The 576,716-nt window shown below is 44.3% G+C and overlaps 1 protein-coding gene and 1 long non-coding RNA gene across 5 annotated transcripts; one reads left to right on the forward strand and one right to left on the reverse strand.

The window, feature by feature from the left end:
- Nucleotides 1–459: 459 nt before the first annotated feature.
- ZFHX3 (zinc finger homeobox 3) lies at nt 460–245,629 on the reverse strand. Of its 4 annotated transcripts, none has more exons than XM_088800271.1 (10): nt 245,490–245,629; nt 159,326–162,084; nt 153,604–154,100; nt 100,396–100,627; nt 46,104–46,208; nt 28,135–28,268; nt 27,778–27,978; nt 17,712–17,814; nt 10,796–16,246; nt 460–6,487 (listed from the first exon to the last, which is right to left on the reverse strand). In XM_088800271.1, exons 2-10 carry the CDS (start codon nt 162,036–162,038, stop codon nt 4,773–4,775), a joined length of 11,151 nt encoding a protein of 3,716 aa, XP_088656397.1. In that variant the 5' UTR covers nt 162,039–162,084; nt 245,490–245,629; the 3' UTR covers nt 460–4,772. The 4 variants fall into 4 exon arrangements, with proteins under 4 accessions (XP_088656397.1, XP_074170750.2, XP_074170749.2 ...); XM_074314649.2 differs by having other exon boundaries at nt 46,104–46,211; XM_074314648.2 differs by lacking the exon at nt 245,490–245,629 and adding an exon at nt 234,786–235,803 and having other exon boundaries at nt 46,104–46,211.
- Nucleotides 245,630–383,113: 137,484 nt separating this feature from the next.
- LOC148757593 (uncharacterized) lies at nt 383,114–384,893 on the forward strand. Its single transcript, XR_016022050.1, has 2 exons — nt 383,114–384,013; nt 384,193–384,893. It is a non-coding gene; the product is annotated as an uncharacterized LOC148757593 (long non-coding RNA).
- Nucleotides 384,894–576,716: the final 191,823 nt, after the last annotated feature.

Raw genomic sequence — 576,716 nt, forward strand, 5'->3', positions numbered from 1 at the left:
CCATTGCTAGGAAAGGTAAATGTAATCAACAATCCACTTAATTCAACTTACCTTTCATATTCTGTCATAAACACTGGATCCCATTCCCATTTCAGAAAAGTTGAGCTTACCTCTCTCCTGGCCATCAGCAAAACTTTTGCTCGTGATTGTGCCAAGTGTCTAACATTCTTATGTAAACATTTCAATTAAAAAGTAAGGCTATTAGGATTCTCTGGGGTCAAATATTATTTAAGCTGTCAGGTTTACTCTTCTCAATGAAATAAGCTAGTCAGCATCATGGCCAAACTTCTGGCACTTTTATGAGTGACAAGGATGGGAAGTACAATGATACTTAGAAATACCAAAGAGTTTGTGTTGAAATAAGTATCCCTCAAGATACTGTTCAAATTTACACTTCGTCAGTCATCAATGTCTTTCTTTCACACATGCACACACACAAAATCTGTTGACAGAGAAAAGAACTTTTGCTCATATTTTTTTAATGTATCACAATGAGCAGGAAACATACTTGATGAAATATTTTCAAAGGAGTATATTCAATTACCATCTACAATCAACTTAACTATGACAACAAAGTTTTTGTGACAAATTTTTTTTCAGTTTGAAAGTTCCATGTGGTTCTGTTTGTTAGTCTCCATGTATTTTGGTACAGTTCGAGATCAGCATTGTTACAGTAACAAAAAAAGCTAACAAGACTACATTATAGAAAAACACCAAGAACATCATTTTTGGTTTCACTTGCTCTATTTTTTTTTGTTTTGTTTTTTTTTTTGTTTTTTGTTTTTTTGTACATTGCAAAGGCTGTTCATATACCTTTTCACCTCAGGGTCACGTTCATTTATGCTTTCTTTCCTACCCAAACTTGCCCCCCTCCCCCCTGAAAAGTAAACAACAACAAAAAAAACTAGTCAAAGCTTTGTTTCACAGTGGGCAGTATCTCAGCGCCAACAAACAACCAACTCAATTTATGCTTCTATTTAAAATGTTTTAATTTAATTTATTATTTAAAAAAAATATATGTCCATGAACATCAAGTGCACTGGCTTGGGTCACTGCCTCTCTCTCTCCTGCAACTTCCTGCCATGCCTGATAAACTCAGGTTTAAACACATGCCGTCTGTTTTACTTTATTTTCAGTCGTGTAAAACTTTGGCCACATTCATCTCTTTAAATAGCTTTTAATTAAAAAGCAAAAAAAAACTTCCTAGATTTATTAAACCTTTCCGTGTGTGTGTTTCTTTCTTAAGATTCTTTTGGAAGGATGGATGAAAATAACTCCCATCCCATGGGTCAGTTGTGCTATGACTGAATGATGTCTAGCACCCACCCACACTGTGGAGTATTTGGGGGGGGGGGACAAAAACAAAATATGAAGTGTCAATGGAAGTGAAGAACTAATTTAAAAAGTGAGTTGACATGTCCTATTCAGTTACCTACTATACAGCAGACAGGAATAAATTCTCTGAGTGAGACCAATCCAAACAGTTGAGCGTTGTAGTGAATTCATTCTTTGTCAACGATACTTGTCACAGCCAAGGTGGATGTCAGTCCACAAACATCTTACTAGCTCATGTCTGACCTCTAATTTTCACCATCACTGACTGCTTTGCTACTTCTGGGTTAATGCTGAGGAATTGTTTTTTCTTTTTTGAATGAACATATATGTGGGCAGTAGAGTTGTAGAGGAAAGCATTAAGTGTGCAACCCACACCAGGTTGAAACAATCACATAACCCCTCTGAGGACCACGGGTGGGTGGAAGCATGCTTAGCCAATCTACCCAACCAATCACCTTGCTGTTGCCAAAATACACCCACAGGTCAAGGCATGGCATAACAAAACACAGTCACTCTGCCTCACAGAGGGAGGATGGCATAGTAGCTCAAAAGAGAGAGGTGGGGGGGAGAGAGGGAGGGAGAGAGAGAGAACCATTGGGGGAGGGGTGGCAAAATTACAAGGAAATGAACTTAAAGTTGAGGGGGGCAGGAAAGGGATAGAAATTGCACTATTACCAAGCAATATCATTTTTAAAAACAAAGTTTACAGAAAAGACCTAGCAGAATTTGACAGATAAAGCTAGTGTTAAATTGTTAATTGGTATCACAGAGAACCAAAAACAAACAATTTTTTTCTATATGATACAGACACAGAGTAACATACAACAATTAAATGGCAAAAAATATATATATATTTCATAGAGTTACAAACGATAAAATAATGGAAAACAAAAAACTGTACAACTTTAAAATTTAAAAATGTTCATCTCAAACACAGGGAGAAATACAAGAATTCTTGTTAAAAGAAAATAGCTTGTTAAAACAGCAAATGTTTTGCGTACTTGTTTTTGACACCTTATGCTACAACTGGATACTGGTATGAATAGTTAGATGGTATTCTTTAGTATTTCTACTTAAAAAAATTAAAAAAGAAATTTGCACTGTGCATCAGCCTAGTTAGAAATATGTACAACAGTTCAGGATCTACTCTTTCATTAAACTAAAAACAAATTCATAAAAATAAAATAGTCCCGGCTAAAAAAGGACAAAAAAGAAAAAAAGAAATCCATTTTCAGATCTTGGAATGCTCCAGTCTTTTGCAAAGTCGATGAGTGGCTTCAGCACTGGGGAAAGAAGCCCGAAAGGTGACCAATGGAACCTGCATTCACAGTCTTCAAAGTTCCCTTTTGAAACATAAGGAAGAGAATGAAGGGGAGAAGGATTTCACACTTTCTGGGCAAGGGGAGATTGTTTCTGTTGATGTTTGGCTATGAAAGTGAAACAGCAAAGCATCTATTTGTCTCCAAAATCTATGTTATAGCAGCACAAAGTTTTCCTTTTAAAGTTCAGACCACTTTTGTTTTGTTTTGTTTTGTTTAAGATCAGAACGGGTGTATGGTGCGTTGTGTTGTGTGTTACAGGAATACGGATATTAACATAAACACAAGTGCCTCAAATACGGTTCCTTTTTTGCTCTCGGTACATTGCTATCTGCTTCTTTGTTGGCTGCGCTCTGGATCACTCGCCGCTCAGACTGCCTAACACAAGGACAAAACTTTGAAGTAAAAAATGTGTCTTTTGGTATATGGAATTGTCATTAACAGTTGCCTCTCTGCTTGCAGAAGAAGCACATAACAACCTGGGAATCTTTTGTTTTATTCTTTCTTTTATTAAACTAAATCTTGTTTGTTTAAATCAGAAACAAATTCTCAAGTAACAAGAACCCTTTCCCTTTTTTCTGCATCAGCAGTGAAAGGGTATGTCTTTGGATTTTATTTAAAGCATGAAATTTCTTTTTCTGAGAGAGGAAAGAAAACAAAACAAACCAAACCCCTAACCAAAACCTTTTTTTAGAAAAGAAAAGCACACAGTCTAATTACACAAATCGAAACAAATGCTTTAGCTTAGGAAAAGACTATTTGAAGCATCTACCAAACAAGGAGGAAAAGAAGGGGTGAAAAGAAAAGCCAAAGGAAGGATAAATTAAAAAATAAAAATAAAAAATAAATGCACAAGGCTAACAGATACAGGTAACTAGAATTATTTGCCTTTAAAATGTTTCAACTCTCCAAACAAAAATAATCTGTGAGGATCCTAATGACCCCTAGAACCCTTTGAAATTCTTTCTTTAGTTTTATAAAATAATTCTGCAGCTACCCTCTAAGAAATGAAGGCAGCTACCTTAAATGGGAGATTATAGGATGGGAGGTGGGAGGAGGAAAGAGAAAAGTCGAATTAAGGGACAAAGGGGAGAAAAGCTTAGGCGAATCAACGGATTGCAATCTATCTGCTAGGAATGAACAAGACAACATCAAATGAGGAGCTGTCAGCTGGACCATACAAAAAGCTAAATGTACACAAAAGGTTTTTTTTCCTTTTAAATCTACCATACTGCTTCAGTTCATTTCCAATGCAACAATCTACTCAACACCAAAAATGGTCATATCTATCATAAATACAGAAAGTCAGTTTTTAAAACTTATTTTTTTAAGCTACGAGTCCTCAACACTCTTTGTGTGTGTGGGTTTTTTTTCTTTTTTCTGAAAGTGGGAGTGCTTAACTTTTCATCTTGAAATTGGCTTCAGCAGAAAAGCTACCCTTAAAATCCCCAGAAAGCTAAAGCAGTTCACATTGTTTTTCTCGAATACTTTCTGCCCTTTTTTAAATTAAGAAAACAAAAAATCTTTTCTGGAACGAAAAAAAAAACAAAAAAAAAACCCCCCAAAATAATATATAAAATAATGATTCTGAAAACAGAACAAAGTGTGAGCGATTGACCTGAGAATAAAAAGACATTACATTTCTTTTTTTCTTTTAGCAAGCCATTGGTATCTGAATGCTAAGATAGCAAGAAATTTAAAACTGGAACAAGGTGGACTGCTTTCCCATACAGTGCATGCCGGGCTCCTCTGTGCTATCAACGTGGGGCGTTTATTGAAAAGGGGCAAATATACAAGGGGTTTAAGCTCCAAAGACGTTAGGGAGGCCCTGCGGACTTGTGTTTCCCAGACCAATAGTACCTTCAAAAGGACACAATGTAACAGGGTTAAGGGGTGTTTTCTTTATATATTAAAAGAAAAAAGAAAAGACAAGAATGTAAAATCACCGGCATAGATAGGTATATGGGAAAACAACCCACGCTTTTTCTTTTTTTTCTTTTTTTCTTTTTTTTTCTTTTTTTTGGTTAGAAGCTTTGGAATTGCAGTTAGTCTATTTTTGAAATTGGTTTATTAATTTTTTATTTAAATTCATTTGTTTGTATTGTTCATCTTCAAAGCTTACAATCTGAAGGTGTCCGTTCCTACACTGGTCAGACCACTGTCCTTGGGGCAGCTGGGGTCTTTGGGACCCTCCACCGGGCTCGCCGGTCCGTCGGACTTTTGGCTGAGATCCGTGTCAGACTCCTCCGAATAGTCGTCTGTTGGCATCGAGGGCTGAACCCCTGAGGTGCTGCATGAACTTGAGGTAACCGTTGAAGATGAGGAGAGAGGAGGAAAAGAAGGGGGCTTCGCGGCCGAAGCCCGGGAGACCACTTGCGGCCAAGACTTCCTGGAGGCGTGGGGGGAAGCGGAGGACGAGGAGGGGGCGGCGGCCGACGGGGGAGGGGGGCTGTCGTTTGAGTGAGCGGCAGACTGCGAGGTAGATGCGGTGCTAGGATCGGGGAAGCAGGCAGAGTGAGGTAATAAACTAGGGTGCTCTTTGGCGTTTCTTGCTGCTCTCGTGATTGTTCTGTGTTTGTGCAAGGCCGACTCGAGATGTTGACTCAGAGCTTCCTCCCCACAGAGCGCGCTCTCGCACGCCAGGCAGTGGTACGAGCCGCCGCCGCCGCCGCCGCCGCTGCTGCCGCCGCCGCCGCCGCCGCCGCCGCTGCCGCCGCCGCCGCCGCCCGTGGGGACGCGAAGCACCATCTCTTGCAGGTTCACCACAGACTGGCCGAAGAAGCAGAGGGACTTCAGGTGGCTCCTCGCCGCCTCCTCGTCACCGAAGCCCGCCTGGCACTTGCGGCAGACCAACTTGTACTGCACCTTTGGAACAATGAAGGGGTCGTAGAGGGAGTCCGCACTTTTGCTTTCTGCTTCTGGCTCTTCGGGGGGTTTCGGCAGGAGGGGGGACACCTCGCGGGGTGCGTTTTTCTGCTCGTCTGGTTTGGGGGATTCTTTGGCAGGGTCTTTGTCTGGGGAAGCAGCCCCCGGGGGGACTGGGGTCTGGCTTGCTTTGGGCTGCTGCACTTTCTGCTGTTGTTGTTGCTGCTGCTGCTGCTGCTGCTGCTGCTGCTGCTGCTGCTGCTGCAGTTGCCGCTGCTGCTGCTGCTGGATGGCCTCCTGCAGACTCTGCTGGTATTGCTGGTACTGCTGCAGAAGGGAGCCCGGGGACAGCCCCATCAGGGCCTGCGACAGCGCGGGGCTGTAGGGGAACAGGCCTTCCATGCCATACATAGGCTGCAGGTACCCGCTCTGCAGGGCGCCGGGGATCTGGGGGGCGTAATATGGAGAGAAGCCTGGTACGAAGTAAGGAAGGAACTGGCTCGTGAGCAACGCTGTGGGGTCCGAGGTCAAGGCCGCCTGCAGGGCCTGCAGCTGCGCAGGGTCCACCGCATACTCCATGGTGGGCAGCGGGGCTGAGATGGTGGCTGTGGCGGCCGTCGGGGGCTCTCCTTTCTCCTTCTTGGGGACAGGCAGGGGTTCCCCTTTCCCTTTGTGTGCCTTTTCCTTCTCCTTCACCTTTTCACTGTCTTTGTCCTTGCGCTGCTGTTGCTGTGGCGGGAGCTGTGGCGCAGGTGGCGGCTGGGCTGCTGGAGGTGGCTGCACCTGCGGTGGCGGCTGCTGGGGTTGGGGGGGTTGCTGAGGGGCCATCGCCATGGTGGCTTGTGCTGGGGTCGGGGAGCTCAGCGATGCTGAGGACGGTTTATTTGGTAATCCAGATGTGGGGAGGCCAGGGGAAGGAACTGTTGTGCTGGGAAGACCCATCAAGTTCGGTTTTGGAGACGTTAAAGCTGAAAAGGATGGAGACAGAGAAATCACGTGTCAGTCTGGGTGATGAGGAGGCAGCTCAAGATGTTTGACCTGTGTCTCTGGCACCAAGTCTGACATCTCAATGTTTAAACTTGAGGAATCCTCTCAAAACCGACGTTTTCAACAGAGGTGTCCTGCTCGGCTCAGGGTTGGATAGCCTTGTATTCTAATCAGGACCCAGTCCTGGGTCGGCTCCCGTATTTTCCCTTTTGGCTAAACACCTCCCAACACCTTCCTGCCCCACGTGTGGCACCCAGCCCACTCATTCATATTAACTTTGCCTTGCTCCCAGCTACCATTCATTCAGCCCGAGGCAGTTAATCTGGAGGGCCCCAAACTAGCTTCCAGCTGGGACCGAAGGCCTTCATCAAAGCTTCACAGAAATACTACAGCCCAGAGGTCCTACCAGAAGTTGTCGGAGGAGAGAGGCAACAGAAGAGAGCGAAGGCAAGCAAGAAACCTGGCCAGGCCCCAAGACCATGTGAACAGACAACAGGCTGTCCACGTGCACCTCTGTGACTTCCATTGCTGTAGCTGAATGGACACGTTCGGAGGCCAGAGAGAGGACAAGGAATGGGGAGAAATAAAAACAATCCATTCAAAGAAAACTGTTCCCTGCCTTGCCTCAGCTGACCTGCTTTAACAAATCTGTTGAAAAATGTAAATATCTAGGAACAGGATTCTGGAGTCCACCGGAGAAATGAACATTTTCTCCTCTTGCTCCTGTTTGAATGACATATAGGAGGAGTAGGGCTGTAGATGGTTAAAAAAAACAGCGACAGGAAGAAGGGAAAACTATGTCAGAAATGGAACAGCCCAAAGACATCACAACCTACCTCAGGCACCACTGCTTATGGTTGGCAAAGGCTTCCAACCATGTCACTGTTCCCACATGGGGTACAGCCCCATCCTCAATCACATGCAGGCCTAACCTACCACTATGAGAAGGCCTCCCCTCAGCCCAGAGCCTGCCATCCTCCCTAACCCATACCTATCTTCTGGTTTGAGTCTTTTGTTCCAGGGTGATGGAAGACGATGTTGCTGCTGCTGGTACAAGCATCCCCGTTTTTCAAAGTTCGTTTATGCCACTTTGCTTTTATGAAAAGACAGACCTACATTAATACCTGTTTTCACTAACTGAAAGAAATCCAAAGAGGATTTTCGCACTTTTACAAGAAAAGGCAAAAAGTGAATAGTGTTCAGCGTTTGTTTTGCAGTGAGCAGTTACAGAGGCAGCGTGCACCCTGAGCGAGGAGAAGGCTACTGCCAAGCTCCGTCCCCAGGAGCTACACTCAGTATCTCAGCGTCACTACACTCAGGAACTACACTCAGTATTTTGTGTATCCGTTAGCAAGATGTGTCCTGAGACAACAGCTTCTTGGCGCCATTTTGGCTTACAAAAGGTTTCCTAGGAACGTTCTATTTTCGGATGGCAGGGAAAACGGTACATCAAGCTGTAGGTGTGTCAAGACTAGCAAGGTGGTGGTGAAGGACAGCACTGTGGCACGGGGCGCAGGGTATGCTGCGTGACGAGATGCTGAGAAAAGACGGGAGTGGAGAAGAATTCACAGGCAGCAGCCTTCGGGTCACCTTTATATTCACCACACCCAAGAAACCAGACAATATACACCCCGTCACTTCAGACAGCACCAAAATGCAAACTCAAAAATCCTACAGCCCCTCACCGTTTCAGCTGGACTACCTTCTGCCAGAAAGCTGCAGTCGGGGGTTCTGTAAATGACACTCTTTGTGAGGAAAACAACACTCTGAAGCCCAGGCCTGGGTGAAGACAATGTTGACTTCCGGTTACAGTGGTGTAGTGTTTACTGGTCTATCACACTGCATTTGAAAACCCTCAAATTTCAGACGAAAAGAACAAGGTTGTCTCAAGTTGCCAATCCCAGAAAAACATCCGTTCACATTTGAATAGTCAAGTACATCATTAATGTACTCTTCCGGAACAGCAGAAAGGGACCACGAAGATTAAATCATCCAGCTTCCTCAGTGCACACACGGCACGGACTGAAACCAGAAATGCGTCTGACTCAGAAAAACTTAGTAAAGTCTTGTTGGTTAAATTGGCACAAACGAGGTGAACACAGAATGTATTATGAATTCTAAACTTGGGACATGGCTCTTTCTGTCTTCCTTTCGGCAATGGGCCTGTTCCAAGTTTTAGCTTCGAACCAGAGTCAAAAGGAAGGGTGACGAAGGACTGTCTAGAGATTTCCCCATTTCTGTGACATCAGGTTTTCAGGAGAAAGATCCAGGTCAGAAGGTTTTAAACTGACTTTCTTCCTGTATCCTGAACTGATAGTCTACATGTGGGATTCGAAATTTTAAGGAACATTTACTGAACCCCTGCTATTTAAACCAAGCTCTGCACTAGCCATGTTCAATACAGTAGCTCAATATGTTCCCACAATAATTCCGTGGCCTCACTTTTCTCATCTGTGAGATGAGAACCAAGCAAGGAACTTCATCCCCGAGACCTAACCATGCACCTCTAGAGCCAGACTGATACGGTATGGGTTCTGACTGACACACATCTGCCATGTGATCCGGAGCCCGTCAGCTGACTGCTTGGAACCGCAGCTTTCCATAGTAAATGGTTGTAGGGATTTACACGAAAGGTCATATGGAAAGAGCTTACCACTGGGCCTGACATATTAAACCCAAGTTTCTTCCCTCCCATTACAGATCCAGTGCTCCAATGAGCTGCAGTACAATCAGGAGGTGGTAACTGGGGCATCCCTGGCTGCTTTGAATAATTAAGAGCATCTCTTTCTATTGTGAGTGCGCTCCAAGTGGTCAGAACCTGAGTAGCACCGAACTTCCACCTGTTGACTGCCTGGCTCCTAGTGAGCGTTGTGGGAGGAGCACTGAGAGCTGGGAGGCCCGAGGAGCTCTGGCTCCTCCCCTCACTTGCTGAATGGTCTTGACCTCCCTGAGCCTCAGTTTTCTCATCTGTAAAACCAGGGGAATAGATCAGACATTCGGATTCTAATTTTTTCACATTATTATTAACTGTTGGGCCTTCTCAAGCCCCGGTGCCAGGGTCCTGGGCTGACGGGAAATTCCATGTCTGACCACTTTCCATAGCTTGTTTCTTGGCTTATGTCTAGCTGGCTTGAACATCATTTTGTGACATTACTTGCCAACATATGAGCAACAACTTCTCATCTTAATGCTTTCTTTTCTTGCTCTTCTCTTTGGGACCAGGAATTGAGGTAGCCTCACGTTCTGTAAAACACTGCCAAAATTGTAAAAGTTGGATCTCATTAAAGCAGAAACCAGGACTGCTCTGGGAAGCAGCAGTACCGCTTCAACCCCTGGAAACAGGGACACCTTTTGAAGGCAAGGAGGCACTTTGAGGGGCCCCACTTTGGTGACGTGCACTGGTCAGTGCAGGCTGTGGGGGGACCTTGCTGACTTGTGCGTGAGTCTCACAGGATCGTGGAGGCGAAGGTCCAATTTAGGAAAGACAGGTGCGTCCAGAGGGGTGAGGACAGAGGAATGAGAGGTACACAAGAACAACTGTGGAACTCCCTAGTAAGCGGACAAACAAGAGTACTGAGTATATGACTCAGAATTAGGGGGTTGGGGAAGGGAAGAAAGGAAGCTGGGCAAATGAAATGAAGGGGTGGTTGGATACCCATAAAAATGACCATTAACGTTCTTTGTCTGTCTGGAAGACTAACACAAACATGTTGAAATTCGAAACCACGTTGCCCAATACAAGATTCCTGGTAAGTGCATTCAGGTACGAAGGCAATCTCATTAGAAACTAAAAGGGGGGCAGGGACCACAGGTGAGGGCAAAGACTTGGTTTCAATTCTCTTCAATGAGTTTCCATAGGGCACAATCCAGAATTAGCTAGGATACTCAAATGTTTTATATTTTCAGCAAATACTAGATGGGATCAGGATTTCCATAATGAATGAACGGAAACATTTATGATGGAAACTTCTTTCTTGAAAATATCCCAGGATCTAACATGCTAGGACTCTCAAAAGTTCTTCCCTGCCGCATACACCCTGGCTTTGCTATTGAACACAGGGCATGAGAATGGTTTCAGAGGCCAGTCCACCCAGGAGGTGCCATCCCCAAACTGGGAAGTGAAGAACCACGTACACTCCAGGAAAGCGACCCGAATTTTTGTTCCTGATAGAGAACTAGAAAGGGAAACGTCCTACAGTATCTGCCCAACACTCAGAGGGCCCGGGTGGTAGCCACAGAACAAAAGTCAGCTATTTAATGCTGACGGAATCACCCAGCACAGAACCCACCTGTGTTAGATGGAGTAAAGCCCGGCAAGGAGGGGCTGTTGAGGCCGGGGAGCAACACGGGAGGAATGCCCTGGAGCGCCGGATATGCCGTCGGAAGATTGAGAGCCTGAAGAGGGGCATTGTCGAACATCCCTGGCTGCTGAGCTGCCAGTCCGAGGACCTCATTGGCCTTTTTAATCCGGTCCAATTCTTGCTGAGCCATCAACTGACGTACAGTGGCTGGGTCAAAGTATTCTTTCTCCTTGTCCAACTGGCTTCCAATGGTGTCTTTAACTTTGGAGATATGCTGTTGGGAAAAGATATGGTCACGTACAGACAGCCGAGCGCTGTACTTGATGCCACACAAAGTGCACTCTGTTTTGGGTCCCTCGTAACTTGTTTGGTTTATACCAAAATGCTTGGCCATGCTTAACTTGGACTTCTTTTCTTTTGCCCGGGCATTCTGGAACCACACCTGAACAACTCTCTTTGGCAGTCCAATGTCATTGCCCAGGACCTCACACTCTAGCATGGTGGGTGTCCTGTAGTCATTAAAGCATGACTTGAGGACCTTCAGCTGCAGATTGGTCATTTGAGTGCGAAAACGTTTCTGCCCGGGCCGATCCCCACTGTCTCCAGATTTGCCTGCTGACCCACTTGCACCAGGACTTGGGGAGCAGGGGTCTGCAAGGCTTGAGGTTTCACTGTAGTCCACTGTACCTTCGTTGTCATATTCCTTGCTGTAAAAGCTCGGGGCTGGGCTGACCAGACCGGATGACAACCGATCTTCATACTCAGACATCGCCATCATGGCCGCTTTGGTCAGCCCTTCATTGGGCGCAGAAGAGGATTTGGTTTCTGTTGCTATTCCTGTCGCACTGTCGTTATCTGCATTGCCCTCGTCTCCAGTAGTGGTATCTGTGATGGCTGTGTTGACAGAGGAACAATCGTCGTTGTCCAGCTTAGTTTGGTCAAAGTTTAGATTAACTGAGGACATGGAGGGGCTTTCAAAATCTTCAATCCCTTCCACCTTGATGGAAGAAGGGCTAAGCAGAGTTCTGGGAGACAACTCCATGGTTTTACTCACAGGTGAGAGGGGAACACCTTGGCCATCACTACTGCTTGGGGGTAGGTGGGAAAAGCTCGTTCCATCAAAAATATCTCCTTTCATCTGGAGTCCCCCATCGCAGTCTAAGAGCATTGCGGACAGAGTTAGGTTGTAGCCAGCTCTCTTGGCTTCATGCCAATGACGGGACCGGATATGAGCCTCCAGGGCAGTCTTGGCTTTGAAGAGGGCTCTGCAAAAAGGGCATCTCCTGTGGGCCTGGGCTGGGCCCACAGCCCGGAACTGTCCTTTCCTTTCCCGGGCGCGGGTGTTCTGAAACCAGACTTGTACCACACGTTTCTTCAAGCCCACCTCATGCGCAATGTGATCCAACATCTTTCGCGTCGGATTGGAGTCCAATAGATACTTTTGGTAGAGAATTTCTAGTTGTTCTGGTGTAATAGTTGTCCTCAAACGCTTGTCTCTCTGAGGTTCTTCTCCTCCTGTCCCGCTGTCATTTTCGCCAGGGCTCGCACTGGCCTTTTCCTCCAGCTTCCTCTTCAGAGTGTTCATTGTGGAGGCTGGAGTGGAAGGAGAAGTGGCCGAGCTTGCAGGAATCTGAGGTATGGCCCCAGAGAGCAGCTGGCTCGCCAGGAGAGGGTTACTAGGGTCAAACAGCATGAAAGGCATATCCAGTGACCTGTCTAAAAACTGAGGGTGGATGAACTGGTTCTGTGCACTCAGGAAGTGAAGCTGCTGATGCTCCTGCCAGTGCTCAAACGATGGAAACGCCAGCTTACACTGGTCACACTGGTAGGGGATGAGCTGAGGAGGTAGGTTGGCCAACTGTTGAGGAGTTGACGTGTGGAGGGGCTTGAGGGGCAGGTGGGAGAGCTGAGAAGGACTGGGGCTCGACTGGGGTAAGGGGCACTGAGGAGGTGCTTGTTGAGGAGGCTGTGGTAACGAAGTGGGGGAAGTCAGCTGTGGGAGCTTTTGCTGGGCCAAGTTTGTCTTCTGCTCGGGCTGGTCTTGCTGCTGCAGCTCTGCCTTTGGTTGTCCTTGCTTTTCTTGGGTTTGGTTTGGCTGTGCACTGGGAGGTTCAGCCTGCTTTGGTTTCTCATCACTCACCTCTGTTTTTGAACTGAAGGTGGCCAGTTCATCAGCCTCTGCTGTAAGCTGCAAGAAAGCGGAGGAAGCTGTATTGGCTGAGGGAGCCGGGGCACTGTAAGCCTGCGAGGGCATTGGGGTGCTGCAGGAGGAGCTGGTGGGCGTCAGGAGCTCCATGGCGTCCATGGAGTCCTCATTTTGGCTGTCATCCTGCCCCTCCTCATCCTCATCTTTGTAACACAGTTTCTTCTGGTGCTTGATGAGATCAAAGATGCGCTGAAACACCAGGCTGCATTTTTTGCACTGGTAGTTCAAGTTGCTCGTGCGAATATACCGATCATTTGTCAGCTCACGCCGCTCTCCATCTTTGCCCTCTCCCTGATTCTCATAATTTTTCCTGGCCTTCTGTCGGGCATTTTGAAACCATACCACTATGACTCGGGTTGGAAGGTTCAGTAAATTAGACAGTTGCTCAAATTCATCGTCCTTTGGGTAGGCATTGGCGTCAAAGAAGTCCTGTAGGACCCTCAGCTGGTAGTCAGTAAACCGTGTTCTTGAAGACCTCTTGCTTCCCCAGTACTCCTGCTTCTGAGGCTCTGGTGAAGGGGGCCGGGAGTCGATCTTGAGCTCCTCCAGGCTGGTGATGGGAGGGTTGCTGAAGTTGTACGGGGAGTCCTTGTTACGCTGCCGCTCTTTGAAGAGAGTGTTTCTGAACCAGTGCTTGATCACTTTCTGGGGCAACCCGGACTTGTCAGCCATCTCTTTGATCTGCTCTTCACTGGGGGAGTTGTTAATGTCAAAATACTGGCGCAGGACTCGGAGCTGGTCATCTGTTATTCTGGTGCGAGGCCTCTTGTTCTGCTGCTGGAGCAGGCTCGGGTTGAGCTGATGCTGGTAGAGCTGGGCCAGGTCCGCAGGCAGAGGCTCCACAGGGCCGAGCTGAGGGGGCAGCTGCGCCGGCAAGGTCTGCAGGGGCATGGTCTGCATCATCAGTGGTGAGAAGATAGGCAGCTCCATGGGCATGGAGAGCTGGGTGAGCGGAACGGAGGGCTGGGCCGGTGCAATCGTAGGCGAAGTGATGGGGGGCGCGGATGCAGGGATGGCTGGCGTGGAAGCAGGCTGAGGCGGTGCCGCTGGAAGCGGGGGTGGAGGGGGCGGAGGGGGAGGCGGCGGCGCCTCTGGGGTCTGGGGTCTCAGCGGGTACAGTTTATCGTAGTGCTCTCTGTACTGCTTGGCAAACCTCTCCAGTTGTTTAAAGGGAAAGTAATTTTGATGAACGTGCTCTTGATGACTCTTTAAAATCAAGATGTTGGAAAACAACTTGCCGCAGGAGTCACACTCGAGCTTTTCCAGGTTCTCTCCTTGCTCGGTCTTCCCATTCTTCTTCTGCACCTTCTGCTTGTTCTCGTTGTACTGAATGACCAGCTCAAAGCCAAAGTTCTCCAGCAAGGCCTTGGTGGCGTTCCCTCTGGCATCTGAGGCGATGCGCGGAGGAAGCATGGGAGGCTCCGAACTGCCCCCTGGTGCCAAGTCTTTCTTCTCCTTGGCCTTCAAGGCCTCGGGCAGAGGCTCCTTTGGTCCGGTGCTGCCCTCTCCCCCTTCGGCACTATCCCTCTCTCTCTGGCTTTCTTTTTCTTTTTCTTTGATGACCAGTTTGTTTTTCTTTTCAGGATGCTGGCTTGGCTGTAGGAGGGCAGAGTGACTCTGGGACAGAGAAAGCTGGCTTTGCTGCTGCTGCTGCTGCTGCTGTTGCAGGATCTGCTGGTGGCTCTGCTGCGGGATCTGAACCTGGGCCTTCAGATCTTCCAGGAGGCCCGGGCCCGCCCCGGTCAGTGTCAGTGCCCCACTGGTCACCGGCAAGCTCACCTCGGGGTTGAGCTGGAACTCCGCGCTGGGGATGTAGAAGGGGAAGAGGAGATGCTGCTGCTGCTGCAGCTGGAGCAGGGTCTCAGTGGTCATGGGGAAGTGAGGAAGGAGGGTGGGGTTAAACAGCTGAGACTGGATCAGGGCAGCCTGCTGCTGCAGCTCCTGCTGCAAGTGAGCTTGAACCTGAGCTTGGGCCTGGGCCAGTGTCTGTGCTTGTTGTTGCTGCTGCTGCTGCTGTTGCTGCTGCTGTTGTTGCCTCGATGCAATCATATCTGCCAGCTTCTTCCGATTGGCCTCCTTGGGCTCTGGAGGGGAAGTAATGTTGGCACCGATGGGATTCCCCAGGGGTGGCATCCCTACACTTTCAGTGGGTACTTGGCTCAGTAAGCTGGAACTCGGAGCGAGGCCAGCACTGCTTGGGTTGGTGGTGGTAAAGGTGTTACTGCCACTGGTGCTCACGGGGCTTGGGGTGGAGGAGCTCAGGGAGACGCTGCTGCTGTTCCCCGTCCCATTGCTACTGCCACTTGCAGCCTCCAGCTTGGCTGCCCGGGCCTTGGTTTGATGCAACACAGACCTCATGTGGATCTCCAAGGTAGAACTCTGGCTGTAGGCCACGTTACAAGTGTTACACTTAAAGGGCTTGTTGTCTGGGCTGCTGGTGGGTTCTGGCTGACCAGTTGCTGATTCTTGAAGGGCTCTCTTTAACTTATGCAGGTGGGAGACAGAATTATAGTGCACAAGCAGGATATTCTTTTGAGTGAAAGATTCCTTGCAGACAGTACACTTGTAAGGGCGAGAAGGGTCTAGAAATTTCTCCATGGTGAAGTTGGGGCCTTTTCTGAAAGGCAGAGCTCTTTTCGGTTCTGAGCCCGAGTCTTCTTGTACAGACCCAGAGTCACTGCCTGTTGGGCTCTGTTTCTCTTCCAGGTCACTCTCTTCCTCCTTGTCTTCCTCAACGATTATGGTGTGGTCCTCGGCCAGGGTGGGGTCTCCCATTGCCAGGAGGTCCCCGTTGGCCAGAAGGCCACCATAAAGCTGCTGGATGTCGGCCTCGCTCAATTCCAGGTGGCTCGTCTCGAGGTGTTTCTTCAGAGCCTGGAAAGTTCGGAAGCTGCGCTGACAAAGACAGCACATAGTGGCAGCTCGGATCACATGGTACTGAGAATGGAGCTGCAGCTTCTCAATGGTCTTGAAAGCCAGGCTGCACTGATTACAGCGGTACTTGTACACGTGGCGATCCGACACGGGCAGCTGAGGCCTCTTGGCGTGAACCTCGTTGAAGTGCGTCTGAAGAGCAGCAGAAGTTTTAAAAACCTGGTTGCATCCCTTCTTCCAGCACAGGAAGCCCGAGTCTTCTCTCACAGAGCTTGGGTCAGCAGGAGAGGGTTTCAGATCTCCACTGTGCTCTGTGCTCACGGAGGGCAGGATGTTCTTTCCAAGATCCTCTGAGGTTTCTGTAAAAAAAAAAATAAAAAAAATCAAGCCCAATGATAAAGAGGGCTTTGTTTCAAGGGTAGCACCCAGAACTGTCTACCTAGCGAGGCTTCCTGAACACAGAAACTGATGATGAGGGAGACACCCAACCTGAACAGAGAATCTCTCTACACAGCCTCCCACTTTCTCCCCCGCCACCCACCCCCACCCCAGTTAGTAGAGTGCATGTTATAAGCAGGTACACATGAACAGAGAGGAATAAAATACAAAAAGTGTTGACTCATAATAGGCCTGGATCATATCGCAATCTGTCTTTTTAACGATATTTAATTGCTTGACTCAGAATCCTCAATTTCTCAAGGACTGGTTTGAAGGTTACTGATTTTTGACTGAATTCACCTTTTACATGGACCGGAATTGCAGAATATGTGAATTAATGTTGTCCTAAGTTATGAAGAATTTATGAGAACTGCTGTCCATTGTAATTTAAGAAATGTTGGAATATATATATTTTTAGGCATGTATCTTTTTGTTATAATGTGATCTCTGACTGTCATCTCTATTCAATAAGCAATGAACATTCAAGTGGCCAGCTATTAAAATACAGTAATTTTTTTTTTTTTTTTTACAGTGAGATTCATCACACCCGTAAATATCCTGACCCTTTTTCAGGTCAGCTGTCCACTGCCTCATATGGAAAAATCACAAGGGATCTCAACTTAATTCTTGCTGACAAGAGGTGAAAATGTACCATGTTTCCCCAAAAATAAGACCTAGCCGGACCATCAGCTCTAATGCGTCTTTGGGAGCAAAAATTAATATAAGACCCGGTCTTATTTTACTCCAAAAGACGCATTTTTTTTGCTCCAAAGGCTGCATTAGACCTGATGGTCTGGCTAGGTCTTATTTTCGGGGAAACACGGTAGGAGAGCCTCATAAATGGAGGTCTAATGATCTGTCTTGCTAGGAACCCCCATGGGGCACCACCACCAGCAGCACCCATGTTTGCAACAACGTTCTCTCCACACGCACCCTACGCTGCACCCGAAGGCAATCCCAAAAGACTCAAAGAAGAACTTTGTGCAGAGGCAGCTACTAGAGACAACTACCCCGGGGCCCTGAAATCACCCACGTGCTCCACAAATCCCAATAATTAAGTCCTCAGAGATGGCGTGTTTAACAGCTTAGGATGGTGAGTTACGGGTCTACTGACTGACTCTCTGGTCATTCATTCCCTAAGGGGACATGCGACCACCGAAATCCCTCTGGTTCTCACCTGAATTTTTCTTTCACTTTAAACCATATGAAGAGTATACAAATACATGCCAAGAACCAAAGGAGAAAGTAGCTACGACAGTGCCCCTCATCTCTTGATCGGTTGCACTCAGCTTAGGAAAGGATTCTTGGCACCTTCGGTCTGTGAACATTCTGGCCCAACGTTTTGTTTTGTTTCCCTTCACAGGGGTCAAGAATACTGCCACTAACCAGGGTGCTTTCCCGTCTCCTCCACATTGGAGCTCCCGTCTCGATCTGGAACCGCTGCTGGGAGGAACATGCTGCTGGGCATCACCATCTCAGGGGTGGTCACCTGCGGAGCAAGAGGCAGAGAAACAAGGAGAGTCAAATGGAGAGGAAAGAGACACAAAACAGGGAAATGTGTAAAAATTATTTAATAAGCAAAATGAGCCTTCACCAGTGCAAAGCTGGAGGTGTCACTTTTCATAGCTCACTGAAGATTCATGTTTATTAGACAAAGCTCACATCAGTCAAAAGTGTTTCTACGGTTACATTCTGGACATAATTAGCAGTGCACACTTGAAGAATAATCTCATTATTAATATTTTTCCTTTATGCAGAATTTTGACTTTGATCACTGACAATGTTTTGTCATGGGCTGTGAAACTTCTTGTGCAACCAATTAGGTAGATAAGTTGAAAGGCCCACCTTAAGCTGCTGAAAACATAATAAGGGCCCTAATTAAATCATACCTAGTAAAGTACACTGTAATCTTGAAGCAGGGAGCATTGTAGTACTGTTTTCAAAATGTATTCAGGCAAGAAGAGGAGGGGAATAAGAGCAAAGGAAAGGGTAAGAAGAAGAGAAGAGAACAAAGGAAGGCTAAGGACATGCAGACACATTGGCAGATTTTCCAGGAAACATTTTGTAACCCTTTACAAGCTGAGATCAAGTGCAAACGAGCATTTCTTTTGACTCACGTAAGCTAGGATTTCTTCTGGGGTCTTTGCCCAAGGTACAGAGCATCAGACGGAACCTCTGGCTGCTGTCCCAGCCACAGAGGCTGCCCTGCACAGCATTCTGCAACAGGGTAGCCCCACTCTGACCATGGCCATTGTTTCCTAATAGAGCAATTCCAGAATTAGCCCAGATCAAAAGAGCTATCATTTTAGGTCAGATCCTCAGACATTTCTCTAGGCTTCCCTGCCATCTGGCCAGAAGCTTGTCCAAAACCACTTATCATTTGCCCGACATTAATGTGATAAGCAGCCCTCAATATTCAATGTCGGGATAAAAGTGTCTTTGTTTAAAAAGAAGCAGTATCCCTTTGCCTGCTGTAGGGTGGGAAGGCAGTTGGTGAGAATATTCTCAAATGCATCAGAAATCATCTCCTGTTTGATGACAGCCTGAGAAATGAACTGACCTAGAGGTTACAGGAACAGAAACTAGTCACCGTGAACCGTTCTACACGGTGCCCAGCCCCACTTGGAGGCCTTATTTTCCCATCAACAACATGAATAGCATGATAATATCTGCACTTGTAACAACTGGAACCCCTAGATTACTGTTCAAAATTAAATATTTTAAATAAATTATTAAATTTGAATGGTTGGAAGATCCTGGCCTTGCTCAAAATAGCTGCTGACATGTTACTAGACTCATCAGTGATAGGCTTGACTGGTAGAGGAAACCCAGACAACTGTCCCCATAAAAACCAAAAAGGAAACTCCCCCACATATAAACGGGGATTAGCATAATTTCGGCAACCCAGATGCCAATAGGTGCGAAAATTAAGCAACAGGCACACGGAGAGGGCTTCCGAGAAACCCTGGGTTTACCAAGAACAGGTGCATGGCAGGTGAACATGTGTGACAGAATTCCTGCTCTCACAGACACCTGCACACTCACACAAAGCTCGTCGGCAGCTGGTTACGGCTAGCTGTTGATGGATCATTAGGAACGGAGCGGAGATTGCCAAACTCATTCCATCTATTTTCTTTCTAACAGAAAGCATTTCTGACCGGTGTGGTTGGGGAGTCCAGCGGGAATCCAAGAAGTGAAAGGTCACCGATTAATTTATAGTCCTCAGCCAAGGGGGAGCACGGGTTGGGGGCAAGAGGGGGAGAAAGGGAAAGGAAAAAAGACTCCCCCCCACCTCCTTTCTCGGTTGTAGCTGCAAGATCAGTCCTTTCTTGGGATCTTTCGGAATTATGAAAAATGAATCATGAGAAATAAAAAAAAAAGCCCTACAGAGTAAAAAAGAATAAAATTATCTAACACCTCAGCTGCACATCATTATAGAAAACTGTGGGCTTTTTATACACATTACAGTAAGGCAGACATCCTCTCTAACAGACTCAGTACGACGGATCAGTAATTGTTTTCATACACTTTAATTAGAAAAACTCAGATGGCTATGAATAATAATGGAAAAGAGAGACTTTTGCACTTGAAAGGTTGAAGTCAATCAAGTGTGAATGACGGCAAAAAAGGGAAAAAAAAGACACCAATTCATCAGCCCTCTGTTGTCTCGCCGCGACTTTAATCATAATTCCTGATTGGGATTCAAGAAGGCAGTACGCAGCGGTGCTTTGTCTGCCTTCACCTTCCATCAATTAACTCTCCCCGAAATATAATCATCAACCTCACGTGCTCCTCTGCATCTTAATCTGGGCCTCCAAACCTGGACGTCTTGCCCCATATGTGTTTAAGTAATTACTTTTATCTACCTGCATCTTTACATCTTTAGCGTACCCAATCTCTCCCTGAGAAGGAGAAAAAACGCTTGGTATATCAAATTTTGAAGGGCAACAAATTCCCAGGAGGCAAAAAGGAACATCCCTAAAGGGGATCCTAAGGATCTAGAATTCTGGTGGGGTCTGTCTGCGCACGTGTCTGAACAGAGAGGTTGAGAATGGAAGGCCCCGTGTCAGCTCTCAAACACTAATGTTCCCGTGCCTGTGTCCATTCCCCTCTCTCCTACCAGCTCCCAAAGCTTTTCACTCAAAGTCTGCATGCTTTTCACAAATCTAGTCCTGCCAACAGCTCACTGAGGCGTTCTACTCACTGAGGAAAAACAGAGTTGGCCAAAGACGAGTTCCTTCAACATTTGCCTTGGCACCCCCCTTGTTTTTCAGTCATATCTGGCTACCCAAACTGTGTGGGAGGTTCAGACTATCCCAGCCACAGTCTTTGATGGGCAGCTCAAAGTCAGTGAGAAAGGCAGTCATTCAGCTGTGTTCAGCACTGTTCTGTAGACCTTCCCTTTCGCAAGGAGCACTGGAGCATGTCGGTTTTTCAGAGGACAAAACCTGGCTACAGCATGACCAGAGCCACCCTGAATATGCACTCAGAGTCCCTCAAATAACTGGGCCCCACCACCAGCTCCCCTGCACAGACAACACGTGTGTACACATACGATCTCCCCCTTCCCTGTCTCCTTCTGCCTACTCCTCTACCCCATCCATAGACTCAAAGCCAAACGCAAAGCTTTAGGTTTGACTGCATTAACAGCACACAGTCAGTCCAAACATCCACACTTTCTACATTGACTATATCATCCATGTCGATGAATTCTTCTAATAATCTATATGCCAATAAACATTGACTATGTTAAATTATGTGCCCCATATTCTACCCTTTAATGTAGAGAGGGAACATAAGACTATTAAAACAGACTTTTAACCAAAAGTAAAACAAAGGTTTTCTCTCATTCAATGGGTGAGAGCCATTACTTCCTCAGAATTTGGGTCCCTCAAGACTAGCCTCGACCATGCAAAGGGCAGTTCCATGGTAATCTTCTCGATACCACATGTGTTCCTCTCACCCTATGAGCCAGGTCAACTACATTCCTTCCAGCCTGTGCAGAGCTGATGGGAATGTAGGAAGAAACCATCATCTGAGCTGAGGTGCTGAAAGTTTGAAAAACAAACAGTGGCTCTAATCTTCCTAAGAAGTAAACAGTTCTCATGTATGATAAGGGAAGCGTGGAGTTCTGCTCTGACGCTGAAACTCTTCAAGTCTAAGCAATTCTCATATATAACAACAGAAACAGAAGAGTTCCACAGCGATACTAAAAATCCTCAAGCTTGGCGATGCCAGAACTTAGCTGTTGAGAAGAAAGGGCCTCAGGTGACACTGCTCTTCCAGTCACTGACCGTCACTCAGTAAACACTGTTCAGATCCTTGTGCTGCCTGCTTGTGAGAGGACGTCCTGGCCCCTGTGCCCAAGAAGCTCACAATCCAGAGCAACTGACCTTTAGGAAGTCAGACACTCTGTAGAACATCCGATCAAAGCCGTAGACTCCTAGGTAAAGACTCTCACACACAGACGACTGCAGATAATTTTGGGAAGTCACAGGCTCCCTAGAGGGAAATCCATGGACTCAAGTTGATTGCTCTTGACTACTCAGAGAGGTGACATGGTTTCACAAATATCTAGTTCCTACCGTGTTTCACCAAAAATAAGACCTAGCCGGACCATCAGTTCTAATGTGTCTTTTAGAACAAAAATTAATATAAAACCCGGTCTTATAAAGACTATACTTTTATTACAGTAAAATAAGACTGGGTCTTATATTAATTTTTGCTCCAAAAGATGCATTAGAGCTGATGGTCCAGCTAGGTCTCATTTTCGGGGAAACACGGTACCTCTTGTTCAGTACACCATTACATTTATGATGATGATTTCATGCCTTTTAAATTTCTGAGGTGAGTGGACCCTAAAGCCCCAAGGACATACCTTATTCATCCCAGAGGCTTCGCTGTGGGCCTGGTACCCACTATGACATTTGGTAGAGGCCGCCAATGTTTACTCTTCCTTGGCAGAAGAAGCTGGGATTATAAGGAGCATTGCACCCTCCTTGCTTTCTCCAGGTCATGGATGTGGAATGGCCAAACACAACACCCTGACCAACCATGGCGTGTATTTTGCCAAGTTCTTACAGGCCCGTTCATGCAAATTCAGCTCTGAAGGCCACCCTGTCTGAGCTTACATCAGTGCAACCAACAAGTTCCACAGGCTGGAAAGCAAAGATATTTTCTTAGAAAAAGTACTGAACCTGGTTTCTCTGAGACCCTCATCCCTACAGCGTAGGCGTTGTTTACCTTAAGTGGGGCTTCTTTCTGAAAGGCTCACTTTTTCAAGTGAGAGTATAGACTTGCCAAAACCTAGACTCCCAAAGGAGCCTCAAATCCTTCACTTTTCAGTGAAAATCAATAGAATGAAGAACCTTAGAGACAGGGGAAAAAGAAGGAGAGGCTCGGACACGGGCCTTCCCGGCACAGACCTGGCCAGTTTCTACATCCTTGTGAGGAGGTACTGGTTCTGTTAGAAAAATTTAAGCATGAAGTAAAAACCCACCTGCTTTCAGAGTTGAGCATTCTAGCTAGTGGCGTATCTAAAGCCCATCACTCCAGTCAGAGGCCCGGTGCTCACTTCCTCTCCTGCACCTAGATGGCGGCTGGGGCCTGCCAGCTGGTCTCTGCACTAATGCAGCCAGCAGACCAGGGCACCTCTTGACAGCAGAGCTTCAGAGGTTTTTTTCCTTCCTTCACTACCTTCCCGATGTGCCAGGCTGGGCACTGGACCACAGAGTCTACAGGGCCTGGTTTCTCTTTGTCTCATTTTCTTTCTAAAATATCTTCTGTGTGGTTGTCTGTCCTTTTGTTTTGTTTTCTAAAACATAAAACCCAAGAGGAAACCTGAAGGCCTACATTAACATTCATGTGGGCCAGAAACAAATGTGACCATGAACCAGATTTTAAAACAAAGAATGAAAAAGACTGAAAAAGGAAGTGGGTGGGAGAACAGGAAATGCATGAACAGTTGAGAGAGAGAGAGAGAGACAGAGAGAGAGAGAGACAGACAGAGAGAGAGAGAGAGAGAGAGAGAGAGAGAGAGAGAGAGAGAGAGAGAGAGAAGAGGAGAGAGAACACGCTGAGGAGAATGAATTGGAGAGAAGAGCTTCATTAGACTCAGAGAGGCAAGCAGTGGCAGTATACCAAGGTCACTTCTAATTTAGACCATCTAATTGGCAAACAGGCTCCAAATGGCTATCATCTCACAGGGCTTGGAATTAATGAAGCCCGATTATTTTCATTACCTTCCTCTGAGATGGAGACAAAGTGAGAGAGCTGGTACCCAGGCGGGTGAGACAGCCCCAGGGCCAGTGGCCACCAGAGAGCCTGTGTGTGTGTGTGTGTGTGTGTGTGTGTGTGTGTGTGTGTGTGTGTGTGTCTGTGTATGTGTGTTGGGGGGGAGGGGCAGACGGCCAGCCTGTCCCAGAGGCTCATCAAGGCACAGGCACACAATGAGTCCAGAGAAACACAGATACTGCCTAAAAAAAAAAAAAAAATCACAGGAGACAAACTATTGCCTCAGAGAGAGAGAGAGAGAGAGAGAGAGAGAGAGAGAGAGAGAGAGAGAGAGAGAGAGAGAGAGAGAACTGCAGAACTGCAGGCAGTTCAGGGCCAGGAGCAGAGAAGGGAAATCTCTGCATGCACAAAAATACAGAATAATAAAAACTACCAAAGGGAGAGAAGACGAAGGGCTAGAGAAAGGTGTTCCTGGGCTGCTCAGAAGCCAATCTCCATCTCCACTGTGAGGTCACATTTTGTTCTGTGATCAAGGAACAAAGACAATTTCCCCATATTAATGCTCCAGGATCCCAGTGGTGTGTCCTGTCACTTAGAGTGATAGTGATCAATTCGAATAATTTAAGAGTATTGAAATGCATGGTAGGTGGTCTTTTCCTTCGCACTTAGGGCTAGAAAGATGTCCCCCACACCCTCGACCCTCCTTCTCGAAAAGAGTGGGAAAAAGAGGGCCCAGAGCAGCAGCTCCTCCACCCTCTGCACCGATTTGAAATCTCTAAGTTCTCTGTAAATAGGTAAGAGCGCTGTGGAACTGACATTGGGGGCGGGCTGCTCAGTCAGGTCTGGAGGGGCACTTGTCTCCTCACCCTTAAGCTTTATAGGTTGCTTTCTTTCATATGACGTGCGTAAAGACACCCTTTGGAGCTCGGTTTCCAGTAGGCCAAGCAGAATGAAGTGCTATGGGTGCAGTTTCCACAGTGGAGGGCCAGAGCTGCAATTGTTCCCAATGGAGAATATTTTTCAAGCCCCTTCATTCGTAAAAAGAAGGGGGCCCATGGAAGACACAGATATGAGATGCAGAGCATAAGCAAGCAGCTGTTACCATAGCAACAGACATATTAGACACTGCAGGTTCCTGAAAGCTGTCTGATAAGGTATTATTAAATGAAGCCTCCTCAAAACACTCTCCATTTACAACTGAACGGAAAGACATTGTGTAGAAAGTAATCTATTTCCATTTATCAGGGTGGAATTTACTTTTAGAGGGACTGAAACCCAATTCAAACCAGATCCTAAGACCTTGGACCCAGACAGCAAAAAATATTTACCAGAATTTATAGCTTTAGCTACCATAGACACACCCTATGTTTGCCAGGAATGGTCCATTGTGGATTTTTGCCAGCTTTTCCTATTTTGCAGCCCCCGGCGGCTAACTCTGTCAAACCATTGGGCAAGGAAGAAGACTCTCTCCAGTCACTCTGTTCATCCTAGCCAGTCAGGGACAACGCCGACGTAACTTTCTCCTGTTGGAGGATGTGCGTTGGCCATTCCTTAATGATACTGTTTAGAAAACGGAGCTGTGATTTGAGGGGCATTTCTCAACATGCTGTTTTCAGATTTTCCTGCCCCAGTTGGCCAGGAACAAACAGATTTATAGTCAGAAAGCCTAACCAATACTTACTTCCCCATAGTCAATTTTTTAATAAGATTACCATAAAATACCCTGGGGGCATGATTTTGACCACAAGGTTCATTATAATCACTTAGTTGTGAAACAAATGCAAATTCTGTTTTAACACCAAACTTTTCAGAGGAAGGATGTGGCATCTGTTTTGATGCATCAGGGCAGCAACCCAGATGTGTCCTCAAGCAGGATTCTGGGTTCACCTTAAGGTACGGCCACAAATTCTCCCAGAGCCCAGGCTGCTCATCTTTTCCACTGAACTTAAGGATCTAGGTGGAAATGCTCCATTTAGCTCAATGCAAACCATCCTCATAACTTGAAAACCAATTCAATTCTGACAGCCAGGCAATAACTCCATCTTCTCATGCAGAGACAGTACCAACGTCAGCCTCACACACACCTTTAAGAGTTAAAACCCTTGTGTAACAACGTTTCCTACAACTTCAACTTTATTTCTGAATCCATTAACTTTGTTTCTAGCAAATGGACTTTCTATAATCAGCACATTCCCCACAATTTACACACTTTTCAGAAACGTCTAGAAAGCATCTCCATTGCCGGCTGTGCGACAATGAGGTGCACAGGGGATTCTGTACAAGGTGCCAAGAACAGCCCCTATCGGGAGCATGTTTCTCCTACAGAATCAGGGTATCAGGGATTCTTCTAGGCAAGGTTTATCAGCCTGGTTCCATGGGTGAATTTTAGGGTATCCCTGTGCTCCCTGGCACTGCACAATTTTCCATATGCATACTACTCAATGGAGGTCTTAACGGTGGTTGTCAGACTTTACACACAATAACCTAGGAAAGCTCCTGAATCTTTTTCATCAGTCTCCATGAAGGTTGAGAGTCACCGCTTTGAGAAGGTGCTAGTGAGTGAGTAACACCCGAAATATCTCAGGGATTGGTACCCAAGCAATCAAAGCACTAACATCCGCCCTTAAAGACTGTTGGTTAATAAGAAGATTCACAATGACCACCAGACTCACTACTTGAAATGTTACCGCTGTCACTAAATATTACTGTTGTTCTAAAAATGTGACAAACAATGGATATTTGAAATATAATTTATACTCTAGTCCTTAGAGATGTATAAAAGAAACCATACAGATTACTGGAGGCCCCCATCCTAGACCAGATTTACATTAAACAGGAAAAATAATCACCTCAGCAAAAGGAAAATGTAGCTAGGTATTGAAAATGCTTCTCTCCCCACATCTCCTTCTGTACCTTTAGGCTCCCATGGATCCAGGCCATCAGTGGGAAGTGTGATGAGGCCTCAGAAAATCCCCCTTGTTATTTCCAAATAAGGCTGGTAAAAATGCCAAGGAAACCTGTAACACCTACAGAAAGCCACCCATGCAAAGAAGGTTTCCACTTACAGAGAAACTTTCAACAATGTTCACCAGTCTATTTGAAAATACCCATGGAAAGTGAATTTATACTTGAAAGAACTCTGAAATGAAACTCATGCTAGGTCACCTTTGCGTTGCCCACTGGGGGCTACAGTTCTCTTGATGCACCATCAAGGATATGTTCCTCACGACTAAATGTCACAACGTTATTTGTTAATTTTGCATAACCAAAGGGAATGGGAAATGCCTAGAGGTTATGTCTGTGACCCACACGTTGTACCATGGAATTCTGAACAGACTACCTCTCTGGGAATCTTCACACGAAAAGGCAATCAAATTAACTTCTCATCATTCCACCGTTGAAATAAGTTGGAGACGTATTTTTCTTTGGTTGTTTTTCCTCTAGTGATCAGGAAAGGGCTTTCAGCGCAGCCCCAGTACAGACAGAAAGTAGGACATTAGTGTTACTTGTGGTACTTTGTAAAGTTTTACAATTAGATTTAAATGTTTATAATGAACCTTCTGGGCCACGTTTATAGAAGCCACTTAAAGCCACACTTTCAAAACCTGCAGGTATAGCACCCTGCATGCAGTCAGGTTCTAAATGCAAAGCCCTCGTTCAAGAATCAATACGTGTTTTCCAACTGACCATTTTCCTGCTCTGAGAATAAAAGTGTCCACTCGAGAGACGCCCACGTTACAGGGCTACACTCCTAGAGGTGCAAAATGTGGGATCACTTCTCAACTCCGCCTCACAAGTGACATCAAGTCAGTTAACTTCTCTGAGCCTCTTTCCTCAGCTGTTAATGTAAATGTGTCCGATTCTTGTGAGGATGAAATGTGAGAGCAGACCATGACCTGCACAGTAAAGGTTTTGAGAATCTGAATAACAGTCTCTTCACATAAAAGGTGAGCTGCTCTAGGCCTCTGCATTCCTCAGGGAGAGGATGACGAGGGATGAGAATCGTACAGATCCAGCTCTTTGGGCCACAGTCGTGCCAAGGCTAAGGCAGGCACAGTAGGCCAGAAGTCACAGGACCAGGCCCACGTGTGACATTTCCCGCTCTGCACTGGCTCTACACTGGCCTTGTCGTCCCACACCATGGTATCCTGTCCATGTTACTGCCGCGCTGTTGACCCCGGGGAAGGAAGAGCCCCCGGGCCCTGCTGCTGGCTCTTACCGTCATAATGAGCTTGTCCACGCAGTCGGGCGCCACGCTGTGCAGGTGTGTGAGGTGCAGCTGCAGGTGGGTCTTGTTGCTGAGCATGTCCTGGCACAGCGGGCAGCGCAGGAGGGGCTGCACGGAATGCTGCGTCATGGCGTGTACCCGCAGCCGGTTCACGTCCGCGCTGCTGTACTTGCAGTAGGGACACTGGTACATCTGTGGGGGACACACCCAGCCCTCTGGCTGAATCTGCAGTTCCCACCAGCGACAGTGCCCGCCCCAAGCCCGCCCGTCTGTCTGCCCATGAGCTCAGTCCCCACCGATACCTGAAACGCTCCCCCGCCCCCAGCAGCAGGCCCCTCCCCGCCTCACCTGCTCCGCTTTGGTTTCCTCTGATGTTTTTGGTCTCTTCGAAGAGAGAGGCGACTCCGAGCTACCTGGGAAGGAGATGCGTTTGGAGGTTGCAGGAGAATCTGTCAGCTCCTTTTCTGCTTGGCTGGACGATGCTGGAGGAAAAAGCAGAAGATGCAGTACAGCAGCCAGACCAGGCCGGCTCCCACAGGGCGCGTGTTGGGTGACAGTCAACAGTCATTTATCGCACAGGATTTTCTTGAAACACCAAAATTCAAACAGGATAAGCATCCGGACCAACTTATTGAGCATGTTGGAAAAAAAGCAAGTGTTTCTTCCCCCCTCCCCCACCAGCTCCCCATGAATTTTCTGTCACTACTTTAACAACTGAACACTAAGAAAGAAAAGTAAAGAAATGGACTCTAAGGCTGAGCTGGATTGAGCTAAACTCCGTCTAGTCTGACCTCCCCACATCAAGACACAATCCACTGGCTTGTGGGAGGCATGAGAGCTGAAGGTGGGGGGCGGAAGGGAGTCTCACCAGTGGCTTCACCAACCACTAGTCAATTTGACTGCCAGACACACTCTGTTTTCATAGATGTGATAAACTGTGTGCCCCAACTTTACTGTCCAGCTCTTGGAATCACAGCACAGTACATTGCAGAAGACGTGATAAATGTGACCTGAGAAAGGTTCACACAGATACCTGCATACAAATGACTTTGAGTTTAGCAACTTGCTTTTGGGGAAGAGTTTGGGAATTGAAGAGTAGAACGAGGCAGGGCATGAATCTAACTTATAACCTTTCAAAGCTCCAGACACAAAAGTTTACTCAGAGTGAATGATATGCGGGAATGTTTCCTATCTGTTTGCCCAAACCATGCCCTTTGCATCCCACTTCACCAAAAAAACCCAAAACACTAATTAATGAGGAGTCACATGACTACAGTAGCAAACAGTGGATACGGAAGTTGGTGGAAGTTCTCTGAAGCGTGCAAAGGGAGCTGGAAGATTTGGATGAGAAAGCAGCCAGGCTCAGGGTTTAACCAGGACAGAGCAGGCCTCCTCCAGCATAAAAAACTCCCAACATGGTTGGATTCAGTCATTCCCAAACCTGCTCAGTATTTAGGATTGGCTCTCTCACTTGTTTTGGATGTGGGACTCCATTTTTTTAGAATTTCGCTAAAAGTGGTAAGAAATAAAAAAATCCTGAAGATGGTAGAGAGAAAATTTATACCCACTGCCCTCACTGAAAAATAATTTGACTTAGCATTAAGGTCACTGGTTTAGAAAGCTTAATTTTTACTCTTTGGCCAAACTGCTTTCTGTCTCATCCAGTCTAGTGACCTGGCTCACGTTTCCACTTTACACTCAGCTTTGAAATTGGTCCTGATGTGAATACTAAGATGCTGTCATTATAGATGTGTGCTTTAATAAACAAGTTTAAGAAATCAATTTTATTCATTAAAATTATAAGGCCACAAAATAATTTTGGAAAAAAAATTGCCAAACGCAGGAAATGTTCCAGGAAGTCGATGCTCTTCCCTGAATGCACATCTCGTGACCTTTAACCCCAGTATCTTGGTAACCTGGTCTACATAAGTTTGTAGGACATCTATTATTTAAAAAGTACAAGGACAAGCATATTACACACAGACCTCTCCTCCTCCCAACACATACATTCATAACAGTACTTTAATCTGTCTCGAATCGACTTCAAACCCATTTTGCTCTTAATGGGAGTTATTCATTTTCACTTGAAAGGTAATACATGACGGCTGGATATTTAATGTGATGGACTGGCTGCCGATTAACTAGGTGCTGTAACGTTCTAGACCGGTTCCCCCATGGCCCACTTCCCATCTCCTGGCCGCCCGCAGACCTGATCCTGTGGAGCCTTGTGTCCCAGGGGTTCGACCTCACGGTGTGATGGCGGCCTGCCTGAACACTCCCATGAAAGGAGTCGTTAACTAAGGTTTCAGGGACTTAAGTTTCCCCTGTCCCCCGCAGGTTCCTTATTCTCCATCAGTTTTTCATTTTTGCTAACTGGTTATCTTCTATGTGTTAGTTCTTCAAACGCATTCTAAAGATGGGGTGGGTAGCGGCATTCATTAGCTGGTACTTTGGATACTTGTTTCTCACAGCCATCCCTTCTCCTTTCCTATTTCCACCTCCAACCTGCAGGCACTGGGCCAGGCTCAGGGCTATAGCGAGGAAAGTGTGATCTTTGCTCCTCCTCCCGTGAGAGGCAAACCAAGACACAGATTCTATTCCGGACACCCACCCCTATCTTTTTGTTAGTCCGCCTGACCTGAAACAACACTTGCTTTTACAGGACCATGACACTAACCTTGTAAACCTGCCTGCGGCCCCCCTTTAGAATGATTGTCAGTCATGCACTTGCTCGACAGTGTGAATGAATGGGCACCGAGGCTGCCACCACCCAACTCATCTCACTCACTCGGAGCTGAAAAGCACACAGTGTAACCCGGCGCGGCATTAGCTTCCTCACAGGACCAAAGAGTCCATCCTCTTCCTTCAATGCTGAACACAAGATGAATTGTGATGAGGTTGCAGAGGTGAGAATTCTGGTTTCAGAATCCACTATTCTTCCCCCCGGCATGGAGAGGGGAACTTTTATTACTTTTTTTTCTTTTTTTGAAACTCAAAACTGCTCTGGAATTCTAAAGCTTCCTTTGTGAGCTCGAGCTAAGGAGTCCTTATAAAGTGTTTTTTTTAAAAAAATAAAATCACTCCCTCATTTCTCTTTCTCCCCAGTAACACAACAGCCCTGCTACATAACATGAAATACTACATCCACGGGTATAAAAAATTCTGGGGTTCATCTCCTGCCCACCCAGGACAACATGCATTTTTATTAGATTGGATCTATCTAGAAGTGGACATTAGTCACCTGCAGTTTACCAGCTCCTTCTCTTAACTAGGCTGACAGGCCCCCTCCTAGCTTGACCTCAGACATTAAGACGTCAATCCCCATCAAGCCACGATACCTAAGTCTTTCTACAGTTTCTCTAGCCAGGCACACAGTTGTGTGAGTTCTCCATTAGCATGCTGGATGCAGGTTGAATCTAGGCCTCAGTCTCAGGTTTCCTCAAGCTTCTTCTCTCTGAACAACTTCAGAAGGGCCCAAGTCTCAAAATCAATTCCTACTTGAATTCCATCACTAGCACACATTGTAGACATAAGTAAATGAGGCTGTACAAACACCAAGAGAGAAAAAGCAGTGGTTTTCTGCTTTGAAGACTTTTCTAAACTTTGACTTCAATTCTGGCAGAGAGGTCACAGTCTAGAAAACATTAAAAAAAATCAATTACTGATCACTTTAAGGACCCTACGACATCACGTTAGTGAAATGGAAATAGATGCACTCCTGAGGCAAGACATAGTTTAAACAGTACCTGGAACCTTTCGTTTATACTGACAACAAAAATGCAAACAACTTGAAGGATGACTACCCATGGTGGTTTTCACAATAACGAGAAAATGAACTAGAAACAATGTAGGTCTCGTACAACAGGGCCTGGTTAAGTAAATAATGCTACAGCCACTCTGTTGGGTATTAGACTACATTAACAATGACAGCTATGAAACTATATGGTAAAGTCCTTAAGAAGGTTAATCGGAAAAAAATAAGATAAAATGTGCATCATACCATAGAACAGCTATATATATATTTAAAAGAAAGACTAGAAGAAAATGATTGTTGTATGTAGCTGATGGCATCATAGACCATTTCCCCATTTTCTAAGTTTGTCATGTAGTTCTATTATTTTTAATATTATAATTAAATAGTTCAACATTTAAATTGAACTGTCCACGAAAAGGTTGATATTTAGATCCATACTGTGCAAAACATCAGGTGGTATTTTTTACTTTGCTGGTTGAAGCATTTCTTCCTCATTTTGGCCGCAATGTCCTATGAAAATATGTGTTAAATCCCAATGAATCTTCCACAGACAACACGCTGGGATCCTGGCACTTCAAAGAGGATAAAAATGTGGCAAGGAATCATGTTGAATGATGAACTATAGATTACATCCTCTGTAAAGCTGGGCGAATGGGATATTGTGACAACGGAATGCTGGGTCAAACCCTTACCGAAACCGGATAGGATGTGACCTGTGGATTCCTTGCCATGCAAACTTTATAAGGAGTGAAGAAACATTTACTCGCCTTGTCAGGAGTTACGGTTGTCCTGTCCAACTCACTGAAGAGGCACAGAAAGGACGGGCTTATCCCTGCTATGGAGCACAAAAAACTCAAACTTGGCTTTCTGGGCTGAAAGCCACCATATCCCCTTCAGCTGTGAGGGGCTGGCCACTGCAGCTGACAAAGACATACAGAGAAGCAGACCTGACTCATGACTCCATGGGTCTTCCAGATTCCTCTACATTCTAGGCAAAAGAATTTCATTGCAAAGGGAAACATAGTAATCAATGCATGGCTTCTTTAGGGGGGAAAATCACTTACGCATGCACACATCAAATTCCAGATATCCTTTGTTTTTAGCATATTTGGGGAGTGTTTAACCTCTAAAAATATTTATTTAAAAAGTTACCCCTCTTGACATACTCATTAGAGGGAATAGGAAAGAGAAGAGAGCCAATCTGAATTCATGCAGGTTTTATTTGCAATTTTCAAGACATGGTTTTATTATTCTCTAAGCACACAGAATAATTAAAACAAGACCAGTACAACTTCAGGTAGGAAGTGACTTACTTTAAAGAATAGTATAATTTAGGGGTCTTCTAAAGTGGCCAAGTATGGTAGAAACACAGCCCCATGTAACTTCACCGGATAAAACCACTCTTCCTAGAATGAATTCTCGCCCAATTCCAATTCTCACTAACCCATTAACATCCAAGGCACTGAAAACTTGGGAGTTGTACTGGCAATGCCATAGCATGCCAGTGGACCTAATGCCAACACAGGCCTCCTTTCTCATCTAGTGACACAGTCTGGACAATTGTGAAGCCAGGTAAGACACGGGATTGCTGCCTCAAGAAAAAAGAAACCTGAGGAAAATTTGGAAATGAAGAAGAAATGGAATCTTAAGGTACCCAGTTTTGGGCTTTCTCTAATCATTAGCCGAGACATTGGCTGTCCTCCAAAACCAAAAGTATTGGTAGAAATCCTTTCTGTTTCATGAGCGAAATTCGTCGTCTCCTCACTCAACACACACAAGGTCTCCTGTGAGGAGGTCCTGGGCATGAGCTGAGCTGTCCACGTTGCTGGGAAGTCTCCGCTGCATTTCCTCTTCATGGTAGAGTAGCACGTGGATATAGTGCTCACCAAAGTGCTGACCCTCTTCCTTTTGGGGGCCCCGGGGTGAGCCCACTGAGGGTCTGGGATGCTGCCTGACACAATTCTTGTGGGGAGGCCAAAGGCAGCCTCCACCCCCACTTCTCAACCATCAGACTCTTAGCTAAAGTACCACTGACAGCCCCTCCATCTAAACTTCCATCTCCCAAACCAGCAACATAATGGAGGAGCCAATTAAATGATTATTAATTCATGCTACTTTCCGTAAGCCTTGTGTTCCGTAAACCAGCTTGCCACCTGCCCCAGAAATTTACAGCAATCTTTTATCTATCGCCATTGACTAAGGAGAAAAAAATTCACACAACTCCATACTCAGTGTTAGAGTTGGGATAACTATACCCAGCACCCTAGACACAGAAGCTTCACTAGATCTGAAAATGGTCCTTCAGCTCCTAACAATCAAGAAACGAAAGGGGCAATGTGCTCTTTCTATGGCCCTTCTCCCTCAGCTTCTCACCCTTCCTCGTCCTCCTTCTGGACAGCAAAATGCATCGTTTTCAGAGGGTAGCCTGTGCTTCTGGACTTTGTGATCTCCATGCGGTCGTTGAAAGTGGAGCTGCCGTTGGCATTTGCTTGTTATTCCCTCCCCAGAGCAGAGGCTAGGATTTCATATGTGCGTCTCCTGTGGAGCTACTGAATTTGATAAGTGGCCAGAAATCTGGCTAAATTCTCTTTCTCCCCTAATACAGAGAACAGCAGTTCCTTTAAAGCAGGGGTGTCCAAACTGCGGCCTGTGGGCCAACTGCGGCTCGCAATCCATTGTTAATTGGCCTGCAGCAAATTCCAAAAATATATTTAGTTTACTTAAATAAACCAGGTGAGGCAATACGTACTTCACCTTGAGAGAGTGGCCCGGCTGTTTGTGTATTTTACTGCATATGGCCCTTGGTGAAAACCGTTGAAAAAAGTTTGGACACCCCTGCTTTAAAGGGTCTGCTCTGCTGCCAACTTGGTCTGTAAACAAGCAGGGTCTCCTTCTGCCTCCAACCAAGTACTTGAAGATGTTTCAAGGAGGAGTCCAGGAACTTGTGTGAAGCGGAGGTGTGCAGGGTACACCCAGCCGGGGTGGTCTTCACGCCCTGGCTAACACGAAGCCAGGGCTTCTCCCTTCCCAGCAAGGTGTGGAATCTGCCTCAAAGTCCAGACAGTCAGGTAAAGAACCTTCTATTCAAAACAGAGTCCCATTCTCAGTACCCGCAAGCTAAGCTGCTCCTGTATGTCTCCAGAAAGCATTCTAAAGAACTACAACCACCTACTCAGAAAGTAGAAGAATATGCCTAGACAGACAGAGCACAACATACAGGTCTCATCAACTTATCAGACACGTCTCTCTGTTTCCAGAAAGGATTTCAAAGAAAATGGAGTTATGCTACAGAGGACGGCCATTGGTCCTCCGGGACTGGCTGATTGTTTTTTTCCTCCAATTCAAATGTGACTCGACAGGCCAGCATTTCAAAACTTCAGAAGCTCTTGGGTGTTATTACTTGTTTTTTGCTTTTTATTTGGAAGTAATTATAGATTCGCAGGAAGTTGCAAGAGTAATGCAGAAAGGTGCCGTGTCCCCTTCGCTCAGGTGTGACTTTATCAGCAGCGTTTAGATAAAGATGTCTAGGCCTTTGATCACCCTTCATGGTGACCTTATTTCTCTCGCCAAACCTCTCTCCTGCTCCGTCCTACTATCCAGCATTACGTCTGCCAAGACTCAGGACCTGTGCATCTTCTAGGTGCTTTTCCAGTCTTGTAGGAGAGCTCTGTACCTCTTCTCACCCAGCAGGGGCTCAGGGCTTGCCATCCAGTTAAAGGAGAACTAGGTCTCCACACTTCATGCGTGTCACTGAGAGGTCACAGCCCTGAGATGACCTCACTCAAACTGGAGTGTGGTCAGAAATCCCCCGGAGGGTTTGTTAAAACAGATCATCGGACCCACTCCGGAGAATAGGTCTGATTAAGAGAATTTGCATTTCTAGTGAGTTCCCAGGTGAGGCTGATGGTCCAAGAACCACACTTTGAGAAGCACTGTCAGAGCCAAAGCTTTCTGTAACTGGTAGGAACCTTAGCACTTTGTGGTTGGGCTAGAATTAAATGAGGGGCCCAGCCAGTGCGGGTGGATCTTCCAGTCCCCTTTTGAATGATTCTTGCCAACAGGATCTACAGGATCTACACTCAGGGAGAAAAGCCCGGCGGCCTGGTCCCAAAACTACAAGTTTTTCCCCTCAGACCAAAGATTAAACATGGCTGTCCCTTAGCAGGACACAGCTGCATTTTCAAAGAAATCCAGAAGGAATAACCGCCATGTGTTCTACCAGCAGGGCAATCCAGAATAATGACAAACTGCCTTGCTTATGGAAATCCTGATCTTTCCACATGTCCTAGAGAACCTCTGCGAAAAGAGGACAAATACCACTGGGTGCTTTCCGCTTTGCAGAAGGAGAAGCATCTTTTCAGTGCTGGCTTCCCAGGCCTTGGCACCTGCAGACCACACCTGCCCAGGGCCCCCTTCGCTTCAGCCCTAGGAAGGATGCCGAGATGCACACCAGCCCCTGTGTGCACAAGGCCACAGTCTGGGAACAGGGGATCACACCACGCTGTGCGGCCTCTGCTTTCCCAGGATGCAGCCTCAAGGTGGAGTGGCGGGCCCATGCTGAGTGGTGGCTCCAGTTGCCTGCTCTGCATCTTTGAGGAGAAAACAGTGCTAAGCCCTACACCAGAGGCATCAATCGTTGCACTAATTCCTTGTTGAAATAGGCAAAAGGCTGCTTACCCACACTGATTTGAGCTACCAAAGGGTCATCCCACAATTCAATTTCAAGATACCTTGCTCCCTCTGGGTCAGGTTTGTGAATGAACCACCTATCAAAACAGCCAACAGCCACCTCCTCTTTTAGACCAACATTGGCTGACGGTCTATTCAATAAATTCTAGACATTGGGCTGCCATCATGAGCCCAGCTTGTGCCAGGAGCTGGGGACCAAAGGGACTTGATATCCCTTTGAGGTATGAAGTCAGCTGGACTGCCTTGGGTCTCATCAGTTCCCCCAAAATGTCCTGTCCTCCCCCCGCACAGAGAGCCTCCTGCACTGTGCAGACACCATCTGCAGCTGTGATCACAGTGTTCTGTGAGGATGGTGGCCATGGTCGGGGACTACACCAGGGTCTGCATTATCACTCTGTCCTCTGGCTTAATTACAGGATTAAGATGACCATGAACTTGGAGAAAACCAGAACGGGCAGGACCTTAGAGACACTTGAACTGACAGAAGAAAAAGTCTAGAGGTACAAGATGTAGGTCAACACAAGGGAACATGTGGGTCATTCTGGGACCAGGCCGAAGTTAATTAACAGAAGCTCATCTAGTACCCACGGAATCAAACATTAATTAGGGTAGTTAGGGTCTCTGAGCCCTAACACAGCACAGACTCCCAGAGATTGGAATATAACAATGCTCTTCCAGTTTTTTCTTCCTTCCAAGCCTATCTTCCCAAATTTATACAGTGAAACTGAACTTATGAAAATAAACACATACGTAAAATCTAGGTCCAGCATGGTGACAAGACACAAAGAGCCCTGGGCTTAACTTTTCAGTACCTTTAGCAAATCAACTTTCCTCACGCTCCCCCATGGACTTCTTTGTGCTTGTCCAGGTTTGACAGGGGTGTGTGAGAATCGGTATTTGGGTAAAAAAAGATCTCACTCAGGTCCCTGTAAGGCTGGAAAATGGGAGTGATTCTCCACTTTCTCCTGTACGTTTAAAGGAACCAAGACCAGAAATGTTTCCTCTTGGAATTTTGTACTGTCCAGAGACAGGGAAACCCCTCACTGAGCCACATTCATGTCCGCGTTTCTCAGTGTCCACGGAGCCCCCACACTCAGGTTGCTCAAAGCCCTCCCTGGGCCTAGGACAAATGCTCTGTGTGACAGGGTGGGACGTGCTCTCATGCACCTTTGGGGACACCTCAAGGACTGATGGTTTCACGTGTTGTTCTCCTGTGGCCACGTTCTCTGTACAAAAGCACAGTCTCCTGGCTGAGTCACAAAGCACAGTGGTTTGCAGTGCTGCCACAACCTGATCCAGATCCCGGCTGCGTGACCTCAGGCATTTTACTCGACCACACCGAGCTTTCAGTTTCCTCGTCTATCAATGGGAGAACAGTCTCTGCTCACAGGGTTTCTGTGAGGCTAGCAAAAAAGATCAGGCGTATTAAATCTACCACAGAGTCCAGCGCAGGATGAGAGCTCTAACATTTGTTGCTATGGTTTCATTTTTGGAAGTATCTCTGGGAAATAATATGGGTCAACGTGTGGCCATAGAACCACAGCGTGCAGGGAGAGGCCTGGTTTTAAAGATAAGCACAGACAACCTTGATTTGCCTTCTCCATAGATCAACATGGAACCGTCTTACTAACCCACGGGCTTGAGGTCTAAAAAGCAGAACGTAGAATAACGTGGACTCGAAAGTGTTTATTTTACCAACAGATTGTGGATGACCATTCTAACAGTATTAAGCACTTGCTAGGTGCTGGAGATTACAAAAATGGATGAATGAGGGGATGGGCAGAGATGAACAGGCAGAGCACAGAGGATTTTAGGGCAGTGAAAACACTGTACGATACTATAATGATGGATACATGTCATTACACATTTGTCCAAACCCACAGAATGTACACCACCACGAGTGAACTCTAAGGTAAACTATGGAATGTAGGTGATTATGATCTGCCAATGTAATTTCATCATTGGTTAAAAACAAACAAACAAAAACAACAACTACCATTCTGGTGAGTGATGTTGATAATGGGGGAAGCTATGCATGTGTTGTGGCCAAAGATAATGGGCAATCTCTACCTCCCTCTAAATTTTGTTGTAAACCTAAAACTGCTCCAAAAGAAAAGTCTTGTTAAAAAACAAAAATGAATGAATTAATGAATGAATGCGACATAGTCCTGACCATAAAGAGCTGAGAATTCTGTTTGACAGCTAGAGAAACAAGATTTTCAACTTTTCTCCGATCTTCTTATAATAAGAGAAAATTACCATGTTATATACTCTTTAGCTCTATAATCTGGGGAACATATCCTTGACCCAGAAGGCAAATTAGGGTTTCATCACAAATCCGACACCCAGGAGTTCCCATTGATGAGTCCTAGTTCTCTGGCCGTTACAACAGAGATAAAGTTGGACCCAGGAAGAATGTGAGTGGCTAACAAAAGTGCTCTGATATTCCATGAGAAAGGTACCATGGCATTTTTAAGAAAATCATGACCATGATTTTAATAACAGAGGTACTTCCCCGCATCAGTACAAAACCTAAAACACGAAAAAGCCAGAAAGATGAACATGACCCCTTTCCAAGAACAATATGTAAATTTACAAGGTATTTTTCTATAGTGATGAAAAATGATTTGCTCCTTAACCTATATTTTCATGGTCCTTTATCTATACACCTTGATGATAATTCTCATGACGCTGCGAGGTAGTTAGGTAATGACATACTAGGCCCCTCCTAACAAGTGCGTTCCTGACTTTTTTGCATATCCTGTATCTGCCTTAGACATATGCTCAAAAAGTGTTTGCTCAGTTGATGTGGTCCCTATCTTTCTTATGACTTACCATATAAATTCTCAAAGCCAAAGCCTCTGAATTACTGGAATTCAGGCGAGTGCAGATACGTACCACACCCTATATCTATTTTTGCTTCCCAACATAAAAATAGTTCAAATGGTTTGTTTTCAATTGTGAGACAGAATTCTGCCTGCAGTGACTTTAAGCAGCCAAGTTATACTGAAAGTGGCCTGGACAAAAGAAAAAAAAAAGGTGGGAAGTGGAGGTGGGGGAGGGGTACAAGTGGACTCTGGAAAAGCTGACATAGCTGCACAATTCCCATCTGTGTGCAAAAATGTAAAACCAAAAACAGTTTCCGTTGGCAAGAACAGGAACCACAAAGGGGCCATGCAAGCCGGGCTCCCAGCATTCCCTCACATGCACCCTACTGCAAAAGCAAATTTACTTTTGGGTGAGGTGGAAAATGGAACGAAGTGCCAGAAGGACATAGAATTCGGCCAAAATGATTTTTGCAGAGGCGTGGTGGTGGTGAATGGCCTGGCTTCCAGCCAATGACGGGGCTGGGACATGGGCAGCCACTCAAAGGCACCCACCATGAGTCTCCAAGGATTTCTCCATGGATGTCTGCATCACACTGAGCTCTGACAACAGTGTGATGGTTCCCAGTGACCCAGGACTACCATGTTTCCCCGAAAATAAGACCTAGCCGGACCATCAGCTCTAACGCGTGTTTTGGAGCAAAAATTAATATAAGACCTGGTCTTATTTTACTGTAATATAACACCGGGTCTTATACTAATTTTTGCTCCAAAAGACGCATTAGAGCTGATGGTCCGGCTAGGTCTTATTTTGGGGGAAACACAGTAGGCAAGAGAACGGGGTGCTCTGATGCCCCACCAAGAAAGGCGGGCTTGGTACTATCCTACCTTCATGGAAAGAGCCCCAGGGGCCAACTGAAACTCTGCCCAGGCTTCTGACCCACCTATCTCTACTAGCCATAACTAAGGGAAATCCTTCAGTTACCAGCATTCTGACTTTAGAAACTCATACTCTCCAAGATTCTACACTACCGTATAACTGTCCCTCCTCTAATTCTATTTTTAAGGTGTTCCGGGAACCGCAAGAAACCACTTAGACCAACCTGCCATTTTAAAGATCTGGAGACTGAGGTCCAGAGACCTAAGGTCAAGCTGCTAATCTTAATGGCAGTGAGGTCTCGAGCCCTGGTCTTCTGACACCGAGTAGCCCAATGCTTTTCCTAACACACAACACTTCCTCTCAGCACATACTGTTTTTTGTCTTTATGGACTCCATTTGTAAGAAAGGGTTTTTGTAGTCCCCTTCCATTCTCTGTCTCTGTCACAGATTGCATTTCGGGCACTAAGTTCCCCATACAATGGCATCTCTATTTATACAAAGCTGTAAACAACAGGGAGAATAGGGGGAGGGCTGGTAATAGATTTCCACCAGGATGTGCCTGACCTGCTCTTTTTCAACCTCAGTAATTAGAAAGGCAGTGGGTCTGTGGGAATTATTCATACACAGTGAGAAAGGCACACTATACATTTATGTTAAACATGTCAAATCCGATTGAAATCATGCCTGCCAGCACCGTATTCCATAAACACACTTTCCCTCACAGTCGCCCAGCCCGTGCCAGCCCATTAATACCTCCTTTAATAGCAATCTTCCGCAGATTCAAATCAGGGACGCTCCACTGCACTAATTGCTCTGTGCTAGGTGAGCATCATGGATTTAAAAAAATTATTAAAATAAAATCCCTTCAGGCCATTCCCCTAGAAAAACAACACTCAAACTATAGTTCCAACTCAAAATTTTACAAATCTATAAACATGGACATTACTGAGGGGTTTCTGAAGCATTATCATGGGGTTTGTTTAAGTTGGGCTATCCCACCCCCACCATCCACCTTCTGTTTTGTTTTGTTTTTTAAAGCACCAACACCCCCTGGTCATCTTGTCTCAAATTAGCTTAACTAGACCCCACTTAATGCTCTGTGGCTGGAAACCATGGCGGCTACAGGATTTAAATAACCATCTTGCTATGATTCTTTGCCAAGAGTTCAATTTTTTCCCCTAATTATTGGTGATAAAGCATCCCATTAATTGTATATCACTTAATTTATAGCAATTAATGATTGATTGGACAATCACAGCATTAATTATTGTTCAGTTGCTGACACTGGGGGCTCTTCAATCTAGAACACACTCGTTCGAATCCACACTGCTAAAAGAGAACAAGGGACCATTTTCACGTTTCAAAACAGAAAACCACATAGTTGGATGGTGAGAATGGCGGTGCATTAGGGACGAGGCTTTGCTTCACAGAACCTTCCTGCACCCTCCATTGGTCCATGAGAGAGCTTTCTACTTGCCCCGAGCAGATGTGACCAAGGGCTGGTACACGTGCCACCATTCGCCATCATGGGACCCAGGCTGGGGCTGGCTGGCGGGTGTCACTGGTCCACGTTTTATAGATGAGACAACCGAAGCTCCAGGAGGCTAAGTGCCCTGACCAAAGTCATTCGCTAACGGGTGGGCTGCATGACTCCAAATCGAGAGAGTTCTTGCCACTTCACCATCCTGCTTTCAGACTGAGCATAACGCTGACTTACCACAAGGCACACTCATCTTGAACATACACGTGGCTGTCATGTCACTGTTGCCACTGCACAGCTTTAGGAGGGGCTACTCCTCATACTTAGAAGGGACATGAAAACTAGATGAAATGATTAGCCTGAAAAATGCCATTCTTGGAGAGCATACTGGTAGGAGCTTGGGCTCTGCCCTAAGTTAGTGAGTGGGAGAGCCAGCAAGCAAGTCTGAGCCTACCTGCATGCCTTCTGGCAACTTGCTTTCGCCGCAGGACTCAGTCTACTTATCTGCAAAATGGCAGGGAGAGGAGGGTAGCTACGTACAGTATCTGTTTCATGGAGTGTGGGGTGAGAATCAAATGAAATAATGTATGTAACATATAAAAAGTAATGCTTCCCACCTCTTTTTCACCTTATAGCACACGCAGAAAATGATGGCAAATTGGTAAAATAGATGAAGTGGCAACTGACCCTGCTGCAGCAGTCCCTGGCCCTCCCTGGCCAACCCAAGGGCTGTGGGGATCAGCACACCCATGTACCTGTGAGCCATTCCTGGCATGGCTGCTGGCAAGGACAGGTGTGATGCACTAGAATGGTGCCTGGCAGAGTGAGAGCTTAATGTAGCCTTAATAATAACTGGAAAGTTATACTTGCACTGCATTCTCTCAGGGTTAGTTCTGAGTATCTATAGCTGCACTGTCCAGTATGGCGGCCACTAGCCATGTGCAGCTGTTTAAATTTAAATTTAAACATAAACGTGGTACTAACCACACTTCAAGCACTCAAGAGCCATATCTAGCTAGTGGTTACTGTATTGTACACCATACTCGCAGAACATTTCGATAGCACAGAAAGTTCCAAGGGACAGCACTAGGTGGTCCTCACATCACCACTAGAGTGTTCCATTCCCTGAAGGTGAGACCTGTCACCTCACTGAACCTGTGACCGGTGGAACTCTGTCCAGTGCCCTGCACACGGGGCGGGACCTGGGCACTGCACGTGAGACTGGTGCTGCCATAATTCAAATCACTATCTTGCTTGTCTTGCTGTCACTCAGGTAAAAGGCCTGCCATCTAAATAAAATAAGCCTAAACAGGGTTACCAACAGACACCAAAAAGGAAACTGGGAGTCCCATCCCAATGTGAAATAACTAAAACTTTTTAGTAAAGATTCTCCATTCCTGCACAAACTGGTTACTTTATCGAGAGCTGAGAAAATGCCAGGTATCCAGGCCCATTTGAAATATTATTCATCTGCATCATGAGCAGTCACTAATCAACAGCGCAAACTGTGAAATCCCTATTATTTCCTTGCCAGGATGGAGCACTCCCCATCACATTGCATCCGATAGGAACACTGCAATTTAGGGAGTAAATGGAACAAACGCGGGCACTTTTTATAAAATACTGAAGATCCCAAGGAAAGTTCAGAAGAGGTTGCTGGCACCGACATCGATTCCAAGATCAAATCGACCGAGTTCCTTAATAAAGCCTGTCATTATACACTCAGACAATATAGACAAAATTCTGCTTCGGGTCAAGAGAGGATCATTTACAGGAGTCGGGGAAGAATTTTCCCTTCTCTCTTTACTACAGCACAACTGGCAGGGTGCACCTCTGAGTTACTCCTTCATTCTCTGTCCTGGCTTTGTCTTTCGGAGATTAAGTATGGCCTGTTGTTTGAATGAATGAATGAGAAAGAGGAGGCTTATTAAAGACATTTGTTTTTATGGTGCTCATTCTAAGTCTCCTAGTAGGTTCCCGATCACCTAGCATGTCCATGAGCACCGAGCACCGTGGAGACACATTCCCACTGAATTATAAAAACTCTGAATGTGATTTAATTGAACCACCCTCAATAAAGCTTGCCCATAACTTGGGTACGGACTAGAGAAACACATACAAAGTGCCTGGCAAAGGGTCTGGCACATAGTAGGAGTTTTGCAGATGACAGCTACTTTTTGTTGTTTTCTTAGCGTCCTCAGCATACAGAATGCAGGAAACATTTGCACCAAATATCATTTGCCGGATCCCACTAAATCCTTATATGTTGTCCCTCCTCAGCGTCTCAAAATTACCAGAAGCCACAAGCTACCTAGCAACTTTTGCATTTATATGGGAGGACCCAAAGGGGAACAACTACTAGTTTTCCTAATCTTATTTAACTTAGCTATCAAAAACAACGACAACAACTCTTCCTATCAGAGCTTACTATATGCTGGCACTGTTCTAAGATTCATTCCCATATTCACATACTCTGCACAACTATCCCATGGAAGTAAGTACTATTTTTAATCCTCATCTCATGTAAGGAAACAGGCACAGAAAGGGGAAGGTACCCTGACCCAGGTCACACAGCTAGTAAATGGCAGAGCCAGGATCAGAAACCAGGCACCAACACTGTGGAAACAAAAGACAGACAGTCTGGAAGCTTCCTCAGTCTTCAAACTGCATTTGTGAAATCCTCTTTCCAAGTTCATATTCTCCGGGAAGATATGTTTAATTGCTATCTGTCTGCAAAGTTTGTTTAGATCTCACCTTAACAGTACAGCACACACTGGGATCTCGGTCCATGCAAAGCAACACAGGACGATCCTACGCCCACACTCGGGGCCTCTGAACACAGATGTCCATCCCCTCCTTTCTGGTCCTCCCCTACAAATCTCCCTAGGTGCTCATGCTGGGCCCTATCCCTCCGCATTATCTCGAGCACAGGCCTCTGGACGGCACAGAGCCCAGCCCCAAGGGGGTGGTAAGCAGCATGGAGACAGTACAGCCCGTCCAGTGCCGTCCATTCACACAGCTGCAGGGACGCCCCGTCGTCATCTCCCAGGACACACGGACGGCGACTCACAGCCTACACTGCGCATCCCGCCCGATATTTGGAAATGGCAATGCTGCCTCTCGATTTTCTCTTTTCCGGGCTGAACAGCCCCAATTTCTTCTGCCTCTTCTCAGAGGTAGTATTTCTCAACCTTCAGTCATTTTCATTACTCTCCTCTGGCCTCTCTCCAAGATTCTGTATCTTGTTTAAATTGTGAAGGCCAACACTGAACATGATTTAAGAACAATTGTGCCTGGAAACGTAACAAAGGCCCAACCAGTATAGATTCCAGAAGGTAAATATTTTCTCAAAAAAAAAAAAAAATCTAAGTATTACAATATTAATAATGGAAGGCAGTAAGAATTAGGTTGACCAAATACAATAATTTCTGTTGCTTGTCATATCATTTCCTCTAATTATTGTGGTGGTTTCTGGGAGACTTATCTGTCCTGGTAAGTCTTCTCAGAAATGATTTTGCTCCTCCTCAAAAAAACCTAAGCTTTTCTTCTTAGTTTTAGCTTCTCTTTCCCTCAGTACAGAAATCCAACATCATGAAAAATGGCAGTCCCTCTTCTCTGGACGCCAGCTTTTGCAGAAATAGCACTTCCTTTCCTGATTTCTTCAATTTCTGCTGCTTTTGGTAAGACATTCTCCTGCCTGGCTGCACTGCCTGCCTCCCTTTTGGGTGCATTTTAGGGTGTGGGTGCTCACCTGGGGGCCAGGTAGGACACACAGAATATGCAGAGCCTGCCCATGCCCCCAAATGCATCAGCGCTGTCTCTTTAAGAGATTCAGAGGTGACCCCAATCAAGTTCCACATGGCAAAACCCTCTGCTGGGCTTGGGAGCACGTGGGATAGGGGACTGGACCTGAAATGGAGGAAGAATCACATCCAGAGCAAAACAACACGGAAGAGCTGCTAAAGAAACGTGACCTCAAAAACACAGAAGCCCTGAGCACAGCCAGACACCTGGATGCTCAGTAAACAAGATGGCTTGGGGGCTATTTGAAAAAACTTTAAAAATTCTTTTTCTTCCCCCCTTCTTTTGCCTCCCCTCCCCACTCCGGTTCAAGGTGTTGTTTCTCAGTCTAGTTGTGTAGGACACAGCTCCCTGGCCCTGCTGGTATTAGGAGCCTTGCGCTCCCCCGGCTGAGGCAGTTGGTCGCCAGTCGTTGGTCGGCCGCTGACAGCAGCTCACGGCAGCTCTCGCCGGCTGCTTGCTGCTCACACTGGCCACCGGCCACTCACGCTGGCCACCGGCCACTCACGGCAGCACACGGTAGCCCACAGCAGCTCACACCAACCTCCGGTTGCTCACGGCAGCCCAGCTCCAGGGAGAGCTGTTATTCACAATCTTAGCTGTAGAGGGCGCAGCTCACTGGCCCATGTGAGAATCGAACCATGATCTCAGCGTTAGGGAGACGGCGCTCCAACCACCTGAGCCACCGGGCTGGCCCTAAAAATTCTTTAATACAACATAACAGGAGAACGGAAGTGACCACTCAAGGAAGCAAAACCAAAATCCTCCAACCCGCATAGAGCCACCCATTTTTCTGGGTAGATTAAGGGTGTGTCTGCTCCCTGACCCCCCCAGCCTCACTCTTTCAGGGCAGACACCTGGGGGCTGGCGGGCTGCCACACACACTACCTGTCCACTTGCTCTGGTCCTTCTCGCCTCCACTCTCTTGGTCTTTAGCAACCTCCTCTGGATCGGCAGCCGCTTCACTGGGCCCTTCAACATCTTCAACGGCTTCTTCTGAAACAGAAGAAAAACAAAATGTCAATGATTAAAAGTAGACAGAAGGTGCAGGACTGTTCGCTCCTACTCCCAAGAATTACCAACCAGAAAACACAGGCACCAACGACCGTCCCTCCTCTCTTCCCAGTGGCTCCTGAAAGGCCAACGGCACTGCGGCTATGCCAGGGTCTGGGTAAGCAGTGGGGACAACGCTTGTTGATACGAGACTGTGACTTGCTCTAGCTGTGTGGATATTTCCAGATGGATTCTGAATGCCTCATTTGAGCTTCTCTTACTGAAAAGCCAATTCTGTTGAAGAAGTAACTCTATCCAAATTCCCGAAGTTACATGCAAGCCTTTTACACTTGAAAATGCAAAATTTTACACTTTTGAAAGGGCAAAAAAGGAGTTTCTTCCCTAGCTCCAATCCCAAGGCATCCTGGCATTGAACTAGACTGGACCCATTCACTGACCCCTTGCAGGACCTGTGCACATGCCAGATTGCAGGGTTTTGTTTTGGTTTTTCAACAGTCATTTCATATCCTGAAGAGTCATAGAATATCAGTGATATGACTTTATCAATGTGAAGAGTTCTAGAAAATGTCATCTGTGGGCATGCGAGGCGTCAGTGGCGAGAAGTTAGATTTGTAGAGAAAGGGGGGAAAATGTAACAGAATCGACTTTCCTTTCGAAGTCACTCCATTCCTCACCCATCACTGGTTTAAAACTAACTAAGGAAATTGTCTCCAGCTCAACACACAGTCCTCTAGTGAAGGTAGAAGAGCGGTCATTTCCAACATTAGGTTAATCATGAAGTAAAGTGCTATTTGCCCAAGTGGGGAAGAAGAGGATACGACCCTCCAGATGCCGGGGAAAAGGAAGTGAGACATTTCTCTCCTGCTCTCCTGGCCCTTTGGCTCATTATCCAAAGCATTCATTGAGAACGGGTTAAACGAATGAATAAGGCAGACAAACCAAGGTGGGTTACTGCTGACATTATGAGGACACTTTGAAGAGCACATCTTCCTGAATGCAGAGATTTAAACACCTGCCTACCCACGTGTATCACGTGAGGCCGGCACTAGATCAGATCCATGGGGACCAGGCGTTAGGGTCCAAACTCGGACCATGGATTTGGCTCTCTGTCCAGTGTCACCCTAGGTCCCTCCAAAGGCAACTCTACTTTTCAATATTTCAAGGTATAATACCCTCCAACACTCCAGAAAATAGCTTCTAAATTTCATCCCACAAAGGAAGTAAAAAGAGTTCAAAGTACATTGACCTCAGAGGGTTTATGAAACATTTGAGGAAGAAAGTATCTGTTTAGTCAGATTTTCCTAATTCTATCCCAAAAGACAATGGAAGTCCAAGGAATGGAAAACTGAACTAGGAGTCAGGGAACATTCCTCCTTCATTATCATGAATAGGGGATTTATGAGGCAGTCATGGGGACACAGGTGAAGTAAGATACAGCTTATTTTCAACTCCACCTAAGAGGCCTCCACATATAATTTCTATGTCTCCTTTTTGCTCACTGTACGGTAAAATTAACATTGTCTCTCTACACCCACGCTGAGATCAAACCGAAAAATCAGGCAGCCATGGCTTGAAGTCAATCAGATACACAGAGCCATATTAACACTATACAGCATTTAGTAGGGGAAAATATATATAAATATATGCATATATATGTATACATACACACACACACACATATACATATACACAAGTGTTAGTAGAGCAATAACAAGCAAGTTAAACAGTACGATATATTTACCATCTTAACTATGTTCGGGCAGGATGTTCAATGCATATTTTTAGGCATTTGATAAAATTATTCAACACTATAATTATAAAATCCATCTTTGAATGGTGATACCAGCATTCAGTCAATCGATATTATTAAATTGGGTCTACCCAAAGTAGCTGGGTCTCTTAAAATATGCTCATTTGCCCCAATACATGCTGTGATGCAAAATATCTATAGTACCGATACATTTATCAAATTTGATTATGCAAAGAGATGGCTCAATGGCCTCTCTCCAGCAGGCGCACACACATTATCATCTTAGACGGAGGCAATCTGACACCTACACAACAGAACATTCTGATGTGGTGATGGACAGTGTCTAAAGGTAAGTGCTGCCTGCCCTGCAGAGGGAAGGAATTTGTCCACCGGGAGGCCGTCTCCAAGGCCAGCGCCTCTGTCTTGTGCATTTGGTGGGCTGCAGCCATCAGAGCACCGAGTAAAGACTCATGGTCACTCTGGCACTGACCCATTCTTTGGGCCTTTCTAGACATATCTATTCAGCAGAGACTGTAAAGGATCAGCACATCATTGACGCAATGAGCAAGGAACCTGCAGTGCTTTGTTAAATATTCCTGGAGCCTTCATTCATGAGCCCACTGGAGGCTTTGTTTTCTTCCCTCCGTGCCCTACTATAAGCAGAGAAGTGAAGGCAGCTGAGTTCTAATAAGAGGACAGACAAGAGAGATTAATGCAGGAACTTATTTTGCCTCTTTCTTTTTTTCTTTTTTACTTTTCCTTCTTTTCTTAATGATTTAAAAATCAAGTCATGGGTGGACGGGTGGCTCAGTTGGTTGGAGTGTGAGCTCTGGGCAGCAGGGCTGCGGGTTCAATTCCCACATGGGCCAGCGAGCTGCACCCTCTGCAACTAGAGTGAAGTCAATGAGCTGCCGCTGAGCTCCCGGGTGGCCAGATGGCTCAGTTGGTAGGAGCGCAGGCTCTCAACCACAGGTTTGCCTGTTTGACTCCTCAACTCCTGCAAGGGATGGTGGGCTCCACCCCCACAACTAAGATTGAACACGGCATCTTGAGCTGAGCTGCCGCTGAGCTCCCGGATGGCTCAGTTGGTTGCAGCGCGTCCTCTCAACCATCAAGGTTTCTGGTTCGACTCCCAAGGGATGGTGGGCTGTGCCCCTTACAACTAACAACAGCAACTGGACTTGGAGCTGAGCTGTGCCCTCCACGGCTGGGATTGAAAGGACAACAACTTGAGTTGGAAAAAGTCCCAGCAGTACACACTGTTTGTTCCCCCAAAAAGTCCTGTTCCCCTTTTCCAATAAAATCTTAAAAAAAATCAAGTCATCTTTTTGAGTTCCTACATTTGATATTATAATTTGTGACTCATTCACTAAAAGGCTGTTATATCCTTGGTGGGAGGAGAAATAATTAAGAAACCCCTGGACAAGCCAGCGGCCTTTACAAGCAGACCAGTGTCCTCACCCCTAGCTGAAAACCAGGTCCATTCAGCCCAGCTGGCACTTCCCTGCAGTTCCACCTGTGACCTACAGGTGTCGCCCTCTGCATGGAGAGGCCTGGAAGGGCAGCTAACTGTAGGAGGAAGACACTGTCTGAGCCGCCTAACCTGAGCATGTGGAAGTAATATACACGTTCAAGTGAACTGTCTGGTCCTGGGGAAATAAAACAGGACATTCATAAGCAGTTACACCATCTGTCTTTATACCATCATCATCAACAGCAAGAGGAAAAATAGCTCTTTAAAATGGATGAAAGCCCAGGCTGTCAGTAACCACAAAACTGTGAGCTCTGAATACCACTAAAGGTAGAGAAATGATTAAAAAAGAGATACAAACTATGAATTCGTCTGGACAGCACAATGCTTTGCAGGCAGGGTATGTTTTATTGGTCCCAAACACCTAAAGCAACCCCTCTCACTAAGACCCAGGTCTCAGGCACCCCCAGGAGGGGCTTGGTTTCCTTGCACGGCAAACACAGGGAAACCAGGAGCCAATGGCATCCAGCTCTGAAACCAAGAACTGCGTCCACACACTGAGCTCTTGGGGCTGGTTATCTAACCCTTGCTCCTTTTAGGAATGTGTATTTGATACCCATGTGCTGGTAGAGTACAGAGTGGAGGGGAGGTCCCCCACCCCCAACACCCATGTAGTTGGTAGCAACTGGTCAGGGTCATGACAGAAGTCGATTTTTTTTTTTCTATAATATCAGCTACTGACAGATGGTGGAAACAAGTGATGACTTGATGGACCGACAGTTTGGTTTTATATGGAAAATCCTGTCTTTCCCTCAGAAGACAAAGCTGCTTTCCTTCACCAAGACATACAATAGCCACCGTGCCATTTTTACGCCAAAATAGACAAGTCGAAACCATCTTCTCCCCACAGAGATTAATACTATTTCAGGACCCAACCTGAACACACCAGGAATGCTTCCTCCAGGGCCCAGCCAGGACCTGGGTGAGGCGGGTCATTCTCTGTTCCCTCTGCCGCACCTGTTCATGGCAGGAGGTAGCAGCCCCAGCACATCCCAGACAGAAGGTCTGTTTGTAGGAAGACTCCGGAGGAGGCCCCTGTGAACCCCTCACAGAAGGCCTCACCCTGCAACAGCCCTCACACTGGGGCACCCCTCCTGTTTGCATGTGTTTTTATGTTAAAGGACCAGGGGAACAGAAGCAAATCTTGAATAACTGTGAAGTCTTCCTGGTATCCCTTCTGCCTTCCACTTTCACGTAAAACTAGCTGAAGGCCTTAAAAAAATCTATTTCCATCAGCACCTCCTTTTTACAACTGCTTCAGCAGAAAGCATTTAGCAGTGCTCGGGCCAAACCGAGACTGCTCACGTCACTCATGTCTCCTGATTAAGGGCAGAGCCCTCAGGTGTAAAGTAAGAATTTCAGCAGATAAATACATCCTAAAAGGGAAGGGTTGCTAGGGCAGCTTCGGTTATTGGGGCGATGATAACCAGAGCTCCAGAAAATTTCCCTTTCCTCAAGGTGGTTTTGCTTACCACAAATGCAAACTGTTCTCTTAACAACCTTATACTTAACCATGTTGGTGAAGGTGGCTGCATGATTTCCCAAACCGTGATGAATTCTGCTCCCCAAGGAGGTGGGTGTGCCACCTGGCAGCCCCATGAGGGATTTGCAATTTTATGAACAACCTGGAAATTGGTTTGTGGAAGGAGCACGGGGCAGAAGCCAAAGCAGAGGGGGCATCATCAAGAAGTCAGCACTCACACCACCTCACACTCCCTCCGAATACGTTACCTGAGAAAACTTACCAGTTGCTACAAAATAATACTGTTCATCAAGTACTGGGGCTGAGGGCTGTGTCCACTGGGTGTCTTCACAAATCGCTTACAGACTTGGAAGGAAGGGGAGTCAATCAATGACTCAGACTAGTCCCTCTGTTCCTAACCCTTAACAGGATAATGTGGATTAATTCAAACCTTCCCCCAAACCTGACAAAGCCCCCTTAGAGCCTCGATGTGAAAGAAATTTGGAAATTCTCATAAGAATCCGGGTGTCTGTACCCAAGGCTCTCAGGCGATCATATTACTTAAATAATACACCAATCTGGGATCCCTGAAGAATGAAATCGCTCTTTCCTTATTCTTTGGGGGAGCAGTGTTTGAGGGTGGGGTTGAAACAAAGTGCGTTTGCCTGTCGGCGGGCTCAGGAGCGGAGAAACATTAGCTGTCATGAACCACAATCAAATCAGGTTTGAAATATTTAGCAGTGGCTTGGAAAATGCGGCTGGTGCAGCCCTGACAGGCGGGATGCACAGACACCCACTTTCCATTATAATGGAAATATCAGGCCTGTTCTGAATATGTATAACCCAGAAAAATGTATTGATTTTTCATTCGGCATTAAAAAAAATGAAATAGCCTGCAGCTGTCAAAAGCCTTTTGTTAAAAGCTCATCTTTCCTGGAATGAGGTTTACCAGAAACAAGTTTTAATTGTATAGAGGACCCCTTCTTTGAAAAACAAAATAACCAATCTGCTTCCTCTGCAGATAGGGTTAAAGCTTTTCCTTTCTCCATTTTCAACCTAATTAACCAAGGACAACCACTGAAGCAGGCGAAGCAGGCGGGAAAAGCCTGGCGTGCTCTGACCAGCAGGAGTGACACGCAGGGTGGAGGCCACTTTTTGCTAGAATCTCTGTGGTGGGTCGCGGGAGACACTCCATGACTGTGTCTTGTCCTCTTGTTCCTGTAACTCCTCTGCAGATGCTGGACTCTGTGGCTGCAGGCTCACTGTAGGACACTCCGACCAGTCAGCTGTCCTGAAATGTCTGTTGGCACAACTGGAAAACGAGGGCACAACACTCCAGCCTGCCCAATCCTCTTGGATTTCCTTTTACTATCCATAAGAAACCACTAATGGCTGTACATAGTCTACAGAACATGCATGCTTTATTTTGCTAATACAGGTCAAATCAAATCCCACAATATAAAAGGTCTAGACCACTTATTTTGAATAAGACCCAGTCCATTAAAATTCTGCTACAATAGAAACGTAGGAGAGGATATGATCTGCAATGCTGATGGACAGACGGCCCTGCTGCTCCCAGGTTCTCACCCCTAGTCTCATTTTCCCTCTCAAAGCCAGGGAGGAAGACATAAATAGTGACGACGCTGTGGCTGCACCCAGGGGGTGGGCCACTAACTATGCCATTCTCCCCCCATGACGTTTTGGTAAGTGTGTCCTCACGGAATGGTGACTACAGGTCCTACCAGGAGATGACTGTCTATGTGCCCCAGGTTACATCCCACCTGCACAGTGACACCCAGATCCAGGGTGCAAGCGTCTACTCTGCACATTTTCGCAAATGTTTACTCCATGCTTTTACTCCCTAGGGTCTTTCCAGCCCTGACAGTGTGCCTGGAAACAGCCTGAGAGGTAGCTTCGAGTGCTTAGGTTTTCAGGGTTGACGACACCCCAGCCCCAGGAGTTTTCCCTTAAATCAAAGCGAGTTTGCTTCCCACAAATGCAAACTGTTCTCGTAACACACCTTATACTTGCAATGTTGGTAAAGGTGACGGCACATTCTCACACCTGCACATGGAATAGGGAACTTACAAACCTACTTCAAAGTCTCTGTGAGTAATCATCTGAATATTATTTTCGATTGCTGACAAACTCTGTCCATCCTGTTTTGTACACCTTAATAGGCTGTAGACTGGTGGGGGATAATGCTAAATCACAAGACAAAGGGCTTGGGATCCAAATCCACACTGGTGAGTGGAACATTTTGAGATACAACTATCAATCTAGGCAGGAAACCTTAAAGGGGTGAAGGATGAGGGTAGGTGTGTGTATTGGGCCGGGGGTGGGGGGCAGGCAGGGGCTCCAAGCCTAGAACACTCATAGATTCAGCAACAGTGTACTATTTTCCCACCTTCTCAGGATAAGATGCCATTTCTTCTCCAATGGACATTAGAACTCCAGTGCATTCGCAGAGCCCAAGACATTCAGTGACAAGCATTCTCTCCAGTGGATGGCAGGCCAACTGGCCTCCTGCCCAACCACTGGCCCACGCCCTTGTCAGATCCCTCTCTTCTGCAGGACCCCTTGTGCTGGGTCTGAGGCACAGAGGACAGGAAAGGCAGAGGTATAAGTGTCCCCATCCAGGTCACCCTTATCTTTGGCATTTTCCATTTTCTCACCCATCTAAGCTCTCTGCCCAGGCAGCCATCCTGCCGAGGACCCTTCTCTACCAGCTGGAATGAACAGTCAGGGGTCCGCCTGGTGTTTCTGCAGGAAATTTTCCCATCCCAGTGGCTTAAAAAAAAAAAAAAAATGTGGCCAAACTGCTCACCAGTTGTTTTATACAAAGCTGCCATCTGGAAGATGACATTTATAAAAACAGATTTCATTCCTCCGAGCGGTACGAGGACGTGAGCAGGAGAGGAACTAGAGGACGCGTCGAGCTCAGACACACTCCCTTCCTCCAGTGACCCGTCCTTTTTCATGTGGATTATTTAAGTGATCGTTTTACCACCAAAATTCCTTTTACCACTAGGTGTTCGCTTACCAAATACACCTGGGGCAGCAGCGCCTGGAGTTTCTGGGCAGGGCTTAAAAGGCGGTGGCAGCCAGCCAGCCTTCCGCAGGGGCCGCCGGGCAGGGCTTTGCAGGACAACCCGACACTGAAGGAATCCGCCCTCCTCGCTGCCCCCACCCCAACCTTCTTTCCCGGTCCCCCACGCCTTCAACCCTGCCTTGGGCACCAGGCAAAAAGAATCCACACTCTGAAGGCAACTCCGGGTATTATTAAAATGACTAATTGGAGAATAGAGACCATTTATGCTTTTGTATATTTGAAGATCTTGCCACTGTTTATAGAAACAAGAAAAATGGGGACTGTGCGGCAAGAGAGAGCCTGGGAAGGCCGGGCCTGGGCTTCAGCCTGCGTGCTCAGCCTCTGCTGGATAAAGTAAGGCTGGTTAGACAAGGACGTACTCCTGGAGGAGCCTCTCCATTTACTTTTGACTTAATTTCACCTCTAACTTGAGCATCGACGGGAGAGAGCATTTTATGGGTCCAAAGTGGCCACAGTCTGTCTAGGGGTCCCAGAGGAAATTTCCCCTCTTTGAGTTGTCCTCCTGTGCGAACAGCACAGAACGCCAGAGCACGAAGTGAAAAATGCTGCCGTTGTGTGGCGAGGGACAGGTCCTGCCATTTTTCCTCCCCTGGGTAAGGCCACTTGGTCATTTGTACAGTTTGTTAAAACCGCACTAGAATTAAAGGGGGTGTGTGGGGGAGGGTCAAGAGAGGAGAAAAAGGGAGGAAACGCCTCGAGCCAGTATTGCAACAAGTTCCATTTATCTGTGTTTTAGCAAAAGCACCTGGGTTGTCCCTTGCAGAAATGCAGAAAGGATAAAAGCAAACATGAGGTGACAAAGCACAAGGGAACTAAATGTGTCACTGACTCGCCTGGTGGCTATTCACAGGAAGATTTTTTTTTTTTTTTAAATAACTGAAAGACGTGAGTTCCAGTTTGTAAAATACAAACCCGACCCTGAAATGGTTTTGGAATCCACGCTGAACAAGAAATCCAGTTCTGTCCCAGAACTCTGAAGTAAACTGAATTCAGCAGGGATTAGTCCCCTTGGATTTCCACAGAGCTGGGACTGTGGCTGTTACTTTCACACATGAAATGTAAAAAAAAAAAAAAAAAGGCAAATTCCCTGCATGTTTGTAGCAGAGCGTGATGTGATTGTGTTGTCATTTATGGGAAATAATCATGGGCCCCTCTCTCTCCTTTCCCCCTCCCCCATTTTCCAGTCCAAATAACCATGAAAAATTACACTTCAATGTCAGGCGACGACAAAGAGGCGTGTTCTCGGGGAGCTCAGCGGATTTGCAGGGGCTTTTCCTTTCTCTGGACAAAACTACCTTCAATTGTATTTCATTTAAAACGTGATCTAACAAATGCATTTTGACAAGTGCCTTTCTCTTTTTCTACTTTCTTTCAAACAGTATTTTGCACAGTTTAACCTCACACCGAACTGGAATGTTCTGGAAAGAAGAAGCATGCAAAACAGAAGGTCCTTGAAACCAAGAAGGGTGGGTTTTACCCCCCTCTGTTAAAAACAGAGTAGCAGAGGAAAATAATGATTGTAACTCAGTACGCCACTGAGAAAGAGAGGAGGAGGGGAGAGAGTAAGTGGTAATGCCTTCGCAGACAGAAGACTTGATAGGTAAAGGTAAAAACAGCCAGGGTTAGTAGAAGGAGGGTCTTGATGGAGGAAAGAGGGGCCTCGTATGCTTGCTCATTAGAATAAACCATTTCATGGATTTCGAAACATCATTTGAGATGTACAGTCAGAACTGAGGGTTCATGACCACGTGGGTGGTGAAGATGGGAAACCTCTCTGATGGGGTCCCACTTCCCTCCTAGTCCTCCCTCCTCTATAGGAAGGGACATTTTTCAACCAAGCAGGTCTGCCTGAAAGCTTTTTAACATTCCAGGTGTGAGGCCTGAGCCGTCCCTACAAGCATCTGTCTTTCAATAGCACCCTGCTAGAAATAAACACTGCCAGGCTTCCACGGTTGGAGGAGAAAAGACAAGACAGATAAATACACAAGAGTGATAGGAAGAGTGTAAATAAAAAATAAAAAAATTAATAGTTTCCATTAAAGAAGACCGGTATCACCTTCTGAGTCAAAACTGACGTGGCTTGTCAGAGAAGGATCTTATGCTTAATGTAAAAAAAAAAAAAAAAAAATCTGTGACGTGTTTCCTAATTTATTTATTTGTAATTGGAAAATGTTGGAAACACATGGATGAAAAAAAGGCAAGGCAGGCCTGTCAGTGGACTTAAGCATCTGTATACAAATGAAGGTGTGTGGGAAATGAACAGGATGTACCAGAAGTGATATTAAATGATGGTGATTAGAACCTAATGGGTGTAAGTGAAACCTTGTGGGATGGTTCTCGTAACAGGAATGTCAACGTTGATGGATGCCATCTATACTGGAATGATAGCCAGGGAAGGAAAAGTGGAGCATGATGGCCGAACAGACCCAAGGTGACACGATTTGACAATGTCAAAGGGAATGATGGGATATTTGGGGTGAAGAGATGCCGAAAAACAAACTGAGAGAGAAAAAGGTGAACATTTCATTTCTAGCCATTAAAACGAATAACACACGACAGAGAAAAAATAAAACCATGACTGCAGGGGTCTGAGTCCGATGACCACCAACAGAGGGACTCGAAGTCCCAGCTCGTTCATTGCCTCACTCTTATGCCCACAGTATCTGAAGGGTCTCTAGCCTATTAAGAAAACAGCGTCACCTCTGCAGAGCACAGAATGCATGCAGAAATATTAGTCTGCCCCCACCAATGGACAGCAGAGTGAGGAACTGAGTGTCAATGAGCTTCACGTTGCGTGATCATAAGCCACTTATGTGGACAGCTGGTAAAACAAGCTGATTCATAAAAACAAAGCACAAACAAAGGCTTACACTTTCCAAAACAAATGTGGGAAACAGACATCAGGCCAACTTCAGGCAACACTGCTCCCAAAAAATCACCGGCTAAACTGCTCTCCCTTGGCCAGACCCAAGCGTGCATCAAGGTCACTGCATATGTAACAGTACTACACATCCCAGAATGCAAGGCTAGAAACGCACGCCGTTCTGGGGGTGGCCCAGAACAGTCTTACATCTCCAAGCATGCCTGGGGATTTGCAGGTGCCTACTCATTCATTGGTGCAAGCGGACAAGTGCCTGCCTCTGCCAGGAGCATTTACGGTCAAACCTGAGACATTTAAAGATGTGTCTACACGTGGAAAGTAAAAAACTGGGCCATCCTCCAAAACTCTCAAGTCCCCAAACGTGTTTCAGGCTGAAACAACCAGGCAGCAGAAAGCAGCATGTTTTAGTTGATGTTTCTTCCTAGGAAATTGCAAAGAAAGTGAAGCAGGAAGCTGAGGTACAGAGAAAATCCAAAGGTTTATGTTCAAGAGCTTTCCTGCATTAACAGGAGAAAAAGCAGACGGGGTTGCTAAACTGTTTTCGTTTTTAATATGCACCTTATACAGCTCAAAGGGAGAAAGAATATGCTTGGCTCTTCTTCCTCCTTTTTAGAAACTTCCAAAGTTATGCCCGTGGTTGAATACAAAACCTCTGTATTTTTAAAAGTTGGATCCTGTACAATGAAATATTCTTTTTCAAGGTTTTTAACAAAATGCCATTGCCACCACCACCACACCAGATCCTTCACAATGATTTTAGCTACAGCCGCCCCTCCTCAAAACTCCCAGAGCTACTGACTGCACTTTGGACTCAGCTTCAGGACTCCATATGCATCTATTCAGCTTTTCCACTTCTAAGGTGTTTCTTAGACCTAATAATACGCTGGTATCCCTTGAGAAGCGACACATTCCATTACGCACCCCCAAATTTATACTGTGATCCATCTCAAGGTACAAAAATATGCAGTCATGATTATCAAGGCAAACCACTCAATGAAAGAATTTAAATTCTAAACTCATACCCCTACTCTTTAATGGTAGGAACATTGGAATAGAACTGATACGTGAAACCCAGGAGAAAGAAAATATTGCCACAAGACAGTCATCAAGGCTCTGGGAAGAAAGTGCAATTCAGTGACAAAGAATTGGTACTTGGGACAGTTAGGAATAAGGGATCTAGAGAAATCTGTAGCACACAGTTACATTAAAAATAATAATTTTGGATGTTTAAATTCTTCTGTGTGTACACTGCAACTGGAGAATGTAGTAGAAAGTCCCAACAGGGAAACCCTTAAATCAAAATCCTCCCCAAACTTCTGAAAGTGGACAACTCTTTCTAAGTGAATATAGACCTCCAGCAGAAAGAGAATAAGGACAGGAAACCTGCAACAACTAAAATATTTTGCTTCACTTTGTAAGGCCAAGATTTCTAGCAAGAAACGGAGAGTAAAACAAGCCAAAGGTGTGGTAAGAAGTAGCCAGAAAGCAAACTGAAAGATGAGATCACCAGTGAGTAGGAAGGAAAAAAAAAAAAGTGAGTAACCAATTGAGAAACTTAAAAAGAAAGAAAGAAAGAAAGAAAAAAAACCTAGGTAAGAGTGTATCTTAAATATATATTATGGCAGGAAAAAAAACTGATCAATTTCTGTCTGAAAAGGTCTGTGAATTGACTCAACTACTAAAAAAAACTTTGGTGACGGGTTAGAAAGAACAGGAAATGTTCCAAGAGAATAGAAATGACAGAAAACCTTAACGACAGAGCCTTAAAGAAAAAGAATTTGAAAAATGGAGACATAAGCAAGAAAAGATGGATGGGTCAATGGACTAAAAAGCTACCTGTGTAAAATTTAGCTAGATGCAATTACGGCGGACAAATCAGAAATATCTGTGTTTTAGAAACATAACAAGGATATACACACAAATGTATCAAATAAAAAATAGGCAGAATAGTCCAAACAAGGATAAAGCATAAAAGCATAAATGTGAGTAAAAAAGATTGAGGAAGAAGAAATGATGGCTGTTTGCAGAAACTTGGTCATCAGAGGGATCTCCCTTTGTTTTCAGGGATTTGGGGGAGCTGATCACAGCACCTCAATTTTACAGACAAGGAGACCAGGTCTCAGAGAAGGGCAGGGCTCTAAGACCACACAATGAGGTGACCCAAAGAAAGAGCTCCAAAGGAGGATGAGGGGCATTGGCCACGGAGGGAGCAAGCGGTCATGGTGACACTTACACAGTCAGACAAACAAAGAAGGAAGCGATGGGCAGTCTGAAAGGTGAAACCTGGCCCCGTTTCCCAGACGCTGGCCCCTCAGCAACCTTCCTCAAGTAGAGCTGTGATATTGAGGCAAATGGACTGGTACCATGATTGTCCAAGGGAATACCTCCTTTTTCTTTACATTTTGAGACAAAAAGGCGTAGCAGGGATAAAAAAGGGCTCACGAAAACCAAAACCAACCACAAAGCAGCCCCAGATACCCAAGCTCAAGGCAAATAATACCGTTAGGTTTCCGCCCTGTGCCAACATGGTACCCCAAAATACGATCACGTTTAAAGACAAGGACGAGCATAGCTTGCTTGCTCCCCGCCCCACCCCCATATTTATACACACACACTCCTCCCTTCATGCTATTTCTAGAAGGGGGAACCCCAAATGGCTTGGGGCAGTGCCTGTCATAGGTATTCTGGATCCAGGGTGAGGTCCAAGGGGCTGTCACAGCCCCGAATCCCTGCCACAGAGAACCAGCAAAAGCAAGTAATTGCTTTTTCCCCTTCCACTAATAAGCTTTTCAGCAGAGGAAGAATTCAGCTTCCTGTAGTCAACAGACCCTTTTTTCCCTGCCTCTCTTCGCTCCAAATAATCTAAAGTGACTGCAATTTCAGTCCTGGCTCTCCAGCATTCAGCTCCACCGGCTGAGGTCAGAGGGTGTCAAGTGAGGGCTCTCCATTTCTTTTCTCCGTTGCCTTCACGCCACCTATGCTTCTTTGTAACTGAGGCAATCTGCCTCCCCTGCCCGGCCGTTATTGTATCAGCAGCCCACAGTGCACACGGACATCAGTCAGGATGCCAGGAAATGTTTCTGAAGGCCCAGAAAACACTCGGGAAGGAAAAAAAAAATCTTTGTGCTATAAACAACTGATTAGTAACGACCAACTACAGACAGACGTGCTGATGACCTGAGCCACTAACTTCCAAGTTTTGAGAAAACCCATTGCAGTAGGACGTGTGTGCGTGTGCGTGTGCGTGTGCGTGTGTGTGTGTGTGTGTGTGTGTGTGAGGTGGTGGTGGTGGTGAAACCATGTGGCTGGTTGTGTGGTTTTCGGTTCCTAAATTCTTTCCTTAAGATCTTGCTGTGCATTCATGGCATTGGTACCTTTGAGCCCGGCTTCATGTGGAATCAGCTGCAAGTGGACTGCTCGGAAAACTGCCCCACCCCTTCTGCCTCATTTCCCAGATGAATGAAATGCGATTTCAATTAAGAAGGGCAGCACCCGAGCTTCCCCATCTCTGTCTTCACAGATCTAAGCGGAGAGCGCAGACAGAACTGAAGGTGAACAAACGGACAAAGGGAGATGGACTGACTGAAAGAACAGGTGTGTGAAGGGAAGGAGGACGTCCCCGGCAGGTTCCTGGCTCTCAGAGTGGACGAAGAGAGGGTGACGTGCAAATGTCTGCTTCTGGAAAAGCAGCTCCAAGCAGGGGAAACAGAGGCAGGGCTGGAGAGATGCTGCTCCCAAGGCCTGCAACCAATGCCTGTGAGGTTCTGGAAGGGAACGGGAGAAGGGGAGATGCACCCAGAGGAAAAGGAGAACGCCTACACACAGCCCCACCCCACTACGCATGCCGAGAGGAGGTGGACGCTTGCTCCTGGCTGCAGCCAGGCCTGTGATGGGAATTTATTTCCCTCAATTATGTGTTCTTGTCCCCAGTCTCAGTTCATCAGCACAGTGCAGCCAAGTCAATGAAAGGCTCCATAATGAAGTAATCCCATGCACGGGGACGCCCGGCACCTGCCCGCTGGGCTGCCCAGGCTGCAGCCACACCTGGCCCCGCATCCAGCTGACATGGGCTCTCCCATCTCCCCCCACCCCGTGCTCCATGTCAGCTCCGTCTGTCCTGCTCCAGGAGCCTTTGACCTGGGTGCCATTTTCTTTGACCCAATCACAAATGCCCTGATTGCAGAGAGGAGGAGGAAGGGACTAGCAAAATGGGACCAATCAGTACAAAACGCTGGCTCCTTTCCTTTTCTCCTGCCTGGGGAATCCTTCCCTGCGAAGAGCCTGCTCGTGAAAACCAATGCCAGGCACCTGGAAAGTCTCCATTTAGAGTCAGTAGTATCTAATAATGACGATAATAATGGTAGTAATACAAATGTCACTCAACTGAAGTAAATACCATTATTACTCCCATTTCACACGTGAGGACACTGAGGCTCAGAGAGGTTAAATTATTGGCAAAGGTCTCACAGGTCTGAGGTAGAAGAGCTGATGGCAGGCCCAGGCTCTTCATGGCCACCTTAGCCACCCGTCCATCCACCCACCAATCGTATGCTCATACAACACCTTTCCAAACACTGACAATATGGCTGTGGATAAAAAGAATCCCTGCTGGGGCCGGCCCGGTGGCTCAGGCAGTTGGAGCTCTGTGCTCCTAACTCCGAAGGCTGCCGATTTGATTCCCACATGGGCCAGTGGGCTCTCAACCACAAGGTTGCTGGTTCAACTCCTCGAGTCCCGCAAGGGATGGTGGGCTCCGCCCCCTGCAACTAAGATTGAACACGGCATCTTGAGCTGCCTCCCGGATGGCTCAGTTGGTTGGAGCGTGGGCTCTCAACCACAAGGTTGCCAGTTCAATTCCTCGACTCCCGCAAGGGATGGTGAGCTGTGCCCCCTGCAACTACCAACGGCAACTGGACCTGGAGCTGAGCTGTGCCCTCCACAACTAAGACTGAAAAGGACAACAACTTGACTTGGAAAAAAGTCCTGGAAGTACACACTGTTCCCCAATAAGAGGGTGGGGGAGGAAGACAGACGAAAAGGACCTACACAAGCAAACGGATTGTAAGTCAATGCTGAGGGAGGACAGAAAAGCAGGGACACGGGTCAAAAGGAATCCCAGAAGTTATTTCAGGGAGAGTGACATCTGAACCCAGACCTGGAAGAGTGAGGGTATGAGCCTCGAGAGGTCTTCCAGACAGAGGAACAGCAGGTACAAAGGTCCTGAGCGGGGAAGGGATGGCTGGAGGCACAGCCAGTGGGGAGAGAAGGTCTTAGGGGGCAAGTTCCCGTAGGCCTTACAGGCCATGTCAGGCCAGAGGCAGTGTTGACACATAAGGGACACCTGGGAAAAGGATGAGGCGCTCCTCTTCAGCACCCCTTCCTCCGAGCAGATGTGGCCTTGGACTCGCCGCCCTACTCAGTAAGTAAACTCTGGAATGGATTGGGGTCCTTATGTCCCCTCAGCAGAGAACACCTGCACAGCTTCACACGGTGGCCCAGGAAGGGCTTTCCAGTAGAATGGCTACTGTATTTCTCTAAATATGTGTATGAGTGATATGTAAATGCAGCTATAGGTAAAATCTCCTTGAGCCTTTGCCTTTCCTGGAGAGTGGGGGGGAGCTGGCCTCGAGGTGAAGAAAAGCAAAGAGGAGAAGGGGAAACTGACCATCCTTTGCCGCAGGCCATGTGGCAGCACGTGGACAATTTTGATAACCCATAAACCAAAAGTGCCCATCTGACCATCGTGGTCCAAAGCACCTCCCCGAGGGACCAGGTGAAGGACTCAGGGCTCAGAGGACTGCAGTTCCAACCTAGAAACTCATTACCAACTGCTGCGTGTCTCTTCTCCAAAATTGTACTGCCCTTCCACGTAAATGAATTTCAACGCACTATGGAAATTTAAAAACCATATAAAGCTACAAGGCCTTGGTGGGGCTGCTGTTTTAATGTCCTTCTAGATCTTTCTAGCACAAGATGAATTTGGAATGTGTGTGGGGGGCTGGGGGGCACGCTTTATTTTTCTTAAATGGGCTGTTGTGGAAAAAAGTCTGCTCTACTCATGTCTGCGTAAGAGGTGTCTCCCTCTAGTGACTGACACACACAGCTGCCTGCTACTGGCACCGCCCCCTTCAGTGACTAGTTACGTACAGGTAGACAAGCATCACAGATCTGTTCAGCTGTATTTGATCCTTGAACCAGTTATCTCAAAGGATCCTGGGAACTCCAAGACTGAAGAAGCCGTCAAGTGTTCTGGGTTTTGCTGTTAAACATTAAGGGGTGAAACCAGAGCACCTATCAGGCAGTGGTCCATACACTGTATCTATGGCCAGGAGACAAGAGGAGCTAGATCTGGGCCCAAAGGGAGACAGGGAGGAGCCCTGAGGAAAACAAAAGAAATGCAGAGGGGCAGTAAAGGGGCACCTGGAGGAACCCCTTCCAGGCCGGCTGGGAGTCTGCGGGGGCACCCAGGACTAGCCCAGAAAGGCCTAAAGCCAGAGCAGGAACAAGGTGGCACGAAGCAGGAGAGTGTAGGTGATGGGCGAGGAGGCCAAAGCCAGACATTGGAAGCTTGAGTGGAACAGGACGCAAAATGAGCCAAACCCATTGCAGCAGCATCCACAGGCCTGGGAAGCCCCGGGAGGAGCCTGGGAGAGGCAGATGCTGTCCCTCGCCCTTCCATTCCCTTCCCTTCATCAGGAGAACTGTGTTTTGGGGAAGGGGCCAGAAACAGTATTGGAGCCTTAAGTTGGCTGCTGCCTTTACAGTACAGCTCCCAGAATAAATGGCCCCAAGACTTCGTCTATCACCAAAAAAGGCAACTGTAAGAACTCATGGCCGGCCCCTTCCCTCACACCAGCACAGGCACCCTCCCCTGCACTCGTGGGCAGGCGGGGAGGCAGCTCGGGCCCTACTAATTGCTCTTGCGGATGCTGTGTGGTGTGGGGGCCGGCCCTGCGCTGAGCAGTTAGGAACTTCCCAAATCATTAACCTCTCTCGGAGTGCATTGTACTGGGAGGTGCTCCCTCTGCAGCCTATTCAGGGGCCCTATTGATCTGCCGCACACTCGGTGCCTTCAAAGTTGTTTATGATCAATATGCAAATTGCCCATGGCATTGATCTAGTATTAATTTTCAATTAGGGAATCCACAAGGGGTCTCTGAGGGTCAATACCTAACAATGCAAAGGAAACTCGGCTGAGGAGTATGGGGCTGATGCTGATAAAAGCTTCCCTAAGCCTCCTTCTCAGTAGTTCTAGGCCCTCAGGGCTGTCACCTTCCTTTTGGCTCATCCGGTTCCCTCTTAAGTCAGACCCCTTTGGCGGCTGTTCCCAGGCTGGATCTGTGGCCGTTAGCCTGTAACTTTCCCTCTACCCACCCCCACCCGGTGCCTCAGGGACACTCCCTGGCCTGCCAGTGCATTCCCCTGACACCCGCCCTCTTGATGGGTGCCCCAGGACATGCCTCCCTGTCTCCCCATGCCACACCCAGACCCAGGACCACTCTCTCCCCCGGCTCCCCAACCACACATACCTTTTTCCTCCCTCTCTCCCTCTCCCCGGTTTCTGCTTAGTCACAGAACGTCACCTTGGCACGCTGCCACGGCTGAGGCTGGCGAGCTGCACGGTCCCCAGAAATCTCAGGCAGTCAGGCAGAGCCGCCGAGCTGCCAGGTTATGCTTGGCAAACAACCCGCTGATGTCATTTCAAAAAACCAGGGGGGAAGGAAAAAGGCACAGCTTCAAATCATGTTTCTCCTTCTTTCTTCTAGTAAAATTATTCTTCCTAATGAAACCCGGGGGTGAGGGATGGGGGGATGTTAATTACTTTACCACTCATTCACGGTTCCCAGAAGAGACCAAGGCCCGCCCTCCAGAAGCAAGGGGCAGTGCGTGTGAGCCACTGATGGGGCTGTCCCTGGGGAGAGCGTGCCCAGCTGGGACTGGAGTGACCCGGGAACTCAGTCATTCCATTACAGCCCCTAACAGCCCCTGAGAGGCTCGCGTGGGAAAGCTGTGCAGCCAAAGGAATTGGAAAAGAAAAGTGTGTCCCAGTCTCCTGCCAGCAGGTATGGGGGACAAGCAGGGCATAGCGTGGGGTCCAGCAAAGACTCCGCTTGCCTTTGCTCTCTGCTAGGAACTCTGAGTGCCCCATGTTTTCTTTCTTTTCTCCATCTGGAATAAATCTTCCAGAGTCCAGGCTCTCTCATATCCCATGATGCTGCTTGAAGGCCCACCTCCACATGGGACGCGGCGGTTGCCTGCCCACTTTCAGCACTGCCACTCACTGTGCAAGCGGGCACTTTCACTAGCCAGGCTAATTGGTTTATGGATAACATTAATTACCATGTTGCTCATTAATGGATGAAATCTTTATTGGTGCCATTGATCAGCGAACTTGTTAGCTGGCCTCCTAACCAATGGCGGATGTAACAAGCTCTCTTATTGGCATATCAATTAATGCAATCAATTCCTGGCCGGCGGCTGCCATTCACTTCCCTGGTTGTTCAGGGGTAGAAGACAGAACCATGTTGAGGCCGCCTGTTCTCAACTGACTTCCAGGTGGTCTCTCTGCCACTTGGAGCTCATCCATGGGGGGGAAAAAAAACACACCTACGCTTCCATTTGAAATTCATCTTTCTGTGTTCTAGAGGTGACAAAAGTGCTACACTTTGTCAGGATATGTAAACCAGAGGAAAGGTATGAGGGGCAGGGGGGCTGTTACAGCAAACAGTGGGGACCAATGGAATCAGGAGATGTTTCTAGATGAGGCACTGATAGAAATGACGTGGTCTCCAGCCTGGACTCTGGACGATACTCTAGGCAATGATGGGACCAGCCTGAAAATACAAACCACAGTCATCAGTCCTCTGCCCATCCAGGGACACCCTCCCAGAATCCCTAGTCTCCCGATCCACAGTCATACCTACTGACCACAACTTGCGGCATCTGCCTCACTCAGTGCCTCCATCCAGCGGGCCCTGTGTGAAAACACTGCCTGCCCATCTTAAATCCCAAGCTCCAGAATGGAAAAGGAGCCACCACCCCACTGTCGCCACCAGTAAACTTATGCACACAAGTGGCGTAGTAATGGTTGTTGAAATGCCTACAATAATAAATTGTTTCAACAGCACTTAACATCACTATAAAATCACTGTTGGGAAATTTTTTTCTCTGGGCAGCGATGTGTCTTCAGGTCGATTGTTTTAGAAAAGACTTAGGGACTAGGGGTGTGGGATGGTCCAAAAGACTGTGGATTCAGAGCTGGACCCTACCGGTGACTAGTGAACATCAGGACATGGATGTCACCACACAGGGGATGAGCTGACATGCTGATGGCTTTGGAAGGGTACGTGGGGAATGCCTGACTCCCAAGACATGCTTTAAAAGCATTAACTAGAGTTTGCCCCAAAAGGGAGCAGCTGGGAATATTATTCCAGATTTGTTTCTAAAAGCCAAAAATAAAGTTGAAAAGGGTAGAAAATCACTATTCCACTCAGCGGTCCTAGTGCTATTAATAAACTTTGCAAGCACAAACATTTAACTCAAGGAGAGAGGGTACAGGCAACAAGAATTGGTGAAAAGTGGATGGAGGCTGGGGACGAAAGCAGCTTTTCGTAGATCAGTGACAGAGCACAGGAGGCTGGTGAGGCCATGGCTCAGGGACATAATTCTCAGTGTTTGAAAGCACCACTCGGGGCTTCTAGGATAAACAGTAGAAATATTTCCTCTCCTTTATAAACAGAAAATGACGTTTTTCCACGTGGGCCTTCAGTACTTCCATGTGCACAGGACAGAGGGGAGTCCTGTACAGACCAAGTCAGGGGCCAGAAAGAGAGACCCCAGCCAGGTGACACCCTCTCAGGGGGGAGTCTGACAGGCAGCAGAGAGAAGGGGCAAGAGGTGTCAGAGGGGAGGCCAAGACCTCCTCAACCTCAAAGCCACTCTTCCCATGGAACCAAAGGCTGCGTATCCTATGCAGTGGTCACCCAGTATAGATGACAGGGAGATACCCAGACAAGGGGACCTTCATCAGCCACTCAACGCCACTGTCATTTTTCCAGCAAGAGCAGACTTCACTTCTTCCAATGGCACGAGTCCCCGTGTACTTCTTGAGTAGAGTTCCTGTGGTACCCTGGTGTCTGAACTGCTCTGTGAGCCCCGTAATGCTGCAGGGGTGCCACAGGTTTTGATTCCAATTCCATTTTAAACTAATGATTAAGTTACTGGTTATTATGAAATGCTGTAATAATAAAGCATACTCAAATGTGATACATGCCAAAATTTAACGTACCAGAGGCCAGGGCATTAACTGGTATAGCCAAGCTCATGAGTTTTTGTGAAGATCTCAGAGTAAAACAATGCCTGCTATTTCTGCTTAATTGCAGACTCTTCTGAGATTGCAAGGCACCCAGCTAAAAACCCTTGCCATATGGAACTACTTCCACATGAATGAGGATTTGTATAATAATGGAACCAAACCAAAATATATAAAAGCAGAAGCTTCGTCCATACTCTTTAACTACCTTCCATAACTCTTCATTTTGATCAAAATGTTGATCAACTCTGCCCTGTTCTTATTTTTTGGTATATAAATGTTACAAGTCTCAACTCCTAAAACAACTACAGTTATAAAGCTTTTTTAAAAATACATATATATGTATATATTTCAAATTTCATTTCATTTTACAGAAAAAAGGGCTCCACTAACAAAAGTTTACAAACCACTGTTTCCATCCAATGTACAGTTCTAGTTTAAAGTGGAGTGCACTCTTTGGAGAGCTTCTCTTAGAAACAACATGGGAAAACCTCACATTTCTAGTAAGAATTTAAAAACTCACAGCTGTAAGTTAACAAAGCACTCTTACGTACATTTAACCTCCTGTTACTACTACCCTGGCACGTGAAGATAATGTGTCAAAACGAAGCAAGCTGTACCTTGATAGTAAGATTACAGCTGATTTAAAAGCATTGTTTGCTGTCGCGTATTTTCTTTACAATAAAAAACGAAGGAGAAGAACAGTGCCTTGATGACTTCCTTTGGGAGCACAAGCCCAGTCCCTTTCCGACAGGGCGGCTGGCTTCGTCTGCAATGGTGAATGCGCAGAATGGCAGCGGCCCTTGTTCTGATTAGCTAACCAGACGGGAAGGTTCCTTGGCGTGTTTTCTTCCCCAAAGACAAGAGCTTAGAAGCTCTTTCTCTAAGACAGAAAAGAAGAGTTATCTATTTTGTTCATTTATTTATTCAAGTCATGACACGTATGATGAGATTGCGCCTACTAGGATCTAGGCATCATGGATCTAACTGGATGAGGAGGACACAGGCCTGTCCTCATGGAACTTACCCTCCAGCAGACTCACCATGGGTGACCGTATGATGACCGTGTTACATCCATCCTTGTCAGTGAACCACCATGTCAACAGGCACTTGAACAACAAAAATCACCTCCGTAATTAGATGTATGCTTGCTCGCTTGAGGGATAAGGTTGGCCTTGGGTGGTCTAAGAGGGCTGCCGTGCGAGGGCGTTAGGTTGGCCACGTGTAGTACTATCAGCGAACAGCAGGAATCACTGAAGACTGAAGCCCCACCCACTGTGAAAAGACTCATTCCCAAGACTCTGATCCACGCTTCCCTGAATCTTCACCTGGCTGATTATGTATCAAGGTTCTTCCACAACAACCACAATAATAAATCAAATCTTATCAGAATTGAGCTATAAATCTGTGAAGACTCCAATAATTTCTAGCTAAGGGAATAACACCACAAAAGTACTTTTTAAACTAATTACTCAGATTCCGAAATGCTGCCCTAATGAGCCTTCTTTCTGCCCAGAACTTACTAAGAGGAAAAACTACCTTCTGGTGCAGTAATTACTGCTTTCCCCTTCAAACTTCTAACTGGAGATCGATGCTGCATTTTAAGACCCATTGATTTACAATTAGCCTGGCTTTCCTGCTAAAGTGTTTTTTAAGCAGAGTTTACTTTTATTTTATTTTGAAATCTCCATGATCTGGTTCTTGGATTTCACATCCTCATGAGAGGGGACTGGAAATCTCAAAGAGGAAGATACACATCAGAAGAGAGGGGACTAGAGGGATGCAAATCAGATTCGGAAGAGGCGGTACGGGGGAAAGGGAAGTTGGTTTGTCTACAGGATAAACTCAGAGGCAAAAGTTAAAAAAAAAAAAAAAAAAATTAAAGCCAAAACTCATGGCAAAGGGGAAGGAATGAAAAAAATTTTTTAAAGCTAAAACTTCCAAAGAGCGGAAGCAGACGGTGGCAGGGGGAGAGCGCCAGGCTCACAGCCTAATAAAGTGTAGCCACTGTCAAGGTGGCTAGAGCAGCTCCTTATTGCCTCTGCTGTTTATTAGCATCCTTGGGAAGGGGGGAAAAAAGAAAGAAAGAAAGAAGGAAAAAGCTTTGTGCATCTTTGCAAAACCAAGCACTAGTTAAAAATAGTGCGTGCAGCAGGGACAGTGTGCTAATGTGAAGGTCCTGGCAGCTCCAGCATTTGCACAATCTGTCCCACGAGGAGAGCAGAAGTAAGCGAAGCAATTAAGAATTTCATGCTGATTGCTTCAAGCATGTTTTCTACACCATAAAGATAATAGCATAAAGGATATGGCCTTGCTTTCTCCCCCTCCCCTGCCTCGCAACTTCTGTCTTCTGTCTTTTGGACCCTTTCTTTTCGTCACCACCCGTGGCTGGGTACTCAAGATGCTGGTTAGCTGGCCTGGCACCACTTGATGGAATCTGTCACATCCAGGCCTAAAGAAATGTGGTTGTGCATGAGAGCCTCTCCATGTCCCTGGCCAACAGCAAACCCGGAAGAGGAGACATAAGCTGAGCTGCATTACTGAAGCCCCAGAGATGGGAGGCTTATGAAATGGGAAACTGTCTTTGAGGCCTGGAGATCCAGGCTGCCCATGGCCGTCTCCTGTCACTTCCATTCTGTATTTTTCACTATCGCTAGCTCCCAAGAGTGACTGGCAGAAGATGGCTCTGGAGAGATGAAAGGGAAAAATAAAATTCTCAAACAACAATACAAGGGGGGGAAAACAAAAGCTACCAACTTTTTGCTTTTTTTTTTTGTAAATGTTATTTTACAGCAGGGTTGTATAGGCCAATTTCAAAGACTAATACGAAAAAAGTGCAATTAAATCCTTGAAAAACTGACAGATCAGCAAAACAAAACCACCCGGAGGAGAGCCCGATTGAGCCTCATTAAGAAAGAGTTCAGCCTGTTTTTAAAACCCTTCTTAACACTTAGCTGGGTACCTCCCAGCAGTGAGGGCTCCCAATGCGGCTGCCATAATTAGTGTCAGAATGGAAAGGGAAAAAAAAAAAAAAATCAACCTAGGAAATAAAAATTAAAACACAAATTTAAGGGGTAGGGGAGGTTCAAATGGAAAAACTATTCCAAATTCAAACAACAAACTGCCATCCGTCCATCTGAGAGCAACAGGGAGATACCGAAATACTCCACCATACCCAGCGATAAATATGTTCCAATTAAATAGAGAAAGGGCTGGGGCAGAGTGAGAAGATTTATGCTACAATCCCCTATCTTCAACCTCTCTCCTTCTCCCCAAAATATATTCTACATTGTGGTCGCATCAACTCCAGGAGACTGGGATAATGGCAGACGGCCGGCAAATTGCACCAACCTCTCCATCAGTTATAGCCATAACGCCTGACAATGGGGAAAATGAGATCTGGTGACAAATTTCCGCACCTCCAACCATCAGGATCCCCCAAAGCGGGCGTGCATGCGTATGTGTGAAACAGCATATGCGTGAGAGTACGAGGGAGCGAGCGCTTTACATGTGAAACCACTGGCCCGTGACAAGGAGATAGGGCTCTGAGATCCATTATAGAAGAGCAGGCCACCACGGAAGGAATACTCTGGAGATGGGAAGCATGGCAGGGAGACGAAGCCATTTTATTAAATCAGGCAAATTCTAATTTATTCTGCAGAACAGAGGGAAGAAAATGGATTTATTTTCAGAATATCCTCTGAGCCGGCTCCTATCACTTTGGCGGGGGGTGGGTGCGGGGGAAGGTGCCAACATTCAACGGGAAATCAAGGGAAGGTTTCCCCTTAAAAAAGCAAACATTAAAATATATCTAGTTCAACTCCTACACTAGGAATATGGAAAATAATGCTTACGCCAGAGAAACTTGGGGTTTTTTCTCTGGCTTTCTGATTACTCCAGCAGGTGAAGGGGGCTTACAAATTTAATTCGTTGCAATATGAAATCAGAAAGGCAACCGCAGCTGAGCTAAGATGCTGACAAGCTCTGACAAAAGAAATTGTGGAACATCTCCCCCAATGGCAAGAAACACCACCTGCCACCTTCCCCACGGTGGGAACTTAAAGGCTGATTTTCAAGTTGGAAAAAATAAAAAAGAAATGCTGTGCACAAGAACACACGCACAGAGGTTGCCTTTCATTAACAAAAGGCGCTTGTGTTTAGACTGCAATTAGAAAACCAAGGTTTTAATTAAACAATTACATAAAGTTAGTTTGGTTCCCCATATGGGCCAACACTTCGCCAGCGTCTTGGGGTTAGCTTGGCAATGAGCATTTAGTTCCGGCTGTTATGAAGGGAAAGAAACTGATGAAACAGCATCGATGTAACTACAAAGCTAGACTCTGTACCTGTCTGCATGTGGTTCCCCCGCCATGTTCCAGAATGAAGGCGAAGCCCGTGAAATGGACATGAGCACCTGCACTGTGGCTGGACCATGAGGCATCACCAGTAACACTGCACTACTCGTGGCTAAACAGACAGATGATTACTGTCAGGTTAAACCTGGCGGGAGGGGGGCAGCCGTGGGGAGGACTTTCAGTGCCCCCAAGTGAAGAACTGTTTCTCTGTCAAAGCACAAGCCAGGTGCAGCTAGCTCACTGAGAGACCCCTTTTAACTAGAAAGGATTCACAGGAGCTTAGATACCTTCAAACTCCCAAACCATCACTGGGAGGGGGAATAAAAGCAATCTACTTTTTCACCTGCTGCTTTTACACCACCCGGGTGGTGGCTGCCGACAGAAGGTGCACATGGGTCCAAGGGCCCAGATTCCCAAGGAAGACGTAGATGATGATGCTTCCTAATACGCACAGAGAAAATACCTCGGTGGCTTTCAGCCATCAACATTCTCCACGTCCAAGAGCTGCAAACTGATGTGAAACTGGTTCTTCCAGCATCTGCATTAGCCCTGAGAGAAAGAAGGGGGCCACCTTCTGATGGACCCTGTTGAATGAACAGCGTGGTACTGGTTAAAGTGGATTTCGCCAAGCAAAAATGGGGCCTGGCTTAGAAGAACACACAGGCAGACTGACCAGTTTTCATTTCAAGGCTCCCAAGTCCAGGGCACAGCCCGGTCAGCCAATGCAGAAAACTCCACACTGACACCTGCAGGCAATGCTTCAGACTGCACCTCCCGAGGACCTAAGTGCAGCCTTCTGTTCGGTAAGTCCCCAGGGTTCTCAGAAGGCTGCAAACACTGTTTAAAATGCTTCCCACTCTGAAACTGGCCATGCCGAATGCTGAAGAATCCAAGATGGCCAGACAGCTAACACTGACTGACAGCCTCATACCTGCCTAGCACTGGGCTACCTTCCTAGGCATCTCTAATCAAGTCACTGAAAGAAAACTTAGTAACAGCTCATTAGCTGGCAAAACACTACCCCGTGTTCTACCCAAGGCTCACAAAATTACAGGGTAATCAATACAACACGCTTTAGGTTTCATAGACCAACACCATTTTGGTTTTTCAAGAACAGGAAGTTCTTTAGACCACCTGGATAATGGGGGAAAAATGAAAACAACAACAAAACAAACTGAATTTGAGGTGCTTTTCTTTAAAAAAAAAAAAAAAAAAAAAAAAAAAGCAGTTCGTTTTCCCCAAATTCAGGCTCCTGCCATTTAAAGTCTGTAATGATCTGGGAAATTTGAGGATGGCTCTGAAGACTGTATGCCTAATTCATTCCATAGGAGCTGAAAAGCAGAGCTGCCTTCCCTACCAGAATCCTTCATCTTCCAGACAAAGGAAGGTTTTTCTTGCTGTTTCCACCACCTGATTGTGTGAATTGCCTAAGAGAGCAAGGAAAGGGGACCGAAGCGCCTCAGCCTGAATGCGAGGCAGCCAATCAGAACTAATCTCTTCACTGGAAGTAAATTCAGCGGCTGTTCCATGATCTGGTGCCCAGGAGGGCTCAGGCAGCAGGGGGTGGGCTCGCGTCCCTTGGTGCCCCCACCCCGCACCCCAAAAGCTAACGGGGGACTTTCTGCACAATGCCTTTCACCACAATCAGCCACGGAAGAAATCATTTCAGACCAAGTCCAAAACTAAATGCAAAGCAATGGGTTTGACTTTATGACTTATTTATTTATTTCTTCCTTCATGAGCAGAGAAGGTTAATATAAGAGCAACTCCTTGGCAAACCTTTAAGGGTAATTCAAGCGACACTGATGTGAATCAATGTTCCCTTTGTGAACACATTACTTGGCAGAAACTGGCTTTTTGTAACCCCCTTAAACCTAGCCGGCAAAACAAAAAAGAAGGGGGAAAAAATGTCCTTCAAACAAAAGGAAGAGGTGAAAATAAAGAGAGAGTCGACTGCACTTTATTCTCTTTCATAGGAGCAAATGGGTCTGGTGCTTTTATACATTAATCAATCAATATCACTGACTGTACATCAGCAGGGTAGCCAAGTTATGAATGACCTTTCTGGCAAAGAGGACACTTTTAATGCTCATAAGACTGCTCATAGCTTAGCAACTTTCCGAATTTATGCCTGCATGATTACCCCTTAGAGGCGAGTGGCCGTTAGCGCTGCACTAAATATGGCACAGTTAGTCGTTTCCAATTTGTGCAGAAGGAAGGAGAGATGTGGACACGCTGCCCCACTTATGCACGAGGTGCTGCGTGAGGTAGTGGGCAGCGGCACTGGCAGCCATGGTCCCTTCCCTTCTGGAAAGCCAGTGGGGCCTCCTGTTCAGCTTCAGGCCAGTCCAAACAGGGCAGTGTCAGGGGACTAATCCAGAAAGCAATGCTGAGATCAACGGCGGCCTCTGCCTGCTTCTCCCTCTCCGCTCCCGAGTCCACCGAGCTGGCCGACAGGCTGGGCTGGCCCCTGCAGGGCAGCCCAGGCTACCCCCACATCCTCTCCCTGCTGGCTTCTCTCTGTGCCTCTGCAAGGTCTCCCCCGATGTTGACTGGACCCCTCCAACTAGGCAACATAGCTTCATGTTTCCAAAAGAAGAACAGAACTTTCACCTTTCGGTCATTTTTTTTTTTTTTTTAACCAATTCACAGAAGGGCATGTCTACCAAAACGATGATGCTGATTTACTCTCTCCAGAAATATCCAGCGGTTGGGCCAATCCTCTTTATTTTTCCCTCTCACCAACTCAGTCATTCTCTTCATGTTCAGAAGACAGGAGGGTTCTCTGGATTCCGTTCTTTGTGGGTGGAAATGGGGCAGAGGGCTGTCTGTGGGTGTGGATTTCTATGACAACCATTATCGTTTCCATGAGGCCACATGGGGGCAAGAGACAAAAATCACCCCCACCCAATCACCACCTTAGCTTTCTCCTCCCAATTTCCCTTTTACAGTTGTGGTTAAAAAAAAAAAAAAAAAAATCTCTGGAAACCTGTTGGTCTGTCTACAAGGCCTCACTTTCTTTTCTGTCTCCCATAGAGGGAAATAAAAACAGGGAATTGAAAATATAGCTTTCACTTCACATGAATTACAACGGAAGAAACCACAGGCTCAAATGCACTGTCTTCATTAGAACGCAGGCAGAGTTCAGGGCAGGGGTGGGTTTGACCGATACCACTGTTGAGTCTACAAAGAGGTACCCAGCTACACGGGACACTGGTTAGACAAAATGGAACAGTTTGGTTGTGGCCATATCTGGTTCTGGACATAAGAATACAGCTGTCTGGCCATTCCTTGTTCATATTCCTAAAGTCAGTGGCGTTTACTTCGGGAAGACCCAACTCCAAACGTGTTACTGACAGATGCTGGGCCCCCAGGCTGCAAAAGACTTAAGAGGCCAGTTTACAGAAACAGGTGATAAATAACAAAAACAAGGAGAAGAGACGCTTACTTGAAAGGAAGTCACTTGGGCATCTCTGAAGGGGTGGAGAGTTCTTATTTACGCGCCTCTCCAATGTGATGGATGTTTGTGACTCCTCACATGGCTGGGAACAACCTTCTCCGGCAGCTGAAGCATTGCATTCCCTTTCTTTCCCCACCCAGGCCTCCCTCTCAGCGTTCCATACTTAAATAAATAATACTGGTCTCGTCGCTGATTATTTTTAATAGATCCAGACTCCCAGCCAGAAAAATCTACTTTCTGTTCAGAGCAAGGAGGAAAACACGGAGCTCATTCTAGCGGGTTGTTAGAAGTGGGTCCAGGACAGCACGCAGGCATCCCGTGCCTGTGGCATCAGGTACCATTTTGAACGTTTGCATTTTCCTGCGGGAGGTTGCAAATCCACGTATTTAGCAACTATGAAAAGCTTGCTAAGTTCACCTTTCCCCCCTTTCCTTCATCATTTCACAAACACCCGAACTTGTACCTCTCTGCCTCCTTCATAATTTACAAGCTTTGAAGTCACCTTTGGAGCTGCCACCCTGTGTAGCTTCCTCACAAGCAGGGCAGGATTTGGCTAAATCCTCAATCGCCCTTCCTTTCCAGATCTTTACCCAAGCTTGGCTGTTCCTTTGACATCTCTCAAAAATTCATCCCTTGTCTAACAACTAAAAATTATGATTGTGTGTGTGTGTGTGTGTGTGCGCGCGTGCATGCACATACAAAGTTGCCTTTCCAGCCTCTCAGTGTTTTCCCCGAGTTACATACACTCCTGTGACCACTTCTCTTCATCTTCTTCTCTTTCCTGGCCATCGGCAACACGTCCGTTTATGCCTTTCTCTTGCTCCTTCCCTTTTCCACTTGAATGACTAGCTGCCCCCGCCCTCCTCGCCCACCTCCTGCCACTCCAGCCGGCACACATGTGTGTCCTCTGTGCCGTGTGTCTACACCGCTCTTCTGGAAGTGCCTGAGTGCCTCACATGCCCTACAGACGCAGGGCTGTCTTGTTGCAGGCTGTTTGTCATGCAGCATGTCCCCCTTCTGCGTATTTACCTCTCTATATGAAGAACATCAGCCGAAGTAAAGGGGTGTTAAATCTTTCCTCTAAGCATCTGCTGGAAACTTTCACATTACCGTGTTTCCCCGAAAATAAGACCTAGCTAGACAATCAGCTCTAATGCGTCTTTTGGAGCAAAAATTAATATAAGACCCTGTATTACATGATATTATATATTACATTATATACTATACTATACCATATTATATTATATCGTATTATATTATATCTGGTCTTATAGTAAAATAAGACCGGGTCTTATATTAATTTTTGCTCCAAAAGACGCATTAGAGTTGATGGTCCGGCTACGTCTTATTTTCGGGGAAACATGGTAGTAACCGTGTAAAGTGAACCTAACCCCAGGATGAGGACAGACAGCAATCAGACACAGACACCCTTAAGAAAGCCCTAAATGCTAATTTGCAAACCAAAATCCAGGACTGGAAGAGTCCATTACAGAAAAATTCTATCTGAAAAAGTGAATTCTCCAAGCTACAAAAGATGCAAGAACATGAAAGTCCGTATGATTTTAAAATTTCACACAAGAATAGATGTAACTATTTTCTGTGTTTTCCACTCCCTGAGACAGTAAGTGCTATGAGGACAGGAATGTGTGACAAATCGCAGTCCACATTTGAACTCCTCCCCCCAGAACACTCAACCCCCAAACTCAGGACCCTGCTTACAAAGGTGGGTCTAGTGATCTATGCCACCCGCCTCTCCCCTCCCAGCTGCACTAGCCTTTCTTCTGCCCCAGCTGTGCCCTCAGCCTGCCACCCCAGGTTCATCACCATGTCCCCAGGGCTTTGAAGATGCCTGGCACAGAGCAGACTTCATTAAATACACATTAGCAAACACATAGACACATGTACAAACATGACCACATCAATCATTTAGTAGCAGCTCAGTGTACTCTGCTCCCATGTATTCGTCTGCAGTTTTGATTGAAGTGGTGTTCACACCACATCTTAGGAAGATGCAAAAGTATTCCTGTGCCACTCCAATACTTGAAGCATTATATCTCGGCATCAGATTGTCACGTATCAAAAGACACATACATAAAGCTTTGAAACCTTTTCATAAACTTGTGAATGAAGCACCCAATCATGGTGGCAGAGAAACAGCTGATCTCTCAAATGTCCATGTCCCCCTGGGCCTCTCCATATGGCTACCCACGTTACCGAGGCAGGGCGCTGGTGCACATCAGGACTACTGGCTCCAGTGCCAACAACTGCAGCATAATCAGAAGCCAAACCAAGAAGGAAAGCCATCAATCATCCACATGGCACGCGACCTGGAAACGTCCAGACATTCCAGGTTTGAAGATGGAGCCTAGGGCAATCCCATGGAAGTGGTGTTCAGTCTGTGAGTTGTGATGATGCTGACTGAAAAAACGACAGACTCTCCCGAATCCTGGAGGGTGTGAATGATGACGTGGCTCAGTGCATTTCCGGCTGGGAGAGCCTGCGCAGGCGTTAGGTGAGGCAAACATCTGTCTGCCCACTGGAAGTGGCTCCTACATCCCTTCCCACCCTTAGGCTCGTGACAGCCAGCAGAACCACCTTAATGAACCATGTTACATCGACGCTGAGACACTAGCATGAGAACCTAAGAGAGTTTTTCTATTCTTGAAATGAATCCGGGACTTGAAGAAGTCCCACCACTAAGTATTCACAGGTGACTACCATGTACCCAGGCAGAGTTGGAATCAAAACACAAGACCAAGGACCAGGCAGGCTAGAAGGCTGAAGAGGCCAATGGGAGAAGGCGTTCGTGGTGTTCGAGGTCCCATCTGTAATCCAAGTGACTTCTCACTTTAAAAATAAGCCCACTCAGTCATGAGAGTTTCAGACAAGCCTTCCCTCTTGAAGGTGGCTCTGTGCTTGGCCACACCGGGCACCTGGGCTGTGACAGCCCTTTGTTAGCACTAGTTCTCAGCTTGCTCTCTAGTGAGTGCCAAGAATGAACCCAGATCTTGTCCCCACCCCATGTGCCAATGCAAGGACAGGAGTCAAGACCCAGTCTATGGGGAGGGGGTACAGGAAACAGGAAGCGACACAGGTTTTTTGCTACTGAGATGGCAGGGGCCTCCCATTACCCATGACTGGCCAAGAAGGCAGGACACCACTGTTGTCAGCGTCACCTCCAACCCATAACAAACGAGTGTTTGCACCATCAGGGCTGGCTCTTCCCAGTTCCACCACTGACCAAGGCCCCAGTATCTGCCCGGTGTCTCCATCCCTTGGTGGAGCCATGTGCCCTGCAGGCCAAGGACGAGGTTATGCCACACGTGCCTGTTTGAAATACAAAGTCTGGAGCATGGCCTCCGTTACCCTTGAGGGTAGAGGAAATGCCACCGTGAAGATTCTGCATAACTCCAGGACAGATGTAAGTGGGAGAGACAGACTCAGGGCTTCTCTGAGACCCCTCCCACAGAAAGGAAATGGGTGTCCTGAAGCGGCAGACCAAAAAGATAATACAATGCTTCCGGCCGTGAGATGCCCAAAGTGGAGGGAGGAAAAAGGGAACAAAGAGATCATTGTGGACACATAAAATGAAAATCTGGCAGGGCTCTAGCCTAACAAATGATCCAAAAATGAAATGAGACTAACTTTTCTCCCTTGGCAACGTACTGCGGGCCAAGGCACAGCCGTTTGGAAGAGAGAATGGAGAGTGAGAGGGACGGAAAGAATCTGCATCAGCTATGTGCCAGACTTCACGTAAGTATGACACTTTTATGTACTTTCTCTTGCTTGTCACATGGGAATTGATGAGACAGACCCCCAAAACATGCATGAGCATCCCCTTTTACAGATAAGAGAATTGATGCTTTAGAGGTGCGCAGTTGGGAGCCCCCAAAGTAAACATGCAAAATTGTTTGTATACCTGCATTTTTCTGGGGTAAGGAATCATTTTGTTCATCAAATTACCTGAAAAGGTAAAAAAAAAAAAATCCCTGGATTAAACTTGACCAAAGCCAGCTAGCTCAGAAAAGCTGGGATCTGAACTCCCATGTGACTTTGTAAAGCTCTCACAACCAGGTCTAATCCGAAAGTCCCCAATGCTCGCTGTGTGAGAAAGGAAGCGAACCAAAGGACAGTTTCCTCAGAGCTGAGAAGACGCAGAAGGAAATGAGGTGGGTGCTGGGTCACAGCAGAATGTGTGAGGACGTTCCCAGGGCCTTTCCACTCTGTCCCAGACGTGCTTCAAAGCAAGTTCACCTCTTTGAACCCATTCAATGTGCATGAGTGACATTTTTTCATGGAACCTGACCCCATGCCCTCTCTCCATTATTGACACAGGCACAAACCCACCAACCTGCAGTCCCAGCTCTGAAATCAGAAGTCAGAAGTCAGACCTGAAGTCAGAAAATGACCCAGGGATGGCATAATAAGCAATAAACATCCTAGAGTCCCTCAATTATTGTCTTTCTGGAAGGAAGTTCCACAAAATATGAACAGTCATTATCTTTGGGGAGGGGAAAGCCTCATTTTTATGGGCTGTGGGATCTCCCAACCCTTCAGATACACATAGCAACTGTAAAAATAATAAGCACGTATTGCTTTTCTTAATTTCTTCCAAAATAAGAAAAGCAATACGTGCTTATTATATTTTGGAAGAGGAGATGCTTACGCGCTAAGAATGCATCTCATTGATATGACTGTTTCCCAGCTACAGGTAGAGCAAAAATGGCTTGCAGGGCTCAGAGTCAAGTCTCCCTAACCCAGCCTGAGACCGTCCCGACGGCATCCTTAGCCCCAGCCCTGTATGTACCAGAAACCTGTCATCTGTGACCCTGCTGAGAGAAGCTCACCCTTAATTCTACTCCACAAAGCAAAGGATGGCCAGGTGGCACATTATGTGAGAACTCTGTGTCGTTACACTAAATTTAGAAAAAGCAGCAGGGTTGAGGAAAAGTCTAGAATGACATCACCTTGATAACAGAACACTGGCAGTGTACTTGGTCACAGGGAGAGGGGGATTCAGTGTCATCCCGAGTAGGAAGACAAGGCCTGTTTCTTAAGTGTGTCCCCCTTCCATCCAGAGGATGGAAAGACGTAGGAAACATCTTTCTGAAGACAAGGCATGCCCGCATCTGGGGGCCGCAGGAGCAGCTTGTAATCCTGTGAGTTAGTGCCCTCTGGAGCCAGTGAGTAGTTCAACTCTTCTTCCATTTACTGCTGACACCGTTTTAAACCTGTAATCCACATTTATTTTAGTTGGATCATCTGTTTTTGCTCAGGCAGTCATTTCCTGTCAAATTTCTGGCCAAAGTGAAAACTAGAGGACCCAGGGAGAGTATGATCTTTTTCAGAAACAAAAGAGAAGTGACACTGTATATGATGAGGCACTTTTTTCTCAAGGTGGCAGTTTCCCTCTTCTGATGATACAGGAGGTCCTCAAATAATGTTGTTTCGTTATAACGTTGAGGAGATGCCACAGGAACTTAACTCTCATTTATATCAGTTAGCCTATGGTAAAATTGGTTTCATTATATGTTATTCTGCTTGAAGTCGCAGAACCTATCAACGTTAAGTGAGGACTTACTATACTCCTAGTCAATACACAAAACTCTTCAGGTGGTATTTCTGGCTAGTTCTCATTAATCATAAAAAAAGGGGTGAATGTTTATAGAGGCAGGAAAAAGACGACAGTGGAATAAGTGTGTAGGACAAGGCATACTCAGAGCCCACCACAGGACCCAGCATTTATCTAAATCCAGACAGATGGTACCCAAGGAAGCAAAGCCTTGGCTGAGCTACTTATCAGTGGGACAGACCCTGGACCAGGTGCCACACAAGTAGCATAAGACATGGTCCCTGCTCTGCAGAGGTTTATAATCTTAGGCATGAACAGTAAGCAGGTATTGAATTATCAGCCAAACAAGGCTGTCAAATCTTTTTGGAAAAATATGAGATACATAAACAGCACATAACTATGTATAAGGCTCTGGTACACGTTAAGTATTATATTCATTTGGAAAAGTGGGAGATGAGGAAAAAACATGTGGTTTTAATGGCGGCATCTTTTTCACGCTGCTTTCTTATTCATACCTGCTTCTTGCCTTGCTCTCTCCCACTTAGAGCATCAGAACCCATCCAGGGTCCCCAGCCAAAGTGAAAACTAGAGGACCCAGGGAGAGTATGATCTTTTTCAGAAACAAAAGAGAAGTGACACTGTATATGACGAACGGTGTCAGCAGTAAATGGAAGAAGAGTTGAACTACTCATCCTTTGCTGCTTTCTCTCCATTTCTCCCAGATGGAACCACCTAAACAGTACTCTTTCCACCACCACCCCTATCCCACTAGCTCAGATCCTCCCTCACCTTTCACTCTACATGAGCTTCACCTTTAAATCTGTCCATCTTCCACGGGGGAGCCAGTATTGCTTGTCTAAAACAGAGTGAGGTCACCTAATTTGCCAAGTGCGAGCATCTTGTGGTTCCCTATTCCCTAAGAGAAAAGCCCAAGTTCCCCTTCTCATGGAGAACATGCCCCAGTCTCGTCTTGCTCAGATCTTACTTCCGTCCTCCCCACCTGTTCACTCGGGCACAGTGGCGCAGAGAACACCCCATGCCCTTTAAACATCAGCATAGAAGCAGTTTTCTGAGTCCATGTCAAAATGGTCTTTTTAGGCATCCTTGCCTGTTAGACAGTGAGCTCCCTCAGGCACAGAGCATGTCCCGCCTTCAGGGCTCAATAGACCTCTGTTCACCTAAGGAGGCAGGAGATAGGGCCCTATTGTGTGTACAGCCTTGAAGATGAAAGGAGGAATAATTACCTCCAGAAAGGAAGAAAGGTAAGAATGGGGCTTGGCAGGAATTCTAAGAATGGACAGGAGAAAAAAAAGCTGACAATGATTTGATGCAAGACGCAGAAAAATCAGAAGGCTGTATTTCCACCAGAGCATGTACGAGAAAAGGGTGGACGGTGCAGACGAGGCTGTGCCTTCGGAGACATCCCAGGACAAAGATCGGCCTTCTAATCTGTGCCCTTCAGAGAAAGGGGAGCAGATGGAAAGTAAGGGAACAAGGACCTAGGGTCTTTTTATTAGATTTAGCAGAGAAAAATGGAAAGCTAAATGCTCCTACACTAAAAACAAAACAAAACAAAACAAAACACTGCGAGACTGGAAGTAACCAGAAACATGGAACAGCAAGCAGCACTCCAGAGTCTTCCCTCTTCTTTCTGCGCCCCCGCACACCCCATCCAGGCCCCGAGCCAGCTCGCCTGAGCCTTCCACAGCCAGAGGCCCACTTACAACAGAGCACACCAATGAGAACGGACGGTGCTAGTTTTCCTTAAATGAAGGAATTAGAAATGAATTAAGACGTATCATAGCACCAACTTCCACATTCCTAAGACCCTGCTGATCAGGCTCTGGGCAAGCTAATACTGTACCTTCTTCCTTACACTATAATCGTGTCCTTGGCTACTCAGTGGCCAGTGGCATTTTAGAAAATCCTCTCCACTCTTTTGCTCTTCTCGTCTGCTGAATGACCTAATCATCTATTAGGCTGGTGCAAAAGTAATGGCGGTTTTTGCAATTATTTTTAACCTTTTAAATCGCCATTACTTTTGCACCAACCTAATAGCAACTGGTAAATAATACAAAAGCTTTAAACATCAACTTTAATGACTGTACCACTTTCTCTTTTTGCCAAATACCTCCACCTACTGATTTTTATTAGTGTCTATGTTTTTCCAAATAATCCCATTTAAAAATTCAATTCCTTACTAAATAGATGCAACGTAGCTCTCCACTAGATCCTTGTTTATTACAAAGGGGGAAATAGTAACTTCACAATGGGTAACTCACTAATCACCATAATTACTAACTCTTCACTAACATTACTAAATAATCACTATCACCCTAACTAAGGGATCAAAGTTAACATCGTCGATGAAGAGACAAATCAGTATCATGTCCCTCCTGATATGATGTACTAGAAGAACAACATCACTTTTTTGGAATTTCTACCAAAATGCATAGCCTGACTCAAATCATAAGGAAAAACATGAGACAAACCCAAATTGAAGGGTACCCTACAGTGTAACTAACCTGCAATCCAAATATGTCGACAAAGGAAAGACTGAGGAACTGTTCTGGATTTAAGGAACGTAAAGAGACGCTGCTCTGCATGCAATTCTTTTAACATATATGGTATTACGGGGGAAATTTAAATAAGATCTATCAATTACCGAGTAGTTTTCTACCAATGTGCATTGACTGATTTTGGTAATGTTTCTTTGGTTATGTAAGATAATTTCCTTGTCCTTAGGAAATACACAATGACATATTTAGAAATCAAAGGGCACCCTGTCTGAAATGATTCAGAAAAAAACAGCAATGAGTATATCTGTGTGTGTATACACGTATTTTACATATGCGTGTAATGAGTGAGAGTGTGTGTGTGAGAGAGAACTTGATAAAGCAAACGTGGTAAAATGTTAACATTTGGGGAATAGGAGGAAAGGTATATGAGAATTCTTTTTTACTGTTTACTTTTCCATAAGTCTGAAATTATACCAAAATTAAAAATTTTTCAAAGAAGTACAAATAAAATACAGTACCATTCCTAACATCTCTAGTCCAATTATGTAATTTCCCTATTCTTAAATATTTGCAATTATACACATCACTGCATAAATATTTTAGTTTGTATGCAAATTTAATTTGCTATTTATTGTTTTCAAGTTACTAATGAAAATGTTAAATAAAAACAGAACTCTCACTGGCACTTGCAGTTCCCCTCCACACAAACAGCCCAGAAATCAATATACTATTCCTGTTTATTAATTTTTCTTTTAGTCAGGGTTCAACATATGTGGAAATTTCTTTTTAGGCTCTGAATTTGATTAGGTGATTAGGGAAAGAGAAGAGTTTTTATGCATTTGTTTTTAATACATCTATGATGTTCACATTTGCAATCCTATTTGTCTTTCAAAGGGGCAGAGTGGCACGGTAGAGGGGAAAATGGAAGAAGCTAAATACACATGATGGAAGAAAATGGGACTGCAATTGTTGGTCCTTGCCTGAAATCCTTTCTCTAGCTAGAACGGCCTGCTCACTGGCCCCTGACCAAACTTCCTGAACTCCCTCAGCACCTAGGATCTTACTGCACCTGTTTCTAGATCTATCCTTCCAGGAACAGGTTAGCCCGCTCCTTGGAGCTTCCCAAGACATTCTACCCAAGAATTCCCCACATCTCGGACGGCCCAGCATATTTACTGCCATGCCCCACTATCTGGTAATTACCACCAATCATCTTGAATCATGTTAACTGTGTGTGTGTGTGTGTGTGTGTGTGTGTGTGTGTGTGTGTGTGTGAGAGAGAGAGAGAGAGAGAGAGAGAGAGAGAGAGAGAGAGAGAGAGAGAGAGAGAGAGACAGAGAGAGAGAGAGAGAGACATCCCCCCAATAGATGATAGGCAGGGGTCATTTCTTCTACTCTTTCATATCCTCTCACAGAAACTAGTATTTACAACTAACAGGTGCTTAACAAACAGCTGCAAAGCTCAACATGCCCTAGTGTTTCCAATAAAAAACGGGAAAGAACTGCCAATGAGTAACATTGAAAAGAAGCTTGGAGAGCATGGTGTACGTTTCTGACGTACACTTAGAGACCCCAAAATATAAGTTTGTATTTTTACATACAACTTCCCTTTGCAACGAGAATCCATGCACTTTATTTCATTTTATCATAGCAGCACGGTGAGATTTGTTCTTGATGAGTCCATGGCGCTATAGTTATCATCATTCCATCATCACTAGATGCTTAGAGAGTCCTCCCCTTTATTGCTCAGTATATTTTTTTCCATCGAGTGTATTTCATATATGAAGTGGTAATTACCAAGTTCTCTACTTGTTACACTTTAAAGTTTGCCTGTTATTGAAAATCTTGACAATATAAAAAGTATAAATGAAATAAAAATCACCCATAATCAGTGATAACATCTCAGTGTGTGGGTGTATGACTCAGATAATTACGTATGATTTTGTGTCTTGCTTCCCTGTCTATTGAGCTTCTATATCCTTAAATATTAATCAAGAACATTATTCCTAATGGCTATTCAGATTTCCACCACATAGTGGTAACACAGTTTACTTAATCCCCTTCTTATCTTTTAAAAGATATGTGGCAGAGACTCCTAATTGCCTTCCTAATAACTTGTCTTCCTTGCAAACAGAACATTCATTTTCCTTGGGGTGGCAATACTCCCAGTTAAAAAACTGTATCTCCCAGTCTCTACTGTGTCTAGGGAGAGTCATGTGACTGAGTTCCAGCCAATGAGGTGCAAGAGGAAGTAACTGGGTGAGGCTGTGGGGAAAGCTCTCTAAAGAGGTGCTGCATGTACTTACGCCTTGGCCTGGAGTGCAGATGGAGCAGCCATCTTGAGACCATGAGGGAGGCTGTGTGGAAAGACGGAAGGGAGCTGGGTCGCTGTTAGCCTTGTTGGAGTCTTCACCCCGTTACTTGACTGCCCTCCCAGGTCTGCTTATGGGAGGAAAAATGAAACCCCTAATTCATTTAAGCTCCTCTTGGGGTACCTCTGTAACTCACAGTTGAATGTTATAAGATAAAAGAATTTTTGTTTGCCCACCTTCTACTATCTTCACAGACTCTACAGCTTCAAAAATACATGACCGAGACCTCATATACAAACCAGAATTTCTGTGGTCATCCGTTCCAACCCGAGACAGACCGGCATAGAGGACTAGTTGAGTCTCTCTTCCTCTCACTGAGGGTTTCCTAGCCTGTGGATAATAACCTGCAGAGAATGACATGGGTCTGCATTTGTCCATTTCTACTGTTCCTACAGCTCCAGTTGATACTGACCAAGAAAGCTGCCCTCACAGGTTCAAGTGACTTCCATAAAAGAATTCCAAAATGACAGGCTGCTGGGCTGCATGGTCTTCCACCGGAAAACAGCCAGGTGGGGGTGGCAGATGCCTGCAAACTTGGGGGGCAGCCTCTGGGCTCTTTCTCAGAGGACAGACCTGATTTGGTTTGAACCCAGCCCTGCAGGAAAGTTTTCCATCCAACACAGCTCCTCATGGAAGCCCCAGCATTACCAGGCATAGCCCAGAAGCCTGAGGGGGGTCCCCAGACCCCCGAGAACCTTGGTGGAGCACGTGACTGCCCACATGGCCTCCCAGGGGCCCGGTCATGACTCACAAGCAGCTGGGTCAAAGCCTCCTCAATGCAGCGTCTGCTTGATTCAAGGAACTGGAGTCAGAGCTGGCACTAGAAAAACTGCTTCTCCACTGATGAACAAACCATTCCCCCCATAAAAACATTGGACAAATACTATCGAGCCCTAACGTAGCCAAAAACTTCAAGACTGGTATATGTAGGATTCAGTGAACTTATCTGCTTAAGTCAGGTTTAACGATGCTTTAATCCTGCTTAAAAAAATGGCAAATAAAAATTCCATCCTTCATGAGAATAGAAGAACGAACACAATTTCATCGTTCTCAGGTGATGCAACATCCTGCCTGGCATGCCTTTGCAGAGTTTTACAGCCACGGAGAGAGGGGAGGCTGCGCTGAGCCCTGGTGAGTCCAGGCCACACCCAAGTGATTCTGGACAATTGAATTAACTTTGAGATAAGCTTATTTCACTGCCCTAAAAGGAAAATGAGCCAGAAGTCCTGTTAATCTAGGATCCTACCTACTCTCTTTCACCATAATTTATAGGACAGCTTTTCTATCCAAAAACACAAGACTATTTTTATCCCAACTTTGCTGTTGCATAAAACATATACACTACAACCTCAGAGGTTTGAGTCTAAAGCAAGTCTTTAGAATCTCCACGTTCAAATATTTCACTATTATGATGAAGGGTAAAAGAATCTCAGAGAAGTAAATGTTATTGTTCTCTGTAAATTTTGACTTCTTCAGTTCGAAATGGCTTGGGGACACAGTCCACTTGAAAACCACGACAGAACGTCAACAGTTGGAGCTTCCTCTCTTTCTGTTTAATGAAAGCCAGGAGCTCCCCACGACAAATGTGTGCTGGAGGTGGGCAGGAAGCTTCTGAGATGCTGGCCACGTTTCAGTGTTTTCACAGCGTCCCCTGGTCAGCCCGTTCTCCCCAGCCATCCAACCACTTCCTGCCCATGTGGTGCTGCCCACTAGGGAGTTTTAATAACCAAATGCTCAGGGGTTTGTGTATATTTATATTACGTCCTCTTCTCTCCCTTCTGTTCTACTGGGGCATGTTGGGAAAAAAGTTATGATAAACTTTAATAAAAACAAAATTAAAATGATTAAACCTTTCATATCCTTTAGAGATAATCTCTCGTCTGCTGGCTGGTCAAATCTGGAAGAAAACAAATGCAAACCATACCTTATTACTGCCCTTCAATTTTTTTTTCCCCTAAGGAAACAAACAGAAAAGGCTGCCTGTGGCCAGATTTTTAAAAATAAATTAAATTTCTCCTCACACACGGCAGCCAGGTGTGGCTGAAACATTCTTTCCAAATACCCATGATATATACCAACATCTTTCCCTCCAGGGGTCTTTCAATATAAGCCTGACAATCTTTAGGGGACGGGGATTCTGAGGGGGGAGGAGTGACCCCAATATAGTTACTGAAAAAGAATCACTGTTTCCCAATTAGCCATGTAGAAGGGACCAAAAGTCCTGCACACCGTGTACTGGAAACAGAAATACACACACACACACACACACACACACACACACCTCTGTCCCAGTACACACACACACACACACACACACACTCATTCACTCTGCCCCAGTCTGCGTTCCTGACTAAAGGAAAGCCCAGAGCAAATAGCACAGTATGGCACAAATGTCCCTGGTCTTAAGAGTTCTAAGGAAGTCTTCAGATCTGCCTGGGGTGTGGGCACATGTCTGGGGAGAATAAAACGGCTGCAGAACTAGATCAGGCCCGTCTGTTAAAGGCTGGCTAGACACGCAAGTCAGAGCTGGGTCCTCAGGACTTCCAGAACGGGATAATGACCTCTGGACACCCAGCACCGGGGACACCAAGACAACAAAGCTGTTTTGGGATCCCAATAGCATGTAGTGACATGAAATTCTTCCCTGGAAATACACATTGCCAGCTTACATACCAAGATGTCTCGTGGACCATGACGGTCCATCAGCGGGCAGAGGGTCGGAGGAGAGGAGACGAAAGGTTCTCACTTTGCTGTAGTCATCCTGACACATGCTCTGACCAGAGCCACCTTCTCTTCCTTTGAGTTTGGTGTTTACATTGTAGTACAGACAACTAACTCATCTTCAAGTGACAAGGACACAAGTCTTCATGCTTAGGCAACAGACACCAGGAAGGATTTTTTTGTTTTTTTAACTGCTGACCCTTGAGCTAAAGCAGAGATCTCCAGAGCTATGCCGATACCAGAGAGTGGCTTCGAAGCAGTTCAGGATCAACGGGGCCCCTTCCACTTTCAGTCATTCTGCTCACGTGGTTCCTAGGGAGACTGCACACTGCGGCACCCCCTTGCCTCCCTGCTTGGAGCGGGGGTCTCCTTTACTGGCATAGTGATGGGGTGAGAAGGAGAGAGAAACCTCGCATCTGAACTATGGCGGACAAGCAAGTCAAGTTTCCATAGTAACCTGCACAGTGGAAGTCAGCTGCCACCTCCCCTGCTTAGACCTTTCCCTTCCTGATGGGAACAAAATCCAAGTTCCCTACACCATGCTCAGACCACATCTCCCAGCATGCTCCCTCCTCTCCAGGCCTCTACCCACCTTCCTGCTCTGGCCAAGGCGGGTTGCACTTACTGGCCATTCTGCCTGGACACTCTTGCTCACTGTCCTGCCACTCAGCTCCAATGTCACCTCCCCAGAGAGACGTTTTCAGACCACCTTATATAAAACAGGTCCCCTATCTCAAACTTGCCCCACTTGGTTCTATTTTTATAGCTCTTAGCACACCGAATATTCTATATTTATTTGGTATCTGTCCCCCGCGACTAGTGGGAAAAATCCAGACTTTGTGTTTTCTCTCTCTGGCAGATTTCCCAGAGCCTAGAGAAGTGCCTGGCCATACTAAGGGCATGTCCACATTAGCAGGATAAAAGAACTCCACGTGGACTCAACTCAGTCACACCTTCCCCAGCCACGGTTCTTTTTAAGAAGCAAGGAAAGTTAGGTATTGTCTTTTCCCTACTTATGCCTTATCTATACTTATGCCTCTTCTTTTCCAAACTCTCTTCAGCACTTGCCCATCCATCCTTGTACCTTCTCCCTCCTGCCCTTTTAAAAAAAATATTGGCCCCCAATTCTGATTTTTACTGTCTACACAGCCTTAGTTGTTTTATTAATAATTTAAGACCTACCGACCCAAATTCCAGCTCACTCTACTGTACATTCCTAGTTATTCCCATAAAGGTGCCTGGGGTGGACACAAGTTTGCATGGCCGATGGCCAGGCCACATCTTCGTCACATAAGTGCCTCTCCAGGTGACAGGCTGGAAACCACTCAGGTAAAGACCACTGCTTGAGGCAACCAGATTAGAGCTGCCCTCTCTGCTCTGTGGGGTTTCTCAATGCTTCTGGAACTGACTCATACAAGAAAACCAGAAAAGGGCTTTGAATGTTAGAACAACCATGCAAACAATTTCTAATTCTCAAAGAAGACCAAGGCTGACACTCTGATGGATGCAGTCAAAAATAATCGCTGCCCTTCTTTCTTGCCTCAGTTGTGTGGGTTTCTTCATTATCCCGAGAGAATCCAGCAATGGATCACATTCCTTTCTAGCTATGAAGAACCCCATCCCTGGGGCACAGCACTGCTTGTCCCTCCCTGGGATGAATTCGTCAGCTCACAGCAAGGAGGCAAGACCCAGCAGGGAGGGCAATGCCCTGAGCCCTGGGGCTCTGCTCGGAGTCCCAGCTTTGCCCCTGCCTAGGGCATCTCTGTCCGCAGGAACTTTCTGCAGGGAAGGAAATGTCCTCTATTGCACTGTCCAATATGACAGGCACATGTGGCATTAGGCACAAACCGTCTGGAACAGCAGGACCCCGGTGATCTGAGACATCTAGGATTGGCTGTGAAGTGGTGAACACACCTCTTCTTTCCTCTCTTGCAGCAAAGGTGGACCGTTCTGGAGGTCAGCCTTGAAGTCTGCTTCCCAGCCTCACACCTGGCAAAGATCAATCAGGGCTGGGAATGAGGATGTACCTGCCCTACGGACACCTGTCAAGGATGGATCCTAAATAAAAGTGACTAAGGGCGAAAACTTATGCACTAGGACCTTTGTATAATGGCAAGCCTACAGTCTTTGACACAGAGTAAGGTAAACCAAGGAATAAGTTCTTTAGGTACTTCCAGCAACCAAATTCCGCTGGATGGAAGCCCAAGCAATTTACACCTTATAGAATTCTATACCATAGCAGGTCATAGAATGTGCCAAGGCTCTGGGGGGCATTTTTCCCAGCCAGAGCAAAAAAAGAAAAACAAAAACAGGACTACCAAACACTGCACAAATCCAGTGACTCTAGCTTGTCCTTGAAAGCACCACTGGGTAACAGAGAGGAGTCATTATTTCTATAAATCCCTTGCACATGAGCCACACACACAACAGCCTGCTGGAGCAAGTTGTACAGATGCCAAGACTGTCAAGTTTCACAAGAATATCCTTACGCAGGGCTGGCTGGCTGGCTGTTCCCTTGGGGCTTACCAGTAGGAGGTTTGAGTCGAGACTGTGTCAGGACAGGTGAGAAAGGACTCAGGGTATAACAGGCCTAGCGGACACAGTGCTCTGACCCCTTTCCTGCCCTAACAGGTTTCCTCAAGCGCTTCCGGCTTCCTCTGGAGGCCCCGTACAAAGAGATCGCTCTGTTTCTTCATATGCCAAGAGCTGAGAGCAGAAAGCCCACGAGGGACCGTGGGCACTGACAGCGCCGCTGGAGGCTACCTCCAGGGTATCGCCCGCCTCACTTCACCTCTGAGTCCACCAACATATCCTACCCTCCTTCACATCCAAAAGGACCACAGAAGAAGAAACAAGAAACTGGCTTTGGATGTCAGAAAGCCCATGTTATGGACCGAAATGTGTTTCCCCAAATTTCTATGTGGAAGCTCTAACCCCGATACCTCAGAGTGACTATATTGGAGACAGGGCCTTTAAAGAGCAGATTAAGTTAAAATGAGGCCCTTAGGGTGGGGCCTAATTCAATCTGACTAGTGTCCTTATAAGAAGAGACTGTGACGTACAGAGACACCGGATGTGCACACAGAGCAAAGGCCATGTGAGAACAAGAGAAGGCGGCATCTGCAAGCCCAGGAGAGAGGCCTCGGGACAAACAGAACCTATTCACACCCTGCTTTGGACTTCCAGCCTCCAGCAATGCGACAAAGTACATTTCAATTGTTTAAGCCACCACTGGTCTGTGGTATTTTGTTATGGTAGCCCCTAGCAAATTAAAGTAGTTCACAAGGGAAAAAAAAATCTGTCCTAAGCATAGAATTTTGAATCAGTGAAAATGGTGAAAGCAAAGTGCACAGATTTTTTTTTTTTCCTTCATAAAAAGATGACGATTTTGGGTAAAATTTCGAGTTAAAACAACAGACAGGCCTGTACCAAGAAAAATCACATACTGTCCAATTTTTAATATTCTGATTAGAGCAGATCTTCTAAAAGCAATAAAGGTTAAGTTAAAATGGTTAAAATAAAAGCTCCTTTTATTAACATATACACACAAGGTCTCAAGATAGTCTTGAGGTATAAAACTATAAAAAGCCCTTTACATCTATTCTGAAAGATACATCTTTCCAAAGTCCTTTCAAACTCCCTCACAACTGCTAATGGAATAGGCTTAAGTGATAAAACCAAAATTAAATGACTATTTGAGAACCTATTTCTCCCATACTGAGAAAAACTGAGAAAAGGAAGCAAAGAGAGATGGAAAGACAATAAAGGATACACCTTACCCAGGATGGCAGAAAGCATGCTGCAGGTGGGCATGGGCACCATATTTAAAATGGAAGCCAAAGAACATTACGGAGAACAGAGCCGAAACCCAGGCTGGACCAACTGGAAATCTGAGGGACCCCAGTGAGGAACTCAGGACTTAATTGTCCTTAATTACCTAGTTTAAGAAGGCTCCTAGAAAGTCCAATAGAACTTTCTAAACTATTCTATAAATCTGCAACGTCCACCGAGGCAGCCATGAGCCACATGTCACTACTAAGCACTTGAAATGTGGCTCATACGACAGGGAAACTAAATTTAAATGTTTTGTTTCATTTTAATTAACTTAAACTTCGATAGTCACGTGTGGCTTGTGGCTACCATACTGGGCAGGCAGGCGGAGAATCTGGAGAAGCTTCCTTGCTGCTCTCAAGGAATCTGGAAACCCAAGGACCAGAGAACCATGGACAGAGAACCATCAGTGCTCACACGGATTTGCAAGGCCAAAAACTTTCCCCTGCTAGTCGATGTTTTAAAAGAATCATGTGAGACCATAATACTCATAATTGGGTCACAGTCTGAAGGGGGTTCCTTCACATCTGTAAGGCTGAGAAGACACCTTTGAGCTATTTCTGTAAGCAAAGAGATGCATGTTCTATTTTCCTCCCTGGCCCCCTACCAAGGTCAGGAACAAGTTTAATATAAGATGTAAGTAGCCCAAGAAATGGATTCTTTGCACATTTCTAAAGGCAAAACAAGGACGAGTCATTATTTCTCTTGAAAAATATATTGGCAACAAAGGAGATGTTAAATGCGGGGGTGGGGGGGAGAGCCGGGATCTGCACACGTGACTGCAGACAGTAGGTGATGACCGCTGCATCCTGCTTCAGTTACCCTCCCCTCAAATGAAATGCAGGCCCCAAACGCCAACCCCCTTCCCGCAGCAGAACACCCATCTCTGGCCAGTGACCCATGTTCACGGGAGGGTCAAGTTTCAAACTTTCAGGTTCCTGGAAAGTCCTTCCAAAGGTGACCTGGCATAAAGGTTTCACCAGAATAACACTTGGTGTGACATGGCCTTCTATGTCCCCCTTGGGGATTCTTGTGGTTCTGGCTCTCTGGCATGCTCACATCCTTAAACAGAGGACTCAAATGCTCACCCTCATCGCCCGCGCACACACACACACACGGCCTCTCTCCTAATTCCAGGAACCAGTAAGTGCCCTTTTCTTTTTCTTTTTTGCTGTGCCACTTGGTATCACCGTCTCAAAGTGGGCAGCACTGGGTGGCCGTGAGGGCACACACTACCAGCTACCCAAGAGGACAAACAGCATGGGAGACAACCTATAGCCCCACTAAGAACAAGTCTACCTGGCCCAGCAATGTATGACCCTCTGGATAGTCCAATACAGGGCAATGTATGCTCCAGTTTTCTACACTGAAATAAAACAGAAAAACCCTGGTAGCTTTGATCATCCAATAAAAATAAAGCAACTAGTGAATGGCGGGTCTAGAATATAAAAGGGTGAGTGAATGAGAATCACTGAAACTCATCTACCGTGGGTAATTTCTAAAAGGTGCAGAACCTTGGTGTGGATACCCGTCTCTCCTTGAAAAGACAAAGAAGAAGAGATTAGCTATCGACTCTGGTCCCAATGCCCAAGCAATGATCCTGGTGGTATCATATCCTCTCTGGAAGGACCCTTCCAGACCAGAAACATGGGACAACAGGGAAACAACACTTCACATGTGTCCACCTTCCAACAGACCAGATCATTAGCATATTTTGCAGAGAGCCAGCAGAAAAGTTTAATTGTCCTTAATTACCTAGTTTAAGAAGGCTCCTAGATAATGGCTCTCAGATTTCTTGCCTGGTATCGACATAATTTCCCTGACACTGGCTTCATTATGTCCCTAACTTAGAAAGAATAGCTTTCCAAGATGCCTTTCCATAACAGACGCTCGCGTTCCCAGGAAGGTGGGGCCATCAACTAAGAAGCTTGCTTGTATGAAGAGTCAGAGCCTAGCTTCCACACAGTTCTGGTGCACTGGGTGTGTGTGGTGTGGGGGTTTGGGAGGAGGGGGAGGGGAGGACATTAGCAGATACTTAGAGAAAGGACTAAGACAAGGAATATGTAATCAGAAGCCATCACAATTACAAATGTAAATGAACAGGCAATTGGCGCTGACCTTTGTAGATTGTTAGAGGACTAATTAAGGCAAATCAGGAACTCTATTCCAACAGAAAAACAAGACAGCATACACCCTAAGAACTACTGTCCTCTTCATGTGGATGCAAAATGCAAGAGAATCAGGCAGTCATCAAACTATGTATGCGATACACTGACAAACAGAAAACTATCTCCACGAACAAAAGACAACCAAGATTTACACCTTGGTATATCATTAGTGATTCTGCTCGTATCTCTGGCTATAAGCTCCACCAATATTTGAGCTCTAGCCATGTGCCTCACACTCTATTAGATTCCATGTACATAAACAGATCCCACCCATGAAACAGCCAGATATGCCCATTATAGACTTTGCTTAGAATGGTTATTTTAAAAGCTTGAAGAAAAATACTTTAAAAAATAGAACCAAACTGTCTGTTCTTCTATAAACTCCATTTTTCATTTAACAATATTCTCTTCCATTTGATACATAATGATCTCCCTTTATCCCTGCGTTATAAAGCATCTTTCTAAAAAGTGCACCCTGAAGTTTACAGCCCTTGTCCAAATAGTCCTTCGTCAGGGAATGTATTTATGTCAGATAAAGTCATATTTTCTTCATTCCTTTGTCACCGCTTAAAATTTCAGTCACCCCAATTTGTTCTGATGTGCTTTCACATTTCACTTCTCTAGGTAGAAATACATTATCCCTACGCCTTCCCCTAGCCCCGCCAACAAGGTGTGCAGTAAAAAGAGAGAGGAAAAACAAAGAAAGAACACAGCTATCTGATTTTATAAAAACAATGCTTCAGAATTACAGAACTGGCCACAACCTATTTTAGTGCTATGAGAAAAATTACACTGAAATTGCATATAATTTAATTTAGCTAGTTACAAAAAAAAAAAAAAGATATATTTCATATTTAGAGGGCAGCCTTATGCCAGTTTTGAAAAATACAAACAAAACCAAATGAGAAAGTTGAAAACAGGACTCTTCTTATTCTCTTCAGCTGTATGGACTAAACAGAACTCCCTGAAACTTGGTTCAAAAAAAATGAGCCATCAAGCAAAGCCAGATGGTTACAGTACAGGTTGTCACCAAGGCCACCTCATCACTTGGCAAGCAGCCTCCACCTCCCTGACCCCAGGAATTCACTACCCTGAGCGTCAAAGATGTGTCATAAAGGGGGATGCTCCACGTACAATGTTCTCCGCAACTCTGAATGAGCGTGCCCTCTGTAAACTGAGTCATCACCCAATTGCCTCAAATGCCTGGGCTGGTGTATTAACCAGTGTATTCACGACAAGAGCTGAGAGCAGATGCCAGCTACGCCCCTCAACTTACAAAGTCTCGTGCAGAGTAGGCATTCCACAAAGAATAGGTCAATTACAACTGTGCAAAGTTTTGAAATGTATGTCTACATGAAAGAAAAAGTAGTGAAGGCCAGGGTAAGAGAAAACAGAAGGAGGAGTAGAAGAAAGAAGGCTGAGGGCAGAAACACAAAGGGCCTCTTGTCTTCTCGAAGCCCAGGGCACTGATAGAGTGAAATTAACTACAGTTGCACCCGGGAGCCAGAAATGCCTTTTTAATAAGCACACAGGGAAGCTGATCCTGCACACGACCCACCTATGAGAACGTTCCATCTTTCAAGAGTTTCTGGTCAGCTAAGGGAAAGTAAACAGCCGATGCCAGCAACTGAGAGATATCATCCAGTTGTCGGCCCACAACGATAGGCTTTCTCTACTTCTACCTGCGTGTAGGGATAAAGTAAAAAAGACCAAATCCCAACAAAGTCAAGAGACCACTTGGTCTTGCAGAAAATACACGCAAGCCAATAATCAAAATTGGTTGCAAAAAAAAAAGTTGGGGGTTGGGGGAACCTTATCTGGTTAGGTTACTTTCTGTTCTCTGAGATGTGTGTTTCGGGAAAAAAGGGAAGGCACCCTGCATGTGTGTGAGTGTGCGCGTGTCTGTGTGTGTGTGTGTGTGTGTGTGAAGCACAATCACAGACACCATCACACTAGGTTAAAGACAATTCAGTACAGGGCTCAGCCTGCCCACAAGCAGGACCATGTATGGGAGGGAGGCCTAATTACTAGCACATTGTTGGCAGCTAAGACGTGGCCCTGGGGTGGAGGGCAGGCCCAAGATGCTCTATGTCTGGCTCTGAGGCCTCTCACGGGGGCACGTGGCCAGCATCAGGTGTAAATTCTGGCCACTCCCACAGAGTTCTGACGGGCGGAGGAGACTTACAACTTCTCCTTCTGCATATTTACATGGTCATGCAGGTTGATAGGCTAAATGGTGAATGGGACTGATTGGAAAACATGTTGGCGTATGTTAACAAGTAAAATGTGAAAAGATGACACTGTTGTTATCCCTGGGAAGAACCTATCCTAGAGTTCACCCCACCAGCCTCAGCAAGGGAAGTCCTGATACCTGTAAGAAGGTGACAGGAGAGCATGGTAGAAGGTCCTGAGCTCAGAAAAGGAAAGGAAGTGCTTTTCAATGATTTTTGTGTAAAACTTTCTGGTATGTGAACAACAGAGGACGAAAGAAAAGGAAGGAAAGGACAAAAAACACTATCGTTTAATTAGAAGATGTCAGAACACCAGAAGCAAAGACGCCGAGAGACAGCACAAGCATTTACATGCAGCTGAGAGTCAGAACAGGCAGGCTCCCAGGTGCTCTGAGACTTCCTTCTGCTACAGACATGGCTCTTCTAGCTGAAGATTAAGGCCTGATCCTCGTGTTCGAGAGGAGACAACTGGGAATACTTTATAAAGCTTGAAGGTGATGACCTTCGGTGTCTTAAATCCACCATGCCCACAATGTCCCTTTTCTTGAAGACATTCTTTCAAAAGGTTTTAAGAGCCAATCCCCGGGGGAGGGGAGATGATATATTTTAAGATGAGTTTTCTTAAAGGAGTTTCCAAAACAGCATCAAGATACTTTTAATGTGAATATGTATATTACCTAATAACTTGTCCCTTTTATCATTAGTAAAGAGTACAAATTAAGCTGCAGTGTGTGAGACGGAGGGAGGTGTGCAGAATGGGGAGGGAGGAGGGTGGAAAGCAAAAACATGACTCCAGGCCAAAGACAATACAAAAGGATTTTGAAATACAGAGAGGAAGTCTATCATCTAGACTAAAGTTGCTCATACACTTCAGGGAAGAAAAAAAAAGAAGAACCCTAATACGCATTACATGAGAGAAACCCAGAAGGCAATGGTGTAAGAAAGCAACTCCAGAGCGGACTGCATAAATAGAAGTATTACATTATGAAACAGGGAACTGTTTGTTCCAGTCCATAGACCCCGGGTGAAATGGCAGCTGTACACTATTTAGTTTGGGGCACCTCATTAATAAAAAGGGAATTCTGAGCAGAGTGAAAGAAAGAATTGGAGAGGGAAAGGACCAGCTTTTAACAGAAGATTAAAACAATGACGTAGGCAGAGATGGCAAAAAAAATAAAAAATAAAAACCACACAAAAAAACCCCTGAAACAAATAGGTCTGCGTATATTGGTAGAAAGAGAATCCGATGAAATGATGCAATAGTGGAGTAATGGGGAGTGGCAGGATCAAACAGAGGCCAGACGCCCCAGCGGGGAATGGGAACCCCCATAGCCAGATGGCACAATGGTCTCAGTCTTTGGGCACAGAAGTGTCCCGTGCTCCCGAGAGCACCCACACACAGAGGGATGGGGTCAGACACGAAGCAGAAGCCCCAGGAATTAAAGCATATGCACTTTAACCAGAAGAGGCATTTGAAAAACACATGGGAGAAAGGGATCAAATATATGGTGATGGAAGGAGAACTGACTCTGGGTGGAGAACACACAACACGATATATAGAGGATGTATTACAGAATTGCACACTTGAAACCTATGTGACTTTACTAACAATTGTCACCCCAATAAACTTTAACTAAAAAAAGAAAAAAACATAGGAGGGGACAGTCTCGCAATGACCTGGAGGTGACAAAAATGATCTTGGTACCCAACAGCACCTTCCCAAAGAAATGATTCATACTGACTCAGGAAGACTGGCCTTTCTACTGATATGAAACCTCAGCTCCTCCAGGGGGAGGAACCAGGCTCAAATCCGGGTATATCTTGCCATATGGAATCCAGTTTCAGTATGGAGAAGGGAGCAAAGTCACAGCCGGGTAATAGGGACAGGGGCAGGTCGGCAGAGGGGTCTGCAGGGGCTCAGGAGGGAGGCCTCCAGGAGGAAATGAAGCTCACAGAACAACTGATACCGCAGAACCTTCGGAAATTTGGAAATGTCTACTCTGGAGGAGGGTTAGCCATGAATTAATCAGAGGTACCTAGAAACCCAGGGAAAACAAAAAGTTGTACAGGAAGGTAAGTGAAATTACAAAATTCTACATGGCTTACTTGTGATTAATATTTATAATTAGAATAATGAAAACACTGAATATTAATAAAACCCCAAATTATTATTTAATCCATAATGGGAGATGGAGGGAGCAGAAGACGGGGGGGGGGGGGGGGAGTGTGGGTGGAGTATGGAGGGTTTGTGTGTGTGGTGTCTGTGTGGGTTTATGGATGGAGTGTCCGTGGGGACAAGTGTGTGGATATGTAGAATGGCACACTGGTGAAATCCTCATCTTACAGAGTAGAAAACCAACAGATAATGTCTCAATTTTTTTTTTAAGAATAAAAAAATAGTAGTAGAAGTATGTTAAGAAATATGGAAATAAATAACGAAATAGAACTAAAACTTGAAAGGCACAGCTCTGGAAAACGGGATGGGGGTTTCATGTCATTTTTCACAATAAGGCTCATATAATGTTCACTTTTAAAAGCTACAAAAATGCGAAATTTGATAAAATAAAGATTAAAAATAAACACCCTACACAGGCAGGATGGCTCAGTAGCTGAGAGAGCCCTGCGGGCGACGGAGGGGTAAAGAACGGGCCCAGGTCTCCAGCTTGGCCAAGTCATTGGACAACGTGCAATCAGGAGAAAGCAGCCTGGAGCGGAAACCGTGAGCTCAGCGTCTATGAGGGGGCACCAATGAGAAATTCAGGAAGCTGTTTAAAGGACATCTGATAACACCAGGAGATCAGAGCTTCCAGAGGCTGGGAGCCGAGGGCCAAGGCCTCATGCCCAATGACGCCCGCACGTGGGGCAGACTGAGGACCGTCCAGAGAAGCAGGAGGACGAGAGAGGAACGCACCCTGGAAGCTCAGGGAAGGGGGCTTCATTCAAGATGGGACAATGAGACAATTTCAAAGACTACAGAAAGAAAAGAGTAAGGTCCAGCAGGTAGCTGGCAGGTTGGACAATTCCAAGGTCAGTGGTGATCTCTCAATGGTAGTCAGACGAAGGGAGGAAACAGGCTAATGGCAGGCTGAGGCCTGCACTGGCGATGACCAATACAGACTGTTCTTTCAGGAATCGTGAAGACTCTATTGTAGAGAAGGAGCAGGGCACAGGATTAGGGGAGCGTCTTCATTTTATGGATTTTAAAGAGGCAAACGACTGTCCTGTGCTTCCAAGTTGAGAGAAAAGAACTGGAAGGCTGAAAAAATAGGAGAGGGGTGATTCTACCAAGTGGGGTCCCAGCGGGAATGAGAGTCATAAAGAGGAGAGGGGAGGTTCAGAAAAAGGTGACTGTGGATGAGATGACAGGAAGGAGGCAGCAACGACGTAAGTTCCCTCTGGAAGGTCCTGACAGTGGGAGGTAATAGGCAGCACGGAGCACAGAACGGGAGTTGCTTTCCAATACAATCGGAATGTTTACAATAAGCACTTATTTTGATCCTCTCACATTATTTCTGACAGACCAGAGTTGAAGCCACAAACTGCCCAGTCTTACTACCAAGCAAGACATAATTTAGCCCTTGGTTTGTCACTCTGAGCCAATATACTGAATCCGGAGTATATAGCGGAGGAATTTTGGGATTTAGACAGAACGTCTCCTGTTGGCCTGCTCATTGGGCAGTGGCTTGTGACACCTGAAGAAAAATGGTGCTAAGTTCCTTTAAAAACAAAAGCAACAAACCACGCATGTTCCTTCCAGAATACAATGGTCACCTGTGAGGCTGGTGATGGACAGGAGGAGCCAGCGGCACCAAACCAAAGCCCTCCGGAGGCCTCACGGAGGACAACCCCCAGCCCAGCCCGGACCTCACAGGCCTGGCAGACCTCTCACCTGGGTCAGTGGAGGGGCACCTGCGGATGGTGAAGATCTGCCCCAGGTCCTCGTCTTCCTCCGGAAGGCCCTTCTGCAGCCGCTGCAGCTTGCGCAGGCTCTCGCTGCGCTGGTGCTTCATGGAGCGCACGTGCTGGATGAGGTTCAACTTGGCCTTGGTGGAGTAGTTGCACAGGACACAGTGGTAGTAGCAGCTCTCGCCCTCCACGCCGCTCTCATGCTGCTGCAGGTGCTGCGAGGGCAAAGAAGAGGGGCACGCCTTGGGTGAGCCACGGGAAGCCCACCGCCGCCACCAGCCCACCCCGGCCTGCGTGCGGCCCGATGCTAAGATGCCTCAGAGGGTGTGCTTTGTGTTCCTCATGGACCCTCCTCCAGCAGCTCTCTGAGGACAAGCAGTGTTGTCTCTCATTCCCGTGTTCCCCAGGAGTTCCCTCCCCTGTGGCTTTTCACAGTACTGAAAATGCTGATGGATTGGACCTTCCCCGTAATACCGGTTTTCCTGGCACAGTAATTAAAGGTTCCCCTTTCACTCTCCAAAGCATCCTGCTTTATTGAGATCAGGGGTCAGCAAACTACAGCCCTTAGGTCAAACTCAACCTGCTGACTATTTTTATAAATAAAGTTTTAATAGGACACAGCCATGCACGTGACTTTACGAACTGTCTACGTCTGCTTTCAAAACACCACTGTTGAATAGTCGCAACAGAGAATGTATGACCTGCAAAACCTAAAATATAACTCTCCGGCCCTTTACAGGAAAAAGTTAGCCAACCTTTGCTTTGGGTCACCTGTCCTGTCCTATATAGAATCCTAGTTCAGTAGCACAGAGCCAAAGAAGGTGACTCAAGTTTCTGTATTTATAACTATAGTCTATTAAGAGAACCCAAAATTAGGTTTCCCTTTGGATAAAAAAAAAAATGACAGAGAAATAAATTTCTCCCAAGTAGTTCCCTGTCAACACCTCAAGGTCATCTGGCTTAGTGCACAGATGGTCAACATTACACTCTGTATTGTGTTTGTGCAGACACAGTACTCTGATTCGAGAATATGGAAGCCCAAGACCCTGCAGGAAGCAGGCACACACAGGATTCATGTTAGGGGTGCGAGAACAGTAGAGGTCATGAAAATAGCAGGCCCCAGACTTCTGTGCCTAGAAGACGTAAAGATTATACAAGGATAAAATGTGCAACCTTTTTCATGCCTCTTTGAGAATATGAACAAGGCTATGGACCCGTTTTACTAACAGTGAACTGACTGGCTCTTAGTATAGAAAGGCCATCTCCTTCAGTACAAATGACTCATTTTAGGGGAGGAGGGAACTTTTATATTGTGTGCACATAAAGCAGGGGAAACAATTCCAAAGTGCGTAAGTGTCTGAACCAAGGTAACCCAGCTAGTTAGTGGAAAAGAGAGAACTAGAACCTGACTCTCAGCATCCTTTTGGAGAGGGGGAGTCAGATAACGGAAGTTTTTTATGTGTTCACATCGTCAACTGTCCTTCCCTCCCTCTCCTCGCCCTCAGCCCCACTCCTGTCCCCGGAACCTGGTCCAAGGAGTACATGATAAATGCCTCGGAACTGCTTTCTGCTGCTCCTTTCTGACCCGCACTCATTCTGTGCAACACCCATGCCTCCATAACTGTTTCTGGTCCTGCGTGGATATGTTTCTTGTCCAGATTACAATGAAAGATACTGAGACAGAAGAGCAATTCAAATGCCCTGCAGTATGCTCAATACTGAAAATACCAGAGTGGCCCTACCAGCATTTCCTCTCTAATGACATGGCTCTGAGGCCCATGTGCTCACATGTACATGTCCAATGATCATTGAAAAAGTGTAACAATCCCAGAAGCATGTTTGTTCCTTATTGCAAGAGGAAATATGAATGCATCTACTAAGTGTTATAGAAAAATCACTGTGGGGAGGTGAGGGGGGCCAGGCCCTCAATCACGTAAACTGGCTAAACTAGTCCACAGTAACCCTTGCTCTGGGGCCAACGTGCAGGGAAGAATGCAAAGGGCTCCACAGGCACCAAGAGAGAAACATTCCCTTTCCCCCCAAACGGGTGACTTCACACAGTCAAGTGCACAGCCTTGGAACTAAACAACATCTCCACTGTCAACAGCTGTCCTAGAGCCGTTTCACAACCAGAAGGAACTTGAAGAACGAGCGAGCTGTGTTAACTGTTTAAGACATTATGGCAACTGATAATTAAAAGCTACTTTTCTTAAAATAAATTTGAGCTGTTTTGTTTTGTCTTCTATTTATGGTTATCTTTGATGTGCCTCCTCTGAGCTAAGGCGCCTTGCAGAGAATTTCATGAAGATGGAATGCACCAAAGCGATGTGTTCTGGAGGTTACAACCCTTCCTTCCAGAAGGAGGGTCTGATGGATTAGACATAAAGGAATAAAGATGAGCATGCCCACATTCATTCCCCCTGACCTGTCTACAGGGCCCCCCAAAAGCCAAAAATTGAACCAGGATAGTCCTATATTCCTGGGAAGGAGGGTTTGGCTTGGGATTGAGGCACAAGAAACTTGCCGAAGAGCCAGGAACTGCTGTGTTAGGTCACTAAGGCCAAAAGAATGATATTTATTAATGCTTCAATGAAAACCGACTGAATAAAAGATAACAGGGAGAAGAATAACCATGGAATCCAAAGCCGTAAGTTCTATTGAGGGATTGTGGTGGTATCATAAACTATGAAACCAGAGCAAGAATCACTAAAGCATTAGCCCCAAATTCCCATTATCTCCCACAAAACAGGATTTCCTTGCAATTGGCACTGAACTTTTAAACATAAACATTTAATATGGGCGTGAGGGTTCTTTTCAAAATGGCTGGGGTTTCCCATCTCAGAGCCAGAAGAGAGGATAACATGGCGAGAAAGAGTTGGATGGGAGGTAAGATATCACATCTTTTGTTCTCAAATCCCTGGGCTCTTTCTTGAGTGATAGGGCTGTGTGTAAATTCTGAATCGAAATAAACATCATACTGGGCACTTTGCTTAAAAAATTACTGATATGATGAAGATATTCCAAAACCACTCTACTACACTGGAGCTCATGGTGGTATGGTACATACCAGTCTCTCGTGACACCAGGAATTCTTCTGCCACTTGAGAGCCGTTTTGGAAGGGAAATGGGCACACACCACGAATGGTGGAGAGAAGGATGAAAGGGAGCAAGGCAGACGGAGGCACAGCCTCTCCCACTTATCCAGCTCTAGGGAACATTTAGCGTCCTCTCTCAGAGACTTGCACAAAAGCTTCGTTCGCAATTCCAAGCTTGCTTTTGCACTCAAATTCATTCTCCAGACACACACACTAATCCAGAATAAACTATTCCCCAGTTGCTAGGAAACACCTACTTGTAAGGGTGATGTCCCAACTTAAACGTCCTTCCGCTCACGACCTAAGTTTCCTGATGTCTACCTGAATGTGACAGATCCTGTTCTCACCAAATTCTTAAATTCCCACTTGGTATTTCTCAGGCTGCCCAACCTGGCGCAAACAGAGGCCCCAAGCTAGCAGCAGGCTTCTGACCTCTGTGACCTTCTCCACACCATCTGGTCATTTCCCAGGCCATGAGTGGGGCAATGCCCTGACCCTGTTGGCCAGACACCCTCTCCCTCCCAAGGGGCAAAGGCCTCATCCCCAGAATTCCACCCTTGGAACGGGTCTAATAAGAAGCAGCAGGAAGGGGTGGGGCTGGAGGGGCCGATGAGGACTCCACAGGGGCAAGTCAGTCAGCCAAGGACATGCTCTCTCTGCAGAAGAGAGTAGATGTTTTCATTTGGAGAAGGAGGGAGAATAATTTGTTCCTGACCCAGCTAATTAGAATACCCTCAATTGGGATCACAATGTATTTAATTAAATTCACTGTAATATAAGAAGAATCCACCAAGGCACAAATCCCAGTGGAGCATCAATAAAGGAGCTGCCTCCTTTCAGAGTTCTTGCTCTCCACGCCAGGCAGGAAATGCTTCTCCCATGCAACCCCTCAACTCCCCAGCCCTCTCGGCCTCTATCACAGAGCTCTCCCATCCTCAGGGCAGGGGACCCAGGTTTTGTACTTTCCATTTTTCTTTACTCTGTTCAAGATTCCTATCTGTTCACCTCTGTCAGGTCAGGTGTACAGTTTAAAAAAACACACACAAAAAAAACACTTCAACTGTGGTTCATGTGCATGTGTGCTACACTTGGGCCCAAAGAAAACTTGCTGCTGAACCCATTGGGCAGGGTTCGGTGCTGGATTAATTCTAAGTGTCTACAACACATTAGACACCGTGCAAACACACAGATTATGCCTTACCCTACGTGCGTAGCCTGCAGACGATTAAGGCAGTGGTGACTTAGAGATGATATGCCAAGGGATATAAGGAGGGCATCCCCTGGCTGCAATACCAGTGTGAGAATATACAAGCTGGATCACTGAAAATCACTGACTCACTAGACAAAAACTGGCATCTGCCCGCAAATTAATAATGAGGAAGTATGACCAACTAGTAAATCAAGAATGTCAATCAACCTGGCTAAACACGAGTGGCAACTGAGGTACACCCACACTCACGCAGTCCCACCAGGCTTTCCCTGGAACCCTGAATCAGCCTAAGGCTTTCCTGGATTTTCCCCAATCTCACGGACTGGCGTAAAAAGTGCCTGCAAAAACGCTGCATTATATGAATGGCACTGTACAATCCTTTCCACTGAAAGAAACTTCTACACTTGGCAACAGGATTTACTTTCTGAAAGTTCCAAGATGTACAGCGACCTATGAGAAGGAAATAAGTATCCAGTTTGACTCATAAAGGGAAGCAGAAAAAGAGCTCAACAATCTCCAACTTCTCCAAACTACCCCCAGGCAGCAGAGAACAGAGCGTCCTCACCGCCAGCGATGAGGAATTTGACTTACACACATTATGTGGTCAGCACCTTGTGCTGGAAATGATCAGAGTCCTTTTCCTGCACCTCTGATCTTGTGGGAGTTATTTACATTTGAAAATGCTTGTCCCACCTCGGTTTTGCTGGAAACATCTAATGTCTCACATCTTCCCTTCTGGGTCTGCTTCCGGGGGAAAATCTTGGAAAAGAAAAGCCCTCGCTGCAAAAAGCGGTGCCTCCAATAATGAACCTGGCATGTAAAGCCAAGAACAAAAGCAGATTAATAATTAAGAAAGAAAGGAAAGAAAAGAAGCCAGCCACGTTACTTTGTGGGACTCTACACCCCATTAATATGTTACACTCGCTCACCCTGGCCAATGCCTGAAAGTCAGAGACGAGAAGAGGGCTCTTGTTAGAAAATAATTCATCGTGAAAATCAAAAAAATGTGTTCCTGTTACTTGTTTCCCAGGAAAACTAACCAACTTCTGTCAGAGAACATTGATTTCTATAAATCTGGAGGGGCCCCGGCTCCCTCCTCCTCCCCAACAATAGGAAACTTCTAACATCTGGTTCTTCATGCATGGAATGTAAAATATTGATCAGGTTTTGTCAAAGCCTCCTTTTTAAAGCAGAAATGGACAAACTACATTCTGACACTGACATACACACACACACACAGGATTCACAAATGAAACTTCTTGGGGAATAACACCTGTTAATATAAACACACGCACGCACACCCACCCCTCTCAACACACTTTTCTGTGCACACAGCACAACTCCATTCCAAGAGCAAATGGAACAGTGAAGCTCTTTGATGGGGTAAAACCGCTCCCAGGCATCTCTCTGAGCAAACGGGCTACCCCAGGGGATACCAGCCGCCTCTTTCAGAACAGAGAAGCCCCCCAGCGGGAATCCAGTAGGGCCCCTGGAGACACCTGTCAGGGCTCTGATGCATATCTAGGCAAGGGCAGGTGGAAGGGCCTCTCAATCCATAAAAAGAAGGTCCCCGATGGAGGGGCCGCTGTACATCGTGCCTCTGGAGGGAAAAACCACTAACCACAGCACGCCAAGGACTCCAGCTTCTCCCTTTGGGGCAAGGACTATAAAAATCTCACTAACACTTCCGTTGAAAAGGAATAAGAAGATGAGGGTCCAGAGCTAGTTTGCTAATTTCCCACATCGTAAAATGAAATAAGGAAGAAGTAAGGGGGTGTTTATTCACCACCCTTCCCATGCACGGCATTTACAGCTGAGGAAGAACCTTCTCGAACTTAATCTTCTCATTTCAGCCCCATGAGGTGGGTAGATTTTGGGTCCTGTCCTTGGAGGAACCCAACGCTCAGAGTGGTCGTCACATAACCCCCCAAAACTTCCCGAAGTGTGGAAGAGGCAGGACTGGAACCTGGGATTCAAGGCCAAGTTCACAGCCATCAAGTTACGCTGCACAGACCACGGCGGATTCCAGAACACAAGACTCCCCGGACCCAGCTATTCACCTTGAATGCCTAAAAAAAAGGAATTGTTTCAGGTGTAATGCAACCAGGATCGGAGGAGATGCAGTTTTTAATCAGGGGGTTGCATTACAAAGTTTTTAAATTTTTTAATCAGAGGTTGTGTTACAGTTCCAAATTCAATACGACATTCTTAGGAGGGATTCTAGAAGGTCAACCTAAATATATATATGTACTTTCTGTTTAACGTTGGCTTTTCATCCACTCATGCCCTCATCCTTGGCACATGCTAATTTAGTCCTATTTCGCTGCAGGAGCCCTGCAGACGCCAAAAGATATAAGCCCAGACCACGATTGACAAGAGAAAGTGAAAGGAAATAAAAACGTTCCCTTAGATCAATCCATTTGCGTTGCTCTGACCTATTTTCTGGTTTCTAGGCCAGGTTCCTCAAGCCCTGGATCAAGCCTTGATTATTCGCTCTCAGTGTCCAAGCTCCAAGGCTGAGGTGGAGACGTCCCAGCCCTGTCTCTCTTCCCTCAGGTGAGTGACATTTCCTGATTCAAAAGTCTCAGTACGAGTGTTTCCCTTGAGAGAAGTAGAGTAAGTTCTAGAAGGAAAAACATAACAGCATAAATCTACTAACCATCTATATATAGGTTGTACCTGCCTTGGCTTTCCATCTTTTCTAGAAAAATCCAAATATGGACCGTTGTGGAATGCTGCTGCCTTCATATGACAGGTTTCATTTCCCTCTGTTAGGAAACCTCCAGAAAGGAGAGGAAGCTCATCCCTAGGTAGGGCCTCCCTAAGGAAGAGGCCCATCAGAGCGTGCGGGCACATGTAAAACGATGGTCGCATGAGTATCTACATAGGGAGCTCGGAAGCGGAGGGAGGTATGTGGGTACATAAAACAATAAAGAGGGTCCCACAAGGCTCACGTCATCCTGACCGCCCTCCGGAAACTATCTAAAGCTCCTGGGACCTGAATGTTGCCCCTTCCCTAGGATAGTATACGGGTAACAGTCACTTTCTTCATTCATTAAGATGTACTTCTTCCCTAGCACCGCTTACCACCTCTCCCAGATGTACGCCCCCAAACAAAAATGAAGGCCACCATGCACACGCTACTCTAGCTTCTCATTCAACTCCATGTCAAACTGCTGCCAATAATGGTGGTTTAGGTGCACTCTGGATTAAGACAGCATGATGGAAAACCTTCGCTCTGCCTCTCACTCACTGTGCTACCTTGGGCAGTTACATACACTGCTGGGCCTCAGTTTCCTCCTCTGCAATACTGGGACAATAACAGAACCTCCTCATAGCACCGCTGGGAAGAGCCAATGGGATAATTCCTCTCAAGTGCTTATAGTGCCAGGTGCACTGTTAGCCTTCATAATAAACAAGGTCATCACTAGCATTGTTTTTCAAATCAGGTGAGCTTTGGGATGGACATGAACATCCACTAAACTTACTTATTTCACATTTCCTTTCTTATAGCCATTCTCCCGCCCCAGCCCCACAGAGGAATTAATTCCCACTCGACAGAAAAAAAACTGGGATACACAGAAATTATGACGCGGAAAGGACACTGAGCACTCACGGGGCCTACTTCTTTCCTAGAAGGATGCTTACTTAAATTTTATTTTAGGTCACTTGCCCAAGGTCATGCCGCTGATGCAAGCAGAGGCTGGATCCACACCACAAGCCCATGTCCTTGCCACCAAATCTTATCTGTTTACTGGACCTCTTTGCCTACCAAGGTGCCTGTTTAAAACCCAGGATCGTGTTCTTTACCATGTCGGCCAACATCCTGTGTGACAACCAGGAAAGGAAGGAAAAGTCCGCTGAAAGGGGTGGCAGACACCTCCCTGGTTCCCCACATCCACTCTGAAGGATTTGCTTATTTGTATCTCTTAATCCCGTGACAGTCAATGCAGCAGAAAAAATACTCGCCTGGTGGTCAAAACAGGTGTGTGACTTCATCTGGAAAAGGGAGATGTTTATACTTGCCCTGTCTTCCTCAGAGGCAATTTTAAAAACCACATGAGAAAACATGGGTGGAAAATCCTTTGGAAGATGTGAAGGGCTGCCCAAATATTTGGCACAGACGTTGTCTTTCTACCTCGAGCCCAGATTTGGCTTCCTCCCTTCTGATTGGCAGGTGCAGCACCGTGGGCTTGGTTGTTAATGAAGCAGACAGTGTTCCAGCTCGGTGGTTCTAACTCTGAGCGAGCATCAGAAGCACCTAGGAGGTTCGTCATGCCACAGACTGTTGGGCCCGCCCCAAGGGATTCTGATTCACTCGGGGCGGGGGGGCCGAGAATGTGCATTTCTAACCATCTCCCATGCTAATGCTGCTGGGACCACACTCGGAGAACTGCTCCTCTGGCTTGGACAGTAAAGGTCACGGAACAGAGACCCAAGTCAGAACACAGAGAGATATTACCCTATAGAAAGGAAAATTCCCCAGGCCTAAAATCTCTGCACCCGCCTTTTCCCAAAGAGTATTTCAGATTCTAACAAACTGCACTAGATAAATCATGCAATGCCCGCACACAAGAATTCACCTTTTTAGTGAAAAAGTCACACGGAAGCAGCTGCCTGCTACTGGTCTGTCCCAGATACTTCATAAAAGTCGGAATTGGCTCTATTCATCTTCCTCTCCCCTCTCACACCTGCAGTCTCAAATTTCCTAGGGCTGTCACTGAAAGCGTGACTCTTGATGGTGAGGCATGAGGTATCACTTTTTCCTCCCGAGCTCTGCATCCTGCTGAGCGCACCTGTCCAGATGTCTTGCTGGAACAGGGCCCACAGAAGACTGTCATCCAAATACGAGAAAAATAAAATGGTCTTTAAAATTCCTCCCACGCTCTTGAACTTTCTGGTTGCTGCTGCTGCTGCTGCTGCTGAGAGCATGAATTTGGTGCTCAAACCCGGGGGCTTTTCATGAGTTCCCACAATTCGCTGACAAATACCCTCATCACCTTCGTTATGAGAAGAGATGCAGGCAGCCAGCATGAGACGCACAGGGGGCAGTGAGCACACACACAGGGCTGACTTCTTCCTTAGAAGAGGTGCTTAATTTTGATTTCATTTTTCCCTTGAAAGAGGAAATGGGAAAGTGATGAGGCAGGAGAGAAAAACTCTCTCTAAACAAATGCCTCTGACGGTGCTCAGGAGGTGGCTGCTAAGATTTTTCACCGTTTCTCCCGAAATTCCATGGATTTTGTTGAAGGTTGAAGGAGATAGTTACACTCGTGGGAATAAGAAAAGGGACCAAGACAGTGAAAAGAGAAAAATGCTTCTTTGAAGTAGAGCTGAGTCTGAGTCGAGGCCAGGAAAGAGTGGGCTGCAGAGTGAACAGCCACGTGGTGACGGGATAGTTTTGCGAATGATGACATGGCTAGTTTCTCTGCCCTGCTTTCGGGCTCCCCCCCATAAATAACCCAGACAAACACCCTGTGCACTGAGTTTTGCTCTCCCCCCACCCCACCCCCACTTTTAAGTCTCATTAAACGCCGATATTGTTCAGCCTCAAGATGGAGAGCTCAGCATGGATTTTACTGAACGTTAAATCAACCAGCAAGCGTAGCCAGCAAACTCTGTGGCACTTTAACTTTAAATAATGCAATAATTATTGAATTTCCTTTTTATAACTGAAGTGCTGGAATGTAAACAATGGGGCTGTAATTGCAGGAAGGGGGGATCAATAGAGGCAATCGTTTTCAGCCATGTTAATTGTAAATACAATTGCTCCAAGATGTCAGCCTTGTTCTTCTTGCTCCCAGAATCATCCTAACGGATGACAGAGTCCAACTTTCCCATTACAGCTGTTCGTTCCTTTAAGAGGTTCTCAATCAGGTCTGATCAATCTGTCAAGATAATGCATGGAGTAAGTAAGACTCTTCCAAACACAGGCTCCCAATCAATAGCCCAGACGAGCTTAATGAGGTGGGGCTAAGGCCCAGAGGGAGGTAACAGCCCCCAGCTTGCGCCTCGGTTTGGCAGGCTGGCTTCCTAGCATGGTCCTGGTAAACAGATCAGCCCTTAATGAGGACATTAGTTATGCATGCTTCAGCAAGCAGCAAGGCACCCGTCCCTTGGGACAGACGGACAGAAAACAAAATAGATTAACAGAAAACAATATGGTGCCAAATTAGGTCTAACTGAAGACTTTTCCCTCCTTCTCCTGCTTTCCTTAATTGTCCAGCAGAGTGGAGGACATCAATTAATCATTCCAATGGGCAGGGAGCTCACAAGGGGGGCATCCATTGGTCTGGAGGGTCTCTGGGTGTCCGCTGGCCTCCCTCGGGCTGTCACTAAACATGAGAACCCTCATCTCCTCAATGCCATTTCCAGACCACAAAGGGGTGTCTCTCACAGACAGGTCCTAGAACCAACCTGCAGGAGAGAATGAACACAAGGCTGAATCTTGAAGTCCGACAGCCACACTGGGAGGCCAGGGGACCAAAGATAGACGAGAACAAAACTGCCACTCCTCATGGCTGACATCCGTTTCTGAGATCAAGTCTTAGTCTTGAGAATGGCTGCTCCCTCACAGACAAGGAGGTGGAAAGTCAAAAGTCTAGAATCCCATTTCACAAGGCCCAGCACCTTTGCAAGTCGCACAGGCATTGCAGGAGTCTGAATTCTCACAAGGATAAGCTGGAGGGCTCTGTGGTGAGTCTGGAGAACTGGCTTTCCTCCCTCGGAGGCCACTGTGCAACTTCACATCTGTTCTTGCAGTGAAAGGTTGGTTAGAGCGCCCACTGTGGAGGTCCTGGAGGAAGGGTGAAGCTAAAGGAAGGTCCCACCAAGAACACAGCAGTTCCTTTCCCCAGGGGATGCATGGCTTAGAGCAGGGGCTCTCCAAATATGGTCCCCGGAGCAGCAGCATCAGGAACCCCTTCATACCCTGACAAGACCTACAGGAACTCTGCGGTAGGGCCCAGCAATCTGGGTTTTAACAAGCTCTCCAAGCAATTCCGATGCAAGCTCATTGGATGACCTGCCTTAGAAGGTGAGTGAGTCGGCAAGTTGGTCCTTTCTGGGTCAGAAACAGTTTAATGCCCAAGAAATATCTAGAAACCAAGACATTTCACTGAGGTTTGGATCAAAGCCCACCACCCACCTGCAAGGGCTCTGGGAACAATGCAACCAAAGGAATGAGGCCCGTGTGAAAACACCATTCTATTAATATTAGTTGGAAAAGTGCACGGAGTGGGTCACACTACTTAACTTTAAAAGCGAATGGTCTTGTATTGTTAATGAAGTAAAATGAGAATAGCTGAGTCTTTTTAATGGTATCGGGATGAGCAGAACAAAAGAAAATAAATATACAGCTGGAGAGATCAGACCTCTCCTTTGTGCAAGGGCCGGGTTCACAGGCCACTCCTTCACGTCTCCCTCTTCTGGCCCAGAGCCCAGTGGCAGCAGCTTCCACACTGACTTATCTTACGGTGTCATAAGCCACACCTTGCCCCTTCGTCACACCACCAACAGTGTCTCACAGGCTGGAAGACCACGCTGTCTGTTTCTACCTTGGTGCCCAGCACAGCTCCTGACCCACAGCAGGTATTTAAAAACTGCTGGCTGAAAGTCTGAACAAAGGAGGAAAAATCTTGCGATGCTCCTTTGTTACTCCTGGTCTTTAGCTTGCCACTGAAGACCTCGCTAATCTAGTCCAAATTCCCTTCCTCCATCTCCAATTCCAATCCGCCACTCCATTCCTCTCTCCACAAAAAAGTGAGACTCCAGGCAGTTCCTGCCTTATCCACCCACTCTAATCTTCCTGGTCGCTGTGCCTTTCCTGTTTGGAAACCCTTCTGAACAACCTGTTCACCTGCTGAAATGCTGCACAACTTCCGGGCAGGTAGATGGTACCTCCACGTGGACTTCTTTGTCCATCGATGACACCTGAGCTGGAATTGTCTCCTCACCTGTGGGCTCCCACAGCACTAGGTCTTCCCCACCGGGGTCACCATTCCTGTGAGCATACGCTTCCCTGGACTTCCACATTCCTTGATGACCAAAATGGGAGGTTGGGACTGAGAGAATAAATATGTTTGCTAATAGTTACTGCTTGTTTAAATAAAATGCTATGGCAGGATATAATTAATATAAATAGCTGTACTTAGTGACATAATTTTTTTTTAGCATATAGATCCCAAAAGTGCTTCTCCTTCCCCCTCTGAATCTGCCAAAATGTCCCCCCAGCCAGAGGAGAACTTAGGCAGTCACTGTCGCTCTGTCCTTCCATTTCGTCTACATACCTAGCTGTATTTACATACGTTTAATACTGCTATGCTCCTTTACAAGAGCTCTTTTACTATGAAAACTGACAAATAACTACAAGATGGGTAGACTGAAAGACATCTAGAACTTATAGACCATCACAGACGACAGGGACCACAGCACAGATGCCTCTCCGGGGAAGTAACTCGAGCTGTCAGAACTGCGAAGGAGTTCGCAGTGTCCACCACATCTTTACAGATAAAAAGAATTTAGTACACAGCTGAATTCTAAACATAAAATGTCTACAAGAGTCAATGGAGTGATGTGACAATGCTCAGACATCTGAAAGGTAGTGGCCGAATGGGTACTCACTCCCAGAATTCATGGCCGAGCAGCTTGCCTGTCTCCAGGACAATCAGGATGAAGACCTGGTTTGTTTTTACAGACACACACATACATCCTTATGTTCTCCCTGAATTTCTTGTCCTCCTATAGGACAGATGCTGCTGAGAATTGCTGCTGGTAGACCTTAAGGAACTGGTTATATCTTTCACTTGCACCAATTGTCAAATTCTGGGATCTGTGAGGAAGGGACCATTCTCCACATGGAGTCAGAAGGTGAATGCTCAGCTATGTCACTTTCCCTTTCCAGTTTAGGCCCAAACTCCAGGCTCCCCAGTCCTCTGCCTGGCTGGCCAGCCCCGTTGACAACAGACCCTCCCCAGGGACTTCCAAGCAACTTGGTCTAACGATGCTACCTCCCAGTTCTGCTCTCAAGCCCCCAATGGAATGTGGCTGCGAGGCCAGTCAGTGAGACATTTTTTGTAAAACTAGTTTTAAACGGCGACATATAGGGAGGATTTTCATCAGCCAGTCCACACTGACCAACACATCCTCTCCTTATATTCAACAAGTTCTTTCTGTTCCAGAAGACCCAAGAACCAGCGATGAGATGGGGAGGGCCCACAATAGAAGATGATGGTTTACAAAACCTGCTGGAGAACCACGAGGCATTTTCTTCAGTGAAACCCAAGTTCTAGAAAACTGCATCTAAAAAACTGGCAACTGGGAAAATTTCTCTGAGCAAAACAATGGGGTTTAGAGGAGACTGGAGAAAGGTAGGACGAGAGAGAGGGTGGCTAAGATCCTGCCAGCTCTAGGGCACTGGGATGCTAACAGCAGGCATTATGCATGTTAGTACTTAAAATGTTACTGGTGCCTGGTGACATCTGGACGCAAACCTGCCTGGGGTTTCTTCCTGAGGTTACAGTGTAAGACGCAGCCAATCACTAAGCACCACACTGATTGGCAGGTGGCATCTTTTTGGAATCGCAAATCCAGTAGCTTGCTCTGTATTCATATAGACTACAGATACTTTTTTAGTAGGTATTTTAACCTTTTTTTTTGTTTTTAAGGAGGGTGCAACTCACAGTGGCCCAGTTAGTAGGTATTTTAAAGGTTTAAGTCTTAAAATACAAGTTTTCAATGACTTTTCCAGATTACTCTGTAACAACATAAGGCCAAAGAAACCAACAGCCAGTCCCCCTCTTATGGTAAGACCTGTATTATTATAGTGGTCTTTCTACCTGCTTTGGATTCATTCATTCACCGTCTGTCTGTCCAAGCAAGCTTCTTGTTTCCTCACACAATAATGCAGGAATGAGTAATCTTCTCTAAACATTATTCCCATCATTCTCTGTACATAAGAAAGGTCCTCCACTATAGTGTCTCACCACCCACTACTCCCCTGCACCGGCCTTGTCTCCAAACAGCTCTACTGACTCTCGGCCCTTCAGTGGCTGCGTGCACGTGTGTGTGTGTATGTGTGTGCGTGTGTGTCTGTGTGTGTGTGTGTGTGTGTGTGTGTGTGTATGTGTGTGTGTGGTGGAGAGGGGTGCAGGGGTGAGGTTGGCGCATGGCATGTCCTCCTGTGTGTACTTCCATTCCAGGTCAGCCAAACTCTGCTCCCTCTTCTGAGCATCCCGTCTCTCACGCCAGTTGTTTGCGGTGCCTCTTTCTCCTCTCAACTCAAAGTCTCCGTCTCTCAGCACATCTTCTCCCGCCAACGCCCTGAGTACTGGTTGGCAGCTGTATGGATGTGGCACATTCCCTATGAGACTGGAAGGATCCTAAAGGCAGGAACCATGTGCTTTCCTACTGGACACACAGTAGTCAAGTCATTCCACAGCAAGAACACGGGCACAGATGTCGGGAGCCATGCCGGTGAGAGGGGCTCTGACACTAAGCTCCTCCTCAGCTATAAAATGGAATAACGCAAGCACGCAGCGAGGGGCCATGAGGCTCTGGCCAGTAAATCAATGTAAACACACTTCATAAATGGTCAAGCAAAAAAAAATTTTTTTTAAGTTGTCTAGTGAGAATCGGTTGGAAGGGGCACTTGAGGACTCAGAAAGCTTTTCCCACCATCTGATTTCACTGGGGTCCTCAGTCTACACAAAGACGAATTAATTAGTTGATCACCCATTCACTTACCTCACTAATGAAATCATCAGGTTTTCCAGGGGAAGAACCTGTTAGAAGGACTGGCTTGCCTCTGGGTGTGAGCCCCGCTGGTGCCAGCTGCATTCCCCAGTGCCAACATGACTCATGAAATGACACAAATTGCCAGCGGGCTTTGTTATTATGTGACCTTCAGCAAGTCACCCGTTTTTCCCGCTTCAGTGATAAAATCTGGATGGCAACACTAAGCACCTACTTCATGCATTATCGTGAGGAATGACGATGGCACACAGCTAATAATGACTAGGAAGCACTTTATCTTTGTAGAGAGCTATATTACTTAACATTTAGAATAATACCCACTGTTTCAGGTTGAGAAAGCATTCCGATTTTAGCTCAACTGAAGGCTGAACATATCCACTAATGAGCAGTGTCTTTCCCACGGAAACGTTGAAAGCTACTCAGTCTACTGAATAAAATGACTAGCAGTACATTAGGGAAAAGCTGATGCAGGTTTAGTTCCATGAAACCAGGGTCATTGCATTCAACATCTAATAAGCAAATTCTTAAGATCACAGAAATAAACCAGAACCGACAGAGCTGACAACTGTAGTTTTAAGGATGGTCGAGGTAGAATGATTTTTTACTCCGTATTTTCCCCAGAATTCATAAAAATACGGCCTCTAAGAAAACATGCTTCTATCATCTAGGCCAACGGTCAGCCAACTCTTTCTATAAATATCCGGACAGTAAATATTTTAGGGTTTGAAGTCCAGACTGTCTCTGTCACAACTGTTCAACTCTGCCATCATAGCACAAAAGCTGTGATGGAGAATATGTATAAGAACAGGTATGGCTGTGTTCTCATAAAACTTTATTTATAAAAACAAGTGACTGGATGGATTCTCCCCTTTGGCAGTGATGTGCTAACTCCTGAAGAAAAACTTTGTGAAAAATGATTTAGCCAATCATTCAGAGTATCAACAAAGAACACACACACACACACACACACACACACACACACACACACTTTCTTTGTTAACCAAAATAAGTTTCTTCCAACTTGTCAAAATTCAGTAAGTGCCAGGCTTGCAAACTTGATATAAAAATAAGCTGTTTCAAACTGAAGGTCAACAGTAATTCAAGTACCATTTAACGCTGAATTATGACATGACTCCAAAACAATTAAGCTTCATCCCTTGTTTACACGCTTTTGAACATAAGAACTTGCATTGTAAGTGTGTTCTCCAGTCCACAGTGAATAACACCATATGAGTAAGAGTTAAGGTTATATATTTATTCGGAAGTAAACAATACCTGTAATTGAATTCAACTTTCAACTAACCCAATAATAGAATTACCAACAACAAAAAAGTAGGGCTTCTTCTACTGGCTCTAGTAGCTGAAAAGAACCCAGGTTTAAAACAGCGAAGGAGAAAAACAAAAAGGAGAAGAGTTAGGTCCCTGTGTATGCTCCTATATGCCATGCTTTTCCTTTCTAAGCACCTCTTAAGAGGAGAATGCTAGCAATGACCTTGACATCCAATAACGTGTGGTCAGAAAGTCTGGAATTCGGGGGAAAAATAAGCATTCTCTCCATCATACCATCTACGTGTGCCTAGCCCTGCACACACTAGTGGAGAGATTCTAGTGGACTAGAATTCTAGACCCTAGTGGACTAGATCCTAGTGGACATGAGAGTTAAGTCAGAGATGGCAAACTGGCAGCAAGTGGGCAGCCTGCAGGTAAGAGCTGTATAATTCTCGGAGTTTTAAAACATTCTTAATGAATGATTAACACTTTAAAATCTGAAAATTTCCCATGCAACTGAGACTTTCAAATTCTATGTAAAAAACAAAAGGTACTATCTGGCTGTCCGGGCACCACAGCCCCTCAGGACAACATTTATCTTGGTAAGATGGAGCAGCCGCTCTCCAGGTCAGCACGAGCACCCATTTTAGGTACCTGCACGGCCCTTGGAGGCACCTGGGTTTGTCACCACTGGGTTGTGCCATGTGTAAAAGAACACGGCGTGCAAGCAGGGGCCACGGAAGTCAGCCCCAGATCTCCTCGTTCTGGTCAGGCTTGGTCAGGCCACACGGCGCTACCCTGTGAGTAATCCGGGACAAAGACCCCCCTGAAAAGCAGCACCTCTTGTCTGAGCTGCACACTGCAAAACAGGAAGCAAATAGCTGGGCTCCCCCAGCCTCAGGCGCGAAAGGAGTTCAGGATGGATGTGGCTTCATGAGGGAAGCCAACTCAATCCTGCCACAGGAGTTAATATTTGTTAATTGGTAGGAAAAGGTAAAATTAATGAGGACATTAACATAGCTATTTAAAAACAGCTTCATGTTTCTCCCATTGTAACACATGGAACTATCAGGAAGTAATTGAGGGAAAAGGACACTGTCAATTCTCAATTATCTGCATGAATGAAGCGCTCAGTGACACGGATAATCCAAGTCATTTACATTTGGATTTAGAAAGTAACATCTTTTTCCTTCAGAAAACTTACCTTCCTAATTACAGCTTGCCGAATGTGAGGTTGAAATCAGTTTTTCTTCTCTGCCAGAGAAGAAAGAGGCGGAGGGGGGCGGTATGGGAACTTCTGGGGGGTGTCAGACCTGCCACAGATAACCCATGGCACACAAAAGAGGACTAACAGTGGCTGCCCACCACGGTAGCCCGGAGCCACATGTGACTATTTTAATTTAAATTAAATAAAACTAAAAGGTCAGTTCCTCAGTCACACTAGCCACATCTCAAGTGATCGGTAGCCACACGTGGCCAGTGGCTCCCGTGCTGGACAGCGCACACACAAAACACATCCATCATCGCAGCAAGTTCTAGTGGACGGTGCTGAATCCTAGATCAACGATAACCTCTGGTTTCCTGGATTCAGTAGAAAGTTGGGGGTGGGGAGACGAGAATGCAAGAGATGCTTTGCAGCCACTTTTACAGAAACAAAAGGGAATTGTAACACCTGACTCTCTCAGCTAGTTTAATTTCAAGCCCGGTAATGGAAACTCTGTCTAGGGAATAACACAAAAAAATAAGCATTCCATTCTAAGTAAAATGAGACTTTTTAATTAACAAAGCAGAAAATGAGTGGATAAAAGGTGAGGCACGAAAGCCTGATTTTAAGCAAACATTTGCCTTGGGGTACCTGCGCCTAGTGTGTCCACACAGCTTGGGAACTAGCAGTAGGTAAACAAGGGGAGACCACAAGCCCGGAGGGCCCGCTCGGGTAGGTGCCAGCTCAGGTGCCACTGGGAGCAGTGTCAGGCCCAGTGTCACTTCACATCCTCATTAATTATCTTGAAAGGAGAGGGTTAGTAAACAGCAAGTTAATTAAATTCTCAGATGATGCTAATTTGGGAGGCTTTAGAAAGACTAGCAAGGGCAGAGGTAATATAAATGGGACCTGGATGGGTTAGAAGTCTGAGTGGAAAATAAAATTAAGCACTGGCTAAACAAACACCACTTTAAATAAATCTCATGGAAGAGCCAAAATCTGACCGAAAAGGGAGTTTATTTGGAAAATAGTTGTGCTAAAATGAAAAGGTTTGCAACGTCGAAGGCATGTAATCAGAATGGAAATAAAAAAGGCTTTTTAAGATTTTTAATAAAAATGTTTATGTGCACTTAGAAAAAAGGGCTGGAAGGAACACCAAATGTTAACAGTAGTTGCCCTTGAGACGGTGTGACCACAGAGACAGGAGGCGGGGTGGAGCTTCTACTTTTTACTTCATAGTCTTCTAAAGTAAGGAAATATTTTTGAACAAGGATGTATTGTGCGTTTGAGGTTGTTTTTGTTTGTTTAGTTTGAAACAACTTCATATGTATGTGTACAGAAGAGCAGCAAAGATAGTACAGAGTCCCCAAATACTCTTCACTCAGCTTCCCCTAATATTAACAGCTTAGCTCTTAATATCTGGAACACTCGTCGAAACCAAGAAAGTGACATACCCTTTTTCTCTTCAAGGATCCCATGTTGCACTGAGTCGATACGTCTCCTAATCTGAGACGGTTCCTCCGTCTTTCCTCATATTTTGTGACTTGGACACATTTGAAGAGCGCTGCTCAGGTGTTTGTAGAGCTTCCCTCAATCTGGGTTTATCTGATGTGTTCTCACAACTAGACTGAGGCTACGGATTTGGAGGAAGTACCTGTCTCATCGCATCCTATCAGGGGTACATGACACCAACGTGGCTTTTCATTGGGCACACTGCCCCTGATCACTTTGGGAGGTGGTGCCTGCCAGGCTCCTGCACTGGCAGGTTTACTCTTTGGCCCTTTCCACACTTTATTCAATAGAAGTATGATACTAAGTCTAGTCCACAGTCAAGGGGAGGGGGACGAAGCTCCACCTCCTGGTTATTAGGTTAAATTAAATAAAATATCTTGTAAAAGGGGCGGTTGGATAGCTCAGTTGGTTAGAGCATGAGCTCTGAACAACAGGGTTGCCGGTTCAATTCCCACATGGGCCAGTGAGCTGCGCCCTCCACAACTAGACTGAAGACAACGAGCTGCCGCTGAGCTGCTGGAGGGGCAGCCGGATGGCTCAGTTGGTTAGAGAGGGAGCTCTTAACAACAAGGTTGCCAGTTCAATTCCTGCATGGGATGGTGGGGCTGCGCCCCCTGCAACTAAAGATTCAAACAGCGACTGGACTTGGAGCTGAGCTGCGCCCTCTACACCTAGATTGAAGGACAATGACTTGGAGCTGATGGGCCCTGGAGAAACACTCTGTTCCCCAATAAAATTAAAAAAACAAAATTAAATGCTAGAGCTATATTATTGAAAAATAAATAAATATCTTGTAAAAGAGACAAGCTTCTCCTCATGCAAACAGAAGTATTTTATGAAAACGTCTCTCTCAAGTTGGAGAGCTGTTGTCTTTGTTTTGAACGCTTAGATTCCCAACAACACCGATGAAGCCATGCTCACAGCTGCAAAGCCCTCGCCACAGGCCAGGCCCGGAACACTTACATGTATGAACTCATTTAACCCTCACCACAGCCCGAGGAAGGCAATGTCGCGATATTACAATGGTTGACGCCAAATTACAGATGGGGAAAGTGGCGTCAAGAGGGTACATCACTCGCGCGTGGCAAGAGTTCATGTGGTGGGGGCAGGATTCGAAATCAGGCCGCTCGGCTCTGGGACCGTGCTGTCCAGAAGCTTTCCGTTATCTGGCTCCTCAGTACACAGTACTTCACAACAGTCAAGCAGAGCAGCAAAATATAATTCAGAGAGAAGAGTCACTTGGGGCGGGATGTCTAGAGGTACGCGGGACAAAGGCTTCTCTGGAGAGAAGCATTCGTTTGTGGCCAGCGCTGCAGGTCTAAGGACTCCCAACCCCGCAGAATACAGTCCTCCTTTATCTCTATAGTGTGGCAAGGAATCCAGAACACCTGAGCTGGTCAAAGGACCTCTCTCCTGACAGGGATGGAAGACGCTCAAAACCCAGGGGATACTGCCTACTGATATCCCAGTCCATTTGTCCCAGAGACCAGCCCGGAATTGTCTCCCCCAATAATATTTACTTCTACTATTCTGAGGGTTCCCAGTGGCAGAGACAGCAATAAAGCACAGAAGTCAGGGTTGGAGCGAGACTCTGGCTGTGGGTCAAGAGGATGCTAAGACAGAAAGAGACCAACAACCCAGACAGAGGGGAAAGGTTGGCCCATGCACGGCCCCAGACCCACCACCTGCAAATATCTCAATGTCTGCTTGTTTAATCATCCCAGCCGTTACATACTTCATGTTTTGACATCAAAAACAAAGAAATGAGCTGCTTCTAGAAAAACAAGGAAGGAACCAGGCAAGTTTGGAGAAGAACTGCCGCGTTCGCCCAAGCGGTCCTCGTTACTTAATCCCCACATTGCTCTCTACCATTATCCTTCGCCACAGAGCAAACGTGATGAAGAAGCGAGCGGGCAGCCGATGACTGCCCACCCCACACTGTCTTCTCCGAATATTTGGCATTCGTGTCTCCTCCATGGAACCCAGGCTTGTAGTGCTCTCTAATTGTTTCAGCGACAACCACGTGCCTTTAAAATAGCACTAATAATAAAGACCCAATCACACAACGGTTACTAACACCACATGGATCCCCTCTCACGAGTGGGCACAGAGCAGATCTTCCGTAAACACCTAGAATCACAGAACGCAGAGACAGAAGGGACAGTCCTCGATGCTCATCTCAGCGTAAGTTCCCCAGATCAGCCAAGGTCAGTCTCTGTTTAAACACATCCATCCAGCTAGATCTTAAACAACAGAAATGCCTCCTCTCAAAACAGAGTCTCAGTGTGTGTTTTAAAAGTATATACAGTAGATGCTCATTTTATTACATGCAGAGGTGTGTGGCTAACAGCTGCTGCCATCTGAGTCTTACTATGTGCCAGGCACAGTTCTATTAAGGGCTGTTTCTAAAAAGAAACAGACACAGCCCCAAATAACAGCTTATCATTTCAATGAATGCTTTCCTATGTGTTTCAATGTTTTAACTCATCCAGAAAAAATAAAATAGTATTCAAGACTGGAACATTTCCTGATTTTTAATGGCACCAGTACCTGACAATTACGGGCTGAAGCATTAGAGGTGGCAAACATCTAAAATCATTTAAGCAGATGTTTGTAAGCGCTTAGAAAAGCAATGAAATTAGAATTAAACATAAATTCACTGAGTACAGAACAAAAGACTAACTTCTATTTTTCCTTAACTCTCCCTCTAGTTGTTCCCCCCAAATAATGTCACTACTGCTGTTGTGACTAATACTGAACTGGTAGATCAGAGGACTATTAGAGGGGACTTACTGACATTTGATTTTGTCTCTCAGGATATCCTTGAGAACAATCTACAAAGAGAAGAATCTAATTCTCATACGGTAAGGTGTCTTTGTACTTAAGAATTTGGGCCCAAAGGACATTGGTCAGGAAGTAAAGTCAACCTGGAGGAAAACGTCTACAGTTCATAATTATCTAATTGGACCTCTCTTATCTAACATTTCTAGTAAGATTTGAATAGAGATAGGAGTCACCCCCCCAAAAAAAATAAATCTAAAAGTCACAGAGAGGAATAAGCAGGTAAAACTAAAAACATTTTAAAAGATGACTGATGAGAAGTATTGTACTTAAAACCAGGCAGTATAAAACTAAAATAATTAAAACAGTTTTGTATGGGCCCAAATCAAGGCGAATTAATGAAACGAGAGAAAGTCTAGCACCAGATCCAAAGAATTTAGCGTGTGCTATGGTTGCAGTTCTAAGCCCTGCAGGAAAGGGTGGGTGGATTGCCTAGTAAGTGGGGCTGGGACAGATAACTAATTGAGAAAAAAAACAAACACAGAGAGATCCTTGCCTCACAACATATACCAAAATAAACTCCAGATGGATTACAGAGTTTAGTGTCAAAACATGAGGCCATAAAAGAACTAAGAGGGGATACAAATGAACATGATCTTGGCAGGAGAAAGGGATTTTTAAGCTTAACAAAGGAGAAGGAAGCAAAAACGGAAAGATCTCACTATATAAAAATTTTAAACTTTGGGATCCCAAGACATCTTAAACAGTAAAAGATAATGATGAATTGGGGAGGGGGGTAAAACTGTAAGAGAAAGTAAATACATTTTGACATCTATGATATTGAAAGAGCTCTTTTATTTATTTTATGTATTTATTAAAGTTTTGTTTATAATAGTGAAGAACTGGAAACAATCGGAATGTCAAATGGAGGGGTCACTAACGAAATCATGGTACCTTCATATAGTGGAACACTGCACAGCTATCAGAAACCATGTGTTAGAAAAAGATTCAGTGATATCAAAAAGTCAAACATTATAAAGTTAGAAAAAGCCAATCATAAAATGTACACAGTATCATTTAAATTCTACAGAGTAATAGTATCACATCTGTACAGAAAAGGCTAATGTCATACATGTCAAAATGTTTGAAATTCAAATCATCTTTGGGTGGTGAGATTAGGGGTGATTTCCTATTTTGTGTTTCTCTGCAGTTCCAGAAAAAAAAAAATTTAACGGTAAGAAATACGTCAAAAATAAAAAATAAAAATAAATGAATATGTATACATATTCTATATATTATGTTTTATATATATATATATATATATATATATATATATATATATATATATATATATTAGAGAGAGAGAGAGAGAAAGATGACAACTTTACTGTCACATTTCCAGATATTATACATTTGAGAGGGCAGCCAGCTAATACACTGAAACAATGAAAAACAGGAAGAAGGAAAACAGAAACAAAGGTCAAATCCTGTCCTCAGGTTGAGGGGACAGGGAAACCTGTTCCACGAAAACAAAGGCAACAACAAAACCCTGATCATTTCAGGGGCCCACAAGTTCCATAGAAGCCAAGGGTTTGATTTGGCTGCTTAATAAAAGAACAGAAAGGTAATGATTTGGTGTCTATACCAAGGAGGAGAAAGACTCCCTGTAACAAACCAGGGAGGTCTCACCAAGAACACCACGTTCTATAAAGAGCAGCATCACCCAGGGGACATACCACCAAGCAAACATGTCGGAGGCAGGAGATGGAGATGGCAAGGAGCTTAGAAACCAGCCATACTAAGAACGTGTTAGAAATGCCCGAGATGTGTACTCAGCTGAGGGGAGAAGGTACATGCACAGGGGTGAACGACCAAAAGAGCAAGGGTCAGTTAGCTCAGTAAATCATGACACCTTCATACCAGGGTGCACTGTGCAGCTGTTAAAAAGCATGTGGTGGAAAAATATTTAGTGACATCAAAAAAGTACACATGGCACAGTTTAAAGAAGCCGGTTCCAAAATCGCACAGTGTCATTTACATTCTACAAAACAGTAATATCACAAGGAAGAGTCTCTTATGGGAGAGGAACAGGAAACAACGGTGTCCATCCTTGCAGGTAACAAAGCAGACAATAACTCAACAGGAAAGGATTCTAACTATCAGAGGTGTCTCTAGAGTCATTTAAGTAAAGAAAGGGGAAATGGAGAAACTCAGCGACACTGTTTCAAGATAGTATTTCTCTAGGAAATTCCTTCATCAGAGACAGTATTTCCTACATGCCCTTCAAGGATCAGGTACGTCACGAACTTGTTAAAACACAGGTCCCTTAGATTTCCCCAGCCCAGCTTCACAGTCAAACTCAGGGGTGGAACCTCAGAATTTGTACTTTAAAGGGTTCACACGAGCTGATTCTGATGCACACTCAGGCTTGGGAACTCTTGGAAAGGTGGTATCTTTAATAACGTTTAAGAAATGATATCTGGTTATTTTTTAAGGCAACACAGAAAGAAAAAAAGTAAAAATCACTACATTCTATCACCAAGATGAACACTGTTGGCCAATATCCATCTCAATATCTCTAATCTATACATATGTCACAATTGTACATAAATGAAATATTCCATATACGTATTTTTATACACTGTTGAGGCCATCTTCCCAACTAAAAAATACACAGGCACCAGTCATTTTTAATAGCTACATAATAAATAACCCACAGGAAGGACCAGTGCAAGTGATCAGTTTACCAACTTTTAAAAAATGGAAATAAACAGTGTTGTAATGAGGAATATCTCGGACACGATGCACAGAAGTCAGGCTGCCTCATCCAAGAATAATCTCACTTCACATTTGGACAGGCACTGGCAGAAAAATTACATGAATTTACATGCTTACCAACAGGACACCAGCCCCAGGATAAGCATTTAAAGGGAAAACTGCCAGTCCGTGTGGAACCTGCAGTTTCCCCAAGTGAAAGAAGACAACTTTGTCAGGAGTTATAGCAAACCCGACGCACATCAGAAGGAACATCCTTGCAGAATGGGCTTCTTGCCTCTTGACTCTCCAGAGCCCAATCCTGACATTTAGATCCTGCTCTCTCCTTCTCTCAGCACTGTGCTCAGAAAGCAGGGCGGTAACAGAACAATGGTCAACAAAGCGTCCAGGACATGCAGCTTCTAGGAACCTATGTGCAAGTTCTCCATAGAAATGACACTGCACTTGCTTCCCTCCAGGACTCTACGGCCAAAAATGCATCCAGCTCTTCTTTTCTTCAAAAAGGCATGAGGCATTGCTCGGAAGTAGGAGATGCATGGGCTGTATCAGGAGACCATGCAAATAGCGGGGGGGGGAGGGGGGGGTGACAGAGAACCAAGAAGGGATTGGTTCTGCTCAAGGGTGACCCAAAAAATAACCAGAGGGAATCTCATTGTCATTTGGATCTGGAGCTACCCTCACTCCCTGATGAAGGCATGTGAATACCAACATGACAGGCACGCCAGACAGCTGACGAGGCACGGCCTGCCCTGAATGCTTCTATGTGGCAAAGGCCACTGACTGTGCAGAAAGAAGTCAAGGTGTGTCGAGGGGAAGGATCAGGGCAGAGAGCACAAGTGAGCAATGCATCCGGCTCAGCGTTCATGTTCTTGTGATGCTTGCTGGTTCGAGGCCCCAGGAAGCTGGCTCGTGCCTTGTCCTGAGCAAGGAGAATACAGACCTCTGCCAGTTTCCTAGCAACCCTCACAGGCAGCAGGCAGTATCCGAGGCAAGGCCATCCAGGGAAAAATTAAAACAGCCACATGCATGGATGCAAACCTACAGCAGTCCCAGCTCCCAGTCGGGCCCGAAGGAAGGCAGGAGCCTGTGCTAGCCAGCTCCCAAAGTAAGCTCCACGGAAAGGCATCTTAGGGAACTAGATATGGAAGTGGTCTCACTTCCTCCTTCTCGGCCCTGCAGCCTTTGCAGAATATAGCCACACCTGCGAACTTGCACGCTGGCAGCAAATAACAGGAACAGCGGTGCAGTAACCAGAAAGTGCACACCTGGCTGTCCTTCTGAGAATGGCACCCAACGTACTACATCTTGACTATGCTCTTTGCATCCAAATTCTTCCCTCTGCAGTTACTTTGACAAGTCCACTTCCATTTGGTATCACCCCCTGCTAAACAGGCTCTAGGTGCCTCTCATTTCCCAACCACTCTAGGACATCTGTAAGGCCCATCCCCTGTCACTAGTTCAGGCCCACCTGTTCCAGATAAATGACCTTCCCTTTGGCCACGGTCACCTGTTCCTTCTCTAACAGCCTAAGTCCATCAATTCTATCCAACCCTTTATGCTAATACATGCCAAATGGGAGGCAGAATGATTGAGATGAGGACATCTGCTTACCCCATAGCACCCTAGAAAAGGGTTAACATCGAGTCACAGCAAGGACATCTATCTGGTTGCCACCTTCAACACAGGGACTGGGGTAAAGTGAGTGCCACATGCGAGTAGGCATAGGTGTGGCCAAGCACACAGTAGGGCCTCATGTCGGGCACTGTCACTCCAGGTGCTCTCCCAGTGCCTGATTTTTGTGTCAGAAATTGTCTTGTGTGAGCAGACATTAGTGATAAGATATGTGCTTCAGACTGCTATGTGCTGGACTGCTTTCAGAACTCCTGCACATCTATCAGGATATCCAATCCTAGTAAGTCTGGGGGGCAAACGGCTCCATTTTACAGATGACATCAAGGGGTTCGGACAGGTCAGAGCTAGGAACAGTACACAATCCCAGCCCCTAATCTAGCTTCCTCCTCTGTCCACACAAGGTTCCTTAGAGAGTTAAGTCCCCACGTGGTCAAGTCAGTACAAGGACTGATGAAATTCGTAGTATCTAAAACACTACACCATATATAAAAACTACAAATATATATACACACGTGCATATATTTACATGTATACGAGTTTGTTACATAAGCTGGCATCCATGATCTATGCAACCATCTACGTATCTGGATATTAAGAATAGTACGTGTGTGTGTGTGTGTGTGTGTGTGTAATCAAACTCCTCATTTCATTTATAAAACTAAAGTATCACATTAATGCTATTCCAGGGCCCCAACTTTTAGGGCACTGATTTAGGCCAGGCCTTCAGTCCCCAGGCCTCTTTGAGACACAACGACAAGAAGCCCAGGAATTAAGACTATTCCACAGCCGGCAACGTTGCTTCCCAGATCTCTGTCCTGACCTCATCAATCTCAAGTCTCTTCTCCTTGGTAGCAGATGAAGTGGGAGCTAATGAAAAAGCTAAAGAAATCAGCACCACTAAGAAAATGCCAATACTCATTCGGAATCAACATCAATAGTTGATGGTGGTTTTGTTTTTGTTTGTTTTTTGGTGTGTGTTTTTTTATCCTACTTTGAATTGCCTCGTCCTTCCTGAAGTGGCTTCTAGGCAGGCGCCTGTCTTCGCGTTCTGTGTAACACCTGCTTCACAACACTGTTACTCATTAAGTGTCAAAATAATAATTATCCCAGATGTCGAATTCACAAGTGGGTTAGTCATGGGCTTCACCCGGGCTGGCTTGTGTCTCTCTCAGGCATTCAAGTTCAGCCATGAGAATGTTCTAAAACACACCATTCTCTCTTCTGGTTGTTTGTTTCTTTAACATCAAGGAGAGGCTCACATTTTCTCTTTCCGGAGTTGGTTTCAATAGGTTAAACCTCTTGGCAGCCACATAAAACAATTTTCACCGTGTAGTTCATCACTAAAACTAGCATGACTCTATATTTGACTATTATACAGAAGACCCCCTTATCTGTGGGGGCTGCATTCCAAGACCCCCAGTGGATGCCTGACACTGCGGATAATACCAAATCCTATACAACTGACCCTTGAACATGGATGTGAACTGCGCAGGTCCACTCAGACGCAGGGTTTTTTCCAATAAATACCTTAAATGAATTTTTTCTTCCTTATGATTTCCTTAACATTTTTGTTTTCTCCTAGCTCACTTTAAGAATACAATCTATATATAATACATAAAACATACAAAATGCATTAATCTACTTTGTGTCATCGGTAAGGCTTCCGGTCAACAGTAGGCTATTTGTAGTTCATTTGGGGGTGGGGAGTGCAAAAAGTTAAACTGAGACTTTCTATTGTGCAGGGGGTTGGTGCCCCGGACGCCCACACTGTTCAAGGGTCAACTGTACATACTATGTTTTTTTTCCTATACACATACATACCCATGATAAAATTTATAAATTAGGCACAATAAGACATTAACAACAATAACTGATAATAAAATAGAGCAGGAACAATAAACTATAATAAAAGTTATGTAAATGTGTGCTCTCTCTCTCTCTCTCTCTCTCTCTCTCTCAAAATATCTGGAATTTTCCTTTTAATATATTCAGTCTGCAGTTGAGCGTGGATAACTAACTGTGGAAAACAAAACCATGGATGGGGGGGGAGTGGTGGCTACTGGACTCTTAACAGGACTTTTTCCCTCCAACCCAACGCATCTCTTAATGATGGCATCTGGGGAGCAACACTGCAGTGGCTTCCTAGGAATGTTTCAAGAAAATAACCCCTGCTTTTCCTACAAGGATCATACTAATGGTGGCGGTAAAAAAGTATCAGAGCCAAAAGGGTTCCTAACCAATGCTTGTCTTATTCCTCACTCTACTCCCACAAGGAAAAGAAAATAGCTACAACACTCATGGGTTTTGACGTAAATTGTTTCACTCCAGCTAAGGGGATGTAGCCGCGCTGGTTCCAAAGTTGTCCTGGGTATTCTCAGGCAGAATGAGGCTGGGGTGGCACCCATGCAGCAGCCTATAGGCTGGGTCTGGGGCTGTACCTACAATGCCAGCCTTAAAAAGCCAACAGGCTGTTGAATGCCAAGCCTGTACTATTAATTTGCATATGACATTAATTTTGCTGTCAGTGTGTTAATGTGTGATTAATTCTGTCCTGGGTTAGAGCAAGAAGAATTAGTTAATTGTCAGAAACCCTTCTCATTCACTCTCTCATTCTCCCTCCCACCTCCCTCTAACTTCCCAGGTTTTTCTCTTCTTATTCAACTAACCTCCGGGGTTTTCTTCCTCAGGGCACTTCTTTCCTATGGGATTTTAGTCCCATCTCTTCCTACCCTTTATATAACTGCATTTTCAGACCCTGGAAGTAAGAATGCAGATGGGTTAGGCACCCCCCCACTAGCAAGTCTGAGCTCTGTCCAGGCAGTAGCGGGGCTGGTGTGGGGAGGTCTTACAACAGGGACACACAGGTCCCATTCATATCCATGGTCCATTGCCAACGCTGGGGATACCTGTATGCATTGTACAATCCGCTGTCTGTGTGCTATGCAAATAACCTGTGGGGCTAGAGCAAGCTGGAATGCGGAGCCAACACAAAGCTATTGCTGTGCTATAGAAATGGGTCAGTCGGCCGCCTACTTTCCCTGCTGCCCAGAGGCTGGCTGGCTTCTTCCTTCTGAACAGTCCTCGGCCACCATCCACGGAACTCCAAGTTCAGCTTGGTCATTGTGAGTCCAGTGCAGTTTTACTCTGCCAATTATTCCATCAGCTAGCTAGCTAGCCGTACTTTTTTTTTCTTTAATAAAAATGAATTCCAGTAAAAACCTCGAGATCCCTACCTCTATAAAGGACAAGAGAATTCTAGATCTCCCTAGTGAGCACCAGAAAATTTCAGGGGGTTTGAGCGCATAGCAGGTCAAAGAGCTCCCAACCATAGCAGCAAAGTCAAGTTCACATGCCACAGATTAAGAACGGAGGATTCTGCTGACACATTCCCCAGCTGTGCTAAACTGCAGCCCACACCTGTATCCACTTACCTGTGTCTTCCCAATACCTTCCATTACACCTTGAGTTGCCTCTCTCCTTTTTTTTGTTTTGAGGAAAATGTTAGAGTGAAAGCAAATTCATTGATTCCCCCCCTTCCCTCACCTCCAACTCTATAATCATCCAGCATTGTGCTCATTTGTAGGGCTGAGAAACCAAGTGTCACCTTGTGGCCTACTCCTTCCCTGACCAAGTGACCAGGGGGCAGGAGCTGGCAGTGACCACAACTTTACATCTTCTGGGAGACGTGAACAAAATGAAAAGATGCGCTGGATACTACTCCCCTCACCTTAGCCACTCACAGAACACAAGTCAACTTATTGAAAAGGCCCTCAATTTGTCTCTGAAAGCATGTTTTCAATAGTTAACTTATGTCCACCACAATAAAGAGCAAGTAGGTAACTGAGAACTACGTACACGTTGCAAACATTTTATGATCTTTTTACAAAAGCACAGGGCTCATTGTATACCTCGGAAGTCACTGTTTAACTTGGACAAACATCAACTGGAGCTTTTTTTAATTAGCAAAGACTAATATTCTTGTGGGCCGTGATTATTACAATACCTTGCCATTTTATTTCACATCTACTCTTATAGCTGAACTCTAACTAGATGGTGGAGAAGGACGAAATATAATTTCTCATAGTAACCAACTAAACAGTTCTCTTGAAGAATGTATATTGCTTTCTCTTTCCTTCCTTCCTATCTATCTATCTTTCTACCTAACACTTGTTATTTTATTACAACTTTCTGAAAATGAATTAAGACTGAGAATCTATTGAAAAACTTTTTTGAGCACTCAGGGAAGTCACCAGAGAAATCAGTGAGCTGGAAGTGTCTCTGATCAACAGGAATTTGGGTCCCTTCTTCCTTTTCAGATTATGTGTAGCTCTAATTGCTTTAATATGGGCATTATTCACACATGAAACTGGAATTACTCAGCACGTGGGAAATAGGTCCCGACCACCCATGGCCATTAAAGATCCCATGACATTTTTGTAAGTCGGCCAAATTCCAACACAGACAGCAGGCCCAGCAGTTGCTGTATTCCGAGGATGGAGATCACATGCCCCTTCTGGGCAAAGCAGACACCAACTTTCCTACCTCTGGTCCTTTCTTAGGGTCTATCGATGGTGTCATCTTGGCCAACCCCCTCCAGGCACAAGACATCAAATCTCAAAATGGTTAATTCTAACTGTTTTGAGCATTGACATTCTGCACACAAAAGATGGCCAAGAAGCCAGCTCCTCCAGGGTTATTCATTTTAAAGGAAAGTCTCAAACAAGGAGATTAGAAGCTAGTAAATAGGAGGTTAAGGATAGTGAGTGGAGCAGAGTCCTAGCAGAGGGGCTTCTCAAATGTTCTCCCTGGAACATTGCCTCAATTGAATTTTAGAATCTGAACAGTCAGAATCAAGGTTCCACTCTTTCTTCATCTCCCCCATAAATAACGAGTCTTCCTTTTTCTTCCATCTAATAATCCTTACTTTTCACCTTTTTTCTTTCTTCCTCAACTTCTCAATCTCCATCCATCACTTCCTTAAAAATCCCCCCTGAATCATTTCCCCACTGGGAGGGTCAAGCCCTCTGGAGGGAAACAACTGCTCCAGGTACTGCTCCCGTGGCCCCCTGGTTTGCTATGCCATCTAGGGTAAGTCAGTTCTCATCCAGTGCTGGTGATGGGAGGAGATGCTTTACAACAGGGGAAACAAAGCTGCACAATGACTGAGGAAATGCTCGGCCATCAGTATACCCAATGAAAATATCCAATGACTTGTTCCCAAAGGCGGTGGCCGTCCTGTGTCCTGAGAGGAGCCGAGAGGCGAAGAGCATGGAGCTGGGGCTGGCAGAGGCCCCCGCACAGCCTGCCTGCCCTTCAGAGCCGCCCTGGGTAACTGTAAAAGGCTTGCCATGCCAGGCACACTCCCAGCATTGTACGCTCTCCAGCGCTCTCTCCCCCACCAAAAACCCCGAGGCCTCCGGAGTGTACACTAACCACAAGCCTTTGAGTGGCTCATGTATTTACAAACTGAGGCATGTCGAAATCAAAGGGGATACCACATGACATAATTCGCATTAAAATGTCAACAGGCTGACAATTTATAGAGTCAATCCACGGAAGGTGGGGAGGACTAAGACTTCGTAATTGTTTAATTCCTGCTGAAACCCACGGCCGCTGTGCCTTCGGGAAGCTGGGATGAGCTGGGGGCCTCCAGCCTGCACAGCGCCCCATGGGGCTGGCACGGCGCCAAGGCCAGGCAACAGGTTTAACCATTTAGGGTGCTCTGTGTTGACAGAGAGAGAGAAGAGAAGGAAAAGGCTTAAGTGAAAAATGGAAGGAGACGGCGTGGGAGGTAGGAAAGCGTGTCCTTCTCCAGTGTGTGTGGTTGACAGAATGGCTTAGGTCGGTCCCCAATGAGGGACAGGTCTCCTTTGTTGTGCCTCTGGCACACCCTTTATTTTCCATGTGTCCAGAAGCTGGAGATTTGAATACATGCAAAAGGGCCGCCCAGCTTTGGTTTCCTGGCTGCGGAGGCAGCAGCCTGCTCCCCAAGCTCAAAGAAGGGGGGCAGCAGTATTTGTACCTTGATTGTGATGGCCTCCAACTGCAAGGGCCCCACCTCTCCAAAGAAGCAAGAGCAAAGTCAGAACCCAAACCAGACTCCTGTTCACATAAAATTACCCCTGGAAGTTTCTTCTACCTCTTCTATGTACCAGTAGCACTGCTCTGACCCCACCACACACAAAATACAAATTCTTAATGCCTACTTCAGACTCTCACTATTCCCCACAAAGAGGTACAGTTCCTCTGGGTCTTCTAAATTGGTTTCACTTATGTTACTTCAAATGAACTGACCCTTTCTTGGGGAGGGGACCCTTTAGGGCTACCGGGCTGGAAATGGAACATGGAGTTTGCAAAAGCTGTTAGTGGAGGGTTCACCAATGCCCTTGACAGCACCCCAAGCTCGGAGCCAAAGTTATAATCTTTTCATCGTGACATATGAAAGACACATCATGAACAAGAGAAAAGGTATTCATAAGGCTATTTGGTAAAGCTTATCGATAACAATCATGATCTCCATTAGTCATGAAAAACCATGTTCCAAAAAGGAGCCTTTACTCCGTGGGACGTGCCCCCCAAAGACACCAGGGGTCACATGGGCTGTGGCAGGGCTCAATGCACAAGCTCACTGTCTGTGTATAAACAGTAACACCTCGTTCTCTCTTCTACCTCATTAACTGAAACACATTAAAACAAGTGTGCACTGGGAGCAGAAAATGAGACTGTTAAACCAAGCTGATATAATCCTCATCAGCTGTGGGAAATGAGACTGTATCAATTATGCTGAACCAACTGCAGTCATGGGGACGCACTGGGCTCCCAGATCCCCAACATGAGAAGAGGGAAAAGAGGAAGGGAAACCTTCACTTAAAAAAGTACACACACACACACCATACTTCACACATACTCCCCTTACAAATAGAGCTTCCTGCCCATTCTTTGTATCACCCCAAGGGAGAGGAGTGGCACCTAATAAAATATTCCTTGAAGATGCTTCTGCACATAAAAATCTTTGCCAAACTATTTAGAATTGGAAGTATAAGAGAAAATTTAAAGCAAACGTATTTAAAAATGGCGGTGGGCAGGGAGAAGAAGATATGAATTGTGTGACCTACTCTCACAGACAGGTTTTCCAAGTCCACGGTACCTTGAAGCCAACAAAAGTCCTAAGTCCTAATATCCAAAATGACCAGGACACAAGCTGCACACTGAAAAAGCAAGAACGCTTCAAAAATTGAACAGCTAGGAAGACACGAGTAATTCGAGCTATCCAGCAACAAAACAAAATGAGCATTTGCCTTCACCTGCACTGCCAAACGTGAATAACACCTCAAAATCGATACATTTAGAAATACCCACAAAATCCAGTAGGGAAAAAAGATGAAGATACTGTCTGTACATCTCTCAAATAAGGAAGATTATGATTATACTGACAATAAATGACACAATCATTACTTATATCCCAGTGTGGAAGAAATGTAAAAGACTTGCATACGATAGTTATAAAATGTAAAGTTTCACCCAAGGAGTAGTAACTATGGGGCGTAATAACGTCCCACATCCTGGACATTAGAATATATCATATTTGAGAGTAATAATTACCACATGTGAAATGAGTGTTGTTATGCAAAACTTTCTTTTGCATTTCCTCATTTGTGTGCGAATTTGCAACCATAACATGTTATTGCCATTGATTTGCATTTCATTTCGTAGGTGTTTCCTAACATAAGCCGTGGACACGTTCCTTAGACACCTCTTGACACTAGCATGAAACTCAGGTTGCCAAAACTCAGTCCTCATAGTACCCATTAAATGCACCACTCAAATGACAAAGAGTGGCTGTGTTTCTCAAGCACACTTCCCAGATCTGCTCATGCTGATCTAATCATCAGGCAGGCAATGAACTTGGTGAGATTTTTCTGTTGCACGTACTTTGCACATCGTTTCAGATGTTAAAGATTGTTTCACATTAAGTTTTGCTTCTTTCAAATCAAGGAGGGAGGCACCTCCTCCCACTTACTGACTCAGAGCTGTAATCAGAGATGCCAGGTGTAGCCATTTATTTCATTACCACCCTCTGTACACCCCCCCCCCCAAAAAAAATCAACTTTCAAAAGAGGTGGGGTAGGGAGAAAACATCCATAATGTGAGTAGCCAGGGAGATTAACTACCAATGTACAAATAAGGGAAAAGGAGGAATGCAGGTGTTTTTGTTTTTTTTTTAAAGTTTCAGCTGAAGAAAAATGTTGGAATATTTTAAATTAATGGATAACAAAGGGTTGCCATGGAAACGGTTTTGCATACTTGACTGCAGGTGTTCCCTCCAGTGAATGGGGACTGGACTGGGACGGCCACAAGCAGGGACATAAATGTAAACACCAAAGGACAACTGGCAGGCAATGTGAAGTCATCCATGCCACCAACGCTGTGGTTTTCCATATAAATGAACCTGCTGAGGGAGGGTGGGTACGGCAGCTTCGCCCGCGAATACTTCACTGGTGTTCAGAGACTGCTCCCCCTGTACGATATTCTGTGGCATTGCCAAGGTTACAAACGTAAACAGATACAAATACAAACCATAAAGAGACACCAAAGCCAAATGCATTCTAGTTTAACTGGAATGTAACTTTCACTTTTCAATCTCTGCCCTCCATGCTGTGCATTTCTGGATTATAATTTTGTTTTAGTCAGGAAAAAAGTGTGTGTGTGTGTGTGTGTGTGTGTGTGTGTGTGTGCACACGCGTGTGCGCACACACACACACACACACATATACACATACAGAGGGTGCCAGAAAAATGTATACATATTTTAAGAAAGAAAACCTATTAAAATTGTAATACTCAATATATACCGAAAACAAAAGAGGAACACAAGTCACGTTTGACTTCTGCAATGACAAGAGGTGCTCAAAGTGGTTACCATCAGCGTCCAGACACTTCTGATCACAGCGAACTACCGCTTGAGCAACGCTGACCGAAGGGTCCACTTGTACACATATTTTTGGCACACCCAAAATGGCACTTCTGGTATATGGGAATGAACAAAAAAGAGAACGTAGCTCTGAGCTTGCTGTGCCCTCTATACCAGTTTCCAAGCCTGAATTCTTAAATATGGGTGTGCTGGTGCTTGTGGGAAGTCCTGTTGTTTTTTAAATCAAATACTGAATTCCTCCCTAGGTTATGCAAGACAGTATTATAAAATGAAATTAATAAAGGAATTTCACTGATCATTCCTCTCACAACGGAAGAACACCTAGGCACTTCTGAGAGAAGGGGTCAAATGAGTAGTAGTAAAAATAAAGCTGCGCTCAGATGCCTTTCTAGCTTTCAGAAGTACTTCACTGGATCACTTCTTGCTCCATTACTTACGAGACAGAAATACTCCTTTAATTTAAAAAAAAAAAAAAAAGTGTGTGACCTCTTAGTGCTTGAAGGGAACTTTGTGATCTCTCCAAGGCCCTCAGTCTTCAGATGGGACCATGAGTGTCGGGCCAAGGTTAAATCACTTGCCCAGAGTCATTTCACTACACAGTGGTCACATTTCTTTTAAAGAAAATTCTTTCTCCCTCCTCCAAACCAAAAACAAAACAACCCACCAGCCTTCCCGTCCTCTAAACCAAAAGTGTGTCAAGTTCAAAGCTAATGAAAACCAAGTTACAAAATAACTTCAATTATGTGGTCTTCGTAAGACAATGGGAAATCTCAGGCAGAAAGTGGTATTCTTAAAGGGTCACACTGTTTTGTGCCCCGTGCTGGCTACACTGTAAGCACATCCCATGTGGCATCTCTTTTAACGCGCTCAATAGTCCAACCAGGCAGGTCGTTTTCCTGGTCCATTTCACAGTGGAAGAACAGAGAGGGTGTCAGTTGCATGTCCAAGGCCCCTCAGCCGTGAAGGACAGGACCTGGCAATCAAACCCAGATAGCCTGACGCCAGGGAGCTACCTGGGTTTTCCTTAAGACACATAGGCCTCCTCTCTTGATATTTTCTAGTGCCTGGCATCTAGTGGGCATCCCAAAGTTCTGGAATGACTGTTGGGACTCCTACTATCTCTCCTGCAGTGTTTGCACGCTCTCAACTGGGCAGTATTTCTGCTGCCAGTGAAATGTAGGCCCTTGTCTGAAAAAAAATGAAATAACTCATCTGAGCCCTGTGTTCAGAAACACAGGAGAACATCAATGTCACTCTTTCCAGGATGTGGGAAGGCAGAGGGGAGGACAGTGGGGTTGGTGGGAGAAGAGACGTCACATTCAACAGGCAGCTTCTACCTCGTGAAGCTCAGAGTGGAAAGAATACCTAACTGTTAGGTTTTGGTGTTTTACCTCCACATTGTATTATGAAAATTCTCAACCATATAGAAGAATTGAGGGGAAAACACCATAGAGTAGACACCTAGATATCCACCACCCAGATGCTAAAACTAATGCTTTACTGGATATCTACGGTATCTATCCTTTTATACGTCTATCAATGAAGTTTTCATTTTTGATGCATTTCAAAGTAAATTACATTCATCAGTACACTTTCCTCCCCACCCCCAATACTTCAGCATGTATAGTGTTACCTATAGTTTTTTCAAAAGTATTTTTATTATTTTAACAGATCACATGAGCAGACCTCCTTACTAGCAAAACACCAAAAGGCCCAATTCCAGTGCGTTGTTAGTATGAAATGTCTAGCTCGCAACTGATTTTCTACTAAAAGTTACAGTAACCCTCAAGTGCATGAAAAGAAGCTCTAATTACTAGAATCCGTTTAGAATTACAGCCTAGAGTTTGGCAAGTAGAAGAAATGAATCTGCCTTTGTCCTTTGTCCAGTTTGCCTATGTGATCCCTCCCTCTTCAAACTCTTGCCCAAACTCCAGCTTCCTTCTCTTCCAGAAGTTCTTTCCTGATCTAACCCATTGGATGTGATTTCCTGCTCTCCCCCTCCCACCAGACTTGGATAACTCTTGTGTACCCATCTGACAGCTCTCACCGAATGACCATCTCCTCTTTATATCCTGCCTGGCAGTGGTTTTCAACCTGCAGGTTGTCATCCATTAATGCTGTGGTTCTCAGCCTGGGGCTGCCCATTGGAATCCCCCAGTAAACGAAATCAGAACCTCTGAGGGTTGGGCCAGGCATGCACACTTTTTTTTAAAGTTCCCTGGGTTAAAAGTCATTACATTAATGGAGCACGAAATCAGTGCCATAAGTACAATCAGCATTTGTGTAAAACAACGGAATAGGACAGAAGAGAAAGTAAGGGAATGAAGCCATGCCATAAATATGAAATTATTTTGTAAAACTTTTGTTTTAATTACATTATATATATATATATTATACTACGTTCTATATATACACACACACATATTTACGCATGTGTGTGTGTGTATATATATATACACACACATATATATATATATGTTGGGTCATCAATATAAAGCATATCTCTTTTGGGAGCACAGTCAACCGAATTTACAAAGTTTAGGGCCTGCTCATAGAAGACGCACAAAGATGTGTGGCTTGAACATGGGGCAGGAGGAGAGCAGATCTGAGTTCCTCTCTTACTGAGATACATTCTGTTGCCAGGAACATGGTTCTCCAGGGGACAACCAGATCTGGGGCTAATTAGCATCATTTAGAGACGGACAGAGAGTTGGAGAGTGAACAGAGCAGATTCTAAGGAAACAGAAGAAAAAGGCTTTTCAGGGCTGAACCTAATCTTTAAATTTCTATATTTAAGATTCTGTCTTTGGATATCGAATCTCCAGCTGACACTTACTGACACTCTGCCTAATACCTGCACGACATTGGAAAAGACACCTATTTGGATGAGAAGAAACAGATCCCACTGTTAAGGGTCTTATAACAGATTAGAGGAGAAAGACCACTATAAAAATGGGCTAGAATACTAAGTAAAAAAAGGCAAAGCACCGTTAATTTTTCTACCGCAACATCAATCTCTATGACTGTTGAGTGGAAAGAGTTGTAATTTAGGTCTGCAGAATTTTGGGATATAGAGCCAAGGCCAGCTGCGTGTGGGAATTTTCAAAATACTTGGACACAAGCTGTACAATTGTACCAGGAATATTTCTCAGCGGGTCAATACAAGAATAAAGCTCTGTGCAAAACTGATGGTGAATAATAAGGCTATAAACAGCTCTGGAATGCTCTGGTCCACACAGGACATCTAATTTACTCCGACATATGACTCTGGACTCTAAACTATGAAAAGCGAAGTGTTCAGACAGAGCTGCTATACCAGATTCAGTGGTAGGGGGAAAATCACGGGTACATTCTGCTAGTACTTTTGTCATTCAATAAATCGTTATTGGGCTGGTGTCAGACACTTCTAAAACCCAGGAATATGGCCATTACGATGACAACCAAGGTCCCTGATCTTTTGAGAGACAAAAAACAAAAAAATAGATAACTGTCAACACAGAGACATAAAGTTGGATGAAGTGACAGTGTGGAGTGGGTGGGCAGGGAAAGTCTCTCTGAGGACCAGACATTTAATGAGAGATGATTGTCAAGGTCAGGGGAGTACATTCCAGGCAGTGGAACAGCAAGTGCAAAGGCTCCGAGGCAGGTGCACACGTGGCCCATTGGAAGAACGGGAAGAAGGGCAGTGTGGCTGAAGAGGAGACGGTAAAACAAAGGGTGTTACCAGGCGGGCAGGGTGGGTGGAGTCCAGATCACAAAGAGGTTTCCAAGCCACAGGGAAAAGTCTGGCTCTTATTTTACATGGGATGGGAAGCCACTGTTGGGTCTTTGCAGGGGAGTGATATGCCCTGGTTTCCCCCACTGTACGCAGAATGGATTGTAAGGGACAAGAACAAAAGCAGGGAGAGAGTTGACACAGTGAGAGACAAGCGGGAGGGCGGTGAAAACATATTCTGAAGGCGGAGCCAACAGGACTTATTGATAGTTTGGCTGTAGGGGAGTGAGAGGGAGAGTATCTCACAAACAATTCCAAGCTTTTTGGCTTGGTAGAGCAAATGGAAGACTGGCGGTAGCCCTGACCAAGATGGGGGAGCCCAGAGGAGAAAGGGGTTTGGGGGTTACAGTCACCAAGACGTCTCCCTAGACCATACTAAGTGTGAGGACGCAATTACCAGACATTCAAATGGAAAGGTCCGGGAATGAGAGGGATAAAAGGAAAGCTCAGGACTGGAGATACAGACTTGAGTGTCATCAGAAGGCAGATGTTGTTTTAAACCACTGGATTGAACAAGACACTTGGGGAAAGTTACAAATAGAAAGAAGAAGGCGGACTGGGCCAAGCCCTGGTGACGCCAACATTTACTGTTAAGTGTTGCTGTTAAGAGAAGCCAGCAATGGAGAGCCAGAGATGGCCGAGACAAACCAGAAGATGGCGTCACCGAAGCCAGAGGGAGGAGGTGGCAAAGGCTGCTGAGGGATTACATGGGGTCGGAACACGGTCGGTGGAGTTGGTGACACGGAGGCCACCGGGGACCCATCGCATCAGTGGTGAAACGTGTCACTTCTGCATCCAGGAATCAGGAGAGGACATTGTAAATGCACTTACACAGTGGGCCTGACTGAGGGGAGGGGGTGGTAGCAAAGAGAACTCGGCTGATGTGGCCTCCAGCAGGGTGTCCCCAGCCCCACTAGGAACCAGTCACCTTCTGGGGGCGCAGACGGCCAGCTTGAGATCCAGGGCCACCAGCAATCCCCACAGATACTCCCGGGCCACCTGCAGAAAACGGTGCCATTCTTCCTGTCTGTTCCATGCCTACCAATGATGGGGACGGGAATGAACACACTGCCTCCTTTCCCTCCTTCCTGTCATCGCTCCTTCACCTCCAAGAACCCTTTTCTGTCCCACTCAGGAGTTGTCTGGTGTCACTAACTAAATCACACATGTTCTATACTCTTTAACCACCTTATATCAAAACAGCACCTTTCAAACACTTTTCAGCTATTTTCATCACAAACAAACTTGCTTTCAGGAAAGAGAACAAAGTGAAGGAGAAAAAACTGGTAACCATCTACCGGTGTCTACTTGTCTTGCTCTGCTCTTCTGAGTGATACCCTCAGTGGTTAAGGCAGCCCCTATTCTGAAGAGGTTTACAAACCAGTTGGAGAAACAAACTAACACAGGACCAGCTCAGTGCCAAACGGTGTGACATGCACTCAGGGCAGAGATACCACCAGTGGCTGCAGGAACGGGAGAGAGCTTTCTGGAAAATCAGAAATGTGTCACTAGAGCATAAAAAGGCTGAACAGAAAATATGCTAGTCCTTGAAATCAGACTGAAAAAAAAAAAAAAGACATTTTGCAACAGGCTCAAAGCCTATCTCCGCGATATAGGATGTGCGCATCCAAATTACGAAGAAATGAGCACTTACAATGACATCTGCTGGATTAATTAGCTGTGTAATTAGTCTCCCCCCCGGTGGCGTTGGGCTTTGTCGCTGCTGTCTGAGACTTCCCCAGGTGAGATTTTATTCCAAATGCCACACCAAGAGGAAGAAAGAACAAGCTAGGCAGAGAGGAAAAGCGTGTGACGACAATGTTTGTGGGAGGTAGTGGGCATGCAGAAGGAACATCCAGGGGACTTTGGGGGTCCTCCGGGAGCTAGACTGTCAACGAGTAAAAGTCATTACCCGAAGAATGACTCAAGAACGTGCCACCTCAAAACAAACCCACAGATGCCCAAGTCTGAACTCTGGATAGACCCAACGCACCAAAGGCTCAGAGACATGAATTATCACAGCAAGAAAGTGGAGATGGAGAGAGCGGGGGAATGGATTCAACGCTGGACATGACGAGACTGGACAAAGTACAGAATTCTTGTCTCTGGAGAAACTGTTTGGTCTTCCTACACTGTGAGCTGTGGCCATGACTAATGGGAACCCAGTCTGGGCAAAAAAAAATAATAATGAAAATGGCCAGATCTTAATCCGAGAACCAGAAAGAGAACAAACACACAAGCAGCCGCCTCTAGCCAAATCGCTCCCCACGGTGCTTCCTAAACCACAGCTGGCTGCAGTCACACTCGCTGACTAATGTCTAGGACACGGAGAAAATCGCAGTCCCAGGACCCACGCCTCTCAGCTTGGCTGACTGAAAGAGCCTAGGAATGCACCCCAAGCTCCCGCTATCTTTCATTATTTTCAAAAATGAGAGAGGGAGTGGCAGAAATACAGAAGCATGAAGGCATGGCAGGCATGGGCAGATTCTGCTGAAATTTTGGCGTGGGGACCCTTCGGCTAGAGGTGAGGCTTTGGGTGGCCCTATATCACCCCCCACCCCCACACCACTACCACCACCACCTGCGCACAGAATGCCCTAAATGGAGGGAAAACATGTGATGCTGCTCAAAGAATCTTCCTGGCTCATGACAGTCAATAGCTCATAAAGAATCTGGAACATGAAGAACTCAACACAAATGAGCCCTATTTTAAATCAGCAAGACGTGTTCCAGAGCCAGACAGGGTCTTTCCACTAGGACAGTCTCCACTGTAAATAAAATCAGAGCCTTTCCTGGGTCTTCAGCAGCACTGACATCTCAGCTTGCATGTTCTTCTCAAGGCCCTCACAAGGATCAAAGGGAAAAGGGGAGCAGACACTAAACCCCGACACTATCGTCCCGCTTTCCCAAAGGCCCTAACACGCATCTACGTAAAAGAAAGAAACTGAGTAAAATCTACATGTGTGCACTAAGACCATGCAACCAGCCACCTGCCTGGTGCTGCTGGTGTCCCTGACAATCCAAAGGGATAGCATCCCGTGGAGAGCCTTGAGGTCCTTCAGGATTCTGACCCCCTCAGTTGTCAAAGGAGCACAGGTATGACCAGGCTATGCTGGGCTGCCTACTTTTTCCGGTTTTTTGGCTGGAAGAAGATATAAAGGAAGTTAAGAGTATACCAGAAAAGCACTTTCAGCCCCACACAGGGACGACTTACCTGCCCCCAGTTTAGGAAAAATAATCTTCTAACTCAGAACCACACCTGGTATCTACTCATTTCCCTGTGTGGCCAAAGGGCACTCTTCAGATGGAGTGAAGGTTCTGCAGAAAAGAGAAATGTGGAAGGCAAACAGCAACTTGCAGGGACTGGGGATGGGGTCCCCCAACACAGAGCATGGATGCTGGAGGTGAAATACACTCCCAGCTCGTGTTGCCCACAAAGGGCTCCCTACATAAAATAGATTCGTCAGCCTGCGTCTACACAAAATCCTCCTCCAGGGCACAGCAGAAAACTGGCACTCAATTAATGGCGTTGACCCAGAGGGAGAAATGCCCTTCCCATTAATTTGTGTCCCAGAGACCACACTGCGGAATGGTCTCCTAAGTGCTGGGGTCCAAACCAGCAGGAGTGCAAATCAAGGGGACAGGTTCAGGAACATCTTTTGCAGTACAGCTGCTGGTCCCTGGGGCCACTCTTCTGCCTTGTTCTATGGGACAGGAAAACAAGGACTATCTGGTGTGACACGTCACCCAGGAAGTCCAGAGGTCAGCTCAGAAGTGGTCACTATGGGCCAGCGATCCTCAAGAAGAAGCCTGTCACCAGAGAGAGCAGAGAGGGAGAACCTGACTCAGCAGGGACAGCAAGTAGATAAGAAACTCCCTCATAAATCCAAGGCCTAGACCGTCCCAGCAAACGCAATGGTGGTACAACTGTTGACCTAAGAGACCAACTATGCTTCGGAGGCCCTCATCCTGGGCCTGGGAACCTGCCCTGCTAATTAACAGGTTACAGATCAAACACTCTCTGTAGATAAACATTTCTAACCTTCTAACTAGTTTGTCTTTCACAGGATGAGGACGCAGGCCCTAGAGAAGGTTCCCTAATGGTGCTTGATGATCAATCTCAATTCAAATCCACTTTCGGCGTTTTCTGTTAGTGCCCTGTATACGGTAGGCATTTGGAGTCTTCCATGTGCAGCAGCCAATGCTCGGTGCTAGGGATTTCTACCACCTACATGTAAACAGCAACTATAGGAGGAGGCGCAAGGAACCCAAGTGTGAGCAAGGACACGACACATCTGGCAAGCTGCAGGCGGCTCGGCTGGGCATCCTGACATGGGTCGCGCTGTGTGACGTGAACGCACTTCAGTCAAAGGGAATCATGAAAAAAATTGTTGAAAAGTGAATTTTAACAAACAGCTCTGAAGAAAATTTCAGATTTCATTATTGCAAAAGCACTCTGATGTAGAAAATGTGAAAATCTGAAATGACAGTTTTCTATAAATAACAAAACTTGGAAATCATCAGTAGAGGCATTTGTAATTTTCCTCTTCTGTTTGGGAACCACTGGGGGGGGGGGGAGGTTTTACCTACAAGGAAGCCACTTATCTCTCTTTATGCTCCTGTCAAGCCGTTGACAGGACACTAGGAAAGAGTATCTTCACCGTCCAGAGGTAGGGTTGCCAGATAAAAATACAGAATGTCCAATTAAATGTGAATCCCAGGTAAGTAAATGTAGTAATTACATGTTATGGTACACACTTATAATATATTTATTATACAAATTACAAATTATTTGTTGTTTATCTGAAATTTACATTTACTGGATATTCCATATTCTGATTTGCTGAATTTGGTGGCTCTACCTCGAGGGCTCCATGGTGGTATTTTCAGTGTCCCTCAGGGTCACCACTCCAAGGCACTGGGGTCAAGAACCTCCAACATTCTGTGGGCAACCAATTTTCTGTCATTAAACATTTTTAACATTCACCCTACATCCTGGGTTTTTCTTTTAAAGTGCTGGAAACCTGATATTATTAAATATTAAAGGAGAAAATGACTCAGTTAGTAATACCAAAATGGTTTTCATAGTAACAGCCTTTCCCACCCTACATTTAAATAGTATTTATAGTTTCAAATTGTGTTGAAAACAGAACAAAAAACATGGTTTAGGTGTATTATGTAATTATTTTAAAACTCCCACCTTTTTCCTGACAATGTTTCTGACAATGCTTAATTGTTCCCTTATAATTTCAATTGCAAAACAAACAAACAAACAAAAACAGAAACACCTGTTGTGACTCAGCGTATTCAAATCTGTCCTTTTAGACAAGTCCTTTTAATTCAAGTCCTCTGCAAGTTGGGAGGACTCAAAATTGGGTTTCCCGCCTTTTCCCCCGCTCTATGGCACCATTTTCCTGCCAGATTGGGTTTACGTGGTACAACTATAATACGTGGAGCTATTCTGGAATGTGAAGGCAATGGAATATCTGCAGTAAAATTCTTCTAAGGGTTACAGACCACCCCTAAGACAGCAGATGGCATCTGTGCAAAGAATTCCGCAAGTGTGACTTATTCCTCTACATGGGGGTGGGCTGAAGGGGACTGATAATTTGAGATTTCTCTCTCACCAGAAGATCTAGGGCTTTCAGCTTGAGGATTTAGGGGCAGGGAGGCTTACAAGTATGTTGACAAAGTGGCAGTTCTTAGATTTTCTGAAATTAGACCTCCTTGCTCCTCAGTATGAGTCAGGGGCTGTGGCACAGCTTCTTTGGAACCCAAAAGGAGACTTGTCACCAGTAGCCACAAACTGTTTATACTGGAAATATGCAGACACACTCCTGCTTTCCCCATGCTATCTGAATCAGAACTTCAGAAAAGGGAACAGTTAGGACTTTCACTATGTGTTCCCTGTCCCATTTTTTTTAATAAAAAAAGATAAATGGTGAGACCCACAGTCTCCATTAAGGAACAGTAAGAAACTCGGCTCCTTTCCCAAGCCTGTCTCTCCTGGAGACTTCCTCATCCCGGTGATTTGATGAAGGTAATTAATCCAAGAAACTTCACCCTGGGGAATATGCTGGGGAGAAACGCGGAAAGGTGAGAGGAAGAAACTTCATCCACAAGACTTTACATGTCTTGAAAGGAGAACTGTGTCTCTCTGTTCCCTCTTCCTGCTCCTTTGGTGCTTTCGACAAACAATAGTGTGTTCAGACTGATCTAAATCCGTGGAGTATTCGAGAGAGACTCTGTAAGATTTAGAGAACAGGGGACGATAAACATGGCTTTTCACATCAGCAAGGAAAGAATGGTTATTTAAGAAAACTGTTGGACAATCAACTATCCAATTTGAAAGAAATACAGTCCTACATCACACACTACACAAAAAATGACTCCTCCAATGCCCCATGCACTATACACGTTCCTCGTAGATTAAAGATGTAAATGGGGATCAGAGAGATATTGAAGACATTGATCGAGTCATGCCAACCAGCCTGGGCTTGAACACTGACTCCAACACTCACTCGCTTATGACTTGTAAGCTCTCTCTGCCTCGGTTTCCCCATTTGAACACAGACGAATGATCAGAAGATTAAATCAATTAATACATGTAAAGCCAGGCTAACAGTCCCTGGGCTGTAATAAATGCTGTTAGCTGTTATTTTTATTTGATAATATCACCAAAGCGACAGCTTCCCTGGGAAAAGAGAAAATCAGAAGCATAAGGAAAGAGATGTACAGACTAGACATCCTAACAAATGAAAAGTTTCTCAAGTGCACCGTGATCTGAGTTAAAGGCCAACGAAGCCCGGGAGAAACTACTGCAACATCCACAGACTAGTGGGGATTGTGGGCCCCACGTGCCAGAGCAAGAGCTCTTGCAAATCCAGCAGAGAAAGGAACAAACCAAGAAACATACAGGCCAAGGCTATGAACAGGAAAGCTGCTACAAACGTACAAATGGCCAATAAACATATGAACAAATGTTCACCCTATCTAATAATTAAGGAGACCCACATTAGCACAATTTTGTCAATCTGAGGAAAACAAAAAAATAACATTGTGTCGATCACCGTGTGGGGGGTTTGAGCTAGCAGGGGGAAAGATCACCTTCTTTCTGAAGAGCCAGTAAAAACTACTGTATCTCCTGGCATTACACCCTGGAGCCCAGCGATCTCACTTCTTTGGAACAGCACAAACATAGAGATGTATGTAAACATCTGTTCCCTGTATTAAAATACTGCAAATAACCTACATTTACATCAATAAGAGACTGGTTTGTCGCTTACTGTCTGTTTCTCACTGTCTTTTTTTTTTTTTCATGGGATCAACTGTTTATTTTCTCCAAAATACTATGCATGTAAAGAAACTGCTACACTGAAAAGACTTGGCAATTTTTGGTAAATCTGTAGCAAAGGAATGAGGCTTTCTGCTGGTAAGTTTTCATAACCAACAGCCAATAAATGGCATACTATTGTAAGCGAAAAGAGTCAACTAGATCTATATGTACTGTCCTGAAATGATTTTCATGATAAAAAAATTATATGCAAAATGCAAGCTGAAAGCATAGCACATGTCTATAAAGATTTTTAAGTGAACAGCATGTATGTGTACACACACATGCTCATACATTTCTATCAGTACAAACACAGAAAAAGCCCAAAAGGATATAAACTAAACATAACAGTGACTTATTTCTGAGGAACAGAGTTGGAAAGTAGGAAAAAAACTTACATTTAAAAAAATGATTGAAGAATACTCAAAGATACGAGAAAGGGCTCAGGTAGGGTACTGTATACATGCCACATCATTCTAATTTTGTAAAATGCCTATGCTATATGCAAAAAGATGGAAATACGTTGTTATATGGTACGATTAGGCCAATACTTATTTTCTTATACTTCCCTAGATTTTTCAGATTTTCTACAGTAAACATATATTATTCATACTAATTTTTACCATAACAAATCCATCTTTTATTATTAGCTTACATTTGAGGTACCCATGGAATGCTACATAGTCTCATAAGAAATAATTAAGAATACAGTAATAGTCTAAAAGGGTCTGATCAGTTCTTCTTCATCCATAAAAAGGATTCAGGAGGAAAAAAGGAAAACAAAAATACTAAAAGCATTTGGAAAAAAAAGTATTATGGGTAATGGTTGTAAAATTGGTTTTTCAACAAGTGGCATATTTAGTACTGGATTTAAGAAAAAAAATAGGCACATATAGTAAGATTTCAACTCCATGATGTGATATCTAAAGTGTGGAGCCAAAATGGAGCACTGACCCTACCTTCTTGACCTGAGGGGGTGGACAATTCTATAACCAGAAGAATCAGGACAAAGGTTGGGTTTAAAGCCAAGTAGCTGAGTGAATGTATTGAATGAAATAATACCTATTGGGGGGATTCAGACAAAGGTGGGTGGGGGGTTCTGAAGGAACTGGGCAGTGAGGTGCCAACCTCTCACACCGCCCACAATGGCCATACGATGGCCGTATGTTCCTACATCATACATTGGCCGCAGCTGCTACAGCAGTGAAGGATTAGTTTCTCATGGCACGATCACTCCCTCTGAAAAAGATCTTTCCATCTTCCCAGAGTCCCCCTGAAGTTAACTGGTGGCCAGAAACACTGCCTTCACCAACCCGGGATCTCCAGCAAGGAGCATGGGGCCCTCGTGCAGTCTCCCACCCCAGCTGCCCAGCCATTAAGTGGGGGGAAATGAACTTCAGACATCCAGCTGCTCCAGGAGACGGAGGGCATGAAGGCTAAAGGTGCTAAAATCTACCCAAACATCTGGCCCTTCACACCTTCTAAATCAACCACACGAAAACATTCCCCTCCTTTCATTTTTGGTTGAAGGCACTGAGGTATGAGAAGAAGGCAGAAGTATGCACTTAAAAAAAACAAAAAACAAAAAACCTAGTCAACCTAATGAGAAAACAAGGTTTGAGGAAACTGGTTCCAGAATGACGATGTAAACCAGATGACACTCGCACCAGTGCTTCAAACACGTAGCCACACCAGGGCAGAGAGGACCAGGTGGAGAGGCGGCTCGCTCACCTGAGGATTTATGCTTTCTGCTTTCCAAGCCAAACAACGGCCACCAGTCACCACCAATGGGCGTAAGCGTGCAGCTGTCTTCCTAAGACCCCCACCCCAGCCCAGTGTACCATAAAGAAGCGCAAAAAATGCATATTGTAAACCAAATCCTTAACTTCATCTACATCCTCTGATTTGTCCATGCACCTTGTGGTGAATTTATGGCCCTGCTGGAGTGTCAGTCCCAACCAGCTTCTTACCCAGCGGGGAAAGAACTGAGAAGATTCTAAAGGAATGCAGAGTCCGATAGAGGGTTTCTTACTGCCGTCTTTCCGCCCTGCATAATCCTCACAGAATGGCCAAAGTGAAAGTCCACTGTGTGGAAAACTGGCATATGTGTCTTTCAGTCAATGGGTGCCGAACGCCTACTTGAAGCCAAATAGAGCTGGCATTTCACCCTGTTTGCCTGGCTGGCCCACGGCAGCTCACATGGGGCCCAGACCCACCTCTGTGGTAGACAACCTTCTCTGTGTATGATTTAAGATTAATAGGAAACCTTCAGGCTTGGCCCAATCAAAGGAACCTCAGCTGGGAACTGTTTGAGTAATAGATTCTGGTGGGATCTTAATCTATCTGCTCAAGTTGATGGATTTCCACTCCAATGACTCTCAGGTGAAGAAAAACATCAAAGTGAAAACCAGGATCTAATAGTTGGCAGGTGTGCACTGATCACCCCCTGCCCTTTCTGCACCCCCCTCCCCCGAGCAGAACACACTACAAATTTCAGAGCGCTCACCAGGGACACCACACAGCAGAGAAGTCCAGATACAACCAGAAGAGCTCGCTCACACTAGCTCTGAACCCACACACCGTGGACTCAGGATCAGCGCTGGCATGGAGGAGAGCAGAGGGCAGGCCTTTGTCAGTACCGCAGTCCCTCCTTTATCCACGGTTTCACTTTCCACAATTTCAGTTACCTGCTGTCCACCACAGTCGAAACTATTCAATGGAAAACTCCCGAAATAAACAATTTGTGACTTTTAACTTGTGCACTGTTCTGAGTAGCATGATGAAATCTCGCGCCACCCCCTCCATCTTACCGGGGATGTCAATCATTCCTTTGTCCAGGTCTCCACACTGTCCGTACTTCCTGCCTGATAGTAACTCAGTCTTGGTTATCCGATCAACTGTTTTGGTATCACAGTGCTTATGCTCAAGTATGCTTATTTTACTTCATAAAGCCACATCCACATAACTTTTATTACAGTATATTGTTAAAATTGTTCTACTTTATTATTAGTTGTTGGTGATAATCTCTTACTCTGACTAATTGAACTTCATCATAAGTATGTATGTATAGGAAAACACAAAATGCATAGGAATCGGTACTATCTGTAGTTTCAGGCATCCATTGGGGCTCTTGGAATGTATCCCCCATGGGGAAGAGGGACTACCGTTTCTGCCCTCTCCTATTTAAGACAAGCAAGGGCACCCCGCATCTCTATGGATGGAAAGAGAGGAAGAACAAAGCCTGGGTACTGGTCCTCTAAGACAGGAGTGATACATTTACCAGGGAGAGCAGAAAGGTGCAGACCTCGTGTGCTGGGACACGAGCCCTAACGAGAGACAAGTACCTTTTCCACAACATGCCTCCGTTCTGACTCAGATTCAAACCCAGAGTCCAGCCCCTCAACTGGGCAGGGCAGCTGGTCTTCCTGCTGCTCTGATCACTCACAGTGTCCCATAATGGCAGGTGCGAGGATGTGGGCATATGACCAGTAGGGGCAGGGCCAGAGTCCACCACTACTTAAGATACAAAAAATAAATCACTCCAGGGGGTCAACGGTGAGCTCTTCACAAAAGTAACCTGGCAGTCCGGAGAAAAGGAAACCTCTTCCATCTGATGTCTGGGGCTCTGCAGCCTCCTCCAGCCAGGAGGCAGGGAGGACGAATTCACTGACCATTAATCTCAATTTAAAAACTGGCTCTCACACAATAATCAAAACTAGATCAATTCCAGGCACAATGGAAATAATATCACAGGTTTTTGGGGGTTTTTTTTGTTTGTTTGTTTTGGTTTTTTTTTTGGTTAGCCCAACCCTCTCTCGTGTCCAGATTAGAAATTAGCTCACGCTTTCAGACAGGTCAGCCCTGGTACAGCAACATATGTCCCAGCATTTATGGCCCCAAGACAAGTGACTCTGGACCAGTGTGAGGTCAAATGACAAACCGGAAAGCTACGCCTCTGCTTGAATCTCCCGAGACTGCCACTCTGTCTCCAACATGAAAAAGGAAGAGGGGAAGAAAAGCCTCAGTTGAAAGAGAGGGTGGGAGACCCATCAGGAAGTCAAGCACATCACAGCCATTTGAGTAGGTGCAGCAGAAAGCAAGTTAGGGAGTCTCCCTGACCAATAATGAATAATCTACCAGGGAAGCAGGGTGGGGTGGGGTGGGGACTGGGAAGGGGTGAGTCAGGAGGACTGTGTGAGAAGCCCGGGGCCCTCCCCGGGTCAGCAGCATCTGGGGCTGTTTCTCTAGCAGACAGTAAAGAACTCGATTACATCCAGTTAACTGTGCTCTAAACTGATTATGCATGTGCTGGGCTAATGGATTACATTAGCAAGAGGAAAAATAACATGCAATCAATCTCCATTTACTACAGGCCACACCAGGGCCTAGAGAAAAACTGGCTCTCAAACCACCTCCAGACCCCACCCCAAATCCGTGGAGTCATGGAAACCGTGGGAGAGGGAGCCCCCTCGGGGGCAGGAGAAGTTTGTCTTAGTCACACTGTGGGACAAAAAGCCTCGGTGCAAGCACTGGAATGCTAAGGCCATCTCTGTGCCATCCGGGACTAGGTGGGAGAGCTCCCTGCCCCCACCACAGAGCCACAGCAAGCTGAGGACCATTCATTACCCAAGGACTAACGAGACCAGGCTAACGACCTTCAGCTCCTGACACAGGGAATTCTGCCCTGAAGGTGGGGGGGCTGGTCAACCCCTAGGAGGTGCCAACCAAACACACTGTTCGGCACCTCTCCTTGAGGCACTGGTTCCCATATTCTACCCTGTATCCCAACGCCTATGGCCTTCTACCTACACTGACCCTTTGGAGCAGGAGTTTCCTCCATCTTTAAAAGAAGGAAAAATGAGAAAATCAGGCCAAGGAGAATGAGTGGCCAGAGTTAGTTCAGCAAAACACGAATGGAAACACACCAACAAGCTCTCTCACATCCATCCTGGAAACTGCCTCAACCTGACTCTCTAGGTGTGACCCGTGGACATGGTTCGGGGACCAAAAAGGGATTATTCTCAGCGAATCCTCCTGGTTCCAGGCCTTTTGGAAGCAAAGCCAAGGGCCTGGTATACTCTTATTGGAGAACATAGTGTGGAGTTAATCACCGCTGTGCACATTTTACAATCTGAAGGGCACCTTTTTCCTTGGATGGAAGAGCCTGGCTTTGTGCCAGCTCTAAATGCCCTTCATCAGCGTTGCATAGAACCTTCCATGGCCACACTGAGTCCTCTGCACTAATTGTGCTCAGTTGGGTCCTTCGGAAACTCTTTTTTCCACTGTTTTTTTTCATCAGGTTTTCTGGACCACACTGGCACCTCCCTGTGGCCACTTAAGACCTTCAATTTAAACTGACCGCAAGGAGCCTTTTCTTTCAATGGTGGAACAAAGCTAAGCCACCCAATGAGATTCTTGATTACGCAGGACAGGGGCTGGCTACTTGGTGTCCAGACCTTCCCCACTGTACCGCTCAAGCCCCTCCACGCTGGAGTCAGCAGTCCATTCCAGAACATTCTATTCCCACTACCTCATGCCTGCATTCTCAACTCCTTTCCCTAAAATGGTTTCTCATCCATGTTACACAGGCCTTACAACAGCCTGAGAACAAGCAGTTGTAACATGCATTAGTTATCAATCTCGACAGAGACCGTTTGGGGAAAGGATCAGAAGTCTTCTTGATTTGGAGTCTCTATTTAAAATCACCATGAGTAGCAAGGGGATGAAAGCAACCTAGGGTCAGCAGAAACTTGGCACTCACTGGCCCAAAGACATGGGAAACAGTGTGAAAGAAAAGAGGAGAGACTTAACAATAAAGGGAGGAAAATGGAGAGAGAGGGTGAGGGCGTGGAAGGTATGTGGAAAAAGGCTGGGCAGATTTATGGCGATTTGTACCTGATTGTTCATACTAAAGCCATTATGGGATGATTAGAGAAAAAGGTGAGGCTTTAAGTCCAGTGGAAATCAATAGAAACGTCTGGAGCAATTCTGCCATGCAAGTGAAAGGACTATTTACAGCATCTGAGCACCTCCTTCTTGTTACCGTCTACGGACTGGAAGACGGAATGGAGGGAGCAGGGAGAGGTTAGAAAGGAGGGAGGAAGGAAGGGGAGAGAGGACAGAGGCAGAGGGGCTAGATGGAAGAAGTCTGGAAAAAGCAATACAAATACGAGGAAGAGAAAGGGGACATAGGACATGGCAAGACAAGAGGAAAAAAACAAAGGAGCCCCCTTACCACACCCCAGTTTTCTCCATAGCATTTAGCCACTTTCTAGCCTACGGTGTAATTTATTCATTGTGCTCCCATCTCCCTCCAAAAGAATGGAAACTCTATGAGGGCAGGTATTTCTTGTCTATTTTGTGCACGGATGCAGGCACGCGCCCTGAACAGTGCCTTGTATGTAGTAGGTGCTCAGTGTTTATCTGCTGAATGAATGAACTGAATGACTAAATGGACAAAGCACCCCAGGGGATCCAGGAGAGAAGCGATTTTATAAAATAAATAAAAAATGGGTGGGGGGATGAGACAGAAAAGAAGAACAGACAGCATGCAAGGGAGAGGGAAAACACAGAAGCACCCAGGAACACAAAAGCCAAGAACTCAGGAAACAGAATGGTGAGTTAGTGAAAAGAGTCGATTATAAAGACAGTCAGAGGGTACGGGGAACAATGTGACAGTACTGGGCTGCTGTAAACAAAACCTGCCTAAATGGGGCACCCCACAAAGAGAATCTTCAGGTACCAGCTGACGCCTGCCACCCCATTGCAGCTTCATGAGGAAGGGGATGCCAACTCCCCTTCCAACACCAGCTCGTCGTCCAGCCACCAACCCGGCCTTGACAGAGACTGTTCCTCCAGCCCCAGCCCTTGCCATCGCCCAGGGAGCGCACCCACTCCTTCCGGAGGCAGCCTGGCTCTTACCTTGTACAGCTTCAGGCTGGCCTCGTGCCTGGAGTTGACCGTGTGCAGCCGCAGCTTCTCCAAGCTGTTGGTGTAGTAGTCGCAGGCGTTGCACTTGAGGTGGACAGGGTTGCCGATGGCCACGCACTTGAGCCGCCACTCGTTGGCTTTGCCCCCCTCTTTGATGTGGGCCACCAGCTGGTACTTCTGCACATGCTTATCTGTCTTGCAGTGCAGCTGGAAGTTGGCCTTGAGCTGGGTGTTGTAGCGGCAGAGCTTGCACTGGTACGAGTCCCCCATCACGGCCTTCCACTCGTCCTCCGGGAGGCTGCGCTCCACGTTCATGTGCAGCCCCAGCAGGTCCAGGTTGTCGGTGGTGAACTTGTTGCACACGGCACACTGGAAGAGCTTCAGCGACGGGTCGTTGGTCTGGATGAAGCTCTCGCCCAGGTTCATCAGCTCCTCCGACACCAGCTGCCCGCCCCCGAGACGCATGTCTAGGGGGATCTCACCGCCCACTGCGGGGAAGGAGAAGGGAAGAGAATCAGAGGCCAGGCTCACAGCTGCAGCCATAACTGAGGCACCACCTGGCCCTCCACTTCCCTCAACCCTGGTTCAAGGGAGACAAAAGACCACGTTTCAAGAGTTGCAAGGTGCTACTAACTGGAAAAACCACCAAAACAACAACAACAAAAATCAACTTCATGCATTCAGATCTTTCTAAAAATTCGTGGAAGGCTTTATGAAAGGTGGGGTGTTTTTCTTTCCTTTTGGAAAGGAACACCTAGAAAAAGGTAGGAAACCATAAACTCTTGAATATTTCAATTCAGCCCCTCGCTTAGATCCTAGAAAAGATAGAAATAAGCATCATTCACTGGACATAATAGAAACTGAAACTCCAGACCCCAACAAGTTGGAAATGAGCTCTAGCTGCGATCTAAGGTACGAAGCCTTTATAGTAAATCAGAATCGGGCCCAGCATTTATCTAAAGCAGCGCCATCCAACAGAACTTTCCGCGATGATGGAAGACGTTTTACATCTGCACTGTCCCGTGTGGTGGCCACTAGCCACGTGTAGCTACTGAACACTTGAAACATGGCCATGTTGCAACTGAGAAACTGAATTTTCAGTTTTATTTATTTTTTAATTCAATTCCATTTAGATGGCCACATGTGGCTACTGTATTGGACAGCACAGGCCTGAATCTGAGATTTCAGGAACGACCTTCCTATGCTTCATCACACCCCGCTGATCAGTACCCCACCGGCCCGTCAATGGTACCAGCTCCCCCCACATCTCCCCAGAGTACAATCTTTTCCCTTTTCTGAGCCCCCACACTGTATGATGTGCATCTGTTATGTCACACGTCACATTCTCCTTTGTCATAAGTCAGCCATACACACAGCCACAGGCTGGCCAGTGTCGCCACCAGGGGCTGCCTTTTTAGGACAGAGGGCAGGTCTTCTCCTCACTGAACCTCTAGAAAATCCCAGCCCTCTGCACAGATGTTCAAATGTCTGCTCTACCAGACAAGGGTAAAACGGAAACAAAATGTCACAGATATGGGAAGTGGATTGAGATGGGCCCTGAAATGCAAAGGTCAGTTCACTGTCCCCCAGAAAAGGGTCCACGAAAGCTCTGCTGCTCCCTCACCACCCCTGTTCTTTCTCAGTCCATCACTGCCCTGCATAAACCAGGGACAGGCTCTCATTCACCAGCGGTAAATTAACACCTCAAGCTCTCATTTAGATCACGAGAAAGGCTTGGAAAGAGCAGCCTTCCCTCCATTACCTGGAAGCGGACAGCCTAGTGGAACACGGAGCGTCGGCTTCTATTTTCTGCCTCTCCCCAAAACACATACCCATTTGAGCTGTCTGCCCCTGCCTCTCCCCAGCTGATACTTAAACTCGACCTTTTACATGTGGTTGGCCTAACGTTACTTGTCTTTTAATGACTGATTAGAATCCAAGTTAGTGGTTAATCAAAGGATAGACGGTATGTATATTTTTGATGATTTTCTCATTTACGCTACACAAGGCACCTTGGGTGAGATGAGTACAGGCAGGCCCTGCAGAGCAGACCGGCTGCGTTTGAAGCCTGTGGACTGTCTAGCAAGCCCCAGAAACCTTTTGCATGCGCATTCCAGAAGGGTCAGGAAGCTTTCTGCTTGTTTTCTCTCTTGCAATCTCCCCTGGTGAGACAAGCCATTCTTTTTAGGACAAGAGGGAAAAAGAGGGGGGGAAAGACTAAGAACTCCACACCTTAATAGGGCCGGGGGCCAGGCAGCATCCATGAAACATACATAATACTCAGTACAAGTGGGAACTACCCAGAGGGTGAAACAAGGAGCGAACACATATTTGTTTCCGATGCCGACCACCTGAAGCATCAAATCTTCTCCACTTTTTAAATTTAACCTCAGCACATCGATATCGCTCTAAAGGGAAATTCGAGAGGCAGCCGGATGGCTCAGGTGTTTAGAGCGCGAGCTCTCAACAACAAAGTTGCCAGTTCGATTCCCGCATGGGATGGTGGGCTGTGCCCTCTGCAACTAAAGATTGAAAATGGCAACTGGATTTGGAGCTGAGCTGTGCCCTCCACAACTCAGTTGAAGGACAACGACTTGGAGCTGATGGGCCTTAATGAAACACACTGTCCCCCAATATTCCCCAATAAAAAAAATTTAAAGAGAAATTCGACTGTCACTTGTTGGAAGCCTCAGTGAAAATGAGAAGTCCTAAGAACACGCTGAGGAATAAGTCCCTATATGAAATGCAAACCAAAGAAAGAAACAGAGTAACAGTGAAATGGGGGTAACTGGCCAGCCAAAACTCCCTCCAAGAACCACATTTTGGAGAAACGAACCCAAGGCTTAGACTCCTATAAATCCATCGAGCCGGTAGGAACTAATTCAGCCTCCAAGAAGTGGAACCTCCCCTAATTCACAAGGATTTGGAGGATAGCCCCCGTAAGTGAGAACTTAGCAGGCATTTACTTTCGAGCCAGGCTGGATAGATAGTCTTGGAAAGCAGTGGGCCCCCATCTTTCCACATGCACCTGACTTTAACACTGGAAATGTACACCCTGGCACATGTGCCTGCCCATTAGCACATCGTCAGAGAGGCACAGGGATGAAAAGATATCTTCCAGGCTCAAAGGCAGCGCAAAGGACCCATTAAACCTCATGTAGGTGTCCTGTGGCCAGCTGGCTATGGGGGAAACACGAGGAGGCCCCCACAAGCTATCCGTTTCTCAGTGCTGTGCTAAACTTTAGAGTGCAAAGGGATGATCAGAAAGATATTCAGATGGCCTCCAGTCTATGTTATCTACAAATGGTGACACATCCAACCAGACTAGACCAAGGGTGCTGACCCTTTCCTTAAAGGCCTCTAGCAGGAAACCTCCCAGAATCAGCCTGTTTGGTATCACAAAAGAGAAGGTTCTGTCAAAGGTAGTATGAGAATAACTTTGTAAGCAGGAGTACATTACACACACACACACACACACACACACACAGACACACACACACACACACACACACACACACACACACACTCTTGCCCCTACAGAGCCCAGTAATCTCTAATAACCTATAGCTTTATCACAAATGGCCTTAAGAAATACCAGTAGAACTGCAGAGCGAACTGAAAGGTCTGGCTCCTCTCATTTACATATGTCGCTTCTACTGAGGCCATGCAACTTCTACTGAGGTCGTACAAGTTAACGTCCTTTGAACATGTCCTATCATACCCATGCCCAGTCAGGCTTTAGCATAAAGCATTTGTGGCTCTCCTGCCATCTCAACAACAGCTCTCGTGGCCTAAGGCAGACACAGAAGGTTTCCACAGACATGCCTCAGCTGACACTGGAAATTCAAGGGCCCTTCCTGATTAGGTCCTTAGAAAGAAGAGCTCTGTTTCGTTAAGAAAGAAAGTGCAGACCTTTGGTGCATGTCCAGAGCATAGGGATTCATTCTGCTCTTTCTTTTGCATCCACAGATAGCCATAATGCATGATGCCCCAAGGATTCACAGACACGTGGTGTAAAAGCAAACTATCTCTCTAACTCTCCATTCGAGCCTAAGTCAGAATTACTGGTTTTCAAGATAATTAAAAAGATCTCACTTTGACCCAGCATGAACCCATCCATTTTCTGTGTCTTCATTCCACCTACATTATATTTGATTTACTCTAAGATCTCCCTCCTCAAGAGTTTAAATCTCCCGACCAGAAAACCCCAATTCCCAAAGGTTCAAAAAAGGAAGAAAAACACAGAGTACTGATGCCATTCCTTGGTGTGGTGTGCATCCCCTCTGGGTTCACTCTGGGGACAAATAAGACAATTGATCCTCCGCACCCATGATTCACCAGTCCGTAAGACATCTTCCAATCACTTGGTCATAAAGGACCAACAGGTCAGTGTTCCAAAACAGAAAACAAGATTAAAGTAGCAACAATTCAAGTTTAAATGTATAGCAAGAAAAACAAATTAAATTGTTATGAAATGTAACTCATCAGCAGCAATTAACACTAAAACCCCACACAAATAAAGGCATGTCAACTGGTGAGGTTTATCTCCCTGGCATTGACCTAAAATCATGCCAGAATAAAAGTACTTGCTCACACTTTGTTGCCGAGAACAACTTATCCCATGCCAGTAAGGGGATACTGCTGAATTCAGGCCATCACCACTGGTCCCAAGAGGTTAGCAGGATCAGGGAATGGAGACCAAGCCACGTCTGTCCAAAGCACAGGGTGGGGGCAGGAGTGGCCCAACCATCATGCTGGTGCTAACGAAACGGATTTGTACATTTTCTACCTATAGAAGCTCTCCCCTCAAAGTGGTCATGATTCTTTTATGCAAAGACTCATGGTTTTCGGCATCCAAATCCTATCCTTTTGGTCCCATTCTGTATCTATGAAGCCAATCGGTAAGACTTGGTGTCTGGACACAGCCAGCTCACCTTCTCTAAATATGGGTCGTTTTTCATGGCAACAAAGGCTCCATTAAGCAGGATCTAACTGATATTAAAACTTAGCTTTCTTTGATGTACAATTTTAGAATTTATTCATTTCCATCTATCACACCAGTCCTTATGGTGCCCCAGGGCAATTTAATTCCCAACTATACAAATCACCGACGGCTCATGCAAAACAAGAAAGGAAAAGAACACATCTCTTTCACTGAGATCCTCGTAAATACACAGAACTTTGAGAAACCTATCTGGGTGGTTCCCAGCTCAGCACAGAACCAGCCTTTGGTTACCTGAAAAAAGCACGCTACAGTTTCCAGTTCCTCTTATGGAGATGATTGTTCCTATTTAAAACTCCAGCTACAGTTTCCTGTAAGTTTCAATAAATATTTAATGGAATCCAAAAGTTTCAGATAATTGTGGCGATTTTTCAAATGGAGAAAGAGACAGAGAAAGAGAGAATGGGAATAGGACGGAAGGTTGACCAGAAGCCAAAAACTAGAGGAAGCACTTAAATTTTAATCCTGGCCTAAGGAGCTGGGGTCTAATCACATCTCTGTTGAATGCATACAATCTTCCATAGACACACACAGAGTTCAAGGGATTCTTGAGAAACATATTTGATTGTCAGACACTCAAGTTAACACAAAACGACTCAAGGGGGAAAAACAAAAAAAAATAGCAACCGAATCCATAGGACCTCAGCCTATTTTCAATTTTCCCCAGTTTAAGTCACATCATAGAACAAACAAACATGGAGTCAGCCTCACCTAGAGCAGGCGTCATGGCGGCCATGGGCGCCGAGGGATCCAGCTGGAATCCACTCATCATGAACTGGGCGTCCGAGGCAGCATTGTCCATCTTCAGGTTGGGCAGGTTCATGTTCTGGGCCAGGTAGTATTGGTAAAGCTCGGCCTCGGCGGGCGAGGGCAGGCCGCCGAGGCCCAGGTGGCGGTTGTGCTGAATCTGGGTCATGTTCTGCTGCAGCAGCATCATGTTATGCATGTGCTTCTCGCTGGTCATGTGGATACGGAGGTTTCTCGCCACGTTGGTCTCATAATCGCACACCTCGCACCGCCAGGTGGGTTTGGTTTTTGGTTTTGTGGGTGAGGGGGCCCCGCAGGAGCTGCTGATATTGGCCGCGGCGGCCGCGGCCACAGCTGCAGCCGCCGCGGCCCCAGCGCTGTGGCTGAAGACCTGCTCCCCGCCTCCGTTCTGCAGGTTCTGCATGTTGTTGAGATGCTTGTCGGACTGCATATGAATACTGAGGTTGCCTTTGGTAGTTGTGGAGTAGTTACACACCTCACAGCGGAAAGGCTTGTAACCACACGTGTAGCTCTCGCCTCGCGCCAGCCGAGGGTGGGGCTGCCCGCTTTTGCAATAGACACAGGAGCCCCCCGGCTCAGGATGCTTCTCCTTCATGTGCGCCTCCAGTGTCTGCTGGTACTTATAGTGCCAGTTGCACTTGGGGCACTTGAGTGTCTTACACGAGTTACGAGAATGCATCATGGTCATGTGGCCACCCAGCGAGCGGGAGGAGCCCAGGACCGTGTCACATTTGGGGCATTCCACACCGCTCCCCGAGGGGCACTCCCCAACCCCAAGCTCGCAGAGGGAGCCAGCGTGCTGGTGATGGGGGACAAAGCCCCCATCGTCGCCCTCTGTGCTTTCATTTGGTTCTGGTGCTGTGGCATTGTCTTTATTGGCACTTTCGTCAGCAAAGTCCAGCCTCCTGCCGCCCTCTGCCACACTGGCCCTGACGCCCTCACTGTTAAAGCTTAAACGATTCCTCCTGTTCGCACCATCAAAGACAACAAAGGAAGAAGCAGAATTAGAACTAGTAGAAGCTGCGCTCCTCGACAGGGTCTGGAGCACATTAGGCATTAAGGGGGAGTTAGAAATGCTTTGGTTTGAGAGAGCAAGGTCCTTTTTGCTGCTGCTACCTGCCGCGGCCCCAGGCTCCTCGTGGGGCCTGTCCTCCAGTTCGTCATCCAACTCACTTGGAAAGAGTCCTTTGCAACCCTCGTCTTCTTCCTCCTCTTCCTCCTCCTCTTCCTCCTCTTCTTCCTCCTCGGCCTCTTCTTCCTCCTCTTCCTCCTCTGCCTCCTCCTCGGCTGGCTCTGCTTTCTCGGAGAAGCAATCCGGATCACCCACTTCTTGCTTCTCTCCTTCTGCTGCCCCAGAGTCCTTGCCCTCTGAGGATTTGGTAGGACTGGAGGCCAGAGGCCCCAGGGGGACTGAGGTAATGGGGGTCTTCAGGACTGAGCTGGTGAGCCCGCCAAGGTTCAAGAGGGTGCTGGGGGTCAAGATACCAGCCTGGGGCTGCTCGGGGCCAGCGGCAGAGCCAGCTGGGAGAGCCTCTTCCCCTTCCATTCGAATGCCACTAAATTTACCATAAAAACTGTGTCCGGGGCCTATGAGGTTAGCTGTGGAAACTAAAGAGTGTTGAAAGTTTTTGTTTTTTGGTTCCAGAAAACTTACAAGGGGTTCCTTGTCTTTGCCAATCCCTTGGATGATAGCGGAGATGTTCTTATTGCTAAGAATTTTCCGCTCGTCCTCACTCAGGGTCATTCGATGGTCGTGTACCGCGTGGGTCACGAAGGAACGGACGTACCCGAAGGACAGTTTGCACAAGAAACACATCAGGATGGGCTTCCTCTTGCCGTAGAGCACAAAGCCATCGAATTTGGACAGGTCCACATTGTTGGGAACATCTTTGGATACGCAGGAGCTTTTGGCAGAGCCGTCGCTGTTCAGGTAATCCTTGTTGCTTTTGTGTCGCACGTCAAAAACGCGGAAGCTGTGCAGGACAGGGCTGAGCCCCGTCAGGGCTGAGGTATTCGGGAAAGCCTGGTCTGGGCCCTCAAACCATTTCCCGAAGGATGAGGCTATGTGGAAAGTGTTGATGATCTGTGGGTAGACTGGTGCAGCACAAGAAGGGTCCCCTTGTTTGCCCCCCACACCGGGGAGAGAGTTCAGAAAGAGCGAAGGGAGAGGCCCACTGCCACTGCCACAGGCGCCCCCGCTTTGGGTCAGCTGGCTCAGGCTCTCGACAATGTACGCCGAGCCGTCTGGCTGGTAGACTATCTCCCCAGCCAGGTTCTCCACATCACTCTCCTCGTCCCCCTCCTCACTGGTGTCGCTCCCGCTGTCCTCTCTCAGGGGCAGCGGGGGGCGCGCGCTGGGGCAGTGGTGCTCCATATAGGTCTGTAAGCTGGCGAAGGAGGCCGAGCATTCATTGCAGCTGACCTCCTTGCCAGCGGGCTCGGCGGTGGGGCCGGCCGAGGCGGTGCTCTCCGTGAGGCGCTCATTGAACGGGGCCCTCAGGCTGTCCAGGGGCCCGTGGTTCTCACTTGTGGACTGCTCCATGCCACTGGGTTTGTCGGGGAGGTGGGTGCTGTTGAGTTCAGTCCATTGCTGGTGCTGAGGGATACTGCACCCATTGTCCTTCCCCGAGACGACAGGCGAGTCACAGCCTTCCATGGTAAGGCCTGCGTGGAGCTTTCATTGCACCCAGTACGGATCGGACCTGAAGAGTGGAGGCAAAGGGGAGAAGAGGGAGAGAGGGGGAAGAGAGAGAGAAAGGAAAGAGGTTAGGAGGGCCGAGGCTAAGGTCCCACACAGAGCACTCTAACAGGTTCTGTCCACACCCACAACAGAGACCGCAGGGGCAGCGGGGACCCCAGCGATCGCCCCATGCCATCCAACTCGCAGAGGGTAGATGGCATCCCAGGTGTTACGGCCGGGGTCCATGTCAGGAGCAAGGGGCATGGGGAAGGGACATCAGGAGAATCCCTCTTTGTCTTCAGCTTGTCGGCTGCTCTACCCCTAGAGACCAGTTTGAATTTCCGTTCTTTGCAAGCACAGCGTTAGTGAGCATCAGGGCTGGGCGACAGCCACAGCTAAGGATGACCGCATCATCTTGCCAGACCCCGCCTAGGATACAGACGGGCAGGCCCACCGCATGCGTACGGCCAACACAGAGTGCCCCCTGGCTGCCCAGGCTGTCTTTGGGCCAGGGGAACACCATGGAGGGACGGACGAGAGGAGAAAGATTTTATACCTCCAGAAAAAGGATGGTAAATCTGTGCGAGGATAGACTTATTTAGAGGCGAAGTTGCTGTTGTTGCTTTTATCGACCATGTTTCTGGTTTGAGAAGTTCAAAGAAAAGCATTTGAGGGCTGCAGCGCTCAGAGGACAAGTGTGCACGCCTAGATACATGGCACAAAGTCCCCTTGAGGGCCCACGGCTGCCTTCATCCTCTCTGAGTCTGGGAATCATCATCCCATTTTACAAGGCGTAAAATTGAGGGGCAAAAATCTTAAAACTGGCCCCATGTCACCCCGACACTGTGACACAGAGAAGACAGATCTCCGAATTCCCATCTGCTCCCCACACCTGGTAGAACACCCGTGCTTGTGACTCAGCCTGGCTTCAGACTCAAAACATGTAGGTGCAAAACATGAGCTTGATATTTCTAGGAGGAACCTCCCAGACTCTGTGAGCTGACTCCCCCTCCTGCAGCGTCGAGATTGCCCTGTCTGGAGGGAGCCTGGTCACCACAGGCTGGGGGCTTTTTGCTGTCAGGATCTTAGCAGCAAGCTGAGACAGCAGCTGGGCTCGGCCAGCCCCTGTTCCACACCTGCCTCTTAGTTATTAGTCGCTCCCCAAACAGCTGTCCTTCAGCCCTGGGGCTTTTCCGTTTCCGACTCCAAAGTGCCACTGAGCTGAATTTGCCCTCTGAGACCTCGAGTCCCTGGAGAGGGAGCCATCAGATCACCCGCCGCTGCTCTGCTCCTGTGACAACAACATCACAAGGGTATTTCTTCTATCCAGGCACTGCTCCTGCAGGCAACTCAGAGCTTCACACGCCTCGCACGGCCCTGATCCTTGCCAGCAAATCCCAGGCCACCCTCCCCCCAGCACCTCCTTCCTGGAGAACACTTGGCTGCTTCTCCACCCACCATCTCATTCATACACAGCGGATGGAGGTTTTGGCTGGGTTTGGTCTCCCTCCCCTTGCCCAACCCCCATCTTCCCATTCTCTCTTCATTTCTTGATTCTTGACTGCACAGTGAGCCAACAGCTCCCCCTCGGGAAAAGATGGGGAAGGCAGGTTTACCAGAAGTCTTAGGAGGAATAACTTTTTGGAAGAATATGTTATGTTTTGTTTAAAACTCTCTCTCTCTCTCTCTCTCTCTCTCTCTCTCTCTCTCTCTCTCTCTCCTCTCTCTCTCTTCCTCCCTCTCCCTCTCTCCACCTCTCAATTTATAACCTCAAACTCTATTACAACAAAGTTCTGTGTGCCTGAGAAAAGACATATTGATTTTAAACAAAGATGACTACACTAAACCAAACCAAACAACAAATGCAATGGGACTTCCTCGTATAGCTTAGCTGGCATGCAGGTGAGAATCCGGGGTAGCTCTTAAGAACGTGTCCGATTGGCTGAACGACATCTGATTGACAACTTGGGCCAACAAGGTTGGCAGGCCTGAAGGGGCGGGAGGGTTAACAGCCCGATTGTAAAATCAATGTCATAAATGCTTGGTAAGTTACAGGAACATGCGGGAAGGGGAGGCCACGATTGATAAAGGAGAACAGCTTTGATGCTTCACCAGGGACTTGTGTATCGACAGCAAAGCCAATCTCCTCTCCAGCCGGGGCTGAGCCAGAGAAACCTGCAAGCGTTTACCAATTAATTGGTGGGCTTTTCTTGCTGTTCTCTTCTTCCACACATCACACACTTAAGGAGTTGGGACTTCTAAAAACTTGTCTAACTTTTGCCCAAACAAATGGTGTCAAGAAAAAAATGACACCGTGGCCGCCTCTGAAAGACAGGTGACCCCACAGGTGGTGACATGAGCCCCATGTGAGGGGACATGTGGGAGACCAATTCACAGGGAGGGACAGCCCATTAAGACATTGGCGGGAAAGGATCCCACTTCCGGATCTATGCTGCCTGCTCTGGGCTTCCTTTCAACACATGCTGGCCATGACAAGGAGAACCTTTTACAGCCTTGCTAAGCAAAGTGTGAATCAGGGACCAGGAAGACTTGAGAAATGCAGACTCTCAGTGCTGCCCAAGATCAGAATCTGCATTTTAACATGGTCCTCAGTGAATGCGCATTATTAAAGCCTGAGACACTGTCTGTTTCACCACATCTTCACCAGACGGCCAACTCGTCCATGCTTTGTGCCTGCACTGCTAGGTGACCAGGCAGGGTCAGTCTTGGGCTCTCCTACCAGTCCCTGGAAGGCGCAGGGACAGGGGTAGTCAAGGAAGGACCAGAACACAGGGATGAAGAAATCGCTTAAAACGGCCCGATCCTTCAGCTCAAGGACCTCAGGCCATCCACCACTCTCCCACCCGGCTAGCCATCCCTCTCGCTCTGTTTATCAGCCAGTCAATAAGAAAAAGGTAGTTCTTACTTAAGGAGGCAGAAGTCAACTCAGCAGGTCGATCAGCACTCTGTCTGTAAACACGGTTTCCCGTAAAATCAATGATCTTCAGTTACAGAGGGCAGCCTGGGAACCCAGCGGGTCCCCACACTCTCACAGGCAGCCCTGCCAGCAGCCTCTGTTCAGAGCCCCCCACCGCACCCCCGGATCTGGGCCTCCTTCCTCAGCCTTCACCCATGCCAGGGCCAGCTCACACATCACAAACCCTCAACCCTTCTTGCAGCCTGATTCTCTCCAGCTACTTATACCCCAACATTCCCTTTAAATATAGATGCATTCTACTCATGCCCAGCCATACTGTACTCAACATGGGGTTTTTTGTGTGGTTTTAAGAATTCAGTTAGATTTCAAAAGAGCACATCTCTCCAATACCGTGTTTCCCCGAAAATAAGACCTAGCTGGACCATCAGCTCTAATGCATCTTTTGGAGCAAAAATTAATATAAGACCGGGTCTTATATAATATAAGACCCGGTATTATATTATATTATATTATATTATATTATATTATATTATATTATATTATATTATATTATATTATATTATATTATGTTATACCCGGTCTTATGTTATATAAGACCAGGTCTTATACTATATTAAAATAAGAATGAGTTTTATATTAATTTTTGCTCCAAAAGACACATTAGAGCTGATGGTCCGGCTAGGTCTTACTTTCGGGGAAACATAGTAAGAATTAAAGGGAAGATACAGGAGTGATCCAGTGTTTGTTCTCTCTCTCTCTCTCTCTCTCTCTCTCTCTCTGCTTGGCTCTTAACTCGGCCATTTGAGAAGTGATCTTGTTCAGAAAAGTTTCAACATCTTCATCAAGAATCCCCGACCCTTGCTCCTCTTACAAATTAGTTCCCTTGGAACCTACCTGGAAAGCTCCCTGCATCTTTGCAAATATCAGTCTTTATTTTTCAAAGTTTGTTTAAAATGATAAAACTCCACCACATTACCCTGGGGGCCCCCATTAACAAAGTCATCCATCTCCCTCTTTCAACTGAGAAGATGTGATGTGACAGTTTTATCACATTCCTTTAAGGAGACAAGACTGGGTTCAATGCAACAGTTACAGGGAAGCTGGGGTGGGGGGCGGTGCAGTTATTAGAAAGGGGTGGGGCCTCCCGCTATTGCTCTAGCTCCCAGAGAATTAAACATGAACAGTCGCACTGTGTAATTTTAAATTGTTAATTAGCACAGGGTTAATTAGGCGGTCCTTTCACAAGAGGCTATTTGGCAGAAAACCAAGAAAGGAAACAAAGGGGTAGAAAAGAAAAACAAAGAGAGAACCGAGACAGTGAGAAACTGTTGCCTCTGTGAATAACCCATGAAGCCTCACCAGAGAGAGTAAAACCATCAGGCAAGCAAGGCCATTTCCCAGGTACTCCCTCCTCTGCTGGAGGGGCTGTCAATTGGCACCTTTTTCCTGCAGCGACTTGGCAATAGGGACCAAAAGCCTCAAAAACACACATGCCCTGGGACTCGGCAATTCCTCCATGCTAGGAAACAACCCAAAATATCCACAGAGACATAGGATTATTCATCACAACATGTGTAATGAAAAAAAAAAAAGATGGAAATAATCTGGCGAAACAAGGGACTCTCTAAATGAATAACAGTGCATTGAGTTCCATAGGATGTTATAAAATATTTTTTAAAGAAACTATTTACAGGCGTGGGAAAATGATCACAGGGGATACTAAGTGAACAAAGCATATATATAGGTTTGCATATGGAAATACATGAGATTTATATCAAAAATTTTATGATGATAATTGCTAGGGGATGAGGTTATGGGTAACTTCATTTCCTCCTTAGTGCTTGTATTTCCCAGAGCTTTTTAAAATTAAAACCACCATAAGAGAAGCCATCATCTCTTGAATTAGGCATCATGTTAAGGTCTGCAGGTGTGGCACCACTTTGAGGCTCATTACCACACTGTGAGATGAATGCTATTTTTCCATTTTAAAGATGGGAAAACTGAGGTTGCCCAAGTGATGCAGCTTAAATAACAAAACCATATCCTGGCTGTGTGGAGTCCATATTCTTAGCCACTCTACTACGGTTTTTCTTTAATGCCTGTTTCTCAAAGAGAACTCCTGAACGTCCCTACATCTGACATTCACATTCAATCTTTATGTACCGAGGGACTGCTCTAAGATCCTGGGATCATGGGATTGCCATGTAAAACATTGCCAATTCGTACAACACCCTTTTTGTGCTTGGTTGTGGTGAGGGGCGGAGTTCAATGGACTGCTTTACTTGGATATCTTCACACAGGAAAGGGGATAGAAGGAGAAGCTGTTGCAAAGAACTGTGTGGTAAGCCCATTGTCTCAATTTTTTAAGGGGAAAAAAAGTAGATTCCAGGAACTATAAATCAAAAAAAGTATTCATTCATTCATTCATTCATTCATTCATTCATTCACTCAATATTTATTCCACACCTACTTTGTGTCAGATGCTAGGGCATCGATGATAAACATGTCTCAACTTACATTCTTGTGGAGGAGAGACCACCAACAAACAAAAATATAACATTCAATGGTGAAAAGCACTCAGAAATAATATAGAACAAGAGAAGGGGCAAGAGTGATGTGTGTGTACATCATTTTGGATAAAGTAATGGTATTAGATTTAAAAGGATATGTTGTAGATTATATATCACAAGCGCCTCATAATTTTAGAACAGAGTAAATAGCTGTTGGGGAGAACCAAAAAATAAAAAATAAAACAAAAATAAGGATGGTCCTGTAAAATTCACAATTATCTGTAGGTTCAGTAAGAACATTCACATAAAATAAACTGAAAAAACAGCCTCACTCAGATTCAAGAGTTCATGCAAAAAATCCCTAGCAGTGTTACTTTACTACAAACTCAGTGGAAGCCCAAAGCTGACATAGCAGCCAAAGACGTACATGTGACCTCTGGCGACAGCAGTGCACTATTCCTGTCGAAACCCGGCTGGCTCACAGCCCCATCATTTTCTCTGCATGAAGAACGTTAAGATCCACTCAAGGGACTCTCGTCAGAAGGGTACTGACAAACAAACCTGAGCATGGTCGGAATGGCTGACCAGGAACAGCTCAGGAGTGCAAGGAAAGAGACGCCTCAGCACTGGGTAAGACAACTAGCCTCAACCACGTGAAGGCCTGCCTGCCACATACAATGGCGATCGGTTACCTGTCTTCTACCTAGCTTCAGGGCTTCACTAGGAGTAATGAGGGGAATTTATAAGCAATTCAAATTCAGTTCAATACAAGTGAAAATCTTTCTCAAGATGATCAAAGTTCCCAAATGGAATGCTGACTCTGAAGTACTGCACTCCCTGGTTTCATGAATGGAAAAGGGGATTTTGCTGTGGCCAGGAGGTTCCATCAGGCAGCCTCTCAGGTCCTCTGAAAGGTGAAGATTCTTTTCATTCCTGGGTTATCAATCCGGTTACTCAATCAGCTTTAACCTCCTCCTCTGTGATCCCATAGTGCTTTTGCACATGGCGGCACACTGTAATTCTGGGGTTATCGCACTGCTGAAATTATCTGTTGACTGGTCTATCTCTGCCACTAGGCTGTGAGCAGCTTGAGAGCAGGTTCCATATCTCACTCATCTCTGTATGCTCCACATCCAAGATGTAATAGGTACTTAGGAAAACTACGGGGAAATTAAGGTATTGGGAGAAACAACACTTGGAAAGGAAAAGAGACGGTTCCTAAACATGTTCTATTTCTGTTTCTCATAGTTGAAGAAATCTCTGGTGAACTAGATGGAACCAGGGCTCCTTGGAGAAATGGACAATTCTTGGGCTGGGGCGGGTAGAGTGTAAGATGAGCCTGGGGCATCTTCCTGAGCCAGAACACACAGAAGTGCTTGAAGAATGATGAGAGTGTGTCAAAAGGAGACAGGAACAGCTTGAAGGGGCTCCCACTGCCTAAATCTGGGAAAATGCGAACAAGAAAATAAAATGAGAGTAAAGGATGACAACCCAATGAATAAACTAAGAATCCATAATTGTGTACTTTTATAAATTAAAAAGATAAATGTGAGAGAAGGAAAAGTTCTTTTTTCGGGTAGAAAGCCAACTAACAAATGCAGAGGGAATCATGGAGTTAGGAAATCACCATTTGGTAACCATCATAATAATAACCCATTCAGGTAAGAATCAATGGATACCAAAACTGGTGGATGAAAGTTTGAGTGGTAACAGGATAGTTACATAGTCTCAAAGTATCTCCCCACAAGATACTTTTTAATTACAGAAAGAAAAACAATAACTTTACAGTGGAGAAACCTGGCAGACACCACCTTAACCACATGATCAAAGTTAACATCACCAGGAACGAGACAAATCGACATCATGTGTCTCCTGAGAGGATACACTGAGAAGAACACAACATCCCTTCCCTGACATTCCTGCCAAAAATGCAAAATCTAAATCTAATCACAAGGGAACATCAGACAAATCCAAATTGAGGACAGCCTACAAAATGTCCTATGCTCTTCAGAAGTGAAACAGAAAGACAGACTGAAGAACTGTTTCAGATTAGAAGAGACTGCAGAGACGCGACACCATCGGGGATTTTCTTTTCCTATAAAAGGGCATAACTGGGACAACTGGCAAAATCTGAATAAGGTCCGTAGATCAGATAATAGTGGTATATGAATGTTAATGTCCTAATTTTGATAACTGCAGTGCAGTTATATAAGAGAATGTTTTGTTTCTAAGAAATACGTACTGAAATCTATTTAGAGGTGAAGGGGCATGATGTCTCAATTTTCCAGTGGCTTAGGAAAAAAACGGGGTAAGTGTGTGACACACATATACATAGACACACAGAAAGAAGACGAAATAACGTCAACATGGGAGGGGGTCTGGACGAAGGGTATATATGAATTCTTTGTTCTCACATTTTAACTTTCCCATATATCTGAAATTATATCAAAAGAAAAAAAATTGTCCAGTGTTAAGAGCTCTACATATTGAACCTCCAAAAATACATATGAACAGCCAACCTACCTTGCTTCCCATATCCTTCTCTTCACGTGAAATTCATTGCTGGCACAGCTTCATGAAAGGAGGGAGGCTGCAAGGCTGGACAGGGAGGTTACACACAGACAAGAACAGAAAACTGGCCTGCCTCCTTCCAGCCATGAGGTGCTAGATAGATCTCTGCAGTAGGAGCAGACAAATGGCCATTCTAACTTGTGCAGAATTTCAACACAACGCAGAAAGACATTTACCCAAGACGTCCATGATCCTGACTCAGGACAGATTTCCCTAACTTGGTAAAAGCAGTTCTGAATGTAAGGACAAAGGCAGCCAACGCAGACAAGAAGAACCCCAGCAACCTACAGAAGGTGAGCGTCGCTGAATATGGACTAAAACATATTAGAGAGAAAAGAAATCCACAACCATGAATAAACCATGCACATCTCCTCAAAAATGAAAAATAAAAAATTCTGACATAAGTGGGAACCTCATTCAAGGAGCAAAGAAATAACATCCTCATCTGTGTAGCTTGGAATCTACTGAAGAATCACATCCAATTCTATTCTGTGCTCTGTACAATAACTGTATTTGTGTACTGCTGCTGAATACAAGTCAGTAAGTGTTAAACCATAAGTAGGTGAGATTCCATCCGCTTGGTAGCAATATCCTAGTAGCCTTAAGAATTATTCTGTAACTATGGCAAGGTCAGAGAACACACATGTGCTTGAACAGGTCCCTTGTGTTGCAGGAGGTCCATTGCCCGGAAGGCCCAGAGAATCGTCCAGGCCCTGGGCTTCGTGTTGGCTAATAAGTGCATCTGTGCTCTTTCCAGAGCGAACATAAATCAGCCTGGAAGCGAAAAGCACTAGCTCAGTCCATTCTGCAGGGAATCCACAAGCACCGCGATACTCTGGTTACAGCGGAATCATGGAGGGGAAGAGGAGGGAGTCGTGAGATCAGAAGCAGAGCCAGGTTTAGGAACCCGGTCTGTGGGTATTGGAAGACATGAGCTGGTATTTACGGGAATAGAATTTTTTTTTTTTTTTTTTTTTTACTATCTATGTAGATAGGTCCACCGTTCAACAACAACCAAAGCCATGGCAACAGTAACAAAAAGTGAAACTACCCAGCTATTACTTATACTCTACCTTGTTCTAAAAAAGCATCTGGGGCAATTGAACCAGCTATTCGAATAGCTGAATACCAGCACTTAGGTACTTATTTAAGCATCTACCCTGAGGCCTTTCGCCATATCCTGAAGACAGAAGACCCGCATCTTTTGTCCATCACTGGACTAGATGGTTCTCCTCTGACCTGGATTTAATCACCATAAAGCACTGACCCCCCTCCCAGATTTGAAGCAGCACCTCCTTTCACCAAACATAGTAACTTTAACTACCCATCTGCATTCATCCCTTGGACCTCTGCCTGCTAAACTGGATACCTTCCCACACTGACTGTTACCAACAACTTCAACGCTTTCTTTGCCAGCACCTAAAACTTCTCATCGCCTCTAGTTTCCTCAAAATCCCTCTCATTTCTCATCTCTCCATTCGTGCTATTGAGCAAAAGCTAGGAGATGATGTAAAAAGGTGCCATCTGGCCCATTACAGTTACAATCTGGCATCTCATGATGTTAAATTTATTTTAAATAATTTCTCCTAATTAAAGTAGTATGAGCTCATTATTTAAAAAAAAATTTTTTTGGATATGTGCAGAAAGACTCCATAGCTAAAATAAAAATCACCTATAATTCCTCCAGCCAGAGAGCCACTGGCAGGAGGTTTTTCCCTCTGCACATTTATAGTTACTGATTTTCTTTACCAAACTCGGATCCCACTGCTCCTTCCGTGTACTGCCCTTTTAACTTAATTTAGCATGAAAGTTTTCCCATGACATTAGCTATTCTTCATAAGTTAGAATTAATGGCTGCACAGATACTGCATTCTATGGACACAGCATCATTTCACTAAATTCTATTACTAGACATTTAGGCAATTCCTACTATTTTGCTATTAAAGCTGCATTCATCCCTTGGTGCTTTCATAAATCTTTGTGTACTCATGTATCTGTAATAACAAAATAACTCACAAAAATAAGTAACAGCTCCATTACTACCCACTTAGGCCAGGCGTGGTTCTAAGCACTTTTAAATTATACACTCTTTCATTTGATCCTTAAAACAGTCCATTTTACAGATGAGGAAATTGAGTCTTAGAGGGTTAAAGTACCTTCACAAGTCACACACTAGCTAAGTCAGCCTTTCCAACCAGATGCGCTTTCCTTGGTACTCTAAAACCTAGGTTCTTATTCTTGACATTCCATTTCTGTTTCCTTAGGACATATTTCTGGAAGTAAAAAATGCTGGCTCAAACTAGGGATATTTAAGGCCCTCTGGAATATACCAACCTGTCTTCCAGGAAAATCCTTCCAAGTCACGATCGCAATGGCACATGCATCAGTTTTCCTGCACCCTCATCAACAGTAGATATTATTTTGTGTGTTTTTTAAAAATGTTATCGATTTGGCAGGTGAGAAACAGTATCTCATTTTAATTTACATGTTTCTGCTAGGAAGAACCCATCTGCAGATACTTACTGGCAATTTATATTTCTTTTGTGAATTCCCTGTTATTTCTACAGCAGGGGTGTGTTGTCCTTTCCTTGATGATTAACAAGATAGCTTTATAGGATTTTACTGGTCATCCCTCTCGCTCAACTCTCTACTAAATCCACTAACCCATGAGCTCCTGGATGAGGAGATTCTGACCCACTCACATTGCTGGTTCAGACAGTGGTCTCGGTCCTACCCTCGGAGTTCAGCTCCTTTCAACAAGCTGACTCTGCCACTGCTTCCCTTTCTCAACACAACTTCCTAATGCCAGGGGCGCTCTCGTCCTCTCTCTGTTTACTGTAACAACCGTTCTCAACTTTTGATGCCCAGAACAACCAACTGTGGGGTTTTGTGTAGATACACACAGATGCCCACCCCAGAATACACCATCGGGCTCCTGGAGGAAAGGGCTGGACATTACTTGGGGTGGGTCAGAAGACCCTTCGTCTCCATGGTCACCAATGCCGTCCACATGGCAGCCAATGGCTTTTCCTCTTCTACTTTTATCATCTTCTGTCTTCCCTGCATTGAAAATTGCCGACCATCACACCCTGTCCTGACATCTTCTCCCCACCTTTGCTTCTCTAATATAGTTTTTGGGTCCTCCTTTTACTTCTCCGAACATTATACCGTCTGCCCTTCTTCCCGTTCCTACCGCTCTCCGTGGATGCGCTTTTCCACTTACTCGAAAAAAATGTCCTACTACTTTAACCCACAGAAACCTCTCCTCTCTGTTCTCCTATAATATTTAACTATCATCATACTTCTTCCTTTGGCGCTCTGCCCTTATCTCTGTACATCAACTACCTTAACTACCTCTGTGGTTTCAATTACTGAAATTATGAGTCGACTCCCAAAACAAAATTTTCCATTCCTGACTTATCACTTGAATATGTGTCTCATACTTTCCATAGACCACAAGATATCTGTAAGTCGCTAACCTTCCATCACTCAACACGCAGCATGGCTCAACATGTCCAAAAGGAACTGCCCCTCACTGACTGCCCTGATCTCTCCAGCTGAAACTCTTGGTACCATCTTTGATTCCAGAACACAGAAAGATCAGTCTAGCTTTCCACAATGTCATATTCCTCGGGTACCTTTCCCATGCAAGAACCAAATGCCAAAACATTCAAAATCACACTACTCAGACTGGTTTCAAAACTCTCTAACCTCTACCCCACACACTGTAACTCAACCATCTGTCTCACTTCCCTCCAACAAGAGGGTCTCCTACCCATCATCTCCATGTTCTTGTGCATTCTGGCCTCACTTCCTGCAGCCCCAAGCTCTTTGGATGCCTTTTCTCTTCCTCAACATGTATCCAAACCTTGGACAGCCTTTAAGAAGCACAAACTCAAGTTCCACATAGGCAATAAAAGCTCCTGCTATCACTCAAGCCCACAAAAACGTCTCTCCTCTCTGCACTCCTACAGTTACCATCACCACACTATTTGTCACTAAAACAATCTCTCCTTGTTTTACCTCCATTGTATCTCTACAATTGGACTGTAAGCTACTTGAGGGCAAAAATCAGCTTGTATTTCTGTTTATCTCCCAGCACAGTGCTGAGGATACAGCATGGACCAAAAAATGGGATCAACAGTGTAGGAGACGTCTTAAACAACATTAGTGGGAGTGTGCTGAACCCAATATTCCATCTAATTAATCATCAAAGACCCAATCATCCTACTTTTAAGGCTCAGGTACGATACCTGAGTATTTCAGTATTTTGTGGTTTACAGCATTAGATTTATTACTTCCTGTTCCAAAATTACGGAGGGTCTGAAGTCTACAAAAGCAGCCCTTGTTCTAGCCATCTTAAATAGTTGGTCGACGAAACAGAAATCCAGGAAGCCACACAAATCCCTACATGCAGTTCTGCTGGTGGGGGAGGGGCCTGGTATAGACTATATACAAGTGAACTTCTGGGGTTTTCGCCTCATGGGAAGTGTTCTCAAAGCCACACTCACTGGTTTAACGGCAGAAGGAGTCTACTAGGGTCCCTGAATTCTTTTACGTAGTTCTTAGTCAGAACATTTACTTTGAATAATAGCATGAGTAACTGCCGTAGTTCAAGGCCGCCCATACCCAAGAGAAACTGAACTTGGGCAGATTTTTTTGTTTGCACTTGCTGTTTCAGGAATGTAGGTAGAGCAGCCACAGCCTCAAGCTTTCTTCTATGCAGATCTGATCTAGGTAAAAACAAACAAATAGCCTTACAGCTGCTTTTTTCTGGTCCTCTGGCAGCACCTGAGAAACCCCACCCAACTTTTCTGGCTGGAGGAAACCCCTACTCTCAAATAACTCCACCACCTGTTGTTCATGGGCTGATGGGGAAACCCATTATGGGCCAAGTGAGAGGTGGCCTTGGGGAAGGAAATTCTCCCTCAATGGGCATCTCCAAAATGACTCTTTGCAAAAGGAGTGTCTTTTCCTCTCAGCAGGAAGAAAGCCACACAGTGGGCTCAGCAAGCTCTGGCACAAGGCTCCGGAATTGGCACTGTGACAAAACAAACAAGGGTTGCCCTTCGAAGGCTCATTAATGGGGCAACACACACACACACACACCACCCACCCTCTCTCACCAGTGCCGGCACAGCAAGTTCTTCAGATCTTCCCTGCCTGGCTTGTTGGCATAAACAGCTTTTCAAGCAGCAGGGAGTGAGAGGCACCACTAAATAAAGCAGAAGTGGGAGCTGTAAGGCCCAGCCATTGGCAAAGGCCTGAAGAGGGGGTCACCACGACAAGGCAGAACCACGGCACAGGGTCTTCCCGTGCCTCAGGACGGTATGACTCAGCAGAGAGGCCCCCAGAATACCCTCCACGTTGTGTTTACCAAGCATCCCCCCCAACTTCCTATTTGGACGGCACACTGTATGTGGTGATTCCGGCACAGAACCTCTTCCTCAAGACCTTCATTTTACTAAACAAAAGATGTGAGAACAGATTTCATACTGGTAGTCTTCAAATCCTAGAGGCCTAAGAGAGCAAGAACAGCCACCAGGGCTTTGGAGGCCTTCAAGACGGATGGAAGGGGGCTTCAGTGGGTTTTAAAAACTTGCAAATTCCAAACATTAACCCCAATTGGGCAGTGGGCGGGTGTGCGGGCTGTGGGCGGAGTAAAACTTAATTATGTGCCCCATTCTCCCCGCCCCTTCGCCATTCCACATGGTAATTAGGAAGCCAATTATGTGCACTGTTACTTTTCATCAAGAAAAACAGATTGAGACATATTTACCATTGGCCACTTCAAAGAGGGTCCCTGGGAATTAGGCAAAACAACAAAGGAAATTTACTTCTTCCAGTGCAAGGATCCAAGAGTTTGCACTCCTTTAACCTTCCAGAAGCCACCCAAAGAACCAAGTGATGGTGGGTAATAATCACACCCTCACAGACTCAGCAGAAACGGCCCAGATGGTCTTTCTCCTCTGGCTGCTCCAAATGCTGCTTTTGGGTCAATAGCTGCTGTGAAGAATCACCATGGTCACGTTAAATAGTACTTGGATTAATTATGCTTGAAAGTCTCTTATCCAAGCACTGCTAAGACCAAACAATTGAGTTTGGGAACGAATGTGGTTACATATTTTTCCTTAATGGCTTCCTGCACACCCTGGTTAGATCTGATCCCTGGGGGCAGAGGGGTTGCCAGTTCAAGTCATAAAATGTGATCAATGTAGATCAAGACCCCGTGCTAAGTGTCTAAGATGAGACAGGAGAAACGTATTGGTGCAAACACACAAACATATGAAAGATGCATGTTGACCTGAAGAGCTTCGGCGGCCGTTCTGAAATGGCACCCTCTCTCCTTTTGCTCCTAGAGCTCTGCTCATTCCACCAAAACCTTCAGCCAGCCGTCCGAATCTCGGATAGCGCCTGAAGAGAAAGTTGCAGAAAATTCCTGCAGCTCCAAAAGATTCCCACCGTAAACCACGCGAAGACTGGGGGAATCCAGCATGGCCCGTTAACAGGGCCCATTCCTTAGGTCACATAATAACAAGGCTTCTGGGGCTTTGGCCCCACTGTTCTTAGCTTTAAGCTCCTGGGCATAACGCTTAGCCAAAAACTCACTGGTTACCCTAATGATTTTTATTCATTCACACAAGTACTTATTGAGAGCCCACAATATAAAAGGCACCCCTCCTATCAGTACAGACTCCTGCTAGCTTGCTCTCATTAGAATCCAGACATGCAAAGTAAGAGCCTGGATGGCAACCATCAGGGCACTGGTAGGAACAGACTCAGCACTTCAGGTGACCAATGGATTCACTGTATCAACATAATTATCCAGAGGATCGTTCCCCTTTCCAGAGTCTTACTGCTTTCTTGACAGAATCTGTCCTTCTATTAACCAGATATGGTCAGTGATGACTTCTGACGTCCACTGCATTTAAAAACACAGTTCAACGATTGCAACACATGGTGGTTTGGCAGGTTGAGAAACTGCCCTGAAACCCTATGGCGCTAAGGACACTGCCGCCCTCACACTTTGGTTCGTCCCACTACGTCCCCTAGCTGTGCTAAACCCTCTCAGAGTCTCACCCTCAATCCACATGCGAGTGACCAATTTAAGGAACACTAGGGATGTTTAACAATGACCATTTCTCAACAGCCTAGGATGCCCTGCCCACCACCACGGCCCGGGATGGAGTGCATGTTGTCCCACACACAACCTGAGAAACGGCCAGAACCACTGGACCTCTGGCCTACACATAAGCCTTTCTTCTGATGTGATGCTGACAAGTTCACAAGAGATGACAGGATTTCCTTCTCACTGGTTGTTCCTCTCAGGTGATCCAACAGGTTTCCCACATCCTCCCCTGCCCTTTGTATTCCCCATCCTGGTTTCTTTGGCCTCAGTGTCTCTTTAGGCTGGACCCAGTGACTTTCCCGGCTCCATACACAAGGAGGGTCTGAGTTTGGTGTGTCCCCACGTTCACTGCACTCCACAGGGAAGTGACTCGGCCCAAACAATGCCTTTTCATAGAGCCTCGTGTTCATGACAGGGTACTGGGAGTTACGGGGAATAATGCAGAGGGGGGAATCTTGTTCTTCATGGATTGATAATTGAAGCATAAAGTCTAGGAATTAAAATGAACTAGCTCTGAGGAATCTATTCACCAAACTTAACTCGTCTCAAGTTGTTCCACACCCCCCCCAACACACACACACACACCATCTGGCTCTTTATCACAGGTCAGTGGAAGAAGCTAAAATTTCTACAATTCATTTGGTGTCTATCTTCAGGGTACTCAGAAGAAAAACAAATGCCACTCCAACACGTGCCTATCACACGGAAATTTTACTAACCCCTAAAGTAGGGCAGAAAAGGAAAAGAACTGCAGTTTTAAACCATCCATACATAGGGGGTAGGAGGAATTTAAGGGAAGTGAGGGAAAAAAGAAGGGAGAAGAAAAGGCCCAGGAACTTCCTCACTTTTCTCTCTCTCTCTTTTTTTTTTTTAAGGGAATCTTTCCTAAGCATTCGTTCCCCATCCTTTTCCGTCTCCGGGATGGAAAGTGTTACTCAGCTGCAAGGCCTCTTGCTAATTGTGGGTTTTTATTTTTATTTCCTATTACCCTCTCGCACGCCTGATGAGATTATTTTACCGGAACTGACACAGCTGGAAGCAGCGGGCGTACGTGGAGCCTCTGAGGAGGTGATGCAATTTCATTTTCATTGATCAGAAATCAGCAGGGCAGTAAGTGATGGGAAATTCCATTAGAAGAAAACTTGCAAGACATGAGCCTCAACTTCCCTGCCACACCCAGAACCCCCCCACTCCCCCAACACTCAGGAAGATCATCCCTCTCTCTTCTGGGCAATCGAGGGGTCAGGGGTCCTGGGACATAAGAAAGAGAGCCAGTTGGGACCAATGCCTTAGTGAGAGGTAGCCAGACTCTCATGAACTGCAAAGGATGGCGGAGTGAAGGTCAAGGAGACAGCTTGCTCACTCACACTTGAGTCATGAGAGAAGACATCTGATTGTCTAGTTTACTCTTCTGCAGATAGAGCAAATGACAGACTCCGATTCATCCATCTCCATCATCTTAAATATTCCAACAACACGGCTCTTTGTATCCAAGGCTGGAACCAGAGGTGAACTCTTCAGAATCACAGAATGGCTACTGTCTTTGGCAGTTAAGATCTACTCCCACCAACTGTTTGCCCGCAAATATCGCTTCACTCACCAAAGGCCTATAAGAAAAAAAAAAAAAATCACTAGCCAGGTTGCTCACCAGACTTTCTTAGACCCTTCTGCCATATAAAAGGTGACATTAGAGAAGAATCAGGCCTCAGGCACAAAATGAATAGTGAAACAAACAGCTCTTCAAATGGAAAATTTAAAATGCATATATTGATGACAATATATCAAACCAAAATCTACCAGTAAGCTTTTATTCAGCACCTAAGCTGTGGCTCAAACAAAGCAGAGAATACATGAGACAGGGACCCTGCTCTCCATGAGCTTACAGACTAGGTCACATAAGAATACCCAGCACACAGCCATTTATTTATACTCCTTACAAGAATATGAAATACAACATCATAGCACAAATTGAGGCCAGGGCAAAAGAAGGAAAAAAAAAAACAAGAGTGGAAGTAAATTTGAGCCAAAAATGAAGCTTAAAATGCATACAGTAATAACCCACAAAATGAGCCATAAATTTGGTTCTGAAAGTCCAGAAGAAAAACATAATAACCTTGTTTTAAGCACACTATTCACAATGTCCAAGAGAAAAAGAAGGATCCAATTGCTCAGGAGTATTTAGTACCAATGAATTCTCAATTGCAAAAATTGGGATGAGGACTGAAAGCTGGCAGTGCCCGCAACCCTATGTCCCTGATCTCCTCGGGGAGGTCGTAACGAGAATGCTTGAGTCTGAAGCCATCCAGTCTCACTGCCTCCTTTGATGGACAAGAATAATGACCCCAGAGGGTGTTGGCGGTTTGCCCAAGGTCAGACAGCTGGTCAGTGACAGAGCTAGCAAGAGGACCTGGGGATCTTCACACCACACTAACAGTCATTTTTCTACTACATGAGGCTATTCCCCACTATCCTTCAAATCCATGGGCTGGCTGGGTGTGGGGGTGCACACACGGAGGCTGAAATTAGGGTGCTGTTCTAGATGAAGAGACCTATGAACCAAACAACTAAATGCACAATGTAGACCTCATCTGGATACGAATTCTAACAAACCAACTGTCAAAAGCCATTCTGGGGACCATCAGATAAGTCTGAATAGCTATTTGGGATTTGATGATGTTAAGAATTTGTTAATTTCATTATATAAAGGTAATATTATCATCACCTAAGAAAATGATGAAGCATCATGATTTGGCTTTACAATCAAAGCCCATGAACAGAAAGATTAAACAAATTGGACAAAAAGTGAATTGCTAAGTCTAGGTGATGGGATCTCTCATTTTATTCTATTTTTACATAATAAAATGTTTTTCTTAAAAAAAAAGAAGAAAAAAGAAAAGAAAGCTCTATCTTTACCCAGTTCAGAAGAATTTTCTGAAAAGAGAACAGCACTGGCCAGAGCCAAGCTTTTCAGCCTTGAGTTGACATATTCATGGCAAACTAAGCCTTTTTTTTTTATTAAAGAAATACAGGTTTTCCTTGCCTTGGAAGAGCTGAAGGACTTCTTAAGAAGTCCGTTAGGCCCCAGATATCTCTAAATCTTGCTTTCAAAACTCTCCATCTGCTGATCTATCTCAGTCCTACTCCTCCCTTTGGAGGGTACCAAGCGCCACCATACTGCTAACATTACCACAGAAAGACTATCTACATCACATTCTGGGCCCAGTACCCGACACATTCCAACTTGCACTAGCATTACTGAGCAAAACTGAGCCCAACGGACAGCCTAAGGTTACGTAAGAGCTTGATTTAGAGCTTGGAGCCAAACTAACTCTGATTAAGAGAAACACATCCACTGATAAAAGCCTCTGTATGTTGATTTAATGGGTTAAAAAATGATTTAAAGCACTTCCAGAGAATTTACAAAATAAGGCTATGTTTACCAACCATTGTTTTTGAGCTGATTGTCTTTCAGCTCAGCATGAATGTTTTATAAGTCACCGTAATTGCTTTGTAAAGTCTGAATTGAGCTGGGTCCCATTGGGCTGGTTCTCCTGTGCTCATCTACTCCATAGGACAGCCCAAAGGTACGTGGGTCCCCGCACACCCATTGCCACACTGTGGGCTCCTGGGAAATACTCTTTGCAATGGACTTTTTCAAAGTAGCATTAGTATTTGAACCAACAAAACAGTCACACCCAGCACCAACTTTCCCAGGAACAAGTAACAATGCTCCTTTGATTTACACAGTGGTTTATACATTTCAAACCCTTATATTCATTTCTCATTTGACCTCCAATCTTGTCTTGTTAAGTGGACAGAATGGGAATCATAATTCAGATTTTACAGGTTTAAAAACATTAATCAAACATAGAGTGACTACTATGAGTCACTCTTTCGCAAGGTCGCCAGGTGGCTAGGAGCAAATCAGGGACCAGGAATAGGTCTCTGGGTTTCTGCTCCAGTGTTCTTATCTCTATGAAGACATTACTTCCTCAAAGAGCATCATCTTTCCAAGCCCTTTAAAATCACATTTCATCTTCTAACTATGCAAGACAAATATTTGAGTATGAAAGACCCAAAATAATATATTTCACTGCTCACACTTTAAAAGCAGAATTATGAATAACACCAAATACTGGGTTGTTGCAGACGGCCAAGAACCTTAATGGAAGACAGTGAAGTCTTAACATTTTCCATAGATCAGAGTGTTGGAGGAAAAATGCCCAGTAAAGCACCAAATGCTAAAGCAAAAATCTCTGGCCATAACAAAAGGTAAGAAGACATGAGCAGGCAGAGCGGAACTCCCTCGAAGTGTCCTCTACCATGTAGATGACAATTGGAATACTCTCGGCTCAAAAAGCTTTTTGTGAGAAGAAGAAAGTAGAAAGCGGTCGAGCTCCAGGAGCGCCTCATGAATGAGGTCATACTCATATCAACACAGAATTCAAGTTAAGACCAGTGGGGGAAAGTGAAGGGTGATTTTTGGCCACAGTATTAGTGCATCATGACCCAAAGTGCACAAATCCACATAAAACCAAAAACTGAGGAACTGGCTTCATTCCCATCATGAATGCTTCTTCTTCTATGGGTCTGAGGGGTCTCGTCTACCCTCTGCCATCATGGCAGAAACCTTTGAGCCACAGTCCCTATCATGACAGAAAACAAGGAAACTTTCGTCAACTTAACACTCGTAACCACTATCCAACATGAATCTGATTGATTGATCTAAGTGACATTTTTAGGAAGAGCATTCTACTTAAAAAAACTTTCCCGTTGGTGGAACCAAGGTAGTCTAGGCAGAGAGAGAATGAGGACAGAAGTGGGTGGGTCCAGAATACAACACAGTGACTGGGATCCCTTCACATCCCCGTGGGAGGGAAGGATGACCTTCGGGTGGGGTCAGGGTCAAGACAGAAGGCTTGCTTAAGCCGTGGCCCTGTGCAGACTCTCCTATCCTGTGTAGAGAACCACTGCCACCAGCTGCCCCTCCAGATAGAGGAGACCCACCATTACTGTGGGTCTTCCCTTCACCTGCACAGGTCTATCTACTCACTGACATCTGGGGGTTCAGCCCTGCTCCTCAGGCCTCTGGCTTGATACCAAAGCAAGTCTTGCTATTACTACCCTGGGCCTCGCCGCAGAGAGCCTATAGCCTTATATCTCGCTGCCCAGGTTCTATGGCCTGGCCTCCTGTCCCTCTCTTATACGGACCCTTATCCTGTCGGGGCTTGTATCTCGTGGCCAGGAATCCCACCCCCCTGTACCTACCTGCACTTCCAGCTGGGTCTGTGGCACTCGCCTCCATCACATACCTACTGGCCTCCTCCCCATCTGATAAACGTCCACTCCTGGCTCCTCTTGGATAGATACGAGGGATAAGGAAGCCACAGGCTGCAGCCTGGCAGGAAGAGCGGGAACGCGGCAGCTGCCGGCACAATTCACTGTCCTAGTCCAATTACTGTTGCCTCCGCCACCTCCACTCCCCAGTGACTCCATGGAACTCACCAACTTTAAAACTGACTCCTGGATATGGCTTCTCATTCAAGGTCAGTGCTGCTCAGATTGAACAGAATCTGTGTTGCTGGGTCTGCAATGTTGAAGACCCCTGTGACAGTCTTCACTAAAATTGGCCAAAGGAGTTGAGCCACTGGATATATATGCAACCTCACCCTGCCCCCACTTCATACACAGTCATATGCATACAAACATATATTCCTCATTTAAGACAAAACAAAATAGGGCAGTTAAAAGAGAAAAACAACATGGAGAGTCCACACACACACACACACACACACACACACACACACACTCCCTACTGCTGGCCAGATCTTGTCCTGAAAGTTTCTGGATGACTATCTGCTTACTACTATCTAATCCCTAACTACTGGTTGGTCTGGGGACTCCATCCCAATTACTCCCTAGAGCAAAATGTCCTTATTGCCTTTGTTTCATCAGGAGAAAAGGGGACTGTAAACATTAACCAGACCAGAGACAGTCAGTGAGAGTGATAGAATCTAAAGTGGCACCACATTCTACCTCCAGCATTCTGTCATCTTATGATCGACCAGTTCACTTCGAACACTCACTGGGCCAGAGGAACCTGCATCCTAGAATGAGATGTCCCTGAATATGAAGTTTCTCTCTAAAAGTAAAAAGTGGATCGCAGAACAAATGCCTGACGGGTCCCGGCAATGCCTGCTGCAGAAGGGCGTAAACGCGGCAATCCACAACTCAATTCCACACATGTCCATTTCCCCCAGGGAGGACGGAGATGGAATTGAGAAGAACACTGGAAGGAGCCAGGGCAGGGAAGAATCGGAATTTCCACTCTTTAACATTCAAATTCCTGAGTCACAGCTGAAACCCCACTGCTATAATTGTTTTATACACTGTACACACACACACACACACACACACACACACACACACACTGCCTTCAAAAAGTTACATTAGCTTCCAGATTCTCTGTTTAAAATCCTTCCTTCTGTTGGGCACCTTGAGATAAAAGCTGTGTTTGACTCTCTGGCCAGCTGTCAAATGCCAGCACTTGCCTGGGCTGGCACCCATGCAGTCTTCCATCCAACCCTAGAAGGCACGAGCCCTGCCGGCCGAGCAGGGGTTAATGGAAACTGACCGCAGCACAGTTGTTAAGGTAATCAATACCACTGAGATACTAAAGCAGCATAAGCCACAATATTGATTGCCAAGCAGATGATAAAACTGTTTATTATGATAATTGCAGGGTCCCTGCAAGATGCTCCCAGCGCTTCCTAAAGCTGTTTACAAAACTAATAAAGATTTGCCATCTCAAGGTCTTCCATTTTAACCACCCTCTCTCCCCCAAACTCCCACCCCTAGCCCACCACCCAAAAGCAGAGCTCACCCCCGGGCTTTTAACATGCTCTTCCCTGGGACAGCAGCTGAGCCTGTCCTGGGTGTGTCATCACTCTCAAGGCCTCTGAAGAAACGGCTCTCCTTCAACACCCCACCCTGCCCCCAACTTCAGGATAAGGGAGGCCGGAAGCACAGCAGACTAGACACTCAGGGCGTTGAGATTTCCTCTTCGGAGCCCACCATGTGATAATTATGGGGTTTTATTGACGGAGGGGGCTGCTCAGGGTTACTTGGGCTAATATCCATTTGTTGTAACACATTTAAGAAACCACATCACCTTGGTTTGTAATTAAAACTTCTCTGGAGAACTTGGTGGCCATGCAACTAACTGAACACGGTCAAACACCGATTCTAGAATGCACTTCCGCTGACACAACTCAAGGGTGACTTTAGCTGCTACACCGGGCTCAAGTCCCAAGTTCTATCATGCCCAATGCACCAGCTTAGTTTTATTAACGGTGGAAATTAACTCCTTCTTGGTCACGAACGCAGCCATCTATCTGCCTTGAGACCCAAGTTTTTAAATTAACAGCACCGCTCATGATGACTGTGATACTATGTTCAAGATGAGCTGGATGAGCGTGGAGATTTTCCTCAACAGAAGTAGGCATCTCATAGGGAGCCCTGTGTTCTTTGAACTGCTCCAGGGAAAATCCATTGGGTCCGAAGAATAAGTATGGAAGCTTCGGGATGGCAAAGCTCGCAAATATACTGAAAGTGTATTTTCAGAGCACACAAGAGGGAAAAAAGGAACCCAAGCTTTGAGAAGAACTGAGTAGCCATTCCATTAGCAGTTACCTAGAAGGCGAAGCCCCCATCCTTCATTCAACCTTCAACAGCCCTGGCCGACCAATGGGATCTTACCCTAAGAGAATTTGATTGGACTTGGCCTTCAAAACCACGTTTGCAACTTAGGGGGCACTGCTCTGAGAGTTGGGCCAAAGGAAGACCATTTGGAGGCAGCTTCTTCTTCTGTTTCCTATCAAAGTGTGGAGAAATGGTTAACCAATGCTCCTGTCTTTACCTTGCACCCCCACTTTAGTTGAGGGAGCAAAGTCTCTACCCTCCCAACGCTCTCCCCTTTCAGTCGCACCCAGCAGTTCTAGGAAGTTACTGCCCCGTGCACACACATTCTGCGGGCCAGTAGAGACACGCAGCTCCTCTGTAGACACCTGTCTGCTCTGCCTACTCCCAATCACACAGAAATCAGGAGGCGGGAGCCAGTTTTTTATAGAGTATAATCCCCTTGCCAGAGACCTTGCCATGAACTCACAGATACCACAGCATGGCTGGAAGGGATGCACTGAGATTAATTTAACCTGGTTACCTGCTCTTACAGCAACTACTTGGCAACCAGGAACAGCCGGAGGAAATATGAGGCTTCCGCACTATTGCATTTCATGAACAACACACTCCTAGGCAAAGTGGCAGAGGACAAACAATCACCAACTGCGGGATCCCCAGCTGGACGCCTTGCTCACTCACCATATGCCCATAGGGCCCATGTGAACAAACACATCCCTGGATGTGATACCAGGAGAAAGTTGAATATTACGTCTGACTAATTCTGCTGTTACCTTGTAACCTGCCTTACACATACAAGTTGTGCTCTCAACAATAACCTCAACAAAAGACATACCCTCCAAATGATATGGTCCACACTTGGAAAGCCGCCCACAATGGCCAGCCCAGCCTGCCTAAGTGCTAAGAACCATTTAGGAGCACTGTAAACCATTAGGGCCATTAGCTCTAATTTGACCTCAACAAAATAAATCAACCCACTAGGAACAAATTTAGAAGCTTTCCAAAGTCAAGTTCTCCAACCCTGAAAGGCTCAAGCACGTCTAAGGCAGGGACTAAATGGCCAGCCTTCGAGCTAGTCTTGCCCACGCCTACCTTGCCTGCAGCTGACGGACAACAGCACACTCAGCTGGGATGGGCGCTGCGGATCCTTCTCAGCCCACTGGATCAGGAAGCTGTGACCATCGACAGTCAGGGTACAAGTCAGAACTCATTCACTGTCGCTGTGGAAGGGATTCACTCTTTTCCTTCCTTTGAGTTCACATCACACAATTTTCCATCTGAACTGCTTTTAATGTCCTCTTTCAAAACATGTGGACATTCCGATTTATTTTCAAGATATCCTGATTGGCTTTCAACTCCGCTGATTCTCAGCTCTGGGTCAGAGTTCACCCAGCCTTTATATCTTTAAATGGGCGGGCATCATATACGATAAGATCTATGACCCCCACACACACATTAATACATGTGTCAACACAATACATAATTTCTCCAACAAAACTTACAACCATCAGCATACACTCTAAATACATTTCAATTGCAAAACCGTCCTGATTTTTCATCTTTATTCTTCCCTGATAATTACTTACTGCATTTTTTAATACTGATGGCACTGTCTTGACGAAGAAGCCGGAAGTGAAATAAACTATGACACCATCAAATTCCAGAAGCCGAGGGGAGAAGAAAGCTAAGAACATGCAGACTAGAGAAGCAGGCTGTCCATGTGCAAAAGTCAACAGCCCTTCCGCTGCTTAAATGATAAAAACGTACTGTATCATCATTTCACTCATCTTCACAGGACACAAGGAAGAAATAAGTTGTGAGGATATTGGCAAAACAAGTTAGCAGTAACAGGAGAGCTAGGACGCGGTACATAGAGTTCTAATAACCCAAGAGTCGGAATTGCTAAGAGCTGAGTAATTCTTTCCAGCTCCACCCAGCATGATTTTCCAGGTATCAAATTATATGTTAATTACATGAACATGAAGTTATATGAGGGGAAGTGGTGTCAGTCAGCACCCAGGGGGAGGAAATTCAGTAAAATAGTTTTGTGAAACATGTTACGCGCACAGGCTCCTCCAGCTCAGGGGAAAAGAAAGGAAATCAGGAGCCTCTCTCCAGACCTTTCCCTTCCATTCACTGGACCTCTCTTTAAATGGGCAGGTATCATATAAGGTAAAATCTATGATCTCCCCCCACCACATTAATACGTGTGTCAACACAATACATAATTTCTCCAACAAAACTTATAACCATCAGCATACACTCTAAATAGATCTAAACTGCAAAACCGTCCTGATTTTTTCATCTTTATTCTTCCCTGATAATTACTTACTGCATGTTTTAATACTGGTGGCACTGCCGAACTTTCCTAACTTACGAAATAACACAAAGTTCTTTTCCTTTCTGTACATCTGTTATACAAATCAAAAAGTCCTAGGTCTGGGTCCGTTTCAGACTCAGCTAGTCCCAAGAGGGGCACACATTCCTAACTACGACAGTGTGGGGAGCCACAGTTCCACTGCATGTGATGGAGGGGCAAGTGCTAAACCTAACACTGTCCCGGGGCCATTTCGGAGGGCCAGGGTGACACAGGATCCTCCTGGGTCCTGCAGAGCCAGAGCCTCTGATACCAGCGAGACGCATTATATCTGCTGGAGAGCGAACACAGAGTTCTGAAACTACTCCAAAGCTCAGGCTGCAAGCACTTTATCAATGTAACACATCGTACCCCTGCCTCCCAGGCTCCGACGGGATCAACTGCATACTGATCTCACCCTGATTGGAAGGGGAGAGCCATGGCGAAGTCCAGGCCTGTCCCCACCAGTGAAGGGCCAAATGGACAACTGGAATTGAGCACTTAGGGACCATTCAGCAGCTGCTGAGGGAATGGAGAGATCCACCTGTGAGGAGCTGAACACTTTTCTTTCCAGTCCTTCTCACTTCGAACCATTTTTTTTTTCCTAACACGGCACCCAACAGGCAGATATCGGAGAGGCCCAGGAAACGAACATCTTGAAGTGGGTCAATAACAAAAGACTACAAGCACATGCCCTGGGCTAGCATCCCAGCATGGAGGCCATTTAAAACCTGCAAGTTGTTAACCTACTTTGGGTTCACTGTACATACAAGGGGTGCAGAGATTATATTTGCCCCATATGGTTGTAAGAATTAATAAAACAGTGAAATATTTAGCACAGTAGATGTTTAATAACTGTTAGCTGTTAATATTGAGAGAGAAAGAGAGAGAGAGAGAGAGAGAGAGAGAGAGAGATTCCCATTTCATCTGCATAAAATCTAACAAAGACCATATTCTCATTTTTAAGGCTCAGAGAAGCAGGGGGACTCACCAGTCACACATCTCATGAGAAAGTCAAGCTGGGCTTGGTGACAAGCACCCAGACGTCCAGTCTGAGTGTCTTTTCCACTATTATTGTCCAGCATGTCCTATAAGCACCACTGGCCACAGGCTAGGTGATGGTAGGCGATACGGTGAACATTTTACATTCAAATCCTTATCTATTTAATGTTCATTTGAGCCAATGCAACCAGCCGAAACCTGAGATTCCTCAGATATCACTGATTGGGACGATGCTACAGCAGGTAGTTACAGTTTTAATAGGGAAGCCCATGAAAAGAAAAAATTTAAGCACATAACACACAGTACAGGTGGGGAAAAGATACAACAAAAAGGACACCCCAAGTTTGGGGAGCTCTCTCTTAGGCCCTGCTTCCCTCTCAAGGGCCCTGGCTGAACTGATCTTTCTAACAGAGTCAACCATAAAAGTCACCGACAGGCACGTCCTGGTTTCCTCTACGTATCTATCTCACCCTCTTTAAAGCAAAGCCTCTCAATGAAAGGGCTTCTACTTCCTCTAGGCTTTCTGAGAAAGGCTGCGAGAAGGGTTATCAGCTTCCGTGACCCCTTTAGTCATCAACAGCACTTCTTCCTCTCCCATCCCCCCACTAAGGACCCTGCAGCCTGGAGCTGGCTCCCTAGCCTTCCCCCATTAATGCCTTTTTCCTTGTACAGCTATCACAAGAGGGCTGTTTCGTGAGAGGACCTCAGGCTGACCTTTGCTGACAGGCTCCAAGCTCCCTCTGTAAACTGATCTAATGTTAGGCTGGGTAATTAGCGACCAAGTAGTAATTGCAGCTTCTAACTGTGCTGGACCAAGATTGCAAAAATTCCCCGGGGGGGCCCTGCTGGGGACCCCAACCCACACAGAGGCATCTGCTCACAGCCAAAAGGAGGGACTCAGCAACATTTCTGAGGGAGGCCAGCACTTTTCCAGGTTTTAATTAAAGTGGGACCCGGGTAAAGAGACAGACAGCTACAAAAGGAAATTAGTAAATAAAAGAGAGTGGCTAAGAAAGAAATGCATGGCGAGCTTGGAAGAGCCCATTCAGGAAAGTACAAGCTCTCAGGGCAGATGGCCATGTGCAAGAAACTTTCATTGCAGCCACAGAAGGAACAAGGCAAGTAGCCTGAAAGAGGCAGTGAAAAGGCAGGATGAAAATGACAGCTCCACTGCTGGCCTGCCCACACTGCCCCCCATAAGAGTGCCACCATCGCCTGCTCAACGCAAAATCACTCCCCTCTCCAAACACCTTAGACTTAGAAAATCCAAGACGCCAGCTGTGTGGTCTACCCTAAGGGATCGGTATCATCTGCTATGATTTGGTAATTTCACCAGACCTGTCCAACAGGCCACCTGTATGAGCTGCCTACACATGTATGTAATGTGTCTCAGAGTAACCTGCCAAGTCCCCAGAGGGAAGCAAAGAGGCGAGCGTTTCCATGTACAGTAGACTCGATGTACATCACCACTCTAAAAATAAATACAACTGCACAAAAGAGAACATGATCAGAAAGACTAAAGAACTGTCCCTGGGTTGAATCCAGTGACAAAAACCAGGGTAACAGCAGCCGATTGCACTAATTCACCCTCCATTTCCTTCTCCAAACAATTAATACTCTTAATAACTCCAGCCCCAGGACAGATTCCTCAGACACCCCTTTCTATTAACCTCTCCCCGCTACAAGCAGTGGGTCTCCACCAGAATTCTTCTGTTCCCTATCACTTAATCATGTTTTAATCCACAACAAAGACTTTACACCACACTGTGGTTTTGTTCTCTCAATCTTTTATGACGGACCTTATCAAAGGCTTTTAGAAAATACAAGTGAATTTTGCCTACCAGGTCATCTTTATTATTTTAGAATTCTTTATGAAGAAATTACAGACTTTAACAGTGTAAATGAATATTTAAGACTCGGCATTCACTTAGACACGCAAGTCTGACCCAGGTTACATTTAAATCGCTGTATTACCTCCATCTTTCGGGAAAGATTCTTCTCTGCCTCTGAGTAAGGAATGATTGCCCGTCCCCAACTCCCAGGTGTGGGACCCCCACCCCCACACCAAGACTTTCTGGACCACCCGAAACTGAGTATGTACTGACCACCAAAGGGATATATAATGCATACCACCACTTTAAACCAAGGACTCGAGGTCACTGAGTCAAGGAAGGCTTGGATGTGGCAGCCTGTCCAATTTCTACCTGCTCTGCCTCTCCCCAGCTGGACAGCAGGTAAGCTGCAGAGCTTCCCTGCACCCCAGCTGGCCCACACAGCCACAGGGAGCCAGCACAGCTCCTTGATGTTGACACTACTTATGTTCTCTCCTAACACCTGTTTGTTGTTGCTATTATTTCTAATTAGCACTCTGCAACAAACTCAGCCCTGAGCGCAGGGGCAGGTTTCCCCCGATGGAACAATTACAGATGCTCGAGGGGCGGGGTGTTTCCTGATCACCTAAAATTATTTTCTTGGCAAGTTTAAAGGTAAACCCATCTAGTCAAGCACACATCTCTTCAAGAGCTGCCTTTGGGCAGGGTTCAAAAGCTGTAGTGTGATTCTGGAATCCCCATCTGAAAAGCTTTCCATCAAGTAAACAAGAGGGTTGAGGTAATCCACACTTACACCGACACGTGTCCTGATCACACAGGAAATCCTCAGCCTTTGTTGCACACGCACCAGCTTCTAACGCTACATCTAGTCCAAGGCTGCACTCCAATCACCATAAATGTAGGCAGGGTCCCCAGTCCTATGGCCAGATGAGATATGCCTGCCTCTTCCCCATGACCTAATAGTGAAATTAATGAGGCCAGAAAAGTCCACAGAGTCTACAGAGTCTAGAGTACTGGGAATTTCTTATCCTTGAGGAAGACCATCAGTATCAGGTCATAACGGGACGTCTATGAAAAGGGTGCTGGGAAACAAGATGCCCAAACTCTCCGTTCTCAGCACGACCTCTTCAATCTGGGTGCCCTACAGGGTGGAATGGGAACTGCGGGTCTAGTCGCTCCATTATGGCAATGCCGTAGTAGTTCAGCCTGGACTTAATGAGCTCTTGCAAGGAAACAGGAAGTCTATAAAGTAATTTAAATAACTTCCAGTCCTGAAATAAAGGAAATTAAACCGCTGGCACAAACCTCTCTGATGGACACCTTTTTTGTCCCTCCAATCACATCCACAACTACAGCTGTTGTAGTCTTTCCCCCAAGGCCAGCCCCCAAATTCCTCTCATATGAAACACACAAAGGGTATCTATCAGTCCGTCTTCAGAGCTCTCCAAGCTCCTGCAGAAACACCACGAGGGATGTGGCATGGTGTGCCGCAAGAAGACAGCAGCAGCTCCCAAACCCACACTGAGCCCTGCCACTACCCAGATGCATGCCCTTGGGTGGATCACACCACTTCCTGGGGCCTTGGCAAATCACCATCCACCCAGGGCAAGTCTCAGTCTGGCCAAACAACCTCTGAGATGGTTAAGAGGGTCCAATGAGCACATGTGAGAATAATGCAAACTGAAAACGCAAATAAACGTTGGGATTATTCCGGCCACCAAAGCCCTTAGGCTCTGAAATTTCTCAATTTTCTGCACAAGAGGCACTGTGCTATCTCCTTGCCTTCCTCTTAACTATGAATACTTATTCATAGGTTCTTCTACTTCTCCTAAGCCCCTAAATGTAGGCAATTACTTGTGTGGATAATTATTAGTCCAACTAGACATGGTTTCCTTATGGGCAAGGTCTACGGCTTTTGATCTTCTGTAAACCTGTTTGTGCAGACCACCAACCAGCACCAAGTACCGTGTTTCCCTGAAAATAAGACCAGGTCTTATATTAAGTTTTGCTCCAAAAGATGCATTAGGGCTTATGTTCAGGGGATGTCATCCTGAAAAATCATGCTAGGGCTTATTTTCCGGTTAGGTCTTATTTTCCGGGTAACACAATAGGTTCTCAATAAAGGGTTGGAACTGACAACCCACACAGTTACCTATTCATTCTCGAGTAGCAATATGCTAACAACTACTCCCCAACTCTATAAAAAGAGACCAACCTCGTGACAAGATTCATAACTGGCTGTGAGTGTACAAGAAGGGCTGGGGTTTGGGTGACCTCTCTGTGCAGAAAGGGCCCCCATTTCTCACCTTTAGAGGCACTGCCCTTTGTGAAATACAAACCACAGTCACTATGGTAGTTTCACTTGGTCAACCAAAGCTGCCAGATGCTAGAGACTGTTTCTGGTCCTCCAGTTAAGTTTATCTTACTGATAGTAATCAGCTACATAGGGACTGGTTTGACCAGTACTCTGGATGCAGGGTCACAAGAAAGAGAAACTTAAAAGCAGCTTATGGTCAATCTTGTCTCGCTAGCCCTCACGATATTACTACTGACAACCAGTATGGCGAACCCTTGACCCCTTGGCTGGTGAAAACCAATGGTGAGGCTGGACATAACCTGGTCACCAAGAAAACCTCCCTGCCCCTCTCTGGGCAGGCGGGCAAGACCTTGAAAGAGAATCGTTGGGCCCTGCTCAAAAAGTGACCCTCCCAAACCATCCTGAGAAAGGAAATCACAAACAGAAATCTAACTTTGCTGTATACAGAGGCACACCTTCACCAACAGGTTCTATGTGAACTGCTCTGTCACTCCCGGCGATGACTGTGGGGTAAGATCGTAATACCACTGAAGAATTAAATGGTCCTGTTTTGCCCGTGGGTCTCTGTAACTGGAACGATCGGCTTCAGAGGGTCCAGAAGTCCATTTGAGCAATAGTTGTCTTCCCTGAAAGGTGTCACCATTGAGCAAGAGGCCTTTACCCTGGAGAGCTGCTGCAGCTCTTGAGTAATCAATCATCCCCCCCTCCCCCCACGGCTTGCCCAGGTAAGGCCCATAGCCTCTGGGCATCATTTCCTGGCACTCAGGCCTCCCCAGGTATGTGGGGCAACTCATTCTCCTGGCCACAGCATCTACTTTACAGTCCGACCACAGCCAAAGGGATAGAATGGGACGAATTTCTGTCTAAAATGGGTTAATCCAAAAAACAAACACAGATTGCCTCCCACGGCAGGATTCAACGTACTCCCAAACTAGAGCCAAGCTTGACTTGACACAAAATCACTGACCAAGAACCATAACCAGCATATCTCTGGGTCTCCCTTGTTTAGTCATCCTTCATCTAAATCCTTCCTCTGAAATGGGAGCCACATCTGTAATTTTACATTTCCTAGTAGCCATATTAAAAGGGGGAGGGGGAGAGGGAACAAGCAACATTAATTTGTAATATCTCTTATTTCACCCAATCTGTCTAAAATATTATTTCAAATGTAATCCATCTAAATTGTATTAAGGCGTCTCCCTCTTATTTTCAGACTAAGCCTTGAAATACTGGTGTGTGTTCCACTTGCAGCACAGCTCAATGCAGACCGGCCACCTTTCAAGGGCTCAGGAGCCACGTGTGGCTGATGGCTACCAAATGCCAGAGATCTAACACGCTGGCTTCCTCTGCTGAGAACCTAAAACATAGCTCTCATCCAGCCTCACTGTAATAATTCATGCTTGTTTTTCCCCCCTCACAGACTTCACAGACCTCACCCCTACTCAAGATTCTTTCCCACGGCACTTGCGATTATATTTGGGTGACATGTCAAGAAGTTAAGCTGACTGGGTCTGGGGTGGACAGATTTTCAAGGAATTGTGGACAACTTATCTGGTCAATCAGATATTCTCTCCAGGGCTTGTCCACCATTCAAGTAGACCCACAGGGTTTCTTAATTTAAAACCCTCGCAACCCTGCAACTTAAAATTTACCATCTTCATGGTGACGTATAGTTCACTGTGTGGGGACCACTTAAATGCGTCTGGGTTGGCGTGTTCTACGTCATATGCCATTTCAAACTCAAGATCACACTGAATTATTTCTACCCTGGTCTCACGAGATGTCCATACACTATATACACAAAATTACATAGAGTAATTAACTGAGGTCGTGCCTGCGGAATCCTGAGGCCCAAACAGACACAAAAGAAAGCCACAGGTTTGGGAGTTGCTATAAACAGAAGAAAAATTTTCCCATGAAAGAGAAAATGTTGAGACAGTGTTCTCAGCAACCGTTAAACAGAAAGCTTTGCAGGCTCAGTCTAGCTCTGTGCAGGAGTGGCGCAAATTTCCTCTAAGTAGGCTAGCTCAGGAATGATGCATCTGTCCTGAGCACTGAGCCCCGATGGGAACCTCATTCTGCAAGGCAGGTGAGCACACTGCAAGTTGGGGCTGGAACAGCATACCTCCCAACGCCAGGGTGGGGTCCCGCTGAGCCCCCACACACATCATCATCCCAGCAGCAACTCCCCAATCAGCCCCTTTCCCTGCATTTATGTGAGCCTTATCCAAAAGAGTATAGGATTTGATCTGGAAAGTGACCCTGGAAAGTTCAAAAATTCTGCAGCTCATCAAGAGCGGTACAACCAGGAGGAAACTGAAACACAGAGAAAACAGTCCACTCCTGGCTCGTTGTGCTGGCTTCAAGCAAGAGAAGGTGCGCACAAAGCTTGGGAGAAAGACTGGAACGGACTGAGGCCGGGATTTGTTCCAGGAGCCTCCAGGGGACAGGCCTGGCTCCTGAACCTGGAAATGCAGAGGGCTACTCTCCAACAGGTGGAGGGCTCCCCTACTATGTATTCCAGGCAGGAGAAAAGAGGGGGAGCACTGTCTGTCAACACTGTTCTTAGAATCCTCCTATCCCTGAGGGTCCCTCGACCTGTCCCCAAGGCAGTGCGGGGAGCAGTGGGGCTGAAGAGCACACAGAGAGAGGAAGGAAGGAGGCGGCTCGTCTTGGCGAGCTGGTGGGTGTGAGTGGTGAGCACTAATTAAAAAGCCATCCGGGAACAATGGTCTTTTCATATTTGGAGCCCGTTCTGCACAAAGCTCAGCTTGTTCTAGGGGGAGGTCTCTGCTTTAAATTTTTTTCTTACTCACTTCCGAGGGTTGTGGCAATGTCTGGCACCCAGCTCGACCCACTGGAGTGTCCCCAGCCAGAGGCTGTGCCAGGAAGGCCTCTTCAACTTCATAGGTGGTGGCATTCAGATACAAAAAGGGGCAACTTCAGGAGGCCGTTCCGTTTCAACCCGCAGGCTCCCAGAGAGCTCCCGGGCGTTTCCCTGAATAGCTGCCTAACCCATGGAAACACTCACTGGACGTTTTCTTCGGCCAAACACCCATTTCCCTCTCAAATTATGCTAGACATGCCACACCCAGCAAGACACAGGCCAGGAGTCGTGGGTCTAACAGACTGGCCAACAGACACTTCAAAGGCTTAGGTGTAAGAAGACGACAGTGGATGGAGATTAGATCGTGCAACCAGACCCCACCCACCCACCCACCCCCATTCCAACCCACGCCTGGAGCCTCTGCTCAAACCCACAGACTATCCTGAAGAACAGCAGTTTTTAAACCAGGGGCAGGGATGGGGGGTAGGAGGTAACACTGAGCATCTAAGGGTTCCTGACACTAACAAACCACCACCTTTCAGTCCTTACAACCCCTGTGGGAGCCCCTCTCATGCCACCTCTTGGCACAGACCTCCTTGTGCAATCCCCTTCCCTTCAGTGTGGGCTGTCCACAGTGACTCACTTCTAACCAGCAGTCTACAAATAGAACGGGTCACTGGTTACAAAGAGACTGCAGTTTCAGTCTCCTGCATACTCCTTACCCTCTCTAGGAGAAGCCAAGTGCCATGTTGGGCGCTGCTCTAAGGAGAGGCCCCTGGGGCAAGGAAGGAACTGAGGAGAACCTCCAGCCAACAAGGAACAGAGGCCCTGGATCCAATAGCCCTCGAGGAACTGAATCCCGCCAGCAACCATGTGAATGAGCTCAGACACAGGTCCTCGCCCAGGAGAGCCTTCCGATGGGACCACAACCCTGGCCAACCCATCAGTGCCACCAGGAGACAGCTTGAGGCAGAAGACCCAGCGGAGCTACAAACACCACTTTCTGATCCACAGAAACTGTCGGATTATAAATGCTTGTCGTTTTACGCCACTAAGTTTAGGGATAGTTTGCTATGTAGTAATAGATAACTAACACATCCCTCCATTTTACAGATGAAAAGGAGAAGGTTTGGGCCAGTAAGTGGCAGGGCTGGGCTTCTCACTTAGGTCAGACCGATCTTTTACAGTTGCTTTTCCTCACCTTGTGACTTTAGCTATTGAGCTCACATTTTGGTCCATGCAGCTAGGAAGTCACAGGACACACTGGGCCTCCCCATCGCCACCGATGCACATAGATACCTAAACTACATGCCTTAAAACACAAAGCCCTCAGATTCCTTCAGAATGGCAGAGCTACAAGGAGAGTGAAGAGATGATCGAGTCTAACCTCCTCCTTCCGCAGATCAACACACGGAGACCCACAGTCACAAAGGAACAAAGAGGGAACTCGAATGCTAACCAAGATGACTCGTGACTCTTTAGAGATCCGGGAAATTTCAGCCCCAACATGCTGAACACACTTCTGATATGCTGGTCGGGAAAATTCCATCAGTGACTCTGATCTGCTCTTCCGGCACACCACCACTGAATGTTCCGTAGCGTCCAGTCCCCTGACCTTGACACTTCCCCTAAGTTGTCAGCTTCTCCTACACGTGTCCCCCAAAGTCCTTCTGCACAGCAATGGGTGAACACAGGTAAATCATCTGCCCCTTGGTTAATAAGGGAGTTGAATTGTGCTGAGGCACAACTGAAGTTGACTTTGAAATGCTATGACACACCCGGAAGATGACACAACGTTCCCATCAAGAAAGCTAAACCAGGCAGAGGTGTTCTTGCATCTCCTGGAGGATTGCACCAGCTTGCATATCACTGACTAAGACCGCCATTACTTTTACAAACACATGCTCTAGACACTTACAGTAAAGATCATAAATAATTAAGACTAAGTAGCCTAAGGACATTTTGTGAAGTATTCTTGCTGATTTTTTTTTTTTAATTAGGCTCTTGCTAGTTCGTAAGATTGAATAATCTCCAAAAGTCTTCCAGACACAGCCACAGACCAGTGCTAGGCAAGTGACTCTGCATTCTCCTGTCAGACTTATATATTTTATATTATGAAAGGAGCAGATACTCACTATGCAGAGTTCAGAAAACAAAGTATTAAAAGTAGTCTGCAGTCTATCACGTGGAAATAACCACTCAGTTCATATTCTGTCATAGGCATCCTTTAGCCTCTCCCTTTATGCATATTTTTTAAAACAAACTGAAGTCCTATAGTACACAGAATCTAACATCACTGTTTTCCCACATCCATAACCATGAGAATGGAGTTTTAAATAGCCACAGAAGAATCTGCCATATGGGTGCACCACAGTTTAAATCAATCCCCAGTGAGATATTTAGATTGTTGCTATTTTTCACTATTATAAATGTCTGTAATGAAAAATCTTTATAAATGTCTTAGGCACAACTGATGATTTCTTTATTATAAATGAAGATGCCGGGTGTCACCAGTCTGTGGTAGGCACAGGGACAGATTAGTGAAACAAACTAATCCCTGCCTTTGTGAAGTTTGTATTTTGGCGGGGTGTCGATCGAGGGTAATAAATTTTAAAATTACGTAGTATTTAATTAGGCGATGTAGGCTATGGTGAAAAAGAAAAGGCAGAACGGAGTACAAACAATCAGAAATTTGTGGTGAGAAGAGCTACAAATTTAAATAAACCTTATCTTAAAGCTTCTTAACACACACCGACAAACGACTTTCCAGAAAGGGTGCACCCAATTTTTCTGCCCCCTCACTAGAGAGAGCACGGTATTTGCCTTATAAAAAAATCTGGGTTGAAGAACACAAAAAAGCTGAACCTCACTGGGAGTCAAATAAGCTAAAACAAGGAGCTGTCATCATTCGGCTCTTCAAATGTGCAACCTGAGTTTATTCTTCATGAGTTGCTTACTGGTTTTCTTTGCTCATTTTTCTGCTTTCCTTGTCTATCAATGATTTTAAGAGCCTCTTTTATTTCTCTATTAATTAAAGTTTATTGGGGTGACAATTGTTAGTCAAGTTACACAGATTTCAGGTGTACAATACTGTAATACATCATCTATATCTCACATTATGTGTTCACCACCCAGAGTCAGTTTTCTTTCCATCACCATATATTTGACCCTGTTTACCCTCTTCTAACCCCCCGTATCCCTTACCCTCTGGGAACCACTAAACTATTGTCTATGTCTATGAGTTTTTGCTTCTTCATTTGTTTGTCTTGTTCTTTTGTTGTTTTCAGTTTTATATCCCTGAGTGCGCCCCATCTCGTTTGATCTTGGAAGCTAAGCAGGGTCAGGCCTGGTTAGTACTTGGGTGGAAGAGCTCTTTATATATTAAAGATATTTAGGACAAACTGTCAATCACAAGCATCGTCAGCTTCTTTTCAAACTTTGTCATATGCTTTTAAATTTTGCTCTTAATGCCCAGCATACATTATTTTTTTCATGTAGTAAATCCGTCTTTGCATTATGCTTTCTTCACTAGAAGACTTAGGCCTAATACCCCTGCCTGCCCCACATCCACGTTAATATTAACCTATGCATTCTTCTATCTCTTCTTTGATTTCAGTGTTACTTTTACCTCTCTAATTCATCTGGATTGTATGGAAATATATGCTATGAGGAATGGCTCTAATTTAATTTTTCCCTATTTGCTTATCTAATGATCCTACAACCATTCACTGTATAATTGCATAATATGCAATATTGTACAATACTATAGGCAATAAAGTACAATGACAGAGATGACTGGTTTTGCTGTCAATCAGATCAGTGTTCAAGTCTGGGTGACTCTGGGCAAGTTACTTAAAGTCTCTGAACATCAGCAAATGGAACTATTCAGTGTCCACCTCATACAGTCCTTGTGTGGATTAAATGAGAAAGTTCACATAAAAGTATTTAGCATAATACCTGGCACTTATAAGTAATGAAAAAAGTGAGCTTTTATTATGTTAATTCCTCTCACTTATTTGAAATGGTACCTTTACCAGACACATTTCTATTTGATTCCATTCCATTGAGTGGTCTCTATAATATTTTCTAACTGAGTTTTCCTGATATATGAAAAAGCTAATGATTTTTGAAATTTTACTTTGTAACTGAACTGTGTAATTAATTCAATTTAAATGTGTCTTGGGTATTCTAGGAAGACAATAACATCTGCAAACAATTATTGTTTCTTTTTAACTACTATTTGACTTTGGTTTGTACATTCTAGACAATTCAATAAGGCAGGAAAAAAGAAATGAGTACACTGGGCAATCTTTGTTTTGTTCCCAATTCCATTATGCTGCCTCTCATGGCTCACCATTAAGTCTCCAGCTGTTGGGGCAGCTGGTTTCTTCATCAAATTAGTACACTCTCTTTGTAGCCTGGTTTTTAAAAATTCTAAGCACACTAGGAATAACAGTAGAAAACTACCAAATGCCCTTTTTTGATATATATTATGTTTTTCTTCTTTGTTCTACTTATGTGAAGTATTTGAAGAATAGACATTCTAATGTTAAGCCCTTCTTACATGTCTAAGGTAAACTCCATGTGGTCACAAGTCTTTTAAAATACTGCTGAATTCCATCTGTGACTGTCTTATTTGGCATTTTTGCCTCTATACTCATGCCTGAGCTCAATCTTCAGCCTTCTTTTTGTGTAATCTTTGTAATGATGTTGGTTCCCAGCGTTGTGCTAGCTTTGTAAAATCAACTGGGATGCTTTATGGTTTTTTCTATGCTCTGAAACAGTTTATTTAGCAGGCAATTACTTTATCCCTCAAAGTTTAAAAGAACTCATCCATTAAACTGCTTGCATCCAGAGTTCTTTTTTGAAGTTTGCTTTTTTTTAAAACGTTCAGTTTCTTCTCTAGTTCCTGGTATAAAGTTTCATTTCCCTAGAACAGCTATGCCCACTGAGATTTTCCAAGTTGCGGTATTTTAAATTACCATATTTTATTTTTATATTACAAAATAATTATTTCAAATATAATTTAAAATTTGTTACTTCTTTTTTGTTCCCATCACATCAACTCATTTTTAGTTTTGTATATTTAGGTTTTCTCTTTTCCATGATAGTGATCTGGTCTATTTCCATGAATTTTTTTTTCCCTAAATAACTATCTCCTAGACTTATCAGTTCAATGTTTTTGTCTGTTTTTAAATTCATTAATATCACTTGTATTTTGTTAGGCTTGTTTCATTTTTTCCAACTTTGGGTTGACTAGTTAATTCATTTATTTTAATTTTTTCTTATTTAATAATGAAAGGATTTAAAGCTACGAATATGCCCCTGAATATAACTTTGGTAATAACCTACACACTGAGATATACAGGGTCCTCAATATTTCCTAATGATTTTGTACCAGTAATTTCAGTTTCTCTCTGACCCAAGTAATTCAAGAGAGCATTTTTCAATTTTCAAGTATCTGGATTTCATTAATATTTTTAATATTAAGTATTCTCTAAGGGATAAAAACATCTCGAAAAGAAGGTAAAGGAACTCTGGCAAGGGAAAAAACCTTTTCAGCATAAAACCTACTTAATGTTTAGGTAGCAGGAAAAAAACCACTTACATAATGATATGATGGTTAGCCAAGTGTATACTTATGTGAAGTATACATAAGGCATATACAAGTGTATGCCTTACAGAAACGATGTAGCAGCAGGTGATTCTGGGGAACTGGGTGATTGACGGGCATGCAGCACAGGAAGAGAGGAAAAAGGAAGTCTCTTCTGTACCTTCTGAAAATTTTATTATGGGCACGTATTGCCTCTTTAAAAATTAATTTAAAAAGCAAATCCATCTCTCAATAAATGGAATAAAACCATCCCAGATATACTAAGTATATAACCAAGTAAATTTCCATACTTTCTTTGATGAAATTTAGAGATTGGTGTCATTAAGCAAGACTTGGCTCCCAGATGATAAACATCTGTGGCTTGAGAAAGGAGGAGAAAAAATAAACTATAATTCCGTAACCTCCAAGTTCAGAAGAATTGAGAGCTTCAAGGAAAAGGAAGTATCAAAAAAAAAAAAAAAAAAAAAAAAACACGAAAAACCGGCTACCATTTTGAAACCTGAATTGCATGAATGCTTGAGAAGATGGTAGAATTCCCAGTTTCCTCCCACCACCTCACCTAGCCTTTCACATTTTAGGAATGTTCCATAATGTGCATCTTGGTGTTACAGACTTCCCCATTATTCTTAAGATGAATTTCAATCCCACATTAGTTCAATTAATTTGTGATTATAAGGGTTAGGCCACTCTTAACTCCCACCTTTCCCACAAGCTTTGCAATATCAACTAAGAGGAAAAAAACAACAACTCTGTAAATCAGTTTTCCAATTTATGTTGAAGAAATCTGTTTCCCACTTTCTAATTCCTACAGCTGGGAAGTTCTGTATATTATCTTACCATGTAATGAAGGATGCCAGCAAACAGAAAGCTGCACACACAACAGACTACACGGTATATAACTGCAAACACTACCAAGTTACAGACTCCTGGGAGCATTAGTGAGATGTTGTTATGTAATGCCTCATCTGCTTAAAAAAATTCATTCCATGTGGATGAAAGATGAATATACTAGCCTGAATATGAGAAAAATATAAAATCTAACCATCTATCACTTAAAATCTATACCATGTTATGCAAGGATAAGATGGTAGCCCTAAAACTGAAGAATTCAGAATCGGTCACATGACAAGGTATTAGCTCATCGCTGGCTACTAACATCGCCACCCTGGCACTGGGGCTGGAGCAGGCCAGCGGTGGAAGTCAGAGTCATCCATTTAAGAAACTTATAAGGGATACAGCACCTTGGCACTTCCATTGACAGCACCCAGGGAGGTGCAGCCCCAATAGGAAGGGACCCCGTAGGAAGGCCATTCCATAGCTAAGGGGTTATAGGGTGACTGTCTCTGCTGGGGAAGAGCCATCCAAACAGACACCCTCAGAGCCTGTTGAAGAATACCCAACTCTGGGGAAGGAAACAGCCACACCTCCATCAATCACCCATGTGCCAAACAGAGTTCAGGATGCTGCACCATGCCCCATTCATTCCCCTCTGTCCTGATGAACACAGGAGGTTTAGCAGCCATTGCTGCTAAAACAAAAGACAGATGACAGGAAAACCTACTGCCCTTTGGCCATTCCCTAGCAAAGGGGAAGTGTAAAAGTGCAGAGGGGAAAGCAAGCCAGCTGCACTAATCCCTTTTTGTCCTGCAGTAATTAACAGTATAATCCACATTTAAGATGCATTAAAGCGAAAATGCTGCATTATCAGAGCACTGGGCACATAGCCCTAAGGCAGAACCTCCCCTGCTGACCTGCAAAACCAGGTTACCTCATCTCAGCCTCCTCCTCTCAGGGGAGCTGACTCTAGACACCTCATAAAAGAACTGAGCTGGCAGCCAGCAGTCTCCACTTGGCTGATATGCTCCATGTCCACCTTCAGAAGCCACACCGTCCACGGCTGGGCTGTCCGGCACACTGGCTCTCCTCAAAATAAGGGGGCATTCAAATCAAGTCCTACTCTCTGGCTAACATGGAACATTTTAAGGTTACAATTTCACTAGTGGCTTTTTCAGTTTTAAGGTAACCTCCCAAAATAACACTGGGATAATGGAAGGAGAATTAAGACACCCTTCGACTCAATTTGGTGGGATGTCATTTTTTGGTGTTACCTGGACGTTTCACACAAATTCTGGGACACCAGGGAAGTTTTTCTCAAGGACTAGAGGCCGAGCCAGAAGAGAACGCTGCTTCCACCACCACTGAAATAATGACTTTAGAGGGAGGCACGCTGTTAGCTCATCAAGCACAAAGTACATTCAAGCTAAGTATTAAAATCATAGATCAGAGCCACTTAAAACTAGAGGCACCTGAAGAAGCCATTTTCTCAACTATAGTTTGAAGCCACCCCTGACTTAGAATTTGATTTCAGTTGTCTAATACCACCCCATCTCATTGAAAAGATACAGCAGGGGACCCCCAGTGGATTCCTGAAACCATGGATAGTACCAAACCCTATATATACTATGTTTTTTCTTTTACGATGGAGTTTAATTTATAAATTAGGCACAATAAAATAGAACAATTATAACAGTATACTGTAATAAAAGTTATGTGAATGTAGCATTAAGTAAAATAAGGGTGATCTGAACACGGGCACTGTGATATTGCAACAGTCACTCTGATAGCCGAGTCGGCTACTAAGTGACTAATGGGCGAGTAACATATAGTACCGCGGGGAGACCCTGGACAAAGGGATGATTCCCATCCTGGGTGGGACGGAGTGGGATGGCACGAGATTTCATCACTCAGAACACCATGCAACTTAAAACTTATGAGTTGTTTATTTCTGGAACTTTCCATATAATATTTTTGGACTGCAGTTGACTTCAGGTAACTGAAATGGGAGATAAGGAAACTTCCTTGGGAAGCCTTTATAAACACCCTCTCAGGTTCTGCTCTTGGTACCGCACCACAAAAACAATTTAACAAAACACTATCACATTATTTTGGAAGGTGAGAAGCTACCATACTTTACCTCAAAGCCTCCCTCATTCCCAAGGAAACACTCTTTGCTGGACCAACTAAGCTGCCTCAGCTTTGAGGATGCTATCTGGGTTAGCTTCACCCTCCTGGGCCCTCTAAGTCCAGGTCCACGTGGGGCTGGCTTTCTTTGCAGACTGCACCAATTTCACCACAGGACCCCTGTGGCGGGCTGCATAATAGCCCCCCAATACGTCCATGTCCCAATCTGGAACCTGTGAATGTGTTAACTTGTACGGTAAATGAGACTTTGCCGCTGGGATCAAGTAAAGGATCTTGAGATAGCAGAGATCACCCTGGCTTACCCAGGTGGGCCTGATGCAGTTACAGGGGTCCCTGTGACAAGGACACAGGGAAAGTTAGGAGCCAAAGTAGATGTGACATGGAAGAAAGAGGTGGTGTGATGAGCCAAGGAACGTGGGTGGGCTCCAGAATCGAAAGATTGCAAGGAAGAAGATTCTCCCCTCAGAGCCTCCAGAAGGAGCCTCGCCAACGGACTCTGAATTTGGACTTCTGGACTCCATAACAGTAACACAATTAACTTATGTTGTTGTAAGGTACCAGATTGGTAGCAATTTGCTATAACAAGTCACTTGTTACAGCATCAATAGGAAACTAATACGACCCTTCTGAAGAAGGGGGAACTGCAACGCTGAACAACGAGAAGCAGGGATGCCCCTGAACTTCAGGATGAGTCACCCTTACAGGGTTCACACAACCTCCCTCCCTGGACTCTAAGAGCCTGCTGAATCCTCTCTTTCTTCACCAAAAATCAGAACCAAAGGCCCTCGATGCCATAAGCAAGTGTTGTGTCTTACGGGTAGCACCCAGTGGAGCATCTCAGCATAAGATGGGAAACAAAACCGCCCATACCAGCCTACTACATTTGACATTCATAAATATCCCAAGTAAACCACAGAAATTATAGAAAAAGAATAAACACAAAAATATATGTGTACAACATTTTGATTTTATCTAACAGGAGATACTAGGATAAAAAAAAATCTACAGGGTAGAATCCCAGTTCCTTTTAGCAAATGGACACAAGCTAGGCCACGCCAACCTGACCCAACGGACCCCACAGGTCGGAAGACTCCCCTGATGCCAAGCAGCCAGCCTAAAGAACGTGCCTACTGGGCTGTTGAGGACAAAGAGCGGAGGAAGGCTCTGGAAGGTGGTGGCATCCTGCCCGCCTCAGTGGTACCCTGGGGCCATTAGATCTCGCCATCTTGCCAGCACCTGAGAGATGCAAGCCAGGCAGCCAACCACATCAGAAGCTGGCTGCCAGCCGGCCCCAATTGCCCAACACCTCTGCCGGAGCCAGCTTTCCAGGACTGGGTTTTACATACCACATAGGTACAGGCCACTGTTGACCAGACTGAAGCATGGAGCCTTGAAGAACGTCCCCCACAAAGACGGGCCAGATGGGTAGGGGAGGATATCCTGATACAGAGCAATTAGGGGCATTTCTGCTGACATCTGCCTTCATGCAAAGAATATTCTTCTCATTTGTTATGCAAAGGAGGATGCCACAAGGATCTTCTTCCTACGCCAGTGTACCCCACCTTTCTTCCAATCACACGTCAGACCACCCATCCACTTGATTCTCCATCCCCACATACGACTTAATTCTCCTATTTTTTCCAGTCTTACAAATTTACACTCTCCCAGTCTAGCCCATTTTCCTTATGTTAACAACTGCCATGAAGTATTATGTGATGATGTTTAGGGTTGGGATAACCAGAATTACTCCATAGGAATTAAACACGCAACTTCAGTGCATATGCACCGGTGCTACTTTAAATAGGATGAAGGAGTTTTAAAAAAAAAATCAACCACCTTCCATAAAGCTTTCTCATTCAGACTCTTTTTGAATACTCAAAGTCAAAGAGAGGGTGAATGCTGGCAAAACTGGCATCTAGTTTGCCCAGGATCCAAAATCTTTACGTTATTTGACTCATTCTCTTTATCTCTTGCTTCTTCGGATGTCCCCATCAAAATAAACTGGCCCTAGAAATAGAATCCCATCTCCCTTAGCTCTTATGACTAATTTATGGCCTTCTTTTAAAGCCCTTGCACCCGAGCTCTGCCTCTAGTAATTTCCTCTTCTTCTATATGAATGTCCATTTACGGCCACTCTGTAACCTCTGTGTGAAACGAGAATGTTCTCTGTGCCTCCCACGGATGTGGGATCGCGCCCTGGTGAGAGCTGCAGTGTGAGCTCACTTGGAACCCTACCCAAGTCCGGCCTGTATATCCCTAGAGAGTTGAATACGCCTTATGCTTGAATGTGCCTTTAAGAAAACACAAAGGAATGCCAATGGCTGGGTCAGCAATTAGTATATGATCTCAAGTCAGGCTTTGGGTTTTCTTATACACTTGGATTCAGGGGATTGAGGGAAGGGTCTTGTTTTTGTTTTTCTTCAGGGAAGATGTCCGAGAAAACAACTGCCATCAGCCAGAGGAGGATGGATACTTAAAAGGCATATCTGAAAGTGCTCCCAGTTTTTTCCAGACCCCCTATCCCAATGGTTTCCCTTGCCAATGCCGTTTTGTCCTGCACTTTTGTGGGCTCTCCCTCCATGTCTTGGCTGCCCTCACGCCTAAATGCTGCCTTCCTTTCTCCATGGCTGACCCAGGCCTTTCTGATCTGTAGCACAGCCTCTCACTTGACTTCTTCGACTGCAGGGTGCTAGAAAACGTGGTCCCACATACAGAGCGTTTCCGGCTTCTCAGGGAATTATCCATCCGTGCATTCAAATATCTGAGTGGCTACGGTGTGGTGTGCCAGGACTGTGCTATGGGTTAGGGACAGTGAGACAAACATTCTAAGACGCCTAATGCCTGCACAGAGCTCACCCCCCACAGACTCTCAGAGCACAGGGGCCCTCGTAGCCATGCTTCAGGTCGCCCTCTTGGCCCTGCTTTTACTCCTTTCTTTTCATAGAAGGATCTCCTCATTTTCGCTGAAAAAATTCTGAGGCTTTTCAGGGGAGTGGGGAAGGGAAGATTTATGTTTTCATGGTTTTGATCTTATGAAAAACTGAACTTTAAGCAATAAATGGCTAGAAATTTCTTTAACTGAAGTTTTTTTTTGGGGGGGAGGGATCCTGAAATAAATCGGCCTTTGCTTGATATGTCACCCTACTTTCTTCATCTTGGGGATCAGAAGTATCTCTTTCCCTTAAAGACTGAAGCCAGTTTCTGTAAATGCTGAACTCAGTTGTCAGATCATCTCCCCAGTGCTCACGCGCTATGATTTTATCCCAAAAGCTGCAAGTCTTCTTATGCAAAGGTTACTCTCCTCAAGCTAACCCAAAAAGCACTTGCTATTCAGCTTTGCTTGGGCCCTCGTGCTGGTGCCGAAGTTTCCGGTACTGCAGACTTTGACCTCGCTTTCCAAGAACACGCACCTCAGAGGCCTAGCCTTCCATTCTACCATCACGTTTCCTCTCATCATTACACTTCCTCAGATACACAATGCACGGGTCCTAAATGCTGTGATTGGACGTGAAAGTAAAAGAGCAATACATTGGTACTGTCTCATCCTGCTCCTGGCATTGTGTCTGGATTAAATCCGCTTGTGACTTTACAAAGTTATCCCTAGCAAGCAAGGACCCTGTAGCCAGTTCATTTCTGGGAAGTAGCTCAATGCTGCTCAAGTTGCCAAGAGCCAGTGAACATCTGCGGCACTCTGGCTTTATCTTTACTTGTCCAGGAAGACAGCGCTCGGGCACAACACTGAGCCCTGAAAATCTCCGATCAGCACCCGCATATGTGTGCATGTGTGTTCGTGTGTGCGCATGCGCGCATGTGTGAGCTGTGTGGCTTACAGACTACTGCCACCCTCCCTGTGTCTGAACACAATCCAACCTTCCTGTGCCTGCGAGAGGCTCCGCCCCATGCCCCTCCCAGCCTCCCTGCAGCATCAAGGGAGCAGCTCTATCCTGTCCAAAACCTGAGCTGACCCTGGGCAACTGCTCCACGCGGCCTACATCTGCACCCTTGGGTTAGCATTTTTCCTTGTGTAGACCTTCCTGTTCTGAAGGGCATGAACCTGGAGACTGTGACTCATCGTTACTCACAGGAAGTAACTTCTCCATCCCAAACTTGAGCCAGTTCCTAGAGAGATTCCTCCGGTCTCTCTCCTTCGTCTCTCACACAGTGCTCGGGCCTACCCACCCCCATCCCCTTTCTCTACAGCCTTTCCCAGATCTCTTCTTCCATCTACCCACAACTGGGACTGTTTACATGTTTATCCCACTGGTAAGAAACATGAGAGAGCTGTCGGCCATTCCTGGCATGGCATAAACACTTTAAAAAAAAAAGTATGTGCCAACTACATTTGAGTCCTACACTGAGTCCTCGAATAGCGAAAGAGCCACAGACATTCCATGGGAATTGACTATCACTATTCCTTATCATCGCTGACAGACAACATCCACTGTACCTGGCAACATCTTCCAGGGATCCCTCACATCCTTAGTCTGAGAGCTGAGTACGTAAGAGACAGAGAGGATCCACCAGGAATGTGGGAAAGGCCGTTGTCACCAGCACAAGAGGCACCAACAAGAATTCTAAGCAGAAAGGCCCGAATACTTTATTTAAAGGCTTAAAAAATAAATTTAAGGAACCACATGCAAAACTTTACATTGGAAGAACTCACAATCAAGACCAAATTTCAGATGAGACCAAAGGGAGATTGCTCAGGGAAACCTTGAAGAGAGCTAACACAAGTATCAGTCGATCAAAAAATACACAGTTCTGGTTTCTGTAAGACATAGCAAAACAAAAGTTCTCCTTAAATTCTGAAGGAACCCCCCCCCACACACACACACACACACACACACAGCCTGTAAGGGACAAGAGTGGCCTTACCATATGGGGCAGCTGCTGAAATACGCAGAAAATGGGAACTATAGGATACACAGGACACTGTGAAACCGGTGGCCCCAGCCAGACCTGTTGTATTGACTTTGGCGGTGCTTGTCAACCCCGACTCTGCCATAGAGTTATGGAAACTGAAATCAAGTGGAACTGATCAGTTCAGACGCCAGTGTGGAGTTCCACTCAACAACTCTTCAGTGTTCCTTGCAACTGTTCCTGACGTTTTTCCATTCACATATTTACTGGTTTCAGAGTAAGGCCAGAGAATTGTGAGTATGGTCATCGGTCCTTGCCTGTATTGCTCTCTTCAAATCCAGCTCAAGTGGGGGAAACATTCCGAAGAATTAGGGTGTAATTGCACAATTAACACCTGTGCAATTATGTGCCAGGAACTATGAGAAACATTCTACCTGCACTCTTTGTTTCATCCTCCTGACAACCTATGAGATGGGTACTAGCATCGATTCCATTTGGCCCACAGGGAAATCACAGCCCAGGGCGTCCGAGTAACTTTCCCAAGGTCACACAGCTAGGAAGGACCACTGCAAGAACCCAGTGCCTGTGTTTTCTAACAGCAGAGCCTCTTGGGGCACAAATACCTGCAGATATGCTTCTAGGTAGGGGAGTCCGCATACCAGCCAGCAACGCAATTATGAGAACCAACTGCAGAACATCTGGTTCACACATGACAGAGTTCCCGCCAAAGAGCTCATCTCGACGTCCTTCTCTACACTCTGGAAACTATTCAGGAAAGGCCTGCTCTTGTCAGGAAGAGGAGTGTAGCCCATTCTGTCCCTTATACAGGCCCTCAAAGGCTGAGTCCCCAACATGCATGCAGGTGGTTCTGAGACCTCCCTCTGTCTGCATTCTGAGCCATCCCGGGGTGGTGGGTAGAGAATGTCTCCCTACAATCCGCCATCTCCCACCCCACCCCCAAGCCTCTTCACTATCAGTACCCTACCCAACCAATTCGAATCTGAATTTGAACCAACTGCCAGGTGATCCTCGTAAAGCACCTAGCCTCTGAGTTTTTCTCTTCTAAAAAAACAAAAAACAAAAAGCAATGACTTGAGCCCAGCCTGCAGACCTTATAGAACAACTGTGAGGAGTAGCTGAAAGGGCGCAGGCTCCCGGGCTTTGAAAAATTAAGCCTCTTAAATACCTGTCCAGTTTTCCTCAGACAGATGTGGACCGACCCTCTCCATTCTATTTAGAATTACAGTTAAACACCCAAGTGGCGAGCTCAGAGACCTAAACAGTGATACTGAGTACAAGTGTCGTCGCTCAATAAAAGGCAAGTTCAACGGGGCTCAGAGCAGTGAGGAAAGACCAGCCGCAGACGGGAGGCTTGCAGCTCTGGGGAGCAGGGGAGCAGGGGAGGAGGGGTTGCCGAGGATGCCAGCTGCTCAGGCTCACAGGGATCCCATCCTTCCAGCTGCTCAAGGCACCTTTGACTCCTCTTTCCCTCCCACCTCAGAATATAGCCAGAGGGTGACTACTTGTAGCGGGTTGAAGAGTGTCCCCCAGAATTTCATGTCCACTCGAAAGCTCAGAATGTGGCCTTACTTGGAACTAGGGTCTTTGCGGGTATAATTTAGGGTGAGGTCAACCTGGATTAGGGGGATCCTAAATCCAAAGACTGGTGCCCTTGGAAGAGGAGCAGAAACAGATACACGTACGTGAAGGCGGAGGCAGACATCGGAGGGATTCAGCTCTAAGCCAAGGAATGCCAAGGACTGCCAACAGCCACTGGAAGCTAGGAAGGATCTCGCCTAGAGCCCTCAGAGGGAGCGTGGCCCTGCCAGCACCTTGATTTCAGACTCTTAGCCTCCAGGATGGTAAGAGATCAAATTTCTGTTATTTTAAGCCATTCAGTTTCGTAATACTTTGTCACAGCAGCCACAGGAAACTAATATACCACTTCTCAACCCTGCACCGCGAGGGCCTGGCTGGATCCTACCTCTTGCTGGCTGGCTCCAATCATGTCCCCTGGTCCCTTGCTTCTACCCTCAGCCCAGCACAGCTGTCAGAGGGAACTTGCCCAGTTAGATCAGTCGCTCCTGTGGAAGGATCCCCCCACCCATACCCTCCCTCAGAGCAGAGGGGAAATCCTTACAAAGCCCTAGAGATTTTCTCCTACCCCTTCACACACCAGCTCCAGCCACAGGGATCTCCTGATGCTCCTCAGACATGCCAGGGACTCTCCACTCAGGATTTTCGGAGGAGTCTTCCCTCTGACCAGAACTCGCTACGTCACTTCTTCCAGTCCTTGCTCAAAGGGTGCCTTCTCATGAGGCCTTCTTCACCCCCTACTGAATCTGCAAATCACCACCCTCCACGGCACTCCCTAATCGCTTACCTGCCTTCTAGCCATAGCATTTAACACCTTTTAAAATAGCGCATCTCCTGCACTCATTACCTATATTGAGGGAGAGGCGGGAGTATAGGCTCCATGGAGGCAAGGGTTTTCCTTTTTTTCCCCATTGCAGTATCACCAGCACCTACAACAGTGTCCGGCACACAAGAAGTTCTCAAACATTTGACGAAGGATGGGCAAAAGGTCAAGGGCAGGAAGGCGCCTGAGGCCCAGAGGAAGCAGGGAGTGCAGCCTGCTGAAAGCACCGATCCTGGGAGCCTGAGTCCGGAGCCCGGAAGCAGGCAGGCAGGAGGAGCCTGGCCTCCTGGAGGTGAGGCCTGCAAGTCTGTACAGGCAGATGGAAAATGCTGGGCGTCAAGGAGCCACTGCAGGCCCCCACCAGGAGAACGCAAGGAAGAAAACAGAGCAGGTTCTTCTGACCTCAGCACTATGACATTTGGGGCTGAAAAGGTCTTTGGAGGGTCTGTCCTGTGCATTATAGGCTTAGCGGCATCCCTGGCTTCCACCCACCAGATGTCAGTAGATCCCCCCAACCCCCAGTTGTGACAATCACAAACGTCTCCAGACAGTGCCAAATGTCCCCGTGAGAGGGGAAGGCAAAACCATCCCCACTGAGAAGCAATGAAATCAAGTTTCAACCCATTGATGATACACACTGAGTGACCATGAAAAGCACATGCCAAGAGGGGCCAGGCAGGTAACATACGTGAGCAAGCTGGCCAGGTATAAGGTCACAGGGGGTGACAGGGACCCACCCTGGTGACCTAAAAAGTGCATGCCCCTTCTAAGAGGGGCAGCAACTGTCCTGCTGCAGCTGACATTTGCCCTCCAGGCCCAGAAGTACCAAATAACACACCCCCCCCCTTTTTTTTCTAGAGAAGAGTCCAATCCAGATATTTATGTTGAAATATGCTAATTTTTTAGATATAGGGGGTGCTGAACAAAACACATACAGGCCAGGTTTTGCCTACAGGCCACGGCTTTGCAATCTCCAGCACAGAAGCTACCTGGAGGTGGAAAGAGATGGGTGGATGTGAGATCCATTAGGAACTTATAACTGAGCCACAAGGAGACAGAGGCCAGGACAAGGCCTGTGAGCGTGAAGATGAAAACAGGGATAAACCTCAGAAACTGAAGGTGAAATCAGATAAGCACTCCCCAGGACAGCTCACCCAATTTTACTAAAACACAGGCCTCTAAGCCACATGTGTCAAAGGAACAGCCACAGGCTTTGGAGAGTCTCTTCAAGATCAAAATAAATGCAGCAAGTCCCACCCTTAATTCTAGAAGGTGCATGAGCCTGCGCCTACAAGACCCCAGGCCTAGAACCTGTCCTGGACAAAGCCAAGGCTTCCACATCTTCACACCGGTCAGGAACCAGCCTGGCCACCTGCGTGGAACTTCCCCGCCACTCAATCCACCCAGACCTCCAGCCTAGAACAGCCAGATCGTGGTCAGTCTCCCCCAGGAATCAAGGCAACGTCTGCGCTAAAAGAACGTGCCCCCTGCTGCCCCCAACAGGTCCAGCTGCCTCCTAGACTCACCCCCGTGATGCTCTGGACAGCAGGGCTGTGCTCATGCAGAGTCACAGGCCTCTACGGCGTCCTTCAAGTTGGCCCATTTGTGTTCAAGAAAACCAGAGCTGAGGAAAGGGTTCAAGTGAGCATTCTGAAGGCTGCTGGGATCAGAGCTCAGGGCTGCAGCCTCAGAGCCACCAGGCACAATTCGCGTCTTCTTGCCACTACCCACACTGATGGATCTCGGCGCCTGGAGTAACCAGGACACTCCGACAACACACACCGTGGTGTCGATCCAAAGGCAATGTGGTCCCATCTAAATTAGTCTGTGACAAACAGCAACAGAGCTCTGAGCGACACCGCCACTTCTGGACAGACTTGCCGGGGGAAACACCAGCTTCTGCTGCCCCATCTGTAAACCAGGTAGAATGACTTCCTTTGAATGCTGTCATCTTCCCAGAGAAAGTTATCCTATACACACAGCATGTGCACTATCATAAATGAGCTAACACCATGTCCGGCGTGGTGCTCCATCCACAGCAGAGGCACGAGCCGATGCCCACACGTTGGCACCCTATTCTGGGCCCAATCAAGGCGCTGGAGAAAATGTAAAACTGGCACAGCCCCTAACGTCACTTTGCTTGATATGCAGGATCACTGAGTCTTTGGAACAGGAAGGAGGAGGCTGGGTGAGGACGGGAAGGTGAGGGAGGAAGAAACAAGGAAGGAGTGAGGCAAGACAATTTCCCCACTGGAGAGAAACGTCCAGGCTGGAGGCACAGACTCCATGGAACGGATGGCCAGTCTCTGCAGAGTCTCATGATATCCCACAGGCAAAGGCTTCCTCCTGCCCCCTTTCCTCCCCCACCCATGGATACCAGGCACCACCGGGTACCATGCACCACTGGGCACCAGGCACCAGCTGTGGTGATGGAGTTTGAGACCATCCAGTCTTCACAGCACAAGCCTAATTCACCCTTCACCCCACCTCCAAGTAGTGGTTTCAAAGAAACCCATGTAAGACACACTGAAAGAATGTTTGGACTGGGTCTCAAGGCATGGGATCACAGCCACGAAACTCAGGTCGCACCAGCATTCAGTGAGGCCAGAGGAGCCAGTGGGAGCTGGGGAGCTGGACGTCCCCAAATCGCCATGTGGTCGGTTCCGCCTCCCAGAGTGGGTTACTCTGATTTGCTAGCTGATCACTCCGAGAAGAATCCAGGATCTGAAGGCATCTAAACGACTTGGCCATGTGAAAACACTGTAAATCAAGCCGCCAGACACTTTGCAGACAGACTCCACATGAGTAGTTACAGAAGGAACAGAGTGTTCAGCTGAGCCCCATCCCAGCAGCCTGGAGTCACACGGCCCCCTCCCCAGTGCGTGGGCACCGGAGGCCCTGCTCCCCTACGCTGACTCCCACGGGTGGGGGCGGGAGCTCTCTGCTGCCCCGCACAGTACACTCCCTCAGACACCCAGCCATCTCCTCAGCTCTCTCCAACATATGATTTCCTCATGTAACCATTTTAAGGAAGGAACTTTTTTATGGAGAGAGGAGGAGAAAGTTCCCACATGCAGAAAACCCACACCCCAGGGAGGAATGAAGAGAGGGTCATTTAGCACTTGTTGAAAGAAGGCAAGTACAAGAGCGATTAGGAAGAGAAGAAAACGTCTTGTCAGCTCTGAAAGTTAAACAGGAACATCTCCCCCACGGCTACCCCACCCTGCTTCCTCCCCCCACCAGGAGGCAGCCACCCAAGGTAGGAGAGGGCCCCAGGAAGGGGCGGGAGCTCCATGGCAGCTCGCAGAAGCCCCACCTCTGGGAATGGATTTGATGTCAAGTGTCAGCAAGTAAATTGCTATTGGCTTCTCAATAAGCAGCAGTAGTGAGCTAAGTGTTTCCCCGTATTGTGCGGGCTCTGGCGGACTCAATACGGCAGTATTGACAGCACAATCACACAGTAATCCAGGCTCCACTAATACCTACACTTCCTCAATGAAAATACACTTTCCACTTGGACATCAGCCCATTAGCTTTGGGCTGCAATCGCAGGCCTCCTCCCACCCCCACCACCTCTGGGCCCTGGAACTGGCATCTCGCCCCCAAAACGCCCAATGTGAACATCCCAGCCAGCATATTGTCAGGGCCCAACCGAAAAGATAAACAGTCAGAGACCTACAGGAAAAAGCCTGCTCTCTCCATCTATAAATCACCGGTGGGAAGGAAAGAAAAGTGATCCAACTCTTTAAGGATAAAAATCTCAGCCGTTGCAGAGGAAAATTGATGTTCCCTTGCAAAGCAGAAGATGTGAGCTCTGGGAAGATGCATGCCTTCAAGTTTTCAGAGAGACAAAGAAACTCCAACCTCACCTAACACGACACAGGCATGAGACAAGGTACACAACCCCTGCCAAGTCCAAACTATGGCTCCAGAAGCTACATTTCCATAAGGAAAATCCCCAAATCCTAACAGTCTTAAACGGGTTTACATCCGGGAGGGTCTGCTAATGTACTACTAAACGCTGTGCAAACACCAGTTATTTTTCAAACCTACTTCTCATCCGTTTTCATTTGACTTTCAGAATACCCTGGAGTAGGCAAGGGACAAGATTTTATTAGAGACCAATAAAACAGAGAAGTTAAGTGACTTACACAAGGTCACACAGCTACTTAGCAGATTTGAAATTAGAAGCTACACTAGGGGTTGGAAAACTTTTTCTGTAAAGAGCCAGGTAAGTATTTTCCGCTTTGAGGGCTACACAGTCTCTGCTGCCACTACTCAGCCCTGCCATCGTATCACAAAAGCAGTCACTGACCAGTGTAAACGAACAAGCGTGGCTGTTTTCCAATAAAACCTTATTTCTGGACACAAGTATGAATTTCACATAGTTTCACGTGTCATGAAATACCATTCTTCATTTGATTTCCCCCCACCATTTAAAAGGTAAAAACCAGTCTCAGCTCACAGATCATACAGAAACAGGCGTGGGGCCGGATCTGGCCTATGGGCTGTAGTTTGCCAATGCCAGACCCCAGGGACAGTTGTAAATGTCTAAGAACACCACAGCACCAAAAAAAAAAAAAAGGACAAATCATGATCATTCTCAGACTTAATTTTAATCATCTAGTCCAGTCAAACTGCTTGACCATCAAACACCAAACATAAAGGTCAGCCCCCAGGTGTGCGACAGCAATACAGCCGTGACCCGTCACAAACTGGCGTGGTCTTAAGACTTCAGGACCAACACTGCCTTTCTATGGGAATTTCTGCACCAATTTCAAAGTTAAGCAACTTTCCATAAACACAAGGTGCATGCCCAAGCCATCGCTGGCTTTAAAACGCTCTCTGCAGAAGGCATTTCCAAACGCAGCACAGGACGAGTCCTTAAATACAGTAGTGGGGGGGCAGAAGAGGGACTCTGTCTCCGACCACTGTCCCCTGCAACCAGGGAGGAGTTCTGGTCTGTGTTCAGTAAAAAGAAATCTGTCCAGAAAGAGGTTAATGCCCTTCCAGGGTTGTGATCTGATAAATGGCTGTGCAGAAAGCAGGTTCCCTCACTTTGAGATATGATGTCACTAACCTTTATTGATCCACTATCAGAGAACTTTGCTTATCTCTCTCCTGTGATATACTGCCCCTCCTGTGCTCAACTAGTGTTTAATACACTGCCGGGTGCCCTCCACTCCTCATCGCTCAACGCTGCGGGGCGAGGCTGCCACAGGGGCCAATATTTTATAGCCAGGCCTTGCCAGCACAGAAGCCTCCCTGAGACAGTGGGGAGAGGACACCCCCTCCCGCCTCCTTCCGGGCTGCCAGGTCACAGACACGCCTTGACAGTGGGCCAGGGGAACACAGGACGGGGCACGGCCTCTCTGAGCATCTCTATTCTTTTTTGTTTTTAAGCTCAGCTTCGGTCCCCCCAAGTCCCCTTTCTTTTTTTTTTTTCTACCATGAAAAGACAACTATGAGCCGACTGCGTTCCTGTGGCAGAACCTCCAAGTCAAACCCTCCCATTAGAGAAATGAGCTTCCTGTTTTTCCCTTTCCACCTTCTCAAGACCTCAGTCCACCAGGAGGTGGAAAACACTGCCCATCAAGGCACCTAACAGTCATTCACGAAGAATTATGCCAGGAAGAAAGCCAGAGAACATACCCAGGTGTGGCCAGTCAGGCTCAGATGCCAAAAGATAACAGGGTTCCACGGCCTGGGGCAGCATGATGCCGGAGCTGCCACACACTGGGCTCCGTGTCCTCCCTTTCTCCTCCCAACCCACAAACTGTGCGCCGTGCACAGCCTGCACCGCACCCAAGGGTGGGAGAGTCAGCCAGTGCCAACTCACAGGGAGACTGTTACAACGGAAGACGCAGAGCTGGCAGCAGACCTGCTCCCTTCACCCTCACCAACCTCCAACGCCAGAAAGGGGCTCTCAGGCTCAGCCAAGACCCCACCTGGTGCCCCCTGGAGGAGCCTGTGGGCAGGACTCTGCTCCTCCCGCCCCATCCCTGCCAACAGGGGCATGGGCGGCCAGGGAAAGTCGTACGCCCTTCCACTGCCCCAGGGCGCCCAGAATTTGCCTAATTGAACATTAACAAGTAGCTACAATAAAGTTCCTCTGTTGTGAGCTAGAAACCTTTTCGGCAACAACAACAGAAGTCTTGTTACAAACTGCTCTCAAAGCCAGGCCCCAGCCTCGACAGGTGTGAACAAGATTTAAACACCTCCTACAATACAATGCCATCCAAACAAAGGGAAAGTCAATCCCAACCTCCTGGGGTTTCTCCTTGTCTAACATCTTCTTCACTCACTCAGCCCAAGGGAGCCAAGTGAATGCGTGGACAGGCTGTCTCCAGGCCCGGCCCCGAGGAGACCTATCCAACCCTGAAGCAGACTTCTCTCACCACCTCAGGCAGGCTGCCATCTTGGCTGCCCTTGGGCCGTTCTGCAAAGTCTTGGCCAGAAAGGGGAAGCCATGCCACACCTCACACCTGGTCCTGGGCCCCCATGCACTTTCCATCCCCTCCCTACCTAGCTCAGCCGGCCAATGAACCCCGCTGCAAACTTCCCACATTACCTGGTCCCAGCTCACCATCAACCTCTCCAACTTATAAGGTAAGGAGAGGGAAAAGGAAGCAGACAGGGAAAGAAGACGAGAAACACTCCCAGGTCACAGGGTCCAAGCTGTCCTTTCTACGAAAGGGAACGTAGGCATCTCCTAACACTTCCTTCCTCCGCACGCTAGAGAAAGGGTGAGACTCCAGGACTGGATTTGCCATTAAAAAAGGTGAGTGCCGTTCAAGGTAGAAACACATGAGAAGTTGTGTGTGTCGGACACGGGGTGGAATTATCCCTCCCATTGATTTTTCGCTCTGGAGTATTAGAGAGCACACAGCATTTATCTGGAGATTTCTTCCCAAAGCCAACCACATAAACGGGACTTGAAAGGAGCTTATCGGACAAAGGTCTGCTCCAACAGCCATTGCGGAAAGTGGGCAACCCAGTAGGGAAGTCTGTGAGCCCCATTGTTCCTGCACGGACATCTTTAAGCAGTTGTTATTGTTACTGGACTTCAAACGAGCGAGCGAGAGGGCAGAGAGGGGACTGACAGAGAGGATACCATGGGCAAAAGTTACAATGGACAAAGACGTGAATTCTCTTTCCCTCATTCCTCCGCCCCATTGAGAACGCAAAACGACAACAAAATCCAAAAAAGCAGCTAGCACGTACGCATTTCTATTTGGGGCACCCCTGCTCTGTGTTCTTTTCCCCCTCTCGGGCCTTATTTTAAAAGTGATACATGCTAATATTCCAGCTTTTAATCCAAACTTTCATCCTCTCCCAGTGCAAGAGAAAGGCCGCTGACAACTTTTGTGTGAGACAGCCATGAAATATGCCAGGGTAACCTCCAATAGCAGCTACTCTCAACTTTCTCTACCTCCCAACTTGGAGCAAATCCAAGGGGAAGACTTGCTATAAAATGTACGTCACCGCCATGATGGAATTTGTTTTCCAGAAATTTTTACTAATGAACCTTGTAGCATGAAAACAGCTTCCATACAAGGAGTTAAGCTGGTTCATTTTCCTCCACACTCCCCCTTCTCCTACCAGATAAGCAAGGCAAACGCCCCCAACCCTGTGGAAGGACAGCAGCCCACTTGCAACAACAGAAAAAGGTTCAAAGGCTCCAGTCCCCTTTCCAGGTAGCTGGGAGGATGTAATTGGTGAGGCAGGAGATTAGAAATATCGGCAGGCTCTAAGTAAGACTTTAATTTACTGACAGATCAATAGAGCCGGGGTTGTATTGGCAAAGTGTCTACAGCTCTATTGACTCACGCTATGCCTCTTATCAATTTATCAGAAATCTGGAAGTCAGAAGATATTGTTTGAAGGGAAAGGAGAAAAAAAAAAGGAGAGACTGGGAACGTGAGACAAGAGCTTGAGAAGTTAGAAATGGGGGTCCCCAATGACGAACTTGGTGTGAAGAGTTTTACACCCACGTGTCTCCTGGAAAGGAGGCCAATGTGATATAATGCAGTTCATTTGTCCCACTAACAAGGCCCCCTCCGCCTTCTCGTGTGCTTCCATTTTACATAAACCTTGGATTCTGGGGAGGGCGGGAATCCTACCAAAGCAGAAGCTGTTCGTTTACTTCTTTATTTGTTTATTTCAGCAAGGAGCAACTACTTCCTTTGGGTTCAGTGATTCTTGTCAAAGTTGCAGGAAGTTCACATGCACACCTCCCTTTTTTTTCTTTTTTCTTTTTTGTATTCTAATGCGTCTCGGGCTCCACCTCTGCCAGGATTCTTAGTCTTAGCTTCTCTTCCACCAATCTATTAAAAGATTTCTTAAGTAAAAGTGATCTCTATCCCAGCATCCCAACACTCTCAGGAGGTCACAAAGGACCCATCAAACGAACAATGGTACCTGGTCTCAAGAAGCTTTAAGAAAATATAAGTCAAGTTCTATAAACCATCACACAAGGATATGCAACCGTTTTCACAAATAATCTTCATTTGAAAAGGTTTTTGAACTATTCCAGGTAGCCAACAAAATAGCCAGGGGGAGAAAAAGTAAACAGCAACACTTCACCAAACCTTAAAATGAAGGAAGGCCACAGGAAGACAGGAAGTTCTGAGTATTTCTATCAGATAATTCTAGGGGGCAGGTCACGAAGAAACAGAGGATTTGGAGCCCTCTGCTTATCAGGAAGCCGAAGGGAAGAGCAGTTTTACTTGGTCTGGAGGAACCTCGACCTGCGTTGACAATCTACTTCGGTTCCTGCCTCATACAACAAATTTCTGCTTAATTGCTGTTTTGCATTTCGTTGAGACATCGAGTAAACAGTACTTAAGTGTTTCCAGACAAAAACAATAACTCACTAATGACTAAGGCACTGCTAATTAAAATGTCCCTGTGATGGCGTGACTGGACTGGGCGCCACCACAGGGAACAGAACTGCCTGGGCCTTGAATGCATGAACCAGAACACAAATGTTGGGAGGGGGGCAGTGACATTTAACATTCCACTCCTTCCTCTGCAGGTCACAATGGCCCTCTGGCTGCGAAGAAGGGAGCCCCTTCCTGGAACTGTGGGGGGGAAGGAGACTAGGAAGCCTTTGGGAGTGGGGGAGTGGGGGCGCTGGGATTTCAGAGGGGATGCCAGATCCCTAGCAGAATGTGCGTTCGAGAAACTTGTGGGTAAAGCGACCTGGTGTGGCCCTTGAGACTTTGAGTTCCCATGTTCCCCCTGAAGAAGGAAAAAAAGTACGTGTCCTACTCTAGTAGGGGAGAAAGCCAGGAGATGTGTTAAACGGACCAAACAGATCTTCAGAGACCACACTTCTTACAGGGATGAGGGTCCAAAAACATAAGTTCCCAATTATTCTTTAAACAAGAAAAAAGATTCAGAAAGAGGCAACAAAGGTACACTATACCACATGATCAATGCTAAGGTATTGGTTTAACCAAATACCAGGGGTGCCCCAAAAATGTGCACAAGTGGACACTTTGGTCAGCATTGCTCAAGCCAGAGTTCACCGTAATCAGAAGTGTCTGGACGCTGATGGTAACGATTTTGAGCACCTGTTGTAATTGCAGAAGTCAAACGTGACTTGTATTCATCTTTTGTTATCGGTATATATTGAGTATTACAATTTTAATAGTTTTCTTTTCTTAAAATGTGTATACATATTTTTGGCACCCTCTGTGGTCAAGATTCATAAGCGCACGTGACCAAGTAACGGGAACACAGAAAACTTCTCTTCCTCCCCAAATAAGAGATTAAAAATAACTAGACTTCCCATAATAGCTTTCCTCTCCGCTCTCTTAAACTTTCAGTCCTATGGATGGGGGCCTCCCAACGCCACTGTTTAAATCTCAGCATTCAAAACCAAAAAGAAAAGAAAAAGAGGCCGCCGGGAGTCCGGGAGCTTGCAGAGGGCTGTATCTTCCTCAGGGCAGGTTAAAGACCTGCTAGTTAGCAATGGGAAGGGGTGGGGACAGTCATTGAAACCGCAGGGGCCTAATACCCATTTGTATTCACACTCAGACCCTTTAGGGATATAAAATCGGAGAGGTTGAACTGTTTACATTCACCTAATGCTCAAGTAAACAAATCAGAGTCCGTCCGAGTGGAGGGGTTTCGGGCTGGGCTGTGGCCAGACCCCCCTCTGTGCGGGAAAGCAGGATGGGGAAAGGGGGAGAAGGCTGACAACACATCACTACTAGGCACTGAAACAGACAGAGGCCGGGCTCCCTGTCCCACCCCACCCCCGCTTCTTCCCCCAAGCCAGGGCCCTCCAGGACCCCACACGGCCCATCTTAATTCTGCCCTCAGAGACCACAGAAGCTTCCAGAGGGAGATGGAGGAGGAAGATGAAGCTGAGGGAGAAAGAAACTTCTTTTTCCTTCCAGGCCATTGGTGGTGGTGGGGTTCCTAAACAACTATTGTTACTGGAGAACTGAGCCCCCTCCCCCACACTCTCTCTCCTGGTTTCCACCCCCCCACCCCCACCCCAGCCTCATCAGGTCATGGCAGAAGTGAACTAGGAGCTGCTGGATCCCACAGCAAGGCCTTATCATATCCTCTAAAAACGTGAACGTTTTCAACTTGACTGGGAAAAGGGGGGGGGGGGTCCTGGCACTCCTTTTAAATGCAGATTTGAACTTTTCACCCGGGGTCAGACAGCTGCGCTACTCGGTCCCCGGCAGAGGCCGGCGCCGGGGCCACTCAAGCTCACACTTTCACAGTTTTTTTCCTGCCTGCACGGGAGGCCGGCCTGTTGAAGGAATTAGATACCTCCTTCCCTAAACCCCCAAACTCACACCCGCCTCTCAGCTTACCAGGGGCACAAATCCTACTGTCCTCCCAGAGGAGGCCCTCGCATGGGCAGAGGATTGGCTGGCGGGGTGCTCTGGGCCCAGCAATGGCAAAGGGAAATTGTCCTTATCACATGCATCGACTAAGGAATGCTAAGATCAATAGTGAGAAAACCCGGGTACTTAACCACGGCTCTGGAAGAAGGCGCATCCTCTGTGGGACACGGTTTACAGCTGCTCTTTCTGCGAGCAGAAGCCAGTGGACAGCCTTCCTGGCTATGTACTCATAAGCGCTGTAATGTTAGGGGGACTTAGAAGCAGCCAGCTTTGAGAAGAAGTCACTTCAGGAGTGAACCAGAGAAAAATAAACACCCTTTTTAAAAACTATCTAGGCTGGGACTCCTTGCCTCTATCATATCCCTTATCCTCCTGTGTAAGGTGGTTTCTGATTTTTCCTTAACGCTCTCTGTCCCTCCCTTTCTCTTCCTCCAACCAAAGATGCCCACTGGCCCTAGACTCTGAAGAAAGGGTTCCACTATGTGCCATTAAGATCATGTGGGAAATGAGAAATCCAAACACGCTCCATGGGAAGAAGAGATGTGGTTTCTTGTGGGGATTGGTGATCTGGTCAATGGGTCCGGCACTTCACATCTGGCCAGCACTGGAGCCTCCAAAAGAAAGGCCCCTCCCAGTAACACACCACATGGGTCAGGCCAACCAATCAGGAAGCCTGTGTGATGTTGGAGAGGCTAGTGCACAGGTTACCCACGTATCCAAGGTCTTCCATTCATGCCCCGTCCCACCACAAACTGGGAAGCCACTATGGACAGGGTGAAAGGAGTGTTTCTAGAAGCTTCCCACATACCTGCGGGTCTGTAGTTTCATGAATAAAGAGGAGGTGACATAGAAAGCCCTAACACTGTTGTAATAAACACACCAGGACTCACACAAAGGAGAGCTGTCCTGTCCTGTTCTTCCCGTGCCCCTCCACCGCCAGCACCACCCCACGCCCCCACCCCCCAGCACGAGTCTGGCCCACCTTGCTTCCACTGCTGGTACCGGGATTCTTTGTTTGGAAAAGCCTTCAAAGTCAGGTGCACACACCTCCACCTCCCACCTGCATGCCATAAAGCAAGTTTACAAAACATTTGCACAGCAGCATCACATTCTGCCTCCTAACAATCCCATGAGGATGCCGGGGAGTCGTGTCGTTTTTACAGAAGAAACTGTGTAGATGCAGCCCATACCCCCTGAACCCCAGTAGATGGAAACAGGTGGTCACAAGGGACGATGAGTGACTCAACTCCATTGATTGAACGTTTCAGAAGAGCCGAGGGCAGCATCCTTTTATACTATCCCCGCCCTGTCCAACAGGTAGCCACCCCAGCCCCTTGTGGCAACTGAGCCTGTGAAATGTGGCTAGTCTGACCTGAAAAGCACTGTTAACTATAAAATACACACAGGATTTTTTTTTAAGAATGCAAAATGCCTCTCATTAATAGTTCTTTTTTAATATTGATTACATGGTAACACAACATTTCAGATATACTGGGCTAAATAAAACATATTCTTAAAATTAATTTCACTGGTTCCTTTTTAATCTTTTAACGTGACTACTAGAGCACTTCAAATTACATACGTGGCTCACAGTGTGTATCTTATCGGTTGGGGCTGTTCTAGAACCTTGGCCTGTCTTTCAGCTTCAGATTCAGCCAGGAGTTAAGTGTTCTTGAATATGATTGAGACAGAATTTTCTTGTCTAATTTGAACATCCCCCTAAAGCTACAATGTAGCGACTCCCAAGGAATACTTTTAATTGTGCTGAAAAATCTTTGTATCCAAACAACCGATTGTCAAATTGCAAGGTTAAGAAAAAAAAAAAAAGGTGTAAGGTCAGGTGAGTGTCAGAAGCTAGACAAGGTCAGTGGAATGTGGCATCTCTTCCAAAGTATTATCACTTACTTCTGAGACCAACAGTTTGCTTTAAAATAATAAGTTGTTTATTGTGGTTGAATACAAGAATTGCCTTTTACAAGGCTTGCCTAAATAGTCCAGCTTGCTTTCTTACTATCAAGAGGAGAGTCTCTCTTTTAACTGCTCTTTCGATGAAATATACCCAGCAGGAGCCTGGTACCCCACCCCCAACTACACACACTGTAGAGTGGGTGGGAAGGGAAGGAGGAAGGGGCAGAGAGCGCTGACATGGCCCCTTTCCTATTAGAAAGTGGCCCATCTTACCCTAGGGATCACAGGCCAGTCTCATTTCTTCATGTAAATGAACTTTGTAGCTACCTCCTCAAAGAAGAAAAGCTGCACAGATGCGGCAGGCCCATCCTGGGGCACACAATTACAGCCATTTGCATTCCTCCAGCAGCAGGATTAGCACAGGAATGTGCTCTGCAGCTTTGTGGGGGGGACGGGAGTTTAGGAAGAAAGGAGTGGGGGGGGGAGGTTATTTCTCCCTGGTCTGTCCATCCAAAGCTCTATGATACACTTCCACTTCTCTGAGAGTCAGAAAGTGGAAGTAACTCCTGCTCGAGCTTTCTAAAGAGGGGGAGGTTGAAAAGGCAGGGGGGGGGGATAGGGGGAGGGGAGGGGGGCTGCGTGTATTAGGAGAACTGCCCCTCCTGGTGCTTTGATCCCCTCGGTCGCTAGGAGAAACCAACTTTTCTCCTTGGGTTAATCAAAACCAAATTACTCAGGAATGTGGCAGGACAGGTCTGAGCTTCCAGGTCCCTTTGTCTTTGAGGATTTAAAATGAAATAATTTTTTTTTAAGCAGATGTAGTGGCTTACTGGGTAAGTAAAGTGAAAAGTCCGAAGGAACCTTAGACCACATCCCCCATCGTCCAAAAAAAAAAGAAAGACATCCATGAAATATCAATGAAGAAATTATTTTGTAGATTAAGGCCAAAAATTAAAATAGCATTCCATTTTATCCTTATTGTCCCCCCAGAAAAAGACACCCCCCAAAGAAAACTATACCTGTCAAAGTGCAAATAAGAAACCATGCAAGATGTAAGCAACACCCAAATGCTGCACCCAGATTATAGAATGTATTATGGATAGCAAAGTTCCCCCAGCTCAAGAACATACTTTTTCCAAGAACAAAACTTGGAAGTATTTTTCCATGCAAGGTTCTTCCTTGGGAATACTGGGTGCAGGAAGGAGAGCATCCAGTCGCTATCCAAATGCATCCATCAAATCCATGGTGACTTTGTAAACTTTGGGATGTCTTAAAGTTGTAAGACGGGCAGTGTTCCCGGAACAACTCAATGTAGGTAGGGATGAAAGGATTTCATTGGGTGACAGAAAACACCACTGTTCATTGGCTGTCCAGAAAAAGCTAGGGACTCACCATTCAAAGCTGCCCTGTTTACTAGGAAAGTGTGCTGGGTGTGCTAAACGCAGTTTCAATAACTCAAGAGGCAACAGGAAAAGGCTGACCTCAAAGATGAAAGAAACCTGGGGCTCAGGGCTGTAGTAAGGCCTCCACACCTCGCCGGCTCACATCTCTGGCAGGCTTGTGGCACTGTGAGGGGTGTGGGCCTGCACTCTGGGCTACTGGAAACCCTACAATGCAACACCTCAGTGCATATTATTACAGACAGCAAGGAGTGACCTGTCCCAAGGCACCCAGGAGCAGTAACATGAGCAGCTCTTTGTGCATTAGAAAATGCCACCAGGCTTCACTGCAAAACCTGATGAGTCCACACTGCCCCCTCCAAAAAAATGATAAAATAAACAGAGCACCACCAGTTACGCTGCAGAGCCTGGACTCAAAAGATAAAATGAGGCCAACACACAGGCCTGACTACCAGCTTGCCATAAATTGTAACTGGCCACAGGCCTATGGTTATCTAGAAGGTTGCACTAAAGTAACTTTTAAAATACTCTTCACCTTATCTTTAGGCCCAAACACACACATACATCACCCGTCTTAGATCTCTGCCATTAGTGTTCCATTTAGATTTTCCAAAACAAGGTCATCCCAGTAGGCCCTTCCCCTGTTTCCGGTCACAGCTGCGGACTTTCACCCCCTTCTCCAACAAAAGGGACCTTGTACACAAAATTAACCCGAACCATTAGTCTTTGCGGTGAGAGAGAGAGTACGCTGAGCGCCCTCGGAATATTTACCCTCCTGCCAGGCCAGGCCCAGGGTGCTGCCCAGAGGGCCTCCCCCACAAAGGCTGGGGGAGCTGCCCCAGAGATTAGAGGCCCAGCTCTCTCAGCCTCTGCTCCATGCTGCAGCTGTGCAGCCAAGGCCCTACTTTTCAGAAAATAAACACACAAAGCGTTGTTTTTTTTTTAGTTTTTTCAAGAGAGAAGGAAAAAACTTTCTCCTAGACTCAGTAACTGTAGAAACAGTTTGATTTCACAGCTGGAAAGGGCCAGGACCATCCCAGGTATTGCTGAGCTGTCCAATATCAATATAGAAACCACTAGCCACATATGGCTTCCAAGCACTGGGAACGTAGCTAGTCCCAACTTCTGAAATGAGAATGCTGTGGGGGTATTGTGGGTTGCATAAAATATATTTTAAACTTAATTCCACCTGTTTCTTTTTACATTTTTATTAATGTGACTGCTAGAAAATGTATAATTACGTATGGCTGGATTTCTATTTCTGTGAGACGGCACTCTAGAGGATGAGAATGTTACAGCCTCAAACACATGCCCATTACCATGCCCTACAGGGAAATGCTTAATTTTTAAATGCTAAAAAGGCCATAACATTAAGCAAATGGCAACATCTGATTTAGCTAGGTGAAATCACAAGCTCAGAGGATGCTCAACAAGTATGTCTAACTTGAAAGAGGCGGCAGGGATCTGACATCTGTGTATCCAGGAGAAACAAATGCAATCTCTATGCCAATTCTCAGCTGGGGACGATTCTGCATCTTCATCAGAGTGGGCAATTCCTGGAGACATTTTTGATTGTCAAGACAGGGTGGCAGGGTGCTACTAGCATCTAGTGGAGACGATTTAGCCAAGGATGCTGCTAAACGTGCTAGGATGCACAAGACAACCCCCTCCCCAACAGAGAATTATCAGACCCCATATGCCAACAGCGCCCACACACAACCAGGAAATGACTGGATCTGAGGTCCAAGCAAGCACACTTAAGATTTCCAGGGGGTAGTGGGCTCAGGGGAGGAGAGGAAAGGGGGAGGGGCATCACTTTGCAAAAAAAAAAAAAAAAAACAACCAAAAAAAAAAAACGGCTTCTCTGCAGGCAGGGCTCAGAACTGGTGACAGGTATTTTTAGTGGGATAAACAACGTGGGCAAATGAAAATAATAAAAATGTTAAAACTATGTGCAGTTTCTCACTGGACTGAGTGTCAAGACTTGATAGGTCTGGGCAGCTCTGTTTTTCAAGCCCATGGGTAAAAAACGGGTTTAAAGCTCAGAGCAACATGAGCCAGTCACCCCTGCATACAAAGTGACGCCTCCCATGGGGGATTCGCCCAGTGGCTTGCCCAGCTCCCCACTCCTGACCACACAGGTTCCTGTGAAGGGCGACAGAGCAGCCCAGGAGATGTGATCGGGCCTGCAGGGGCAGGAAGGGAACAGGGCAACGGACGGAGGAGGCGAAGACAGGAAGAGCACGGAGATGAATGGGAACAGCCCCTATTGCGGAGCCAGGCTGGGAGGCATTGCAGGAGGGGGGCGGGGAGGCCACAGGATAATTAACTCAGCAAGTTGATAGTATTTGCATATAAATGCCTCCACAAATCACGACAAACAAGCCTGGACGAGTCAGGCCTATTAGCATATACAAGCCAGCCTGGGAAGGCCTCTCTAGGTGGGTCATTGAGTGGGCTGCTCACTTAGAAGGCCGCCTGCCAGCCTGGAGGAGACAGGCTGGGGGGCAAGTGAGGGGAGGGCTGGGGAGGACAGAAGACACTGTGTCTATTTCAGACCCTTTCACTCCTGAACTCAGTTGCAGGATATCAAAAAGAGCTGGTTTTCTTCCCAGACCGTAAGTGAAGAGCCGACGAAATGCGCGGCTCTTTCAGTTTCTTTCTTCCAGGGTGTTGGGAAACAAAAGGTAGCAGAGGCCATCAGCAGCAACAAAAGAAATACAAAGGAAAAGGATATGGGGATGGGAACTAACATCTGTGGGGAGGCTACTGGATATGCTATAGGCAGCAGGAAGCCTTGTTTTCTATTTAATTCCCACGATAAATGCGAGGTGTTATTATGCCCATTTTACAGATGATGGAAGTAAGGCTCAGAGAGGTTAAATGACTGGTCCACAGTCACACAGGTAGGCTGGAGCAGAGCTGGGCCTCATGCCTATGATCCCAGGAGATGGATACAGGCTAAAGCGGAGTGGAGATCAGGACCTGGCTTCCCAAAGGGCAGGCTCCCTGGATTCATCTCTGCTTCTTCCCGGACACTGAGTGTGAACACAGAACCCCATTTCAAGGGCTGACTCATAAGTGGCTCTCTGATCCTGAACGGGACCCTACCCTGTTTTATTTTGTAATTATCTCATTCCTTCAACCAATGAGGAGGACCCCACCTCCCTCCAATTAGACACTTGAGGTCGGCACCAGCCAATTTCTCCACTGTCTGGACAATTGTTACAGATTCCCCAGCAAGAGCAAAATAAATTAGTGGTCCTTTGCCAAAAGGTGTAAAAGTTCTCTGCTTTCACCAAAGACATCTCTACCTTTGGGTTTCATACCTATTGAAGGAAAAACCAGCTTTAACTCCTTCTTTGAAAACGTGGGGGGGGGGTCCCCCTTTTATTTTCACTTCTGCCATTCTTTACCTGGAACTACATTTTAAAAGTAAGCCAGGTGGGCCCAGGTAGCACGTGTTCAAATTGTCGGGTACACAGGTTGACAGTCTTCAATGCTCATCCCTAGGCAATCATTATGTATTGGCTATAAAAGTGATACGGTTTGAGAGCTGGCAGAACAGAGGTGGCATTTAAAAGCAGTTGCTTTAGCAGTGACATCAACCTCCTGACACACGGAATCCACAGGCCTCTCCTTTAAGTGTCCAAAAGTTGACTGGACGCTTTAGCAACGATGCAGATGTTCCACAGAGAAATACGGAGCTGTTACAAGAAAAGCAAAACCACTCCCCATACTAGCCAAATGTACATTAAGAACCAAGGCCCTGAGCCAAAGAGCATTTTTAAAAGCAGGGCCTGAAATGGTGGAAGAGGCTTGCATTGTTTCTTGCAGTGAAGAAAAATTGTTTAAAAAAAAAAAAAAAAAAACAGAAAGAAAAGTTGCTGAGAAGGAGAAAAAAAAGGCATACATGTGTTTTTTGGCATATTTTCACTGGACAAAGATGGCAGGAAGAGAAAAGTTGTCCAAAATAGGCCACTCAGAGACCAGAAGTATGAGAAGTAAATAAGCTCATGTCTACACATACGTACTTTTTATAGACTTACAGGAGCTTCAACTCTTTTGAAAAGATTTTTTTATACACTACAGGGAGATTTCCACATTTGAACAGGCACTTATATGACTGAGGTGGGGGGTAGGTGTTACAGGGTTGAAATCAAATATCAAATTAAGCCCCTTGGTCTTTCCTTCATTCAGCTAATCTGACTCCAGCCTCTCCACTAAGGAAATTCAAATGAGAAGACAGCCACCTGTGAACTGGAATTTTAATACTGAAACGCAGAGCCTACAACAGAGAGGCAGTCACAAGTCCTCATTCAAAATCAAGCTCAACTCAAAAAATGTTTCTCCAGTCACATTCCCAGATGAAACTGGGCAACACCAAAAAACCAAGAAGCACACAGATTTGCTCTTTGCCCACTCCTTAAGATGCCCAAGTAATTCAGCCCTTCTTACCCATTAAGAAATCTACACACAGCCCCTCCCAGTCTACAAGCCCACATCATGCTGACCCAACCCTTCTCTTTAGCTACCACGCCCCCCCCCACACACACACACACAGACACACACACACACACACACTCTCTAGGAGGTGTGAGCAGTCACCAACTCCAGCCTCCAGAAGCACACAAGTAGGGGAAAGTCTCACTCCCAGATCAAAGGTTTGTGGCTGAAATCACTTTCAGGACAGTGCATGAAATCGGCAGCAGATGAAAATTCCACTGTCTTTTCCCAGAGTCCAATGGAGCCAGTTTTCCCAGTTCAGAGTCTCCTTACACAGATATTCCATAAACTCCCAACTGTTGCTCCAAAGACCCACTTAAAATTAAAGACAAGATAATCATTTAAGAAAGCCTCTAAGGCCATTGAGTGATCAGCAGAAGAGAAGGGGAGACGGAGGCGGTGCTTCCCGGTCTTCACAAGGGACGGCTGCAGGGGCGAGGGTGGGGTAGGGTAGCAGGTAGCTGATGTCTTCAGCAGCAGCCAGAAGGGGCAAGGGTGGGAGGCGAGCACAGGTTTGGCCCACCCCACTCCTTAGACCAAATGCAGGGCGGGAAGAGAATGGAAACATCTGGGAGGTGGCACAAAATTCAAAGAAAAAGTAGCTGAACCACCTTAGACTCTACCTCCCCTCACGCCCCTCCCCCCATAGGAGGCCAGCTAAGTCCTCTCTGGGGGGGTGCACCCCCATGCATTAATCCTATCGCTGACAAGACTGCGTGGTGACCCTCCCAAGGGAAGGGAGAACGGCTCACCCAAAAGGCAGATTAAGTCCAGACATTTTGCTAAGAGGCCCTGTCTGGGGTTAAAACCAACAAAACAGAAGACTTGCTCTGTGAAATGAAGCCAAATGTGCCATCCCTAGCAAACGTTCTATGTCTCCTTCCCCATTTTAATTCATGCCCTTATCCCTGCAAAAGCAAGGAACTCCAGGAATTAAGAGTGAAAGAAAGAGAGAAACATCTAATGAAAAAATCATTTTTAAAAGTAACAAATAGGGAGCCAAGACACCTTCCTTGGGCAAAGAATTCTCTAGCAACACACCCGCCACTTCTGGCCCATGCAAAGCCCTGTCCTCACCCTCTTGTCCCCTGCTCCAAAGAATGAAAACCAGAAAAAAAAAAAATTCCGTTGTCTCAGTGCTTCTGAAGCTTCAGTATAATGCTGCTGTCAATTGGCCAGTTCCTGTCCATATAGAACTCATTTACCATATTAGTGAAAAAAGGCCCCCAACATCTGATTGTCACTTCCCACATGTTCAAAGAGAACGATCTGGCAGCCAACTTTAAGTCATACAGAAAAAGAATTTGACAGTTGTTGATTTTGTAGTTTTTCTCCTTAATCTGGATTTGGAGAGTGGCTTGCCCATGAGCCAAGACTGTTGCTGGGTGTCTCCCTCCAGGCAGTTTGACTCAATCTTAGCTTCTGTGTGTGTGTTTCTCAGAGCAGCCTAAGGACTCAGGACACAGCACTTCAGACAGAACAGGCACACTGTAATATTTGATTGAGATTAGCTCCTGCAAAGGAATTCCCTTGCCTGGATTCTAGTAAAACTGGCTCCCCTTTGTCCCTGACCACAGTTTGGAACTCAGGCAGAGAGGATGGTGATTCTGAGCGGTGCTGCGATTTCTAACAATCACCATTACAACCAAATTCTCACACCAGAGCGTGTGGAGACCCCTACGAAGTTCACTGTGATGGGAATCTGCCTTCCTGTGGTGTTTTCAACAGAAAGCAACCATGCTGGTTAATTACACCAGTCTCGGGAACCAGAGTAGGCCAACAGGCGCAAGCATTACAGAAATAGGCCAGGCTAAGAGCAAGCTACCATTTTAATAACAAATGAAAGTATAAACCACAGCACATGCTGTACTTCTTGAGTTTACTGATGTTCGATGTCAGGTGCATTATCCCTGTAATACTGTTGGCAAATGTGTGAGATGGAGCTTGCAAGTTTCTTCAGGTCAGAATTACCGTTGCCTCCCCTACAAGACCAGGCTAAGCCCTTCTGGTTAAGAAGCAAGCTAGCTACTAGCTGTCAAAATTAGGTGTAAGGGCAGTTGGTTAGCTCAGCTGGTTAGAGCACAGCGCTCTTAACAAGGTTGCCAGTTCCATCCCCACATGGGCCACTGTGAGCTGTACCCTCCACAACTAGACTGAAACAACTACTTGACTTGGAGCTGATGGGTCCTGGAGAAACACACTTAAAATAAATAAAAGTTTTTAAAAAAAGTGGGTGTAAAGACAATTCACTTTCTTTCCCTTCCAAGCAATTCCAGCCATTTCCTACAGTTCTATAAAAATGTTACTTAGTCACTTAAATATTTACTTTTTAACATGAAACTGTTGCAACTTTGCAATAAAAATAATTTAAGTAACAGTTCTGCTTTGGGTCCTGGCGTATTTCTCACATTAATGCTTCAGAAGAAAAAAAAAAAGGCCCAATATCCAAAAGGAACAATAGCACACAGTGACAATAAGGACACACTCCTTGGATACCACCTGTGACCAGAACTGAAGGAACCAAGCTAAATCATCGCCAGCCCCAGATAATATTTCACTAGTATTCATTCTAATGAACTAACAACCTTTAGGTCACCCAAGGTGAGCCAGGCATGTTCTGGGAGCGTCTAGTAATCATCATTTAAGGTCATAATGACGAAAACTGAAATCTCGCTTATTTTAGCTCCTTGCCACTGGGCAGTCCAATTGGCAGCGAGATTACACGGCAGTTAAATCTATTCCCAAAGCAGGAAGGAAGGCACTTCACTGTCCTGTTGGGAGGAGCCAAACAGAGGCCTGCTGAGAGCTCTGTTTTATTTGGGTCCTTTCCACCCTGCCTGAGCATTCATTTGTGCAAATAAAAGACGGAAGGGAAGAAACCAAAATTCAAGTTTCAGGTGGTTGGGGAAGCAGCTCAGATTTTTTATTTTGGAAGAGGTAGCAAGTGTTGCTCAATAGCTCTGTCAATCAAAACTGTTTTCAGGAGAACTGGAAAAAAGCAGCTCTATCCCACAGAAAGTTCAGCCATTTCAAAAGAGAGTTGAGAAAGGGAGGTGACCCATGTCACAGACAGTAGGTCTTCAAGTCACTTAATTCCTTGTGATTCCAAAAGGGCTGTTTTTAAAGTGTGGAAGTGCTTGCTTCTGCATCTGCCCCATGTTGTTAAATAACACTTGTGTAATTAAATAAAAGAGCAAAGTGTGACCCTAGCCCATTCTGAGAGGCACTTACACGCTCCCTGAAAACATGCTAGGAAATGCAATGCAGACAATCTCTTTAGCCATGTAATTTAAGGAAGAGAGAGAGAGAGGAAAAGTTTCTTTTGGCCTTCACAGCCACACCCCCTCTGAAAGGGGGGCCTTTGGGGTCTCTGCAAAGTAGAATGAACACAAATACAGGTATGCAAACATCCAGGTATGTACCTCTCTCCAATGACCCCATTCTTGAAACCCTTAAATTATTTCGAACTGCGGTCTCCTGACTCCTCTCAGACTCCACCTCTATTCTCTAATTGCTGTTCATGTTGGGGCTGGGTCAGGAGAAGGGTTCAGAATCTCAGGCTGCCAGTGGCAATTCTGATAACAAGGAACAGGCCCACGTCCCTGGTCTCAGCCTTGCTCGATCAGGTTACCTTGGAAGGTGTATGTTTTCCTCTCAAATGCAATCGCAGCCCCAGCACTCAGGCTTCCCTCTCCAGCCCAGCCTACTGGAACTCATGATTTTTAGGGTTTCCCCTTGAAAACTATCCAGAAACCACAGCCATTAAAAGAACATGAAGGTTTGACACCTCCTGAATTTAGGAATGAGGGGGACTCGAGGGGCCAACTCTACAAACTCGCACCTGCTGCTTGAGGGCAAAAAAATGAAGTTCCCAGGCTAGTGTGAGCTTTAAATTATACTCTATTTATGTAGTGACCTGTCTCCAAAGATCTCAAAGCATGGGATGAAATAAGATGACGCGTAACTTTCTCACTATCTACCTTCCAGGTTTAAGTTTGTTTTCCTTGCCTTCATACATTCCACCCAGCAGGCCGCAGCCTGAGGGTGAGGCATTCTCCCTGTGTCCAAGTATCTATCCACTCTGAGGTTATCTGTCAGTGGTCTTTAGAGTCTTCAAGTCCAGTTAAATGATACAAACACAGGGTGGGGGAAGGGATGACCCTTGTAGATTCACCTGCTCCCAGGTTTCATTTAAACCAGTTTATACACCATGCATCATGTGCCAGGCAATGCACTCTGACTACCTGTGGTCTCTGCCCTCCAGGAGTTTTCCCACCATAACACAGCTATGCCCAAAGCAGACAGGACCATTTTCCAGAAAGTTCTTTTCCCTCTAAGCCTACAATTACTTTTTTTTTCTTTCTTTCTGCTACTGACCTAACTTGGGCATTCCTTCTTTAACAGGACAAACATCTCAGCTCTCCCTCTGGACCACCCCTCCTCCCCATGGAAATGAAAGCTGCTCTGGTTTTTCCAGAGTGGAAACAAACAAAAATTACAGGGTGGCCAGGTGGATTTCCAAAGGTGCCTTCCAGTTCCCAAACTCTGACTCTCCCTTTAACTGCTCCCTTTAATTGCTCCACAAGGCATTCTTCATATTGTTTTGAACTGACCAGTGACTTCTCTTGGGCTGAGAAGGGTGCATTTTTAGATGGCAGAACCCAAACTCTAAATGACACCAGCATCTCAAGTATTCAGAAGGAACTAATCCAAAAGCAAAATCAGGAAGGAAGGAGGGAGGGGAAAAAAGATGGAAGGGAGGAAAGGAGGAAGGACTTTACTCTGTGCCCCGCAGAATTCAGCAGCTCTCACTCCAGGTAGGTTCCAATTGGATCCTAGCAGTTCAAGTGCATCCAGCAGGCCCTTCCCCCACATGCCCCAAGAGAATGGGAAGTTCAGCCAAGACTCCAGCACCTGCCTGCAGCTCCAGGCCGGCTGCGCGAACCCGGCAGGCGGGCTGGCGGGGGAGGAGGCTCGACTCACCTGGCATACAAAGGCTCCGCACACCTCCGGAGAGAGGAGGCACTTGCAGGTCTGGGGGCCGCTGCGTGCGCGACAGTGGGAAATTCCTGCGGCATCCGGGCCCCAAACTTACCCACCCCCGGAGGCATTCTGCCCACCTCCCGCTGCCCCCGGGGCTCCGAGGTGGCCCTGCCTAGGTGCAAGGGTGCCGCCATCAGGGGAGGGGGGCTCATGGTGGTGGCCGGAGCTGGCAGTCGTCCTTCCCCGGGAGGGAGGGTCCCCCGGCGTTCAACGGGGATTCACCCACGGGGCGAGGCGCTCGCGCCCCTGTCCCCGGCCTGCCCGCCGCCGGCTCGGCCGCCCGCCCGCCCGCCCGGAATCGCTTTATGTAAATGAAGCTCAACTCGCAGTTTGCGGCGCGCACCGCCGGGGGAAGGGGGGCGGGCGGGGCGGGGGGCCTTCGGGGAGCCACATTACACAGCAACAAAGCGGAAGGTTAATTTGAAACTCACAGCCCCGCCGCCGCTCCACTCCCCGGGCAAAGCCTGACATCTACAGTCGTGCCGGGCGCAGGCCGGGGGCTCAGCAGCGGCGGTGGCCGCGCCCGTGGGGACCTGGGGACACGAGCGGGCGCGCGAGACCCGAGTGCTCGGCCGCGCTCCGGGCACAGGCCTCCGGGCAGGCCGGGCCGCGCGCCTGGCGCCTGGGGACGGGAGCCCTGGGCTGCTGGCCTGCGCCTTGCCCGGAACCCGCCCGGCGGGAACAAAGCCCGGTCCTCCCCAGGCACTGACCCCTCACTCATCAAAAGTCAGCGGCCAGCCTAGAAGCGGGCGAGAAGAAAGGGATGCGCCCTCGGCCACAAAAAGCAGCCTGGGGCCTCCAAACCGGAGCCATCGGTCTCTGGGCCCCATTCACGTCACAGCCAGGCCACTCTAGCATGGGGACATTAGCCAATGTGGACAGGAATTTATTTGAAACACACACCCATCCTATTAACTGCTTTACAGAGCACTTCTGTTTTTCAGCTGCAGAAACTTATAAAAACATCCCCTGCTCTCCAGTGAGACTTGAAGGATAGAGTTTTTAATGAAAAAGAAAAGTGAAAAGAAAAAAAAGTCTCAATTTGCAATTAAGCTTACAGTCTCTTTAACAAGACTCGCCTTGTAAAGCCACATCGGTTCGGATCAGGCATAGAGAGAGATCATGCCCTACCTAGGGAGATTCTACCCCCAAGGGTCAGATTGCATGCGGCCACCACTGTTGGTCAAAGCAATTGCTGGACACTTTTATATCTCCCCAGGTTCACCTTTTCCTTTCTGACAGGCAAAGACGGCACCACAGAAATCTCACCGGAAGTCCCCTGTCCTCCCTGCCAGAATCCCAAGCTCAGTCTGAATTTACTCTGAATTCTCAGCACAGAAAGACACCTGCTTTGACCCTTTCTGAAAGCCTCCCACCCAGGCTGGCCCCACAGCCTTGAGTCTTTCCTGACTGCACAATAATGAACCATGCAAGTGTTAGAAATAGAATAAGCTCACGAGGCGAAGAGCTGTATGTATGGAATCGTATTAGCATCAAGCACACACTGATGCAGGAGGAAAAGGGATGTTTGGCTGATGAAAACTATCATGTCACGATGTAGAAGGCATTTTACACAACATAATTTGGGTTCAAATTAACAGAAATAGCTAACCTGTTGGGGACAGACAGCCCCTCTTTCCGTTTTAGTCCAGAAAAGAGACTCGAAAAAAAAATTTTTTTTCAGCTAGGGCTTTGGGAGAAAAGACTGCCTCTAGGGAATCGTGTCCGATTAGGGACAAAGGAGAGAACACAAGCCAAATTCTGTCACACATGAGAGAACTGGGGGGGGGGGGGGGTTACAGGGGGCAGCGGAGAATAGAAAAAGAAAAAACAGAGGATGATTCCATAAACCAAAGTATGATCACTGCAGAGCTGTTTCCAGACTGCCTGACTTCAGGCCCAAGAACAGGTGGTGTTTTCAAAACACACTATTATTTATATTAGCCACATGAGTTAAGAACACCTTAAAGAAAACCAATTAATAATTTAATTGAAAACTGACTATTAATAATACATGAAGAGGATGATGCTGGCAATAACACAACTAATGTGGCACACACCATGCATAGATGTGGAAATCTCTTCAGGAAAATGAAGGCTCCAGACCTGGAAGTAACCCATGGCCCACCAGATAAATTAAAGACAAATAAGGAAATGTTTATACTCGCAGAAAATCTAATTTTGCCTCTTTGTTTTAACTTTTGTTAACAGGGGACAACCTTGTAATCTGGTGACATCACAAACTCGGTGGGCCTACAGATAAATATCTTCAATAAAATGAAAGTTAGAAAGCCCATAGTAGCAGCTGTAAAGTACTGTGGAAGGATGGGGAGGTGCTGGGAAGAAAGACCCGAGGGAGATCTGTCCGCACGCTGCCAGTGTCCCAAGCAGCAGACACTGCAATCCGCCTCCGGAGTCCTGACAAATAGAACTAAGAGCCACTCACGTTCCCTCCTTTCTTTATCTTAATCTGGCACCAGTTACACACATGGTAAAGCCTGGTCAAGCTTGTCTGTTACAGGCAAAAATGTAACCGGTAATCCACAGGCAGGCAATCTATGGCCTCTGTACCAGTATGAATACAAAGGCTTGCACAAAAGCTGGGGTGTTACCTCTAACTCAAACTTATTTTCACCATTAACAAAAATAAGGCCTCTTCAAAGGGAGTTGGCAGCATTTGCACTTACAAATGGAATCAACAGTTTCTCTGAAATACATGTTTCAAATTCTGTCCTACTCTGGAAGGCCCTGGCTCCTCTGAGGGCAGCTGCCTGACGTTCAACCACGGCCTACCCAGCACTGACAGCCCAGGACTCTCATCGCCCCGTCCTGAATGCTGTTGACAAATAAACCTACTCGCAGAAAAGACGATTCTTCCCTCCGACTTCTCCAAAACTAGTTTCACCTCATCTGGAAAGCGTAATTGGCAACAGCCAGAGGATAAATATTTAAAAATAAATCAGGGAATGCTAACCCCTTCCCTACTCCTCCCCTTACCCACTCTCGAAGCCAGAGGCCAGCCCCCTAACGCTTAGCTGGCTAGTAAATTACAATGATCCCAACCCAGCCAACTGGCTTCTCTCTCTCTCTCTCTCTCTCTCTCTCTCTCTCCCCCCCCCCCCCCCCCCCCAGACACACTCACTCTTCAATGCTGTCTCCTTTCACTTCAGGAAAGGTAAATATGATCTCTGAGCTGAGATACAGTGAATGTCAGCATTCTGATTTCCCGCTAAACCTGGGCTCTAATGTTCACAGCACAATGGGTTTTAGATGGATTTGTGTATTCTTCCAGATCCTCTGTCTTTATTAAATTATACGTACACACTGATTTTAAAACTAGTACTCTTAAATAACCTTGAGGCTTTAACAAAGAAAAAAGCCAGAGGGGAGTGGAGGAAGGCCCTGAAATAAATACAGAAACATTTGGAGCTGAATTGTACTCCATGCCCCAAATTCACCCCATCGTTTCTAGGCAGTTATATTTAGGGGACTGGTAACCGCTGGGTGGCCAGGCCCTCGTGGGTACGGGACAGAATGCAAGCCCACACTCACCTTCAAGACCATTGGGGGCTGCTGTGCCAAGGCATACACTCAGATGTTCTGATTCACATTTCTGTGACACAAATGTCAAGGCTTCCCATCTATCGCTACAATGCTAATTCCATAGATTAATTTTTACCCCCAAATCGTAAGTGGAACATTATCTAGCTTGCTTACCCATCCTCCCCAGCTCAGACCCTGAATCTATCAATGACACACATAAGAAAGACACAAATGAGTAACCATTTTTAAAAAACTGTAATTGGGAAGAGCTTTTCCAAATTAATTTTGAGTAACAAAGCCCACGTTTTAAAAAAGCAAAAATAAAGAACTTGCCTTAAACCAGTTTTAAAACGTTAGGTAAAGAGCTCGCTCGTTCCTTTTTTTTTTTTAAACAAAAATAATATTTCTGAAAGGGCAAAGAGAATTTGCCATGCAAGACTTTTATACCCAGGGGGATTCTTACATTTGTATTTCTAAACCTTGAAATTGAGAATTTTAATGAAAAGGCAGACAGATGCTTAAGGACAGCATCGCAATTAGGGTCCATACATTATAGGAGAGGGACGCTTTGTTTGGGGCCAGGAAAAAGAGGTGGACTCAGGCCCCACTGTCTGACACATCCCTTCATACTCGGCCTGGCGCACACCACTGAATTCTTGGAGGGGAAGCAGGTTGGAGGCAGAAGAAAGGAAAAAGGAAACAGGAGAGGAAAGAAAAGGGGGAAGGGATATGGCCTCTTTCTATAAATCGTAGTTTTTAAGAAATTCTCAACACAACATCAACTCCCCTACATGGGTGTTAAAATGATCAATTCAACGATATACCAGAAGCACAATAACAAGGGTTTCATTTTATTTTATTTAATGAAGAATGTCCTTTGGGTTTGCAATTCTTTCCCATCAAGCGACCACTTCTTGGGGCAGCATACTAAGTGATAAACAAAAGATGACCCTTTTCACACTTCCCCCAAATGATTCTAGAATCCCATTTTCTTATCTTTTCATTGTAGCTGCATTTTTGTTCAAAATCTGTACTAATCTGACTTAAGAGCTCCAAGCTGAAATTTCACATCTCCTCCAAGTCAGCCAGTGTTTTAGAATTTGGATTTCTATTGAGCTTGTTCCAATCGCCAGTGAGGCCTACGGTAAAAATGTGCTTCATGCTGTTCCGTTTGTCTCTCTGCAGACAAATAGAAACTGTGAAATTTAAAGAATGGATAAAAAAAAAAAAAACTAAAACAAAGAGGTTAAAAAAATAGGACAAATGTTTTTGCTTTTGTGTCTCCCCGGAGCAATTGTTTGGGGGAGTCTGCATTGACAATAACCATGAGAAGGCCATCTAAAGGCGATGGGCACACAAGGGGACTCCTTGCCTGCTGCCTTTGGTCTGCGAGAAAAAGCACCTTAGCTCCGTTCTCCAGGAACAAAAGGCCAGGGCCATGGAAGGGGGGAGAGGTTACTGGGGCTTTCACATGGAGCCAAGTGTCAATGCAGGTTCATTTTTCACCCGTCTTAGTAGGAAAGCAGCTCACTGAACTTCCTAATGACTGCTTTTCCCTCTCTCCCTATTATTTCTAAACCTAAAAGAACAAAACAATAATATAATTTCTTTTAACCTAAAACCCATCATCCTATTAGAGGAAACCCTTGAGGGCCTACACAGTCAGTTTTTCCTCCTTCCTTTCCTTACCCTACTTTTTTTTTTTTTTTTTTTTGAAGAGGGGGGATTCCAATTGTAGATCATATGGAAACAAGAGACACTAGACATTGCGGTCATTTTCAGTAACATCAGAACGGCCTTCATGTCTACGAAGAGGCAGAGAACAGAAAAATCAACGCAAAATAAACCCTGAACAGGGATGGAAGGTAATAATGGTGGGGAGGCTGTGGGCAACGCCTGGAAACATTTTCTTTTTTTCACAGCACGAAGTTGCTAATGGCAGCTTCAGGTATGCAACTGAATCCAAGTTATCATTACAAGGTTGGTTTGGGGGGTGGGGGGGGAAGGGGAGCGCATGGAGAAGGAGACAATAACATGTATTAAAGACACAGATAAGGGATGTGTGTGTGTGTGGGGGGGTGCTTCAGAGAAAAGAAGCTGAGATGAAGCACTGCATGCCATGAGAATACCAGGGCAGTGGATGTCGGAGTGTTTAACCAGATTTGAGGCTGGACACATCTTCCCCAGCAGGCGAACCCTAGGACGAGGCAGTGACACGCAACTCTCAGCCTTTGAACCCAGACCTGGCAGTTTAGGAGCATGTGCCCCGCTTCCCCAGGCAGCCACAGGCTCTGGCTGAAAAGCGAGGTGGGGGTAGGGATGAGAGGGCCCTGCGAAGAAGCACAATAAACAACTCAAATATGAACGGAAATGACATCAGCAAAGTGAAGGACCTGTTTATTGCAGATCAAAACAAAACAAACTTCCAAACCTTTTGTGTACACACGATAACTCTATAAAAAGCCCTCCTAAAATGTCACCAGGGTCAACACATCAGCATCCCAAGAAAACAGATAACAGTTACCATGGTCGGGAGGAGGGAGGAAGGGGGGTAAAGGGAGGAAGATGGGAGGGGATATAAAACCAGAAGGGGCCAAAAACCAGCTGACTATTCCCCCCACTCTGCTGATCCTTAATATTTATTGGTGTTTATAATCTAAAAGCCATGCTCTGTGTTTCACTTAATACAAGGCCAGACAGTGCTGTCTAATGAGACAGCATTACAATCAGCTTGTAATACTGAATTTTTAATGCTGCCAAGGATTCTGTTACATAATAATATGAAAAACAGAAGCTGAAAGTGGGCTCGTGGTGACAGGACACGGGGGGTTCCATGGAGGCAAGCACCACAGCCTGTCTTCCCTTCCTTTTGACTTCCCTCTCCCTCTTGATTTGCAATCAGCCCTCCACCCCTATGCAGGATGTCAGTGTGGAAATCCAGGATTTCTTAGGAAGTCCATATTTTTCTTACTATTATTATTTTCTCTGATCCAAAGTTACAGTTCTCGAGTTTGAATTCTAGCTTATCTGGGGTTAGAGGTCTGAAATGAACCTTTTTTTTGGTGGGGGGGGCAAAGAGACAAGGAATAAGGAGGGGGGGAATAGCCCATTTTAAGCAAACCAAACAATTTGGGGGGGGGAACCACAGAGGGAAAAAGAACTAAGATGCTAGGGGTGGAGGGGATTGAAGTCGGCCTACCATATTCACAGCTGCTGCTCACAGTTTACATTGGTGTAATTTAAAAGCATATATATAGCCGCCGATGCTCCTCTCTGCAATACCCCAAGACTGTAAATCTATAACCACTGCAATGATTTAGTGATTAAAAACATGATAACATATTGTGTAACTGCAAACCACAGAACCCCTGCCAACTCTCCTCTAAAGATAAAGGGAAAAAAAAATACAGAAAATGTGTTGCTTGCAGCGATCTTCCTAAACCCAAAAGATTTTAATAAAAGAACCTATACAGTAGACGAATTGGAAAAGGGTGAGTGAATTGTATGTGAAGCCAGCAAAGGGAGGGGTGGGGGGGAAAGAGGCAGCTTTATGTGGGATTCTTTTCCTTGTACTAACAAATTACGACCTAAACATGCCTTTTCTTTTCTCTCTCTCTCTCTCTCTCTCTTTTTAATAGTTTGTTGTAACTGGACTAACTGGTCTTGTGTGCTGTCTTGCATATTCAAAGCTGCTTTGTAATCGGATCTGGAGACCCAACCTTATTTGCCTGAACTCAATAGGGGTTTTTTCCTCCCCCTCCTCCCTTGTTTTGTTTTGGATTCAGTATTGTGGGTTTTCTGTTCTTGCTGGGAGCAGATATCTACGCAGGCAGAGGCTCTGGTGCCTTTAAACTATAGAGCAAACACCTGAGAGGAGGAGGCACAATTTGTAACATGGCAGGAGGAGCCTAAAATATACACACACAAAAAATAAAATCAAAGCAGCTGTAGGGGTTTTGGCCTCTGAGCAGCTGACCTGACCCCAATTCTGTATATTCTTTTATTTCTCCATCACAGGATTCCTGCACCTTGGGTCAGATTCGAACTCAATGTGACCCTGAGGAGAAGGCAGTCACTGAGCCTAGAGAACTCCATGTTTAATGGGGTGTGGGGGGAGTGTAAGTGCATATGCATTCAGACTCCCCCAGTGTAGACACACACAGACACACACACACACACACACACACACACACACACACACACACACGTCTGTACTGCTAGGCCTTGGGGCCAGCTCCAGCCCAGCTTTCTCTGCACACACTACCCAGAGCTTGAACTCTCTTCCTTTGGAGGGGGGGGTGGTGGTGCAAATCTTCATGTCACAACTCTACCCATAAACACATGTATGCACAGTCCAACACTCCTCCAGAGACTTTATATGTTTAAAAAGTCCACAGATCTGAGTTGCCTCCTCTCTGGACCTGAGCAGGGCAGTTTATTCAGAGAAATCAATAGGAAAGAGCATTTGCAAATATTTATATAAGCCCTGTGCGTTTCAGCATTAAGTAATTAAAAACTAAAACTCAGGGAGGGGGAAGGGAGGAGACACACAGAAAGAGGAAAGCTGCTGGCCTAGAGTGGGTTTTCCTGCCCATACCTCATTTCCCCAAACCACAATCCTTTCAAAACTGACTCCGTGTACACTTTTTATGAAATCCTGTTCGTGCACCATTTGCAAGACTATTTCAAAATCATCTCCAAATATGGATTCACCTACCACCAAGCTTTCAAGCCTGACTATAAGATAAGTGTCTGTATTCTCTTCTCTCTCTCTCTCTCTCTCTCTCTCTCTCTCTCTCTCTCTCTCTCTCTCACACACACACACACACGCACACACACACACACACACAGAGCAATCCTTACTTTTGACATTGCTTCAATCTCTGGTGTAGTATTCTCTCGTATTCATATCTCTAAATTACTTGCACCAGTTAGATATCTAACAGTTTAAGATAAGAAGAGGGCCCCGGAAGTGGTAATTCAGTAAGTGAATTCCCATCCCCTAACCACCGCCCCCCCAACACTTTACACTTCTTACCAGCTACAGCATACCTATACTTTGGGGATTAGGTACCTGAAACCCCTACATGTAAACAGATTCGTCAAAAAAAGGTACAGTAAAATGGAGTTTTAAAATGAACCACTTCCAGAGCGGACTTCCCCTATATTGTTACGGAGAGCTGGGCTGTGAATTCTGCTTGGGCAGCCTCTAAATCCGCTCGAAGAAGTGGAGTGAGGCAGTGGAGCACCCACGCTGCAGATATTGTAGAAATTTACAGTAAATGTAGGTACACGATTGCAGCATGCTGCCCTATTGATTATGTAGATTGTGATCAATCTTCTCCCCTCTCCCAGTTCCCAAGCCTCTCTCCGAAGACCTCCAAATAAGTTGGTCTGCAACTAGCCATTCTCCCAAAGCAGGGAGAAAAAAAGTAATTTTTTAAAAAACATAATAAATCCTCAAGTGTCCCCACTGAAAGGGCTCGAGTCCTTTTTTAATTCCAAAGTGAATTTACGTTCTGTAATTTGCATTGCAGCCACGCGATCACCGTATGTCATATTCTTCAAAGGTACTTAACAAACTCCCTTTTAAAAGTCAGGAGAACTGGAGGCCAGAAAAAGGCAATCAGCCTTTCTTCCATATAATCCTTAGATCAAGTTTCAATAATTGAGACCAATAAAAATTGTCATATTTACCCTACTTCAAAGCAACAAGGGGGAAAAGTTAAGAGTGGGTGATTTTTGAAAGCACTTGTAATCAAAGAATTTGCCACAGTCAAAGAAATTGCACATTTTCAAAAGTCATATTCTGAGCAACAGATTAATTTGCAAAGTAAAACGTGTTTTTAAATTTTAATAGCTCAACAAAAAGCCTGCGAGTACTGAGTCCATATACAATTTAAATGCACTGAATAAAATACACCTAGCTCTACTCTCCAAAACATATGCAAAAAGATGTAGTTGAAAATAAATAATGTAAAATTCTGGACCGTGGTTTTTGCATCTAATGGAGAAAACACAGGGAAGAGAGGAGTGGAGCAGGACGAGGGGTAAGAGTGGGGAACGCAACGTAAACAATCACAGATTCGCGTGAGCACACACACAAAAAAAGAGAGAGAAAAAGAAGAAAGAAAGAAAAAATAAATAAATAAAGGAATCCTCCGATGCCTCTCAATTCAGCCGGCCAAGAAGAGGCTGGCAGCCCGGCTAGGTCTAGCCCTGGCCGCCGGCGCAGCCACTAGCCCCCGAGAGCCCCTAGTGTCCGGGGCAGAGCCCCCTCTGGGCGCGCGCAGCGCTGCCAGTGGGGCAGGGCGGAGAGCGCGCAGGTAGAGGGTCGGGCGACCGCCTCACCCCTCACCCCCCGACCCCTGTCGGACTCGGGGCTCCGGCCCTGCGGCCGCGTTCCCGGCAACTAGAGCCCTGGCGCGGAAGGCGCCCGACTGGCCAGCGGTGGCGACGGCAACGGCAGCAGCGGCGGCCGCGGAGACTGCTCCGGGCCGGGTGCGCGCCCCGCGCGGCGGCTCAGCCCGGGGCCCCGGCGCCTCTCGGGGTGGGGCAAAGTTGGGGGCCGGGGGCGGCGGGGGCGGGGGCGCTCGACACCGCGGACCCCCCCGCCGGCCGCCGCCTTTGTCTCGCCGCCCGGACCCCGGCCGCCCTCCCGCCCTCGGCCCCGCGCCCTGGCCGGCCCTGCCCGGCGGCACCTCTAAAGTCGCGGCGCGGGCCTCGCCCCGGGCGCCTGCACCCTCCCGGGGGTCGCTGGCGGCCGGCGGCGGCGGCGCGGGGGCCATGGAGGAGGGGGCGGCCCGGGCTCGGCGGCGGCGGCGGGAGGAGGAGGAAGAAGAGAAAGAGAAAGTTTGGCGCAGGGGGAAGGCGAGCGGGACGCAGCGAGCGAGCAGGGCGCGGGCGCGGGGAGCGCGGGCGGCGGCGGCGGCCGGGCGCGGGAGCCGGGAGGGGGCAGGACGAGCCCCATGCAAAGCAGCCCGGGCGCCCCGAGGAGCCCCGCGTCCGGGCGGTGGCGGCGGGAGGAGGAGGAGGAGCAGGCGGCGGCGGCGGCGGCGGCGGCGGGAAAAAAAAAAAAAAGAGGGAAAAGTTGCCACTTACGCGGTTGCTTCTCCGGCGGCGGCGGCTGCAGCGGCGCTGCTGGCGGCGGCGGCGGCGGCGGGAGCTGGCGGCGCTTTTAATCCCGAAAAGAGGCGCTCGGGCCGCGGAGCCCATCAAGGCAGCAGCGGCGGCTGGCGGGGGTCGGCGGCGGCGGAGGACGCGCTGCTGGCGGCGGCGGCGGCGGCGGCGGCGGAGCTGGAGCGCGCTCGGCGGAGCCCGGGGCGGGAGGCGGCCGCAGCCGGGGAGCCGGAGCCGCCGCCGCCGCTGCCGCCGAGCAGCATGGTTGGCGGGGAGTTTACAGCCCCCGGAGCGGGCAGGGGCCACGGAGGAGAAGCGGCGGCGGCGGCGGCAGCGGCTCTAGGCTGTAATTGGGATGCAAAGCAGGCGGCGGCGGCGGCGGCTGCGGCCGGGAGGAGGAGGAGGAGGAGGCGGCGGCGGCGGCGGCTGCAGCGGTCGGAGGGGACGCGCTGGAAGTGGGAGCTGATGAGTGAAAAGAAAAAAAAGTCTTTGGATCTTTATTCTGCTAATTAGTTTCCTGCAAAAAATGGCTGTGATTAATTCAGTGCGCATGTGCTTCATTACCCAGGCACGACGGGAAGGGCTAATTAGCCACCTTCTGGATCAATAAGATTCAGCAAAAAAGAAAAGGGGGAGGTGGAGGGAGGCAGAGGGGAGGAAGGGAGAGAGAGGGAAAAAAAAAAAAAAACCAGGGGAAAGTGATGAGCAGGGCGAGGAGAGCAGGAAGAGAGGATGGGAGAAGAGCCCAGGAAGAGGGAAGGAGGCACGAAAAGTTTATGCATGTATTAAAAACACACACACACACATACACACACACACACACACACACACACACACCGAGAAGTTAAATGCAGAGAAGCAACAATAGGAACCTGGATAAGATTTTTTTTAATATATTTTTTCTTTCTTTCTTCTTGTTCTTTCCCCCTTTCTTTTTCTTTCTTTCTTTTTTTTTTTTTTTTTTTTTGGCAAATGCACCAATGTTTAAATGAAATAGGAAAAGAGCATCTTCAAAGAAGAGAGGAGTAAGGGGGGTAATAATGGAGTGGGACAGCTTAAAGCAAAGATTTAAGTGAAAGAGCAGACTTAGAATAGAGGCCACTTTAAATTGCAAATCTGAGATTTTTTTAAAGGAGGAAAATTACCTCCCTTCAAATCAGAGGACAAATAAAGAAAATATGGAGAAAACTTTAACACGTACCATAGACTAGACAAATATATATATATATATAATATGTTAATTTTGTCTTCTGAAATAAGACGCAATCAATCTTCTCTGGTTCTTTAGAAGGAGAGGGGAAGAGGGGAGTGATGATTAGAAGAAATAAAAGGGGGAAAGTGAATCAGAACTGAAAGGGGGTAACTTAAGGAAAGACAAGAAAAGGAAAAGTTGCACTTGGAAACAAGTCCAACTTTCTACCTTTCTGGACTTAAGAGAAAAGTAAAATCAATTTTCTCGTGTAAAACCTGGAAAGCAGATGTTTTCAAAACACAGGAAGCTATTTTGCCATCAAAAGCAGGGATGTAATAAAGGCAGTGAAAAATAATTTCAGACTAAATTCGTAAGAAAGAAAGCCAATATATTTAAATAGCGAGGAAAGGTCCAGAGTGGAGAAAGGGGGGGAATTACATACCCCTTCCCTAATGCCAAAAAAAAAAAAGTCTTACAGCTACCTCCAAGAGTTTGGAGCAGTCTCTAAACCAAAGGGCTTGAAATGAGAGGATGGATTTCAGATAAAGACTAGGAGCAGTACATCCCACCAGAGCCTAAAGGAGATCCCTGGAATCAAAGACAGCACCAGGGACCCTGCTACTGTACCGATTCCCAGTACATCAAAGCCATCATTTAGGCGGGGGTACGGTACCTCCAAAAAGCAAGCAAACAAACACAGAAAGAACACGAGCCTCTCTCTCTCTCTCTCTCTCTCTCTCTCTCTCTCTCTCTCTCTCTCTCTCTCTCTCCCTCTCCCTCTCTCTCTCTCTCTCCTCCCCCTTTGAAATCCTAGCATAAGCGTCACTGCTACTGCAATAGATTTTTTTTTAATGACAAGCATGTATTTATGTAAGTTCTAAATATGAACTAGTACCATTGAAATTACAATGTCTGGAATAAAATAAAATGCAATTTGCACTTTAAGTGATCTGCAAATAAACGCAAAAACATTTTTGTTTGTGAAGGCACCCTGTACCATCAGGTAGAGAGCGCACACTAAAACTTATTTTTCTTAGAAAAAAAAAATGTTTTACCCCAGCCTAGATGGATTATTTATTTTAGAAAGAATTTGGGAATTAATCGGGAAATCTGTTTGTTTAAAAAGGAATTCTTCATTTTGAGAGATTTTCCAATGCTCTTAAGAGCATGCAGCTTCTTAGTCAAGACTAGGGGGAGAAAACCGGTTTAGGATTTTGCAGGGTTACCTCATCTAATCCGTCTGAATTCACTCTGGGAATAATGCTGTTTTATTTAGGGGGAAAAAAGAAAATACATTTAGAAAAATCGGGGGTTTCCTCTCTATGAGCCAAATCCTGATTGCCATTCAAACTTTTCCTGGCTGCTTTTCCATGCGGGACAGTTGATCAATAAAGCCAAGTCCAGCCTGGCTTGCTACAGGTTTCACCAGTCAGTGCTTGCAAAACCTTTGTCATTTTCTAAAAATAAAAAAGCTAAAAGTTATTGTAGAAGAAGGGGCTTTTTTTTGTCCCCTGCACAATGTGTCTTTTGTGAGGTTAATGCCATTCTGGGCTCTCGATAGCCCTGGACAATGAGAACTCTCCAGGAGCCTGCAAAGACTCTGGCTTTTTTCTTTCTTGATTTTTTTTTTTTTTTTTTTTTTTTAGGGAAGGATGAAACATTCCTACAGTCCAAACACAACTTCTACTTTGATTAAATAAATATTTATCTTTATTGTAGCCATTGTATATTTTTACCTTCAGTTTGTCCGGTTTCTGATTATTATTTTAAATTTTTCCTTGGCAACAGTTAATATATATTTTTTTTCCCTTTCAGTCCAAAGTGCAGGTCAGTGTAAAATGTAGCTGACTGATGGAAGACTGGTAAATTCTGAATTTTTCCATAATACATCAGGTAAGGAAAATTGTTCAGCCCCTCAGGAGTATATTTACTTCCTATTTATCTGTCTTCGTGAATCTGCATAAATCTGTTAGTTTATTTTTTTAAGATGCAGCAGAATTAAATTTCTCCTAGTAGATCTTGAAAACTCACTTAAATGCTATGTATTTAATTTCTTTTAAGAATGTAAATAGTACTAGAAGTGAACTTGTAGCTTGTTTTTTATACAGAATAGTGCGGAAGAAGTCAGTATCTCCACTGGTATAGGCTATTTGGGGGAAATTCTGGATATAAATGTATTTCATGTAGCAATATAGGAAAACGTCAGCTTAATCTGGTAAATACTTATGCTAATTTTACTGAGTGAATTCGTTATAAGGAGGAGAGGTACCAAGCTTGTAGGACTGAATTATGCTTAAGCGATAATCCAGCATCTTATATGGGTTATTTTATGTACAAAATGAAAAAAAGAAACCAAGAAATTCAGAATCTAAATCCTTCATTTAGTTGGCAAGAGGGCAGAAAATTTTAGACCAATCTGTTTTGAAGATATTTACAGTAGAGAGAGAAAGTGGAATGTAGGCTAAATATTGCATTGATGTGTATATTTCTCCGCCTCTTGCTCAAAGGAATGGATATATATATATATAAACACAAAAATATATGCATAAATGGGTACATAAATATACATTTGAATGACTTTAGATGTCTTTGCATCTCTGTGTGCGTGAATATATATGTGCACACAAATATACAAGGTGCACATGATGAATGCAGGTACTGTACAGAGCGGTGTGTGTGTTCTCTCGCTGGGGGTTTTTGTTTCCAAATCTGTTTGAAGTTACTTTTTTGCAAATCTAACATAGAAGTGTTGGTTTGATGATGAAGATATAGATGTTGAATTTGAGTGAGAATCAGCTCCCCTGCGATTTTCAGAATCTGGAGTTGCACTAGGAGCAGTTATTCTCTGGACCAAGGTGCGATGGGCCAGTCTTAAGGGGAAAGGGCTGAAGAAGATCTTAGGAGATCTTACTTCCACAGAGCCTAGCGTTTGGGCCCTAGGTTTTCTTCTGCTGGGGGTCTGAGGAACAGAAAAAGAAAGTGGGGGGAGGAGGAAGAAACAAGAAATCCCCGTGTGGAGGCAGGGGAGGTTGAAAGGACGCCTCTCCGTGCAAACTCCAGAGCTGGATCTAAGAGAAGGGTTGCAGGGTGAAGAATGTACGGGTCCCTTTTTGAATGTGTATTGTTATTCTAAGTCTATTGTATGTACGTGTTACTGTCCTTTCATTTGCCACGACAACATATGGATTCCATAAATGCAGACATGCCGAAGTGCATCTGTCTGGCTAGTTAACACGATCCAAACATCCCTCTTCGTTCCGCTGACTCCGGCTCTTCCTCGGGCTCCCCGGCAGCGCTCCGGGCCTCCCTCCCCGTGCCCCAGGTTCGCAGCACCCTGCAGTCTCGCCCTTTCGTGGTCTCCTCGTGGGACCCAAGGTGCCTCGCCAAGGAGGCGGGCTGCTTGCCGTGCCGGGGTCAGAGGCGCCGCTGCCGCCGGCCTCTGAGCGCGCGGGGACGAAAGGGTTAAGCTGCCCGAGCCCAGGGAAGGGGCTGCGCTTGTCCCAGAGCGAGGTGCAGCCACCAGCAGCTGTGATTTAGGGGTCAAGTCCGAGATCACCTTTCTCCTGCCTCTGGAAATGGCAGAAGATGAGGTAGGGTGGGAGAAACAGGAGGGAGAGGCAGCCAGGCGCGCACTTGGGGCTCCATCCATCCGTTCCCTACCCCCAGCCCCCAGTCTACCTCCTGACCCCCAGACAAATCGAACAGTTCCCCTTTCTCCTAGGGTTGCGGGTGAGGTTATTCTAAGCATCCACAATTGCTCCATCCGCAGCTCTGTCCTACGGTTAAACCACTGTGCCCCGAACCTCAACCACCAAATCACAAAGTTTGCTCTTAATGTGCCAGAGGGTGAGCAGCTGAGACTGGGTAAAAAATTGCTCTCCGTTTGAGGAAAACAGGGGTGCCCTCGATAGGGTGGGGGAATTTGGATATTGGCGCCAGCCCCTCAGACTCTGGTCATGCCCTTCGCAGCTGTGAGCGGAAGTACACAGTGGTGTCCATTACGTGCAGCTTCTTGCTTTGTGCCCACATTCTCGGTCAAAAGCTTTCTCTCCCTCCCCCACCCCCCACCTCCCCAACTCAGGCAGCCTGGAGAATACTTTTGTCAAAATATTTTTCACGCCTGAAAGATAACCAAAAACCAAATTCAGATTTGTTTCTGAGGCGTTTCACTGCAAAAGAGCAAAGCGTCTGAAATCCCCTTTTGTTTTGGTGCTGCGCCGCGAGGCACATCACGTTGTGGGTGTCAGTGCCCAGGTAATGTACTGGGGACTGTATGGGGCGCATACACGGTGTCCACAAAAGGGGCTTTAATTGAGAATGAGCTTCCCAAATTCACCCCCACAAGGTTGGACTTTAGGGCAACGACAGTTCTTTTGGAAAGTTACTCCAAGAAAAAAGAGTTTGGGGTGGGAAAAGAACTCGCTGGAAATGACAGAGAGTAAGGGGAACTAGATCCCTGAGGGACAGGAGGCAGGTGGGGGGTGCTGAGAGTTGACAGGGAGATGAGCGAGGGAGGAGGGAGGAGGTTCACAGACTAGGCGTGTAGGGTACGGCCGAAGAAGCTCCGCGATGCGCTCCCCAGACGCTCCCCGCCAGCTTCCAGAGTAAGGGCAAATCACCCCTCTTTCAGCTTCTGCTTCCAGGGCCAAGAGCGGACCAGCTGGTCCAGAAGGCAGCTGAGGTCTGTCTTCGGAGCCCTGCCGCCCCCTAACCCCAGCAGAGCCTCCAAACCGCGGAAATCAAACCAAATTGGCCACTAGAATCTAGAGAGGTTTCATCCCTGGGGCAACGGGGAGGGAACAAGCCTTTTTTTTTTTTTTTTTTCTTTTGAACTCCCGATTCAAAAGAGACCACAACCTGCTCTTGAGTGCCATCCCAGTACATGGATTGTGGGTATGTTTCATTCTTTCATTCTCCCCACACCCCCCACTCCATTTCTCAGAAGTAAAACCTTTAATGAATTAGCCCCAAACTTGGAGCGCCCGGGTCCTTGAAAGAGTTCCAAGTGATAAAGCCTGCCCTTCATTTCGAATACATGGCGCATTGTGAAAATGCAGGGCAATTAGTCAGTTCCAGGGTTTGAGTCAGATTCCCAGTTTCCTCGGCTCCTTTGCAATGGAAATCTGAAATCCAACCTTGGGGCAGGAGGCGCCTCGGAGCTGGTGGCTCTTCTGGGTTCTGCACCGCCCGCACCACCGGCAAGCGCTGGCTTCCCTTTTGGTGACTTGGTACCAGAAGTTTGCACTACATCTAAAGCCTGGGGCGGGTGAAGAAGAGAGGGAACTGACCTCATCTCAACGCAACAAAGTGAACAACTCGAGGGCAGGAGACCCTGGGTCCAGCTACCTTCACTTTAGGGATTTCTAAGGGCAGCACTTGGGGGGAATGATCGAGGCTTCCGACTTGCCAGCTGGAGGCAGAAAAAGGGATCCTTGAGAGGCAGTGGGATTGGGAGCAGGGCTGTAAGCGGGCAACTGGGACCTGGCGCCCATTTGCACAGAGCCCACTAGGGCGGGTGTGGGGAGTAGGTAGGTACCCACCGTAGCACGTGCATTGTTGATCCACAGCCACGCAGCGTGCGCTAATGGAGGGATGCGCGGCTGAGCATCTCCCGATGCCTGCATTTCTTGCAGGCATGGCTTGTTTAATAGCCAGGGAATTGAGTGCCTTATCCACCCACCCACCCACCCCACCCCCCCTTTTTTTTTTTTGCTGAGAAGTGTAAAAAGGAACCTATACCGTGTACATATTCTGAAGAAACATGTGCATTTTTTTCCTTGAGAAATACCTAGCGCCATAATATTTCTGATTTAAGGGGCGAGGGAAATCTTTGAAGTGAAGGAAATCAGTGGGGGACGAACTATCTTTTCCTGATTTTTTGTGCCTGTCCTCAAAGCCCGTAATGGGATTTAAAATGAGAGACTCCCAGTCCTCATCCTCCCTCCCCCTCCATTTCGCTCTCTTCGCCCCAGAAAACATCTGCGGTAACCGACTGCACGTCTAAGGGGACGGTTTAAAGAGAAACAAGGTTTGGGGCGTGCATCAACTTTCTTTTTCTTTTCAAATGAAGCTGAAAAAGATTCCAAGGACAATTTAAGCACTAAACGACATCGAACAGATATTTTCCCACAGCAAAAATTTTCTAATTCGTTTGTTTCCCATTCTTAGAAATAGAGGAAAAGGCAAACCCGATCTTCCTGCACGCGGATGGCACGAAATTTGGGGCCATAGCTTGGTTAAGGCTGGCGGGTGGAGGGCAGGGCGCAGTCCCCCTGGCTCCGAGGATCCGGTATGCGCCAGGCCCTGGGCGTGCGGGCTGGGGCGCCAGTTAGCTGGGCTCCCTACCGGATGTCCTGCGGACCTAGACTGTGCCAGGGCAGCGGGTAGGGCAGTGGCCCCTGTGGGCGTGGCCGCCTCCCAGTTTAATTTAAGGGCTCAGTGGGGCAGCAGGGACATTCGACGCCAGTCTCTTCGGCCCAGGCATAAGGCGCACCCTTTCCTTGGCTGCACTCCTGCCTCCAGGGCTGGGCGTTTTAGAGACCAGGCGCTGTTCCCTCCTTCCAAAGATCCATAACCTCAGGGATCCTGACAGTTTCCCGAGACACTGACCACAGCTCGCTCACTTAGCCAGGGCGCGCGTCCCTAATGCCTGGCACACCCACTCCCATTTCGGGAAACCCTTATTCTCCCGCCGTCTTGGGGCTCTTGAGAGGAAGCCCGAGTGCTCAGGCTCCTGGCGAGGCTGGCTGGAGAATTTAAGCCGGCGCAAAACCACAGCACTGGTACCCGCGCGCCCCTTACAGGTGCGCGCACCGGGTGGCCCCATGGCCCCACCGCCGGGTGGGAAAATGGCCCCTGGCGGAGCAATTGCAGCATCCACTGAGCCCCTGCGGGGCATCCCCCAGAAAAACCAACATGCCGGGGGCCTGGCCCCAGCAGCCAGCTGGAAAGGGTTGGGCACCACAGCGGGCGCACCTCCTGCCGGTGGCCTGAGCTGCCCAGGCCCAGCGCCTGTCTGCAGCTCACTTTCCTCTCTTGCACCTGGTCGCTAGTGGTTCCATTCCCTCTTCACCGCCCTCACCAGCTTCCCAGCTTCTTTCAGGACACAGGTGTTCCAACAGTGTCATGCAGGGCACCAAGGTGGGGGTGTGGCGGCGATGGGCGGGGGTAGTTGAGGGCCCTGAACCCAACTGTAGGAAGACATGGGGCGGAGTTCCCAGGCAGCTGCTCTTGGCTGAGGCCTGGGCCAGAGAGCTGTTCTGCCCCTGCATCCTCCGGGAGAGCTGGGGGTGGACAGCCCCCTGGGGCCCTGCTGGCCACTGAGGCCGACCAGAAAACGGGCTGTCCAAGGAGGTGGGAGTGGATGTTCAAGGTTAGCGAGGGACCTACTCCAGCGCCTGTGTCTGCGGGTTTGGTTCTGCACGCCGCCCTCCCTCTCATGTTGTCTGGGGAGAAAAAGGAAAGCAGGCAGATTTGTGTCGACCCTTCTTCCCGCAGTCTGGGAACGCTGCAGCAGGAAGATTTGCTCACAACGACACTTAAGCCCCGACACTTGAATGCTAAAGGTTAAACTTACAGTCTTCAGGGAAGGGCTTCCTGCCAACTGGAACAGTGGTGCGAGCTCCCACAGGCTCTCCTCCACCCGGCCCTACCCACCTCCAGGTACAGCCAACATAACGGTCTTTTGACATTTGTGCACTTCGGCAAGAGGTGCCTTGGGTGCTGGCTCTGCCCACCACCACTCCCATCTTCAGGGAACCTCTCCTGCTTTCTCTCCTCCATTATTTAGCCTGTGGCTGTTTGTACCTCAGTTTGCCCTTGGGATCCCTAACCTGTGGGTTCCAACTAGTTCCTGCTGTGGACAGGAGTAAACCCTCCTTTATAACAAAGACTCAAGGTTCACACAGGTGGACACTTTGGGAGAAGCCACATTTGTCCCTTGTCTCTTTGCTCTGGGTACTTGGTAGCCCCTGCAACTTGGCACAGGCAAAACCAAAATCAATACATTGAGCTCCGTGCTCAGCATAGACGGGTCTGCAGGGAAACCCTGACTGTAAGAAGGCAGGTGGGGACCAGATTTTCAGGCAGGGAAGTGTCCCCAAAAGGAAGAGCCACGGGGGTCTCTAGCCCTGGCACTCTGTGCTGAGAGCCTGAGACGAAGAATACCTCTTCCTTCTCTCTCATGCCCTCCTCCCCCCACCAATGATGTTGAGATTCAATTCAGCGCCCTTAAAAAGGGCAAACCTGCAGGAGATCCGTGATATAGTAAAGGAGATGGGGGTTAGCTCTCAGGAGTCTGGCAAACTGACTCTTTTCTCTTCCTCCCTCCCCCCTCCAAGTCCCTACATTTATTGAGCACCTACTATGTGTTAGTTCCCTGACACCTGTATGTAACTTACATGTAACCGTATTCAATTCTCCCAGTGGCCTTGGGAAACTGGTATTATTACTCTTATGTCAGCTCCAGAGGTTAAGATCATGCAGCTATTAAGTGGATCAACGTGAATTCGAACCCAGTTCCATCTGGCTTTAAAGCTATTTCTAGTACACTGTCTGCTTCTTTTTTATTTCTTTTTTTTAAATTTATTGGGGTGACAATTGTTAGTAAAATTACATAGATTTCAGGTGTACAATTCTGTATTACATCATCTATAAATCCTGTTGTATGTTCACCACCCAGAGTCAGTTCTCCTTCCATCAGCCACTGTCTGCTTCTTGTCAAGGTTAGGAGAACCAAGGACCCCCAGGAAAATAAAGGAGAGATATGCAGCACAGTATGGGCGCCAGAGAGGGAAAGAAGAATATTCTGGGAAAGGTGTTCTGGTTTGGATATGGACTCAGGGCTGGATTCAGGGCTAGGAGGTGTGCCACTGAAAGTCATGACAGATGTTTTCTAAAGGCCAAAAGACAGAAATGACAAATACAACCGTGTGAACAAGCCCCCAAGATGACAGAGACATACTATCACCCACGAAACAATTTAAACAATTCTCAGTGTACCTCTGGATTTGCAGGCCTGTACTGGCTATACCAGGGGGAAGTTCAGGCCAGGCCTTTTCTTTTTTTTCTTTGTAATTTTCTTACTGTCTGAAGCTCAGACATGTTCCTCACTTCTATGAGTCAGCAGGGCTAACAGGAAGGGATGATCAGATGACCAATTACTCATGAACAAATATGAGGAAATCCAGAAAACTGGGGAGAGGGCAGCAACATCCAAAGGGCTGGCCTTTGGAGGGTCTCCTGGCCGTGGGGGCAGGGAAGGGGATATGTGGCAGTAGGCCTGCAACCCCCTCAGAAGCAAAAAGCCTGCTTTGTCCCTACTGAGGTTTGACTATGGGAGCGCCTTCCGATGACTGTGGCCTCCACGTGTGCCAGCAGCACTGAAGCACTGCTCTGGGGGGTGTGCAGCAAGGGGATGTGGTGGTCAGGTGAGTGGTGTGGGCTGATGTCTCTTCACTGTGTTTAGCTGGGCTGACCAGGCCTGAAGCCAGTGTGTGTAAGTGGCCAGGACTGGCCAGGCCCACACAGAGGGCCTGCTGAAAGCCTTGTTAAGGAAGTACTCCTGACCAGGCAATCCAATTACATAATGTTGCAAAAATAACTCTGGGCGGGGAGTCTTGTCAGAGTGACGTGTTTTGTTAAGGGAGAGGGGTATCAAATATCTATCTTTCAACCCAAGGGCTGAAAGTACACTTGTGGCACTGATGGCCTCTCCCTCTCCCCACCGAATAAGGGAAGTTGGGAGTGGGGGGAGAAGCAGAAAGGATGAACATTTTTCCCCCTCCTTTTTTTCCCAGGGGGCAACTAAAGCCCACTGTTCAACTTAGTTGAACTCTGCCAGCTCCAGGTCCAAGTACAGAGTCACACATACTCAAATTAGTCTCGGAGTGGTCCCTGCTGTAAATGGATCAAGGGACATTGAAGGAAAGAAATGAGGGGAGGGAGAGGAAGAAACTAGATGAAAATGAATGAAAGGGTTTTTGCGTGTGTTTTGTTGGTTGGTGGCGCAGGATAGGGCTGACTTCTCTTGTTATTTCTATCTAGACTAGACTAGGCCTCCCATTATAGTGACCAACTGGTCCCAGTTTGCCCAGGACTGTCCTAGATTTAAAACTATATCCCAGGAACCCCTTAAGCCCTGGAAAACTGAGACAATCATCACTCTCCCTCCTGTTTGGCTTTGGCCAAATTTCCACAAGGATACAGAAAATTACGACCAAAATAAAATAGATTCTTTCAATTCAAAATTATTCAAAGAATGACCTAAATAAGCTATTTCATCATAGATGCAAAGGCTCTATTTCCTGGAATTTGAAGAAAGCCATATACTTCCCCTGAGCCCCCTACCATTTTGGACTCTAGAGCTTTTCAGATGGAAAAACTACCTGTTCCATCTGCTTTGCTTTTCAGATAAAGTTGCCTGACATACCTTTGCCATTCTAAAATGCCCTGAGCCCCTGCCATGTTTCAGTTGGGGGCTGTATTATATCACTTTGGGGAGAAAAAAAAAAAAACTCTGCTTGAAAGTCATAGTAACTTGTCTTTTTTTTTTTTTTTTCACCTAATCTCTTTCGTGAAGTCTCAGTTCCTCCCTGTGGCATCATGGTCCCATACTGAGCTGTATCAAACTCCTTTAATATATTCTCCTTGAGTCTGTTAACATTTTCTTTTTCCTAATGTTGATAATCACAGCATCTGATCCTTTTCATTCTAAACTGCAGCCTTCCAATCCATCCTTAATCTAGACCCATCTGACCCCCTTCCCAAGGAGACCAGTGAGGATAAGCCACCCCCCACCCCAGACACCCACAGCATCTGAGCTTAGATGTACATTCATCTCCACCTCCATTCTTCTTTAAAATCAAAATGTCTTTAAACTCCTTGAGCTAATTATAAAAGCAAATAGCTTTCCCTCCCTGAGTGATATTCCTGGGCTCATAAAAATACAATTCGACTCGGAGATCACCTTGTCACAAACATGAAAACCGGCATGTTTAGGAAGCAGCAGAGAGGAAAGGGTGAAGCGCCAGAGCCCCCCCCCCCCCCCCCCCCCCCCCCCGCAGGCGCTGCCTTTATGGAGTCTATTTCCAGTCTGTTTACCTGGCAAGGGCCACGTGACCAATCCAGAAGGAAATGCTGACATCATTGTCTCTCTCGCACACGTGTGCAGCCTCCCTCCCTCCCAGCCAGCTCTGCCTGCATTCCGGCATCCATCCTCTCCGCCTCCCCAGCACCCCAGCCCCCTCCCCCAACATTCACGCCTTCTCCCACTTATTTCTCTTTCTCGTGTCACACTTTCCTTTGTTTTCTTTTTCCTTGCAGGCTGTCTCATAGACTATGTTGGACACGGACACACACACACACACACACACACTCTTGGGGGGCGCCTTTTCCTTTTCCTTCAGCAAGCCTTCATTCTCTTTCAGATGGGGGCCAGTGAGTCTTCACTGTTTTAAAAATTCACTTCCTCTTTCTCTATAGATTTGAGATTTCTAAATTAAAAAAAAAAAAAAAAGAAGTCTGGGAGGCCTAGAAAACCTTCCAGGCCAAGGGTGGGGGAAGGGCAGAGAGCAAGACTGCTCAGTCCAGCCACTCAATTTCCTGCTCCAGTGGGCTTGGGGATTTAGGTGTTGGGGGTTTGGTCAAACATGCCTTCTTTATTTATTTATTTCCCGTCTCTCCTCTTCCAGTTTCCCTCCCACGTTTCCATCACTGCTGCAGGCGGGGTTGCCCTCCCTTCCCCAGAGGATCTCAGATCCCAGCAGCTCTTGGCCTTGCCTGGAGGGAGCACATGCAGTTGGCTCCTCAGCTTTGCTCTGCTGCTGGGGCTGCTGCTCCTCGTTCTGTCAGAGGCCGAGGAGGAGGCTTCTTAGCATCCTTCCAGCCCCAGAACCAGGGAGTTGGGAAGACCCCAGAGGTAGAGAGGGGCAGTGGTTAGCGCAGGTGCCTCCTGCCCGATTTACACGTGGACTATGTGACGGGGCTTTGGGGTTCCGCTGCTCCCGGAAAGCTTTTTTGGTGCACGGGGCCGCAGAGCCAAAGTGTGCAGTTTAGAGGAAATGTTGAATAAAGACATGGAGCTTCAAACTGTTTATTTTATTCATATAGAAGGTGGAGATACGATGTCCCCGTAAACTGCCTCAAAAGTGGATCACAAGGTAGTGAGGTCAGGGGGTGAAACAACGGGGGAAATCAAAGGGAATGGCTCGCTTGGGCCAAGGGGTAGAAGGTGGACTCTCGTCCCCCCTCGCCTTTTTTCTCCCACCTCCCACTCCAGGCTGTCATATCCTAGACTCCCACACCTTGTAGTTTGGGGTGGAGCCCTGAGGTGGAAGGACATATGGGAAGGCCATGCAAGAATAAGGCCATTAAGTAATCATCACTCAGGTGGGAATTCATAACCCCCAAAATGGATATAGGTGGGACTCTACTGGGAGGCCATAGTGCTTGGATGGGCACATTTACCACTGAGTTATCTGGAAAATCAGAAACACAGCATCCTGTTGGAAGACCTTAGAAAAATCTAGACATCTAGAGACCGTCAATGTTAAAATAGTACCGGTCTTCAATGTTCACATTCATTCCTATTTCTTGAAAAATATTTCCAGCACTATGTCCATTAAAACAGCCCTGGCAGCCAGTAAAGAGAGAATTCAGATACAAGGCTCATTTCTAGAGATCTTTTCAGAATAGAAAGCTGCCAAGGGGGGCTGGCTGAGGAGGTCCAGTTATGGATATGTCTCTTCAGGCACGTCAGGGTCTTAATCCTCTTCAGACATGCTGAATCCAGAACTTTCTACAAGCTTTTTGTACCCGTTCTAATTTTAAACTTCCAGTGTTATAGGTGGCCAAAGACTCACTGTTTTGAGTTGTCAATTAAGTAGGTAACTCTGCTGGTCAATTACGTGATTTTCTCGATTTTAAAACCCAAGTGGTATTGAGAGTTTCTGTGTCATTCTTATCATCTCCATGAATATTTATGGGGGACCCCCTGGCTGAATTAAAGTACAAGAGAATAAGGTGGAACACAGGTTCCAAACTCTCTGCTGTGGGCTAGAGATGCTGCTGTCCTGGATTCTACACTATCCAATTATTATCCATGTTTGTCAAACTGAAGCCCAAAGTGGAGGAGAGAGGTGATAGAAGGTCGTGGGAATTATGCAAAGAAGGGTTCTAGGTTTTTTTTAATGTGGTGCCTTTCAAATTTGGAGGGATCTGGGAGAGGGTGTGTTGGAAGTTCTTTTCCCATGCTTGAGTCTAACTCAGGCTCACCTCATGTGGACCTGGTCCCAGGCCCAGTGTTGGAATTGACCTCACCCTGCTTCTCATATTCAGCTCTCCGGGCAGATTTCCTGGATTAGTTTATAACTAGCCAGGCGCCAAAATAACATCAATAAGATCCATTTGTTTCACTACTCAATACCTGTGATGATGTGCAGATACACATGCATTAATGAATAGATTTGTATTCATGTTACCAGTTACCCCGCCTGCTTCCCCAAGGGTAGGCACCATATGGACTACACACTACCCACATCTCCATAAATGCCCACAGTGCTAATTGGTACTCAGTGATGTGCGTATGGTGAAGAGGATAATGATGATGATGATGATGATGATGATGATGATGATGATGGTGATGATGGTGATGATGACAGCACGGAACTGCCAGTAATGATTCCAGGATGAAAAGAGTTCTGGGCATAGACATGTACTAGACAGAGACTGGCTGACCGAATGAATGAATGAAGTTTTGGTCTTCCACTGCGTGTTTTTCTGAGATCTGGTCCTTTATTTTAAAAACATTACTTTTTAAAAGAAACAATCTCCGTAAGCGTGTGGGCTGGGCTTAAATGGCGTAATGATAATACAAGATGAATTGACAATCACTTGTATCAGTTACCTAATGCTCCCCTCTGTCAAGGACCTGGGCACAGAACAGAAAGTCCTTTGCTGGTACCTACAACATAGAACCTCTCTCCTAATCTGCTCGGGGCAGGACATCGGAGAGGTGGTGCTGGTAGCTCAGGACGGACATGCTTTACAGTCAAGGCATGAAGCAGGACTGCAAGCTAGAGATGGAAGCCCTCCCAGTGATATATAATATGTATAATATATAAATCAATAAACAGATTAAGAACATATAGAAAAGTAAATAAATATAGGAAAGAATTCCTTAACTACTTGGAAGAATCAAGATCTTTTCTTAAAACTTAGAGAGTGGAAAGATCATGAAAGACTTGGGTTCTGGTCCCAGCTCTGCCACTAACAGCCGAATGACCTCCAGCAAGTCACTTAATCCTTGCAGTGTATTTCCTCCTTGTACACACCCCACAAGATTGTTTGAGGATCAAATGAGATGGTAGATGTAAAGTGTTTAGCACAATGACTGGCAGGTCATGGCAGGTGTTCGATACATGGTAGCAACGATTAATATTATCCTGATAATTGTTACCTGTCTGCACTTCCAGGCTGGAATGTGAAGATCAAATAATTGTGGAGGTACTGCGTGGGCTAGAGAGCCTTAAAGAAATCTACAATATTGTTTTTGTAGGTATTATTGGGCTCTGGGTTAAATATATTAATATTGGGAAATAAGGGCAATGAGATAAAGATATATTATCAAGGACAAACCTTCTCCATATACATGTATCTAATTCCAGCCATAAAGTTACTATAATATGAGGAATGCAAGCACCATCCAGATTTCCTGAGGGGGGGGGAAACGGTTTGTGAAGATTAATAGTTAAAAATGACATAACAATTTATTAGGGTGCTTGGGCTCCCCATAGCAGAGAGGATATGTAAAGCCAAGGAATAATCATCAATGTACTATCCTCACCATTTGTAGCAACAGACTTTCCTACGCTAGGATAGAATTTCCAGAAGTTATCTTTCCCTTTTGGAATTACAGAGTATGACAGATTTATTTCTGCACATCTCACCTGCTTTCAGAGTTATTGTTTCCTCTCCTCCCCCTGCCCCCCTTTGGTGATAGAGAAGCCTGAGAACTGATTTTGTCAGGAAGTTCTTGGGGAATTTTCAGAAGGATGTACAATCAGGGTATATGAATGACTGTGAGCAGCCAGCATTTATTTTATTTTATAAAACTATATATTCATAACTGATCTTCTGAGCATATCTGAATAATCAAAACCACGAATGACAAACACGTGAAATAAATTTTTCAGGACTCGAGGATCCTTTTGGAATAAGTTACCCTCATTTCTTCCTCTTAAAGCAGATCAGGTAACTTTTCCCCTGTTGTTGGGCCTCTCAAAAAGGCTCTGCTATTAAATCCAGACCCCAGGATAGGTGCTCCATTGCTCCCTGGACGTCTAACGTCAATCCCGAAGTTTTCTGAATTTATCGACCAAGATGTTAGACGGAGCAGGTTCAAGCATCTTGCTAAATGAAATATAGATTATATTTATCATTTCCCCTAAATCTACTAAAATCTTGTTACTCTTTCATGGTAGGAAATGAATCAGTTTGACAGGACTTGTTCTGTCAAGTGATACAAGTTCCAAACACTGTATTCACTACAGATTATTCTAGAAATGATTTGGTGATTTTTTTTCCCAAGTAAAGTTCCAGATTAGGACATTACAAACTTCCCTTTTGCTTTTTAAAAGTAGAGGCATTAATCCTGGTTCTTTTCAGTCTTTCCAAATTCTTAAAAATAAAGTTATTCTCCCACAATTTTAGCCAATAATAAAACTCCTTTATAAAACAAACAAACAAATGAAAAAAAACACTTTCACCCTGCAAGAAATCTGCTTTAAAAAAGAATGTGTTTCTACCAGTGTTCACGGGATATTTAAAGGCTTATCATGCAAAAACAATGACGAAGCAAATGGTCAAGGCTTAAGACCTCTACTTGGACAGGCTTGTCCCAGGGACTCAGGTATTATCTGAAGAGATTTCTGGATCAAATGGGCTGAAGGCCAAAGACAGGTACGGTGAGGTTTTCAAATTGTGTCAACATTGTAAGTCTCATGTAAACCAAAGTCATTGTTTTCCATAAATGTATTGAAAAATCTACTCAAGTAAATGAGAAAAATGGGAGAAAATGTATGAAAAGCTTCATAGCTTATATCTTTTAACATAAATTACAGTGGCCATAGGGTCTGCCTACTTGCTAGAATCTCAGGGCTTAATAAAAACCCAGAGTTTCCAGAAACACACTGGACAGATACAACCTCAAAGTCAGGACAGCCCCAACTCTATAATGACAAAGATGGGTGTACGAAGGTGATACCTTTGAAATGAAATTCAGGTATCTCGGGTACTTCTGGGTATCTCTAGGGTTTGGGGTTTCTAAGTTTAAGGGAGATAGATGCTTGTTCAAAGGCTCTGAAGGCAGAAAACCTGCTTTGCCCTTGACAGATCAAAGCTTGATATTTACCAATCTTTGTGAGCCTGAAATGTAAGTTCCTGTATCCTTTTTTTGGTTCACCATGCTGATTCCTAGCCTGGGTTACTCCCAGCTACTTGCTCTTTTCACGCTGGCCTCTGGATTGCTCAACACTGCTGGGAACATGAAGAACTTGAGTTGACTATACCCTATAAAAAGTGCTATAGTGCAATAGCCAGTCATGGATGGCTGTTGACGCCTCAGCAAATTCCCCAAACCTGCTACTCCACACCTTTCCTACACTCCTCAAACCCCCACCAACTCCACTCTTCTTTAATTCTGGGCAAAAAATTTAACCGTTTGTTTCTTGAAACCACGATTGGAATGAACTTCCATCCACTTGCCTATCACATTGTCTTAAGGTGCCTTGCATGGCACCCTGTTTTCCACCATAAAATGATTTGTATCTTTAACCATTAACCTCCTTGCTCCTAGTCTGCCTTGCTTCCACAGCAAACATTTCCTGAGCTCTAGAGCCCAGCCCTTCCAGGTCCCTCCAATCCCTTACTCCTTCATTTATTTCTCTCTTCCTGCTCCTGTACCCATGGTGCACCTGCCCTCCTCACTCTCATATCTTTCTGTAATCGATCCATTTCAATTTGGAAACCTACACATACTCTGTGTTCTCCTATTAAAAACAAAATTTCCCTGGATCCAACCATCTATTCAAAATGCCACGCTTCCATTCACTACCCAACTTCCTAAAAAAAAAAAAAAAAAAAAAAAAAAAAAATCATTTTAACAGGTTCTCCAGTCCATGACTGAATACCTCCAAGGCCCCTGACTATCGGAGAAGGATGGTCATTATTCTGAGCCAAAATTGATTCCTTGGCAGCTCCTGCCCACTGGTTCTATTGTCATCTTGTGAGGACCCACAAAACCAGTTTAATTCCCTAATGCCAACCACCTTTCTCCTGTCCTGTCTTCTTCTCTCTGATCTTTCTGAGCTAGGCACTACCAGTTCATTCACTGTTCTTTACATGACCTAGTTCTGAGTCCCTTTGCCTCCCTGTTTACGGTTTGTCTCTTAAAGGGTTGTGGCTGAAGATTAAATGTAAATTATTTATATCTGCTCTGCCTAGTACAATAGAGCAGGGTTCTTACCTCTTTTGTCCTCCTCATTACACTTTGATCAGTGCAACTATTGAATCCTCCTGCTATTAACTTAAACCTCTAAGACAGTGGTTCGCAAAGTGTGGCCCACGGAGATTCTAAGTCAGAATGACCCCGGAAGCTGTAATAAATGCAGATTCTTGGGTCCACCTGAAACTTGTTGAATTTGACAATCTGGGGGTGGCACCTGGGCACCTACGTTTTAGACAAGTATGCCGGATGATTCTTAATACACACAAAACCTGGAAAAGAAATCCTTTCTCAACATCTGTTGCCAAGCCTGGACCCCTCCCCCTGTGTTTGTGCAGATGGGCTTTTGGATCCAAGACAAGACCTTCCATTTTCTTGCATTATACTTCATTTTGTTTGACTTGGGGCATTGCCTCAGCCCATCAAAATCTGTTGAGTTCTTTACGCTGCAACATATGACTTCATGACAACCACACATGGATTAAGACTAAAAATCGTAATGTCACAGCACCAGGAATCTCCTTCCACACGGATACTGACTACAGTCAACCAATTACTAACAAACTCATACCTCATCTTTTTTCCCCCATGAGATAAATACACAGATTGTAATTTGTCATGTTGCCAAATGCCTTGGTAAAACCTGGTTGTTCTTGGTCTTCCATATTTCCCAGACCCACTGGTTTGTACCAATCCTGTCGGAAAGGGAAATGAAGCATTCTCACGGGCCATTTACACATGCATTCTAGAATCTGGGACCAGGCAAAGGGCTGGAATGTGAAGAACCCCCCTTCTTTTCCTGTAACCTTGTTCTGAACACCTACGGCACTTAGGTTATAGGACCCCTGACTTGTATTATAAATGCTCCCATCCACATTTTTGCTGTACTACTAACAAAGAGCTTTGGAACTCTGAAGTTGTGTCTTATCTGTCTCTAAATATCTCATGGTAACTAGCACAATGTCCAACTCAGTGACTTTGCTTTGAATGAATGCATTTTACATTTTATTCCCACTAATTTACCTTCATTGTTTTGGTACAAGATGAAAGCAGATTCTGCAGTGAATATTGGGAGACTATGCTTCGTAGGCATGAAGGAAGTAGTGTGCCTGGACAGATCTCCACAGGCCCAACTGTTTCTCTTAGTCACCGCTCATTTAAATGAGCTTGTTAGAATAAAGGCATCCTTTGAAATGAAGTGTGATAAAAACATTGAGAAATGATGACACAGTTTCTGAACCATCACAACTTTGCTAGAATCTGTGGCAATGGCCAAATGAGATGGAAGAAAGAGCATTTCTGAAAAAGCTTGGCTTATTGCACCCACCTAAGTCAGCATAAGATGCAAAGCAAGTTTATTACAGGCTTAAATTAATGAGACCCCTTGAGATAGCATAGACAAAGTCTATCACTAGAGCATGAGAAGGCTGGACAAGGAAATCTAGCTTCCCTCTGCATCACAACTGCTAACACATTTGAGTAATTTTATGATGTATAAGATAGTGAGGGTGAACAACTATAAATGAATGGTGGAAAGTACTCTGGTTCCTTGGGGCAAGTGACTTTCTTCATGGTCACATCTTGGCTTTCCTGTTTCTTATAGGCTAGAGAAGATTCAACAAAAATGCCAAAACATTTCCCTACTGGAAAAGCCACATAGCTCCAGTTCTACGTATCTATCCTGCATTAGGTCTAGGGCAATGGTTTACAACGGTGGGGTACCTTTGCCTCTGCCCCACCCAGGAACATTTGGCAATGTTGGGCACATTTTTTGGTTGGCACATAGGTACCACTGGCATCTATCGGGTAGAGGCCAGGGATGCTTCTAAATATCTCCCTCCACCAACAAAGAATTATCTGGCTCAAAATGCCAATAGCAATTATCTCCATAAAAAATTTCAGTTAAACTAATCAGAAACAGTTTTGGAAACATGGAGGAAAAACAGAGGGTTGCTAGAGGGGCGGGGGGGTGTGGATAAGGGGAAGGTGAGAGGTTTTGGGAACGTACAGAGGGATAGTGGATGGGGGGAGGAGGGTTCACACAGTGTGAGGGATATAAATGATAAACGTCTAAGTTTTGCTTTGTCTTGTGCACCTGAAACTAATTAAAAAAATAAATTAAAAAAAAAAAAAAGAGTGACATATAATCTGAAACTTAAAAAAAAAAAAAAAAATTTTCAGTTAAAAAGGTATCAAGAGCATCACTATTGGGAATCCTTGGTCTGGGGCTATGATTCTACCCCCAACCTGGAAAGATAGCTGGAACTATTTAAAGGATCAGGAACATCTCAAAGGATCCTGTTGTGGGTTTGTGAAGTAACTCACAGGTGACAAACACTGTAAGATACTCTGTAGTGCCATGGTGAGGCGAGGGGACCAAGGCTGGAAGCTCTAACCAGTGGACTGGTTTGGATGGTGGCTTAAAAGGAAGTAGAGAGGTTCTGGGACACTCCTGATAGCTGTAGGTTTGACCTCAGAATAGCTCGCTAGAAAGGCCGTGGTGCCCTCCACTCTCAGGGCAGCCGACTACTTCTCTACAGATGGAGGAACCCAGGCTCGGTAGAATCATGCAAGAAGCATCATTGAGCCATATTCATGGTCATAAAAGGTCCTGAACAACAGGTTATGAAGATGCAAATGAAGGCTACAAGGATTCAGAAATGTGAGGTGGACACGAAGCAAATGTACCAACTGGAAAGGGTGCTGTTTCTGTGCTTGTTGCAGGTAAGTCGGGGTCCTCTAGGAATGAAAGGGGAACTCACTTTACCTGAAGATACATTTTCCTCAACTTGCTATTATTTTTGATATGGCCAAGATTTTAAACATCACCAGTTTTATATATCATAGGGAAGCTGGAAATTTTAATGAAGCCTCCAGATGCCCCTTGAGAGACGATTACAGCTCTAATTAAAAATGGAGGATGACAGACAAGAATCCCGTGGGACTCTCTAAGCAAGTGACATTCATATGTCTTCTTTCATGGACAAGATTACTTTGTTCATGTCAGTCTGGGCTCTTTCCAGTAGTAAAAATTAGTGTTGCCAAATTCTAATACATTATGATATTTAATGTGGTTCAAAGATCAGGAACTATTTAAAATTGTAAGGGACGAAAATGTTTATCCGCCAAGCCAGACTTTCATTTCTTTTAGTTCATAAACCTGTACTTACCATCTCCATGATCACACATAGCCGAGAATACAAGCGGAAACACCTAAATGAAGTCTGTCTCAGTGTCACATCTAGGCATGGAGAAGAGTAAGGGAGGAATGAGTGGGGCAGACAAAGATGAGGGCTCCACACTCAAACAGGGCGTACGGGTCCTGGGAAGTATCGCAAGTTAGAGTAGGTAGTGGGAACAGGTAATGAAATCCAAGTAATGAAATGAGGTTTAAAATATTATCAAGTAGGTCTTGAAGGTCAAGATAGTCAAATGTATAAGCTCAGGAGGTCAGGGTTATTGACACATTAGTTTCAGAAGACAGACCACTAATAGGAGCTTGTCTTATCACAAGAAGGCTGGTCTTCTAACTTCTATAGTCTTGTCTCTATAGAGCTGGCCAGTCATTGGAGAGTGTTGGTCCTACTTAGGTCCTGAAAGGAGGTCATACCACTTAACCACCATGGTGGAGATGCAGGAGGTGGGGTGTAGCCAGAGAGAGCCAGAAGCAGGCCCGGAGAGACTGGCTCCCAAGAAACTGATCATTTAATAATGATCATCAAATATTTTATTAATGACTGGCAAGATTTGGAGATTCCCTTCACCAATGTTCAAACCTGGGGAATTGTCTGTAGGATTTAAGGATGAATAAATATTCCTGAACCCAAGCTATGGTTGCTTTGAGGCTGGGGGCACCCAACTTCATCTCCAGCCTCGATTTCTCCCCAAATCCTACATGCGATCTATGATTCCCAAGTAGACTGTGTTTCCTCTGCTGGGAATATCTTCCCCCTCTCCTTGGACAGCTACCTGCAATGTTTCCTCAAGCCCCCCCACTCCCTACTCTCTGCTCTCCAAGTTCAGTGCCCATAACTCTTTTTAAACTATATTAGTCATTATTTTTCTATTTACTATCTCTCTCATGAGGAAGAAAATACTTTGAGCTCAGGAACCATTTGTTTAAGTATCTGAGTTCTGTGTGCCTCACAGAGTGCCTGCCCCATAAGATATGTTCAACAAAAGTGTGTAGAGAAACAGAAGGGAAAAAGGTAAATAGGGAGGTTAAAGGAGCAGTAAGGACCATTAGCCAGGCAGACAGCAGTGTCAGGCTCTTCCGCAAAGGGTTTGGGTGGCCAGCCTGGGAGAGACCACCTCAGGGAGATCTACAAAGCCGTTGGCAATTGGCTGCAGGGTTATGAGTCCCACAGCGCTTATTGGCAGAACCCCAGGGGATCCCTCTTTCTTGGCTTAGCTAGTGACTTACCTTCCTGGAAGGCCAGCTCACAGTTCTATGCTGGCGACATTTCTACAGAGCCAGCCAGCGCCAGCCCGGGGCTGGCCATGCCAGAGGGCGCCTAGCCTCCCAGAGGCCACACCTTCCTAATCCCGTCACTAGCCTACCAGTTTCCTCAGAGACCTCTAAAATGTGATAACATCATCGTATTTCATCATTATGAACGATGATCGAAAAGAGTCCACCTTAGTTTTGATGAATTGCTTTTATCTAGTGGCCGTCCTCACAAGATGAAAGAGTTTGTTTGCAGAGTTGGGCCCTCAATTAGGTGTTCCCAATATACAGTTTTGAAAGGGCTTCTTAATTCTCAAAATATGTCCCACTGCTGACAAAGATGATTGTAGCTGACCATCCGGGATACATCTATAAGGATTTTTCAAGACCCTAGAACTTGACAACACAGATGTCTTCTACTTTTCACTACCTCCCATTCACTTTCGCCAACCAATAAATTCAGTATTCAAGAGATTCCATAGAACATTCCGCATCTATCCCTGTCTGTTCTTTGAAATCATTTTGGTAGATGTAGAAGCTATTCAAAGAAAGCGCTTTTCAGCTCGTTGTTGAACATGGTAATGTAATACCTTGCAATCACAGTGTTAAAAAATGCTTGAGCTGAAATGTACCTTATAGACAGATGAGTCTGAACTGAAGGTGCTGATGCCCAGCTAGAGAGGGTAAGTAACTTGCCCAAGGACACACAGCTAGAGAGTGGCTGACCGTGGCTAGAAACCAAACACGCTGACCTCCAACCACCTTTCTGCTGCTCAGTATTGATGGTCTGTGTGTGTGCATGTGTGTGCCTATCTATCTTTATCTATCTATGTACTAATACAGATGCACGCATAAAAGAATAAAGTCTTGCATCACATAGATGGAACTGTCTGCAGAAACCAACAGCCCCACTAAACAATAAACCATTGACACTTCGAGCAGCCTGCTCAGGAATCGGCGCAGAGCCTCACCAGCCCCTCGGAAAAAAGAGCATTGTTTCCATCCAAACCTTGCACTGAAAGGAAGACTGTCAGCTGGCAATGACCTCGTGAGACAACTTTGGGGAGAGCAAAGGGCCGAGAAGAGAAAGGCCTCATTCTCACTGCAAACAGGAAAAGGAAAGAGAAAAAGAAAGCTCTGTCTCCACATAAGGTTTGCTGGGCTGGCTATGAACTGTTCCAGTACGTTCCATCAAATAGCCGCCTTCATAGAATCAAGCCAAGCGCAAACAGCGGGTCTGGGACTCCTGCTCCTGGGACACGGGACACACGCGGGCTGGCTCACACAGGCCCTTGCTCTCTCGCACCCTGGGAGGGCACTTATATGGGCTTCATGAGGCTAAGTAATAAACACTTTGTCTTCACCCTGCTATTTATGGGTTGCTTGGGGCATCCTGCTCTCTTCACTGCCCTTACCTGAACAGACGGCTCCTGCAGACCCCACGTTTAATAAGGACAACAGTAAATGTGAAGGGCTCAGCGTGCCCCACATGTTCCTGCATTCCCGGCCACCAGTGCTAATTGCAGAGAAAGGTCAATCTACATCCATTCCTCGACGATAAATCCGTTCTCCTTTTCCCCCTGCTCATTTTCTTCCTTCCTTTCAGACATCCCTCTCAGACATCCCTCTCAGACATCTCTCTAAGACATCTCTCTAAGATATCCTCTATTTTACCACTGCCAGGGATTCTTTCATTCTTCATTGATGGACCAGCCATCTCGGAAAACAAGAACAACTGAATCCTACAAACCACCAACTGTCACCTCTGGCAAAGGTGCTGGGGAGCTCCGGACGACCATGCACACGCAGAGTTAAGGAGTGAATCTGGTCCTACCTGTTGCTGACCTCCAGGTTCACTCAGAAGCCTTCTGCTTTCCCCGCACGCACTATGTTTGGGTTGCCAAGTGGAGAAATGCACACTTGAAAGCAAGAAGTATGTCCAGGCCAACAGATGTCTGAAAGCTGCAGACGAAGGTGCTAACGTGTCCTCCGGATATGAGACCAAGGTCGGTCACTCTGGGCAGTTGTGGGACCCTTCTCACTCAGCTCCTTTGGGGGCTGCAGAGCTCTCAGAACTGATGGGTCCTGCATGAAGAAACTGAGTCATGGCTGCATCCTGTCCACCACTGGGCCATCACACAGGCCTGGAGCTCTGTCACCTCTCAGCCTCGCCTTCATCTTGGGCTAACCCGTCGTATCCTAAGACAGACAGGACAGAGAAGGATGCGTTAACTCAGCTTCTCCCCACAGAACGCAGTTCGCCATTGCAGTGCTGATTAAATACAGGACATTATCTCACCATAATGCCCTCCTGGCGGCGTTCCCAGGAAAATTCTAACTAATCATAAAAATAGAAAGAAAAACGCAACCTAAATTCCATTCCTCGTCTTAAATGAGTGATGTGTTCACTTTTATTTATTTTTCTGGAAGCGAGGCGGGAAAAGAAAATGAATTTTAGGACTTAGAAAAACAAGCTACTAATAGTCCTAAGTAGAGCTGGGCGGTGGTGCAGACGGTGGGATGCAGCCTGCACGGCTGGGCGAGTCCTGGCCCTGCTCCCCACTGTGAAATTCAAGTTTTAAACTGGAGCACCTGGGAGGGCAAAGCCAGGAAGGGGAGAGGGAGGGTGGGCGGTCAGGTGTGGACACACTCACACACACACAAGCACACGTGCCCATACCCATTCCGGCTGCCATGGCAGGCAAGCGCTCCACCCGTCCGCCTTTTCCGCAATGCCTGCATCTTTCTCTAGCACCATTCTTTCTGGAGACTCAGGCATGGCATGGAGATATCCCCCTGTCTGGAAGAATGTTTCCTGGCTAATTCCTACTCGCCTTTTAGAGATCAGATCAAATGGCACTTCCTCCAGGAAGCCTTCTCCAAGAGCCACGACCCGGACACCAGTCCAGGGGCTGGTGTTCTAAACCTTCCCCCCATAACAGTCATGTGGCTGTAATTAATGCACTAATTGGTTGTTTAAGGGCTGCCGCCTCCCTTAGATCTAAAAATGCGTTTGTCTTGGGAACTACTTTGTATGTGCCTAGTACATAGTAGCTTTTCAAAAAATGGCTGTGTTGGTTGAGTGCTGACGGATAGGCCAGGCCTGGGAATAGTACCTTATGTTACTCTGGGAGGTCCCAAACGAAGAAGCAACAAGCAGATGGGGAAACAGGTCCACAACAGTAAGTACCACACCCCTCCCAAATACTATGCACTCCTTTCCGGGATGTCTTCATGGATAAACGATGGGAGAGTTCAAAATCCTGAAAACCAGCTTCTGATATGCTTCTCGTAATGTTACGCTGGATGAGAAGAAAATAAAGGACGCGCCCCTGCCCCTCCTGCCTCTATCCGCCCCCGCTTCTGGCATGACAATCCCAGTGCTGCCATCCTCCATCATCGCTAGGGCTGCAGTAATGGGCACTGATACTTGATGGCAAAGTTCTAGCTGGGCTAATTAAGCATACTGAGCTAATAACCTTCCATTTTGGGACCAGTATTATTCATAATTTAATGTATTGCTGCTGAAACATTAACCTTTCGACAACTGGCATGTTGCCCACAGCAGCCCAAATGCTGAGCATCTTTCAGTAAAATGAGTATTATTGTTAAAACAGGTATAAATCATTCATGGCTGCAGCTTTTGTGTCAGACCCTACGTGAAAATAAGCACTATGCTTGGTAATTTATTTACCTTTTGGTGATTATTTTTTATGATTTTATGATCATATTCAATGATTCATAAACATTGGCCTGGTGCCATTTTGTAATCATTTCACATGTTAAATATGGTGGGGCTGTTCTGCTTTTCATCTTTAAAAATTTCAGGATTGATACCAGGCAACTTAATCCAGACCCAAATGCAATTTCATTTGAAAGAAAGGGGTGGAGGGAGAGACCCAGCCCCATTCATTTTAACAAAACCATTTTCAACAGAGCTGTTTTGGAGCTTCCACTTGTTACAGCATCATGCTCACTGCAGCAAACTTTCTTTGAAGTTTAACACACAGAGGGTGCCTTGAAATCTGAATAAAAGCACAGGAAAACAGTTAACAAGCTTCTGGTTGGAAAGATGATGGGAAGGAGCCGAAGGGTGGAGAGAGGCCTGGAAACTCTGGCCTCACGCCAAGAAGGTTGGAAGCCACAAGCCTTATTCCCAGCACCTGGCTGGAGAATGTGATTATATCCCCTGGGCTTCTGGAAACTTTACGGCCCGCCTGCCTGTTCCTGCTGCCTGCGCTGCTTTGGGCTCCCATAACGGTTCTAGAAAGTAGTGTTTCCTCCTTATGACAGTGAGTAGGAGCTGGAGGCTGAGAGTGGGCAGGTTTCTCATGGCCTGTGAGCTCCGGAGACTGCCCTCCCTTCCACAGACTCTCTTACAGTTCCCTTCACGTTTCCCAAACCAGTGAAAACACAGGATTCTTAGTATGTAGTAGGCGAAGCTGATATTCTGATGGTGAAAAGGAAGCAGGGCTGGCTGGGAGAAGGCAGGGAATGTGACGTCATGTGAAAAGTCCTCCTCCTGGCAGAAGAATGTTCAGGAGCAAGCTTGCTCCTGGAGCCTCTTTTCATGTCAGGTGTGTTGGCACAGAGGACACTCAGCCAGAGAAGTCAGGCATCATCACCCTGAACTTGGATATGAGGTCTCGAAATGCAGCCACACGTATGTACGAGAAACAAACCCCCACATCGGTAGGGGGTTTGCAGGCAAGAGGAAGATAACACATGTGTTGCTTTCTGACACAGTTTGAATTGCGTAACTCTGAGACGTACCCTTGCCGTCTTTTCTACCTTCAGCTTATTTAAACTGCCATTTATAGCTTTCTTTTTTTGTTTTTTGTTTGTTTGTTTTGTTTTTTCCATTTTGGTTGTCTGGTCTTAGGATTTACCTGGATGTCTACACATATATGGGTATATATAAATCGTTATATATAAATTATTTAGTTTTTTCATTATACAATTCAGTGATGTTAATCACATTTCCAACGTTGCGTAACTCGCACCCCATTTACAAAAGTTTTCATCACCCCAAACAGAAACTCTGCACCAATTAAGCATTAAGTTCCCAACCCCTCCTGTTCCCAGCCGCTGGAAACCTCTAAATGTACTTTCTGTCTCTATGGATTTGACTACTCTGGATATTGTATACAACTATAGTCATACAACATTTGTCATTTTGTGTCTAGCTTATTTCACTTAGCACAATGTTTCCAAGGTTCATCCACGTTATGGCAGGTGTCAGAACGTCATTCCTTTTCATGGCCAAATAATATTCCACTGTATAGATAGACCACATTCTGTTTATCCATTCATCTGTTGATGTCTATTTGGGCTGTTTATACCTTCTGGCTATTGGGAATAATGCTGCTATGAACAGCGTGGTGTATGAGACTCTGAGTCCTTCATATACAGGGACTAATGTTTTTTGACGATCACATTTTTTTTCATAAAAGGTCATTGCACGTCATATACACTATCTACATTTCCCTTGGATTTCTGCTTGCTAGTTTGGCAGAGCTGGCCTGGGCACAAGTGGCAAAGCCACCCATGCCTGGGAATTACTCTCTAGCTATACTGTGACACTGCTGCCTTTGAGGACTTCTTGTAGCCACCTTCCGGCGTCACCAAGGCTGATATGGGCTGTGAATTCTGCACCAGGAACTTCCATTCTCTATATGGGGCTTGATAAAACAGGATGCTTCTCAGGTATGACAAAGAACAAATTAAGAAACAAAATACCTGGCATGAGTGAAATCCTCTTTCAATCATGTCAGCCAGAGCAGATGTTGTCATGAAATTTGATATTGTGGATTTATTTTCTAATATAAAGTCTAAAGGGGAAAAACAGCATTAAAGAGCTGAAATGTGAATTGGACATGTCTATAGAGTGTGAATTGGATTCAAGACAAAATATTGTGAATGGTTAATAGGGTCAGTCTAAGTATACTTGCTGAAATAATCTCTTGGATATGCAAATATTCTGAGAACTACACTGTCAAATATCTATTGTATCCTCTTATCTATGTGTTCGCAGAACTGTTACATGTTATAACAAATGAAAAATGTGAATTTAAAAAATAATGTCTCCCTAAAATAATACGTTACTTTGAATAGTAATTTTTGTGATGGGGATTTTGAAAAATTTTTGTCACATACCAGACAGCCAGGTTCTTAAAAACAGAATTATTTGAAAATATTAAGAGGTGAGCTGTGTGTGTCCTATTCTGAGCAGAAACAGAAGTGGGGTGGGGCTAGAGAGGGAGCAAGAACAGGTCACATGTTCATCTTGATCTGGGTCCCTCAGTCTGCCATTGGCATCTGCCATGCCTTGGTATTATCCCAATGGGACATCTGCTTCTGACCGTCTTGGACACGCTCTGTGGAATTCCGCTTCCTGGAAACATTGTCTTGAGGACTTGAGATGCTGCTTTCATGTTCACCGTCTCATCATAGTAATCAGGCCCTTACACATGAGGATGGGGACAAGGAGAATTCAGATGAAGAGCACTGGGAGAGAAGCTGTTGGTTCTACTGTTGCCAATTTCTAGGACTCCACCATCAAACTGCTCCTAAAACTGTGAGCAAGTAGACCGACCGGTTGAATTTCTTTTTTTATTTTATTTTATTTATTTCTCAATCAATTGCTTGCAATCACAGGAGAATTTTATTTTATTAGAACAACATAGTGATCCAGACATTTACATAGCGCACAAAGTGATAACCCCAGTGAGTCTACTACCCACCCAACACTGTAGTTATTAGAACATTATTGACTATATTCCCCATGCTGCACTACTCATCCCCGTGACTAGTTTTTTAATTACAGTTGACATTCAGTACTATTTTATATTAGTTTCAGGTATACAGTGTAGTGGTTAGACATTTATATAATTTATGAAGTGATCCCCCCACAGTAAGTCTACTATCCATCTGACACTATACATAGTTTTTACAATATTATTGACTATATTCCCCATACTGTATTTTACATCCTTGTGACTTTCCTGTAACTATCAATTTGTATTTCCTAATCCCTTCACCTGTCTCACTCAGGCCCCAACCCTCCTCCCATCTAGTAACCATCAGTTTGTTCTCTGCCTCTATGGGTCTATTTCTTTTTTGTTTATTTGTTTATTTTGTTCAGACTCCACATATAAGTGAGATCATATGGTATTTGTCATTCTCAGTCTGACTTATTTCACTTAGCATAATCATAATACCTTTTAGGTTCATCCACGTTGTCGCAAATTGTAAGATTTCATTCTTTTTTTTTGTTTTTGGCAAAGTAATATTCCATTGTATATGTGTACCCCATTTTCTTTATCCAATCGTCTATTGATGAACATTTCGGTTGTTTCAATATCTTGGCTATTGTAAATAGCACTGCAGTGAACATAGGGGTGCATATATCTTTTCGAGTTGTGTTTTCGATTTCTTTGGATGAATACCCAGAAATGGAATTGCTGGGTCATAAGGTAGCTCTATTTTTAATGTTTTAAGGAAACTCCATACTGTTTTCCATAATGTCTGCACCAATTTGCAATCCCACTAACAGTGCACAAAGGTTCCATTTTCTCCACATCCTCGCCAATACTTGTTGTTTGTTGATTTATTGATGATAGCCATTCTGACAGGTGTGAGGTGATATCTCATTGTGGTTTTAATTTGCATTTCTCTGATGGTTAGTGACATTGAGCATTTTTTCATATGTCTATTGGCCATCTGTATGTCCTCTTTGGAGAAATGTCTGTTCAGGTCTCTGCCCATTTTTTAATTGGATTGTTTGGGGGGTATTTTTGTTTTCTTTTTGGTGTTGAGCTGTATGAGGTTTTTTGTTTTTGTTTTTTATTAATAGACTTTGGATATTAACCCCTTATCAGATGTATCATTGGCAAATATCTTCTCTCATTCAGTAGGAAATCTTTTCATTTTGTTGATGGTTTCCTTTGCTGTGAAAATATGTTTTAGTTTGACGTAGTCCCATTTGTATATTTATTTTTTGTTTCCCTTGCCCAAGGGGATATGTCAATAAAAATATTACTAAGGATGATGTCTGCAAGTTTATTGCCTATGTTTTATTCTAGGAGTTTTATGGTTTCAGATCTTACATTTAAGTCTTTAATCCATTTTGAGTTTATTCTTGTATATGGAGTAAGAAGATGGTCCAGTTTCACTTTTTTGCATGTATAATATCTTTCTAGTTTTCCAAGCACCATTTATTGGATATAATGTCTTTACTCCAATGTAAATTCTTGCCTCTTTTGTCATAATTTAAATGGCCATATAGGCATGGATTTATTTCTGTGCTTTCTATTCTGTTCCATTGATCTATGTGTCTGTTTTTATGCCAGTACCATGCTGTTTTGATTGCTATGGACTCGTAGTATATTTTGATATCAGGTAGTGTGATACTCCCAGCTGTGTTCTTCTTTCTCAAGACTGTCATGGCTATTCAGGGTCTTTTATGGTTCCATATATGTTTTAGGATTATTTGTTCTAGTTCTGTGAAAAATGCCATTGATATTTTGACAGGGATTGCATTGAATCTATAGATTGCTTTGGGTGGTATGGACATTTTAACTATGTTAATTCTTCTCATCCATCAAACTGGTTGAGTTTCGTTTAGTTTCTTTTCTCTCCTTTCCCTAATTTCTGAGAGTTGGGCTAATGAGCAGAGAAAGAATGAAAAGGGGGACAGCAGATGGATGACCCTACCATACCGTTCACATTCTAGAACAGCCCTGGCCCATGACAAGTACTCAGAAAAATATTTGTCAAATGAACACATAAACATCACTCACTAGATCCTTAAGAGTTGACATGATCTGACCAATGGGTGTGTCTTTTTGTCACTTTGGTCATTTAGAACATCTCCTGGTGTTTTGGTTTACAGGTTAGAATTCACAAGATAAAGGAAGAATTCTGAGGGTAAAATGTCAGAAAACAGCAGCTGCCCATCACCTCCCTGTTGCTATCTTCTATCCACTCTTAGGATCTGCCATGTCCTTTTTCTTGTGCTTCAGACCCTTCTCACCTCCTGCATTCATTCCTTTTCCATCAAAACCCACCTGGTCTCTGTCCCATCAGCTCAGAGCCCTGTTTGCCTTTGCCCTCCTCAATCTGATGCAAATGCTCCTGTTCCATTTTCCTTCCTGCCCCACCCCATCTGTACCCCGATAGCTACGGCTTCTCAGTTGTGACCATGGCTGGCCTTATCAGAATTTCTGGGGTCCTAGTTAAATATGCACATTCCTGGACCCCATCCAAGACCACCAAATAAGAATTTCTAAGATCGCCTTTGGACCCCCAGAATCACTCGTATAGTTGAGAACATTATCTTTTGATGTAATACCATTATTATAGTCATAAGATATTTTTCTACTGTGTAGCTACCATGAGTGAAATTCTGTAAGGCTACTCCTTTCCTGAATGTGCATGGAAGGAGGGTGCAGAAATGAGGGGTGGTTTGAAGTTGATCCCCACCATGTGTTGACAGGAGAAAGCAGGAACCCAGGCACAGTGGTATTAGCTCTGCGGGGGCCTAGAATGCAGCCATCAGAGGTGGGTGTTCTGGAGCCCTTCGCAAAGCTCTCTGTTGCCCTTCCTATAAGTTTATAACTAGCTGTGGACTTTGAAAAGCAATCATTTGTGAATGGTCTTTGAATGATCCCCATTTCTCCATTTTCTCAGGATGCTTAGATCACATTTCTGGGGACGCTCTAAGACAGCGTTTCTCAGCCTTGGCACTACCAACGTTTTGGCCCAGATACTCCTTCGTTATGAGGACTGTGCTGTGCACTGCAGTGGCATCCCTGTCCCCTACCCACTAGATGCCAGTAGTACTCCCAGACCCCCACTTGTGACAACCAAAAAAGTCTACAGACACTCCCAAATGTCCCCTGGGAGGTAAAATTGCCCCAGTTGAGAACTTCTGCTCTAAGAGAAATCCAACTCAGTGCTACAGAGAAGTTTAGCATTTCTTCCAAATTCAATTTTATTTTGAGATTGGCTTCTTTGTGACTTTCTTCTCTTTGTTAATGACACCACTGCTGTGCAGGCCCTAAGCTTCAAACCTCAACCCAAGTGCCCTCAGTAACCAGGTGCTACCCCCTCAGTATTGTTTCTTCTGTCCTCACTTCTGCACCTGTAAATTAAGAACTGGGAACCATTCAGGTGAGCTAGCCACACGATTCATCTCAAATGCTGCGTCTTTCAGCCTCTAATTCGAAGGTACATGTCCCCCCTCTTTTCCAGCATTTACTTTCTGTTCATTTGGGGGGAATAATCTCTGGATACTTATCTATTTCTTCCACTGAACTTGAAGGTCCCAGAAGTGAGTTTCTTTGCTTTAAATCATCTTTGCTTTCCTATAGCAAAGACCTTGCATGAGGTTGGCGCTTTGAAAAGTATTTGTTGAATCAAATTGAACAGGTGAATTTTTAAATCATGTGCCCACTTCTGACATGTGGTAATATTTGTATAAATATTTTCGACCTTTCAAAGCACTTTCACAACCACAATCACAGCTAACCTTTCTCTTCTTGGTATTTGTGTCTTTCAATTGATCTGTATTTCTTAAGATGAAAATAAAATAAAATAAAAAAACAAACAAAAAAAACAAACCAAAACTAGGCATAAGGTCAGAACCTGAGCTCTATCTCTTATTGGAGTCCTTGGGTAAGTTCCTAATCTCCCTAAGTCTCAGTTTCATCTTCTGTAAAAGGGGCGTGATAATAACCCCATCTCACAGGCTGCTGTGAACGCCAAAAGAGAGAAGACACGTAAGTGCTTAGCATAGCTCCTAGCACATGTTAGGTGCTCAATGCCTAGTAGCCATTAGATCCTGGTGTAAAGCCTCCACTGGCGCCTACTTCTACTGGATAGGGTTTAAAATCCTGGGGCAAGAGCGTCTCAGGTCTCTCGTCCCACCTCCAGGCATTGTCCCATGTACCTCACACTCAAGCAGCCCATACCAGACTCTCCCTCTTCCTTCCTCAAGACCTGTGCCCTCATTCCCTTGTCTTAGAGCAGCTCCCTCCACCTGCAGCTCTCCCCTCCCCTCAGCCGCCCATTCACAATTACTTGCCGAGAATTAATTACTTCCTCATCCATGTTTCCACAGTCTTTGAAGTCCCTCTATTATAGCAGTTCTCACATTGAATTACAGTTAATTTATTTTTGTATCTGAACTCTTTTGTGAGGCCATGAAGTCCTGGAGGGAGGGGGGCTAGGGAGGATTATGTCTCATGCCTCTTTCTGTCCCAATCACAGTACCTGGAAAATTCTTAGAATTTGATGAATGTTTTCTGGGTTTAATGAAATGAAAATACCTTTATTGTAAAAATACCTTTTATCTTTACAAAGACATTTTATATAGGATCATCTTCCTAGATCTTCAGACCAAACTAGGGTTGTTCGGGCAGATACTGTGAGAAAGATGTAGAAACCAAGACAAAGAGTTTGGTAATTTGGTCAAAATCTCAAGCTAACTGGGGGTATGCTGAGGCCTGTTGTCAAGCCTGTCTCATGGCGCAGAGTGTCTCATGGAACATGTGGCGATGCTGGCTTCAGAAGAACTGGCCAAGTCTTCTTGGGACAAAGTACATTGACAGGCCATGAAATGCACGTGTTTCCACCTGGTGCATAGGAGGTGTCCAGAAGGTCATCCATTGAGACGACTGCCACAGTAACTGTGTAAAACGATATGTTTAGTTTCTATAATCTGGAATTAGGTGCTACCTATAGATTCAGGTATGACCATTTGGACAAATTGCTCAGTGAAGGGAGGAGGATGTTTTCTTTTTGAGGGATGCTGGAAAGGGCCTCACCAATGAAGGCGGGCTGGCTGATAGTCCACAGGCTAACCTATACAAAAGTAATGGGCGCAAGCAGGATCTCTAGAGAACAACCCCTCCTGGGCCACTTCCGGTATAGACCTGACTCTGAATCCTCTTCACTTGGCTGACTTGGTGCAAAATGCACGTCAAGTGTCATTTCAGGAAGCCTTCCCTGACTACCCTTCAACCCTGCCTTTTGTCCTCCCAAGCGCCCCACAGCATTTTATGTTTGCTTCCATCATCGCACTGTTGAGTGATGGAACGCAAATCTGTCCCTCACTCGACCATGAGCTACCTGAAAGTAGGGGTCTGTCGAATGTTTCTGTCACTGGACCATTCTGAGAGCACATGAGATGATGCAATTGCCCTGTAGAGGGAATGGGACTACAAGATGTCAGGTCTGTATACCCAGCCACCATTCATTGTGCTTGATGACACAAACCTTACATAAATATATCCTTGACCACTTTTTAAATAGTCAATTTCTATTTGTTAATTGAGAGAGAGAGAGAGAGAGAGAGAGAGAGAGAGAGAGAGAGAGAGAGAGAGAAAGAGAGAGAAATAGACACTTCCATGTCTTCTAGGTCAAGTCTTTTTCTCATGGCCTTCAAGACCTTTATGACTGAGACTTCTTGGGATCCAGTCTTCCCTATGCTTCCTCATATCTCCCACTGTCTGGTATGCACACTGACCTACCGTCTCTCACCTCTGTGCTTTTGCACACTCAGTCCCCTCTGCCTGGAACGCCCCCCCCAGAAAGAGGGGCATCCTCTCCATCATCTAAAACGCAGTGCACATGTCCCTGCAGTGTGTTCCCAGACCCCTTTCCTCTAAGCCATGTGAGGGGTTCATCCTCTTAGTTTCCAGACCTTCAGCTACTGCTTGGCCTTTCTTATCGGGTCCTGATTATTTCTGTTTCTTTCAATTAGAGTGAAAGCTTTGTAAGGGCAAGGATCTTGTCTTTTTCATTTTTTACACATCTAGTGCCAGATGCTAGATGGCTGAGTGAATGTTTATGAAATAAGAATCTGTGTAATTTTACATTTCTTTTTATTTAATGAAGCTGAAGTGGTTGTTTGTTTGTTTGTTTGTTTTTTTACCAGCACTGAGAAGACTAAACATACACTGGTTTTTACATGGTGTTAGTTTTTGGTTTCCAGGACTTTTGTTCTAGCAGAATGAGAACCCAGGATTAAGCAAATGCACAAACTCTTTTCTAAGGGGGATTCTTCAAAGGCTATAAAAAACCGAGCAGTGACATGGTTTCCATGCTGCCGTCCGTCTTCTCTGTTGTGACTGTGCTCTCAGACCTGGTCAAATCCATCCATCAAGCTGATATGACATTTGCAGCTAGTTTTACACAAAAATGCAAAATCTTGTGCAGCAGCCACAAGAGAAGCTGTTGTAATTCTGGGCAAGGTGAGAAAAGCGAGGGGGCCAATTTGGCCTTTGCAAATGTAATGCTATCTCTTTGTCTCCACAATTCTTCACAGAGGCCCAGCTTTGGAAACTTTAAGTAATCAAGACATTTATCAACTATCCATCGACCATGATGACGGTGGGGCTGTGTGCCGTTAGTCGGTTCACTTCCAAGGCTGTTCTCATGTGATAATTGTGTAGCAATGAACTTGGTTGCTATATGGGTAATGAGAAATGGCTCATGACACTATTATCTTATCAGGCATTATTATTCAGTTTTGCCAATGGATGGGACTAACTTTCCATCAAGCTGGTTGGCAGGTGAGTCACTTGCAACATCAAAAAGTAAGCAATAATTATGTATTTAACAATTAATTACTATTGAGTTTTATTTATTTATATCTAACCTTATTAAGAAAGAACAAAGAATTTAAGGCAGCTTCAAAGACAAAAGGAGAACCACGTTAGATGTTGGTGTCTAAATGTTAGTTCTTTATGCCCAACCAAAGGTTGTTGTCACATTCACATACAAGATATCACTTTACTGGTGCATTTGTCTTTCCTAATTCAACTCAGCAAGGTTGATTAATAATTCCCTCCTCTGTACCACCCCTGTGCCCTGAACAAACCTATTCTGTAGTGTAGCTCCTATTGTACGGCAAGGCTTTATTCCCATGTCTGTGAGCGTGTTGGGGGCAGGACCATGGCTTCGTTATTTTTGTACCTCGTATACCTAGCACAGCTCTTCAACTAAGCATGATGACGATGACGATGGCGATGACGATGATGATGCATATGATTGGGTAGACTCAATTCTGGATGTCTGTCCCCTGCCCCATTCCTTTCTCAGCCCATCCCTTAGCACACCCACCCGGACCTCTCTGGCTCTCTTCCCACTCCCTGCTCTGTCTCTGCTCCAGCGTCCCTGTAGAATGAGAGGCATAGTACTGCAGTGATTCTGGCTTTCTCTGCTGTGGTTATAACAGGGTTAAAGTTGAGGTTTCTAATCGTTCCCAGGAGGTCTTATTACCTGTTGATTAAGTCCTTTTGGGATCAGCATCAAACCGACAACAATAATAAACACTCCCTTCATTGGAACTCGGTAATGACCCTGCCTGCCTGCGGGGCTACGGGGAGGGGCATTGTGCGGGCCTGGAAGTGGCAGGCCATGTTAGCGGGCATTTCCAGGAGATCTGGTGGTGCAGCTAACAAGCTGATGGGCACCAGCTTGAGATTTTTGGCTGGCTGGAGGGACCTCTGTTGTTAGAGCACAAGGCACCTCAGAGAGGACCCTCCACAGCCAGCCGAGGACTCGAGTGATGGAGCTGGGTGGTCTTTCCATAGGACTAGAGGAATTTCTGGAGAATGGTTTGGTAACTGTTTCATGTGTATTTCTCCAAACTTTTTCCTATGCACATATAAATGTGAGTGTGTGTGTGTGTGTGTGTGCGTGTGCATGCATGTATGTGTGTGTATGCAGTTTTAGTATTTTTATTACAAAAACACAATCATACTAAACATTTTGTTTGGCAAATTGCTTTTTTTCACCCAACACTCTATCTTGGGCACCTTTCTATGTCAGTGCGTAAAGATTTACCTCCATCTGGTGAAGAGCATTATAGTAATTCAGAATAAGAACAAAGAAAAATACATTTAACCATTCTCCTATAGTTGAACATTTTGGCCATCTCCAATTTCTCGGTAATATAAATAAAGCTGCAAAGAAAATCCTTATATGTTTTTTCCTGTACTTCGGCAAGTATTTCTGTAGACTACATTTAAAAAGGTTGTGTCTATTTGCACACCCAGTAGTAATGCCTACTGGGTGTGCAAATAGGCATATCTCCTTATCTTGTTTCTGATTACAACTGAATCCAGAAAACTATGGTGACAGAATGAATGGAAATAACACGAGAAGAGGAATCAGGTGGTTTCCGTCTCCCTTATTGTTTTGGAGGACACATGGCTTGGGTCCTTGCCTGCTCTTTGGGGATTGCAGCTCTAGAACTGATGAGGTTTTTATGGGCTTTACCTTAATCAATATACTTACGTTTAGTTCTTTTTTTTTTTTTTTTTTTTTTTTTAACAACTTGGATCCTTAACTGGTAGTACTGCCTACAAACTAACAGAATACTAGCGGTGGCTCGCGATGTCAGAGACAAGATCAGCTGTGCGCTTAGGATTCTGACTTGGGCTACTGTTTGGGAAGCAATTCCCTGCAAACATAGAGAAAACCCAGCCAAATGCCCAAGTTCTCACTCATAGTAACAAACTGTAGTTTCTGTTCCAATCAGAAATGGGTTTCATGGTTCATTTCATGGCTCCTGGATAGTATAATTTTATTTGTGACAATTTAATTGTAATAAAATAAATATCAGTAATATTTTAACTGGAATTTCCCTGATGTGGTGTTGCATTTATTGTGCAATTAAAAAGATATAATTCAAACATAAAGAAAAATTACCAGAATAATCCAAAGAATTTCCATACACCCTTTACATAGATTCACCAGTTCTTTACCTTTTGTCCCATTTGTCTTATTATTCTTCCCCTCTCTCCGTTTATATCTGTGCTGTCCAATAGGGTAGCCACTAGCTCCGTGTGGCTGTTTCAATTTACATGGAAGAATAAAATTAATAATTCAGTTCCTCAGCTGCATTAGCCATATTCCAAGTGCCTGGTAAGTGACGTGTAGCTCTTGGCTCCCATATTGTCAGAGCAGATATAGAACATTTCCATCACTGTGGAAAGTTCCACTGGAAAGCTCTGAGCTATATAAACACATATTTTTTGAACCATTTAAGAGTCAGTTGAAGAAATCATGTGTCCATTTTTACCCTTAAACACTTCAATGTGTATTTCTTAAGAACGGGAACATCCTCTTATACAACCGCGGTTCAATGATCTAAATCAGGAAATGTAATATCAATAGGAAATTATCTAATCCACTAACCACATTTGAATTTTATCAAATGTCCCAATATTTTTCTTTATGGCTATTGTATTTTTCTGGTCCAGGACCAAATCCAGGATCAGACCTTGCATTTAGTTGTCATGTCTCATTATGCCATTGCATTTTAAGATTTAAGTATTTAAGTATGAAATCTAGACTAGGAAATCTTCCAGGGTTTGTAGCAGGTCTCAATTATCTTTAGGTGCCCAGCATTTAGAGCAAAACCTAGAATGGAATCAACTATTGGAAAAATGAATGAATGAATTTCTCTACATCCCCTGATCTCTTTCTAATTATCATCTTTCCTTCTCCTTCCCTGAAATCAAAACAGAAAAGGGCTACAGTTACGATTATTTTGGAACATATGGTTATTTTGGAAACACACACCTAAGAAAAGGTATTATTAGGAGGATTATAGACTGGCACCACAGTCTTTGGAAGATATTTTGGTAGTATTGATCAATATTTGGAAAAAGAACTCTTCTTTGCCCCAGCAGTTCCACTTCTAAGACCTATATTAGAGAATTCCATGCATATGTGCACAATAAAGCAAACATAAGGATGTCCACTGCAGTGTTGTTTGTAATGGGAAATTTGAAAAAACAAAAATAACCTAAATGTCCATCAGTAGGGGAGTGGTAAAAAGGTGAATATGGTATAGCCATGTTAATTCATTGAATCATTTAAGGAACACTTGTAATTGTTAACATAGTACTAAAACACCTATTAAGTGACAGGTAATGTTAGAGGTTTATGGGCTAAAGAAAAGAAAACAACAATATCTCCTTATCGAGCTTATATTCTAATGGGAAGATTATGGAATACACTGTAGCAGGTGGAAAAAAATAGGATAGTGCTCCACATAATGACAAGAAAAGATCTTCAGAGCATCTTTTCTCGTCATTATGTGGAGCACTATCCTATTTTTTTCTTAAACGAATAAAGAAACAAACAGCCAAATTGCAAAATAATAAAAGTAAGGATACATTTTATATTTCAAATCACAAAAGAAATCTATGTATTTCTTCATGTACACATATGCATGTGAATGAGGTTTTCCTTTTGGTCTGAACAGACACGCCAAGCTCTTATTACCTCTGGGACAGGGTTAGGATTTCTGGGGATGGCCAAGGGGCATTTTCATTTTATCTTATCTTGTTTGATTTTGTTTTTCCCCCCCATGAGAATGCTTTCATGCATTGCTAGTGAAATTAAAAATAAATAAATAAACACACTAATGGGAGGTCTAACCATCATGCCAGCTAAGGGAAAGCAGGCACTATTTAAACATTAAAGAATCAAATACAGTCACTACAGCACACCCAGAATAAAAATTAACCCATAGGCTTTTGCCATCCACAGGAAACAGTACCAAGCAATACACAAAGCACTGTGCTCTCACCAGCTTCAACTGCCAAGCTTTATCATTTATCCTGTCTTTACAAAGTCAATATTCTCTGGGAGGAAAGAAGGAAATTAATATTCACTGTGTGCTTAACACATTCTATTTCATTCTGTGCTTGAAACTCCAAGAAGTATTACTATCCCTCCATGGTACAGATGGGAAAACTGAGGCTCAGAAGGCTTAACACATTTGTGCAAGGTCTTGCACACAGCAAGCAGCTGGTGATGGAGGCTGGACTCAGACTAAGTCCTTCCTGACCCTAAAGCCCACTGACTCTCCTCTCTCAAGAATCACTTAAAAGAGGCTGGAGAGCATGTCTGCCATTACGGAATCTTGGACTCATGGGTCCACATCTCTCATTGTCCTTTCCCTATATTTTTCAGGATGCCCTAGAAAAATCTTTGGTAATTCCCAAGGCATATTTGCCAAACCTCTGTCCAGGGTGCCCCACTTTCCTCTGCTCCTATCTGCCCACAGTACCCCAATTCAAGAGAGCTAAGAGAGAATGAAATAAGGAACAGTATCAGAGAAGAAGAGAAGGGTGGGATAACTGGAGAAAGAAAGGCAGGAAAGCACAGAAATCAACACATAAGGAAGACAGAGAAAAATGGGCAGAAGAGAAGGGGAGGGACCTATGATACAACGAACTATGGGAGTCTTGGTCTCGTAAATTAAAAGGACGACAACAAAGCCACACAGGAAAGGTTCTTTTTTTAAACAAACCCTTTTCCTAATAGGGTGGGAAGGGGAGTTAGTGAAGGGTTGAGAAGAGAGAGGCGCCCCGGATACCACCATTTTCCTTCTGCATCAAGGGGAGCTTGGGGAGGGGCCCCAGCTGCTGCCCTTGGGGACCTCGCTGACCAGGAGGGGGTCTGCAGCCCTTCTGGCTTTGGGCGTGTCAGTTCTCCTCCATGCCTTGGAAATATTCCATGCACTTCAGGCCCAGACAACCACAGAAACCCTGCACCTTGGATGTTACTGTCTTGGAGATATTCAGTTTGCCCTTTGCCTGGAATTCTCTAGGCACACATTGAAAATGATAAAACAAATTCAACAGTGCAGCAGTAAACCAACTAAATGAGTCATGGGAGCAAAGGAGAGGGAAGGAGAGAGAGATGAGAAGAGAGAAATGAAAGAGCACCAAGAAGCGTGAGAGAAGAGAGAAAGAAGAGTTAGGGAAAGAGAAGGACTGAAGGAAGGAGGATGGCAAGAGAGGACAGGAAAGATGACAGGACAAAGAGAGAGGGTAAGAAACAAGGAGAGGAGGGAGAGAAGTTGGCAGAAAGAGGGAAGGGAATGGAAGAAGGAAGGCATTTCATATTCCTCGGAAGGAATAATGTAAGACCTTTCACAATATCCCGAGGGTCAGTAAACCTGACTGACAAATGAAGAACAAGTTCTAGTTGAGGGCTAGCAAAAGCCCTGAGAACGTACAAACACTTCCATAAAGCTGCCTCCTAGAAATTAAAAATGCCAGGCCATGAGACACACGGCCCATGTCTCTCCACGCCCATGTCCACATTACAGCCTAGAGAATGAAGCACCAGCTAAGGCATTGTTTTAATGTGAGTAATTATAATTAAGCAAGAACCCTCCCAGGCTATAATCACATACACCCACTATGTGAACCACTGGGGTGCGGCAACGAGGCAAGTGCCACAAATACACAGGAAGGAATGTTCTAGAAGCGATAATAGGAAGTGGAATTAAACACAGAGAGGTGGTCTTTATTCCTACAGGTTGGGTAGAATGGCGTCAATTTCTGTACGTCCAAGGTAGAAGGTTTAAATCAAGTCAGAGTCTGAAGTCACATAAGTAGCTGTCTTCAGCTTCTCTCTCCAAGCCTCTTTGTTGGCCACCAAATTTGAGCATGGTTTTTTGTTGTGGGAATCAACACCTGGAGGGTCAGGGCTAACTGCTGAATAAAGCACATTCTGACCCTGGCTGTTCCTCATCTCCAAGTCTTAGCAGACACTGTTGAGTTGGTGTCTTGAGGGGCACCATTGAGTCTGATTCTAGGAATCCAAGAGTCATTATCCGGAGCCCATTACCCACACTTGGCTTCCTTCAGCATCTCCCACTGCATCTCTATGCTTCTAGAATCAAATACCAACATCCTTTTGACACCTACTGTATAGCCATCACAGTGCTGGCGCTTTGTGTCTGCCGTTTGTCCTTCACAATTATAGGAGGTATTGCTATTCAGTATTTCACAGACAAGGAAACTGAAGCTTAGAGAGGTAGCTGCCTCAAATCCACATAGTTCGTGATGAAGCCAGTGCTCAAATCCACGGTCGCATGGTTCCAAAAGGCTCACCCTCTCCATTCCACAGTCCTGCCTCAGCCCTGCACCTGAAATTCTACCATTGGACATAGCTCTTTGGATTGAAAACTGTTTCTACCTACAAGAGTCTTTCCACTTAAATCCAGGCACTCCAAAGGTGGTGAGGGGAGGCGCTGGGGTTGGGGGAGGCCTCTGTGAAAATTCTCACTTTTACATTAAGAGGCATTTGCTGAAAGTTACTCAGTTTAAGGCACTTTCCTTAGGACAAGGAGGGCTTGGAGAAGTGAGGCGAGTTTTCAAGAGGAGTAATGAGAGTTTGGATCTGAAAGTGTTGTAAGAAATATGCCCTAAATCATGGAATTGCAAGTGGAGGAAGCCAGGAGTGACCAAGGCGGGGTTCCAGACTCCAGTTTGGGAAGTCGGAGGTCTTCATTATGCAGTGGGTGAAACAATCAGTTTTTGTACCGAGGGATGCAGACCGAGGACTTATCAGAGCTTAATTTTGTAGAAAACAATTCAGGATGGGGCAGTGGGTTGCCTACTTCTGGCAGCGTTCAGTAAAGTACTATTGAAGGTGGCCTGTTTTCCAGCAGAAAGTGAAGAGAATATGCCTTTGCTTAGAGATGCCCTTTCTGCCTATGGCCTCTGATTCAAGATGGCAGAAAGTCCTTACCCTGGGGCTCATAGAGCTGGAAAAGCCACATTTTCTATCTCAAGCAGAAGTTAACACACACAGAAGCAGGGAGACCAGAGAGTTCCCAAGAGATGAGCTTCTGACATGGAAATACCCTGACCTATCCCATCCTAGGCTCACTTAGCACATCCTGTTAAATGCTGTCTAAGAAAGGGGAGACTCACACGCTTTGTGAAGTTGTATCTGGGAGCAGACTAAGGGCAAAAAGAAATGACAAGAATTCTTATCCAAGGCTGCTGTTTTTATTTCTTTCAAAGCAGAGGCTAAAACGAAGGGGAGGCTGTTAAACTAGGCCTCAACCTAAAGGTATTGCTTTCACACTCTGGGTGTGACCATTAGTGGGTTATAGAATCGATCTAGCAGATTGTGACTGGTTTTTCCCTCTTTCCTTCCTCCCTTCTTTCCCTCCTGCCTTCCTGCCTTCCTGCCTGCTTCCCTCCCTCCCTTCCTTCCTATTAAAAATGGAATAGAAAATAATCAGCATGTACTTCATGCAGTGAGGATAGATACTGTTGCACAAAACTTGTGATTTGTTTATACATAAATGCATATTAATACACACTCATGCATAATTATATACTGGGTCAAGAAGTAAAATTCGTTTCTTATCATGAGTTATGGCCAAACAGTTTGAAAGTTAGTAGTTTGGGCAGATAGATAAACCATAGAGGTTTTGGCTAGACAATAGAAATTTCCAGGTTTAAAATATATGATCAAACAAAACCTCTAGCTATGGTTACTAACCAATGGAGTTGTCTAGAAGCAAAAAGGTGGAAAGTCTATTAACTTTTTGTGAGATGTGCACTGCCAAAAAAACTCCATGAAATGGTGACTGTAGTCGGCAATTGCTCAAATCTTAGACTGAACTTTAGGACAATTCCTAGCCCTGAACTTGTACTAAATGGTTGTGAACTGCTAAAGTGGTTTAATTCCTAGAGAGTACATCTTCCCAATGTCTTCCTCAAAGATGCTCAATGGACAAATGGACAAGATGATCCTCCTTGGTCTATATTGAATACCAAGAATGTTTTCTACTGCCAGGAGTCTTAATTATTTCTGTTCTGTAAGGTATGATATGTTCTATTTTTCATTTTCCCCAAACAGAATTTCATTGTATACATTCTGTCTTTTATCCACTGTACTGGGTGCATTGGGGGTATATAACTCATCATTTAATCACAGAACATTGGACCACAAGGAGTTATCTCTGGATTCAAGGAAAAGGGATTTCACATAATATGACAACTGTATGAGCATTTAGCTACTTTCCATGTGAGTTGCATGACCTTTTAGGTGGCTATGCATTTGTGAAAGTGTTTCTGTGGAAGATGGGCATGAATGGATGTTGAGTGGCCAAAGGGGTGGACTGTAGATGACAATCATTGGTTGCTATCCAGCACTTCTGTCCCCTTCCCCATCTTCGCAGTATGTGGTTAGTACACGCCTACATAGTCTGTGGAACTGGTGGGCTGTTCCAGCTGTGAGCCCTGAATAACTTAAGTCAGTCAGCACATTTTACTCCCTGATTAGTTATTCTTTCAGGGGTGGGCAGTGTGTCCTGAGATGGTGCCGTCGGGTAAATTTCAGGAACTTACTTGGAATGATGGCACAGAAGCACTCTCTACCACTGAGTATGAATGAAGGAACATGGTCTCCACATTCGGCTGGCAGACACCCAGTGACTCCAAGAGGAGCAGGCCTTAGGATGAGCTCAACAATGTGCATGACAGATGAAGAAACAGAAGGGCTCTGGGCCCTTCGCTATTCTCTTGAGCACTTGAACCAACCGGCCACATGGTCTGCCTTACCTCTGGACTGCCCCTGTGAGCCAGGAAGCCTGCTTGTTGATATCTATTTGAGTTTATTTCTGTTACTTATGTCACAGAAAATATACACTTCATCCACTCTGAAATTGGCTTTGCCAAACTTCCCTCTCAGAGGTGGACCTGCTGAGCCACTGTCCCAGGCCACCAGGAGGGAGGATGCTTTCACATTAGGGACTAAGTGGCCCCAGCAAGAGACTTCCCTGTGTGCTCAAGTTTTAAGTACATACTTAGGAAATATGTGATTCTCCATTCTTTTGGCACACACAAGGCTCAGTAAGACCGCCTCTTCCCTATACCTCCACCTTTGGTTCATTTCCCAGTACTAGTCTTAACCATTATCCCGTGGCAATATTACACGGGGTAGAGTTCCAAACCCCATGCCATTTTACGTGCCTCTGCTCACACTAGTTTGTTTTTTCCCTACCAAGACTACCCTATCCTCTCTACTGTCTTTGCTTCACACCTATTTAACTTTTTTCGACCTATGTTCTCCAATATGACAACCACTGGCTGGGCATAGCTACTGATCACTTGAAATGTGGCTAGTGGAAATGAGGAACTGAATTTTTAATTTTATTTCATTTAATTTAAATTTAAATAGTTTAACTGAAGCAGTGTAAAATATGTTTCCATTAAACACAACTTTAATGCTTTTGATATGACTGTATTTTACTTCCACTTAAAAATTTGGTGTCCAAATTGAGATGTGTTGTGAGTTTAAAATACACACTGGATTTCAAAGGCTTAGTACAATTGAAAAATGTAAAGTATCTCAGTAATAATTTTCATATTTTTGTGTAGTGAAATGGTAGTATTTTGGATGTAACGGGTTGAATGAAATGTATTAGGATGATTTTCTCCTGTTTGTTTCTTTAATGTGGCTACTGGAGAATTTTAATTACATATGTGGCTCATGGTATAGTTCTCCTGGACAGCCCTGGACTAGACCTGAGCAGACATTATCTCTTTGAGAAAGCCTTCCCCAATCATCCCGGCTAAGCATCGGGGCCTCCCGTCTTCTCATGACACCCTCTTACATAGCTTATGGCATTAATTGACATGATCTCTTCATGCGTCTGTCTCCCTCCTGGTCCCAGACTACAAGTTTCTCAAGGGCCGGAGCTATGTTTTATATTTCCAGGGAATGCACAGTTCCTGGCACAATAAATACTGTTGAAATAACTGAATGAATGGCGAGCCACAGCAAGTTCATAATCTCACAGGTATTTTTAAGTCTAATGTCATGTACAACTACTTTTTCATATTCTGTCTGAGGGCTTCCTGGAGGTCTGGGCTTCTACATCTCTGGGCCACTGAGTGCAGTGGGGGGCGGGGGGTCTGTACAGGGCAGCCCTTTAGGCAAACGTTCCATCTCTTCCTAGACTCCTGCTGCTAGGAGGGAAACTGATGGGTGCAGAGCAGCAGTGAACAGTCAAGGACGAGCTCCAGGGGGAGTAGAGGAAAGAAAGGAGGAAGTGAGGCGCGCAGGAAGCAAGACTTCTCCCTCTGCTTCTGTGCAATGTGAGCTGAGGGCCGCTGCCAAGCAAACCGTGGTGTGGAGGACTGAGAAGGAGAAGCCGCTGGCTGTGGTATGCCACTGGGTGGAGTTCCAATTTATAACAAGGGAGAGGCAACTGAAGAAAGAAAGATTCTTTTAAAAATTCTGCTGAAGCCTAATTAAAAAAAATTCCACTCCCTCATGCTAAAGTTTTAAGAGACTTCCCTTTCAGAATTATTTTCAGTCGGGTGGTAACCGGCAGGAAGAGTGTCAGATGTTCACCAAGCTGTAAAGCGGATACTCCCCACCCCCTAAAACACAGGACCTGACCACAGTGCTTTTCTGACTTAGGTTATGAGGATACAGGATATAAAGTTGTCAAGGCATAGATCTTTCTAGAAAGGAGTGTCCCATGTGATAGATTGAAAAAAAAAAAAATTGGCAGCAGTATTTTGTAGATCCTCCCACCAAGAGGTGGAGTAGATTTTGCCAGCCCTTGACTCTGGATTATACTCGTGGGACATTCGACTACCCGATGCAAGCAGAGGCTTGAAAAGTGCTTGCAAACTGAGGTTTGCTCTCTTTGGCTCTTTTTGGAATCTGGCCCTGGAGAAGTCTAGGTTAGCTTGCTAGATACTGGAGACACGTGGCCTGGCTACCCCTGTGGCTCTCTACCAGCTGCGAGACATGTATGTGACCCCATCCAGGTCACCAGGCCTTGGAAAATCCTCCAGCTAACTGCAGCCATACTAGCAAATCAGGTGACTCCAGCACGAGAACTTCCCAGCTGAGCCCAGACCAAACTGCCACCCCCCCACAGTGGTGAGGTAATGTATGATTGTTGTTTTAAGACTCTTAAGATTTGGGATGTTTTCTTTTCTTTTTTTTTTTAATGTGGCAAAAGCAAATTAACATTCTGACCAAGAGGTATGGAAATCCCTAGAGAAACAGCCCCTTACACCTTACTATAATAGGAGTGATTCAGAGAATGGGCTTGGGGGCATGTCCCTTGCTGGATGTGATCTCAGCCATCCTCGGTAACAATGACAGGATCTCCTTGGTAGGGTTGTCACGAGAACTGTGTCAGCCAGAGTGGCACATGGGAAGTAGAATAATTTAGGGAGAGTTTATATAGAGATAAGTGCATTTACAAAGGTGTGATTAGGTTCTGGGAACCACAAGGGAGAGTACAATGCCCTGGGGCCACATTACTACCCCAGGTAAGAAGAGGCAAGGAGAGGGCATTGTGACCAGAAACTGGAGACAGAGCAGACTGGGCCAGGCAGGGCACTGACAGGAGCTATGACCTTGGTGTGAGCGATGAAGCTATTTTGCAAGACTTGGCTGGGTAGGAAGTTGGGGAATAAAATCTCTGATCTCCATTTCTTCCTCCTGCTCATTTCTTGCCAGCATTCCTTGTTGGCCAAATCCAGATGGAAACCACTGGATATACAGATCGGCCTCCTATGGCAAAAAGCAAGATGGAGGAAGAGGGAGAGTGGATCTGGGAAAGTAGAAGGTATCCATCCTAAGGACTGAAAAGCAATAATGCATCAAAAGCACTGGGCTTGTACCTAACACCCACTCACTATCATTACATTATCAGTATAAACCAAACCCATGAGTGGTGGTAAAGGAAATGAGTATTTTTAGCTAGGGAGACCTAGAGAATATTCATGGAGAAGGTATGCTTTGGGTGGTGGCTTGGAGGGAAGGAGAAAATAATAAGAAGAGGAAACATTTACATGGAATTTACTATGTGTGGGCGCCATTTAGAATGCCGTACACACACTAATTTACTTAATCCTCATAACCATTTTATGGACTAGGTACTATTATTATCCCTATTGCACAGATGAGAAATTGAGGCAGAGAGGTTAGCTACTCCCCTGAGGCCACAAAGCTAATAAGTAGTGGAGCCAGGATCTGAACCAATTTCAAATTGGTGCGGGACATGACATTCATTTTTCAGGCATGGAACTAGAGAACTCTTGCAGAGGAACTAGGGCGTCATCCAGACGGACTAGAGTGTGGGGTTTATGCTGGAGGACAGTGAGAGTCAGTCTGGAGAGAGCGCTAAGGATCAGACCTCTGAAAGCCCGAATGATAGGCTGAGAAATTTGGCTTCCATTCTGGTAGCTGATGGGAAGCCACTGAGGGTTTCTGAGAAGAGCAAGGCGACCACAGCAGAGCACCAGGAACTTGAATCTAGGTGCAGGGTGAAATGAACAAAGGAGAGAAGAACTTGAAAGCCCGGGAACCAGCTAGAGGATACTGCAGAGGTCCACGCACCCGGAGACGAGGCCTTGCATGAGGATACTACCTACCAACTGAGATGGAGGGTGGGGACACTAAGATTGCACTGCGAGGGAAGGCTTAACAGGACTTGGGGACTGACGAGGTGGGTGTGTCAAGAGGGGCTAGAGAAAGAAGAAAAGGATGGGGATTTTGGGACCCAGGGACAGGGTCATGATGGTATCAGATGTACCGTTCAGCTTCACTTAGTGTACTCAAACATGTTAGGAAAAAAGAGTCTATATCACCCAGTCTTGTGCGTTTTCTGGTTATAACACAAATGTCATGAAGTTGTACCAACCCCCATCCAATTGCAAAATAGCAACTGGTTTTGCAATATCAGCTCCTAGCAAATTCACTTGTGAGCCTGGAACAAGGATGGGGGTGGATTCAAGGGCTGCCGCCTGAGGTGGTGAGAGTACCAGGCTTTATGGGATATTGTGAGATTAGTTCTGGGGAAGCTGGAAGGATGCTTGGTTGCCCGGCGACAGTGCTGCCTCCACAGCAGCCCTTAGTTTCCTGCAGTCCTGGATGCATCTCACTGAAAGGAAAGAGGGATGGACGGCTGTCTGACACATTTTCTGAAGTGGCATTTTCAGTGTCCCAAGTCTTGGTATCTTGTTTATAAGTGCACTTACAACATATAAGGGAAGGGGGAAAAAGGGGCGAGGAAGAAATGTTTCCTAGGATCTCGAGCACACGAAGAGTTGATCTTGACTCTATGATTTCAGCTTGTCTAACAGAGATGGGGTGCAGAGCCTCCTTGAAACCCACCTGAAATGAATTAGCCTGAAGTAAAAGTAGGTGTTTATCTCAAGTCATTGCCTCAAATAGCTGACTACCTGTTGGAAGAAGGGTCTGATCGATGCAAACCGGAGCAGCCGTGCATGAGCTGTTACACAGCGGTTAGTATTGATCAGAGCTAAAGGCTGCCGATAGGAATGTGGAGTGAACTGACAGGCCCAGAAGAGGGAAGGAGGAAACAGCCTTCGCTGGTGGCAGCCGTACAGAGGAGAGCCAATAAAAAGTCAATTTCACTTAACTGAACAGCTGCTAACTAAATATTTTTTGGGGCCAGACCCTTCCCAGATAGCAGCTGGACCATCTCTGTTCCAGAACTGAGATATCAAATGAGAGCTGGCATCGACAGGCAAGATCGCAGGGCCCTGGTGATGGGTGGGGGCAGAGGGCAACTCTGGGATGAAAGGATGAGTGGCCTTGGTCTTGGCTGAGCTGACTCGGGGGGCACTGACCAGGGAGTGTGGCTGATAGGCAGGGAAAGGACAAGTACCACGCTGGAATTTGTGAACCAGTTGCTGATTAATTAGTTCATTTAAAGCCCTGATGCTTTTCTCTGAATTTAAGTAAGGGGTGTTGAAATTAACCACTGCACTAAGGAAAAGTTGAACAATAGTTGGTGCTATTGTAGAGAGAGGCAGAACAGTACAATATAGGGTAGTTAAGAGATTCACTTTGGGGGGACAGTATAGTGTTCACTGACAGCTTGTTCTCCTGAACCTCAATGCATGCAGAAGGATTGCACTTTTCTTTCTTGAATTAGGTATAACTATGTAACTTTTTTTGGCTAATGAAATGTGAGTAGAAGAGGCGTGTCCCTTCTGGGTGGAAGCATTTAATTACTTGTACCCAATTTTCCTGCTCTCAGCTTGCCACTGTGATCATAGGTGCTTGTGTTGATATGGATAAGAGCAAAACCATCTGGATAGGTAAGCTAACACATGGATAGATGTCCAGAACTGCAATGGACTTTGTGTGAGGGAGGAATAACTTTCTATTGTGTCGCATTACTGAATTGTTGGGCTTGTTTGTTACCCAGCATCACCTAACTCTTTCTGACTAATACAGGGAGATCAGGTTTTAGAATCCTGTGTCTATTAGTTGCTAGTAGTTAAGTGATTTGGTCCATGGCTTAACCTACACAAGTCTTGGATTATGTATATAAGCCACATAAAAATAGCAGCAACAATAAAAATTATGATGTATTGAAGGCTTACAAGGTGTAGGTATGGCACAGGCTCTGCATATATTAACTTGTATAATTCTCAAAGTAGCCCTCCAAAGGATCTATTATTGTCCTCATTTTACAAATGTAGAACTCAAAGCTCAGAGAGGTTAAAAGACTTTCCCATGGCCACAGCTTGTAAATGATAGGCAGGAATTTAAACCCAAGCAGTCCAATTCAGAGCACTTTTCCTTAACCATTTTCTATCCTTCTTCTCAGCTTAGGTGCTTAATAAATAACAAGTCTATTAGTACAGTCTTGGGAGTAAATTCACCAACTGACTTATACTCAAGCACTCTATAGGGGAGAAGAAGAAAACGTGTCTAGTATTTCTTTTGATCTTTTACTATCCCCACCCCCAGCCTCGATAGGGTATGAGCCTGTCCGCAATGTCTTTCTTCACTGGTTCCCCTAATCCTGGGTATTTCTAAAGCTCCAGATCAATTCCCTACACATTTGTGATACAAACAAGGGAACTCCTTATCAATGGAAGAGGCTCAATGGACTTCTGTCAGAGGATGTTGTTCTGAGGAGTTCCTCATCTACAAAATGGGGATAATAACACCCTGCTCACTGCGTTATAATATTTTTTTCATTTTTTTAACATTATACTTATATTCTAGATTTTAGACACTAGACACTGTACTATGTGATTATATACACATATGTATATATACATACACACACATGCATATATGTGTACACACTCATATACATACATATATATTGTCTATCTATCTATCTCTTTTAATCTTCACAGCAATTCTAAGAGGTAGACATTCTATCTATTTTACAGATTAGGAAACTGAGGCTCAGAGAATTTAAATACTTTTTCATAGGTTGCCCAGCTAAAATGAAGGATGGGTGGGGGAGCTAATTCAAATTATGATTCCAAAGTCGGTTCTCTTTTCTATTAAACTTGAATGCTTCTCTCCCACTTGTGGAGTTAAAATGGACTAACACAGTTAAGCTTTCCTTGGAGTATAGTGCCTGGTACCTAGTAGCAGCTCACTAATTGGGAGCACTTAGGACTCATTTGCAAACATTTATTGACCAGCTACTATGCACTAGGTAGAGTGTGCCCCAAAATTCCTAAAGGAATTCTTCAGGGAACTTGGAAAACAAGCATATAAGGAAATCACATCTTGTCCACACTGCCTTTCAAGATATCCCTGGAGAGTGCCAAATCTCTAGAAAGCACTGGTCAGAGGGGATCCCAGGCCAAGCAAGTGGGCAGGATGTAAGGAGCAGCAGCAGCTCTCATCGAGCTGGTGGGCTTTCTCGGTGGGTCTAGGTCCTGCTGACAGGTGCCTTCAGCCTCATGTCCAGCCTGCAGGGGACCTGGGCAGCTGTGCGGGTGTGAGAGGAGCCCCTGCACAGTGGGGCAGCCCAGAGCATCCAGAACCTGCTGTGTGCGGAGCCGCTATCATTCAGGATCACATTCATTCTTCACAATGAACCTCAGGAAGGTGATGTGAGTTGTCCTGTGTCCAAAGCTGGTATTTGAACCTGGGACTGAGCTTTTAGCCACTACACCAGCTGCCCTTTCCTTATGACCTTAGGTGTGGAAGAGAAGGATGGTGACTGAATACTCTGTGACCAGAGTTGGAATTTACCTGGACTGAGGTGTAGATTCCATCCAGCTCTGTGGGTAAGATCCTAGCTGAACCAGCATGGGATCCCCTGGGAATAAGGGACCTTACGCTAAGTACCTCCTTACTCTGCCCCAGGAATCATGTTAGGCATCTCCTTACACCTTTCCCACATCCTTCCAAAGGGGATATCACTGACCCCATGTGACGGACGAGGAAACAACCTCAAAGACGTTAAGCAGTATCTAGTGTTGGTCCCTATTTTCTCTGTGCCCTTATAAGATCAGGTCATCATTGTCCTGAGTAACTGGCTTTTCTAAGCACCTTAATTAGGGGGTCATCTTTGCTCGCTGTTTGTTGAATGCCAGTTACTTACGAAATGCATTCCATTTATTGATATATCAATATACGGATGTGTGTGTATGTGCGTGCGTGTGTACGTACGTGTGTATCTTGCCATCTCTATGCCTGGGCTCCTCTCAACCGATATTTTGGGTATATGCCAAGGGGTGTATGCTGAAGCTATTTTGAGTTTCTGTACTTAACGCTTAGCAACTTTAATAAACTCCATTCCTTTAGGTAGTAGACTTAATATTTTAAGTATGGTTTTAATTACCATCCTCCTCATGTTGAAGGCAAAACCAGGAAAAGGGGCGGGGGTGGGGTGGGAGAAATCTAACCTACAAGTGTTGCCAGTGATTCTACTCTTTGTGAGAATGAAGGCCAGAATGTAGGAGCTAGACATTGTTTCTTGGGCATGGGCTCATCATGCTTAAATCACTTCGAATTTCTCTGGGTCCTATTCTCCCAGCATAGGCCGTAAACATTTATCTTTGGGCTTTCCCAGAAATGTGTCTTATGGAAGGGATTAGCTGTTTGCCCATTTAAAGTTCCGAAGGTGAACTCCTCTAACCTAACCCACATAATTAAAGTGGAAAATTTCTGGTGGAGAAAAAAAACAACATCAGGGAAAATACCATGTTTGGGAAGAGAGCTGTACTCCTACGGTCTCAGGAGATGGCTTTGCGTTCTTGGCACTTAATTATAACCCGTTTTTCTGGGCACTGCAATTCTTTCATGTGTTCTGTCTTATCTCCATGCTGAGACGATCAGCAGCTTGAGGGCATAGTGTGGCTGTTTTTGCACTATAATTTTTAAACATTACATTCATTGATTTTAAAATATGAAGTATTTAAGGAAGAAAATAACAAAAAAACCCAATACTTTTATTGTTCGGATAAATCCTATTGCTATTAAAACAAAACCAATTTGCAGCACCGTATTTGAAAATTCAAATAATACAGAAGAGTACAACATGAAAAAAATGAAAAGCCCTGCTATGTGCACCTGAGCTTATAGCCCTTGCTCCACAAAAACTACCACTGTTATTCCTTGTGATTCCTTCCTCAACTTAAAAAAGATATTCATGGGATAATTTTAGCAGCTCTCATTCCTACTCATTGTCTGTCATCTATGCCATAATGGCGGATAGTTCACCATCACAGATTCACTCCTCTCCAGGGTACTGTATGCTTATGCTATTTCTTTTATTCACAGATATTCTTATTTAAAAATGCAAATGGCAAGAAGCAACATTAAGTGTTTGTTACCTAACCCACCCCCCTCCACCTGGACCTTGTACCTGAACTAAGAGTGCTGCTTCTGGAGCTACGTCCCTCAGGCCAGGTTCATGTTCTAACCTTTGTTGGCTCTACTTAACTGTTCTGTGTCTCAGTTTCATCATCTGTAAGGTGGGGTAATAACATAGTACCTGCTTCATAGGGTTGTCATGAGAAATCAATGCAAGAATACATGAAAAGTACTAAGAACAATGCAATACATAGCACTACATAGGTTTTGAAAAGCGCTAGCTATTATACCTACTATAATTAACAACTAAATATAAATATGAATTATTTTTAAAACAACTGCGCCTTTGGAGTGCCTAATAAATACCAGAAATACCGCACATGATCCGGAGTGCTTTATGCACATGACTCATACAGTCTTCCTTACAGCCCCAAGGAGTAGGTTCTCTACAGAGGAGGGAACTCAAAAGCCTAATGTAACTTGCCTAAGGTTATGCAGCTAAGTCTCAGGGGCAAGTAGGACTTGGAGGGCACATCTGTCTTTCCACTGGGCCAGCTAAAACCAGGGCAGTTTCAAGGGGGGAGGGCAGAGCAGAGAGAGAGACTTCTGGACTTGGAGATGCTCGTGAAAGTGGGGGCTGACACAGTGGGAGGGCACAGGGTGGCAGGGCTGCCTGAAGGAGAGGGGAAAGGCTGGGGAAGGGGCTGAGGAAAGGCATCCGAGGAGCTTTGCTATAATGTGATTTTGCCTGGGGCCAGCACAAGATCTGATTTCCTCCGAGCTCTCCCATGTTGCCTGGAAGTTGCTGGAAGCCTCAAGATCTGAGCCCTAAAACCAGGTGTCCCGTTACTACCATGAGTTCCTTGACCATGGTAACGCGTATCATTTCCCCAGCCAGTTGCCTCATCTATAAAATGGGGATCACAAGTCCTGGCTCACGTACTTACCTCAGGGGGGCTGTTGTGGGGTTCAAATTAGCCTGGGGACTTTTAAGGTTTTGGCTTACTGGAAAGCACTGCACAGAGAAGCTAGATACTGTTACTGACTTGACAGGGATGATGTATCTATAGGACCCAAAGGGGGATGCATTTGGTCCTACACAACTTAGATTTAGAGAGGACCCCCAAAATAAGCCTCCATGGGGAAGAGCTGATGGGGCCAGGGATGATGATCAACTATCTGTAATCAATTTAAGAACAGCCTGGGAGGCTTGTGGGTGAATGGTATCGTTAATTGTAGGTGCAGGGGCAGCAGGTCCGAGGAATACACCACAGTCGGCACTCTCCTCTCTAACTGTCATTCCCAGCAGTTGGGGCAAGGTGGGGACTGGCGATATCCTCTCAGAAGCGTTAGAATTTGTCCTGCTTTGTAGGCTGTCAGCTGCAGGTCCACATATCACACGGAGACGCAAAGCCATCGACGGCATCCCGGCCATCTCTCACGGATCCAGTATCTTGTGTCTAGGTTGTACTTCAGGCCAACTTTCAGCGAAGTGGATCAATGCTTGAAGCACATAATGTACCACGATGCTTCGAGAGTTTGATTAATTGTGTCACAGGCACAGCCTCAGTTCAGGTTCAACCTTTTAAAAGTTTTATTATTGTATAAAGTGATCAATCAGGAGGAGAGGAAAGACAGATGCTCGACTTCGGCCATTATCCCCTCTCTTCTTTGTCAGCAAGTGTTCTTCTCCCGGTCAGTTCATCTGGCTTGTGCTGGAGAAATGGGGGTTAATGCAGATCCTTGGCAGAGCACAATGTGGACTGAGAAGGAGGCAGTCAGGTGCTCTTCGTGGGAGGTAGATCCCTCTGCGGCTCATCAACCGTGGTTTTACATAGGGAGCAGCTGGGGAGCTTTGAGATATTCAGAGTCCTGCATCCCATCCGCAGATTCTGATGTCAATGGTCTAGGGTGTGATGTGGGCATCTCCTGGGGATTCTAATGTGTGGCCAAGGACAGGAATCACTGGTCTGGTTAGAGTGGCTGCTAGTAAAACTATCAAGTGTGGCAAGTTTCGTTGAGGGTCCTAGTTCCCCAACCTCTATATTCTCAATCTCACTGTCTCTAGGACCCTCTCCTACGTATCCCATCCTGCTGGAACCTACTTTCAAAGTCATCCCCAACAAGGTATTAGTTTATAAAGATGTGAGGTTTTAGCCCTCCCAGAAGTACTTGCATTTTAATATGGGATTCTTAAAGTCAAAAAGACCTGGAGTAATCTAGCTATAATAGAGGGGTTCTGGCCCTACTGAGAAGGTGGCTGAGATGTATTCTGAGCTGATGGTTTTCTAATCATCATCATTATAATAATAGTCAATACATAGTATGTGCCGAACACTGTTCTATGTTCTCTCTCTCCTCTCTCTCTCTCTCTCTCCCCCCCATATATACATAGGTATATCTATATACATTAATTCATTGAATACTTCCAACAGCTCTATGAGGTAGGTGTGCTTACATGAGGAAAATGAGACACAAAAAGGTTAAGTAACATAGCCAAGGTTTTATAGCCAAGAAATAGTAGAGCCAGGATTTGAACCTAGGAAGTCTGACTCCATATACCATGCTTTAACCACTCTGCACTCTAATGACCTCAATGGTCCCTACCAAGATCAGAATGAAGCCTAGGAACTAGCTTTGTTTCTCCAACTGGAGCTTCCCCATCAATTTTCCTTCCAAAGCCCCTGAGGCAGTGCCCTCTGTGGGTGATGGTTTTATTGTTCCTAAATGTTGCCTTCCCAGTGGGAGGGTAATACTTCTCCTGCCTCATCAACACTAGGCTTGGCCATACGACTCATTTTGGCCACCAATAAAATGTGAGAGAAAGTGAGGTATGCTACTTATGAGCAGAAGCATTAAAAGCCATCATGTAGTTTCTCTTCTCCCTTCTAGCATGATATTGTTTTGAAGCTAGGGAGGAACTGCTCCTTCAGCCCAGGGTTCAGAATAAAGATGAAATGGAGCAAAGACACAAATATGCAATTTAAATGAAATGGAGTAAGATGAAATGGAGCAGAGATACTTTCATGTAAGTCTGTGCATGAAAAATGTATCTTGGTTGTAAGTCACTAAGACTTGGGAGTTGTTTGTTACTGTAGCATTACTTAGTAAAAACTGACTGAACTACTCTCTGAATATCAACATTTTTAAGCTGAAATGCATGGAAGGTTATTAAGGATAATGTCTTTAACTAATAAACTGTATTATAATCTATCCAAGAAATTTTGCAAATAGGCTCAAAACAGCTTTCCACCTTCTACTAATACTTTCTATGCATCGATCCTTCCCCATCTCAGAAGGTTAAGAGAGCAGAAGCATTTGCCTAGCTCAGTACACCCTGAGTTCATTCACCAGCCCAGTATTTACAAAGAGAATCAGAAAGGATGAAGCAGATTAAAAGTTATTTTAGATTTGAGGACGTTGAATAGAATGGGAAAGAAAAAGGATATATTTTCCTTTATAGATGGGAACTAATACCAAGACTTGAACTCTTTTAATATAAATAATCCATTTCACTGATATGTGGTATATAAACCAAAAACAACAAAAGAACAAGACAAACAAATGAGAAACAGAAACTCATAGACACAGACAATAGTTTAGTGGTTGCCAGAGGTAAGGGGGGTGCGGGGTGGGGGGTGGGAGATGAGGGTAAGGGGGATCGAATATATGGTGATGGAAGGAGAACTGACTCTGGGTGATGAACACACAATGGGATTTATAGATGATGTAATACAGAATTGTACACCTGAAATCTATGTAATTTTACTAACAATTGTCACCCCAATAAATTTAATAAAATAAAATTAAAAAAAAAAAATCCATTCCATGCTTCAGAACCTGTTGCTATTTTCAGTTCCCAACTGCTTACTTCTGTCTTATGCAATTTACAAACTTATGGCCCGTAAGTTTAATGCGGCATATAGAATCTTTATTTGGTTGTGTGGGGTTTTGTATTAAATTTATTGCCAACATTTAAAATTTGAGATATTTCAAGTAAAAAAAAAAAAATCTGTATTTCCAACTTCTCTTGAAAAAATAGAAAACTCTGGTTACACAGGGTCTGGGAACCATCAGCTGGAGTTGAGCAGCAGCTGCCTTTTGGGCTGGGATGGTTTCCGCAGTCGCTACCTTTCCCTACTGCCTTATACTATGCCCACTTCACTCACTTACGGACTTTGCTTAGTCTGTGCAGCCATTTGAGTTTGTCACTCTGGGGTTCAACTTCCTTTCTTCTCTTTTCATTCCTATTTCTTCCACAGTAAAGAAGGAGATCTCCGGGAGCCTGTCTTCTGCCTCTCTGAGGATACCATTCTCTGCCTTTTTCTTAGAACTGACCCAAATTTCACAGGCCGGCTCTTTGGTTCCTAGAAAAGTCACCCTAAACTACCTAAAGCCATTCTTGGGAGTGGAGGAAAGAGATATTTCCCTGTGGAAATCCTGACCATGCTTGTTTAGTGGATTCTATAATATTTACTGATTTGCATACTCGTGTAGCTAGAAGGTCTTGAAGCAGCATAAACCTCCTGCCCACTAGATAATTCTGTCGCTTAACAAACCATAACAGCTCTGATTACATGGAGAATACTAGCAGTAAATGGTTTGAAAATGATTTTACTGTTTTCTGTTATGGAAACTCAAATGTAGGAACATTATAGAAGTGTTTTGAAATTTCTTTAGCCTTCCAAATGTGAAATCACTAGACTTTGATATTTCAGCAACTCTCTACTTAAAATATCGGAGCTAATGAGACTGGAATCTACTTTATTGACACCTACACTAGAGAAAGCCATACAAAGCCATCTGGATGAGGTAGTCAGTTGGTAGGCATTTCCAAGCCTCTAGCATGCCCTTTTCTTTTTCAGTACAAATTTTCTTCCTAGACTGAGCTCTCATTGTCTAACTTTCACTCAAGCCTCAAGGATTACAAACCTAGGAGTAGAACTATGCAGACTGCAGTATGGAGTATGGTTATCAAAGCATACACGGGCCTTCGTGAACCGAGTAACAAAATCATGCTGAGAGTTCTCATGCTAGCATCCAGCTAGCTGCAACCTTTTCCTGCTTGCCTTCTAAGGAGATTAAGACGGGACATTTTATTCTGTTTCCGTTTTAGTTTATTTGAAGGTTTTATGATGTCTTAGCTGAGTAGCTCATGGGACTTCCAAATAAACATGCTGCTTTTAAAAATGGCAAGTTGTTTTTATTTATTTCTTTTAGGTGCCCAGTGACCTCTGGGTATATTAGGCAGCTTTAAATTATAATTAAAATAATAACTATGGTCCTAAAACAATAATAGATGTTGAATTATACAAACGCCAAATTAGGATGTCCAGAAAATCTGAAGGAAACCAGAGTAAGCATAGAATTAAAAAAGTTATCTTTATGGCAATGTGACCAAAGGAAACTTCTCTGTTAACAGCAGCCTTGTTATTATTTTTTGCTTTGTTTTGTCTTCCTACAGGGTTACTCAAATTATTGTTTTTTGTGTTTGCTGGATTTGGGGTGTGTGTGTGTTGGATATCCATTTCTTTAGTTGACCTTATTATAATTTTATAGGCAAGAGAAAACAATGAAACCTGCCTGTCCTCTGCGAAAATCCCTGTATTTTAATGATTCCATGAAAATCCTCAAGTCCATGTGCACAAGCAGTAGAAGCTAACGTCGTGTCTCCCTGGATGCCAAATCCTCAGTGTTTTGAGTCCCTCTAAGACATACCCATCTGCATTCCTCCATCTGTCATCTTAGCTCATCTTCCGCTCCCAACTGTTTTTAAATTAAATGACTATGTCTAACAGGAGATTTTCTCAGGAAAGCTTACGAGAATTTGTCCTAAGACAAATTAAAACATTGCAATGTAATCAACCAACTCAACACACTGCCTGGCCGTTCTCTGTGCAGACTCTTACCCAAAGTTGTTAATCAACTTTTGGGCCCCATATGGAGAACAGCCACCAGGAAGAAAACCCAGTCAAGAGAAAATGGAACCCACTGGCTGATGGGCTGAGTGTCAGGGGATAAAGAGTGCTGCAGAGTAGGCTGTATGAAGTGCAATGGATGCAAAGACCTGGGCAAGAAGAGTAGGAGGTGGGGAAGTTTAAAAAAAGCATTGAGTTCTAGAACCTCATGGCATGATGCTTTATCACAGCAACATAAACATACACCTTCTCTCTCCTTCATCACTTCATAGATCAATGGATATGGGTCACTAGGACGATGGGACTCTTCAGCTTGGCCAGTCATTGCCCTTTTATTTCCTCACTTCTCCACGTAAACCCTTCTTAGTATCTGGTTGAGGGGGACAGCTTTTCCAGCAATACCAACTTGTGGGAATTTATCCTAAGGAGACAAATCGATTCACCAAGCATAAGGATGTTCATTAGAGTATTGTTTATGATAACATTACTGCCCATCCATAGGGGATTTGTTAAATAACTGATGGCACATCCAACACTGGAATGCAATGCAGCCATTGAAAAGGAACAAGCGAATCTGTAATTGTTTTGGATAGAATATGATACCACTGATATAAAATAGGACCTATCTATATGCACATGTATGATGTAAAAACATCTGATAGGATATTGTCCAGGTTAAGTGTTTGCTTCTGGGTAGTGGAATTTTGGGCGACTTTCATTTTCTTTATATTTTGATAAATTGCTTGCATTTTAAAGATAGATTATGTATTATAATCAGACCAAAAAAAAAAAAAAGCTTAAAGCTATGTCCATCTTTGAAAGAAAAAAGAGAGCAGCCTTGCTGAATGGCATATGGTTATTTGTGCTACTCTGCTGGAGTCTCCGAACCCAGAAAAGCCTCAAGGAACTGAATCCTGAGAAAGAGGTTTAGCTGGGTCAGGATGGGAACAGGGGTTGGTTGCCCTGGTGATGCTCCAACTCTTTCTTCCCAGGATGCTACAGTCTAATTTGATCATCATTTCCATCAGAACCTTATTCTCCCCACTACACACTCCAAGAGCTTGCTCAGATCGGTGCTTTCAGTTCATCCTCATATCATCTCTGTGATGCAGAGGTGGACGGGAAACGGAAGTTGGCTAGTCCGGGGACCTGAGGCATTGGTGGCTGTGGGACTTGAGGGAAACCACAAGCTGCTGAGACCAGTGTGCTGGTCCTCCATCTCTCCATCAGTGCTTCTTCCCCTAAACCTTAGTGTTTCCCTTTTAGAAATGAGATGGAAAAGGTTTAAAAGAATCTTTTTAATAATTCAGGAAGTGAAACTGAAACCTTCTGCATCTTTGGGCGTTGGGACGTCCAAGAGTTGGGTCATACTCTGGCTGTGATGATGCACCAGTCGGGAGAAACATTTCTGGACCTCGGAAGCCATCAGTGGTCTTGATTCACCCTGAGGCTGCTGACAAGGCTCCTCCTGAAATCTGGGTATCAGTCTTAGTTCTACTATGAACTGCAAACAAGCTCTCTTCTTATTCTACAGCTCACAACTCATTATCCATTTTTTAGAAGCCCCGTACCTTCTCTCTAAGATCGTTAGAGCACGTGGAATATCCAGAGTAACTGTTGACATTTGAGTGATGACTTTGTGCCAAGCACCACGTGAAGCCCTTTGCATGAATTTTCTCATCTACACTCTACCAACCTCCCTGTGAGCTGGGGCTCGCCGTCAGTTTTCCAGGTAGTGGCCCTGAAGCTCAGAGGGTAGTTTGCCCAGGTCCCAGAGAGAACTGGTTGGGAAGCCACCTCCATGCCCTTGACTACTTTTCCTTACCGTGTGTCTGGAGTCGATCTGAACCAAAGAGCAGGCTGGTTTACTATCTGCTTATTTTCAGTCTAACTTGGGATTTACATTGAGTTGGAGTCTTCTAAGTGCTCTTTCAACCAGCCCATGATCCGTAGGTAAAAAGGCCACACAAAGGCTCGCACGAGCTGTGTGTCGCCACCCTGCCATCTGACAACATGAGAAGGCAGGGCGAGCAATAGCTCAAATGTGGTCCTCTTTGTTTCTCTAATGTTCCCATTTTCTTTGACTTCCCTCTCAGTTTCCTTGTAACCAGCTGAGTGACAGAAACTCAATGCTGACCACTTCATTAGCCAATGACCTTGTCCCTCTGGCCTTCTGGCCCTCTTGCTCTCCTGGGCAGGTTGCCTTACGTCATAAGTCCTTGCTAAAGGTCAGGACCTTGGAGCCATCAGCACTGGGCATGTTGTTTTAATACATAGCTAGAGAAATCAGGCCTGTCGGATCACATTAGGCCCTATTTGTGGACTGTGCTCCAATCTCCGCAGTGGAGATGAACTGTTACCTTTGAAATACAATCATGCTAGTTACCAGTGAGTACAGGGGAGGGATTATGTTCCATCACTGAGGCCCTTCTAATCTGTCTCTCCCCTCATTGGCAGGGTTGCCCTTCTTCCTGTACAGAGAAAATCCTCATACATACGTCGTCCGGTAAAGGAGCAAGGCTAAGAGATACAGTGTGTTTGTAAAACCAGATATGTTAAAGAGCTCACGATGGTCGGTGTGATATGTGATAAGTCAATGCCGAAGGAGCCTGTGGTAAATCGGCGCATTGCTCCTGGTGGTTGTTGGTATGATAATAAAATTATAAAGCTGACAGCCACTGTTTGTTGAGTGATTACTCTGTGGCAGGCATAAAATAAGCATTTTATATGCGTTAGGTCATTGGATATTCACAATATCCCCGAGAGGTCAGAACTACCATTAAACCCATTTTATAGATGGAGACATTGAGGCTTGTAAAAGCACAGTGATTTTTTCCAAAATCACAAAGCAGTTAAGTGATGGGGGAGGGACTGATTCAAAAGCTGATTCTACGTAACCACAAGGACACCACAATTTTGCTGTGATACTATTTGGTCTCTTCTTTGGGGTAGGGTTTTAGGTAGTGTTTAAAGAGAACCATATTATAATTCCTCGTGTAGGGCGGGGCCCAAAATATCTCACTTGACCCAACAGAAGATTTGTGTAAAAGTGGAATCTGGGACTAAGCCAACTCCTTTTTTTTTTCCTTTCTTCTCCAGGATTGGTTTTAAACTTATTCCTACATCCCGTGGGAGTCTGGCTGGACAGATCCCTTGACAGTGGATAGAAATAGCTCTCAGAGCCTATTTTTAAGGAAAATGTGATGTCAGAAAATGAGGCAGGAATGGACACCAAGAAGAGAAAAGAACAGGCTAGAGAATAAGGCAAACTTCACTAGGAAATACTCAGAGAGGAGAGGAGTGGGAATGCCAACAAAGAGACTAAACTTGGCAAAGACATACCAGGGTGGGTGGAACTGCTTTTTTTTTTTCCTACCTGGACAGCATATTTCTGCCACATGTCTTATGTTGTGCCCATAGCAAGCTCAGCCAGGGGAGGGAAGTGCTGTTGTCTCGCAGCAGATCCACTTTTGTAGCTGGAGAAACAGAGCCTGACAAAACGCACCCAGAAATGCTCGCTTGCCTCTTTCCTGGCACCTCAAGGCACAATGCAGAGGTGTCTAGTAACACTGCAATTTCCTTTGAACCCTTTGGTTTTGTTTGATGCCCTTGTCTGGCAGGTTAGTCTTTTTGACTGCGTTCACTCACCTGGTATAACATTTTCTTTCACCGAGAAACGAGAAGTCTGGAACTCACCTCTCTGATTCCGGTAGAGCTGGACACCATCCAAAGGCAGTCAGCTAGAGTTCTGGAGGCTGTAAATTATATCTCCCGAGCTAAGGAAGAGAAGAAAGAATAAAAACACTTGGGGAGACGGTCGGTGAACCTTTGTAGGCCAAGTGTTAATGAGAGAGATAATGCTTCCATCCCTCTTCACTTACTTCTCTTGGGTAAGATTTGTATCTAGGGTGAGGGTTTATTCAAGTCGATCCCCCCTAGGCCAGCAAGCGACACAGCTACCTGTATTCATCCAAGTTGATAATGCCGTGGAAAAGCACTTTAACTGGAAAAGCAGTCTTTCGAAATCCAACTCAGGGCAGCCCAACCTCAAGACAGCATCTGATACTAATTAGAACTTGTACAACGCTCTAAGTTGAACTAAAGAAATATTGGTAGAGGGATCAGGGCAAGAATGAGGAAAATTGAAAGTGAAATACGGTGCTGATTGAAAGTGACTGTAGCCCCCGCATTTTTCCCCAGCCACTGCCTTTCTGCCTGTCCATCCCAGGGAAGGCATTCCAATGGTGTTAACTACTGAACACTCGCCTGGCTTTCCATTCCCCTTTCCCTGGGTAGCTGCGGTGAGTTGGCTGCCGAGATGTAGCCCTGAACCTATCCATCAAGTCCAGGGAAGAGAGAGTTAGAAAGGCAAACATTATCTGGGATCAATATCTTTACAAATCCAAAGGAAACCCCAGCTCCCGAAGGGTTAAGCCAGGGAAGGAAAAGCCATCAGGCTGTTTAGTGAGCTAATGTTTTTATTGATGGGGGAGGCCTTTAAGTCCCTACCAGGAAAAGTGGGGAAAGTGGCAGATTGTTTGGCTGAGGAGAAAAAAGAAAGGAAGGATCATTATATATACTTCATGCTCTCATTCCCTGTGTATCCAACTCCTGAGATCCACGTAATGCAGAAGACGTTCCGTAACCTTGAATAATATTCAATACAAGGTGTTTTCCTCGCTCTTATCCCCCCTCCCAAAGTGGAATCCACCTCTTTCCCTAACAATTTTGCTATAATGCACATCTCAGGCTAATGCCTGCACAGAAAAGCACATCTTAATTTAACAGCTGTATTATAAAGCACATCTCAAGCTAACATTACTAGGGTAATCCATATTTCAACCTAACTACCCTGGCATAACACTTCAATCTAATTCCCCCACTGTAAAGTACATCGCAATCTAACACCCTCATATAATGTACATCTCAGTCCATTATTTTGTATTTTGTAAGCCATATTTTGATATGTCTTTTCCATTAAGGAGCAGAACTGTCTGGAGACAACGGCTATCCCTGTGCTGAAAGCTTCCATAGTTCTTACATGTCCTTTGGTGACAGGCTGCTGATGGATATGCCTCTGAACTTTCACCTTTGCCATCTTGGGTGTAATGCTGGCTTGTTTCGGTGCTTCAAGCCTTAAGCCCCCTGTTGGGAACAGGGGTGACCGGGGAGCTTTGCTTGGTCCTGATGGGCCTTGTCTCAAGCTAACCAGCAGGGCAAGCCACCTCAAGTGATCAGAGTCTACCTCAGGAGAGGGCCGCCTGAGGTCAATGTCAGGGTCAGGGGTCAGGGTGTAGCTGCTGGGTAATAGAGTGTAAGCTAACACTGTTGTCAAATTGCTGGGCTAAACGACAATGCCTGCCTCCTGCTGATGACCTTACCCTGGGGGAGGGGGCTATTGGCTTTATTGGAAACCTGCCAGTCTCAGAGGTGATGGAAGTGGCTGATCGCAGCTAAAGACTGTTTGATTGTTGATGGAGAGCTGGTTCTGCGGTCGGTCCCTAACTGAAAGGCCTGCAAAGCTGCTTATTGATGGCTGAGTTTTCCACATGTGATAGATTTCCCTTCCATTTCACACATAGCTGGGTTACTGTTCGGTTGGGGAGATGGGCAGCCGTGGCTCACAGACATGGGTACTTTCTGGAACTGAGAGCGTCTAGAGGCGATGCTGTCACTGATTGTGGGATGACACCAACTTCCTATTTCCAGCTGAATGGGACTCATTGGTTCTTGAAAGGAAACCAATCCAAAATGAATCTAAAATAGATGTAAGAGGTCCTTCAGTTCCAAGGTATTTTGGCAAACAGGAAAGAAGGCAATGAATGTGTGTTCTGGAAGAGATTAGTGTTCTGGCCTCACTAAGCCTCAAATTTTCAACCTATCCCAGGCAGGAGGAAGAAATTAGGTTTCTTTATTTACTGATGGACTATACCCAAACTAGCAGTGCCATTAAATATCTGAAGTAAAGGAGGTTACCGAAGATTTCGATTTCCAAAATTTTCCAGCATAGTATGAATCCAAGAGAGACAAGTAAAGGAGGTAGAGAATGAAGCATAGGCTTAAAATGTGAACTTTATAAAAGACATATGGATCATGGAGGATCACCACTTAATAAAACCCCCAATAGCCCGCTAAGATGGACGAGAAGAGACCAGAAAGCATAAGTGGGAGAACGGTTTACTGAAATTGCAAGGCTATTTTCCTCTTGTGTTAGGCCTTGGGAAAACTCATCCAGAAATGGTACCACTAGTCTTTAAGTCTCTAACTTAATAGAGATGGTGAAGCATCTAGGGGGAGTAAAGTGAGGTTCTGAAGTGAACTTGAATGGTTTTTCCTGGGGAAGAATCAACTAAGGGTGGCTTATCCATGACCCTCCAGTCTATTAGATGACAGGGTAAGTGATGTGTCTTTAAGTCATGTCAGTATGGTGTGATGGCATATAGTGAGATTTTGGCTTGATTCCAGTTACTATTTTTACCTCTTTAAGCCTCAGTTTCCTTCTTTGTTAAAGAGGATCATGACATACACCTTATGTAGTTACAATGAGGATTCATTCAGATGTAGAGTACTCGACACAAAGTTCATATACAATACACATTAGTTTCCTTTCTCTTTAACTGTGGCATAGGCTTTCTGATGATTAGTGTTAATAAATATGGGGTCTTGGACAATATATCTCCTCTTTGTGAGCAACTAAGACAACTGTATTTACAAAGTTTAGACAAACTCCACTTGACCACAGGGGGATGACCCAGACCAGAGGTTAGCAAACTATGGCCCACCACCTACTTTTATTAATAAAGTTTTATTGGAACACAGCTTCACTCATTCACTTACATATTGTCCATGGTGGTTTTTGCACTACAACAGCAGAATTCGATTATTGTGACAGAGACAGTGGGACCTCAAAGCCTACAATATTTACTATCTGGCCATTTACAGAAAACATTTGTTGGCCTCTAACACATTCCAACGGAATACTCTCTCTTCTGTTTAAAAACAAAATGTTATGTGGAAATCCCATATGCAAAGGAGGTTCAAGCAGCAAATATTTTCCCAGGGAACTGAACTCATCCTCATTGGCCTAAAACCTTTATTGTTGGTAGAACTTCTGAAGCAAACTTCATGGTTCCATGGAGCAGTTTGAAAACTATGATCTAAATAATCTCTGGATATGTCTTTAAGGTCCTGGAAACTCAGGGATCTCTGAAGAGATTAGAGAATGACATAGTAAATAGGTCTGTGTCCGGAAAATCCTGGGCTTTTCTTGTACTACTAACTGTGTGATGTTGGGCAGGCTCCTTACCTTCTCTGTGCCTCCATTTTCTGATTTTAAAAATGAGGATAATATTTGCCTCGCAATTTGTTGAAAGGATTAAATGAAATGTGCTTAAAGCACTTGAAATAGGGCCTGACTCATAGCCTGTGCTTAGTAAATGTTAATTACTATTATAATTGTTATTACTAATATTTTGGGCCTTCATTTCTGCTACGGAGATCATCTGCATATTGTTCTAAATATTCCCTAGCGACATTTTCTGTTGGTTAATTAATTCAGTTGGTCACTCAACACATATTTTGTGTGCTGGAGTAACAGTAAATGAACTAAAGTCCATTCAGTGCCAGCTGCACATCTAGGCTCTGCTCCCTCCGCCACTTGAGGCAGTTTGCGTTGGTGTTTATCATTCCACATCCTACATGGAGTTTCAGAGCGACACCACTGCTCAAAACAACTTCCCACTGCTCCATCTCCGATGCTCCACAATTAATTTTTCAACTAGCAGTTTGGTTTCAATGCCTACAAAGTAATTAGACCTTAAGGTCTCTTTACCGGGATTTTAATCCTGTCAGCGAATGTGAAAGAAACAATAACTATTATTATATTTATTGAGTGTCTTCATTGTGATATGTAGACACATGGAGGTAACCTACCTGCTTTATTGTTGAAGATGACAGCATCGTATAGTCAAGTGTGAAAGCATTCGGACAGTTCTCGAAGCCCAAAATGGGAGGCCTGAGTTCTCACATCCTGCCATTTGTCATGCTGCTCTATCAAATGGCACATTTTGGGGGATGGAAAGGGTCCTACTTTATTATCCCTAAGTGTATCTTCTAAAGTTTGATTCCAAAGTGGTAAATTCCAAAGATGACATGTAATGATTTCTTGTACTAAGCAGAGAGAGCTCTTTGGGGAGTTATGTTTTCCACCATTGTCAAGAGAACAATGCAATGGACACAACCATCAATGCCACGGGATGAAGACTTGTGAATTTTTCACTTTATCCTTCAGCCCCAGAAACTACTTCACGTTGCCCAGACTAAGATGCAGCTCTGCTCACCAGAGTGGCAGGTGGACAATGCCATCTATTGGCTTTTAAGAATGTCCTCCTTACGGGTGGGGGCTAGTGTGATCCAATGACCACCCTCACCAGACGAATGACCTTCAGCAAGCTGCTTTATCACTCTGAGCCTCGGTTTCCCCATCAACAAATGAAAATAACAATAGTTGCCTAACAATAGGGATTGTTTTGCAGATCAAATAAAATAAATGTACAGCATACAGTAGCTGCTGTAGTTATTATAATAGAAAAGAAACAGAACCCACAGTTCCTGTTTTTGGGTGGCTTACAGAATAGCATGGTATAACCATATGAAATAAACTTGAAAAAATATATGTCTACATCCAAATAATATAAAATAAAAGATTATGTAAAGGCTCAAAGTATCAGAGTGACTCACAGACATGATTTGCTCTTATGAGTTGCTATAAATAGATTGTAACTTCTATATAACAGAGGCTGTGTCCATTCATCTTTGTATACCCAGCATTTTCTAGCAAATAATATTGCACATTTCAATACTCAATATGTATTTGTTGAACTGAATTGAACTGGATTTCTTTGTAAATTCAGTAGAATCCTACGAAAAATAATCACTGAAACAATCAGAGGGTGCACAGATGGGAGATGTGAGGGCCACTCAATTTGGTAAAATACAGACATCAACATCACAAAAACAAAAACAGAAACTCTTGAAAAGAATAGAATATTATCACACTGTGTGTTCACCACCCAGAGTCAGTTCTTTTTCCGTCACCATATATTTGTACACCTGAAACCTATGTAACTTTACTAACAATTGTCACCTCAGTAAACTTTAATTAACAAAGAACAATAGCATATTATTTGGCAATAAAAAGTAATGAAGGAATGCTAAAACATATGGATGAATCTTGAAAACATGCTAAGTGAAAGAAGCCAGTCACAAAAGACCACATCCTGAATGAATCCATTCATATAAAATGTCCACAAACATGAAAATTCATAGAGACAGGAAATAGGTCAGTGGTAGTCTATGGCTAAAGGGGTTTGGAGGGAAATAGGAGTGGGAATGATGCCAGTGGGTATGGGGTTTCTCTTTTGGGCTGACTAAATGTTTTAAAATTGAATGTAATGATCGTTGCACAACCTTGTGAATATACCCCAAACCATTAAGTTGTACACTTTGTTGAATTGCTTGGTATGTAACCTATATCTCAATAAAGGTGTTAATAACTTTTTAAAAAGAATTGGCAAACATATTGATACAGCTTTGGAATACTGGAAATATAGGAATATGCCCAAAGATTGTTCAACTATGTGTTTTAGGAACTAAAAGTTTACAAACAACAAAGTTTACAGACTTTTCAATAAAGTACATAAAATATAAAACTCATATTTTTGTTTAAAATACATATAAAATTCAGATGCACACTACATATACTCTTTTCTATGCATAACATATAGATATATGATCAGCTTATTGAGGTATAATTTTTATATAAGAAATTATAAAACTCACTCACTTTAAGTGTATGTATATTTTTTACAATAAAATCCAGAAATATTTCATAAGAAGAGTTAGAAGCATACACATCAATGTGTATATCCTGATGAAATTATAAGTCATTTTAATATTCTTCTTTTTCGTATATCTATTTTCTAAGATTTCTACAATTAACTTATAGTATTTTAGAAAGAGGTATTATTAAAACAAAATGTATAACAGAGACAAAAAGTGGTAAGGGACATAGAGTAAAGGTGAGAGTCAGGTAATTGGGGCAGACAGAAGGGAAAGGAGAGTGTGTGGCCATTGGAAAAGGCTTCCTGGATGGAAAAGAAACATCACATGTGGAGGACGGCAAGTGGCCGATGTAACAAGGACCTGAAGGGGAATGAACCTAGTGAAATGGTCAGAGGCAAGTTGGAGGAAGGCCTTGAAAACTCTGGGAAGGCTCTGAGTCTGATATAATTGGTTCTGAGAGGTAAAGTGATTAGAAGATTATCCTAGCCACACTACATCCTGGTCCTAGTAATTGAGGGAAAAATGGAAGGAAATCCACAGGAGACAGACTTTCTGGGACTCAGGAAAAGGAGTGGGGTGGCTCCTTCTGAGCAAAGGTTTCCAATTTGCCTGGTTGTACCAGTGATTTTTGGAAGCTACAGCAGTCAAAAGGACCATGCCCTTGGTCTTTATAGTCTTTCTGGCATTGTCCCCAACACAATGGGCCAATATGATCAAGAACAGGAAAAGGAGTCAGCAGCAGTGCACAAGACAGGCTAAAGGGAAATGCTGAAATCTAGGAGATCAGTCAAGAGTCTCCAGGAGTAGAGCAGGACAAGCAGGAATGGCAAATAGCTTTCAATGTATGTCCCAAATTGGATCCACTGCAGGTGGCTCACAGGGCATTGTGTTGAGAATGAAACAGAGGCTGCCTCCTGACTCAGGATGAAAGGATCTTGCGATTGATTGGTGATGTCTGCCATGGGCAGAGCCATGAGGAATAAAGGCTCCTATGCCACATTATTTTCAAACCCTGGAAAAGGAGCACTTCTTGGATTCAGCCTAGCCTCATTCGGCAAGTCCTCAAGGGATCAAATGCTTTTAGGTCTGCTTCAAGTGTTGAGGTCTGACAAAGTAGACTTGGAGGTCTAATCTGAATTCCTTTAAATTCCCATGAAAATATTCCAGTCCCCTTGAGCTCCTTGAATTAAATACAGGAAGAATTCCCTTGATAACACTGGCCTTGCCAGAGGGCCTACCCAAAGAAATGTAAACTTTCTATTTCCAGCATTATGCAAGCTAATAGACTGAAAAATGTAAAAATGGAAAGGATGGGTGAGAAGGGAGCTGGGACTTGTTAGTTACTGAGAAGCCCCTCTGTGAGTGATGGATGCAGGCTGCTACCTCTGAGGGAAAGGCTTCTCACTCCAATGGAAGATATTTTTAGTATATCCTGGGCACCAAATAACTGTTCGTATGTTCCGAGTGATGATGAATTCATTCAAACAACAAGTCAAGAGCCTGGATATCACTCAACTCCAGTCAGTCATAACAGCTGACAAATATAAAATATAACATACACCCTGTTAGTCTTGCTTTTCCTTTTCTTCATTATGCATATTCAAGAATCTCATTCCATTCCTGGTTGTCAGAGATGGTGATAGTTGTGGGGGTTTTCTAGCTTTATCAAAGGAGATTATTTTTTTAACCCAAATTATTTTCCATTGTAAATGTTTAAATCCATATTAAGTCCAGATTAACGCAGGAAGCAGCTTCAAAGGATATTGACTGGGGGAAAAATAATAATAAATGAAATTGTTAAGGATGGGACCCATCTCTAGGAATATTTTCAGACTAGAAAAGAAAGTTGTTTGGATTTAAAAGCTATCTAAAGAAAATACGTTTTTCCGTGATTGCTGGCCCCTTTCACAAACACCCAAACTTTGTATACAAACTAGGGCCTGGAGCCCTTTTTGTGTGTGTGTGATCAGAATTAATAATGCAGATAAACCCTAAATAAATCAGGATTAGTGTTAACCGTATCTTGAGGTTTAGGATGCTATAGGAAAATGAAAACAGAGGGGGGAAAATTGGTTGCTTTAAAAAAAAAACAACATAAAAAAATAGAAGAAAACGGGCCTGGGCTACTGGGTGAGGTGAAGGGGGCTGGGGGAGGGGTGAAGAGAAATACTGAGAAGGGAGGACCAGCTGAGCTGAGTAATCAAAGACTTTCTAATCGCTGCAGCTCTGGAGATGTGTTCAAAGGCTCTATCCTGACCACAGGCTGTACAAGGTCACAAGTGAAATGCAGTTGCCTGGAAGGGGGAGGGGTGTCTGGGATTTTTGGATGGCTCTGCTCTCAGGCTTTGTTAGGAGGAGGTCAGCTGGACTGTCAGATTTTAGCATCTCTTCAGGAAGCAGGTTCAACTTTCTGGTTGTTAGGGAGCAATCACTCCCCCGACCCCCACCAGCACACTTGCCAAACCTGCACAGAAAAGGGACGTTCAAGCCTGGAGACTCTGTCCAATGTCCAACAGTGGAAAACAATCACCATGACAATTTCTCCCTGAGCTCTGAACTCAGGAGTAGGAATCATGTTTAGACAAATCATTGCACCTACGGATGAATTTTAACGAAGCCATTTAGATTCTTCGATGTTTCTTGACGGGGGGGTCACGGAAAATGACCCATTTAATCCAGACTCTGATAACTTCTTTCCCTCACGTGAGCCCGAAAGGCTGCAGATGTGGAAGACTGAGTCCTTTTCCTCTGGCCACTATTACGAGCTTAATTCCTCTGAGTATCTCTTAAGTCTTAGTAAAGAAAGAAGTATTCTTAACTCCAAATGCCATGATTACAGAGATTTCAGCTGCCAACGTGAAGCCGGAGTTGAGGCTGTCACTGCACGAGTGGATGCCTTCTCCCCGGCTCTCGAGCAGGGTAACTCAGTCCTGGTCTAGTTTCTCACTTCCCTTTGGTACCGCTGAGCGGCAGCCAGTTGGATTTGGTGTCCATGTGACACGACTCCTCACTGTGCCTGCTTCAGCTGGCCTCTCTTTGGGAAGTACACAGATCTCACTTTTGTCCTAATTTTCAAGCCACCAGACTGGTTTGAGGTTTTTCAGAATTTTGGGAGTTTTGAGAGATCACATCTCCCATCTGTTTCCTGTTCCGTTTTTCAGCACTTCCCCTTCTCTCTCGCACCACGGACTGGGCACACACAGCCACTGGGCAGTCGCTCTCTGCCTGTGAGATAACAAGAGGCTGTGCTGACAATTTTATTATCCCCCTACATTTGCCATTCAGTCTCCCCTAAGATGCACTAAAATAGAAAGAAATTAATGACGGTGGGTCTTTTCTCAGCCCTGGATGTAATTCTTATGTAATCTCTGTGGCCATTTGCGGTGGCTCTGCCGTAGGTTAAGTACAGAAAAAGTGACACACACATTCGGGACTCTTGATAGTTACCATGGTAATTTGAGATTCTGGTAAATAGAAATACATTCTGGGGAAATGGTGTAACTAGATACAAAATGTTCAACCTTTAGAAAAGCTCGTAATACTGAAGGTGGGTGAAGAATGGGGAGATGTGTGTAGTAAGGCCATTTAAAAAAACGAGCTGAAAGATTGTGGACATGAAGAAGCATGTATAGAATTCCAGCCTGAAGATAAAGAAGGATGTTTTTCTCAGTTGACACATATAACCCTAATAAACGGTTCCACGTGCTCTAAAGCCAAAGCAGCACATGTAAGCGTACGTGTCCCTTAGAGCTTTAGGTTTTCATTGTCGATAGGAAGGATGTATTTCCTACATGAAACTGGGAGCATCTCCCAGACACAAGGACTCTTGTTTCCAAAAAGAAAGCTGAGTGAAAATAAAGTCCTTACCCCAATCCCTCAGCTTTCTCTGTAAACAGATTTGCCAGCGGGGACAAAGTCCAGCCTATTTCAAGCAGATGCTAATGACATAATGGTAAACACACCTATTTTAGATCTTTGTCATTATATAAAGTATATTTGTACACACACACACACATACCATGTATATACCACACCGCACACACAAATATATAAAACTTTCTTTTATGGTAATGCAAAACTCAAGTTCGTTATAAAGACCTACCTTGATAGGTAGGTGGGTAGTTCCCATTTAAAGAAGTGATTTCAAGTACTGTTTTTCAAGGAAACTGTTTTTTTTTTTCTTTTTAAAAGATAATCATTAGAGGCAATGGACGAGATTGCAAAGCAAACTGAAATGGATTTTCAGAGGACCGCTACCATGAATCCACCATTATTTCAAGGGGACAGCTCTCAAGTAGGCTGTGCTCCCTTGAAGGAAGACTTTGCTCCTAGCCCTACCTTCTCAGCAGCCACGTTTCCACAGTATGGCCAGATGTGCCTGACTCTGAAGTCCAGCCTTTCACAGGAAGTAGGACAAGTCACGAGTGGGATCATTGAGAAGCCTCAAAGGTGCTGCCCCCAACCTCAGTTCCCTTTCCTCACCCAACAGATGGTGTGGAGTAGCTCCCAGTTTGTTTGGGTCGATGGTGACTGTTAAGTCCTGGATTTTCCATGGTGGTACTTGCTTAGAATGCCCTCTGCTATTGTCAAGCTTGCATCAGCTTAGCTCTCAGACATGGGGTTTTGTGCTGGAAACTACGATCTCTACGGACAACTCACACATCAAGACTCATCACAGGTTAACTTCATTCTTGATTGATGAAAAATGGGGAGAATTTAGGGATGTTTGGTAAAGAAACAGCCAGTCAACAACAGAAATTTGATCAGGAAGAGACAACAATTATACACTTTCCTGCTCCCCCTTAAAAAAGGAGTCAATTGGCTATCCCTTAGCAGTAGTTCATTATTTCCAATTTTACATAATTGAAAACGAAAAAGTTCTTAAAGTTTGAACAGTGGTAATTAAATGTGAATTGGATGGGATATTTGTAATTTTAAATGCTTGAATTCTGAGAGGAAAAAACTGTGTAATGTTGTTGGCTAAATGACCCTAGTAATTAAGATTCCTATGGCATTATTTAGTTAGTTGGCTTTTTATAACACCAGGAGGTTTGCTGTGGGATGCAGAGGAAGCCACTGGCCTCACAAGCAGGAGAAGTGTTTTAGAGAAGAGCTCTGAGTGAGAAGCAGCCCCTTAAATGTCTCCTAATAGTTTGCTTTAGCATTTCTGGACGCCTTGAGATCACGGAACTGAGACAAGTTGAGGAAAATGAACAGAAATAACTATTTTCATGAGGCTAATGGAAACCACGTTCAGATCCAGGAAAAGAAAAATGAGACAGGAAAGGGAGGGTCACATTTTTGAAGGAAATCATGTGGTATTTTGGTAATCCTTTGTTGATGAAAAAAATTAACAGCACATTAATTATGTCCTAAGAATGGGGCGTTGCTCGTCTGCGTCTTCAGTCTTTCAAAGGCTGGGCCAGTAGTCCAAGCATTGACCACCTCATGGAGTAAAAACTTGGGCTGCTGTTCTCTGAAACTGCACTGGACTTACACAGCCGGGACCTCTGCACAGGCTGAAATCCGACCCATGTAGGAGTGTAGGAGATAGGACGCTATTGTACAAGGAATGACAATCAAAAAGTTTGGAATCTTTACAAGATTGGTAATGTTCTGTCAATGCAAAGTAATGAAATAGGATATGCTAAGAAAGATATTTTTCCCCTCCCTCCCTGCCTCTCTCTCTTCCTCTCCTTCCTTCCTTATCTCTCTCTCTCTTCCTCCCTCCCTCCCTTCTTCCCTCCCTCCCTCCCTTTCTCTCTCTTCCTCCCTCCCTTCCTCTCTCCCTTCCTCCCTCCCTCTCTCCTTCCCTCCCTCCCTCCTTTTCCCACCCCTCTGCTCCTTTTAAAAGCTTTATCATCAGTAATATATATTTATGAATTTCTTTCACAACAGTTCAAATATTCACATTCAGACAAGTACAGCGTAAGCCCCATATTTTCCGCTATCCTTCCAGATCCTTTAAGCAGAATGAAGCAGATGATCGCCACTTCCTTTAGAGATGCATGATGTATTAGACTTACATTGCTGTGGTAGTAAAACTGGTCACACACATCCTCCCTTCTTTTATCTATGCTCTCAAGCAGTGCCTCCACAGATTGTGGTCTGGTCGTGTGACTTTTTTTGGCCAATGGGACAACAGCAAATGTGACACAAGCAGAGGCTTGAAAAATGCCTATGCTTTCAGGCTGGTTTTCTTGCTGCCCTTTGAAACCCTGAGGCCACCATGTGAAGACCCCTAGGCTTATCTGTTGAAGGGTGAGAGAATCACTTCAGCTGACATTGAGCCTACTGCGAGCCATAGAGTGAGCCCATTCTTGTTTATCCATTTCAGTCACGCCAGCTCAGACCAGGTGCCCACAGTGCCACAGTGACTTATCATTGAATTAATTCTTCTACTGCACTGATCTCCGCCTGCCACTTTCCTGTTCAAAGTTCTCACTGGGTCCCCACACTCTATAGGTAAAGTCCCAGCCTACCCACAGAATTGTGAGTCATGGCTCACTGCGTTAAGCTATTTTGTTTTGGGGTGGTTTGTTACATGGCAAAAGCTTTTTTCCTTTAAGTTCTATTATTAGGGACATTGTTCCTTAAACATAAGGCATGGTTTGGGTGTATGATTGTTAACTATTACACAATGACAACTCTCTCGTTCTGGTTAAGAGTCTTCCCAAGTTTTCCATAGTAGCCATTGTGGTCATTTGTAACGGTTGCTTCTAATGTGTTTGTGGACCAATTTCAGGGGAATCGGGGTTTCTCATTCTAGCTCTCATGAGCAAAGTCCTCATGTTGAGAACTCCAAACAGGGCTTGGCAGTCGTGGTTTTCCATCCCCTTCTCTTCCTCAGCCCACAGTCATTTTTTTCTAATGGCTGAAGCAGATTAAATCCTTTTCTCGATCTTCATGTCACTTATTACCGCTATCATAATCTCACTCCCTAATGGCCTCTTTCAGGTCGGCATCTTTCTTATCCTGAGTGCAAGAAAGAAAGGATATGAGTATTGCTTTACTCTTTTAAGTAGAGTAGGAATTCTGTCATGGCATGCTTATTCTTTTGGGGGGGAGGGAAGGCTGCTGTGGGGGAAGGTTCCTAGACCCTCCAAATGGTTCTCTTATCTCCAGTCTCCTCTTGTTCCAATCCATTCTGGATTCTGCTTCTATCGTGCTATTGCTCCATTATTTATGTGTTATTTCATTCCAAAAATGCTCACCGTGACTTATTATCAAACTAACCCTTTTCCAGCACTGATCTCAGCTTGCCACTCTCCGGTTCAAAAGTTCTCAGTGGGTCCCCACACTCTATAGGTAAAGTCCCAGTCCCTTGGCCAGGCATTTGGGGCCTTCCAGAATTTGGCTTCACTCTGCTTTACCGACTGAGCCTCTTTCTTTCCTCATGTAAACGTACTATAGTCAACTGCTCTGAGACAAATCTCCCTTGTTGTCTGCTCCTTCTTCTATTTTCTTCTTTAAAACCAACTACTGTTTAAAGTTAGGACTAAGTGACTCCTCTCCTCCCTAAAGTTCTCCAACCACCTGGGCCCAAGGAGTGGTTTGACTTTTCTGAATTCCTACAGCCCCGAGGGTCTCAGTCACTTATTTGCTATTGATCGTGCCCAGGATGCAGTCAGTTATCATGCTTGTGTCTCTCTAGTCTTCCAGACTTGATTTTGTGCTCCTTGGAAAGGAGGCTGTATGTCTTAGTACCACCCAATGTGCTTAGATGGTGCGGGTTTAAGGTTGGCGCTCAATAAACACCTGGCAATGCACTGGGTTCCAGCCTTTGAGAGTCAGTATTTTCCAAAGTGTGGTTCATGCCTTCTTGCGTCAGAGTGACTTGGGGTGCTGTGTCTCCTGGGCTCCATCTCACACCTGCTGAGCCCGACTTTTTGCTGCTAAGGCCTGGGAATCTGCATGCTAAACAAGATTCTGGGGGATTCTCCTGTTCATAAAAATTTGAGAATCCCCCTTTCCTTGCAGATCCTCAAGTGAGAAAATGCAATCCATCTATGGCCTGGTGAACTTCTTTATGTAAAACTTAGGAATCTTGAATTTATTCAAACTTCTTGAATCCAGAACTGTGATTTTTAATTGGGGGTGGTGTGCCCCTGGGGAAAAGGGATTGAAAAGGCAGATTTAAGATGATAATATGATTTACATTTGGGAAAAATCCCATTGTTCTTATGAAATGAACTACAGAAAAGTGGAGCATGACCAAATCATCTTGGTTGATATGATGTACAAAGAATGATTGAACCCATAAATTCATGAGCCTAAGATCTTGTTCTCAGGATCCTATGTCTCTACGTCCAAGGTAGCGTGTAGCACCTAGTAGGCCCTCAACACACAGTTCTTGACTCTGAAAAATTCTTATAACTAACTGGGATTTATAAATGAAGATTATCTCTACGTCCTCTTGGTGAATACACTTAAACACCATGGATGTATGAACTTAACTAATAACTATCTACTTTAAAAATATATCTATACATAACACATTTTTTTGTGAGTGTAGAATTCTCCAACCATAAACTTCTAGCTCATATCAAGGGAGAAAAGATATATATTACAGATTAATTTTTGATGAGAATAGGTAACTTAATTTACTTTTTTAAAAAAGGAAATGCCTTAAAAAAATCTTTGTTTTTATTTCATATTTAAATTTTTATTAAATTTTTTTGGTGACACTGGTTGGTGAAATTACATAGGTTTCAAGTGTACATTTCTATAAACATCATCTATATTTTGCATTGTGTGTTATGTCCATTGCAGCATTATTCACAGTGACCAAGACATGGAAACAACCAAAGTGTCCTTTGAAGGATGACTGGATAACGGAGATGTGGTAAAGACATTCAAAACAGCTTTATTGAGATATAATTTACATAGCATAAAACTAACCCTTCAAAAGTGGTTTTCGTATTTCACAGAGTTGTGCAACAATAACCATTATCTATTTTTAGAACATTTTCTCATCCCCCAAAGAAAGTCCATTCCTATTACCAATCACGCCTCATTCTCCCCGACCCTCTGCCTCAGGACATGGCAGCCACTAATCTGCTTTCTGTATTTGCCTATTCTAGACACTTCATATAAATGGTCTCATATAATATATGGTCATCTGTGACTCACTTCTTCCACTTCGCATAATGTTTTCCAAGTTCATCCATATTGTAGCAGGTATCAGTACTTTCTTGCTTTTTTTAGCCAAATAATATTTCAGTGTAAGGATAGACCACATTTTGTTTATCCATTTACCAGTTGATGGATATTTGGGTTTTTCCACTCTTTGGCTATTAGGAATAATGCTGCTATGAACATTGTGTGCAAATTTCTGTGTGGATGTAGGTTTTCATTTCTCTCGGGAACATGCCTAGGAATGGAACTCCTCCTGGTCATATGGTAGTTCTATGCTTAAAGAAACATTTTACTCCTGTGACTTTGACTGCTACTACTTCTGCTATTACTGGATGCTAATAATTATTGAATATTTACTCTGAACCTGAACCCTATACTGAGTTCCTCAGATACATGGTCTCGTTTAACCCTCACGAAAATTCCCATTTCACTGAAGGGAACATTGAGGCTTAGAGAGGTTCAGGGACTTATTCAAAGGCTCATAGATTTAATTAGGTGTAACTCCAGACCCTGCTGCTCTTAACCACTATTCTACGGGCCCCTGGAGTATTATATTTCCATAAATAAAAATATTCATTTTCAGATGAATCTACATGGGAAACAATAGTGAAATTATTCTAAATTGAAGGATAATGATAAAAGAGTTGCCTCTAAAGAATGATAGCTGTGAATTCAGAGTTATATCTACACCCTCAGGAAAGAGTCGGGCTGCCCACGTTCCTCGTCTTACGTGGCATTATTCATGCACAGAGCTCGGATTCCAGAAACATGTGGCCTTCAGGTGTTTTCCATCGCTTTCCCCCCAGGACTTGACAGAGATCAGTGGGCAAAGTTTCTCCTGCACTCATGGATTTGACATGCAGATGGCCATCTCTCCTTCCACAGAGACAACACGTCTCTTCCCTCATTTAACTCTTCAAGGCATTCAGCATGGCTTGGCTGCTTAAATTCATTTATTCCCAATAAATACACAATTTTCCCACGAGACAGTTTAATCCAACAACTATGAGCTGAACCAACTTCTTGGCCCAGAAGTAGAGGGGAATCGGGCATTGCAAATACCTAATAAAGACTCATGTCTGTGAGGTCGTGACCATCTAACTGGGTAGACAAAACAGGCACAGATGAAGACGCTGAACAACAAAGACAAGCTCTCGAGTAGTAGGTGCCAATACAGACCATTGGTTTCACCTGTTTTTGTAAATAAAGTTTTATCGGAACACTGCCTTGCCCATTCATAGCCATACTGTGTATACGGCTGTTGTGTTACAATAGCAGAGTTCAGTAGTTGTGACAGAGACAGTATGGCCCACAAAGCCTACGGTATTTATTGTCTGGAAAGTTATAGAAAAACATCTGCTGACTGACTCCTGGAACAGATGCTCAAATACCAAAGCAAATGCAAAATATAGTAGTAAGTGGGCTAACAGTACAAAAGAGTGAAAGTGTAATGTCGTGTCTGTGGTGTATGTGCAGGGATGGCTTTTTAGGAAAAGGAAGGCTTACTTTGGAAAAGGGTTGAACTTGGACAACGAGATGGGAGGGATGGACTACTCCAAGGGTATTTAGCAATATTCTGCATAAATATAAATAAAGTAATTAATTTTAAAAAGTGTCACTATTGATTTCAAGATAGATTATTTAATGGAAGCTGTGTGTATCGTAGTAACAATAATTATGTTTCCATACATATTTCTTTCTTGCTTGCAACAGTCTTGTGAGGTAGGCATGCCATGAATCATCCCAGTTTGGCAGCTGAGGGTCAAGAGGTTGGTGAAAGTCACGCTGGAGATTGCAGAGCTGTTAGACCACCTTGACACTGTAGCAAGGTTCTGGTTTTTACAGGGAGCCCACATGAGAATTCTGCAATTTGTGTCTCTGTGAAGCAGAGGAACCAATAAGAATTCTGACATGAAATCCTTTTGTGAAATTTTATGCCAATATTTCCATTTCCTGAGTCTCTATATCCTTAAATAATACTAGGCTGTGAAGGGTTGAGTCATGGGTTGACAGTTTTTATGTAAGGTTGTGTTTAAAGGCTGCCAAGTGAGGTACAACCTGAAGACATGGATGTGTTCATTACTCATCTCCTTGAGTGACTGAACATCTTAGGTCTTTGAAAGACCAGTTCATCTCAAACCAAAACAATGTAGCTGAGACTCCTTAGAAAATCTGGAATATAGCCAAACTTATTGAAGGCTTGCCATGGGCACAGAACTCTCATTAACCCTTTATGTGTTCAATCCTCACAATGACCCCAAGAAGGAGGTACAATTATTCTCTATGGTACAGGTAAAGTCGATGAGTCATGAGGGTTAAGTGCATGTGCTTGAGGTCGGACAGCTAATAAATGTCAGAGCCAGCATTTGAACCCAGGTGGGCCAGGCTTCAGAGCCTGTATTCCTATTCACTGCACTATGACATGCCACCACTCACTGACACTGATGCGGGTGTATAATTTTGAATCATGCTCAGGAAGATTGTTACACATAAATTGCAGGGAAAATGACTATCTCCTTCAACATGGCCACAGTCAGATTTAGAAAGCAGGGAGCACACACAGTAAAGGTACCTAACAGGTTCTCAGTCCCACACGTTATCTCAGAGGGAAGCAGGAAGCACAGGAGAAGGAATAGTGCACGCTGGAATTACCTCAGCCTGGAGGCAAAACATGACAGCATCTGAGAGGAAAAAATGGAGATAAGTTCTTATCTTGGGACAAAGGTGGGACAGGCTCAAGTGTGGAAAGGTTTCAACAGGCCTCCAAGAAGGGCTGCACAACTATGTTGGAGCCCCTGGATTCTTCACATACCACACTTTGCCCCACTTACATCAGCTACATGCAACCCCAGCCACACGCCACCTGGCGCCTTGTCATGGCCACATGTGGACTTGTCTGACTTTCACTTCTTTCTGAAGTTGTTATGGAGACGTCAGACATTGACAGAATAAAACGGCAGACTTGGGTCCACGGAAAATGCAACCAGACATGGCAAGAAAGAGGAATGCACCCACCTCTCTCAGAGTGGCCTGGGTCAGTCCCATTGATTTCAAGTCTCTGGGGACTCGACTTAGTGAGTAGCAATCCACGAGAATCTTTTCTCCCCACCTTTCATGATCGAAGAAATAGCCAAACTCTGGGGTAGGGGTATGCATTTCCTTACCTCTCTTAGACAAATCTTATAAACTGGCCTCTCTAGAGAGTAAGGTTTGAGAATAAAAAAGAACTACCTAAGATATCAAAGAAAAAGCGAAAGCCACTTAAGAGAATCAGACAATTCCCAACAATGACATGGACAGTAGAGTCGAAGGTAATTGTATTTTGTACAAAATTGGGGGATAATACAGAAGAGCACAGCACAGTTCTGAATGCCTGGAATACATTAGGGCTGTGGGCCTAGTAACAGGCTTCCGTAATTTAATGAGCAGAAATATAAGTTATAAGATAAACGAAGAAACAAGAATATTCCTGGAGGGCTTGGAATGGACTTTTGAAAGATGTGGCAGATAGTCCCCCAAATTATGGGGAATATAGAGGGTTGTATTGAGCCTAAATAAATTTTTCTCACTGCTGTGTAGCAAATTTCAAGGCTTTATCTCAACATGGTGCTCAGCTTGAGCCACCTACGATAACACAAAAACGGGCATGCTAACATGGTCAGAAGCCCATGCTAGACGTCAGTGCAATAGGGAGATTTATGGGGCTTCCGATGCTAATGTTAAGAGCAGACTGGACTGTGGACCTCCAAAAGGATGAGTCAGAGTCGAGTTCAGAGAAATGGAGACAAATCAGAAGGTAGGTGGGAATGGTTGCAATGAGATTTTCCCGAGTGATGGTGAAGTATAAAAAGCTTGAACCTGGTAGCGATTTGGATCACGTTTCTTGTTGCTTTAAGGAAGGTGTGGCAGGACAAAGCCACCTAGAAAGCAGTCAGCTCAGTCAGACCAAGGAAGTGAAGAGCTGGGAGTGGGGGCAAGCACGGAAGCAAATTCACCAGCAGGGGAGGCGGGAGGTGGCCTGCGGCCTGACTTCCTTCTTCAGGTTCATCTCCAGTGGGATCCCTCTGATTTGGGACTTAGGGGGAAACTCAAGGAGGATGTTTTCTTCTTCAAACATTTGAAAAAAGCTATTTTCAGCTCTTTTTAGGAAGGGAGGAATGAGAGCATTCCTCTCTCAAACCACAAGAAACCTTCATGAATATGGCCAGACATTGCAAACAAATTTGTTATTATGCTGTTTGTATGATTTGGACCTTCCCAGAGTCACTGGAGGACCCTTCAGATAGGGGAAACTTTGACATGATAAAAGTCCCTACAGAACAAAGTGCATCAGAATGTTGCACCCCTTAATGTAATGGACACACCAATGCAATACATGGCAACCTCATCCTGCTTTCAGCATTTAAAACATATCCCTGAATTAGATCAGTTTGAGAAATCAGTGCCACACCATAGCCACAGTTGCTCGCCCATCGGAAGAGTTTCTAGCAGCTGTTCTGTTCTCTGTCTATGAGGGTCCAGGGCTGTTGGATGGGTAATGTTTTGTTGTCGTTATTGCTAAATAGGGGAAAAGAAACACTGATTTTGTAACTGTACTGGCCTTAAGACTTACCTGGTAAACAACCCTGAGTAATAAGATTGGAAATTCTCTTAAAAATTTTTGCACATTATTTGGTTACAGTCTCCATATGGCAAGAAGTCGAGGGGAGAAAACCTTCCATTCCATGTTCCCCCCCTCCACCCCAACCACATATTTAATCCATGCGCTTATGTCAAACTTAATTACAGGACTTTTGGCATAAAATAACAGTCCACATCCTCAGAGAAAAGAACTTAAGCAGTTAATATGTGCGATTGAGTGAAATTGCTTTGCTGAATGTTTATGAGTAACCCAAGACCAGTGAAATGTGCTGATATTTTAACCATTTCAGTGCAGAACTTGTGCCAAGATGCTGCAAAATAGGAAAAAACCCCAAAAAATCATTTCTCCTGATCTGCTGTGTATCATATTTCCTGAAACCGAGAGCATGGGGTAAGACAATTTTATGGCACATTCACAAATAGGTTTGCGGAGGAAAAACAATAAAGCTAGAACCATTATGGACTCATCACCATCTCAGGGACCTGCAGGGATTCAACCAAAGAACATGAAGTTTAAACCCATGTCCAGTTCTACAGAAAATCCTCTGGAACATTAGAGCTCCCTACAAGGGGCAATTATTTTTGCCTTTGGATTTTTTCCTATCCCCTTGAACCTTTTCAGATATTATCCTCTTCCATTCATCCCCAGTGTAGTGTAGATAGTTTTAAAATGTAGAGATTTCTGATCCTAACACAACTCTGTGTTTTCCACTGCCATCTTTGATGAAATAAACTCTTATATGTTTAAATTTTCTTTTGTCTAATCATTCATAGTAAGATTTGCCTCTTTTAGACTAGAGAAACCGCTTAAAATATAAACTCATCTGCTTAGTTTCCTTCCTTATCCAATGCCCTGTCTTCAACCAGTGAAACTCGGAGCTACTTCTGAGTTCACACTTCCTTTCATCACCTTTGCTTCAGAAAATGGCTCTATTACCACCTGCCCCATAAATGCTAGCCTTTTGACATTACCATTTCTGAAGGTTCTCTGCACTTAAATGTTCCACTGAGCTCAAATTCTCTTCTCCTCATCTCCCCAAATCCAATCTCCTCCCAATACTTATGGGGGTATACCCAACACTTGTCCCAAGGACGGCAGAATCCAATTACATCATCTCTGTCTACAAAACATTCTGCAGACCATTTCAGGAGCTCAGAGTGCTCTCTGGTTTCAGCAATGCTGCCCATCTATCTCACCCCACTGGAAAGCCTCTTTTTCGTTCTATTTCTAGTGGAGCCTTTGTACCTCTTCACTTCACTGGCTTGCATCTTCCCTTGCCATTTCAAAATGCTCCTGAAAATGCACTTTCTCCCATATCTGCTTCTCCAAACTTCATTAAAGTTGTATTTTATAATTACTTTCAGAGCTATTGTTTAGTGCAGCCCATTAGAATCCCAGCCTTGAGAAAGGTGCAATAATGTTATGGTGATGGAATGAGAGGGTATTTGTGAAAGCACCTGGCACAGTGCCTGCTCCGTAGAAGATATCCTATAACAGTTAATTCATTTGCTCATGCATCCCTTCATTCATTCAATGTATGCTGAGTACATAATACATAAAACGACTACATGGCAGCAATACATTGAATCACGTTCAGTGCTGGACATTCAGATATGAGAGACCCTACATTTGCTAAAATAGTTCCAGAGAGATAAATGTCATGCTCTGAGCACTTCCTGCATCGCAAGTACGGTATGAGAAGCATCCCACACAACTAGCAATCTAGAAGTGAGGTATTAATACTGCCTTGTATTATTGTTAATGCAGATTATAAATTTGTAGGTTTGAAAGTCATACCCCAAAACTCTTCTGGTCTTGAAGTAAAATATTTCTCATGGACTATTAGACTCTTGGTATAAATGGACTTCTTTGTCTGCTTCCCATTCATCATCCAGGTCCTGGATTAAAGTCGCTTTATTAGGGGGTCTTTCCCTGAATCACCCAAATGAAAGTTAGGTCCCCTTGTTATACCTTCTCTTTTACTCTGTACTTTTCCTTTGTGGTCCTTACTATAAACTGTAGTTATGTATTTATTGTAGGGTTATCCCTTTAATGTCCGTGTCCCTCACGATGGCAGGGACCATGTCCATTTTATTCAATATTCTATCCCCAATCTCTAGCACAGTGCCTGGCACACAGTAGGTGTGCCATAATATTTGTTGAATGATTACTGATGTCGTAACATTGATTACAAAAGTGTAGACAGTCCATAAGTTGTCTTTTACTTTGAGATCAGTTGCATAACTTTGGAAGCATCGTGACCTCACTAGTTACTTCTGTATAGCTTATTATTAAATGATTTTGGGGGTTCCACTGGCTGGCTGTGAAGGAAGGGGACAGAAGCAGTTAGTTGCTTTCACCCCCCCAGGACAGCTCTGTTGATGGGAATTGGAGGAAAAAAGCTGGGCTAGAAAAGTTCAAATATCAGACAAGTCTGGGCGGTGGGGAAAGCTGGACATGGGAAGAGAGTGACCTCGGTGTCTTCCTGTCTTTACTTCCTGTCTCCCCAGGAAGTGTCAGTCAGAGGTTTTCAGGAAACAGCGTTGCCACGGTAACCTGAATTGGCTATTCCCCTTACAGTGACAAGTGCCCTCATGTGCCCCAGCTGTCCCCATGCATGGTGGAAGAGGGAAGTCACGTTGAGGTTCCAGATGCATCACGTAAAATCCAGAGCCAGCTATGTCTGCGGCGAAAAAACCAACTGCAGCATGTGGCAAGGAGTCAAGCCCAGAATGCAGTGGAGCCTCTTCTTGAACTAATTAAAATTTAATCTGCTAAAGCCATTTTCTTGATAATTTGGGAACTCTCTTGACTTTTGCAAGTTCCAAAGAGCTTTGAAAATAGAGGATGCTATATTTTTGTACCTTTCTCTGTGTATTAGATTTCATACCAAAAAAAGCATTTTTTAAAAAGGGACTCTGGATAGAATAACCATATAATTTATCATCCAAACTGGGACACTCAGGAGAGTGAAAAAGAGCGCTATTAATAATGACCTGGGGACAACAGATATAAACGGGGGCTGCCCTGGACAAACTGGGATGTGTGGTCAAGAAAACTGTAGGGTCTGGGAACAGATCAAATGCATCCACAGAGCTGAATGTCTCAGAGGTCAGGGCTGCGTCTGTTATCCCACGCCTCCTATAGTGCTTGGTGTACACTAGGTGCTGAAACTTGTTAACCGAATAAGTAAATCCAAAGTTGTCCTGGGTGTGCTTTCTGAACAGACATTGATGTGGGGTCCACGAAGATAGGGAAGACCTCACAGGCCCAGCAGTGACACTGTGTTTCCCCAAAGTGGTCAGGTCCCCAAGGCAGAAGGAGATGTGTATTCTGTGTTGACTCATTCCCGACTGTTGGCAGTTAATTGCTATCTGTTGACACACCCGGAGGGGAATTGTGAAGCAGTTCTTGACATTGCTTACACATTCCCTGCTTATATATTTTGCTAATAATCCATGTATGGGCCCTAGTTTCCTAAAAATCCACGGGGCTGTGCCCTAATATCATCATATCTACGTACTAGGTGTCACACTTTGGGGTCTGACTGGTAAAAATGGCCTCCTCAGGACTTCCTTCTGGGTCAGCCAGAGGTGCCGGTTGCAGTCTGGGGCCTGCCCAGTCTAGCTAGGCCACTCTTCCTCCCACCCTTCCTCCACTCGCCCACCTTAGTCCTTCAGGAAAGAGTGACATGGCCCATTGACCTCTAAGGAGCAAAAGGGCATGTTCAGCTTTTTTAGAGGTTATGGGCACGCTGAGTGACCCTAGAGCCCACGCCTGGAGAACAGGGGCAAGGCCTGGCTGCATCTCCTCCATCCACTTTTCACCTCGCCTGGAACCAACCAGAATCCGTGCCCTCCTTCCTCCTGCCTGCCGAGAGCTTCATCTTCCCATGTCTTGGGAGAGATCTGTCTCCTCTGACAAAGTCAAGATTCCAGGCCGAACTTTCCCATGCCACCGTCCCTCAAAATAGCCCGAGCCGAGCTGTATTTATAGCCGTGTGAGACTCTAATGGGCCAATTTGTTTGAATTTCCACTGCTTTTGTGTTGAATGTACCCCTCGCCCGTGGGCAGTCTCTTCAGGCCTTTATTGATGGGGTGTGTTCGGGGAGAGGGGCCCATGTTCAAGATGGTAGCTGTATAGAGCACGGGGGCTGTTTTGCATATTTACTGTTCTTTAAAGCCAGTTTTTTGAGAGAGAGAAAGAGACAGAGAAAGAGGTTTCTGTAAGTAGCCTGGACAATGAGAGCAAGACCGGCTGTATGCCAAGCACGGGATCCTGGCCAAAACACATATCATTAGCTTGGACCAGCTATAAGCAAGGAAATGAGAAACATATGTTAGAGAGCAAGGTTAGGAGTGAGAGACTATGGGTCAGTGACAGTCACCCTAAAACTTTTCCCTTGTTCTTCAGCTGTGGCCTGGCGGTGTCAAATGTCATTTCGACTGCCTTGATTTCTCATGGTGGGGCTGCCTGTGTGTTTTTTACTTTTTTTTTTTCCCCTCCCCCTGCTGTTTCCTGATGGGAGTTTTTTTGGGGAGGGGAAAAGGGAGCAGGCAGGGAAGGGTTTGTGTGATAGTTTTTCTCAGTTCTGGGAAAACCACAACCTGGGGATGCTCTCAGAAATTCTTCACCTTCTCTGAAATAATGGTGTCTCTCCATTGGGGATTTGGACGCGTTCGTGAGGGAAGAAAGAGGGGAAGGCTATGAAAGTATTTCTTGCTGTTTCTTTCTGAAATATAATTAGACGCGCCTCATTACCTCACATTGAAGGACTTTTGTACTTTTTCTGAGCTGTGTTTCCTGAGACCTTTGATGGGCCATGGCTTGTCGTAGCCACTCGCATTTTATCATATTAGCAGTTATTTTTCCTCCCCGACATGTTTGTCCTCTCCTCTCACTCTCCCCGAGATATCTGGAGTTGATTTTCTTGTCTGAAGGCCACACCCAGGGAGTCTGCTGGGGCCTTGCACTCCACGACGGGCCTGTATTCCTTCAGCCCTTCCCAGTTCCCCTCTCTTCCACCACATTCGTTTTCCTTAAAGTTTTCCCTGGACAGTTTGCTAACAAGGCTATGCTCTCTTCCATTCCAGGGTCAAGACCCCTGTTCTCTATAAAACCCAGATGAAGAACTGTATCGCATGAAACACAGAGGCGGTCCCTGGAGAACCAGCTGTGGCTACTGTTCTGAAGCTGAGGACAGTTCCAGACGGCCGCCCAGAAAACTCACCAGGCTCCGGCGCCCAGCTCTGGCCAAAGTCACGAAACAGCCACAGATATACCCAGCTGCTCCCATTAAGGAAATGTCATGGAAGCAGGAGCATGGGGCTGTGGCAAGCCTGGATGGCAGAGAGCTGAAGGAATATGTTTTCCCATAAATCTTCCCTGACCTTCATTCTTTTAAGATTTGGGGAACGGTGTTGGGGTGGAAACCATTCCAAATAATTAAAACATTTGGTCCCTGTTTATCCTTTGCTTCCTTCTTCAGGCCTTGTTCTGAAAATAAACTTTGCTCTGAGTTTCCGGGCTCCTAAAATTCCCGAGCGTATGAGTGTCCAGCGTCCTGAAGGGCACAGTTAATAATTGACTTGAGGTTAGCTGGACCTGTTTCTGTCAGGTGAGCCTTCTTCATGTTTCAGTCTTCATGTTTTGCCTTTTTTTTTTTTTTTTTTTGTAACTGCATTTTCTGGGCTGCAGGTCTCTCTTCTTTGCAGAGAGACTTCTCTGGTCCCAGAAGAAAGCCTTGCTTGTTGACTGTTTCTAAGTGCACAGTGCGTAGGAGGCATTTGTGTGTGTTTATGTGTATGTGTGTGTCCATTTAACAATAACAACAACAAAAACATGAGAGGAATTGGGCCAGCCAAACCACAACTTACAGGCAATGGGTCTTTAAGTCTTACGTAGAGTGACAGCAAGGCACAATCCTGGTTCAGTGCCTGAAAATCTTGCAATTTCAAGATTTCTATTTCTCAACTCTTTCCCTCTTCCCTCTCTTTCCTTGCAGAAGGCAGCTGGCATTAGGTTTGAGTCTATGTGTTTTCTTTCTGTGTCCTCGCTGTTTGGCTGCCTTTCAAATCTCCACGCAGCCAAAACATGCCTCGAATCCACCATTTCCTGCCATCTCCTCTGCCACCTTCCTGGCTCAGCCACATCGACTCTTGCCTGAAAACCAAAATGCCTTCTAAACGGTGCCTCCATTTCTTCTCTTGCCCTTTTTCAGTCCACTCATCAATGAGTGGCCAGAGGGATCGTTTATTAATAAATACATAAATCAGATTAATCCCACTTCTGTGCTGAAACCCTTGCTGGTCCCTACCTACTTCTCCGACTTGAATTTGAGCTGTCTCTCCGTGGTCCTTTATGTACCAGACATACCACCCTCATTTTCCTCAGCAGTTAAGTGGGGGATAACAGCAATGCCTACTCAGAGGGTTGGGAAGAGTAATGCTTTAACACACATAAAGCATCTAGACCAGAGTCTGCCCATGATAGGTGCTCAATAAATGGAAGAGCCATTCACAGTTTACTTCTTTGAATTTGTCAAGGACTTCCCTGCTTCAAGGCCTTCACAAAAGCCTCTGTCACTTGTTTTTTTCTCTTTGTGTGGCTCGTTCTTTCTTATCTTTCAAGTTCGAGTTTAACTGTTAACCCCTTAGAGATCTTCTCTGACCAGACTATTCAAATCGATCCCCATCTCTTTAATCCCCAATCCCATTATTTTCTCCAGTAACGCCCTATTTGTTTCCTTCACGGCACTTATTCCAACTTGTAATTACATATCATTTGTTTACCTGAGGGCAGGGATATGTCACTATATCCTCATGTAACACGAGAAACATTGGTGGAATGAATGCATAAGTGAATGAATCTCACTCCTTACCTTTCCTCATCTCATCACCAGAGCTACCCCCAACCCACCTTGTGTCCAGGGCCACGCTCTTCTCTCCAAATCCTGCATTTATTTATTTGTTCTCTCATCCTTTTGCCAATATTGACCCTGATTTCTTAGAGATAGAAACTGTCTGAATCCTCCAGGGGCTGTCCCATCCCTCTCCCACCACTCCACTCTTCTCTTACTTATGGGACAGTTTCTCCTGTGAGAGGTTCACACTTTCCTTTATATGTAAATGATAAATAATAGAATATGTAATGCCCAGAGTGAGACTGATGACTAATAACTCCACATCTGCCAAGTTAGAAGGGTTTGGGGATGAATTAACTCATCGTCTACCATTAAGAGATCAATGTCTATGCAATTATTCCATGAATACCCAAGATCAGGTATCTTACAGCTCAACCTGAAAGCCTGAGTGACAGTAGGAAACCAGGTAGGGGTGAAATCATAGTTCCAATTTTCGATCCTTATCACTACTCATTATATGTGTATATTGTATTATATAGTAGCTCTGTAACATGAGCTAAGAAGGGATAACCTGACCCATCCTCACGAATCTCTCCCTCCCTCTCTCTCTCTCTCTCTCTCTCTCTCTCTCTCTCTCTCTCTCTCATAGCCAAGAACACCAAGATAGAAAATGCTCTCGACTGAATTTTTTATTATTTATTGATTGATAGCCTGTCTTTTTTTTTTCCCCCTTAAGCCTCTGTGCACTTTGCTAATTACTTCTCTGGAAATCATTTTACTTTACCATTCACCAGAATGCTGCCACCTTTGGGAAAGAATGTGGCAGTGTGATGGAATGCAGGCTTGATAAGAGCTAAGCTTCCAGAAAGGTCTTGTCACTGAAATACTGGTCCAGCCCCACCCTGCCATCTCATGCAATATGAAGGCAATGATGTAATCGTGAGAAATAGCACAAGGCTTGCATCAGAGCAATGCTTATCGTCCAACAGAATAAGCACAAGGATAGCTGTCTTCATCATTTCATTCTTGGCCCCACCTGGATTTGCACCATCAGTGTGACTAAGTCATGGAAGCAAGTCAATGAGCACATCTGAGGCACTCCGTTCCATTAATGTGATCTGAAGGTGAAATCTGCATATTCTCCCAGGCTAAACTATTCAGTGACTTGAGTTATTAGGAAATGCCCAAAGAGTCATTAATTCCTTTAGGAAGAAGAGAGTAAAGATTCCTTCTATTATATGCAAAAGACTCCATTAGTTTATACATGTTTGGTTGGGGAGCAGATAAATGGGTTTTATTAAAATGAATTTTCTAGAATTTCATAGAGGGGACTTTGAGAAGAAAAGAAAATGCTGATGGTAAAGGACAAAGAAAAATGTTTCTTTAATATGATATATAGCATCTTAATGGCACCTTAAATTCAGAGATTACCTTCATTTGAAAGAATATGAAACACTACGTATCAGTATTGCAAACCTCAAGAATACAGGTATCTTTACTTTAAAGATGGGAAGAATAGATTCACAGATGAGATCCTCCCCCAAATACAGAACTTTGAAGGACAGCCAACACTGCTATACTGCCGTTCCAGAGTCTCTGTGTTTCCCCAGATCTCAGACTAGACCAAATGAATTTTTCTAGTATTAGTCTTGAATCAAAGAGGCAGCCAAGTTCTATTTAACTCAACAAAGTAAATGTTGATTTTCTACTTTGTATAAAGAATACAAAAGGCACAGGCCTGTGCCCAAGAAATAAATAACTATAGACATATAAAATGAACGTAATGTAAATCACTATTAAGTAAAGCATTGAGAAAGGAATACTGACGAGTTGTGCAGGCAGCATAGGGGAAGAGCTGCTCCAGACAGCTGCCTATGGCAGTTACCCTCAAGGAGGAAAGACCCATCAGTAGAATCAGGCCACTTCCCTTTAGGCACCAGGGACCCCTTCTAATTGGTAGAGATTTCTTCCATGTTTTGAGCTGAAATCTATCTTACCTGTAGCTTCCATCGGATGCTACTAGCTTTATCCTCTGAAAACAATGTAAATTATTTTAATCCCTCTCACACATACTTGCCTTCACAATTCTAAATCTGGATGACATTTCTCTCCTCTTATCCAGTGACCCCTTCCTCTTGCCCTACTTCAGATTAAATATACCAATTTCTCCCACTCTTTCACCTATGGCATGATTCCCAAATCCATCACTATCTGGGCATTCTTCTCTTGACACATTCTACTTTATTCTATCCTTAAACATGGCATTGAAAACTAAACACAGTATTTTAGCTATGTGTTGACTGTGTATGTCAGTTTGTTCCTTTATTATCCATCCATCTATCTTTCCATCCATCTATCCATCCATCCATCCCTCCATCCATCATCCCTCCATCCCTCCATCCATCCATTCATCCAAATGATACTTAAATAAGCCTCTGTGATACGAGGCACTGTTCTAGTGCTTATAGTGGATAAAAAGATTAAAAACTTCAATGAAAGTCGACTCTAGTGAAATGATGATTGGAGGGAACCATGTTCATACCAACACAACCTAAGATTTCATTAATATTTTTGGAAGCCATGGGTCATTCAGTTAGCATCTACTGAGCTTGTGGACTCCTAGACTTCTAACATAGTCTCACAAAACTTACGTTTAAACAGATTGCCCTTGTTTGGTGCTTTGGCGATTGAAATTTGGAACCAAAGTTCAGAACCTTACATTGATATTATCCTTTTAAATTTCAGCCCATCCTTTCAGTTCCCTGAGGTATTTTTGGGAATCTTGACCCTTGTCCTCCACATTGAGCCATCCCATTTAGTCCCCACCTGCAAACACAAGTAGCTCAGCACAGAACCCTGGAGCATATCACGCCAGCCTTGAACTAGCAAGTCCTCATTCCTTTATCTTGGCCATCAAGGAGATCATTTGTAGTCAAATGTGATACTGAAATCAGCATATTGTGCGCCCAAGGAGTTTTACCAATTTACCAGTATACACACGAAATAAATAAATGCATTAATAAAAAGTAGAACTGAGTACCAGGCCTTATCCAACCCCACATTTACACAGGGATCAATCTGCTAATGTGGAAATTGGCAGCTCCAGAAGGTTTGTGAAGGAGGATCTCCCTCCTCAACTCGGAGATACTAAATCAGTGGATTAAGTCTCCGAACTGTCTCTGGGGCTACAGAGAATAACAGTGTTCTTTATAAGCATCTTGGATTTCTACTTTTAAAGTGAAATCCACTGGGTCCTATCAGTCTGTGGTTTGTCTGCTCTGGTTTTAGCAAACTCAAGATGGGGTTGTGTCGTGATTGGTTAGAACATTCTGCTCTTCGGAAGGGGGAACCCACTGACCCCTGACCACAGCCGGGTCGTAGGGAGAGTGTCAGAGGCGGACCAATTACCTAAGAGGACTGAGAAAAATCAAACAGAGGCCGGGCACAATGAGGGGAAAAAACACACAGCAGGCCCAGCTTTAGTTCCACTGCTTGAATTACCACTATGTCAATAGAAGGTGATAAATCAAGGGAGATATTTACTGATTAAAATTACAGACTCCTACGGGAAACTGTATAAACAGATTGGAGAACAAAGCCTTCAGGGACTGAGCCCAGCTGAATACATCCAGGCTTTGGCCAGTCATTTTCCAGCCAACTCTTGGACCCAGGGGTCACCGAGAGAGCAAGTTGCTCCGAGGAATCAGACTTGCTATGCACCGATCCAAGTATCTGTAGGGAAAATTGAAAGCCACGTTGGGAAGAGATTCAGGACTCAGGCCCATTCACAAGGGATCTTCTTATTTCATTCTTATTTATTTATTTAGTTTGCTTTTACTCTCATGTCTGGTCTCGACCCACTAGAAGGATCCAGAACACCTGGTCTGGGTGTACTGCCAGACCGTGGAAGTCCTGAGGTCACAGATGCTAAAAGGAGGACAACAGGAAACATGAGTGGGCATGAAGATCACTCCCACAGAGCGGCTGGGGGCTGGTACCTGTGGCCAATAATCTTTCTATGCCAACCCACTTTGTCAACCATTTTTGACATGCCCATGTTGATGTGCCCAGGGGGAAACCAAAGCTTTGCTCTGCCATCCTGGTCTCTCCAGGCGTATCACATGGTCAATGTCATTCTGCCTCTTTACATGGTGTTCTTCTAGAGTAAGAGAAATGCCTTTGAAAATGTCTGGGAGCGACTTGGACAAGGAGGGCTTTACAGCAATGTTGCAGTTTCCTTTTCAGAACCCTGCCATTTTATTTTATTTATTAATTTTTTGCCAGCTCTGCCTGTGAGAAGGACTATCACCCCAAACCAGTCTGTTCTGATAAGGGGCAGCACAGGTTTCCATCTGATGAATGGGGGAAGCCCACATGGGGCTGTTTCACATCACCACCGGCTCCATTATCTAGGAGTGGTCTCAGGGTTAACCTTCGCCCTCTGAACCCAAGTTCCATTCCTTTCCTTTTGTGCCCTTGGCTGTGAATATGCAATCATCATTCAAAGGGAATTTGGTAACAACGCTCTGGAATAAAGAGGCTTTGATGATTGGGAAGAGGGAGATAATCACAGTTGGGCCTTTTGGGGGTTTTGTAAAGGTGCCTGACTGGCACCCGCGGATACTCTGCCTGCGAAGTTGCCATGCCATGTGCCCTGCTGCAAAGCAGTGGCCATCTGGAGGAAGAGGTAACTTTCTTCATATACAGAAAGAGCCGGTAATGCATGCATGCAGCCCATGGGCTTTTGTCTGCCCAGTGGGGGCTCCTTTTGCTAATTTTCCCTCCAGTGGGAGTGCCTTTTTCTAAGTGGCACAAAGTGATAGAACAGGTTGGACACAGCCCTGATTCTTCTGGCCTTATTCTTGGAGTTGGGAGGAAGAGGAGGTGAAGAAGATCCCAGCTAGAGCATTTAGAAGTTCATACTTTGCCTTTTAAAAGGCAGCAGTGAATAATAAAATGCCTGTATAATTATCCTGGCTCGCTCCCCTGTTCTTTCGCAACGAGGTTACTGTAAAGGGAGGTGAGTGTTCCTTTGTTTGATTTTTGCTCCCCAAAGGGATTTGTCAAGTATTCCCTGCCTGGGCGAACTCCTTGTCCGGGGGTGTCACTGAGCCCATCTCTCTATTGGCCTCTGGAGATGGCTGATGTTATAGCGCAGATGTCACACACTGCCTTAAGTTCTGAAAAACTCTGCGACACACACACACACACACACACACACACACACACACACGCACACACTTAAAGGAAGTTATGTTTATAGCTGCTGCGCTTGACTGCTCTGACCCTCTGAGCTTCCTCTGGTTTCCAGCATGTGCGCTTATCTCCAAATGGAAGTTCGTTTTGGAGATGAGGAGAAATTAATGACCGCTTCACCAAGCTAAGAAGGTGAGCTCGGCTGCTGCAAACCGTGGGGGCGCTCTGATCTCATTCTTCTGCTCTGTTTGCCGGAAAAATCTCTCTCTGCCCTGGAATATCATGGCCTGGAGGCCTTTAAATTAAAAACAGTTGTGAAACTGGCAGCAATTTAGAACTTATGCCAATGCATGAATCCGTAAAGAGCAGGGCCTCAGGGATGTAGGTCATGTGTCTACGAAGAGGCCTGTTTTGTGTCCTTAGTTTTTACCAAGGCTTTTGGTCTAGTGCTTCTTTTCTCTCCTAGGGGAATACTGGTTCTTGGGGATTGTTTCTCACTCTCCCTTCTGACTTAACTTCCCACGTGGTCCCACCTCCTGGTTTTCTAGAGTTTGCCATGTGCACAGCAGTGCCACCAGGGCCTGAGTGTTTCTCAGTGTCTCCCAGGTCAGAGATGGAAGCATCTGGGCTGTGGCTGATACCTCCCATTTCAGTTACAAGAACACAGAGCAACCCAGAGACAAGACTGCAAGGGTGAGAGGAGACAATGCAGCTACGGAGGAAACCTTTGCAGACAATGTGAATCCAAGCCTGGAAAACCCAACTCGGGTTTTATAGAAGATACTTTTGTTGATTTCAAGAGAAGGTTGAGGAAATGCCAGACAATAAAATAGCAAGTTGAGGATGGGCCAGTAAAATTCTTCCTTGGTGTTTATGGCCTGGTTCCTTCTAAGCCAGGAGGTGAGAGGTTGCTCCCTGAGTAGGCATTTAGCTCAGACGGGCTTGGTCAGCGGGAGGGGCTGGTGGTGAGCTTAGAGTCAAAACTCAGATTCTTTTCCTGTTAAGACTCTTCCGACTGACACTTTCTCTAGCATTCGACCACTCCAGTAGGGTGTCCTGGCTTGGAGGGTTTCTAGAACATCTAAGTTATCTGGCATCTTGAATTAAAAAGTGAAATCTGCCTATAAGGACAAGAGGCGTAAGGATTCAATAGGAGTTAAATCCTATTTGGCAAGAAAAGAATTCACACTTAAACCTGAAAAGGCAATTGTTTCCTTAACCAAATTCAGAGTTATAGTCACCAAGGTATCCTGACAAACACTGATTGGCTGTCTCCTGTGCGCAGAAGTAGGAAATAAGGCTAGCAAGTTTGGCGGGGCCAAGGCACATGAGTCATCACAAAGTTAGGGAATTTGCACTGTCTTTTATAGGCAGTGAATGTTTTAAAGCAAGGGAAGCAGAGCAATGCTTCAGAAGTGCCATACTAGAATGATTTTGAAGCCATAGGTAATAGCTAATATTTCTTGAGCACCTACTATGTGCCAACAATTGAGCTAATTATTTCATTACATGCATTCTCTTTTTAAATCTCCATACAACCTTATGAAGTAGGCAGTGCTCTTGTCTTCATTTTACAGATAGGCAATCTGAGGCTCAGGGAGGTTGAAAACCTTGCTCAAGGTCACACAACTTGCAAGTGGTAGAACAAGGGTTTGAACCCAAGTCTAAATGACTCAGAAGTCCACACTCTTAACTACTATAGATCAAACATAGTGTATGCATTGCTTGTTCCATCAAGTATCCAGAAAAACCCATTCCTTTTGTGTTGGGGAAAGAGGCAAACCTCTGGATGTGGCATTAAGAGTCCCAGGTGTTAGGGTTGTCAGCTTTGGCAAATAAAAATACAGAATGCCCAGTGAAATTTGAAAAATCTCTCTAACAAGCTTTTGTAACTTATTAAAAATAGATGGAGACAGGAAATTTAAGATGCCCTGACCAAAATGAGTAAAGATGCAGGACAAAAATCATTAAATACAGGACATGTCCTCTCTACAGAGGATGCTTAGTAACCCCACCAGGTGTGCACCTGGGGTCGGTCTGGATGACCTTGGGCTAACCCACCCTCTCTTAGTTCCATTCTCTTCAACTGAAAAATATGGGTAATAATATCTACCTCATAAAATTAGTATAGGATTGACTGAGATGACATAAAATGCCTGGGAGAGTATCAGGTGTAGAGTAGGTACTTAGCATATGCTTTGTTGGTGAACTAGGCAATTCCCTAGTTTCCAGAAAAAATGGGTTTGTTTTGTTTTTTTCTTTCCATTCAGAAGAATACTTAACTCCTATTGAGTGTTTTATTCATCAAAGACTTGGCCTTTTCTTCATGAAAAATGTAACTTTTAATGGGGGTCACTTGTTGATGTTTTGTGTAGTCTGTATTTAAAAACACCAGCCATTTCCTCTAATAATAAAGTTGCTACTTAAGTTTAAAAAAATAGGGCAACAGAAACAATGCCCATTATATTATCTTCAAGCCTTTATTATGTAGGTATTAAATTTGAACTCAGAGGTCGTCACACTTGGGAAGTGTTTCCATCTGTAGCACTCCATTCTCCTTTCTGTCGGTTCAATTAAGCCTGAGAATTTAAATTATCTCTCTAGCTCTAAAAATATGGATAGATACTTCTGAAACTATTCCAGGGCTTAGAAGAAATTCGGTGGGAGTAAATGTGCTTTCAGGCCAGAAAGGCTGACCCTTCCAGATCTTTGAAAGGTGTGGAAAGACCATAAAAATCAAATCAAATCAAGTCAAAATAGACAGCCTCTCCCTCAAGAAGAGCATTTGGAAAAGAGGTGGAGGGATGGAAGAGCTGCGTGTGAAAAACACATATACACACACAGTGGGAAACATTTGTCTAAAAACATTAAATTAAAAACTTCTTAGAGTGACAGCATTTCTTCCTTTCTTTCTCTCACTTCCAGTTCATTCTTATCAGAATTCTGTCAGCTCTCAAACTGACATTTTCCTGTTCTGATCTTTTCTCAGACAGTAAAGAGGGATTTTTTTTTTATTTTTATTTTTTTTATTGGGCTGATGTAAACAGCAGATCAGTCTACAGAGAAACGTCAAGGACGGTTTGGAGTCCTAAGCCCTGACCCTCCTGCCCTCTCCTAACTAGCTATTGACATTGAACTTAAAAAAGCTGCAATGCTGAGATGAGATAATGTTTTAGAGCGAAAGAGAAAAGGGCTTTGGGGAGAAGAGTGGGGGGTGCGGGACTTCAGAAGTGAATGTGCTGCCGGCCTGTGAGTCCAACTTCAGGCTTTTAAAAGTTCAGTTTTGCTTAAAGTATCCAGTAAAGAAAAATGGGCCTCATCTTTTAGACCACATATGTAGTAAGGGAGTCTCTTTGGATGATCCTCTTCCGGGAAATGTGAAGCGGCAACGTTTTCAGGATTTTTGGGGTAGTAAAATCTTCGCATGGTTTTGCATTGGGCCAATGAATGAATGACTCACTTTTCACTTCAGCCATGTCGTAGAACAGATTTGGAGTTTACAATGCATGGATCTGGAATTTTAAAATATGAATATCTACAGGCACTCTCTCCATCATTTCAAAACTGAGAAGTGAAAAGAACATTGCCTGCCCTCGGTTTTGATCCCTTTGTTCTCTGGATCCTATTAGCTGTGGCTTCTGTTTACCCTCATTTAGAGAGTCGTCTACCTGAAATTGTGAATTTGACTTGCTTCCTCTCCAGCTGGGAACAGAGATAAAAAGGGAAATGATTTTCTCAGAAAAACCCTGACTAGTATTGTGAAGTCATCTGCCTTTATTTTCATATCACTGGGTCCCGAATGTTCTAGAATACAGTCCTGGCATCTCTGAAAATGTGTCCTCCATTTTGCCACCGGTTGGAAACGTGGTTTAGTTGACTGCTGGTGACCAACCCAGAATAAAACTTGTGAGAGAAAGCTCGACTCCTTGGAGAGAAGGTTTGTCTTGTTTTAAAATGAATCCTGACACACCTGGACTTCCTTCTCCTTCCTTTACGGCAATTTATGTACAGAGAGGCTGGTGTCTAACTGCTATTGGAAGGCAGCGCGGCACTCTGCTTAAACACAGAGAGGTAAAGAAAGTCTCTGAATGTCTCTACTTTCTAGAAGCTGCTTGTTTCTTCTGGGCCGAGCCCTGGGGAATCCAAACCCTTCCCGGGCATGCCAAAGGCCAGCTGAGCAGCTCAGAGAACTCTAATCACATGATCATTGTTCAGTGGGGTCGGCAGACACCACTGTCTCTGCCTCCTTCATGTTCATTGCTTGAGACACTTGAAATTAGGCCTGACATTGCACTAACAAATGCACTACAGGGAACGAGCCTGCACTGGGCCCTAGGGAATGATCTAGAAGACTTAATAGGTCTTTTCCATCTTTAATTTCCATGGTTCTAAATATGCTGGCTGCTTATAAAGCGGCAGATTGATTTTCAGGCGGACTGGTTAGTTTTGAAAGCACTTAGTGGAGGGGATTTGGCTTGATGTAGCCACCCCCCTTGACCTTCACTTCAGTAGGTCCCCAGTTTGTAAGAGCAGCCCTCACGTATCTCCGTTCACCTCACTTTGGCAGAGAACAAATGGACAAGGGGAGCTCCCTCCAGAGCTCACTAACCAGCTACTGTTGTCTCCGTGCACTGGGGACTATTCCTCATCTATCTGGTTACGATGTGTAAGAACAAGAGATTGGGGCATGGGTGCGATGTCAGTTTGGCTGACCAGGGTCTTATGTCCCCACTGAAAGAAGCCAAGTGTTCAGGTTGGGTGGTAAGCCTTCCTAGGAAGGAGTCTTCTCGTTTCTCCTGAAGATGTGGTGAATGCCACGATCATTCCTTATCCGAGGCCCAGGGAATAGGACTCACCTTGAAGAAGGCACCTCTGCAAGCAGGAAGTTGCTGACATGTGCGGTGGTGTGAGTCCATATCATGCAGCTGGGGAATTCATTCTGGAAATGGCTGTTTGGGGGAAAACTCACTATTTTTCTTTTGGTAATTGTTCCCATTGGCTTTCCCCACCCCCTCCCACCCTCAACATGACGCAAGGAAGCAATTACAGGCAATAAAATAGACACAGCTAAGTTTAGGGAGAGGGAAGAGCTCTAGGAGTTTCCAAAGTTTCTTTGAGCTTACACATAGATGGGCTTTTTCAGGACATGGGAACCGCGAACAATCTCAGTTTTTCCATCCATCAAACAGGGGTCTTAATTATTTCTCGCATCCCAGCAAATGTTTTAAGGACTCACAATCTAGCTTATATTTTTATACTGGTTGGGAGATAAACTACATAGATGAGGTGTACAGAATCTTTCAGGACAGTTAAAAGGACTCTTCCGAAGGGAACCCAGGCATCTGCTTACTTAGCATTCTCCATTTCCAGGGTGGAACATACAGCTGGAAAAACTACTTTGTGGCTGATGAAATGCCAGGATTGATATCATGCTTTGAACTATTTTATCGGGATTTGAGGAGCCAGTTCCCAATTATTCAAAATTCAAGGTCATTCATCGAAACAATACTTCAGGTAGAGGAAAATTCATGGATGAGAGAGGAGAGGAGGTGTGAGGACCACATGACAAAAGAAGGGAAGGGAAAAAGATAACGACCAGAAGAGCCAAGAGGGCTTGGATTATTTTTCTTGTAACTTGTCTGAATTTGAAATAATCATCGGTCAGACTTGGTCATGTAGACATGTGCCAATTCCTAGAGTCCCTTTTTTCTATTTGCTGCCCCTAAAAAGAGCCAAATCTGTGCCTGGAAAGGATCTTGCCTCCCTTGTGTCTGTTTGGTGTCTCTGTCCAGTCTGAATGTCATATTCAGAGGCGTGGAAGAGGCAGCACCGCCTCCTCCTTGCGCTGTTTCATCAGGATTCTGTAAGCTTCGTATGTAACCCCCCTTAAAAATCTGAAAATGAAACAAGACATATTTCTGAGGTTGTCAGCAGGTAGATCCACTGGTTTGTGGTAAGTAATCTCTCTGGGAGGAAGTCTTGGCTCTGATGTCTGTGTTGAATGTTCCGTGGCTCCCCCCCGGCCGCCCCAGCGCAGGTCTGTTCGCTGGGCGAGGAGGTGGTGATGATATTGCTTCTAACAACCAGACTGAAGCGTAGCCTCAGGCTGTCTTGCAAAGCCCCCTCCAAACAGCCTCTAATTAATTTTTATCCTGCCATCCCAATGAGTCCCGGGAGTGCAGCAACCCAACAACAAAAAACCCTCATCAAGTCATTTGGAGAAAGCTTTGACGTAACACTTGCAGATTTTAGATCTCTAAAGGAGAAACTGCAGAAAGAAAAAAAAAAAATACAACCAAACCCTCCCCTTCATTCTCCATGCCTCACTTTTTTTTTTTTCCCCTCCAGTTTCTTGCCTTTTCTTTTACAGTGGCCATAAGTCAGACCTTTCTCTGGCTCCCTCCTGGCCATAGTTCTTTCGGCGAGAACTCTCAATATAAGTATATATATATATATATATTTTTGCTGCAGGAGAAGAACCCAAGTTCTCTGGGGACTGGGCCAGGTACCTGCGCTGGGTGTCCTGTGGATCTCAGCCACCTTTGGAAGGGGACTTGATGGCCTCTCTGGCTTGCAGCTGCCTTGGGGGCCAGGCCTCCTGTGTGCTGTGAAAACACTCTTCAGTAGACATAATGTTGGAAGCCGAGGGAAGGTTCCACAAAGAGGAATTTTACCCACTGAGCACATCAAAGATATGGCATTCTAGGCCTCTCCCTTTGGAAGCACTGCTGGCATAAGCTCAGTCGCATGGGTCCGCTGTCTGTGACGGGGTTTCATGCAAAACTCCTGAAGGCCTCTGTTCAGGTTGCTCTGCTTCTTATTCTGAGGGGATTTGGTGACAGGAGGGCCCCTTCCGCCCTGGCACGTGAGCCTCACTTGTTGCCTTCCCTCCAGCTCAGAGTCTCCCTCCCAAACACTTTATCCCAACGGCCTTTTAAAGCCCTCCCCACCCGTGTGTATCCATTCAGGATGCTTCTCCTGGGACCTCAGAATGAATTCAAATTTAGGAAGAGTGGCTGTTTGAAATGATGCATTCAGAGGTGCTGAAACCCAAACCCCCCGCCACCAGGGCTTCCTGGGTTTTCAGAACAAAGAGGTTGAGTGACTGTTCCCTTCCTGAGGTCTCAACACAAGAGAGTGATCCAGTGCCAGCAGCTCTGGTGTTAATTTCATGATCCCTGAGTGCCAAAGAAATTTCCTCAGGACCCGATTGACTCGACAGCCCCTGAGAAATGGGGCCATTGTTTCTAACGAGCTTCAGCCGTCTGGCCCCTTTAAGAGAGTTAATCACAGAATCACAGGCCTAGAAAAGACTTCTCTGACGGCTCCTCTGTGCCAGGTCCAAGTGAGTGAGTGCTGATCCTATTTTTGAAGACGCCCATGGAGCCCCACTCCAGTGACTAATCGCTCATAATTGTCCTCTTTAATTTTAACCTCATGTGCTAGTGCTTGAAACAGATTTCCGTTTGCGCCGTCCTCAGAGAAGGTAGACAGCATTGCTCATCGTACAAACAGGGCCGTTCATTTCCTCCTCCTCTGCCTTTTCCTGTCTCCTTGGAGGGTGGCGTGGCCCAGAGGTGAAGAGCAAACACTGGGGACTTGGAGGCATCGGGATCTGAAGCCCAGGTTCCGGAACTGACGAGCTGTGCTACTGTGCCTCAGTTTCCCTGTCTGTGAAACTGGAGAAATAACAGCCACCTCTTTGGGTTGTTTTGAGGATGAAATGAGATCATGGAAACAGCGTGTTTTGCATTGGTTCAGGGGAGTGCCTACTATTTGCCCACAAATAAAAAGGTGCGCACGGTAGCAGAGTTGGATGCATGTAGACTCTTGCCTGTTAGGCTGTTCCGTTTTTCACTGCCAAGTGATACAGATGGGCCAGGCAGCAAAGAGCAGTAGAAAGAGATTTGGACCTGGGGTCCCGAGTCCTGGGTCGTAGACACAGCCTGTGCTATACCCTAGCCTTGTGACCCTAGGGAAGGTATAACCTCTCTGGTCCTCAGTTTTCTAGTCTATGGAATAATCATCACCCTGTCTTCTTTGTAGGGGTGGGGGGAACATCAAATGAAGGGAGCGACGGGGCCGTGGATTGTCAACTAGAAAGCGCAATTCAAATGTGAAGTGCCGAGGGTCCTGTAGGTTGATGACCAGCCAACCCTTAAAGCCCACAGATCCTGCCTACTACCTTGGGAGCCCTTTCTAGCACCAAGAAGGGCCTTGGCATTTTGCTGTTAATCCTCTGAATTGCCAAAGGCCTGGGACTAAGAAGTGGGGTGAGGTAAGTTAAAGTTTATTTTCTCATTCCCTTTTTGTGGTCATATTTTCTTAGACTCTCAGTTCTACTTTGTTTTGAAAGGAATAGCCCTTGACTGAGATTAACCCTCAGTCAAGGGCATTGTAGCATTGTGGTTAAGATTTGGTCAAGGCCATGGACTGTGGGGCTAGACCCTGATTACGAGGTTTGACAATTAAGTTTGCGAACTTGTTTCAAGGATGTTGTTAACCTTTTTTGACATCAGAGGGATTATTCATTATGAATTTGTACCAACTGGACAAACAGTTAACCAAGTTGACTATTTGGAAGTGCTGAAAAGGCTGCGTGAATAAGTTAGACAACCTGAACTTTCGCCAAAAATGCATGACTCTTGCATCACAACAATGCACCAGTTCACACAGCACTGTCTGTGAGGGAGTTTTTAGCCAGGAAACAAATAACTGTATCGGAACACCATCCCTACTCACCTGATCGGGCCCCCAATGGCTTCTTTCTTTACCCGAAGATAAAGGAAATATTGAAAGGAAGACATTTTGATGACATTCAGGACATCAAGGGTAATACAATGACAGCTCTGATGGCCATTCAAGAAAAGAGTTCCACAATTACTTTGCAGGGTGGACTATGCTCTGGCATCAGTGCATAGCTTCCCAAGGGGAGCACTTCGAAGGTAACGGTAGTGATATTCAGCAATGAGGCATGTAGCACTTTTTCTAGGATGAGTTCGCGAATGTAATTGTCAGACCTCGTATGTCCTCACACTGCCACTTTCCTACCTGGTGTCCTTGGGAAAGCTGCCTCCCTCTCTGTGTTTCAGCATCCTCAGCTATAAAATGGGGATGATTATAATTCCTGCCAGGTACGGATTAAAGAATACACATATGTGCTTAGGACAGTGCTCTGGCCCATGATAAACACTCAGTAAATGCGAAGAGTATTATTCTTATTAATCAAAATTTTCTAGTCTGCACAGTGATGAGGCCTCAGCAGGAGATTCCCGACTTGGTTATGGAAGACCTCACGCAGCCAAGACACTCAAGTCCAGTGCGTTCTTGAGCTGCTGGGGGGCGTGGCTTGTTTGAAGAGATGACAAATGTTGTAGATGCTGCAGAAAATTTAACATATACTCAAAATCGCACATATACTTTTCAGGGGGTTTCAGCCTATCCACGGAGCCACAGGGGTCCATAGACCCATGTTTTATTGCCGTCTTACTTATTACATCATCAGGACCATCCAAGTAGAGCTTTGGATGTAGTAAGGATAAGCATCCATTTAGAAAATTTTATTATGGTTATCATCAATTGAAGGTCCCAAAATAAAGTGTATGATATAATTGAACCTAAATTAGACTTTGCAGGATCTCTTTCTTGAGTACTATGCCTTTGATGCATGCCACATGGCAATTTTTGTCCAAGCCCAAGGTATCCAGCTCTGAGACAAATTCTTGGAGAAATTCTCTTTCTCTTCCTTTATCCCCACTATTTAGCAGTTGCAAACAGCCAGGGGTCACTTTCTTAGGAAAGCCCATTCAAGAGAAATAGAACGTTAAAGTTGTGAATCTCTTAGTGAACAAAGAAAGTGTCCTTATTTCAAGTTAGACAAAGAATTCTCTTATGCATGGTGTTTAGAGGCTAGGGTTTGGAAGAACTTAAATTTAAAAACAAATAATGGCAAATACACCCTAAGATATGATTATACCCTGGCCGACTCCATTGTAATTTGGTCGGCATCAAGGTTTGAACTCACAAGAGTTTAATTTTCAGGTTCGACAGAAGCATATTTCAAGTCTCTCAAAATACCTACTTAAGAAATACCTACACCTTTTGCATGCTTTCGATTTATTTCTCTACTTCTGTACCGTTGGCTTTGCCAAATCAAATTGTTACACAGAAGTCTGTGAAAACACTGTCCCACTAAATGACAGTTGTTCTAGAAGAAGAAAGGGGCAACCCCTTGTCTTTTCTATCAAGGACTGATCACCCGCAGAAAAAAATCAGTTGATAGCTACACACAAGAAATAATCAAAGTAATATCAATATTTTCCTCTCTTAGAGAAAGGAATGCCTCTTTAAAAAATACGTACAGGAATGATAAACACACACTACAAAATACATTTTATTTTCCTTACTATTACGTCATATTAAACTGGCTAGAGAGAGAAAAAGGGAATGGGTCAAAGTAAGCAAAGGGGATTCCAGAACTGGAGGAATGCAGGAGAAAGTAAGAGACTATGACTGAAGAGGTTGGAAGAGAAATGGTGGATGGAGAAGGGTTACATTTGGGTAAGGCAGTTGCACAAATGGTGAGGGCAGGGAAGACCAAATAGTAACCACTAGTTACCTTCTTTGAACATGGTTATTGTTGTATCTTCCTCATTCCCCAACACATGCCTCCACATAGTAAGTATTCAATTAATAAATGAAGGAGAAACAAAGAGAACATGTTAAAAAAAAAAAGAAAAAGAAAAACCTAGAAGCTTTGATATTAATTTTGACTTAGAATTGTATTTTATCTAGGCTATGAACTTACTGTGATTATCAATTGCCATCTGTTTTCCTTGCAATACTGCTTTTTGTGGTTTAAATGCTGTTCACAGATCTTCAACTGCTTTAATTCTAGCCTTCAGAAGCTCTACCCCAAATGAGATAACTAGAGCTTCCTGCCTACACTGGAGGGGTGGGTAGGATTATTCTTAAGATTGAAATAGGAGTAAGCAGAATCAAAGCACTGTGAGGTTGGGGCCCCCTCTGGACCTGGGCCAACAGTTTCCCATTCTGATGCTAGGGGTTGTGGTAGAGCCTGGTGATAAAATATCAGTAGATTAAAAATAACTGCTTAAATTCCTTCCTTGTAATAATTTTTGGATCAAGGATTGAAAACACAAAAAGATGAGAAACAAAGGAAGAGAGAGACGTTAATTTTTTAGTCAACACTCAATAGAAGTATCAATCCTGGCAAGTAAAAAAGTGTTGTCCTGGTTTGAGAGATTCAGGCTTTAGCAGAACATTTGAATTGGAATACTGTGTAGTTATTGAATGAAAATGTTCTATATTTGGTTAGTTGGCCTGCACCTCCCCCCCGACCCCCCCTTATTGTTACATTTAGCCCAAAATAATGGATTGATAACTCTTAGGTGGCCCTTAAAAAATGTCATTCACCAGAAAGACGCTTAGAGAGGACTCTACCCCATTATTTCAGTGGTGCTTGAAATAATTGCAAATGGTCACACGTCATGAACGATAGGCACTGAGCAGCAACATTCCTTGAATAAACAAGGAGCCAAGAGTTCCAGGACGGTAGGCACTCTGGAGGGCAATGGAGCCAGGACACTGGTATTAATATGGCGACCCCTAGTGTTTCGTGGTGGTAGCACTACTTGGAATCACACCAGCACCCTAGCCTACATAGGGCTTCCCACAATCTTCTGATTGAAGGAGATACCGCCCATCATAATTGTTTACATCTTTAAAAACCATCACGTTAAACAAAACCGTCTTCAACCTCAATGCAGTTTCCTACACAATATCCATTTCCACCCCCTGCTGAATAGAGTTGTGTTGACATTGCTTTTTCTTATAATGTGTGGCCTCCTGTCTAAGCATTTCAAAGAGCAAGACATATCAATTCATTAATGCGGTTGCAATGTCATAAACAATGGATAATGGCATCAACAAATGAGTTGTTGGAGGAGGTAGGTATTGCTATGGCCGTGGTATGGGCGCATGAATGGCAGGTATTTACTATGAGAACATCAAGGAGATGGCAGACAGGCAAACTGGGTACAGTGAGTGGCACAAGCACTTATCTGTTGTCTGTTGGATTTTTCATCTTGGTACCCTCATCCAGACATGGCAGCACACGATGAGGACAAAGAAAGCAATGTGATTCTGTATGTTCGTGTAAGGAGAAGAGGGAAGTCAAATTACCAGATAATCAGGCTACTAAACCACTTCCTTATTAATTATTTATCTGGATATTTCAGAGGAAAGTGTTTTCTGGGACCTGAATCATACATATGTATTTTTGTTAAGTGTGATATATGCCTTCATTTCCAATGCTACGTACTATAAGTAGACATAGACTGAGTAAAATAATGATAATTAAGACTATTCATTAGTTATCAAGAAACATACTCGACAAATCATACATGGGCTGGGAGTGGACTGGCAGTTGGTTCAAGTTCTCAATGCTTTTCACTTGATGGTTATTGCTTTGTTTTATCTGATAAAGAAGATTCTGCTTGTCAGTGATCCCAGTGTACTTGGGTATCATTAAAGGGAAAAGAGATAAGTAGAATATTTTCTGGTCTTTTAAGACTTAAGTCACAACATTACCAAGACTGTAAGTCTGTTAACTGAATAAACACCTATGGTTATTTTCTTGTCTTAAGTTTCAACCCCCATAGCTGGTGTCACCTCCACAGCTGGAGTGACACCAACTGACCCAAAAGAGAGCTTGGGGGACATTCTCCAGGTTTCACTGGTCTATTGATAAACAACGGTCAGCAGCTACATATATATCAAAGGGAAACAAAAAGCAAGTGTAATCCCATCATTTCAATCAGTTCTTGGGTAACATCTTTACAGTTCCCTTCTCCTTGATCTGCATCCCAGATACAGTTGGTGACTGGCTCATCAGAGAGCTTCATTTATACACCAGAAGGACATGTAAGGAGCCAAGGCCATCTATTGCCATTGGAAGGAGACAGAAGGGGACTCCCGCTCAGAAGCAGTTCTCCCAAGCAAAGCTGACTGAATTAGATCCCTCCCCCCACTCCTACTCCTTTCTTATATTCAAACACTCCACTATCTTCTTTTTTATGAAAAGCTGTTCCATCGTCTCAAAACAAATCATCTACATAAAAAACACAGACGATATAATTTCAAATTTAAAAAGAAAAACAAGAAAGAGAAACCAGAAGATTTAAATATCAGCTCTGGGACTCTCAACCATATAAATGTTCCTTAAGCTAGAGAGTTTTCAAATCCAGGTCAATGTATCTGGAGTCATCTGTGCATGAGTGCGAACCCTTGGGAGGAGATGTCCAGATTCAACCACACCGTCACATTCTTGGGTACATTGGTAACACAGGATCAGAAAGGATGGAGAGGTTTGTAAAAGCACTGGGGATGGCCCCTTACAGATGGAAGAAATGGGGTACACTTGGGTATTTAAGGTACAGAAAACCTGTGGCAGGGAGACACCCAAACCAATGAAGAAAATGCCATATTTATTGCTTGACAGGAATAAAAGTCATGGTTGTCTAAAATGAAACTGTCGTACTAAGAAGTCCATAAGTTCGTTGAGTTTTGTGGTATGCTGAAGTGACTCTCCTGCCATCTATACCAATAGCCTCTCATTTCCAAGGAAGCCCGTTTTATAGAAACATATCAGAACATCTTCTTTTACCTTTTGACAAAATGAAACTGCATCCTTGGGAGTTTCCCACCCATTGCTCTCTTGGCTACTTCACTCCAGTACTATTTCATTACTTATTGATTTTTCAACGTCTCTCTGCATGGCTGTAATTTACACAAGTCCTTATAGCCCTCAGCGATTCTTAACACCTCAAGGTAAGATCACCGAGTCCACTAGAGAGAGTCAGTCGGCTATTGTCTTTTCTGGAATGATGAAAAACTGGTGAATCTCATCGCTAAAACAAGTACCTTTGGGCGGCCATGGTAGGTGAAAATGTAGCCTCACCACAGTTCAGATGCTATGATGCGAGGATAAACAATGCTCACTCCAGAATGAATGCTGTGTTCTTGATGAGCTGCTGAATTCCCCACAACTTTTACTTCGGAAATGAAGTAAAGTGTTTCGTAGATTGGCATTGCTTAGTTTTCTTTTTTGTTTTAAAGACCTATGAAATAACCCTAACTCTGATTAATCTGGGTTTATTAAAACCTTACAAAAAAAAGAATCACGACTTTTGTCAATTTGCGATATATCTTTGCGTTTTGCTGTAATTGAAGTTCTATATGGAAAAAAAATGAAAATGTGTACATGATGGAAAAAATAAAATAAAATGATAAGTATCATCTGGAGAGTTTTTGTTTGGGTAAAACACACTAGTGTTATAAAGAAGGAAATACACTTAAAAATTATATATTTTTTCAGAAAAGTATAATTAAGGTTCATACCAATAAATCAAGTCAAATTGGTAGAATTTCTAGTCTCCTATTTGTGCTTATTTTGTTTTTAAAAGTTTCTAATTAAAAAATATTCAGCTACTTTATTATCTATTTCTAGAGATACATTTTATTTTACCCATAAAATTCCTCATGAATTTCTATTTTATATATTTAGAGTTATGGTGAGAATATAAATTTGTAGGAAAAATTTAATATTATTCAATAATCATATAAAAAATAATGTGATGTATTTTCACCCAAATATAGAGTTGAATTATCTTTGCTTTTTCTACAAAATGATATTAAATAAAGAATCCCCTGGAGGAATATATCTTAGATTGGCCTTGTGGGGAAGCCATAGTTGAAAAAACCTGATAAGTGTCAGACTGTTTACACAGTATCATGTAGTTTACCTAACTCTGTGACCCGAAAGCCATTTCTAGATGGTTCCAAAACAATGAACTAATCAACCTAACCAATTCAAAAAATTGCAGATTTTTTTAAAACTTAAAGTGAGTTTAGGAATCCTCTGGGCCAATTATAGTTTAATTTGTTGAAATCACTCAAAATAATCCAATCAAATGAGCTACGGGCATTTGAAGATTTAAAAAAAAACCCTGAATTTTTGATGACACATTTAACTTTTTAATTGTCTATTACCAATTACATGGTTATTGTTCTTTTCTGCTTAACCTGACTCTTACCACCCAATTTTCCAATACATTAGGATGTATTGAGGCAATTGAAATGGACAGTGGTTGTTGCTTGCTCCGTCTCTGTTCCCTTTCTTTTGGAACACGCACTCTAAATTTCTGCACACTGCTCTCAGTCCATTTGGTTTGCATAGGGGTGACTCTACCCACTGGCTCTGGAGTCGACCCAAGCCTGGCCAGCTGGACCTCACACCATTCTGTCCACAATGATGGACCCACACTCAGACAATGAGAGCCCAAACCAGGACCTAGCTGGAGCCATTGGCAATGAGAAGGTCTTTCCGCCTGGGGTCGTTATATAGGTAAGATGTGAGCCTGCAGCTGCCTGGGACCACCAATGCAAATAGCCCACCTAGAAACGAAGCAAACAGCACCGGGGTGTGGGGAGAGTGAGATAGATGTCATTGTTTGAGCTATTGAATCCAGCTGAGCCTGAAGCCATTTTAGTAGGTGAAATAATACTTTCCCATTTCTATTTAAGCTAATGTGAGTTTGGTTTTATTTAGTTTAAACCAGGGGCGTCCAAACTTTTTTCAACGTTTTTCACCAAGGGCCATATGCGGTAAAGTATACAAACAGCCGGGCCACTCACTCGAGGTGAAGTATGTATTGCCTCACCTGGTTTATTTAAGTAAACTAAATATATTTTTGGAATTTGCTGCGGGCCAATTAAAAATGGACTGTGGGCCGCAGTTGGCCGGTAGGCCACAGTTTTGACACCCCTGGTTTAAACCAAAAGAGCCTGCTCAATTAGGGCAATTTTGTCAATGAACGATCTGCAGGTTTTAAATGGATTTCCTTTGTTCTGAAAGAAACCTGGAATGTTTAAGCAGGTTTACTGAATTCAAAGGGATTTCATGATTTTGTTGTCCATCTGAGAAGAGAATGCTGTTAAAGCATCATAGACTTTACCCTGCCCCTGTCTTGGTCTCAGAAAGGCTCTTTGTAGAGCAAGAAAAGAGATGGTGACAATTCCTTTAAAATACTAATAAAGAAGAGGAAAATTTACTCTTTTTGTTTTAGGTAATCCTGAATTATGTGAAATCTCTTTAAGAAAAGGCACTGTGTTTAGTTGGCCTCTATAATATCAAACTAAGGGTTGGGTGCACAGTAGGCATTTATTTAACTACATTTATTGCAAAAAAGTTGCTGTCGGTTATTAATGCTTACTATGTATGAAAAAATGAAAGACACTGATGGCATGCCAGTGTTTCTGAGGTATTTAATGCAATCTAAAAATGATCAGACCATTCTTTGAAGACTGGGAAAATTCCCAGAAAACACCAAGAACATAAATGAGTGGGAAGGGCCTTCTTTTTCTGTGCCTCACATAATCATCTTGTAAAAAAAGACTTTTAAATGCAGATTGACGCTCACTATTATTCACTCGATGGCCACTGCAGCCCAACACCCACCCTGTACCTCAGGATGGGGCGTAAGAATACTGACCTTGTTAGAATTCATAGATGTGGCCCAAATCTGGGCTACATCCAGTATTTCTGAGCTCTTGAAATTCTCTAGAATGAACACCGTTAAAAGAATGCCTTCATTTTGAACCAACTATCTCTCAGGTATTTATTTCCTAACCATCTTTTTTTCTGACACTAACTGTTGGTCAAAATATGAGGCCAATCAAAAGCCACATGGAAGAGAAATCTGAAGCCCGAGAAGAAAATATGAACATTACCCAGGGCGAATGGCTCAAAGAGTTTCTGTACTGAGGCAGCCCAGCCATATGGCCAATTTGGCCCAGAATCAAAATCAGAGTTGTAAAACCATCGCTATGGCAGGGGAAGACGTTAGAGTTGCTGGAGTCAAAATGACTATACTGTACCACTGAGAACTGAGCCGACCAGATGGTGCTGAGGGAGCCAGACAGGAATTCCACAGGAGGAAGATAGACTTTGCCCCCATTTTACCTTTCCAGACTCATCTCTCTTCCAGCCACACTACACCACTTGTTGACCTTCATTCACATATTCACTTTTTACATCTCTGTGCCTTTGATTATGCTGGTCCCTCTGTGTAGAACGGCTACCTCCTTTGCTCTCCTCCAGCCCCAATAAAGTCCTAACCATGCTGCCAACCTTACTCTGCTTTCATTCCCAACCCACCTGCAGGTTCTGAACTGCCTGGCGTGCCCTAAAGCTCCCTCCCTTTTATTGCCTCCATGCCTCGTCCTGGCTTGTTTTTTCTCTTTCTTTCCCATCTTCTACTCTCTTCTCCATTCCCCCAAGCTAGTCTTCTGAATTTGGCTTATGCATCACCTCCTCATGAAAGCCTTCCCTCCCTGATCTATCATTTCAATCTAGAAGACCCTCTGCTGTGCTTCTATAGACCTGCTGTGCCTACTTATGAACACGTACCTCACCGTCCAGTAGTTATTGATCTACACATGTATCTCTTCCATACGACTGGAATGACCTTGACAGTCAAGGTCATGCATCCACTAACTTTTTATTCCTGTCACTTAGTATCTGGTGTTCAATATGATGGGTAGATGGCTGGAAGGGAGATAGAAGGAAAAGAGGGAGAGAGGGAGGGAGGGACGGAGGGAGGGAGGGAGGGAGGGAAGGGGGAGGGAGGGAAGGAGGGAGGATGACATAACACTTCAAAGCTCTGTTCCTATGTCACTTCCTCTGGGAAGTTCTATAATCTCTCCCATCCTGTTGCACTTTTATATATAATATATATTATATATGTATACATATATATATATTATATGTGGATATATATGTGTGTATATACATATATTAATTCCTGCTGTATAACTTGCATTATTGACAAGTCCTAAACTGCTCCTTCAACAACATGTAAGCTCTTTGAAGTCAGGATTCAAGATTTCTTCATCTGTGTATCTCTAAAAATGCCTTGTCCATAGTGCATGCACATCTGTTTCTGTTCTGTAAACATTTATGAAAAGTTATATGGTATAATTAGGCCATAAAAATGTGAGAGCCATTCAAACAAATCCCAAACTGGACAGGAGAATCTTCCGAGCTTTGCACATTAAAAAAACTGATCCATCAAACATAACTAGTGGGGTGGGATACAGGTAGGGCAATGCTCAGAGTAATAATACTAGTTAACAGAACACTTACTGAGCAGTTACTATAAGATGCGTGCTGTTCTAAGAACCTTACGTGCAAAAACCCACCATTCAATAATGCTCAGCAGTACATGAGCATGACTCCTGCTTGAAGCAGTGACAATTGTGCATCTACAACTCAGGAGACAGGTGGATCTAGTGAGTTTCAGGCTTGTATATGAAAGCTGAGATCAAATGGATCTGTTCTGAGAGCTGGCAGAGCTTCATCAAGTGCTCTCTGCCCACATTAAGCATTTTAAGCCAAAATTATTGTAATTTCTGTTCACCTGTTCTTTGCAACTTGAATTGAAAAGATTTCTCGCTGAATTCCCAGGTGTTTTCAGTAAATAAACAGCAGGTTTTCCGACAGGAAAGAAAGACAACTGAGGTGGTATTCTCTACCTTACGGTATCATAATAACAATGGCTACTGTTTCCCGAGGATGAGTGTGGATCCTGTTTCAAGAGCTCTATACGGAGACCCCCTCCACCCCTTGCAAGGCTGTGGTGCAGATGAAACACGGTAAGGAGTAAAAATAGCTTAGCCCAGAAAACCCTTACATGGGGAGCTGTTATGGCTTCAATCTTCTCAGTAACCCCAGTGGGGTTTGCCTTGTGTTCCTTACATTCAAGAAGACGGCAGTGTTACAAGAGAAGGTAGGCAACCTGCCTGATGTCACAGCATTAGTAAGTGGCGTGAGGATTCGAACCCAGATCTGTCTGAGTCTGTGTTAATCATTCATTTATAAGGGAGCCTAATCTGACTACCTCTAAATTGTTTTATGACCTTAGGAAAGTGATTTCCTCTCTGGCCAGCAGTGTTTATTGTGGGGGTAGAAATGAATACATGAAATAATGAATTTGGGCCTGGCAGAGATTCTGAGTTCTGGGACTCTAGGTGACCCTGATCTACGGTCTGGACCACACTCCAGACTTGAGGGCTGAGTTCTGAAATGGAGGCATCTAATGCAATTTCAGAGGCCTCTCGAGAAAGGGTACATCTGACCCACCTTTTGATCTCACAGGGTTGTTACCAGGAATAATAAAAAAGCCTAAGACATGTCCAAGTGCCACAGTGACAGATGTGACTATACATAAATTAGTCTTGCAGAAAGCTACTTGCCTGGGGTCATCATAAATTTCCGATGGTGAAACACAAGACTGATTGTATTTACTTTTGCTCTCTGTCGGGTAGAGGAGTGTGATAGGCCAGTAAAACAATTTAGTTGGCTGGTAAATTATCCGCAAGATTGATTAAAAATAGGAAGCAAGCAATTGGCAAATTGTCAATGCACAGAAAAGAATACTCAATAACTAGATTGAGAGATTAAATTAATTTAACACAGGGGCACCATTTGAGGAGGATGTTTCATTGAACTCTTGTGATATTGTTTGGACTAAAATTACAGACAGAGAGAAAGAGAGAGAGAGAGAGAGAGAGAGAGAGAGAGAATGAGTGAAGCAGACGTAACATGGTGCTCATCTTGGCTCTCAATTCAAGATTAGGAGAGCAGTAAAGATAATACACAAGGGACAGCCATCCTAGTGCTCATCATTCTAAAAGAGATCATTTGGTGGAAATTAGAAAGAAAACATCAGCCATGTAATAAATTACCTTGAATATCCCAAGAATTGGAAGCTGGCTGCTATTGTTCCCTCTTCTCATAAATGATGTGCCTAGATTATACCATCACTCTAACGTGATTACATATGCAAATGATGCAGACAGTTACACAATTTACAATTTGGCTGAAATTGTTAAAGAACTGGCAAATGGACTTTGACAAATTGCAATTTGAGGTTTTAAAAATGAACTTTTATCACAGAGCACGAAAACAACTGATATTCAGCTGCATTTATGTAAATTCCTTGAGCGACGTACAATAGAGATGCATAGGCAAATACATTTTAAGAACTAGCGTCAACTCTCCACTGGGGTTGGGAAATGGATTACTCAAATATTGCTCTGGTCCAGTCAAATATTGGGTTGATAGGGAATTATCACGTATACCACACATGGATTACCAATTTTAAAAGAATTAAGACTACAACAAAACACATTTAATTTAATGTTTCTTTGATGAGTCAGAGGGCACTTCAAGATCTTGCTCTGCCCCCAGGTCATCGTTATGAAGCATTACTGATCCTGGGGAGGCCTGGGAGGTAATTAATAAAGAGATCTGGTCAACAGAACACAGGAAAACAGAGTCTGTTGTTTTTAGACATTTATGTCAAGATGTTTCCCTTTCAATTTTGATCTCGTTCTATTCCTAGGGAAGCTTATAGTTCACTATTGCCTTTCCTATTTAGGCCATAGCCTGGTTACATTATAAGTAGGATTTCTCAAGGTTTTTCCTTCCAGGGTTCTTACTGGCATCTGGAATTCTCATTTATTATCATGTATTCATGTATTTCTTCTATTAAATATATTTACAACAATTCTCCTCCTCACCCTCCTTTTTTCCCTCTCTACACATGGCCGCTATCTCAGCATACAACCAAACAGAATGCTTAGAGAGCATTTCTTTTGTGCAAGATTGTAGAAAGAAAACTAGACATTGGCCCCTGTCTTTTAAGATTGACTATCTCAGATATGTTGATACACATATACAGAGAAAGGCTGTCGAGATCATTCAAGGAACTTCAACCCAGAGGAAACACTCAGCAAGGTACTAGATGAAATGCCCTAACCACTCGTTGAACCACTCGTTTCCCCGTTAAATGAGACCAGATTCAAGTTTACTCTTCTGTTACTGCTCTTTGTTAAAGTATAAGTTACTCACTTTCCTCTTAAATTATAAGGCCCCAAATTAGACCATAGTGGGGTGTTGACCAGTGTAAGGTATAATGAGACGGTTACTTGTGGTTCCAACATTTTGTATTTGTAGCCAGGGATATTTCTAACAGTGGCTGGTTATTTCATTTGATTAGCAAATAGGTAATAATGAAACCAAAAGAATGAGTTCAGTGCCCCAAGGGCCAGTTGGCTTCACTCATTTTACAACAACAGACAAGAGATATTAAGGTCTGACTCCAGTGCTAGTCAGACACATTGAAAATAAAAGTGACTCACCAGAGAGAGGCAAAGCGGCCAGCAAATATTTGCAAAACAATTTCTACATCACTAAAGATCAAAGTCATGCCAATTAAAATAAGATAACATTTTTCCTGTTAAGCTCCTTTGGAAAACAAGGAGTGGAATAGCAGGGAGAGGAGGGACAGAAGAGAAGAGAGGATAATTAAGAGACATAGGGAAAACTCACTTTTGGCATGGCTAAGTCCAACAGTCACTCTATCATGGCAGATGGAAATGTAAATTGGGACAACTTTTTAGAAAACAATTTGGCACTAAAAGAGCCAAATGTATGTCCTTTGGCTCAGTTTTTCTACTTCTAGCAATCTAGCCTACAGAACTGGGGCAGCTGCCCTTTCCTCTGGAACATTCTGTCTACTATCTCCTGTGATTTACACCACCAGCGTACTTGTGTGACAGAAGCTGCTAGGTTGAAATGGGATGATTCCATTTTTGGGAAACGAGGTGAAAACACCTCCAGTAGAGAAAAGATTTATGTCTGCCCAAAGATGTTCATATCAGCTTTATTTACATTTGTGAAAAAGTGCAAAAAATATAAAAATAGTGGAATAGTTAATAAATAATATTACACGCATATGATAAAATGTATCCCAGACACAAACTGTTTATGACAAGCTCTCCACTGATACAAAAAAAAAAAGTTCATCATGTGAAAAATAGAATAGAAAACTGTATAAACAATATGATATTAAGAGTATAAAACAATATTGTAAAAAGAAAAATACATCAAAATCATAAGCATGATTATTCTGGATAGTGACATTTACTTTAATTGAATTCTTCACAATTTTCAAAGATTAAAAAATTAGCATCTTAATTTTTATAATCAGAAAAAATATTTACATAATAGGGGAAATGTTTATATAACAGTGTTAAATGACTAAAATAGGATTTAAGATTGAAAAATACAGTGTGCTCTTATTTAGGTAAAATGTGCCTAGAAAACTGAGTGAAAGTAATATATTGGTAAGAAAGTTCCACAGGAAGCTATCTCTGGATGATGGATTATGGATACCCATTCCAGTACGTGTCTGTACTTCTCCTAAGTCATGTATTACTTTTATAATCAAAATTAATGAATAAAATACTTAGAAGAGAAAATGTTATTTTACATAAGGAACCTGGATAAGAGTGCAGACAAAGCAGTGAAACTCTTACCAACATTGCCCAAACAACGTAACTATAACCCATCTGGTGGGTTAATAATAACGTCTTTTTGTAGATCTACCACATGAAATGTCCATTTTTGTCAGCAAATAATGGTCAAACATTGGCAATTTCACATGGTTCAATCCAATATATATGAAGAACAGCACAAAATGTCTACTTGTAAAAAATTATAGTTATCAGACTATCAGTCTATTGTTATTTTTACTTTGGCCTGTCAGTGTTGCTCAGAGAAAGACCCAATCTTCTAAAGCAGTGATTTTCAAACTTTTTTGGTCTCAGGGCCTGTTTACAATCTTAGAAATCATTAAGGATGCCAAAGAGCTTTTGCTTTTGCTTGGCTGGGTTATATTTATGGATATATAAAAGATTGAAATAAAGAAATTAAACAAATATATCTTAATTCATTTAAAAATAAAATAATAAAACCATTACAGGTTAACTTATGTAACAGCTTAATGAAAGTAATTATATTTCCCAAGCCAAAATAATATAGAGAGAAGAGTAGCATTGTGTCACATTTTTGTAGATCTCTAATGTCTAGTTTACAAGAAGATAGCTAGAGTCTCAAATCTGCTTCTGCATTCAGTCTGTGGTAATGCAATATGTCCTACAGCCTCTGGAAATCTCTACTGTATATTTGTGAGAGAATGAGAGTAAAAAAAGGCAAATAATGTCTTTGTATTAATATGGAAGTCCTTTGATCTCAGAGACCACAGGAAACCTAGGGGTTCCCAGACCACACTTTGAGAACTGCTGTTCTAGCACCATGACTCATGGCCGTTTCAGGGTCATGGTTCCTCCAAGAATCAGGCATGTTCTACCTTCTTGAAGAAAGGGGCATGTACATGCATGTACACACACACAATGGTTTGTAAATAACTTTGGGGGTTCACTAACGCTTTGAAGTCTATGGATACTCCAGATTAAGAATACTTGGCTTGAAGGAAGGTAAGAATTATTTTATTCTGGCTGCAACATCTGCTTTTTGAAATGTCACAGGTCAAGACCATGCCCAGTTAAGGTGCTTGATAAATATTGTTGCATGAGAATAATAAAAAAAGATTTTCTCAGTAAAATCAGAAAAACATCTAAAATCACTGAAAGACTTAGTGAAATTAAATGGTAAATAGCTGTTGGATCTGGTTAGTTGTGCTCTAACACTGAATCAAAATGCCTCCCCATACGAAGTGGGCAGGAATAAATGCAGTCTCTTTCATGTCTCTCCCATACTTACCTTTCTCAAAGAACCTAACTGGCTGAAATGCAAAGACATGTTGGAAAATATATAAATATATATTTGGGAAGGGGGGGGCAAAAAAAATCCATTAAATTTTTTGATTGCGTTGAGTTGCTTATCAAGGGTGTGTGAATAATGCCAGGAAAAGATACTTTTCTAAAAATCAATAAGTTGAAAGTGCTGTTTTAGGGTTGCTGTAGTTGTTGGTTGTGTTTCAGAGTTATTCCTATTGACCTGAATTCAAAAACAAGGTATTGATTTATAAAGTACCTTCAGTAAATAAATGTACATTCTTTCGGCTAACCCTAATAACCTGTAGCATACAGAATAAGATTTCAGTTCAGCTCAGTAGAGTTGAGCTTATACTGTCACAATTAATCCTTTCTAAGAGTCACGAGGCTACTCTTATGTGGGGGAACAAAAGAGATGGCAGACAAGAAAACCATAGCAAGAGGAAAGAGGTAGGAACATCTTGGCTTCTTTTTCAGAAAGATTTTCTTCAAATATTATTTTGGCTTCCTGAACAGTTGTGGGCAAAGATAACAAAACCATAACTGTCCAGTGATTGAATGATGGCTCACCCAATTCTTACACATTATGGATCTACTCAGCTTTCCCCTTGAGATTGAGTGATAAATATAAGCAGAAAGGTATCTCTTTGGTTGACTGTTGAGTCTGTTCTAGAGAAACAAAGGATGAGGTAAATAGCCCCTGGCTTTAGATTCAGAGCTCACCCCAGGGCAGGGCTGTGGCTGGCTTCTGGTCTGTCTCCCCCTGCCATTACTGATCTGCCACGAATGTTGGTTGTTGGAAACCATATTACATTTGAAAAACAACAACCCAGAGTTCTTTACAATAATTTTCTACCAACTGCAATTGACTTTCCCCTTGAAGAGGCAGGTAAATATCATGAAAGTAAGCTTGAACAAGGCTTTGTAAAGTAGTTTCTGGGCATTGGGCTTCTTTCTGGACTTTTCTTGAGGTTCAATGACACCGAAGGACAATAGAGAAATGAGGAGACATCAAGCAGTAGAAGCAAAACGACAAGGCAGGGGAAGTTTCCCTGCACCTGTGATGCAGGCGTTGTGCTAGATACAAGGAGGCCGCCACATGGATAAACCACCTGGTAGCTTCTACTTAGTGTTCATAGGGTAGGTGCGCACAAAAGCCTATGCTTTTAAATTTAAATCCCAAAGAATCTTTTTTTTTTTTTTAAACAATCATGTTTTCTATTATTTCTCTTAATTATTGTATTTTGATTATTTAAATAGATTTATTGCTTCAAAGCATGTTTTTTTTGGGCTACCATGATTCTCCTGTACTGGACCAGGGTAGCATTTTCTGAACCAGGCCCACTGGGAATAGGGTGGTGGGGAAGGGGGTGGTAAGTGGGTGGTGGGCTCTAGGCCTCACACCTTGCTCCAATCGCAGTTCTATTTGATCTGTTTTTATACATTGAGAGTATTGAGCAAGATTTTACTAGAAAAAGAACTCTGCTGCTAAAAACAACGACAATGAAAGGTTGGAAGTCACTGGTTTGGGGAAACTATGTTTAGACTGACATAGAAACTGAACGTTAATAAAACCGCTGTAGAATTAAGCAGGTAACTTCCCTCCTTAAAAAAAACTTTTAAGATATTTATGTTCTTTACAGAAAAAGAATAGAGAAAACAGACAAGAAAAAATAAAATAAAAGCAAACAAACACCTGTAGTCCCACTACCCTGAGATCACTTGATTTTTTTTTTAACGTAATATGTCATGAGCCAACAACTTCATGCCAACAACTGTAGGTCTACATCGGAAGTAATGAAGGCTCCCTAGTATATCAGCATATGGACTTTATCCATTTCTATCATGCATTTAGTCCACCCAATGCCTTGCTGTGAGGCATCTGTTTTGCTGTTGCACGACCTGCTAGGAACATGCAGGTAGCTCCATCGAGCAGCCCTTCCTAACTGCTAAGCCATGATGTGCTGGAACAGTGTGACTGAGTTCCAGTGTGGGAGAGATGGAACCACGCGCCACTTCTGATCTGCCCCACCCAATGTCTGGGGCTGGGAGCTACCTCCCATGTTTACCTCAATGTACTCTACAAATGGGCTTTTCTTTGTGACCAACAACTCTAACATTCTTGGAAAGCTTTGTTACTGAGTAGGAGTTGCAAATATGCCTTCTCCGGCCAAAGCAGCTGGCTTGGAATCTCAGTGCTACCATTGACCAGCTGGGGACCTTGATGCAGTGACTTTCTTCTTATGGCCCCCCAACTTTCTCATTTCTTAAGTGGAGGTAATGATATTATCTAGCTCATAGTGATTGTGCTGTGTAAATAAATTAATATATGCAAACACTTAGAACAACACGAAATACATGGGAAGCAATACAAATATTAATTATTACTATCCTTGTATAGACATCTTATACTTCTTGACCATTTCAAAGCTAGGATGGTGTCTAACTGGAAAGACAGAAGGTTACGTTTGGGTTCTGAAAGCTCTAGTGCCTCTGTATGGCCTAGGACACAGCATCCCAGTGTGATGAGACAGTGACTCTTTTGACCACGAGATGGCATGGCCATGACTGAGCGATCAGAGACCCTGGGCGGACAGTACCAGCCTTTAATTTCTCCAATCTGCTGAACAAATAGAATCATTTTTGTTGAGTGTGAAGACTTGTCAAAGGTTGGGAAGCATGGTCATAAGCTTCATGTTTATTCTAGAATTCACTCTAAGATACCTTGTCTCTGCAAAATTTTGCTTTCCCCCACCTTTCTCTCAACTTAAAGCACAAATTATTTAGCAAACAATGATGCATAAGCACACTCTTAGCCTGACCTAAGAGTGTGCAAGAAGAAAGAGATCAGTTTTCAATAGTAGTTTTCTGATGTAACTTCAATAGCATATTGCAATATAATATGATAATTACTGCTTTTTAGAGAAAGAAAAACAAGTTAAAAATCCTTTACCTACATATCATGTGACTCTTTTGTTTTCTAATACTTGGCTAGTCCCTGCAGTTTGGGGACATTTGAGGGGTGAATGTGTGACATTGAGAATCATGTACAGCTAAAACCTCAAGGTTTATTGAAAACACTGGGGACATTTAGTGAGCAACCATTTTTCTGTCTTTAATTTTAGTAGCTATTTCACCTAGCCTTTGGGTTTCAGAGTTTATAGTCTTCTCCTCTGTGGGCCTGTGTCCCACTTTTGCTCTAGTTGAGCGCAGATACATGTATCAGATTCTGGCTGCAAATCAGCTGTCTTCTCAGTTTTCAGAAGATGGCTCTCCTATTCTTCCCATAAGCTCCTTTAGTCTTTGTTCTTTGGTCCAATCTGTAAGCCATCTGCACCCTTTATTATTAAGAACATATTTACTGAGATTTCACAACTGTTTAATAGATATGTATCTTATTACATGTTTGATACACCTCATTAAACATAGGATTCAATTGGTATTTATTTAACATTCAGTAAACACTGAGACCCCTCAGCCGAGATGGGGGGGGAAGGGGGAGGACCCCAGCTCAGCATCAATGCTTTCCTTTGTCCTGAAGGAGCTGCTCCTGCTGGAGGCTAGTTCTTCATCTTTAACCCTTCAACACTCCAGCTCAAATGGGCTTGGGCAAAGGATCAAAGGTGGGACTGAATGAAGCCTACACTGCCGCTTCCAGCTCAAGCTTCCACGGGGGCTACCAGTCTGGATACAGTCCATGTTCCCTGGTGCCATCTTAGCAATGCTCACGGGTGAGCTCTGGGGTATCCTGTCTTTCCAGATCTACAAGTGTGACTGTGATTTTCTTTATAAGTGACTTACGGTGGGGCCATCAAGACAACTCAACAGGAGGAGGATGCCAAAAGCCTCCTGGCTGCTCTCCCAAACCAGACCAGACGCATCAGCAGCCCTACTCAATGAACTCAATAGACGTCAGGATGCTTTCTGAGTCTATCTGGCTGCTCTGTCTCTCACTTGCCTCAACCCCAAGACCCTTGGTTCATGGCGCAGGCCTCTTAGAGTTCACTTCTCATATGCTAAAATCTCCTTTGTTTTAGTTTAGAAAAATCACGGTACACCTCAGTCCTGCATAGGGGGCGGCCAAAGATAGAAAATATGACCAAACACAAGACTCATTCTTTAAATGGAACTTTTCTGGCATGAGTTTCTCATCCCTGCCAATTTCACTTTCTCTTAAAGCAGCGGTTTAGAGAAACATTACTCCATTTAAACATTTAAGGCTTTTTTTTTTTTTCTTGTCTCTCTCCAGGGTTTCCAGGACTTGAAATGAAGAAATCCAAAGAAGCTGCAGTACACCCCTCGATGAATGAAAAAAAGTTTTCCTTAAAGAAGGCTACGTGTGTTAGCCAAACAACTGATTACAAACTGTGGGACTGAAATGCTTTCTGTGAGGGGTGCAGGAGGCAATTTAGTTCTTAGTTCTTTGCCATAAATAACGGATTAAAAAGCTTAGCTGATGCTATAAATTAAAAATGTGAAACTAATTATACCAGCTCCATAAAAGTGAAACAATCAATTCATAACCCAAGGATGTGATGTGACAGCATCTACTGGGTATGACAAGAGAAGCAGAGGGGACCCAGTAATCCTACAAGAATCTGTCCTCCAGGCCAGAACCACAGACCCACTTCCATGTTGCAAAGCAAAACGGCAGTAGCTCTGTTGTTCTCCCTACCCATTTTTCATGACAAGTTTCATCCTCCTCTTCCCTTTCTCCACCCCTTCCATGCAGGCCCATTACTCAAAAGAAAGGCTCACCCATACCAACAAGCACAGCTGCAGTTTTGCCAATTCAAACCAGATGGGCCTGGAAGGCAGCTGCTGCCAAGACTATAATTCAGCCAAGAATTCCTAAGTGTTTCAACCAACCATTTAATAATGTTCTAGATAGAGTTTTCTCCCTGTTCTAACTAGATGGGTGAGGCCAACTTGGTTGGACTGTGCAATTTTAGAATTCTGTGTTGCTCACTGGATTTGTTTGCTTCTGCTTTACACAGACCAACTCAACATATCATAAGCTGGTATGGATCGCCCACCCCCAGTTTGTCCTGTTTCTGGAGTAGAGGAATGTGTCACTGTTCACAATCCTTCATGCCCACTGTGTATCAGGATTGTACATCTACACCTATACATCTACACTTTTGATTTTGTGGTTCTTCCCACCAAATTGAATTGGTCTGTAGTTCAACAATGTGACTTGATTTGGTTAATGGAGGAAGAGAGAGAGAGAGAGAGAGAGAGAGAGAGAGAGAGAGAGAGAGCTAGCTTTGGATTGAGACCTGGAGAGGTACTGCATCTTTCTGTTCCTGCTCTTATGCACTGTTGATCTACCATGAGAATAACATTCCTTGGATAGTGACTGGTGTAAGAAGAACGGCAAAACACTTGGAGCTCACTTGAACCCATCTCACAACCTGAAGCCAAGACCAGCTGATCCCAGACAAGCACAGCAGAGCCAAAGCTGGCCTACAGACACACAAGGGAAAAACATATGTTTGCTGTTTTAAGATACTATGTTTTGGGAAGGTTTGTTACACAGCTGCATTGTGGCAATGGCTGACTGATGTAACTGCCACCCGAGTTAGCTTTTAAAAACTGCCATGTGATTGCTTCATGGCTCCTTGTCACTTACAGGGCAAGTCCAAACTTTTTATCATGGCATACAGGGCCTCTTTCAATCCAGTTCTGGCCTAAGTGTCAGTCTCTCTGCAAAACCTTCCTGAACTGAATTGGTTCCCTTCCTTTGGGTTTCCAGGACACGCCCGTGATCTGGTACAAGGGTACTTGTTATATTGGATATCTCCAGTAGTATATCTATCTCCCTGGAAAGACTGTGAAGTCCAGAGTCAAGAGTTAGCCCATCATGTCTGCAGTCTCAGTACTAGCCTACAATAAGCAATGGATGGAATTTGCTTAGTAATGATTACAGCCTGCCTCATTTTGACAGAAAGTATTAATAGACCATTTGCTTACAACAGATTCAAATGCTATCTGAACATTTTCAAAAAAGTAACATACAGACCCCAGTTTCCAGGTTCTGGAGTCTAAGTTTACACAGTGATCTGGGATTCGGTAGGAGATAGATAGTGGCACAAATATCACTGAAGGTCATAAAGATATGTGCCGAAAGCAAAGCCATGGCCCACTTAAGTTCTCCCTTGGGATTTCAGCCTCATCCTTGTTCTAATGTTGACCCACGGCCATTGCCCAAACAGAAGGAGCTGAAAGCAGGCTGGAATTTGATTTTCCCAGCTGATTTGGTCGCAGTTTTGCCTGTCATAATGTTGCTGTTTTCCCTGGGCTGCCTGCTGCACATGAGTCAGATGGAGCGGAGCTACAGTCCTGGGGTAGGTCGATGTCATCGATCCTCAAGGCTCCGTGTCATTTCCAGGGGATTTGCGAAAGAAGCTACTTATATTCCTTTTTTCATTTTCACCAACTCATTACCAGCTGCTGCTGTCTTTGTACATCTCAGCAACACCTGGAGGAGGGGAACACGACCATCCAATTGGGGTTCAGACACCTTCCTTCAAAATTAAACAGAAGACAACATGCGACCCACCAAAACCTGAGCCACATGAGGAAGTCAGGTCACACTGGCCCAAAGGGGTTTGGTACTTTTTGTTTTGTTTTAAAAAGGGCAGCCTGGCCCTACACTAAGCAATTGATCCCTTGGCTTAACTTTTAAATTAAGACCATTGTAAATTTGGGAACTTGAGAGGACATAGAGAGGACACCCATAATACTTTGCAAATGTCAAGTGCCTCTTGATGTTGGTTACTTTTCAAAGGTAGCTAGGTTACAATGTACCGTGGTAATGAAAAAACCCAGTCAGGCCCACTCTACGGGGTTTTAGTCAATATACATAATATTATTGGGCTTTGCAAGGATTAAAGGTTGTTTCTCTCACAGCCTCACAATAGGACTATTTTTTTCTACTGAAGGCACAAAGGAACTCTTCCTGTTTACAGACGAGCCCAGGACATTTTGGGGTCCCAAGGTCCGACATCTCTTTGTATACTCCCCCCTGCTGGTGGCTTCGTAGTTAACTAAAAAAAAAAAAATAATAATTTCTTTTAACCTATAGATGTCTGGTTCAAAAAAAATGATTTATTGGTGACTTATGTTGTCCATGAGTCATTCTAAAGTACAGAAGTTATGGTGGCCTCCAGTTTTATTCAGAGAGTGAAAGCTTTTATGCGACCCCATCCTCTCTCCTCAACTCTCATGCCTCTTGAATTTTTTTCATATTTAGTGTAGTTTTGGAATCATTCATCCCGCAGAATGAGGTATAATATGAGTTGTGGCCTTATCTAGATTTATACACATTAGGAGGCTAGAGATAGCACACCACAAAAGTCTGTAATCTATCACAACCAAGCCTAAACAAGAGAAAGAAAACTATTCAGTATACTTGGCCCACACGATTAAAAGGAATTCCAATTCTAAAATCTCACGACAGAGATGCGGTGATGAACCTGTCCAGTGAAACTTTTTGGAAGAGGATTATGGAAAGTAATCCTGGGACGGCTCCAGGGAATGATCTAACTAATTCTTTTTAGCATCTCTACAGTGCCCAGGACTTTCTTGGAATTCGTTTGATTAAAAAAAATGGTGTACAACCACATAACATAAAATTTATCATTTTAACCATTCTGAAGTACATAATTTAGCAGCATTAAGTCACTCACAGTGTTATACAACCATCACTCCTATCTAATTCCAGAACTTTCTCATCACCCCAAATGGAAACCCTGCTCTGATTAGTAGTCTCTCCTTATTCCCTCTTCTCTACAGCACTTGGAAACCCCAAATCTGCTTTCTGTACCTATGGATTTGTCTATTCTGGATGTTTCATATAAATGGTATCATGCAATATGTGGTCCTTTGTGTCTGGCTTCTTTGACTTAACATAATATCTTCAAGTTTCCTTCATATTGTAGCATGGATCAGTACTTCATTCCTTTTTATGGTTGAATAATATTCCACTGTATGGAGAGACCCCATTTCGTTTACACATTCACCTGCTGATGGACATTTGGGTTCTTGGATCTGATTTTTGCTTCTTTTCATGGTAACAGAAATTCATATAAACTAATATTGTTGTTGTGGTTGTTTTTAACAAGTCATGTTATTAACATATTTTACTCTCAGTAGTCTGTCAACATGTACCAGCACTAGAGACACTCAATCAATATTGCTTAATGAGTTCTGGGTTTTGTCTCCACGGGCTCTGGTCGGGTAGATCAGAAATAATGAAATAATTATACAAAATAATTAGCAGATGGTGCAGGTGTTCTATGGCTGTGTCATACTACAGAGCAGGATGGAGTTGACACGGGTGTGATCTGCTGACTCTGGCAGAACAGGTACCAAAGACATGCCTAGTTGATAGCCAAGGCCCCAGTGGACCTGTAAGGCCATTTGTCTGAGGGATATTGCAAGTTCCTATCACTGTTTCTACAAATAGCTGGTGATAAGAGATCCTGAAATAAAGGGGATGGCCCACAAGACAGAGTGCTGTGATGGCTGCTTCTGCACTGGCCCTATCCAGGTGTCCAGGTTGGTGTGAGGTTGAAGGCTGCCATCTCTAGTCAGCAGGGTCCCCGGAAACTGGCAGGATTTCCTTCTCCTTCTTCTTTTTTTTTTTTAAGGAGGAGTGGTCTTCAATAACAAATAAGTCTCACAAATGTGGTCAAAGTTTAGGTTAAAGGGAAGTTAAATAGGTCTTGGTTTCCAGATCTTTGCAGAGCCATTTAATATACCCATGTACATTCTAAACCTCCAAGAGGCCAGACGCTATGCAGTATTTTCTAAAATTCTTTGACTATTAAATTCCTCAATGCTGTTGTGTTTATTGTTGTAGTTTTTGTGCCATACAAAGGCACCTACTGAAGGGAGCAAGTGGGAATGGAAATGCATGTGCCTTGCACTCTGCTGGCCATATTAAGGGTCTGTGGTGCTGTGCTCCCCTGGAGGGGTTGCATTCTTATGTTTGCTTGTTTGTCCTCCAAGAATAGTCCCCATTTCCTGTCATAAGGATGCTCTGCTGCTAACAGAGTCCCCAAACCCTTCCTGGTGGAGCACGGAGGATGAATGTGTGTATGTGTGTGAGGGAGGATGTATGCAGGAGATACGAGTATTCTACGGGATTGCTGGGCATATCTTATGTGGGGCAAGGCTGCAGCCCTAGTAATGAGCAAGGTAATTGCTATAGACTGAAAGTTTGTGTCCCTCAAAATTCATATGTTGAGACCTCACTGCCTTTGTGATGGTATTAGGAGGTGGGACTTTTGGAAGGTGTTAGGTCAGGAGAGTAGAGCCCTCATGGATGGCATTAGTGCCCTTATAAAAGAGATCTCAGAGAACTTGCTTCCCCCTTTTGTCACGTAAGGACAGAGTGAGGAGAGGGCAGTTATAAACAAGGAAGTGGGCTCTGACCCAGACACCAAATCTGCCAGGACCTTGATCTTAGCCGTCCCGGCCTTCAGAACTGTGAGAAATAAGTTTCTGTTGTTTATAAGCCACTCAGTCTATGGAATTTTGTTATAGCAGCCTGAATGGACAAAGATGGGAACTCAAAGATTTATCCCTGGGGTTGCTGCCCCTTGGAATTCATTAGGGACAAGGAATCTCAGGAAACATGGTAGAACCCTATTGTTGCAATGGAGCCCCCATATCTGAGGTCCTGGACTTGACGTAATTCTGACCTCCCTAGAAGATTGAACTTGAGGCTGTGCTTTCCTCCTTGGTCAGGATGGGGGGCCTCGGGAAGTTCAAGGTGAGGGTCGGGGAGCCCAGAGGTAGAGAAAGAGCTAACAGAATGCCAAAGGATGAGGTATACACTCTAAAAGCCTAAGAATTCATAGAGGGACCCATCAGTGGGATAGACGAGCCAGAAAGTCTTCAGGGAAAAGTTGAGCTGAGCATTGAACCGGACACATCTATTAACTCTCACCTCTGTGCTTTCTCCACTCAGAGGTCATTGATGTCCAAAATGAAAAGAATATTGGAGCACTAAGGGATTATGAGATTCCTCTGAATCAACCCAGGATGATTAAATTATTTTTGATATTGCTTAGTTTCATGTATTTATATTCGAATTCTCTGAAAACTGGTATTCCATGTGGGATACTTCTAAGAAGATTTGAATAATCACAACATCCCAACCCAAAGCCATGAGCATAACAGAAAACAGGGTTTACTAGATAAACATGATTCTACAATTACAAAATTGGTCGCATAAAAGCCAAATGGCTCATAAATAAAAGTAATTCTGTATGTCAGGTTGCTATCTGTGTCTTACTTTGTAATAAAAACATAAATACATATATTTATATATCATGTGTTATTTTTTTCCTGTTTATAAAAGACATGTGACCATTGAAGAAAATTTGGAAAATGCAAAAAACACAAAGAAGAAAATAAGAAATGCTGTAATACCTGTTTACAGTTACAATTCTGGTGTGTGTATTTTATACAATTCTGGTGTGTGTATTTATAAGGATGTTTTTTTTTTTACAGATGTTTATGTATGAGTATACGTTTTATTTAAAAAGTTGCATTTTTTTATAGTTTAAAAATACAGTTGGGATCTTCCATCTATGCTATTTTTAACTTTTTTAAAAAAAATCACTTATCAATGTATTGTATATACTTTCCATGTTTTAAAATATCATTTTACAATATGACTGCACAGTATGTCATTGTATGGACAAACTGTATTTTATTTAATACATTTTCTATTACTGAATATTTAAAAAATTTTCTCTACTATACATACCTCAGTGATGAACCCTTTTTTCTGTTTCACATATCTGATTAGTTCTCAATCTCACCTCTTTTTCTTATATTTCTATAACACCACAAATCCCGAAATTGTCACTGCCAGTTATAATTATTTTCCAAAGGTGAACAAGACACTTACCAGGTGTGAATCATCTCTCCTCATATGAGTGTCACACAGTAAGATCAACAATGCAAAACGGCATGTTGAAAATACCTGGCATTCCAGTATTACTTTCTCTTACAACATAAGAAAATGCAAAATAAAAAGTGAATTTAGCAGCCCAATATGTACATAGAATTCTCAGAAATTTTTCTTGTTCAAATCAGCCTCATATTGAGCTTCTAGATCACTTCTCTGTGGTTGTATCGATTTTCGTGACCTGGAACTTTCCAATGGAGAGCAGGCTGAGCTCACCTAAGCAAGACAAGTCCAGTCAAATAAGCAATATTCCTCAAGTGCTGCTTCTAAGTGCCTTGTGCCTTATTTCTCGGCGTCAGGAAAGAGGAGCTTTTGCAGAACTGCAGCCAACAAAGTCTTATTTACAGGAGAAAGGACTCCATGTCGGCGGATTAAAGAAAGGTTGCACCAGCCACCTAGAATTGCTTGCTAAAAAGAGGTCTCTTGGGCATCTTTTTAAAATGCAGGCCTGTGAGTGGAAGCCCAAATGTGTGAATCAAATGGACAAAGACAGGAAGGCACAGAAAACTGGCACAAAATCAAGAAGGTGAGTTGCTTCACATGAACACACACTACCTATGGCTTCCAGAATCTGCTGCTTGAAAAGTCTGAATGTTAGAGTGGCTGAACTGTAGAATACTTGAACTCAGAGATATCTCTTAAAGTTTCAGCAGGCTTTCCTTAACTTCAATCATTTGACTATTGCCATCATAATTTTGTCCTACTCCTGTACCACCATCATTGTGACTTACTGTTTTTCTTCCCATGGACTCACAATTTTACTTAAGTAGATATAGCCTCATCCTAACAGAACACATCTATGATATCATGATATCATGTGCTGGTTATATTTTTATACACGTGTCAATGTTAAACTTAAAAAAATGTGTCAATGTACCTCCAAACACAGCCTGTCACGTCACTGTGGATATGCTTTCCACACTTGAGGAATTACGGGTTTAAGGAGAGCTTGTTTAGGACAAATACAGAAAATATCACTGTCTACAATAGAGAGTAAACATTTGAGACTTGTTTTTTTGAATATCCTTAGAGGCTCTAAATGAAGTCAGGTTTAAGAAGATTTGAATAAATGTCTGGAGGTCAGAGCCACAAGCTGTTCAATTAGGGGTATCCAAGATCCTAACTTGACTCCCTGATGTCAGGTGGATCCACTACCACTGTGCTCTACGTCGTATAATCCTAGCAAGACTGAATATTGAATATTGGCCCATGTGGATCTTTGTTCTGACCCAATACTGCATTTTTTTTGTCTCTGGGCTTATCTTTCTGTTTATGGAGTAGAAACTCCTTAAAATCCAATTCACTAACTGACAGAATGGACAGTCACTCTCCATTCTCTTTGGAAGCCCTGTGGACTGATGCCCGCAGCCCTCCGTGTGGTCCCAGATAATGACCCACACCCCGGAGCACCCGAGCAGCCTGGTCCTACCAGATGAGTTGCATCCTCCCTAAGAGTCACTTATGTTTGTCCCCAAAGCTCTTTAATGGAACTGATTCTTGTTGATGTAATTCATAATTTAATTAACTAAAATACAAAGCAGAGACAGATGAATACAAAAAAGAGTTATTTCTATGCCAGCTAAACTAACTGTGAAAATACTCAGGTGAGTTGCTAAAAATTGCCATGTGGGCAGGGCAACTGTAATGGAAGGATTCCACACTCTGATGGCCTCTTGGGAGCTTTACATTCTCCCTTCACTTCAAAGACTGGACACTGTAGATGAGCAACATGGCAGTGGTTGATGCAAAAAACAGGTATGTTATTTTAAGCTTAAAATGCTTCAAGTACATGGCATTATATATATTTTTATGTGCCCCTCACTTTAGCCAACTTTTAAAATTAACTGGCCAACTACTGGTCCATTAGAGGCTTCTTGGGGTCATGTGTAATAGCTGTTTTCACTGCTGGGCCTCAATACTGTTAGTCATATGTATCCTGGCCTTGGTCGGTTTCAAGAGATGTGAGCTCCCAAAGGACAGGGCTTCTGTTTTAGCCATCTTTACTAATTACATGGAGCTAAGGCCTTACAGCTATTGATCAATATTCTTAGAATTGAAATACAATGTCTTTGTTCTCATTAATTTGAATTCCTTCAAGTTGACTGTTCTTCTACCCTGATCCTGAGACCTTTTTCCTTATGGCCAAATAATTCACTGTATCTGAGATGAGGAAATGCCTGTTACTGAGCTGTCCATTCTGCCAGGATTGGCCAGTAAAGCGAAAGCGGAGGAGGGGACTTCTGGCGGCCTGAACATGACTGAGATATGGCTCTGCCAATTAAGAACTTCATGCTAGAATATTCCACCAATGCTATAGGATGGCGAAGTAATTCATCACATATATTTAAAGTTGAATTTACTGATATTTTATGGTATTGGATATTATTTCTATTAACATTTTATGCTGAAATTACAGAATGATTCCTGAGTACTGAATTTTTGATTGCTTTTACACTTGCTGGGACACTATTAAACTTGATTTACGTTAATAGCACTGTAAGAAGATATTAACAATGAAATTTCCAAAAGCACTTAGCATCTCATAATTGGAGTTAAATGACAAAAAAAATGAGGGGATAATAAAGTAAAGAGAGAAAAGGAGAGAGAAAGTTTTGACAATATTCTTTTTAACCTGTGGTTCTTAATAAGATTTCTGCAAAATCGTGTTAGGGTAGGAAATAATCAAATCTCCAATCAGGAGAGATGACACTGATTTACCAGAGTTTTATAATATAGAATAAAGACCTAGCTCCAGATAGAGAGTACAGAATTTACTAATTCTAGGAGAGAAAATTTGTGATTTCCAGAGTAGAGAGGAAACTTCAATGACCACCTTTTTCTCCATGGTGACTAGAAGACAAACTAATTTTTCAAATAAAAGGAATGGGTTTAGTCATAGCTTCTGGATTACAGAGAGGTAGGCATTTAAAGCAAAGACATCAAAGCTAAAACAGTAATAACAATTTTTATAACCCATTTTGTTGAGCCCTCATTATGTGTAGGCTCTATGCTAAGCAATTTACGTCTACAATCTCATTTAATCTTCACAGCCTCTGTATGCATTAGGTACTGTTATTATCTCCATTTCACAGCTAAGGAAAGTGAGATTCAGAGAAACTGAGTGACTTTAGCAAGTAGTGACAGTAGGATTGCAACCCAGGCAATGTGATTCTTAATCCATCACGTTCTTTTGAGTATAAAGACTAAGTTATAAGTAATTTGGTTAATATCAGAGGCACATTCTGCATGACTTTCATTGGTCTGGGTGCTTTTGCCTTCATGGGTCCCTTTCTCTATAAATATATATATATATGAAAATATATATATATATATATATTTTTTTTTTTTTTCCAAACTTCTCTTTTATAATTGCATTGGCATAAAAATGAATGTTAATGTGATATATTTAAACACTTTCTTTGGCCAAAAAGTGTACCTTTTTAATGGTTTTAAAAAAAATTAAAACACTTTCATGGGCCTCTAAAATGGTTTTGGGCCCTACGTACTGTGTCTGCTGTGCCAAGTGGAGAAGTCGGCCCTGGTTAGCATGACAAAAAAGCCAAGACTAGAACATGAGATCCTGTAATCTCATTTCTGATTACAACTGAATCCAGAAAACTATGGTGACAGAATGAATGGAAATAACATGAGAAGAGGAATCAGGTGGTTTCCATCTCCCTTATTGTTTTGGAGGACACGTGGCTTGGGTCCTTGCCTGCTCTTTGGGGATTGCAGCTCTAGAACTGATGAGGTTTTTATGGGCTTTACCTTAATCAGTATACTTATGTTTAGTTCTTTTTTTTTTTAACAACTTGGATCCTTAACTGGTAATACTGCCTACAAACTAACAGAATACTAGCGGTGGCTAGTGATGTCAGAGACAAGATCAGCTGTGCGCTTAGGATTCTGACCTGGGCTACTGTTTGGGAGGCAATTCCCTGAAAACATAGAGAAAACCCAGCCAAATGCCCAAGTTCTCACTCATGGTAACAAACTGTAGTTTCTGTTCCAATCAGAAATGGGATTCATGCATTAACATTTCTCCCCTACCCAATAATACTTTGTTAGACCCATTTCTTTGGAGCTAACAAACTAGGGGTCACTCTGAGAAGGTGCCGGATCTCAAGTTTGGTCCCAGACTTCAATATATTCCAGATAAAAATGATGAGGAAAAAAAAAATCACTTTTTAGCTCCCAAATTGCTACTTGACCTCAACCTGGATAAGAGATAAGTCCAAACATGTATAACCTCATTACCATGTTAGGGTTTAATGTCTGTTTTGCTTTATGATAAAAGTAATTTTAAGTTAGCTAGGTTTGCATTGGATCACTTGTATAAAGATTTCTCAGGGCTAGATGTAAGCCTGAATGAGATTTACGTGTAGACGCTATCTGAAATTCCTCTCTTTTAAAGCATGGTTTAAAAGGGAGTAGCAATGCATCCTTTTATTTGCAAAGAAAATGCTCCAAGAATCCAGGATAAAATATTTTCCTTGTAGTTTTTTAAACTCATTGAAATTCATGTGATTTGACTGACTGACTTCTTTAGTTCACAAGACTCTTAAACCAGAGAAAAGTTAATCAAGTATATAGCATTTATAGGCTTCATTTGGAAATTGGGCATTATTTATCTTAAAAATGATTGAGAATGTGAATTGGGGAGTCTGTTAAGATCATAGCTAACAAAAGACACAAATTAAAAAGGTAGCTGATAAGCAAATGATAGATGATTGAATGGATAGATACATGAATAGATTAATGAATAGATAGAAAAACAGATAGATGAATAAGACAGATGAATGAATGGAGACACAAATGGATAGACAAGTAGATGACAGATAATAGAAAGATATTCATAGATCAATACATGGTTAGAAAACGGATAGCCAGACGCACATGGATGAATGGATGACTGGGAAGCAGGATAAATAGTTGATATATAAATGCATACAGCTAGATGAATGGATAGATAGATGCTGGAGACTGATGTATGTAAGGATAAATTTGGAATCAAATTGCAGCTAGACAAAAGAGTCCAACAATATCATGACTGTACTCAGATGGAATGGAATACCAATGAAGATAATGATAGTTCTCTTCATGGAGCTATTTTAAATAGTTTCACTATTTTGGGGGAGGTATACGCCGGAGACAGGAAATTAGTTGGTCTCAAAGAGCCTGAAGTTTGATAATGTCTTCATGATAGGAAGACAATACATGGGTGGTGTGCCATGGTTTAGCCAATTCTGAATCCTCCAGAATGGTCAACTCTGGCCCACTCAGCCTCTTTGACACAAACTAGAAGAATGTGAGATGGAGAGTGGAGGGTGCATAGTACAGCCTTCCGGCATCCTTGGTGATACACAAAAGTCATCCCTTTTTGCCTTTTCTTTAATTCTGATAGTTACATATTCCTTCACCAATGGACCTCCCTGGGAAGGCCTGGTGCTGTAATTAATCCCTGTCACGGGAAGATATAGTATCGGCAGAATTTATGAGTGGGTTTGAGCTGCTGTGACGAGTAGGGGCACCTCAGCCTGTGTGATATAAATTCCTCTGCTAATTGGATTGCTGGAGCTAATCAGAAGCCAGAAAGGGAATAAAAATTCCTTGTTCCTCCTCCTGCTGCTGCTGCTGCTGCTGGCTGATAAAGCGGACAGCTCCTTTCAAGACACAGGGTGCTGGAATTGAGTCCTCACGCAGAGGTCTTACTCTAGATGGTTATCTCAAAGGTGACGCGTTCCTTCTGTCGCCAGGCCAGGAGGAGATAGAGCAATAGGAGAAAAGAGTAGAGTGATCCCAAAGACATTTTCCTATCGAATCACAAAAACAGAGTGAGTGGGAGAGAGACGAAAGGATAGGCAATCAAAGGGAAGGGGACCATCCAATGGCCTGAGAGAGTTTGAAGCTTTTTTTGGAAATGAGGTACCATATCCTGGACACGTGAGCATGCTGCCATCCACTTGGGGACATAACTCCAGGGGGCCTCATCTCCACGGCCATGACTTGGAGCAGGCAGGAGAAAGTCATCCATAGCTTGTCATTTAATTTGGGACACTCTTGTGCCCACTTCCCTGAAGGTGCAAAAGCCAAAGCGAGGGTGCAAATTCCATTCAATACTAGACAAGAGCAATTCAGGAAACTCAGTTGAACTGCTCAAGCTATAGGGAAGGTCAAGAATAAAGACCAAGGTGTGAAATTTCTTGCCTGCTGAAAAACCCTCTGCAGATAGCAGCTGAGAGGGAATGCTCTATCTGCTCTCATGCTTTCTAGGTTTTGGATGAGGGCAGAGAAAGCAAGTTTGCATTCAATGTCCTGCGTACCTTTTCCATCAAGGATAAACTGTTCGCTCATACCAGCCCAAAGACTGAAATGTGCATACTCTGGGGCATGGGTGAGACCTGGGTGGTCTTTCCTCTTCTTTGCTTCTCTAAGGCCGTATCATTTCTCCATAGAGGAAAGTGCATCCTTAATATTTCGTTCCACCAAGCGGAGTGCCCTGCAGCTATCTTTAAATTCCTCTTTTTGTCTGTCCTGTGTGCTTTTCTCTGTGATTACCACTTCTGTGCCCGTCTTTCTTCTGGAGCCCTCTACATAAGCTAAATCCTTAGCCATGAAGAGTAGGCAACAAGCCCCTCTTGTACACAACAAAGACTTCTATGTGTTTTTTTCTTTCTATCTTTTGGGCGACACGATAAAAAATAACCCTGTATTTATGCAAATTGCAAAGTAGCGTGTGATAATGAAAACAAAACAGGGCTGGCCCGCAGCCAAGGCATGGCACTGACGGGGGCTCCCGACCATTTGGCTCTTGATTCTTCGGGGAGAGCAGCTGTAGAGAAAGGAGAATACAGAACACCCTCGTCACACGCGCGCTCCCACGCGCACACCCTCGTTCGCACGCATTCCGGTACCGTCACCTCGGAGCCAGCAAGACTTGGGCTCCAAATGAAGTTCTGCTTCCGACCGCCGCCGCCAGCCCTTCAGCGTCGTCCCCCACGAGCCTCCCTGCTCTCTTCTCCTGATTCCCTTTCAGGAATTTACAAACATTTTCCACAGATCAATATCTGTATTGATTATTCATTGTGAGTGAGTCGTGTGTCTTTGGTGATCCAGCTTGCAGGGGTTGCAGCCAAAGCCTGCTGCAGGGGAAAAAAAAAAATAACAGAAGGCGAGTGGGACCCAGCTCTGGCTGGGTCTGAGGCTGTCGGCAACACAGAAAGGAAGAGAAAAAGAGGAAAGCGCTGGAAAACGAAGGAATGGACAAAGGGGGAAGAGAAAGAGGGAGCAACAGCAAGAAAAATGAGGCGATGGCTGGACACCTGGTTCCAGGGACCTCAGTGGCTTGGAGGGAAGCCCCATCTTGGGTCTGCTGTTCTGTGCATCACGCAATCGGACTCACTCTGCTCTGGGAGTGAGAAGTGACTCACAGTTTTGGTATCTCCTACGTAAGAGCTTTGGGGGGATTCCTTGGCTTGCTGACAAGGAAAGGAAGAAAGCAGCAGCCGTGAGGTAAAACACGGTTGCTTCCAACTGCCTTGCGGAGGATATGCAGTCGCTTGGTTTGACTGGAACAGCTTGCAAGCTCTCTGATGGCACGCGGAGGGAGAATAATTAAAAAGGCCAGCATCACTTACTAAGTGAGTAAACACAAAGCCGTTCCAAACGTGCTCTCCAGCTAATGAGAAGCTGTAATTTCTTATACTTCAAGGCAAAACAAGACAGTGATGGGGCTCAGTGGAGTGTGTGCGTGGATATGGGGGTGGGGGATGGTGGTGGTGGAGATAAATCGACTAATTGTTGGCAATGTTTAAAAAAGGGATTACTGGAAAAGACAGTGAAATGATGACAGGAAAACATCTTGGACCAGAGCCAAAAAAAAAAAAAAAAAAAATCGAGGCAAATCAAGTCTGCAGCCCGAGAAAACACCCGTCGCTCCTGTGGGAGATTCCGATAGGAATTGCCCGGTGTTCCTCAGCTGAATATGGAATATTGTGTGGGCACCGGAGAACAGGACCAGGGACCACCAGTGTGTCCAGAGGAAGGAACCACAGCATGCCAGGTTACACAGTTATGTCATACTTTGAGAAACAAAACAAAACAAAATAATAAAAACCAGTCTGTCTTTTCCTTTTAATTGGAGCTCCTGCTTGCTCAAAATTGCTTCAGTCTATTAAAAGCAACCTCTAAATGTGCCTTCTGATAATAGGAGCTGCTGATTCTCTGTTTGTCTCCAGGAAGCTGCTGCAATGTTACAAAAATATGCTGGAAAAGGAGGTTGAGGAAATTCAGTTTTCCGTTGACGGGGCTTCTGGCAAAACGTGCCAGGTGATTGTCTGTGCCATTCGGATTGCCATGTGGGAGCTAGTTTGGGATTTCTCTTCTGTTGTCACCCAGCTGTGGCTTGGTGAGTCCAAAACCAACCATGAAGAGGACTCTTTTAATACAAACACATACAACAAAGTGGGGACTGCAAGAAATAAAATGAGCTGGATCTTCCTTCTTTCTGGGTGTTCCGGGCTATCTGGTTTTCTTTCACATGAATGGAGTTGGGGTGTTTTTTTTTGTTTTGTTTTGCTTTTAAATTTCTGGAATGAGAAGGTCAATAGATAAGATGTCCTCCTTTTGACTGAGGTTTACTCTGCATCTTGCTTCCTTATTTTGGAGTCCCCGATACATTGCAAGTTTCCCGAGCAGGAGAAATATATCTTGCAGATGTGTGCCTTGGAGACCCAAAGGAGGAGGGATTAAGCCAGTTGTGGATGACTCAGGCACCTTACACTGCATTTCTTCAGCATTCATAGAGACCTGTGTCTGTAGTGTGTGTGTGTGTGTGTGTGTGTGTGTGTGTGTGGTGGCATTATGTATGTGAAATGTGTGTTTGCACATGTGTGGCTCTGTATCTGTGTGTCTCTCCGAGAGGGAGGAAAAGAGAAACAAGTCAGAGCAGACAGAACGTCTGGGCATTTATGTAATTCACACACAGAATGTTCAATGCTGCAAGGCAGACAGCCACCCATCCCTGGGCTCTGCTGCTCTGCAGGGCCTGTACAGACCTGATCTGAATGTTAAATGCAGGAGACGAAATTAGCATACTAAGCAAGGATGTCAACCCCTCCTTGCAATCAGTAAATGGCCGTCTCCTCTCTTTAAAGCCGGCATCACCATGCACGCCAGCCACTTAACCATGTCCTCTGTCAGGTCCTTTTTTGTGTTTGTTTTCTTGTTTTTGTTTTTTGATGAAAGACTGGAAATTCATTAATGAGGAGGGAAGGAAGGGCTTCAAGGGGCTGTAATGAAAACAAATGATCCTCTTTAAACCTCATGACGGCCAAAGCCGGGAGGTGGGGGTTGCTTTCTGCTCTGGGGCTGGAGTATAGGAAATTCCACAGACAACAGACCACTTGACAAGAGCCCAAGAATGCATTGCTTGGGAATTTCTTCTATGTGGCAAAGACATGCCATGGCCAGTATGTCTGTGTTAATAAAACTTAGAATGAGCTTTATCTTCCTAATTCTAAAGTGTGGTCTACCAGATGTCTTTCCATTCCGTCATAGGTTATCAAAGTTTCTTGACCTTATGAGGATAGGAAGAGCCTTCTGGAATCTTTTGGCCAATTGCCTCAGCTTTTGAAGCAATACAAATTTTTCTTTTGGGCTATGCAGTAGGCTTCTCCCAAAGGAAGTAGTTGCTTTTATTTTAATCTCTCTCAGACAAAGAAGCACACAAAGGAAAAGAATTGACCTCAACTTCTGTAGAGCCAGCCTCATACTACAGTAGACAGAACGCTCTCTAAGAGCTAAAAATCAGGCACTCCTCCCAAGTATTTGGTTGGGGAACACTTGTTTCCTTTTTCTTTTTTTTTTTTTTGCCACTCTATATTCAGAAACGAACTTCTTCTCTTCCATTGTACTGTACTATTTGGCTTTAAAACAGGGGTCATTCACTCTGAAATTTCCAGGGACCTGTGGGCACCAGCCTGAGGAGGCAACAAGGAGCAGTGGGGCTTGGGATGAACTGGAGACAGAGCCACTCACTTTTTTTTTCTTTTTTTTTTTTAAGTCACAGTTTTGTATCACCTTAAAGTCACATTATTTGCTTTTGTTTTACCAGAAATAACCCCTTAAATTTATCAGACTTGGTTACATACTACACTCAGTCATATCTTTAAATGAATCCCATTAGAGCCACTCACTTTTATTCAGGGGAATAAAAGCTGGGCCTTGTGTTGCCTAATCTTCCATTGTTCCAAAAGGTGGTGGAAATTGGTATGTTTAAATACAAAATTTATCAATTTTGAAATATTGGCTCAAAGTGTTTTTCTTTTTTAACAATCCATGGGTCAAATATTTGTGAGGGTAACCTTGGCCCACAGCATGTCAGTTTGCAATCTCTGTTTCAGTCTAAAATACCTAGCACAGGTGTTTTTGTTTTTATTTTATTTTGTACATTTTTAAAGCCCAGTCTTTTTGGGAAATAGTTTATACTTTGTTCTAATTTTAAAATACAGATATTAGCAACTGCATGGCCAAACATCATGGGAGTGTGTGTTTTGTTGGACCAAGAGGGAAGTGCTAATTTAAAACAATGAAGAGGGGAAGGAAATGGATGTCTGTATGGCCTGCTTGCCTTGTGGTCACTGGCATCTTAGCAGGCATGGTACAATGTCAATGTCATCTTTATCTAAGGTAGTGATCTCCACAAAGGATTTTCTCCCAAGGATCATGGCTGGGAAGATTAAATATCTAGAAAGAAATGCGTTTGCATATTTTTCATGTATATCGCCATTGATGAGTGATTAGTGCCATTTTAACATTTAAAATAATAAAATAAAAAACATGTTTCTTCCTATTCATCCACAGAACTCTACATCACAAGTGGGTAGGTAAAAAAGATAGACGTCCCCAGGAGAGAGAGAGATCCTGCCTGTAGTTTGGAGGAACATTTTCCCATAGCACCTGAAATAACTTCAACAGGAAAAGGCAACTCAGCAAACGGTGAAGGGAAGAAAGAAGGCCCCTCTTCTCACATAATTGTACGGGACTTTCCAATTTCCAATGTGCTCTTCACACATATTATCCTGTTTAATTCTCACTACAACCCGGCAAGATAGATACTATTTAGCTTATTTTACAGATTAGGACACTCAGGCTTAGAGAGGTGATGAAATTATCTTAAGGTTGAACGCTAATAAGAGGCCTGCACGGGTCTTCTGAGTCTTAATCTGATGACGTTTTATTATTCTCCATAGGCTCTCATAAAAAATATCCTCTTCAGAACCTCTGACCCAAGGCTTCCTCTATTCTCCATCCTCTCTCATCCCCCTATCTCACTTCCTCACTATGAGGTTTTCATCTCGTTGTCTATGCAATTTGTAGTCATGTGCAATTTGAAAATGCTCCCTGTATCCTGCCAGCAATTAAGAACCACTGCTAAGTTCCAAATGGCCATAGCAGAAACCTTCCCTAGCTTTCCATTCCCTGCTCCTATCTCCCTGCCTCCGTTGGAAGTCAAATTTACCCACAGGCTGGTCTACATTTGCACTCTGCTTTGTCACCCCCTTTTGCATCTGTACAAAGCACTCCGCTTTCCTTTCTATTTCCCCATGAAAACTGCTCCAGGTCATGACCCACTAAACTGTACTGTCCTCTGCAAGGTTGGATTCCGTTGACCACTCCCTTCTCCACGACGCTCTTCTCTGTCACATCTGTGCTACATTTTCTCCTTCATTGATGGCTGTTTCAACTCAGGCTTCCTCTCAGATTTAGCTTCCTTTGTTTATCCCTTAAATATTCGTGTTCCTGAAGAGGGTTTCTATTTTCAACTGTACACATTTTGCTTTGTGCAAATGTAAACCTTTGACTTCAGTGGTCATCTGTAAACTGATTATCAAATGATCATCTCCAAGCCAAACAACTCTCCTGAAGTCAGTCTCAGGTATCTGGCTGCGTGCCGACCTCCCCTGGGATGGTCCATGGCACCCGCAACTCAATACATCCCAAACTGAACTCATCATCTGCAAACCGGCTGCTCCTTCCTCATCCCTCTCTCTCTTCCCTCTCACTGCTCTTCAAGTTCTTTCAATTCTACTTTCCTAATTCCTCTCCAGTCTCTTTCACTATATTCCTAGTGCTCCTCTCTTGGTTTATTTCCTCAGTGGTTTTTCTAACAGCTCAATTGTTCCCTTCACTCTCAGATGTGCCCAGCCCCCAGTGCATTCTCTAATCAATCCAAGAAAAATGCAAATGTGATTTTTTTGTTCATGTCTGGGAAATCCTACAGCGGATTCCATCTCCCTAACTTGGCCTTCAAGGCTCCTCGTGGTCTGGGTCTTGCCTACCCCCAGCCTTCTCTCTTGAAACCCTTCCATTTCCCACTCTATGCTCTAGGTCATAGAACACGCCATTGTCTTTCATGCTTCTAGGGTTTCATACAATGTTCCCACCTCCTAGAATATTCAACTCGACTTTCTTCATTTGGTCAATTCCTCCTCCGCCTTCAAGACTCTGTTCCATCAAGAAGTATTATCTACCACCTAAACCTCCTACTTTGGGTTATGTGTTGCCATATACCCCCTAACCTTACTTCTATCTCTCATGGCATTTACCCCACTTTTACAATGACCAGGTTCTCCAATTTCATCGTGAGACACTTATAGGCTGAGACCATGCCTTTTATCCCTGTATTCCCAGAACCCAGCACAGGTCCTTGTATATATTGGTGCTTAATAAATTAATATTACTATTTTTATTACGAATATCAGAAATACTTTTTTTTGGGGGGGTAGATTACGGGCCCCCCAAATAATCAAACTAAGGGAAATACAGCAACCATTTCCCATAGTGAAAAAAGGATTTCCTATGGTGCAATTCTCACTTACATCAGTTTTTTGACTTCTGTCAGGTGAGAAATGAACACTGGGGTGGTCTTTAGGTGTTTGCTGATGTGGTAGAGAGTTTGGAGTTAATTAGAAACTCTGGCTCAAGCTGAACTTCCTTTGCAGAGTCCCTGGGAGGAAACACTAAATTAACAGTTCAAGGTTACTATTAGAAAAATAGCCTGTTTCCCTTAGGTTATGCCTCGGTGAGCTTGTTGTTCTCCCTGCCATTCCTAAGATGCTTCCACTTTCCTTTTGACTTGGCTACATCTGCCCCCTTAAGGCTGGTCTTTCCAACAAAGGTGAAATTTCTGGCGCTCAGAGACTGCTAAGTGCTTCTCTTGCATATCTCCCAGCGGCAGTAGATACTGGATCACTCCATTAATACTGGTTGAATGGAATGGTGAGAAAAGCTGCCCACCAGAGAAGAAAGAACAAGGATAGTTTTGTAAGTTCCTATCTTCCATGAAGCAGAACCTGGTATGAGATCACTAACTAGTACCGTAGCTCCCCGGCAGTACCAAGAAATATTTCAAGACATCACGATGCACTCCTAAATTTGCAAGTACAGTTGGTCTTCATTACTCATGGTAGTTACGTTCTATAAAGCCACCACAGGCTCTGAATTAGCAAATACTGAGCCACTGCTCCTAGGGGAATCACAGGGTCAGGTTCCTTCAAGCCCCTGGTGACAATATTTTTGTCAAGTGATCAATACAAAACCTTGTTCTATGTGTGTTTCTGTTTAAAGGCACCTTATGTGTAATAATATATATTGTTAATGCATTAGTATTTAACTCACGGCCAGTAGCACTATCAGTCATGCCTGACTGAAGCTTCTCTCATGCTTATGTTTTCTCTGTAAGGCATGTCACAGCCTCCTTGAGCTCAAGAACACTAGACAACGCTTCGTCACTATGCTGGGGACGCATTTGAAGCAGTGAATCAAAATTATAAAATGTGAAAAATGTGGCACTAAATAGACAGTGAAAAAGCAAGAAAACACTTGTTTACAGGATGAGAGTTGAAACAAGAAGGTAGAACATTGTTTTATTCAACCTCAGCTAAGAAAGTGCACATTGGATGACTCAAAATTCTAGCCTCTCTGTACATGTCCACAAATGACCATGAAAGCACTGCAAGTTACAAATAAATGTGAGTAGGTGAATTTGCAAATATACCGTGTGTCCCTGAAAATAAGACCTAGCTGGACAATAAGCTCTAATGCATATTTTGGAGCAAAAATTAATATAAGACCTGGTCTCATGTTACATTATATTATATTATATTATATTATATTATATTATATTATATTATATTTATTATATTTATTATATTATATTATATATATTATATTATATTATATTATATTATATTATATTATATTATATTATGTTATACTCAGTCTTATAATATAGTAAAATAAGACCAGGTCTTAAATTAATTGTTGCTCCAAAAGACGCATTACAGCTGATTGTCCGGCTAGGTCTTATTTTTGGGGAAACCCAGTAGAATCTACAAATAATGAGGATTGACTGCCCTACTAGAATAGATTGGTGAAATGGTAGAACTTTTGCTTATTTCCAAATAGAGAGTATAAGGACCTTGTTCACAACACAATTCTGACTCTGAAGTTCTTTCTTTAATTTGTACAAAACTTCTTCTTCCTGGCACAGGATCACTTTCACTTGCTTAGACCTCTTCACATAAGTAACTGCCACTCACTACAAGTTGTTTGGTCGTTGGGTGTGGGGTGGTGCTTTTTTCTCAAAGAAACAAAACTGGTTTGCTGTGATGAGATGCAAAAGCTGGGAGATCAGTTCGAGTTCATCGCGAGCTGGAAGAAGGCTCCCTCTGCCAGCCCTGCAATGTTCACCATGCAAAGATGGCCTCAGCAAATTGACAGATGACTCCTGTTAGGCATCTTGGCCCACATGAAGAGGATCTGACACTATTGCCTTACACAGTTATTCTTCTCTGCTAAATCTTGCTCTCTTTGGGTCAGATCTTCACTTACATTTCATATTGCAAGTGGCTGCTCAGAAATTCATTTTTGCTATTTTCTTCCTGATTCCCATCTGGTAGCAAAGAAGGGATGCAGAACTCTGAAACACCATGCTATCTATCCTTTTCACACAAGCCAAAGGCACAGACACGTGTGTTTCAGAAGTCAGGAAAAGGCGGTAAATCAGGAATTGAGAGTGTAAATGAAGAAGCATGGCAAGGTTTCAGACCATGAGAGTGATGAGAAGAGGTTCTGGAAGGTCTTACTATGCGTCACTACAAGTGAGTTTGGAGTTGGTGCCAGCAGGATTGGAAATCTATGCTCTGTTATGTATTCATTCGGGAATCGAATACGTTGGGCAACCTCTCAGAATTGGTCCCTCGTCTGGGAAATGGGGACCATGATAGCGACCTCCAGGACTGCCTGTGAGGATTAAATGAGATAATTTTTATAAACTGCTGACTTGAAATTTGACAGAAAAGACTGAAAATGGAAGCTGGGAATTGTTGCTTTAGTATCATTTTCTAGATTACTAACTAGCTGTCTGCCCAGACTTCCGTGTAATGTATATTCATGGAAACACAGAAGATTAGAGTTGAAAGACCTGTTCTAGGTTGACTTCCTCATTGTACAGAGGAGAAAATCGAGTGAGTGGGGCTCAACAAGCTCAGCATCGCATAGCTCGTCAGGGCAGAATCAGGACAACCCAGCTCCCTGAAGCGCATTTCACAACCACGCAGGAAAGTCCTGTGTGTCCAGCTTCCCCTTCTCGACCCTCCTTCCATTACTATCAACTACCCCTCACCTTTACCTCCCCCACTCCGACAGCCTGGTAACCATTGTTCTGCGGGTTACTATCTTCTTTGGCAGAAAAACACGGTGCCAATAGCATCAGTCAATTAGAATACTTTAGCTCAGGAACCACAGAGCAAGATTTCTCCATTTATTTTGTTTTTACTGTAAATATAAATAGCAAGGACAGATAATGTTCACGGCACGACAATCTAAGATAAAGCAAAAAGAATCATAGAAGCTACAGAAGGAATGTTCTTTTTAAAAGGGATCAATTATTTCCCCAGTTCTCTGTAGTCATTTGCAAAATACTCCCTTGGAAAAGCCCACAGGGGAATGCCGTGGGTCTGTCAAGCCCAAAGCTTCTAACTGATTATGAAACAGTGGGACAGGAGAGCTGTGCTGGGTGGCGAAATGCTTCATCTACACCAAGCCTGACTTACTGAGCGGAGCACAGGTGGAAAGGGGGTTGTTCCAACAACCTTCCCATCAATGACGAGGTGTGGGGTGGGAGGTGGGACAAAGTGGTCCCGGGGCCCTTGCAGGAACTGGGCGGTATCATGGAATGATGCATGGTGTGACATTCAAGCAAAGAGTTCTATTCAGCAGGACAGTGGCAATAGCAAGCCAAGCCAAGATGTGCACATGAGTCCTGAAGGTGAAGCTGAGGTCAAATGGAGGGTGTGGTCAAACGAGAGAGGGGTCTGCTACTGTACAGTTCAGCTAAGGGAGCTGTGAACCCCACGACAGCAGAAGCCCCCAGGTGGAGTCAGCATCACAGCTCGGGTTGTTCCCACCTCACCCCCTATCTGAGTTGGGTTACACAAGCAGGTATCAAGATTAGGAAGCACTTAGGCAGGCCTGGTGGGGGTGGGGGACCCTGATCCATTTCCTTACCTAAGAGAGAAATGTTTCCTATAAATTGCTCATATTTATCTTTGAGTAAAAAACAATATTTCTTAGTCAGTATTGGAAGGCCTGGGAGGCAGCTCCTATTTCTCCATAGCTGTGTCCCATTCACTCTTATTCCTCACCCATTTTTGTCCTCACTCTACTCATATCCAATTGAACTGATGAACCACAAAAGCTGATATGAGATGTAACTTCATTAGAATATCCTCCTTGCAAAAGATCTGGGAACTGTATTTAATCTGCCAAGGTAATAGGTTTAAGTGAAACACAGCTGACACATCCCGCCCACTAAGCTATTATATTTGCATTTTATATTGAACATGCCTGTACTATTCTTTTTGGTAGATGGAACTGACATTTCCATATGATGGTAACTGCTAAATTGTGAATAGCTTTCATCAGGGTTTGCTTCAGTAATTCCATCATTCTGGAGGCATAGAGAAAGGGCACAATGAATACGCATAAACATCCAACACACTGTGCTTTTTTTGGCGACAATCTGTTTGGTGCCTTAATTTGGATATATGCAACATCTCACTTATCCAGAACCCAACTATTCAGCAATTAATGACCTTACTTATCTGGAATTAATTACAGAGGGAAGCCCTGGAAAAGCCAGAAAAGTTGTCACTGAAGTGACAAGCATGGAAGTTTAGGGATGTGAGAGAGACTCTCAACCATTCAGTTTCAGTTGGATGCGAGGCCCCCTTCCAAGTACCAGGTTCGAATGCCACGCTGATGGCTGCTTCCGGAGGTAGCTGCACCATGCAAGGCTGCCCTCCCTTGAAAGAAAGGGTGGTGAGAGCAGGATAGGGGGTCATGTTTTGAGGTTGGGATAGTCATGAGGGATACTGGGTGTGTTGGTCCTCATTGTACAGAGGAGAAAATCGAGTGAGTGGGGCTCAACCAGCTCAGCATTGCTTAGCTCGTCAGGGCAGAATCAAGACAACCCAGCTCCCCGAAGCCCATTTCACAACCACGCAGGATACAGAGTGGGGAACGGGACGTGGGACCACTGGCCCGATAAAAATTGTTGCTTCTGCATCTGAAATTGTTCTTGGTTTTCGGGGACTCCTCCTTGTTCAGCTGCCACTTCTTTAGAGGGCACATGAGGACGTGTGAACAGAGAATTGAAAGAGAAGGTGCTGAAGAAACCTGAAGAATGCCAGGAACGTCGCCTGGCACACCGACAGAGCTCTACAATTTAATAGCAGCATCCACAGGGATTTCCACACCCTGCGCGTAGCTGGAGAGCTGTGGAAAGATCTGCTGGGAGTATTTTTGAGTAGCGGATGAAGGAATCTTCTAGAAAATATTCATACTGAGGAGAGGGTCAGGCATATACACTAAAGAAAAATGGCATGGTGATCAAAGGGGCGGGCAGATTTGGGGCACAAGATGCCTTCAGCTGTGAAGGTGATTCTTTTCTCTTCCTTCCTCCCTCCTCCAGGCCAAAACCCAGCGTGCAGGTCTGAGCTGCGGTGACAAGTGAGAGGCTCTAGAACTGGTTTCACACAGAGCCTCTTTGAATGATGGGCCATGAGAGCCAGGGGCACTTTGGGACCAAGGCAAATGAGTGCGGAACAAAAGTCAAGGGAAGAGCTTCTTCCCCAGCAGAGCAGGGAGTCCCAGCTGGTGGCACCAGGAAAAGAGTGACAATGGGAAAGCAGAACTGTGGGCCATGTCAAGCTGAAGCAGACACGGGTCTCATGGCTGTATCAGTCCCCGCTTTAGCAGGCTCCCCTTGGTGGCTGGCACAGCGACATGGGATATCACTAGCTTTGGCATCAAGGAGAAGCTGGCAGACAGCAATGCCACCAGCTTGGGCAAGGAGAGGAGGCGGTGCTTTTACACGGACGGTGGCCACGCGTGCTCACAGCAGCTGTGACAGTGGGAGGACGAGGCACCTTCACAAAGAATGACATGCAGCAGAGGACTCAGAAATCAGTGGGGGCTGTGGGGGCTTATGGGAGCACACTCCACGACCTTCTGCTTGTTGCTTTCCAGAGCACATGTGTGAGAATGGATGTCCTACGACCATGTGGTCAAAGCTGCCCACACTGACATGACCCCAGCTCCACAGGGATGTGACTTGGAGAAACTAATTATCTCAGCAACCTATACCTGGAGGTCCTGTGAGGAAAGGATGGGTGTCAAGAACACGACACTGCAGATGGTCACACTCTAGTCATGTGGGCATGATAACGGAGTCAGAAGCATCCACCTCCATTGCCCCCAAAGCTCATAGTAGTTACCACATTGTTTTCTAATTGTTGATTCACTTATCTGTCTCCTCTCCTAAACCGTAAGCTTGAGAAACTGAGGGTGACAGACTTCTTCGTGATACAACACTTAGTGTTTTCAGAATGGAAGGTGCATTGCTTTATACTAAATTGATGCATTTGCATATTTGCCTCCAGTTTTTCAATGACAAAGTGTGACTGTGTGTGATGTATATGTATTTAATATGTATGTATATGTGCATTTGTGTTTGTGCATGCATGTGCATGCATATGTGTACATAAAAGGTTGGACAATTAATTCGCTAACTTTCCACCGTGCATTTACACATGCACGGTGGAAAGTTCACGAACTTAATTGTCTGACGTTATATGTATACTCTGGATGTAATACATCTGTGTGTACATTTGTGTGTGGTGTGTGTGTGTGTGTGTGCGTGTGTGTGTGTGAGTGGTGGGTGGAGAGAGCTATTAAAGACGTCTTTACTACATATACAGTAAGCACCAGAATAAAGTGTCTGCTTTTCTGAAACACCTAAGATCAAAGACACTGCAGTCCATCCTTGTGTTGAAATGAAGTTAAAAAGTGCTTTTTTCTTTTTTTTTATTGAAAACCACATTTTTATTCCAAAAGACTGAGTAGGGTGGTACTTTAAAAAATAAATCTAGTCATTTACGTTTAAGGCTCTGAAAAAGTCCCATCCATGGTCCAAATCTATTCTCTGGCCCAGAGCCCAAAGCGTTTTCATTAGATTGAGAATTGGATACAATTTCATTCACTTGAAGCTTTTGCTGCTCAGAATTTTGTTCTTCAGAGACAAGCTAACAAGTGTCGACGGCCATGTTGGCCTCAATAATAGGTCTCCTTTCTTTGAATGATCTATTTCAGTTGCATTATTACCATTTAAAGACAGCCTCGTGCTTACAGACACATTTTCAGTGAACGTATGAAGAATACTGATCTTTCCTCTGCGCGGTTTTGCCTCTACAGTTAGTAACTTGTTTGGAGAAAAAAGTCCTTAATTTCTTTTCTATGAAGCCATTTGCAAAAGAGGCTGCCTAAAGAATTCTCTTCTGTATCTTGTTCGTGCTATTACTAAAGGAGATTTCTGTCCAACTATACTAAGATTTCTTTAAGTTTAAAAAATTAATTAATGAGAATTTTACTGTGGTCTTTTCTATAAATAGTAGTAAAATACCCATAAGAAAAAGACAGATAACCCACAGAAAAATGAGCAAAAGACTGGACTAGGCGCTTCACAAAAAAAGAAATCCAAATGGCCAATCAGTGGTCAAATTCATTGTAATTAAGGAAATGTAAATTCAAACCACAATGAGAGACAATTTCCACACCCACCGCCTTGGCAAAAATTGAACTATGACAATAACAAGTGTTGCCATGGGTGTAAGAGAACAACCGGCCACACATACACTGTTGGCAGGAGTGTAAAGATGCTACTTTTGAAGATGGTTTTGCATTACTTTGTAAAGCTGAAAAGATGCATGCCCTTTGTCCCAGCAAAGCCCTTCCTAGAACAAAGCAGTGGTTCTCAAAGTGTGGTCCCCACTACTGGAGGGCAGCGTCAGCATCACTTAGGAATTTGTTAGAAATATAAATTCCGATTCCACCCCAGTTCCACTGAATCAGACACTCAGGGTGGGACCCTGCCATCTGTGAACCTTCAAGGTAAGGTGATGAGCTCTCAGGTGAGAGAAGTACAACCTGAGAGCAATCTGTGAGTACATGCACAGGATACATGAAAGAATGTTCCCAGCCATAACTACGTATCCATCAACAAGGACATTTTGTATTTGTACAGTGGAATATTACACTGCAATGAAAATGAATGTATTCCATGGATAAATCTTACAGTCAGTCTGTTGAGGGAAAGAAGCAAGACACACACACACACACACACACACACACACACACACACACACAACCCTAAAGAAAATCAAGGAAATGATTACCATAAAATCCAGGATAAAGGTTACATCTATTAGAGAAGGAGGTTATGACCAAGAAGGAACTCAAAATGGGAGCTGGGGTTTTGAGAGGCTGGCAATGTTCCATGCTTTGACCTCAGGAGTGATTACATACTTTATGAATATACTTTAAACTGTGTATGTGTGCTCTTCCAAATGTATATTACATTTTACTACAAAAACAAACTATTGTATCTACTAAAGCTTTTCAGTGTTGCTACCCAGAGCAAGTTTAACCAAGATATAACCTACCTACCTTCATGAATCTGCTTAATTCTCCTTCCCACTGTAATAAGCTGTCTGTTCTGTTACATCACTACTTTTCGTTCTTACTATTTTCCCCCCTCTTCCAACTGGGGAAAGACAGTTAGGATTGGACTCTAAGATGATCATTTATATCAGCCAGAGCCAGTGTCCCTTCCTTGCTCACCCTAAATATACGGAAGAGTCCAAAAGCCGTCAGGCATAAGTACAAATTCTCAGTGAGCGGACCTGATGTAACATATGTGATCCTTGGTTCTGCTGCCACTTGCAAGTGACTCTGCTGTTTATTTGCAACCTGCTTTAGTAATTATTGTTAGATTGAATTCATGCAAAGTTAGATGGGAAAACACAACATATTGGTCCTTTTAAGCATAACAGTGACAACACAGGAGCTAGTTGGCTTACGCTTCAGTTGTCTATGTTTAAAGCAGAGGGACTTTTCAAACAACTTTGAAGTCAGGTCCTTATTTTTTTCTTTTCTTTCAATAAAGACAGGCATGCTTTGCCCCCAGGTCTGTGATGATTGCATTGATAGCCATTCATGCGTTCATGTATGCTATCATTTTCTCCTCAGCAGTAATAAACACTTTAGTATTAATACATAAAAAAGTAGCTACACATTATGATAAAATATACCAAATACAGTGCTTGTACACAGTAGATACTCAATGAACACTAAGCTGGCATAAGCAGATCTGTCGTACAAAAAAAAAATTCTGAAATAAAAAAATGTCCAGTATTTTTTTTTTAGTGTGTGCATGTATTACATATTTTAATATGTGAAAATATATGTAAAGTAAAATTTGCCATTTTAACCATTTTAAGTGCACAATAAAGTGGTATTAATTGTATTCCCAGTGTTGTGCAACTATCTTGCTGTCCAGTTTTAACTCTCACATGAATGTCTTTGTTAGAATCAACTCTTATAGTTCAAATTGCTTTTCCTGAAACTTCCTCTAATATAGCCCCTCCTCCTTCCTACATTTTCTCTTTTGCCATCTTTGCCAGGTCTATGGTCTCATTTACAGTCTGAGCCAGGTTTGTTATTTCATGTGGGAGATCAGAGAGCTTCCCAGAGAGTTCTGTGTCAACAGGACTTTCTTTCCTTCTTCAGTTCAGCTTACAGTTGTTCAGTGGTGGAAGCTGCTGCATGAAACTATGGAGAGCTAAAATAAAAAAAAAAAAGAGTCCATCCTTACTAGGAAAAATGTGGACTCTTGCTTTCACGATCCTCTGATCCTCTGGGACCCATCATGGGTTATCTAAAGTACCAAAAATTATTAGCCTGATGTCTTAGTGGAAGTACTCGGGATATTAATTCACCAGTTGTGTATAATTCCCAAGTTAGTCTCCCGTGCCAAACAGTGAATAATTAAGCTGTAGATAATGTCATGCTGCAGGGGTGATAAAACAATAACGATGATGATGATAACAATAGCTAACACTGAACATTGTGAGGGGCCCAGCCTGGCTCTAAACCTGTTATGTGCATTACTTTATTTAGTCATCATAAGAATCCCATGGCATATATATACTTATTAGCCTATTTTATAGATGAAGAAAGCAAGGCTCAGAGAGGTAATTATATGTCCACGTTTACAGGATTTCAATCCAGGCAGAAAGGTCCCAGAGCCTTGCTCTTAGTAACCATGCTGTAACCATAGTTAAGAGTAAAACCCAACAGAATGCTCTGCTTTCACATCCCTTCCAGGACACTGGTTACTCCAGATGAAAACATACAGGAAAAGTTTAGGAACAAGAACAACACGCACACACACGCACCCCACTTCATCCCTTTGAGGGGGTGGATGGAGGAGGGAGCTGGTAGAATTCACCAGTTCACGACCAGCTGGTAATTGCTAATGAAAAGACATTTAGGAAAAATACCATGGAAGTTTAGCTGGGAAGAGATTATTTTTAGCTAGTAGGCAGGAAGGAGTTAAGTACGCAATGCAGATCCATCAAAGATTTTTCAGCACAAAAGGGACATAATGAAAGCTATGCTTTTAGGAAAATAAAACTTCTACCAGGGACTATTATGACCTGGAAAGAGAAAAGACTCAAGGTGGAAAGGCCAATTTAGGAGTGTTGTAGTGGGGGCTGGAGGTCGGGCAGTGACCGTGGGTCTGACATGGAGAGTCTGGGAGAGCTTGTGGAGGAAGGACGGACAGAGCAATGGATATGAAGGGTCAAGTGGACAGCAAGATTCCAACCTGAATGACTTGTAGAAAGGGGTCTCATTAAAAGAAGCAGGAAAGCCGGGAGGAGGAGAGGGATAGGAAGGAAGTGTAGGCATACAATTCACAGAATTCGAAGCTTTGGCAAGATGTGCAGGGACAGTGTCCAGGAATTTAAGTTTGAGAGGGAAGTTAGAGTTGGGATCTAGAGTTTCTGCAGAGCACTGAGTCAAACTCATGACAACGGATGAGGATGCAACGGGAGAGAATACAGAATCACATCACGAGTGGTAAAGATGGAACCCTGGGGCGACATTTATTTTTAGGAGTGATGAGAAGTCAGAAAAGAAAAGGTCAGAAATATAGAAAGAAAGTTGAGAGCAGCAAAACCTAGAAGCCAAGGGAGGAGAAAATGTGGAGAGTGAGGGGGTGACAGACAAGACAAAAGGTCACAGAAGATGAGACCCCAGAGGAAGCATTGGGTTCAGCAATGCAGACCTGTGAGGAAAAGTTTCATCTGAGCATTGGGAGAACTGGGGGTGGGGGGCAGGGTATGAGTATCTAGTAAGAAGGCGGAGGACACAACAAGTGTAGAGACATCTCTCAAGTGGTTTGATGGTGAGGAGAGGTGAGATCCATGAGGACAGAAGGGTCAGGAGAAAGTTTGGTTTATGATAAAGTAGCCAATGTTCAGAGATCAAGGGGAAGAATCCAATGGAGCCGAAAGGAAGAAAATGCATCAGGGAGAGATGGATAACTAACATAACCAAAGGAGATGGGTAGAGAGCAAGTGAGAGTCCAAAGGGAGGGGAGACACTAGAGACAAGTACCTTTCTTTCTCCAACACACAAAGAAAGGAGGAGAGGATGGAGAAAGCTATAGATCGGAGAGAAAGAGTACTTAGAGTCCCATGTAGGAAGGTCATCCAGGAATCGGTGAGAATGTGCACACTGCAGAAGGATTTGATGAAAGTAGAACAGGGTTGCAATAAATACAGTGAGAACTGTGACACAGCATCAGCAGCAGGAAAGTGAAAGATTACTGAGGTAGGTGTAGCGAGGGTCGCCTGATGTGGGATGATACACACAGATGGTGGATCACTTGGTTCCGTTCTAGGTATGACTTTCCTTAGACTGCACTGGGTAGCAGGTATATAGAAGCAGCAGAGGGTGGAATTCACTCTGGTTTGGGAGTTAGAATATGAGCCGAACCGAGGGACAAGGGGTCAAGGTTACTAACAGGCTGGGTAGATAAGCAAGAGGACTGAAGGGAAAACATTGGATGGTGGCTTTGGAGCTGCGCTGCCCAACTCCCCCTTTACGATAACCCACTCTGGGAACAAAGCTGATTGACACCCTCCAGCTGTCTTTGCACCTTTGGGTTTACCCAGTGTTCACTTCAGGCCAGGCTGCTCCCACGCTGCTCCAGCAATGACTGAGCAGGTGGAGGTACAAGAACTGGGCCATCCCCCCACCCCCATGTGGGATGCCTCGAACAGGAAAAGTTAGCTCAGGGGCTCCTCATTGGCTTGGTTGAGATTTCTCTGATTTGTGTGCAGTCTGAGGCTCTTTCTACCCAATTCTTCCTCCCCCCTCTCCTTTCACAGGTGTTAGAACTTCCTGGCACTTGGAAGACTCTACCCTCCATCCCCACCTCCTTCTTACTTTATTCTTCCCAGGCGTTTCCCCTAGTAAATCTCTTCCTTGTCCAATTTTCTTTTCTTTTCTTTTTTTTTGAGGAGGGTGCAGCTCACAGTGGCCCATGTGGGGATCGAACCGGCAACCTTGGTGTTATTAGCACCACGCTCTAACCAACGGAGCTAACTGGCCAGCCCCTTCCATGCCTAATTTTGATTTGGCGTTTTTGGAATTCCTGAACTGATACACTTGGACTTGTTATTTTAGTGGACGGCCTAGGAAATGGAAGATGTAGGCAGTTAGGTGACTACAAAGATGTGAAGGCAGAAGTTCATGTGATTCTTTTTTGAAGGGATTATAGACTCAGAAAGTTGCCAAAATAGCGTATTCCCCTATACCTTTCCTCCTGCTTCTTCCAGTATAACTCCTCTTTATATAATTAAAACCAAGAAATTAACATTGACAGAATATTGTTAACAAGTTCATATGATTTTGTGTAATCAGTTTCTCATTATGTTTCTGTTCACCTCATAGATGTATTGAGCTCATCTTCATTGCAGAAAGCCACTTCAGTAACAGCTCCCTTCCAAGTCAGCCAGACCTATGATCACAAGGTTTGTAAGATGCATAAACAAAACGGTAGGTGGAGGGACAAATAAGAAATGACAGGTGTCCACTGATAAGAGAGTTCTTTATCCATCCATCCATCCATCCATCCATCCATCCATCCATCCATCCATCCATCCATCCATCCGTGTTTGCTAAGCTTTTCCAAAGTGTCAGAAACTATGCACTGACTCTATTGCATTTTGATACTGACATGAAAATGGTAGAAGCAGCTATCACATCTCTTCCATGTGGGCCCAGATGCAGTGAGGAACCAGGATACACAGTTTTGGGGGGCAAAGGATACCAGGTCTCGCCTGTGATCACTTCTACATAGGCAGTAATTCAACCGGTAGCAACCTTATGTGCGACGGGCAGGGTCCTGCCTTGTTATGAGTCATTGTAAAGCTTCAAGCGCATTGACTTCTACTTCATAAATGCTAAATAATAACAAGTCAGTGAACCTACAAGTATTGGATTCAGTATGTGAGACATTAAATCCAAGTTATGCTATTCCAGAAGCAAGGCAAACAAATAAATCAACCCCAAATCAAATCAAGCCCACATCCATCCCCAGCCAGCAGTGGGTGTTGTCTGGAACGCTCTTTATGGGCCAGTGGCTCTCTCATGATGGGGCACTTGTTAGTATTTTACCTGACACATCACACATAATGCCTTGCCGGTGATTTGGGAGGAGAGTTTTATATCTGACCCACAGCGGACAACAGCGACACTATGTTCTTAAAGCTCCAATTCCCTTTATTTGATGCCAGAAAATAATATCTGCTGAAGCTCTGGAGAAGAGCAACAGTCACCCACTGAGCAATTAGACTGATCCTGGCAGGGAGTCTCTGGAGGCAGTCCTGGGAGACCCTGTTTGTATTTCAAAGCCAGGATTTAGTTTCCCTTTAAGATGTAAGTCTCTTTAGGGGTGCTTGTGATTCCTTAAGGGTTTCGGTACACAGTTTAGAAAGCCTGAAATGCCTCGTATCCTGCACTGGCAACTGAATTGGACTCCTGCACAGTCTGAATGCTTTTTCAATTCATAGTCCCGACCTCTGAGCATGGTCTGGTGCCTTCTGGTTTGGGAACTCCGGGCACGGCCCCTTCTCTCTATGAGTCTGCCATCTTGGTTCCAAGTACAAACATAGTTTATCTCCATCCACATCCCTGTAGTCATTTCAAGGGGATGGCACCCTTGGGAGCAAAGCCCAACCCTCCATAGGAAAAGACTGACAGCGAAGCCTATTGCACACAAGGAGGCAATGACTATGACATCTCTGGGAGCGACACAGACTGACGATCACGTTCTGAATAGAGTCTAGAGGACAGCCTATCCATCAACGACCATTTCCAAAAGGATTTTACTCTCTTTCAATTGCAACCAATGGGAGGAGAGCCAAAGAGCCCATGCAAAACACCTGGGTCTGGCCAATGAAGTGTTCAGGGGAGGGCGGAGCCAAAGAAGAAGATATGGGGCCAAGAAATCAAAGGCACAACAGCCATCGGATACCGACCTTTTACATTCTTCTGTGAATACAAGTGATTCCAGCCAGTTCTTGCCTGGCCCAGACCTAGCTTGTCACATCATACAGAGCTGAAGATTCATGTGAACAGAGTGACGCTTTCAGTACTTAGGGCAGCGATTCTCAAACATTACAATGCACCCAATTCACCAGGGGAGTTTGTTAAAAAGGCAGATTTCTGCTCTTCAGCCTCAGAGATTCTGACATCGTAGATCTGGGAAGGGGCTTGGAAAGGTACAGTTTTCGCAAGCACTGCAGTAATAGAAGCGGATGGATTGCCCATCGTACTTTGGAAGGCATTGCTTTAAATTAATGTGTTTCAATCTCTATGTGGAATATTGAAGAGTTTAGGGAAATACATTTCAAAATAATCCAGCCCCAATTTCTCATTTTGCAGATAAAGAAACTGAGGCATCAAGTAGCTTTCTCAAGGTCACTTGGTGAGTTACAAACAGAAAGTTAGGACTTGAAGCAAAGCCTAGTCATAGGTCCTTTTCTGTTCACTGCACCTTTTGGTTTGCTAAACCCCCTCTCCTTCAAGTCCGGTTGGACATATACGCACATATGTAGAAAGTAGACCACGTCTGGATTATTAGCAATGGTTACGTCCCTCGAAACAATTGGCGAGAGCGTCAATGTTGCCAAAGCAAATATTAGAAAAAATGAGTTCAGAAAGAAGTGGTACTCACCCTCTCTAAAATCGATGGTGAAGAAGAAGATAGCAGGGACTCAAAGCTGTCCTCGGAAAAACCGCAATGTCTGGGTTCCCCAAATCAGTGCCTAGGATAAAGCAAAAAGTAAACAGTTGCAAAAAATTTGTATGTATTCCTGTTGGCTGCATTAAAAGAATAAGAAATGTTCTCCGTAAGCTGTGCTAGAATCAAATCAGATTTAAGCGTCATAATTATGCTCATCTTTAGGTCAATTCTTCACTTTACTTTCATATCAGTTTAAGCTGAAAAGTTCTGTGTCATAGCAAATTCCAGCGGCGTCTTGACAAAGGCCATTGGAAGATGAGGCCATAGTTGTTAGAGGACCCCTCTGAGATGGGCTAAAAGGCTCGGAGAACTTCTGACTCACTGTTTTTTGGTTCTTTATATAAGAAAGTGAAAACTGAGTAGGGCTTTGTTTCAAGTGAATGGGAAATCAGAGAAGTTATGCCAAGAATAATGACCAGATCTTCATGATTTAAGAGGTTGCACTTATTGATTAACTCATTCATTCATTCAAGAAATATTTATTCAAGAAGACCGTCTATAATTCTAGGCAGATGTTCTGCTTAATAACATGGATTGTGTAGAAGTAGGGTAAACACCCATCACCAGTTACTCTAGTGATTAAGTAGAAAGGCCACGAATAACCTAATGTGTGGTAGAGGCACAAGCACTGAACTGGGAGTCAGGAGGCCCAGTTCAAATTCTAGGTGACCCTTGGGCTATAGCAGCCTCATTCTCAGCCTCAACACTATTGAGATTTGGGGCTGAAGAATTCTTTGTTGTGGGCATGGGGGACACCATCATGTGCACAAGAGAATGTTTAACAGCCTCTCTGGCCTCTACCCACTAGATGCCATTAGCATTCCCCAACCCCCATATTTGTGGCAGACATTGCCACATGTCCCCTGGGGTGTGGGGCAACATGTCCCTGGTTGAGAATCACTGGGTTACAATAATAACTACTATTCTGAACACTTATTAGGGCATCGTGCTGGGGCTTTAGATACAGCATCACATCCTGGCTTGACACCAGCTTTTCAAAGTATGCAATATCATTCCCATTTTACACATGGTGAAACTGAGATCCACAGATGTTAAGGACACCATCCAATATGACACACTGAGGAGATTTGAATCCAGGATTATTTAACCTCAAGGCTCATGTTCATTGTTCTCCCCTTTTTTCTTTTGCTATGATGTATTTTAAACATTCGAAAAGGAGACAGAATAATCTAATAAACACCTAGGTACTTAGCACCCCAATTTAACAAATACTAATATTTTTGTCATATTTGCTTTATTTTTATTTTTATATTTTGGCAATAAAGTGTTACAAATACAGATGATTCTCCTTTTAAGACTTTTTCATTCCTGTTCCTCTCACTTTCTTCCCCCAAATAACCATTCTATTGAAACTGGTGCTCTATCCTCCCTGGGAAAGATTTTATCCTTTTCTTTCTTGTGTACATGTTCACAAACAATATATAACACTGAAAACATGCACAGAAAGGGTACACTTTTTTTTCTTGCAATTTGATTTCTTTTTACTCAGCATTATATTTTTGAGTTTTTTCTATGTTGAAACTATAGTTTTAATTAATTACCTCATTGTAATACATAGACAACATAGTAACCATTCTCCTTTTGGTAAACATTTAGTTTTTCTCCCATTTTCACTATCACAAGTCACATTGCTGGGAACATGGCTGTGTGTGCACGTTTGTGGGTGTTTCTCCTGGAGGTGCTACAGCTAGAAGCGGGATTGCTGGGTTGCAGGATGCATACATCTTCCACCTTATTAAATATTGCCAAATGGCTCTCCAAAATGATTGTAGTAAATGACACTCCCTCCAAAAAATTATAAGAGTTTTCATTTCTTCACATCCCTGCCAATGCTTGGTATTTTCAGACTTTATAATGTTTTCTAGTCTGATTGGGGTGAACTAACATATAATCATTGTTTCAAAATCCTGTGTTCATAACCACTATACTTACCACAGCTACTACACTTCTGGAAGCTTCAATTACATAAAATGGAAAAAAGGTTGGATATAATCTAAAGGTCCATCAATAGGGGACTAGCTAAATAATTTAAATCCATATAATGGAATACTATGCATCCATAGAAGACTGAAGAATTACTCCCAAAATATACTGTTAATTAAAAAAATCAAAATATAGAACTATGTATCTGATATGTTATCATTTATATAAAAAGGGAAAACTATATACATGTGTGTATATGTATATGTGCTTTCTGATAAATGTGCTTGCTGATAAAATAGCTCTGAAAAAAAATGTACAAGAAACAAATAAAAAAACCACATTGACTGTTTCTGGGGAGGAGAATTGGGCAGCTTGGAGAACAGAGGGAAGAAGGCTTTTCCTATAAACTTTCTGGTACCATTTAAATTTGGGACCATATGAAGTATCAAAAAATGAAATGCTATAAAACAAAGTATTCATTACTTATTCAAACATCAGAAAAAGAAATCTGTGTTCTGGTGCAATAGGCTAGCTAAGAGCATAAATGCAATTTGATCATTATCTCTTAGCCTAAACATACACAGTCTTATGATTCTTTTATGGTTTAACTTTTCCATCTGTAATATGGGTATACTATCTTCCCTGTGAGGCAGAGGAAAGGAAATCGAAGCAGGAGCAATGAGTGAAGCAGTCTCAAAATACAAAGTATAAGGCTACTGTAACTGTTAATGACACAATTCACATTTATGTAAACTTAATAAATATTATTTATGAATGAATGAATGGATGGATGGATGAAAAAAGTTATAAGGAAGGTAGGAGAAAAATTATGTTTAACCACTTGAATTTCAGGGGGAAAAAAACACTTTTAAAAGCACAGGAGTACTTGTGAGAAGCAGTCCTGATATAGATGGGTCACTAACACATTGTGCTGCTGTTCCTGTAAGATCTGTGACACCCCAGGCAGACAACACAGCCTAGCAGTTAGCATGACGGGTTTTGGAGTCAGGGAACATGTGCTCATATTCTGGCTCTGCCACACTACCTGGGTGACCTGGGGCAACTTATTTAACCTCTTTTCACCTCAGTTTCCTCTCCTGTAAAATGGGACTTCTGAGACGGGTGTGGGGATTACATGCAAAGCACTTAGAACCATGCTGATACACGGTAATCACTCAACAAAAGCAAACTATAATTTGTTTTCACTTTATTTTATTTTATCATGGTCAGAACATTTAACATGAGGTCTACTTTCTTAGCAATTTTTAAGTGCACACACAGCATTGTTAACTATAGGCTCTGGATACAGGAGATCGTTGGAACTTACTCATCTTGCACAGCGGAAACTGTATACCTGTTGATTTGCATTTCCACATTTTCCTCGCTCTCTAGCCCTTGGCAACCTCCATTATACTCTCTGCTTCTACGTGTCTGACTAGTTTAGATGCTTCATATAAGTGGACTCATGCAGTATTGTCCTTCTGTGCCTGGCTTATTTCACTTAGCATAATGTCCTCCAAGCTCATTCATGTTGTCACATATGGCAGGATTTACTTCTTTTTAGAGGCTGAATAATATTCCAGTGTATGAGTATGTATATAGCACATTCTCTTTATCCATTTATTTGTCAATGGACATAAATATAGGTTGTTTCTACATATTGACTATTATGGATAGTGCTGCAATGAACATGGCAGTGCTAATATATTTTTGAGATCCTGAATTCAATTCTTTTGGATAAATACCCAGATGTAGGATTGCTAGATCATGTATGGTAGTTCTAATTTTTTGAGGAACCTCCATACTGTTTTCCATAGCGACCGTACCATTTTGCGTTCCCACCAACAGTGCACAAGGGTTCCAATTTCTCCACATCTTCACCAACACTTGTTGTCAAGCTATAATTCTTATCATCATCAAATTTTAGAGCTAGAAGGGTATTCAGAGATAATCGAATCTATGTCTCTTAATTTCCAGATGATGAACGGGATAAAAATAGCACTCGGGGAGACATAGCAGTTGCCCAGGGTCATATAGTCAACCAGAGCAGATTCCACCCTGGCACAGATTCATCCCCGGCAGGGCTGTTAGGTGTGGCAGACTCTAAGTGACCGTAGAGTCCTTGTAACTCCTCCCATCATGATGACAAATCTATTTCTCTTCTTGAAGGTAGTGGAAGTGAGGTTGCGTGAGCTCTGAGCCTCGGCCTCCAGGGATCCTGCAGCTTCTGCTTTCACTCCCTTGGATGCTGCTGCCATGGGAAAAGGCTTGGGTTAGCCTGTAGGGGGAGGGGTGACTGCATGAAGTGGAGACATGAAGTCCCAGGGAAGGCCCTCCTAGATAAACCAGTTGGCCAACTGCCAGACACGTGAGTGAGACATCCAGTTCCAGACAAGCCACCAGCAGACCACAGAAATAGGGTTGGTCCAGAGCAAAAGAACTGCCCTAGCTGTCCAGCCATTCCTTGGAACCGACAGCTAAATAACAAATGCTTCATGTGTTAAGTCGCTAGGTTTTGGAGTGGTATTTCATACAGCAAACCCAATGATGGCCTCTCGTCCATGAGAGCACATTTATAATCCATCTCTAGGATGCCTGGGGTGACTGACTCTTCACCTAGATTGACTATCTCTCCCCACCCATGTGTTGCATGGCCCATGTCTCTCTGCTCCCAGGAACAGCCCCTGCCATCGCCTGGGACCCCATCGAGGGAGGGACAGATCCATGTCCTCCAGAGTCACAGACCACAGTTCTGCAGCTCAGGGAACTGCTGGCTACAGAGTCTTCCTGTCCCACCTCTTCCTTCACAGACTAGACCCGTTATTGGCTATGCAAATACCCTCTTGTTAAATTATTTCTGTAGGAAGAAAAGGGAGGGTACTTAGCTGGCACAGGCTGGGAGGAGGAGCCAGAAATGAGAATGATTTTCTTGAGTCACATGATCTAAAAGGTTTCCCTCCCGATGGTCCTTTTCTCCCTCATTTCCCTTTTCCTTGAGTTTCATTAATCGTTTTCTCCCCATCCTCTCAAGGTGCTCATTCCATTTCCAGAAATAAATTGAAGGTTTCTTGGTTCTCATTAAATTTTATGCCTGTATCCTCCACCCATTTTCCTTTTTTTCACAGTCAGGCATCTTTTTTTTTTTTTCTTTTACAACTTCCCTAACTGCTCTCATATAGATAATTCTAGAAATACTAGGCTCCTGACAACTGTCCCATGGTTCTTCAAATCAGAATCTTAGAAAGTTGTGGCACCTCTGCTACTAGGAGGCCAAGTGCACATGGCAAAGGAAGAACCTGGCTTTGGGGACAGAGGTAGAGTCAGTTGAGGGCCTGGAAATCAGGAGGGGAGGAATGGCTGAAAGAGAACAGGAGAGGGGTCAGCTTGGCCGGTGTTTCCTCCTCACTGGTTCCTAGCTGGGTGCTTGACATGGCTTTCAGAATTCCATCATCCTTGAACCGCACAATGGTTTTCTGTGATGATGAGTTTCTTCACAGGATTCTCGGAATAAATGGAGGTGCTTTGACCATGTAGGTTGGAGGAAAGTGGTTTCAGCCACTCCCATCAGCCTGTGGGGTATTTGGTACTTTTGAGAGGTACTTTAGAAGAGAGATGAGAAAGTGTCTGTGTCATCCCCCTGGAAACTGGTCAGTGACCTCATCAGCCCTTCTGGAATTTCCCTGGTTAGTTTTCTGTCCCAAATGGAGATCACCCACTTTTAATTGAACTTTCTGGGCATTTGTATGGAAATGGTTGCAGTGATCTATGGCGCTCTGACTGGTGACCAGAGGAGGTAGTTCTGGGTCTAGTCTTCCTATGAGTTGATGTTTGCTGCTCAAAGCACAAAGGACCCTGAAGAGGAGAGCAAGAGTTTCCAAGGACAGTAATGAAAATGTAAAGCGCTTCCAGGCATGGGTGTCACAGGAGCTACCGTGTTTCCCCGAAAATAAGACCTAATCGGAAAATAAGCCCTAGCATGATTTTCCAGGATGACATCCCCTGAACATAAGCCCTAATGTGTCCTTTGGAGCAAAACTTAATATAAGACCCGGTCTTATTTTCGGGGAAACATGGTATATCATTTTCAAGCAGGAACTTCCCAAACCTGACCAGTTTCTCAACTGCTAACAGAGAGTAGAGGAAACATGGCAATTGAGCAGTCAATTCTGAAAACAAATGGCTCACTCTATACAGCAAAGAGACTGAAGCAAAGAGAAAGATCTAGCTGTTCTCCAATTTATCAAAAAGTGACAGAGCAGTGATTACAAATGCAAATGTAACCTTTAGGAGCTATAAGCAAAGACAATAGTCATCGCTGAACTTGTTGCCAGCCTGCACCCAGTAGGCAGTTCAGGCTGGATGTTTTCCTGAATTCCAGTGTTTATAAACCTATTAAAAATTCTGTTTTTTATTTTTATTTTTTTTTTTGGTGAAAATGTAACTACTACACATTTAAAGAATGACTATGTATTTCCCTTTCTGAAGCAAGCTTACATACACGGTAATATTTACACTTGTCTCTTTAAGATTCAAGAAATATATGAACAGATATGAGGTGCCGGCAATCATGAGAAGTGTTATTACCTAGCTTTTTCATGCTTCTGTGAAGGAGGAATATTCCTCAGTGTGTCCCCATTTTACAGATGCAAAGATAGACTCCAAGCACTTAAGGGGCTCGGCCATGGTTACTTGGTTACTGAGAGGCAGAAAAAAGATTCATACTCAGGTATCTTGCATCTAATCACCATATATTTCAATATACTTTGCAGTTGAGTGCATGGTATTGAAACAAAAACAAAAACAAAATTTGTAGCTTGATTGTATTTCTGTGAGCCTCAGGAGCATGGTGGAGTTGAAAAGAGAAAATATGTCCGTGGCAGAGGAGCTAATTAGGAATAGGGTAAAAGGAAGAAGGGGGTTTCAAATGCATCAAGGAAACACTATTTAATTACCATCTCTCTCTTCAATTTCTCATGAAATACCCATTCCTTTTGTGACACTATCCCCTTTTGCCTGTATGGAGGAGTGTCATCTTGGGTCCAGGGGCACAGCGTATGAGGGGGTCATCTTGCTTAATCAGGAAACCCATGGCTCCCACATGACCACCCTAGACTGCAATGGACAGCTGGGTTTCAGTGGGGAGAATACTTCTGAAGAGGTTGGGAGAAGTAGGATTTGGGCATACAGAGTGGTCCTTGGTGATGACTAATGAGGCTCAGATCTATATTTATCTAGGACACCAGCCTTGAAAATGGAACACCTACTAAGACATGGCACTTTCTCACCTAAAGCGGACAGTTTGGAGGACATTAGAGGGCAGCCTCGCTGTTACACAGTGCACTGTCCCTCCTGAGCCCTGATCATCTGCCGTGACACCTTTGCATTCTGACTGACAAAGTCTCTAACAGAAGTCTCGGTCCAGCTTGGGGCAGCCTTGCCGGGCAGCTGGGAGACTCTTAGGAGCAGACAATCCACCCCAGGAGATTCTGAAAGTCTGAGCATCGCTGTTTCCATTTTTCTCTAAACAAAATTTGCGTGAATTTTTTCCTCTCATTTTATTTTTTCCAGAGATTTTGTTTCTAATTATAGGAGAAGTAATGAAGAACCACAAAGAAGGGTATTTATTTTTTCAATTCATGAAGGCCCCCTCATCACCACCTCTGAGTGGATGTTGATAAAAATGGACAATGACATTAGCTCTATCATAGACCTCCATTACTACATTTGGGAGATTTCAGAAGATTTGGTTTATTGGATATTTTTATCTCTGCATGTCGATGGTGATTGCTGGGAAGACAAGAAGAAACATAGAGAAACAGGATGTGCACAAAATTTTTTTCCACAATCAATCACACTGAAATATGTCATTTTTCCTAGACTTGCACTTTTGAAGAGGTCCGGCGTATGAGTTAAATTTGGCCTACAATGGGCTTTGCTGGAGCGTAATCACTCCCTTCCAGAGGAAATCCCATATCCTGCAGAGCTTTGGGGAGATGCTTTAGACTGTGCACACTATTTCCCTGTCTAACTTTACGCAAGTATAAAGAGCAGCCCTGAATACGAGTGCTGAGCACATTGCAGGGAGGAAGAAGGGTGTGTGGTTGCCCAGTTACCCAAGCAGAATCATGTTGGATTCCAGGCTCACTTCCTCACACCCTACCCACAGGAGACTGACAGTTAGACAAACGCGTTCTCAGCCACCAGCACAGCGCCCGACGCAGGGTATGGCTCTGAATGGCTTTGGCATCTGTTTTGTCTTGCCTCATGCCCACATACTGGGGCTGCTTGTTTTCATCCAATAGCAATTAGCACCGTGGTAAATGCCTTGTGCCCTGTGCTAATTCAGAAGAATAAGCATGTCACACTCTGCCAAGAATTACAGCTAATCACAGAGGGCTCCGGGCACACCTGCCCTTTCATTAGGCTTTTGTTTTAAAATGAGGGGTTGGTGCCACCCGAAACATTGCATTCTCCCCTTGGTTAGGGATAACCATGGAGACACAGGGAAGGCCTGGAGGGTGGCCTGGTTGCCAGCCCTGAAGACATGCTTCCTATAAACTAGGACAGATTGCAGCAGAGGACCCAGGCAGCTACCTCCAGTGGAGCAACTGCCAACAGGGTAGGTCCAGAGAATTCTCCAAAAATGTGCAGAAGCACAGCTTTGAGCAGTGCACAACACTGGACACTGTTCAGAAAGCAAAACCCACTGGGAACACAATATATGGGAAATAAAAATCTGGGCTGGCTTCACTTTTGGGGGGAAAAGCTCTTTGGTTCGTTTCCTTTTAGTTTTATCATCTAACCTGGCCATGTCCTTATTCTAAGACTACACCCTTTATCCTAATGTTATATTTATCATTTATTTATAACAGGTTTTTTTTAAGTCAGGCTTATTAAGGTACAATTTACATTCAGGAAAATTCATCCTTTTACAGTGTGCAGTTCTGGAAGGTTTGACATATGTGAACAGTCATGCAACCATCATCACAATCTGCCAACACTAAAGACTCGTTCTTTGCTCTTTTCTTGTCAATACCCCTTTCCAGCCCCCAGACCAGGCAACCACTGATCTTATTTTTGTCCCTTTCATCCTGCTTTTCCCAGAATGCCATAGAAAGGGGATAATTCAGTAGTGGCTTCTTTCACTTAGCTTAATACTTTTGAGATTCCTCCGTATTGGTCGTGTATCACTAGTGTGATTCTTTTTATTATGTGATTTTCTGTGGATGCACCACAGTATATTCTCCAGTGTTTGCACATTTGGGTGTTTCCACCTTTTGGCTATTATAAACAGTGTTCCTATGGACAGTCACGTACAAGTGTTTGTGTGGGCACATGTCTTATTTCTCTCTGGTAGATACCTGGGAGTTGAACTGCTTGATCCTTGGGCATACTGAACTTCATAAGAAACTGCCTAAATATTTTCCAGAGTGGATATACCATTTTGCATTCCCATCAGCAAAATACGTCAGTTACAGCTGGTCCACTTCCTTGTCAGCACTTGGGATTGTCGGTTTTCAAAAGTTTAGTCATTCTGATAGGTATCTACAAGCATCTCACTGTGGTTTTAAATTCCATTTTCCTAATGACAAATGATGCTGAAATTCTTCTCAGGTTATCATGTATTTTAAAAAATCACTTTGAATCCACTCTGCCCAAATTCCGGTTGAAGCAAGTTCTCATGCAAATTACTATAGTAAAGATTTGTCAAGCCCCTCCCAAGTGACTAAAAAATGTGCAGCCCAGGAACAACAAACAGCGATGACCAGCAACGTGCCTTGACGGCAGACATGGCCCTTAGTTAATTTTCCCTATGTGCTGAGCTCATCTCAGGGCAGAGACCGGGTGTCTGCATGGCCCACAGGGCCCAGCTCAGGGTCAAGCACACAGCAGGTGCTTCGATAAATATCTAATGATTGACTGAGGCAAGATGGTGGGTCACGTTCAAAGGGCACATGACTGGAGTGTGCGCATATGCGGTGGGAGATGCTAAAAGCACAGACAGCTGATTTGGGTACTTATTAAGGGATTCTCCTGCCCTGTAGAGGGCATTAATGCTATATAGACATCAGAAGTCCTCTAACGGGCTGCTCAGTAGAATCAGGTGAGGAGTTAAAAAAAAAAAAAAACAGATTGCTAAGACCAGATGCTGACTTCCCTTGAAGTTCAAGCTCCAGGGCCCCTCCCTTGCAAGGTGCCCTGTGAATGCTGGGAGGCACTGAAAGTTACAGTGTTCTAGGCAGGGAGGGAAGAAGCCAGGCTGCAATCAGACCCTCGAAGAGATCTCGGAAGCAAGGAACCAGAATTTCAGTAATTTGTATGATTTCTGTCCTCATTTTTAAGAAATGCTAAGCATAGGGCTTCGTTTTGGGTAGTGGTGATTTTTGTGTTCTTTTGTCATTAGGAAGTTTTCATGAAACTTGGATCTGTCCCCCTGGGCCTGAGCCCAGAGGATGTAATTTAATTTTTCTGGGGTGTGGCCCAGGCATGGGCATTTTTTAGAGCTCAGCATTGAGTGGAATGTGCCCCAGGGTTGAGCCACTAATGACCAAGTCTAGGCTACAAGCCACAAGGAAAGATCCTGGGCCTGAGAGCGTTTTCATCATTCTAACCTGCAATCACCTCAACCAAATGGGCCCGTTTTGTTTTCCTCTACACCAGTCTTCTTGCTTTTAGACCCTCCCTCTTTCATTGTATCCCATACTCTGTCTTCCTATGCCATCCCTTTGGGTTGGTCATGCCCCTACTCACTCCTCCTCGGAGGTTGTTCCTGGCCTACTGGATAAAGCCCAGACTCCTCTATCGTCCGTACTGGATAAAGCCCAGGCCATTCTACAAGGCACTGTGGCATTGTCAAGAGCACAGGGCAGACTACTGAGCCCACCCGGTAGCCTGGGTTTCAAGACAGGCAGAAGTGGACCAGAGTCCCACCTGTACCACTGATTCACTTTGGCACTACGACCTCGGTTTCTTCATCTGTAAAATGAGAATGACCATAGGTACAGCCACAAGCTTTTGAATGGGGACGAAATGGCACGACTGTAAAACACCAGATACAGGCCTGGTGTGCGGTAAGCACCTGCTAACGAGCAGCATTCCTCTCTGGCTGACTCAGACCTGCACATCTTCTGGTCCACCCACCCTGCCTCCCCACACTCCACTGCACTGCCCCCCTCCTCTGTCAACACCTGTGAGTTTCTCATCATCCACGTCACTCATGGGACATTTTCTCATTGTGTGCGTCTCTCCCCAGTTAAATGTGGAGTTCTTAGAGGGCAGAAATGAGGTCTTATGCTTCCTGTTACCCTCTGTAGTGACAGTTCCAAGATAACAATGTCACCATCCACAGCAATAATAGCTCACATTTGCTGAATGCTTACCACGTGCCTGGCACTTGTAGGGGATTTACATGTATCACCTCATTTAATCCTCATAGTAACCCCAGCATTGGGTACTGTTACTGCCCTGTTTTACAGACAAGCAACTGGAACCTCAGGAAAACTGAGTAAGCGGCCAAGGTCACTCCTCCCATTGGATAACATTCATCCCTGATGGAGTTTTCACCAATCAGAGGCCAGCGTAAGAAAATATGAGGAGTGCTAATTATAGTTATTTAAAGAACTGGCTTTTATTCTGAGGCTATAGCCTCACTTTTTTGCTTTGTTTTCTGGTGTTAAATGCCTGTTCATTAATGGCATGGTAGTGGTAGTAGATGCTTTTTTGTTTTGACTATGTTATTTAACTTTAAGTTTTTAATTTGTCAATGACAGTTGACATTAAATATTATTTTATATTAGTTTCAGCTGTACAGCATAGTGGTTAGAGATTATATAATTTACAAAGTGATCCCCTGAGTAGTCTAGTACCCACCTGGCACTATATATAAAAATAGATGTTTTTAAATGACTTTATATCGCAAAATAAAATATTGGGTATCCTCCATTTGTCCCTCCCAATTGTTTTGGTGAAATGTTATTGGTCTGTGAAGTGAAGAAGTCTGAGAGTCATTACTCTAAAGAAAAGCTCTGTATAAAAAGATGTGCAGTATATATTCGTTAAATCAATGAATATGGCATTTTATCATCCAGGCCAATGGATGGAAGGAGAAGTCCATGAGCTTCTAACGTAATTTCCTCCACCAATAGTGCCGGCACATCTGATGTGTGCTAAGTGCTGTGCTGGAGAATGAAGAACATTAGTCTGAGGAAGAACAGCAGATAAAGAAAACACAATCACTTGTCCACAATGCGCTTAACGCCATCTCAGTTAGTTTGGAAAAAGTAAAACAAAACAAAACAAAACAAAACAAAACAAAACATGTCCGCTAGAAATATCAGTATTGTCAGTATATTACCAAAATATTCCGTTAATATTTGTGATTCTTTTGACCCCCAGGGGAAAACAATCCTGCCAGACAGCACACAATGTTTCTGCTCCATATCGGGCCATTGGCAGGGTGAGGCTAAGCTGATTAGGGTGTCCTAAGGCTCACTTGGTCATTTTCTTGGGGTCCATATGTTACAAGGGGGTAGTGCAGACAGTAATAGATATCGGGTTACAGACCACTTGAAAACAATTTATTAAAATATGAAGAATATGAGTGGTCCATAAACCTACTACCTAAATAACCCCTGATGGATACGAAAATATGAAGTATTTGATCGTGTGGTTAGAATATTCAACTTAAAAATAGGAAGACGTAAAATAAAAATCCGTCCTTGCTCCTCTCACCAGGCCATTTACATGTATCTGTTCAGAAACATTCTCCATGAATATGCAATCAAAATTCGTATATAAAATATACATGATACAATACACATAATCTAGCCATCTTTTTCTTTTTACTCAAAGGACTCATGCTAAACCGCATTCTTCTGCATTTTGTGTTTTTCCCTTGACAGTCTGATCTTAGGGATGATTCCTTAACAGTCCATTCAGCTCCATCTCCTTTTTTAAAGGCCATATAGTATTCCATCATAGGTTATACTGTATTCCTTTTAACTAGTCCCCCATCTGACAGATATTTAGCGTTTGTTTTCTTCTATTAAAGATAATGCTTCAGTGATTGTCTTTGTATATATATTTTGGTGTACTTTTGAGGCATATCTTCAAATTCCTGTAAGTGGAATACTGTATTAAAGGACACATGCATTTAACTTTTTATAGTTATTACCAAGTTATCCCCAAATAGTTACACAAATTTATCTTCCTACAAAGAATGGTAAGATATTTTCTTGGTAGGAATTCGTATTCCCAAATGTTTGCATTTTTACCAATTTGACAGTTGACTTGATATCACTGATATTTTCATTGCTTATTTTTGTATTGGGCTGTCCAGCTTTTCTTTATCGGTTTGTATACAGTCAATTTTATCAATTTTCTGCTTCATAGCTTCTATTCTTCATCTTCTTAGGAAGTGTCCCCACTTCAGGATACTAGGTTCATCTATGCTCTTTTCTGTAATGTTCATGCTTTTGTTACTTTAAAGCTTTTGATCCATATGAAATGTATTGGGTTTATTGTATCATTTTTTTGCCTAAGTGATTCACACTATTCATTAGTAATCAGTCTAGTCTTAATTTTCTCTACACTCCCCAAATAAAATGACTTGAATGGGAATGCTGTTAAGTGTGAGGTTTGTTGTTTATTTTTGAAAGACACCTTTTACTGGGTTGAGAAACTGTCTTATGCCTGGGTTGCTAAGAACATTCATAGCGAATATGAATTTATTTAATTGAATGTTTCTCTACCAGTTGAAATGATCATATGGTGTCATTCCTTTCATCCGTTATTACTCGATTTTCTGAGTTTGAACCATTTTTGCGCTACTAAATGAACTCTTTATTAATATGAATTTTATATATTTCCTATACTGTTGACTTCAGTTTGGTAGTTTTTTGTTATTTGCTTGCTTTTTTGGGGACTTTTGTCCTTAGGTTCATAAATGAGTTTGGTTTCTATTTTTTTACTTGTTTTGGTCTTGCCAGATTTGGGGATGATACGAGCTTCATAGTATAAGTTTGGCAACATTCCTCTTTTTTCATTCTCGGAAATAGGTTGAGGGATTTTTTTGGTTCCTTAAAGTCTGGTAAAAATTTGTAAAACTTTCTGAATTCAGTGTCTTCTGTTCTGGCTATTTGATTATATACTCAATTTTTAAATTGTTACCATTTCCTTTCCCTCTGGAGACAATGCACTTTATATTTTCTCTTGATAAATATAAATTTCTTCTCAGTTCCAAATTATTGGCACAACATCATGATTATTAAATTGAATATTTTTTCAATTGAATATTTTGGACTATTTTTTCTAACACAGCAGATTGTATCGTTTGTATTCTCTGATCTAGTTGTTTGTGCTCTTTCATTTAGAAAACCTGGCATTGAAGTGGTAATTGTTTTTTCATGGCTGTATTACAGTATTGTTACTTAACATGGTACAGGTTTGCATAATATTGCAATCAATAAAATGTAAGAAAATTATACACTTCCCTCATTTCCTTTTTTCAAAGTAGACAATACTTTCATACTATCACGGGGAGCCACTTAAGACAAATACCAAAGTTTCCAGGAATGTGGGAAATCTTTGTCTATACGAGGAGAAAGCATGTTTTTGAGATGGCACCGACATTCCACCTTATGGACTAAGTCAAGACTTTCAAAAACTGACAAGTCCTCAGGAGTCTTCTCTATCATTCTCCTTTCCACCTGCCAAGGTTTAGGAGGAATTTCTGATGATTAGAATCGGTCAAATACGTACAAAATCCCAAGTGTCTTAAAGGAAGGATTGTCTAGAAACTGAGAAATTGGTGAACTCACATTTTGGGATGTTTGGATTTGTATTTATTAGACATACTGTTCTGACCCTTAAGAGAGTGATTATGCCTCACTGTTTGTTTTTTTTTCTCTCAAAAAAACCTTGCTAAGGGCTTGACAAACACCCATGTCGACTTAGGAAACACTGTTGGTACCATCTCAGCATTTTAATCATGATAAATCTAAAGGCTGACGAACTGCATGTTGATGTCCTTGTTTTCTGTCTAATGAAAATATTTAATTTTCAGAATGAACTGCAAGTCACCCCAGATTTACTTAATGCCAACCTTGCTTAAGATGATGAATCATCTTCAAGGGCAGCTCTGTGGCTCCAGAGTCCCCCGAGCAAAGCCACCCTCTTGCTTTCAGCTCCAGCTGGCATCCTGTTTGTCTCTTACTGGGCGTGTGAAACCTTTATTAAAATCCAAAAGTATGATAATGTTTCCCTTAGGGTCCACCGCCGATAAAGGAGAATACCTCCCCAAATTATAGGATGAATTACATTTCTATGACTTCATTCACTCTGTAGTTGATGCCCCATGAAAGTATTTCTGTCTGTAGGACACCAATGTGCCTAATACAAGCTGGGAGAACAATCACTGAAGCTGTTCGGATACACTCGACTTTAAACTCAGCTTCCATGCTTATAAGGAAAGAGAGGTGTGCCCTTCAGGTTTTGTGTCCAAAAGGAAACGTTCTTGGGTACTTTGTTCTTTTTCCATTCATTTGATAAATGATCATTTAAACCCCAGGTAGAAGTTTCTCAAGCTGAATCATGATAAAGGTATACATCTCGATAGTCTACTCAGTTAAAATAAGGTGTTTGTTATCGGAAATCTCCTGTGAAGCAACTTTGTCGTCATTGTGTTGTAATTATAGTCTCAGACAGTCAAAATAGTGAGTCAATTCTTGCATGCTTGTTTTTGGCAAAGTGTTCATATTGATGGAGGGAGAAAGATGTAATTGCTTGCTCAGAGGATGGCTTCAAAGAATTTTCACCTCTCTGCTATTTTTTCCTACTACTAAATGGCGGGGGGGGGGGGGCAATCCCACACTTACCAGTTGATTATAACACAACTTCCTTTGTTGTCTTAACTCTCCTATCGATACATCACATTCATAATCTTTACAAAATTAGATGCTAGTCATCTTACCTTACAGATTTTGTTTCTTTTTTGCCCACCTTAGTGTTAATTCATTTTGCACAAACTTTAAACGAGGACAGAAGTAACCCCAATGAACCAATTAAAAGTATGGGTTTTTTCCCTTCTAGGAGTTTTCAAAGAACTGAGTCCTAGAGAACAATCATGTTCTTGTTACCAGACATCAAAAGATGCATATATCTGCCATAAATAAGCCAACTGGGTATTTTATTTGACATGGAGTCAGCAGTATACAATAGATCTATAGTTTATCACATGTTAGAGATCTGAAAGTGATATACTAATGTTATAAGAAAGAAAGAGCTTATATTCAATGGAACATCGTGTTTTTTACACCGAGAAAATAATTTTAATTCAAAGGTAATGAGGAACCCAGTGGAACTGCTACTGAACTCACTAAGATATCAGTACTGAGTAATTCCTTCGGTGCTACACCTGTAGTAGGACATACCAAAGGCAGTCAGGTCTTTTCATTCATGTGGTTTTGAGATCTTCTCAACAATGACATTGTTCCTTGCAGTTAGAAACTTGGCAGGCACTGGAAGTCATTTTTCAAGCAGAACAGGCTCAAGGCACAAGGACATACAGCTGGAGCTTAAAGGAGGTTGCATGAAATATTGACCCTGCTCCTCTCAGAATGGAGTCCTGCAGCGGATCCAAAGGAGCAATCACCAGCTCTACAGATAAGATACCGCAACTAATTAAAAAGTATCTAAGATGCTCGTGTAAAATGCTGACAACAACCATGCATGTTAGAAAGGCTGTGGAACACACTAATCAGAGAATATAAATAGCAGGGCATCAGGGAGTTCGAGAGGCAGCCTAACTGATTAACTGGCCTGATTTGGGGCCAGACTTGGTGATGCCAACTTTAGAGACAAGCAAATGAGAATCTGCTGGACTTCCAACGCAATAAGGCCTCAAAGAAATTCACAGGTATGCCAAAACAAAACGTAACATGAAAAAATCCTAACTGCAATTTTAAAGAAAATTTCTGAAGTCCATAGATTCTATGTGTGTATTTGTTTTATTTTTCCAGATATATGCTTGTCAACTAAATAACTAAATACATTTTTCCTTTGTACTTTTTTTTTTTTCACCGTGGTCACATTTCTTTTCCCCAGTACGAGTAGGTATCATCCCGTGTCTCCGTCAATGAGTGTCACTTTGGCAAAGTCAAAAGGCTGTCGGATTCCCACTCTGTGGCCTTTGCTGGTGACTGGCATGTTAGATTTCAGAAAAATCTAAAATATTTTTCTTTGTGTTCAAGGTTAAAAATTTTAACCAGCATAGCTCAGGGTTAGCATTTCTCTACCAATCTGTAATTCACTTTACATTCGCAATGTGATTATTTCATTTTAAGGATTTTTTTTTTTTTTTGGCTACTTTATCTTCAAAAAAATTTTCATTTGTGGGTTCTCTGCTTCAGGAACATCAATTATATTTATGTTAGATCACTTTTGGACTGCCCTCACACTGATTACATTTTCTCTCCTTCGTCTTCCCCCCCCTCCCGCACTCACAATGATTAATTGAAGCTTTTCCTTTATATCAGAATTTTATTTTAGCTAGTCATATTTCAGTCTTCGCTATTCTAATTCATCTATGAGTTCTATAATAGTGCTTTTATCCTCACTTTCCTTAACTCTGCAGTCTCCCTTCTCTTCTTGCTGTGTGCTCTTTGGGTTCCTTTAGAAAATGTTTGTACTGTATTCTTTAACAACATGATACAATGGCATAGGCTTGTCTTCTTTTCCTTGGCTTATATCATCCACCAGATTAAGTCCTTCATTTGTCATTTTTACACTCAGCTTCATTCATTCAACATCGATTTATTGAGCATCTACTATGTCAGGCACTATTCTTGAAGCTAGGGAGAGAGCCATTAGGGAAACCAAGTTCCCTGCCCTCATGGATATTACATCCCAGACAGAGAAGCCAGACAATAAAACCCAACTATGTAATGAAACAGTAAGTAAAACTTTCTCTGTAAAGGGCCAGACAATAAATAATTTGTACTTTGTGGGCCATGTGGTCTCTGTTTCATCTACTCAACTCTGCCACTGTCGCTCAAAAGCAGCCTTACAGACAGTGTGTAAACTAATGAGTGCTGCTGGGTTCCATAAAATTTCGCAGACACTTGGAGCAGGGCAACGCTTTACCAGTTATTCTCATCCTCTCTTTGGTATCGCTTCCTTGAGGACATGCTACCAATTTTATGACAGTGACGTATGTATAAGGCCCTGCCTGGGTGGAGTGAGTGAAGAGACACAAGGCGAATGACCACCCAGCAAGGAGGGAATGAAAAAGAGCTGAGTGATGCTCCACGGGCTGAGCCCAGCCGTCTTACTCAGAAGAATTCGAGAGCAAAGGGAAAGGGTCCTTTGGGCCATGAGCCACAGCCATTTCCGGTTGCCAGTGTGAAAGGACTTCAAGTTTGGAACTTGTTACTGGCTTCTCCCTGTAGCTTTCCAGGCCTGGTCCTGGGGTGACTACCAACTAATGGGGGACCCAGAGAATAAGAGAACAGGGACATCCACTAAATGAAAGTTCCCAAAAGGAGTGTGAGGGTGGAGGTATGTTGCAATAATATACTGCTGACTTATTTCTTCTACTGCCTGATTTCTATTTTATGCACAGTACACGCTAAGCCTACTTAACTGTGGGCTTACTTTCCTAGGCCACTAACATACTTGTTAAATACATATTCTATTTTTATTAAAACCAGTTTTTATTCATTGCAGAAACAAATGCAGACAGGCAAAGAGAAGAAATGGTATCAAATTCCTCCTCCAGAGATAATCAGTGTTAACATTTTGAGGCATGTTCTTTCAAATATTTTTCTGTAAATATAAATGTATCTTAAATATTAATATATAGTAAGTGTATAGTAATGATCTATTCTTATATATAAAAACATTACAATGGGCTCATACTGAATATCTAGCATTAGTCTGCAGCCTTCAGTAAGTAATACATCATGGCAATAACAGGTAATTGCCTAATACATGATGGCAAAAACATAGGTAAAATTTTCATTTGTGGGTTCTCTACTTCAGGAATATCAATTATATTTATGTTAGATCACTTTTGGACTGCCCTCACACTGATTAAAATTTTCTTACAATTTAATACAAAATGCTCTTAAATTGGTCTGTTTTGTAACCTGCTTTTTCATTTACTAATATATCGTGAAACTTTTCCATGACTCTAAATGTTCTTTGTAATGGCGGCATAGTATTCCACAGCACATATGTACCATCGCTCATGTAAAGAATCTCTCATTGTTGGAAATTTACTTTGCTTCTATCTTTCCGGTATTATAAGGAACAGTGCAATGAATATTCTTTCATCTAAACATATGCATATATTCTTTTTTACCAGTATGCACTTTGCAATAGAATTCTTCTTTATAAATACACTTTACCTTATCTGGGAACTTGTCTTTGTTTTTTGCTGTTAGAAGCTTGGCTACAGCACTTGAGAGCTTCTTGTCCCTTTTGCTAGTTTTGGCTGGTTGGGTATGAGGAGATAGAGGCAGAGTGGAGAAGCATGTGATGGTCACTGCTTACCCATCAACGCTGGATGAGGACTAGGCTACTGATGCCCTGGGAGGTAGGACCCACAAGGAGATGCAAGATTAAGGGATCCAGTAGAGACTAATTGTTAGAGCCAGGAACCCCACTGTGATCATTTCTACCGAACACCAGGAGAGCTCCATTAAACCATTAAATACTAAAACCCGGCCTGAAAAAAAATCCAAAGGGTATCTCCAGCTGACAAAGGGCACAAAATTCATAGCCTGGGTTGACATTTAGCCCTTAACACACCGTGACAGCCTAAGGCTCCATGGGGTATGTCAGAGCAGGGCATCTGACGGAACTCTCTCTCTCCTCTTGCCTACTGTGACTCTGCCCCATGTAATAATATTACAGGCCATAAAATGCTTAGCTTTTGATATATGAAGCCTGGGCTGGTCATGTCCATCAGGGAAATATATACTAAGATGGGTGGAGCTTTCCCACCTTATTCATATTTATACTTTTTATGTAAGCCCCATGCTATTTTCCTGAGAGGCTAGGATACAGCAGACTCCCGGGAAATAACTATTGTAAAGTTGGCAGGTAGAAGGGGTTTTGGGCTGTTGTTTTTCAAACATATTACACATATTTTTACATTATTAAAAACACACACACACGCACAACACCATTTCCCCAGAAGCCTCTTCGGCTGACTAGTGTCAAGCCTAGTGATTTATAAGATTGTTTGCATATATTACAGTTTAAAACACATATTGCTTTTGTAAAATGTGTATTTATTATACATTTTGGAATTCATGATATGTGCTGGAAAAGCTGCCTCTGCAGTGCTAGATCTGAGACAGTCTGTCATGCACACACGTTTGTAGGAGGGACTACAATACACGTGCTTTAGGCTGAGCCCAGCAATCCTTTCCTTTGCAGTTCCCAAGCATGGGGTCTCTCTCTCTCTCTCTCTCTCTCTCTCTCTCTCTCTCTCTCTCTCTCTCTCTCTTTCTCCCTCTCTCCCTCACACACACACACACACACACACACACACACACACACACTCTCCCTATCCTTCTGTATGTCACACCCATACAAATAAATAATGAAAACAGTAATGGAACAACAGCCCCAGAGGAATCCTCTGTTAGGAATAAACCTGATTTTCAAAGCCGCACAAAAGCTGCTAGGCCAAGCAACTTCACGAGAAGCAGCAATTCAGTGTTCTATAGATTGGGCTGCCACAGCTTAGGGAACTGGCTCTGGGAACCCCGTGAAGTATGAAGTGTGACTCTGAGGACAAAAGCCGAATGTGAAATCAAACTGGGAGGTTGGTTACAGGAGGAGTGGTCCAAACGCTGATCACTTTAATAAGTCTGTGTGGGGGGGATTGTTGGGATGTGGGTATCTGGGGATGGGGGTGTGTGTGAGAGTCAGTACCAGCCTCATTCAAAGCCCAGGGTAAAAACCACACATATTCCCAAGGAGCCTCCCTCTGACAAGTCTCACCGTCCCTCCCAATCCCACCCTCTTACACACAGGCTGAGACAGGCCAGTGAGCATGTGGGCCAGGCAGAGACGGACTGCCTGACCCTGCACATTTGCTCTTAGATGTTCAGCCTCAGCGGGGAGCCCTGGAGGAGGATGGGGGTCTGACTGACTCTTTCATCAGCAGGGCTGCCCACATCTCCTGCCTGCTCCTCATGGAGGGAGAGAGGGGGAGCAGGACAACAATGGGGCTGAGGGTGCAGAGGCCACAAGGAGCCTTTGAAAGCATCCAGGATCATTTCCCAGTGTGAATCCAGCTGGGGAAACACAGGGCTCCCAGACCCAGACAGAAGCCGGACTCAGCATCCCTCCCCGTGATTGTTTCTCGATTCTGTCCTGTTAGCGTAGAAAGGAAAAAGGAGCCCAGGTGCTCAGACCTCCTTGCTGGTGAACACTGCCAGCTATTTAATGACAAGACACAATCCTACAGAGCTGCTCCTTCACTGATAGCTGAAGATGCTTTTCTTCACTTATGGAAAATGGGAACCAGCTTGAAAAACACAAAGGCGCTGCTGGGTCCGGGAGGCTCTGTGACTCGGTCCTAGTTAAAGCTGCTGGCCAGATGTGCCTACTTAGCTACTCCGTCTGCTGTCTACAGCAGAGATGGATTTCTTTAGCCTTTGTGTTATCAAACCCCCGTACTCTGTCACCCACTAACTCAGTTTCCCCACAGATGTCTGGGTCCACGGCACCCCAGGCTTGCAGCAGCTGCCGTCACCACCGCTATATACAAAAGGCGGCTCCCCGAGCCAAGATTCTGTCTTCAGTGCATTACGGACACATGCAGTGCGTATATCTTCTGTAAATAACTGTCCACTTTCACATGGATTATTTAGAATTTCTGATGAAACTGCAGAAATGTCAATGCGGGGTGTAAGCCTCCAATCAGCAAGCAGCTCTGTGACCCCTCTCTTCTTCAATCCGACTGCTATTATCTTCAAGGGGAAAAAAAATCCTCCTTGTCTCTTGTTATACCTTTTTTATGATCTAGGATGCTGTTAATAACGACTTTGTGTTACATAAAACAGATCCATTAATGTCACCAGGTCCCCAAAGTACTGAATCAACCCTGCTCCTTTGCAAAGGGAGATGTGCAGTGGATGAACTGAAGGCAAGGGCTGAATGGGGGTTCCTCTGTCTCCGTGGTCGTGTGGCTGAGGAGCAGAAAGATGCTTGTGTCTGGTTGAACCCCTCCACAGAGAACACATCAAGCGCGCAGTTTTAGTTGGCGATTTAAAGCTTCTTTAACCCAGCGATGCACAGCGAAGGGGAGAAGGGGTATACAGTGCCCTCATCAGCAGTTACACCACCGAAGCTTTGGGGGAGTATGAGGTGTGACCCCAAAATACTGTGAATGTTTAAATAAAAAAAATTATTACAGTAAAAGACATTGCCATTAATCCCCTCAGACTACTCCCCCTCCCTTTGAACACACTTATCCCATCATTCTTGACACTTTCTGAAGCAGTTCTGGAAGTCCTCTTTTGTGAGTGTCTTTAGTTGCACTGTTGTGGCTGCCTCGATGTCCTGAATCATTTTGACTTTGGGGAGGAGCCAGAAGTCGCACGGTGCAGGATCCAGTGAGTAAGGTGGATGAGGACACACCGTAATGTTTTTGACAGAAATTGCCATATACCAGAAGTGATGTGTGACACGGAGTGTTGTCATGATGGAAGATGAAGTAAAGATACTCACGAAAGAGGACTTCCAGAACTGCTTCAGAAAGGGGGCAAGAACGACGGTATAAGTGTGTTTGTTCAAAGCGAGGGGGAGTATTTTGAGGGGAATTAATGGCAGTGTGTCTTTTACTGTATTGAGTTTTTTTTTTAATTTAAATATTCATCATATCTTTTGATCACACCTCATATGTAAGTGGTGATTCAAAACAATGTCTTCAGGGGAACCCAGCTGTTTGTTTTCAATATGGAGGAAGCCATTGCCTAGTTTCACACCCTGCATGGTGTGCCCTAGACACTCATCTCTAACAAGGGGAAGGGGGGTGATGGGACAAATGAAGCATTTCTTGCAGCTCAGAGGTGGGGCTCTCTCACCCACAGCTAAGGGTCTGGGGTAGCCAGCCAGGCCCTGTCATGGCAAGTGCCATCCCCAGGCTGTAGGCTATAACTACAGGAGCCACATCCATCCATGGGGGCTAAAGAGACAACCAGCTTCTTATCATTCTGAAGAGGGTCAGGGGGAGCCAAAGAACTTAGCAGGTGAGTCAAGATATGGACATATGCCAGGAATAAGGGAGGGAGTGTGACACAGAAGGGCTCTGCAGAAAGCCCTGCCAGGCGGGAGGTCCACACCAAGCCCTCCATGCAAAATTACTCAGGATGCTTCGGGACAGCCCCTGCTTTGGTTCAGAACTGCTGAGGAAAGGCAGTTTCTGAGCATCAGTTGTAGGGTAAAGATTATAAAGGAGAAGCTATAAGTATTAATTGGAGTATAAATCACACACTCATATACACGTAGATATATTTATATATGAACTAAGAATATAATCCCATTTCTGTAAATCACAAGGGTTCCACAAGCATTTACTGAGTGCCTACTGTGTGCCAGGCACTGTACTCGGCCCAGAGGAATCAAGGAGCCCAAGCAGATTCTATGCTCACATTCGTCAAGATTATAGTTTAGTAAAGGAGACCACCTCTAACCAAAGGATGAAGTGAATATGAAATTATAAAATTGCAGAGTATTTAGCATCACGAGAACCTGAAATGGAAACTGGACCTCACTTGAGCTGTCAGGAAAGGCTTCTCTAAAAAAAATGTTGTAAAGCTGAGATATGAAAGATGAGTCAGCGTGAAGCAGATAAAAGGACATTCAGGCAGAGGGAAGAGCCTGTACAAAGGGCCTGAGGTGGGTAGGGACCTGACGAATACAGTTGCCCGCCCTCTATATTCATGGGTTCTCCGTCTGCAGATTTAACCAACCAACAACCAGAGATTATAAATATTTGGAAAAAAATAAAAAAGGTCAGGTTATTGCTGACGTGTACTATATAGTTAGGCCTACAATGGTTGTGTCTGTACTAAACATGTGCAGACTTTTTCTCATAATTATTCCCTGAACAATACAGTGTAACAATTATTTACATAGTATCGTGTTTCCCCGAAAATAAGACCTACCCCGAAAATAAGCCCCAGTTAAGATCATCAGCCAGACGGATGCATTTAGTACGTTACGACGATGTTCCAGAAGAAGATGATATGACTGTATTTGATTAATGTAGATTGTTGTACATGAAAAAAATAAGACATCCCCTGAAAATAAGCCCTAATGCGTCTTTTGGAGCTTTATGATATAAGACCCGGTCTTATTTTTGGGGAAACACGGTATCTCACTGGATTAGGTATTATAGGTAATCCAGAGATGAGTTAAAGTATACGGGAGGATGTGTGCAGGTTATACGTAAACACTACACCATTTTATACAAGGAACTTGAGCATCCACAGATTTGGTATCCATGGGGGAGGGGGGCATCCTAGACCCTATCCCCCGACAAATCCTGAGGGACAACAGAAACGAGGCCGTCATGGGGCTCCCCGTCAGCTAAAAATGTCCAAACCTGAAACATACATGGAGACTTGGTGCCAAGAGGAAAGCCATCTGCAGTGCTAAGTGAAAACTGACTGTCAAGGAAAGTTTCCAGAAGGAATAGAAATGGAGAGGGAAGAAGTGCAGAAAGGAGCCCCCTCTGGGCCTGGGCTCAGAGAGTGGGACCAACGGTCAGGCTAGGTTTCTTCTATCATGTTACACATCACCACAGTGGTGTCCGGCGTTCACCAGGACCTGCTCCATCACTCTAGGGCAGCGTCTCCCTCCTCCCTGTGTCTGCATGTTTCAGAGTGGGTAGAGGAGGCAGGAGTGACAAAAGGGCTTCACAGAGCCACCAACCTCTTTGTCTCTGCTTTCCCAAGGTCCCAGATAGCCTTGGAGGAGGGTTAAGGAACTTAGCTGTGTGCTTGGGAAGAGAGTTCAGGAACCCTGGTTAGTGGAATAAAATCCTAGTCAAAGCAAACCCAGGCCAGCATCACGCACGTATGAGCAAATGGGAAACCCAGAATGTGAAGAGCAAGAAGAGCAAACGGGGCATTTGGGAGGCTTCCAAGAGAACCTGTGACTGGGGCTGAGTAACTTCCACAGCCAACTGGGAGAGTTTGCAAGATGGAAAACCACCAGAAAGACGCCATCAGGCTGATCTCTCCCACCACAACTTACTACTCCCAACCAAACCCCATAGACAAATGCGCAGTTCATTAAGCCCAGGCCCACTGCTTCCCAGGGCCCTGTAGGGTTACCCCACTCTCTTCCTGACAGTGCCCACAGCTGGGGCTTCCCAAAGTTCAGACTCCACGGCCCTCGTGTGGTGCGGGTCAGCCTACACTCAGCTGCACCCCGTCTTCCTCCCCACGGACTTCACAGGCTGCCTAGCACAAGCTTGGCTCATGGCCACCATCACAGGACACGCAGGAGACCGCAGGCTGGCATGAGAGACACCCCCACCCCCAACAGGAGCAGCTCCCCGGTGTGGAACAGAAGAGTTTGGGCAGCTGCCAGCAAAAGCGGCTTTCTGAGTTTTCTGGGAGTTGAATTTTCTTATGAATGAAGGTTTATTGGCTCCTTGCTGGTTATGAGATTATACCCCAGTCCTCTAGGGATAGGTGTGAAGGATAATGCAAATCCTGCATTCTGGCAGAAAGAGAAAAACAGTAATTTTTACATTAGTGACATCTCAACATGGAGTTGTGCAGGAGAGCATCTGCTCACCCCTGATTAGACAGCCTGACAATGTGGACGGCATCTGCCCATCTCACCTCTCCCTTTCTCTCCAGTGGACAGCCACCTGAGGTGTGCTGACCCTGAAGGAACAGGCAGCGGCCTTTAACTCGTTGCATTCTGGAACTAGAATCCACCGAGGGCCATCATGGCCACCTGAAGGAAGCTTGTGACAATGCTTTTCTTCATTCCACCAGAGTGCCAGATGGCCCTGCCGAGGCTGACTGGGCTGGCTTTGGAGGTGGCTTAGGGCCTTCCCTGTATTCTGGGAAGAACTTTTGGGTGCTAGTCCTTTGTCAAGCTTCTTACTTTTAGCTTTGTTTGATGTTGTATCTACCTATGCACAAAAAATCTTTATAGTGTCCTCTGAACTTCCCTTCTGATAAGCACCGGGCATGCCCAGAACTGCAGTGGCCAAGTGTTGACAATAAGGAAGGTTCTGAGATGCTGTTTAAGACCCAAGTTTAACATGTTACTTATCTTACAGATAGTTGCACAGACTGGGGAGAAAACTGCAACCATAAAGAAAAACAGAACAAATGTAACATTGACTACTACCATTTATAAATCTAGAAAAAGAAGGAAATGTATTATTAACAGCAGAAAGAAGTGGAATCAGGGCAGGGTAATACCCTTCGCTGTGATCACTATACATCACTGAGTGTAGCACAGGGTACAACCTTTGGGTACAGCCAGTACTTGAGGGAGGTGGATAAGAAGCCTCAGACCTGCAGTAATGGGATTCAGATTCTTCACAGAAGTTCCAGCCTTCCCCACACCAGGGTGATGGTGCATTTTAGTGTTGGCAGCTTTAATTTCTAGCCCCAATCTAGAATGCTTTGACATTTGTGAGTTATAGATATGCCAGGCTTCATTCTAATAGGAAACTTCTAGGAGGCTAAAAGAGAAACTTGAAATATTTAAATTCTGGAGGGAACAGGGCAATGATTTTAAAAGGGATCATCTTTTAGGGGCATCAATTCCTTCCAAGTCTTCCTGAAGCGTTTAAGAGAAATTGCCTGGCTCTTCTATTGTGTGCTTGTGTGGGGTACATGTAAGAAGATGGGTACCTGATGGGTCACCAGAGACAGCCTGAGGCCGTGGGTGGGGCTGGCCACCTGAGCCCAGATTGGTTTGATCCCAAGACACATCAGCCATCTTTGTGCGTTGGTTAAAGACAGAAGGTGTATTCCTCAGGTTGGAAGTAGGAACGTTTTGCTATGTTCAATAGGGGACTGAATTTTGAAAGAGGCAGACACAACAGTCTGCTGAGAATTCTAGAAGAAGCTAACCCAACATAGCTGGGGTGCAGGGGGGGTGTCTATCCCTGAAGCATGTGGTCTCCAGAGAAAGGCTATGCTAACTAATTTGGAACCAAAGAGGAGAGACACCCAGTGGTGCCTAACGGTAGAATCAGCCTGAAAAACCAGCTGCTGTTTGTAAACCTACGGAGAGGAAGGACACAGGTTTGGGGTCTGGAGAGGGGGCAAAGACAGGAGTCACAGGCGGGTGAGATAAACCACCTGTGAAGGAGAATTCATGGGCAATGCCAGGAGTAACAGTTGAGAGAAGTTTGGCACACAGGCTGTGAAAGACTCGTTCCCACTAGATCTGGAACTGACTTACTGAGTGCTTAACTAGGCATCCAACGCCAATAGGGTAGAGATGGACTGATCTTCAGGTGGAGACCACTGACATTTCTAGGAAGGGGATTAAGAATTTAAGCGAAAGCCAGGATTTACTATATATATATCATACTTTTAAGATTTTTGTGCCTGTAATAGCCCTATAGTTGAATTAACTCTATTCTCTTCCACTCTAGTTTCTGCTATTGGTGCATGAAGGCAATCGCGAGAAGACCCCCCCAAGATTTGGGAATGAGGGACATGAATGAAAGGGATGTGGATTTTAAAGTTTAACTCTTTGTGGGCAATCACTTCAAAGAGATACACTGACACACAGGCTGGCACTGTTCCTAGTGGGTGTGCCACCATCCATAAGGGAAGAGAATGTTTATCAGAAGCAGGGTGGGTCACTGGCAGCAACATAGAGTGGGGAGATTCACGGAGATAAACACTGGCAACGCCTAATAAAAACCATTTTGGGGAGCTGGAACAGCATTCGAGTTTTACTGGCAAAAGCCAATGTGGATATATAATAGATTCAGCGTGTGTTGGCCAACAGATTTCGCATATGTAGGCTCATTGGCAAGACCATCCATTACATCCTTGCTTAATCTGTCTTACTCTGATTAGATGAGAGGCTGCTGTGAAGTAGCTGATGGGGGCTTACTGGGAGGAAGTGAGGAGGCTGGGCCTGGGTTGGGCAGGGACTGGATGAAAAGGCAGTATCTGCCCTTTCACACCTGGCCAAGGGACTGGGGGGTGTGAGGAAGGGGTTGTTGGGAGGGACGAGATGCACAGGCAAGAAGGGTGGGGGACAGAAGGAGACGAAATCCCCCCGGCTGGACTTTACCCACAAGGGACCTCCTTGGCAGGAAGTAGCTTTCTCCAAACACAGTGTGCGGTAGCTGCCTGCAGCTCTTTTCCCATTTTGCATTGCACTAGCAGCAGGAATGATGTTCCAGCCACCCTTGTGACTCCCTGAATGGGGTCCTATGGTTCAGCCACAGTTCATGCATTATTCTCAGAGAGGTTCACGGTTCTAACCCTTTCATTAGAATACTGTGTGTGTGTGTGTGTGTGTGTGTGTGTGTGTGTGTGTGTGAGAGAGAGAGAGAGAGAGACAGAGAGAGAGAGAGAGAGAGAGAGAGAGAGAGAGACAGAGAGAGAGAGAGACAGAGAGAGAGAGAGAGAGAGAGAGAGAGAAAGAGAGAGAGAGAAACCATAGTATCCTGACCTTTGCACATTCTGTTTGGAAATAACTCAGGCAATTGGTTCATGTTACCAGCTAAATGCTTATGAAATTTCATTTTAAAAGACATAACAGAAAAAGCATAAAAATGTCCAAATTCTCTCATTTAAAAACATCACTACAAGCCAAGACCTTGTATGATAATGTGTAAGTGCAATGTTACAACTGAATTATGAAGATCGCGGAAATAAAGTCCGGGAAGGATCAGAGAACTTTAATGGGCCTGCCATACCCTCGATGTGGGAAATTAACACTAAATGGCTGCATTTCTAGGGCTCACGCTGAAAATATATCCAAGGACATATAGTACCGTTCTAATGTGAAGATAATACATATGAGCACAATTAGATAATTAGTCTCGTTTAGCGTGTTCAAGATTGCTTGTGCATTAGAAGGTCTAACAAATTTACCAAACAATAATTCTGTTAATGGTTTCCTTCTTGCTTCCTACTCCTTTATTTCTCAGTCCCTTCTTCAGAGATGTACAAATGGAATCCATGCCCTTGACCAGTTACCTAAGATAAACCGTTATGTACTAGGTCTTGGTTATGGGTAGATTCTTTGCATCGATTTGCCTAGGACAAAATACTACTGATAATGCTATTGACTGTGATAATGATAATAAACATCTATCGAGCACCTATGATGGGCTATGCACAATTCAAAATGCTTTATATGCATCACGTCATTTAATGTTTTAATAGCCATGCGGAGCAGAGATGCCTATTATCTACTTTTTAGATATGGAAACTGAGAGTAAGCAAGGTTAGGTAACTGCCAATGTGACTGAGCTAGCAAGTGGAGTCAGGATGCAAGCACAGGTCTCAAAGCCCAAGTGCTTAGTGATACAGGTACCAAGTCTAGGCCAAACCCAGGTGAGTGTGAAGAGGGACTGTCATTCCCCAGACTACCGGCATCTTTGGGCAACTTACAGAACCTCTCTGAGACTCAGTTCCTTCCTCTAAAAAGTGTCTGTGTTATAATAACCTTAACTTGCCGGGTTGTTCAGCAGAATAACTGAAATCGTCCTGAGCATAATGCCTGGCACGTAGTGAGAACTTAATTAATATTAGACTTTACTTACGTTGTTTTTTACTCCTTCAATCAACAATTTTAAGATAGACTGTTGCTGACTGTTACAGAAGACAATTAGGTAGAAAGCTCACAGGGTATATTTTAGACTTCTGGGCCTCACCACGTGATTGAAATGGCTGACTATGATGTTATTAACTGCCGAGGCCAATGGACAGAAGCTGGGCTAAACAATTCAGCCAGTGAGTTTTTATTGAGGATCGTCACTCTGACAGGCATGGGGTGGGCAAGGGAGATGCAGTAGGTGGAGAAGAAAATAACAATCGGCGAGTACCTACTACATGCCCGTTACATAGCAAAAATCCACTTCGTTACTTTATAATGATGCCCGAAATGAGACAAGGTCTCTACTTTGCAGAGCTTCGGATGTGGCTGGGACAACTTCACTTTAGTTTGTAAATGCACAAAAATGAAAACTATGTATGTTTTTGATATTCCAAATGACATCAGTATCTGTGCAGTTCGGCAGAACTATGAGGAGATAAAGGTGCAGGAAAGGGTGCTATTTCTTTTTGATGCCAGAACATCTCCAAAGTGACTAATGTCCTCTCACCTATAAATTATTATTATTTTATAGGCCAGGATCCCTTAGCTGGCCCCTAGGGTCAGAGATAACATCTGGGCCCAAATTCTCCAGTCCTTAGACAATCTGGTATACATTGGAAATACGTGTTCCTTAATTTATTATTCCAACTAGAAAATGAAATAAGTTCCAGTACCAGAATGTTGCTCTTCAATCCCTTGAAGAGAAAGGGTGTTTTCCAGGGACATTTTGCTAGGAGTTCCTAAGATGGAGAGGTACATAACAATAGACTCTCTGTCCCCAGCCACCTCCTGACTAGGCAGTTCTACCTTGAACATCAAAGCTGCCGCATTAAAATTTAATTTGAATTTAAAATCCCTGACAGGGACCAACACTGGGGAAGCAGGGGTTAACCGGGGAGATAATGAGGCCGCTGCTGCCACCGCTGATTCTGTTGACAGTATTGTATCACCTAATGAATGCGGGATATAAATCTTGATGAGGGGCAGGCTAGAGTCTCTGAGAAGGTAATGATAATGAGGAGGGGCCAGAGCCCATGCTGCAGATGAAGAGGAAAACCAATAAAATGCCTCAGCCCAGGAGGGCAGGCTGAGGCTGGGCCCGGAAAGGGTCAACCATTTGGCCCTATCGATGCAGGATGCTCCATATTCCACCAGACATATTCTAGGGACTGCCAGGTTTGCAGGAGCTGACGGAAGCAAAGGAAAAGTGAAGGGAGGCATTCCGTGCTTCTAAATCAGTTCTCCACAGGCCCAGCAAAGAACAGAAGGATGAGAGTTACCAACAAGAACGGGGGCAATCTCCTAATTCTCTCCTTCTCTGTCTCTCTTCGGTGGCAGAAGAAAACTGGTTTTACAAATCTTAAACTATCCATGTCATCATCTGAAATCTCTGCTTTATTTTGACTATGATAAACTACCATAAATTGCTCTGCCTTTTATCAGTTAATGAGTTTGGTGTGATTCCTTTGGACAGCACTGAGGAACAAAGGTAACCTTGGTATGGCCTGCACTCGCCCTGGGACCCCCGGCATGAGGGTCTAACAGCTGAGAGTTCCCTTCTTTTTCAGACCAATGGTCCAGGCTTTCCCAGTTCGGGAAAATGAGACATTGGGAAGAGTCCCACACATACCGGAGCACAATATGATTCTTAGGTGGAGAAACGAACCACGATGTTCCAGTACCTGGTAAAAAGGAACTGCATTGCTCTGAGTTGTGTTAGACTGGTGGGCCTTCCTCCAATTCTAGAACTCAGGAAATAGATTTCAGACTGAAAAAACAATCTGGACACGTGCTTTAACACTTTACAGCATCTTGAAAGGGCCCCCTATCTTTTTCTAGGAGTCTCAAATCTGGTTGTATAGAAGAGTCACTTGGATAAATTTTCAAAATATAGATTCTTGGACCCCACCTCCAGAGAGGTTGGTTTATGAGGACTTGGGTGAATGTGGCCTAGACAAAAAATAAGCACCCTTGTCTTTCCTTTCCTTTTTTTTTTAAATTCCCTAGAGGTGACTATCATATACTACTGGTTAAAGAAATACCTTAGGTAAAAAGCAGAAAGTGAATAAGAGAGTAAAAAATAGGAAATCATACTTTCTCATAGCTTAGAGCAGGGTTTCTCAACCTTGGCTTTATAGACATTTCAGACCGGATCATTCTTTGTTGTGAGGGGCAGTTCTGGGTAGGGTACGGTGTTTAGCACCATCCCTGGTCTCTACCCATGAAATGCCAGTAGTATGCCCCTGTCATGACAATCAAAAATGTCTCCAGATATTGCCAAATGTCCTCTGGATGGGGGTGGAGAGTGCAAAATTGCCCCCAGTTGAGAACCACTGGCTTAGACAGACCTAGTGGTCTTGCTTTTGCAGCCTGGGCGTCTTAAGAGGTCTAGGTACGGAATGACAGAGAAAAATCATTGCCAAGTCTCTGGTGGCTTATTGCTATGAGCTGGTCTTCTATTTGTTAATTATAATCCTTAGAAATTATATCCCAGCCTTTTTTTGGTTGTTGTTACAAGAAACACTCTTTTAAGATGGGTGGTAGCTCTGAAGAGAATCCTGCAATTTTCATCAACGTTTCTCACAGCTTTGTTCGTTCTGGCAGGAGCATTCTCAGCCACGCCCCCTCATTTGCATAGGAGCAGAGTTAAAACCAAACAGGTACCACGACTCTACACCATTCTGGAACTCCCACCGGTACACACTAACACACCCACCAGCCACACCTCTGGACACCCTCTGCTCACTCCAGTTAGTGTTCACCAGAAAATGAAAAATGCTCTTTTATCAACAAAGGGAGAGTTGAGACTCAAGGAGCAGAAAGATAAAAATCCTTCAAGATTTTTATTAGCAAAAGAAAGTTCTCTTTCCCTTTCTCCCTTCCCTTTCCTTTCTTTTCTTTCTTTCCTCTCTCTCCTATTTCTCTCATTCCTCCCTTTTCTCTCTCCCCTCTCGCTTTCTTTCTCATCCCTTCCATCCTCTTTCTCCCCTCTCATTCTGTTCGATTGGCTTGCTGGGAACCTTACAGAAACTTCTCTCAAGAGCAGGCCTATTGAGCCTCGCTCTCAAATCGCCCCCAGAGCCCACTGGATATTCCTTCAGATGTCTAACAAGCGTTGAACACAACTGAGGTTTAGAGAGACACAGAAATCAATACTGCGGCTTCCACCAGTCACGCTGAGGGATTAGTTGTCCCAAGGAAAAGCACAGACAGTTGAATAAGAGAATCATGACTCCGAATACCCTAACAGGTTTATGAACTCGAAAGCAGCCTCTGGCCTTGATAACCTCCAGTTGGCCTGGAGAAAAAGGAGACTGTGAAAACATTCACTTAGCTTTCTCCTCTTTTGTATTAATGAGGTCAAGCGTTGGACCTCAGGGGGTCAACGGTGGTTCTCAGAGGAACGACTGTTCAGGCCAGTGGGCAAGAATGACCATCTGAGCAGTGATGCTCAGAGGCTCCGAGCATCCTCCTGGATTTGGTGAAGTCATTGGTCACATCCCTCAGGACATAGCTTGCAAGGAGGCTAGATGTGGAAACCAAGTAGAAAAATACCGTGCCTTCTCTAATACTATCAGCTGCGAGCAGGCCATGTTAAACAGTGGGGGAGACCAGTAGAGTATGCAAATGAATTATAGGGAGACTCTAACTGGCAGGATTCTGAGGCAGCAAAAAGCAATAAATTCTAATTGTTTCTCCACTTTGTTAAGAATGTAGCTAGAGGAGGCTCATCTCAGAAAGTTTAAGAACTTTCATGCTCCCTACAGTTCACATTCTAGAGCAGGGGTGTCCAAACTTTTTTCAACGTTTTTCACCAAGGGCCATATGCGGTAAAATACACAAACAGCTGGGCCACTCACTTGAGGTGAAGTATGGATTGCCTCACCTGGTTTATTTCAGTAAACTAAATATATTTTTGGAATTTGCTGCAGGCCAATTAACAATGGATTGCGGACCGCAGTTGGCCCGCGGGCCGCAGTTTTGACACCCCTGCTCTAGAGGCTAACCTTATCAACCCAAATGGATATCCCAAACACCTCATGTGTATGGGACACTAGTTGGAAGGAACATTTAAAAACAGGTGGCGTCGAAGATCTAAATGATGTCAGTTTTAATAAAGAGAGAGTCACTTTTCAACTGGACCTACCAGCTTGAGTGAAGAATTAAGGCTATTATCTGTATAATTCAAACCAAAACCTACCTTTCTGTGAATTTATAGGACAATTTAGGTCCTAGCTGAATAATTCAGAAAAAGATAATCACCTCAATTATTTAGATGACCATCTCATCCCCTTATATATTCCATCTCTCTAACTCAGATGTGGAAAGTTGACAGCAATTAAGTCTCTTAACCAAGCCGCCCACAGGAGGCCACGGATTTGGACTATAAGTGTGATGCCCCCCGAAACATGATCAGTAAAACCTGACCCAGATAAGCACACTCATGTCGAAGACACCCGTCCTGAATCTGTAAGTGGTGCGCACCCCTCTGACTGAGGTTCTGAAACCCCAGACTCAGGAAAAGGCATGGAGGCCATCTCCCCAGAGCCAGCGTTCTCCTGGCCTGATGCAGACATCACTGACTCGGAAAAGCCCTTCTACGGCAGCCTCCCATCAGTCTCAGTTCTACTGAGCCTGCAGAAGCACCTCCTTTCTGGGCTGTGTCTGGGTGGACAGGGGCCAGGAATTTGTACATTTGAGGCTGGTGAGAGAGCAGCATGGGGAATGACACGATTTACATGGGGCTGATGGAGGGCCTGTGAGATGCGATCATGTCAGCAGGGGTCAAGGGGAAAGCAGTCCCTCCCCTGAGTGGCTCTGGGACAATGGGGAGGTCATGATGGCTGGCCTGGTCTTAGCTGCTTCTGTCTGGGTGGTACCTCCAGGTCCCCGTGTGTCTGTCTGTGTGTTCCTATGCACGTGGCTTTATGTGCACTGACTCAGGGTGTCTGCCGTGTCTAGGCTGGTGGGTTCAGCTTTCCTTTGTGTGAACATTAATCCTCCTGATCCCATCCCCCATCTTCTCCCCCCCCCCCCCCACTGCACATTAACCTAAAATATGAGCGCATGCTTGGGTCTTGCCTACGTGGGCTGCTCCTGCGCTCACAGCATCCCTGCCCCCTTCCTCTAGCCCTCTTATCTAAAGCAGCGTGTCACTGCAATTTTATGGTCAACATTACAGACTCAAGCCCTCCTTTGAACCAATCAGACTGAGCTGAATATGTTAAGGGAATCCAGCTTTCTGGAAGGGGCTGTGTCCTCAGCCGCACCGCCTGACCCCTCTAAGAGCAGCCCCCATAAATCTGCCTCACGTGATGGGAGATGGGCTTTTCAGGATCTCTCAGGGTGCTTTGAGGTAGCACTTCTATGAACTCCTTGCCACAATAAATAATGCTACCTGCAATATGTCTTTGGGAGTGTGTCAGCAGCTGCTGTCCTGCCATGAATTTTTATTCTTGTGCCGTCTGGAAGATAGATTCCAGATTCAGCATTTCCCTGCACTTAGTGTCAGATCTCTTTACCCCCTTGCCCCAGCAGAATGACAGAGACTGCAAATAAAATAAAATAAAAAAATAATTAAAAAAAAAAAGCAGCCTAGGCAAAATCGCCCAAGACCAGTGGGAAGGAGCCACGCTCACCTCATGACAGCGGAGGGAGCCACTAATGTGACAGTAGCAACCAGTGGGGAGGAGGAGGAATAAGCTGGACAATTCAGAGACCCCAAGAGGAAGCAAGTCACCTGGGGTGGCTGGAGAAAGGGGTTTCCTACCAGAGAAAGCTGGTGGATGAGAGGACAGTCCATTATGACTCAATAATCCATTATAAGGGAGAGCAACAGAAATCCATTTCCAAACATCAGTTAGGTGGTCATTGCACTGGTCAGATTCTAGGCAATTGGTCCATGAAAAGAAAGCAGTGGATTCCGAAATAGCCTAGAGATGACATCCAAGATAAGGTGCTGTGGTCTGAAAGCTAAAGATGAGGAAGAAACACACGACCGTAGCTTCGGAATAACAATCAGTTCATTCCCAGATTTCACTGACTTGCACATCTCTGCCTATCTAGAAATGAGCACCCGCGTGGTTGGGGATGTTTTACTAGCTATCCTCTCTGCAACTTGAGCCCTCCCGGCAGTGCTGAAGCCAAAGCTCACCACCGAGGTGCCCAAGCATTTCCGCCTCTTTGAAATGTCCCAAGTCCCGGGAAGCTTCTGTATTACTAACATGCCAGCCATATCCATTACGGTGGGAGAGAGCACCGGAAAGGAAGAAAGAAAATATGGCTTTGATATGTTAACGTCTCACAATGGCAGATTATTTCACTTTATATGCTACTTCCTTTTCAGAGAGGGTAAAATTCAGCTGGTGTCTTGGCAGGAACAACGCACAGGCCTAGCTTCTGGGTGCATTGAGCACCACACAATCCCGGTCTGAGAACTGAACCAAAACATCAGCCGACTTTGAAATCAAGTTCTTCCAACTGTGATGTACACAGGAGTCACCTGGGGATCTTAAAATGCGGATTCTGGCTCAGCAAGTCTGGGGTATGGCCTGGGAGTCTGCATTTCTAACAGGTTTCCAGGTACTGTTGATGTGGGGCCACACGTAGGAAAAAAAATTTAATTCTACCAAGTTTCCATGTGCACAGTGCCGCTCTCCTTCCCTAAACTTTGTTTGTGTGCCTCAAATCCAGGAACGATTCCTCTGTTCCTTTGTTCACATTCTTTTCCCTCTGTTCTCTCTCTCACTCTCTCTCTCTATACACACACACACACACACACACACACACCAGGGTGCCAAAAAAATGTATACAAGTAGACCCTTTGGTCAGTGTTGCTCAAGCAATAGGTCGCCGTAATCAGAAGTGTCTGGACGCTGATGGTAACCACTTTGAGCACCTCTTGTAATTGCAGAAATCAAACGTGACTTGTACTCATGTTGTGTTATTGGTATGTACAGAGGGTGCCAAAAAAGTGTATACACATTTTAAGAAAGGAAAACTGTATTAAAATTGTAATACTCAATATATACCGATAACAAAAGACTAATACAAGTCACGTTTAACTTCTGCAATTACAAGAGGTGCTCAAAGTGGTTACCACCAGTGTCCAGACACTTCTGATTATGGCAAACTACTGCTTGAGCAACGCTGACCAAAGTGTCCACTTTTACACATTTTTTTTTGGTACCCCGGTATTGAGTATTACAATTTTAGTACAGTTTTTTCCTTTCTTAAAATGTGTATACATTTTTTTGGCACCCTCTGTATATCAATAAATGTTAAAATAGTTTAAAAATTGTGCAAGTGTGAATATTCACACTTAACACATTAATACTTCTAATTTCCCCACATGGAATGTATCATCTCATTTTGAGATTGTGACAAGAGTCCATATTTGAGACTCCTTGTGAATGTCAGGTCTGGGTCAGCTGACTTCTGGGCCCAGCAATGATAGGCTGCTAGGCTGCCAGGCCCCACCCAAAGGGAATATGACTGTTTATGCAGAATGTCAGCCTTAGGGGTGACCTCTTAAATAATGTCCTTTCCTTAGTCAATGCCACATTATCGTCTCTAGCTTTCTCATGGTGGTGTGGTCAGTTTCCCAGCCTGGACAATACCAAGATAAGGCTGTTAAGTTGGGTGGGTATTAAATGGAAATCTTCATGGATTAAGTTGCCAATGGCCAACTGATGAGTGAGCCCATGGGTTCATTGGACATACCGAAGTTCCTCTCTTAACACAACAAGAAAAGCAAAATCACAAAATTGTCAACCTAAAATGGAGGTGGCCAACAAGGTCATTGACAAATGCATTTTTTTTTTTTTTTTTTGTGATGGGAAAGGAAAGTCTCTTGTGGTTAATACAGTATTTGAAGGAATAAGTGCAGAAGCTTCTCATGTGCGCCAACATGTTTAAATAAAGTAGCTGAAAATATAGGCTCCCTCGTCAGTCAAGTCGTCTGAGGCCAAACACGGTCACTCATTTGTAAACTGGGCTTTCTGCCTGCTGAATACCTTTCAAAAACAGAAGCTCTCTCCTAATTGCCTGGGTTGACCTATATTTAGAAACCTGAAATGTGCTGGTGTAGTGGAGAAGCCAGAAAAATGCTGGAGTTAATCACTAAATCAATCTGGGCTGACCCCAAGAGGACCGTGAGCGCAGAAGGTTGTTGGTCAAGGAGCTTTCGGAGGCTGGACTTAAAAGAACTCTCCTGTTTCTCTGAAAATCTGCTTCTTTCTGCAAAAACACATTCTCGGAATAGAGTGTGGTCTGCTCTAGGACAGCCCTTTGCATCCCATGCCAGGAACTACGGCAAGGTTACTTCTTTTCCTATGTACCCTCAGGCTCCCCTGTGACTTTCAGAGGTAGCAGCTGCCACAGAAGGATGGACGAGAGCAACAGGCTCCTTCCCGAGAGAAACCCAGCTACGGGATCTCTCTTTTCTTCCCTTCTCATCTTGGTCAGCTTTCCTCCTCTTACAGCATCTTTCAGGTTTCTTAGCATTCTGGGTTGTTAAAATTCATAGTTTAAATTTTCCTTACATATTTTTACCCACAACATGCTGATGATACTTTCCTAAAAGTTCAGAGATTGAGAAATTGGGGGAAATCATAAGAAGCACGAGGCATTATTTGCAATTAAAATGAACTGTGGGATGACATTTAGAAACAGGTACTTGGTATCTAATAGTAGGTACCTACTGGTTAGTTATTACCTTTACAGGAACATTAAACAGAAATCTAGGGGAGTCCTTGATTCTGTAGAGCCATCACCCTCGTGATTTCTGCAACCTACGCTAGACGGTGGCTTGGCTGTGAATGCGGAAGGATATAAACAGGAAAAGGGGCAGAGGGTAGTACCTAGGACTATTCCAGATAGTTACTGATCATTTAATTCCTACAGAAAATACTTGTCAGACCAATGAGTAATGGGAAAATATGGTACCTTTTCTGTGATTTAGGTTTGGATGCCTAGTTAGATAATTTGAAGGTTAAATTAAAATATCTGAATGATACAGACATATATTTATTTTTTAAAATTTTTATCAAATTTATTGGGGTGACATTGGTTAGTAAAATTACATAGGTTTCAAGTGTACAATTCTATAATATATCATAGAATTGTATTGTGTGTTCACCACTCAGAGTCAGTTCTCCTTCCATCACTATATATTTGACTCCCTTTACCCTCTTCTATCATTCCCTCTCCCCCCTTACCTGACCACTAAACTGTTATCTGTGTCTACAAATATATATTTGTAATACTTGCATTGAATTTTATAGAGCTAAGCTAGGAAATCAGCAAGTTAAGTCATGTTGAAACAGAACAAATAATACATTTATCATCAGCTATTTATTGAATATTTACAGACTCATTTTTGAGAGATATGCAAGTATAAGACATCTTTCCCTTCAGGAAACTGATATTCTAATTGTCAGTATGGGACTAAGTTACTAAAGCAATTAGAACTCCACAGATATGTAAGTTATGTGCCAAAGGACACAGCATGGTATGCTACAGACCACATAATAAAGATAAGAGTTTAGAGGAGCATAATATCAATGAAAGATGTAGAACCCCAGAAAGGCTTCCTGTGCACAGGGTTTGTGTAGGAAACAGGAAGGCATTCCGGGGAAGTGAAACAACATACTCAGAGCCATGAAGTCCAGTGTGTGCTCATGGGGTGGCAGGGAGATTGGTCCCATGCAGCAGAAGTGGCCTGCTGTGGGATTGTGGGAAATCAAGTTTGATGATCTGGGAAGGGACAGGTTAGAGCAGTAGGAAACGAAGACACTAAAGGTTGTTTTTTGTTTGTTTGTTTGTTTGTTTGCTTTTCTTGAAAGTTGTTTTTAAACAGAAGAGTTTTATAATGGGACACATTTTGGCAAACTAGGGAGAAGTGTACCCCATGCCCTCAAGTATATGGTCCCAGGAACCTGGGGGATAACACACCCTAAGAGAAGAGGGATTTAGGCTCCTTGAATCTGATCCAGTAAGAAAACAGTACTTAATGGGGAAACAAGATGATTGTGAGTATAGAAACTATCTCCTAGCCCTGTCCCCAATGGGTGTGAGGCCTGTGAGGACCTCACAAAACAGTAATCAACAAAATACGAGTAATCAACAAAATAGGAAGGTCAGACAATTAAGTTCATGAACTTGTTGCAACGGTGTTGCTAATCTATTTTGACATCAGAGGGATTATTCATCAAGAATTTGTACCAACTGGACAAACAGTTAACCAAGCTTACTATTTGGAAGTGCTGAAAAGGCTGCATGAAAAAGTTAGACGACCTGAACTTTTCACCAACAATTCATGGCTCTTGCATCACGACAATGCACCAGCTCACACGGCACTGTCTGTGAGGGAGTTTTTAGCCAGTAAACAAATAACTTTTTAGCCAATAAACAAATTGGAACACCCTCCCTACTCACTTGATCTGGCCCCCAATAACTTCTTTCTTTACCCGAAGATAAAGGAAATATTGAAAGGAAGACATTTTGATGACATTCAGGACATCAAGGGTAATACGATGACAGCTCTGATGGCCATTCCAGAAAAAGAGTTCCAAAATTGCTTTGAGGGGTGGACTAGGCACTGGTGTTGGTGCATAGCTTCCCAAGCTGGGTACTTTGAAGGTGACCATAGTGATATTCAGCTATGAGGTATGTAGCAGTTTTTCCAGGATGAGTTCTTGAACTCAATTGTCAGACCTTGTAGACAGAACTCACTGAGAGGGTTTTTGTTAAAATTCTGTAAAACTGTGGGGAGCATAAACACCATGCTCTGGGGCTTTTCCTGAAAGAGACAATGGCAAAACCATTTGTGGGTGGTGGTGGAATTTTACCCTAGCAGGAAGAGGAGTTTCATTATTGGCACTGTCGGCATATGACGATAATAAAAAGCAGACCAATTTTCAGTTAGCGTTATTGTTTTTAAATGCTTTACTGACAATGTATTCCTTTTCTCTCTGCAGTTGGGATAGACTGCTCCCACAGTCCCCCTTCCCCTATACACAACTGAAGAGACAAAGACCAGTAGTTCTTTATGGGGGGGCAATTTTACCCCCCCTACCCAAAGGAAATTCAGCAATGCCTGGAGACATTTTCAGTTGTTACAACTTGGGTTGGGGGATGTGCTACTGACACCCAGTAGGTCAGGGCCAGGGATGCTGCTGAATATCCTACAATGCACAGGACTGCCTCCCACAACAAAGTTATTCAGCCCTAAATCTCAATAGTGCTGAGGTTAAGAAACCCTGATCTAGACAAAGATGCCCATGGAAGCACTATTTATAACAACAAAATCTTGGAAATAATCTTCATTTCAACAATAGAGGAATGGTTAAATAAATTATGCAATATCCACGTCTGTAGGATGTACTGTGCAGTCAAGTTTTCAAATACAATTTCAAGATGTAGGATATTGCTCATAGTATAATAGTAAATGGAAAATATCCAACTGTATATACAGTGCAATCCGAATTTTGTAACAACAAATGCACACACACCATATACACAAATAATACAAGAAACAGGAGTGGGAAGAAGTCACCAAAATGCCAACAGTGGTTATTTCTAGATGGTGAGAAATACGTGGTATTTATTCTCTTCTTTGCACCTTTCTGCATTTCTCAAACATCTTAAAATGAGCATGAATTAATTTTCTAATAAAAACATAATAATTGTTCTGCTAAGATACCTCAGTAGTTCCAAACACAGGCCAAACTTAACAAGATGAAATATAACTGGACTCTGAGACATTTACATACAGGTTCAAAGCATCGCTGTCAAAGGAGGGGGAAGAACGTCTTGCTTATGACGAGTCAACGTACAAAGGGTGTGAGGCATCTGAGGCTCAGAATGAAACAGAAGAGGACACACGGGGTTGCTAAAAGAATGTCACTGTACACCTAGGCTGCCTTAATAAATTAAGAGTACAACAGGCTGAGGCAGGTAGTCCTCTGTGGAACAGTCTGTCCACCTGGAGTGCTGAATGCAATCCACGTGACATGTGTTAGGATGACCACCGAGAACCTGGAGTAGGTCCAGAGGCGAGAAACTAATATAGTGAGGGGTTTGGGCATGGTGTTATGTGACAAAAGGGTGAAAGAGCTCGAGATGTTTAGTCTGATGACAAAAACACTTAGGAGAGAAGTCAGTGCTATCTTTAAATATTTGGCGGGCTGTCATAGGGAAAAAGGACAAACGTGCTCTGCCTGGGTCCAGACCGCAGAGCAAGCACTAATCATTAATATTAACTGATAACTTATCTTCTTTCACATAATTTCCAAACAAAACAAGAAAACTCTTCCAAATCTAAGAGTTGTCCAAAAACGGGGTGGCTAACTTGGGTCATCATATGGTCCTCGTCACGGACTTCATTATAGTACGTCAGGCTTGCAGACGGAGAGCTGATGGAGTGCTGAGAAAGTGAGACAGCAGTGTCGCTGCTAAAGCATCCTGGTGCCTAGTGCTGGCAGCGTGAATGAATGCATAGCAGCCAACATGTTTTGAGTAATTTCTGCGGGCTATGGGCCAGGACTGGTGCCAAGTGCTTCACATGCTCTGTCTGACTTGTTCCTTACAGCCACTTCGTGAGGAAGGTGCCATCATATATCAACCCCATTTCCCAGAGGAGGAAATGCAGATTGGGGGAGGTTGAGGACCTTGCCTAAGTTAACGGCTAAGAAGTGTATCAGATTCTGTAGTAATGCTCGTAATGGTAATGCTCGTTATCGTAGTAACTGTAGTAGAAAACACTGGTATAAATAATGCTTACTATGCATCAAACATAGTGCAAAATGCTATACCGATATCCTCATTTTACAGATGAGCCTTGGGGAGGTTGAGGAACTTGTTCAAGGCCAGAAATGTGTCAGCTTTTGTAGTAATGCTAATCACGATATGATTCATCATTGTCATAAGAACTGCAGCTGCAAACACTTGTGTGCTTCTTACTGTGGGTCTAATACATTTCTAAATGCTACATCCATAAAACTCATTTAATGCAACAGCCCTACAAGGCACCGCCTCCTTTGATCCTCATTTTATAGATAAAGAAATGAAGACTTAGGAAGGTTGAAAACCCTGCTCAAGGTCAAACAGCTCATAAGTGGTAGAGCTGGGTTTTGAAACTTTGTATATCAGACTCCATGGGTACAGGATCAGTGGTACTAACAACTCTCACTGTCATCGTTGTTATCACTGTCATAATGGCACAAACACACAGCACATACGATGTGTCAGGTAGACATAACAGCCCCAGGAAGCAGTGTGTGGTTAATTTTATATGTCAACTTGGAGGGTGATTTGGGACAAGTTTAACATTTAAATCAGCCGACTCTGAGTAAAGCAGATTGCGCTCCATAATGTGGGTGGGCCTTGCCCAATCAGTTGATGGCCTGAATCGGGGGTGGGGACTGGTCTCCCCAAGCGAGAGGGAATTCTCCAACAGACTGCCTTTGGACTTCATCTGCACCATCAGCTTTCCTAGGTATCCACCTGCTGGGCTTTGGATTGGAACTGCACTCTCAGCTCTCCTGGGCCCCCAGCCTGCTGGCCCACATGGCAGATTTTAGACTGATTAGCTTCCATAACCATAAGCCAATTCCTTACACATAATAAATATATACACATCCTACTGGTTCTGTTTCTCTGGAGAACCCTGACTACTGCAGGTAGGTACGCTTATTATCACCATTATAAATACGAGAAAACTGAGACTTAGAGACATCAAATGACTTGCTCAAAGCCACATGGCTAATAAATGGCTGAGCCAGGGTGGAAGTTCTGACAATCTGACCATATAGTCTGAGCTCCGATGTAAAGTTCTCTGGAGCCTTCTGCTCTCTCGGCTGCTGCACGTTTTACCAACTCGGTGATATGAACTTAGAAGCCCAACAGAGCTAAGCTCTTAAAGCAGGAAGACTTGCTGGATGGAGAGAAAGGATCACACCTCTGGGCTCCTCCCTCCACCAAATGGCTGTTCACTCCTCCAGATAGCCCCTGTCACTTTAGGACATTTCTCAATGTGTGACAGGTCAAAGGCAAGCACACCCAATACCTTTGTTTCTCCTATTATCATTCAGTTCAAGGGAAAAGGAATTTACTGAACACTTTCTACTTTCAGTAAGTTAGAGGAAACTGTATTGCCACCCCCATCCTCCACACTCATAGGATAATTTGTGTTTTGAATACAGAATATTTAAAATAATTCAACCACAAGCACTTCCTTCTCAGTTTCTCCTACTTGGTGCAAAAGCAAAAGCACATGTGCTGTTATTTGTTTTAAAGGTTTTTAAGTCTTCCCCTGATTTCAGCAATTCCTGCGATAAGGTTTCTACCTTTTGGTTTATTAAACCCTTCACTGAGAGGAACAACCCTCTTCATAGTCTCAGTTTAAATTTCACTTTTGCCAGATTTCTGTTAATGCCAGTATCTCTTTGGGCCATCCAAAGTGTATTCTCTCTTGGTGGCTCATCTTTCTCATAATTTCCAAACAAAAAGACAATACAGACAAAAGCAGCACAAAACATGCCATGGGACCAGGTATTGAAAAAAAAAAAGAAAGAAAGAAAGAAAGAAAGGCATTGAAACAGACCCAAACAAAAATACAATGGTTTTATTATATGAGCCTTTAGCAGTCAAGAAGAAAGAAAAAAGCAAGGTTAGCAAAAGAGGGAAGGAGAGCAAAATGACTAACACACGCAAAGTGCCTAAGGAAATGGTATTTTCTTTGTACGCGTCAACTATGCTCAAAGAATATTTCTCTGTGAGGATGTCATTGCCCGCTCACTTCCCGTTTGCAGTTATATATAAGAGAAGCTTTTAAATCCATTTGCAGCCCCATTGGGAGTTGCAAGGAAGAAGGTGTTGCTGCTAAAGTAGGAGAGGCTATCCATGAAAGTCAAAAACATGCGAGACACAACCTCACCACCACCCACAGCCCTTGCCCAGCCTGTCCCTGCCCAGGCCCTGCCTCAGAGAGGGCCATAAACAGCCAGCCCACACTGGCCAGTCCACTGTGAGAGGCTCTCAGAAGACAGTCTTTTTTTTGGGGGGGATGTTTCATCACAAAGAAGGTAGCTGCCAAGAGGAAAACAAACTCAAGAGCTTCTAGTCTAAAATAAATCCTCGGTGTTCTGAGAACATCAGGTTTCTCACCCCAGGGGAAATTTTCCATTGTGAACCTATTTGTCATTGCAGTATAACCCTGAGCATCAGTGAACACCATCGAGGAAAGCCAAACTGAATATGGAGAAAAAGCAGGGTCTTAAGCAATAATATCTAAAGGCCACAGGACATTGGGCTTTTTATATAGGCACATGCTGCCTCTTTCTTGTAATCCCAGCCCCTCCATTCCTACCTTCCTATATCCACCCACATGCCCCCGGCCCCAATGCCTTTTACTGTCAACCTGCCTCGAGGGTCATCGCTTGTACTGGGTTGCCCCCAACCCACAATGATTCTTTATCGGATGGCTTATGTAGTCTCCACCATTCAACCCAATACTCAGGAGATGCCATTTGGTATTCTTCTCAAATGGGTCCAAATATATAGGGTCCTTTCTGCCACACGATACTCTATGTGCCTTGAAGGAAAGGACCTTGTCATATACTTGTTGGAGATTCCCCACTCTTAGTGGATCTAATACGTTGGTGACTTCGGTAAATTCTTGCTGATAAACTGCTTGATGTGTATTACCTCCATGTCTGTACTTTCAAACAGTGGTAGGCATAGGCTTCCTCTTTCAAGCTTCCCCAACAGTAAATTGAACATGCAAGGCATAATTTTGCATAAAAATTATGATCTGGGTGGGGAAAGGAACTGTCATTGCCAAAGGTTCTTCATTTGTTTTTTGGGCTAAGAGGAAGGAACACTCACAGGGATTTCCTGGCTGAGATTGGTGCGGGGCTCTTGGCACTTTCGCCCGAAGAGCACAGATGTTTCGCTCAATCCATGAGACTCTTTGGCACAGAAAGAGGAACTTTGAGACTAGTCAGGCCTCTTTTTAATAAACACAGGTGTTCTGAGATGAGCAGGTCCAGGGTGATGGAAAGAGGTAATACTGAATCTCACTTCTCAGCTATTTGCTAGGGAATAAAGTGTATTCTTGAGGGGGCAGGGTGCCCTGGAAACAACCCCTAACAGGACATTGACTGGGGAGGCGGCAGGGTCCTGGCTGTTTAACTACTGCTGAGGTTCAGTAAGATCCCAAGGTGAGATTTCCAGGTTTCAGGGTTGCTTTTCCTTTAAACAGAGCTGGGGGTGATTGTTCTGGCTTCAGCATTAATCTTGCTTCCATTTCACTTGTACTTGCCCACGCTACCTGGCAGAGTCATAGCCACTGCCCAGCCCCCTTCCCCCCTCCAAGTTTATTTATTGTGGCTATTTTACCAGCTATTGGCTCAACACACTCCACTCAAATATTCATCATTTAGCTCTCTGGGTAAATCGTATTTAATCAGCACAGGAGAGAAAATAGCATAATTATAGATGCCGGATGCCATTACACTCAGAAGAAATTAAACCCTGTCTCAAGCCGACCAGCGGTTGCTGTGATTGCATCACCACTGGGGTGACGGAAAGGTTAGTAGCCTTTTGGGGACAGTACTACCTTGTAGGATGCCTGACCCACAGGAGCCTTAAGGAGACACACCCACATGCACGCACATTCGGGGCATCAAAAACTCATCAAGCAGCAGCCAGTAAATTAATCCTTTATTGTCCTGAGAAAGCGATGAATGAGAGCGTAATAAAGCAATGTTTATTCAGGGAAATGGAGGAATGGTAAATAAACAGGCCCCAAGAATTCCAGTCCTAAAAATTCCCATTCCCAGTCTTCTCCAGGGTACTTTCTGCCCAAAGCCAGTGATACTGACAATTAAAGCAAAGGAGGAAGGGAACCTTTTCAGTGAAGGAAAAGCATCCCTTTGGGACATGTGAGTTCTTACTGGAAATCCCCTCATCCATGGACGGTATAAGAGAAAAGGCCAAACCAGAACCACATTCGCCCTGGTCCTTACCATAAGTAGACTTGACTTTTCTCACATGCAAAAGTTACTACGTCAGTATTGCTAATAAGGTGTTTTGTTTGGGGAAACTAATAAAGGGGCAAGTTTTTTGTTGGTTTGTTTTTTAAAAAAAAACAAAGCAATAATAATGTACTATCAAAGCCCTACCTGCTTTCCGCCTGCTGAAACGGCTTCCTGGAAAAGGCCAGAAGCTTTAGGTCAGCTTCCTTACAGCCATTCATGCCCAGCCTCTTCCCACACAAATCCAGGGCCATCTGTGCTTCTCCAAGTTACAGAATAAGAGTCACCTTTAATCTTACAACAAGGCTTTCTCTCCTCTAGGCCTAAACCCGGCGTCAGTAGCCCTTCCACCATGGAGTACTATTTGTAAAAATTCAAAAATGTCCAAAGATACAATTAGGCTTTACTTATTACTGTTGGGTGACTGTTTTTGCTTTCTTTTTTTTCCCCCTCCTCCCTTATTCTTTTTTCTTTTGGCTAATAATGCTTCTGAGGTTTGGATAAGTAACTAAGAGGAAGGAGATCTCCTTCTAGTCCATCCTGCTGCCGACAATTAAGAAACCTCAAAGTAATTTTTGAAAATGTCAGTGTCTCATTTAGCAAAAGGATAAATAATAAATGAAGCATAATCACTGTCCTGTGCTGGTGGTACAGCTTCGCGGTGTCATTAGTAAACTAACGGTATAATATCTTTGTGTCACAGTTTAATTATATCTTGTAATTAGTTTCAGCAATGGATTGCATAGAGTCAGGCCCCCTGAGCTAAACAAAAGGTAATAGAACTTTCAGCGCCCCTGCATAAATCAATTATGAAAGTGTCCTTCGTTATTTGAAGCTTGTTTGCCATAATTTTATGCACAAAGCTGAACTGGGCCTTCTTGTCCGTGGAGGGCAGTTCATCCCACCCAGAATTTGCCTGCAGCTGAGCCTTGGGTCTGGCCCACACACAGCCCAGTCTGCGGGTGCATTCGTCTCTATACGCGGTAAATGCCTTGGAAGGGGTGAGGAGCGGAAGGGGAGGGGAGTTGCGGAGGGGGGTGGGGCAGGGGAAGCACGAGGAGGTCCTGAGCAGGTAATAGATGCACCATGCGCAAGAGAGCAGGGGATAAAATGGGAAAAGATGTGAGGCCTTGGAAGAATGATTTTTTATGCTTCCCCGAACAAAGATGAGAAGGTCAGGGGCATCAACGGCCAAGCAACGCTGATGAATATGGGCAGGCGGACACGACACATGTCCCTTTATCATTTGTCCTTTCAACATCCCTGCTCTCCCCACACGGTTGGAATTGGAACCAGCACAGGGAACAGGGAAGGAAAATCCACATCTTTAATTGGGTCTAATTCGGGTCCTACCGAGCTCAGAAACTGCAAAGGGCTGCCGAGCATAGTGGAGGGCTTAGCTGTGGTCACCAGGCCCACGCGGGAGAGTCACGGAGTCCCTGCTGGGGGAAGCTAAGAAGAAACTCGGGGGCGGGGGGTTGGTTAAGTCCAAATGCCACGGATACGTGTGATCGTCCCTTTTTTGATCAAACTGCAAGGCATGGCAGAGAGTGGGGGTGGGGTCCACATTCAAAGTCCTCATCAAGCCGTCTTTGAAAGTAAGTCTAGTGCCACACTGGCCTTTCTGTTTATACAACAATTTACAGGTTTAAACGAAACCCCGCTTGAAAAAGCAGACTGAATCTTCCTATTGTGAGCACTTGAACAAATTTAACAAAAGAAAGAGCCCAGGCGAGGAAGAGAGAGAGAGAGGGGGGAAAAAAAAAGGTCCAGTCCTTACACTGGTGTGCTGCAATCTGGCTGGTTGCTATGGTGACGTGATGGCTTGTTCACATGGCAACATACCTTAGGTCCACTATTAAAATGATGAGAGTGAACTCGGTTGCATTAAGGAGAGCACGCTGTATGCTAAAGCAAGTCTTTATCTCTAGAGAGAGCTGGACAGAGACTAGCAACCAGTACAAATGAGGGAGAAAAGGAAAAGGAGGATAAGGTTGGAGGTCTGGAAGAGGGGAAAACCGCAGGGATACAATAACTATGAAAAAGAAACGTCTTCAGCTCTGTGTCTAAATTGAGGGCCTGAGACTCAGGAGATGGACAGTGAGTTTTCTCTGATACGGAATTCATCACCCCAATTGGCCCATCAGGCAAATGACCCCTTATTTAAAAAAACACATTCCAAATGAACGTGTTGTGCCTTGCTTGGCTCCAGAAAACAGCGATGGTGAGCTAAACCAAAACCATGAGCTGCTGCCATGACGAATAGCCCAGCTACTGCCACTTTAATAAAATACTCTTAATAACGGACGAAGGTGGCAAATTGCACAGCATTTATTTATTGAATATAAAAATCCGTTGACAGCCTCAGATCCACATCACATCACATCAGAGCTGGTGGGGGAGCATTTCCTTTGGAAATATGCTTTCATGTTTCCTTTAACGTAGTGACAATTTTTCCCCCTGCTGACGTTGAGAGGATAGCGATAATTCTGTGGATATTATCCCAACCACCCTTCCTACCCACCGTGCTTGATTTCTCTCTGCTGTTTAGCAGGCAATGCTGTGGCATACATAAGAGGCAGCCAGGACTTATGGGGCTATATAATCCCACTGTGGGCTCCGAATGAGATCGTAAACCATCTGTGGGATGCCTGAGCCCCGAAATTCCTGTGCCCCTCACTTATTCTGACTCTCTTTCCACTTCTCTATAGCTGGCTGTGCTTTATTTAAAAATCTCATTACCATAAAGTGAAGGCCTTACAAGCCACAAGGTTTCCAGCTTTGGGGACAAGACACCACAGAAGATGAGCTTGGCTTGTCACATTTTTTTGATGACAATTGTCCTACAGTCAGAGGGTTCAGTTCCACGTGTAAGCAACTGACTGGGTACCTACTTTATGCCCATGTTCCAGATGTATGGGTACCAGCAGAGGTGACCTGGACCCCAGGAGCATTTGTCCTGGCAGAGAAGAGATGACCCAGAGCTCTGACACTAGCAGACAGGGCCAGATACTAGGATAGAGAGCAAAGCCAAACACCATTCATAAATTTCCTTCTCTCTACTCTGAACACCATGATTCACCTGAGTCTTAGACCAAAGAACATTGCTCTCTAATATTTCCTAGGATTCTAGAACATGCTTTGTCTTCCTTATATGTAGGGAGCCGGAGCATTAAGGGTTAAGAAAATGTAACTTCAAGCAGAGTTTGGGAGGATCACTAAGGGGAACTCCGATAAGCATAAAGAACAAACAGACACCTGCTACCCTGGGAATGGGAAAATATCTGAAGGTCTAAGAACAGTCAGGGCCAAACTTTGAGAAAACATAACTAATCTGTACTTGCTGCCTCAGCCGCTTTATGTAACCTTCTTGTTTCTGTGTGTATAAAAGAAAGCTGAAAAATAAAGTAGGCGCTGCAGTCTAATTAGAACTGCTCGCCCTCCCGATCCCATCTTTGTCTCTTGTCTATTTTTTTTCTCAATCCTCACTCCCCACTTCAGGAACCGTTCGTCTCGTCGGCAGGCTCCGACAAGTGGCGCCCGAACAGGGACCTGAATACTGGGGAATCAGTGAAGGACACCGCTTGCAAATGAGACGCGTCGAATAAGGTTGGTGAAAGCGGTGAGATACCATAGTCGGGAGTAAAATAAAATGGGACAGGGGAACAGTAAAAGGCTGTTTACCCACATATTAAGGAGCATGCTAAAAACTAGAGGAATTAAAACCAGTGAAGCACAGTTGCTTCGATTCTTAGAGTTTGTAATACAAATATGTCCCTGGGTCCCAGAAGAAGGGACTTTAAACTTAGAAACTTGGGAAAAGGTGAGAGAGCATTTGCAGGGATATTATGATGCTCATGGACCCTCTGAAGTACCAGTAGACACTTTTTCCTTATGGAATTTGGTTAGGGATGTGATCGATCCTAGACATAAAGGAATCAGATACTCTAAAAATGACCAACCCAAACTGGATCCCCCTTGGAAGCAGAGGTGCAAAGATTACAAGCTGCACTCACTTCCCTCTCTGTTCAAATGCAGTTAGTTCAGGCTCGACAGACTGGGCCTTTATTAGAAGCTCAATCAGAATAGAAGCCTAGGTTACAATGAAGCTCTCCTCCAAGTGTAGTTGCAGGGCTAGATCCACTGCCCGAGGCCCCTATCAACAGAAAAAGATTCAAGCTGCCAAGCTGCTAGTACAGGAGCAACTTAAAAAGGGACACATTGCTTCCTCCAATTCTCCCTGGAATTCTCCCATATTTATTATTAAGAAAAAATCTGGTAGATAGAGATTATGACAAGATTTACAAAAAGTTAATAAAACCATAAAATTAATGGGAGCCTTACAGACAGGCTTGCCCTGTCCTGCAGCCATACCAAAAAACACATATAAAATTGTTTTGGACTTGAAAGATTGTTTTTATACTATACCTTTAAATCCTAAGGACTGCCCTAGATTTGTTTTCAGTGTTCCTTCTGTTAATTTACAAGAACCTTTTAAGAGATATCATTGGCTAGTGCTACCTCAGAGAATGGCTAGTAGCCCTACATTATATCAAAAATTTGTATCAGCTACAATAAAACCTACCCGAAGGACATTTTCAGATATTTACATCATCCACTACATGGATGACATACTTCTTGCCCACTCTTGTGAACCAAAGTTGCTTGCTGCTTTTGCTCATTTACAAAAGAAGCTCCACAATTATGGGCTAGTTATAGCCCCAGAAAAAATTCAGCAAGTGCCTCCTTACTCTTATCTGGGATATTGTTTAATGCCTCAGGCCATTGTGCCTCAAAAAATACAAATCCGGCGACATTGTTTAAAAACATTAAATGATTTCCAAAAGCTACTGGGAGACATTAATTGGATTAGACCTCAGTTGCGGTTGACAACTGGTGAATTACAACCTTTGTTTAAAATATTACGTGAAGAAGCTGATCCTGCTTCTCCCCCCGAGATAACACGGGGAAGAGGCTTTGCTTGTATTTCTCCAGGTCCGGAAGAAAAACCTTTGTGAATTCCTGGTCGGTGTTAAACCATACCATGAGCGACAGCCCACAGAAGAAGAGACATCTATAGATACCCATCCACGCCCCTAGGGTGTGGGAAAGCTCACTTTCCGCAGCTGCAGAAGGACTTTCCACTTTAGACCCTGTTAAATGGATAAAGACTTTGGGTAGAGGGTTTGCTGGGGATATTGCTATTCTGTTTATTGTTCTGTTTGTTTTACATAGTCCTCAGATGTGGACAAATAGCCCTCCAACGGGCTGTAAATAAAATAACTACACGTTCTGTGTTTCTCATACTTCAAAAACAAAAAAGGGGGAGATGTAGTCACACAACAGCCTAGCCGACTGTCCCCCCATGTCTTTCCTTAAGGAAAGAAGAGTCTGTAAGACTGTGCCTTTCTGGGACTCTGTTCCATCCTTGTGTTTACACCTTATGTCTCTCTGTCTGGTCCCCAAAAGATGGTTTGCAGCCAAAGACGGGTAAGATATCTCACGGGAGATACAACCTAAGCCAGGCGGAACCGAGTGGGGACCCCCAATGAGCTGCCTTAGAAGATCCAAAAAGGAGCCTTTCCTCCCCTTCCCCCTGCCTGGGAAAAGCCATTGCTGTCTCTGGCTTTCCTCTCTCACCTGATTGTGAGAGAAGTCATGAGGGCAATGAAGATCAGTTCTCTCCACTTATCTCAACAGAACTGTTACAATATGAGTGACTTGACTGAAAAGGTAAGACATCATGGGACTTTATGCTTCGGCTGTTAACAGACAAAGGGTGATTGGAATAAACATTTTTCTGCTATGAGGTATGAGTCTCACAGACCGTGTAAGAAAAAATGTTACTCTTGATCTTATCCAGTTTCATAAAGAGGTCTTGACACTACAAGAGGCCTCTCCTTTAACTACAGATATAGATGAGACGCTCAACAAACTTGTCTCTAGCTTTCACAATGTATTTCCATCATACTCTTCAATGCTTCAATTTATGGCCCCCCTTGTAATTCCACTTGTTGTGATCCTCCTGATACTATGTTTCCTCCCCTGCATCACAAAAGCTGTGATGGGGATAGTCACAGATATTTATGGAGAAATTCACAAAATAAGGCTCCACATGGCTAATAAACCAAAAGCCACTGCCCCTGTCTAACCCCAAAGGAGATCGGTAGCCAATGACGGGTAATGATCAGTAAGCGTTTTTACAACCTAAGACAGGAGTCGATCGCTTTGATGATCGATATCCAATGACGGGTAAGTGAGAATGTCTGTACTGACTACCTAAGCCAGACACGATCTCAAAAAAAAATAAATAAATAAAAAAGGGGGATATGTAGGGAGCCGGAGCATTAAGGGTTAAGAAAATGTAACTTCAAGCAGAGTTTGGGAGGATCACTAAGGGGAACTCCGATAAGCATAAAGAACAAACAGACACCTGCTACCCTGGGAATGGGAAAATATCTGAAGGTCTAAGAACAGTCAGGGCCAAACTTTGAGAAAACATAACTAATCTGTACTTGCTGCCTCAGCCGCTTTATGTAACCTTCTTGTTTCTGTGTGTATAAAAGAAAGCTGAAAAATAAAGTAGGCGCTGCAGTCTAATTAGAACTGCTCGCCCTCCCGATCCCATCTTTGTCTCTTGTCTATTTTTTTTCTCAATCCTCACTCCCCACTTCAGGAACCGTTCGTCTCGTCGGCAGGCTCCGACACTTATAAATCTCTATAAACAAAGCCAATGTGGGGAGGTAGGACAGCTAGTCTTAGCCCTGCACTTTGCAGCAGAAACTTGCTTTGTCACTGGCTAGCTGGATGACCTCTCTAAGCCTCAGTTTTCTGATCTGAAAAGTGGGGACATACAGTACCTGACCTTCTTGGACTGTTGGGAGAATTAAATGAGGCAATAGTTGTAAATGGATATGCTTGATCTAGGGCATTTGCATTATCATTGTTATTTTCTGTTGACCTAGCAAGTCGGAGATAAGCAGTGCTATTTCCATTGCTATTTCAGCAACAGAGAAAAGCACAATTTTCAGCTGATAAGCTCTTGAACAATAGGCCACTGCCTTTTTAACCTGTTTTGGAAGATTCCAGTGCAGGACACAGCTTGGACATATTTGTTCTAGAGCCTTCTTCTCTAGATGCCCTGAGAGGTAGACCTAAGAGGCAGTTCAACTTGCCTTCCTCTGCTAGATGCCGTTCCTTTTGTTTTGCATTTTACTACAGACAAAATACCAGCTTTATCCCTGTTCCCCAAATGGTGGGTGAGCCTCTCCTCATAAGCATGGTAAACTGTATGCAGAGAAAAAGAGAGGGAAACCTTCTGGTGTCTATCAACTTTCCCTGACAGCTGCACTCCTGTTCCCTCCTGAGGACCAAAATAACTACAAAGGGTACGAAGTCGTTAAGCACATAAAATTCCCGGAGGTAGAGGCTGGGAATAACACTCGCGATTTCCCAACCAAAAGGCATCAAAGCCCAGCCCTCACCGTTCATTTGCTTCCCTCCGCTCGGCTCAGGCAGACCTGACTTTGTTCAGTAAGCAGGAAGCATTGGCGGAGCCTACACACCCAGACACACACACACACACACACACACACACACACACACACAGAGCTCTGAGAGGGAGGCTGGTGACCTGCCAGTAGGCCAGCCTGGTCTGCATAATAAAGACATGGGGGTGTAGGAGTTGCCCAGACACAGAGGAAATCAGAAGGCACTGAGAAGAGAGAAGGCATCTGACTTCTCAAGACAGGCTTTTTCGTTTTTGCTTTGTTTAGTTTTTGCAGCTTATGATATATCTTTCACACATTTAATGGCGAGGCAGCTAGGTCTAAAGAAACTTTTCCATTGAAATGTGCTACAACAGAATAATAAAGTTAGGCAGCGTGCCTTGGTGTACGGTCCCATCAGGAGGAATGCGGATAGGAAGACGCCAGCATATTGAAATCTGAATAGGAAATTTGGAAAGGGATGTCCCTCTGCCACTGCCGTGCAAGTCCAGGAAGTGGTGTGGCTTCTTGTTATGCAGGAAGAGTCATTCTTGGTTTCCAATCATCTCCAACAGCCCTTGATTTGGGAAGCGTTTTTAGGAAGAACTACAACATAAAATACTGAACGCCTAATGTGTTCTGGGAGCGCTGCTGAGTGCCCCCACTATGCAGCAGCCAGCTATATAGACCATTATAAGACCTGTCTCCACATTCATTCATTCTCTACTCAACAACTATGCAGGCTTACAGAATCTCATTAATGCATTCCAAAGCACTAAAAAGTATGGAAAAGTTTCTACCTCCAACGAGGTAATAACTTAGTTGGAAAATAAGATGTTCATTTGTGAAATGTAACAAGCTACTTAAAAGACTAAGGCTAGAAATGGCTGATATCAAGGGTTGGTAAATTACAACCCATGGGCCCAAACAGGAGTATCACCTGTGTTTGTAAATAAAGTTTTATTGGAACATAGCCATGCCCCTTCATTTACATCTTGTCTATGGATGCTTTCTCCCTACAATGGCAGAAATAAGTTGTTGCGAGAAAGACTGTATTTACCGCATGGTTCTTTAACAAAAACTTTGCCAACCCCTGATCTAGATGTTGTTGGTTGAGGAGAGTGATCATGGTGGCTGGGAGTAACTATGGCAGGATTAATGGAAAGGACGGCCCTTCACAGGGCCTGGTGGGATCCGGACACCCTAAGAGGAGTGGGGAAGACATTCTTGGTGGGGGGAACAGCAAGGGCAAAGATACAGAGGAAAAAAAATCATGTTGTTTGAGGGACAGAAGAAGAACCATCTGGGTAGAGTGGCCAGTTTCATTCTGGAGGAAGGATGGTCAGAGAGGCAGGAGGCAAGTCAGCAGAGTGTGGGATTCCCAAAGCCAAGGAGGAAGTCGATTTGTTAAGAAGTGAGAGAGTAGAAGAAATAAAGAAGGCCCCCCGTCTATCATTCAGCAGAATAAGAGTATGAAAAGTAGAGGAATAAAAGGAGAATAAAGAGCTGGAAGTAGTGAATAGGGACCACTTGCTGGGGAAATTTGACAAAAACAAAGAAATGAATGAATGAATGAAATGAAATGAAATAATGGAGGACCCAGGTTGGTAACTTGGGTAAACGGCAAAGTTTGGTGTAGAATTTGTCAGGATCAGGAGGTTGTGTCTGCATCTTAAGGTGAAAGAGGAAGTAGCATAGAGAGGGACTGAGGAGCTAGGGAACGAGGAAACCAGGAGGAGCAGAGAAGGAGGGAATGGAGAGGGGTGGATAAGCTGAGCAAGGCTCCCAATATCTCCCTCACGTCATGAAGGACATCAGCAGAGAGCAATGATGGGCTGGCCTGGGGTCAGGAGGAAGGGACAGGTGAATACAGGATCTGTTCAAGAGCTGCAAAGCCTCCTTAAAGTGTCACAGCACCCCTCTGAGGGAGGTCATGTCCACCTGCTTTCATGACTTCCTTCAGCAGGGATCTGTGGCTTGGGTTCAAATAGGTGGTAGAAGTGATTCAGGTTGATGTTGAACCAGGAGAAAGTCCAATGGATAGGAACATCTATAACATGAGTGAAAAGGGACTGGAGTGGCTGACAAGAGTATTTGAGTTGGGCAGGGAGCCATGTGTAGCCGGACTGGACCTAGGGGAGCTGGTGAACAGGAGGCAATTAATACTCACGACAGCAATGGAGTCAGAGAGATTCTGAAATTCACTGAGGGATCAGGGCTTGATATTGCTGGATTCTTTATTTTTCCCCTCCAAAGCATTCTTGGAGGTCAAGAGACTCAGGGCCCAGTTTTTAATCACCATGGATAAATTGACAGTGGTTTGTTTTCTGCTGAAGGCTTATAGGATTGATCTTTTGAGCGAGATAGGCATTACTGTGTTTTACTAATATCCCTTGTCCTCTACTTCTGGGCACTTGAAGGGTTGTACTTCTCACCTACCTTGAAGTAAGCCATGACCATATGATACGATTTAGCCAATGAAATGAGAATGGATGTGACTCATACCACTTCTTGGTTAGATAATTTAATTTCCAGTGTGAGACACTGTAGGACTCTTTAACCCTAGTGTGGCAATCATGGAAGGGGCCTTGTGTTGAAATGGTAGGAGTCTGGATTTCTAAGAATGCAGAACAACAGCCCTGGATTGTTACCTGGACTCCCAGCAGACTTAGGGTGAGGGAGATGTATAGGCCAAAGTACACCGTCGAAAATCATGTGTGGAAGCCCTAACCTCCCTCTGTACCTCAGAGTGTGACTGTACTCAGAGACAGGGCCTTTAAAGAGGTGGTTAAGTTAAAGTGAGGCCGTTAGAGTGAGCCCTAATCCAATGTGACTTGTCTCCTTATAAGGAAAGGGGATTTGGACACAAGAGACATCAGGCACGTGCACACACAGAGGAAAGACCAAGTGAGAAGACTGTTATCTGCAAGCCAAGTAGAGAGACCTCAGGAGAAGCCAAACTTACTCACACTTTGACCTTTGACATCCAGCTTCCAGAGTTGTGAGAAAATAAATTTCTGTTGTTTAAGCCACCCAGTTTAGGGTATTTTGTTATGGCAGCCATATTAAAATAATGTAGGAAACACATTTTTTTCTGTTAAACCACTGAGATATTGGGGTTGCTTGTTACCACGGCACAACCTCACTCAGCCTGACTACTATAGTGGGATATTTTAGGTTGGGTGGCAGAAATAGTCTCTCTGAGGAGATGCTATTTAACTTGAGAACTGAATGGCAAGCAGGAGATAGGTGTCAGAGAATCTAGAAGAAGAAAAATCCACACAGAAGGAAGACATAGGACAAAGTCCTGAGTTCGTTTGTGGCAGAGAAGTGAGGTAAAAGGTAAGGTAGAGGCCAAGGCCCGATTACATAGGGGTCATAGGCTAGGTTTGGGAGCTTGGACTCAATTTTATTTGCTGTGGCAAAACCCTGTGTAATTTTAAGCAAGGACGTGATATAATCTGATTCAGTTTATTGTGTTTTATTTCGAGAGCATTAGAATTCTGCATTGGAGATTGAGCAGACGGGGGAAGAACAGAAACTGAATGGCGTCTGCAGTAGTCCAGGCATGAGATATGATGGTGTCTTAATCTAGGATGGAGAAAAAGCAGATGGATTGGGGCATTTTGATTCCAGCAGTTTCTTCTTTGGGTAGCAATAAATGTTAGAGTCCCCATGTATTGGCAATTTCATACTCCTATTTACAGTGTTTATCATGAGAAGATGCCAACAATTTTAGCAGGAGAAAGAATAAGTTCAGTTTTGTGGGAAGATCATGGATGGCATAAGTTTTATGGTAGTTTCCCCCAAGGAAACTGAATAAATCAAGAGGGCCTAGGAGCATAGAGTAATAGAGAAAGAGAGAAGAGAATGCAATGAGAAAAGTGGATGGAAGGAAATTGTCCTAGCGACCTTAGGATGGATGTGACATCAGCTGCTACTCTCAAATTTACATGCAGTAGGAAGAAAGGCCATTGGTAGGAGGTATAGAAATGAGTGAGGCTTCACCTGCACTCTGATTTCAGGGCCTCTGGCAGGAATTATAGAATTGCTGGAGCAGATACCCATGAAGACTGCAAGGAGAAGTTAGAGTTTCCAGGCTCTGGGTGTGTGTGGAGCACAGGCCCGAGAAAACAATCATGCATCTTTTAGTTCTCAGCCCCAGTTCTGTGACAGCCCAGAGTGCTTCTAATTATCTCAAGGGATGCAGCACTTACACTTTCTCTTGATCACTTTTATTCTAAAAATCAAAATCAGACAGGCATAAAATTAAACAATTAAAAACCTTCTGTGTGTACAGTTCTTTCAGAATTTGCAAATCTCTTTCATGTATATTAATTCTCATTGGACCCCTTCACAATCTCTCTGACTTGTGGGTGGAACACGGGTTATAGGAGGGAAGAAGGAAAAGAGTAGTCTATGCAAGAGGCAACATGGTTGTCCAGTCGAGGATGGTGACATGAGGACGGAAAGAAATGGATGGTTAATTTGAGGTAAATTCTCTCAAATTAATTAATTTGTAAGTTTAACACACATTTATGGGATCTACGATGGCCCTGACAGGGTGATAGGATTTGGGTGCTTAGCCGTGCTGTCTATTAAGATTGCCTAAGATTTGGTGTGGGACGTACTGAGGCAGATCCGAAAACAAAGAACTATGGCACAGTAAGGTCATGGCTCTAACGGAAGCATGAACTAAGTGCCCTAGGATCTGGGGGGGGGAGTCTGACAAACTGCCTGGGGAATTTACGGGGTCTTTCATAGGGCAGTGGGATGTGTGAGTAGGGCCTAGGAGGATGAGAAAGGATTTTCCTGGAACAGAAAGGCAGGAGGGCATGCTAGGTGAGAGGACCAGTCCACACTGAGGTACATGTGTGACGGAATTAGGGAGTTTCATCCGATACTACAAACGCATGCGAGAGACGGTGCTGAAGGGTGAGTGGAGAAACATTGTGAGAACAGCACATAATTATGCTAAGAATTGCCATTTAATAGAGACAGTGGAAATGTAATGGCTGTGTGCGATGTCAGAGGGGTAGTGGATGGGGGGAGGGGGGTTGTCACTGTGTGAGGGATATAAATGATAAATGTCTAACTATTACATTGTTTTGTGCACCTGAAACTAATTTAAAAAAAGTTAAAATAAATGTAAAAAAAAAAAAAGAAGATGAAATTGGCATTTGGTTCTCAAGCAGTGGGGGTGCCGGTAGAGGTGGGAAGCCTCAGAGAAGCATGGCCATTTTAGAGATGAGGAGACAGAAGCTGAGAGGCTAACTGGCATGCTCATGGTCTCCTGGTCCGCAGTGCTTGAAGCAGCAGTCAGGTACAGATCAACTCACTTCTGGCTCAGAGCTCTTCCTTGTTCTCACCCAGCTCCTTCAGGTCTCATTACATTTATACAATATACGGTTATTTTTTCTGCCAGCAATTGTCCATGGAAAAGAACGTTCACAAAATCCAGAATACTGGGACTACTCAATGTAATCACTTGTTATAAAACAATTTTTTTCAATGACACTTTATATTTCACTAACACAGATACATGATAAAGAATAATATCTCTTATCCTAGGCCAGGGTCATTCAAGAATCTGGGAATCTAAAAGGAATCTCAATGGCACACCAGAAAAAACTGAAAACCTACAGTCCAATAATGGGCTAATGTCCAACAGTCAATAAGTTAACAAATCTGTTTTGAGCTAACATTCCAGCTCTCTGTGCAATAGGTGGTGTGTGCATGCGAGTTTTAAAACTGAAGCTATAAAGGAATGAAGTCCCGATACAGGCTTAATGTAGATGACCCTTGCAAATGTTATGCTAAGTGAAAGAAACCAGTCAAAAAAGATCTGGTTCCATTTATATGAAATGTCTAGAATAGATAAATCTGTAGAGACAGAAAGTAGATTAGCGATTGTCAAGGGTGGCAGGAGAGGACAGAATGCGGAGTGACCATCAATATGCATGGGGTTTCATTTTGAGGTGACGGAAATATTCTCAACTTAGATTGTGGTCATGATTGCATACCCCTGTGAACATAGTAAACATTCTAGATTACATACTTTTAATGGATGAATTTTATGGTATATAAATTATAATTCAAAGTTGTCAAAAAAATTGAAGAAGTTAGTCTTCATTTGGGTGTTTCACCCATTAATTAACCCACTAAAACACCGAACACTAACTCACCTTGGAGACAATGCTATCGATTCCTTTGTTAAACTCATGAAACTCCATATATTGACATCTTAACTAGTTTTCAACATATATGTGTGGCTCTAAAGAATTCTAATGGGACTTAAATGTTCACAGGGAAAGAAGAAGACCCACTCCTGAGAAGAGCATATATCACAAAGGCTCTTTCAAAGGCTTTGTGTAAATAACACAAAACAGAAAGGAGCTAGAATTTGGCTAGAAAGGAGCCTGAACAAATGGTCGCAGGTCAAACTATTTTTGGTTTTCATTTGTTGGTGTAGCAGTTTTCTAATAAGCCTTTTGGCTTACTTGTTCTTGAATTGTGTGTGTTCCCTCCATTACTCTTACCCACTTGGAACAGAGAGAAGCAATCCATGGCATGTGAGCCGATTTTAAGACCCAAGTAGATTGCTTTCTATGACTATGTCCTACCCACCACTGCAATGACGGCTGCCCAATGTCTCAATTACTCCATGAGACCAGGTATGGTGACTAATTCCCTCACCTCATTCCCACCCCTTGAAGAGTCAGTGCTCAATCAAACAACTCTCTTCTATCTACTCCCCAACTTCCCCAGAAGGAGACCTGGCCCACCATTTTGAAAATATTGATGAACCATGCTTGGATTAAACCACAGCTCCCTTCTCCTATGAGAGCCGTCTTTATTAAAATGATTCCTTCTAAAGGGGGCACCTGGCAGGTGAATGAATGATGCTCCAAGGAGAACCTAGGCTGACTTCCCCTTTTTGAAAACCCAAAAGACAATAACAAGATTCAGAAAGTGTCTTGCTTTATTACTCAAGAATATTGCTTTTATGCCAAGCTTAGATCTGGCAGGCTGGTGTGTCAGATGTGGAATTGCTCTGAAATGGAATCCCTGTGACTGATCACTGTTGCAATCTCACATGCTGTCCACGTGTGGTTTAACTGCATTTTGTGCACCATGGACAGTTTTCTTTCTGCCATGTGCCCCTGGGGGACTCTTGGGGTCCTGAGGACCTTGCTGGCAAGGAGACTGCATCATGTGAGGACACAGTGAGCACAGATACTAGCATTTAACTTATTTTCCTGGTCATCAACCTTTCAGCTCAGAATAAGGAGCAACACCAGACAGAATACTAAGCCTGTTTTACTATTTTAATATCCCTTTTCTTTTTTAAAGGCAGAGTGCCTAAGGGTCTTTTTAACAATGGTGTCTTAATAAATTATTTAAAAAGAAAATAGAGCCCCAGGTCCATCTGTAGTGCATACTGTTATCAATTGAAGGTACCAGATCTTTGAAGGGGAGTAGAGAAGAAATTGAAACAGGAGAGGTGGTGGTCTCATTATAATCTATTTTAAAGATCTTTTTAAAATCCTTACTGTAGGGAAGCTAAATATGTAGGTAAATAAACTTCAGTTATAGGAAATAAGCACCGGTATTCCCTGTATTTGGTCAGTAAAACACAACACTTGACAAGACCAAGTTCCACAAAACATTCTTAGTAGCCATCATTTTTGAGAGTTTATAGTATGTGTTATGGATTTGGTTTGGATTAACTCAATCTTCACAAAATACTGGTGAGTTAGGCATTACTCCTACGTCCATTTCAGAGATTAGGAAAAGGAGATTCAGAGAAATCCCATAACTTGCCTAAGACCACACAGCTAGAAAAGAGTGAAACTGGGATAAGAGTCCAGATGGACCTGAACACCGAGCCCTCCGGCAGCCATTATTCTACCCAGTGAAATATACAAGCAAACCTAATATAATGAGAGTAGAAATAAGAGGAAACTTGCAACAGCATTAAAGGTAAGTGCTCAGAAGAATAACACTGGGGTAACTGTTGCAACAGCCATTCCTTATGAAAATATTCCATTTGTTTCCTTTTTGAAATAGACTACTAAAGGGTAGGCTGAAAGCAAATGTGAGCGGGCAGAGATTTCCTCCTTCTGATCTATGCAAAGCTCTTCCTCAGTGGACAGTGGGAGCCATGCTTCTTTCCCCTCCTCCTCCTCCTTGGCCAATCAGGACCCTGACAGACTCTGGCCTCCTGATATTTGCAAAGCTACCTTCGCTTGTTCTTTCCCTGCAGGATTCTTGGTAACGGGTACGTTCAGACTTTGCTACCCCACCTCTCATGTGCATCTTTCCTTCTTGAAATTCACCACATCAGTAGTTTGCAAGCTAGTGTACAATTAAAACAGAACCTCTTCAAAGGGCAGAAGAGTAGGTTTTGCTCTGCTGTTTTGATTTCTAGATTTAAGCGTGGTGAACTAGATTCATCTCCGGTGTTTCACTGTGGATTCCACAATCCATCACACTTTTAGCAAGTGGTTGTGCTTCACACCGGGGGATTCCAAGGGTTTTAGGTAGAGTGGGCGGTATTGATGAAATCACTTCCTACCCTTCCCACCCTCCTGCTTGTGTCGACTATATTTTCGAGATTCACTCAATGATGGAGTTGTTTCTTAGCGTCTTGTGCGCTTAGCCATTTAATTAAAGCAATCCATATTGAATTCATGTCCAGATGCCTTGACCGGCGGAGCCAGATCCTCATTGGCATGCCAGCTGCTCAAAGATGAACACGGCCCCTTGCATACTAATCAGGAGAGGAGGCAGTGATTCATCAGCCCATGATACTGCTCCAGCATCTACAAGCACTTATGACATGTAATTGGTGGTGCATAAGCAAGCCAGGCCACATTAAAAACCCTACAGATAGTCAGAGATAAAAATTAATGACTTTTGCTTTGTGTAATCCTGCATGCATTGGTGGGAAAGGGAGGGGGGGTGGGATTAATGGGCAAATCTAAGTAGGCACCAAGGAACAAAGGCTTTCCCGGCCTTGTTTACATATCGAACAATAAAAAACACAAGTGACAAGTTATGGGAAAGGCGAGTGTGAATTTTCGGCACGAGTGAGTTGAAAGACTGCTTGCAGTTTATTATGGATTCCAAATTTCCATATTCATTATTCCAAAACAAACGTCCTCAGTAGGCTCTTCTGGGACTGGCTAGAGCAATTGTTATTATTCATCTTTCACTGGGGCTGAGGTTGTCATGATTAAGGCCGGGCTGGGCTCACTCTTCCTGGCATGGCCCAGCTACTCAGGGACACAATGCAAACCTTTGACAAGCCCAGAGGAATGGAACAGGGATCAAGTAGGGTCATCCTAAGCAGGTGCTCTAAGAGCAGAAGCTCAGGTTTAGGACAGGAAGGGGGAAGAGAGGGGAGAGAGTCTTGAGCCGTCTACCGATGGGCAAGGAAACTGCCCAGGTGGCCCAGGTGGGAGGGAAGAAAGGAAAGTGGAAGCCATGGATGAACTGGACTTCACACTGAATCTGACCAGATGAAGTGATAGCGTCACTGTGGTGATGTCATTCAGGCTCTAGTTAATAAAGATATGAAAAAGGGGACTGATGGCAGGTGTGGTGAAGGGAAAGCATGTTATTAGTAGATAATGCAAAGTGGAGGCAAGTCATGCGTGTATGTGTTGGAAGACAGTCTGTCTATTACACTAACTATCGCGTGAGACAAACGTCAGTGTCTTGTAGTCGGGAACTGCCTTGGTTGTTATTTAAGGACTTTCTCTAAGACACAGATGGCCTGGATTTTGAAGACAGTCTTGAGTGGGGAAGAGCTTGCAGGCTCATGATTGGGTGTGGATACATGTAGGTAATATGGTCACAGAATAAAGGAGTGGTGAGGGCTTGTGGGTGTCAGGGAGGGTGGGTCATTTATTAAAAATTAATATTTGTGGCTGGGATTTGGTGATGAGGAGGCAGATAACTGAAAGACAGATACCAAGACAATAGGCATAAGACACCACGGTTTTCCCCATTGTCTAGTTTTGTCCCTTCTGAAAGGAAAGAACATCATCAAAACCATACTCATTTGTGCTTCCTTCTTTCTCTAATCTTTGGTCTTATTCTGATGAATCCTTATACTTCTCTTTTTCTGGATGATCATAGATGATCTCAGTTATCCTTGATGGGAAAGCCATGGGCAGCATTTACAGAAAGGGCTTCGCAAGAACAGAAAATGTGCGAGAGAAATGACTAGAAAAAATGTGTTCAGCATCCCCCAGCGTGAAAAGAGCAGTGCTTTGATTTGGGCCATCCCTGGCCTTTTGCCCAGAGTCCTTTGTTCTTCTGTTGACACAGAATAAAACCACACTACCTGGTCTGTACAGAGGGTGCATCTACAACTTTGGTCTATGAGTGTCGTGATTCACCCGTGAGATGTGGTTAAAGGGGGTAGTAACTCTCCAACTATTTCAGTGTGAGAATTACCGAGAAGTCTTGGCACTTTCTGTGGATGAACTCAGAGTGCTGATACAGTATATTAGAATAACAAATACGCAAGTTCTGCTACATTTACATTGATCTGAAACTTGAGTTGGGTGCAGAGAGGAGGTCAAAATTTAAGAACAATATGGGGAGAGGGATTTTAAATCATGACATTTCTATTCAATAACTTGTATCTGGGAGTTGGGAAAAGGCTGCCAGGACTAAATCTCAGGGGTGGTATCCTTGATCTGGAAGAGAGAGACCGGGGTCACAGGGGAGTGGAGTTGGTGAATCAGTGGTTAAAATTACTGTATCAAATACCAGCAGAAAAAAAGAAGTAAGCAGTGAACTCTTCTGAAATTCCCTTTCCACACGAACTCTGCGTCTTATGGTAAGTGGTTTAGGACCAGGTGCCTGAGCAGTCAAAAATGCATATTGATTCTCACAAAGTTCCTTCCCAAAGAAGGGCTGGCTGGGAGATATTTCCAGTATCCTGAAAAAAGTTGGCTTATGCAGTCAGATGATAAAAATAGAATCGGGGGAAAATTGGAGCTGTTAAATAAGTAGGAAGTCATTTTCAGGAGATAGGGAATATATGTGGGAATTCTATGCAGGAAGAAGAAAATTACATAACGAACTTTTGATCTACCATCAAGGGATAGGCAAGAACCCAAACTTGTTCATGAGTGGTTAAATCACTTATATAAATAACAATGCAGAGCCCTAACCTGGCCTTTCTTCCCATGAGGATGAACCAGGAAACTTGGCTGGCCCATTCTTATTGGCGGCGGACGCTATAGAGTACCTGAAGTCACAAAGGATTGTGTATCTTCCCAGTAACACAGGCTCTGGTTAAACTGCCACCCAGAGAAAAACGAATTGTCTTTTTGCCTCTTTCGTCTTCATTTACCAAACACACTTTCTTTGAAGTTCTCTCAAAACTTGTATCTGGTTAGGAGGAGAAATTAAATTCTTTGCTGATGTTTAAGTCTATAACTCAGGATTGGAAGTAGGTCATTTGACCGGCAAACACTCATTTTGACCTGGGACTAATCAAACCCACACACAAAGGTGATGAGGCAATGGCATTAATCAATGTATAGCAATCGCTTTCCATGAAGGACTTGTGGAGCCCTTGAGGTAGTCAGTGAAGAATATATTCTATGCAACAAGGGTGGTGGCAAGGTTTTCACAATTTCCAAGAGGAAAACTGAGGCATAGGAAAGGTCAGTGATTTTCCCAGAGGCTAAATTGACAAACCCAGAAATAAGTTTATAGTTGCTGTCTTGTAGTTCCTTTCTTCCTTTTTCTTCACTTCCTCCCTCCCTCCCTTCCTTCCATATCCATCCATCCATCCATTTATTCATCCTCCCCTCCACATTTATTTACCGCATATTTTTAGGGAGAAAAACATTAAATACATGTATGTGGTGTCTGCTGCTGTCATAATCATGGGTGTATTTTAGGGATATTCATTTGATAGTGGGGTACAGGGTGAGTCGACAAGGAACAATAAAAAGGTGTATGTGTGTGTAGGGGAGTCATCAGAAGGTATTTGGATTTTTCAGGGGTAACGAGGACCCTGAACTAGAAGTAAATGGCAAAGGGAATGGAATAGAAGAGAATGGATGAGAGAGATGCTTAAAACGGAAACAGTGGGACTTGGCAACAAATTAGATATGGGATGAGGGAACATGGGAGGTCATAGGAGGTTTTTATCCTGAGTGACCAAAAAACAAACAAACAAAACAACAACAAAAACAACCACACAAGAAGAGGGGCAGGTTAAGGACACGTTGCTACCTTCCATCTAGTGCGTTTAAGGTCCTGACGCGCACACAGGTGAAATGTTTAGAAGGTGAAGTCTCAACTACAGTAAGTTTGGAGATGCGGATTTGAAAACGGATTATGCACACAGCAATGAATGGGGTAGAATGTCCAGGATGAAACCAGAATGAGAGGTGGGAGGGGCCAAGGACTCGTCTTTGGGGGAAGAGCTCATGCTTTGAGGGAAAAAGGAGAAAGAAGAGACAATCTAACACAAAAGGCAGAACAAGGAGGGCGGTCCCCAGAGCCGGAGCAGGAGAGAGCAGAGAGGCCAGGGCGGGTCATCAGCTTCATCTCACCTGTGCTGAGGGTAAGCGGCATGGGTAAGAACGGAGAAGAGGCTGTTGAGTTTGTTGACTCGTGGTGGGGACAGAGGACAGACTGCAGGGGGCTATGGAGTGAGGGGATGGTGAAGGCAGAAAGGCAGGAAGGGCAAAAATCTCATTCACTATCCTAAATGCTGAGGACAAATAGAATACAACTTATAGACAAGAATGAAATACAGTCTGCCTCCAGGAGACCACTTCAGTTCTCTGAACTGAAGGAAATGGGACGCGGTGCCTTCACTGCTGTCAACTTCCTGTTCCCTTCAGGCCTGGAGGGTGGCAGAGAGCCCATTGTTCTTCGAGCTCCTCAAAGGACCGCCAGCTGAGTGGCCACTTACAGTCGCTCTCTTTTGTGCTTGGAGAGATTAGAAACAAGCTGCTGCCAGCTCAAGAGGCTCTAAGACAGAAGCAAGGGGCAGGGGGAAAGGTTTCGGAGTTGCCACCAAGTTTGAGTCTGGCCCCTCCTCCTCTGAGTCCTAAGACCTTCCATTAAATTGGATAAGGGGATCCCTTTTCCTCCTTTTCTTTCTTATTCCTTTTTGGAAAATGAATGCTTTCGGAATCTGCTTGACATAAGAACTCTCTTTGTTCCACCCTAATGTTGATGGCTTGTTTTGTTCTTGAGTTTCTTTGCTGTTCACAAAGGAATAAAAAAATGAAACTAAACTAAACTTGGCAGCTCTATTCACAATAAAGTTTAAAACATTTAAAGGTAAATTCAGTTAGCAAATGTGGAACCAATTATTATGTGACAAAACCATGGTTTTAAATATCCCAAATGTGATTATTTTTTCAGGAAAACCAAGAAGTACATAATGCGTTTCATTTTCCTAGGTTAATAAGATAAATTTAAGTAAGAAAAGGGTGCCAAGCTATTGTAGTGATAACAGTAATAATAGTAATATTTACCAAGTGTTATGTGCTAGGTCCTGAGTTTTTTCCCCAGAAAACGATGAAATCAAACAAATATGTGAAGGCAAGTTTCTTTTCCTGGTGACTTCAAATTTTCCCAAAATTTAAAACTCTGAATTCAAAAACCACTGGAGTGAACCAGAGATGAAAAGATAAAGTGATAAAGAACTCCACACAGGGCTTATTTTTCATCCTGTATAACTTTTTTGAATCTGTCTAATATTATTACCAGTAGCAGGGTTTCAGTCACCGAATATTTTTCTCGTTTAATGGATATAACCATCTCTACCTTTATAGTTAAAGCAATCAAACTAAACTCAAACACAGTTCTGACAGCTATTTCTACTGTTGGTTGCCAATGAACACTCAAGACCAGGGTATTGATCACATTTGTTCTGGCTAAATTTCATGCCCTTACAATAATGCCCCTAAATATACCAAAGGTTTTGCCATTCAATTTTCCCAATAGCCGGGCTTAACAGCATTAGCTTTTGCAACTGTCTTGAAATGTCTGGATCACATTTCTACCAACTGCACATTACAGATTCCTTTTCTTCAAATTCAATGCCCAGTTCTGCTTCTAGCTATTTGCAGCAGTCCCCGTGTTTCAAGTTGTTTTAACAACTGGAGATGCATCTATACTGATACACACCCTTACTCCCATTAGTCCCCTGAGGTCCACCTGTGTGCATTTGGAGGGGGAAGTTGAAGGTGATGGATGGTAGTAGAGCGGGAGAGAACTAACCCTATTCACTTCCTTAGCACCAGGGACTATAGTTATCTCATGGGTCGTAGCTATCTCATTTAACCATCCTAACAAATTCTGGGTCCAAAGTCTCCCACCCACTAAAGCCAAATCCAGTCTCTGCCATCTTGGTGCCCTCATCTCCTCTACTCTGAAGGGTTAGTAGCCCTTACCAAATGCACCATGTCCACAACTTCCAATTTCCTTTTCATACCCATCAGCCCCAAACTTCCACTCTTCCTCCTTACGAGCTCCCTGTTCAGCTGTAATGTCACTCACAGGAAGACGTGAGGCAGCCCCACAGGGTTCCCTAGTCTCCCATCTTACCACTACCTTCCACCACCACCACCACCACCGGCCTACGGGATCTCCCAAGAATGAGGGTAATTCAGAACATTCTCTTAAGAGACCATAAGGCTCAATACCATTATGTTTTTCATCCTTCTTTACCTCGGCGTACTTATAAGTCCAAGACACTAAATTATCCATACATTCCCAGATGTTTGTCCCCCATGGCTGTGCATTACAGATCTGACCCAATCTTCTGTTCTTCTCTAAACCCCAAATCCTTATACCACGTTCTCAGGAACTCGTGGTCTGTTATGACGAAAGTCGCCTATCACCTGAACCTCTCCTTTGAATGTTTCCCACACCGTTTGGTGCCACCATTCTCCCAAGGCCACTGCTTCCCCTGCCGTTCCCTTACGTGATGACCTTTTTTCCTTCCACATCCCATGTACCATAGAACCAGAAGGTTGATGGGTTCATCGCCCCTCATTGCTGCTTCCAGACTACTTTTATTTTCTCCTCCAAAACCTCCTTTGAAACACAGGCCAGCGACTGTACCACCCGATATCCCTCCTCATGGCAGTCACTGATCACCTTGCACAGCACATCTGCTGATTCACTGAACATTGTTGTACCAGGCTGACCGTCTTTATCTCCATCACTTCCTGTCATTATTCTTGATGACTTCAGTATCAACACAGACAATCCATCTAACATGTTGGCCTCTCAACTTTTTGACCCGCTCACTTCTAATGCTCTTTTCCCCTAACCCACTCATGTCACCACTTTCGTGGTCATACCCTAGACCTTGTCATCACCAGCGACTTCATCACTTGTAAATTTCTCTGTGTGAAGCCTCCCAGTGCTTTTAACCTTCTATCTTCCTATCTCACTCTAGTATTCCAGCTGCAAGAAGTCTTCAACCCATTTTGGGGATCCTCCCCCTTTTCTGTGCCCATCCTCTGTCTTGTTTCACTTCCCTCATTCATTTTAGATTCCAAGGTTTATAACTAAAACCACTCTCTTGTGCCTGCCTCAGCCTCCATGTAACCCTCTTACCTCCCACTGTCCTTGCTTATCAAGACCCTAACTCTGCTTAAACCTATTTATTTATTTTTTAACATCCTTGCCTGCAGGTAGGCAGCAGAATGTACAGAAAATAATACAGCCAGGCTGACTGATCTCCCTGTAAATTCATGACCACGAGTGTCATGTGGACTTCAGCTCTACCCGGCCATCCCCCCACGTTTTGCTCATCAGTTCACTCACCCACTCTCCAAGAGGACAGCCCCCTGTTCCCTACTCTCTCCTTGAACTTCTGACACCACTCGCTCCATTCTAACTCTCAGTTTGCCTCTCACTTCACTAAGAAAATAGAATCAATAAGTACTTCCTCATTCTTCTACTGCCAAATCTGTGAACTTTGCATCTCCAGCCTTTGCTCTGCATCCCCCATTAAATGGACAAAAAGCCCAAGCTCCTATCCTGGCCTAGCATAGCTACCATACTCTCAATTTCCCCCCACCCCTCCATGTACCAATCATGCTCTTCCTCATTTCAATAATTATTTTCTGCACACAAACATACTATAAGGGGTCCCTTCTTCAACAATAGCCCTTCTTAGAATCCACAGCCAACCCCACCCCCAACAAATATCATTCTGTTTTCCTGTTCCTCTTTATTGTAAATGTCCTAGAAAGATGCTCTTTATTTTCTGTTTCCATTCCTTACCTTCCTTTCTCTCCTCAGATTCCCACCACCTACCACCCCCACTGTCCAACTGAAACTCTGGCAAAGTCACCAACATTTGCTTTTTTTTGCTAATTTTCTTGTCAATTCTCTCAATTCATCTTACGTGACCTCTCGGCAGCATTGACACATCATCCCCTCTTCTTTGAAATGTTTCTTTTGCATGGCTTCCTGGCAACCACGTTCCCCTTTTTCTCCTCTTACTGGCCCCTCCTTCCAAGTCGCCTTTCCACATTCTTCCTTCTCTTTGTTACCTGTAAACACTGACATCACAAAGCCTAGTCACCAGACTCCTTTGAGTCTCTGTCTCTGTTAAGTGTCTCATTCAGGTGCAGTGCTTTAAATGCATCCATATACTAGTGACTACCAAGTTGAGACCTCCAGCCTCTGCTTCTGCTTCGAGCTCCTGTACCCCACTGACTGTTCAGTCTCTTTACTTTGATGTCTTCTGGGCATGTCAACTTCTCAGATCCAAATCAGAAACTCTGATTCTCTATGCAAAGTCTGCTGCTTCCTCTGACTTGGAAATGGCAGTCATCCTTTAGTCCTCTCTTTCCTTACATCTTGTGCTTAATTCCTTCACAACTTCTATTGGCTCTAATGTCCAAGTTTATTCAGAATCTGACCACTTCTCACCACCTCCACCAGATCAGTTCTCTTCCTTTCTTATGTCCTTTTAGTCAATTCTCTACAAAGGAACTAGATAAAATTTAAAAGGTCATCTCTCCAAACTCAAAACCCAGCATGCGCAAAACAAAAGCCAACTCCTTGCCATGGCATGCTTTTGCTCTACCCCATTACGTGTCTTACTGGTTCCCTACTTCTCCGATTCTGTCCAGCCATCCTGGCCTTATAGCTGATCCTCAAGTGCTCCAGGCTTGTACACCTCAAGGCCCTGGACTTGCTCTTTCTTGCCAGGGCTCCCTTCCTCTGGGTCTTCCCATGATTCCTCCCTGACATCAGTCAGATTTCTGCTCCAGTGTCACCTTCTCCACCAGCCCTTCCCTGACTATCCTTTGGAGACACAACTTTCCCAGTCTCCCCAGTTCTCTTACCCTGAATAGCACTTCCTTACAGGGCTCACCACCCTCTGCCATCACACCACATATTACTTCATTGCCTGTCTCTGCATAGAGATGAGGGCCTCTCTTGTTCTTTGCTGTGTTGTCGGTGCCTAGAACATTGCTCATCACAAGGTGCTCAATAAATACACGTGGAATGAATGAAAGACTAGATGGGGCTCATTGGGAGCCTCCCAGTTCTGAGTTGGCATCTCTACAGACTTCTGGTTGGCCTTTTCTCCCTTGCCTTTACTCTGCTTCAGTCACAATATCTGGGATCAGTTCCCTTTCTGGAATGGCTTTCATTTCCAACCTTTCTACCGACTACCATATCTATGCCTCAGGCTCTCATTGGTCCTTCAAGTCCTGGAGCCCCTAATTGGTCTTCTCACCCACAGTCTCCCCTGTCTCCAGGCCCCCATGCCCAATCCTGCCAGAATTATCCTTCTGAAACATGGCTCTTTTCTCAAGAGTTCCCCACCCAGAAGGCTGGGCGTATCATAGGGATTTAACATATTTAATAAATAAGTAATTAAATGAATCTCACAAAATAAAAGTTAAATTCTTTATCATCTACTTGGTCTCCCATATAGGCTCTCTTACCCCCTCTAAAGTAGTCTATTAGTCCTTCTAGATCTACAACCAGTCTATATTGTCCTCAAACAGGATGTATTGGATTGAATCACATGCGCTTGCCACTACGTGACTGCTTTGACCTACAAAAAACTCATTTCACGTGGCTCAATTCAGTATGTTTCTGCCTCTGTTTTCTTCTGCACTCCCATAGCATTTTGCAACTTTCCTTTTTCATTTATTCTCATTTGTCTTGTAATTACATTGTTTGTGCCTCTCTCTCTCCTCCCATTCTCTCCTTCAGCTGTGAGTGAACTCTTGGAGGGCAGCATCTTGTCTTATTCATCTTTGAATCCTTCACACGTTTTGTTACAAGGCTTTTCACAGAGCAGTTGCTCACCAGATATTTGTTGAATGGACTCAAATAGTGGTTAATTGTGCCAAGCAAATAATGTTATATTCCACCTTAGAACAGTGAAAAAAATAGGTTTACAAAGTCCACAACTATTTCTTTTCTAAAAAAAACACAGGTTTTTCTTAAGCATAAATATATTTCCCAATTAGACATTTTGCTATCACACCAAGAGTAGCAAAGAAAATTCATTCAGGGTGGGGCTGGAGGGCTGCTTTCCCCACCCTTGCAAGATACATCAACTCCTCAACCATGTAGAGTTGGTGATGTGTGATGATCTTTCTCCTGGCCTATCTGACATCTCTAAGATGTGAACTGACCTATAAGGCCTTCTGACTTTGGATATTCCACAGATAAAGCCTCTGTGCTGAGTGTCAGCAGCGACTTCATTTGCTCTAAACAATAGGTAAAGGAAGGGAAGTAGGCGATGCTTCAGCTGATGATGATGACACAACCGCTAATGGCATTTACATGATTCTGCAGTGCCTGACAAACTCAGCAAATTACTTGTAAGTCAGCAGTCAGGGCTGTCAATGAGAGAGAGTCACCTCTGGGCCTTAAGGCAGCGACCACATTTGCATAAAAGGAGAGAGCTCATAACACCTGACAACGCAGAGGGAGGTGTACAAGGAGAGTCCTGCGTTCACAAGAACGGAACTCACAGAGGAAAGGGGCTTAAGAAGCGCAGATACAAGGGAGGACTTCCCGAAGGTAAAGGTCTTAGCAAACGAATAGGAGGTTATCAAAATCACTCATACGAAATAAGACATAAGGAATAAGAAACAAGACAGCATGATGTTGGTGCCCGAATAAACACACAGACCACTAGAGTGGAACAGAAAGTTTGGGAAGAGACCCACACATATATGAAAATTTAGTATGTCCTGAATATAAATGTGACATTAGAAATCGCTGGGATTGAGATGAGCTTTTTAATCAGTGGTGTTTGGACAACTGGGTAGCCAGTTAGGAACACCTCTAACCACACTCAATAATATACTCTAAAATGGATCAGAGAGGTATATGAAAAAATGAACGCTACAAGTACTGGAAGAAAGCATGAGTGAATTTCTGGGTGTAGAAAAAGGGTATTTAACTTGAATCACTATCTAGAGGCAGTAAAATAAAAATAAAAGATTGATACATTTCATTAAATAAAAAAATTTTGAAACCTTGCTTGAAATACCATAAGCAAAATTAAAAGATAAATGGGAGAAAATGCCTGTAACATGTATCACAGATAAAAGGCTAATTTTTGCAATATACAAAGGCCTCTTAGATATTGAGGGAAAAAATCAGCAACCCAATAGAAAAAAAAGCAAAGGTCATGGGCAGGTAATTTGAAAACATATACAAAAATAGCGTTTACACATAAGAAAAAAGTTCAACTTCACACATAATAAGTAAAATGCAAATTAAGACTATATTGAAAATTCTGGCAGTTCCTCAAACAATCAAACATAGATTGTCCATGTGACACAGCAATTCCATTCCTTCGTATACAATTCAAGATAAATAAAAACATATTTTCACATACAAAGCAACACACAAATGTTTATAGCAGGATTTTTCTTAATAGTCAAATGGTAGAAACAATCCAAATGACCATCAACAGATGAATGGGTAACCAAATTGGAACGTAATTTGACCATGCAATGTAATATTATTTAGTCATAAAAAGCAATGAAGTTCTGATATGTGCAATAACATGGATGAACCTTGGAAAAACACTAAGTGAAAAAAGCCAGTCACAAAAGACCACATACTGTATTGTACTATTTATACAAAATGTCCAAAATAGGCAAATCTATAGACAGAAAGTAGATTGGTGGTGGCTTGGGGCTGGGGAATTGGGAGATAGGAGAATGATGGCTCGTAGGTACTGGGTTTCTAAAGTTGACTCTGGTGATGGTTGCAGATATCTATGAATATACTAAAATCTACTGAATTGTGCACTCAAAGTGGGTGAACTGTTTGGTATTAGATCTCAATAAAGCTGTTTTTTAAAATGACATTAAAATATTAGAGATCTGTGGGTGAGGCTGTGGGAAAACACGACTTTCATAGCTCTTTAGAGGGAATACCAATTGGTCTAGCAATGAAGGAGTGGGATTTTGCAATATCTAAAAAAATTATACATTTGCATACCTAGTGACCCAGCAGTCTCACTTCTAGCAATTCCCTCTGAAGGTACCTGTCCAACTATATGAAAATGCATATATACAAGGTTATATATTGAAGCATTGCTTTCAACCTCAAGAAGCTGCCAACAATCTCAATGCTCACAAATAGAAGACTGGTTGGATAAACTTGGGCACAATCACACACTGCAGTACTATTCAGCTAAGAAAAGAAGAACAAGGAAGTGCTATACAAGCTATAGGGAGTGATTTTCAGGATGTGTGGTTAAGAGAAAAAAGCCAAGTGCAAAAGGTCATTTATAGTATGTTCTCTTTTCTATGAGAAAGAAGAGGAAATAAAGTGTGCCTGTATTTACTTATTTTAGAAAAAGAAACATTGGGAAGAAAACCAGAAATGAATGAGGTTACCTGCAAAGGCTAGGTGGACCCAGGGAGGAAGGGTTAGGAGGTGGGGGCTGACACTTCCCTGAATAAGCTTTTTAATTTAGTTTTGACTTTTATTAAAAAAAAAAAAAAAATCCACAAGGACGGGGAGAAAGCCCCTCACAGAAACAAATGAATCAAATTCTGTTGCAAATGAATAGCATATCCACACTGAGCAAGGGGTGTCAGGGAACTTTTCCAAGTAATTTTTGAAGGCAGTGTTTTGACTATGCACCCTCAGTCTAAACACAAAAAGAGGGGGAGAGAAATATTGAACTCTAGTTAATAGTTGTGTTTTTCACAATGGTATACGTGAACAATTACAAAACTACTTCCAAAGTATTCTAGGATAGAGCAAAGAATAAATATATTAAGAAAAATGGGAGCTAGATGTCTCACTATTGGAGAAATAGGGATCTTTTCTTCAAATATACAAAATAAAAAAGGGAGGACCCTAGAATGCTGTAGGATTAGAATGGAAAGTATCGGTATGTTTTAAAATCAGATATAGATCCTAGATTTCTCCAGTGCGAGGACCTAGAATTAATGATACCCCTCATGCCCAGAACCTGATGCCCACATCTTGGTTTTTCCATTTCTTTCTCCACAAAAAACATTCAGGACCCTGGCAGAGATAGCTGATTACAGGGTAGGTAACGTACAAATTGAGCCTGAGCATCTTGTTCCAGAAAGTGCTCAATAAATGAAGAGGACATGTCAAAGGACAGAAAAGACTCCCATTGTCCAACTCTGGGACAATTGAATGTGAAAATATATAGCAATAGTAATGGATTACAACCCATTGAATAATGCATAACAATCCATGAATTCATACTGATATAAATAAATGAATGACTAGATAAATGTGGAATAGGGAAGGCTTTCCGTTGCAGTAGAATTGAACTAATACATGTAGAAAAATGATGGAATCAGAAAAATCACCATTTGGCAAATATAGTAATAACTGATTCAGGCAAGAATAATCAATGGCTAGCGTGAGTGGGTGCAAGTTGGGTGAGAACTGGATAGCCACATAGTCTCAAAGTATCGCCCCATAAGTTTCTTATTAACCACAAAGAGAAAGATAGCAACCTTACAGTGGGGGAACCTGACACATGCCCCCTAGGCCAAGTAATCAAAGACAATATCACCCATAATGTCACCAACCCAACATCATATCCCTCTGGCTGGATTCCGCGAGGAAGACACAGCGTTACTTCTGTGATGTTTCTGCCAAAAATTCATCACCCAGATCTAATCACGAGGAAACATCAGACAAACCCAAATCGAGTAACCTTCTACAAAATAAATGGTCTGCATTCTTCAAAAATGTCAAGGTTAAAGAAAGAAAAAGATCAGGTGAAGATAAAAAATGACCGAGGAACTGTCCTAGTTCAAAAGATACAAACGAGGTGTGACATCTAAAGGCAACATATGTTCCCAGGTAAAGCATATGATTGGAAGAATGGATAAAATTTGAAATAGGACTGTGGGTTAGTTGATAATAGCATATAAACGTTCAATTTCCTAATTTAGATCATCTACTGTGATCACGTAAAATAATATCCTTATTTTTAGGAAATATACACTGCAGTGTTTAGGGATAAAAAGGGCACACCATCAGCAACTTATTCTCAAATGATTCAGAAAAATTACACACACACACACACACACACACACACACAGTACACCACATCTCTATTTAAACATTGCCACAGAAACCTGGGTCCCTTGGGTCTTTGTTTTCCCAGCGACACCAACTTGCCATTATGCCCTGTCTTGTTTGTTCAACTACTCAGCCCCATTCTTAGCTTAAAGGGTATGAATGTGACCTATTTGGAAAAAACTCATGTTCCTGGTTAAGAGCATTTTTTTTATAGCCCTGGATTTAAATCCTTTTAATTTAAAAAAAGTGTATTATCCAATTAGACCCAGCTACCTTCAAATATGATGTTAATCTATGAGTGAGACGTGCCAAAGCGGCTCTGAAGCTGCCACACCCTTCGTGATTCCAGCTTGCCACCCTTCAGGGCAGAGATGGGCCATGGCTGCAGCTGTGACTGGGATTTGGAACACTTCGTGCTGAGCCATATACTCTCCTCTCTACTGAGCCCCCTCTACTGAGCTTTCCTGTGCTCAGTATTTTTTTGGGGAGGTCTCCTAGGCTGGGATGAGGTGCTGTCCCTCTGTCATAGATCCTCTCACGCTAGTCTTTCCCTGAAGGCTCAGGGGCTCTGCAGCACCAAGTTATTACTAATCGATAGATCTTCTGCCTGTCTTCTAGACCTTTCTCAGCCTTCAGGTAAACATCTATACATCACAGGCCCCTGACACCTGGCTTTGAAAACCTCACATACCTCTGACCCTCTGGATTCTCCTGGCATCTGCCGCCTTGTGCCCCCATCTGCACAGGCCTCCCGTGTCTGGGGGAGCTCAGAAGAGGACAGTCAGCTTCCGCTGACTTGGTCAAGTCAGTGACACCTGAGACAGCGAGGAGCGACCAACTGGCTGAACAGCTACGGAGAGTGGCAAAGCCATGGGATGGGGCACCCCAGTTATCATGAACTTGAACCTAGACATGAGGACCACAGCCCGAGCCAAAGATACCTGTGGCTTAACGAGACCAAGGCAGAGATAGGAGCATCTTCTGTTCCCTCCTCATGAAGTTAAACACTTCCTATTGCCATTACGGTAATAATAATAATTTAAAATAATTATTTCATTTAAGAATGATGCTGATGATGATGATTTTCATTCCAATTAACTGTCATGCTCATAAACTGTAAGGAGGTACCATCATTCCCACTTTATGGGGGAGGGAAACAGAAGCTCAGCAGGGTAAGATAACCGGACAACGTCACACAGCCATTAGATGTAAGAATCTGGTTTCAAATCCAAGCCTCTGTGATACCAGAGTCATACAGAAGAGATCACGCAGACAAACATTTGCTCTTTCAAATGACCACAAAGTCCAAGTTTATTAATTCAGTACGCAATTTATGTCGTCCCAAAGCAACTTCTTCTATCCTACTTCCCATCATAGCAAGACTCACAACTGCAATCACTCCTCTCTCCTGGAGCACCCTCCGTCCGAAGGGCACCACCTCCTTCCCTTGGCTTTACTCCCTTAGCCTCCTCTGACCTCGATGCCCAGAACTGGGTATTCCTGAAACCTGTAATGGCCTCAGCGTGGACTAACTTGGCACACAGCCGTACTTCAGCCCCTGCCCCACGCCGGAGCACTGACTCTTCCTCACACACACCCTTCCTGCTACTTGCCCAGGGGGTGTTTCTGTGCCATACTCACTCTTCCCAAAGGTAGGTACCAGCAATCGGGTGCACTGGGGCTGAGAGAGAGAGAGAGAGAGAGAGAGAGAGAGAGAGAGAGAGAGAGAGAGAGAGAACAAGGCGTCTGCAGGTGGCTGAGCCAACTTGGAACTATGGGCTGTGTTCAAGCATGACTGCTGTGGTAAAACATTTGCTCTGAGAACTACACTGTCTATTTATCTGTTACAGTAGTTAATTTCATCTGTTTTGCAGAAATATTTACTAAGGGTGAGTGATGGAGGCAGGCAGCTGTGGCTGCATCCACTGTAACCATATGGTTTATTTACAACCAGGACTCCGTGGTGCAGATAGCTCAAAGAGGATTAAATTATACTTTGTAGATTAAGGTCCCGAACACTGTAAAACTCATAAGCCTTTGTATGCTAAGCAAGAACTTTTACTCCCATCGGGTTTGAAGCTGCTATTTTGCACACACAGAAAAGAGTGAAAACTTTTGATATTTAAGTATTTTCTCCAAAAGCTGGCAGAATACCAAGGTTATTCTTTAGGCAGTTGACTGGTTAAAGTGTGGAGGGTGGGGGTGGGGAAAGCAGCTTCACAAACACCTTTTAAAGGACCAGTGTGGCTAGTTTCATTCTCACTATACACAAGGCCTCTCCATCTCTGTTTACTAATCTCCTTGAACTTGGACAGGCAGCCTACTTAAAAGGAAACTGCCCCCAATCTGCCAAAGCCATGGTTTATTTTCTGCTGGCGGTCAAGGCGTACCCCATGTAATTACGTCTCAAGCACTCCACTACTCCAAGTTTACTTGATGTTGGTTAGAAAATAGGGCTTAAGGGCGAAGCTCAGCATTGTCCCACGCTTCCCTGCAACTGGGATCCGCTCAGCAAGTCTTCCTGCCAGGGGTTGTGAATCACCTCTCTGGAAGGATCCTTCACCCTCAGGGTGTATCATTCCCCACCTCCACCCGCGCCCCTGCCCCCAAGCCCAGCCTCCATCCCTTCAGACCCTGAAAGAATTCGGTTCAATTTAGCCTTCTCCTTCATCTTGAAAGTTACGCTCTCAGTCACTTTCCACTTGAAGCCACGTTTGATGTTTCCACGAGCATTTCTACTGATGGGCTTCACCCAGAGAGCTTTGTGGTCGACTTTGAGAGTCTGGTGTTCACATGGTGGACTGATCTTCACAGGTGTTATTTTCTGCACACAGTGCAATTAGCCACACAAGCCAAACTGGCCCAAGCAGTGCACTCAAATCTCTTCTCACGGGAGGCTTGGTGCTCCCTGGGAGGCTCCCGGGGGCCCCGCATTCCCAGTGAAGGATGGGAAAATTCCCTGCGGATGACCAGGCCTCACCCAGGCAGGTGTGGCGCGCAGAGCAAGGCCCTGCCAAGTCGGCCAAGAGAAGTCCCTAGAATTCTCATCCCTGGAGGTGAGGCCGATGTGTTCATGAGGGAGTCAGATATCTTCTTGTGGCAATAAAACTGGTTCAGTAGAGAAGCAATGACTTCAGTAGAGCACAGTGGGAAAAGATTTATTTTTTTAAAAAAAATGGAGCAAGAATGAGGATAGTTTCATGATCCCGTCAGGATCTTGCATGTTTTTGGCCTTTCTTTGGGGGCTTCAATGACACCGATCAAAGCAGAATGTATTCCCATGGAGTGTTTTTAAACTTTTTTCACCCAGGGGTCTCCCAACGTTGGTCCCCAGGCTCCCCAATGTATCTACATCTTTGTTCTGTTCTGTTACCACAGCCACAGTGATGGTAAGGAAAGTCTTAACATCTGGAAAGGATGCAGGGAAAGGTCTTTGGAGACTCTTCTGTCATTTGTCCCCACACACTTACTTGGATTCCCCCAGAAGCTCTTCACATCCTCGTCCCTCCTCCTGGCCCCTGGAGTCACACTGGAATCCTGACACCTGGTCTAACTGATCAGAAGAATTGTCTTGAGCCAAGTGCACAATCATTATCACCGGACAGGACCTGTGAGATCCTGTACAGTGGTTAGTGCTGTCCTGTAAAAGTGTGATTAGCTGCCATGTTAATAAAAGGTGACTGCATCGGATCTTTCATCCACGGGGTCTTGTTTAATTTTCACAATCATTTCAAGGGATGAGGAGTACAGATGTCATCACTCCATTTCTGTATGTGAGGCAACTTGGGTAGACAGGGAGTTCCTTTCTCTTCCTACAACTTTCCTCCCCCTCCCTTTTCCCTCTCTTCCTTCCTTCTTTCCTTCCTACCTTCCTTCCTTCTTTGCTTTTCCCCCTTCCTCCCTCCCTCCCTTCCTCCCTCCCTCCCTCCCTCCCTTCCTTTTCTTCCTTCTTGACTTCCTCTCTCCCTTTCTCTCCCTTTCGCTCCCCTCCTCTCACCTCCTTTGTCTTTTCCTCCCCCACCATCTCAGTGGATCACTGAGAGCTCAGGTCTGATAGCTATCCTCAGCTTCTGTCTTCCCAGCTGTTCATCTCGGAAGCCATGTTGCCCTTCTCTACATGGAAAACACGACTTTCTTTTAAGCAAAACCGTTAGAAGGGGATGCCGAGTCTCCTTCAGCCCAGATTCCAATTACAAGGGACCTATCGCAAGCTGCAGTGACATCGCATCTGATTTATTCAAACCCTTCCCCTGATGATCACCTTCTCCATCCGGGACAAGAATATCTGCTCTTTCTGGGTGAAGGAGCAGCCTGATTACAGCTTCATTAGAAAATGGGGCCGCTCGCTCTTGCAGTCTAATTGGTTGACAGGGTTTAGGATACGGAAATGTAAATCACTGACAGTGCGCGTGGCCCTACTTTTATCACAGTGAAATCCTCAGCTGTCAAAGTGAGTGGATATGTGGAGCGGTTAATTTCATGTGTCATTAAAGGAACCATAATTGCGGCAATAAGTCTTTCCTGGATTCTTTTAAGAGGTGTACGCAGGATTCCCTGAGCTTCTCAATGTCTTCTTGACACCCTACACCATGTTAGGTGTGGTGGCAGCTGTTACAGCTCCAGGTAGTGAAGACCCAACCAAGAGAGAGTTGGCCCCATGCGGGATTTCTCGGGCTGGTCATGCGGGATTTCTTCAGTCATCATTTCTCCTGCCTCCTAACCCTTCCTTCAAGGGCTGCAATGTTCCTGAGTCCTGGTGACAGCTGGTCCTCGTGGCAGGGTGACACTCCCACTCAAGGGACTTTGGTTGGTGAGCAGGCTTGAGAGTTCTCAAGCCAATGAATGTGTCTTGGGAGTAATTCAACTGGAAGGAATTGGTGTGTTTGAAGGGAAGTTTGTGTTATCCCTGGGCTTGTGTTCTGCTCCCTGCAAAATGAATCACAGGCTTGCCAAGCATGAATTCCTCCAGAACACACACAGGCCCGCTCTCCTGGATCCCAACTCATTCACTGGTACAACCAGTGACCTGAAAAACGCACGTGTCAGCACCCGATAACCTTTCCTACGTAGGAAAGGGAAGTGACACTGGTGGCATTAAGCGTTAACTGTCCGAGAATACATAAGGATGGCAAGTTAAACAGTAATCACCAGGTAACCATCTCAGACAGATAGAAAGAGAGGGGAAAAAACCCAAGAGTAGCTATCTTTAAAGAGAACAAGCAGATCTGAGTAATCCAATTTAGGGGAGATAAGAGCCTGCTGCTAGTACTGTCCTTTAACTGGACAAACGCCTTCGTTCAAGTGTCAACCCCAATCCGGAAGAGGTCACCGCACTGGGCCTGCTGCCTAATATACTCCTGAATTGGCTGAGTGGCTTTCCGAACAAACACACTGGTCCAACAGAATTGATTTTCAACAGGCCGTATTGGTCCCTAACGTAATTATCCAGCAGTGAGTCAGTTCACGGCAGCCCCTGCATTTAAACGCCGCTGGTCAGCCCCGGAGAGGGAACATCCAGCACTGAGGTTCCTTCTCCAAATACCACTTGGGAAACCTTTGCTTCCTTTTCCAGCTCCTTTTCTGCCCCACTTCCTAAATAATTTAACCAGCATGGGGATTTCGCACAGCTCCATTTTAAGTGGGCATTGTCTTAATACTGTTGACGAGGGTTGGGGTGGGGGTGGGGGGGGCTGCGGAGATATGGGGCTCATGTGCCAATGAATGATCAAGTCCTGGCTGTTTGATAGGTGAATTCAATTTACAATTGAGAATCCAACGGAATCCTTTCAAAACACTACCATGTTTAACCTCTTCCCTTCTCCGAAGGCGTCTCAGCAATACAGTTCGTTACCTTCGTGTATCAAGTCAGTAAGGGGCAGTTCTGTGGTGGTGACCTCCCAGTACGTTGCCCTCCCCCAAAGGACTGTCACTCAGATAACACTGGGTCCAGGTTCTAGATCACCAAGCATAGCATGACCATTGAACTTCTAGTTGAATATTACAAAAACTAACGTTCAATGGGTCCCCAAAGCTGGGAGATCTGCTACATGCAGTATGATAACCTTTATATCCTGCCAGGATATTAAAAAAAAATTCCTTCTCCCTGCCTGCAGGAATAGTGGCAAGCCCAAAAGGCCACAATTTTTCTCTCTACTCATCACTTCCTCATCTCTTGAGCAACTTCCAAATGTTTCCCAGTCTGGAGAACCATGATACTGCTTCTATCTCTGTCGTGTACACATCTCTTTAGTCAGTGCCTCTAACCCACAGAGAAGGCAGGAATGGGGTCCAAGGTACCCGTGAGCACCCAGCACCTGGTACACTGTATTGCCTAAAGTAGTACACAGCCACGATTTGTAGTGCCCCATCCAAGTGGTCTGTAATGATAAAAGGACCACCCCATAGCTATGTGAAGGTGGGCAATAGCTTTACCTCTCTGAGCCTGCATGTCTTTATCTGTGCGATGCAGGTGAGAATAGTACCTGTTGCATCAGGTTATTATCAAGGTACGCGGAGTTCATTTTTGCCACGCTTTTGGAACTGGGCCTGGCACGTATAAAAGCGTTACGTAAAGGACATGATCACATAACGTAGGGGTTGTACAAGGAGAGTACAATAAAATTGGCCTGCCGGAATCTTTTCCTCATTTGGGACCTCATCTACTGTAAAATCCATAGCCTGCTAATCGATTAGACGCGCTCTCCAGACTGGCTTCCCTAAATTGGCTTGGTTCAGGGCAAGGGTTCCCCACCTGCGCAAGTGTCTGAGTTTGGCTGTTTTCCCAGAAGCTGCGTGATCCAAGGGTGGAGCAGGGCACCAAAGAGACATTCCCGCCTGCCCCGACCTCGTTCCAGGGGGAATCCACACAGTCTGTGGCAAGGAGGTCGTGGTGACAGTGGCCACTGGGGAAATCGATCATCTAAGTTCTCAAGAAACACTGTTCAATCTCAATCGACCTGCTGGGAGCCTCTGCTCTGGCAAATGGTAAGGCACTGTTAGAACTGGTCTGCGGGAGACAAGGAAAACGTTTGCATTTGCTTCTAACACTGAAACCATGCAAGGGCTCATCTCACCAAAGGCATTCTGGTTTTCACTTACATCTGATCTCTTCTGGCCAGAGTGGAACTATGAAAACCAAAGCGAGGACCCACCTCCATTGACTCAATCCCTTGGGACGAGCCAGCATCCAGCTTGGCTCAAGCGATCTTACTGAAATGAACATTTACTGCATTATTTCCAGGGGAACCCAAACTAATACATATGTGTTATCAGCAAGAATAGGAATAATGTGCGGGCCACTATTTTAAGTGCTCTCCTTATATGAATTCATTTAATCTGTATGTCACATTACTAACATTTCATATGAGGAAACTGAGGCACGGAGAGGTTAAAGGTCATGGCCAAGACCATACCCTTAGCACCCTGAGCCAGCTCATGATCATTCATCCATCCTGCCCCTCTGCTGTGGGTGAAAACGGACAGAGATGCAGCAGTTTACAAAACAGTATTACTGCTGTTAGCAGAGAGCGAACTTGCTGTGAAAAATGGAAGGAAGGGGAAAGAAAAAAGGCAGGGGGAGAAAGAAAAGAAGAAAAGAGGTTGGAAAGAAAGGATAGGACGAGATAGACAAAAGGGAAACCCACTATTAATATTTAACATTATTATATTTATTTGTCAAATAAATCCTGTTCGCTATAAATCCTGGTACCTATAACCATAGGTAACAGTTACAGAGAACATCAAATGTACCAGGTACTGCATTGTCTTCACATTCAGTTTTTTCACTTAATATTCATAACAAAACAATCAGTTCCCGCTCTGAGACTCATTCATAGAGAAGGAAACTGAGACACAGAGTTCTAACTCAGTAAGTAGAGGGCCAAAATCTAGCCAGAATAAGGCTGCGGGATTCAACAAGTAAAAATACAGGATAGCCAGTTAAATTTGAATTTCAAAGAAACACCAAATCATTTGGGACGTACTTACACTAAAGCAACAAATAATTTAGGACATACTTATACTAAAAAAATTCTTCGTTTATCTGAAATTCACATTGAACGAGGCATCCTGTGTTTTATCTGGCAACCCTAAACAGAGGCATTATTAGGTTGTCTCAAGTCTTTATAGTTTTAAGCTGGCATCAACTTTTAATTTAAGGTCCCAAGTGTATTCTTATGGTCAGATTCTCAGGGCATCTGTACAGATACCAGCGGGATCTAAATTCTTGGCTGGCTCCAAATGCAAGTTTCAAGTGCCTGAGGAGAATCGCAGGGATGTATGATGGCCGTTCCTGTGCTTTGGGGTACATATGGGGTCTTGTCACAGAGCTCCCTTCCACCCCTGTCACCTGCAGAATTCCACCCGGACTTCTTGATCACATGTGTTCAGTTGCTTGCCCAGCTCAATGTCTGCTTGCAATCAATCCCTTTCTGCCCCAAACAGGAGGCCAAGGCTTTCTCCACATCAAGTGTGCCCAGCTGCAGGCAAATAAAGACAGCGTCTCTGTCCATGCTTCCTCCTGCCTGTCCTTCCTCTAAAGTACTCCGGAATAGGGTCAGCTTCTGGCTGTATTTTTCAGTCTCTAATTAGCAGATTCCAATTCATCACCCTGAGTATCTCCTGGCATCAGCCCTGAGATTCCCTCCTCTCTCCTGGTGAATCGGTCTTCATTTAAAACCCTCTCTCTTAGCCCTAAATGGAAATCAATTCTGCAAGTTTAGCAAATAGTTAATTACTCCACAAAGGGGATTGATTGGCCTTTGATCACCAGAAAGCTCTGCAGTGCTATTAGTCTCTTTCATCTGTGATTAAACCACAGAGAGAAAGAAACAAAAACTAAATTAGGCTTCTCCTGTTATCCTACAAATATTTAATGACGGGCTAATCTCCTAGAGGTGTGTTCAGGGGATAGTCGGTCCATCAGGAGCCGGCTTCCCATTCAACCTTGAACCCAGATTCCATCTTTGTGGAGAGTGCAGCAAAGAACTTTACAGAGGAATGGAGCCGGGCTCAAAGAAACCCTTTGTAGGGCATACTCTTGTCTGCCTTTTCGTCTCTCTTCTTCTAATGTATGTTTTAATGCAGATAAAGATTTTCCCAGTGGACTCCTGGCATGAATAATAATAATAAAAAGGAAACCTGGCTTGAAAAAATTCCATTTGGGTTTTTCTGACTCTGGCCAGAACCAGACAGGGTCCCATTGATTTACAGTTGACAAGGAGCCCTTCTCCCACGTGATAGATGTCTTCACTTGGTGCAGAAGAGGCTCATACAGTGGAGTGTTCTGGGGTAACCTCTCCCTAAACAGGGGTGCCGAATAGCGGGGCAGGACCTGGAGGGCCCTACCTTATCTAATAGCCTACATTGAGGTGTACAGAAAATTATACTTTTAAAGGTACTTTATATACATTTGATACACTTGTCCTAGAAAGCACATAGGGAAACTGAGGCACAGCAGGTTGTAAAGAGCTAGGATGTTGAAGTGAGCCAGAACTCAGTTCAAATGCTCCTCTGCTTAATAGCTGGGTGACCTCGGGCAAGCTGTTTAATATGTCAAACCTCTGTACAAAGGGCATGATAATGTCTGCTTTACAGGGTGTTTTGTACTGATCAACCACAATAGAGCATGAAGGTGCCAAGGCCGGTGCCTGACACACAGTAGGGGTATCAGTTGTTAAGTCCACTGCCCTCTGTCTTACTCAGGGTCATGCCTCTGGTTACTGAGAATGCCAAGCCTGGAGCCATGGTCCTTTCCAAGTCCAGTGGATTTTCTCCCCCATATTCACGTTGCCTCTTCAGCAATTTTTCTGTTCCATGGTTGCCATTCGCTTAGAACTTACCCTAGAGATTTTTGAAATAACATCAAGGCCCAGAATAAAAGAAGGGATTATGGCCCAGAATTGATACAACTAAGGAATCGACTGGTTTTTACTTCAATGTGCCCCTTCTCGATGGTGGATTTCCCCCCATGACCAATGAGATAAGGTAGTTTGGTCTCCAGAAGCAAACAGGAGACAGTGTCTCATGGATTGCTTTCCTACCTGGTACTTTTGGCTTGATGGAGACAGTTGGTATATACATTTTATCACCCTCATTTGTTCTTCCAGTATTCACACGTACATCCCTGGAGGTCCCTCTGGGGTTTTCCTCTTCATAATTTTATCAGACAAACCCTGCCATATTGGGCTGACCCAGAGCAAGGGGGTGATGGTGGCGAAGCCAGTCCTCTGTGTTACCCATTCACCTTCCTCCTCAACCGTCTCCACCACTGAGGTAGGACCCCTCACTGTGGTGACACAGTCCTTGCTATACGGTCTCAATATCAACGGACTCAGCACCGATGGCCTGGTGGGAGTCACAGCCTGACATTTACAAGCTGAACGACACTGGACAACACAGTGGCAACACTAACAAGTTTAATTAACATTTGTTGAGCAATGTCATGTGTCAGGACTGAGCTAACATATGTATGAGGATAGAATAGACTAATTACATAAAAGTATTTTAGCTATTACTATTACATTAGTTTTTGTTAAGTTCTACGCATGCCCTCTCAATACACCCTGCACAGGAAGGCTGCTGGCTGCAAACACCTGTGACGCCCCTCCTGGGGCCTTCTTTTCTGGGGGACTCCCCAGGCCTGTGCTGGGACATGCCAAAGAGCCAACAGGGTGGCAATCAGTCAAGCGGGAACGGACCAGGGCTCCTCACCTCTAGGGTGGGACCACTCTGAGTGTCTGGTCTGCACTATCTCTTGGGGTGGCCCTGCAGGCTGAAGCTCAAGTTTTCCATCCTGAAAATAGCAGTAAGATACACATCACGGGCTTCTTTCACTTCCCCACTTTCCTACTAGTGTATCCTAGGGTTACCTCCCAAATAGATAATTTCTCCAATTTTTAATCTCTGGTTCTATTTTTGAGAAAACCCAAACTGAGACTTCAGTGTCAATGGTGATCACGATAAACATTGAGAGAGAGAGAAGAAATCAGAATAGGAAAACAATGGTGATGGTAATGGTGAGGGAAGTGGCCTGGGGGATCTCAGCTGGCAAAGGGAAAAGTAGAGGGAAGGCCAGAGTCTTCTGGAAATGAGAGAGGGAGGGAGAGAGGGCGAGTGGGGGTAGGGGGGAGGAGGAGAGAGAGAGAGAGAGAGAGAGAGAGAGAGAGAGAGAGAGAGAGAGAGAGAGAGAACACATAGGCTGATGCCAGATGAGTCACCTCAATGATCCCAGGGTGGTTCTTCTAGGAAACGAGGATGTCCCCTCAAAGCCCCCCTCTCCTCCAGATTCTAAGAGGAGTCCAAGGATGATCGATCTCCTAGGACCAGCAGACAGAAGGCTGGAAGGAATCAAACTCACCTGGCAGGAACTTTTTAGTATTTTGGAATCTGGACAGTCCTTTGCCTTGGGTAGTGAACTGCTTGAGTGGATTCTTCATCCAAATTACATCTCAAACTCACCATCTCTCTCCCCCTCCAGCTCTAACAGCCCCCCACCTGTCACCCTCTGCCATTCCTGCCCTCTCTATGCATGCTCTGTACCCATACCCCACTTCCTAAAATCCTTCAGGGACTTCTCATTGCTCTCAGGAGGAGGAGGAAGTTTCTGGACCTGCCCATAGGGCCCGGGGTTCCTTTCCCCCTCACCCCCTCACCCTCACATTCTAGTCTCATGTATCTTGCTGCTCCGGGAACAAGCCCACCTCCTTCTAGGGCCTCCCACCATCCGTCTGGCTTCCCCATCCCATGCATGCACCTTGGCCAGCTCTTGTCCATCTATCAGGGGTTAGCTCAAATGCTCCTTCTTCAGAGAGACCTCCCCTCATTGCTTTTATGGACGGTGGCAGGCAGCTTATGACATGGTTCCCAATGATTGCTACCTCCTGGTATTCACAGCCCGTGTAATCCCCTCCCTTTGTGTGTAGGCTGAACCTAATGACTTGTTTCTAATGAACAAATGATGGTGAAAATGGTGGGATGTCACTTCCAGGATTAGGTGACAAAGACTGGGTCTTATGTCTTGCTTGCACTCTCTCTGCCTTTCTCCTTGACATGCTTTGATGAAGCAAACTGTGAGCTGTACTGTGGAGAGGCTACAAGGCCAGGCACTCAGGGCAGCCTCCCGCCAAGTATCCTTGAGGAACTAAATCTTGCCAGCGACCTGGGACGTGAGCTTGAAGCGAACCCTTTCCCGGTCGAGCCTTGAGATGGCTGACACTTGGGCTGCAGGCTGGTGAGGGACCCAGCTAAGCTCTGCCAAGATCTCTGACCCATAGAAGCTAAGATGATAAATGTTGTTTTAAGCCACTAGATTTTGGGGTAATTTGCTATGAAGCAATAGAGAATCCAATCCCGATGATATCTTAGCATTATATGTGGTCACTCCATAGAGTCAGTGACAGTGTATGCGTTAGGGAATGATTGGTATTGATCATTGAAACTGGTATTGATTTAAAACAACTCTGTGTTTAGCTACAGGAGGCCTAGTGCTCAGAGCACGCGCTCTGGTCAGACTACCTGGGTTCCAATTACGGTGCCACCGCTTGCCACCTGGACAACTTGGTGCCAGATATCTGACCCCTGGGCTACGGCTCCTCATCTGCAGGTAGTGAGGATTAGACAAGATGTCACTTGTAAATTGCTCAAAACACTACCTGAGACTTAGTAAGCACTTAATAAATGCTGTCAATGATATTCTTACAAAGATTATAAGAGAAGGCATATAACATAATTTTTTGGAAATTGAGGATCTCACTTTCTGCCTTGGGAGATGCCACAGGTCATGAAGGAAGACAACAGAAGGCAACAGACTACTGCCAACTCGTATTCTTTAGAATCGAACAATTGAAGGAGTTTAGAAGAGGTAAAAACAAATGGGCTGGACTCTTCTGGAATGTTTCGTGGGGAAACTTTAACAAGGTATGAAAGATCATTAGACCCCAAGCGGGCATAAAAAGAAGGTGTAGGGAGTTGCAGCAGGAACCCTGGCCTGAGCCCAGAATGAGAGGTCAGAGCGAAATAGGAGACTAGTAGAGCAAGGGCCTGGAAAGGAGGGGGAGTTCTGGGAAGAAAGTGACATTAATTAATGTGGAAACTTGTACAGCAGTGACAAGTGTAAGACTAGAGCCTGTAGGGTGAGGGAAAACTTTGCGGCTTGCTAAGTATTTGTGAAAAGTGCTGAGGACAGGAAGATTTAGAGAGGGAAGAACCTGGGGGCTTAGAGGTCTCCTACTATTACAGCTCCATCAGGATGAAGTGGAGACCAGAGGCTTCCTGGCTGTGCACCGTGTGGCGAGGGAAATTGGGAGACACCCCAGGTCCTGGAAGAAGGGAAGGGAAAGCCTGGGGTTGGAGGGCCACGACCGCTGGACTCACCAGGGCCTGTGGGGCACGGCTCATCCGCAGCTGCAGTCTCACTGGGCTCAAGCAGATGTGTCTGAGAGTGGCTCCCTTTACCCACAAGCCACCGAAGCCCTGAGGCATGAGTGTGTGCAAGTTGGTACGTGTTTAAGGTCAAGAGAACATTGATTTCTGCCCTGAGTTGTGGTGGAAGCTGCTAATTTGATAAGACAGAGCATTAAAGATTCAGTGTGGATGGGTATTGATCATGGGGCAGGTCTTGTTAGATGGGGTTGTTTTTTTTTTTAATGATCAAACAACTATTGATAGAAAACTAAATAAGGATCACCCACCAGAACCTACCTTGTCTGAGGGGCTGTAAACCTGAGTAAGATATCAGGTAGTGGTATCTTGGCAGAGCTTTGAAGTCAGACAGACTCCTGGTCCACTCAAGTTTCAATATTGGGTTTACTGCTTATTAGCTGTGTGACCCTGGATAAGTTATTCAACTTCTCTGTGCCTTGGTTTCCTGCTAGGTATAGTGAGAGAGCTAATCTCTACAACATGAGGTTGGTAGGAGAATTAAGGTGATGAGGATGATAATAATAATATCAACAACATTGGATAATCTTACTTGAGCTATTAGTCTAATTTAACCCTCACAACCACCTAATGAGGAAACTGAGGCACAGAAGCTTGCCGAAGGTAACACAGTATGGAGCCAGCATCTGAAGCCAGGTAGTTGATGTCCAGAGCTGGCGCTGTTAACCCGAGATTATGGCCTTAATGTATGTACAGCAGTGTCTGGGGTATAGATGCTGAAGGAAGGCTGAATAACAGAGCCATATAGTTAGTTGATGGAGGACCCAGAAGTCTGTGATGTCCCTTTTATTAAATCTTTGCAAGCTACTATAATCAGTTTTTCTATTTTCCCAATGGGACAGTAATACAACAGAAAGTGACGGAGGATCACGAGACCTTTACCCACCCCCTCACCCCCCCCAAAAAAAAAAAAACTGGATGAGGGAAGGAAGATGAGAAAGGAACAGACAATGGAAAAGCAAAAGCGAATATAAGAGCAAACGAGGAAAGGTGGGCAGTTTTGGCATTCTGAGTTTGAGATCTAGGAAAGCTCATCAGAGCTTGAAAGCATTAGCAACCGCCACGTCACAGGCCTAAGCCCTGTCCCCGAGAGAATCTCGTGGTCAGGAGTAACTGAAGGACTATGGCAGCTATTACACCAGTGGCCACCAATGAAACACACCTCCTGGGAATCCATTCATTTTTTAAAAAATTAGAATGCCACAGGTAAAGATGAAGTCCTCTTTGATTTCCATCCCTATTTCTGGTCTCCTTCCCTTGTTGTAGAAGTAAGTAAAATTAGAGGTTTGGTGCCAGTCCATCAAAAAAAATTGTTTGCTTTTTAAAAAAACTTTTACATATACAGATATATACTCATAGATAATATATTGGTTTTTGAGACTACTTTCTACAGCAACTTTGGGGCAGTACTGAAGTGACCATCTTTATTTATTTGAAGATGAGGGTGACAATTCTCCCCCACAACATAGCAACAGCACAGCCAATGGTAGAGATTTATCCCCTTAAACATTGACTCTGGAAAAAAAAATCAACTTGCTTCCCACCATGTTATCCATCCCTCTGCTACTGTTCTTGTAACCAACCTAAATCAATGTGTTGATTCTCTTTCTAATCATCCTCAGAGAAGGATACGCTCCCAGAGGATTTAGCAGCAACTTTCATTTTCCAGATCCTCATGGAGGAGAAACCCCTCCCAGGCAACTTGTTTCAACATAACTTGGGAGACTTACGGCAGCCAAAACGGTTTGGCTTTCCATCCTGGGCTACATGCCTCCTTGCTTTCCTTGGCTCCCAAGCTTACTCCCTATCTAAGATCTGCATCTGAGGAAAGGAATCAGCAGAAGCTCAGATCTCTGAGACGGCTGTGTTTTGTCAGTTTGCAAACAGGATACAGGAGCTGCCAGTTCCCTACTGTTACCTACTTTGGAATCTCCCTACCCTTGGGCAGCTGAGGTCAGGCTTGCTGCCTGGAGGCCTGGTCTGCCATGGGATGGCCCAGGAACAGAGTCAGGAGGCCAGAGGAACAGTCGAGAGCGTCTCTATCTAATTCACACCTTTCACCAGCTCACGGGGGCTGGAGCATCCAATTTACAGCAGGAGTGTCTAATGGGTGTCAGGCCTCGCCAGACACACACAGCACACTTCCCAGAGTGCTCAGAAGGATCGTTGAATATCCTGCAAATGAGTCACAAAGAAACACCCAGAACTAGAGATGAATTCATCTCATATTCCATTACCTGGAATATGACCAGGGCATGTGGCTTAATGCAAGATGGTGCAGGGCAAATAGGGCCCTTGACCACCAGCAAGTGGTACTGCCCACATGAGTTTATGTGATGAAGCTCCCACAGGTGAAAATGAACAATAGCATTACGCTCGTGTGAATTGAGAGGGAGAGCAGACAGGCTGTCAGAATTAAGGAATCTGAAACAGTTACCAAAGAGTTGCCAAATAAAATTCCTGGAGGCTCTGTATCTCTTTAAGTATCATGTTTAGTTTACATACAAAAGAGAACTACTAAAGTAAGACATTAAGACTTAAAACATGTTTTGGTAAATATGATGTGGTAGTCCAAAAATATTGAAAGGAGGGTCTAATGAGATACGTGCACACCCATGCTTACAGCAGCATTATTCACAATAGTCAAAACTTGGAAGCAACCCATGTGCCCATTGATGGATGAATGGGTAAGGAAAATGTGGTACGTACACACAATGGAATATTATTCAGCCTTAAAAACAGAGGAAATTCTGACATCTGCTACAACATGGATGGACCTTGAGGAGGTTATGCTAAGTGAAATACGCCAGTCAGTAAAAAGACAAATAAAGTATGATTCCACTTTTATGAGATACTTAGGAATAGTCAAAATCATAAAGAAAGAAAGTAGCAGGAGCTGGGGGGAGGGGAGAATGAGAGTTACTGGGAAAGGGCATAGGTTTCAGTTTTATTATAATAATAATACAATATGAACAGTTCTGGAGATGGACGGTGATGATGGCTGCAAAACATCATGAATGTATGTAATGCCAGTGAAATGCACATTTAAAAATGGTTAAGATGGTGAATTTTATCACAATAATACATATATATGTATATATGTACAGATTCATCCATGTTGTAGCAGATGTCAGAATTTCCTCTGTTCATAAGGCTGAATAATATTCCATTGTGTGTACGTACCACATTTTGCTTACCCATTCATCCATCAACGGACACTTGGGTTGCTTCCATGTTTTCGCTATTGTGAATAATGCTGCTGTAATCATGGGTGTGCATGTATCTCATTAGACTCTCCTTTCACTATATTTGGACTACCACATCATATTTACCAAAACGTGTGTGGTAGATTAAAAAAAATGACCACATATGAAATTAAATGTTGCCTGCCTCTACTGCATTGTTCTTTTCCAATAATTCAGTATTAAATCTCATTTTTATAAATTCAATTAGAAAGCATGATTAAACAGTATGTGTATACAATTTAAATCTATCCATCCATTTATGCAATAAAATAGTTCCTGAGTTCATACAGTGCGTCAGATGCTTGCAAGTCCTGGAGATATAATTATGAACAGGACAGACGTGTCCCCTGACCCACCCAGCGCACACAATCTAGCAGGTAAAACAGGCCATAGCCAGAAAAACAAATGGGTAAATGAATCAGATGTCACAAATTATAAGCCCAAGGTCAGACATGGTCAGCAGACAGGTTTTGTTCAGTCCAAACAGTTATTTAAAAAATATTCTTTTACAACAATAAAAATATGGAACATTTACATTTAAAAAGGTGATCACAGTACTTTGTAACTCATTCCATCAGGTGGTGGAACGTATTTCTCTACCACTTGGATCTGGGTTGGCCGTGTGCCTTTCTTTGACCAATAGAATGCAGCAGTGTGACACTTGTGTGGCTTCTGGTGCCTAGAACTAAAGAGACCTGCAGCCTCTACTTTCAAGCTCTTGGAGCCCTGAGCATTCCATGTGAGTGAGTCTCAGCTAACCTACTAGGGAACGAGGCCACAGGGAACAGAACCACGCCACCTCAGCTGAGAGCCAGCCAGCCAGCCCCCAGCCCAACAAGCGGCTCCCTGTACATGCTTGAAGGAGCCCCAGCCAACATTAGTTGAGCCCGACCCACGTCAACAGAACTGCCCAGATAAGACCCGACCATTTGCTGCCCCACAGTGTCACAAATTAAATAAATAGTGCTGGTTTTAAAATACAAAATGTTTAGAGTCGTTTGTTATGCAGCAAAAGCCAACTGTTACATAGTTTAGAAACTGCTCCAAATTCTATCAACTTGCTTAGCCAACATGTTTTCAATCCTGTAAAATCCATGGAGACACTGTGAGCTGGCCTCCCTCCCATTATATTCCCATTATCTAACCCCGTGTACAGCAGAGGAGGCTCTGAATAAATATTTGTTGAATAAAAAAAGTGTGAAACAGACTTATCTTGCTGGCACCTCAATTTTTTTCTAAATGAGGCAGGAAATAATGATAAATACAAGATAAATAAACAAAATACAAAGAAAAAAACTCAATTAAGACTATGTCTTAATTACCCAATAGTCTTAATTAATGGGCATGGATTGATGAGTTTTAAAGCATTTGCAGGCTCCTTCCATCCACTCTTCAACAAATATTTATTTAGCTCATAATTTGTGCTATGTACTATGCCAACCCTTAGGATACGACAGATAAACAAGACAGATAACATCCCTGGCCTCACGGAACTGTAGAAATTTATACCATTAGTTCTGTGTAACACAGAAAATAACGAATTTCATTTTACAACTGTAGGTAGGCATTACAAGTAAGGCTTATGAGTAGGTATAGTCATAACAAATGCCATCTCATCCTGGTATGAGGTGTTTCCTTTTCTGCAACTTGATTTTTTGTTGTTGTTGTTGGCTTATTTATTCCTATTCATTTAAATTTTATAATTCATTCATCCACCCAACAAATATTTATTGAGTGCTCCATGCTCCATAATGCTATCTATAAGATGAACTAGACCAAAGTAGTCTCTGACCTCACAGAGCTTTCAGTTTGGTCCGGGAGACTAAATGTGTAATTGGGAGGTGTGATAAAAAACTACGGTGAACGATTAAAAAAAATTACTGTATATGCATTGTCATGCTAATAAATAATTACAAGTTAGCCAAGTGTCACCAAGGAAAAGTGCAGGGTATTATCACACGGGAGCCTGGCCTAGGCCGGGTGGAGGGGGGTGGCTGGGGAACTCCTGGGCATCGCAAACAGCCTGGCACAACATCACTGCAACCTGAGCTGGCAGTTGTAGGACCTTCTTGTTCTCTGTAGTTTTAAAGACTTTGGGACTGAGTTTTAAGGAGTTTATGGATTTGAACTGTTAGATTATGAGCGCTCTGGGTCTGTATAGTTTTATCTCCCTCTTTGCCCATCTCACAGTTGCCACTGGGTGGGCATTTTTCCATTCACGGGAGCACTACAGACAAAGCCTAGCGAGACCTTGGGGCTGCAGATGTACGAACGAGCCCCAGCCCAGCCCAGCCGAGCCTGACCCAGGTCAGCAGAACTGCCCAGATGAGCCCAGACCACAAAGAAATCCTGGACTTGCTCCCTGTGCCCTACTGGCTAGTGGGTGAGCCACTGGAACCCATCTGGTGGCCTTTCCACCTGTGGAATGAGGATACGCCCCTCTGCCACCCTGCCCTGTCCTTCCACATCACCAATCCTTTTTTGCCATGTGCCCACAGGGCATGCGGCAAGCCGTGCTGCATTTTCATCCTCGCAGGCATGTGGTAACAATCCCTGAGATGATGTCTGTGAAGTGCCATGTGTCCCAAGAGGAGAGACACTCTCCAGAAGGAACGTGAGGGGTTGTAATGATTACTGCACCTCTGTGGAGAGGCCATGGGTACTTGGCATGGAGCCACCACCTTCTCTGGTGACAGCTGCTGCCTGGCTGCATGTACACTTGTGACTGCAGACTTTTCTGCTTCACATTGAGATGGCCCTGGGCTGCAACAAGCACTGCCTGTTCGTCTGCTGGGCTGTGACGAGCAAGGATGCAGAGGAGGGCCGGTGCCCGCATCTTAGAGCCATCAGTCGGTGTTTGCTCATTCAGCAAATATTTATTAAGTGTTTACTCAGAGCCAGACATGAGGCTAGACATTGCTGGGGTAGAAAGGCTTGTAACAGAGGAGAGAAACCATTTATGAAACACTAGCTATGGGGATCAGCACCAAGCCAAATAATGTCATCAATCCTTTTACAGATGAAGAAACTGGTGTTTAGCAATATAGATAGGGTCACAGAGTTAGTACATGGCAGAGCTGAGACGTGAGTCAACGTCAACCCAATTCTAAACACCAGCACACTCTTTCCGGCCCTCTGCCTGCTTCAGAGTGGAGCAGATCCCCACGATCTCCACCTCAGCAGAGACTGGTCTCCTTCACCACGGGCATAGAGCCACACAAGCCCATTAATATACAGTTCTCACAGAAAGTCACATTCTCCCCCTTCCAAGCCTGGAGTCACCTTGTAAAGTAGTGATGTTTCTCAGTCTAATGCTTGGGAGAAATTGCCTGGTGCAGGTGGGAGGGAAGCCTGTTCCAGGCAGAAGAACCAGCTCATGAAAATGCATAGAGGCAAGAGAGATTTATCTAGACAAGGAGGACCCGGACATGCTTGGTGAAAGGAAAGAACAAAAGGTGCAAGGGAATAAAAGGAATAGCTGATGGTGGGATGATGGGATGGAATCAAGCATTCAGATGAACGCCACTGCTTCCTGGTTAGGAGGAAGGATAGATGCAAAGTACATTTAAATCAAGTAAACGAAAATGATGACCACCACGACACTTCCAGAGAATGGAAAAGGTTTGGAGGCTGAAGTGGGGAATGGGAAATGCTGGTGGCAAATTGTTCGCTGAAATGTGAGTTAAAATATCCCCCAATTGAAAACCGTTTCAGTGTCCAGCAATGGGGGAGTGCTAAAGGAAATTCTGAGACTGCTCCTGGATGGAATATTTTACAACTCTTCAAATGATTATTAGAAAGATTTTGTAGCAACATGGAAAAGGGATTATGATTTAACATAGTGGGGGGAAAAAACTAGAAAATAAAACCCTGCACTGTTTTGACTCCTAAGCGGAACAAGTGACAAAATGAGATGGATGGAAAGAGAAAGACATTGGGCTTGGAGACTTGAGACAGGAAAGAAATTCTAAAGTATTTCTAGAGGGCAATCCACAGATTTCACGAATCACTTAATATTGCTTAGAAAAGAGTGTGTGTGTGCGCGCACTGCATGTGTGAATTTTGTCTGGGATGAGGTGAGGCCTCCAAGATTTCATTATTCCTCATGTCAAGACTACAGAGGACAGTTCAAATTAGTGTATCTCAAACTATCTTCTGGCTGGGACCACGCATTTGGTTGGGATTCTAAAGTCCTGTGAGATAGCTGTAAGGGTGCTTGTCTAACATCTATCTCCCAACATTCTGAGGACCCAGTTGGCAGCCCACATCATGACTGCTTTGCATGTGGGGCCCATTCCTTCCCTCTGCTGGATTCAACACTGAGCGTGAGTATACACACACACACATGTGCACACTTTCTCTCGTACCCAGTGAACAATTTTCATCCAATCTCTCAGGTCCAAGGAGCTCACCAGGTAACTCTTCAGAGGAGCAAAGGGATTTTTGATTAAAATCATTTCAGTGACCTCACATCACTTTACAAAGTCTTCAATTCCCTCCCAGTGAATGGTCACTGGGAGAATCAAACTCTATGGCTTTGGAGACAAGTCTAAGATACATAAGACAGAGAAAGATCCCGGGAGGGAGACTGTTGAACCAAGATGGCTAACTGCCCAGAAGACCACATGCCCTTAAATCAAGCTGGCTTATTTCATGGTGTGAAGGAGGAAGAACAGTGTGCAATAAAGAAAAGAAAAATGGCCTCTTAGAAAAACAAATGTTTCACAGCTTTTGAATAATTCAAAACAATGGTACATTTGACTGGGTCACGCGTTCAAGCCAGTTCATACGGTCATTAAAACACTGTGGTGTTCTTCGGATCCAGCTCACATTCCTGCACTCACTAACCAGGTGCGGACTGCTTTCCTTATGCCTGGCCTCCTCCTCCGCCTCACAGAGCACAAAGAGTAATATATGGCTGGGTTTGTGGAAAGAATTAGTGGGCCTTCAGGAGTAGTGGCTCTAGCCAGCCCACCCTGGGTTTGAATCCTCCACCACCAAGCAAACTTAGTTCTATCCATTGAAACTCACTTCCCTCATCTGTAGAATGGGTGGTATTAATTATCATGCAGGTTGTACGAGAACTCTGCGAGCGAATGTACGTACAGGACGGGATATAGGATACACGCCCATTGTGGCTACACTCTGCTGGGTAAATATGGAGGAGACAATAACAGAAGGTCTTATGCCACACCCCCTTTCTACCACACAGGTTGTTGGGTGGGTCAAATGACTTAAGTGTGGAATAACTGCCAAAAAAAACCCATGGCAAAATATGATAGAGATATCATAATTATGAGTACGCCCCTAGCTTAGGCCTTCTCCTCCTGTGGGTGTGAAGCTGCCTGGCTTCTCCCAAATGTCAGAGGCTCTCCATTTTACTTATGGTCTATTCTTGTCTCTGAAAGCATGTGACTTCAGTTGCTCTAGTGAGCTTCTTTCTGGGCTCTAGCAGAGCTTTGGACAAGCTTTACTACGTTAAGGGTCAACGTGTCCCCAGACAGAATACTATTTTAATTCAACAGCATTCAGTAGTTATTAAACTATGATAAATGCTAAAGTGGGAGAGATTACACTTAGACATAAAAAGTGTCACTTGAATCACTTAAAAATATTATAATGTATGGCTAATTGCACCTTGACTATATTATCCAACGCTATGAAAACACTTCAGGCCCTTAAGTAAGGTACCATTTAAACATCATCTATTTCGGTATGTAACGGGTAATATTCTTGAGGGCAAAGGTTGTTAAATGCCCCGACATTCAGTGAGTATCTGTTATGTGCTGGGCACTTTGTCCATACTCATTCATTTCATCCTCAAAACAATTCTTTGAAGCAATTATTACCATCCCCATTTTACTGTCTGAGAAATTAAAATTCAGAGATGTCAAGTAACTTGCCTAAGGTCACACAGCTAAGTAAATGAGAGCATAGATTTGAGTCCAGAATCCATTATCATCATAGACATATACAATCATATTCGACATGACCTCTGTTGTTATACTTAACTTCTCTGTACCTCAGTTTCCTCACTTATCAAATGGTGACAATAACTACACTAGGTTGTTATGTGGATTTTAAGTGATACAATTTACGGAGAGCTCATAAGACAGTGCTCAGTAGATGGAAACATTATTATACATTGTTATTATCTCTGGTTTCCATTACAGCAGACTGAAGCTAATGACTACAGAACTGGGAATCTCTTTGGAGAGAAACACTTCCAATTCCCCAGCATAGATTTAATATAGCTGATGCAACCCAGTGCAGTGGTCTATATGATTTGCATGGCCCAGTACAAAATGAAAACGTGCCTCTGTTCAAGAATTATTAAGAATTTCAAGAAGGCAGCAGCAGAGCTTTCAACCAAGCATGGGGCTCCTGAATGCTGGAATCTAGGTAACTGCACCACAGGCTGTATCCCCCTGACGACAGTGTCAGCAGTGGGAGCCAGGCTGCCGCGGTGACTTATCAACTCTGTGGCCTTGAGCAAAGCACTGGGCCTTTGTTAGCCTCTCTCTGATTCCTCATCAATGAAATGGAGACCATCCCTGCCTTACGGGTTGTAGGGAGAACCAAGTGAGACTGTGGGTGAAAATGTCCTGACTTAACCGCAAAGCACCTTGCGGGTGGTTTCCCATCCTGACCGTGCAGCACAACCACCTGTGAGCCTGTTACAACTGCAGAAGAAATGCAGATCCTAGTAGTTCTGCAGATTCAGACCCAGGAGCTCTGGTCTGTGCATCTGATTAACAAGATCCAGGAGATTCGGCTGCATAGTCAGGACCAAGCAGTGGTGCACTATCGAGCAAAAGACGTGACTTAGCACAGAAACATCCCTATTAATTACGCAGAAGTCAGATGGTCCTTTCTTTGGTTTTGAGATTATAGTCAAGGCACATTTGAAGCTCCAAGTCCCCAAAACTCACTCTACGAATTCATTTCAATCTGTCGCTTGGTCAGTCTGTCAGTGATATGGCTCTAGGACACACAAATGTTCCTTTTGTGCCACTAGGCAAGCAATGATTCCTCACTTGAAACTGAAACTGCAAGGCCAAACTTCTCACCCTGAGAACTTCCCACCCCCAAGCTCCCGGCATCTGGTTGCCACGTAACTAGAAAAGACTAGTGCCGGGGAGAACAGAGATGCAACAGCAGCCTTTCTTTGGAAATACTTCAAATCCAGGCAGAAAACTGGTTGTATGGTGATAGCTCTCGTGCCACCTGGCACATGTCACTGTAACTCAGCTGCATTCTCACCTGAGTGTCTATTTCAGGGAATGACAGAACGGCTACGTTTGACAAGTCACATGCATCCTCTCATCAAAGCCATTTGACTTTTTTTTTTTCTTCTTTTTTTTTTTTTTTAACAGATTGTGTCCCACTGCAATGGGAGTATTAATTCCAGTTCTATTATATGGGACGGCAGGTTGGGGGCAGTTGAAAGCTGCAGGGTAGTGGTGACAAGGCACAGCCAGTGCACGTGTACAGCCATGAACGCGGTGTTAATTGGGTGGTACATGAATATAAATGGGAAGCTCAGAGGTGCCTGGGGTGGTTGGATGGCATACAGGAAGGCCCACGTACTAACCTGTAATTTGATGCAGGTTCAACTCAAATTTCCTGGCTGTAAGCCCCCACACACACACACACACTTGTGTTGGAGCTCTCGAGGTGATTACCATGTTGTCAGGCTCACTTGGCAGAGGCTGCCATCCCAGCGTAGCCGTGCACAGCACACTGACCTTGGCCAGGCAAGGACCTTGGCCAGGCAAGGTCAGCCTTGGGCTGGGATGGAGACTGCCGGCTTCTTTTCTCCTGGTACTGACTGCTCTGCAACTCGACGTATATGTGCCTCACCAGCCACAGAAACACCAGTCGCTGTCTTTCTTTGTCCAGCCATCTTAGACTTAATGGGTCCTTTCCAGTTTTCTGTGCTGTCTATGGTGTGGGCGTGGGTAGCTGGCTACCCAGACAGCAAGATGCCTAGGAATACAGAGAGGATAAAAGGCTCTTTGGGATAATGTGGTACATATTGGAATCCTTTCAGGAAGCCAAGCTCTTCCCTCTCGTACATCACTGATGAATTATAGAATGTTAAACCTGCCAAGGTTCTCAAGGCCAGCCGTTGCAATCCCCAACTTCATGGTGAAGAAACTGAAGGCCAGAGAAGTTAAAGGAGTTGCCCATCTTCACCTGACGAGAAGTGCTATAGGCAGGACCGGAAGCTCCATCTGCCAGCAGGAACCAGCGTGCTTTTTGCAACCCTGCCTTATCCATCTTGGTGTGCTGGAGCGGACACTTGTGAGGCCCACAGCTTCTTTTGAACAGTAGTGATCCTTTCTCCTGCTTTCTTTAAAGACGATTTCTTCATCTTCGTGCTGAGCCCACTTTCCATATCTTGTTCCAGTTCTTGGATTCTTGCTGTCTGGGTTGGGACTCTGAAGTTGATGTCACTGGCACATAGTTCAAAGTCTCGCTCCCTGATCTGGATGCCCTTTCCCTCCCATCCTAGGTCTCAGCCCAGCCCCTCTGGGCAAGCAGTGAAGACTGTCAGTGGCTACGAGCCCCCTTCCTGGACCTCGTCACTCTTTTTCAAGCCTAAACATCAGTGCGGCGTGCACATGCACCTGTCACACAAATTTTTCTACTCTTTCCACTTCCAACATAGCTTCTGTTTCCAAGGAGTCAAAGGGCTTTTCCGAGTCCATAAAAGTCTATGTACACAATGGCATTTTATACTCAGCAGTCTTCCTGGGACTTTTTCATTTTCTGCAGGTGATGCTGAGCTGAGAAATGACTTCTATATCCTGCCTACTCTGGTGGCCGATTAAAGTCGAGAAGTCCCTGTAGTCTGCCCACCAGCACTTTTGTGAAGATTTTGCATAACTACTGAAAACAGTTTAAAAGATCATGTCTGTGATCTATTAAACGAGATTTTTTTTTAAGGGAGATAAAGGGCTTACAAAGAACACATGAAACAGAAATGGCTGGGTTCTCCTTATTACCCGTTAGAAATTATAAGAATAATACACTTACTGCTAATGAAGCAAGTCATTTATCGTGACGCACCTGCCAGAAAATGTATTTGAATTCCCCCAAATTCAAATAAAGAATTAATGGGTAAATAATTTATGTTCAAATAATTATTTGCAAGACTTTATTTAAACTCGAATTCAGGGAAAGTAATTCAGAGATTTTAATCCTTGCATCCTGTAATAAAGTTGTTGTTTAATTAGAATGACAGCTTGCTCCACCAGGTGAAAGGAAAGTGAAATGTGAAGTTCAGAGATGATTCCCTTTGGCTGCTCGGAATGATCTGGTCAAAATAGTCCAGAGGAAGGATGATGCTTTGGATGATTTCAGTAACACAGGGGAGAAGCACAGAATTTCTTGATGCATCCAACTCGGGCTTAGGGGGGCATTTCTTCAGTAGGAACCACACAAAACAAAACTAGTAATGAAATCCTCAAAAAACTCACACCCATCCCTATCACACACAAACTCAGTGACACCTACATCTGAAACATATACCCTCGCATGCAGACACCTTCACACACACCTCTTCCTGGCTAAAACAAATAACAGTGCGAATCCCACCCCAAATGACAAAACATCCCCGACGCTGTCAAATTGCTTTCACAGAGTTTAATGAGTTGAGCATCCAGAGACGACTTGTAGTTGCCGCCTGTCCTTAGGCTTCTAACTTTTCCAGTGTGAAGAATTAGAGACACTTGGGCCTGCGGACTTCAATTTGTGGGGCTGGGAGGTTTCCAAAGTCTCCAGATTCATTTTCTTTAAGAGAGAGAAATGCTCCGCTTGCTTCTCAGCTTCCACTTCTCACCATTTGGGTGGCTATTCATTCCATGGACCCTTGGCTGACTGCATTGTTTTTATGAAGCGTAGTCTCGGGTCAGGAATTTCGGATGAGATGAGTTAGAAGAGGAGAGTCCAGCTACATCCTAGGATCCATAGAGTCCCCTGCTGGGCAATATGGAAGAGCCTCTTATCTTAATACTGTCCCATCTAAGAGAGACACCTTCAGGGGTGACCCCCAACCAAGAGTCTTAGGGAACCAGGATGTGGAAACAACATGGGGCTCTGTCCCTTTTACCCCTCTGTTCAATTTCTGTTAGCCAGGAAATCAAGCCACTGCTGGCCCAGCTGGGGAGCTGATGGCAAAACTAAAGCAAAAAGTGTGGGTTCTGCTAAGGATGGGTGCACGGTATTATCCGTGCTCAAAGGAAAAATGAGGCAGTACATGATCAAATTCTCCTTCTACGCCTCAGGCCGTGCCTCTGAATACTTTTTTGGTCTAGACATTTACAAAGAGAGCTTCACAAACTTCCATCTTTGTCACCACCACAATATAAGATTTCCCCTAGATTACACAATAAAGTGCAACTGAAAATTTTAAGTTAATCTGTCATTCCGACTATTAATGATGTGTAAACTTTGGAAGACAATGATGACTTACAAAGCTATTGAAAGAAGTTGTGCTGCTCAAACAAACCCTACTTTACATTACATTGTTTCACATGAGATTGACAGAATCTGCAAAATGAAAGCCACATAGCACATGTACTCTTGGGATGAGGATGGAGATGGAATGTAGCACACACAGGGTAAGCTGGGGTACAGCAGGTTAGCCAGCTCCTCGAGCCCTTCAGATGGTCCATCAGAATCACGTTGAGTAGCAGACGCAAGGGAAGCAGCTAATGGAGAACACAGGGAAGCCCACGCTATGCAAAATGTGAAGAATGAGAGGGTGGGGTGGGCTGTTTCTTAAAGAATGACATGCTTTTAATTATAACATATATAATATACCGTGTTTCCCCAAAAGTAAGACCGGGTCTTATATTAATTCTGGCTCCAAAAGACGCATTAGGGCTTATGTTCAGGGGATGTCATCCTGAAAAATCATGCCAGGACTTATTTTCCAGTTAGGTTTTATTTTCGGGGACACACGGTATGAAATTGTCTTTAAAAAAACTTTTGTTGTGAAAAAGAATAAGCCTATCACTTAGCGTCAACAATGATCCACTCATGGCCAACCTTGCTTCATCACCCCCACTCTCCCCTACCGTGTTATTTGGAACCATCATCACACCTAAACATATCTCCTTAACATCTGCGGATATCCAGTCACGATCTAAGTTTCCCCGATTGTCCTATAGATTTTACTTTTTCCAAGTTCAAAGCAGGAGCCATAACATCTGTACCATACGGTTGGTTGACAGTCTCTGAAGTCTCTTTCATCCCTGGGGTTCTCTCTCAATCTCTTTTTTTTTTTCTGTCCTTGGAAGTTTATTGTTGTTGTTGTTGAAGAAATTGGGTCATGTGTCCTAGAGAGTTTCAAACAGTTGGGATTTTGCCGATTGCATTCTCATGGTGGTATTTACATGTTCTGCTGTCCCCCTCATCCCTGGTAAACTGGCGTCTCAATCCAGAGGCTTCATTAGACTCAGTTCGTTGGAAAGACTACACCATGGGTGGTGTTTTCATCTCCATGAGGAGGTTTAATGCCTAATTGGCTCTCGCTGCCTGACACGCACTCCACTAAAGAACTGCCTAGATCTATTAGCTCTTTAAGGATTACAAAGTGGGGATCTTTTAACTCTTATCATCCCAACTTTCTCCTTCTTTTTAAAATAAAGCTGGAATATTTCTATAGAGAGGCATTTGCCCTCATTCGGTTTCCCGGAGGTTTTGCTTTTTCTTTCCTGTTTGTTTGCTTGTTTGTTTTAAATCATTATGAACTCATAAATATAAATATATTTGAGCTGTGGTTTCGATATATTGAACTTCATTGTGTGTTTTTTTTATGATTATTGCTAATAAACTGTGTCATCTTTGGCCAGTGGGAGCTTCTTCAAGTTGGCTTATGGGTTTTTGCTTTCTGGTGTGACAAAATGTTCCAGGCTTACGATTATCTGTCTCCTGCCCCAGATGTGAAATCAGCCATTTCTCCAACGAGCCTTGGGTCCTTCTAGTGAGAATATTTATAGACTATGATCTAGGTGCTAGGGTTTGTCATTGCTAATAGCCTCATCACTGTTTTCAGGTCTTTTCAGTGAACACAGCAAGGAAACACACACACACACACACACACACACACGCACACACACACTATATAAACATACGCATTATACAGAGGGTGCCAAAAATATGTACACACATTTTAAGAAAGGAAAACTGTATTAAAATTGTAATAATATATACCGATAACAAAAGAAAAACACAAGTCACGTTTGACTTCTGCAACGACAAGAGGTGCTCAAAGTGGTTACCATCAGTGTCCACACACTTCTGATGATGGTGAACTACTGCTTGAGCCACATTGATCAAAGGGTCCACTTGTATACATTTTTTTGGCACCCCTGGTATAATATATAAAATTATATAAAATACGTAAGCACATATATTTAAAATAAAATACCTTATAAGTTAATACTGATACTCTTTCTTCAAATTCAGGATTATAAGGTTTTAATTTAACCTTATTGATCTTTCAGCTGTATCTACTTCCCATGCTAAAAAAATTTCAGTGGTCAACGGCACCAATCTAAATATTTATTTGCTGTACCCTACACCACACACCTAATAGTCCCAGACTAACAATGACACTACAACCATCCACAACACCTTGATATTTTTTACAGTTCTCTTTGTCCTCAATGAGGTACATCAAATTATTATGTCTTAAACTCATTTAGACAAGTCCTTCCTTGAGGACATGCCACCCATTGGACACAGAGTCGAGTTCATTTATTTCACTTTGATTTTTAAGACTGGCTTTTAAACATTTACATTTGTTTTATAAGTATGTAAATACATACACAAGTCTAAAGTCACACGCACAAAACAAGATATATTCCAAGAAGTGTAACTCCTGGCATCCATCACAGTGCCTTCACTGTGTTCCCTATGTAAGAAACTTAAAAACAGTTATGGTTGATATTTCATGTGTATTCTTTTTAATGATACAGGCAGCTTCCTTTTTACCTTACACTTTACATAATCTTTTAGACACACCAATGAGTTATCTATGTTCCTGCTGGGTCATAATTACTGAAGTACAATTTAAAATCCTAGAACAGTTCACATTTAAGAACGTCATTACAGACTTGTTGTAATTCTCTAATATTGTGGAAAACTCCTGAAAAATTATTTTAGGTCTTAGACCATTTTCTCTCCCTGACCTTCAATCCGCTCTTCTGTAGAAATTTTCAGCCATGTCAGCAAAGCTTTCACCACCTTCTTGTTAAACTTTAATTTATTTCATTTTCATGAAAGGAAGGAAAGCCTTTGAAATCACTTATTAGTGCCTCTAAAAAAGCACAACCATTTGGGATTTCTTAATGTTTGTTGCATGAGCAGCCGTGATGCTCTTCTTTCGCCATTGGCTTGAGTCAGTGTTGAAGTCTTAATTCATGGTGTTTCTAAGGCCAGAGATGGCACAAAGTAATTCACGCTTTCTGGAAACTGTGGTTGAGAGACTGATGGAATGTAGTAGTGGGTGGGGCGGGGGGATATGTGTCTCCTTTGTATCTATGAGGAAAGGAAAGACTCAGGGGACACAGAATTTTAAATTCAATGCTCTGCTCAGTAATTCATTTCTCTTCCTTGATGATTATAAAACTGGTCCGAAATCTAAGATATTTTATGAAGCTGCCAATCGATGGGTTAAGAAGCTCTTATCAGTGCTGCTGATACCGTGGGTTCTACAGAGTATTGGAGTAACCCCGATATTTTCCAGAAACATTTCCACTACCCTCTCTACTGTTAATTACTGCTACAATGCCCCAATTGGTCTCTGTGCTTTAACCTTGTCACTCCACCCAAAATTCTTCGCACAGCAGCCAGCAAAATTAGACCTACCAGGTATCAAGATTTATTAGAAAGCTATAGTGATTAAGACAGTGCGGTATCAGCATAAAGACAGACAATTAGACCAATGGAACAGAAGAGATCAGCCAGAGACAGACCCTTGCAAACTTAGATGCTTGCTTTATGACTGAGAGGGTCCTAGAGACCAACAGGAAAAGATGAACACACTGTCTCATGACCATCTTTCCACCTCAGCTGCTATTCACAGACATCATTTTTAATAACTCTACATATCCCATTGCGTGAATATACCATCATTGTACCACCATGTATTTAACCAATCCTCTAACCCTTAACATTTAAGTTACTGCTGTGGTTTTTTTTTTCTATTATAAACAGTGCAGTAGTAGAGATTTTTGCATTTAGAATGTTGAACAAAGACTTATTATTTTCCTTATGATTAATTCTTCAGATAGAGATAACAGGTCAAAGCGCTTGGATATTTGGGAAAATCTTGGTCCACATTTCTAAATTCGTCCCTGAAATGTCTGAGAGGCCTTATGTGCCCAATAGCAGCATATGAAAGAGTCAAGGTCACTTTCCCTGATAACACTGAATATCATACTTTAAAACTGTTTTGCATTTAAGGGATGAGGAAGGATACTTCATAGTTGTTTTAATTTGTATTTATTTAATAACGAATGAAGCTAACCATTTTTTTTGAATGCATATTGGCCCTTTAAAGTTTTTCTTTTGTCAAATATTTGTTCTTGTTCTTGGACCAGTTACTACAGCTCTCTCTCTCTCTCCATTCCAACCCACCATAACCACTGTGAAATTAGTATCTCCAGGCCACTGTTGTGTACCTGGTAGCTCTGCTTTAATACTTTCAAGTGTTTCCTGGTGCCCACAAGATAAGGTCCACAGTGTAACCAGAGCACACTCTGCACCAAAGCAGCTCCAGCATCACCTTCCACCGTGACTCTTCTCACACAACGCCATGTCCTCGACCAACTTGGTCTGCCCCTGGTTCCTTCTCACAGGATATATACCCCCCTTCCTGCTTTGGCTCTCATTGCTCTCATCTTATTTCCTTCTTTTCACTTTCTTCGTTTCTTATCTCCCGTTAGCCTAGCTCAAGTGCATTTTCTCCTTAAATCTTTCCCTGGGAGAACATTATTTCTGACCTTCTGGGACACTTCCTGTGGCACTTTGCTGTGCTCTGTGTCATCTACCTTTTAAAAATTTTTCTTTGGGGGCACACGTCCTAACTGAAGTGCAAACTCTCAAGGAGGAAACACACACCTCATGGTTCTTCACACCCGGTCTCCATGGTCCCAAGAACACAGCGCATGGGTGGTTCGCATTGTCCGGGGCAGGAGGAGCTGTCTGTCAGTGGCAAGGTGGGGGAGATCAGATGTTTTATATTCATATACCTGTACAACCCCAAACCTTGTTGTAAAAGATTTTATACTGGACTTTCCAATGTTGAACAATGTCTGATGGTTAAGTTCCAGTAAAGTTTATGGTGGCATTAGTCAGTGCCAGTGGCGAAGCTGGCAAAATAGCCATGAGGGGGTCATTCTGGAACGCTTTCACTTTCTGCCTCTGTCACCCCCCCAGCCCCGATCTCAACACAGGGTGGGGTTGCATTGCAGGCTGGGGGGCTGTCGAGAGGGGAGAAGCAGTATATGGAGTAAAACAAAACAAACGCCAAGTTTCACCTCTGCTCGTCACAGGCTGTGTTTCTGTGAGCATGCCACCTCGCTCTCCTCATCGGTACACTAGGGAGAGTACTAGCATCTCCAGGATTATTATGAGGGTGAAGTGAAATAATGTGTGTAGAGTATGTGAAGCACCTGCCATAGAGCCAGACTCAGTACATGGAAGTTACCGCGTTTCCTTGAAGACAAGACCTAGACAGACAATCAGCTCTAATGCGTCTTTTGAAGCAAAAATTAATATAAGACCCAGTCTTATTTTACTATAAGACCAGATCTTATATACTATACTATATTGTAGTACTGGGTCTTATGCACCAGTACTGGTGCATGTATGCACCATGCAACACAACAGCTAAATATATAAAGAAAATAATCTATTAAACATATAGAAGATTTCAAAATAGAATAAGAGTTGGAGATACCCAGACATATCTCTCAGAACTGAACATATCTAAGAGCCAAAAATTGAGTAAGAACAGAGGGACTTTAATTAAGAAAAACTCAGCAGAATACATAAATTGCTAAAGTTAACATTATCTGAGGAACTAGTGAATGGACTGAGGCAAGGAGATGAAATCACTGCTAATCAATATTGAGAAAAATAGATAAAATTATCTCTTTTGTGCTGATATGTTTAAATACTTAGAAAACCCAAAAGACTCTAATGAAACATAGTCAAATAAATGAGACAATTTAGTAAAGATAGTAAAGATAAATATACAAAAATCAATAGCTTCACTCTCTAATAGCAATAAGCACCTAGAAACGACAATGGAAAAAAGTGACAACAGAGATTAAAAAAAACACACAAAAAACCCAAACTATAAAAATATGTAGGAATAAATTTAACATCAAATGAACTTGAACCCAGGCTATATTGTCCTGTGGCAGCTACACCCTCTCCAGTGATGTCTAAATTTCAGGGTTGAGTTTGGGGTGGGGGGTCCCTCTTCTAAGTTCTTTGTTCCATTCTGTATTCTTTCCTTCAGCCCAGGAATTGTAGCTGCTTCCTGCATTTGCTATTTCTGTATTCCTGAAAGTCTTCTTTTAACCCTTTCAAAAGTTAACCACCTTTTTACTAGTTAATAAGTCTTTATAAATAGTCCATGTTCAAATTACTGGCCTTGTTTCTGTCTCTTACCAGACTTTGACTAACACAGACCTATATGAATAAAATTATAAAATCTCATTAAAGAGCCCAAACAAGAATTGAAAAGATAGAAAGCTATTTCTTTGATAGGAAGACTTACTATTATTATAAAAATATCCATTCTTCTTAAAATACATATATAAACTTAATACAATTCTAATTGGAATTCCAACAAAGTTTTCATTTTTGGTGAAGAGATAAAAATATCTTAAATTATAATGGAAGGGTAATCATTTGAGAACAGCCAAGGAGAGCATAAAAAATAAAAATTGTGAGAAAGGATATGCCCTGCCAGATAGAATGTCACAGTAATCAAATCTAAGCGGTATTGACAGAAAGATAGACAAAGAGATCAGTGGAACAGAATGAAAAAATCCAGGAAAAGATCCTAGGACACGTTAGAATTTCATATATGACAAAGACAGAATATTATTTCAGAGGGAAGAGGGTGGTGTATTTAACAAACTGTGCTGGCACAAATGGTTAGCCATCTATAGCAGGGCTGGTCAAGTTTTTTATGTAAAGCACCAGATATTAAATATTTTAGGTTTGTTGGCCGCACTATATGGTTCTGTCATTATAGTTCAAGAACAGCCACAGACAACATGCAAATGAGTAGCCATGACTACGTTCTAATAAAACTTCACTCCCAAACACGGGTAGCTGGCCTGTGGCTCATAGAGGAAAATGAAATTAGCTCCCCTATCTCTGATCGAATACAAAAATAAATTCTGATGGAGTCAAGACGTAAATGTAAAATATAAACCACGAAAAGCTCTTAGAAGAAAAATCCAGATGGACTACAGGTGAACGAGGGCATCCATCTTAAGTCAAGAAACTCAGAAGCCATAAAAAAAAAAGTTGGACATATTTGACTACATAAAAATGTAAAATTTTATGTGACGAAAGATGCCATAAACAAAGTCTAAAGATAAAACAATAGATTCGAGGAAAATATTTACACCACACATGACTGACAGCTCTAACTTACCAAGGATTCTTACCAATAGGCAAGAAAAATAAACAGCCCAACAGGAAAATGGGCAAAGGGTATGGATTTTAGTTTAAGTGCAATTGGAAACCGTTGGAGGTTGGGAGCAGGGGAGTGATATGATTTGTTTTAAACAGACCACTCAGGCTGCTGTGTTCAGGATGGATTGTGGGGGTCAGGGGACAATCGTGGAACCAGGGAGGCCAGGGGGATGGTTTTTGCAGAGTCCCCAAGAAGGCTTAATAGGTGTTCAATACACGTGGGCTGGGTTTTGATGAAACCCTCTACGCCATGCTCCCTATGGCATCTAGGCCAAGGGTTCCTGAGCTGACACCGCGATCCTTTTTTTGAGGGAAGGTGAGATTCAGAATGTGGCATGATTTTTAAGTCTTTCCAGGTAAGTAAACGTGCATCCAGGTGGTCCTGGAGAAAATTCTGCCTTCCTGGCCCAGGTGGTTCTGTCTGATCACCCTTCTTGGCTCTGGTTATGGGGAGGGGGTTGGGCAGGCAAGAAAACTTGTTACAATCTTAAGGAATTGGTGGATTGTTGGCCTAATTAAGCTGGGCATGGGAGGAAGGCGATGTGACTGACAAGGAAGAGGGAAGATTGACAGGGGACAGAACATGTGCCTGCAGCCCCTGTCTGGGGGAAGACAGTACCAAATAATCTCCTCTCTGCTCTTGAGGTGTGGAGACTCAATAACCTGACTGCGAGTCATTTTTTCCACATGTGAAGCCAAGAGTTTTCATCTGATGAGTGGTCAGAGGGAAATAACAATGTCCTTCTCCTCAGCTAGGAAGTGGGTTCTACCCACCCCGCAGCAGGACTGGCAGCTGGAGTGACAGCACAAAGGAGTGCCCGCCCTCCCTGCGCAAGGTTTAGGGAGCCTGAGGCAAAAATCCAAGGCTGCACAGCAGTGTTGGGCCTGAAGCCGGTAACTCAGGCTCTGTGCAGAGCTTCTGTTTTTTTCAAATGTAAAATAAAAAATGTCCTGGACAGGAGGGATCTCCAGAGAAAAATGAAAGAATGCACACACAGCCGTGAGCTGCTGGGGAGAGACGGTGGAGCTGACATTTGCTGCAAAGGGAAGAGAATAGCGTCTCCGCAGAGGGACCCCGCAGCCGGCTACAGAGCTCTGTACGGCTTATCTTTGTGGAGGCCTCTCTGTGGCCTGCAACCCCCTGTGCAGTAGGCAAAGGGAAGTGGATCCGAAGGAACTGAGGGCTGGGGGTGTCAGTTCTCCTACAAATCTGCATCTCACAGCCGCCTCTGGGCAAGTTGAGGATGTTCTATCCTCCATGACCAAGCCTGTGTCTGGTTCCCCAAGGAGTGGGCACAAAGGGCCCCACTTGCCTAACATGCGGGTCTTGGACAAGACAGCAGTGCGTGCTTCCTGGAGAGTTCGGCCATGATGGGAGGCACTCAAGAAATTCTGAATTCCTTCAATCATTGTTGCATGGCTTACAATGCCTCCCAAACAGTGGATACTCAACACATACACACTTTTAAGAAACAAATGAATGAATGAGATTATTTTTGAGTCATGTTCTAACAATCCATCTGGATATGTGAACACAAAGCACAGGTGAGAACCAGGCAACTTCAATCCCTGTGAGGAAGTCTGATCCTCTAGGCAAGAAATCGGCAAACTACAGTCTGGGGGCCAAATCTGGCCTAAAGCCTGTTTTCATAAACAAAGATTTATTGGAACACAGCCACACCCATTTGTTTACATATCGTCTGGGTCCCTTTCAAACACCTATAGCAGGCAGGCTTGAGTAGTCATGACAGATAAGTGGCCTGCAAAGCTGAAATGTTTATTCTCTAGCCCTTTACAGAAAAATTTGCTTGCCCATGCTGCAGGCCACTACCTAGATTCAGCAAGTTCGGGGTGTGATCCAGGATTCCCAGTTTCTAAGAGCCTAGTCTGTGAACCACTCTTTGAGTAGCAAGGTTCTAAGACACGCTTTTCTGAACCAAAACAGAAGTATGATGAACTGGGAAACATCAAGTGTCAACCATGTACAGGGCACACATTTGGCCTCGCGGCTTCACATAACCTGAGCATGCCACAATCAAAGAAAGGCTTGGGCATCCCTTTTCCTTGCTTCACCAGCTTTGCTTACTGATAGAAGCCTAGCAGCATGCACCAAAGGAAAGGACGGGAGCACACCGCTTACTTCCTCCACATGTTTGTGGACGGCCAAAGACAGAAAGACCCTGCACTGGACATTCACTGCCTTTTGACCCTTGGTGTGAATTCATCCCTTTCTTGATGGCAGCCATTTTGAAATATATCTCTCCTCTCATGTCTGTTCACATGGTTTGGGTGGGGCTGATTCCAGGGATGCAGCACCTGATCCAGGCCTAACCCAATCAGAATGCTGCAGGCCCCCTCAGGTCACTGTGATTGATTGAGGGATGGGTATGTGACCTAGTTGGTTCCCATGGGACTTTACAGGGACTTCTGTGAAAGGATGTCCCCTCTTTCTCAAAGCATGTGTAGTGAGAGAACATAGGATATAAGCTGTCGTAGCCATCACAGACCCTGAGCGGAAACCCCTCCAGGGAAAGTAACTAGTACGGGGGAGACAACTCCAAGTGACAATGGAAGAGAAGAAGCCTGGGAATAACCTCAGAATCCATTTTTCTAGTAGCTTGGAGAAAGGCCCACTAGCAAAGTGAAGTAGTTCTTTCACTCCAAGAGCAGTCATCCCAAGATTCTTGCTTAAGTGACAAAATAAGAGGGAACTGCAGGCAGGCAGTCAGCACATCCCTGGTATTTCCCTTCCATCTGACAGCACATTCCATGAGATTGTGTGAGTCCCGTTTACTTGGTATACTAATAACCCATGGTACATGCATTATTTGAGTAAATGACAAGGTTCTGAAGTTCAGATGCATTAACACTGAGAGTGGTACCCAGTGGATCCGTGCCATGCAAGCAAATCCTTATCATTTTCCATTTCAGAAATTTCACATTACATTCTGCTTCGTGAATTCCACAACTCTATGGTAATATAGATTAACATTCTGAAAAAAATAACAAATAATATTCTGCTTGGAGGAATTTCAGACATTAGGCTTCTGATAAGAAAAGAGGGTTAATGTTGAAGACGTCAGGATAGCATATTATCTTGGAGAATAAAAAGCCATTCATTGTTTTCATTCCCCAAGACTGTGGGAAGAATTATTTATGGATTATTTTCCTAACTTTGAGTACAATTAATTTCTAGAAAACCTGTGTACAATTTTCCTATCTTTAATGATTTCTCCCCCCAACTTTTCCCCCAAGAACCTTTGAATTGGACAAAATTTTTCTTTTCAATTTAAAAAAAAAATTTGAATGAATGTGCCTCAAGCGGGCTGGCAGTATTTTCAAGAACTGGTAATAATTTATTCAGGCCCATATATAGCAATATAATGTATCTTTACACACGTCTCACAGAAACACGTTTCGTACACCCACTGCTATTTGGTGTGGTACCGTTCCTTGGTGGAACACACAGGAAACTTCCATATATCAGAGATCACTTATGACAGCCCTATCTTCTGTGGAAAAGGTCATCTCCCAGCAGAAGAATAGCTCGCCTAGTTAAAGGGATAACAATTTTTAAGCGCTCTGCCAAGCTGAAGACGGAGTGAATGAGGGAGGAAGATGTCAGATTTCAAATGCAGGGCACGCTCATTGCGCGCTCCAGTGAGTTGGTAGGAGGGGGAAGAGAAACCTCTATTTAGAGATGATTGGAACAAAATCAGTACTACACAGTACACTTCAGGAGGAACAGGGGAAGCTGTTGATTCCTTCTCTTCCGATGTGACAAAATGGCCGCCATGGAAACTTGAAGGAGCAGCAAATGGTGGTGGAGGGGCTTCCCAGATGCTTGAGGAAATGCATGTGAATGGCCGGGCCTGGATGGGGGCAGGGAAGACATGGGCTAGGAGGCTTTTCAAGTTCAGATGGAGAAAAAGGATGCAGAAGGAAGGAGCAGGGGACAAAAAAAAGATGTCAGAGAACAGCAAAGGGTAATGATCTGGAAGAACTACCCACCAGGAAAGTATATTGACTCCAAGAAACTTAAAATTTGCAGTATTTTAACTCCTTTGAACTATAACCATCACAGATGACCAAAGACCCCAAAATGTCCCACTCTCTGTGACTGCTCATCAGCTGCTTAAAAATATCTGTTTAAAATGACATTACTGACATTACTCCAGATAGATGGGTAGGGGATTAGAGACACAAACTGAGGATAATCTCTCAGCAAACCTGCCAAGCAGGCAATGCAGATCTGTGCCCTTCCCCACCTTCTCTTTCTCTGTTGGCTCCCTAGCTACCTTCCTTCCAGCTGCTGAGGACTTCCTTGCCATTCCCGGCAGTGCCAGGGACCAATCAGGCTCGATTTCCGTATTTGAAGGCCAGCGTGACAATCTGATAAACCCAACCTGGGGAACTGTCCTTTCCCTCCTTCAGAACAGAGTTACGTTTAGTTAGGCCTTTTCCTTCACAAGGCAGATGCCCAAAGCGAAGAGAGAGGAGCTGTAGGGATTTCAGACACTGTGTCTAACTCCCCTTGGGGTACCTCTGGGGCTGGAGGCTTTCTATCACTGTGACAGAGAACTGGTCTGTGCAGACCGTGACCCGCACATCTTACAGGTTTTCTGTCTCTGTGTGCAGACTTGTGTTCTGTCTCCTTCTCTCCTTGCCACTCCCCAAAACACACACAAATACACACCCCTACACACACACACAAAGATACACATACGTGTGCTGTGTCTGAGTGTGGTGCTCACAAGCACCCGGTGGCACTAGCAGAGCCATTTTGTTCCTTGGGCTTCTCAGTATTGTCTAAAGTGGGGGCTGGCAAAGTATGGCTTACGGGCCAAATGTGGCCCACTGCTTGTTTTGTCAATAAAGTATTATTGGAACACAGACTCATTCATTCGTTTGTGTGTTGTCTATTTGTGTATTGTCTTTTGCACTATAACAGGGTTGAGTAGTCACAACAGAGATTATATGGTCCACAAAGTCTAAAATATTTACTCTCTGGCCCTTTAAGAAAAAGCTTGCTGACTTGTAAAGTAGCACCTCATATGTAGAAAATATATATTTTTTTAATTTTCAAAAGGTCTTCCCCCCATTGTAGAAGTGATTCATAAATACCACCTCTAAGACTCATAGAATTCTATAATTAGAAGGCATGTTTTAGATTATTAGTGCTACCTAAGGACTGGTGTGTGAGTCTCTGGAATCTATGGATGTCCCACCTCCCTTCACACTTCCAATAAAAGGAAACACACAGTTGCTCACAGGGAAGCCTGTGATGTCTCCCAACAACTCTGTGATAAGGTTCTTTTTTAATCTGGAATGAAGATCTGATTTCCTATAATTTCTACCCATTGATTCCCATTCTGCCTTTGGGGGCCAGTCAGGAAGGGGGGGGGTCAATCCCTTTTAAATAACACAAGTATTTGGGGACCACTGACAAGCCTTACCTTTGTATTTCGCTTTTCCAGATTAAATATCCCCAGTCCCTGTATTGTTCCTTGTGTGGCGTGATGTAAGCTCTCTGCATCCTTTGTCACTGTTCCTGGATGACAGTGCCCTTTTTATACTTTAAAGGTTGTGAGGACATTGGGTCCCTCCTCAAACGGGGCATTCATTTATGGTCATAGTTCTGACAGTTCACCAGGGGAGCTTCCAGAGGGCAGCAGCCACTCTGTTTCTGGAGTTCCAGACACAAGGAGCAGCCTGGTCTGATGCGACCTTGTGGTGCCCTCCGAGAATGGTCACGCCAAACCTTTGTGCGTGTGCTGAAGGCCTAGCAGGGATTCCACCGGAAAGCTGGCTCTAGAGAATGGTATATTTTCAACTAACCACTCAACAAATCATAAAATGGGATTGTCAGATTCATTATGGAAAAGGCTGTGCTGAATATAATGCGTTAAGTACATGTTGTGGCTGCTGGGGATACAACTGGTATTAGTGGCTTAAAGGGCTCAGAAAATTTCCACGAGACCATAACAAAGGAACAGCCAGCGTTTGGTGAGAACAATGGAGGATGGACCCTTTTCCTTACATTGATGAAAGGAGCGCTTTCTTATTAAAAAATTTGCCACTCCAAACACCCACTCCACCCCCTCCCCCATGCACCATGTAAAGAGCTACTGAGGAGGAGGTTAAAAAAAAAAAAAAATCACTGAACAAGCCCCCAAAAAGAGGGCTCAATGAGGTCTCATTCCATGGTAATGAGCGCCAATTGAACATGACCATTATTTCTTTCTTTTTTTTTTTTTTTTATGACCCTTATTTCTGACATGAAAGGCCTGAGAATAGTGTCACATGCCCAGAAGCTATGTTTTTTTTCTTTTTTCTTTTTTTTTTATAGGCTAATCCCAGAAATAAGAAGATGCCATTAGGGACAGTGAGTCAGGGGTTGTAAAAGTGCTTTAAAATAGAAATGTTACAACAAACTGACTTAAATATGGGAAGCACAGCCTACACGGAGCCCTTAGTCACCTGCGGGTGCCTCCAGCTTCTGCCATCTTAGCTGATCTCTCAGCCAGGATGGCCAAAGGTTGTGTCATAACTGTTCACTGAGTAATTAGGGGCACGAGTGTGGTGTCAGATGGATTCTAGATTTGAGGCCCGACTGTGCCATTCCCACATGCCTTTGGGAAATTTCACTTAAATTCCCCCATGCCTCAGTTTGGCTTACCTGCAAAATGGAACTAATAATAGTATCTACTACTGGGTGTGGATTAAGTGAAATGGGATGCAGAAAACAGATTTCAATACACTCCAGAGGAGAAAGGGGTCCCCAGGATGACGGGGAGGAACATCCAGAGGCAACAGATAAGACTGCAGGTTTACAGATCAGCCAGTCTTTATGGGAGCAGGTCAGATAGTTCTAGGAGAATTTTTATAAGAAGATAAAACTGATTTAATACTCAATATATTGGAATACATTGAGAGGAGGTGTACACAACTGGGAGAGAATTTATAGACATGTCCATAATAATTACATAGGAGAGAAAAAAATCGAGCCACTGAAAACAGAGTTATGCAAGAAAGGAAGAGCAACCATAGTACACTATATGGCTCAGCTAGGCTGAATATTGAGCTAATGAAAATTAGAATATCACAGTATTGGGAGGATGGGAATTTTATGTGGTTTTTTAAAAAGGGGATTTAAAATAGAGCTGAGTCCTCATTTTCTATAGTAGGGAGTCAAAAGGTAATGCCTAGAAGCAAACATCAAGACATAGAAATTTTAAAAAATGATATTTAGAGATGTGGAGATAAATGCCTATGGAATTAGTTAAAAGACTTGAAAGAGTTTGTCTCTGGGAAGTAGCCACTGGGTGGGAGACTTTCAGGAGAAATTGTGGGGTTTTGTTTGTTTTGTTTTGTTTGTTTCTTTGTTTTAAATAAGGCTGTTAGGACTACACGAATCTAAAAGCTATGCATATGAATAACTTTCATAAAAGTAAAATTAAATTTATAAAATTAAAATTCATATTGAAAAATGCCCCACCAATAGATTTCATCACCAGTTCTTCTAGGTTTATTAGAATTAAGTCCAGAATTAGCAGTTAGTCTTGTTTTTCTGAACCTTCTAATAGATGAAATGTTACACAAGAGAGGTCAAGAATGTTTCAGGAAGTGTATCTTTAACAGAAGGAGAAACACAGTAAATGGGGGGGAGAGTTGACAAACCCTGAGAATGGTGCATTTTGCATATGTGACGTTCACAATCATGGGTCACAACGCATAAGCCGAGTGATCTCATTGGGTAGTCTGCAGTATATTCCCATATGGATGGCACTTCTATTTCTTTCTCTTTTTATCCAGATGCACACACAGTCTCCACCACATTTCAACCCACTGGCTCAAGTATCCCCACCTTGCCATTCAATTTCCGGGATCTTCATACTTGCCTTAAGCTTTCAAGTTCACTTTGTTTCTTAGTCACATAAGGTACATTGGGATACAGATAACTGGGGGCGTAAAGATTATCTGATTATTGCTCTTGAATTTTTTTTCTTGAAAGTATAAGAAGACTTCTCTTATTCTTTTCATATCTTTACATAATCTTCCATCATACGTAATTTTTAAAATACATATTTTGCTGCATAATTTCCCCCCGCCATCCCTCCAATTTAGGCTTAACACTCCCTTGATGAAATCAGCATGTCACTTGTCAATATATTCTTGTCAGTCCCAACAGTCTGATGATTGGGCCTAACGATCTGCTCCATGATTGTTAAGTGTTTCACCATCACGATACTGCAATTCTGGTCCTCCCCCTTCCTCCATAAAACTTTTAAGTACTACTAATCCAGCCAGCTGTCCACATGCCAATTCCTTTGTTACCAAAGTTAGGATCCTGAATTTGAAACAGAGATGAACCTAAAGTAATTGGTGCTATTCACAAGTGTAAGGTCACTAGAGATAAAACTAGTTGCTACTGGAAGTACCCACACCTTCTCACACGAATCTTCCTTTTGATACTTTGTGTTATTCCCCAGCTCTAATCACAATGAATCAACTAAGGTAAGTTGGGATCTGCTGTCTGGAAAGAGAAGACAATGTTACCTACAGGAAAGCACACACTCTTAGGAGCCACCACAATATCCAGTGGGCCAAAGAATTGTTGCAAAGGAAAGTGCTAAAAAATACTGAATTGTTGATTAAGAACAAGAAAGAACTCTTTAGTAATTCCCATCTCTATGCCACCAGTGATGTCCTATTTAATATTTCAAACAATACTCTACATAAATGAAGAAGAAGGATATAGATATACTTATAATGGTACACAAAACCCTATTAAAATCATAGAAATTGACGTTAGAAGTAATGGTCTAGATTTTATATTAATTGTAGCTTTTTCATGGTCCCAGAGCAAATCAAACTTCATACCCTTTAGATAACATTTCTAGAGCACGTCTAAGTGCCAAACGCTGACATAAGCATCCTACATGTGTATCTTATGCCATCCTCTTATTAACCCATTTGACAGATCAGGAAACCAAGGCCCAGAAAGGTAAAAAAAAATTCCCTAGGATTTGAATCCAGATCTGATCTCAGCGACTATGCTCTTCCCCACTAGAGCAGTGGTTCTTAAATGATGGTGATTTTACCCCCAGGTGACATTTGACAATATATAGAAGTATTTTTATTTGTCATGTGGGGGTGGGGGTGCTACTGGCATTTAACGGGTACAGGCCAGGGATGCCACTAAACACCCTGCAATGCATAGGACAACCCCACAGAAAAGAATCACATAGCCCCAAATTCCAAGAAGGTCAAGGGTGAGAAACCTGTACTAACTATGCTATACTGGTCTTTCTTTAAGAAATTCTGAATTAATTGCCCAGTGCCTTATCCCCAGCACCCAGAATAGGGCCTGGCACATAGTTGCTATTAATGGCCTTATAACCATTACCTAACAGATTGTTTTTCTGAAATTATTAAAGCCCTTACACTGCTACCTAAAGGACACCAATTGTTTTTCTCTCATTAGGTGACTCATACTTCAAAATGGTCTGTAAACTGGACTTCACTGCAGATGCTCAGAATGGGGGCCTTGAGGTACAAAACTCACTACAGAAGAGAACAGAAATCCTACTAATAAACCCCAATTCCCACATTAAGTGCAGACGTGTAAGACATCTACAGATTTGTTCCCATCCCTACCAGTTGTCCCACAGGACTTTGTTAAAGACGCTCACATGCACGTCTTAGGTAGAGGCAGACTTTTAATAAGGCTTAGGAGAAAACAATGGCTTCCTATAAAAGTCTTAGCTTTGTCCTTTGTTCTTTCACAATCACCGCCCTACCTGGAATATATAGGACAGGGCCTTAGAGGAATGCAGTTTTCTGTTAAAGTTGGGGAAAAGTGGCTGAGGGGTCTAAGAAGAAAACACAGAGTTACAAAATGGAAAACATACATTGTTCTCTAATAGCCTCCAAGTGGTATCTTTCTCCATTACTTTGTTTGCATGATGAGTATAGGCTTATGGGGAGGAGAAAATGGAGAATTTGGTTAGTCCCGTGGTGACTGAAGACTGGCTTCTATAGCAACACCTCCCTGGTACATATAGGACCAAGGTACATGCCATATAGGACCAAGCTGGAGGAGGCTGTATTTTACCTTCCAAACCAACTTCTGCAGCTTTCAAAACAGTTTCCAAGGGGGAATTGAAATGTTTACTTGCTAAACTAGAAGACTCATTTTTTTTTTTTAATCATTCATTCAACAAGTACTAAGTGCCAGGGTCTCTTTCGGGGTCCACGTAAGCTACATTTCCCAGCCTGTGTGGAGTTAGGTGGAGCCACGGGAATGAGGCTCAGCAGTGGCAGATAAGCGGCAGGGACGTGAGCCATGTCTGTGCCTAGACTTTGAGACGGGGGTACGCCACCTCCTCTTTGATCCCTTCCCAGTGTGGGAAACGTCGGGGACCCAGCTTTGACCCTGCCGATGGCAATAACGCTCTGACAGACAGGGGAGTGACACGAAGGAAAGAACCTGGAGCTCTCCTGTGAGCAAGAAATGAACTTCTCTGTCCTTTCAGCTGCTCTGTCGGTGGGGCTCTTTGCCATAACCTTTGTTACGTATGCCTCACTAATAACGCTCTGTGGCCTCATGGAACTTACATTCTAGACAGACAGTAAATCCCAAAGGTAATTAGGGAAGGCCTCTCTGACGAGGTGACATTTACGATGAGACCTAAATGATAAAGTTAGTCAGGCCTGTAAAGATCTGGGGACTCAGGCAGATGGAAAAGCAAATGCAAAGGCAGAAGCTAACTTGTGTCTGAGGAATAGAAGAGTAAGGTGCCTGGAGTATAATGATTAGGGTGACAGGACGGGTGAGGTTGAAGAAGAGGCAGAATAAGGAGACCAGAGGCGATTCTAAGTGTGATACAAAGCCACGGGGGGGGGGGGGGGGTGTCTTAAAGCAGAGATAGGTGTGTGCGTATGTGCAGAGAGAGGGAAACAGGAAAGCACTATCATTTGATTTGAATACTGGCGATTACTTTGGGTATGGCATAGAAAAGAGATTGCAGGGGTCAAGACTAGAATGGAGAAGACCGAGGATGACATATCTGCAATGGTTCTGTGAACAACGACGGTCGCGTGGACCAGGATACTGGTATGAGAAGGGGAGAAAGGGCTGGACCCAGGATGCATTTCAAGGGTAGAGTGAGGAAGCCTTGCTGATAGAGTGGACATGAAGGGTGAAGGAGAGCTTGTACCCTGAGCAACCGGGCAGTGGTGCCATTTATTGAGTTGGGCAAGACTGGGAGAGAAAATTTCATTTTGGGGGAAGGATGTTAAGAGGCTTGTTGCAAAAGTGTTAAGGTTGAGATGCCTATTAGACATTGAAGTGAAGAGTCTGGGGTTCAGGGGAGGTAATTTAGGGCTTGCTCAGCAAATAGATGGAATTTAAAGTCCTGGGCCTGCATGTGTCCTCCTAGGCTATGGGAAGGAGAGAGAAGGAAGGGCTTCAGGAAAAAGTAGAACTGACCTAGCAGACATTTAGCATTTTCTCCACTAATCTCTGGGGTAAACAACCCACCCAATTTCTAGGGGAAGGAGGAAGGCCATGCCATTGCTGGCGATTCAGTTAGTATTATGGGATCCCCTTTCAGTGGGGAGTCCTAGGACTGTCCCCTGGGCTCCTGAGAACTGGTTGTTAAATGTCCGGGAATCGTGCGAGCCAGTTGTTAACTACAGACGTTAGCATGGGAGTCAAGGTGGAGCATTTTCACCATGGAAATCAGTAAAGGTTCCAAAGTGGGGCCTTTTTGTAAAATTTGAGAGCCAAACTGTCAGCACACCACTGATCCCTTCCCAGGGTGGGGGGCACAGTACTCAACCTTGTCAGAGGGTTGGCATGAGTTGCCCACGTACCACCTGTAGGACCTTCTTCCTACATCAGCCGACCCACCTGGCACATGATTGACAGCACATAGTGGCACAGTCCTATCAACCAGGATTTCCTGTGACATTCCAATCTCCATCCACCTTCACTCCTTTGCCATCTCAGGATGGATGATAGCGGTAATGGGTCCTACACAGCCCTGGGAAAATCGAAGGGAAGGTTTCGGATCTGCGAATCTAGTGATTTTATGGAATGAGCTCTTAGAAAGGTAGAGAACATTGTTTCTATTAAACAGCGGCTGAAAAGAACTGACGACTTGGGGAGTTTCTCCCCTCTGGGATGTTGATGGAAACACGGAGATGACATGTGGCCCAGGGAAGCAGGAAACTCCAGGCTTCCGGGCGTCTGGGACATCTCTCCAACCTTGCCCCAACAGCAACCCCTTCCCTTTGGGAAGGTAGCAAGTGTTTTCTTTGTAACCCTTCTCTTTTCCCTTTTTCCTCCACTCAATGTTGGCATGTCTCTGCCACACCTATTTCATTGACTCCAAGATGAGTTTTCACAAAGCTGCAAATGGGCTGATTAGTTTATTCAGGAATATTGACAGGCTCCGGTGCACTGGAGCATGCAGGCTGTTTCCCTGCACGCTCGAGTGGGCTGTGGTCACCCTGCCTGCCTCCAACAGGAGTCGGGTACTGGTTCGCTTTGGCACTCGGGGCTTGAAAGATGTGTCATTGCAGCATCACTCTAATTATGACTTTCAGAACATATAGCTGTCTGGATAGGACGGGGCATCAAAAGTGCAAGGAAGGAGGGGAAGAAGATAGCAGAGAATGTACCTATGGAGGCTGGGCTCAGAGGACAACAAAATGGAGTCCTCACATTACCTGCTGTGCAGAGCTGGGGCACGTGCCCACAGATGCACACGCACATACACATGCAAAACCCATGAGCCTTCCTGAGTGACGCTTTCATTTAGAAATGCATTCACTGCATCAGAGAATGTTGAGTCTGTAAGGAATCAGACGTCATCAAATCCAAACCTTTGTTTTTTTCAAATGAGGAAACTGAGGCCCAGAGACATTAAGTGATTTCCCCAAGGACACTCAGCCAATCAGAGCGGCGGTGAGTTCCTGCTATCCTTATGTCCAACTCTCATGCCCTTTTCCCCCCATAAACAAGCTGACAAAAATAAAGTTCTAAAACCTTGACTGCACTGTGTGTGCACGTGCGTGCGTGCGTGCGTGCGTGTGTGTGTGTGTGTGTAGAGCTGTTGGTGTGTGGTGGGAGTTTGCAGGGATATTCTCTCCTTGCTTCATGTTTTCACATCTCCCACAAGACAGGAATTAAAAGGAAGGAAAAGCTGAACTGTTCCCTCCGGCAAGTAGATCTGTGGAAAAACAAAGAGTCGGTAGCTTGGTCTCCAAGGGGTCAGGCTGACTTCCTTCTCTCAGAAGTATCAGGGCTACTTTTTCATCTCTACCATGTTCCAATCTTGCATAATCTATAATGATGCGATTCTGAATGCATTTTATTTAGCAAATGCAAGATGGAATGCGACTCTCTCAGCTCCTACCGAACATCTGATCCGCAAAACCCAAAAGGAGTTGCAGTGGAAAGTTCACTGAGAGAAAATACAGACAGCTGCTCATGTGGGGGAAGGTTCTTCCGAGATGGTGGCTCCTGGTCATTTTTGTTATTGTTCTTTAAAAGGGGATGACACGGTGGAGTGGAGACTCACCTTTTGCTCTTGTGTTTAATTGCTGCAAAAGCCATTTATTACCTTGCGTTCTTCCCCAGAGGGGAACATGATCCTCTGTAAGAACCAGGCTTGGCTATGTCTGGCTCACCTAACCACCCACAAATGATCCTATCACCTCTGCGTGATTCTGGGTCAGCGCTATCACCATGCTGTCTGTCTCTAGTTCAGGAAGGCCCTCATGAAAGGAAAAAGGGCAGGAACTGGGATTTCTTTCTTTCTTTGAATTTTGCATAAAACTCCCTCCCAGCCCACATAATGAGAAAACATCAATCATCCGTCTTTCCCTAGACTGTCGGAGGCCATCCGAGCCGGTTCTCTGTCCTGCTCATCTGTACACAGGCAGGGCTTGTGAAATTGCTTTCCCTCAGAAAAATATGTTCATTTCCACCTTCCTCGGATGGCTCTCACAAATGAAAGTGCTTTGTCATTTTTAATGCCCGGTGTTCCCTTTCTCTCTGCTGCCTCCAGTCACAATCCGGCCAATAAAACCCACAGGTATTTGGCTTTAAAAAAAAAAAAAAATCCTGAAATCTCAGAGGACAGTGGAAATCCACCAATGTCCCTTTGCAGGTTCTCCTTGTGTTACACAATGCAAAAATGACTGCATAGGAAGGGTCTGTCCATTCCCTTGGAAACTTCTCAGGCCTTGGGCAGCATTTGGATGGACACACAGAAACAGTGGAGGGAGTGAATGAGCTTAGGTGACAGACGCCTGCCTTAAAATACAGGTGTGTAACAAGGCCTGCCTGATCTCTCTTGCTGGCTAGCTTCGAGCATCCAGGGAATTACTAGAGGTGGACGTGCTTCGTAAATGGGAAAGTGCAGTAAAAATTCAAGTTACTATTTCTAAAATGTCTCTAGTCTACGATTCGTCACAGACACCTATCATTCTCCTTAGATAACTGGGTAAATTGCTCCTCACGCCGGAGGGAGCGAAAGTCTCTCTTTGAAATATTTGTCCATCTGCATGGACAAAGCATAGAGAGCCCTGTTATGACAAGGCTTTGACTCCATGGAGACTTGTACATGCCACAGGAGTAACAATATCCTCCTCCCCGAAACAAATGCATCGAGCTTTTAGTAGGCAGGTTAGTAGGACAACCTGATTCCAGTGTTATAACAGTCACCCTCCAGAATATGGATATGGGGGTCAACATTCTAGGATACAGTGTGGCTTTACATGATACATTTGGTTTCCCCAAAGTTACTTCAAAAGAGAATTTTTGCACAATGTGATTATTTCCCACATATCTATACTTATTCAAGGCTGTGTTACCTTCTTTGAGATCTTTCCTTTGAGATACATATTAGCTTGAACTTTTTCTGCTTTTTCTTGATCACACCATCCACTCAAACAGTTAAAGATCTGCAAACAGACATTTAATTGCACCAAAATAATCTAACTGTTCAAAGGAACCCCTTGTTTCTTTAGGCAAACTTGAAGCTCTCCCTGATAATGGAGAACTTGCTTCTTATATTAACTGTGGCCCAGAAGAACTTGTAACTGTTGTTAACATCCAATCCTTCAGGGACTGATACTTTGTCAAATTCTTTCAAAATGGATACTAGGAAAATAAAATATTGCTTAAAAGTTGCAGCATGTCAGGTGGCTCTAAAAGTCTCTCAACTCTTTCTCTGAATTTCTGCACTTAAGTTGCTGAGGATCTCTAACAAATGGTTCACAGACACGAGTGTCCTGCGGATCACACTTTGAGTAGCACTTATATACACACAATTAACTGTCTTGCTATCTTACTTACAATGGCTCAAGGTCCAATTATGCAACTTCTCACTCCTCATAAGAGTTCGTAAATCTGATGTTTTAATAGTAGCTTCATTTCAGCAGGGACAGGTCTTTATACAAAGACTCTAAGCTAAGTAATCATGGGGCTATATCTTTATACAAAGACTCTAAGCTAAGTAATCAACTGATAACTAAGATGGAGGACACAGTTAATACCAATAGGAGTTACACAAGGCACTGTCCCAGAATACATCAGGAAGTTACCCCAAGGTATGACAGAGGGAAGGGAAGGTTTAGAGCTGGATGCAGTATAGAAAGAAGGTTAAAAAAAAACACAACAATTTAAAGTGATTCTTAATTTGTATTCCACATGATAGTAGATGAAGGAGATAGAAAGACAAAACCAGGCTGGACCAAAGAACAGGAAGTTTGTGAAGGCTGTGAGACAGAGTATACCCAAGTGTATGCATATGCAGACATGTGTGCACGTGTGTACGTGCACATGTGAGTGTAGGAAGTCCACCTGGTGGGCAGGCTGATTGGAGTTGAGTAAGGAAGGGCAAAAAAATAAAGGTTGAGGGAGCATTTTCAGAAAAGGGATCCAATTTATATCCGTTGCTGTAATTGGTTTGTTTGTGTAGAGCAGGAAGATACGGGCAGTGGGGGACGTGATGGAGTCAAACACCGAGGGCTGCGATTCCCTTGCCTGATGAGTTGGAGAGAAATTGTTAGTAACCAAGACTGGTCCCGCAGGGGTTCATTAAGTGACTGGCCCTCCACAATATCCTGTCATTTCCAACCTGGGTGCATCCACATTAGCCCGCTTTGCAGTATGCAATTGTGTTGTGTGCGAGGGTTTGTGAAGGCACGGGGGTGTCTGCTGGCTGGGTTTGTGTGCATGTGTGTGCCTTTTCTTAGGGATCCAGTTAAGTTTTGCATGAGAATTAGAATCATGAGGGTCCCACGCAATTAAAAAAAAGGCAAAAAGCAAAAGGTGCTTTCTTACTGGAAACACAAATTTGCTTTGACACTTAAAAAGTACCGTGGAGTCAGACAATAGGGAAACGGAGAAAGGATTTGAACTCGGTGGGCGGGGGTCGCTGGGGAACTGAAAGGAAGCCAGTGGTGAACACATCCAAATGGTAACTTCTTAAACCGCCTCTGAAAGGACGAACTCTGCAGCATTAGCTCCAGATTGTGAGGCCTGTCAGCCCCTCGGGGTGGGGGTAGGGGGACAAGAGTTACAGGGGAGAGTGAGGAAGGGATAACGGGTGAATAAGCCAAAAACGAACAGAATGCCCAAATGTTGGTGCTGGTGGCATGTGGAGTCATTGCGGTTTTGGCTTTGGATCCCAGAATGTTCCTTTGCAGGCAGAGATGGAAGAAAAACTTCTGTGAGGAGTTTTAAGGGAGTAGGAGTCCCTTTGGGGATCCCACAATTCAGATCTGAGAAAAGCACTAAGGGGAAAAAAAAAACAAAACAAATGCTTCCTGCGCCGGTGGGAACTTTCAGGATTCAGCCTCAGGGGCATTCTGCCTGTTGGGAGCCGCCACGAAGCCAGTGTCAAGGGCCAGGGAAAAGCTAAGGCCATCGGAGGGAAGCCCCCACCCCAACCTTCCTACCCCCCAGCTCTGTCATCTTGACCTTGAGTGAAGCCAGCCTTTAGTCTCTGGATAGAGGATCCTCCGTCCGGTGCAAAAGGAGACTTGATTTCAACCTGTGTTCTGTGGTTCGTAATGGTTTCCTGGAACCAACTATGAAAATGTAAGACCTACAAGGCATGAAAGCAGCTGTCCTTCCGTTCTTTCCCTACTTCCTAAAACATGTGTTTATCATCTGCAGGGATGGAAAACCTCTTCCATTTCCTAGGATGAACCGTGGCTCACACTTAGCGCTCTGGGTCTTAACCCTCCATCGTTCACAAATCATAAGCAGGAGGAGCCACGCAGCGACTATTGGATCACGTGACCTAAGTGTTTGCAAATTCCAGGTACGGCTGTGGGTGTTGTTCATAGGTGCCATCCACTGAGTACTTCACGCTTCATACCTTCTCTCTTATTGTCATCATCATAATATCTGTGCAAGAGAGTAAGGTAGGGGCTATTATTATTGCCTCCTTTTTTTTTTTTTTTACAGCTTTACTGAGATATAGTTGATGATAACATCGTGTAACTTTAAGGTGTACAATGTGTTGAGTTGCAAAATGATGACCATCACACCTCCGCTGACACCTCCATCATGTTACATAACTACCGTTTGTGGTGAGAGTGTTTAAGATCGCCGCTCTGAGCAGTGATTACCTCGCACATGAGGAAACTAAGACTCTGAGTCCAGCATGTCCCACCTGACCCAAGAGCACCTGAGTCCCCAGCCATGCTCTTAGTCGCTCGCTGCACTGGCCCCTCTAGAACCGAAGTGTTGCCATTTTCTGAGTGTTTCCCAGGCGCACCACCGTCCTGAGCACCTAATTATCTCACTTGGTCCTCAGAGCCACAAACCCAGGTCAGAAGGCACTGCCCAAGCTCCACGCATTCATGAGCTGGCTGCCCCCACAAAGCTGCGTCCTCCTCCGGCCATCTGCAATGGTGCAGGGTGGTAAAGACACCACTCGTGGGCATGAGTGTGGCCACTCCAGATGGCCAAGATGGGACATGCGTCTGTGTACTTCAAGGAGCCTCTAGATAACACAGGAAAGAAACTTTCAACCCTCCCATTCCTACCATCCATGCTGTTCTCAGTGTCAGTGACCAAACAGACAGGAAATAAGGAAAAGCTTTCCGAGGTCCGTTCACATTGCAATTAACAGTAGGAAATGGGGCTTTCCTGATTTTCTTTTTAATGCTAGGGAGCCAGAATTGAAATAAATGTCAATGTTTTAATACAAATAGTCTACTTTTCTATGTCTACCAGGAAGGACACGGCCTAGCTATACTCCTCCATACTATCTTGCATTATTATTATTTTTTTAATAAAGCAACATAAAATAAAAAAGAAGACTAGGGTCCTCTCCAAATAGAACCCAGTTCTGTGAGGGAATTTTGGAGTTCTTTATATAGGACGTCTCTCTATCTGCACAAAGCGAAGACGTTTTTTAGGTATTTTCAGTGGCTTGATCACATCAAGACACAGATTTATTACAAAGAAAACAGATAGAGGGAAACAGGCCACTGTGATTATACATTAGTTTTTTGTTTTGTTTTGTTTTTTTAAATAAAAATTGACTCCCAAGGTTTTTGAAATGGGTCCTGCACATCATGTATGTAATGTAATGACAGCTTCAGACAGGGGGTGCTTTTGATGCATTGTTAACCATAAAAAAGACATTCAATGCCAGACGTGAATGCTATGGGGATGCATATTTCACTAGGAATTATTTTTCCATGTATGCTTAAAGTTTATTTTGGTAAACAGATGACTGGAGGCTGTCAGAGCTGGGGTGGGATTTATGTTCCTTTGGAATCTTCTTGAAAAGAGAGGAAATGACTGGGACCTGTTGAACACCGACAGCAAAATGTAAATTTTGTCTCGGCTCCAGGGGCGCTGGAAAGCACCACACAAACAATTCCTCCTAGGAATGTGGTTTCCAAGAGGCATCCGTGTAGATGCCCGCAGAGGCTCACCATGGGGAGGGCATGAGGAGGACAGACATTCCATTTTCTATAAGAGGAAGCAGCAGAGCTAAAACATCTGGACTGGAAAGCTGGCTTCAGGATGCCCCATGCGATGCCTTGTTGTGTGGCTGCTGCAAAGAGCACCCTGAATTAATTGCTCCATCTCAGACTCAGCCTCAAGAGCTTTTTCTGTACCGACAACACATTGCTAGTGGTCCTGGTTTGGGCCATATTGACCATGGGGGCTCTCTGATGCTTGGTAAACACGGGGACCACCACTGTATGTGTCTACTAAACCATTCCTTGGGGGTCTCTGCAGTCACAAGACCTAGCACCGAATTCAATCAAGGAAGGACCTTGCTGGACCTGAAGACAATTTCATATAACCACATAATGGGCTCCACCTTTAGGGTCTGTTCCTGCCTTTTTTCTGTTTGATATTTTGAGTCTCATTCTAAAAACATATCCATCTTGGCAGATACCGGTAGCTTCATGTAGCTGCTCCTGGCTCATATATTCGTATGGAATGCAATAAATTCTGTTTAACATTTGTTACATAGACAACGAACTACAGATCCAGAGCCAAATAGGCACATCTAGCCCATATGAGTCTGTAAAATACCTTCCTGTGCACATCCTGCCTGTGCCTGAAAAACTCTGAGTGCCCTACAGATGTTACTACCATGCTAGGCCTGCAGGGTGGTCTCTCACAGGCCACTGATCCGCGATGTGTACTAACAGGATATTAGTGGGATGGAGAACGCCTGTGAAATAACAGCGAATAGCTTGGGAATGTGTTTTCTTGTTGAAGCCTTATCTTCTTGAACTTTGGTTGGGACTGGCGTATATGCTCTGATGACATTCCAGTTCCTGAGTAAGGCACGGAATTAGCCCAGGCAGTCGTGTCTCAGTGTCTTAGAGTCACAATTCAACAGATCAGGGTGTTTGGTGATGCCTCCTCCATGGTGGGTGACTCAAAGGCAGCGGTCCTCCATAGGGCGGTTTGTCCTGCAGCGGACACCTGGCAATGTTTTCTGAGACATTTTTGATTGTCACAACTTGGGGGTGCTATCGGTATCTAGTGAGGAGAGGCCAGGCTGCTGCTAAACATCTAAAAATGCACAGGACAGCCCCTCCACTACACAGAATGATCTAGCCCCAAATATCTGTTGTGCTGAGGTCAGAAACCCTGTTCTGGGGGATTGCAAAGGTAGCTTCTACGCTCGGTGGCGACAAGCATCTGGGATTACCGTTCAGCTGTGCACCATCCAAAACCGAGAGAGGGGCCCAAATGCTGATTTCCCACTGAAAGGTGATTCACATGTTGAGTCCTGTGTAAAACGGCCAGTGCTATAATGATGTCACCACCACTCTGAGACCCACATAGCAAAGGACACATCAGTAGTCCAGTTAGGTGTCATTATACTTATTCTGTGGCTCGTGAAATGGAGGCACAGACCAGGGTAATGCCTTGCCAGAGGTCATCTCATGAAGGAGTGGCAGGGTCAAGAAGACACCAACCAACTTTTCACCTGTAGTCTCCCATCTCCTCGTCCGGTGTTAGAACCAGGAGATCTGGTGGAACACACGCAACTCCCTCCCTCCCTTCCTCTCCTGTATATAGAGATATAGCAAAATGCAGGTTAAGTTGCCTTTAATCTTTAATTCATACACAAGGACGTGCTGCACAGAGTGAAATAGAGAGTAAACTCCAGAGGCAGCAAGTTCTGTAGATTTGGCCAGATCTTCCTTTTCAAAGACAGACAGCCTGGGGAATCGCACGATGGCCTTCCATTGCCCTCTTAGATTCTTTTTATGGCAAAATGCTTGCTTTTATCAATTTCTACCCCAACCTCTGATTCCCACAGGCGGGGGAAAGCAAACAGCAATTGAGGGAAGTGCACCTACCCTTTCCTCTGATGGAAATGGGAGACGGGGGCTGCTGGGGAGATGGCCAAGGATGGGAGTGGGATGGGGGGCGTGGGACAGAGCTCTGGTTGCAGCAGCCCATGGAGATGCCTTTTCTGCTTGGGTGGAGGGACGTGGCCTGGGACCTACGAGGCTAGCACTCGTCCCAAGGCCCCTGTAGACATTTCTGCATTACGTTCTATCAGTGCAGATACGAGGAAAGAGAACACTATTGTATTGTTCGATCATCAAAATAGCAGAATGGAGACAATGATCTTGGGGCAGAATTAACTACAGAAGGTGAACTTGGGGGAAGGAAAGGACAAGCCTGAGTCCCCAGCAGGGGCTTGACGTCTAACAAAAGCCAATGGGGTGATAGAAACAGGGATCTGGATGCCAATAATTGTAACCAGCGGCAGGCGCAGCTGCCAGTGGCTCCTCGTGGACACATCTGCCCACCCCTTTCGTCCCCAGTGCAGTCCGGCCAAGAAGTAAAGGGAAGTTGGAATCCCCGCAGCTGGGAGGGCTGTGGTTCAGTGTCTGGTGTCTGGAAGCCTCCGGGCTGGGAATACTCAGTCCTTTGGGAATGAGAGAAGCACGTGCAGAGCAGAGCGTTGGAAACCTGGTTTCCAAGTAGCTGCACTTGGGGTCCTCTGGACTTGGAGTCAGAGCAGCAGTGACCTTGATGGTCCCACTGGGTGGGCCAGCGGGTCAGGCCTTGGCCCAGATGCTGCTGTGCGTCAGTGTTTGAAGAATGGCTTAGCCTCTGCTCAGAAGGGAGACAGCGATGGCCTCGCATACAGTGGATGTATTTTCCAAACTGTCCCTCGGGAGAGGACCACGAGCTACATCAAAGCCAGCCGAGACAACCAGACTTGTCCTCATCTGCCATACTGGGTCAAATTTCACAGACATGAGTTTTATGGATCCCCAAAATATTGGCTCTCTCCTCATTCATTTCAACATGGCTTTGTGCAAAGGGATTTCAGCTGTTCCTTTAAACAGCTCTTTCCCTGCATTTAGTCAGAGATGCATTCATCTGGTCAAAGCCAACGACGGTGAGAGGAAAGTGTTAACTCATCCCCTAGATGAGTAGTTTACCCACAATGAGTAGTTTCCTTGCTAAAAAAGCAACTTAATAAGTACCCTTTTATTTATAGTGCCAGCCTAGGCCTTGCAGACAGCAAGCTAGAAGAACATGTTACGTCCTTTCAAGCGTCCTGCTCCCTAGAGAGCCCCGTGATGTGTCTAAGCATGGACAAGACACATCGTGGCTGAATCATCCACCCTGAATGTGCCCAGAGACAAGAATAAATAGTTCCATTTGGTCTGGAGACAACTATGCCCTGGATAAGGTAATAAGAAATCTTGACTCATGAAGCACACTCGCACCTCTCATTTTTAAGAAGTGTCTCCAGTTTGTACCCACAGCTGAGGTGGGTACTGACCCATCTCCTGTTCCTTGACCTGTGATCTTAAGGGTCAATAGCTGCTGGGTCAAGGAAGACTCTAAACAGTAGAGGCTGCATCTTCTGGTGATGCTAAGGATATTACTAAGAAAGACTTATCACAATGGTTACCATCCACTGAGCACAAAGTCATGTGCTTTGCACAAGCGTGCTCTCATCTCATTCCCATAACAACCCACGGGGTGGGTACCTTTTTGGTGATGTGGACGCTAAAGTACAAAGAGTTTAAGTGACTTGCCCGGGTTCACAGTGGCAGCTCTAGAACTAGAAGCCAGCACTGACATTTAGGCAAGATTCCGTGCATTTGATTTCCATTTGTCCCCCACGCAGATACAGCATAGTGCTCCGACATGTGCGATAGATAGAGCTTTTAGGGGCTTCTTTTTGGAGGAGGGGGCTGCGGGGGGCATTGAGGTCTTCATAATACGTCTCTGACGGCCACCAAGAGAACAGCTTTCGAGCTGGCGGGACGTTCCCAGAGGGCGAATAGATCATAGCCGGGGACTTTTAGGCCCCTAGACTTTGGATGAATGACCCCAGTGGCTACTATAGAAAAACTGAGAATGTTCAAGACAGTGTCCTGTGACTCTGCAGAGGGTAGGAATGGCACGTGACGGAGCTGACTTCAAAAACGCTCACACGAGTTTCTGTCTAAAAGGACCCCAGTACTTGGTTGAAAGCTTCCTCAGTTTCCTGAGTTAGTTCACCGTGGGTTTTAGAGGTGCGAGCAAGTAAAATTAATAGAGGTTGGTGCATTATTGTTAAAATTTTATGAGAAATTGGCACGCACCCCTTGAAATATGTACACAAACTATAATCTGAAGTATGACTTTCACGTGTGTTTTTGAACAGAAATCTTCTTCTGTGGAACCACATCTCTGAAATTTTCATGTCCACCGAATGAAATATATGATTCTACCTACAAAAAGTCTATTTATAATTCCTCTTTTTTTTGGGACCACATTAAGTGACATATGACCACGTTCAGCAACGACCTCCTGGGTGGGACCCATAACTCTGTGTGTGTGTGTGTGTGTGTGTGTGTGTGTGTGTGTGTGGTTTGCCTTATACAATGTTTAAAACATTTTAAATTATCTGTCATCATAAACTCCTGGAGATAGTACATAAATTCAGATTGATGTCTTCTGTTGAAAGAATTGAATATTTGAGCCCTGCGTGAACACCTGAAGTTAGTAGAAGAAGCTTCTACCCTCGGATGCAGCCTGTGCTCTGCTGGTCGCCACCAGCCCGGCATCTGTACCCCTGTGCCTGCATCACCCACTTCCATGGCCTGCCTGGCCCCTGCGGTAGTTAAGTGTGTGGCCCCCCCCCCCCGCGGTAGTTAAGTGTGTGGCCCCCAGTCTAGATCACAGCAGGTGCCTCCATGTACTGAAATAACCCTCTCCTTGGTTTCTTTGCTGACGTCCTTAGTTTCTACTGTGGTTAAAACAATCAAAAACCTCCAAGACAGGCATAGGCGGGCAGGCTTCCAGGACTTTCTAATAGAAAGAAATGTCAGAGAACATATGAATCCTCTAAAGTGCCACGCGTGGGCTCACCTGGTACCCCTTACATGAGAAAGGCCATTGCAGACCAGATACCGTAGCGCAGTTTCTCAGGGCCACTCGCCTTCTGCTGTCCTCCCTCCTGCTCAGTCCTTCCCTCGTCTCCTCCCTCCTTCCCCTCCTCACCCACAGCCCTGAAGACAGTACCCCTCATCCCATTCCATCCCTGCCTCGTACTTTGCCTCAGGGCAAGGTCTGTAGTGTTAAGACTGATGATGGCCTGTGAGAAGGGGCCGAGGGACCCCTGGGGCTAGTAGTATCAGGCTTTAGACACTTTACAAGTTAAATAGGCTTTTGTGGGCTGGCTGAGAAACACGACCACCACTCGTAATACTGTTTCTCAGAGAAAATGTAACCCAGGTTCCCACCAGCAGACAGACGAACTTCTGCAACATAGCCCATTAGTAGATTCGATGCTTCTTAATTCGAGAAGATAATTGGGCTTCCCGTTTGGAACTTAAGCTTTCTTAGGATGAGACCTGTGACTCTCTGTGCCTCTCTATTGAAAGGCAATAATGCAGATGCACTTAGAGATCTTACGAGGGGTGCTCGACTCACCAAATATCAGCCCACTATGTGCAAGGAGCCCAGCTACGTACTGAAAACAAAACAAAACAAAACAAAAAGAGTAAAATGCTGCCTTGCAGGAGTTTACAATCCAGTGTGTGTGTGATGGGGGTGGGGTGGGGCAGAAAAGAGGTAAATGGAACAAACTGAATACTAGGCAACTGTAAGTGACATAAGCGAATGACAGTGAGATTCAGAATATAGCAGGACTCGAGATAGGCTCATGAGGGAGGCGGTTGGAAAGGAAAATGAAACATAGGTAATATTACAAGAGGCCCTTTCCACGGATGATGTGGGATTCCCCAGGCATTCCAGACAGAGGAAAAAACAAAAACAACAGCATGGGAGTGAAAAATGTCTGAGTGCATTCCGTAAACTAGGGGATGCTGGTCTGGGTGTAATGTGACCTGTGCACAAGGGGGTGATGGGAGATGAGGCTGGGAGGTGAGTTGGGCTCAAGCTGCCAGAGGCCCTGGGCACCACGCTGAGGATGGCCATGTGACTAGTGACTGAGTGACACAGAGACATGTCAGGGCCTAGGCATGATGGGCTGGAGGAGGCAGGGTGTGGAAAGACTGCTGCTATAATTAGCGAAAGGTAATAGTAGCTTTAAGTTAGGGTGGGGGAGGGAGTGGCAAAGGGAAGGGCAAAAAAGTTACATGTGAGAATGTCTGTGGTTTGGGCGTCTCAACAACTCTCTTAGATATTGGAAATGATGATGTTATACCTATATCATTTATCTAACAATATTATTCTGATATAGCTAGTAATCCACTTCATTCATTCATTCATTCACTCATTTCCTAAACAAGTATTTGAAGGCTTAGGGATATTTTTCCATGTTATACACTTGATTCACACATAAGTAACTAGTCCAAAGTCAAAGATAGGAGAAACCAAATGTTCTAGGATTATTTACCCAAATAAAATGCTCTGTGTATTATCAATGTTTCTCAAATTGCTCATTTGATCATTAGCATGAAAATGCTTCAAGAAAAAAAGAATAGATTTAGAAGTCAAATGCTTAATGGCTTTCTCAGTAGGTCCCAACACTCATTCAAAGAAAGTATCACAGACTGCTAAGTCCTGCATTTTGAAACAACAACAACAAAAAAACAGTTTAACCTTCACAGTTCAAATTTTGACCACAGAACCTTTCTGTTGAATAATATCTATTAACTTTCAAAACTGTATTTTGAAAACTATTCTTACAAAGTATTATATAAATACTAAGTATAGACTTCCACATGCAATTATTCCTGTTAGATCACCTTTCTTTCACCTACAACCATCACCTCAGAGATAAATGAAAGGGGTTATAGCTCACAGAGCAATGCACACAGAGATAATTTCTATAACCAACCATTTATTCATGCATCAGAGATGTATTGAGAACCTACTATGTACCAGGACTGATTAAGCACCTACTATGTGCCAGGAACTGTGCTTGGCATTAGAAATAAAGCAGTGACTAAGAGAGAAATGTGTTCCTGTGTGTAAGGAACTAAACTCACAGTTGAATCAATAACAGAATCTTCACAATAATTTGTGACAAACCGGCTACTCATTCTTCCACCCTCACTTTCCTGGGATCTTCCAAACTATATTTACAGAGAGCAATTTCATAGTGAAATTTCAAAAGTGCCTTTTTTAAAATGGAGAATTAAGAGGTATGATCCCAGACCAGTGCATTGCTCTATTTGCTAGCAGGTCTGAGAAAAGACTATTTGGGAAAAGAAGTTTAACAAGCACTGGTTCAAATAAAAAGAGCTGGGGACTAATTTTGATTTTACTTCTCTCTGGATCCCCTCTCCCTGTAACAGAGAAGACCACTGCCCACTCCTGGGTGTCTTGCCTCCGTCAGTATTCACAGTTACTTCTGGAAGCCAGCCCTCCCTTTATAATCACCAATGTTTCTCCCTCAGTCTTTTTTTTTTCAACGATGTCTAATGTTCAAACATTTTTTTAAACAATGTCTGCTATCTGGTGTATCGAAAAGATAGGCAAAATAAACTCTAATCTCTAATTGTATATTTAAAATATCAATCAAAATTGGCTCTGGGTTGAAAATCAGAAGGCAGACTTAGTTTACAAGAGATTAGGAGAAATGTTCAGTTTTGAGGCCTGGATGTTTCATGAGCTTTATAGAGAGGACATGAGCTCTTAAACTATCCTTTTAAACGCTATAGTTTACATCTAGTATAATTCTGCAACCATTAAGCCTTAAATGGGTATTAAGTCTGATGCAAAGTAATGAAATTGACAGTGGAAACACACACTATGGATTCTTCAATCTGGGGAGAAAAGGCTGATTCATCTGTTTCAAGGGCCAAAGATAAAAGACCTCATCCGGAATGGGGCTGCCTCCTCCCCAAACCTTAGCCTTCCCCTCCAACGTGCTTCTCGGTGTGGAAAGTATTACCAAGTCAGTATCTCTAGTGCTTCTCAAAGATTCATGGACCATTTCCTCTCCTTCTCCTTGCATTTCCTTGTCTGTAGCTGTTGCTACTCTATGTTCCCCTGACTGTTGGGAAGTTTGGTGACACCAGCTGCAGATTTTGTCACAACCCAACCGCCTGTCATAGAATCAAGCATTTTAGAGCCAGAAGGATCTCAGAGATGGCACTTGAAGAAGAGAAAACTGAAGCTCAAAGAAGGACAGTCACTTGTTTAAAGTCACACGGTGAGCCCAGACTGGAAGCCTCCTAGGTTTTTTCACTCCTTTGTCATTTTTTTCCTCCTCTTCCTTTCCATTACAAAAATATCTATAGAGCCCTTTTTAGGGACCAGAGTGTGCGGCTCGGCAAAACCCTACAAGGTGAAGACACGACTTCTGTGGATTGTCAGGAAAAAGGTCTTGGGAGTTCCGATTAATAAACATAGAAGGAGTGGGAGAAGTAGAAAGTTGCCATTAGAACACCACAGTGACAATTGTGACAGGCAAGATCTATGCTACCACGGATGTTAAAACCAGCAGACAAAAGTTTGAGGAGAAATGGGGTATTAGCAGAGTCTCAAAGTATTTCCCCCAAGGAATTTATTAGTTACAAAGGGGGAAAAAAATGGTAGAGTTGCAGTGAGAACATTCTGCAGACACCCTCTTAACCAAGTGACCGAAGTTAATTTCAATAATAAAACAAATGGACACATGGAGCCCTGAGATGACACAGCGTGAAAAGGACATCACATCCGGGGGATTCTTGCACAAGGTGCATTTCCTCATTCTGATCACAAGAAAACACCAGGCACACAGTAATAGAGGGATATTCTATAAAATAACTGGGCGATACTTTTAAAAGTGTCAAGGTCATGAAAGACAAGGGAAGACCGAGGAACTGTCACAGATTAAAAGAGACTAAAGAGATGTGATAATTAAATGCAATGTGGGATCCTGGCTTGGATCCTGGAACAGAAAAAGGACATTAGTGGAAAAATGGGTGAAAACCAAAAGGAGACTCATTTAGTTAATAACACTGTACCGGTATTAACTTATTAGTTTCGATAATTGTGCTAAGGTTATATATGATGTTACCATTAGGGAAAGCTAGGGAAACTCTGAACTATTTTCTCAACTTGTCTATTAAGTCTAAAATGATTTCACAATAAATTTTAAAAGAGAGAGAGGAAAAAAAAAAGATTGTGGGAGCCAGGGAGAGGAAAGAGAGTGGGTAATGGGACAGAGATGTAGCACAGCAACTGACTGCTCCTTCTAGAATCTTTTGGAAGCTGAGGCTACTGGAAATTTGCCATCCCCCCTCGTGGGTTAATCGGAACTTGTATGTTATTATAGCCATAGCATAAGATAAATAAACTTCTGAGAATAAGTCCCTGGGCGTGGAAGGGATTAAGGAAGATTCTGATTTCCTCATCAGCTGCAGATGAGGGCTAATACAGCAGGGAGTGATGTCAAGTGTCTGTAGGGCTGTCTGGGGTCTGAGGACAGCCAGCTTAAAGATTGTACTCCCAGAGGCTCACTTGGCTAAATCACCTGGAATGGGGAATCTCATTATCACAGGACAAGATGGGAAGGGAGCAGCCAGGCAAGGGTCAGGGGGAAGAGGACACCTTTGCCCACGGCATTTACTTTATGTGTATATGTTTCTGACAATGAAATGGGTTCGTGGAAACATCTTCTTTATTTGTGGATGTATCACTGAGGAGTGTGTGTATGTGTGTGTGTGTGTGAGAGAGAAATGCCAAAATCCCAAGGAAAACAGCTTAGCCCTGCATTCCATTATATATACAAAGCTCAGAATACGTTAGTGATAAATTTGCAGAAGGAGTGGGAATGTGGTTTTGTTAGTATTTCCAAATGCAAAACAGGTCTCCCTTCCCCTCTGTTTGGTTGTCACTGTTTTCCAACAGAATGAAAATGCCAGCATTCAAGACATGTTGCCAGAACCTTGCTTGGCAAAACATTACAATTCCTTTGTATAGAAAATGAGCATTTCTTCCAACGAACTTTCCCACGTTCGTTCTCCCCGATTCCCGTGGTAATAATGGCCACATTTGTCTCCAGACCCACGGACATGGTAAGAGCAAGCCACCTCCAAATTCCAGACCCTTAAATCTCACGGAAGATTAACATGGACGTCAAACTGACATTGCCAATTTAAGAGATTGAAACACTCAGCTTTAGAGTAAACAAAGTCCAGTGGCAAGGTTTAGACAACTTCAGTGATGTTCAACAATACAGCCCAGATGTCGGGGAGTGCAAACTTCATACGTGTACGCTTTCCACTGCATTCTTCATGAGAAAAATGCAAGCAGGACAGAGCGGCTAATGAAGGAAAGAAGTACTGATAATTATTGGGTGACTATAATGGGGGCAGGTGTTACAGCACATGCTTTACATACACTGTCTCATTTAGGATTTGCAGTGAGGTAGCTATTATTATTTCCGTCTGAGCTATAAGGACATGGGGCTCAGAAGCTGCAGTGTGACAAGGTAACCCAAATGGTGAATGGCAAAGTCAGGATTTAACCTGTGTGGGTATGACTTTGAAATCGTTTCTCTTTTCAAAAGTCAACACTGACTACATACAACACTCCCTTGCTTAAACCCTTCTAATTTCTTATGTTACCACTAGGTCAGCTAACGTCTTAGCTAACTTTCAGTGTCTGGAGAGTGGCACCTGTCCTCTTTTCTGGCCCTGGATTCTGCCACACAGAGTGAAAAGCAAGTTTTATCCAAGGCTGGGGCTCTCCCAAGGGCACAGTTTCCTGAGCCCCACACATCTGCCAGCATTTACTCATTTCACAGGTCTGTCAACTGTTTCCTCCCCAATGAAGGCATTGATACTCTGTATCTACTGATACTCTACCCTCTGTGCCTAATACCTGCTGGATGAATGGATAGATGAGAAAGAACAGGATGGTTCAAATACTTCAGTAATAAGTATTTTTCAAATCTTACATAACATCCTATGTAAGTGTTATGAATGTTATAACTCTTTGTAAATAATTCACTAAAGCAAGATTCTTAAAGATCCAAATTAAATATTATTCAATGGTTTTATTTCAGTGGTTCCAAACCAGGGCGATTTTGGTTTCCTACCCAGGGGGGGAATTTTGGTTGTCACAGCTTGGGGCACAGGGGTGCTACTGGCATCCAGAGGGTAGTTGCCAGGGATACTCCTAAACATCCTACAATACATGGGACTGCCTCCCCAACCCCAACAAAGCATGTCAATAGTGCCCACGTTGAGAATCCTTGTTTTGTTTAATTTAATGGCATACACTTGAAAGCAATCAAACTATGGCTTGTTTGTTTTTTTCCTGCTCTAATTCAGATTTTTGGCCAGCCAAGCTGGCTTTCATTGCCTCAATTTGTCATACCAAGGAATGCTGAACTTTTCCTGGGGATATGCTTCTGGAAAGGTCAGAAATACTTTGGTTGTCTCCTATATTTGCTCCGCAGCAATGATTTTTACACATTCGTTGACTATCAACTGGTCATTGTCTACAACTCAAACGACATAACGAATCCACCATATAAATTATTTACCCAGATTTAATTCCAGCAACTGTTATCTTTGTAGTTTTTCCTTTGCCAGCTAATCTGGCTCACTGCATTGGAATTTTGGTCATGCCCATTCTCCTTCCGCACTAAATTATCTCCTTAACGTAGTATAAACAGAACAAGCTTGTGTGTGATATGCTTAACTGTTAATTTACCTAATTAAACTAATTCAATTAAATCATTTACATCTTTTTGGTATCATGCCAGTTGATACCACTGCAGAAGTGGGATGTTTTAGAAGATGATTGTTCAGCAAATGAATGGAAAAAAAAAAAATAATGGAACACAAAATGAAACAACAATTCAAGTCTCTTGGCTTGAAAATTAAATGATACTGAAAAAAATGCTGCTTTCACAGGGTACCGTAATTAGCTATTTTTCTTAAGTCAATTTTCTCTAGAAATTGGTATTTTAACATAGTGATCATAATTTATTGTGTAAGAGCTATTTTAAACACTATTTATATGTTCACATATTTGGTACGTTTAAGTAATGTGTGTTCATTCCCACATTAGGGTGTGATTAGTAAAATGTTTCATGGTGCTAGCAAGACATGAACCAAGCAGATTCTTTTGAACAAACCTGAAAAATAATTTTGCGAAATTACGTAAATATCTTTAAGATGCATACATATTTCATTTACAGTCATCATCCAAACATCCCTGTCACAGTGATAAATGGGCAAAAGTAAATGTAAAACATTTTATGCCAATAAAAATCAACAGAAAAAAAAAAAGACAAGAAACTCTAGACAGGAAAGACTAAATAAATTGTCATCTTTACAATCTACCATAAATCCCCACTTTGGGCTTGGCTGATAGAGAATTTGCATTTGGGTGGGACTCTGGATGCCCTCGGTTTGCTAATAGATGGGCCATCATAGCTTTATCTCTTTAGGGCTTCAGGCTGGCAGGGGAGGGATGCTGGGCAAGATGTGGTCTTCTCTCCAGGAGCAAAGATACCCAGGGTGAGATTTGAGATAATGCTGTGTCTCCACTTATTCTGCATAAGTAAAGCCCTTGCTTTGGCAGGACTTCAGAAAAGCCACAAGTTAAATGAACCCTGATTTCCCTCAACTGGAGCAATCTCCTGAACTCCACCGGGAAAACCTGTGAGATCCCAGGACCGATCAGAGACACACAGTTAAGGCCTGCTACCTACCTGGGGTTTCCTCACCCGTAAGGTACAATTCCTCGCCATGCTACAGGTGGGGAACAAAGAGGCAACTTATTTTCTCTCCTGGAAGCCCTTGCTTTCTACCTATTTCTACTTCAAGTCCAAGCATTTTTTTCTCCCTCCATTTAGAAAGCACATGGAGACTAAACAGAGATAAAACAAAACGTTTTAAGAAGACAGCTAGTTTTTGTGTTGTTGTTTTTTTGTTTTGTTTTGTTTCAATTTGGGAGGTGAGCTCTGCAAATATTTTCCTCTGCTCAACCCTAGGATGGGGCCATTTCTCTTTGCAAACCGTGATGACTCTTGCATGCACATCATACACGTTCTGACAGTGGAGTTTGGGTGGGTGGCAGTCAGATATCTGCTGCTAATCTTCCCCCCACCACTCAGGCTAACCTCCTTCTCTCTGAGTAAATAGCAGTTCCCTGAAGCCAGGGGTCACGGTATGCTTCGATGCCCTGGCACAGTGGCTGACACAGAGGAAACACATGAATTCTTTCTTTCATAGTTACCAAAGAGGAAAGAGACCATTCCCCAAATCAAATTCATCTTTTCACCCAGAGCAACGTCCCCTTTCAACTTCACAGTATGTCGGTGACGCTGTGAATGGTCCAGGCACCCAGGCTTAAGGTCTCAACGTGCGGCCTAATGGATCCAGGTGCAAAGGCACATCCGCATTCCCTATCTCATACTCACGCGTGTGCAGTCTTTCCTCTGCATCTTCCCTCTGTTTCTTAGCAGTCATCCTCCTAAACTCCCTCCACCTTCCCTGTCATTCCCAATCTCCACTGGATACTATGGATTTAAAAGAACCACTGCAAAAACTGACAATCTTCCTGCATGTGTTTCCTGGGGCTGCCATAACGAATTAGCACAGACTGGGTGGCTTAAACAACAGACATTTATTTTCTCATATGTCTAGAGGCTAGAAGTCTGAACTCAAGATGTCACTAGGACAGTTTCTTCTAAGGCCTCTCTCCTTGGCTTGTAGATGTCTATCGTCTCCCAGTGTCAAGACGTGATCTTTCCTCAGTGGGTGTATCTACTGTATATGTCCTAATCTCCTCTTCTTACAAGGACCCCAATCTTCTTATATTAGGGCCCATTCTGATGACCTCATTTTAAGTTAATTACCACTTTAGAGACCCTATCTCCAAATACAGTCACATTCTGAGGGCCTGGGGAATAAAACATATCAATTTGGGGAGGACACCCCCAAGTCTATAAGACCTCCCTTTGTCATTCAAGAGCTGTTGGGAAAAAAATCCTCAGCAGTCCTGCAACTTTGAGAAGTACTGGATAGACACAATTTTACAGATGTAAGACTAACTTTTCCTCTTGTTATCAGGAAGAGCTGGAATGCTGGCTGCGGGTGACACGGTGAACGGCCTCCCGACTTCCAGTTGCCCCTCTCTTCTTCAGATTCTGCCCTAGTTTCCATCCTTCTCCAGACACTGCTGTGCCGGATGGGGACCAGGCTGGGCTGTCTTGGTTTTCCCAGGCGCTCGTCTGTGATTGGTTTAGATATGGTCACGTGACCCAAATCTGGCTATGGTTTGCTATGAAGAGACCTAGAAATCGATGCGTCCTTTTTTACGTCTGGACCATACTGGGTGTGAGTATACCCCCTGGAATTTCTGCGCCCATAGTGCAGTCTTGAGGGGGCCTGAAGTAAGGGCAAGCTAACGTAAGGACAACATTATTCAGGAGAGACTGAAAAAGTCCAGGTTGTCAAGGACATGATTGAGCCACCAAATCTACCCATCAGAGAGCCTGCTTTACCCTTAAACTTGTTGGGCGAGATGATGCTTTTTCTTATTATTTAAGCCAGTTTAAAACCGATTTTTACCACTTTCAGCTGAAAGCATCCTAACCAATACAATGTCTTCAGGCCACGTACTAGTCAGTAACTAAATGCTCACTAGTCACTCTTAGTTCCCCAGTTTCCTTATTTGTAAAGGAGAGATAATAACCTTAGCATGATTTCATAACTCTAAATGTGTCTGACGCATTGCCTTGTACCGAGCAGGTGCTCAATAAACAAGGCCCTTCACTAGCTCTCACTTCTCCAGGGCCTCTGGTATCTTGGAAATGGCTCTTCTTGTCCTTCCCACCTATGTATTCACAAGAAGCGTGGCCCAACAAGGCAGGCTACCAATACTTTTGCACACAGAATTATAATCAAATTTACCAAGGTGGCTTGCTTGCTATTTCAAGGAACTCTGCAACCCGCTCGTTTGTTAAGTAGTGTGAACTATTGACCCAAAAGTCCATCACCTTTTTTCTTCCACAAAACAGTGTACACTATTCTGTAGGAAGCTCCCTTTCCTGAAACTGCTCATTGGGTAGGACTTTCTTATCTGGAACTTTCTTGAGCAGGACACATCCACATGGTGGTATTAACTGGGGTTTCATGCCGGTGTCCTGCCTGTCCACACCTCTTCTGGGCTTGGTTTCTTTCACTGCCCCGTCCCTTCTCCTACCTCACCTGCCCTGCTCCACAGCACCTAATACAGTACTCTCCACTAATACTGTGTTTCCCTGAAAATAAGACCTAGCCGGACCATCAGCTCTAATGCGTCTGTTGGAGCAAAAATTAATACCCGGCATTATATTATACCCAGTATTATATTATATTATATTATATTATATTATATTATATTATATTATATTATATTATATTATATTATATTGCCTTATCTTATCTTATCTTATCTTATATAAGATCTGGTCATATATTATATTGTATTATATAAGACCCGGTATTATATTATACTATACTATACTATACTATACTATACTATACTATACTATACTATATTATATTATATAAGACCCAGTCTTATATTATACTAAAATAAGACCAGATCTTGTATTATTTTTTGCTCCAAAAGATGCATTAGAGCTGATTGTCTGGCTAGGTCTTATTTTCGGGGAAACACGGTAATTATCAGTAAATGCTTACTGAACAAATGCTTGGCTGTAGGGATCATTGTAACAAAGGCTGGGGAGGGGCTGGTGATAGGAAGATGGATGGGGCGGGAAGGAGGGTGAATGGAGAAAAGTATTTCTGGGAAATGTATTTCGGGGCATTTGTCCTTGTGTTCAACTTTCTGCCCAGACTGGCTCAGGGTGCATGCCTATCCTGGGGCCACTTGGGGGCGCCCAGATGGCCCAGCCAGGACAGAATGTTTATATATAAATATATATGTACCTTACATACATAGCAATTTACTAATTGCTTAACCCATGCCACGCACAGTGACCCAAGCTTTTTGATCTCATTTAATCTCCATCATTATCAGGGTATGAAGCCCATTTTATAGATGGAGACACTAAGGATGTAAAAATTAAAGGGACTTGCTCAAGGCCCTATAGCTGATGAGCAAAAAAGTCAAAACTCAAACCAGAGCCCATATTTTTATGTCTAGGAGTCAAAAGGTCTGAGGACCGTCCATGGCCAGGATATGCTGAAGGACCCAAGAGGATGGCAGGATCATGTCATCCTGGTGGATACCTTCCTGTGTGTGACGTAAGAAAAGAAGCACAATAGGGCGATGTCTAATCCCACGCACAGCGTGCGTGGTCCTGGGAAACCACCGGGCACGTGACTCAGTTTACCCATCTGAAAAATTAGTGTATATGTATATCAGCCATATCTTTTTCTGGAGATTGTAGCAAAATCTATCAAAGCCGTTCAAACAGCATCAACAGTCTCCAGCACCAGGTTAAGGAACCACGTCTTGCTCATTCCTGGCACACAGCAGGTACTCGATAAATGTTGGAGCAATCAGAGCACAACATAACTCTCTTCTTTACCTTTTAAGAACATGTTTCTGCTTCTCATCTATCAATCGTCATCCTCTTTTTGCACTTTCTCTTCCTTTTCTCCCACTACCTGCCCCCTTCAGATGGCTTCTTCCCAGCTTGCAAAAGACCCACCTCAGTTCTAAGCTTCCTTTTGTTTCCCATCCCCTCCTTGAGTCCAGCAAGCCCATTGCATTCACCTTTGGGCCCCGACTGGCCACACCTCACTGGGTACTAAGTGGCTCGTCCCAGCTGGTGTGCACTGGGCCGCCCACAAGCCCTGGGCAGCCTGGTTGTGATGGCCAGAGCTGTGCCTATGACAAATGGGCTCTCTGTGCCTGTGACCTGGTGGGGCCAATTAATCACCTAAGGCACCCTTTCTGCATATGTATGGCTGAGAGCATCCCTGACCTTCCATTAGAAGCAGGGAGCCCAGGCAGGGAGAGGATTTTATTGTCGTGGTTTGCAAACTAGAGACACAAGAAGTGGGTGGTGGGAGTAGTTTGAGAGAGACAGAGAAAAGACTGGAGGAGAGAAAGGGAAAGGCCACGAAACTTAAATGGGGTACACACACACACACACACAAAAACTAAAATGGTCTCAGCCAGACAGTGGCTATCCTATCTGGCCTTAGGAAATCACATAAATGGGGATCAGTAAAGAATTCGGATCAGAATTATAAAAACCATTCTTGTAGACAAAGAGTTTAAATACAGTCCTGCAACGAGAAGCACCCACAAATGTCTTCAAATCATATTCACAGGGTGTGTCTGTCTGTGTGTGTGTTCGTGCACAACAAAGCAAGAGCCACTCGTGTACCTGTATTGATGAAGAAATATGTGTGTGTGGGATGTTTGCAGGAAAAAAAAAAATACATGGCTGTGCTGCCTGAGCTGCATATAAAGCAACACTCATTATATCTGTTTTTATTGCAAAACGTAAATGTGAACAAAGAGGTCACAGAGTACTCAAAAGATACACCTTGAAGATTCTCTCTGTATCCTTAAAAAGCACCAGAATCTGCTGCAAGTGAAATCGCAGAGCTTTAAAGCCCCAGCAGCGCCTTCCCCTCCCTGCGATCTGCCCACACGCATAAAGATGTCAGCGTGTTGATTATTCTGATTAGACTTTTAGTGTAATTTACGGGGTCCAGCCACTGTGCCTGGGTGTCTGGCCTGCACGCGCTGCCCTGACGATGCCATTTTTAAAATGTCAGCTCGGCCATGATTCACGGCGGATGTAGTGACATTGCTGCTGACCTGAAAGACTTAGGCAGCAATATTTAATTAAAAAGGAAAAAAAAAAAAAAAAAAAAGAGGAAGAAGAACCAGCCTAAGGAAAGTCGAGGGCAAAATCTGAAAGAACTGAATTCATCTCAGGGAAGATCAGCATCTCAAAACAAGGAAGAGAGACACGGAGAGTCCGATGTCTTTTCATTTATTCGTGGGGCTGCACGTCTACCTGTCATTTAGAGCAGTGAGGTCATCCCTGAAGAGGGAGACAGTTGCTTAGATCCCACTCACCACCATTACACTGGCTCCCATTCCGCCTCTCTGTGGGGATTCCCTGGAAGGTGGAGGGGTCACTTTTAGCCCTCACCACGTGTGGGTCAGCCTGCCTGCTATCCTGCCCACTGATTGAACATGCACTGGGGCTCCTGATACCAGACCTCCTCACGTGGCCTCTTCCCAGCTTGACCAACCTCAGTTCTAAGCTCCCAGGCCCAGGATGAAATGGACATTGTGAAATCTCTGTTCTGTGTGTTGGGGGTATAAATCCAGCCCCCCACAACCAATGGGAGCCAAGTCCCACCACGAAAAACAAAGGACCTCCCCAGCCTTTGTGAGGTTAGCAGTTGAAGTAGGAGAATATCTCTTAAAACATACAGACTCACGTATATGTAGACACACATCCACAGGCCTTAGCAGGGAGGCCTAACAAGCCATCCCCTTTTCCAGAAGTGGAGGACAGACTTTCTCATTAATGGGATGGCTGCAGGGAGCTGAGGTTTGAGAACCAGGGCGGGCCTTTGTCCAGGCCTGAGGGAGCTGGGCTATTGTCTTCCAGGCTCCCCTTCCCCAGCGACCTGAGGGTCGGGGGCACACATGCTGGCCTTGAACTCTCCGTCTGTCTCCCCCACCATATTAATTACTATTCCCTTTGGTCAGGCCAGGAAAACAGCCTCGACTGCATTAGTGCTAATTAAGAAGAGTGAGCTCGCCATCCTGGCAGCCTCCATTGGTCGGTTCAGGCCAGGAAGGGGCCCTGACAATCTTATTACAGGAGAAGAAAACACGTCCCCCTGCTCCTTCCTGATTGGGTGAGCAGGCAGTGCCCTCCCTCCCACCCCCAATGGTGAGTTCTCCTCTTGCATTATAGATGCATCTGCCCCCAGCGACCAGTGACCAGTGAGGACAGCCGGGTCAGCCAGACATGCAGGGCAGGGAAATAGCTACATTTCCTTAAGCTGAGGGGAGTTAGCAGAGCAAATGGGAGTGGGGGTCATGTCCATTTCTAACTCCATCTGTTGTCTTTTTCCTCTTTCAACCACCATAAATAAATTAACAGATAGACAGACAGATTGAATAAATGTGTCATTATCCCCTAAATCTACCTCGCTCTCCATGCCAACTCACAAGTTACAACGGCGTATGAGGGGAATCCAGTGCTCTGGAAGCATGTAGGGCCTCCTGCACGGACCTGAAGACAGTTAATAATTATCTAAGCTGTCCTCTACGTCGTGTCCTCTCTGTCATCCTCACTGCCCTGATCCACGGCAGTGGCCTCCACACTGACTCCAGTCACTGTCTGCTCCAATCCATCTCCACGAGGTCACCAGAGTTCCCTTCTAAAGGACACGTGGGAATGCACTTCCTTGGTTTACAAACACCCACTTGATCCCTCTGTCTGTTGAATGAAACTCCTCCGCTCGGCTTGCACAAGGTCCCTGACAACCTAGGCAGGGCCTCCCTTCCTTTTTCACCTTTTGTCGGCCACCCTACCCCTGGGGTAGCAATGCCCCCCCAGCCACCCTCCACCTGGGTAGCAGTTCTCCCAATCACTCTCTGTCAGGGGTGGCAAACACAGAAGCTTGCATGGTCCAGGAGGAGAGACTGTATGTCCAACGCAAGTGCTAGGAGACTGTAGCTAATGGGAGAGTTGAGCTTCTCTCTTCTCACCCCCACAAAAGAGATAGCTACTATGCACTTCCCATTGGAAATAATGACCTCTGGACTCCTACCCACATGCCCTCCTGCAAACTTTACACACACACACACACACACACACACACACACACACACGAAATTGGCAAGATTTTAAAAGTTGATAACTAATTACAATTAGAAGGCCAACCAAAACATGTCAGCCCACGTCCTCAGCTGGGGACTCTGCTCCCCACTTGAGTCAGACCATGCTGCCTACAGTTCCCCAAATAAACCAAGCATCCCCACCCCTCCAGGCCTTGTCTGCCTTGTGTGTTTGGTGAAGGCCTTCTCATCTGCTATCGATTTAACTCAGCACCAACCTGCCACTGGCCGCCATGACTCAGAGGTGCCAGGTGTACAAGGATGTCCGCAACAATTTCAATCTCATTTAAAGAATAACTATTAATTATGTCCTAAATGTTGCATGGGGGGCATACTTAAACTAAAAACTATTCATGGTTTACCTGAAATTTACATTTAACAGGGTGGCCTTTATTTTTCCTGCTAAATCTGGCCGCCTCACTTTGGCTACAGCACAACCACCCTGAGTTCTTGCCAGGATCTGTGATAGGGGCTAGGGATACAGCAGGAAACAAAATGAACTGAAACAAAAAGCAAACAAACCCTTTGCAGACGTTGCTTACATTCTGCAGTCATTTCAAGGGTTTCCTTTTCTATGCCAACATCAATTTGGCTCAAGAGTTAGACCAAAAGAAAGTACCGGTAGATGAGCGCTACGTCCTGACGCGACCACCTGCCAGCTCGCCTCGGAGATGTCATCATCCCCGTCACACAAATGGGGGGATGAGGCCTGTGCTGCAGGTTGATGTGAGCAGGTGAGGTGACGTCTACAGGTATGGTTCTAGAACAATGCCTGGCACATAGTAGGTGAGATGGCATTGTACCAGGCGATACCAGGTATTAACCTTTAATTGCCTACATTTCTCTGACCCCCTTTAGTCCAAAACGCCCCTCCAAAGAAGGGAGGGCATCCTAATTATCTTGTTGTTTCCAGGGCCTGGTACATTGTTGGCATGTGGTTGGGACTCAGTGGGTCAGTTTAGTGGGTCCCAGGTATGGCTGCTTTAGTACATGACAAGGCATGGATTTTGACTGTCTCCACACAAGCAAAAAGAAATGGAAGTTTGAAGCAAGTTCCCTGAGAAAGGCGGCCAAATACCTACTTGCAGAGAAAGAACGGGTCTCTTTTTAGCCTCAATGATGCAATTTGCATATTAACCCCAAGTAGATACTATCAGAAAATTCACTTTATTTTCCCTTTATAGATGTTTTAAGGCAGCTTGTTTCTAGAGACTTTGGTGCAGAAATACCCTTACAGTTAAAGAACCCTAATTTTTATGAGAGCCTGGACTTTTCTTAAAAACATGTTTTCTGATTATAAAAGTAATTTGTACAACAAAGAAAAGTTACAAAAGGCCTCCAAACTCACCAGAATCCCACCATTCAGGGATAGTCCCTGCCAACATTTAGTGTCTTCTTCTATCCCTTTAGATGAGTGCTACGTCCTGACTCAACCACCTGCCGTGTGTGTGTGTGTGTGTGTGTGTGTGTGTGTGAGTGTGCATGTGTATTTCTCCCCTTCAGGTATATACAATAATTTGGAATCCTATTGTATGTAGCTTTTGTATCCTGTTTCTTTCACCTCGGTCTTCCAAAACATTCATATTCTTAAAAAAGATAAGGTCTTTACAAGCTTCATAATAGCAATTATACATATATACATATGTATATATGTGTAGAAATATATATTCCATAAATGTTTCATTATTTATAAATCCAATTACTTATTAGATATTTTTTCATTATTTAGAATAATGAATGATGTGATGAGCATTTTTATTTACAATTCCATGATTTATTTCCTTGAGAGAGAAAGTCCTGGAAGTATGGTCGAGTGAATGCCCTCTGGTAAGATACTTGAAATGCATGAAGCACCTAACCTCTAAGAATCATTATACCCCAGTGTGAGGAAACCCCCTACGGATGAGACAAGCTGGGACCTCCAACAGTGTCACGGGAGAGGGGTCTCCACACAGGGAGAAGCAACGAGGCCTTGGGATCCTAATCTCATCTCCGAGACACTCTTCCATTTGACAAGGCAAAGGCTGAGGTTTGATTTTTATGAAGGCAGCTGGTGGGTGTCCTTACCCCCAACAGGATGTGAAGAGCTGCTGAGCTGCTGATGGGTCACTCTGAACATTTATGAAGTTCATCGTTCAAATCAAAATGTATTTCCCTCCAGGTTTGGATGAAGGTTACTACCTAAATGCAAGAAAATAGGGTTTGACTGTCTTCGAACTTGCAAAACTCTCAGAATCCTTTCTTTAAAAACAAAGTTGGCAGTAGGGATGGCACATGCATGGTTTCCAGGCCAGTCCTCTCCAGCCCTGTATCCGCTGGGTATGGCCCTCTCTTACAAAGATCCGGGATTTGGCCTGAGGGTCCTCATCAGAGCAATTCAGGGAGCCCAGATTAGTTGACGGGAGCCAGCACATAACTCCATTTTATAGTCTGGGTATAGAAATGCACAATATAAAACAAATCAATGGGAGCCGGACTGTTTTACGAAGGGGTGAGGAGTTCAGAGCCCAAACCACTTCCTTCCTTCAGAAAAGACTTTTTAGAGTTCTCTGTGATGGCCACTGATACAGGCAATCTGCTCTGATCCCGCCAAATCCTAACATTTCAAGATTCTTACACCCTGTTAGTCATATAACAAGAGATCATTTGTATATAAAAGATCTCATTTGACATCTCTTTTGCCCTCTTGGCCATATGATACTGTTCACTGGAGGAGGGAGGTGTGAATGGACGTGGTCGCCATGTGGGAGGCCCGCCCCTGCCTTCAGAACAGTAACAGCAACTGAGGAGCAAAAATGGATTTCTGATACTAATGTTGTCTTGGATGGAATCATTCTTCTGATTTTTTTTATTTCCAATTTGGGCTGCAAGAGGCTCCAAGATGCTTTGAACATAGGTTTTACTTAAATCACCGTTAAGCTCCCCCAGCTCACCTCACAGAAGGACCGTCCTGAATCTCCTAATCAAATGCGTAAGGTTGTGGAACCAGTGATACGGTAGAAGGTGATCAGTCCACTAGTGCCTGCGGAGACTGTACCTGGGCAAGCCATCAGGAAGGACAGGCTGGTGGCTCTGCCACTGTCTGAACAGTCCTGTCCCACCCCCTGGTCCCGCTCCTGCTGGCTGGACAGAAGGGACAGGCAGGGCCATTTACCCAGCTCCAGGGCCTCCATGGAACAGAGAATTAGGCAGGTCTGGGCCACCGCCATGGAGCTGCCACTGAATATTACTATCATTCTAGACAGCAGCACGTTCCCTGAAAAGAGAGATTTTCAAACCCCACAAGTTCAGCTCTCCATCCCCTTGTTCTCCCAGCCTTATAAAAATAGAAAGAACACATGTTCCCATTAGTCACTTGCTTGAGGGTTGCTGTGGGGTATTTGCAAGCAGCCTGTACGCTGGAACCAAATTTGAATATCATTTGCATCTCCCAGGTAGACAAAGGATAGTGCATCAAATGCGTGGGCACAGCCCCCCCCTCCCCCTCACAAGGCACCAAGTGCGGCAGACTAGATGACACTTCCTGGGAACAAGGCCTAGCGTTTGTGTGTTTCCACAGCCATTTGAGAAGGCCCCTCCTGGCAAAGAGGCCCACCCCAGCTGGAGAGGCTTTCTGAGAGGCTTTTAATTAAACTTCTGCTTGCCAAGAGTGGTTTGCATATGCACAGGAGGGACGGCCCTCCTGGGGGGAGCCATAAAGACAGCCACTTCCTTTGCCTCTGTGTGTCCTTAACTGGGGGGGGGGGGGGGGGGGAGGGGAGTCAGGGGGCAGAAGCATGGCCTGTGCTCGCAACCCCTTTGGGAAGAGCGTCTGCAGTGGGACGCAGAGCTGAGCCCACGCTGCCGTGGCATGCTGCCTCCTATCCCTGCTAGTCCTGGATTCATGGGCACCTGAGGGCCTCCCAGGGCAGCGGTATTGAGGGTAAAAGCAGGAGAGAATGGGGCTGCGTGGGGATTAGGTCAGCGTTAGGTCACAGCACAGCCAGAAGGAGAAAGACTGGAAAAGCCTTTAGACCCTACAGGTGGCTTCGTTATTGACCAGCGCATCCCTTCTGGGAGGGGAGCAGGCTCCAAGAGCAGGAGGGGTTCTTTGTGGCTCTGACCTGCCTTGACCCGACCTTTGTAACTCTATCAGGACTAGTGGTCAGTAGTTATCAACTGTCAATAAACCGCCAAAGCACACACTTTAATTCAGAATACTGGAAGGCCCATCTATTTGCTGATCGATCTTGGCCTTGCAAGTTGACAAAATGCAGAGTCCCTTGTCTTCTTATCATAATATTGAAAATATGTGCTGTGACAAATTGAATGATCTACACCTCTTGTGCCTCACTCCTGAGGCCCTCAGTAAATACAAGACGACTGATGGAGATAAAAGGTGAATGGGAGGGCGGTGGTGTGTTCCTCTAAAGAAACCAACGCCATGGAATCATGGGCTAGAGGACTAATCAGTCCGTCTCATGAAGTTCATCTAATAAAACCCTATACTCTGCCCCCGTTATCTGGGCAATGTAAGAACAATCTGCATGTGTTTCACTAAAGGAGACAGAAACACATGGAGTCACTAGATGTTTGTTTGCCAGTGCCTTTGCCATGACCTTGTGCTGTGTTGATTTGTCTGTGGTTTTGTAATTTCTTCGTTTTCCCTCGCAGAGAACTATCATGTGTTTTTGGAGGTGGTCAGATGACATCACTGGGGCTGATCTCCAGATGCAGAGCAGGCGAGTGGCAGGAGGAGGCTGGCCTTCTGTTTTCCAGTTGCTGGGACGATGGTGGAGACGAGTGAGGTTAATGATTTCATCAGTCACTCCTGCATGGACCATTTGCCTGAAGTGACCGGCCACTCCGAGTGGCCAAGCAAGCACTTTGGCTGATACTTTCTTGTAAACTGCCAGCATGGCTATTTAAACTGTCTGTAAGTTGTGGGTAAGAACCATGCTTACTTCCTAGAGTGGTGGTGTGGATTAAATGAGTGAATATCCGTGAAGTGCTTACAACAGTCCTGCAGGTAGTAGATAGGACTCAATACATGTGACTTATTATTAGCGGCATTATTTATGTTACTGTGATCTCAGAACATCCTCATTATTAAATTGGTTGGCCATGTGGCACATAGGCCAGTTCCTGGTATACATAAGTGGGGTCTGTATTTTCCATGGTCACACCTGCATGTGGGGTTACAGCGTTCCTCAGTCTCAGTACTACTGATATTTTGGACCAGCTCATTCTTGGTTTGGGAGGGGGGGGTGTATACTGTAGTATTTGCATCTTCCCATTAGATACCAGGAGCACCCCCTTATCCATGGTTGTAACAACTCAAAATGCCCCTAAGCATTGTTAAGCGTCCCTGAAGGGCAGACTGCCTTAGATGAGCACCACTGAGCTAAAGTCACATGTATGAGAACCTCCACCTCTGCTCAAGTCTCCCGTGGCTAGGCTGGTTTTCACAGGTACTCCCCAAATGAGTCACTGCACCTACCACAGGAATCTGCCATTGGCCTCTTGGGCTGTCCCCGCTCATCTGTGGTATCTGCTGGTGAAGCCTGGGCCACCCCTGCAGACCTTGAGAATGCCTCCCAGCTCTGGGGTCCACATCAGGGGTATCTGCTGTTGTTCCCCAAATGGGTGGTGAGTCTCCTGCAGCCCAGGGTGCTGGGTGATGGCTACCCACCCCTGCTGCCTACTACTTACTTAGGCTATCCGGGCCTCACCTGCCTGGCTTGCCGTGTTCTGAGATGGTGACACAGTGAAGCCAGGTGATATCCTAGCTCAAGAGGGGGAATGGCTTCCTCCCTGATTATTTTTACACTCAGTAGTTGAACAGCAAAGCAATCTGACCTTCTCTTGAGGTGGCGCAGAGCTCTCCTGAAAACAAGTCTTTAGATTCATACGAGAGCCTCTGGGAGACTGGCCCAAAGCACACATCCGAGTATCTCTGGCTCTCCTAAGCTCCCAGTCATGCCTTTCCTCCCTCCACGGATGCCTTATAATTCATTCAAGCTGGTCTAGCTTCTCTCAGACTAAAGCTTCCCCAGTTTCTTGGCCAAAGAACCTCTGGGGAAGCCTGGAGTCCACGAGTTACCCGATACAATCAATTGGAATCACCACTACATAAGAAGCATATGGCTTTTAACAAATAGTAGAAACTTAACTTTGGAGTTACACCTTATTTTGCAGATGCAAAAACTAAGGGCCAGAGAGATGAAATGACTGATTCAGGATCAGATGTCTAATTGTTACTGTTCCTAACACAAGCAAAGGATACAAGGCTCAATCCCTGTCTGGTGACTGTCTTTAACTTGCAAGCTACAGAGTATTGTAGAAATTAATGCATTAATTTTAGGAAAGAGGTTTTGCACAACAGGGCCTTTTTTTTCCAGTACTGGAATGAGGGATTTTTGTGTATGAATGTGGTGGGAAATTGCTTTCAAGCACCAAAGCATTGTTTTCTCTTTAAATATTTTAATGAAATATTTCTAAAATATATTAAATAAGAACAGGCAAAAGATTTTAACCTAATCGCTATTCATGTGTGCATTTTATGTCACACCTTTTTTTTTCTTCTGTAAAAGTCTTATCCCCACCCATTACTTTTGAGTTTTTTATTTTGTTTCAAATAGTCAATCTTACTGTAATTTTGGATAAATGAGATAGTCTATTATTAGTATTTTCACCAAGTCTATGTTTAGCAGTTTTGGGAAGATAAAACTATTTCCAAGTGGGAAATATTAATCAAAAGAAAGTCAGATTTCACTATTTCCCAGGTATGCCCATAATTTTTACCCACTAAGCATTAATGCCTGTTAATTTTTCAAAACATTTGCAGTGTTCCTTGCAAATTCTTATATAGTCTCTTCCAACATTACATCACTTTCTTAAACCAATGGGCACCAAAGAAACCTGAATGTAGGGTAATATTCTCTTTCAACATAAATGTTAAACATCTTATTTGGGTTCCTTTCTTGAGTTGGATGTTCTAACAGAGCTTGATTTGAACAAGTGGTTCTGGGACTGCACTTAACCGGAGAAATGACAAATGTGGGTCCATCAATTTTATGTCTGAGGCAGGGGAATGTCCACAGTATATTTGCCTAATTCCATGGTCCCTGTTTATCATGCTCTCCCATGCCTGCAACTCTCAGCTCCAGAGAATTCCAGCTCATCAAGGAAAAGTATAGAGTGAGTCTTGATGACATTATCACAAAGTCAGATTAACAACAAACAGGGGGAAACAAAAATTGGATCTTCCTTGGTAAAGATGTTTGCCCTGCAGAAGGGTAGATGCTGATAACGCAGTACTTAGGATAAGGCCATCCGTCATTATGAACCCATAATGGCTCAGAGGCAGAGTTGGCCGTTTGGACAGAGCCACAGAATCATGAAAGAAGAGAGTGGGAAGCAAATTACAAAATGCACATAGCTAGATAAAAGAAATAATCACCCAAATGTATTTTAAGTTCTACTGGATTAGTAAACTCCTATGCTGACAGGAAAAAAATAATAATAATGAATGCAAATCTTATTTATCTATGCATTGCCTCCGGGTTGTACAAAATTCAGGAAGCGGAAAAAAAAAAAAGCACCTTGGTTATAAAATAGAAAAATTAAAATGTATTAATGATAACCCTTAATTGTTATTATTACATTTGTGTGCAATTACAATTTATTTTCAGAACCTCAAATTCTTTCCATATTTCCAGCTTGCTCTTAAAATTTGAGAATAAAATGTGTGTTAATTACTTCAACAAATGCAGCACCAAGGACCTGTTCATGGAAACTTCCTACCTGCCCTTGTATGTGGTGGTGTTTTCCACTAGAGAGGAAATCAGCGTCACAAAAGGCAAAAGAATTGGCAGCCAGGATCAGACTCAAAGGTGACAGAGGCTCACAGCAGTGAAGCCAGGGGCGGTATTTGCTGAGGACGGTATAATCTGTGAGTGATAGAATGCCGAAAAGGAAGGGACGGGATTTGGAGAAGAGGAGCACTTTTGTCTCATACCATCATACCGTTTCCCTAAAAATAAGACCTCGCTGGACAATCAGCTCTAATGCGTCTTTGGGAGCAAAAATTAATATAAGATCTGGTATTATATTATATTATATTATATTATATTATATTATATTATAATTATATTAATTATATTAAAGACCCAGTGTTCTGTTATAGTAAAATAAGACTGGGTCTTATATTAATTTTTGCTCCAAAAGATGCATTAGAGCTGATTGTCCGGCTAGGTCTTATTTTGGGGGAAATACGACCTCTGGGGGTGTTGCCCTCCTCTCCAATGTGAAGAAAATGGAGGGAATCCGACTTCGTCATCCTTGGAAAAAGGTCTAGTATCAGCAGTAGAGGCCGGGTAAGAAATCCATCAGCTTCCTTACTTGCTAGAAAGTTTGAGAAGTCAGTCAACAGAAGGGCAGTGCTAAGCCAGCTCCTTGGTTCAACACACTGCTTGACGATTCAATGCTGTTTGGAATATGAAATATTTAAAGGGCCGCCTGGGAGATGAATTAGTGGCTGTGCTGCTCAAGCCAGCTTTGCTCATCTAGCTTTGTTACCTTTGTGCGCACAGCACTACTGCCACGGACCTCCATCTTCAGATGATGAGCGTTAGGAAGTTAGGGGTGACAGCATCCTCAAATGTGGTGCGTGTGGACTTTCACTCACACCAGAGCACCACGAAATGCAAAAGGCACACGTATGCAAGAGGGAAACCACTGAGCTACTTCCCGGTGTCACATCACTGCAATCCCTGTATGACGCACGGAAAGCAACTTGCAATTACACAATTAGATCGAACACACACGTTCCCCGTTCGTGGTTATTTTTGTCACCAGATATGCTGCTGACTGGAAAATGAAGGCCGTGAGTCTGTGTGGCTCAGCCTTCCTTCCCTCTATCAAGACATGTTGCTGGATCTGCTTCTGATTTCTTTTTCAGCAGCCCGCTGATTCGTCTTTCTAAGGATACTCCTTGGAATTTGAGGGCTCAGAGGTGTGTGGATTGCTGAAATTGAGCTTAACGTGGCATATTTTCTTTGAAAGCTGAGGCTTGTGTAAAGAGGCCCTTGGCAGCTGGCTATCCACGGGGCAAGAAGAAGAAAGACAAAAAAAACAAAGGAGAGGGATAAGCCTTCAGAAAGAGGGTGACTCCTGGACATGGGGCTGGGAGAGGTAAAAGGACGCTAGTTAGTAGTCACAGGTGTTCCTGAGCGCCTGGCATCTAAGTGAGAGGACACTGGCGGGAATGCTACACAACTTGGTGGAATAATCACCGAGTGTTTACTGAACTGCCAAACTGCTTGGCAGCAACCCATCTGACCAGCCAATGAGCTTCCCAGCAGCGCAAATCAGAAAGTCAATAAGACACCACCAGTTTCCAAATTCTACCTCACTGCACGTACACCGAAAAGTCTCAACAATCAATAACACGTTACTGAATCACAATCAGAATTCAGTGTAGCGACACCTCGACGAGCAAGTGTGTCCGAGAGGCATGTGAGTCAATGAGTGAACTTCAAAAATGTGACACGGGATGAGGTGATCAGATCATAACTTTGGGGAGCAACATCTTAAAGACAGCCCGTGAGGGACGCGCAAGAGAAATAAAGTGAAAACGAGAAACAGAGAGACTGTGGTCAAGCTGCTTTTTATAAAATGGTCCACTTCAGCGCTAATTAACCATTCCTGTTTCTCTAGTCCCACCGTGGAAAATCTGTGTCACCTCTGAGTCTTTCTCAATTTCCTCAACTTCATTTCTGACTGTTTGAGAGTCGAATTTCTAAAGCTACTGTTGATTCATAGTTGGACCCCTACCTACCTTACCATTGGTTCCAAGGACATCTATGATGCTAATTCCAATTCACTAACCACTGTTTTCGTAGTAGATGAACATTTTCAGGACCTAAGGGAACTATCGGGACCAGCCTTTCAAATGGTTTTGAAAAAAAGTTCATCAGTTTCTCAAAATCTGCTTAGCTGAACAAATTGCCACTGATCCCATGTGTGCAAACACCATCTCTCTGCTTTTTCTGTCGTCTGCCTCCTCCCTCTTTATCGCTGTCATATTAGGAGATTAAAAGATCAGAAGTGCCAGCTTTTAGCAAATAGATGCATCTTTACTCACCAAAAGATTTCCATGAGAACGAACACACAATTATTACAGGAGAGAGATAAGTACATTACATATATTTCAGGCTTGCTGTCTGATTTCTGTTAGGTATGCCCTGATTTCTTTTAAGCACTGGGAACAAGTTCATTTTCCAGGTTATATGGGGGATCTTACGTATCTAGAGTGCCATTTAGAGGATTACTAATTTACTAAATGGTACCCCAGTGCCCTGAAAGAGTTAATTCTCTTCCAAGAGATAAGCAATTTATTTTCTATTTAGCAGCAGGATAAGGCCCACTGCTTACAAATGACTATGAGCCCCTTAGAGAGAGAGTGAGAGAGAGTGCGAGAGCTATATAAATACAGGGTATAATAATTATAATTATTGTAATATAATGTCAAGCCACGCTATTATTTTTATACATACCCTTTCCTAACCTTTATCTAGAAAGACCAGATTAACATTGTGAAGAGTCTTGTCATTTTTGCATATATCTTTGGAAAACCAGATGCCAAGAGATATGGCAAATTCTTTGGTTAAAAACAAAAATCCATTTAAACAATCAATCAACAAATGTTCCTCAAACACCATAACTAAACAGAAAGGACCGCTTAGAAGCCACCTCCCCAGAGTTTCCAATTTAGTTGAGGTGACAATGATTCATGAGCAAACACCTAGGCAGAGGTAATAATATGTGCCAATAGAAAGATCATGAAAAGTCCAGTTCAGAGGAGAGAGAAACCTGCCACACTGAAGGGCAGCTACCACTGCCCATCTGCACTGGGAATCAGTGGCAACGTTCATCTTCACATTGGTTCAGATTCCAGCTCTGCCATTTATTAGCTGTGCAATTCTGATCAAAATACTTAACCTCTCTGAGCTCCAGGGTCGTTAAAAACCACTGACTTGAAAGTTAGGGAGAATTAAGCAAAGTTATACCGGCAAAGATACTTTCTAAACTGTGATGTGCCATACAAACACAAATAGAAAAGTTTCTCTAAAACATGTACTTTTTTAAAAATGGAAATGACAGAAGGCAACATCTAATGTGCATGCAAACTCGCTCTTCAGTCTTGGGATTCACAATGTTTTCTCTCCTGATGGGATTCTCCCTGATGGGGCCTGGGTAGGGTAGCAAGGAAATGACAGTTCTCAAGGAAGATACCTCATTAGGAACTTGAAGGAAGGAAGGATGGGGTGCGTTCTAAAGAGGACCACAAAGAAAAGAAACATTAGCCCGCCTCGACAGGTCATCCAGGAGAAGGCAAAGGGAAAGGAGAGATGATGACAAGGGGAGGACATCTGTGCTAGTCTGCTAGGGCTGCCATAACAAAGGACCACAGACTGAGAGGCTCAAACGATGGAAATGTATTGTTTCATAGTTCTGGAAGCGAGAAGTCTAAAATCAAGGCCTCACTCAGCAGGTTGGTTTCTCCTGAGGCTTCTCTCCTTAAGTTGCAGATGGCTGTCTTCTCCCTGTGGCTTCCTGTTTTCTTCCCTCTGTGTGTGTCCAAATTTCCTTTTGTTACAAGAACACCGGTCCTCTCAGATTAGGGCCCATCTGAATAACCTCACTGTAATTTAATTATCTATTTAAAGGCCCTATTCCCAAATACAGTCACATTTTGAGGTACTGGGGGTTAGGACTTCAACATATAAATTTGGGGTGGAGAACACAATTCAGCTCATAAGAATACGTAAATTCATAGATGAATTTGGAGCTTTACTTAATGTGACAATAAAACACAAAGAGTGAAAGAAACAAATTTGCAATCACATGGAAGAGCCCAAATCTTTAGTGACGTCACTGTACAGATTTGGAGACTAAGTTCGGTAAAGCAAACGGTTTTGTGGAGGGAAGTTAGCCTCTGTGTGTACATTTCCTTAAAACAACAGACAAACCCCTTTCAGAGAATAATCAGGCTTCTGGACATTATCATAATGTTCAAACTCTGGCCTGAACCTTTCATAAATGATAGTAGATTCTTCCCTAAAAGACTTCAAAAGTAGGCACTCCGTAAGACCGCTTAGAAATCTGCTCTGATGATTTATCTACTTGGCCTAACAAGAAGTTAGACCAAAATCTCTTGCTAATGGAAGCCAAAGTTCAGCATTTCAAGGCTTCATGAACTTTGGTGAGTTCATCCTCTTTCACATTCCCTGCTAGTCTATCTTTCAGTCTATCTTAGTCTCTCTTCTTACCTCTACATATACGGAGAATAATTACTCAGAAATATCCACAGAAAATTCCAACATATGTTTGAGTAGTTAATTTACTCCCTGGCTTTCTCTTTTCTCTTATTTTTGCCAAATAAATATCAAACATTCTCCCTTCCCCTACCTGACATCCTAGATTTAGCTTTTCCTCAATAAAACATAAGAAAAAACACTCAGGAATTTTTAAATAAGGATTTCTAGTACATATGGATAATTTTGTGAAGTACCGTGAAGCGAGCAAACTGGAATTCTTTATAACATGAATATATACACATTTCCAGTCCCTGGCGTGGGACTTCTAAAGTGCACTTGCCTTTCAAAATATATTCTGAATATACACTTTACATACAAAGTAGCTAACTGGAATTCCCTAACTTGCTGTATTTCACGTGATCATTTTCTCCCTACCTTAATCAATGAACTTGGAGATCTTTTTAGCTTTTTCCGCTTAGATTTAATGCAACTCACCATTTTTTTAACCACGCGGCTAGATGGTTCACACAGAGGGAAAGGGATGGATTTGAGGGACTCCATTCCAGCATCTGACATGTCCAGCAGTCAAAAGTCATGCCCCTTCTAAAATTGAAATCAGTATGATACCTTTATATGAGGGATTATTTGAAAGTAGGATTGTGGGTAAGTGGATTGTGTGGTGGCCTCCATAAGAACGACGTGATCCCTTCCCTGTTAGATAGGAACTGATGGGGATGCAACTCAGCCACACTCTTGATGCTCTCGGTAGACGTGTCCATACAGCACCCTTGCAACGTACAACATCATACACATTCATTTTGTGTGTCACCTTACCCTATGCTCACCTCTTATAAAAATCTTTTCACATATAATGAAATTTAAACGTGTATATACATATATAATTCTATGTGTACATATATACACTATATATATATACATATGTATAACTCTAAAAAGTACCCATAGTGTATCCAACTTTATTGACTAAAATAGCTCTCCCTCACCTGTTTTTAAGCCTCCCAAGATAATTTCTCTATATGTGCATCCTTTAAATTTGAAGAGATGTTATAAGGATATGAAGCCCAAGGGGCCACTGCCCATGATCTCTACTTGGTACTAAGTAGAGACCACCGGAGTGGTACCCTGTGAGCTGCCCTGCGGTGATCCTCCTTCCTCCCAGTCTTGCTCCTCCCAAGTCCCAAGATGCCTGAAATTCATAGTCACACGATACGCTCTGGCCACCTTCCCTTGGATTTTTACCACTTCAGAGCATGACAGTCCAACTTCCAGCTTCTAGAGCCTACATCTTATTGAGATTTTTCCTTGACCACCTAGGCCTGTGCACGCAGTAGGCAGGAAGTGAAAAGGAATTACCACCCCTGGGAGCAGGTTTCAGCCAATGGATGACAAGAGTTAGTGTGCAAATGCATCAGCTCCCTTTTCCCTTGGTCAGAATAACTGTGAAGTGTGGGTTCTAAACACTTCCCTGAGTTTTGCCAGTAAAATTTAGCTCCAGTAGCCCATGATGGCAACTTGCTTGCTAATACAGTCTTTATTCCCATCTTTTTCTTCCCCGCTCTGCTTCCCCACATTTCTCCCAGTTCCTGAAACTACCATACAAATAAACTACCTTTACCTGTCTCAGGGTCTATTTCTGAGAGAACCTAAATGAAGGTACGTGATCATTTATGTGGTATAGCATTGCTATTGCTAAGGTTTCTTCTATTAAAATGCAAACTCTTAGACTTGGGGGAAGACATGAATTAGGTGATATGAATTTGGATCACAGAATCTCCCTGCTCCAATATCTAATAAAAGGAACAAAACGGAGCAAAAAAGCAGCGAGATGCTCAGTAGCAAAAGTCAAACAAAATGGTGCAACCTCAAGCCATAAACCTCCAAACATATCAGCTAGGAAGAGGAGGGACATATTCGGATGTACCTCCATGCTGCTTTCAACTGCTCCCTGAACCTCAGGGTGGGTAGAAAGAAGTAGAGGAAATATTTAGAATTTTCCCTGAACACCTCACAGCTTGGAGAGAAACAAACTGAAGGTGTGCATAGGCATGTTAGGTTGAGTCAGGAAAGTCATTGCAAGAAGAGAAGCCCTTTACCCATCACTATAAAACCTCAGTCTTATTCGGGGCACAATACTTTTGAAGGAGGGCTCCAGGGTAATCAGATAATATTCCCAACTAGGTGAAGTGAACCCTGATGAAGGGCATTTCACAAAATGTCAGAAAAAGGAGCAGAACCCCTGGTTCTCCGAGACAAAGCCCGTCGAATACCCCCTTGTTCAAAGCACTCAGAATATAGGCAACAGGATAGAACACATTGAGCTGCTGGTGAGAGGAAAGAGGTCACAGATAAAGTAGGAGGTCAAGAAGAATTTACCCAACATCTATTTGTCAGCATGAAGATCTACAGGGCTTCACATATTAAGCCAGAACAAGATAGATGGATGAATGAATGAATGAATGAATGAATGAATGAATGATTAAAAAAACATGAAGGGACTTCCACTTTCAATAATGGCAAACTAATTTTTTTAAACTAGACCTTCTGCTGAAAACAACTTCATACGTTGGATAAACTAGTAAAAACACCTTAAAAGCACTGAGGACCTGACGAGAGATCACGGAGCTGCTGAATCTAAAGGGACTGCCGGAAGTAGGAAAGGAAAGTGGAGCAGGAGGGACACTCTTTATCCCACAGGCATTTGTCAGTGAGGATATTTGCCAAATCTGCAAATTTGGATTTTGGTTTTGATAGACTTGTTGTATGTGAGGGGGGACACATATCAATATGCTCAGAGCCCATCCAGGGTGATGAAGCTAAGAAGAGACCTTCCCACGTTAAGCCAGGATCTCAAAAGATTACGTGTTAAGAAAAAGAACATTTAAAAAGGAAATAAGACATGCAAAAGAGAGATGGAACACCCATCTGGAAGAAAATACAACCCAAGAAGAAACAAAATTTATTTTTGAGTACTTCATGCTATTGAATAATTTGATAGGCACAAATTTACTAAAATAGTTGCTAAATGGTAAGCTATTAAAATAACATAATGGCATAAAAAAAGAGACTGAGGAGCTTGGGAGACAAACTGAGGATCAAAACATCGCTATATAACTAATAAATAATTTAGCATAGGTAGAAGAGAATAGACATGTCTGAAAATAGAATTAGTGGCATAAGAGAAAGGCTTGAGATAACCTTAATGAAAAGAAAAAGAAAAATAAGGAAAATAATAGGAAAAGAAAGAATAATTAATAATTATTGTACCTGGAGCAAAGAACGCAACAGATGTTGGGGAAATCAAATATATAAGAAAATAGCGTGCCTTAAAAGAGGAAGAAATAGATCAATCTAAGGGCAGAGTATATTCTCGGAAAAACAGATACAAATTAGTTCATGCTGAGCATATCTTGGTTTAGTTGCTGAGTGTAGAGAATAAAGAATACATTCTTTAGTTGGTCAAGTAGAAAAATCAAGTTCTCTATAAACAGAGAAATTAGCTGAGCTTGTCTTCTCCATAGCATTTAATCCCAGAAAACAGGAAAGTAGTATTTTCAAGGTTCTAAAGAAAAAAGAATGCTCCATAGAATATCCTATTCAGTCAAGCTAATGCTCAGAGACAATCATAACAGTGAGAGAATCTCAAATATGAAGGAGTTCAGAGTATGGATCCATGAGCCCATTGACCAATCAAACAAAATACGAATGACAACTCTGGTCAGGGCAGTTCTCAGTGCCAGGAAACAATGGACAAAAGTCTACAGATTTCTGAGGGAAAGAAAGTACAACCTGAAAAATTTATAGCCAGCTAAAGTATCCTTTCAACTATTCATTTATTCTTGTTTAGTTATTTTTATTGTACTTTTTGTGCCTTCACACTGCACTGTGAGTGTAAAGGCAACAGATATTCTTAAGCAGGAAAAACCTAGAATGTGGCATCTCAAAACCTTTCCAAGTCTACTCAAAAATAAAATTCATCCGATTAAAAGAGATATCAAAAATTTAAAAACACAAGCACGAGGAACACTAAAAAACTTGAGCACTGAATTTTTATTCAAATACAAAAAAATGACAAAATAAATGCAGCATTTATGGTTGCAGAACAAGATGACAAATGTTACAAACGATGACAAAGTAAAGCAATAACCAATAAATACCAGGAGATAGGGGAAGGAGATTGGGTAACTGTGTGTTAATTTTCTCATTTTAAGCAGCGTGTCAACCACTACAGTATAACACTTAAACATGAAGTTAAAAAAGAGTAATGGATCTAGACACAGTTTTTTCCTAACCTTTTGTCTTAATTAAGGATAGATTATTTAAGAACTGTATTCTAGTGAAAAACATTATTTTCTAAGGATGAGAAATTCCTTCAGTTTCACCTTTATAATTTTATTTTGGTTAAATTCTCATATAACAAAGTCTACTAACATTACATTTAATACTTCCTGTCTTTGTCATATACAATCCCTTTCTTTAAACCTGTCTTTTTGAGCCTTTTATTCTCTGTCTCTCTCAGGATTCTCTCTTTTCTTCTATATATACATGATGAACAAATGCTTGGAAACATGGTCACCAAATCTGAAAGGTGACTATTTTTGAGTGGTGAAATATTCTGTGAAATTCTGCTTTCTTCTTTGTACTTTAACAGTACTTAAAGTGAACATGCATACTTTTTATTAAAACAATAGTCATTATTCTATAAAAAATATATAGGTTTCAAATATCTTGTTGTGAATGTGTTTATGATTTTCTACTTAACAGGGAAGTACAAGCTGGAAGACACTAAGGGCCCAGAATGGGAACGTGAGACATAAAGAAGAGAAAGAAAATCATAACAGAAGCATCACATCTTTAGTTAAAAAAGAAACTATTTTGCCTATGGTTTTGAATGAAAGTAGCTGTCATTTAACTTGACTACATTGTTTATTCTGCTATTTTCGTTAGAAGATCTAGCCTCTTAGGAAGCTGACGCTCCTTTTCTCTTAAGGGCACCAGCCCCTGAGTTCTGACTCCTCAGACATTTTAATCCGCAGGGTTTTCTGCGCGTCAGAGGAGGACTCACCAAGGCCTGCATGCACACATTTGCAGATTAAGAGCTTCTGCCATTAGCAAATTGGAAATCGTTTCCCTCATCCCTCTATAGTGGGAGTCTCTTTCTCTTAATAGTACTATGATTCCCATTTCTGCAGCTTCCTTATTAATGCAGCCTATAAAGCATTTCTGTTTTTCTTGGCTGCTGCAGCCTTCTGCTGAGTTTCCCGAGTATTAAATAGAATGGCGTATCTGAGCAAACAAAGACTCTACCTTCAGCTACCAGGAACACTGATCCTTCATATGGAAGTCAGACACTGGTAGGCAATAGCACATGTCACATGAGTGATACTTTGAGGTCCACTAAGTCACGGCGTTCTCAGGAGGTCAAAGAGTAGATACCTGAGCAATAACATTGTCCCAGTGGGTAAAAGAAGGCCAGGAGAGTTCACAGCTTCTGACTTGGGGATCTGAAATGGGGATCCTCCACAACGTGACCCAAATTTTCAACATAAACTTTTTAGATCCACTAGGAATACACTAGACCTTGATAAGTGGAAGGGGGCAGACCAGATCCATCACGAAATACTTTAGACCCGAGTGCAAGTAGGAGTCGTAAATCTCTACTACACAGTTCCATTAGGCTACTTGTTACTTGCATTCAGTTAGTTGCATCAAGTAATAAAGAGTCCCCTCTGCCCCAGTATTTTGCAAAATCTGTGGGTTCTCTTATGTTCGGTACCTAATGGCATCTAGTCATTGCATTAAATAGCCTGTTAATAATAAGCAGCATTCCTATTTCTAATTACAAAATTAACATAGAGAGGCATTCTTGCTCAAGGAAGCATCAGTCGTTTTGCTATTAATGAACAATTAACTTAGTTGTCAGAATGAGCCACATGCAGTCTGGATGTTCTAAGCGTTTTCTATGTAAATGATGTTATATATTAGAAAATAACAAATATATACAGGAGGACATTTTATATTTTAGGAGAGAATTGTTTCATATGACAAACCCAACCCCTTCATTTTAAAAGCCCAACTATCTGCTTGAAAGGTATCAAAGCTTTCATTTAAGTTGCCCTGGGGCAAACAGAGTTATGTACAATTCAGAATCATTTGGAGAGAAGGGGTATGCACACTGTATTTAACTTTCAAAACACAGTGAGTAGAATAAACTCAACACTACACAAAAAGCTCAGAGTTTCTGGGGGAAACACACGGACATCAAGGTTGATGTGAATAGTAGAAAAAGGAAACTGAAGATTACAAAATTCAGTCACATTTCAAAATTTTCTGCTACAATAATTCACTTTATGTAGAATTAATGTGGCTGATTGAACGTTTGTGCTGTAATTTACTTATAATTAACATTTTATGGTGAACAGATTTCACCATCTCCTTCATGCTGTGAACTCTAAGCCATAGGTCAAAAATAGAGATGAAACAGATAAGCGCAAAATATTCTCACTGAAATATTAATGAGATTTTAATTTACTGCTTTAAAAACACGTCTTTCATCAACGTCTGTATATAAAAAAAATCACCATTTTATTTTAATTTTTTAATCATATTAAAAATATAATGAACTCTTCTGGCTGGCAGAAAGACACTAAAAAGTCTAAGGCACACAGTCAATAGGAGGTAGGTAAGACATTTTGTGACTTCTTCAGTTGCCAGAAATGTTGTCCCATGAAGAGAAAGCAGTTGAAGTCAACAAAGCCAAGAATCTATTCTCAATGAACCAGTACTGAGCCCTAAAAGCCACAGAGTCGAGAGGGAATATCCCCACAGAGCCCTACCCAAATTCTTGACCCACAGAACTTGTGAGCATAATAAAATCATTGTTTTACACTGTCGACGACAAAACCTCCAGCCTAAGAGAAAGCTTAGAATAGTTTATTTGAACCAAACTGACGACAATTGCCGGGAAGCAAAGTCTCAACTATCGAGAAAATGCTCCGGCCGTTTTGCAACTTATTTTATACATTAGAATCAAAGGAGGAAGGTTACATGAAATCCATTGGTTGTAGATGAAGGGGGTGGGAGAAAGCAAGGTAAGAAAATCTCTGAGGTTGGGTAAAAATCAAAATGGAGAGACACACACTTCTTTTACAGTGGTGAGTACAGGATATTTAATAGCATTTTACAGCGCATATCGATGGTATTTGGGGAATAAGAAAACAATGAGAGATTTTGAAGTGCCCCCGGGGGGTCTGGAAAAGGGGATTACTCTGACATTCTAAGGGTATGTTATCTGAGAGGCAAAAAGACACAGGCTCACTTAAGGTAAAGATTGACCTTTGTCAAGGAAGCTACTTCCGGCCAAGGATGTGACTTCCGGCCAAGGCCCACCTTAGTTAGGGATTTTTATGGTTACGCCATCCTTTGTGGTTATTTTCAGTCTTCTGAGCTTGTCAGGTTTAACCTGTGGCCCCTTTTTCATCCACAACACCACTGCATTTTGGGGTTTGTAAGGCAACAAATGATACAAAAGTGGCACATCTCAAGAGGCTCTCATATGCTACCATGCCTTTGTCACTATCTCAGGTACTCGTTACTTTTATTCTAGAGAGAAAATCCTTATTCAACCAGAAATTATTTTACAGGTGATATGAAGAGAATATGAAGAGAGTGGGTTCTTTGAAGTCAACTCAGCAGACTTAATAAAACTAGTAGGAATTCTGAACCTAATACCAATCCAAAGGGAATGAATACCTCATGAGAATTTCATATGTGTTCTTTGAATTCCAGAAAAAAGTATTGGAACCATTAGACCTACCAAATTCAGCAGTGCCTCCAGAAATTTTACTCAGGTTAGTGGGCAATTACTGAGACTCTTTCTCTTCACTCTCACAGCCGAGTTTCTCAAAAGAACCATTTACACATCTGAATCTCTACCTTCTATTCATTCTTCAACCCACTCAAAGCTTCACAATTACTGTTTCCTTTATCAAGTTAGAATGTCAATACCCCCCCTCCCCATCACCTCCACCCCAGACCTCCTCCCAGGGCCCAACCCCTGCAAAAAAGAGGACATTGTGGCTAAGGAAGAGGAACAAGAAGTGACTAGGACACAGGAGACATCTGGTTTGCATAAGTTAACATTCTATCCTTTCAGTCACAAATCTTCTATAATGTTATGCAAATATTCAAGACTTTTCCATCATTTATGATAACAGTGTTGGGAGAGTGAGGATATTAGAGCATAAGGCAGAAAAAAACAAAACAAAACAAAACAAAAAACCCTGCTATAGAAAACTAACCTGGGCCTTGCTTTATCTTTGCCAAGGTCAGACGAAATGAGAATTAGACCTTTTATGCCGAGAACATGCTACTTATTTTTTAAAAAATGATTTACAAGTGGAGACCTATCATCACAAATGCTGACTTAACTGTCTTTTTCAACCCATTATGGCATTGTTTGGTGCCCATCACAGATGGGGTAGCTCATAAAATTAGAGCACAGCCTCTTGATAGGAAACAAGATCCACAACAGCCTGGCTTTCGTATCAGCGAACATCTGCTTTCGGAACAAAGGTGGATGTATTAGTCCATAAAAATAACACCTCTGATCTGAGAGGTCCAAACACTTCGCAGAAACTTTGCCCTTGTATTCTTGGAGGAGAATTTCTTGGAAAAAAAACAATTCTTCCAATTCATTCGTGCGTCAAAAGAACATGCAAAGTAATGGGTAGAAAATACAGACCCAGGTGGCTACATAAAAGGAATATACATAATGGTTCTACACAGTTATGCTTTCCACTCCACATGTGTTTTTGTCGCCTGTATCAACTCAACCACATTCCATGGAAAGAAAGGTGACACTGAAGAGAGACCCAGCATGTCCATGAAGAAGCCAGTAAAACCTCCCAGTTCAATGAAGACATTTCATTTCCTTTCCTTCCAAACAAGCTCCAACCCATTCAAAGAACTTATTAGAATTTCAAATGAAAAGCTGAATACTATGAGCATTGTAAATCAGGTGTAAACAGCTTTTAAAACTGTGTCAGGAGAAAATACACATGTAATTTTCTTCTTGTTTTAATATTGCATTTTTTTTTGCCCTCAAAGGTTTGTTTGTTAAGAAGCAGGCACCAATTCATTTTCAGAAAGGGAATCTGTTTGATTTGGGGAGACATGAGGAGGCCCAATTGGAGAAATCCTTTAACCTGGGTCGGTAGGGACTCCCAGCATTACTTAATACTTGTAGTGTGTGCACTACCCCAGGTGCAGGGTGGGGGTGTGGGGGTGGGGGCTTTACAAATCACAGTGCATTGCCTCTTTCTTATTCTTCCTGTTTCTTAGAAACTGAAGTATCGCTTACCTGGAAAAATCACCAATCAGACGTCTTCAGTACAGGAAGCCATACTGTTGTCTCGAACAATCCAGAGAAGAAGGGATGCTGGAGATGCTCTCCCTCTCATGGGGGGAGGGAAGGGCACAGGAGCCTCTCGCCTCTTTTGCTAGGATGTCCCACAGTCTTCCATATGTTCATTTCCCTGAGGATAAGGCAGGGCCGTGGGATAGGGATACTTTATAGTTGTTCCTCATTTCCCTTTTTCAAGTCCCTGGAAAGAAAAGAAAAGAAAAAAAGAGCTTTCTCAAATTTTCAAGTTCTTAAAAGTAGCTAGAGACTGGAATTCATTTCCAAATTGAAGAGATTCCTTCCTTCCTTCCTTCCTTCCTTCCTTCCTTCCTTCCTTCCTTCCTTCCTTCCTTCCTTCCTTCCTTCCTTCCTTCCCTTTTCTGGGGCAGCATGAGGCCCATGTGGTTAATACAGATCACCTTCCATACTACACAAAGCAAGAAGATAAAGACAAACCAAAAGGCTTTCTAGAGCTACACCCTCTAGAAAACCTCTACAACTGATCTCCTTGGCAAATGTTACTTTCTTGACACGGGGCACTTACCGCCCAAGACTGTGAAAACATGGGACAATACATCCTGACCCAAAACACCACAGCTAGCTATGGTAGAAAGCAGGTGCCACTCAAAAATCACAACCTTTCATCTTGTCTGTTTAGGTCCTAAAAGTAGCTGCCTCGATGTCAAAATGAAAATTACAACTTCAGAATGAATGAAGAGGCCTG

The sequence above is a fragment of the Rhinolophus sinicus genome, chromosome 8 (genome assembly GCF_057876585.1).
Source record: "Rhinolophus sinicus isolate RSI-liver-muscle chromosome 8, RSI-T2T, whole genome shotgun sequence".
NCBI classification, from domain to species: Eukaryota; Metazoa; Chordata; class Mammalia; order Chiroptera; family Rhinolophidae; genus Rhinolophus; species Rhinolophus sinicus.

What these genes read in the sequence shown, in the direction of transcription:
- ZFHX3 (XM_074314649.2), bottom strand. Translation starts at nt 162,038, where the DNA reads ATGGAAGGCTGTGACTCGCCTGTCGTCTCGGGGAAGGACAATGGGTGC. An exon ending in CGCCATGACGCCTGCTCTAG is followed by an intron (nt 154,101 to 159,325) that starts GTGAGGCTGACT and finishes CCTTCCCCGCAG; the next exon opens with TGGGCGGTGAGATCCCCCTA. An exon ending in CCAGCCTGAAGCTGTACAAG is followed by an intron (nt 100,628 to 153,603) that starts GTAAGAGCCAGG and finishes TTGCCCTCGCAG; the next exon opens with CACCTGCAGCAGCATGAGAG.